We start from the raw sequence: 444,956 nt of genomic DNA, 5'->3' as shown, positions 1-444,956 counted from the left end.
ATCGAATAATGCACGCCTCTAGTGTCCAGGTAGGTGTACCTACAGTAGCTGTCAGTTTCCGTACTTAGCCTATTCATTTGTGTACTTACCGTTGCATAAAATATCAAAATGTGTATCATTAATATAATTATATTATACTGCGTCAAAATAGATATCGGTAGAAATTAAACAAATGAACGCCCTAGTCGCTTGTCGACACGTTTTTACGGAATGGAGAAGGCGCGTAGTTTTCTATTCGCATACTCGGCACAAACAACATTCAGCTCCGGCTACCTGTAGGCTTACGACACGCTGCTCGCCACACAATGGAGAGACAACGCTCTCGAGATCTCTCGAAATTTCTCGCGAGAAATAGTGCCTGCTCTAGTCTCAGACTGCCAATCACTATCGTGCTGCTTTATGGGCACTACATCCATCTGCACCGTTCATTAAATCAGGGAGCAAAGAATACAGGGAGGTGCCTTGGAGCTCTGAGAGTGAAGCCCAATGACATTGGTTTACATAGGGGCGTCGTCATACATAGGCACGAGAACGCACGTTATTTTTTGATATTCAAATCTCACAGCACATTGAAGTGACTACGGTGAATACAAATTGTAATTGCGAGAATTTTCAGATGCAAACACTGTACAACACGCTAAAATGTAAAAAAGATACGAATATTTAGCTGATATTGTAGCTCTTACAATGTCGCGTTGTGCATACGGTTGCACGAATCGGAAAACCAAAAATATTCCTGGAATAACATTTCACAGGTAAGATTCTAAGTATGGCTTGTAATATGCAGTACAGTATATTATATTACCTCCATTGTTATTGTGATAGTATTTCGGAGTCTCAGAAGCACCGTCCACTTTTCTTTACAATTTTTACGTTAGACTTCTTGTTTATCGTCCATTTTTCCTAAGGTTTCCTGTTTATGAAGAAAGGAGAACAGAGTGGATTAAGGCCATTAGAAGGGAAAAGTGGATACCTTCTCTTTATACCAGAATATACCTTACCTTACCTATGGCGCGACGGCCCGTTTTCGGGTCATGGCCTCCCCAGTTGCTCTCCGCCAAACTTGTCGATCTCGTGCAGCTACTCTCCAATTCCGAATCTTGAGGATGTGTGCTGCGTCCTGATGTACGCCATCTTCCCATCTGTTACGTGGCCTTCCCACAGGCCTTCCTCTTCCAAAGTCTCCTAAGAATACCTTCTTTGGGATTCGGTGTTCTTCCATCCTAATTAGATGACCTGCCATTTAAGTCTCTTCATTCGAATGGCATGCGACAGGGGTGCCTCCCCATACAGGGAATATAGTTCATTGTTATATCTAATTCTCCATTCCCCTTGTACGCATATGGGTCCATAAATTCTCCTCAGGATTTTCCTTTCGAAGGAATCTATCTTCTCCACGGCTTTCTTTGGGAGGGTCCACGTATCACGTCCATACATCACTATACTGCGAATGAGGGTTTTGTATAGCGTAACTTTTAGGCTCTGGTTTATATCTCTACTTCTGAAAAGTGGTAGTACTGCAAAGTATGCTCTGTTGGCAGCTTGAATTCTTGCCTGTATTTCCACCATTTCCTCATTCTTGTTGCTTAGATGTACACCAAGATATTTAAATTCATCCACCACCTCCACTTTGGATCCTTCAGGGACAAGTTGGTCATTTGTATACTTCCTTCTCCGAGCCTGCACCATTACCTTCGTCTTTTGTTCATTGATCTTAATCCAATCTCTTTGCCTTCTCTACTCAAGTCTTCAAATGCTTCTTTAACTGTCCTTGTTGTTCTTCCCATCAAATTTATGTCATCAGCATATCCAACTAGTTGAGCTGTTTTGTATAGAAGTGTTCCACTGGTGTCCACCCTTAACTTTCTAATCACTGATTCTAGTGCCAGGTTAAATAGAGTTGGTGCTAAGCCATCTCCTTGCTTCAATCCCTGATTCACTTCGAAGAAGCTGCCTACTTCAGTCTGAATTTTCACTCCCACCATCGTATTTCTCATAGTTAATTCCACCATTCGCACCAGCTTTTCTGGTATCTTGAACTCTCTTAATATCTCCATTAATTTATCCCTGTCAATAGAATCGTATGCTTGTTGAAAGTCGATAAACATCTGTACCACATCTATGCCCCGTTCCCAACACTTCTCCAACATTTGTTTCACAGTAAATATCTGATCAATAGTGGATCTTCCTTTCCGGAACCCTGCCTGGTATTCTCCTAGAATTTCTTCTGCCAGGGGTTCTATTCTCTTATTCAGGATGGAGGTGAACAGCTTATATACTGTACACAGCAGTGTGATCTCTCTATAATTGCTACAAACCAACTTATCCCCTTTCTTGTATTTTGGGCATATGATGCCTTTGCACCAGTCCTCAGGCATTTCTTCTGTATTCCACACACTCACAATTAGATCATATATAACTTCTTGTAGTGTGGTTCCTCCGTATTTCCACAACTCTGCAGGGATTCCATCGATACCTGGTGCTTTATTGTTTTTCAGTTGCTGTATGGCTTCTATCACTTCTTGCATAGATGGTGCTGTGACTTCTGATTCATTTGTCTCAGTGTTATTCGTTGAAGTAGTTGGTGCTTTCCCTTTCATTTCTACTGGGTTCAGGAGGTGTTGGAAATATTCCTTCCATCTATCTTGGATCCCTTCTTTATCTCCCAAAAGCTGTCCATTTCTGTCCTTGCACATGTTTGTTCTTGCCTTGAATACTTCTTTCACTTCCTTAACTTCTCTGTAAGCCATCTAGCTATTATCTTCTTTAAATTCCTCCACTATTCTAGCCATTTTCTCATTTAATTTTCTTCTCTTCTTTCTTCGACATACATTCCTTGCTTCTTTATTCTGGTTTTCAACCTCTTGTTTCTTCACCCTTGTTGGTCTCTCTAGGTATGCTTTATATGCTTTATCTCTTTCTTCTGTGGCTTTTTGGCATTCCTCATCAAACCAATCCTTTGTGTTCCTTTTGCGTACAATGTCTAGTGTGTCCTTTGCCACGGCCTTAACGCTTTCCTTCAGAGCAATCCATTTGGTCTCGACCGTTGCTGTTTGGTCCATATTATATTTCTCTACCAGCACTTCTGCCATTCTTTTCCCGTATCTTTCTGATACTTCCTTATTCTTCAGTTCACTAGTACTGTACTTTTCTATCCTATTCATTCCTTCCTTTCTTGTTTTCATAATGCGACACCTTAAGATGGCCTTAACTAGAAAGTGGTCGGAGCCACAACTTGTTCCTCTGAATGATCTGACATCCATGATATTGGATGCCCATTTTTCTCCATCATTACATGGTCTATTTGATTACAGGTCTTTCCATCCGGCGATATCCATGTTTGCTTGTGTACCTCTTTATGAGGGAAACAAGTTGACATCACTTTCATGTTTCTGCTGGTAGCAAGGTCAAGCAATCTCTGTCCATTATCATTAGTATTGCTGTGTAAACTATGGATCCCTATTATTCCTTGATATATCTCCTCCTTCCCTATTTGTGCATTTAGGTCTCCTATTATTATCTTAGCATCGTTTGATGGGATTGAATCTAGCACTCGTTCCAGTTCAGCATAGAACTGATCCTTGACTATCTGTTCCTTGTCTTCCGTTGGTGCATATACATTTACGATTGTTAAATTATAGAATCGCATTTTAACACGCAGTGTTGCCAATCTTTCATTTACTGCCAAAAACTGTAGTACATCATCTTTGGCTTGTTTTCGTACTATAAATGCTACTCCTTCTTCTTGTGCATTCCTTGACTTCCCACTACTGAATATTGTGTGGGTTTTGGTGTCCCAGATCTCATCCCTTTCTGACCATCTAGTTTCTTATATGGCTGCTATGTCCACTTTGTTGACTTCTAGTTTCTGCATCAGTACTTTCAGTGCTCCGGCTCGTAGAAGTGTGCGTACATTCCATGTACCAATTGCGTAGTCCATTGCCTTTAGCTTAGCTCGTCGTCTATTAAATGCACCATTCCGAGGCATATTCTGGGGCTTCGCAACAGTTTTCCGGAGCGAGGTAGTTAGCCTTGCTCCAATCCCCAGCAATCCTGGAGGACCGATGTTTTCTGTTAGGGTTGTCTCCCTTCGCTGATTGGTCCCCGTTTAAGCGTCGGGAACTCGCTTTCTGCCCTTACATGACTTAGCCGTGTACCTTAAAGAATATACCCGTTGCCCAGAGGCCACGGCGTGGACGTGCATATATCGGACTTGGTAGGAATAAACGGCATTTCCTGTGTTTTGCTAGTGCACTCCCATCAGCAAGAAGTGCACCCACAGGACCACATACTACCCCTTCGACCTCCACCAGAATATGTTCAGAACATTTCAAACCAGAATAATTTGATCGGTCCACGAAGGAATTTGAGGAATTTGTTTTGAAGGAGAATCCAGTACCTACTATTTTCGAAGCATTCCCTACAGAATTAGAGCACTCGATGCCTAGAGAGTTTTTCATTTTCACGCCCTTCGTGGCCCTTGTCTTCCTTCGGCCGATAACTTCTTTTTTCGAAGGGTCGGATCCCTTCCATTTTTCCTCCTAATTAGTGTTAATAGAAGGGGTTGCCCAGATGTACTTCCTCTTAAAACAATCACTACCACCACTTCTAAAATACGTATCCCCCTATGGGTGAAGATAGAATAAGGCCCACGGTATCCTCTGTCTGTCTTAAAAGTCCCTGTGGAGTTGGGGGTAGTAGAACAACACCCGTGGTATCCCCTGCTTTTCGTAAGAGGCGACTGAAAGTGGCCACATGAGCTCTCAATTTAGGAGCATGGGTTGGCAACCACGGGGCAATTAGCCGAGTCCTGGCATTGCTTCCACTTGTGCCAGGATAATTTTAATCTCATGTTCGACCTCCGATGGTCAACTCTTGTTTTCTTTTTCGACCCCGATGCTATAAGAGGACTCGAGGGCTAAGGAGTCTTTCATTTTCTCGCCCTTCATGGCCCTTGTCCTTCTTTGGCCGATATCTTCATTTCTCTCTAATTAGTGTTAATAGAGGATGGTTGCCTATTTGTACTACTTCTTAAAGTAATAATCACCACCACGTGTGTCCGGCTCCATGAATAAATGGTTAGCGTGCTGGCCTTTCGTCACAGTGGTTCGATTCTAGGCAGGGTGGGGAATTTTAACCAACATTGGTTAATTTCTCTAGCACGGAGGATGGGTGTATGTGTCGTCTTCATCACCATTTCATCCTCATCGCGACGCGTAGGTCGGCTACGGGAGTCAAATCAAAAGACCTGCACCTGGCGAGCCGAACATGTCCTCGGACACTCTCGGCACTAAAAGCCATACGCCATTTCATTTACCAACACTTGTCTTAAAAGGCGATTTAGGGGGCCTGTGGGGCTCTTACCTTTGGAGTGTGGTTCGGCGTCCAAGTGGCCCTTAGCTGAGTCCTGCATTGTTTCCACTTGTGTCAGAGGATGGTTTACTTGATGTTTGTACGTCCTATTAAAACAATAATCATCACCACCAACACCACCACTACAAAATATGTAGTAAGCAATGTGCTATGCCCAGTTTGGTGATTTATTGCGCATTCCCGTAAAGCATTCTGACTGTTGTAAGCCCTTATTAATAGCCTACTCCTTATCTTTACTGATATCTGGTGAAAATTTGCTTCTCCTGTTTTTAAGATACTCGGTTTAGTAGTACCGATAGCCAACTAGCGAGACAGTAGGTTTAAGGTTGCGGGTCATGAGAAACGCTTCCTTAGAGCTCAGTAAAATAACATTAATAGGTCTGTTTGCCAGAACATTTTGTTACCGTTAATCGCCGTGTTATTTTGAAAACGATTGTACTTAATTGAGCGATTCAAAATTTCCCTACTCCTGAGAAAATGTCTTTGTCTGTATATATCCACAAGGTAAGAATTGCCATATTTTGGTAATCATGGGGGGCGTGGCCGTTGGCTTCAAGCAAATACAGTAGAGACAATACGTGGCACTTCCGGATTTAGCCTTGTTAAAATGGGAGATAATTCGTAAGTGGCGGTCCTAGTGGCATGACCTGAAAATTAGCGCTAAATTCAAATATCAATGGAAATGCATAGACGGAAATGGAGAAATAAATTACGTCTAGAAAGAAAGTGTTACTAAGATATTAACCTCAAAGTTGCTAAAGCAATTCTGGATGAATAAATGAATTTTTTTTTAGTCAGGTTATTATTTAAAGACTGAAATTATACATATAACCAAGATGTGAAATGGACTGCTGTTTCATGTATGCATTACATTTTTAGCTTTAGTTTTCCTATCTGAACTTTCACGGCTAGACTTGTCTTTTTTTCATTTAAAAGCATTGTATCATCACATTAACACACTCGTCAATAAAAATATCGACACATTCCTTACACACATGATTCAATGAATTTATATTTAAGAGCTGGAAAATTTTCCTTTTAACTTGAAGTCTACCAACAGAAAGGAAATCTATAAATTTACCCTCAAGAACATTCAAAATGTCCCTATAAGCAATACTTGTCATTACATTAGGGTAAAGCAAATTTGCATCGTCATATTATTTCAACAAAATATGTACATTTCTTAAATCACCCATGTTTCCTTCAGTGCTTGACAACGCGTTACGGCATTCCAAATGGGGTAACTTGGAACACCAGCCACACATTGCATATGCATTTTCTTGAATTAAATCAAAACCCATAGATCACACTTACAACAACACATCGGTATTGAAGGTTAACTGCTGTCCTATTACAATAAAATAAGATTATATATTAAACCATTCAAAATATGGATCGCACAGGTCAGAAATGTTGGAAGTACTATACAAATCTCTTTGTAACTGGAAGAATATCTATGCAAACACAATATTTACTTGCATTTTCTTGTCGCGAGGGAAACTGAAGAAAGACCGCGAATCCTTCTGCACTTCATAGTCATTGCAACCAAACACAGCATATATCTTCCCACTCATATTGAGAGGAGATATAAAAGGAATGACACACGCTATTATTAACTTATGTCAACTTAATGCAAACGCATAAATCACGCCAGAAACTTCACAAACAAATACACGTGCTCTTATTACAGAATCAGTAACTCTCAGGTCACTTCGCTAAACAGAGCTCTAATCGCTGTCCCTCGATATCTCGCAGAGTGTCTCGTATTGTCTCTACTGTGTTTGCTTCAAGCGATAGCCACAGAGTAGTGTAGCGGGCAGCTCCCTGTATTCTTTACTCCCTGCATTAAATGCATATCTGCCAACTCTTGTGACGAGTAACGTCCCATCTTTAACTACGCGTCATGCACTGTACACAGTAACACACCTCATCATATACACACCACAAGCTGTTTGATGCAATGGACAACCGACACCGTGGATAGTGGTGTGTGCGCAGCACATGTTAATGTGCCGGTGCGATGCATGCAGTCGTCGCATGACACGTACGTCTGTTTGGTGGTCAGGGGCGTATGCTGTTTATCACTCGCAGCCTGTTCCAGTGTACAACAGACACCCTGGATCTTTGCGAGAGTGTGGCAGAACTGCTTGCGCCATTGCAATACACGCACTGAAACTGGCGGTCATCAATTTCAACAATTACTATGAGGTGTGTTCTTATGCGATGTACGCTGTGTAGGTCCATAACACAAATATGCATTTCCGACCATTTGTTCCCTATCTCAATATAATCGGTTGTGGACCCACTATCACCTGTTTCAATTGAACCCAAAAGGTTTGCAACACTCTGTAGAATGTAGTGTTGGGTCGCTCAGGAGCGAGTCGTTACTGATGAACGACTCTTTCTGTGGAGCGACTGCCCGCTCGCTCCTTTCAAGAGAGCGGAACGTTCAAACATAACACTCGCTCATACTGAGAGCGTCAAGAGTCTATTCTATCCTCTTTGATCAAGAGAGAGAGAGAGTGAAGATAACTTACCTTGACTTTCAACCAGCTCATCCCCCAAGCTCGCTTCGCTCCCCGCCATTCCGCTCTTCCCGCCATTCCGCTCTTCCCTCACAGCTTCCGCTCCTTCGACACGTACACGTAACCAGTTTGTGTTTACCACCACATTTGAAACTACGTCCTTTAGCAACACACAGCGCCTGTCCAAATTTGCTATTCAACATTTGTTTCGTGCCAGTAAATTATCACGCGGTTGCACTCTTATAATGATATTCTTAGGCATATAAAACTAGAAGCTAAAGTTTATGTACAAACTGTTTACACAAAGTACATCACCCGAAATACATCACTCAATTAAATTATAATTTAAAAATAAAATCTCGGACAGTCGTTTTCCTGTGAGTCGGCTATTTCTCTCAGTTATAGTCTGTCCTGCTTTTGAAAAAATTCTCTCACAAGGCGTTGAACTAGCGACTACACACAAACGCTTCAATGCCAGTTTATGGAGAGAAGGGTACACAAGTTGTCTTTCTGACCATCAAACAAGTGGATTTCCTTTCAGAGGCAACAATGGCTCTTGAAAGAATTTATCCACTTGAATTATCGCAGCTGATTTTGGGTGTGGACTCCGGATAAAACTCGAAACTTGAACTATGAAGGTACCCCACACAATGGACTCCTTTTCAGAGAGGAAAATAGGAGAAGCATCATCTGAGCTAACGGGAAGTTGGTGACTTTCACAAAAGCGGATAAGTCCTTGTTTTCACGAGTTATAACAACTCTCATCCGCGAAACCATGTAATTTAAAGCGCGGATCTACTGCTGCTGTCTCTGAAAATATGGCGTTCTTTTCGATATTTCTAAACCTTACTGTGAGAGCTTCTAGTATCTTTTGAGCCATTTCCTGCACTTCCGTACACATTGCAGAGTTATTTACAAACTGGGCACACCATTGTTTAAGTGACTGGCTCAACAGAATCACTTTAGAGGATGTCACTTGTTTCTCACTGCTCAACTCTTCAGTGACCAGTTTGAAAGCTCTAAGCACTTCACAAACTTGCTTGATCATCCTGATGTCATCGCTACTTAGCTGCGGCAGATCAGGGTAGTTTAAGGCAATTGATGAAATTAGAGCTCGTTGGACCGCAATAATCCTCTCGAGCATAACGAAGGTGGAATTCCACCTCGTTACCACATCTTGTTTAATACTCAAGACGGGTTCACCCATCTGCTCCTGCATTTTTCGCAGTTTGCCTTCAGCTTGTGAGCTGCGTTTGAAAAAGTCCACAATTTTTTCACTTTCCCAATGATGTCTTTAACACGGTGGAGTCCGCACTTCACAACTAAATTTAAATTATGGGCAAAACATGGGATATGCCTCCAGGCTATCCGATATATTGCAGCAACAATATTTGCAGCGTTGTCGCACACGATTTTAGTCCACACTTTCCACTCACGAGCAACTCTTACGAGTTCTTCAGCCATGCTTTGAGCCGTGTGCTTCTCGTCATACTTGAAGCATTCCAGTAGAACAGATACCAACTCGACTCCCTTGTTGAAATGAGCCGTCACGGACAAGTAGGAATCGTTGTTCATAGAAGTCCAACCATCAGTAGTTAATGTCGCATAGAATGCGGACTCCAATTGTTCTTTGACAAATTCTTTCGTCATATTATACAATTGTGGAAGAATTACTTGCGATAGAGTTTTTCTTGTAGGCAAGTTACAGACGTGGCCAAATTATTAGAATAAAATTGGATTTTCAGAATTTATTGACATACATTTTTGTTACATTGACAAATTAGGGAGATTGTTGTTTTAGTACTTTGTATGCCACCCTTTAGACTGAATGAGGGCCTTGATTCGCCTTGGCATCCCATTAATCAGTGTTTGGCATGCATTTCTGACGTCATCGCCCTTAAACCAGATTTCTTGGACCTTAGCAATGAGCTCATCCCGTGTTGTTATTTTGTTCTTTCTCAATTTTTTTGACAATAGCCCATAGATTTTCAATGGGGTTAATATCTGGGCTATTTACAGGCCAATCCAGTATGCCCTTCTGTTCAAGAAATCCATTACTTTTTTGCTCTGTGGCATGGGGCACCATCCTGCATAAAGATGCATTCTTCTCACCCATACAATCGGTCCATTTGTCGTATCAGCTTGTTTTTCAACACTTTTATGTACTGATCGTGTTTCATTGTCCCTTCAACAATGTACATTTCCCCGCAACCAAGCCATGACATGACACTCCACACCATAATTGCCGTAGGATGTTTCACGGTTTGTTGTATACAGTCGACCTTGAACGCCTCTCCCTCCCTTCGTCTCACATATTGGCTGGTCACTTCTCCGATGGAGAAGATACTTTCATCGCTGAAGCATACCTGATGAAAGAAATAAAGCTTCCTCTAATAACTGGTCCATTACAGTGTTGTAAAATGAAGCAAACAATGGCAGGTACTTTTGTATTCCATGTAATCATAAAAGTAAATCGAATATATCAGCAGGTTTTAGCTCACAAAATGATTATAAAACCATTGAAATACTACATACCTTCTTCCATTCATACGCTGACCAGTTTTGATGAATCTTGGCCCATTGAAGTCGCCGGGAAGCCATGGAAGGTGTAATCTTAGCCTTCTTTCGTGGTTTCTTTGCTTTCAAGCCGCTGTTGAACAACTCTCTTCGTACAGATCTGAGGGATATATTAACCCCACACTGCTCCATTGTCTTGCTCAGGTCAGTACTTGTAAGTTTGCGATTACTAATCGCAAGATTCTTAAGTTTTCTCGTACGCTGGGGCTCAAAATCTTGCTCCGTCCACACTTGCCTGCTCGGTCCTGAGCGTATATTTGTCCACCATTTTCATGTTTTTAAATTCTATTCACTGCAGTTTGTGAAATACCTCATTTCTGGGCTATTGCTTGTTGTGTGTAAATCTTTTCAGCAAGTAAGGTCCTTACTATGCCAATTTTTCTTGGGGAAAGGTCACACTTTTCCCCATAACCTCAAAATATTTCACTCACACAATAATGGAACACCACTGACTCATCAGGGTTAGAACACACTTTGAATACTTCAAAATACCTTTTAGTTGAACTGTACTACACAAAACAATGATTAAATTGCAGTGCAAAACAATAGAAACACAAAAGCTATGAACACTCGGCAGTACTTTACAATGGCGAAAAATGAAAGTATCCTCCTATTCAATACATCATATATTCCGTCATTAGACGGAGCAAACAAATTCAAACATGTTTCGGCTCGCTTGAGCCATCTTCAGTGAAAAAATAAGGGGGGGTTGGAATAATTTACATAATATAAGTTGAAAAAATGTTAAAAAACATAATGAAAGAGCAAATGAAAAACAAACAAAAGAGAGCCTAGACGGAAACAAAATTAGCACAAATATACAATATTTACGTCAATATGTAGAGCAAAAAACAACTTATTGCGACAAAATTCAGTGAAACAGGTGTTAATTTAAAATAACAATTGAAACTAAAAACTGCGTTAACCTAAGAAACAAGGGAATGAGAAAACAAATTATGCAGATGGAAATGAATAATAATAGCACATGGTGAGGTTGTGGACCTCATAGTTTACAAATTATTGGTTTAGTAAAAATGACAAAACAGTTTGAAATTGCAGTCAAAATCATCCTAGTAGAAACCCATCACATCAAATTGGTCAGGAGGAGAGCGGGAGCAAACATTTTTGAGAAACCAAGCCTGATATAACCTGCAGGCGAAAAGCCTGTGACAAGGAGAAAAAACACCAATGAAATTTAAGGCTTTAGAAATAGCAGCATTCTCAATATCTTCTCAATTTAGCAGCCACTTTCTTCATTATTGTTTCATAATGTTGGCTGGTGTCTTGCCTTATTATAAAGTAGTCACAAGGCGGGAAATCTCAGCTGAACAATATGTGCACTTCATCATTCATTTGTTCTTCATTCTTGCCAACTGTTGTCGAGCAAAAGTATCAAGTACCATTATGCCTATCAGAACTAATCAACCACTTGTCTACTTATGGGCTTTGTTGTGTGAGATCAGTTAGTGTAACCTCTTTGATTCTTGTTACTCGTTAGATTTGTTTCCGAGGGCTTTGAAATAAGCGAAGAAACGCACTTCAAGAGAGTAGATGGGGATCTTTTGTTGTTTTACAAAGATGAACTACGAATCGTTGTACAATGCTAAATCAAAATGTTGTTATTGTAAGTATTAAAAAGTGTTTAGTAGCGAGAATAAAGGTAGTTTTTACCATATTTGGCGACCGCGACAGGACAAGGCTTAAAACTGCAATGGATAAGGTAACTTACGTTCGTGCGATTCATCGACGTGCATATACGCGGATTTACAATAAGATCGTCAACAATTTAGAGAGTGAAGTAACAGATCCTGTTGTCATTGAAGCGGACTTTAATTTACTGCAGGAGAAACATCCAGAACTACGGACACTGGACCAGCAGATATTCGATTTGATGTTGGAGCAAGATATGGATGAGGATGACCTAGAGAAAGAGGTTAGTGCCACTGATGATATAATTTGTAAATTTAATAACCTGAAGATTAAGGTAGCTGCTATGTTAAGAGAGAGAGAACAGCAGAATACTATCAGTGAAAGTGTCCCAAGTGTTGACTCATTTACTCAAAGAAAGTATAGGCTTCCACTTCTAGAACTTAAAAAAATCATTGGTGAACCGAAGGACAGTTTTGGGCCCAGTTTGGAAAAATGGATGAAGTTACCAGTTTAGATCCTTCGGATAAGTTCCAGTATATTATTTAAGCCACTACTGAAGGCTCTCGTGCCAGAGAAGTGGTCAGTAGTTATCCTGCTACATCTGAGAACTACCCTAAGGCTGTGGAAGCATTAAAGTCCCGTTTTGGGAGAGAGGATGTACTAGTTGAAGTATATGTTAGAGAGTTGCTTAGGCTAGTATTGCAAGCTAGTAACCCATCCTCTGGCATGACCTTATGCTCGTTATATGACCGGCTTGAAAGTTACTTAAGGGCTCTGGGAACTTTAAAGGTTACCACGGATAGGTGTGAAGCCATGCTTTTTCCTCTCATGGAGTCTTGTTTGCCTGAAGAACTTCTATGAGCATGGCAACGATCTCTAGCTTCACATCAACGAGAGGCTAATACACAGGGTGAGGACCCCGAAAAGGCTCGGCTGAAAAAAATCATGGACTTTTTAAGATCCGATGTCGAAAGTGAACAGAGAATTTCTATGGCAATGTCTGGTTTCGGTCTCAGGGATGCGGATGAATCTAGAGCAAAAGTCACAAAGCCTACAGCAAAAGGTGCAGTGAGGCAATCCACATTTGTTTCAAATGATATTCCCACTGCTGCAGGGCTGCTCACCGCCTCTAAAGAGGAGAGGAAATGCCTATTTTGTTCTTCTGGTCAAAGTTCTCAAGATTGTATTAAAGCTGAGGACTTGTCTTTATTAGAAAGACGACAAGTAGTGGATAAAAATAGGGCATGTTTCCGCTGTCTACGAGTTGGACACCTAGCTAAAAGATGCAAAAATCGTTCCAAATGTGTCATTTGTGGAAAGGGGCATTTTGCATTAATGTGTGGACAGATTCAGAAAGAGCGATGTGGCAAAGGGGATGAAGTTGTTCGGCCAGTGAACCAAAATTAATAATAATAATAATAATAATAATAATAATAATAATAATAATAATAATAATAATAATAATAAGTAGTGGATAAAAATAGGGCATGTTTCCGCTGTCTGCGAGATGATAATCTATTATTATTATTATTATTATTATTATTATTATTATTATTATTATTATTATTATTATTATTATTAAAGGCGAGGCCCTCGCAGCTGTAGCAAATCATTGCAATGTTCTAATGCAAACACTTGTAGTTTATGTCAGAAGTACCGGTAATGATCGAATGCGTAAGGCGAGACTTTTGATCGACTCAGCATCTCATCGCTCATATATATTGGCCAGCACTGCTGCTGAAATGGGGTATGTTCCACGTTCTCAGGAATTAATTCAGCATTCACTGTTTGGAGGAGCTACCACGGAAGTCGTGCAACACAATGTTTTCACACTTTACCTTTCTAAACTGGACAAATCATACCATTGCCATTTTGACGTGCTTGGACAACGGAAGATCTGCGGACGAATTGCCCCTATTTTAGATGGCCCTTGGATACAGGAACTTGCTTCGCAAAATATACAGTTAAGTGATGTTGGCTCTTTGGCAGATATTGAGATTTTAGTTGGAGCTGATTTTGCTGGCACACGTTGGACTGGTAGACGGGTACAATTGAGTTCATGACTAGTAGCAATGGAGACAATTCTTGGCTGGACATTGACAGGGAAAATTCCTGACATCACACCCAGCAATGAGAATCTATCCATGGTGGTATCTAGCATATTAACCAAAGAAGCCACCATCACAGATTTATGGACTCTAGATACTTTAGGGATTAGTGATCCATCTGAGAAACTCAGCAGATCTGAGACTGAGTCTACTACACAGCAACATTTCCTTGATACAGTATCAGTCAATAAAGAAGACCGTTTTGAAGTTCACCTCCCATGGGTTGAGAACCATCCTCCACTGCCCGATAATTACCAATTATCACTGAAGAGACTGATGTCTACTGTTAAGAGATTATTTTTTTTTTTTGCTAGCGGCTTTACGTCGCACCGACACAGATAGGTCTTATGGCGACGATGGGATAGGAAAGGCCTAGGAGTTGGAAGGAAGCGGCCGTGGCCTTAATTAAGGTACAGCCCCAGCATTTGCCTGGTGTGAAAATGGGAAACCACGGAAAACCATCTTCAGGGCTGCCGATAGTGGGATTCGAACCTACTATCTCCCGGATGCAAGCTCACAGCCGCGCGCCTCTACGCGCACGGCCAACTCGCCCGGTTTAAGAGATTAAAGACTGAAAGTTACTATGATGCTTATCCGGAAGTACTAGATGATTGGCTGAGGGAAGGGGTGATAGAAGAGGTGCCTTCTCAGGAAATGGATGTTCATTGCCACTATTTGCCTCATCGTCACGTTGTGAAACCTGGATCAACAACACCAGTGCGCCCCGTGTTCGATGCCTCGTCTAAAGAATATAAACAGCCTAGCCTCAAACAATGTCTTGAGAAAGGCCCTAATTTAATTGAGAAAATACCTTCTGTATTGGCACGTTTCCAACTGAAGAAGGTGGGAGTTGTTGGAGACATAAGAAGAGCTTTTCTCCAGATCAGCATTCGCGAGAGAGACAGAATTTCTTTGAGATTCTTGAGGTTAGACAGAAATGGAAGTCTCAAGACATACAGATATTGTCGCGTTGTATTTGGAGTCTCTCCAAGTCCTTTTCTATTAGAATCGTGCATCAAACTTCACCTTGAAAATACATTAGTACTGTGTGAGGAAGGGAAGTCACCATGGCCCAAGTCATTTGTGGAGCTTCTTACCCATAGCTTCTATGTTGATAATTGCCTTGCCAGTTTGGACGATGAAGAACAAGCTAAACAGTTTATTGATGTAGCTTCAGGTGTCATGAGGGAACGGCAATTTTGTCTACGAGGGTGGGAGTTGACCGGAAGTAATGACGTTTCCGGACCTACCAATCTGTTAGGACTCTTTTGGAACAAGTCCGACGATTCCCTAGCAATCAACATAGATAACCTTCTTTCGATTAGCTTCGAGAAAATAACAAAGAAAATTCTTTAGAGTGCTGCCCATAGAATTTTTGATCCGGTGGGTGTCACATGTAGTGTAGCATTAATACCAGAATTGTTGCTTCAACAGACTTGGAGGGAAGGTTTGACATGGGATGAAGAAGTCAATGAAGAAATCAAAATGAAATTCCTGAGTTGGCTTGAAGAAGTTCCTCTTTTAGCTCAAGTTAAGATTCCTCGTTGGTTGTCTAACTGCAACAACCCAAACGACTCCTGGATACTTCACATTTTTTCAGATGCCGGTCAGACATCATATGCAGCGGCTGTATTCCTGCGTGTTGAGCAAGGGGGTGAAGCGAGTGTTCACTTGGTGGCTGCCAAGTCAAGAGATGCACCAACTGGAAAATGTGGCAAGGGATTGACCATTCCCAAGTTGGAACTTTTAGCAACTTCAATAGCAACGAGAATATATGCATCGATTGTAAAGGATTATTGTATTCCCGATATTAAGGCAATTTTTTGGACAGATGCTTCAACTGTTCTCGCTTGGATTCAGCGAAGTGAAGCATGGGATGCTTTCGACATGAATCGGATTAAAGAGATACGAGAACCGTCAGTTGGTTGTGAATGGCGACATGTTCCTGGAAAAGAAAATCCATCAGATCTTCCATCGCGTGGATGTTCTGTGAAGAAGTTGATACAATGCCATTGGTGCGAGGGCCCTGGTTGGTTGAAAGAAAATCCAGACTGCTGGCCACAAACTGACTTTTCTTATAATGAGGAAGAGATAAATTCGGAGAGAAGGAAGAATGTCGTTTCATTGATATCAAGTAATTCAGAAGACATCAGTAAAGATTGGTATTACCGACACATTTCTCAGTACAAGAAAATTGTAAGGATGGTAGGCTGGATGTTGCGCTTTCTGACCAACTGTCGCATCAGCAAAGCTCAACGCATACATCGTGACCTGACAAGTGAGGAATTTGTCACGGCAGAAAGGAAGATTTTACGGTGGGTGCAGGAGGAAGTGTTCATAGATGTTTTCAATTCCAAACTAAAGAGCTTACTTCCATTTGTTAACGAACAGGGATTGATTCGTTTGATGACCAACATATTTAACCGGGATGATGTCTGGGACTTTAGTCATCCCATTGTGCTCCCATAGGCTGATCACCCAGTTGTTCAGCGACTGATTATGGACGCCCATCTTAGCAACTGTCATGCTGGTACGCAGATGCTTTTGTCAATTCTGAGGCAACAGTATTGGATTCTAGGCGGTAGACAAACAATTAGAGCTGTTATTAACTCCTGCGTGCTTGGTAAACGTCACAGTTCAAAGAGGTTGGCAGCTCATCCTTCACCATTACCTGAGAGTAGAGTGCGTGACGCAAGAATTTTTGAAATTACTGGAGTTGATTTTGCTGGTCCTCTCTACATCAAAGACGATGATGGCATGGGTTTGCTTATTCACTTGCGGAGTTTACCGTGCAGTTCGATTGGAACTGGTATCTTCGTTATCCACAGACAGCTTTCTACAAGCTTTCAGACGTTTCGGCAGCAAGCAAGGAAGACCTGTCATTGTCTACAGTGACCAGGGAAAACATTTTGTTGGGTTTAAGAACTCCTGTCACAAACTGGACTGGAATGCAATCTCACAATACAGTTCAGCGCGGAAGATATATTGGCGTTTTAATCCTCCAGCTTCGCCATGGTGGGGAGGTTGGTGGGAACGACTAGTAGGAATGCTCAAAACACTTCTCCGTCGAGTGCTTGGTCGATCATCTGTCAACTATGAAGAGATACAGACAATCTTCTGTGACTGCGAAACCGTTATAAATTCTCGGTCATTAACCTATTTGTCTGACAACCCATCAGATCTGGCTGCTCTAACTCAAACATGTTTCTACACGACATAGAAGGAGTAGGAGTACCTGAGTATGACCTGTTCGAAGCAACTGATCTTCGGAAAAGGCTGCAGTTTCGCCACCAGCTGAAAAAGAACCTTAGAGAAAGATTTCGTACTGAGTACTTAAGTCAGTTGAAGTTATTTGCCAGCAAGGATAAGCCACATGATCTCAAACTGGGAGAAATTGTTTTGGTTGGCAATGATGACACTAGAAGGATGGATTAGCCCCTGGGACGAGTTGTTGAGCTTGTTAAGGGAAAGGATGGCAATGTTAGAGTAGTTCGTGTCGTCACTGCTTCAGGCGAGCTTATAAGGCCAGTTCAAATAATATACCCACTAGAACTCGAGTTTCAACCACCTGAGGATACCCAGGAAATCCGAAACCACCTAAGGAAAGACTTTGTTCCAAGTGAAGAAAATATAAAGGATAATCACGAGGCCGGAACATGTGACTCTTCTACTCCTCCTGAAGATGGTCCTCAAGTTTCAAAGCAGGCAGTGAAAATAACTCGCCTAGGACGATTGATTCACAAGCCAAAAATGTTAAATTTGTGATGTGTATCGATTAACATATTTCTTTGTGTTTATGTTATTGAATTTTATCATTTTGTAATTGTTTCAGGACTATATTTTATGAAAGTGGTAAGGTGTAAGTCAATTCATGTTAACATCCATTTGACTTAGGTGGGAGGATGTTGTGTGAGATCAGTTAGTGTAACCTCTTTGATTCTTGTTACTCCTTAGATTTGTTTTTGAGGGCTTTGAAATAAGCCAAGAAACGCACTTCAAGAGAGCAGATGGGAATCTTTTGTTGTTTTACAAAGATGAACTACGAATCGTTGTACAATGCTAAATCAAAATGTTGTTATTGTAAGTATTAAAGAGTGTTTAGTAGCGAGAATAAAGGTAGTTTTTTCCCATAGGCATATTCAGCCATTTTAGGCACCATTAGACTGAAATTGAACTTTATTCTAATAATTTGGCCACGTATGTATAAGCGTTATTGAGTTTAAGAATCAGGGCCCTACATTTTTTACTTTCAACGATGCGGAATGGCAAGTAATTTTCCACAATTGTCTCCAAAACTAAAAAATCAATTTCTCTATTGCTTTTGTTGGAAAGAGGTCGGTGCATGTAGGAACTAATGGACGTCTGACCCGAATTCCGGTGCGGCGTTCCGCTTTGCTCAAGTGTTGGGGTACGGCCATAGTGCACCACTTCCCGCTTCCTGCTTTATCGCGGCGGGCGGGCGGGAAACTGATTGGGACGGCCATAGTGCACCCGCCTATCTGCGTTAACCAGCTCAAACCGCTTCTACCCGCTTTAACAGGATATAATTATTATTTATTTTCCCCGCTTGAATCGCTTACCGCCCAAACACGCCCGGTCAGTCCGCTGTTTATCTTCCGACTGCGCACGTTGTTCTCACTCTTGCTTTTATAAAACTGAAGCAGATAAAGACATTTTAATCTCCAAAGTATTCATGAAAAATGTAATTTGGGACAAAAGGTTGCAAGCCCATTCCAACCTTGTTGACAAAGCTGCTGAAATGGGTGTTGAAGACGGTAAGTGAGAAATAGGCAGTTTTATTATTATTATTACTATTATTATTATTATTATTAACAACACAAATTAAGTCTTCATTATTATATCAAACAACTACATTAGTAGTTACTAAACATCACTGCATTTCACAGTAATGTGTGTTCAGATTTTTCTTAATGGTTGAATAGTTTTGAACGGGACTACAGATGATTAGCGAGTTATTAGCAGTATAAAACTAAATAAATAATCAATCGATAAACTAATAATTCTGTTTGTTTACTCAGATGGGGTTCTGCGGAAAAAGTGGATGTATCTGAGAGACCAGTTCGCCATAGAAATGGGAACGTTCCCTTCCCTGTCGTTCAGGTGATGCTGGTGGTCATCCAGAATTCAAGTGGCCATATTCTAAATCACTGATGTTTTAGTAGGCATCGTCAAGCCAAGAACTACATCGAGCAACTTGACTCGTCAGGAAAATGAGCATTCTGAAATGGTTGCTCACACTGCTGCTGCGTGTGGAATTGAACATATGGAGGGTGTTCAGGAAGTGGAAACACAACACACAGCTCAGGAAACACAGCAGGATGAAACCATAGGCTTGCCAAGAAAAAGGAAGAGAGACGAACTAAGTTCAAAGTATAACCAGAAAATGATACTGATTGACGAAAAAAAGGCGCCTTTGTTGGAATGTGTCATACAAAAACGCAGATGTGACGACAATGATGATGCATTGTTCTTTCGAAGCCTTTTGCCTTATGTAAGCAAAATACCGCAACATTTGATACTGTGGTTCAGAAATAGGGTTTAGCAATTAGTTGACGAGTTCGATTACCCGAGTACCCACGATATTCCACACATTCCCAGCCCAAATTCCAGTCATGGTGGTACTTCAAACTCAAACGAACAGACCGTTCAGACCGCACTTCATAGTGATGCATTTGAGACATTGCGCACTGCGTCAAACGAAACTGTTTGGTAAATTTGTGTTACGTTAAAAACTGTAATACTAAATATTTTAATTAATATTTATTCGTATTCTTTCTCTCATTAAAATAAGTTTTGAAAAAGTGTACTTTTAACGCTTCCACAATTAATTTATCGTTAAAATTAAATATTTCTTATTTTATAAGTTGATTTACGTCGCACCGACACAGACAGGTCTTATGGCGACGATAGGGCAGGAAACGTCTAGAAGTGGGAAGGAAGCGGCTGTGGCCTTAAGGTACAGCCCCAGCACTTGCCTGATGTGAAAATGGAAAACCACGGAAAACCATGTTGAGGGCTGCCAACAGTGGGGTTCGAACCCACTATCTCCCGAATACTGGAGATTGGCCGCACTTAAGAGACTGCAGCTATTGCGCTCGGTAATTAAATGTTTGTAACTACTGTTATAAAATCCTGTTCAAAATTACCTCACCATCTCATTTTTTCTTTTGTATAAATAAAACAATCAAAACTAATAATTCAAATCTACTTTCCCCAAAGTTACCATAAGACGTTCTTCTGGAAGAATTTTCTGTTGATCAGAGTTACACCATCCTTTTCTTATCCGGCATTCGATTTTGTTCAAGATGTAGTCTGTTCATCCATTCGGAAATATTCGTACAATTCCTCAGGGTGAACTCTCAGTTGAGGTAACAAAGCATGGTATTCCCCTATTTTAAGGCGAGTTCTGTTCATTTCGTACCGGGCGAGTTGGCCGTGCGGTTAGGGGCGCGCGGCTGTGAACTTGCATCCGGGAGATAGTGGGTTCGAATCCCATTGTCGGCTGCCCTGAATATGGTTTTCCGGGGTTTCCCATTTTCACACCAGGCAAATGCTGGGGCTGTGCCTTAATTAAGGCCACAGCCGCTTCCTTCCAACTCTTAAGCCTTCCTATCCCATCGTCGCCATAAGACCTATCTGTGTCGGTGTAACGTAAAGCCACTAGCAAAAAAAATGTTCATTTCGTGGACGTTTGTAATTCTTTCTTGTTTAATTTTATGATAAATATTATCTGTTAACAACAAACACATTAAATCCTCGCGTGACAGCTCCATGTTGCTTGTTGACAGATGCTTCCGCGAGTGGTGCACTATAACCACCACCAGCTAGAATCGCGCGGGTTCACCTCACTGCTGGAAACTGGCGCGGTTTACGCGACAATGCGAGAAGCGGTGCACTATGGACGTACCAACACAGGCTGATGCTGATGTGACTGTACAATCATCTTCATTAGAAGTTGCAATCGAAGCCACTGCTGACCTACAATCATCCGAAATTTATTCTGAAGAGGGAAGAGCGGGCGTAAGCCGTTCTGTAGATAACGACATAGTAGGATGTAAATTTCGAACGTGGCGCGCGAGATTAAACGTACTGCCACTTTTATACGAAATCTGTTTTGAGCAAAAAATGCACTTTGCTTTCCCATCGCCTAAATCTTTAAAAAAGTTCCGAATGTCATTTTTTCTTTTGCCTTAAAGCCATGATTCCCACTTAGCACTGTAGACAAAACTGACCATAGACCGATATTCGACAAACTCCAGTTCACAATGGATAATTGGTGCTTTGAATAAAAAGGAAGAGAAAGCAGATAATGTTGTCTACTCGAAATTTTGACGCATTCATTTTAGTATAAAATAATTAAAGAAAGCCATAGGAATTTGTCGCGTTATGGAAGTGATCACATTCTGCGTAAGAGAAATGACGAATTTTCTCAATGTACACTGGAATTATGAGAATTTGTTTATTAATGAATGGTTTACAGGTTGAGTTGGTCATAATGTCTTTATGGCAGAGGCAGGTATACTGAGACTGACATCTGGTTAAAAGATGTTGATACCTTGTCCCTGTGTAGGGTGGCCAACTCTAAATTTTCAAATGGAGGGCAGACTCGTGATAAAAGGAGGACTTTTCATAAAAACGTTCTAAAAATGGAGGACAAATAGAATATTAATATTTATATACAAAATTTAGTATTACATACCTTATAACTGATATGTTGATGAAGATGCTGAAGGTGGTCTAATGTTTTAAGGGGAAGGAGACTGCAGGCTAAGGGCTCCATTCAGGATTAAAATTCAGGACAAGTGTCGGTGAGAAATCGGTACGTGTCACTGCAGGTAGAACAACCGAGGGAAGATGAGGAACAGGGAACTGTTGCCGAGAAGTGTGGAAGTAGGAGAAAGGGAAGAGGTAGGAAAGGGAAATGTGGAGTAGCGGATAGGAAAAGACAGGTGGAACAGGGTCATGGGATGGAGAAAATGGAGGAGGAAGTAGCTTCTGCAGCTGTCACGAAAGATAGGACTGACCAGGAGGGGAGGGGATCAAATGAAGTGGGTAGGGTTGAGGCTCTGGTCATGGCGATTCTATCGTTAGACATGTCGGGAAATAGTGTGGAGGAAAGGGCACCAGGGTAGAGTGTTATCCAGTAATTAGGTTAAGGCAGATGTTGAGGAAAGTAGACGAGAAAGAGGAGGGAAAGGAGAAGGTGGTAGTGTTTCACGTTGGTACTAACAACGTAAGACAAGCAGGTATAAGTACCAACATATTTGGGGATGTGTGGGATCTGGTAAATGCAGCACGGGTGAAGTTTAAGAAAGCGGAGATTGTTATCAGTGGAATACTGTGTAGGAGGGATACTGACTGGAAGGTGATTGGGGATTTAAATCAGACTATGGAGAGGGTATGTGGGAAACTGGGAGTGAGATTTCTAGATCCTAATGGGCGGGTAGGAGATAGGGATCTATGCTCAGTGGCCTTCACTTAAACCGCAGTGGTACATATAAGTTAGGAAATTTGTTTAGAAGGGTTACAGTGAGATATATTCAGGGAATCAGGGTGGCCTAGGGAGCGGTGTTAAGGGAACAGGGAACTGGAAATCAAGTAGGGATGACATACAACTGTTAGTGCTCAACTGTAGAAGTATTGTAAAGAAAGTAATAGAATTAAGTAATTTAATAGGTATATACTTAACAGATATTGTAATAGGAGTTGTTGAATCATGGCTAAGAGGTGGCATAATGGATGCAGACATTTCCTCACGGAACTGGAGGGTGTATCGTAGAGATAGGATAGGAATGGTAGGAGGGGGAGTATTCATTCTCGTGAAAGAAGAATTTGTAAGCTACGAAAAGGTTAAAAATGACAAACACGAAATTCTAGGGGTAAGGCTCATCACTAAAGATAATAGGCAACTTAATGTCTTTGGAGTGTACAGACCAGGAAAGGGTAGCGCAGATGCTGATTCAGAATTATTTGATAAGATAATCAGCTATGTGGGAAACGATAAGGAAAGGAACGTGATTGTAGCGGGTGATCTCAATTTACCAAATGTCAATTGGGAAGGTAATGCGAACGATAGGAAGCATGACCAACAAATGGCAAATAAGTTAATATGGGAAGGGCACCTGATTCAGAAAGTGATGGAACCAACTAGAGGGAAGAATATTCTGGATGTGGTGCTGGTAAAACCAGATAAGCTCTATAGAGAAACCGAAGTAATAGATGGTATTAGTGATAACGAAGCTGTTTTTATGGTAATTAAAAATAAATGTGAAAGGAAGAAAGAGATTAAAATTAAGACTATTAGGCAGTACCATATGCCTGATGAAACAGGCATGAGAGAGTTTTTAATAAGTAACTATAATTGGTGGAAAATGGTAAATAAAAATGTTAACGGACTCTGGGATGAGTTTAAAGCAATTGTTGAGGAATGTGAAAATAGGTTTGTACCTTTAAAGGTGGTAAGGAATGGTAAAGATCCACTATATTATAAAAGGGAAGTGAAGAGACTAAGAAGGAGGTGCAGGTTGGAAAGAAACAGAGTTAGAAATGGCTGTGGAAGTAAGGAGAAATAGAAGGAACTTACTAGGAATTTGAATCTAGCAAAGAAGTGATGATGATGATGATGATGATGCTTGTTGTTTTAAGGGGCATAACATCTGGGTCATCGGCCACTGATGGTACGAAATGCAATGAAAAAATAAAATCCAAAATCCTCCAGTGACCAGAATTCAAAGCGTGAGGACGAAAATTGAACGGATGGATATTCATTTAAACAATCAGTGGAGCCGACCCGCAATGCCTCGGTCTCAGAAACTGACGGAAAACAATAGTAATACTGAAAAAGGGACTGCTTCTATAGCTCAATACTGAATCGGTGATGCTTGCAAGCTAAAGGGGTCCAAAATATAGGTTATCGGCCTCTCATAATGGTACTTATCGCTTTGAAAGTAGAATCATGGTATTTGTCATGGTGCGGTACTAATCGAAAGTATCGTAGACTCGCGGTATTCCACACATTATGGTACTGACAGGTTATGAAATTCGTACATGTAATACAGACCTATGGTGTTCCGCACATAGCGGCGCCATTTACAGGCAACGCAAACCTATGGTTTTCATCACATAAGTGTACTAAACACAGGGACTCGTACTATCCCGTGGTGTTCCTTATATAGTGGGTACTAATCATAGGCAAGCCAGAACCCTGGTGTCGCTCATATAGTGCTACTAATCACAGGTACCGTAAAAGCCTGACCCCGCGTGGTGGTACTAATCACAAGTAGTTTCATGGTTCTAATCCAATCATCCCTTGGTCGCCCCTTTTAGTCGCCCCCCACGACAGGCAGAGGATACTGTGGGTGTATTCTTCGTCTGCGTCCCCCATCCACAGGGGGTTGTGAGTTTGGTCCGCGAATGGTATTTTATTTCCCTCAAGTCCGCCGGCAAGCCGGTTAGGTCCCCCTATCCGCCACCTGGGACGCGCCACGTGGGAGTATCACCTTTCCCCTGCTAAGCAAAGAAGTCAGCTAAGGATAACATGATGGTAGGCATAATTGGTGGCCATACAAAATTTAGGGGAAAATGGAAGAGTATGTACAGGTGCTTTAAGGCAGAAACAGGTTCCAAGAAGGACATTCCAGGAATCATTAATGAACAAGGGGAATGTGTACGCGAGGATCTTCAAAAGGCAGAAGTATTCAGTCAGCAGTATGTAAAGATTGCTGGTTACAAGGATAATGTCCAGGGAGGTGACTAATAATAAGAAGTATTAAAATTTACCTATGACAGCAATGGCATTTACAGTAAGATACAAAAGTTGAAAACTAGAAAAGCAGCTGTAGTTGATAAGGTTTCGGGGGATATACTAAAGACAATGGGTTGGGATATAGTACCATATCTGAAGTACTTGTTTGATTATTGTTTGCATGAAGGAACTTTACCAAATGAATGGAGAGTTGCTATAGTAGCCCCTGTATATAAAGGAAAGGGTGATAGACATAAAGCTGAAAATTACAGGCCAGTCAGTTTGACATGCATTGTATGTAAGCTTTGGGAAAGCATTCTTTCTGATTATATAAGACATGTTTGCGAAATTAATAACTGGTTTCATAGAAGGCAGTTTGGGTGTAGGAAAGGTTATTCCACTGAAGTTCAACTTGTAGGATTCCAGAAAGATATATTAGATATATTGGATTCAGGAGGTCAATTGGACTGTATCGCGATTGACCTGTCAAAGGCATTTGATAGGGTAGATTATGGGAGACTACTGGCAAAAGTGAGTGCAATTGGACTTAACAAAAGAGTGACTGAATGGGTGGCTCTGGTTCTAGAAAATAGAACTCAGAGAATTAGAGTAGATGAAGCTTTATCTGTCCCTGTAATAATTAAGAGCTGAATTCCTCAAGGCAGTATTATTAGACCTTTATGTTATCTTATATATATATCAATGATATGTGTAAAGAAGTTGAATCAGAGATAAGGCTTTTCGCAGGTGATGTTATTCTGTACAGAGTAATAAGTAAGTTACAAGATTGTGAGCAACTGCAAAATGACCTCGATAATGTTGTGAGATGGACAGTAGGCAATGGTATGATGATAAACGGGGATAAATGTCAGGTTGTGAGTTTCACAAATAGGAAAAGTCCTCTCAGTTTTAATTACTGCATTGATGGGGTGAAAGTTTCCTTTGGGGATTGTAAATACCTAGGTATTAATATAAGGAAAGATCTTCATTGGGGTAATCACATAAATATGATTATAAATAAAGGGTACAGATCTCTGTACATTGTTATGAGGGTATTTAGGGGTTGTAGTAAGGATGTAAACGAGAGAGCATATTTGTCTCTGGTGAGACCCCAACTAGAGTATGGTTCCAGCGTATGGGACCCTCACCAGGATTACTTGATTCAGGAACTAGAAGAAATCCAAAGAAAAGCAGCTCGATTTGTTCTGGGCGATACCCGACAAAAGAGTAGCGTTACAAAAATGTTGCGAAGTTTGGGCTGGGAAGACTTGGGAGAAAGGAGACGAGCTGCTCGACTAAGTGGTATGTTACATATAACTAATCTCATATTTAGACCCGTATTGAAATTTGCTATAATATGCTTACAATATTGTGATTTTTATTCCACCTTTTCAATACAATTGGTTTTATGTTGTTAGAAAATCATAATGCTACAACACTATTTTATAGGGATATGTTTCGCTTGATTTTAAGCATCCTCAGCCTATATACTCATCTCAAGGTTAAGACCTGTCATTTTCGATTTGCTTTGACAAATTTGAGCTTAATTAATTCCAAAATTAAGTAATAAAATACATAAACATAGGAATTTGTGAACACATTAATAGTTTAACAATATGAATGACTATAATAAAATTGGAATATACGTTAATTCTAAAGACATTGACGTCCAAAACACAATATCTTCAAAATGTTGAAAATTTGGCTAAAATTGTTTTCCCAAAGTTCTAGTTTATTAAAAACAATTGTAATTTGACTTCTATGTTAAAATTGAGTCATAATTTTTGTTAAAACTTATTGGTGTTTGAAGATTGTTGGATTCGTTGGAATTCTGCTTCAGGTATTAATTTTGAGGCTTGCTACTGTAATGTATTAGTTTTGAACAGTAAAATTCTGAATTAGGTAGTGTCATCGAACTAGTCTTTATTTGACAATCAGATTTTACTTTGGTAGTAGTTTGTATTTATGAGGGTTTAGTCAAAAGGGACGTCAATCCAAAATCTTGGTGTTGATTGGTTTCTTTCACAATATTTGAATGATGGTGCGTCTGTAACGAAGAAAATTTACGTGAATAATGTTGTGTGTTATTGTGCTTTTACAGTGATCTAATAGCATGTGTTCACTTACCCCTTTGACTGCTACTACAAAACTTCGTGGTATTTGTTACATTACGGTGACTTATCTGTTGTGGTTCTGCTCCTTGTGTTATACGTATGGATAAGCTGATGCGAAGGGCGGGTAGGGGACTTAGGGGAAGAAATATAAGGCGGGACGTTAGACATTGGCGTATGATGTGGTGAGTAGTCCTTATCTGTTGTCGAGAAGGGGGTAGGGGAGGAAACGGTAGGCGGGGCGTTGGACCTTGGCGTGTTGCGTGGAGGGGTATTTTTATGAGTTGTCGAAGTAGTTTTTGTGGTGGGAGTTTTCAGATTAAATGTCTTAAAGAATTTACTATTATCTGATTTGGAAGTTTGTAGTAATATTGGCAATTGCTCTATTAACGGACTTTTTATATCGACCGCGTCATTCAGTTTTTTCCTTATTAAAATATTGGTCCAAATATATATATATATATATATATTTTCAAACTCCGTCATTAGCTACCCCTTTTCAATCCTTTTGATTATTGTGAGGTCTTTGTCTATTAAGGTATATTGATGGCCGGTTTCTTTCATATGGTTACTCATTGCGGAATATTTATTATGCTTTAAAGCGTTAAAGTGTTCCATGTATATAGTAAGAAAGCTGCGGCCAGTTTGGCCAACATATGAAAAATTACACTGTGTGCATGATAGTCTGTATATTCCGGAACCTTGATATTTGTTATTGTTGGAGTTTACTATGTTATGATTAAAGAATAAGTTTTTATTGGTGTTGTGTGTTTTGAAGGCTATTTGTATATCACGTTTTTTCAGTGGGATTGATATTTGATGAATCGTTGGACTGGTGTAAGTAAAAGTTGCGTAGTTTGATTTTTTAGTCTTTTCCGGTGCGAGATTTGTGGCTAATTTGAATTTTACTTTATTGATGATTCGATTTACCATCTCTATTTTGTATCCATTGACTAGTGCCAGTTCTTTTATAAAATTTAGTTCCTTCGTTAAATTCGCGGGTGATACTAAACAAGGTTGCCTGTTTGTGGGATTTCGGGTGGAGTGAATCATTTCTTATTGTTATTGAAGTGTGTGTTGGCTTTCTGAATATTTGAAAATCGAATTTAGTATTTAAGCGTGTTACGGTAACGTCCAGGAAATTCAATGAATTGTCTTTTTCGTCTTCTTTAGTAAAGTATATGTAACTGTCAATATTATTTTTAACAATCTAAGATTTTTGCGCTGTTATTTTTCCGGTTTTATCTATTATTACGAACGTGTCGTCTACAAATTTTAGCCAAAGGCAGAGTCCTTCCATATTAGGTGTAATTATTCTATATTCCATGTTGTCCATATAAATATCTGCTAATATCCCTGAGCTGGGGTCACCCATAGCAAAACTCAACAGGTGGTAAATGTTGTTGTTAAAAGTGAAATAGTTATTGTTTAATAGGAATTTAAATAGTTTAATGAATTCATCTATTTCGAGCTTACTTAGGTTGCTATGTTTGGAGAGGTTTGAATTAATAACTTTAACTGTTTCTTTAATAGGGATGTTTGAATACATACGTATTAGTAATGTCAAACGAGCTCATCCTATGGTGGGGTTGCAAGTTGTAATTCTTTAGTTTTTCGCAGAATTCAATTGAATTTTTAATTGAGGAAGTATTATAGAACTTATGTTTTTTAAGAAACTGATGTATAAATTTGACATTTTATATGTTGGGCTATTCCTGCTGTTTATGATTGGTCGAATGGGTGTGTTGTTTTTATGTATCTTGGGTAGTGCCTTAGACTTAGGTATTGTTGGGTTCATGTTAACCATTTTTTTGTTGTTCTTGCTCATTAAATAAACAAGTTGATTTTTTAAGGATTGTTTTTAGATTTCGATGAATTCTAGCGATCGGGTGTAAGATTCATTAGAAAATAACTCTTCTGTTTTTTAATGTAGTCGCTTTTATTTACTAGGACTATTGTTTCGCCTTTATCAGCCTTGGTTACAATAACGTTGTTATCCCTTATTTTTGTTTTTAATTACTTTACTTGTTTTAGGAGGGTCTGGTTGGAGTTGGTTTTCATTTCTTTTACTAAACTTGGGAGTTTTTTTACTTCGAACTTAATATCGTTTTGTATTTCTGCCGGCAATTTCCCCATATTTACTTCTGATTCCGCTATTATGGTTGTTAAATCTTCCGTTTCTTGTGGGTTGGACCAATTAAATTAAGTATGTTCATTTCATTTTCAGAAAAGTTGGTGTCTGATAAATTGATTGTCGCGGGGGTCTTTGTGTTGTTGACATTTTTGAGCTTCTTTTAGGTGTTCTAATTTGTTTTTTCAGAGTTTTTTACTTTCTGTCTAAGATGTTGGAAAGTTTTTCGTTGGTATACTGTTGAATTGAACTCCATTCTAATGGGGATGTAAATTGGAACGTACGGTACTTAAGTGTACTTTGTGAAGATTTCAATCTTCAAACACCAATAAGTTTTAACAAAAATTACAACTGAAATTTTAACATAGAAGTCAAATTACAATTGTTTTTAATAAACTAGAACTTTGGGAAAACAATTTTAGCCAAATTTTCAACATTTTGAAGATACTGTGTTTTTGGACGTCAATGTCTTTAGAATTAACGGATATTCCAATTTTAGTATAGTAATTCACATTGTTAAATTATTAATGTGTTCCAAATTCCTATGTTTATGTATTTTATTACTTAATTTTAGAATTAAGCTCAAATTTGTCAAAGCAAATAAAAAATGACAGGTCTTAATCTTGAGATGAGTATATAGGCTGAGGATGCTTGAAATCAAGCTAAACATGTACCTATAAAATAGTGTTGTAGCATTATGAAGTTCTAACAAGATAAAACCAATTGTATTGAAAAGGTGGAATAAAAATCACAATATTGTAAGCACATTAAGTGGTATGTTCCGAGCTGTCAGTGGGGAGATGGCATGGGAGGACATCAGTAGACGAATAAGTTTGGGTGGTGTCTTTAAAAGTAGGAAAGATCACAATATGAAGATAAAGTTGGAATTCAAGAGGAAAAATTGGGGCAAATATTCGTTTATAGGAAGGGGAGTTAGGGATTGGAATAGCTTACCAAGGGAGATGTTCAATAAATTTCCAATTTCTTTGCAATCATTTACTAAAAGGCTATGAAAACAACAGATAGGGAATCTGCCACCTAGGCGACTGCCCTAAATGCAGATCAGTAGTGACTGATTGATTGTAGCTATTTTATGCTGATACTTTTCGACTGCACCCATTTTTGACAGCAAAGATGAATTATTTTCTTGTATTAATAATTGTAAACCTCTCCACATGACATGTTTTTAAAGTTCTACTTCACTATTATAATACCCTTAACTGACTCGGTCAGCAAATTGTTTCTTTCTTCTGACCACTGTGTATCAATCAGGGAAAACACTCTTTCAACGGTTGCATTGCAACCTGGAATAGCAAAATAAAACTGACACATTTTAAGTAGCTCACTAAATGTTGCAACGTCAGGGCTATATTTGAAAAACTCACACCACTGCTTATCTAATGTTGTATGTTTATCAATTTCGGAACTCCTAGTTTAATTCTGACTATTGCAAAATCTGTCAAAAGTTTAGAATCGTCTATCTCCACACCTTTAGATTGCAACTACTCGAGACAAGGAAGAACATCTTCAAACTGAATGTCTTTCAACTATGAAACTTCATCCATTGGAAACAGTTAAATTTTTCCATCAAAGAGTTACACCACTTCAACAGGTATTGAATGCACGTTTCATAAAAACCAACATGTTCTATAAATGCAATGCATTCTCTTTCGAAGCCATTTTCAGTGAGGGATTTCAGAGAACTTTGAGTTTAAGAGGTATCAATTTATTTTCCATCCTATCATTCAGTGTGGCCAGAGTTGAACCTAATATATCACAAACTTCTGCTATAGAGAGTTTCTTTTTCAATGTATGAAATTTTGTTGTGAAAAATGCGCATAGTGGAATGAACAAACCACAGGTAAAGCTCAGAAAACTAGTTTTCAAAAAAAAGGACCTAATTCTAGCAGGAACAGAATGTGAAGTCTGAGAAAGAAAGTACGACTTTAGAGCTGCAAACAGTTTTAGCATTCTTTCTACTGCAGGAAACAAACTTAACCACCTTGTTTTGCTGTGACACAAAAGCTGTTCAAATTTTTTTCAACAAACTCGCAGAATTCTTTGAGTTGTTTGGTGCGAATTGTATAGATATGGAAATAATTGAAGACCTTTAAAATTATACCCTCTACATCAACTGGCAGTACAGCACCTTGTTGCAAACAATTATGCAGTACATGTGCTGGGCATCCAACCCCGATTATATGTTCATTAAATTTACTTTTAAGTGCTGAAAATACGTTTTTCCTTTCTCTACGTTCAACCCCTCCAAAATTTACATTTGCATCCTCTCCACTAAAAGCAACGCATTTAGCAGAAATATTATGCTTCTTTAAAATCTCGGAAACATAATTGGATATTGTCTCTGAAGTTTCATTAGGACATGTTTGTAGTTTTAAGACTTTAGTTTGAATACCATTTTCTTTATAGTCGAAATATTGTATAACAATAGGAAAACGTTTCAAAGCCCCATGGTTGCTAGCATCAGTACCGAACAAAGGAATACTATTCAATGTTTTAGTGATAATGTCAATGGAATGAGGGGCTATTACATTATTTACGATAGCTTGTTTTGATTCTACCGCATGGTATTTTGTTAGCAGTCTCAGAATCTGCAAACAGCACTTTATCCAACTTTGATGTGCAGTTCATCTATATATATAAAATAGCTTGTCCTGACTGACTGACTGACTGATTCATCATCGCCGAGCCAAAACTACTGGACATAATGAAATGAAATTTTGGGGATACATTCATATTAAGATGTAGGTGCTCGCTAAGAGAGGATTTTTGGATATTCCTTCGCTAAGGGGGTGAAAAGGGGGGTGAAATTTTAAAATGAGTGTATCTATATCTCAAAACTTTAAAAGTTTACAGATGTAAAAATTGGTATTTAGAATCTTCTTTAAAAATAAGGAAACAGGTATTTTTTTGTTTTCAGAAAATCCCAATAGAACGGGTGAAAAGGGGTTGAATGCCTTTAATCAGGATACCGATACTTACATCTCATAAACTGAAGGTATTACATACCTGAAAATTGGTACTTTTGATCTCTTTTAAAAATAAAGAAACACGTATTGTTTTGTTTTTGGAAAATCCAATTAATGAGAGGGTGAGAAGGGGGGGGGGTGAATTTTTAAAATGAGTGTATCAATATCTCAAAACTTTTAAAGTTTACAGATGTAAAAATTGGTATTTAGAATCTTCATTAAAAATAAAGAAACACGTATTTTTTTGTTTTCGGAAAATCCCAATGGGAGGGGTGGAAAGGGGGTGAAAAAAGGGTTGAATGCATTTAATGAGGATACCTATATCTCAGAAACTGAAGATATTACAGACCTGAAAATTGGTGTTTTGGATCTCCTTTAAAAATAAAGAAACACGTATTTTTTGTTTTTGGAAAATCCAGTTAATGGGGGTGAAAAGGGGGGTGAATTTTTAAAATGAGTGTATATACAACTTAAAATTTTAAAAGTTTACAGATGTGAAAATTGGTATTGTGAAGCTCCTTTAAAAATAAAGAAACACGTATTTTTGTTTTCGGAAAATCCCAACAGGCGGGGTAAAAAGGGGTTGAATGTCTGTAATGAAGATATTTAAATCTCAGAAACTGAACATATTACAGACCTGAAGACTGGTGTTTGCAATCTCCTTTAAAAAGAAAGGAGCACATATTTTACTGTTTTTGGAAAATCCAATTAATGGGGGGTGAAAAGGGGATGAATTTTTAAAATGAGTGTATCTATATCTCAAAACTTTTAAAGTTTATAGATGTAAAAATTGGTATTTAGAACCTCCTTCAAAAATAAAGAAACAGGTTATTTTTGTTTTCGGAAAATCCCAATAGGAAGGGTGGAAAAGGGTGAAAAAGTGGTTGAATGCCTTTAATGAGGCTACTTATATTTCAGAACCTGAAGATATTACAGACCTGAAAATTGGTATTTGGGATCTACTTTAAAAATTAAGAAACAGGTATTTTTTGTTTTTTGGAAAATCCATATAACGGGGGGGGGGTGAAAGGGAGGTTGAAATTTTGAAATGAGTGTGTCTATATCTTAAAACTTTAAAAGTTTACAGATGAAAAAAATTGGTATTTAGAATCTCCTTTAAAAATAAAGGAACACGTATTTTTTTGTTTTCTGTAAATCCCAATCGGAGGGGTTTAAAAGGGTGAATAATGCGTTGAATGCCTTTAATGAGGATAAATATATCTCAGAAACTGAAGATATTACAGAACTGAAAATTTGTATATGGGATCTCCTTCAAAAATAAGAAACATTTTATTTTGAAAATCCAATTAATGGCGGTAAAACAGGAGTGACAAATTGGGGTGAATTTTTTGAAGGACTATATCTACAGAATATCTGAGAAACGTAAAATGTTACAGACGTAAAAGTGGGTATTGCGAATCTCCTGTAAATGTGAAGAAACATAGGTGATTTGTTTTTGGAGACTCCAGTTAAGGGGAACTAAAAAGGGGTGAAATTTTAATATGAGAATTTCTACAGCATATCTAAAAAAACATAACATGTTACAGAAGTGAAAAATGGTATTTTTATCTCTATTAAAAATAAAGAAACGTGTACTTTTAGTTTTCGGAAATACCACTTGGGTGGAGGGGAGGGGTAAAAGTGACTGAAAATGGTGTTGAATTCTTTTAATTAGGCTACTGATATCTCAAAAATGAAGATGTTACAGACGTGAAATTTCTTATTTGGAATCTGCTTTAAAAGTAAAGAAACACGTATTCTCGGAAAGTCCAATGAAGGAGGGGGGGGGGGGAAATTGAAAAATTGACTTAATTGTAGGAAAAACATACATCTAATAAAAACTAAAGTTCTTACGGACGTGAAAATTGGTATTTGGATCTCCTTTGTAAACAAAGAAAAACGCGCTTTGGGGGGAACCATCTTGGGGGGCGGGAGTGAAAATGAATTCCTTTCATGACGACACACAAATCAAAACCTGAAGAAGTTAGAGTCGTGATAATAGGTATTTATAAGATCCTTTACTCTTAAAGAAACACGAATTTTTTGCCGGAAAATTCATTTGGGGGGGGGGGGGGTGAAAAGAAGTGAAGAAAGTGAATTATTTTTATGTGGATATTTACATCTCAAAACTGAAGGTAACAGACGTGCATATTGTTGTTTCGAATCTCCTTTAAACATAAAGAAACACGCCTTCTTTTCATTTTTTTTGGGGGGGGGGGGGTAAATAAACTTAACGGCGGTGGGGTGTAAAAGGAGGTGAGACCAATTGATTTTACTGTTCATAATGTACTTATAAGGAGCCTCCGTTGCTCAGGCCACAGTGCGCCGGCCTCTCACAGCTGAGTTCCGTGGTTCAAATCCCGGTCAATCCATGTGACATTCGTGCTGGACAAAACGGAGGCGGGACAGGTTTTTCTTCGGATACTCCGGGTTTCCCTGTCATCATTCATTCCAGCAACACTGTCGAATATTTCATTTCATTTCTCATTCATCGATCATTGCCCCAGAGGATTGCGACAGGCTTCGGCAGGCGGCACAATTCCTATTGTCGCCGCTAGATGGGGCTTTATTCATTCCATACCTGACCCTGTCGAATGACTGAAAACAGGCTGTATATTTTCGATGTACTTATTCTGATCATAAACCGATCATTTTTAATCTTTCCTGGGTTCGTTTACAAGGGCCATGTTTTCCTTCGGAGAACGTTCTTAGATTACAGTAGATTCGCCTGGCATATAAATAAAAAATTAAACACATTTGAAATAAACGATAGAAATGAGATTGACCGTCAAATTGTTCACTTCTATAATAAGGTCAATAATACACGGAAGTATGTCATTCGTATCGCCAGAAATCTCGCACACTTGCCTACGCGCGACAATGGTGCCGGTCACATTGTCGCCAATGACAATGGCAGCAAACGTAATTTACCGCCAAGTAGCGGTCTTAATCTTGCTGTGGGGTCCAGAACATCTATATTATTATTATTATTAATAACAACAATAATGTTCTGGACCGTCGTCAAATGTGCAGACCGCGCTGGAAACGGGTCCTGGACGGGTAATGACTGAGAATGCAGTCCAACCGCGGGTTCAGTACCGCCAAGGCACCCAAGAGGACACCACGCCGGATCTTCTCAAGGATTTGATCCATATTAAAAATTCTTATAGGAAAAGATGTCAAAGATTTAGGGACCCAACTGACCGGGTGGAATACCTGGACCTAGCCCGGGAAGTACGAAATCGATTGCTGGAAAGAAAGATTGAAAAATGGGAGGAAACTTGCCGTAATCTATTAGAAAACGAGTCAGATCGCGAATTTTGGCGGATTATATATAAAACAATAAGCATTCAATTATAAATTTCAGTATAATACCGTAGCGAAGCACGGGTATCTTGCTAGTAGTCCTATATGACTGATGGTGAGAAACAGTGTGATATCCCAATGTTGCCCGAACTTTCCTGTCTAGTGGGAAATGTTTAATCAGGAAAAATTAATCAATACTACAGCTAGAACTGCTTCTAATTATTTTTCTATGCTTTTCACTGGCAATATGTCTCTCGAGATCACAGTCACAAATATAACATTTCGCCTCACTTTCGTAACGTCCCTCTCTAAAACACGGGTACTTCTGTTTTAGTTTCTCCGAGAACTTACATTTCCTCGTTTGTGCCTCGCCACTTTTGGTAGTTGACATACTGATATTATTCAAATTTCATTAAAAAAAAAATCACAAACACTCCACTCACTCAGAAGGTCCAAATCCACCTAGCATAAAAACAAAGCTACGTAATACCGCAGCCATCATTCCTTGACTGGTGAATCCCCGCCGAGAACTCCCCGGCCCCGACCGAGCACGTTCAGATCACGTCGGGCGGTATTACCACTTTGATGACAGGCCCTTCAGACACCTCTAACTTAAGATAGATTTATTATTAAGTGAGTAAATGACGTAGTCTGATAGGGGTATCCAGAATATGGACTGAGATAGAGGAAGTGCAACAAAAGTAGCTTTGCAACAGAGAAAACAATAGGAAACTGAATGACCAAGAATACAATATGCAAAAAGCCGGACATTTAATAGCAAATAATAAATGCCTGCTGAACAGAGGACAAGCACGGAAAAAGGAGGACATGTCCAGCAAATGCCACGCGGTTGGTCACCCTATTCCTGTGTATGTATTTCTCACAATTTGTCGGGTTTCCAAGAAAGATATTCTTCGAGAAGAACCGTATTGCAATGCTATCTGTTGGCCATTTGATAGACTACGTCCTAAACCGTTGCCTACGCTATAATAGAAGGCCTGGACAAGCCGACACATTTCTGGGCAAACAAAATAGTTCAGGGAATAGCCGCTTGGAGCGCGTTTATGTTCTCATGTTCTGTCTATATCCTTACATTGAAGATTCATACAATAACGTGAAATAATACATTCTATAATCATTATGCCCGGTGTGAATCAGATATAAATATATAAAACAACTTAGAACATACTATATATATTTATTTCATTGTGCACTTGATTATCACACAAGAATAAAGAATAGGGAAATAGGCCTAAATAGAAGTACCACACGATTTTTCCCTATTTCTATAATTTCAACACTTTTCTGCTCAGAGGCTTTCTCTTGAATTTGTTTAATAAATCACAGTCTTTAGTCACTTTCTTTGCATTAGTATCAAGAACAGGCCTGAAAAATGTTGCAAGTATAACGTAAGTGATGTGTGCTTGATCACAGTCGCGGCACTGAAACGTCTCTTTAAACTTTGAAGCGGTACGGAATTTCAGCATTCGGACAAGGTTACATTTTCCGAGAAATTCTAACGCCCGCGTTGTAAATATTAATACATTTTTAAGAAGAAGACGAATTTGCGTCAGCACTTTGTCGGGGAGCAGAATTCCCCTCACTATACTTACACTGTAATCTGATTCGACAAAGTGCAAGCTACATATTCTGGAGTTATCATTAAGAGCCCAAAGAAATCCTTTTCTGCTGCCCTGTCGAGAAATAGCAAGCCTCCATTTGTCCCCTAAACTCGGATCTTTAGGAAAAAGGTGAAAATTTATATTTGTGTATATTTCTTTGCTGTGTCAGATGTGCAGTTAGGCACGCAACAACAAACCACCTTAACCTACAGAAAGGAAAGAGAAACTTGACGGCAATTGGACCCAGGGGCTCTGAAATTTGGAGCGTGGGTTGGCGACCACGGGGCACTTAGCTGAGTCCTGGCATTTCTTCCACTTACTTGGGCCAGGCTCCTAACTTTCATGTATCCTATCCGACCTTCCTTGGTCAACTCTGATTCTTTGCCGATCCCGACGCTATTAGGTTTCCGAAGGGTAGGGAGTCTTTCATTATCACGCCCTTCGTGGCCATTGTCTTCCTCTGGCTGATACTTTCATTTTTCGAAGTGTCAGGTCCCTTCCAGTTTCTCTCTCTGATTAGTGTTATATAGAGGATGGTTGCCTAGTTGTACTTCCTCTTAAAACAATCACCACCATCTTGACAGTAATTTAGAAGCACATAACTAAACAAATGTTAAGTGCATCTCAGCAACCATCCATATATTGCAAATCGTGAGACCAAATAAATTAAAAAGCGACAAAACTCTTCATATTTCATGTTAGATAAGGCCTTAACTTATGAAACGATGTTTAATATGTTATTTCTTCTCATAAAACATGTTGCAGTAACACAAGTAATCATAGAATTCATGTCAAACAACAGAACAAACGCGAACCTAGCGGTGGGAAAGAGAAAAACTATTACCCCGCTTTTAATGCAAGAAATTGGCTCTCTGTCCAGGCCTTCTAGTATCTAGTAGGCTTTGCCTAAACACAGTTTGTAATAAGGGGTGGGGGTAAACAAGGGTACAGCTTACCAACACAGATTGATAGTCGTCGTTATTTTAAAAATATTTAACAGGAAAAAATATTCTTCTCGGAATTATATTATTCTAATATTCCATGTAAGACATACATCAGAATGTATTTATTAATAATGTAGATTTACAACCATTTCCTTCCTTTCCTTCTCACAATGTCAATGGCAGCAGTGGTACAAACGCACACTTCTTTAAATGAGAGAAGGAAGAGCGATACAATGCATGGAGTGTGTCGGAGGAGCGAGTGAATGTGGTGTGTGGGGTGGGGGTGGAAGAGGCTAGGCTCTTCGAGCTGTGCGATGCTTGGAGCAAACCGCTCCTTTCTTCGAAAGACTCCGACCCGAAACAAAATTCAAAAATCATTTATTTAAAACAATTTATTTGCATCTGACACACTCAATTTCAGCAACTTTTACAAAATAATTTTATAAAAAATTACAACTTGCAAGGTATGCAACTCCTGGGAGAACAAATGCATTCCAGCTTCGATTGTAAAGCTCTGCAGTAGGCTGGCTACTTATTGAGTAGTCTGCATAAATTAGATCCTACATATCTGTTACTTTACGAGATTAATGTACAGCATATTTATAGCAGTAAGAAAGATAAATAATACGATTATTCACATAATAAATTAAAATAGCACTAAGACTGTAATTTCTGGAAATGTTGACAGATGTGAAGAGAAAGTGCTCAATTCAGTACCATTTATGAATGAATTTAATTTCTGTATTAAGCAAAGTACCAAAGTCCTCATAATACTAGAAACATTGTGTGCATCCCTATTTGTTCATCCTTATAAGGCGAACTACATCATGATTCACTTAAGCTCGTACACAAATTTCATCACGCTATTAAATAATATATCTTCAACTCTAATACCTGTGTTTGTAATTATCCTTTTGTAAAAAAAAAAAGTAGTTTTACAATTCAGTGAGGCCCATTTGCAAATTCAACATTGATTAAGTTCTTAGATAATACATACAAATTCAAATATCAGGATAATTATGAGCATCACAAAAATAAATGTGAAATACACACTAAGAAGTAGCACATGCTAAGGTAAGAGTTTTGATAGACCCATAGTCAAAGATATGGAACCAGATAGTCTTGTAAGAAATCTCCTTGGACATTCAAAAAAGCCAATTGCTCACCATACTGCCATCCCTTACACCTAACTTATGGTCTTATGTTTGCATGAGGATGAATTGCTAGCAGGACACTCAGAAAAACATTCCTTACTACTTGTCACTGCCAGTCAAATTTGTATAACTGTCTCACAAAGACTGCAAATTTTAAAGATTAATATTCTTAAAACATGAACTACATTACCACTGTTCTGACTGAAGTTTTATAGATCACACTGAAGTGAGAAGGAAAGTATTACTCTATATACCATGAGATAAACTGCAAGTAAGTAATAGTATTAAGACCTTAATGAAGACTGAATGAGATAACAGCAATGTACAGACAAGGTCAAGCTATAAACCACCATTCAAACAGCTGATTGTCACAACAGATATGCTTAATATCTATTCCACATTACATGTCTACTAAATCCTAAATCGAGTATAATAATGGAAATTGGTTTGAAAAGGACCAAAGGTTTTTTTTTTTACAAAGAGCTGAAAGCTAAAATTTCTTAGTTTTCTAGATAGTACATTTTTTTCTCATGAATGATTGATTCTTGTAGCATTTCAAGGAATACATAGGCAACTACCAGTAACAAATTCCATTAACTAGAAAACCCCTCTGTCTACATTCAGCTTTGAAGTGGCAAATTTAAGTCAATCCCTTGCACAGAAAGTTATAGTTACAAACTCAACAGGGACAGTTCAATTAAATTTTGATACTAAGAGAAGCAACATCGTTCACATCCGCAATATTCCTAAAGCTCATGTGCCTCCTGGTAGTGTTAACCAGCAAATGTGATCGAAAATCTGATATCCCAGTCCTGTTGAAGCTGTACTGAAATGCCAGAAGATTAATGAAATCCAAAATCTGCCATTAGAAGATAATATTATGATACAGATTCTCATCTGTGATGAAGGATATGGAATAGTCAGTTCCTCAGTTTGTCTAATTAAATTTTAAAGAAAAAGCTGATTTAGTAGTCCTGAATATCTGTTTATAATGAAGTGTGAATTTCGACACAAAGTTTATATAAATAGCACCATATTTCTATGTTACCATTACTTTAGGCTTTAAAAATAGGCTCCTAACAATATGATGCTTGTGTTTTGCCACTAACAGCAGATATTTAAACATTTATGACAAGTCATTTTTTTTTTTTTTTTTTACATCTGCTCAGAAATATTTAACTACATGCTATGCTGCAGTGTTTAGGCCCAATATATAACTAACTCCACATACAGGTACATTTTCCAAGATTCTAGTTTCAGCTGAGGAAGCAAAAATGCCCAGACATTTATATACCCAGAATAGGTAAAATAAAGGTTCAAGTTGTTTCTTCATTTAGAGGCAAGGGTGTTTAATCATCAGCTGTGTACACCGCCCTCCAAAGGAAAGAGTAACTTTATAATTTAAAAATAATTGCTTCAGGTAGCTAAATATATTTTCAATCACACAAAAAAAGAAAATCTTTCCATACATATTCCAAAGACTACGCTCAAAACATTTCGATTCAAGATTTCTTTTAAATTAAAAGAAGAATCTGACGGATTCCAGATTATCAAAATAGATTTAAATGATGCAAATTCAAGGAAATGTATTGGAAACTTGCTGGATGTTGATTACATTATCAACAGGAGGTACTGCCACCCTTGGCTTCAATTACTATCACGGTCCTAATCAAGCCCTGGATGTCCTCTTGTGGTACGTTCTCCCATTCTTTTTGCACTCCCACCTTTAGTTCAGCCCGACTGTTGAAAACTCTTACTGAAGGAGCCTACCAATCATGTCCCACATGCTCAATACGAGTGATTGTTGGACTCCTGTCTGGCCAATCCAGAATGGGAATGCTGACCTCCTGACCACCTGAAGAAACTCTGCAACACCTGACCAATATTCTTGTCAATGTCTAAAGCTTAGAGTATTTTTTTTTTTTTAGTTACAAAGATCATACAAGATCATACATGATACAAAACTGAAGGATTTTTCTTATCCCTCTTAGGACCACTGACAAAGTCCTCACCAAAGGGAGTAGAGTGATTATATAGAAATCTACAGATTTCAGTATGGTTTTCATCAATAAATGCTTTTGGGAAGAATTTCTTAAATTTGAAACCATTAACATATGCAGTAAAACCAGCAATGTTACCAGGATCATGACAATGGCACTGTTCATTTCTACAGCTGCCTTAGATAATTCAGTTGTGCTGGGAGAAACAAACGAGGAAGAGCAACTCCCCTCTCCAAGGGTATGAGAGGTACCAGAGTTTTATTCAATGAGTGAAGGATGTTGAAGTTGGTTTGTTCCTCCACCTAACTGCACCTGCATTTTGTCACAATCCCCCATCCCCACCTTTTACTTTTCACCGATAGTTCAGCTTCTATCTGGGCTTTTAAATATTCTATCATCTAACTCCTTAACCCTGTGGGTTAATATGCAACATAAGTTACAAAGAGAATTTCATAGCAAGCTTCTCTGTGATGCATTAATGGTGAAGTCAAGCTGGCTTTATCCTTTGGAAAACACATTGCATGCACATTTAAAAAGTTAAATCCCATAAAACCAAAACACCTAGTCTTCTGTGTACGATTTTCTCTTTGCATCAGGGTCATTTATGACCCAGATCTTTTCATCTACTTCTCCGATAATGGTCTTACATGCCAACAATTCCATTAGGACTAATAACTAATTATAGCAAAACTGATGCACATCACCAGAAATATATACTGTAATTACAGAGTTATTCTGTATCCTGGGGTTAATAAATGACTCCATACACAGCACATTTCCAACATATAAACATTTTTATACATGCTTTAAAACCAGAAAGCACTGAAGTAAGTGTGAAGTTCTTTCAGACAGTGAGAGGAAAAGCCCCAAATTGTATTGACAACAAATGAAGGTTCACTTTCAAAATCTGGAAACACTTGAATTTGAGACATTTACTAAAATTTCAAATTTTGTAATACTGATTTCACAACAGACTTACTTCAAGTAATGGTAATGCTTATATACTAATTTGATCAGCTGTGTCTTATAGAACAACTAGCATCATTTAAAAAACTTGCATCTGTTGATAAGGGAAGAAAAGCTTTTATTTATATTGAAATATCTCCCTCTGCCAAGCAGCAAGTGTCAACCTCCAGACCACAAGATATGGGTTTAAAGCCAGCAGAGGTAGTCCAATTTTTGAAGGGTGGAAAAAGTCCACACAGCATAGTTATATGATATCTGTACGTAAAAAGATCTCTGGTGCCTGAGAAATTAATTAAAACTTGTCCACAGACCACCCAACAGATCTGGTTTACCCTGACATCTGTTTCAGTTAAATGGAATGTCAAAATTGACACCCAAGCAGCCTAAATGGCATCCATGAGGTATTAATATTATCCTGTACTGTAAATAATTTCTTTAGGCAGAGTATAATCCTATAAGTGAAGAAATCTTTTTTTGTTCTTCCACTGCAGGTTACACACACTACAGTTTGAGAAGCAAACTTTGCTTGATCTGGGATTAGTTTCAAGAGATGCAATGAAGTGGCGGAATTTTTTCTAAACAAATGTGTGTGTAAATCTGTCCACAAAAGTCCCTTACATTTAAGTACTGTTACGTGCCAATCAACGATAATGGGATATTGAATGTACTATACAGCCAGCCAGACAAGCCTTTTCCTGTTATTAGCGCCATGTCTACAGTATTACAACAGTGCTGCTAGTAACTGTACACAGTACCACTAACTGTACTCTAATATACATCAATATTTTATTCAAGTAAACTTCCAGTTCTTTGGTACAGGGATAGCATGCTGCTGGTTTTCATTCTCAGCAAGTCCAAGGGTATTAATTCTGGACTGAGGGCTGGAACAGGGTTCACTCAGCTACACAAGACCAATCAAGAAGCTGCACCTGGTCATGAAAGAAAGAAAGAAAGAAAGAAAGAAAGAAAGAAAGAAAGAAAGAAAGAAAGAACGTACACCTGAGGATTTATACTAGGCTGAAGAGGTGGGGGGCAGGAGACATTTTAAGAATGTTGGTTAAACCTTGAAATGAGATAAACATTAAGAATTATCATAACTAGAATCCCTAATCTGCAACACATGGTTTACTCATTTAAGATGTGCAGCAAATATATTAAACAAGTGTACATCTCTTAAAATGCTTAGTTTTTGTATTTCTTGTATAGGTTATGAGACTGTTGAACCCAGCATCAATTATGTACAAACTGAAGCACTGAACTTCAATGGACTAACAAAACAACGGAAGGAAGACTATGAAAAAATGAAGGCGAAAACCTCTGGACTTCAGTAAACAAACTCATATCACTGTATTATACATTGTATTTATGAAGTAAACAATAACATATATTATTACAAGTGAAAGGTTATGTGCAGTAGTTGTAAAAATAATAAAAAGCCATTCCAAATTTGTCTACTCCACTGAATCCTGCCAGTGAGTTCTGGATGCGCAGTAATACGTAAATGACCAGTTTTGCAGAGAGCTTGACTGTCATGGAAGTCTACATACTTCGTGCTGTGTATCTATGCTGGAGAAGGAGTATGCTGATAATCATTTACTGCAATTTCTTTTAGTCCTTTGTTCACTTTGTGTGTGTGTGTGTGTGTGTTACTAATTCTAGTGGGTTATTGTGGGGTCGTGTTGAGCGAGTGAAATGCCACGTATTCAGTCTAAACTTCATGGAAACACGTCACAGCTAAATTCTTGAAGTTAACGTATATTTGTTTACGGAAAGTGAATGAGCGTTTGGTGAGGTTTTAATATCTCTGGGGAAAAAGTGCAAAAGAAAGTGGTAGCTTCAATGAAAGTGCGAGAGAGGACTGTTATATTAATAAAGAAGGAAACTGAGTACAGGGTACCTGTTATGGAACATCAGGTAAGACTCCTGTACTCAGTCTAATCACTAATACAGACAATTTCGATAAATGTGTTATTCAACGAACTGTAAATTTTTCTATTCAGGAAAAGACTGCTAACTGTCCTTATACTGCTGTCAAAACTTAACATACAATTTAGAGATGGAAGTTCAAGTTTAAGACTTGTAATATGGAATATATGATCATGGAGGAAACCAGGAATAACAGCTATTTCAGTACGACAGGATTCAATATGGTATCACTTACTTGCAATAAAGAAATATGGGATGAGGACAGGCCTATATATGAAGCCAAATCATATGAGTCCAGTGTTCTCCCCAGAAATTTTTGTCAGCCGCGTAGCAGGAATAAGTAGCCGGGCAGAAAATACTGTGTAAAAAACTAATATGGTAACATTTTATTTTATTCCCCGTAAGTCATAAATAATTATATCACACAGGTAAACATTAACTGCAAAACTGAATTATTTTACTGTTATCACTGTGATGGAGTGGCCCCCTAGTGAACTGCTGATGAACTACACAAATGGTATATTTTCGGACAGTCTTACTTACTACTTCATGTAATCTTTGATTTATTATTCTTTATCATTGTTCTTAACAGAAGTTCTTAAAAACCTGGCATATAATTTTGTAAGCTAGTGAAGAGTTTTAATTAAATCTGTACAACTCAATGTGGAATTAAATATCCCTAGTGGTGACCCCGACATCTATCATCCGGTACCAGTGGATTGTGTATCTAATATTATTCCATATATATTATATATAGCCATTGTGAACAAGACCTAGTCAAATAAGCACTCGCGGATCAACTGAGGTGAATAGAATTGTGGTCAACGGCTTCGATGGCAGAAAAGGACTTATGTCTCAATGGCAGAGGCCAGAAGAACCAAAAATGAAATTACTTCGCGTCTGACTTGGATCGAGCGGCAAAGTGGTCACCGTCTGTTTACCTAGTAGGTACGACTGCAGAAATTACGTTCCAGGAACTAGCAATCCCAACTCTCAGTGGAAACACTGGACTAATCCTTGATTACAAGCAATTATGATTCGTGAGACTATTTACAGAATTACCCCAGGTGGTAACCATTCCACTCGTCCATGGACGGCAACCAGGTTTTCGGATTCTGGGGGACCTGGGCTACCACAATCGCAGAGAAAGTCCGAGTTCTCTGGCAAACTGCCATCAATGAAACCCACATACATCGGGACCTTCAACATTAACACATTACTACAACCAAACAAACTACGCAACGTAACATGAGAACTAAATCGACAAAGGATACAGATATTAACTCTTCAGGAAACCCGCCTTACAGATGAAAGCACACTAGACTATGGGAATTACCGTATTTTCAAAAGTAAGACAAACAAATAGGACGAGGTGGCACCCCTCCCTTAGGTGTGGCTTTTGTAGTTCACAAAAGCATAGTTTGTTCGATAAAAGAAGTCACTCCCATAAATAATAGAATGACTATGCGCGTACAACGTGCGAACAAAAAATACACACTAATTAATGTACAAGCCCCCACGAACATTGAAAATAAGGACTTGCAGAAGGTACAACAATTCTGGTCTAAACTCTAAAAAAATATTGGCAACAGTCCCCAGAGAAGAGACAAAGATTTTACTAGGCGATTTCAATGCATGGATTGGTAGGGAAAAAAAGAATACCAAAAGACAGTAGGCAAATACCCAGCTCATAAATTCACCAACAAGAATGGCATGAGACTTATTGAACTGTGTCAACAGAACAACCTGAAGATAATGCCCACCTCTCTGAGGAAGCATCCTCGAAAACCGAAGACCTGGAGATCACCTTTACAATCTCTTGGAGAATATCAGATCGTGTGGCCATCACATATATTTTACAGAAAGAAATTCATGATGTCCAAGTTCGAAGAGGAGCTAATATTGATTCTGACCACTATTTAGTGGTTATCAAAGTGAAATTTACCCCGAAAAGAATCCACTACAAGAAATACCATTTTCAGAAGTCTGACACAAAAAAGATAAAGGAAACATTAAAGAATGGGAAAGGGAAAAGGTGGACACCTGGCAACAGTTCCATGACAAGATTATTACTAGAGATAAAGATACAATTCCATTGAAGAACATGAAACACCCAAGGTTGGGCTCTGCATGTGAAGAAGCACTGGAAAAGCGAAAGAGAGCTTTTCAGAAATATAACTAAGAAGTCACTAGAGACTCAACAACACTATATTCAGACAAGGAAGGAAGTGTCAAAAGTAATCAAACTAAGGAGATACATGAAGGACCAATTGGAATCTATAGAAAAAGATTTCCGAGATCACAATGTGCGAGACATCTAAAGGACGTTCGCAGGAGGAATCCGACGACACCCCACAGAATTTATGCTTCTGGAAATAAGACTGAAAAATCGTGCTGTCGAACCAGGATAATTGTAAGTTGGCCTGATATTTCTCTGAATCGCTCAATTGCCAGGAGCCAACGCTACGATGGCCCAAAGAAACTCCTGTACACGTAAACCCTGAATCTCCAGCACCTACCAAGGAAGACATCCAGAGAAATCTTCAAACTAAAAAATAACAGGACGTCTGGAGAAGACGGCATAGTTGCAGAACTCTTAAAAGAACAAAGGCCCAAATACACTTGAGGAACTTGCACTAATAATCATGGACACCTGGAGAAAAAAAGAAAAAGAAAAAAGGCTACCTGAAGAATGGAAATGTGCACTTATTCATCAGTTACACAAAAAGGGTGACAGAACAAATGTAAATAACTACAGAGGGATTTCTCTCATCCAAGTCACCTACAAGATCCTCTCAGTGTGTCTTTTTCAAAGAGTACAAGAACAGCTTGAACACAAAAATGGAGAATATAAAGCCGGTTTCCAGCCTGGGCATTCATGGTTGAACAAACTTTCAACTTGAAGATGATAGTGAAACATAGAGCAACCTAAAGCTCTCAGATTATTTGCAGTTCCGTCGACTTCAAGAAAGCGTACGATTCGGTCAATCAATCTCTCTTTAACACCTTAGAAGAACAAGGAATTGATCCAAAGACATTAAGACTCATCGAGGAAATACTCACGGACACAAAGTCAAAAGTTAAAATTCATGGGAAGTATTGGAGCCCTTTGCAATTAAGACCAGTGTGCGACAGGGTGACGAATTGTCACCACTACTTTTCAACCTTGTTGCAGATATAGTCATTTCAGAATGGGAGAAGGAACTGAAAGCTCAGAAACACTCGAAACCCATTCAACTTGGACAAAAGAACGATGACAAAGGTCAGTTGATTAGCTTTCGCAGACGACCTAGCGATACTAACAGATTGAAGTCCTCCAGGAATGTGCTGAGAAAATTGGACTACAAATCTCATTCGAGAAGACCAAGTTGGGGGTAGTAAAGCCAGAGAATTAAGTCTCTAAAAGATCAGGCACTACGTGGTCGGAGGAAAGAAAACAGGCATATAGTGAAGGAATGAAAGCAATATGGTCTGTGAATTATATATGTAATGCGTGATCCAACAGGGTTCATACGCAAATGACTATAATATTGCCATTGCAGAACGATCACAACAACAGACATTCTCAATGAGAGGAAGCAGGGAATAGGCAAATGAAACCTGAAACCTATTCCCCTGCCAGTGATCCTGAAAGACTACGAAAATCGAAGTAATGAAAACATGCTATCCTCTGTGGTTCACAGACATTCTTCAAAATATCACCAAGAAGACTAAATATAAGGAGAGGGTTTACAACTAACTTTTCTACCCAGAATGACCATCGCATATCAGGTCATGCCTATGAAGATGAACTTGCAAGGAACTGCATTGCCCAAATAAAGGAGGAATTCCAGAAGAGGAACTTTCACACGTTAGTTAACGAGAATGCAGAGGAATATGCCGATAAGGACGAACCAAGTACAACACACCACACACAGTACACCAACACGTCAAAATTCAAAGCACTGCCTCGATCCGCTCCATCAATGACAAGGGTATTCAATGGCTTAAACCTGAATGAGATAGGAAGAAATCAACAAAACAATGTTACTTCGAACAGGACGATTTATACTTTGAAGGTTGTCGGTAGATTCATAGGAGTGTCAACAATGAAGACTAACCTTTACCTTCGAGTTCCAACCACAGTTTTTCGACCATCAGAACAGCAACCCTGAATCTCCAGCACCTACCAAAGAAGTAATCCAGATACATCTTCAGACTCAATAACAATGCACCTGGAGAAGATGGCATAGTTGCAGAACTTGCCAAAGAACATGGGCCCATATACACTTGAGGAGCTTACACTAATAATCATGGACATCTAGAAAAAAGAAAAGCTACCTGAAGAATGGAAATGTGCACTTATACATTAGTTACACAAAAAAAGGTGACAGAACCAATGCAAATAACTAAAGGCATTTTTCTCGTCCAAGTCACCTACAAGATTCTCTCAGTGTGTCTTTTTCAAGGAGTACAAGAACAGCTTGAACACAAAATTGGAGAATATAAAGCCGTTTTCCAAACTGGGCACTCCTGTGTTGAACAAACTTAACTTTAAGATGATAGTGAAATATAGAGCAACCTAAAGCTCTCAGATTATTTGTAGTTCCATCGACTTCAAGAAAGCATACAATTTGGTCAAACGACAGTCTCTCTAACATCTTGGAAGAACAAGGAATTGATCCAAAGACATTGAGACTTGTGAAGGAAATACTCATGGACACAAAGTTGAAAAGTTAAATTCATGGGAAGTATTGGAGCCCTTTGCAATTAAGACCAGTGTGCGACAGGGTGACGAATTGTCACCACTACTTTTCAACCTTGTTGCAGATATAGTCATTTCAGAATGGGAGAAGGAACTGAAAGCTCACAAACACTCGAAACCCATTCAACTTGGACAAAAGAACGATGACAAAGGTCAGTTGATTAGCTTTTGCAGACGACCTAGCGATACTAACAGAATGAAGTCCTCCAGGAATGCGCTGAGCAAACTGGATTACAAATCTCATTCGAGAAGACCAAGTTGGGGGTAGTAAAGCCAGAGAATGAAGTCCTTAAAAGATCGGGCACTAAGTGTTCAGAGGAAAGAAAACAGGCATATAGTGAAGGAATGAAAGCAATATGGTCTGTGAATTATATATGTAATGCGTGATCCAACAGGGTTCATACACAAATGACTATAATATTGCCATTGCAGAACGATCACAACAACAGACATTCTCAATGAGAGGAAGCAGGGAATAGGCAAATGAAACCTGAAACCTATTCCCCTGCCAGCGATCCTGAAAGACTACGAAAACTGAAGTAATGAAAACATGCAATCCTCTGTGGTTCACAGACATTCTTCAAAATATCACCAAGACGACTAAATATAAGGAGAGCGTTTACAACTAACTTTTCTACCCAGAATGATCCTCGCACATCAGGTCATGCCTATGAATATGAACTCGCAAGGAACTGCATTGCTCAAATGAAGGAGGAATTCCAGAAGAGGAACTTTCACACGCTAGCTAACGAGAATGCAGAGAAATATGCTGATAAGGACGAACCAAGTACAACACACCACACACAGTACAGCAAAACATCAAAACTCAAAGCACTGCCTCGATCCGCTCCGTCAATGACGAGGGTATTCAATGGCTTAAACCTGAACGAGATAGGAAGAAATCAGCAAAACCATGTTACTTCTAAAAGGACGATTTATGAAGACTCGGAACCTTTACCTTCGAGTTCCGACCACCAGAACAGCAACCATAATGTGGTGGATTGGCCCTCTAGTGAACTGCTGGTGAACTAAACAAATAGTATATTATTTTTGGACAGTCTTACTTACTACTTTGTGTAATCTTTGATTTATTATTAGTTCTTTAAGATCTTAAAACTATCAACTAATGTGTAAGCTAGTGAAGAGTTTTTAATTTAATCTGTACAATTCAATGTGGAATTAAATACCTATATCACGAACAAGACAGAGTATTTTGAACTTCTGGTGTTCAACTGTTCATTCAAAATCATTTAACACTGGTGCTTACCACTGGGTTGCTGTGGAGTACCATACACGTTTTTTGACGTGATGTGGAATAATAGTGCTTGGATACAATTCCACACTAACCCAGACACAATTATGCCGACTATGATTTATCATTTAAATAAACAGTTTGAAAGTAGTTACGTTTTAATCTGACACATTCATGATTAAAAAATTTATTAATGTTATGTAAGTAACATATAACATCTACGTTATGTTAGCCCGGCGGTCTGTAAAAACCACAGGGTGGTGCGCCCATGGAAAAGGTCCCAGGGAGACAACTGGAGTCATTTGAGAACTAAAAACTGGAGCAATGACAGGATTGACCCCTACCTCATTCACAGTGGGGTCAAGCAGGATTTGTTTCTGTACATATTTTAACTCAAACTGAAAATTATCATCATTAGATGAACACTGAAGATTTTCTTAATTTTCCTTGTAGATCAATTGTGGTCATTAACAAAGCTTAGTTATCGTAACATGCAAGTTAAAATTCCCACAAGTTCCGGTAAGAAAGTTGTTGTGCATGGCTGGCTTAGAACAAGCAATGTGCCTTTCCATGAACAAATTCTTAATATAGAACTGCACAATCTCATGAAAGCCCACAAACCACTCCATAAAATATATTTAATTGATGACATCAGGTGTGCATAGGCACACCAATCTTTTACTATCCCCTAAATCCAACAAAGCTGATATGGTCAGATGTTAAACAATGGGTAGCTGGCAAAAACATAACATTCATATTACTACATGTAATGAATTTGTGTCAAGAACAAGTAAATAATATTATTGAAGAAAAGTGGGGGGAAAAAAAAGTGTGATCACGCTGAAACAACTGAAAATCAAAATATGGAACAGAAGGGTGTTGTAAAAGAAGCGTCTGAAAACTTTCTTATTGAAGTTGCAGAAGACAGTTCAAGTGAATTCAGTAGTATTGACTATAACGAATATGATTATGGTAGGTCTGGTATAGAATGCTTATTGGATGCAGAAAGATCTGTTGTGCCAGTATGTAATTACAATGTGGCTTTTAAGTTAACTGACATTTCAAATTAAGTGTCATTGTGTGGGTACGACTGTGTGCTGTAATTAACCACATTATCAGCCATCTCAATACGTAAGTAACAAATTCTGACTGAAGTGTGTTAGTACTAAGCTTACTTTACTGCATTGTTATAAACCCATCGGTACTATGAAACTGATTAATTTTTGTTGGCTACAATGTTAATAGCAATTTTGTAATATCTATCCTAACTGCAAGAGTTCTTTAATGTGTGTGAAACCAATGATTTGGGAGTTGCCACATTTAAAGAACATTACAAGCCTCTGGCCTAAGCCAGGTTCAAACCTGCTATGTCTTGGAGCAGATGTCCTACAACTGAGGTAAGCTGTCCACAATAGGCGTCTCAAATCTAATGAAATTATATTGTTTTCTGTGTCACGAAGTACTTGACGTTACATTGAGTTAAACGAGAGACAGGACGCACACAAGCTGACCACTTACTACAATAACGCAAGATCACTTCGACTGTCATCTCCAGTCTACCTCGTACAATACAAAGATTATTTTGAGGGTTTCCTGATGCAGATCAACTGAATTACAGCATCTTCTGGTAGTTTTGTTTGACATGGGTGGCTATATTATTTATTTTTTCATAGTATTGATCAAAATTCTGGAATGAAGAGAATATTCCAACCAGTAACATACTAAAATTTAGTGTTAGCCACGGGCAAGCTTCCTGACTTAACAGAAGAGCAGGGTTAGATATCTTAAATCCCTCAGCACCTCCAGTGGCTGCTATACTCTTCCGTCTGGCTTCACTGCAAAGCTTTCAAGGACACTCGCAGAAATCTGTGAAGTGAACAGTACTCAAACTTAAACCCAGTAACAGGGTAGAATAGCCAACAGCTAGAATTTATTTCCTTTTTGAGATATTTCAGGTAAGTTCAAAAGCTTGAATGCTATCATGTGAATCAAAACATTAGAATAATTTGATGGTGTGAAGTAGCTCAATTTAATGTAAGCACTAAAGGAAACCTAGATTAAATCAAAGCTACAATAGAAATATAGAAGCACAAGTTCTTTATATGCCCAAGTAACAATTAGCAACACTACTGCTTAACTGAACTACACACTCTGCTCAAATATGATTGAATTCACATCTCATTCTCAAAATTTTCTTTTAAAATATGTGAGCAAATTGTTTGAAATATTGACTTACATTACACCATGACAATTCCCAAGATATGAATATTCTCAGTATTAACATCTGAAGTATATTCACAGTACTTACATGCCCAAAACAATGCACCCCATACCTAATTGAACCATCATTCACACATTTATTCAATGGATGTAATAAACACAGCTATCCATTTGTTCTGACAACTGACCGTAAGCATTTCTCTTTTGTAGTTCTTTGGGATTAATTAATGATCTAACTTTTAGTATGTGAAACTCAAGATATCAATCCCAGGTGAGGATTTTGGTTTTGCAAGAGACTTAAAATGGCTAGCATAAACATTTCAAATACAAAAATTAAAATGCAAGTGAATTTCCAATGGCTCATCACACTACACACAGCAAAGAATGCATACAGTTGAAACAGATGCACAACATGAGATTACTAGGACTGAATAATCTAGCCTACGTTATAATTTATGGCTTGAAAGTACTTGTTAACAAATCCATTAACAGCAGAAATAATCTAGTAAACAATGAAAACTGAACTTGAATAAAACTCTTTCTCAAAACCAGCAAATTAGTTTGAGATTAACTTTCCTTCCTCAAACTTTAAGTGTAGTACAGCAACTGGGTACCTAAAATTTCAATGCTTCAGTTACTTCAAACTGGAAGAAGACTTAGGATTATTTCTGCGAATTCTGACACACACACACACACACACACACACACACACACACTCTCTCTCTCTCTCTCTCTCTCTCTCTCTCTCTCTCTCTCTCTCTCTCTCTCTCTCTGTCGCTGCATGCAATTTGTTAGAATAATATTTTAGTCTTTAAAAAACTGCTATTTGTTATACAGCACCCTGCATTTACCGCATTTCTCCAAATCCAAGAAGACTTTCTTCCCTCAGAACTTCATGTGAAAAAGCAAGGGTTGTCTCATTGCAACGTAACAGTAATGAACACCACTGGCAGCTAACCACGGTAACCAGCCTGCTTCCCTTCATCTGCCGTGTGCACACACGTAACTCTTCCTTGAACATCCGCGTCTTTCTTATACATTGCTAGCCGCGGCAGTCGACTGTACAGTGCCTGTTTTAAAGTCACTGGTTCTAGGAAAGTAGTGAAGACAGAATGACATTCTACTAGCCTCTACAAGAAAGGTTTTCAAATCCATAAAATGGCATCAAAACATTAGGCCTACTCTTGAGCTAACTGCAAGGTCGACCATAATATACTTCCAAGCCCAAGCTGCGCAAGAAATATAATTCGAAATGGAATAGCAAGAATGTGACCCTTCGAATTTTTAGAAAAGCCAGGGTTATTCAGCGACAGAGTTATAGTGCATCTACTGTACCTGACGCTTAGTAAAAGACATTTTTATAGACAGCAAAAATATTTTCATGATGGATTTTCTTATTGTAGAACAGGTATTGCTGGCCAATTTTCGATGGGTTCTCGTCAATATTATGCCAGTTTTTAGTTGATGGTGTCCACCTATGTAGCATAACTGTTAACACTATTCGCTGCCATCCTCAGGAGTCCAGGTTCAATTCCCGGTCCTGCCAGAAATTTAATAATGGCAGAAGGGCTGGTATGTGCTTCAAATGGTACATGCAGCTCACCTCCATTGGGGGTGTGCCTGAAAAGAGCTGCACCACCTCAGGATGAGGACAAGAGTTTACTTTAGTTAATGGTTATAAAACGAGGAAATTAAAGTATATTGTGGAGTCGCAAGAAAATGTTCAATGTTAGCGTGAAGACAAAGATAGCTTTAAAAAAATGCATACTGTACAAACAATGCATTCAGTGGCCCACAACAAGGATGCTTTGCAGAAGTCAAATATGAAATTGTGAGGTATGTATGTGAAAAACTCAACAGTGGAATGGCCATACCACAGCACACAAATTTGGTTGACCAACAGCTGAGTCTTTTATCCTTTAAATCGCTAGCAGCTGAAACCGGCCGAAGCCGGCAAGCGAGACTTGCATATAGCGGCAGGCGGTTGTACCCGACTTAGTAAAAGCAACAGTTTTATAACAGGAATACTTTCGTGATGGATTGTTGTATTTTAGAGAGATGTGGAACAAGTATTTTTTTCTCAATCTGCTTTACGCTGCACCAACACAGATAGGTATTATGATGACTATGGGACAGGAAAGTGGTAGCAGTGGGAAGGAAGCAGCTGTGGCCTTAAATTTTCCCTAGTGTGAAAATTGGAAACCACTGAAAACCATCCTCAGGGCTGCCGACAGTGGGGATCATACCCACTACCTCTGGAATACTGGATACTAGTTGCACTTAGTATCTTAACCAGGCATGACGCGTTAATTCATCTACCAATAGTTGTTACTCAATTGGCTAATGATGAGTTGGGACCTGTTATTTCATCTCTTTGTTGCCGAGTGTAGTTCCATTATCACTTTATAGATGTCAATAGGTTCCAGACTTGCTGAGCCACACTGCATGCCAATATTTCAATGCATTTTTTTCTGTTCATAACTAAAGAATGCTCGTTTGGATGACTATTAAGATGACAGCCTTTTGGATAGAGAAGATAACAAGTGGTAAAACTCAGTGAGCTTGAATCTGTACCATTATAAACATTGACTCATTGACAATTCTTTTTGTAACCGTACAGTACAGTACATTTTTTCACTGCTTTTCCTGCTATATTGTTATAAGACAAATTCATAATTATAGTGTAATAATAATTATGAACTCCATGACAAGCAGCATAGGTTTATTGGTTGTTACTTAGTGCATCGTATGAATAAAAGTAACTTTTCAGGAGCAGTAGCTCACTCGAAGGAGCAATTGCTCCATTCCATATGAATAAAATTTAGTCTGCGACTGCATATACTTTGCTCAGCGACTTGAGGAATTGCTTAGGTACTGCTCTCTCTTATGAGCTGGAGCTGAGCAAGCATAAGCAAAACCAGGCAGCAGTCAACAGAATTGAATGCCTCTCAATTTCATAATTCTAGCAAAGACAGCAGCTCCGAAGAAACTGACCGAGAGTTCCAGGTTTCATCTGTGTCAATTAGTACAGGTTTCCCCGTTTCGTTTGAAAAGTTGCAGTAACCAGAAATTTGCAGCTTTAAAACAAATTGTATCGATATATCAGTCAAAAAGATGGTGTAGAAATTACAGAAGCGCAGTTATCTAAGAAAATCAATATGCGAAGGAAGCTGGAAAAGAAGACAAACCTGAAGATTGGAAACAAAAGGATAGTGCTTAAAAACTGGAAGCAGACCCTTTATGATCTTATGGAAGAAGACCGCAATCCAATCTCGGAATTAGATATTTTAATGTTATTAATTCAATTTAAAATAATTATATAATTTAGATATTTTAATGTCAATTCAATTTAAAATAATTATATAATTTTGCAGTTAACAGGGGAGGTCAACTGGTGGCAATCAGGCAACACTGTCATTCACAGGAGTATGTGCAAGTGACAGTTCACATCCTGCTTCTATGCCCATGTCCAGCCCCGGAGACATCCTAATAAAGGAGACAAATGTATGGCGAATGTTGAAGAAACTGAGGAAACAAAATTGATGTCCAATAACAAGCTGCACAGATTAGTTCTAGAGGAATCAACTGTGCTGACGGTTAAAAAAAAAAAACCACCCACCCACCCCTGTGGGAGAGATAATAGAGAGAAAATATTACGAGTGTTTAAAGTGCTGAAAGTATTACAAATATTAATCCCACCTACCTTCCTTCAGTGATAAAATTCAAGTGCATATAGAGTGGTGCATTTTGCTTTTAGTTTAAATAGTTTAGATTAAATACTGTCGCAAACTACCCACTGAAAATAAGAGTTGCTTATTGGTCTGCATTTGCTAAGATGACATTCATTACCTCTGCATACATAAGAGATACAGTGCTCTTATCCACTCCTACACCCTCTCCTACTCCACACTGAAATCGTGGATCACCCACATAACACAAGAAAAATAGCATTTTCTCTTCCCTACACAAGGCTCCCATCTTCTTTAGATCAAGTCCTCCAAGAAGTGGTGCGATAACCACTAAACATTCTGCTGCTGAAACCTATAAAGCTCTTTGGTAGTTAACCACACGTGACTGTACGGTTTTTATACATCTTTCTGTGCTGTAACACAAGCCTATACTCCGTCATTTCAAGTTTTCATTGTATAATCAATCTTGAGTCTCCTACAAAGGCAACTCCAAAATTCTTGAGTAATTACTCCACCAGGTGAGAAAAATGTATATTTTATTCATTCCTTTAGTAAATGCTCTGAGACTAAATAGGAAGTGAGCGACTGCTCAAAGTGGAGAGCTTGCTCTCAAAGTGAGGATGTACTAATGGGTTTTATTCATACCAATGCAACTAACTGCTCCAAAACTGTAGGCAAAGAGTAATTACTCACTACTATTCACACAACCCAGTGTCAGACGTATCAAAGTAGTTCCAAGAAGTTGAATCAAATAATTACGGTTTGAATTGCCATATGCAAATTGAAAGGAACAACTTCTCCCTTTGCAAAAATTAAACTATCATAAATATGCCTCTCGGTCATGACCATCCATCACTGGCTGCTAATTTTAGATGACCACGAGTCATAAGACTCTAGGTAACATGTCTGATCATCAATCCACACCATACATCAATTGCAGCCTGCACGTGTACACCAGACATACAGAACATATTTATGTCAAAACGGGCAGGACTAGATAATGACTTCTACAAGGGCATCCACACAAGCGCATAATGGACGGGATAAGATAACTTGTTAACTCGACGAAGTAACTCTTTTTCAGTCAAAATATATTCCCCACGATGAACGTTCATTTCTCAGTGGAAACTCACCAGGTTGAGAGACTGTAGCTATGAAGCTCGGTGGAAGAAGTCTTGCTGGCTAATATTTAACAGGTTCTCGTCGATATTATGATGCCAGTTTCAAGTTAATGGTTATTAAACACACAGAAATGAAGAATAATTGTGAAGCCACTAGGAAATACGGCATAACTAAAGCCAATGTTCGGCATTAGCATGAAGACAAAGATAGCTTAAAAAATGCGTACAATTCAAATGATTCATTTAGTGGGCTTCAACGACACTTTACAGAAGTTGAAGATGAAATTGTGAGGCATGTCCGCAAAAAATCCAACGGCAGAAAGGCCATACCACGGTGCACAAAACTCGCTGATCTTCAACGTCTGCGTCTCTATTACACTGTACATCGCTGGCTGCTGAAACTGGCCGAAGCCAGCAAGTCTAGTCTAGAGGCAGCCGGTTGTACCGAGGCATAGAAAGTAATAGTTTAGCAGACTACAGGAATACTTTTGCGATGCATCGTCTTGTTTAAGAGACACGTGGAACAAGTATTGTCTGCAAATTTTCAACGGGTTCTCTTTGATATGACAATTTTATATTAATGGTAATTAAACAGGTGTAAATAAAGAATAACTGTGCAGCCGCAAGAATGGATGGCACAACTAAAGCCAATGTTCTGCATTTGCGTGAAGACAAATGTAGTCTAAAAATGTGTACTGTACAAGAAAGGCATTCAGTGACTTGCAACAAGGATGCTTGAAAGAAGTCTAACATGAAATTGTGATATATGTGCATGAAAAATGCAAGGTCGCAATGGCCATAACACAAGATGCAATATGAATACAGGTTCATAAAGAGGAATTCTGTGAACTTTCAAAGGCAGTAACAGATACCTCTAATGGAAATTATTAGGGAAGTAGGTAGGATTTACATGATACTTGATATTGTACTTTCTCAAATTAAATGTGAAATTCGTTATAAATAAAATTATGATTTCACAATCCTCCTTTAAGCTGATTTAATTTCTTTCAAGGAAAAGGCAGCGGTCGTCTTTCATTCAGGGTAGTCTGATTTGGAGAAATACGGTATGCATATTAACAGAAAAGTTAATTATAGCAGCTGAAAATTTACAGTATTGAATTTATAGACCAGAAGACTCAAAAATTACATTTCAGATATTGTCTAAGAATTCCTGCCTAAAATGAAGTGCAAAGTTAGTCTAAAAATCCCTTTGTAACACTCCGAGACTGCATTTGAATACATACCAGGCATATCAATCAAATCTTCCACATAATGTAGCCTATGCCTAGGGAATAACTGATCAAGTTTCCAGTCTTTTAATTTCAAATATTTGTTGAACAGATCTTCAGCATAGTTTTCACCAGAGAAATAGCTAATAATCACCAAATATCCACCAAATATATTATTTAAGGAACACAATTCAGAAACATGTGTTCCCATTGAAACTAAGCAGTTCAAAACAGAATATTTCACAAATAAATTTTACAGTTTTCATAAATTACATATACAACTCAAGAATCCAATTATGAGGATGTAAAGGATGCAGAAAACTTCCACAAATATTTACTATGATTTCTAAAACTGGTTTTAATAAAACCTGCCACAAAATTGTACAGTACATAAATTCAATTTAAAAAAATACATAAAGGATTATAAGAGAAAATTAGCTTGTTACCACCAACGTATTTCTTACAGAAAAGTGATTTCACATTCTTTGTTTATATTTCAGACAAATATGATGCCAGCAAATGGATGTGGAACTACAGCGAGAGCATTTGAACTAAGAAATAGCCGCACGGTCCTGTCAGCAAGCACAACAATCACTGCCTTGAGTCAGCTGAGTTCTGTGGTGCTGATGCAATCATACAACAGCATCAAACTATTTTAGAGAGTTTGTTACTTAGTAATTTTGATAAAGGAGATGCTGGTTTTACCTTTAACACTTGCATTTTTGTGCAGACCCACATGAAATTCCTACTTCTTGCGACAGATTCCTACAAAAAACTTTTGGGAGAATGTTCCTAACGAGGACCAATGCCATTTGATTTTTCTTTAGTGGCAATTCTATGTTGTCTGATTTCTTGTAGAGCATGGATTGTACAACCGGGAATTTCTACTCTACAGAAACATTCTTGAAAATGTGTTTGGACTTAATGAGCAGAATGAATTCACATGCATGTACCATAAACACACATCATGCAGTAGTCAATGTAACACACTCCATTATTTAATATACGAAACAGAACAGCACAGATTTGCAAAAAAGCTTGCCTTGCATACAAGGACAGGACAAATCTGCATGAACCTCCCGTGCACAGAACACATCAGACGGCTGTCATATTGCTGAAAGGAAAAACATCGCACAGCTAGTTTTCAGATCAAATGCTCTTGCTGTATACTTTACTACCACTACCCATGATTCCACTCAAATGGAAGGAATTAGATATCAGCTTTGAACACTACTGGTAGCTATGGTAAGGAATTCAATAATGATTTACCTTTGTACTTTTCCCTTTTGTTTATTTTGATCCAAAACATTTCAGTAAGACGGCAAAGTATTTCATGTTATCTGCAATACGTGTACTTGAATCGCGTATTATATACCCTGGCCTCTACTTCAGAATGAACCTATACCTTCAACATCACTCAACACATCCTTGAATTATGATTACATTAACAAAATCTTAGAATTGCACAAGAACTACTTTATTTCAAATATTGATAACTGCATACCATTACATAAATGAACATACTGGAACTGAAACAAAAACTTCAATTCATCCTCATGCATGACGTAGTAGTAGTAGTAGTTTTAGTATTAATAACAATAATAATATTAGAGGTACCTGCAATATTATACCCTGGCTAGATGTAAAAGACAGCCAAATATCAATCGTGGAATTTACAATTTTACTAACATTAGTAATGGTTATAGGAAGATTATTGTAACAGTACACAACTGAGCAATTTCTAGAAGAAGTAGAGTTTTGAGAACATGTTTTCTTTCGAACAGATGTGTTCTCTCATAATTACAGTCAAATTAGGCTATGCAGTATACTGGTCGTATTATGTCATATTATTACATCAGCCATATTAGGCTATGGAGTAAAATTGTTGGAGAGCTTTTAACTATTACATATCCAGGAATGATGTTTATTCTGGGTCTACTAAGTTCATTATCTATAACAACTGCCACCTTCCTTTGGGCTTTTCTTTCCATATTTATATTACTAACTGGAATGAAATAAGAATGAGACAGTGGTTGAAACAACAAGTATCACCAATAGCTCCACTTAAAAGTTATAGCATTGAAAATAAAATGCAAACAATTTTTATTCTTTTTCCTTTTGCTAGCTTGAAAGTCATTCTACATCCATTTTCTCTTCTGGATTGTTGGTTTGATTTTGTTTGGGACTCTGATCACCTTGACCCTCCTTTGACCCTTCACTAGATCTATTAGGAGTTGGTGAATCCATTTTCTCAGGCTTCTGCTGATTAAGAAGAGGATTTACAGCATCTAAGAAAGTCTGCAAAAAGAAAAACATTAATATAACAAAGATCTAATTCAAAACTTACCGACATTATTTGAGGGGGAAAAAAAAGTAAAAACTGACCAATTTCACATGAATACTACAATTCATACACACAAGAAAGAAAGGACAGGCACATTATTAGCACAGAAAGTGATCAACTGGGTCACAAACCACTTGTTTAATACTGTCAGCAATACTAGGCAAATTTTTGATTAGGTAGCTTTGGTGAATGTTAAATGAAAACAACAGCCATAGTTCTAAAACTTCACCATAATGGATATTTTCAAGAAGGCATCTCAAAGGTGTTTTTGCAAGTTATCTTGCTTGCAAATATTCTACAGCCATCTCTTCCATCTACAGCTAACATAAGATTTTTTTCTCCCAAAAACTGGAAGTGTTCAAAAGCAGAAGTTCTAGGATGAAGTACAACCTTATATTTCCTCCCATTTCACTACCACCAAGTTGATTAGACTTAAGCCTATTGCTCACAGTAAAATGTTTCGTAAAATTTGTTGTACAATTAATTTTATAAAAATTTGGTGAAAACAAGGTGTGTTGCTCATGGTAAAATTATTTTATAAAATCCGTTGAAGCATCAGGATGGCCATCTATGAACTCACTTCTGAACTAGGAAGTGCATGTGCTGCCATCTATCGATAAACTTTTAAACCAGGAATCAGCTGTTCAACTTGCAGTGTGTTTGAGAGTGTTGCTCCAACAAACAAAGCGAAACTTGCTGCTTTAGCTGCAATTATATGTTGTACAGTGGTAAAAAGGAAGAAAAGAAATGCCAGGAAATGCTGGACTCAGGTTGGATCAAAAGAAGAGAAGAAGGTAGAGGATTGCTGTCCTTGGTCAAAAATTAGTTGAGGTTAGAAGACCAGCATTCATATAAGAATACGGCGATTGTGTTTTCTGCCCCTCTTCTTTCATTTCTGTTGTGGTAAAGTGGCATTTTAACTTCGTATAAACAAGGATATTTCTGGTATTCGTCCAGTAAAACTCTAACAGTTTCCTTAAGTCCACCCGGATCCTGCCATTTTAGAAAGAAGTGTTTGCTTACAATCGAGCTTCACAATCTTCTCACGACGTAGCGCCAGTATCATCGTGATGTCAGCTTCGCTGATTGGTTCGTTTCATAAAATTAATTTTACGGAATAGAACCTGTCCTATTTTACGAGAAGTTTTATAAAAGGTTTTATAAAACTTTAATTTGACCGTGAGCAACATAAATTTTATAAAATTAAATTATTGTACAATAAATCTGATAGAAAATTTTACCGTGAGCAACAGGAATTATTCATGAAACTAGTTTGCCATCATGTCTGAGTAACACCACTCATACCACTAAAAACCACAGTTTGTTCATGTAAAAAATCTGATTTTCAGCAAATACAGCACTCTTTAAAATGATAATGGTTATGCTTTGTTTCTGCCTCCATCCGACTAAATCATGTTTCTACTTTTCATCAATACTCTGTAAGAAAGCTAACAGGAGATAAATACCTATATCCATATAAATAAAAGAATTTTGTCTACTTTGCTCAGTATTGTTAAAATATAGTATTTACATGTATGTTCTGCCAAGAATAGGAAGGAAATGCAGTGTTTAAATTTCTGACATGTATGTACGTACACACACATCAGGAAACTGACAAAGATAATTTTTTAAAAAATCAAAATTTAAGGTCAAGGGAGAAAGCTGTACAACCTTGGCTATAAATACTTAGCTATACTTAGGCTGGGTGAAACAGTTTAGGGGAAGGTCTAACAATCACTTCTAGAATCTCTCCATTAATACTGGTCTTAATGATAAATAACAAAATAAATCTTTAAAAAAATGAAATTTCTGATATACGTAGTACAAATCAGGGCATATTTATGATTTTGTGTTCCTTGTTTTGTATCCTACTATTAACTATAGTATTGCTGAAGAATTCTTTGTAACAAAGAATAGTAATTTCTGATCCTTCATGCCTTATTTTTACTGCAGTTAATAGTTTAAAGCATTGCCTGTTCCAAAGTGGGCCATAAGCATGATGCAGGATCTAGGGGAGTTGCCACACTATGGAACAGCTGTCTCAATACAGGGAGGGGGGAGAGGAGGAGGAGGAGCTGGAGTGTGAATTTTCTTCTCTATCCTCCCATTCCTCTAGATCAAAAATATACTGACATATACTATAAACAGGATGTATCTAAATTATACCTACAAAAATCAGGGATGTTCGTGTCAAAGAACAATGGCACGAGCAAATTGGTGGAGAATGTTTCTTTTCAAGAAAATGAAGTTACTTTGTTACTTCTGGGCGCACAATTCTAATTGACGAACTCACTATATTTGCTATATCAGTACATACGATTGCTGTTCTTCAGGGAGGGAGGGAGGGAGGGAGGGAGGGAGGGAGGGGAGGGGTGGGGTGGGGTGGGAAGTAGTGTGATAATGCTCCACGCAAATGCAAGAGTTTATTCATTTGACTTGTGCAGAATTGTCCACATCTTGTACAAGGTATTTCCACAGTTTATTATAGTTCATTACATGTTAAGAAAACAGTATTGCTCTTATGGCCAACAGGGTTGCCATATCAAACGGCTCTGCTCAACACAATCACGGGGAAACGGCGGCACATTTGTGAAATTTGGTGTTTACGCTGAAGATAAAAAGTGGGAGAAACTAAGCTAGAAGTTATTTTTATGAACTAAAGGGGACGGGGGTTTTTTTCAGGGGCTATTTTTTGTTTGTACAAGATCAGAGGTAAACTACAGCACACAAAAATGCTCAGCATTGAGTGTAAGGCAAATTGGGGGAGAAAATAGAAAAATATTTTTTAAGGGCTTGAGGGGTGAGGGATGCATTTAATAAATTTCCGCAGGCAACGCGGGGTACTACTTTTCTGCCGTACCGCTCACAAAAATAGTAAAATTAAATGCGGTCGTGAAAAAAAAAGTTGTAAAATTAAAATGCGCTTAAAGAGCAACTAAATGACAAAACCAAGCACAAATAAAACACAAGGCATTTTATCTGCACAAGTTATGCCATGACATATGGCACCACACCGCAACACCAAAGTCTTCAGTAACAACTTTACAGTATGAAAATAGAAAAAAAAACACAAATACTATGCAGTAAAAGTTACAACCAACTCTCACTCAACCCAAGACAAGTATACATTGATTTAAACCCTAAAATCATGCACGCAACAAATAGATACTGTAGATGACTTTACTACAGAAGTGAGGTGCCGGTGGTTCACTGAGTGAGGGACTATACGATGCTTGTACCAGAGCAACATAGGAGGCAAATTAAGGAAGGCAATGAAGTGATGGCTGTTCCTGCTATTGTGCTTCCTTCCTACAAACATATTTAAGGAAACTGAAATGTTATATAATTATTTTAATAATACATGGGTAAAAATCCCTCATCTTTTTTTAATCTTTCTTAATACTGTGATAGTACATATATCACACCCCCGAATTATATGTAGAAGTTATAGATATTATTGTCAGTATTCGATTTATTATTAATATTATTATTATTTAATTTATATATTTTGCCATTTATATTGGTAAGCTGGAAGATATCCAAATATGTAGGTATGAGTAATTTGTTTTGCACGAGTGGGAAAACATTGCTTTAATAACTCTGGTAATTTGAACGAGTCATATGGCTACCCCAGTGTGTGTTGTGATGTACTTGTGTCAGGAAATTCCATTAGTCATGTATATATCCCAGCCTGATGAGATGAGCTTGTTGTTGTAGTACCAGGGAAATTTGATGATTCATGTAGAACTCCCGAGTGTTTGTTTATAACTTGGGAGAAAGAAGAGGCTTACTCATGATTGGCTAGCAAGCACCAATCCAGACGTATCATCTGAGAGGAGGGGGATGTTGATGTCTATAAAGGTTGATCATACGGCGGCAACCATAAACATTGTAAGGAGACATTGTAAGGGTGATTGTAGAGGTGATTGTAAAGGAACGAGAAGGAAGATAACTACAACTACAACTGACGCACTGTACGGGAAGGAAGTGGTGCTGATACACGGTACTGGAGTGACACGGCTGCAATGGACTGGACTTCAAACGTTCGTGGAGCGTAGTCTTGTTATGTTGGTGGAAAGTGGCTGATTGTGGAGAGTGCTTGCGCATCAAGTACTGTAGCACTTGTGGCGGCCTAGCATATGTTGGTGAAAGCTATCTCAGACTTTCCATAATTTATGTTGAGGATCGACAGACGTGTGTATATATATTTACAACAAGTGTTAAAATATGTGAACACAGTAGTACAAGGTACAGTATCTGTGTGATGTGATAACTGCCGATTATGAGAATCGGTAAATCGAATTGATATAGAGACAGTGAAGGGTGTTTATCTTCATACATGTACATTGTTCATCGGACCATCTACAAATGGTAGCTTAGTTCTCGCTTTCGTTTTCCCACGATTTTCATTATTGTTGTTGTTGTAAATATGGAGTCTTCCAGCAATATTTTGTGTGTGTATTATATGTATAATATTGTATGTTGATGAGGTGCTCATGCACGGAATTTGTTAAGAATATGGTTAGCTATTTTAGAATCAGTGTTATTGATGAACCTAGGTGCAGTTCCTACCTAATTAGTCGTTTTCAGGAGGTTAGGTAAGGCCTGCAGCAGATGTACCAGTACGCAGCATTATGTACACGCCCTGGGATATAAAGTTTATCATGCTCTTATCTAAATTCGAGGGATCCATTCTGGTGAACTCTGGCGCCCATACTACGGACATTTCGGTTAATTATGCTTATTAATTTTATTAAGTTTTTGAGTAATTTTATTTATATATTTTTATTCATGATTTTATTTATTATTATCATAAAAAAAGTTACAATACATTACAAAGTACAGTATAATATCCCTTAATCACGAGGAATTATGGGTGTCTAGAGGGGGTGTGTTCACTCCTTGTAGGTCCATAAGAGCAATACTGTTTTTTTATGTGGAATGAGCCACAGGCAACTGTCTTGTGCATGCACACTCTCTCCCCCCCCCCAGTAAGAAAACAATCAAGAGACACAATGCACCCAATCATTTCTCCTGTCGTCTCAGTAACGTCGTTTATTATTGAACATGGGCAAAGACTGATCACTGCCGCCACACTATTGTGCATTCGTTTACTCACAACATTGTAAAAGGAATGAAATATTGAACAAAAGAAATAATACATGCAATGATTTTATTACAGTAAATATTCAAGAATTCCTCTTCTACTTTGTCACGCAACAAGTGAAGTCCACGGGACTTAAATCAGCCGAGCATGGAGGCCATCTAACTGGCCCACCACGGCTTACTCATTTCACTGGAACAATGATAATTTAAGTGCTGTGTGTCACGGCAAGTGAAATGTAGTGGAGTGCCATTATGACAGCCATTCGCTACCAAATACCCAGAGGAACATCTTCCATTAATCCAGGCAGTGATTCTACCAAGAAAAGGTAGCATTTCTCACCATTCAGGCGAGGAAGGACATACGGCCCAAGTAAATAGTCGCTAACAGTGCCGGGCCAAATATTGATGATAAACCGATGCTGAAATGTGTGCACTGCCACATAAAGGTTCCCTTCCGCCTTTATTCACGCAGTCACCTGCCAATGGACACACAGAATGATGAGGTTAAATGCAATTATGGTTTTGGAATTGGTTTTACATCACACCGGCACAGATAGGTCTTAAGACAACAATGACATAGGAAAGGCCTTGAAGTGGAAGGAAGCAGCCATGGCCGTAAGGTACAGCCTCAGCATTTGCCAGTGAGAAAATTGGAAACCTCTGAAAACCATCTACAGGGCTGCCAACAGTGGGGCTCGAACCCACTGTCTCCCGGATTCAAGCTCACAGCTGCGCGCCCCTAACCACATCGGCAACTCTCCCGGTGATTACTGTTTTGGACGCCATAAATCCGGGTTTGGCCCCATGGCTAAATGGTTAGCGTGCAGGCCTTTGGCCACAGGGGTCCCAGGTTCGATTCCCGGGAGGGTCAGGAATTTTAACCATCATTAGTTAATTTCACTGGCATGGGGGCTGGGTGTATGCGTCTTCATCATTTTATCCTCATGACGCGCAGGTCACCTACGAGCGTCAAATTGAAAGACCTGCACCTGGCGAGCCGAACATGTCCTCAGACACTCCTGGCACTAAAAGCCATACACCATTTCATTTCAGTGTGGCTTCACTCCCGTTTCCATTTGCTGTGCTACAGACTGTGTACATATCAGCCATTTCTTCGTTGGTTTACTGAAACGTGAACATTCTCACCAATTTACAGTGCAATCTTAGTACACAAAATAGATAGCCTACTATGGCTGGGAAGGGACTGTGCTAAATAAAGAACAGCAGTGAACAGTGGTATGCACTTTGGTACAACAAATATAGCAAGTTTATTTGAATTGCGCGCCCAGTAGTAAGAAAGTACCCTCATTTTCTAGAAAGGAAATATGTTCTGTGTCAAATTGACTGTGCCATCATTCTTTACAGAACATGAAAAACATTCCTTACTTTTTCATCAGTATAATTTGGATACAACCTGTAGTTCTTGGCAGTTGTCCATCATAGTACCACAGTATTCTTTATTTAACCTGAACTATGGAGGTGTTTATAGAAATGGAAACTTTAAAACCGCTTATCAAAATGCTTTACTCCATTTATTTGAACCACGTACCGTACATGGCCAACTAAGTGAGGTACGACAGCCAGGATATGTAAAGAAATAAGTAAACTGCCAATATTTGAGTGTCTGTCACTTCACTCAAATTTGGGCAGTGTAGTTCTGTTATGCCATAGGCATGAGACAGGATAGGATTTCTTTGACACACTCGTCTTATGAGAGCGGACAGGGCTCATCCCATTTTTAATGAATACCTACAACTCTGAAGTCATTCAAGTTAGTGAGGTGAAATTCGGCATATATATTCATAATAAAAAATAGAAATTAAAAATGTGCATGAAATTTTAAAAAACCTCAACCCTAACAGGCGTGAAAAGTTGGGAGTTTTTTTTAAAGGTATCCATAAATCAGTGGGAGAGTTATTTTAAAGGTATCCATAAATCACAAGTCTAGAAATTAGTCTATTTTTTAGTCAGCCCTTGTAGGTGTGTCAGGCAAGCATGCTGATGCCAAGCCAGCATTCAGTCCTATCTAGAATTGAAAGCTTATGAAATTAGTCAAATATGTTATTAGGGTACTGTGGATGAGAATTCTCATTCCTTCATTTACTGTTTTGATTTGCATATAGCCATTCAGAAGTTCATGTGACAAATTCGCACACACAGAAGTCTACCCACACACAGTTTCCTTCACTTGAAAATGTGAGAAGTGCATTAACGATATCACAATCTTTGCTTAAAATCTTATTGTATAAATCAATCGATAAGTGACACCGATTACAATGCCAACACTGGCCACCAAGATCATGCAGTGGGAATTCATTCGTTTAGACTTTCACTTTGTTTCAGCTGGAGCTGGTTTTGCTACTGTTGAGTAAAATATTTAATTCATTTGGAATCAATTTATCTCTGTCTGGATTTTGAAGTACAATCTTCAGGTGTTGAAGGAAAAAAAAAAAAAAGGCCATCATTGGAAACACATTAGGAATGTATTTCTCTCTACATCAGGATTCTGTAGGTTTCCTAGTTGCAGATATTATCACAAACATCAATTTCCTTAAATTACAAAACGGATATGGAACATAGTGACTGGTGGTGGTAAAGTGTCACACCGTATTGCACACGAGAGGCAATGGTCGTTCTCTATTACATTATCATTTATTGCGTATGGCACGGATACTTCAGGTTGTGAAGTACGGGAAGAGATTGTGTTGCAAGTCTAACAATTGGGACAGGTTCTAGGTAATCTCCTTCAATTAAAGTGGAAATAATTAAGATATTAGAAAACAGGCATGTGAACGACAAGTCTATTAAAAACATTTGGTACTACTTGCGAAATGGCTGCCGAGGAAATATTCCCCTAAAGTTTTTAAGTATTTAGACAGAGTGCTTTACTGGCTGAAATGGGGAGGCTCACAAAGGTAATGGTAGACTTCAGTTTTCTGGTGACTTAACGGACATTTCAATGTTTACGAAGAAACTTCGTACTATAAAATCAATGGAATATTCATCAATGCAACTTTGTACACAGTTTTAGACTGAAGATTGATATGGAAATGGGTCTTCTCGAGTACAAAGGAAATCCGGGAAGCAGTAAGAAAATATATGTAAGTAAATCTCAATGCTGACAGAGCCACTAAAAAAGATGCAAAACGAACAACCCAGACATGCACATAGCAGTGGTTTTAATAATAATAATAATAATAATAATAATAATAACAACAACAACGTTTGTCCAACCCTTGGCCAGTTTCTCTACGGGTCAGGTATGAGGCAAGTTGAATGTCGTGGCAGGTTTTTATGACCAGATGCCCTTCCTGACCAATGGGACTTTCGACTAACCATGGTGTCAGACCGTTTAGACTGAAATGCTGAAACCATCATGGTCACCAGGCAGGCTGGTATATGAGAGACGTAGATCATTATGTCTCAGCCTGGTGGAGATCTTTTTCTAGTGGACGGCCTATAAGTGACCTGCATGTCTGAGGATAGGGCCTTACCTAAGACGATTTCTAAAGTTGAAGACATCGTAGAGACACAGACTCTGAGCCAGGTTAAAATCCCTCACCTGGCTGGGAATCAAACCTGGAGCTGGGCCGGTAGTGGTTGCGTGGCATAGATAAAAACAGCAACTAATGTAGTAGGGAAAAAGAGTTGTTCAGGAATTAACTAATGAAAAGTTACAATTCCTGACCCGGAACCCTTGGGCTAAATGCTAGCATGTTAACCATTAAGCCATTATCTAGGTGTATACTGTACACCTGCAGAAAATTAAAAACATCTGTAAATAAAGCAAAGCCAAGAAGTGGATAGGAGAACATGTGCTGCAGTAGCAGTGTTAACAAATAATGCAAAAATATTTTAATCCAGTCAAATTACCTGCCTGTGTTTAAAAACTTCATTTTTGCAGATTTGGCCTTCTTACCGCCAATTCTTTTGTTTACTGATTGATGCCACCATCATTTTGTTCACTATCTAGCACTTTTACTTAGATTGTTCATAAATTGATGATTAAATAATGTTATCCCACCTTCTCCCATTACACTTCTACAGGAATGTAATACCAAGTAGTATATAGTTCAGTTACCTAAAAACGAGCAGTATCCTGAGCTTCATATGCAGTCCCACAGAAGAGTAACACCTTGAGTTAGAACATTTACTTACTGCTACTAGAAAATTTAGTACCTGATTTCAGATGATATCTTCTGGAACTAAGGAAGTGAGACAATTAAGGTCAGGTACTTCATACTGAAGGAAGTTTGCTGCCTGTCCCAGATCAGCAGCTGGCATCTTTTCAGAGATATTTTGTTGGTGACAATGAAAAGTGGTGGGGCATCAGGTGTAAAACTTTTAGACTATAGGTAATTCTGGATTAGTCTCAGGAGTTGCAGAAAATGCTGAGGCAATAAGTTATTTTTCTCCTATCTTTAGACTGTTTAGGCCTTACTGACATGATTTATCCATTAATTTAGGTATCTTGTTTTTTTCTAGTGTGTACAAGTCATGGGGCTTACATTGTAATGATTGTAGGTTGATCTTTTAATTCAAACTATGCTTAATTTAATCCATGATGTTACTGCATATGTAAGAGACTTATACACCTTTTTACTCTATTTCAAAATATGACTTCACGACACACTACCACGATGTGACCAGACCTCATACTGGTAATGTGATTAACAGTTAAGCACAGGATTGGGAAGACACGAGATAGCACATTTGATGACTGCCAGATAATCGGCTCCAAACTTAACGTACATTCTTTCTCTGAAGTTGTGTAGGCACTTTCACTGGCAACTGTCAAGAGGGCACCACGAGTACGTGGATTTAGGAATATCTATTGCCACCAGTCAACTGCCATGTTATATGAAGTGTTTGACAGGCACCTGCTAGCTCCTGTGGCAAGAGTGGATAGACTAGTCAATGTGCTGAAGATCGAGTAATTTAATTCTAGATAAAGAAGTGCAAGTAGCCGTACCATCCAGAAAAACTTCATTGGAATGGGGTATACAGTACCAGCTATAAGGAATCTGACAAACTATGATATTGATCTGGTCTTGTTTATTAACATAATGCTGGCACTTGTACAACAAGGAATTTGACAATTTCTACATCCAGCTAAATCATTGCATTCATACAAGCAAATGCAAATGATGACTATAGTAATACATGGAGACCACGAATATTTTGACACACAACTACGGAGAAGAACCATTCCAGAAGTTCATATGTACTTTGTATCATCTAGTATTTAGTCTGGTAGCCATCTGCTTGTACAACTGCTACACATCAAGTTGGCATAGAGCCCAATTTCTCAAAGTACTGTGCCGTTTCACAGTTCTTTTTAAGAGCTGTAGTAACAAAGATGGAGTCTCTGCGATCAAAATGTCAAATAAAATGCATTTAACGTCAGTACGGGCCGAAATGTAAGTCTTTTCGTCGGTCGGTTACGGAAATGACCGCGTATAGAAGGCGCAGAAAAAAATGACAAATGGACATTATTTAAAACCATTATTCAAGAAAAAAAATGCTCATCACTTATTATATAATCTGACTTCGATGTGTTAAGAAGACGCAAGACTAGATTTGAAAGGGATTATCCAGCGGAGCTAAATACTATAAATTGGAAACGAAAGATAATTTGCGACTACACGCCAATCTGCTGATATCAAGATTTAAACGCTGCGCGGGAGATTAAATACGCAAAAAGAAGAGATAAATAGACTACAGTAGAACTACGTCACGAAGTGGCGCAGGTCCTCAATAAAATTTTCCCGATACTGTTTAATGTTGAAGGACACCTACTGACCAGTTGTTGAGTGCATTTACGCCAATAAAAAGATAGCGGAAAGAAATTCATTTTCAAATTGGAATATATACAGAACATCTGTCTTAGTCGATTTTGAACTAGTTTATTGGATCAACTGTACCCCAACGAAATCTATGCAATCTGAGCAACGCAAGAGATATATTAATTGGAAGATGTCAGCAATGAATCAAATATTCTATTATTGTTCTGTTTCATACGCACGAGTCTTCACCATGGGTCTGTAAGGAAGCAAGGCGATGCTGCTTGGATCCTGATGAGGCGATACGATGTTAGCTGTCCCGGATGACCTGTGATCAGTGTTGAGAAGCTACGATGTACCCGACCACTTGTGGAGGAACCAGATGAGATCCTAATCTCAGATGACCGGAGATGAGGAAACATCGAGACCATCTTGAGCAAAGCTAAGTCCATTACCTAAGTCGTTTTCGTAAGTAAGAGTATATTATTTCTTTTATTGCATGTTGATGGTTGTTTTGTGCTAAGACTGTGCGTGGATAAACGTATTGCTGATGTGATTGGAAGTAGGTATTCATCCATATGGTATGTTAATTCCACTTGTAGGCGTGGTCACCAAGTGATTGTGCGATCGTAATGTTTTCCAGTGATATGCGAGGAGAGACAGCGAGAGTTATTATTATTACCAGTGTTGAGTAATGCGTGAAGTTGGCATTAATACCTGTGTGTCCTAATTTAAGTAATGTCAATCAGTTCGAGATCATGTAGAGGATGTGTTTTATGAAGGAATATGGCAGTAGACTACTCCAAGTTCATGTTAAATTTGGCTCTATGACAGTAGTAAGTAATGTAGGCATTTTATGAATGTCACGGCACGTTGATGTGTAAGTTAAGGTGGTGATTTACATATGATGAAGTGAAAGAGTTGTTATATATGAAATATGTGTATATTAACGCGTCATAGATATGATATATGGATGTTAATGATTTATGATGGTGGTAGTTATTGTTTTCTTCGAGAGAGAAATAGTCATAGCGGTGCGAAGTGAGATCTAGTCATTTCAAATGATGTTTCGGAGGGTGTCGCAGAATTCTCGCCAATTCCATGTAAAAATTCTGGATCTTACGTATTGTACATAGCTTAGGATATGATCTCGAGACGAGTAGTGCAATGTTTTTTTTCATCCATGTTAGGATTACCTAGAGAATCATATGTACTCAAGATAAGATCTGAGCTTTCACTGATTTACTTAGGATGATCTTGAAAACTCTCACGGTGTATAACTTTATTTCTGGATAAATTTCAACCTATAGGCTGATCACTGGTGACCTAGATTTTCAAAAGAGAATTAATTTTTTTAGTCGGAGATAGTGTCATCTGACCATGTAGATTTTCCATTGATAGTATGTGTTATGATAGCTACATATGATATGTGTGGTGACGTTTTTTTTGTTTTTTTTTGCAACCATGTACGCACGTAGTCTGATAATCAATAAGCTAAGGTCATATTACCTTAAGTTCATAAATTAAATCTTGCGATAATGTTACTTGTAGGGTGATTACGACTTACAATGGACGTAGCTTAGCTCATGATATGTGACACAAGGAAATATGAGCGTCTAAGAGGCAACTAAGTAGGCAGAAGTGAATGTTTAAAATGTAAAACATACAAGAGAGTACTTGTCAAATCAAATCTGAAGAAGAGCTTGGTGATAGCCTCATTGAGAGTCCTAAACCTGCATCTAGACAAACAGTCAGTGAAAATTGAGTAATGTGACAGTTTATAGAGTAAGGATTAGGTGGTAACTAACAAAATCTAATGCTGATCCCCAGAATAATTGATTCAGACAACTTGAACTCCATTTCTTGACTGAACATTAAAAATCGGCAACTCTACTAGCGTTTCTTTATTTTCTCAAGAGAGTATCACTAGAAATATTGTAAATAGTAGTTAATACAATTTTTATTTTCTTCTTTGAGGATGCATCCTATATTCTTAGTATACTTGATTTTAATGTTTATTTTCTTGCCAGTATGGCACATGTAAATACCATTATCTGTATTCACATTAATTTATTTTGTTATGACCCAGCTTTGTAGGTGAGTTGTATACGAAGGAAAACATAGCTTTTTCAAAAATTTCCCAGATGTTACATGAAATTTATGCTAATAATTTATGATTTTGGAGATTAATGGGCTTATGAAAGGAAATAATATGATCCGAGAAGACATTTATTTAGGATGAATTCGGAAGATGTAATTTTCCTGAAAGTTGTTGACGGATATAGACTATAGGGTTGGCAATGAGTCACTCATTTCAAGAACGACTTCATTGGTAAAAATTTGAGATAATTTTCTTGAATATTTGACTTAATATTTAAAATAAATATGGAATAGTGAAACCTAAACACTCTTTCTCTGTGTTCTTAGAATAAGAATTAGTTGTAAGACTGTAGTAGTTTCAAGCGACGACAATTTCTATAAGAGTTAATAAGAATATGGTACCTAACTAGTTACGAGTAAGAGACGTCCTTCTGCGTTAGTTAGAAACTACCATTAATCGACCTGGACGTTTTTCTATTACGGAACTCACACCCGTAGAACTCAGTCACCAGATTAATTGAACTTAGAGCTAGTCAGGATCTCTTGAGTCCATGCCTGGACGCGGGAACGGCGCAGTACGAAACAGGAAATTTGGACCATTCTCCATTTCAAGCTTCGAAATATACCTCCTTGTTTGTGTATGTTTCACGTTTAACACCCCTTTCGAGTTCCTCCTATAGATGTTCAATTGGGTTTAGGTCAGGGCATTGATGACTTGACCAATTCTTGCCAAGACGTGTTTTAACAAATTGGAGGCATGTTTACGATCATTCTCATGCCAATACAACCATCCATGAGGAAATTTTGTTTATCATAAGGTACCATATGTTTAATCAACCTGCCATATATAAATTGATCCATTATGCCTTCAAATTTTACCAGCAGACCAACTCCAATTCTAAGAATGCAGCCCCAAGCCATTACATGACCATGTTTTACTGTGGGGTTTTTTGTACAACACTGTGTGTGTGTGTGTGTGTGTGTGTGTGTGTGTTAACTGGACGTCTGAAAAAGAAATTTCCATCAAAGTTGAACATACTGAATTTATTCTTATCATTCCACAGTACTTTACTCCATTCCTTGTTCGTCCAGGGAACATATTTCTTCGCAAAGGCAAGTCGGGCCTTCCTGTTCTTTGTTCAAATCAAGGGCTTCTTGCTTGGTCATCAACCCATCAAACCTTGGGTGTTTTGAGGTACCATTTGATAGTAGTTAAGCCAAGTGCGATGTAATTTTCTTTTAAATTACTCTGTACACCTACAGCAGTCGTACGAGGATCAAAAACACATTGCCTTCAAATGAGTTAACAGCAAGAGCAACAATTCTAGGGCAAACAAATCTACACTTATTTAAAAGTGTTCCGCAGTTGTTTTGGACTGTTCAAAATATTTACAATTTGTTTCGACAGAACAATTTCCGAATACAATGAATGACAGGACTGTCAGCGTGATTTGCCTTCGCAGTCAGGTGGTGGGGGAGATAGTTGTTCTTGAGAGAGCGAGAGAGATATGTGGGGTGACATATTGACGAGTAAACCCTGCTGTGAGAGGATGAGGGAGGGGATAATAAGACATTAAAAAAAAAACGAAAGTGGTTATCAAATGTTAAGACCGGGTGGTTACCTAGACGTTTAACAGCACCTTATGTTCAACCTCAGACAAAAGGGTGGGAAAATGAGGGGGTACATGCTTAAGGACAAATTGTGGAAAAATGATCCAATGTTATTTGATGGAGTCACATGTGACTGGGGCAGGATGATCCATGTTATGGAATTTGCAGATATAGCAGTGATCACTTAATTTGGCTAAAGTGCTTATAGTTAACCCAACATGCGAAGTTTAGCACAATTTGCAATGAAGCTGGTAAATGATGGTTGTTATCTTCATCATCTAAAGGGGCCTAACATCTAGGTCATCAACCCCTAAACATGATACAAAATGAAATGGTAGGCTAAAATTTACCCAATGACTAAGATTTTAAAAAATAACTACAAAAATGATAGTGAATTTAAGATAGTCAGTGGACCTAATTCTCAATGCCTTACTTTCTATGCAATAATTGAAACAAATTAAAATAAAGCATCAAGTTTAAATTAAAATAATTTATAATATTTAGTTTAACTATAAAAAATATGAAAACAAACTTAAGTCATGAAAATAAGGAGCATGATTCAGAATAAAGAAGTTAAAAACAAAGAATTATAATAAAACTTCTCTTTTAGAAACTATAAAACAGGCTACTATCACTTAAAAGACTGATGACTAGGTCTATTGACTGTTCACGATCTTCTAGAATGACTGAAATGGCACCAACTTTTAGACTACAGCGCAGATCGGCCAGGTCTAAGCAGCCCGTAAGGATATGTACTATGGTCAGATGGCTGCCACAAGTACACACCGGTAGGGATTCTCCCTTCAGTAAGTAGGCTAATCCTAAGAAGACTTGATACCACAGCTTTTCTGTAGGAGACCCGCAGATCCCTTGATCGTTTTCAGCTTGGAAAAAAAAAAGAAGCAGCCCAGTTCTCCACCATCGTTCGCACATGCAGACCCCTTCTCCAGGCACCCCCACCAACATCCTGGTAAAATCCCGCCTCGGAATTATTACTAAAAGCAGTGATGCATTCAAATTCAGAAAAAATATGCCATCTGATATTTCATCTAAAGAACAGTACTGCAAAGAGGTGAATATCAAAAATCGTCAAACATTCTGTGCCACAAGTGGAAGGATAACAATGATGTTCATTTGCTTTCTCCAAAAAACACAACAGCAAATATTCCATCAACGGAAAAACTCAAGGTAAAGTGCGGACAAGTGCCACAGGAAGAAGTAAAAACAAAAGGAAAAACTGGCCCTTAAGTACCAAGATGGGATGGAAGAATTTTCAAGAACAGGTCACCGCCCATTTTCCAATCATGAGGCAAACTGTCAATGTCTATCTTCTAGTCATTTGTCTTAATTCCTTTGTTGTGTATTGTACTGTACTTTCTCACAGTCCAAGTACAGGAAAACCTACTACACAGACTTCGCTGTGGCCGCAGCGACAGAGTTACTTGTGACCGTGCAACTGCCTGATTAAAAGGTCAGGGGACGACTTCACCTAGTGTAACTCCTCTTAGGCTACAAGCTCATTTTCCATTGCACATCCCCAGTACTAAAAAAAAAAAAAAAATATCCCTCTACGATGTTCTGAAGCACTTGATGTAATGCTTCCTCTATTTTTCAAAACTGTATTTAACGTGGATATAGGAAGCTGCAATTCGAGTGCCAATGAAACAAGTCTTCCACGGTACCGGCACGAATCAACCTTTTCTAATATTCAAACTTTCTCATCCATAGCGAAAAGTTTTTCTTTCCTTCCTTTTTTCCATTATTAGCAGGAAAACAATAAAGCAATAAAGCAATAACAAAGGATTAACAAATACACACGACGAGAAAGGAAGATCACGGCAATTCATGCGAGATATTTTTTCAGAATGACATTATGATGATTTAACTTAATGGCGAAAAATGAGGGTATCCTCCTATTCAATACATCAATTATTATTTCAAATTAACACCTGTTTCACTGAATTTTGTCGCAGTAAGTTTTTTGCTCTGCATATTGATGTAAATATTGTATATTTGTGCTAATTTTGTTTTCCGTCTAAGCTCTCTTGTTTTTTTTGTTTACTCTTTCATTATGTTTTTTTTAAGCATTTTTTCAACTTATATTATGTAAATTATTCCAACCCCCCTAATTTTTTTCACTGAAGATGGCTCAAGCGAGCCGAAACATGTCTGAATTTGTTTGCTCCGTCTAATGACGGAATATATGATGTATTGAATAGGAGGATACCCTCATTTTTCGCCATTGTTAAGTGAAAACAGTCAATACGGAATGATTCTAATATCTTGTAATAATAATTATGATGATTATCATTCTTGACCACTTGATTCACATAACAAGAACAAAAAATGTAACGCACACAAAAATACCAGCGACAATAACTTAAACAACAACAACAACAACAACAAACAACGCAAGTGTAAAACAATCATGAAACTACGAACTCGGGCAAGAGAAACACTGACATCACCGTCTTACTAATAAATGGTGTATAACTCTTACAAGGTTTATACACAGTTTGTGAAATTTATTACTAATAAACCGTGTATAAGCCTCCTGAGTACACATCTGTTATTTATTGAATTACTTATACAGACCAAGACCCTTGTATAAGAATTGTATAGCAGTGACTTATTTCCTGTGGCTCTTTCAGGAGCACAGGGCTGCGATGAATTTTCGCCAGCGGACTCTGCTGCGGGCCATCTGACGTAGTTCTCCCCAGGTTTTTCCTGCCTCACTTGCCTCCTCCAATACGGATGTCTCCCAGGTCTGCCATGGTCGACTCCGCTTTCGTTGTCCCTGTGGATTCCATTCCAGGGCTTGCTTCTCAATGGCTCCATCCTGCTTTCTCAACGTGTGTCCTATCCACCTCCACTTCTGCTGTTTGATCTGATTTCCAATGGGTGTTTCCCCAGTCAGTTCCCATAGATCTTCGTTACTAATCGTGTCCGGCCAATGAATGTTCAGGATCCTGCGCAAACACCGGTTTACAAAGGTTTGCAGCATCTTAGTAATTCCTGTAGTGGCTTTCCAGGTCTCTCATGCATAGAGGAGGACTGACTTGACGTTACTGTTTAAGACCCCCAATTTCGTTCGTTGAGATATGGCACGGTTTTTCCACAGTGGATAGAGCTGCACAAATGCACCATTAGCCTCCTTTTGCGCGAGTAAACATCCTCTGTAGCCCCGCCTTGTTTATCTACCGTACTTCCCAGGTAGCAAAATTGATCTACATTTTCAATTTCCTGTCAATCTAGACAAAATCGTTCTTGGCTATTTGAGAACAGCCTCATATCTTTGGTCTTACTGGAATTAATCTCGAGTCCTGTTTTTCGTGCCTCAGTTTCTGGCTCCGAGTTTCTCTTTCATACAGTGAAAGGTGTGTGTCAGCAAGCAAATGTCTGCATAGTCCAGATCTTCCAGTCTCTCTAGCAGTCCCCACTGTAAACCCTTTGTTTTCTGCGTACACTTCCTCACGATATCATCTATCACCAGAAGGAAGATGATGGGCGACAGGACACACCCTTGCCTAACTGCGGAGGTCACTCCAAATGCTTCTGTTAGCTTGCCTTTATGAACCACCCAGCACTCATAACCATTGTATGTCTCAATCAGGTTTACTACCTTCCGTGGAATTCCATACTTAAGTAACAGGCGCCACATGACATCCCTGTCGACTGAGTCTAAAGCCTTCTCAAAGTCCACGAAGAGCATATACGTATTAGAGTTCCATTCACAACTCTGCTCAATGATGATCCGAAGAGTGTTGACCAAGTCTACACAACTACAACTCTCTCGGAAGCCAGCCTGCTCCTTAGCTTCTGCTCAGTTGTTTTAATGCGGTTGAGGATGATACGGGTGATTACCTTGCTGGGAATAGACAGTCATGTAATTCCTCTCCACTTGTTGCAGTTACTTATGTCTCCCTTTTTAGGTAGCTTAACTTTGAGTTCGTTCTTCCATTCCTTTGGCATCTTTTCCTCCTGACAAATTTTCTTGAATAAGATATATAAGCTGCAGCTGTTGCATCTATTTCAAATTTTAAGGCTTCAGGTGGAATGTTGTCTAGCCCAGGAGATTTCCTGCTTTTAATCTATTGAAGTGCTTTTCTAATCAAGGCTCATCAACACGGATGCGAGCATCACCGTCCCATTCCTCTTCTTCGACTTAATCTACATTATCATTTCCTTGGTTGAGTATTTTCTCAAAATGCTCTTTCCATCTAGCTAATTGTTCATGTTCTCCAGTAAGCATAGTCCCCTCCTTTACTACGAATGGGACGCTTCTGCCTATACAGTGGAACCTTGATTCTCCGTTTTTGGAGGGACTACGAAAAAAAAAAAAATGCACAACACAGGAAGACTGAAAATCCGGGAACGAATGAACCATCAACAATTTGGCTAAACATCACAAAAGTTATGTATGTATACTTGTAATCATACAAACGCCCCTAAACCAAACCAAACTAAAGCCCCAATGGGCCTTCCTCCTACCAAGCGACTGCCCTCGGTCTGAAGGCCTGCAGATTACGAGGTGACGCATGGTCAGTGTGACGAATCCTCTCAGCTGTTATTCCTGGCTCTCTAGACCGGGTTCGCCACATCACCGTTAAATAGCGCCTCAATTAAAGGTAATCATAGAATGACTGAACCTGGAACCAGCCCTTACATCCAGGTAAAAATGCCTGACCTGGCCAGTAATCTAACCTGGGCCCTCCGGGTGAGAGGCAGGCAAGTTAGACTGCGGGGCTGGCTTCAAACGTTAATTACCGGTACGCGACTTGAAAATCTCTGAACTTTACATTCAGTTTTACCAGGGAAACTTTGTCAGTTCGCTCTGAAAACTTTGTCATATTCCTTTGAAAACTTCTTTCAGTTCAGCAACTTTCATCAGCCGAACTCTTCGAAAAATCTAATACCCGTAACGCCAAGCCAAACAACAATCGACCACAAGTACTTTTTCACTCTCTAATCTAATAAAATAAAGCACATTAGATACAAAAGTGTCCAACATGATGGCAAAATCTTTTTTTTTTTAAATATTTCATTGTAATTTGGTTACCGATATACTGTGGTCCCAGTCAGTTCATGGAAATCTTGTACCATGTAAATTAGGCCTACATTGACTTTTAAAGGTTATGTTGAACTCTAGAATATGGTTTCGAAAGCATCAATCCTCAAGTTCTAGAATGCATTATATTTAGTTCTGCCTGTCACTAATCACAATCAAATTGGAAAGAGAAAATATCATTAACATTTCCGAAATTACAATTATTCGTGACCTTGAGCTCAGCTGGAAAGCGCGCTCACTGTACAAGTCTGTATGAGGGCGAAACGACAGAAAAGTTTTTAATGTAACGTGCGCAAATAAAATGACTGCGGCTTTTATAACATTTTAACACAAACACGTGAAATTCCCAGTCTTATATTAGGACGAAAATGGTAATAGGCAATCCCAAAACCTCCCATGGGTTTATGTACCGTATGTTAAGGTGCAACATCTGTTCTGGTCTCGATAATTGTATACGATAATATTAAAATACTAAATTTGTGTTACTTAAGGAACAGTTTCGATTCCTGCCTGAAAGCCAAGTGATTATACAGAGTCCCGAGGGAAATGCCGAAAACCTGTTCGGTTACACTCTAAAAAAAAGTAAAAACATTAACGCTGGACATAATGTAGACTTTTAGCAAGTAGGCCTATGTGCATTTGACGGAACTAATTCTGTCTTCAAATAGAGCTGTCGAAATGCGCTCTGTCTCGTTCCAATTGTCGTGGGCACTCTCTGCTTTATGATTTCCGAAGATTCTCTAAATAATACTACCCGAATGCAATGCTAAGATGATCCCTTATGCAAGTTCACCGCCGATCGCTTTTCCAGTACAGTACTTCAAATCAACACAATGACGGGACTTCAACACCAAGATCCTTAAGTATACCGTGATCGAGGATTTAGCATTGATGGGACTGAAATTTCTGGACAGTTGATCCAGGAAATAGTTTCGAGGAACGGATAATGCAGGATTTTTACAACATGATTTAATTAGGATGCTCGCAGGACCAAGTAATTTGAAGTAATAATACGGGAAAACAGTTTCCGGGAACGTATAATCGAGGTTCTACTGTAACTCCTCTTAGATAATGTCCTCGTTATCTGATACAGGTCCTTCACATCACCTTTATTTGCGGCTATTTCGGCTGGGCATGCGTATTCTTCGACCTGCCTACGTCGGTCATTGCGAGCACTCCTCTTTACTTGTCTAACTCACTGTATTTCTTCTCAAATTCTCTTTTAATATGCCTTGTCCTAGAGTTCAGGATAAGTTGCTTCATCTCCCTCCACTGTTTAATCTTCTCCCATGTCTCTTCTGACATCCAGTCTTTCTTCAGCAACTCTATGACCTAATGCCTCTTCGCAGGTCTGTGTTAAAGTCTTTTTAATGGCTTCCCATGTTTCCTCTACTCCTTCAATTGCCTCTAGATCTAGGACTTCAAACCTGTTTTTCAACTGTAACAAAGTTTTCTACTATCAGTTCTTTCTTCAGCCTGCCAATGTCAAAGTCTACTTTGCCTCTGGAAAAATCTTGCGTTTGCTGAGATCTTAAATTTAAACCAAGCCATCAAGTGATGATCAGATCCAACATCCGCTCCTCTCTTTATTTCTCACATCGTGAAGCGAGCCCCTCCATTAAAGACTTGCTGCCGCATGATGAATTTGATTCTCTGTGCGAAGGACGGGCGACACCCATGTGACTTTATGGCACTCCTTATGTTAACACAAGTTAATGAATAATTCCTAGGTTTAAATAATTCGCCGTTCGTTCCGCTCACCAAGCCCATGCCTTCCCATAATGATAGCAGCGAGTAGCAGAAAAAGAAACGAGTGAGCAGTTTATTTTCGTGGGATTTACTGTCTGCAGTAATATAATCGTGGTGAAATATTCGATTTATCCATTTAACGTTGAACACACACTGAAAGAATGGGTGACAACGATGATCTTCACGATATTTTAAACACAGAAGACATACACCATTTAGAGGTTATGGAGGCTAGACATCTTCGTAAAGTAAAACACTTTAAAGAGACTGAATGACAATGAAAAACTATAAAAAGAAATGATGGTCGGACGTATTTTTGTGTAATGTGTTACTGCTTAATACACTTTTGAAATCATAAGTTTATTGTACATTATCTGCCTCTACAAAGATCTTTCTCAAATTTGAGTATAAAAAGGGACATATTCCTTGACATAAAAAAATGGTGTAACTTGAAAATTGTACGTAATATGATTTCCATACTTTGTAGTTGAATACGCAGATATATGATGTATAAATGCCTAACAGAAACCTTTCTGATAAAACCTTTTAGCTACAAAACAGTTTTTCCTTTCTCCTGAAAAGCAAGGATTTTAGAATGCAAACCCTTTTCAACTCACCAATTCAATTACACTTGCTTACATTTTCCGTACTATCCCAGTTAGGAGCTCTTAATCTTTTCTTAAGGTTTTTCATTTCTCTAGTGGTGTTCATTACACAAGCAAGCTGGAATTCACGAGGACAAATTGGGGCAAATATTAGTGTATGGGTAGGGAGGTTAGGTATAGGAGTAACTTACCAAGGGAGATGTTTAATAAATTTAAAATTTCTTTGAAATCATTTAAGAAAAGGCTAGAAAAACAACAGATAGGGAATCTACCATCTGGGCGACGGCCCTAAATTCAGATCAGTAGTGATTGAAATGTTTATATCAATATAAGCCAATTTCCAGTTGTCTCACTTTGTGTTGCCATTGCCTTTCCGATACGCCGTGCTACTCCACGACTTTCCGGAAAATTGCGCTTGTAGAAAACACGCAAAAGCAATCATGAAGGTGGTGAACATGCGAAATACGTCTGAACTGCAGGAAGAGATTCCTACGACTTGGAACGAGTGTATACGTGCTTTATAGTAATACAATGCGTATATCAAGTTTATTAGTAAGAAAAATATACAACGCTTATGCAGGGTGGTTTATTCACCCTATAACTATACAAGTGTTAAACGAGAATCACTTGATAACATCTCCTTGTGGCTTATACTGTACTTAGCAATAAAGCAAACACCCGATATCTCCTCCTTTGCGGTTTTGTTAATTTCACTCATTGTCGGATTTGAAAATGAGGTAAGACGTAGGGGAAAACACCTGATATCAAAGAATGCGCTGCGTTGGTTAATTGGAAGTTCAATACTGGGAGTCGTAAGACTTATTATAGACCATGGTTGCATGATTTGGCCGTGATGCCAGGGTTACTTGAAGTGTTTTAGGTTAGTTGCGATGCCATTTTACCTCAAATTTTTTTTACTCTCGAACAGCGGGAAGCATAAAATACCGCAAACGTAAATTTGAGGATTTTAATACATTGTGAGCATAGGAAATCCCAGGGGATCAACAAAAAATGTCGTAAAAGATGGGAAAACTTGAAATCCGGGAACTGTATTACAGTCTACACTGAAAAAGAAGTGTCCTTAACAAAACAGAGACAATGCAGTAAATTATTCATAATGAGTTTCTACTGCTGACCTTACACGGAAATACAAAACTAATCTGGATAGTAGCTAAAGCATACCTGTCTTTCCCGTCGTATCTGTTCCATTGTAATAGGTGGATCTTGTGTGCGTGGTGTTCCAGCCAATGCCATACGTTTTTCATCAAGCCATTTCATATTTTTGTCGATCAGATGCTGGGCATTTTGAACATCGCTTTCTTTTAAATGAATGAAGCGTTCATCTCCACTACGAAAGTGATCAACAGTCTTCTGTGAAAGTTGCAATGAAGCACTGTATTCATTCAAAACACCTTCTCTAGCTTCATACTCTGAACGTCTGTGCTCTATAGGTTCACCAAGATTCTAAAAAGAAAACAGAACATATTAGAGAGTACAGTGAACAAGGATCTGATCTCATTGCAGTAACGAACTCTCTCAATGAAAGATTTTTGAGGAAGTTATGTAACACAAGATATAAATAAGCAATTCAATTTCATTTTTAAAATTTCAGGTATTTGAGAGAATTGACAGTCCATACTATGCATTACTTGCCTATATCACCATACATAGTACTCAAAAACAAGCAAATCTCCTACATAGCTGCTATAGGATATAAACTTCATAAATGATCCGTACTGAACTGTGATTAGAATTAATAGTTAAATATTTTATTTCTATGGTCCACCTTTTCAATACAACACTGTGCAATGTGCTACATTACATTTTTTATTTTAGTTTGGGACTGGTTTCGACCTAAAAACTACGCCATCATCAGCCATAACACAAATTACACAATTACATCAAATGATCCAAAACAATGTATACACATAATGGCATTAAATGAACTGTGTGTAAAACACACAGGAATTAAAATAAGACTGGATTCTTAAATATGTTGCATTCCGTTAAAAAGTTCAATGATGTGAAGACAATGTATGATCATGACGACATTAAAATTAAGTTATGTACATTAACTTAATTTGGATGTGTGTGTTTTACACCCAGTTCCTTCAATGCAATTGTGTGTGTACTGTACCGGTTACAAGCGGTACATGCCGTATTTTTTGACGATTAATTATATTTCATCTTCATGCACGACATCCACTGCGAACTTGGTCTGTTTACGCTTGGAGAAGCCAGCCGGCTTGAACCAGCGACAGCTGTGTGCGAGTGACGTAGCTGCAGGAACGAGGTAGGCCACCCGCCTGATGCCACGTGTAGCTTGCCTGACCTGGTATGTTCCGGCTATGAACGCCACCCCTTTGCAAACATTCGATGTGAAAAAATGTTAAAACTTCTATAATTATAATCACAGCGACTTGAGAGATAAGTCAGATAAGTCTCCAATTGTGAATCTCGAGTAAATCCGTCGAGGGATTCTCGAGATAATCAACTTCAAAGATATTACACTATCTGATGACATAGGAGCCCAACCAGAATATAAGGTGAGCTCACTTGACCCAAATCAGACAGTCAAAGCTGGGAGGCCAGCCTGACTCTCCACGCTGCAACACTGCTGTTCAAAGTGCTGACGGAGTCTATCTTTGAATTGTTAAAGCCTTCGTATTCGACTTAAACTATGACAGTCTACTTGAATTTTTAATTTGTGCATGTGTTAAAACTCCAATATGGAACAAAGTCTTTATAAAGGACAATGAGTCTATCAGTTGAGTTGAAGTTCAAATTCATGCGCGTGTTGAAGTTCAAATTATACAAAGTCTTTCTGTGCGCATATAGAAACTTCTCGATGTGACCTACTTTGTGAATGTGGAACTTAGTCTCTGAACAAATATTACTAACTTCAATGTGACACTACTGCGATATACTACGAACTGTGATATTCTTTTAAAATCTCAGTCAGCATAATTTCATAATTAAATAAGAGTGTTTATGAACATGTTCAAACTTTCCCACTAATATTAATGCAAGTGGTTATCTATTGTAAAAGGTTTACTCGTGTGCTTTGACACAAGTGGTTCATTCTGAATTCAAACTGTGTTAATGTACAACGGTACTTGCCAGCTTTCATATTTTCAATTTATGAATTGAAGTGAATGTTATTCGATTCAAACAGAACTATCTTTTGAACCGTGTATTATTTCTTCTTCAAAGTGTTAATTATTTTTGCGTTACTGTCAGCAGTTTCTTTTGATAAACTTTTGAGCAGTCACATATTTTATGTCAAGTGCGCCCATGTTTCTGTGGAGTATAACATCGAACTGTGCTTAATCATTTCCAACGTTATTTTTTTCATCAAAGTGTTTATTATTAGTGCGTGACTAACAGCAGTGTCTTTGATAAACTCTAAGGCAGTCATACATTTCTTTAAATGTCAAGTGCAATCTTATTTAGTGGAGAGCCACCACGAACTGTGCCTAGTGCTCGAACAATTTCAGTTTAATTATTTCTATTCATGAAATGTGCTTTATTTCATTCCAAACTTGATGCTATCTGCATCTTCATCTTTAATGGACTTATAAATTCTGTTTACAAGGGATTAAGAGAATTCAACTGCATATGACGACAATATTAAATTAACAGTGCTATTAAATGTGTCGGACTGTGCAATTGTGGACACTCGTGCGAGTTAAGTGACGAGTGAATACCCCGCAACGTTGTCCAAGAACGTCGGAAACCGCCCAGAACATAAAAGATTCGAGCTCAATTCCATGTCGAGCCGATCTGGGTGTTCCAGCCTCATCTCATCCTAACGTGAGCAGCCTGCGGAATGAGTTCTAGTCCAGTTCAACACAGTGACCTGGGAGCACGGGTCATCCGATAGGCGATATTTAAGACAGCAAATATCTACAAGTAAGGTGATTTGCACTACAAAGATGCATTTTTCTGAATAAAACTATTCTAAACTATTTTGAAGTTCTTGTAGATAGGACCCTTTCTCCTGTACCAAGCCCTAGCTAGAAATTACCTGGTATTGCGCTGAGATTATACTTCATGCGAACTTGAAATAAAGTTGGGCTATAGTTACTGGTACAGTACATTGTTTTGGATCATTTGATGTAACTGTGCAATTTGTGTTATGGCTGATGATGGCCTAGTTTTTAGGTCAAAACTAGTCCAAAACTAAAATCAACGATATAATGTAGCACATTACACGGTGTTGTATTGAAAAGGTGGACCTTACAAATAAAATATTTAACTATTAATTCTTCATAGTTTGGCAGTCTAATAACATTTTGTTTTTACATCCCACTAACTACATTCTGTGGTTTCTGGAGACACTGAGGTGCTGGAATGTTGTCCCGCAGGAGTTTTTACTTACCAGAAAATCAACAGTTACGAGGCTGAAGTACCTGAGCACTTTCAATATCACCAGACTGAGCCAGCATCGAACCTGCCAAGTTGGGCTCAGGTCAGGACTTCACCACCTGAGCTACTCAGCCCAGCATAGTCTAATATAGATTAAATCCAGAAATCAATAGTTTAAAGGTATCAAAGAGTAGACCATCCTAGAGTTTAATCACTATATTTTATGCCCAAAAAATAAATTCATAAAAACAAACTTTTCTGTACCACAAATAACATAAGGTTATCTTTTGGAAGTAAAGAGAATGAATGAGCTGAAAGGCCATAAAGATTGCAATTTCCTGTACAACTATTATCTTTTACCATGTTATGAAAAATTTCTTACTGTGTAATTTTTGAAGACCTGACTTAACTTTTAGGGGTTAATTTAATCATACAAAATAGATTATAGCTGCCTAAAAGGTCAAGAGGGCCAATATTCTTCAAAACTGCCCCAGACAAGGCAATAATAGAAATTTTCAAAATAATAAGCTGCATCTACTCTAATGTAAAGTTGTGATATGCCACCTGAAGGTACAGTCTCAATTATATCCCACTTACTGCATTCAAATATCTTCAATAGTGTGCAAGTATTTCTATGTTCTTTATCACTATGTAAAAAAAAAATGAAGTAATTTCAACCTTTTTATTGCTTTGTTAATGTTAGATACAGATTATTAAAGTAATAGAAGCTGCATATTAACTCATTGCCATCTTCAACATTAGATTTCAACCTAGGTGAAGTCCCATCCTCGCAGACAAGCAGGTCTGACATGGATGTCTACTCAAAATACCTGCAAACCCCCTGGAGGCCACACACCATTATTATCTATGTGCTACCTACTACCTAATTCCTAAACTGTCATATTTGTTGGCGTGGAAAATTGTGCCCCCTTATCAAAATTTTTGTTACAATGCCTACGCCTAAACTCTGAAAATGTATATTCAAAACATAATTTAGGCCTACCTGAAATAATTTACGATACATAACCTTCCAACACAACTATTATCTCTGAATTTATATATTTCATCTGTTGTCTGTATCACCTGCCGTATTAACTATTTCGCATTTTCTAAAGACTTTTCATGTCGTTTTTACTCACAATCATAGATGATGTTCTACATCCTTCTGGTTATCAATGCTACATCCAGAATTTGTAAAAAAATTACAGAAAACTGGTATCAAGTAGCATCTAAACGAACAACTTGTTGCTGCATAGTATCATGAACATTTAGCTATAAACAAGCCCATATAAAATGCAGGCAGAGATTTAAAATTAAATCTTATGCTTGAGCTTGTAGAAATTATGAGCTTTGTAAATTTCAAAAGAACAAACCCACAGAATATATAGGCATGGTCACTGGAGTGTTAACAAGCTGCACACCTTTATTTCCCATGCTAAGTACTATTTTTATTTTATTTTTAAACCAAAAATGCTTCTCAAGCATTCTAAATTATGAGTCTGTTTAACCATTATGTGGAATTATCCTGTTATTGTACAGTGGTTTGAAGTTCATTAAATCCCATTAGTTTGAAGCATGCTTTGTTTTCTTTATATATATATATATATTTATTTATCAAACAATGTGAACTACTTCATGTTTTCAGCTCTTCTAGGTCTACATTTCTAAAGCGAGGGTCATACTTGGTACTCCACATTAGGTTTCTGAAGGGCAATGGCATGGTAATGTACTAGATAGGTAAGGAAATTGAGGTAATGCATCACCACTCTGAAACAAACTTATTTTCAGGCTTAATCAAATATTTGAATCTCTTTTTTATCAAATTCAATGAAGTATTTCAATCGTGAAACTAAACTGTCATGCTGCACCCTTCATAAAGGAATCGCACGGGTCTGATAATTTTATTCTCTTGCACAATGTGTTGATCACCAGACTATTTTTTCGATCTCCATTTGAACAGTGCTACATTTTGTATTCTCAAATGTACGAAACTGGGCTATACTATAAATAAGCATTAATCCATTTGTAGTCTCGGAAGCACTAAAATCAGCTACATTTAAAAGACAAATTTCACAATAAAGACTTTTATACATGTTGCAAGATAATTGTAACTTCAACCTGTTTACCAGCAGCTGCCTATTTGTAGGAAAAAATTGTTGATTACTGAATTAGACTGGAAATTCTTGGCCCGTTTATTAGTCTGATTCAGTGCAGCCTAATTGTAAAATAAAGTTGCATGTACAGTAAATGGCAATGCAAAAAGGATAGCTTCTTTGCAATTTTATTGAAAGCAGTATTATCTTTATGTTAAATATTATGATGAAGTACTAGTTTCACCTTTTCCTCCCTTAATTTCCTTTATGGGTTCTCTAAAACAAAAATGTAAAATATGCAGTAAAGTGTTATGATTAAAATCTAAAAACAGAACGAGTAACAAATAACAGCTTTCTGTTCGAACTAATCCAGAATATAACTTCAACCATTGAACAATCACCACATATCCTACTAGTTAAGCGCCATGTGCGGACAAGGAGACAACATTTTACAATTTGGCTATGCGTATCAGAATAATGATAAAATAGCTGGAAATCGTGCTCGCCTTTCTTGTACGTTCTACAATTAGCCTGCAATGTATCAGGCTTATTATAAAATGGCCCAGAGTAATCAACATTTTTCTACAAAAAGACTGAAGTTACCATTATACTGCAACATTAAAAATACATACATAGAAAGAAAGAAGGAAAGAAAGAAATAAAGAAAAAAATCCAGGCAGTGTATGCCACAGTGTCGAGCATCGTGCTTGGAGAAGATGATTTGGGATGTCATCTCCCTGATATGAGCCCTGCCTTCAGGTGGGTCCCATTCAGACAGAAGGAACCTAACAAGGACAAGCATGGTGGATGAACAATCTTACATAGTCTTACAAGGGGGCATTCCCTACTCTTCACCACCGATTTCGCTCAAATTTATAGAAGGGAAAGTCGTCACCATAAGACCTATCCGTGTTGGTGCAACGTAAAGCAACTAGCAAAAAACAAACAAACAAAAAAGGAAAGTACCCGAAGTGGGAACTCGGGATGCCCAAGTGTATAGAAAACAAAAATAAAAATGTTGACATGGCTCTCGCGCCGTACAACCCACTTATGTTAACACACGCCAAGCAGTAATTGGCGTAGCGATAAGAGCTCGGACTAGTAATTCGGTGCTCGTGGGTTCGACTCCCCGTGTGGAGACTTATTTTCTTTCCTCAACTTTTATATTATTCATTTTCCAATTAAGCAAAGCGGTGAATAATTCATTTCATTTATTTATTTATTTATTTATTTACACTCACAAGGCATAGAAAAGGTAAAAAATTGGGATTTCATTGTCAGACTTTTCAACAAGGGATTGTAATTAAAGCGCGTACGAAAAAACTTTGTACATGAAAATTCAAAACTTTATTCATTGACAGTCGTTGCTTTACATGTGTCGGGATGATATTTATCGTAGAAACAGGGGAAACTATAATTATTTCTGCATCTAGCACAAGTCATAAACGTCGCATTTTTACAACCACATCGTTGTTTCAACGCCTCCATAGAAAGAAAAAAGTCCCCACACAGGGTGTCGAACCCACGACCACCGAATTACTAGTTCCAGTTCTTACTGCTACGCCCACTACAGCTCTGCGGGCGCACTTACAGAAGTGACTTGTACGGTGCGAGAGCCGCATCAACATTTTTATTTTTTATTTTCGATACGCTTGGCCATCTGGAGTTCCCACTTCAGGTACTTTCCTTTCTACCGAAGCCCTGCATGTTTCTATAAATTTGAGCGAAATCTGTGGTGACGAGTAGGGAATGCCACCTTGTTAGACCAGAAATTAGCTACTTTCAGAGAATCCAGCCTTGCATTCACAGGTCTTGCGTAGTGCATGTTGTTGGGCAGTCTGCATTGAAGATGAGTATTTTGAGGAGCCCACATTTACACGACATAGGAGTGTACCTGAAAACCCCGCTTCATGGAGTTAGATTTGCATCTCGTAACACCCGAGTGCAGTCTGTTCAGCACTTTCCATGTAAAATATCCTTCTGTACGACCAGGATAAGTTCCTTAGCCTGGTGTCATCCGGTCCCTGAAACTACAGAATCCCCCTCGCCATTTACAAAGTCTGGCTTGGTGTGCTCTCACACAAGAGCCTCTGTTCTGAGGAAACATTTTCTAAAAGCTAGGCATGGGCATGCTGGCATGGCGTTGATGGGAGAGGAAAGGCCTACGAGAGGGAAGGAAGCCTTAATGGGAGTACAGCATTTGCCAAATGTGAAAATTGGGAACCACAAAAAACCATCCTTAGGGCTGCCGACACTGGGGGGGTTCGAACACACTATATCCCAAACGCAAGCTCAAAGCATGCTTTCGATCCTGGCTCAGTCCAGATATATTTGCAGGGGCTCAAATATGTCAGTCTCATGTGGGTCGATTTACCGCCATGTACAAGAACTCCTGTGGGACAAAATTCCAGCACCTTGGCATCTCCAAAAATTGTGGAAGTAGTTAGTGGGACGTAAAACCAACAACATTAAATAAAAAATTAAAACTGATCTTCACTTGAAATTTTCTCAAAATAGAGGTATAAGACAGTTTACAAGTACAGGGTCTCCCTTATGAACCCAGACCGTCCAGCGGCGGTCTTGCTCTCCGACACCTATGCAGCAGTACAGAAGGTACGCACATAGTTGACCTTACAAGAAGTGTGCGTGTGTTTGACCTAGCATCAGTAGCCAGTCTGAATCTCAGCTGTTAACATGGTGAGACAGTTATTGCAACACCGTATTTTCGTATGTATATGTTATTTTAAGCTAGAGTCAGCTCGACAGGTACGGGATGCACTTGCTCTGCAATTTCCTGGTGAAGTGCTATCTTCACGAGCACAAAATTAACATAATTATAAATAAATTTTAATCTACTGGCTCAACTGCTTAACGAAAAGCAAGAGTGCACACGAAAGGTCTAAGCAGAGGAAAAGCTAGATGACATTGGTGGAGTTATTTTGAGTGGCATCTTGCATTATGGAATGATTGTTTACTAGACCCACAGTGTGTGCTTCTTGGATGTGGCCAGGTTCCATCTTAAGGGTTGTGTGAACAGTCATAGCTCTCGCTACTGGTGTGCAGAAAATCCTAATGGTGTTTATGAAGTACCTCATTATGAAGGATGACGCCTCAAGCTGTGCGCGACACGAGTTTGGATGAGGCAGCTGCCTTAGCGTAGAGTACGGACGCAAGGCATTCGGTCTGGGTTTATAAGGAAAACCCTGTATTATTTATTTTATAGCAAGTTATCCTTACCGTAACTAAGAAGAATTGAAGAATTACCTCGTGATTGAAGAATTACCTCGTGTCATTCACATGAAGTAAATGTACGACATTATCTGCTTTTCTTTTGAGGGGAGTGTGTGTGCGCGTGCATGTCCGACCTTTTCCCGATTTATTTAGATCTAATATTTGAACCGGGTGTTCACGTATTTCCCCATTTGATTTGCCTCTTATTTAAAGAGATTCATCTTGCGACCACATGCTTTTATAACTAAGAATCTCTGATCAATGGGACATAACTAATGGATTTAAAATTATAGGCCTACTCTCGATTCACAGCCAACGACCGTAGCCATGTTGAAACACCGGATCCCGTGAGATCTCCGAAGTTAAGCAAAATTGGGCGTGGTCAGGAGTTGGATGGGTTGCCACACGCTGTTGGTGGGGGGTAAGGGAATGGAGGAGCGGAAAGGAACTGGCCACCCTACCGCATGTAAACTCCGGCTCAGGAATACCTCTGCGGAGGTACGAACCTGCCTTCGGGCAGAATAACCCTTACCTTTACCTCAATTCACAGGATTGAACTTTCATGAGGACATCCACTGAACATGCTCAATGATGCCGTACGGAGTCACTAATATGTCTCGGTAAGGAAGTCTGAACGGCTTATATTAAATGTATGCAGCATCATGTGCAAGACACTAGCTTCAGCAATTCTTTATGAGTAAGTAGCTCATCCAATCCTAAAACTAAAATGGGCCAGAAAGGGTTAACATCACACTAACTTCAGTGATGTTGGGAAATGGATAAGAAAAGGGACAGTAAGATGCAGCTGTGGTCAGAATTAGATGGTGTTATGCATAACCTGACCAAGTGCCAAAAACAGATTCAGAGATATTTACAAACTCAAAATCCTTTGTATTATTTCATCCTTCCTATGAAATGTAAAGTATTACTAAGGGCCTTATTTTTTGGTGAAATAAAACTGTTGATTTCGGTGTTGAAACTAACACTATTTCGGTAGGTATTTCGTGAAATAAATTGTCATACTGATCGATGTTTCTTGTGAAGTATTCCTTATGGTATGGGGTAAATCTAACTAATTTTGTGATTAGGGGTTTTAAAGTGAACACTTGTAATGTATTATGAAAATGAAAACCTACAACCTGTTTTCCAGTCATTGACCGGGTCAGGGATGGAATGAATGAAGCAGACATAGGCTGTTAGTACGATGGGGTCGCCACTCCCAAAGTGATTTATTAATGAATGATAGATGCTATGAAATGAGAATGGAGTGTTGCTGGAATGAAATATGACGGAAAACCGGAGTACCCGGAGAAAAACCTGTCCTGCCTCCGCTTTGTCCAGCACAAATCTCACATGGAGTGTTGTAATGTATTAAAAAATTGTTATTAAACCTTAGAACAACCAAATATACAAAATGTTATAGAAATAAATATCGGTAGGCCTATATAAATCACAAACCTCGAAACGAAGTTAGGCGGAAGTTAGGAATTTATACATAGCCTACACTTTTTTTGCTGGTCATGTGGTGTAGGGGTTGCGTGCCTGCCTCTCACCAGGAGGGCCCGGGTTCGATTCGCGGCCAGGTCAGGGATTTTTCTCTCGACCTGAGGGCTTGTTCGAGGTCCACTCAGCCTACCTGATCGGAATTGAGGAGCTATCTGACGGTGAGATGGCGGACAAGGTCTCGAAAGCCCAGAATAACGGCCGAGAGGATGCATCGTGCTGACCACATGACACCTCGTAATCTGCAGGCCTTCAGGCTGAGCAGCGGTCACTGGGCAGACCAAGGCCCTTTCAGGGCGTCAAGTGCCATGGGGTTTGGTTTGGTTGTACACGTTTTTACATTTTGAATGACTTGTCTCCAAAGTAAAAACTACGCATGGTTTCAACATTATCAGGATTCAGAGTTGTGCGACAGTCAGAAAGTAAATTTTTGTAAACAAAGCAGCCCCTTTCACTGACCACATTAGACGTCGGAAACCATAATGCTTGCGAACACTTGGTGCAAATTTACTGTGGTCTTCTATCGAACCTCCTAAAACTTCACTAACAATGTCTTCTTTCTTCTCTTGTATCAGACGTGCCTTCACTGCATTTTGCAAAGCCATATATCCCTGGAGGATATTTATGGATATGCTGGTGCTGCCCGGCCGGGGATGAGTAACTCAGACAGTTAAAGCGTTGGCTTTCTGAGCCCAAGTTGGTAGGTTCAATCCTGGCTCAGTCCGGTGCTCACATACGTCAGCCCCTGTTACTAGTTTTATTGGAGCGTAAAGAACTCCTGTGGGACAACATTCCGACATCTCGGCATCTCCGAAAACCGTAAAAGTAGTTAGTGGGACGTAAAAACAGTAACATTATTACAACTCAACCAGGCGATTTTTTTTTGCTATTTGCTTTACGTCGTACCGGCACAGATATGTCTTACGGCGACGATGGGATAGGAAAGGCCTAGGAATTGGAAGGAAGCGGCCGTGGCCTTAAGGTGCAGCCCCGGCATTTGCCTGGTGTGAAAATGGGAAACCACGGAAAACCATCTTCAGGGCTGCCAACAGTGGGGCTCGAACCCACTATCTCCCCATTACTGGATACTGGCCGCACTTAAGCGACTGCAGCTATCGAGCTCGGTGCGATTTATTTACAATAGGCCTACAAATATAGTCATATTTTATAATAAAGTCTGTATTATTTCCTTTTATATTCATCCATGTCCTCATGCCAGGATTATCCAGTTTTTCTATAGAAATGCTGGTTTACATGAATGCTTTTGTTGTGTCTATTACAAATTGCTCTCTACCACTTTTCAACTCCTTTGCCATATGTAAAGTATCGCCGATTGTTATTTGCCGCTTATAATTATGTTCATTTGCTTCATTCTTCTTCTTTTTGTGTGTTTTTGATTCTCTACAGTATTTATCGCACGTGTCTCTTTGTTTTCACGTAATGCGAACATTACAGTACTTACACATTAGAATCTTTCTTGCAGCATCAAATACGTAGAAGGCCTCACTGTTTTATTCCTCGGCCCTTGGAAAAACTGTTGTGACTTAAGTTTTCAGCATTTTTGTACTTAAATGCTGGACATTTGCTGATGAAGTATCATAAGTGGCGAACTCTCACTGTGAAAGAGTATAATGCCCACTGCTGTATCTACAACCGATCTTGCTACGAACACAACGCCATTTGCTGTAATCGATAACAGATATAGATTTTTAATGATTGCCTTAGAGATCGCGGAACTAAATACGCATACCTCCGATAAACAGGGCTCATCGCTTTCTGTGCATTTGTGTAGAGAATATACAGCGGTATCAATCAACTGAGAAGGAAACTACTATAGTCAAGTTCTCAGAAGCATTTAAACGTTTACTGGAGATCTTTTCCGATATGATTTCGCATTTTTCGTACCAAGTGGGGTATATTTCGTGATTATTTGCGCGATTCGCGTAATAAACCAGATTTCGCGAGTTCATTTCGCTAAAATACGTTACGGTACGGTACCTACAAGGTCATATACAGGCTAGAAAGAAGATATGAAAAATTTAGTGTGTATCGCTATTACCAAAAAATACGGCCCCTAAGTATTACATACCAAAATGAAGATAGAAACATGAATTCTTGTTAATGTCTCATAATTAGTGATATTTTAAACATAGTGTTATGATGCGAGACAGTAACACTTCATTTGATGCTTTATTGTGGTTCCTTTAGCTTTTTGTTTTGCATCACTAACCAACAAAATTATCATTTAGGAATTTGATTTGACTTTAAAAAATTCAGTTCAGTATGGAATAAGGCACTTAAAACTTTTATTGCTCATTAAAACACAGGACTATGTTCTGTCAAATACCACATTAGCTACCAGATGGAGCAATAATCTGAAAATAAAAAATTTTGGCACCTACTCAAATGCTGCAGAACACCAACTAAGGCACAACAATATTTGCCTAGCATGAAAATAGGAAAACACTGAATACTCAGGGTTACCAATGTTGGGGTTCAAACCCATAATCATCCAAATGCAAGCCTATAGTTAGGTGACTCATACCATGTAGCTAAATTGCTTGTGATTTTCTCGCACCCAACTGTAATTTGTAATGTGATTCTGAACATATTTTATTCCAGGATGTGTGAATGTTCCTCAGATTCTAAGCAATTTTGGGATTTTCACAGCAATAATGCAGAACTGATGTAATATCACAACATGCTGGAAATACAAAACACAATCTGAAGGTAATATTAAAATCAGTACCCATTGCTCATGCAAAATTTCCTCAGTGTTAATAATCCATTATTACTGAAAGTTATCCAAGATAAAATTTTCAAGAATTTAATTGTCTGCAAGTCCACCTATTCAACAGAAGTTTCCAATTTAATAATTGGTCTGTCTAAAAAGCTACATGGAACATGTTTTGACCTAGCCTAGAGGTCATCTTCAGCTAAAAAGAACACAAAGATGAAAAATGCATACAAAAACAGTGATACATAAAAGGCTTGAGATAAAATACTATAGACAAGTGCAATAAAAATCAATGTTTAAAATGTTTATCCATCTTTATCGAGATTTGTGATTATGATCACTCATTCTCCACCATAGATAAAAATTTAGAAACCCTACATGTAACTAAAGAGAACTTCATTAAACATTTTTGAAACTTTAAATATACTTAAAAAACTAAACCCCATGGCACTACAGCCCTTGAAGGACCTTGGCCTACCAAGCGACCGCTGCTCAGCCCGAAGGCCTGAAGATTACGAGGTGGTGTGTGGTCAGAACGACAAATCCTCTCGGCCGGTATTTTTGGCTTTCTAGACCGGGGCCGCTATTTCACCGTCAGATAGCTCCTGAATTCTAATCACGTAGGCTGAGTGGACCTCGAACCAGCCCTCAGGTCCAGGTAAAAATCCTTGACCTGGCCAGGAATCTAACCCGGGGCCTCCGAGTAAGATGCAGGCACGCTACCCGTACATCACGCGGCCGGCTTGAAACTTATATAAAAGTCCATAAAAAATCCAACCCCATCTATGATCTTAACAAAATCCAAGAAAAACAAACATCCTGGTTGACACAATCAAAAAAGATCTGAAACAACATACAATTAAGTCTGTTGTCCTACTCATTCTCCCTATCCTCGCTCGCTGTATCCCCAATCCAATGATCTCAGAGCAGTCCCCAGATAGTGTGAAAGTCAACACAGACCCAACTTGAATTATACAAGCACAGGACTGGCGGAAAAAGGAAGCAAGAGTAATATTTGCGACTTAATATTAACTTATTTCAACCTCATTTTTAGTTCTCTCACTTTTTGGTTTCACTTTTAGATCCTGGCTATCCTTTTATTCTCCGTGAAGCTATTATGGATTTAAAAACTACATTCCAGAAGCATGATAAACATAACATTTGAGAGTCATCATAATTTTAAAGTATTCCTCCAGCCAACCAATAGTTGTGGTAAACACTGTTAGACCCACACTAGTCACAACTAGACTCGTCTACAAAAAGATTAAAGCTATGAACATTTTAAAGGATTTTTATTGCACTTGTTGATTGTATTTTATATCAATAAGTTGAATATATGGACCTCATTCTATTCGGCTCGTTACAACCTCCGAGGATCACCAGTGACTTGTTCAGCGCGTCTTCTTTCTTTCCAATACCTCTTCCGTTCTCTCACTCCTCCTCTTTCTCTCCGCTTCCGTGATTGGAATCTGGATCCTGGTGTCCATCCATCTGTGACCTTCCATGAGCTTACTCTATTTGGACCTATCCTGTACGGTAGTCCGTGGATATTTTTCCTTTATGCTAATATTCTCCCGATCTTCTCCGACTTCCTTCATCTACTTATTTCCAGATAAGCAGGTTGCATTCCTTATCTTCTTCGCCAGCCTACTGTCATCCATCCTCATGAAATGTCCAACAACTAACCTTCTCTTTCTTACCACACTCGATATTGGTTCTATACTCTCATAGTTCCTGCCTTGATCTGTGCACCCAGGTTTCACCTTTCTTTTTGGTGCCCCATATATGTCTCTCAAGATTCTTCTTTCCTCCTCCTCCAATTGTATGCATGCTCTCTTGCCCAACATCAGCGTCTCGGTTGCATATAATGCAGCATTTCTGATGGTTATGTTTTGTTGCAGTTTGGCGTTCCTCTAGAGGTACTTCTTTCCATGTGTAGTCATGGCTGCATATTGTAGTTTTGGCAGCAGTTAAGCTCTGTCTGTAGTACTTTTGTTGCTTTGTAGTTTACCTGTGATGTTCTCACCTAGACACCGGAAGCTGTCGACTCTCTACCACTTGGCCTTATACATTCCTATCAGTCTTCGTATTCAGTACCTTAGCCTTGTTGTAGGCTATTTCTAGTTCAACCTCTGCTGCAGTCTCAGCTGGATTTGCTAGTGCCAACTTTGCATCTTCTTCCTTCTTATGTAACAATACCATATCATCTGCAAAGGCAAGGCAATCAACTATTACTGTGTTTGATCTTATATCCAATCTGTACACCTTTAATTCCAATGGTTCTATTCAACAGTCTCCACTGCTTCACCACTTCATCCAAAACTAGGTTAAATAATATTGGCAACAGACTATCTCCTTGTCCGACTCCTGTCAACGGTAGTCACGGTATGCACTAGCCTTGTGTCTTGGGAGGTGTGCTGAGTCCCAACTGACGAGCCCAACTTAGCACACGAGGGCGAAACGCAGGCAACCAAGAATGAGTTAGCTGGAAAATTTATAATGTCCAATAACGGACCATTATATTGGTATTATAATTTCGAAGCTGTCTGACAACATACTCCGGTATCTTACTCTAGCAGTTGTAGCCTCCAATGTTTCCCCCCACCAATGCAAGTGTCGTAGAATCCAATCCTCTGTTGCGTAGGATGTTCAGTAGTGTATTCCTGTCTATCAAGTCTTAGGCTTATGCGAAGTCCACAAATGTCACTATTGTGTCCTTTCCTGTGTCTGTGTTCTATGATTCTCTCGAGTCCAAAGATCTGTTCTACGCAGTTTCTCCCTTTCCAGGAACCACAATGGTATTCTCCTATGGTTGATTCAAGCTGTGCTTCCACTCTATTCGGCAATAATCTCAGTATCTTGTACCCAATGTTTAGCAGTGAGATACCTCTGTAGTTATCGAGTATTCTTTTGCCTCCTTTCTTATGTACTGGTATAATTATGGCTGCTTTCCAGTCACTAGGTATCCTATTTATCCAGATGTCCATTATTATTCTGTACAGGCTTTCTTCCATTGCAGGACCACCCCATTTGATCTCTTCGGCACATCTACCATCATTACCTACCGCTTTGTTATTCTCGAGATCCTTGATTGCTTTCACAACTTCTGTTCTGGCATCCTTGGTTAATGTCTCTGCTGTACTGTAGTGTCAGACTCCCTGTGGGTGCTTCTGTATTCAGTAGATCTTTGAAATACCTTGCCATTTCCTCGGATATGTCTGTTTCACCTATTTTGAACTCGCCATCTTGTCCTTTCACAAAAGGTTCTTTTGCCTCATAACCCTTTATCCTGCTCTTCATCTCCTCAAAAGAAGGATCGTGATTTGTTTTTCTTAAACGCAAGATCAGCTTCTTCCAGCTTCTTATTCCACCTTTTCCTTCTGGCATTCCTGATCACCTTGGCAGCCATCCTTCTTGCTGCCTCAAATGTTGACAGGTCCTCTTCCTTCTTGGTAGTCTGCCACATTACCCACATCTTCCTCCTGTATTCTACTGCCTCTTCACATTCTTCTGTCCACCACTCATGCTTCCTTCTCTTGTTATTAGTGGCCAATTGTTTGGACTCTTCTCTAAACTTGTCCTTCAAGTTTTCCCATTTATTCTACACTGTCAGGTTTTTCACGTATTGATCCGTTTCTGTTCAGCAGTTCCCTGTCGATCTGGTGAGAGTTTGTGTTTCTCTTACTTCTGTTTGGTGTCCATCTACATTTGATTTCAAAGAGATAGTGGTCAGACTCCATTCTGCCGTTTTTCCTGACTGGCGTTTAAGATATCCGCACGGTTTTTGTCTAATCGCTACGGGGTCTATCTGCCGTTCGCCAATTCTATCGCCCGGACTTACCCATGTAGTCTTTTTACTCACCTTGGCTTTATAGTGTGTGGTCATGATTCTCATCTTGTGTCTTTTGCACAAGTTTGTAAGCCTTTCTCCATTCTTATTTGTTCTCTTGTGCGCAGGGTAATCCCCTACAGGGCCTCTCAATCTCCTTTCAGTGCTCAGCTGTGCATTTGAATCTCCCAGCAAGATCGTGACACCTCTCGTTTGCTTCCATTACTACCTTATCCAGTGCGTTCCAGAAGTTCCCTGTCTCCTATTTTTTGTTCTTATTTGTAGGGGCATGTACATTGACAAGTGTGTAAGTTTTATTGCCAATTTTCATCATCAAGTATGACAGCCTCTCATTCACACCCCTCCAGTCAATTATACTACTCAAGAAGCTTCGGTCTACTATAAACGCCATACCTAACTGCTGTTGCTTCATCCTGATATCCGGTTTTCCTTCAATATTACATATCCTCCTGATTCCATTGTATTTTCATCTCTGAATCTTGTTTCCTGTAGAGCCAGTATGCCAATTCCATGTTCTCTCATTGCATCTAGGACTTGTTTCAGTTTCCCCATTCTGATCATGGTCTGCATGTTGATGGTTCCTGACCGCAGTGGCTTCGCACTGGGCGATGGGGACGCTGCATCCTTATGTCAATGTGGACCTTATACAATTAAATTTTGTTAGAATTTTATCTTAGATATTTAAAGTCAATATGGAACCAGAATGAAGTTCATTACTTGTGATACTGAAAACTTAAAGTATGTATTTAAGCTGTAGACATCGGACTGTGGGAAATGCTAAAAAGTTTTAATTTTTGGTTTGCTGGTAACAAACACTGTCTGATAAACACTGTCTACCCTACCTATATTTATGCATATTCTTTAAATTCTAGTTTACAGTTTATTGGAAATAGACACTGCCAACTTCAACTAAAGTACAGTATTTTTTTTAATGAGCGCATGTTATTGTAAGTTCCTCACATTTAACATGTTATCAGACTTCATTACCAAAATATAATTCATCTCCCATGTGGATACGAACCCTGTGGATACCTCGGCAACATATCTACTGTACAGGTTCAACTGTTTGAGAAAAATGTACTTGCGAGGAACTCTTGCAATAAGCGTTCCAATTTTTGAGCAACTGTACATTCTTTGCATATGAAGCATGAACTCAGACATGCCAACATTCAAAAGTTAAAAATCAGATTTTTCTTTGCGGCATATCTAGACATGTTACGACACATCATTGCTGAAGTAACTTTGAAGAATATTTCACACATTATACAACTTAATTACAGTATGCAATTCCTCTTATTAATTCATTTATTTGTAAATACTGAAATATTGCATGCATTTTAATAATACTGAAATAGTGTATGAATCTGAGCTTTAGAGCACATGACTCTTCATTGTAACTGCTTTAGACCTCTTCATAAATTTCTGAATCACATTTATGATCCAAGCCTTGAACAAATTTTAAAGTTTAATTTTTTCTAGAATTCTATTTCAGGAAGCTTTGGTCTGAACTGACTTTTTGTCCTTGTAAATACGCTTAACAAATACTGTACTCTCACAGTCTGCATTGCTACATGGAAACAATAAAATAAACTGCATTACGTTAGAGATTCTGTCACTACCAGCTGACTACATCTGTCTTGCCAGTACCCACTCGACATCAATTCTTTCTAGATACTTAAAGAACGAGGGAAAACCTGGGATTTTCAAAAAGTACAGGAACACTAAATCTCTTCTCAAAATCAGGAGTTATCTCTACGATCAGGAGACAGGGAGGAAGGATCAAAAATAGGGAGTTTCCCCCGCTTAAATGCGGTACATGGCATTCTAGACTTCTCAGTAATTCTTCCAATGGAATGTGATGATGCTGCTGCTGCTTGTTGTTTAAAGGGGCCTAACATCTAGGTCATCGGCCCCTAATGGTACGAAATGAGACAAAATGAAATGACAAATTAAAAACCCAAAATCCTCCAGTGACCACAATTCAAAACATGAGGACGAAGAATGAATGGATGGGTATGAATTTAAAATGATCAGTGGAACCGACCTACAGTGCCTCACATGCACAGAAGCTGGTGTAAAACAATAGTATTACGGACCAAGGGACTGCTTCTATAGCATGATACTGAATCGATGATGCTTGTAAATGAAAGGAGGCGCCAATGACAGACAACGCAAACCTATGGTGTTCATCACCTAAGTGTAATAACCCAGGGACTCTTACTATCCCACGGTGTTCCTCATATAGTGGGTACTAATCATAGGCAAGCCAGAACCATGGGTTCCGTCATCCCATGGTGTCGCTAATATAGTGCTACTAAATCACAGGTACTGTAAAAGCCGTCTCGCTCTCGTTTGCTACTAATCACAAACCTATTTGGTACCTAACATAGTGGTGCTACGCGCAAGGATAAGCGACCCATGGTGTTCCCCGCGTGGTGGTACTAATCAAAAGCAGTTTTATGGTTCTAATATAATCATCCCTTGGGTGCCCCTTTCAGTTGCCTCTTACGACAGGCAGGGTATACCATGGGTGTATTCTTCGTCTGCGTACCCCACCCACAGGGGGTTGTGTTTTTGGTCCGCGAGAGGTATGTTATTCCCCTCCAGTCCGCCGGCAAGCCGGTTAGGACCCCTATCCACCACCTGGGACATGCCACATGGGAGTATCAACTCTCCCCCTGCTACGCCAGCGTAGTAGGTGTGTGGCCAGTGGAAAGTAAGTAGGAACTTCAGCACACATGCTTACTCAAACGCAGAAAAATTAGCCAGCAGCAAAATACTGTATTTCATTTTATACATTCTCAAACCAAGAGGATATTAGTAAACAGTGGGTAGCTGCTGGCTGAGGAGATGATGCTTGATACCTGAATCCTGCCACCTGTGGAATATCTTCATCCTAATCCATTCCAAATAAGGTTTTTTTTTTTTTTTTTTTTTTTTAATAAGCAACTTCTGCAAAAGCCAATTTAGTGCACTTTAGTGTACATATATTCTGCATTTACTCCAATTACATGCCTAAATGATCCAGCATTTTTGTATGAAAAGAGAAAAACAGTCACTTGCTTGAACATGAGAAAATGAATTTAGATGGAAGCAACTACAGTTATAACAAATCTTTTTAAACTCTTCAAGGTTTGAATACAACAGTGATCTTTATTTCATAGAACAGATTTCATGGGTAGCCCAACTGTCCAGAAAAAAAATGAAGGGAAATTTTAAGTTTCCAGCATTCATATTTAGAATACAGGCAAGATTATTTGAATTTCACAGTGCCGATGACTTCGTGCTAGGAGCAACCTAAGCTCCAGATGTGAAAACGTCAAACGAAGTTACGCTTAAGATTTTGGAGTTATAAATGAATGAAGTTTCCTTTTCACAGACTTTCATAGAAGAAACTTATTTGAAGTTGTGTTTGGGAACATCATGCAATCAAATATTACTAAACTAAGGACATTAATTTAAAAAAATCACATACATATTTAAAAAGTTTTGGTATAATTACAAATATTTACACAATATGCAACTTACCTTTAGAGATGCCAGTTTATCAACATAAATCTGTTTATTACAATCCTCACCCTCCTCATACAGCCAGACTTCCATATTGTCTAGTTGCTGAGAAAGGGCATCTCTGTCGGGTGGAGTAACGTAAGAAGCAAGCTCATCCTCTGAGCTCACTTTTCCACGCAACTCGTAAACATATTCTTCTAAAGCATTACGTGCATCCACACGTTCTTTTTCTTGACGATCACTAGCGATCATTTTACACTGAAAACAAAGTAACAAACATCAAATCAATATACATTTTGTAACTTAGGGCAGGTAGAGGTAATGATCAGTAGCTTGCACAAAGATCCTTCATTTACCTCTGAAAAGGGAAACTGTTGCAAGAAAATTTATTCTAATAAACAGAAAACGAAATGGTGATAAAAGTTCTTAGTTAATATACTGCAAAACTGACACTTCTGAAAAATTTAAAATGTCCCTTTTGTGAGTCAGTATTTCACAACTGATGTGACATCACAAAATGACAGGCCAGCTGCAATCTTTTATCCATTGCAATAAATTGAATATTTTCCAGTTCCAGATCTCCCCTGTGTCAGGAAATGAATAATGGAGCTCCATTGTTGCCAGTCTCTCCAGTACTCTTTTCCTGTTACCAGTACTACTTCCATATTTCCTCCCTCTCCTTTATCTATATTCTACTCCATTGTATCCAGTTCTTTCAAAGCCTTCCTTGTGGTCATTTTCATATTGGTTTCTCTCTGAATACTTTCTTTGGAACTCTGTTTCCTCCAAATGATATCAGATGTCCATACCATTTCAGCTTGCTTGTCTCTATCCTGTCCTAGAGCTTTGAAACCCCAATCCTCTTCCTAACCTCTGTATTTCTGATTCCATATTTTGCCTTCCCTGTGTGTTTACATTTATAAATAGGGTATGTTATATAAATCTGCATAACCTCTTTGAGAAGTAAGAGAGAAGGGTATAACTAATTACCATCCTAGAAACCATGTATACGAGGGGCATTTGAAAAGTCCATGCAAAAAAAACTACGTGTTTGGGGTAAACCTTTTTTATTTTTCAACATAGTCTCCTTTTAGGCTTATACACTTTGTCCAACGATGTTCTAGTTTGTTGATCCCTTCCGAATAATAGGATTTGTCTAAGTCTGCAAAATATCCATTAGTGTTTGCAATCATATCCTCATTTGAATAAAATCCAAATAGTAGTCCGAGGGAGCCAAGTCTGGAGAATAGGGGGGATGTGAAACAAGTTGGAATCCTATTTCCATTAATTTTGAGACCACAACTGCCGAGTCGTGTGCTGGTGCGTTGTGATGGAAAAGGACTTTCCTGCGGGCCAATCGGGGGCCTTTTTCTTGCAGCTCCGTTTTCAAATGGTCCAATAACGATGAATAATATGCACCTGTAATAGTTTTGCCCGTTTCCAGATAGTCTATGAGGATTATCCCCTGCGAATCCTAAAAGACAGTCGACATAACCTTTCCGGCCAAAGGAACGGTCTTCACCTTTTTGGTGCAGATTCGCCCTTGGTAACCCATTGTTTAGATTGTTGTTTGGTCTCAGGAGTATAGTAATGTATCCACATTTCATCCACAGTGACGAAATGACGCTTAAAGTCCTCCGGATTCTTCTGCAACAGCTACAAACCATCCTTACAACACTTCACACAAATCCGTTTTTGGTCAAACGTGAGCAATCGCGGCACCCATCTTGAGGATAGCTTTCTCATGTCCAAATGTTTATGCAAAATATTACGTACCCTTTCAGTCGAGATGCCCACAGCACTAGCAATCTCACGCAGCTTAACTCTTCTGTCATCCATCACCATATCATGGATTGATCAAGGATTTCTGGATTCGTAACCTCCACAGGCCGTCCAGAACGTTCAGCGTCAGTTGTGCCCATATGGCCAGTCCGAAAATTTTGAAACCACTTATAAACTGTTCTAATCAAAGGTGCAGAGTCACCATAATGTTTATCAAGCTTCTCTTTAGTCTCCTGAGGCGTTTTGCCTTTCATAAAGTAATGTTTAATCACCACACGAAATTCTTTTTCGTTCATTTCTTGAAAATCGCTCGACTTTCTTGATTCACACGAATGCCAAACACACAGAAATAGACCAATATGGCTGAAACTTGGTGTGCATTCATTCAAGAGATGCTACTAACTAAACAGGACCTCGATACGAGCCGAAGGTGCCATCTCTCGGACTTCGCACACTTTTCAAACCACCTTCGTACATGTGAGTACATAAAGTGATTACAAAACGACACCAGTGATTTAGTAACATCATATTGCTCAGAATTTATAACAGTAGATGTAGAAGTCCATTAATGACATTTCAGTTGAAGTTTTCTGTATGAATCTTTAATCATTCTTATGTCAGTAACTTACAGCAAGAACTGCTGGACTGATTCCAGGTCTCTTGCTTCAGTTGTGGCTATCCAACATGTTTGTCTGCAGGGTTTCAAGGGAAAAGCAGAAGGTTAACAACTCTGTTTACTACAAGGCTGTAACATCTCCTGGCATGTATGGGAATGAATGCATAATGACAACTTTGGAAGAAGTAAATATGCAGTAGAATGAATGAGTACCTTGTAGAACTATTTTTAGAGCTTTTAAAAAAATATTTTAAAATGCTATTTGTTGAGGCGTCTACCTATAGAGATCTTTTGCCCCTACTTGCACAATGTGATATGAACCTGTGTGTAATTGGAACGTAGGAAGTGTAGAGTGTTGAATGTGAAGAAAGGAACGTTAAGGACGACACAAACACCCAGTCCCCAGGCCAGGGATATTAATCATTTACAATTAAAAACCCAACCCAGCCGGGAATTGAACCTGGGGCCACCGGGTGACGGGCGGATGCGTTGCCCTCTACACCACGAGGCTGGACTATTTGATGATGCTTGTTTAAAGGGGCCTAACATGAGGTCATCGGCCCCTAATGGTACGAAATGAGAAAAAATGAAATGACAAACTGAAAGCCCAAAAACATCCACTGACCACAATTCAAAACGTGAGGATGAAGAATGAATCGATATGAATTTAAAACTATCCGTGGAACCGACGCACAGTGCCTCACACGCACAGAAGCGGATGTAGAAAAACATTACTGACCAAGGGACTGCTTCTATAGCACAATACTGAATTGATGATGCTTGTAGTCGAAAGTGGTCCAAAATACAAGCCAACGGCTCCTCTACTTATCGCTAGGAAAGTTTGCTATTTGTTTTACGTCGCACCGACACAGATAGGCCTTATGGCAATGGTGGGAGAGGAAAGGCCTAGGAATGGGAAGGAAGCGGCCGTGGCGTGAAGGTACAGCCCCAGCATTTGCCTGGTGTGAAAATGGGAAACCACAGAAAACCATCTTCAGGGCTGCCGACAGTGGGGTTTGAACCCACTATCTCCCGGATGCGAGCTCACAGCTCCGCGCTCCTAACCGCACGGCCAACCCGTCCGGTCGCTAAGAAAGTAGAACCACGGTATTTGTCATGTTGCGGTACTGATCAAGAGTAGCGTAGTCCCGCGGTATTCCACACATTATGGTACTACTCACAGGTAATGAAATTCGCACATGTATTAGAGACCTACGCTGTTTCGCACATTGTGGCGCCATTTACAGGCAACGCAAACCTATGGTGTTTCTCATATAGTGGGTACTGATCTTAGGGAAGCCCGAAGCATGGGTGCCCTCATCCTATGGTGTCGCTCATAGTGCTACCAATCACAAACCTATTTGGTATCCAACATAGTGGTACTACACGCAAATAGAAGCGACCCATGGTGTTCCAGGCATGGTGGTACTAATCACAAGCAGTTTCATGGTTTTAATTTGATCATCCCTTGGTCGCCCCTTTTAGTCGCCTCTTACGACAGTCAGGGGATACCGTGGGTGAATTCTTTGTCTGCGTCCCCCACCCACAGGGGGTCGGACGATTTTTAGTGATAAAACAAATTACATAACTGTCCTAAGTGGCAAGCCAGTACCAAAAGTCATAGAATGAAGTTCAGGTCCCAATGCACATTCCAAATGTAGTTTGCAACTGATTAACTTCCAGTGGGATTCATTAACATCTGATGAAAAATTACGAAATGTTTTACTGAACGTGGAAATAATTTAGTAGTGTGAAGAGGGAATAACTTTATAAATGTGTGCAATTGTTGAGGTTGGTTTGCTTCAGTTTTTTTTTTTTTTTTTTTTTTTTGCGATACATATTTCTATTGCCTCCTTTACATTTACCGATTTGCTGATATTTTGGATTCGTAAAATGTTTAGATCTGTGTTAGTGCTGAAAGGGTGTGAGCTGTGATATACGTACTCCACGAATGCTGACTATCAACAGCGTCATATTCTCTATACCTGGTGTGGAAATTTACTTTTCTTTGGCCTATATATGTGGTGTTGCAGTTTGGTTCTGGACACTGTTCAAAAACTCTTGATTTGGAGGCTTTTTTTTTGTGTGTGTGTTTTTTGTTTTTGTTATTTTCTTTAGATTGCATTTACCAGTGTGTTTCTGAAGAGTGTTGTCCGTACTAAAGGCTATTTTAGACCTTGCCTTTTGAAATTGTTAGCCATCTTGTACATGTTCTTGTTCACGTAATTGAGGACTATGTATTTGTTTTACGTGCGTATTTTCTCGATCTACTGAGTCGGTTGGCCAATTTTTCTTTTGCGATCTGTTCTATTGTCCGTTATTTCATTTCTCAAAATCTGTTGTGCTTGCTGGTATGAATGTTGTTCAGTGTATCATTGTATTCAGTCCTGCCAATTCATGTATTTGGGTGGTTGGATTTGTCTGCTGTGTGAAGTCTGGGTGGGTTTTCCTGTATTTTTTTCCCTGTATGACAGGTTGTCATTTCAACAGATTGCAATGTTTAGAAAATCTTGTTAATTTTTGGTTCCATTACGAATTAGATTCACCAGTGTAATAATTTTAGTGTGTTTAATAAGTGCTGTGCATTTGTGATGTCACTGTCACATGCATCCATACATCTCCTCCAGCAAAAGATCCCTTCAGGCGATTGGTTAAGAAATTGATTTCAAAGTTATTTAGGAATATGTTTGCTATTATTCCTGATAATGGCGAGCCCACAGTTAACCCTTCTTTTTGACAATAGTTTTTGTAGTTTAAAGCGAACCTGTTTTGGTTTAAGGTTGTTCTCAGGAAGTTAATAATTGATTCTTCTAGTACATTAATGTACGTATTAGGAATGTCAAAGGATATTTGTGCTCTGTTTATTTAGGTATTTAGTTCTAGGGTGTTTTAAATCAGCCTGTCTTCTTTGATAGCAATTTTTTTTCTTTTAGCATTTAGTTGAGTAGACTGTTTTCATTATAACTTGGCACGTCTTTGAAAATTTCTATTGGAATCTGGGTTACGTGACTGCCTTTTGCCTGCTGTGCGGGAGTAAGATCAGTTTTCTTGATCGCTGGTTTCTTAAATTATGCAACTGTCGCCATACAGCTTAAATCCCAAATATAATAACTAGATACACTACCATCAGTCACAAACTCCACTGTAAAAAGAATTTCCAGTAACACAGTAAGACTCATCAATTCCATATTATTTATCTGTGGCATTTTATGACAATGTTACAAGTTGCAAAATGTTAATATAAAAACATACCAGATTATAGAGCAAGTTTGTAATATTAAATTCACAATAGCTCGCAATTTGTTACCAAAGTTTTTAATTATGGCTTTGTTCACGAACACCATCAATGTTAGGTGCTGAAGCAGGCTACGACTCCATCAGCTATGCAGATGCTGATTCCCATGAGGAACCCAAACTACTTGTCCCGAATGAGCAAATTTACAATACCAATATAATGGTCCGTTATTGGACATTATAAATCCTCCAGCCAACTCATTCCTGGTTGCCTGCGTTTCGCCCTCGTGTGCTAAGTTAGGCTCGTCAGTTGGGACTTAGCACACCACCCAAGACGCAAGGCTAGTGCATACCGTGGAGGCCACTGCACAGGCCACCCGAAGCCACCAGCAGTGCCAATGCACCACGAGAGCCACGTCTCATTCTCAAAAAATGACGCCTGCCTGGCCATCAAATGATGCAGATGCTGATTCCCATGAGGAACCCAAACTACTTGTCCCGAATGAGCAAATTTACAATACCAATATAATGGTCCGTTATTGGACATTATAAATCCTCCAGCCAACTCATTCCTGGTTGCCTGCGTTTCGCCCTCGTGTGCTAAGTTAGGCTCGTCAGTTGGGACTTAGCACACCACCCAAGACGCAAGGCTAGTGCATACCGTGGAGGCCACTGCACAGGCCACCCGAAGCCACCAGCAGTGCCAATGCACCACGAGAGCCACGTCTCATAATACCACTGGGCGAGACGTGGCTCTCGTGGTGCATTGGCACTGCTGGTGGCTTCGGGTGGCCTGTGCAGTGGCCTCCACGGTATGCACTAGCCTTGCGTCTTGGGTGGTGTGCTAAGTCCCAACTGACGAGCCTAACTTAGCACACGAGGGCGAAACGCAGGCAACCAGGAATGAGTTGGCTGGAGGATTTATAATGTCCAATAACGGACCATTATATTGGTATTGTAAATTTGCTCATTCGGGACAAGTAGTTTGGGTTCCTCATGGGAATCAGCATCTGCATCATTTGATGGCCAGGCAGGCGTCATTTTTTGAGAATGAGACGTGGCTCTCGTGGTGCATTGGCACTGCTGGTGGCTTCGGGTGGCCTGTGCAGTGGCCTCCACGGTATGCACTAGCCTTGCGTCTTGGGTGGTGTGCTAAGTCCCAACTGACGAGCCTAACTTAGCACACGAGGGCGAAACGCAGGCAACCAGGAATCCATCAGCTATGGCGATGAACATGCAGTCCACCTACATAGTGTTCTATCATCATCATGGCGGCTAAAATGGCAAATCGTCTATTCAAATTTTTATTCCTTGTAATATATGAAGCTAACTCTTTTCAGTTTTGACTTTGTTATACATTCAAACTATCTGAAGTTGAAACGGTTTTGGCACAAACTTTGAAGTTTTTCCATATTAAGATTGAGGGAATACTACAAAAGAGTTCCATTTTTATCACAAGTTTGCAGTTATGAACTACATTCAAATTTATTGTACATATCCTGCCTTGGTATTCTGATTTTTTTTGCTACTTTTACGTCGCACCGATACAAATAGGTCTTATGGCGATGATGGGACAGGAAAGGCCTAGGAATGAGAAGGAAGCGACGGTGGCCATAATTAAGGTACAGCCCCATAATTTGCCTGGTGTGAAAACTGCAACCCACGGAAAACCATTTAAACCATTTTCAGGGCTGCCGACAGTGGGGCTCAAACCCACTTTCTCCCGGATGCGAGCTCAAGGCTGCACGTTCCTAACCGCACGCCCAACTCGCCCAGTGGTATTATGATTCAACAGACTGAAATTAAATAATATTTTGCATAAAAGAAACTTATTACATTTAGTGCAAAATTTTCCAGTCCTTGCCTACAACCATTATCAAGTTTGCAAGAAATTCCTGTAACACAACGTGGCATTTTGAGGGTAATAGTTTCCCGTCGTGGTGTTAACTATGACAACAGAGCAAATAAAATGGTCGTCATCTGATTCAGCAGTGGTATACCGAGATGCAGTCCAGAATAATGTATTCAAGCGATTTGTTTTAGAATGTCAAGGATCAAAATATTTGTTTCAGACAATCTCAAGGTTATAAAGTATCTCCTCCATAAAAAAAAATAAATTATGCTAACTCTTAGCTTACGAGAGAAAAACACTAGTTCTTTGAAGCAGATCTGACTGTTCAACAGAATAAATATGTCTTCAGTTAAAAGTTTGATTAAGGGACACTGGGACTGAAATTTCCAAATTCTATATAAACTGAGGTACAGCTTTGAAATTTTGTATGCTTATGAATAGTCATAACATAAACCACTGTGGTAAATTTGAGCATTGCAAGTTGATTAGTTCTTGAGATATTAATTATTTTATACATTTTCATGTGCAAATTATTCAATATTTATAAAGGTCTGCCGCATTAAACCAATCAAGATAGTGTAACTTTTAGGTAATATTCTATTGCATTAATACAATTGGAAGAAACCTACGGATTCTTTTTTGAATTGCATTAATGAGTATGAAGAAATAAATTTTTTTCATATCCAAGTTTTTAATCTACAAAAAAATCTTCAATTTTTTAAGTTTGAAATTTTTTTGCAGCCAGACCAAAAGTGCAATCCAAAAATCGATCCGCAGGTTTATAGTCAATGCAATGAAGATAATACATGCAAATTTTGAAAGCAATATCATAAGATTTATGATGCGTGTAACATTTTGAATGCCTGAAAAAGTGAAACAGAGAAAAAAGCAATTTTTTAAAATAATGGACAATGCTCATAACCTGTATTGCCAGCTGAGAATCTCAAAGAAATTTCTTGTTTTCTCCTACTTTTGGATTTTGGCTTATGCCACCGAGAACTTACTGTATGCATTTCACCACAGAACACCACCAAACAATAGTAGAAAATACTCTCATACCTCAACACAATCAAACTGGAAAACAACTTGTTTGTAAACAAACAGGATTTGCACATGGTATGTACGGAAATAGTCATAAATAATGTTGAAACTAATAAATATTTCTTTAATAAGTAATCACTGTCTTTGAAAATAGGCATAAAAATTTACTCAATATATTATGCAAGGCCACACCACCACCTGTAATTTTCATTCAGATTTTTCAAACTTTTGTAGTTCTTATATAGTTTACGTAGTGAAAGTGCCTACTTCCTCCACTAGAAAGCAGCAAAATGCAGACCGACAGATGTAGGAGGCCTTCTTGAATTATTCTTATGAAATGAAATCGTGAAATCTGCTTGAATACACCACTAATGTGTGCTGATCGTGAGTCGAACGAAAGTGGGCGTTTAAAGGACTACATGCCAGGCATTTAAAAGCGACGCTAGAGCTTTAAAAATGGAGGAACTTGGATGAAAACACTGCTATCTGATCCGCGGGGGTTAGGGGTGTATTAATATGGAAAAAGCCGAAAAATCAATATTTTACATATATTTCGCCAAAATTTCAGTCCCAGTGTCCCTTAATAATAAAGCTGTCTATAGAGATAACTCACCTCCATTTCAACTAAATTGTCTAGAGGCTCATGAGTTGAAGTGCGCCAATGCTGGTCAACAGGAATTCCTACTATTTTGAAGAGAGATTTTTTCTTCTTCTGCTTGTCACTAGTATTTGGACTTCCTGGATCCTCCTAAAAATAAAATAGGTGGACTGTAATATACAGGTGGATAATATGATCTCAGCTGAGAATTAGAACATCAACAATCTCAGGTGTAACAAAGGATAGTAGCTGGGATATTAAATATGAACTAAAATTGACAATCACAACCAAACATGTTTTAATATGCACAGTGAAACACTTCAGAAGAAGTGCTCTGCCCACTAAGCTATAACATGCTACCAAAGTCTAATATATACACTCGCAAAGCTCTAGTAAGAGTAAGGTTCATTCATTTGACAGCTGGAGCGACACTAGCACCTCTAGCGGCGAGGTAGAGGCAACTTGCTAGCCGACAACAGGGAACGTATTACCACTACAGTGTAAAACGGTCATAACACCTGAACCATGCATGCAAATAATGTCCTGGCAAGGTTATTGTAATCCTTATGAAATAGTGGAGGAGGTCAAACAACTTATTTGGAGGAGTTCGAGGATAATATTGAAATATTTATTTTTATTTTAAGGAGTTTTTGTCTCTTTGTATTTACTGTATATCTGATCAGGGATACTGTATTATTTCACGAGCTTCGAAATGTATTCAGAAATAGCAAGTTATTAGCACATAATGTTAACAGTATTGGTTTTATGTGCCACTAACTACGTATTTGAGCATCTTCACCACCAGACTGAGACAGGATCGAACCTGCAAGTTGGGCTAAGAAGTCCAGCGCTATACCATCTGATTGCTACTCAGCCCGGCTATTAGCACATAAAGTGGTTCACTACGTGAACACTGTTCGTGTTGTCAGTATCTAAAGTAGAACAACTGTACTGATTAAAATGCAGTCAACATATCATGGAAACGCGTGTGGTGCTATAAATTGTCGGCACGTAAAAAACTCCCGTGGGACAATATTACGGCACCTCGAGTGTCAGAAAACCGTAAATGTTGTTAGACGTAACAAATAACATTACTAATATTTTGCATATTATAAAGACAATCACGAGAACAACCATCATAGCCAGTTTGCCATTCTGATGGCATAATACATCCTCGTCAGCAGTGATTGGCTGTTGATACACTTTGTAATAGACTCTTGAATATCCCCATTATTACAGCTCATACGGTAAAAAGGTGCGAGATATAAATGACTGAATGAAAATTATATTTTGTATAATTAATGTTACATGCTAGTAGTTAGGCTGAGTAGCAATTCAGATGGTAGAGCACTGGCCTTCTTAGCCCAACTTGCAGGTTCGATCCTATCTCAGTCCGGTGGTGAAGGTGCTGAAATACGTAGTTAGTGGGACGTAAAACTAATACAGTAGAACCTTGATAATTTGAAATCAGTTAATTCAAAATCCCGCCTAATTCGAAGGTGGTCTCGTTCCCGGAAACATGAGATAGAGTTTTGCACGTTATTTCAATTGCTTAATTCGAAATACGGATAATTCGTAATTCGAAGTACAATGTCGGCCCCATTACCGAAATTCAGACTTAATTCGAAACTGGCTTTACATTTTAAAACAATAGTATGTTAGAGTAATTTCAACTCTAAATTTATCCGCGTCATAATAGAACGCGTTCCGGAACGTGGAGGGGTACCGTACCTTTCTGCATTTACACTCACTTCGGTGGATCTACAGTGCGCTGCACGATTAGTAAGTTGAATAAGGAACGCCGTAATATCACGCAACAGGCAGTGTGCGGGTAAACCGAATCCGCGAACACTGGCGATGCCGACATTTAACGAAATACGTGGCTCATAATAAATTTGTAGGCACCGAACAATATTGTCATTGCCGAGGAAACTGCATTGCTTAATTTTAATGCGAGCCCAAACGGTCTTATTGTTTTAAAGGAGAAAGTGCCAGCCGGCGAATCGTATGAGTGTGGGGAATGGGGGTCATTGTAGTGCGTTGGAAAGCACCTGGAAGCAAGAACTTTATCCCCTCATCATAGAAAAGTTCGATAAGCCACAATGTTTTAAGGGCGTCTGGCACTTTCCATGCCAGTACAAAGCATCTAAAAATGCAAACAGTACAGAAATCCAAAAAATAATGCATTTGCACGGGGAACCGGCATAATTTATCCTCGTCTTTGAATTGTGTGACTTTCTTCTTTCGTTGCGTGAGGTTATGTTCTCAGCGATTTATCCACGTGTATTATTTGAACATTGTAAACGCACCTTGTTGGATACATGTCAGAAATAGTTTTTTCCCATGGCATTTGAAAGGTTTAAACTGTGAATCAAGGCGATTGCATGTATTAATGAGTCTTAGAATACTTTGCGACGCGGCAAGTGTTTACATTTCTGAAGTACGAGAGAAGTGCCATGGCGGGAAATCGTACAAGGATAGTCGTAGGAAAGTTCGATTTTAAGGACATCAGGTACTTTCTGTGTAAATACATGGCATTTAAAATGCATACGGTATAGTAATTCAATGAATAAAGTACTTGCGCATGGGAGGCAGCATAGATTTCTCCTCGTCTTTGAATCGTGCTTTTTTTCTTTCTTTCGTTGCGTGAGGTTATGTTTGCCAGTGAGATATCCAAGTGCATTATTTGAATACTGTAAATGCACTTTGATACATTTTGGAAATAGTTCTTTTTCCATGGCATTTGAAAGGTATAAACTGTGAATCAAGGTCAACTGCATGCAGTGACGAGCCTTAAAATATTTTTTAACGCAGCGAGGGTTGGTACTTCTGAACTGCGAATGGGCAGTTAATTCGAAATCACGTAATTCAAAGTCCGATTTTCGAGTCCCAACGATTTCGAATTAACGAGGTTTTACTGTAATATTAACATTTTTGTAATCATCGACACAGATGAAACTATTACACTGGACAGTAGACTCCCACATAAAATTTACCAAAGAAACCGAAAACAGTTGTACCCTAAACTATTTGGACATAACGATAACTAGACATTAAAACCACTTGTCTTACAAAATACAGTAAAATTCCATTAGTCCGGCACCATTCCAGGATTTTTAATTTTTTTTTTTTTACGTTCGTGACAGAGCACACGGCGCGGTTTGAAACCACCCGAAAGTACCCACTACGCGTCTGCTATTGTTAGTCACAATCGTCATTGGTGGCTGTCACCACACACAGATTCAGTTCATTGTTTTGATTGTGAACACTTTTCGCTACAGTTTTTTTTCCTCACGATCTAGGATCCGTATTACAGTAGTGAAGTAGTGTTAGTGAACATACATATCAAAGTGCCCTGTGGAAGTTTTTTTTGTATTTAAGCAGGGACAAAATTCTCAAAACTGAAACCTCCTTCAAATTCCAAATCAGGAGAGAAACGTAAGCACGTAATCTGATCATCAACCAGAAACTGGAAATCATCAAACGCTTGGAGAAAGGTGAGAATAGAAATATTTTGTTGAATGAATTTAATATTGGCTCGTCAACCATTTAAGACAAAAAACAAAAAGGTGAACTAATGAAATTTGCTTCTCAATCGGTAAGAACGGAAAACTTGGCTTCCAGGCAAACATTAAAAAAACCAAAACTGGAACAATTACATCGCTTATTGTACAAATAGTTCAGTGTACTACGCTCCGAAGGAATGCCGGTAATGGGACCAATGGTTATTGAAAATGCACAGAAATTTGGACAAGACTTAGGTGATGCAGAACGTGAATGCAATTTTTCTGATGGTTGGCTCGAAAACTTTAGTTTCAGCACGGAATTTGAAGACTTGATGTAACCGGAGAGACACTTTCAGCAAACCAAGATTCAGCAGAAAAATACAAAGACGAGTTTGAAGAAATAACCGCAGTTAATAATCTAACAGCTAATCAGATTTTCAATGCTGATGAAACAGGCCTACTATGGCAGTGCTTACCAATATCTACTCTAGCTGCAGGAGGTGAAAAGGCGGCTAAAGGGTTTTAAAAAAACAGACAGACTGATAGTTTTGCTATGTTCTAATGCGTCTGGAAGCCACCGAATAACTCATTTTGTAATTCGTGAATCTAGAAAACCTCGGGCATTTAAAAATGTTACGAATTTGCCTGTTCATTGTGACGCTCAATCAAATGAGTGAATGACCGCCACCCTATTCAAAGACTGATTCTTTCGTCATTTTGTGCCACAAGTCAAAGAAAGCTTCAAAAACCTTGGTCTACCAGAAGACAGCAAAGCCATTCGTCTTTTGGACAACTGTAAAACACATCCACCAGTAGCCGAGTTAGTTTCTGGAAATATATTTGCTACTCTTCTGTCACCTAATGTTACATCACTGATTCAGCCAATGGATCAAGGGGTAATCCAGAACTTTAAATGTTTTTATAGGAATTATTTCGTTCACAGCCTGTTATATGCGAGTGTGATTTAAATGAATTTCAAAAAATGTTTGTTGTACAAGATGCCGTCCATGCTGTCTCACTGTACTGGGTACAAATAAAAAAAGTTACTTTACAACGGTGCTGGGGAAAACTTTGGCGAACTGTGGATCCTACATTTGATTCAACCCCACAGATTGTTGAGGAGGAACAACATCTCGAATCAGTGTCTGAAGTTTTGAATGTTGTAAGAAGTGTAACCAACAACAATCCTTTGGATAATGTGTCTGAAGAGGAACTCTCAGAGTGGATTCAAATGGATAACAATGAATCTACCGAGCAGGAGCTAACCGATGAGGACATTATCCACAGTGTATTACGCCCTCAACTTATACACAATCTTTAAGAGTGACTCAGATGAGGAAACCAAAGAAAAGGAGATAATAAGCTGGGCAGAAGCCGCAGAATCCCTAAATAAATTCATAACTTTTGCTGAGTATAATAATTATAATGCCACTGAACTTATTGATTTACATATAATCAGAAATAACTTTTGCCAAATGTACCATTACGTTACATTAGCGGCCGTAAATGTCATGGAAACAGTGGACAAATATGGCGCACAATAGCTTCAGGTAATGTGCAAGTACACAGAGTAGAGATCTAGGAAATAGATATCGTCCGGCCGCAAGGAAAAAGAATCTCAAGAATTAAATAATGATGAACTAAAATTTTTGAATGTAACCGATTCTTGATTACCTTGAGAAGAAAGAGTTACGAGTTGAAGAGAAGCAGCACGACTTACAGAAGGATATAAAAGGGTCAACGCATCGTTTATTACTAAAGTATTAATATATAAACAGCAGTGAAAATTACATCTACAAAAATATATCGGCGGAAAAGGCGTAGATTTGAAGGAAGTATTTGTTACTGTAACACCTAAACTCAGAAGCGAAGGAAACTTCAGCCGAGTTATACATTGCCGAAATTAGTATTATATCGGCAAATCCTTGCTAAGGAAAGCATAATTTATTGTTTCCAGGAGGGAGACAATATCTGTTTGAGCGAAAGAAATAGCAAGAAGTACGCCGAATTAGAGAAATCTCTAAATTTAAAAGAAAGGAATATTCTCGACCAATAAGAGATTCCGAAAACAAATATTACGTATTGAATAGCCTACTATCCACCAGTATACTATGAATTCTACTATGTATTTGTTCTTTTATGATTGCATGAGAACTGGTGACAAGATGGACTCGGCTTAAACAGATGGAAATGGTCGCTCAAGACTGAATAGCTCAAGCCAAGATCCCGAGCCGGAGCCGCAGATGACGTAATCTTTGGATCGCAGGGGCTGCCTACTCCAAGATGCCATAGTCCAGGAGAGATCCAGCAGCAAAATCCCGTTACGAGATAAGTATTATGAGTTGCATCGTAATGAATTTGAGATCAATTGATGGAAAATATTTATATGTGTACAGGAGTGCTAGAAGTAAGAGATGTAGTGCCAATGAAAGGATATGTGAATATAAATGCCAATTATTAGCCGATGAAATGTGCAAATTTATGCTATATAACTATGGTGCTAATGTGGTAATTTTAAGGTTAATGGAAACTAGATCTGATTGAGTATTTGTGCATGTTTAGTGCCAATCCATACGGGTAGACCGTGAAGCGTTTAACCAGTTGTGGTTGTAGAAAATGTAGGCGAGATATAAGACGTAACCTAAAACTTCAGGTCAATATGTGTAGCAATCATGGCCAGTACGATAACTGTATTGTAAGGAAATGTTTGAAATATTACGAAGTTGCAGTGTATGAGAGAATAATCAGGTTATTAAGTATTGCTACCGTAACACAGAGGTTATGTAAGTGGAATTGAACGAAGATATTTTTAAATATGGAGGTATCTATATATATATGAAGGAAATGGAATGTTAATGTGGCAAGTTGTAATTAGAGTGAGGAGATATGTTTCTGTTCGTTGCTTAAGAATGGGATAGATGATTGAATTGCGAATTCCTGTGTTGCATATTATATTTATATTTGGATTAGCACTGCAAGTGAAGGATTTAGGCCATGTTCAGTTGAATGTATGTCTCGAGTCAAGCATAATGTGTCTCGTAACTTTCAGCGGAAGATATTGAGAGGTTACGTGTTTGTTACACATTACGTAATATATATATATATATATATATATATTCAGGAATAGAGTGGAGTCTCGCACATTTGCATATTTGAAGGTCAGCGCGTTAACGCTAATATGAAGTACAGTTTACTTTGACAAAACCTTGGCACAGCGAAGAGATATTTGAAAATATGTAAATATATTGGCACACGAATAGGAATGCATGGCACGATTGTCGCAGGTTATACTGACGTGCTATCATATCTATGGCACTCTGTAGTAAGATTATTTGGCTTATTTTGTACATATGGTGATGTACTGTTTTAATTTATTCATTTTGGGTTATGACACGAATATTAATAACTGCATGGGTGTTTTGAACCCAGATTTAAACATGGTAATGCTTATCTCGTAACGTGATGAGTCACAAACAAGAATCCGAACATGTATCCAAGTAAATTTGGTCAAACAGACCGAAAAGAAAGATGAAACCTAAATAATGCCCCAAAGAAAATCCCAAACAATATTAAAAGAAAGATACTCCACTCCTCCTTGGATTAATAAAGTTTTGATCCCTATTTTTCCCCTTGTATCAATTTAAACATGGAAGATATGGTATATTTCTGAAACTTAACAAAAATGTAAGCAAATATGATGATAATTTAAAGATTTTTCAAATATGTTTATCTCTGAAGTCAAGCATTGGTGAATATTTGTAGTTTCACACGATTTTTCCTTTCTTTATTGCCGATGGATGCACATTATTCAATTTTATAATACATTAGCATGCTAATAAACTAGATATAGTTTTGATTTCGCGTTTCTATTGCTTAAGTAACTTGTAGTATATAGTAGTATGATAATATATGGATTTATTGAATTAATTTATGCTAAATACTAGGTGATGATTAGATAATTTCCTTCACGTTTGGATACGGAGTGACTAGTTGAATGGACGGATACTCTTGAACGGAATCTACGATTTGTCAAAAGCATATGGGATTATAATGAAGCGAATTTACCCTGAGAAGCGAATATGCACCATGTTGTTGTAGCTCGTGTTCATAAATTATATCCCAGTTCAGAGTCTAGGTATGATTTACGACCCGATGCTTTGAATTTTGTAGCCGGAGCAATATTTAAACATGTATATATTCAGTTAATGCTCCAACGCGGCGTAATAGAGGAAATCACCGCGGGAACATTAATAAACGAAAGGTGCATTAAATTTGGTCGCCCACCGTGGCGCAACATAAGACAGAGGCATCGGGAAAGGTAGCAAAAATTAACTGGTGCACAAGCGACAACGATCTCTAAAACAAAATATTCCAGATTTTAAGTCACACTAAAATATTGTACAATACCTGTATGTAATCTGAATGTGTTGAATGAAAATTTGCTGCTGCCCTAGTTTTGAGCTAAAGTTATTAAACTAATGATTCTGCTGATCAAATTTTTACTGCAAAACGCCGTGTTACAGCTGTTTTCGCTGTACACCTTAACCTACATCGTAGTAAGAGGTAGCGCCCGATAGTCCGGCATTTTCGGTAATCCGGCACCGGGCCGGTCCCGAACGTGCCCGACTATCGGACTTCTACTGTATACATAAAACCCACGCACACCTCAAATACAATTGAAAGATTCCATGCACCCCAACACACAAAAGAGCAGCATACTACAGTATGATACAAAGAGCATTTAATATACTGTTAACAAAAGAAGATTTAAATGAAGAATTACAACTAACTCATAACATAGCTAAGAACAATGGATACAAGGAAGAAATGGAAAACAAAATTATTCATAAAATAAAATTCCAACCCAAAACTAAATTAATAAAAAATAGACAAACCCAAGAAAGATTATGCACCATTTACTTTCAATAATGTAAGCAATGTTTTTTAAAAACGCAACTTAATAGCATTTAAAACTACATACAACAGTACAATATCATCCACAACATTACGACAATCAACAGTAATAATAAATACAACCACTCAGGGGTATACCGTATTAAATGCAATAACTGTGAGACAAGCTACGTTGCACGTACTGGTAGGAACTTATTATAATGAACACAAACGCTGTAAAACACGATCATTTTTCCTCACTAGGTCAACACATCAAAGATTACCAACACAGGTTCATGAATATCGAAAATAACATGCAAATCCTGAACATAAACCCGAAGGGCCCCCTGCTCAATATAATAGAAGAATTTTACATCTCTAGATCAATATACTAATCCTAATTTCAATAATTTCAAAATAAATGAAATCACAGAAAAAACTAACATCACTTTCCATACAGTCATCCCCACTCTAAAAACAGTTACCTTATGAAAAAAAAAAAAAAAAAGGACTCGACAGAACCACCGAATGACACACCTAGCTCCACCCCAACCTCACAACAGCAACTCTCCCTACCCGCCTGCCCCTTCCCCTCATAGCAGGCGCTGTAAGCCCAAGACGAACATGAAGCAGTACACAGCGAGCTCTCATACCAAACGCAACTCAACCACGCCAACAATAGTAAGTACATATTTAAATTAGCACATACAATCCTTAGACATTCCTCCAATATAAAATATCACTCAGACTCAATCTTATCCTCCACAGAAAATCATAACACCAATGCACATCTACAGATGGGAAAGGAGCTACCACCGTGAGTCTAATGCCACTCAAAATTTATGAATGTCACAGGACAAAATGATTCGATTTTAACTTAAAATAAGATTCAACACACAGCAGAGCTGTATATATACATTTTTATCCCAGTTGTATCTACACGCCTGGAACCTTTTTTAATTTTGAGAAGAGTTTTATTGTATGCACATATATGAAGGCAATGTTTTAAAAATATAAATAATAGGATAACTTTACAACCAAATCATATTATTTAAGTTCAAAAACATCAACCAAATACACAACGATGACAAAAGACTCAAATACAGAAGTCAACTGACGAACTGAGCAACATGCAAGACACGAACTTTTATGTGCAATTAAGTGTTCTTATATATATGTTGTTTTTAGTCTTAGAAGTTAGCTTTAACTTAAGATAATGTTGTACAAACCAATTTTAAGTTTAAAGTATGTTGTTATAGAGACATACTTGCAGCGTTGCATAGTGGCACACGTCTGTTTCCGATTTGACATGCCCCATTTGGACGTATTTAAACATTTGTTATCATATGGCATTTCCCAGACAAAGTAATATCAATCCTTGCTTGATGTACTATATGTAAATGTATTGTTCATCTGAGGATGACCCAAAACTGGGGGTCAAAACCGGTACTGTAGTATAATAACTATAATAAACAAGTATTGATAAGGTGGAATTCCTTTCCTATTTATAACTGACTAAGCGGTAATAGCAAAAATTCACGACGTGATAAGTAAGGTGCTTTTATATAGATTCAATACGACGAGAATTGCGACTTCGATTTACGGCGTGCTAAGCAGGAAGCAGGAAAACTTGTTAATGAGGAACGCACTAATGAGGTTTCACTGTATATATGATTTGCTCTTTATCAGAAAGCTTTGTAGTTTCCTGAATATTAACACTGTAGGCATTAATAAGAGCTGTAATAAAGTTGCAAGCAGCCAAAACGAAGTAAAGAATCCAATGCGATCACCTGTATGTGGAATAGCCATCAGCCATGGAGAACTTTACCGTATAGGACTCTCCGTCCCATATACACAACTGTAGGCAGCTGTATGTTTTGGGGAAAAGAGGAGAACCGAAGGAGTGGAGAGGGAAGGAGAGGCAAGACAGCTACTGGCTGTGAGCGCTGACATGTGCTGGCATGTACTGTACAACTCAGAGCACGCACTGCCAACTTTGAGCTCCCAAATGCCCCCTTAAAAAAGACTAGGGAAAAATTAGACCACTACCTGTTTCAGCTTAAAAGGACCTTCATGAATATGTATAAATCAAAATTCGCTGTCTGACTTCCTACCGTTTCCTTGTCTGTGGAAGGGGAAAACTTAAGCAGAGTGAAAGTTTTGTGATGCAAGTTATAAATATCCCAATGCAACATAATTAACACAACATCTACGGTTCCGTAAATATGTTCCATATTACAAAATATGTGTTTACATACTTGTAAATCCACGTCCGTACCAATGAGTGCCAACCTTCCCCTAGTAATTATGACTGTGCGATAGGTCAAACAAACTGGGAGTGTGTTCAGAAAGTGCTATCTCCAGAGCAATCCAGAACAGAAACATTTAATTCCTTTAAATGTTTTACCCAACCCGATCATGGGCACATTCCGTGCATCTTTTATTATACTTTTCTTGAGCTTTTCCCACAACTTTCCCATGGTGGAAATAGATTTTGAACACTCTCCTCAAATGTAAGTAGCCAAGAGTGCAGTAATACCTCATCTCTCCCCACAGAAACAAAGAGCAATGTAGACGCAGCTTTTGCAAAGAATTTATGCAACCAACCTGTCTTCAAATAAATCTGATTCCGTGCACTAGAGTAACAGACTCAAATTGTGAGACACCCAGAGTATTAGTATTTTTGAAGGTACAAAGCAATTAATACAAAACACCACTGCTTTAGGCCTAACTGATGGTTGGACAGATGCATCAGGTCATGTCATAAGTAATCACTATTTAAAGTTAAAAACTTCATAAGTGATCCATATTGAACTAACAGTAACAATGTTAAAAAAGGAAAAATGTTCCACCTTTTCAATACAATAACACTGTTGCACAAATCAATGTAGCAACATATTTAATTTATTAAGGGACAGGTTTCGACATCTGTCGATGTCATCATCAGCCTACACACACAAAAAAAAGGCAAGAAGTTAACACAATGGTAGCACTTATGACACTTTTCTTGAATTAAAAATAGTTCATGTAAAGGTTCTTGAGCACTCTTGCTGATCTTTAGGACCATTCCATGCATAAAAAGATAAGCAAGAGTGCTCAAGAACCTCTACATGAACTATTTTTAATTCAAGAAAAGTGTCATAAGTGCTACCATTGTGTTAACTTCTTGCCTCTATTTTTTTTTGTGTAGGCTGATGACATGGGCAGATGTCGAAACCGGTCCCTTAATAAATTAAATATGTTGCTAAATTGATTTGTGCAACAGTGTTATTGTACTGAAAAGGTGGAACATTTTTCCTTTTTTAACATTGTTAAGTAATCACTATTCAAGTGGTGTTTTGCGTTTGTACCAAGGAGTAGAAAGAGGGGACACAGCATACATCAGCTGTGAAAAATGAAATTGTTGCAGAAAAAGCTTAAGGCATATTTGTTACAGTAGTTCGGGATAACACGTCTAAAGAAGAGCTAGAGGCAAGCACAAAACAATATCCTCATATTTCTTGTCTAGTCTACCACATCAGCCATCTTTACCTTTAGTCCTTCATATATATGCAACTACCTGCATATGTGTGTAGTTCTCTTGGAATATGTACGTTTACCTTTTCTGTACCTGTACTTAGGTCACCTGTTAACAGACAGCTTTTTGTTGCAACTCTGCATGCCACACTATCCTGTGCTAATCTTTTCATTTGTATGTAACTCCTGCATCTACCCTAATCTGCCATGTTCAGGCCTTGGTCTACCCCTATGATTCTTACCGCCTACACTTCGCACAAAAATCAACTGTACAAGTCCTCAATAACATAAGACTGTGTCCAAACATTCTCTCTCTTCTTCTCGTCAAATTACACCAATCAATCTACTCTCATCAACTAAATTCGGCATCTCTTCGTTTGTGATTTGATGTACCAATCTCACCTTTAGCACTGTTCTGTAACACCACACTGCAAAAACTTGAGTTCTCCAATCTGAACCAGTCTTAGTCAATGTTTCATTTTCATATGACGACAGGCTCCAGAGGAAAGTCTACAAAAACATCTTTCTAACCCCTATATCAATGTCTGAAGTGGGCAAATTTCTGTTCTTAAGAAAGGCTTTCCCTGATGTGGTAGGATGGGTTAGGGGTACGAAGGGAGCGGCCGTGGCCTTAAGGTACACCATTTGCCTGGTGTGAAAATGGGAAACCACGGAAAGCCATCCTCAGGACTGCCGACAGTGGGATTTGAACCCACTATCTCCCGAATACTGGATACTGGCCGCACTTAAGCGACTGCAGCTATTGAGCTCGGTCATACAGATTTCTGTGCCTTTCTAGGTAAGCAATACCTATCACCTTCTTCAGAAACTAACAGCTCTGTCCAATCAACATTATTGAATGCATTTTCTATATTCCTTTTTTGCTAGTGGCTTTATGTCACACCGACACAGATATGATCAAAAGCACCTTCCTTTTTGTTTTTTTCTTTGTACAAATTAAATGGCAGCAAAAAGGTAGATTTTTGTACAAAAAAAATTAGGCAACAAAAGAGCATATTGTTTTATGAAAAATTAAAAATAAACCACTGAATGTACCGAAAATAATTTACAATATTGAGATTTATCATAATTTTCATGTTGCAAGGGCAAACGCTGCTGCTGATACCTATGGAGAAGAGTTCCATCTCTCTACTCTTCCTAGCACATGGTAGTGATGTTCATGGAAGAATCTTATCACTTTTCACTAAACTATATACAATGAAGGAGCTACCTGTTTTATCTTACCTCATTACCAGTATGGTTCTGCTGTGCAGCCTGCTGTTGTGACTGTTGCTGCTGGGACTGCTGCTGACCTGTTGATCCATCCACATCATTGTTCAAACCCTTCTGAGACTCACACTCCTGCATTTCAGATTCTTCATTATCTTGATCACCAGGCTCACGTTTCTCATATATTTCTGCACTGTTTATCACCAAAATACCATTTATATCTATTCGCACTTTAACCTTTACTTTCTGGCTTTCACCCTCTGCTGAAGGTCTTACTCCATTTATGACAACATGACCTGTAACATATATCATACTGTAAAAGATACACAGGAAAAAAAAGAGAGAGAAAGTCAACACACACACAAAAAAACAGGTGCGGATAATTTATTTCAAATGCTTTCTCTAAAATACTACTTCACAAAAAAAACCAGGCGAGGAGAATTCATTTCAATGCATTTTTTTTAACTTTAATTAGTACTTTACATGGGCCCAGTGTATTTTAATCATACATATTAGAATTCTTTGAAGGACAGGAAAGTTTTATCGAACTAATGCTACCTCTGGAGTGAAGCATGTCAAATGTATTTATACTATCAGAGATTTCACTTGTCCTATGTTGTCTCATATCCAAACAGTTCTAACATTGTCACTGAAAATACTTCAGTATAGCACAGATGACATATGGAAGAGTTAAGGAAGTAATAACGCAGCCCATACTAGAAGCAGCACTAGATAATGACAAGTCGTAAGCCTATGGAATACGATTATTATTACACTATTTAAAAACTTTATACACTATCAGGGAACATCAAGGACTGTTGGTACACACTCTTTCTCCTCCTCAGTGCTGTAACTGCAACTAAACCCCCATCAAAGAGGACAGTTGGTATGTAAAAACAGAGAAGTCAATTGTCATTCTGATATTCTTACAGCTGATGTAAGTTTTGTGTTTTTTTTCATCTATTGCTTGACTAAGTCAACCGAGTGCTTCTATATTACAGTAATAACAGTTTTGTAATAAATCTCTTTCAAATTATATATTACCAGAAATGCAGGTCCAGCGGAATTCTCGAAGCATTTCAAACTTTAAAATATGCACCACACGCAAGCAGGCAGCCAGCAACAGCGATCATGTGGTGAGTGATCTAAGAGCAAGCTCCAGCTGCTCAAGGCTAAGTTGTGAGACTTGTCGAACATTCCATTCCTTCATTCATGAATTACTATCATAATTATTAAGGTACAATTAACATCACTGTATGCCTCATTTTATTGTCTACAAGACTACCAAGTCTCATTAAAATCCATCACATATTGGACGAAATGGCTATTTTCTGCGACTTCAGTATAAATAAGGCCCGAGCACCAGCCTAAAACAGTCTTTTGCCACAGTAACCAGGATGGCAGACTGCTGGTGGTTGCCAGTGCTACAATACATCAAAGGTATTTAGTAGAAGTCTTTGATACTCTCCAAAAATAGTGGGAACGAATACTGAACGTCACTGTCTCCGGACTTATCCGTGTAGTGCGCGAGTACGATACCTTCAACATTCTCAAGCGACTAAAATATTATCAGAACTTAGAACTCTAATGTTCATTAATTGTACATCGCCAGCTTCTTGAGTAGAACTTTGAAATACTAGTAACTTTCTCAACTTGACAGTGCTAGTCTTCATGTGAAATAGTTTCACATTATTTGTGAACGTAGGACATCATGTGAACGGAACCTATTTTCACTATTCAAAAATTGAGTTAATAATACTCGACGTCACACTTTCTTGTATCCCCTGCAATAACTACTCTCTTTCCTTATCTCCTGCAATATCTACTAACGAAGTTTTACTAAATAAACTAACCTCTAGAATCAGTCATCCACTCTGTGCTGAATTTTGAGGCGTATCACATTCTTAATTTCAGTACATAGCATTAAAATTAAGCGATTTTATTTGAGCCCTTATTTCTAGCAGTTAATTATTGCCATCTGCCATGTTATTTACGCATTTATTATGGAAACATTCTCTGGAGTGGGACAATGATTCTCTTTCATTTCAAATTGTATTTATAGAACACTAGTCGACTAGTATTACTTTTTTTTTGCAACCGACACACAGGTCTTATGGCGACGATTGGACAGGAAAGGGCTAGGAGTGGGAAGGAAGCAGTCGTGGCCTTAATTAAGGTACAGCTCCAGTATTTGCCTGGTGTGAAAATGGGAAACCACGGAAAAACATCTTCGGGGCTGCCGACAGTGGGCTTTGAACCAACTATCTCCCGAATACTGGATACTGGCCGCACTTAAGCGACTGCAGCTATCGAGCTCGGTACTAGTATTACTAAAGTGGGCCGGTGTAAGGTTGCACATAACAGCTGCGCACAAAGCTGGTCACACTGCAATGGCGCACGAAGAACAGCTGATTGCGCAACACGCAAGTTTTTAAAAACGTGGGAGAAATGCTACAAATGCTATTTATGGCCTCACGATGATACACAATACAAATGAAATCGGCCGACAAAAATCGAACTTTTAACACACCAATTAAGTTTACAATAAAATATTTCATCACAAAATTATAGGAGATATACTACGAAGTTCTTATTATCGTGATTTTAGAAAATACGGAAGAAATCTGCCGACAAGAATCTCACTTTAAATACACCAATAAATGTTAGAATAATATACACCGGTGCTAACAAAAGGTTTCAAGTAAAATCTATAAAATTTGCGAAAATTCAGAAACTTTTTTTCATACCCGATTCACATAGGTAGAGGCTCGATACCCTCCTGCCATCACTACCATCACCTTCGTTGTCATTGACATCGTCCTCTAGGCAGATCATCAACTGACAGTCACTGATGATGCCATGTATTGCCATTGCCGAGTTAATGAATGTTGTGACATGGCTAACTTTCACCCTCCACAAAGCCGCATCCATTCGAGCAGTAATCTCCTGGAACAGTCCTTCCACTTCAGCAACTGTGAAGGGCTTGTTATGAATGCGTACGTAATGTTTTACTGCACCCCATACCATACCAAATCAATGAGGTTGAAGTGACAGAATAATAATAATAATAATAATAATAATAATAATAATAATAATAATAATAATAATAATTTTGTGGGGCTATTTCTAGCTGGGTGCAGCCCTTGTGAGGCAGACCCTCACATGAGGGTGGGCGGCATCTGCCATGTGTAGGTAACTGCGTGTTATTGTGGTGGAAGATAGCGTTGGGTGCGGTGTGCGAGTTGCACGGATGTTCGAGACAGCGGAACACCCAGCCCGAGCCACTGGAATTAACCAATGTAGGTAAAAATCCCTGACCCAGCCGGGAATCAAACCCGGGCCCTCTGAACTAAAGGCCAGTACGGTGACCATTCAGCCAACGAGTCTGATGAAGTGACAGTGGTACGGCGGCCATCTAATAAAATCGTGGCCTTGTTCCTCCGCCACCTCGTCGACTAATTTAGTCGTACACATATGCGCTGGGATATTTCTTTACTGCAGCCGTTCCACTAACAGTTCCTTACGGACTCTCGAAGTAGGGGTCTTATCCATTATTACGGAGTGGTAGGTGCATTGTCCATAACAATGATAGAAAGGACAGAGCTATATAATCGTACACCTGTTTTCGTATTGCATCAGCCTGGAAAGAATTAATTCCTGTTACAGGAGATAGCTTAATTTCTTTCCTGGAGTGCTGTGAAACAAGTCCCTACTATCAGCCTCGTTTCTGCTACTGCTATGTTTCCATGTCCCTTTTTCCTTCTTTTCTTGGAGGCGTACACCTGTCTGAATAACAGTACGCTTTGAAAGGCCTAATGTTGGACATATGCGTTCCACAACTTGATCTGCAGGAACAGAGAGACGGCTATACAAGCGCACGAAGTTCCTCTCCCTCTCGTAAAACTGAAGAGTTCTCGACACTAATTCTATTGCCTGACTATTAACACGTTCAGGACCTGCTTCTGAGCGGGACACTTGAATGCCTGGACTGGCCATTTTCATGCCCGGCCCTCTAGACGTGCATCACTTAATACAATTTACAATTAGTCCTAAACTATAAATGTTAGAAAAATGATACTTTGTGCTTACTTCTTGTGAATATTTAAGGTGTGATATATGGTGTGACAGGTTTCAATGCAAGTCTAATTTTATACAGCCTATCTGTATTTTCGGCATAATGATTACCATCACCGAAGTGAAGAAATGAAAGAATATGAAGGAAGCGTATTCGGAACATTGTTTTAGAAAAATATGTGAGTATGAATAACAGGGTCTTTGGTCCAGTACATTTTTATATCAGGATTTTGGACTAATCGGTATCCACGATTGGATGATCGAATTCTTTGGGAAAGGCCGGGGTGCCGCACTTATCGCTTGACTCGCGTATAGATTGGTCTGTTCACACACATACTGATAAAATTCGTCATTCATGAAAATACTCACGTACCTCAAAATATCCTGCTTATTTTCTATTTGAACTTTTATACCTGAATTCTCTGTAAATGGTGGAACGGGTGGACAATAACTAGGATGATATGTATCAGGCACTTCACTTTTCTCTATAAGCATATCGGATTCGGGAATCTCTATTTCTTCGTCACTCTCACTTTCACTATCTGAGTCTATTTCAGGAATAAGTTCATCACCAGAATAATCATTGTGAACAATATCTAATCATTAATATTCCGTATAAAACTTTGTATTATAAGCCATTATACTACACTCTGTAAGAACGACGACACGCACTGCATTGGAATCTCAAGTACCGACTTGACGCGCGAGGAAGTTCCGAGATTCTCCAGCTAAAATTGCTGAGATAATCATGAGCCCACTCAACGCGAGGGTTATCTCAACACGGTCAACCAACTTCCTGCTACAACCAGTAACGCTGACTAAGGTGTAAGAATGCATAGATGACGAATATAAACAGCATTGCTTCGCGCGAAACATTAAACGTCTTACGCCGTCCACGGCCCGCAATGAGTTAAGGGCCACTCCGCTGCGCAAATGATTATCACTTTGCGGTTCATGACTATGTTGTTTCCGTGACTTCGCACCATATTTGTTAAAATAAAATTTCACAATTATCTAACAAAGAAAACAAAACTTTCATAAACGCGTGTATCACACTTGACCATGTGCTAGCAGTGACGGACACTTCAATACGGTAGTCAAGTTACAGATAGCACCACTGTACTACCCATATTGCCAACAACAATCTACTGAAAATAGTTGATATTTATTTTCGGGCTCGCTTAAACCTTCTATTTTTTTAAATCCTCATATTTGTGTAAGGAAATAACATATAAGCACTATATGGAATTAAATACGAATTAACATGAATAAAATGCGTAACTGTATCTGACATAAAAAGTTGTAGGTTGGCGATTCTGACTGACGGGTGACCATTTAATTTCTGTAGTGGTGCCAAGATGAATTACAACTGTCAAGTGCAACCTTGTGCCGGCCCAAGTATAACAGACTCCGAAATAGTCTTCGAGTTAAAATGTTGACGAGAGCCAGCTAGTGCACATAGAAAAAAAAAAAAAAATTCCAAACCGAAGATGATCGAACACATTCAATATAATCGCTGGTATGCAGAAACGTTGATAACTGAAAAAAATAACCCTTGCTTAATTGCTTGTAATCCTATAACCAAAGGATAATACACAGTTTATTATAAGACTATTCAAGGGACAGAAAAGACTTGTCATTACAACGGAGTTCTCCCTATATGCCATCCTCCCAATTATGGACTACTACTGCTTCCTTTCAGTGAAGTGGATAAAAATTAGGACCTCCTTGGCCCAAACCCACATTCAAAAAGAAATTCTCAGTGCATCAAATACTATGGTGCAGGTCTGTAAACATACCACACAATTTTAGACAAGAACGCAGAGAATTTGGTTTTGAAGTAACCTAAACAGGAAAAAAATAAAGTATTTTTCAATCCTGAATTCTCTTCCAGTTGGTCGCACCATTGCTCCTATTTGGAGAGACCACTTCCCCATTTAATAATGTACAATACAAAAACCACTACCGAATACACTGCAGAGGTTAGTACTGTTTTATTGCTCTGGAAGGATAGTAGGGGCAATCTTGCATATTTACTGGTCAAAATTCACAATAAGGTAGAAAAGTATACAAATAAGTCAAAAAACAAGCACTTCACACAACCATACCACTTGTTCTATAAGAAGCACCAAATATTTCAGTATTCTTTCTTTCCATTATCAAATGGAAATTTGATCTATGAGTTTCTAGAAATCTCCAACTTCTGTTTCAAGGGCAATAACAATCAAAAGCTATGTTAATCATTTGAAGTACAAACCTGCAGTTATAGAATACTTAAAAAAAAGTAGATTTCAATATATATATATCTGGACTTCAGAGGTAAACTACTGACATTTCATTAACTTTACAAGAGCAGAATGAAGCTGTTGGGGCACAGGTTTTGCTACCTTTACGGCAGGTTGAATCAACAGTTCTGACCATGGTAAACTACCATAAGAGCCAATACGAGTGTGGCAGGCGGCATAAGGTTGAACAGTTACGATACTACTGTTTATCGCTGGGTTCTGCGTACACATATGATAGTAAAATATACCTGATCTTCATTCATGGGAAACACACAGTAGTGTACTCACATGCCGTAAACAAGTCGCATACGATACCCCAAAATAGTTTTTACATTTACGGCCGTTTACCTCTTGACTTCCAGAGATATATATAACAATGTCACATGCTCACCTATAGTCAGATCAGGAATAGGAACAGAACCTCCGTAACAGGCTTTAATGGTGAAGGGCTGTGTGCGAAAGAACGTAAGCATCTTCGTGTATGGAACGGGATGGTTCTGAGGAAACAATTCCATTTCCCTGAAAAGAAATACACATCTATAGAAATGCAATGCTAGAGAAAGTACCCATATCACATATTACACATTAACCTGCACTAAACTGCCTACCTATCTTTCTCACCAAGGCTATTCTAAACCACCACCTTCTAAGGACATCCCATCATTCAAAGCAACATTTCAGCACCTTCTGCACTGATATTTTCATGATGAAATACAAGAGCAGTATCTTCGACTCACACTGATCTGGTCACCAATGATATCTTCTTCCAATCCCTGAATATACATTAAAATCAGATTCAAGAATTGAGAATCAACTTCATTTTCAATCCACTGCACCTAACTACTATGGCCTCTACCCAAAACATCCATTGTCTCCTGTTTTCATCCCTAGTGTTGATATTTTTTCACCCCCAAAATTTGCTCTCTGAAGGGAGGTCAGCACAGTTCACCCTCAAAATCATATGACCTCGAAAAATGCTCAGAATATTAATTACGACTCCAGGTTCTAGAACATCTTGAATCAAAGAATCTTAATGATTACCATTATCCTTTAACACTGAACCACAATCAACCTCCAATTTCTATTGTCCTTCTCTGGCAAAAGAAATCTAACATCTGCCCATCAACACCGCAACGAAGTCTTCTCAGTCCAATCTATACCAACCGATGCATAGGAGCCAGCTAATTGACTGTCTCTTCTCATATAGTCTGGTGCAGTAACAAACTGCAGTAACTCCTCAGCTAAAAGAAGCCTGAATTGTTTGAATTTCATGGTTACTTTAACAATCATCTTATGCAATACATAAGAACTGAACATCGTATGTCTATTAGATAAGATCATTTTATTCTTATTGATGTTATCATATTAAAATACAAAGGTTCTTAATGAGCTGCCTATTGTACCATTAATTTTCTGTTATGTCAGTTCTGCTTATTTCAACATTGGAATTCTACTTGCAGTTATATTATCATAAAATTAGTTTTTAAAATCTGTTGTGGAAATTCCAAAGGAAAACAAGCTAGCCCATTAGAAGCTCATTACACATTTCCTTATCAGCAACAATGAAAACTGTAGCACAATTTGAATGCACTCGAATAAGTGAAACTGCAATGCCATATATATGGACCAATCAAAACAATTTCTACACCTGAAAGAGAAAAAAAACTAATTTTATGATGATTATAACAACAATAAGAACTGCAAATACTGTTCCAAAATGGTGAGACGAGAGAAAATGACAACTGAAAATTACCGGTATGAGAGGCAGCCCATTAACTTGTCGGCGTGGAGTGCCGAGCACTGCTCGTCATGCAGTGAACATCTCGCGCGGTGGAGTGACGAGCACCTCTCGCATGATACACGCGTGCACTCCACTGCGATCTAGCAGGTTACGATCGAAGCCGTTTGTGTTTTAACCGATTTCTCCTTGAAGCAGAAGGTTTGAGCTTCCCAACGATATATCTTGATCCCTATTTCAACAGTGTTTTACCACTGAAATTCGAGAGAGAGATTTAAATTCTTGTTTATCTCCGCCACCAGGGACAAGAACTGTTTTTGTCTGGTATCTGGCGACTACTATGCACACTTCATGCATCATATCTTCATTTCCTATTGAGGAAGAACCTGACTGACAACAGAATCAAATTTTATCAATCTAGGCCTCTCGAGACTTTTTTCCCGCCTTTTTTCCTTATACACTGACTTGCATTCCATCGGTTGCGAGTGGAGATCGCTTCTACAAGCAAGTGCGGGTTATCAAGTGTGGAAATAGGCTAGAGGATGTTTTATAGGACAGGCGAGTGGTTCTGACGAAAGTTTCTTTCCAAAACTGTTCCCTTGTATGCCGAGATTTGCAAGTTTTTCAATGCACTTTTAGCATAAGAAACTTGTTTCGGTCACTATCAAATTTACAACTTCATCCGTTAGAAACAGTTCCAAACAGTCAATCGCACTCGCCTCTGGTAACACCAGGATTTCCCGTAAATGGAATTATATTAGTTACCGCACTATCCCCAGCGCTACACTTTTTCCACACGAATGTATGTTGAATATCTACTACCGTCACTTGAGCTGACGAAATATCTTCTTCACCTCCACCAGAAATACTAAGATCATCCAAAGAATCAATATAATTATCACTATTATCAAAAATACTAATGTCGCTTAGAGATCCATTTTCATACAAACATCTCTTCGCCATTTCTGTTTACCTCGTCAATTGGCCAGAGATTGTATATGTAAAGCAGAGAAGTTAAGGCATATTTTAGGCCAAAGGCTTCATGAATACAGCTGGAAACCCTTCCGCCATCTGTTGAGAATAATGGAAAACATTTTCCAAAGAGATGACAGTACCCAAGATATTATTGGGCGATCGCGAAATGAACACTGGAACTAAACAAGAATTTCTCGGGCGGTGACGTTGTGGGCAAGCGTGTGCAACCCTAGAATTTCTCGGGCGAGCCACTGAAGAGGTTAAACTCCAATTTTCTGGCAGAGGAGTAGAGCAAAGATGGAATGAAGGAAGTAGATTAGAATGATGAGAAGTGTCAGGTTTAGAGAATGACTGTTTTAATTTAAAGGAACATATTCCAATTATGACTATAATACAGATGAAATGTAAATATGAAGGACTATTGGAAAAATGAATATTTTCAGTGGATATTTATTTCAGAGAAAATGAGACATACAGGAACTCATTGTTCTCTACCCATATTTTCTTGGTTTTTTTCTTCAAATTATTATATTTAATAAATAAGTAAGAATAAGGATTGTGTTCATTATTTACTAGGATTATTGTAGAGTAAGGTAGATAGAATTAAGGTCTGTATATGCAGTCTTAAATCTTTGCTGAGGTGTGTGGGATGGAGACGTACATTTGGCAGGGTTGTGATTGATGATATACTATTCACTACGGCAGACAGATCTTTCTCAGATCCCACATTAAATTAAATGAAATTATGTTTCCCTGAGAAGCTGACAGGGAACTCCATGTCGGCCTGGATGCAGGCGGGGTACAATACTGAAGGGATTTCCTTCATCAGCCGATATGTGCCTGTAACGTTTTATATATGTTGACAGGTATCATAATACTGCTAGTCAATTATCAGTTGATATGTAAAGATCTTGGGTTTTATAGCACAAACTTAAAACTGATTCAGTACTTCTTTTCATAAAATTTTTGAATATTCAATGATCAATCAACCACAACTGACCTGCATTTAGGGCAGTTGCCCAGGCGGCAGGTTCCCTATCCTTTTCCTAGGCTTTTCTTAAAGCAGGGTCTGGTGCATGCACTGTGCAAAAGATGACCGCTTGGTTGACCAGAATGCAGACCCCCCCCCACTCCTCGATTTGGAGCAATAGCGCTGTCTCTCTCGCTCCCCCTGTCTTCCTCTTCCTCACTTGCTCCACAGCGCTCCAAATCCGAAGCGAGCTTAGCCGAGTAGCCCAGATACGAAGCGTTGGTCCGAGCCAAGCGGGACGGATGCACTGTGCACAGGACCTCGGCACCGCTGTTTGCATACGTGAGATTTTGGGTATTCGAGAGGCCCTGCCTTAAAGGATTGCAAGGAAATTGGAAAGTTATTCCAATCCCTAACTCTCCTTCCTATAAACAAATATTTGCCCGAATTTGTCCTCTTGAATTCCAGCTTGAACATATATTAAAAATTACAAAAATTAATAAAATTTACATTCATACAATAAACTTATAAATTAGAGTAAGTGTATGTTGAAACATCAGATGAAAAAGTTACTTTATGTAGTGTGATGAAGTCTGAACGAGTTCTATGTAATAAACACGACTACGATATATTGAAAAGTTTCTTCTGTTCCTTAAAAATTAGTTTCACATAAAAATGACAGCTGATTCATTAAAATTGTTGTACTATTTCATACAAAAATTTGAAGAAGGTTAAGAATTTACAAATGTGGATTAAATTGATTTAATGCCAGTCAGACGACTGAGTGGGAATCAACTGCCATGAGGTCATGTTACACGATACGAAATCTACAAGGAAAATCAAAAATTTAAAGATGAGTATTACAACTAGAGAAACAAGGTTTAGGAAAAGAACGATGTAGATAAAAAATATAGATAAGAAGACATAAAACACACTTTCAACAGTTCTGTGTTTAAGTCATACCTGTATGCTGGCTAAGTTGACACCAAGTCTAACACATTCATCCTTGTGCAAGCGTGAGTGTGAGCAAATGAATGTTATCGCCAGAGGGGAGTGCAGATGTAAATAAAGGGAGTGAGGAATGAAATGCGTGCATGAGACTGCCATGGAATATGGTGCTGAACAAATTATTAAACAAAGTAAAACACCACCTAATCCATACTTTATTTCTTGCCTTTTGGCCTAATTATAGAAACATACAGGACATGTTTCGAACACTTAGTGGTCATCTTCAGCTGTCTTTAAAAATAGCTTAGGGGCCGATGACCTTCGATGTTAGGCCCCTTTAAACAACAAGCATCATCATCATCAAAAATAGCTTAGATGAAACAATCTGATTAGTAAGTACATTAAAATCTTAAATTACTTTCCCATGGGAACTTATAACTATTGCTTAAAGCACTTGAAATGGGGGGTAAAGGGGGGATAGGGGGGATTTTAGTGATATGGTGTGTAAAAAGGTACTTAAATTACAATTCGCATTTAAGGTAATATTAAAAACTTATTTTCTAATCAAACATATTTAAAAAATCTTGTAACGTCTGTAATTAGGCACTTTTGTAAAAATACTAGGTGGCTTAATCTTGCTTATGTTAAAATTGAGGTGTATAACAGTCTTCAAGTTTCTTATTGTCTGTTGTGTTGATTATCTTCCTTGAAGGCTGCTTTTTATTTTTACTAACAGGTTGTGTTAAACTTAATTTACAATGGTCCTATGGTGACTTCTCTATTAAGTTGCGTGAAATGGCGGTCCTCAGACTTGGGCAGCTTGCCTCACGATCTTTCTGGAATGGTGTTTATACTCCGCAGCCTTGGGACCGTTTTCATGTACACGACCTAGTGTTATAGCGATGGTGATATGGTGATGGCAAGAAATTGAACTTTTTATAAAAATGTATATCATACAAGACATCGACTTCCTCCAAAATTTCGTTGAGGTTGAAGGCTGCATTAAATGTTCGATCCAAGTGAATGCGGGTATCTTCCCATATATTGAGAAATTTGCCCTTCTGTAAAGATCTTCAGTGTGTTCATGTCGTTTTCAATAGAAGTACAGGAGTGATTGAAATCTTTCACATGTTTACTCATGGCATATAATCTATGGAATCATTTTGCTCTGACATGTTCTCAGTACCAGATATTAAAATTTCAGACTGTGTGACCTATATAGCTTGCCCAGCATTTATTACATTTCATTCTATAGACCCCCACATTTAGAAAATTATTATTATTATTATTATTATTATTATTATTATTATTATTATTATTATTATTATTATTAATGACATTCGTCGTTTAGAGAAAACCAACATTGGTACTATCGATCATAAATGAAACTTGAAGGTTATGTTTCTTGAAAATGCTAGTGGCTTGAAAAATTATGTTACATGTAAATGTGATGTTCCTCTTTTTACTGTTGGCAAAATCTTTCTTTAAAGGTAGTGGCAGGTTTATTTAGAAATTTAGAAGCCTAACCATATAATAAAAATTATTAGAAGTTATTAATTGAGGGAGATTGACTGGCGTAATTCTGAGAATTCATGGATGCTATCCGTTGATTGGCTGCAGGCAAGACACACTAAAAACAGCACGAAATACCCCACCTGGGATACAGGAGTTAAATTCACAATTATATTAATTACCAGTGAACGATATTATTTGAGAATTGGCATAGAGCCTATGATAACAATTACATCAGTGGATCCCAAGTTTAAACCACTGGCAGGGCCACAAATAGTCGTGTGAGGATATTGGAACTGCGTGCCCTAAGATGACCTCTCGTGAACTCTGAGGGGAGGTGAGAGTAATATAAATACATGGTCGTGGGGACGGAAGTAACTTACTTGTGAAGAGTTCTTCGAGCCGTTACTATGCCAGGGTGCGTACTTACTCGTGGAGAATTGTTGGAGCCATTAATACACAAGCACGTGCGCGTACTCACTCTTGGAGAATTGTTCGAGATGTTATTAAGTTACATAGCAGTGATCCAGGACGTGCATTAGTTCGTATTCCAGTCTTGAACAGCCTACTAGCAGGAGTTTGAATATTCACAGAACTCATTAAATCAAAACCTACGGATAGGAGTGTGAGATTCCATATCAAGAATAGGAAGTATGTTACGTGAGAACGGTCAAGGGTGGTCGACGTATTTCACCAAGTGAACGGTCAATTACCGATTAGCCTCGAGGACGTGAGACTAAATTTCTAGTGCGCGTCGAGCCATTGAAGGGGATATCGATGTATCCTATGTTCCTAGTGTCCGGGAAAGGAATGAAGAATGTATATTTACATTAAGTGGGCTACATAAAAAGCCGATAGGGTAAAATTTATTTGTTAAATTTAGAGTGGAAAATAATCCAAGTGCAAAAAGTTATTTTTTATAAGATGTAAAATGTGTAATAATAAAAAGTGTCAAGGATTACCTCTTCAAGCTGGCATGAATACCAGTAGGATGCAGTGCTAAACACTGGATGGGGGTGATGCTCCTCGTCCGGTTTAGCAAACTACAAGGCTGAGACTAGTACCCTTTAATATATACTTGTAGATTGCTATTGTTAGCAGGAGGAAATTATGTTCTTTCATTATGGTAACTTGATTGTGAAACGAACCGCTTCCGGCTCGTATAAATTAAGAGATAGACAAAGGGACAAATTAATATGTACATAATTAGATCAAGAACTCATCATAATTTTGATTATTTAATAGAGTAGGGTTGATTTGTTGATTCAAGTGCTTGAATGGTTTGCGATTATAGAGGAGCACGTTTCACGTAAAGATAAGTGTTCATTTTAGAAGTGCTCAAATGTGTTTTTCCGTTATCGGAAACTTTATAGATATTAAGGCAGGTTGTAAGATTATCCAGAGGTAGAGGGTAGCCAAGTGATTTTAATTGTTGTGGGATGGAAAGAAGTCCATTGAATTGTCTGTAAATATCGATGATTATTTGTGCCAAAGTTTCGCCAGTGGACAGAAATATAGTAATCAGTAGAAGTATCGGAGTGATAAATGAACATGGTTCATGTGTAAATGCGTGTTTAATAATAATGCTTTGTGAATAATGGCACGGGCCTAGTTTGATGGAATGATTGCAAGCTAAAGTAATTTCAATGTGGAGATAACATATGGCGTGGAATACTTTAATTCAAGCAGTAAATTTGATTTTAACCTTACTTGTTGATTTAACATTTTTGGACTCCATAATAATCATAAATATTTGTTTAACCCATTGAGCCCTGCATATTTGTTGGACTGAAACTGCATTAGCGCTGGGATTATTTTGGAGGAAATATAGTGTCGCTTCATATCATCAGAAATTTCTTAGTTACAAGACCATTAAAGATTTAAATATACATGAACACAAAAGGCTTCCGTACCACAAACTGTGGAACAAGGAATACAGTAAAACATTATTTTATTAGCATCACGGGACTGTAGGCCTACTCAGTCTGCCTGCTGAGCTGTAACCCAGTTTTCTCTTTCTCTTCGATTTCCACATCTATTTGTTATTCAGGAGCATTGCTCACACTAGTACTAATATTACTACTAATTTCAATGAAAAAATGACATTCCTAATCATTACTTCCTAAAAGGGGTTATATATCTGTAAATATCAGTTCTATACTGGCAGCCATCTTGTTTACAAGCAAATCTCAAAGGTAGAGATAGCCCACTTCAAACTAATATTACCAAGCACACTATCGATATATATTACCAAAGAGCATATAACATTGCAAAGAAAGAGTCCCTATGCAAATCACAAATGCAACTCACTCTGCCATCAATTGAGGAAAAGTAGAATTACGTAGTAAAATGAGACAACGGAACAGTTCCGTGGTCCGGCGTTTGGTCCACCGAGACCAAGCACGGAACGGTTCCGTGGCTCGGGCCCAATGAGTTAAAAGCGATAGAGGCACTTGTATATGATGGTCACGCTACGTTGAAAGCCCAGAGTGGTTTGAGCCAAATTTTGATGTTGGAAGTCGTGTGGGACAAAAATCCGGCGTGAGATGAAAATGAATTGTACTGATGTTGAAGAAATACATTGATCTTGGGGCCCACGTCGATATAATATGCCGATTCAGGTGTCGTGTGGCAGGAGTCCACGCACTGAAGATTAATTAGTGAATTAAATGTTTGAAGAATTCCAGTGGAATAAATGGACTTAAAATTAAATTGAAGGAATAATTTAGCACTTGCAGAGATTGGATGTATTTCCCAACTGCAAGGTGCCATGGGTTTTGGGATTTGTCTTGGGAGGACAAGGTGTTCCCATAAATTAACGACAGTATGAAAATAAGGTTGCGGGTTCGAATACCGTTATTACGTCCCAACCGATATGAAATCGGATCTTGGTGGTTCATATTTGAGAGTTAACATATGTGATTAAGTTCTAAAGATTGAAATTAAAATATAAATTTTCGAAATAATAATGAAATTAAAATATATTTTTTTATTATTTCGGATGATGAATGATACTAGGGAAATCAGGTGGCAAAATAACGCAATAATGTCAAGTTGTAAATAATAAGTTTGTTATTTGTAAAATGATGGCAAATCCCTACATCTGGACCATTAGGTTAGAGTCTCTTTGTCGCTTCCTTCAGTTAACCTCTTAACTGGGTATTATAGATGTGCTTGGTGTAACCTGCCCTGTGTATTTTTTCAGCAGATGGTTGTTACACGGTAGAATATTCAGAAAAGTTAGTAATATCACTAATATAATTCATCTGTGATACAAAAAGTAAAATAAAGGCGTTTTAATTAATTTTAATGTTAGAGAAATGTTCAACCATTTTTACATTAACTGCAAGGTCATTTACCTGTTTGGAATTTCCGAGTTTGGCCCATGTTTTATAGCCGAAAGTTGAAACAAATAAAAGCAAGGGGTATTTATAAATATCATATTATGCATGTGACATTCTGAACCATTTTTCATTAACTGCAAGGTCATTTACCTGGTTGAAATTTGAGTGTTTTGTTCATATGTTATCACCTAAAATTGAAACAAATAAAAGAAAGGAATATTTACGAATTGCACATCATGCTAGTGACAATGTCAAACATTTTACATTAACTTCACGGTACGTTACGTCATTTACCTCACTAGAACTGCAGTGATTTGTCTCAGAGGTAATTTTCGAAAAGTAAGGGGTTGCGATACTTTCCCGTTTTGAGAAGCATACTGTTTTCTGGCTTATGAACTATCCCCTGCAGCATTAGAAGTCCGAGTAGAGTTTTTACCTCATTTGGATTTGTATCCACCGAATCTCTGGCTTGTTACCGTGGTTTCAAGTTCGGATGGGCTTCTAAAACCTGTTTAGCATACACATTGGCTGTTCGGCAATAAGTTGAAACATATCATCACCTATGAACCGTTCAAAATATTCTAACACTTTGGATTCATCGTCGAAATCCACATTTACACCACTAGCACCAGAAAATACGAATTTCTGACGTGAAACACTACGCGGCGGGAAAGCTTGAAACATGTCTAGCACTTCGCCCTCGTCCGTCCGATTTGTCATGTTGTTCTCCTTGTTCTTCATTCTCATTTTCTGAACCACTTTCACTATCAGACTCGCCTTCATTTGTATCAAACCACTCATCTTTGGATTTATGAGGAGATAAATCGTCACAATCATTCTCTAAATGTTGAATAATCTCGTTTTCTTCGAGCCTTTCGAACTTACGCTTTGAACTAGATGCTGCCATATTTGGCCTACTACGGACAAGTAGCACCGCACAGTTGTAATATAAAAACAAATAAGCTTCAAGAAGCGTGACATGTGGTATTTGCTGTCATCGAGCTGGAAAAACATCAATTCAGACGACAATACACGACGCGGCAAAGTAGCTCTTCATAGCCAGGAGATATTCGCGGTAAAAGACGAGTACGTATATATTCGTCATGCCCATTACCCTGTAACATACAGCGTACGAATATATACGTCATGCCCAGTTAAGAGGTTAACGATCAGCATATCTTGGTTAGGAACCCGGGGAGAGTTTAGTAGTATCCCGGGTTGTTCTCATCTCAAAAGTGGAGGCGATGACATGATTCATGTGATAGCGCCCACTTGGCCAATAGGTACTTGGTCTATGACCATCAATGGTCATTGTGTTCACGAGGGTCGAATTGAAACCCCCAGAAATCAATGGTTCCACCATCCAGGGGGATGGGTGGTCAGAAATATAGAATATTATGTAAAATTTCCAGGAAGGATTTGCCAAATTACCAGCAAAGTAAGGGTCAACAAATTCTGTTGTGTGTAAAATTTTTCAACTTAAAATGCTCCTTTAGCATTTGCAAGGAAACAGTTCCAGATTCTTGTTCTTGTAGCATAGTAAACCCTCGGTGACTGTTTAAATATCCGTCCCCATTCCTAGGACGGAGCCTTCATATTTTTCCCTTTGATCTGATTTAATAAAATATATTTTTGTGTGTTTTTAGGATGAGCCTTAAAGTTAATGATTAGAGTGTCCCGTTCAACCCTGTAGTACTAATTGGATGGCGCCCATACATTTAATTGGAGATCTTGTATCTTCATAATTTTTTTTATTGTTTATTAGTTGCGATAGATTCGGACCGTAACACCCCCTGAGATAAATTCTGGTTGGGACTCAGGTTTTGAGCGGGTACAGTACTAAATGCTTACGGATTGTAAAACTAAATACATTCTTAGCATGGAGCCATATGCAGTGAAGAACAAACATGAAACACTGCCTCGGACACAGCTACTGATGTCATCAAATGTCTCAATTCAATCTAGAAATAATTGAAGTCTTAATGTAAATACAGATTGATATTACACTTCAGTGGATCTAGCAGAGGACTTGTGGAAGAACCATAAACTTGCATTAGTAGGGACTATTCAACAGAACAAGCAGCACATACCAGAGGACCTGAAAGAACTTGCAGGAAGAAAGCTGTATTCTGGCAAATTTGCCTTCTCTGATTCAAGTACTAGTGACATTTCTGTGACAGTGTTGTGTTGCTCATCAGAAGCTGAAGAGGAACCTTCTACTGCTGTCTACTGAACATCTGATAAAAAAAGAAAACTGATAAGGGTGTATTATTACAATGACACAAAAGGTGGAGTAGATACAGTATACCAAATGGTACGTAAATATTCTTTATTAAAAAAAAAAAAAAAAGGGGGGGGGGGGATCTCCAAGATGGCCACAGTCTGTTTCTTACACTCTTGTACATATTGCAGCTTTGAATGGATATACATTTTAACTAAATTTTCCAGACTGGAACAAGCAAGAAGTCAGTAAGTGATGGCTGTACGTACAAGAACTGGCCACTCAACTAATAAGGCCTTGTATTCAAGAACATGCTTAATATACCGTAGGACTCTAAGTGACAGTTTTGGCCATGGCGGCTGTACTGATATATAAAACAGAACAGAAGGGCACAGCCAAGGAAGCTTGCGATGGAAGAGGACGTTGCTACGTTAGCACCAAAGAGTCACACCAAAGGACAGAAATACTACAAAGTAAACAAAACAACAATGATCTGTGCTTGTTGCAAAAGATACATTTGTGGAAAGCATAGCAACAAGATTTGTGCAAAGTGCAATGAAGACTCAGAAGGAACGGATCCATGAAATCCATGAACTGATTATCGTTTTATGTAAATTTTTTCGATGAAGCATACCAAAACTGACAAATCTGTGTGTGAATATGATATAATCTAGATTACTCCTGTGTTTGTGGTACATATGATAACTTGTCTCAAAATAAGAAGCCATAATATCGAACAGATATTTTAGGTGTCGCAGTAACCCACATTGGTGGTTAGACTTTCGAGAAATGGCTTTGTATCCCTAGGGTTAATGAATCAAGAAAAGTTTAATTACATCATTTATTACATACAATTCATTCTGACCATCACACTATATCAAGCGACTCTTCTGATGTTTCAACATACATTTAGTTTATATCATATGAATGTAAATTTTGTTCATGTTTGGAACTTAATATATTATTAGTAAGTTATTTCTAGACAGCTGAAGATGGCCTAATGCAGCCAAAACATGTCCTGTTTTATTATTATGTTTTTACAAATTTGAATTGTAAATAAACTTTCAGGTATTGACCAGGTGGAACCAATATACTAGTTTTTCAACTTCTGTAACAATCTTTACGTCAGCTTTGCTATAGCCTGTTGATTTAGATTAAGAAAAACCTCTACACTGTTATTGTTGAACCTTCTTGGAATTTGTCCTATGTATTATGAGTACACATCAAAAAAAAATCTAAAAAGCTCTGATTGTCTTTATAGAACAAGTCTTAGTTTTTCAACATATTAGTAAAAAATAAGACTTACAATAAACACAAACAAACCTTTTTACAATTATGTCATAAGTGAATTACCAACGATTTTGGTGAAATTTACGTTCAAAACAACAGACACCAAGGACACTGTTACATTGAAGAAAATGCCAGTGAGGCCTTATGAGGGGGGAAAGTATCTTTAAATCAGAATGGAAATCAACTGAAAATGGAAAATCAATGTGTTTGATCCGAAGGTCCCATGCAATATTGACACAGGGCACCAGTTAGAACATGTGGGCAGTGAGGGAGCCCGCTCGTTGAGCGAACTGCATGAGCGAGACCAGAGCCGAGGAGAAAGGAACAGCTGATATCTAATAGAGCTGTAAAGACTAGATGGCGATATGCAGCGTCAAGGTGCAAGCATAGCTACAACATTGTCCCGGGCCGAGTATATTATGTTTACACAATAAAATAGCACAGTACGGTACAGAGCCTAGTGTAGTTAAAATACTTATTGCTCATTTTGTAGACTGTATTACAGCTTTCAAGCAAATGTTGAAGGTTTGTCAGCGTCAGATGTTCGAAGGCGAGTTAGCCAATTTTCCCAACATTGTCAATGCAGAAATCTCATTTAACTCCAATTGCAGACATTTACAGGCACTCTTGCAAATCTTGCGAAAAAGTTTCCCATCGGATTTAGAAATCTGTATGATTTATCAATTGATCTGAAAGCGTTTGCTGCGCCCTTTTCAACTGCTGTAGTAAATGAAGACATTCCATATGATCTACAGTGAGAGTTGCTCACAATTCAATGTGACAGTGAACTGAAGGCTAAATATGAATCACAAACAAGCCTATCACATTTTTTGAACATTTTTTGCAAACAGACTTCCCAAGTATGCACAAAATGGCTTCCAACTTCTCTCTAATGAGGATCAGATATATAAGAACACACATGCCTATATTTTGTTTATGGTAAATTATATTTCTTCCTGGAGCTTATTTCTGTACTTAACCCTCTTGGAGCCAGGAGCCGATCTGGTCAGCTGCTCCCCACCAGCTGGAAGAGGCCAGAGCTCCGCCTCCACTCTACTACTATAAAGTGCCAGGCCGTTTTCAGTGGAAATACATGTATTTTAAAATTCGTGTATATCTAGCGTTGTATAGCAAATACCAACATTAAATTTTCTACATATCGACTAAGTAGGATAAACAACTGGTTTAGAGTGATATAAAGAGTCGAACTTTTTATTGCTGATTTATAGTTGTCGAAAATGTTTATTTTTAGGAAGAGAAAAACATTTTTGCATTTTCTCTCTCAATATCTACTATGAAAAAATAATTTACGATACAAAAGAACATACATAATTATGTATAATGTATTTCTAAATACAATTCTATAGAATAATTTGAACGAGAAAAATGAAAACATAAAAAATTAAAATTCAAACATGTCGCTAGTAAAAATGAAGACAATTTTGCTCACCAATAAAATTCGCGTATATGTATCGCAAATACTGACACAAAATTTTATTCGTGCGGACAACACAGTATTAAAATAATTCTGAATTATTAAATAAGTAAAAAATAATAGTTGATATTATAGTTTTTGTTTTCAGAAAAGTCATTTTCTCGTTTTTGGTTGTAGTATCTATTTGAAAAAATAAGTTTAGAATACAACAGAATTTACATAATTAAGAAATCTATGGCTCTAAGGCCCTGATTATCTTTGGCCTACTAAGCAACCGCTGCTCAGTTCGGATACCTGCAGTTTACGAGGTGAATCATGGTCAGTGAGGATCCTCTCAGTAATTATTCTTGGTATTCCAGACCGGGGTCACCTTCTCACTCTCAGATGTCTCCTCAATTGCAATCACTTAGGATCACTTAGATTGAGTGAACCTCGAGCCAACCCTCAGGACCAGGCGAAAATTCATGACCTAGGCGAGAATCGAACCCATGACCACCGGGTGAGAGGCAGGCACGCTACACTTGGCCTGTGGAGACCGACATTTACGTAACGATAGAGGACTATATGTGACTATAAGGTTAGCAGAGAGAAAGTGAAAAGTAAATTGAAGTATGATATGGGCAGAGAATCAGACGATGGGGCATGTTAAAGTCCAAGTTCCTTGAATGAGACAGGAGGTTGAGTAATGTTGTCGGGTTCATTGTGACAAATTTCCACAAAATGTTCTCCAGAGACATATTCGTTATCACTAGCTTCATCTACCACCTTATTCAGAGTAGCTTTAGTTCTGTTAGAAACAATTAAACTTCTCTTCTTTAGCTGTGGTGATTCCGCGGACGTGTCCGGTAAAATTTCGTCGCTACTCTCTGAACGAAATTCCCTATCGCTATCTGATAAATCATCCGCGTTAACTTCGCATTGTTCCAAATACTGCATTAATTTATCGTCATCAATACCCGCTGAAAAATCATCACGCTAACAACTTGCCATTTTGTTGTCACAAATCCACTCACTGCAAGGAGCAGTCTCTTACTGACCGATTAGCGGTATTTGTAAACACAGGAAACGACTCTTGTGAAAGGTAAAACATCCTCTTAGAACTGCCAAAGCAAGGTCAGGCACACAATAACGTGTAGCCCCTTTACTACAGGTTGTAACAAAAGTATGCACGTCACTATAGGTTGCCTGAATTATGTATATCACAGAATTTTATGCCGGCCGATGTAATCGGCTCTGGCAACTTCCGACTGGATTGTTAAAGGCCGACCAGATCGGCTCTGGCAATTTAAAGGGCGAGTGCTCGCACTACCGCCTGGCACCAAGAGAGTTAACCAAGAACTAGTGTTTCGTCCATTGTTTATGCTGTGTTCTAAACAAGTCTTCACGTTGGCTTATTGTATTTTGAGGACCATAGCAGTCCAAGGAGTATTTAGTTATGAGATGCCAAAGTAATACATTTTTTTTCCTAAGCATAACCCAGGGCCTCTCAGGGTGCATGTGCCTGGTGCATGCACTGTGAACAGTGCAAAAGACTACTTCACTTGGTTGTCCAGAGTGCAGACCCTCACTCCTCAATTTGGAACAATAGCGCTGTCTCTCTCTTTCCCCACGCCTGTCTCCCTCGCTCCCCGTCTCCCTCTTCCTCACTTGCTCCGTACCACTTCAAATCCGAGCAGAGTTGAGTCAAGCTTAGCCAAGTAGCCCAGAGACGAAGTGTTGGTCCGAGCCGAGTGGAACCGATGCACTCTGCACAGGACCTCTGCGCCGCTGTTTGCACGCGTGAGATTTTGGGTGTTTGAGAGGCCCTGGCATAACCTAATGAAAGGAATATAATTAAACGTATGTATTAGCACCATTATCTAACGCACTGAATAGCCCAAGACATTACACATAAAAAAATCTAAATCTGTTTCGATAAGCAGCTTTTCTCCAATTGTAACTGCAAGCTGTACAAGCAGCTACAAGGTTAACTTCCATCAGAGCGCATAATCCGCTTGTTTTCCTGCCTGAGCTGGAGCACTGCTCATTGAGCCAAATTGTGCCCACCTCTGGGTTAGGACATCATGGACGAGAGAGAGAGAGAGAGAGAGAGAGAGCAGTTTTTCCTTAGTCAAACTTAAGAAAACCTACTGAGAGAAATCTCCAAGGGCACCTGGTATGCAGGGATATGGAAGTAACCATTGAAAGGGGAAGACTAACCACATACAAACCTGAAGACATACAGATGTACAATAAGCTCATGGCTGAATAAATGGACTATTCACTACTGGGAGGAGGTCGCATTCAACATCATTGCACGATTGGTATTGAGTCCTTATACAGTGTACTAAGAAAATTTTCAGGGACCAGAGAAATTAAAATCTAAGCTACATTCATAGTAAGAATTACTGTTCGAGGTTATGAATTTCATAATTGGTTCCGTATTGAATAAAGATTACATACAATTTTACAAAGTTTGAGTAGACGAAAAACTTTGTAAAATTATATGTAAGTATTATTGTAACATTAAGAAGTGCAATGGTTCACGGAAAAACAAGCCTTGGCTCACCCCAGAGGACCTCCTGGATGTAGGAAATTACATGAGAGGAGAGTCATGATTCCATGTATGCACCTCAGAAGGAGAAGAGCGAGAACACCAGATGTGAGAAGAGACTTCCAACTTGTCTAAGCAGAAATGCCGAGTTTGGTGACGAAAAACATTCTATTTTACCAGTAGAACATTTTCCCCACATGAATCAGAAACTAGAGCGGAGGAAGTTATTTAAATCAAGCAGGCATGTAAGTAACAAAGTAAATAAGAAAGGCAAGCAAAGCAAGCAAGGAAGCAAATAAGTAAGCAAGCAAGCAAGCAAGCAAGCAAGCAAGCAAGTTGCCTTTGGATTTAAGACTAATTTCAAGTGAAATCAGATCGATCTGAATAATAATAGCTTTAAAAAATTGTGTATTTATGGAAAAAGAATAAAGAATTTTCTATGTTATGCAAAAATATCTTGAACAGACCAATCAACTTTGTCTTCCTCCCCAGAAAGTCATTCATATAATAACAGTTTGTCTCATTACAATACCTGCCCATTTAATGAAGCAATATAGTATATTTTCATCAGGAAATAACCAACTTTTGTCAAGAGATATTTTTTGATAAACTGATCAGATCAAATAGAGCTTTGAACAATTACCAGTATGTTTTCTTTCAAAATTAATTGCATGTGTGACCCAAAGTAGGACAGTCGTAAGTATTTTTTCTAGTATTACATTTTTCTGAAAAGATGAATTAATTTTTTCTCAGTCTACAGCAGAAACTATTTTTTTTCTCAGATGCTTTGTATTTATGCTATCTGAATTTTCTCATAGTGGTAACTGCAAGTCTGTAGGGGTTACAAGTTTCTAGAAGATATTGTATAATTTCGTAAGCATAACCTGAAAAGAGGATTAGAAGACTTTCTCCCTAACTGTAAGCCATTTTGGAATGATTTAATTACTACTTCAATTTGCATCTATATTGCTTCACGATGTTTCATCAGCTTGTAATGGTAATAGTACTCTTCCAGTATCTGCATCTACAGCTTTATATAACCTACTCGAGCGCTCCAAAGAAAAATTATGTAACAGTAGGCGACTAGTTTATCTTTGCAGCAGTGATGAGCCATTCAAAAAAAGAAAATAGGGTGGCAATATTTGCTTTTTAGTGTATAGCCTTACGTGCAGAGTACTATACAATATGTTGCTTAAACGGATAGAATGATGAGTTCAACAATTTCTCAAGCCCGATTTCAGAGCCCATTCAAATGGCATGGTGTAGCATAAAGTAGATGTAAATAGGGAACAGGACAAAGTGAATGATGTTACTGACTTCACGTCTAATTTTTAGAGTTTTGAGCGACGCCAAGGTGCAGGACTTTTGTCCCGCGTGAGTGCTTTTACGTGCCTAAATCTACAGATAATGCCAACACATTTGAGCACCTTCAAATACCACCGGGCTGAGGCGCAATCAAATCTGCAAACTTGAGCTCTACTGCCTCAGCCATTCATCCTAGCTATAGGGTGAAATACATGTGAAACGAAATGTTCAACCTGAGAAAACTTCAGTGAGATTTGGACAGTAACAAGTAAATTTGCATAAAACTGAGAGAAAAGAATCAAGCACTTACTTGACAAAGCTGATTTCATAAAAATTTACACATAATCATGAAATGAAAGTAAGCAATCAACTTACCCTCCACCTAGTTCATCTTCCCATTCTAAGTTGATGGCATAATTCTGTACATCCGTCACATTGAATTCTCGCACTCTGATCGCTGGAGATAACATAGCGCATTGCAATGCGCATCCACGTGCAACAGCCTCATCTTGATTTAATGTAGTGCTGGGATGTTTTCCAAATACAGATTCAATAAGATTCTTAATAGCTGGAATGCGGCTCGATCCACCAACAATTTCAACAGCGTAGATTTCGTCAGGACGGAGTTCTTGTGGAGAAAAAACATTTAAAAAAATTAGAATCTAACGAAAAGGATGAAAGTTATCAACATGCACAGTAATATCCATAAAAGTTGGATACTTCTATTACTACTACTCCTCCTCCTCTGCAGGAGTTTCATTACAATAACCGCAGCATTTTTATAAATAATCCTGAGCTGTGTGTATCCGTTTTCTTTCTAATGTACAGTTCAATCATGAATTACTATATATAATTAAAAAATCTACTGAAAATAAAGATAAATTATAGCCTTTAGCACTTATCATCATGAAAACTATCTTCAGGGCAGCTGAAGGTGGAATTTGAACCAACCATCACCGAAATGCAATCTCAGTAACATGGCCTGAACCATGCAGCCAACTCACCATTTTTTCCAATATAAAGGATTATAAAAGAATTAACAATCACAGGTCATGTACTTGGAAAGGATTACAGGCCTGTCGCTCCACAGCAGTTCACATGTAACTACGTGGTTGTGCAGGTCTTGCTTCCTCTGCCATCAACAGCTTGCCATGGAACTACCGTATTCCTCCGAATCCAAAAAGACTTTTCCTGAGAATTTCATGCGAAAAATCAAGTGTCTTCTCGTATTTGTGACCTAGCAGTAATGAAGACTAATGGCAGCTACTACAGTAACCACGCTGCTTTACACACACACACACACACACACACACACACACACACACACACACACACACACCTTCAACATCTACATCTTTATTATAAATCGCTAGCCATGGCAGTCGACCGTAGTGTAGGGACATGTGGAACAAGTATTGCCGGCAATTTTTTTTTTTTGCTTTACATCGCACCGACACAGATAGGTCTGATGTAGATGTTGATTCCCATAGGGAACCTAAAATATTTGTCCTGAATGAGTAAATTTATAATACCAATATAATGGTCCGTTATTGGACATTATAAATTATCCAGCTAACTCATTCTTGGTTGCCTGCGTTTCGCCCTCGTGTGCTAAGTTAGGCTCGTCAGTTGGGGCTTAGCACACCACCCAAGACGCAAGGCTAGTGCATACCGTGGAGGCCACTGCATAGGCTATTTGAAGCCACCAGCAGTGCCAATGCACTATGAGAGCTATGTCTCAATTTCCAAAAATAGATGCCTGCCTGGCCATCAAATGATGTAGATGTTGATTCCCATAGGGAACCTAAAATATTTGTCCTGAATGAGTAAATTTATAATACCAATATAATGGTCCGTCATAGTGCATTGGCACTGCTGGTGGCTTCAAATAGCCTATGCAGTGGCCTCCACGGTATGCACTAGCCTTGCGTCTTGGGTGGTGTGCTAAGCCCCAACTGACGAGCCTAACTTAGCACACGAGGGCGAAACGCAGGCAACCAAGAATGAGTTAGCTGGATAATTTATAATGTCCAATAACGGACCATTATATTGGTATTATAAATTTACTCATTCAGGACAAATATTTTAGGTTCCCTATGGGAATCAACATCTACATCATTTGATGGCCAGGCAGGCATCTATTTTTGGAAATTGAGACATAGCTCTCATAGTGCATTGGCACTGCTGGTGGCTTCAAATAGCCTATGCAGTGGCCTCCACGGTATGCACTAGCCTTGCGTCTTGGGTGGTGTGCTAAGCCCCAACTGACGAGCCTAACTTAGCACACGAGGGCGAAACGCAGGCAACCAAGAATGAGTTAGCTGGATAATTTATAATGTCCAATAACGGACCATTATATTGGTATTATAAATTTACTCATTCAGGACAAATATTTTAGGTTCCCTATGGGAATCAACATCTACATCATTTGATGGCCAGGCAGGCATCTATTTTTGGAAATTGAGACATAGCTCTCATAGTGCATTGGCACTGCTGGTGGCTTCAAATAGCCTATGCAGTGGCCTCCACGGTATGCACTAGCCTTGCGTCTTGGGTGGTGTGCTAAGCCCCAACTGACGAGCCTAACTTAGCACACGAGGGCGAAACGCAGGCAACCAAGAATGAGTTAGCTGGATAATTTATAATGTCCAATAACGGACCATTATATTGGTATTATAAATTTACTCATTCAGGACAAATATTTTAGGTTCCCTATGGGAATCAACATCTACATCATTTGATGGCCAGGCAGGCATCTATTTTTGGAAATTGAGACATAGCTCTCATAGTGCATTGGCACTGCTGGTGGCTTCAAATAGCCTATGCAGTGGCCTCCACGGTATGCACTAGCCTTGCGTCTTGGGTGGTGTGCTAAGCCCCAACTGACGAGCCTAACTTAGCACACGAGGGCGAAACGCAGGCAACCAAGAATGAGTTAGCTGGATAATTTATAATGTCCAATAACGGACCATTATATTGGTATTACAGATAGGTCTTACGGAGACGAGCCGGCAAATAATTGAATGGGTTCTCCTCAATATTATTATGCCAAGTTAATGGTTACTGAACATGTGGAAATGAATAATTGTGCAGCCACAAGAAACTACGGCATAACTAAAGCTGATGTATAGCGTTGGTGTGGGAGGAAGATAGTCTAAGAGCTCCTACTGTATAAGAGTGGCATTTAGTGAGCAGCCAAATGCAAAAAGCACTTCCCGAAATAAATGAAACTGTTGTTCCTATCCGACCCATCATTAATCATAGACCCAACCCTTCAATTTCAGTTCATCCAACATTTCTTCAAAAGAAATTAACCGTTCTTTATCTGGAATTCCATTAAAAACAATTTGCGTTTACAGACTCTCCCCCAACCCTGAATATTTGGGGAGTGAGGACCCTCGCTGCAAGCCGGAGCTCAGTCAGTTTTTGCCCGCACATCAAACTGTTTCGCTCATCAAATTTCACTCAGTGTAAACGTGGTTCCCATAGTTGCGAGGGATGAATCAAGAACAGTGCTTGTAGCTCATCGAGCACTACAAAAATTGAGATTTTATGTTTTTATGTGGAATCGGAAAAACAAAAACTATTTCAATTGCAATAAAAGAGAAGATGCGTGGAAGGAAATTAGTTCAACTAAACTTTCTTATTTCTATAAATACTGCAAACTTGTGTATGAATCACCAGTTGCTAAGAAACAGTGTGACCGCCAACCTTTCTCTCACTTACTGCTTCTCTGAATGTTGCGTCTTCTTTTCCCCCCAACTTTTTGACTGATCATTGAAACGAGATGTTCAAAATCTTGTGTACTCATGCGGAGGAAGTTCTTAATTGTATCATCATTGGGTTCCTGTACCATTCCTCTCATAAGGCTGTTTCCATATTGGCTCCTTCCAAGTAATAATTAGCCCGACTCGTTGCCTGAATGGTCAGCGTACTGGCCTTCGGTTCAGAGGGTCCCGGGTTTGATTCCCAGCCGGGTCGGGATTTTAACCTTAATTCCAATTGCTCGGGGGCTGGGTGTGTGGCATATTCAACATTAGAAATCATCCAAGGTAGGGCCCTCATTCTCACAGACATGTAGGTCTCCTAATGTGCCGTCTACTAGAAGACCTGCACCAGGCCTCTTCGGAGGCCATACGCCATTATTACTGTTAAGGAATAATTCTTTGCTCCATCGTCAAGGGCGCCAATTTATCTTCTTCCATTTATTGAACAAAAATGGCATTGGTATGATTTAAAACGCGGCTGCAGCGGCTCAAGAGACAAAACAAGTTTCCATGTTGGCTGCAAAACGAGAACTGAATCTTCCAGGCTTGAAGGTGGCTCGCCCCACTCGCGCTATTTTCGTTCTGAATTGTGCGCTGTTATGGGTAGTGCGAAATTTCATTCGAAGTGAGCAAGTTTCGCCTGAGCGACTTGCGAGGGAGTTTCGCTAGTGTAAACGCAGCTTAATGCATACCTGCCAACTTTACGAAACCAAACATCAGGGATATCTTGATATTAAAATCAGGAAAAATCAGGAAATACAATTGGTCAAAACTGCTTATTCTACGTCTTGCACAATACAGTACTATGATATATTTATAACACTTGTCGCAAAACCGGACTGCTGCAATAACAAGGCTACAAGGTTAAAAATTACTGATCTCTATTACCTCACAGAAAGTATGCGAGTGAAATGATCGGTCTCCGATACGCCTTCCAAAAATAGTATGAACTCATGCTCCACACGTGTGAATCGGTCATGCACTTAAATGCCATTACTTAGCAAATGCATAGATAATATATTGGATGAAGCACCCGTGCGATTATGCGAAGTGCAATGCTATTTGTATCAAATATCTAGCCGTTCTACACGTGCTTCGCTACGCAATTCTCAGAAAGACTGTCCTTGTAGTTTTTGCAACTGAAGTCAACATAGGTCATTACAATGACCTTCGTATGACTGTCAGGATTAAAAGTAATGCCGTCATATGAAATTCTATAAAATGAAAAAAAGCACATTTTCTCACTTTTAAAAAGAAGGCTTATCAGAAATAGCTCCAAACAAGGGCCAAGGCAGACAGGGATTGGTATGTAGATGAAAGAAACAGAGCGAAACAAATAGTTGTTGAATCCAAAAAGAAGTCATGGGAAGATTTTGGTAATAACCTGGAAAAGCTAGGTCAAGCAGCAGGGAAGTCTTTCTGGACAGTAATAAAGAATCTTAGGAAGGGAGGGAAAAAGGAAATGAACAGCGTTTTGAGTAATTCAGGTGAACTCATAATAGATCCCAGGGAATCACTGGAGAGGTGGAGGGAATATTTTGTACATCTTCTCAATGTAAAAGGAAATCATCATGATGGTGATGCAAACAGCCAAGGTCATGGGGAGGAGGAAAAGGATGTTGGTGAAATTATGCTTGAGGAATTGGAAAGGATAGTAAATAAACTCCATTGTCTAAAGGCAGCAGGAATAGATGAAATTAGACCTGAAATGGTGAAGTACAGTGGGAAGGCAGGGATGAAATGGCTTCATAGAGTAGTAAAATTAGCGTGGAGTGTTGGTAAGGTACCTTAAGATTGGACAAAAGCAGTAATTGCAACTATCTATAAGCAAGGGAACAGGAAGGATTGCAACAACTATCGAGGTATCTCATTGATTAGTATACCAGGCAAAGTATTCACTGGCATCCTGGAAGGGAGGGTGCGATCAGTCGTTGAGAGGAAGTTGGATGAAAACCAGTGTGGTTTCAGACCACAGAGAGGCTGTCAGGATCAGATTTACAGTATGCGCCAGGTAATTGAAAAATGCTACGAGAGGAATAGGCAGTTGTGTTTGTTTCGTAGTAGATCTAGAGAAAGCATATGACAGGGTACCGAGGGAAAAGATGTTTGCCATACTGGGGGACTATGGAATTAAAGGTAGATTATTAAAATCAAAGGCATTTATGTTGAGAATTGGGCTTCAGTGAGAATTGATGGTAGAATGAGTTCTTGGTTCAGAGTACTTACAGGAGTTAGACAAGGCTGTAATCTTTCACCTTTGCTGTTTGTAGTTTACATGGATCATCTGCTGAAAGGTATAAAATGGCAGGGAGGGATTCAGTTAGGTGGAAATGTAGTAAGCAGTTTGGCCTATGCTGACGACTTGGTCTTAATGGCAGACTGTGCCGAAAGCCTGCAGTCTAATATCTTGGAACTTGAAAATAGGTGCAATGAGTATGGTATGAAAATTAGCCTCTCGAAGACTAAACTGATGTCAGTAGGTAAGAAATTCAACAGAATCGAATGTCAAATTGGTGATACAAAGCTAGAACAGGTCGATAATTTCAAGTATTTAGGTTCTGTGTTCTCCCAGGATGGTAATATAGTAAGAGATTGAATCAAGGTGTAGTAAAGCTAATGCAGTGAGATCGCAGTTGCGATCAGCAGTATTCTGTAAGAAGGGAGTCAGCTCCCAGACGAAACCATCTTTACATCGGTCTGCTTTCAGACCGACTTTGCTTTACAGGAGCGAAAGCTGGGTTGACTCGGGATATCTTATTCATAAGTTAGAAGTAACAGACATGAAAGTAGCGAGAATGATTGCCGGTACAAACAGGTGGGAACAATGGCAGGAGAGTACTCGGAATGAGATAAAGGCTAATTTAGGAATGAACTTGATGGATGAAGCTGTACGCATAAACCGGCTTTGGTGGTGGGGTCATGAGACAAATGGAGGAGGATAGGTTACCTAGGAGAATAATGGACTGTTATGGAGGGTAAGAGAAGTAGAGGGAGGCCAAGACGACGATGGTTAGACTCGGTTTCTTACGATTTAAAGATAAGAGGTATAGAACTAAATGAGGCCACAACACTAGTTGCAAATCGAGGATTGTGGCGACATTTAGTAAATTCTCAGAGGCTTGCAGACTGAACGCTGAAAGGCATAACAGTCTATAATGATTATGTATGTCTCACTTTTAAAGAAAAGTTATGCAGTGTCGATCTAAAGGCCGGTCTCCACTGATTAACATTTAACAACATGTTAAATGTTAACTGGTGACACCATCAACACGTTCAATGTTAAATACTGTTTCATTCAACATTGTATCCACACTTAAAAAAACATGTTAAACTTTACTTTCTTTGTTTATATATAGGCCCAAGTAGTTCATCCCATCAATTTGCAGTAGCATATTTAGGTGGTGTGTAGTATTTTCAAATAAGGACGATGGACTCAGATGAAGAGAATTTGGCCCTTTGTTATTGTCACTGTTGCTCCTTGTTACGACTTAGAAATGCTGTTTTATTAGACACATTTCTTCCCCTCATCCTGTTCATTGCTTCAAAAGCAAACCACTTTGAAGTATAAATTTCGTCCGCTCCCGCACCCGACTTCTGATTTTTTTGCAATACTCGACTGTACTGGGAGCGGAGGGACGCTAGGTTTTTTTATCAATGCACTCGTAGGAACAATTATAAATTATTTACAATTCCTGAAAACTGTCAGCTTTCTTTGCTTTATCTCTGTATTCCTTTGATAGGACATGCCACTAACAAGACCTTTCTATTATCATTAATTAAGTCCAAAGTTGTCTTGCTCCACTCCATTTCTGACTATAAATTTTGGTATAGTGCAGACAGAACGACACACGTGCATGTACCGGTACTGTATTTGTAGTTTATAACAAAGAGAATGAGTGTTAGAGTGTTGTTACTATAATCCTACTTCACGAGAAGCACATCGTTTACGTCGTTTGGTTATCTGTTGACATGGAAATGGCAAGGAAGTTGCCAAAGCTGTGCCAACATCTCACGAACAACGAATTGACTTGACATGTTTTCCACTTGGAGCAGAAAACAAGCCAACATGTTAAAAGTGTTACCCTCAACATTCTGAGTTACCATGCACAGTCAATTGGAAGGCACAATCACAATATACATGTCTATTATAACATGTTAAATTTAACATGTTGGTGTTAAATGTCAAGCAGTGGAGACCAGCCTTAACAGTTCAAAGTTCCAGAGCTAGAATGACCAGGCCACAGACAGCCGCAAACACTCCTGTGTCATTATTCCATTTAAGAAGATGCTTGTTGTTTAAAGGGACATGACATCTCTGTCATTGGCCCCTAATATTACAAACCGAGACGAAATGTAATAATTTAAAATTCCAAAATCATCCACTGACCAGAATTCAAAATGTGATGATGAATGGATATAAATAAATTTATAACAATCAGTGGATCCGACCTGCAATGCCCCGCATTCCCAGAAACTAGCGATAATCAATACTATTACCGACCAAAGGACTGCTTCTACAGCACAATCCTGAATCTATGATTGTTGTAGTCTAAAGGGGTCCAAAATCAAGGTCATCAGCCTCTCATAATGGTATTTATCGCTAGGAAAATAGAACCACGGTATTTGTCATGTAGTGGTACTAATCAAAAGTAGCATAGACTCGCGGTATTTCACACATTACGGTACTACTCACAGGTAATGTAATACGCACATGTAACAGACCTATGGTGTTTCTCACATTGTGGCGCCATTTACAGATAACGCAAACCTTTGGCGCTCCTCACATAGGTGTACTAATCACAGGGACTCGTACTATTCAGTGGTTTTCCTCACATAGTGGGTACTAATCATAGGCAAGGCAGACCCATGGTGTTGCTCATGGAGTGGTACTAATCACAGATACTCTAAAACTCACCCTGATTCACACAATGTCTCTACTAATCACAAACCTATTGTGTACCTAACAGTGATACTACGTGCAAGTAAAAGCGACCCATGGTGTTCCCTGCCTGGTGATACTAATAAGTAGTCTCATGGTTCTAATACAAATATTTCTATGTCGCACCTTCCCGTGGGTGTATTCTTCGCCTGTGTCCCCTACCCACAGGGGGTTGTGTGCTTAGTCCGCGAGAGCTATTTTATTTCGCTCAAGTCCGCTGGCAAGCTGGTTAGGACACCTATCTGCCACCTGCAACGCGCCACCTGGGAGTATCGCCTATCCCCCTGCTACGCCAGCATAGTAGGTTTGTGGCAATTCCATGTAAGTGTGCACACTGCTCATTCCAATCACTGCCTTAGAGTAGGGATCGAATAGCTGGAACAATGATGATCCAGTAGGTTACGTACAGGCAGTATCAGAAAATGTATGAACCAGAGGAATGGTATGCTAAAGGAGAAAGATCTAACTCCCAAGCTATTTCCCGCCAATATTCAGGAGGGCTGTTATACTAGGCACGCAGCAGATAAATGGCAGCAGAATACACAAAGCACATCACAACAATGGTCAATGTAATGTTATTTTGATCAATTTCATGAGCTGTCTATATTGCAGGCCTTCACATTTAGTTTTCTTCCGACTCTGTGATATTAGAGCATCTAATGTAAAGCAAGTTCTTTCTTTTATGACTCCCTTCAGTGTAATTCAAGCGATCGTTCCTTCATGACTTTTTTCTCATTCTTATAATCATCTTCACAATATTATTACAGTCAGTACAGTAAAACAATGAGACAAATAATCAGAATTTGTACTCTATAACTTTTGTTATGTAGTACTTCGACGTGACCAATTAGACAGGTAATTAAAAAATAAATTTTGGCACCTTAACTGCCATTTTGAACAGGGTAAATAAAATTATTCATAGCGTAGACTGTAGTTCCTTATTCCCTGACTTTACATACCAGTTTTCATTAAATTCTGTTCAACCATTTCCTCGTACCTCGGCGCTGATATGGACGTCACAACAAAAATCCAAATTCATTAATATCTCTTATCATAGCCAGTACGATAAAAAGGTGTAAGACATGAATGATGAGAAATTCAATAATCTTCTCCTACCACTTTTCCCACACCTGTGGGGTCGCGTGTGCGAACTGTGTCGCGAATGTGGATTTGGCACTGTTTTACGACCGGATGTCCTTCCTGACGCTAACCGTATGTGGAGGGATGTATTCACTATTGCATCTTTCTGTGGTGGTGGTGGTGGTGGTAGTGTAGTATGTTGTGTGAATATGAAGAGGAAAAGTGTTGGGACAAACACAAACACCCGGGCCAGACGAATTCAGAAGCGATTAAAATCCTCAACCCAGCCGGGAATCGAACCGGGACCCTCTGAACCGAAGACCCCAATGATTACCACTCAGCAAATGGGTCAGACACAATAGGAAATTCAATAACATAACTTTAATTATCTAGTATTTATCGATAGGGTCAATAAATATGCAAGAATTAATTTTAGGCCTTCCCCTAAACTACCAATTCACTCAGCGTGAACAATTATTTATGGCCTAGATTGTAGTGACTCATTACCCGACTGTATATACCGATTTTCATTAAATTCTCTTCAGCTGTTTTCTCATGATGCGCGTACGTACGTACATACATACATACAACCAGCTAGACGGACATTACGGAAAATGAAAACTTGCATTTATCCTTGTTAATGTGGTCACGACTGGTACAGACATATCATTCTTTTTAAATTCTGAGCAGTGTACAGACACTTATTTTATTTATATTGAGATAAATTAAAATTGTCTCGAAAATCTCAAGAAAAGTCACTAGTCGTTATCATTGAAATTCTGTTGCTAAATTACTAAAGACTCCATATCTAGCGACTAGTCTCTAGAATCGACTAGACCGATGTGAACGAACACGAACATGGCACGCGAGAACGAGAGATTGACGACCGATATACGCGTCGCGATATACAGGTTTCAATAAACATCGCACATTCGCTCACATTTCTCGCATTAATAAACTTAGATATTTAGTTTGAAAGCGGACAATGAGCTGCCACTGGCGTAAAAAAAAACTGAAATGGCAGGATTTGAAAAATATTTGAAGTTAAAAAAAAAAAAAAAAAAAAAAAAAAAAAAAAAAAAAACGCTAAAATCGGGAGAAATAGAATAATCAGGAGGCGGGAAAAGCTGTCTAAAATCTGGAGTGTCTCACCTAAATCGGGAAAGTTGGCAGGTATTGGTTAAAAAATTAAATCATTTTACTATTCAACCGAACGATTCTCTCCATTACTTCAATATTGTTAACATGTACCCAAGCATCCCGATTTCAAAAGTTTGTTCCATTATTCACAACAAATTAAACACAGTGGCCTGAGCCTACTAGAAATTCAGGATTTCACCTCAATTTTAAAAATTCTACCTGATTTTGAACATTAGACAATACCATTTATCTGCAAGATGGGTTAGCTATGGTATTGCTGGCATCAGGCATCCTAACTGAAATCTATCTGGATCATTTAGAATACACCAAAATTAATAACATCTGTAGTAATATTTTTTGGACAAGATATGAGGACACACTTTATCATGAACGAAAGTGCAACCAGCACCATCACCACTATCCAACCTTAATTGCATTGATTCACATATTAAAGTTTACACTAGAATCAGAGAACGATAAACTTATTTAGATCTAACGATCAGTCAACCTGGTTCATTGAGCTACAATATTTAAAAAAAAACCAATGCAAACTGCTAATACAATCCATCAAGATTCCATGCACCCACATGCCCATTAATGTGCAGCATACCATAGTACAGAGCACCGTGCTTTTAGCATCCCACTGTCTAAAAAAGAACTTTTAAAAAATTAGGCACCATTCACAGTATAAATTTACCGACTACAACAGCTCCTTTATAGAGAAAATCATTAACATAATCAACCTTCAACCACATTAAGAAAAGAAAAACAACAATTTTTCATCTACTTTCACATTTAGTAATAAACAAGTCTACCAAATCACAAACATATTTAAAAAGCATGACATCAAAACAGCCTTCAAAACTTTTAACAAACATATTTTACAATATACCAATTCTATTAATCATAGCAACAAGTTCACGATGTCAGGTGTTTACAGACTCAACTGCAATAATTGTGACATCTTATGTCAAACAGGTTGAAGCTTTCATACAACATACTTAGAGCATGTCAACGCACTGATATGTAACAGTTTTTCAGTCATGGGACAGCAGATGGGCGATACTAACCATAAGTTCACTAATATCGACCAAGACATGAAAATTCTCAAGTTCTAGAAAAAGGCCCCCTGCTCAATATTATTGAAAATTGTTTTATCCATCTCAAAGTTTTTAAATCTTAACTTCAATCTAAATGAAATTTCAAAGAAACCAAATGTTTTATTTGATCTTTTAATTCCTATCTTTAGTTATGTCAGCCAAGAACCTACTACGGTGTTGTAGCAGGCGGAGAGGTGATACTCTGACGTGGTGCGTCCCAGGTAGTGGCTTGCCGGCATACTGTAGCAAAATAAAATAGCTCTCGCAGGTCAAACATACAATAACCTAACAACAATAGTTATAAATTGGAGCTTGCTCGACTTAAGATTCATTACTTTTGATAGTCAATATGGCGAAGTCTCTTACAAAAATAATGCCACCGTCCCTTCCAATCAGGCTTCAGGAGAAGGCTACTTCGGATTTGGTGGGTAGCGAACAGAGACAGCAATGAGTCCGAGCATTTGCAACCGACTAAACTTATGAGGATTAAACATCAACAAATTAACTACAATGCAACACATAATTCTATCTAAAACATGAAAACTTTTACAGATGAATTAGAATAAACAAAAAATTTTAATAGTGGGCCTCCAAAAAAATGAGAAACACGATGGAAGAACCTTTTGAATCGCAATGTTATAGACTTTATAATGGGATACCTGACCGAGGAGTTAAGAATCAATGCCCCAAATTTTGACAGGATTTATTGTGAATTTAAAAATGGATTCTGTGATTTTCAAGCAATATCACCAGTAGTTTCAACTCTCTGCTTTAAACAAACACAACTTATGCAATAATAAATGACCATGCCTGTCTGACTTGTTGACTGAATGGCCAGCGTACTGGCCTTCAGTTCACAGGGTCCCGGGTTCCATTCCCGGCCGGATCAGAGATTTTAATCACTTCTGATTAATTCTTCTGGCTCGGGGACTGGGTGTTTGTGCCTGTTCCAACACTTGCCTCTTCATAGTCACACAACACACTACACTACCAACCAGCACATAAACACACATTCGTTAGGAGATGCCGATTATGTTCGGGAGCGCATGGGGAACATTTTCAGCATAGACTGTAAAAATGGCGAGTAAAATGCACGATAATGATTTTGAGCATAAATGGTAAACATGGTGAATAAAACGCATGAACAACGATTTTGAGCACCGTATTCTGCTGTACATACGCACGCGTGGTAGCCGGCAACTGAACCGTCACCGGCAACCAAGTTTGAGCGAGAAAGTCCTTGCCAAGCATAAATAAAGACTCTCTATAAATCAACATTTTTTTAAAGGAAACCTAAGACGCTTAAAACTTGGAAGCATCTTGATTGGAGGAAAGGGGAATGGCAGCTAGACCATGTTTGTACGGATAAATTTTTCCATAAGGAAATTTATAATGTAAAAATATTAAGAGGAATAGATACTGGATCTGATCACTACATTGTCAAAATTAAACTTAAATTCACACCACTAAAGAATAATATTAACACATTAGTTTTAAAAAAAAAATGAAATAAGGAAGGCATGCAAACAATAAACCTGGCAGATGACCTTGAAGAAATGATCCCAGTTCTCAAAAAACAAGCTGAAAATTTAGCTCCATTGAACCATTATAAAAAACATGCCTGATAGACAACAACGTGATGAAATTTATAAAGAAAGACATCAGGCATGGGGCAAGTTTAAAGCCCAAGAATCAGAAGAAAATTCTATTGCCAAAAAATATCGGGCAGAAATCCTTGCAAAATATTACAAAATTTTAAGAGAGAATTTCATAACATAGTAAACTCCATTGAATTATAACACCAATTCTAGAGACTATTATAAAATGTTTGGAAGACAAGTACAGAAATATGCTCTTACATTAATGCTGAAAGATGAAAATGGAAAAATGGCTCATAGCAGTAGCGAAAAATGCCGAGATTATGGCAAAAACATTCAGTAAGCATTTGAACTGCGTAAAAACTAAGTAACTATTAAAAATTAGTGCAAATACTCCAATAAAAACCAAATTTAATAACAGACCCACCAATATTTCCAGATTTAGAAAAGCACTAAAAGAACTTTTAAACTATAAGGCTTGCAGAGAGACCGGGTTTTTGCATTTTTGCGAGTTGCTTTACGTCACACCAATACAGATAGGTCTTGCGACGACGATGGGACAGGAAAGGGCTAGAAGTGGGAAGGAAGCAGCCGTGGCCTTATTTATGGTACAGCCCAGCATTTGCTTGATGCAAAAGTGGGAAACCATGGAAAATCATCTTCAGGGCTGCCGACAGTGGGGCTCGAACCCACTATCTTCCGAATACTGTACACTGACCGCACTTAAGTGATTGCAGCTATCAAGCTCGGTGCAACCGGGTTTTTGTAGAGATGTGGAAATATTCTAGTAATACGGTTTGGATTTTCTTACACATGGCTTTAACAAAAATCTGGATCACTGAACATTTTCCAGAATATTGGACAACAGCCTTAATACACCCTCTTCATAAAAAAGGAGGTAGAGTAATTAGATAATTGGATAATTAGAGGATTGTGTGTCTGACTGCACATACCAGATTTTTCCATCCTTTATGGAAGGATTAAAGATGAACTAGAATACAAAGGATGCTTTAGATCCTGGAGTTGTGCTGAACAGATCACTCTAAAATGAATAATGGCACACTACAGAAAACAAAACAAGCCTATAGTAATAACATTTGTTGACTAAGAATGTATTCATAGATCTGTTAAAAATTTGATGGATTTTTGGTCTTCATCCTAAATTACACTGATAGAACTAACTAATACCGTATCAAAAGTAGAGTTTAGAGGAGAGGTTTCTGAACCATTTTTGATGAAAATGGGTTTAAGACACGGGGACTGTCTATCACCATTACTATTTAATTGTGCATTACATTTTATAATAAGGAAATTGTACAAAGGTCAACCGAAGGAACAAAAAGTTGGAAGCTCCAAACAAAATTTAAGTTTCAATTGTTTAGGATTTACTGACAACCTTGCTCTATTGTCCAACAATATTCAGGGAACTAGACAAAATTAAATCTCTACAGGAAATAGCACCAAAAGATAGTTCTTATGATATCCTTCAAAAAACAGACCATGTTTATGCATCCCTCATTGGTAAATAAAATTATTGATGGGCAAGAAATCTAAATCATTGAAAAATGTAAGTATTTAGGAGAAATCATAACTTATAATCTTAATGAGAAACCAGATTGTGAAAACAGAATAAACAAAGCAAATTATATTACCAAGACTACATACAATAAAAAAAGCTTATCAATAGCAGCAAAATGAAGACATTATGAAACAGTCACACAGCCAGAAATAACTTATGCCCGTGAAACTATTTTTAAAACTACTAATACAGCTGAAATAGACAAAATACTAAAGACAAAGAAGAATAATTAGAACATGCATAACTAAACAGGATCAAGTTAATGGACAATGGAGACTAGCATCAAATAGAACAGTTCATAAGAAAAGTGAACCAGTACTGAGCACAATTAAGAAAGAACATATTCTTTGGGCATCTCTTCAGAACACCTGACACCAGAATTAGCAGAAGAATAATTGAAAAATTATGGAACAGCAAGACCAAGATGAAATGGATCACAGAAATTGAGGAGGATATTCAAGAGTTACAAATAACAGACGACCATGTTTGAGATAAAAGAATTATTTCGTTTATAATCTCTAACTTCTGCTCTCAGCAGCAGTACTTTCTTTCTGCATCCTTCAGCCCCACCTTAGAAATCTCCTCCCATCCCTTCTTTATTCCCCCTCTCCTCGTCACCCTATCCAATTGTTAGTTTTCATAGCCTGGCTGCTTCCTCTAGCATGTCAGTGTTTGGCTCGACATCAGACATTAGATGTACTGTTTATTTCACTCACTGTGAAGGCTAGTGACAAGAACCGAATAGATGCCTTTGAGATGTGGTGCTTGCAGAGAATGTTCTGTATACCATGGACAGAAAGATGCCTTTGAGATGTGGTGCTGGCAGAGAATGTTCTGTATACCATGGACAGAGAGAACAAATGCCTCCATTATAGAAGAACTGAGCATCACAAAACGTTTTATCTTCCTGCATTAGTGAAAGTTACCTCCAGATCCTGGGACACATTTTGAGGAGAGAAGGGGACAACTTAGAAAAGACCATTTTGCAAGGCAAAATTGAAGGCACCAGACCAAGAAACAGAACAAGTAGATGGTCAGACCATGCAAAGAAGATCACCGGTCTAATCTTTCACAACATCTTAAGAGCTGAAGACCGCTCAGGATGGAAAAATCTCATTAAGGATGCAGTTACTGATGAAGTGAAGAAATGAGGTGACGATGCTCAGCAATGAGTAAACCGACTGCTGCTGATGGTATTTCACTCCGCTCATAAACTTAACGATAATAGGTATTTTATTTGATCCTGTATTGACAGAAATTGTAGGTGGTGTAGCCAGCCAGATATTTCATTGGATATGTGATTTGCTGCAGTATATGTAATCCAATAGGTATTACTAGCAGAATACCTTGATCAACTACTAAAGAGGAAGTATTCTGAAGTACTCAACAAATGAACATCTCAACACTTTCCCATTAACATCATTCTGTTCACACTTGTTACTGATGAGCTGAGTTCTAGAAGATTCCTTAAGTACTGGTATTTTAGCATTCCACCTGGCCTTCAGTGAGGTGCAGTCTTCAAACTGGAGGAAAGCTGAGAACTTGCATGGGACATGTGATTGTGATGAGCGTTTTTCAAATCGCTGTCTTGCATTGAATTTCATCATGCTTGCTTCATAAATTTTATCTATATTCATGTCTTGCTTTAACTCTATTCTGACCGATGGTCACTGGTAAGACCGAAACTAGCTCCAACAAATATATATAACCTTTGAAGGTTACAACAAATAGTACTTAATAGGTGGAACCCTTTAGCTTTTGTTTTACACCATATTGCTTTTCAATATGGATTAATATGAAATTTATTACCTATGAGATTGTCACAATTTACGAACCTAATTTTAACTTTTATAATTATTTTTAAAACGCCCTATCAAATAACTTTGACATCTAATATTTCAGTTCTTATTTCCAGCAATTCTGTACTTAAATCCTGTATTTACCCATGTATTTGTCCCCACCTCTCATTTTTCCCACCCCTATATTAAAAAACCATTTCACGAGCACAAATAGGGTTACAACTTAAAGCCTCATGCACAGAATAACTGGGAAACCATTACTTCCTAATCAATATCAGAGATCACTTACACCATATTTATGACCAGGTTGTCTACCTGTAACAAGTTTCCCCAGTTATCTCCTGTCTAACTTGGAGTGCATATCGTGTATTGTGGAGTGTAGCATTGAACGATAACTGGCAAGTGATAATGCAACGAAACAATACCGGCAGTTACATTGTGGGTGTTCATCCCCAAAGGAATTGCTTCTGCAGAGAGATATGGCATGCATGCAGTAGGGTAACAATCTCGCACACAGCTGAAGTTGCTTTAGTACCGACTAAACCAACAGAAAAATTTACCGATTGTATGAACAAATGTCATTGGGGCCACAAACCTAGGAAATTCAAGGGCATTCAAGAACTGCTAGAATATATAATACCGTATTTACGCGAATAATCCCCACATATTTTTTTAAAATGTCGAGGCAAGAAATTGGGGTGCGGGTTTTGTGTCAAGGTTGCCAACACGCTCCTGGCTCACCTAGTTTTTGATTCAGAGTGTACAGTTATGTTTTGTGCAAACGTAGATGGAAGAAAACTGTCCCCATGTCACATTTGAACGGAAAACAATTCAGACTTAATTCTAAACTGACTTTAGATTTTTTTTAAATAGTACCGTATTTTACAGAGTAATTTAAATTCAAAATTTCCTCCGTGTCACGATAGAACACGTCTTTCGGAACACGCAGGGGTAGCTTTCCACACTTTCACTTACTTCAGTGTGCCTATAGTGTGTTTCATAATTAAATATCACCTGAAATCTTAATCCTTTTGCATTCAGCGTTTTAAGGAACACCACAATATCACGCAGCAGGAAGCACGTGGAAAAGCAGAATCCGCAAAAACTGGCGAGGGTTGACATTTCTGAATTAAAAGATGGCTGTTAATTCAAAATCACGTAATTGGAAGTCTGATTTCTGTATTACAAGAACTTCGAATTAACGAGGTTTGGTTATACGAATTATTGTGATCCACAAAATATCACTAAAATTTGTGACGAATTTTACTCAAATAAAGTCTCAAATCGGAGGTTGTTTAAGAAATACAGAAGAACCACCATAATTCGAAATAGGTTCATTCAAAATCCGGCCTAATTTGAAGCAGCTCTCGTTCCCGGAAACAAGAGATACAGTTTTGCATGTTATTTAAATTGTTTAATTTGAAATACGGATAATTCGTAATTCGAAGTAAAATGTCTGCCCCATTACCGAAATTCAGACTTAATTCGAAACTGCCTTTACATTTTAAAACAATAATATGTTAAAGAGTAATTTCAACTCGAAATTTATCCGCATCATAATAGAACGCGTGTTCCGGAACGTGGAGGGGTAGGCTTCCGCACTGACACTTCGGTGGGTCTACAGCGCGCCTCATGATTGCTAAGTTGAATGAAATGTGAATTCTTTTATATTCAACCTTTTAAGGAACGCCGTAATATCACGCAACAGGCAGTGTGAGGAAAAATAGAATCCACGAACACTGGCGATGCCGACAGTTGACGAAAAAACGTGGCTCAAATAATAAATTTGTAGAAACCGAATAATATTGTCATTGCCGATGAAACTGCATTGCTTTATTTTAATGTGAGCCCAAACGGTCTTATGGTTTTAAAGGAGAAAGTGCCAGCTGGCGAATCGTACAAGGGTGGCAGACGGGGGTTATTGTAGTGCGTTGCAATGCACATGGAAGTGAGAAACTTTATCCCCTCGTCATAGTAAGTTCGATAAGCCACGATGTTTTAAGGGTGTCGGGCACTTTCCATGCCAGTACAAAGCATCTAAAAATGCAAACAGTACAGATCTCCAAAAAATAATACATTTGCACATGGGAGCCAGCATAGAATCGTGCTTTTATTTTTCTTTCTATCGTTGCGTGAGGTTATGTTTGCCAGTGAGATATCCAAGTGCATTATTTGAATACTGCAAATGCACCTTCTTGGATACATTTTGGAAATACTTCTTTTTTCATGGCATTTGAAAGTTATAAACAGTGAATGAAGGTTAACTGCATGCAGTAACTGGCCTTAGAATATTTTGTAACGCGGCAAGGGTTCGTACTTCTGAATTGCGAATTGGCAGTTTATTCGAAATAATGTAATTCGAAGTCCGATTTTTGAGTTCCAAGGACTTCAAATTAACAAGGTTTTACTGTACAGTCATTACTAGCAAGAAATATGTATACGTACTTACTGGCTGTAAACAGGACTCCATTATGTTGTATTCCGCTGCTCACCCTGTCTTGTTTCTTCCTTCGAATTACATCGAATGTGAAAAATCAATAAAACGACACCAAAAAACTTCAGTGAGCAAAGACATCACACACATGACAGTGTTAAACAAAACACTTACGGAAGCGCTGCGACGTAGCAGAAATACTAGTTGTAAGGCAGTAAAGTACGTATTCTCTAAAATAAAATATTTCATATTAATTCTTTATCAACCTCCGATTTGAGACTATTTGAGTAAAAGCAATTGAGGAGTTGGATGCAATAACAGCGTTAAGTAGACTTACGTTATTTTGAGAAACAGAAGCTTGAAGTTTATAAATGTTCTGAGTTAAAAGTAATAATAGGAATCAATCTGAATTTCACTTAAGAACATTTAAAAGAGCCACGAAATGTATTTCCCAAAGAATTTTATTGATCTGTTAGCTAATAAGAAAGACAGTTATTTAAAATTTCATTTTATACGCTGTTATTGCATGAAGAGCAGGAATATTATATTTTGCCATACACCAGTATTGATAAGGGAGTTAGGAAAGCTTGCTCGCCCACTATAGAGGAACAAAAGTGACAGTTTATCCCACCTCAGTTCTCCAAAATGTCTAAACTTACTAAAGTTTAGAACAAATTCCTAAAAATAAAAATTGTCAACTAAGAAAGGTAAAACCATTAAGTTTATTCTTTATTTAACATTCACCTTTTTCGTTCTTTTTGAGTAAAGGATCGAGAGAATTTTGTTAACGTGCTCTCTCCAACTAAGGCATTAGGCTACGGTAATTGCCCCCCCCCCCCTTCCACAATAGATATTTGAAATGTTATAAAATTAGTAACATTCCTTTGTGAACAACTTTTATTCCTATTTTCATTTACAAAATGGTTCTCTAAACCTAAAAGAAAAGGAACAAAAAACAGATCACAAAGTATATAATTGGGATTTAGACATTGTGTGTCTTACTTGTTTGAAATACTCAAATGCATCATTGATCAAAATCAGGATGATTCATCTTCACATGCTGCATTAGCAGACTCCAGGGAATCATTAATACAGACGTGACTTTCACATACCACTCAACATTTTCAGTTTTTAAGTATTTCATTAGTGAAATAACATTAATCCTTTTGTGCGCTTTTACACCACACTTTCTTACATCATGTAGCCTTAAATCATTAACACTGAGAAAGCTATCATTCCTCTTTAAGAAGGTAAATGGGACATAGGAGTGTAGGACTATGACTCTGACACAACACCATTATGGTAATAGTCACACAAACTTCTGTATCATGAATCTGTTGCTTTTAGCAGAGGGCATTCTTAGAAACATAGGTCAAAGTGCTGATACCCAGTCTTTTATTAAATGTGACGCCACAAAACCTTCTCTTCCACTCGCCGACATCTTCTCCAGCCAGAGAACTGGTGGTAACTGAACGTGGCACCCGTGAAGCATGCATCATGCAATAACAGCATAGCACATGGTACCAGTTTTAGTGAGCTCATGACCTCTAGCGGCATCCTAGCGAACTAAGACCTGGACTGGGTTGTAGTGAAGGGACCAGGAAATCTGAAAACAATATTCATGCAATAACAGCGTAAGTAGACTTACGCTGTTATTGCATCTAGCTCCTCAATTATTATCTTCCATTTGTGACAAATATTATAGTGATTTCGTGGATCACAATCATTCACGTAACCACGAGGTTTTACTGTATCGCAAAAGTAACATCGGATTTCGTCGGTGTGTCTATTTCAAGTGTTTACACTGCATGAAAAGAATTTTCCACCACCGGTCGTGTTACTGTCCAGTAAGAAGAGACCACGTGTGAAAAGTGTTTTAGACGTGGAGTGTGACGAACTTTTAAGTAATTTAGGAGAGGACTCTACTAATGCAAGAGACAACGGATCTTCCCATTTACACCTTATCGAGCTTATTGCAAGATAAGATTTATGAAATACCAGTCACAAAGTAGGCCAACTTGCTCATTTTCATTGAAAATATACTTCACAGCAGTGATAATGCATTTTTATCATCTAAGGCAAAGCAGCTATATCCGTTAATTTACATGTTCATATTCGCGTAAAGACCACAAAAACCTCTGAGCGATGTGAAATGTTTGTTTACGCCTATGTTACTCTTCCGATGGAAGGAATTTTAGTTCATTTCGTGTTTTTTTTTTTTTTTTTCAAAATGAGCCTTCCTAAAATGAGCGTGCAGGCATTCGACGGCGGTGATTATTCGGGTAAATATGGTAGTATTAAGAATTTATGGAATGGCAGTAAGTCTGCAAAATGATTAAGATAATTGTGTGGTTATCTCTTGCCGGGTGCAGCCCTTGTAAGGCAAACCCTCCGATGAGGGTGGGCGGCATCTGCCATGTGTAGGTAACTGCGTGTTATTGTGGTAGAGAATAGTGTTGTGTGTGGTGTGTGAGTTGCAGGGATGTTGGGGACAGCACAAACAACCAGCCCCCAAATCATTGGAATTAACCAATGAAGGTTAAAATCCCCGGACCCAGCCGGGAATCTAACCCGGGACCCTGTGAACCGAAGGCCAGTACAGCTGACCATTCAGCTGAGTTGGACAATGATTCAGATAAAAGCACAGGACATTGCTAAATCTTACTGAATTTCATTGAGAATTCAAAGGTAGCAGAGGAGCGATGTGTATTACGAGAAGCCATCTTAGTTTTTAAATGTACCGCGCACCTCATGTATGGATTCTAATACGATACTGCCGAGTGACTGTGGGTAGCCTTATCTGATGAATAAGATTTTGTGCTGCATACAACAGATGGACGTCAGAATATCCGGCAAGAAATGCTCCAAAACCAAAACCCTGAAACCACTGCTCCAAAAAACAAGCTGGCAGGAGGAGTGTTATGGTCTAGGGAATGTTCGTGTATTCTCTACGTCCATCATTTGTGTAAAAGGCACTCTTGATCAATTTGGTGATTAATTCATCCTCTGTGACAATGTCCACCTAAACTTGATTGTCTTTCCTCAGGAGGATTTTATCTTCCAGCATAATGCACCTGGCCACACTGCCAGAGAGCATCCAGAGTAGAGAAAGGACTACAGGCCTTATGGGCTTGCTGCCTACCATTGTTGCCATATTCGCTCATTCACCATGACTGACACTGCTTGTAAAATACAGTGATGACAAAATTATATATAGCTTGGTACAGCTGTGAGAAGACTGTAGTAGATATTATTATTATTATTATTATTATTATTATTATTATTATTATTATTATTACTACTACTACTACTACACAAATGCCCGATTTTCTTGTCATTAATGGAATTACAATTATGAAATTTTGTTTCGCCATAACTTTTGTAAGAGTGTCAGTCCACCGACAGTATCATTCGAAATGCAGTAAGAGTTTGAACATGTAGGGATGCGAACTAAATACTAATAACATAACATGCATGTCCAGAACCTGTAATGTTTATGTCTTCCTTATTGTATCTGAAAAGGATTCATAATCATTGTTGCTTTAAGAGAGCACAGTGCTGAGTTTATTAGCCCCCAGAAACATTCCATTATTAAGGCAAATACTGTGTGGTTGTAACACAGAAAGCTCCGTTACGGATTGATGACGAGATATCACTATCTCTGATGTATCCTACAGCTCACTTCAGATAAATTTACTCGTAACTGACAACATACAATACACAGAATGCCGAATGACCTATTCGTACGGGAACGCGAAAACACACAAGCACAGATAGACAAATACTGTGCAGTAAAATGTAAACATAATTTTCAAATAAATCCACCTACTGTACCTACATTATCAGCAATGTAGAGATTTCAAAGACAGGTGGAACGTTCATCTCTTCCATTTACACACTGCCTGAGGAATCTTCGTCTGAAGAATAACCGAGGTGAATAATAACCTATTCGATGTCGTCCTCAATTTCATCAGCCTTCCACATAGTCTTCAGTTTTAACGTGATTCTCATAATTCCTCCAGTTATCAGGTGTGGTGCACGCTATAACTTCCTCAATCTTTGCATTTCTTTCACTTGGAAGTCTGTTTTATGTAAGCTCACAATAACGTTTCAACTGAGCCCACATTAGCTCAGCAGGATTTAATTTGCATTGGTAGGAGGCAGCCGAACTGCTGCGTCTCCTCTTTCTAAAGCAAATTCGTCTCTTATACTTATCGTATTTTCCCCTTTTCCAAAGCAATAATGTCCATGGAGTCTTTTTTCAACATTTCATCTTCGTATTGAATATTATGTTCCGTCATCCACTCTTGCAATAGCACATTTCTGCCAGCTTCTTGTCGGTATAGACTCCTTACTGCTGTTTTAAGTAGCATTGTCAATAACAATGATGGAATTCGGAAGCAAGTTCGGCAAAAGCTTTTCTAAAAATGTACGTTTCAGAACGCACTCAGTCCACCTCACCGTGAGCGTCGGCAGTATTTTTCTTACACAAGAAGATATATTCAGTGTTAGGCACGACGAACCCGTTTTCGTTACTTGCGTGAAAGATAGCAAATTGCGGCCCACGAGCAGGAGTTTTCAACCCGACTGAAAACACTGCAAGAAAAGCTTGTCTTGGCGTTTTAATTGTGTTATCTTTCCACTTTTTAGAACCAGTTATTCCAGTGTTAGCCCAACTTTCGTCTGTATAAACAATGTTCTGGCCTTCTCTGTACTTTGTCTTTTTAAGTACCTCTGACAAATTAGAAAGTTAATTTCTCTGAGAATAACATACAACGTAGATTTCTTAAAATCAGGTAGTTCGGGGTTACTCTTTACGGAAGCTAGGATTGTGTTCAGAGTTGGCGGTTCATTTCTAAAATAGAATTCACGATCAATGTGCCCTATTCCACTTCTGACAAAATCATTGTATTTAATGAGTCGGGAATTGCTGTAAATTAACTTTTTCCTCTCACGCTTCTTGCCGGGACTGTGGAGTGGCCCTTCGCTGGCTTCCTTCCTTATTTTGAAGGCACAAGACCTCGAAATTCCTAAAGTCTTCCCGGCATCATCCACTACCCAGCTTACACTTTGCCCTGGATGCTTTGTTTTCAAATATGAAAATATATCAAGCACCATTTGCTGTTACTTTCTCCTGAGAACTTCACCCCCTTATCCTTTTCACATGTTCAGCCGTAAGTTAAAAATATTACTCGCTGATTGATTATATAAAATACTAAACAGACAAAAAAAATATATACAATACACACAATCAAAAGCAATGCAATACACGAAAACCAAAACAATATATTTATAACGAAAGATCAAATCAGTCTACTGAATCTCCTTACATAAGCAATCACTGTAATGAGAGTGACAGACGCAAAACAGGAAACATGCCGCACTGACCTCACCAATGATGATTCGCAGTAGTTAAGCCGAGTTATTACATGTGTTGACTACTGTACACACTTCTGCACTACACGCTGAAATGTGGTGAGTGATGTGACAAGCATGACCGGCTGTTCCGTGTAGTGAGCTGCATATGTAATATTTAAAAGAATAAACTGATGTTTGTTGTTTAAAGGGGCCTAACATAGAGGTCATCGGCCTTTAATGGTACAAAATGAGATGACGAATTAAAAGTCCAAAATCCTCCACTGACCAGAATTCAAACCATGAAGACGAAGAATAAATAGATGGATTGATATGAAGTTAAAACCATCAGTGCATCCAACCCACGTGGCTGGAAGAGCATGATGAAGATTCTGAAATTCTTCCCTGGCCATAAACCAACCCAAAACATCTCTGGGACTACCATGATCATCGTGGTTACAGTCTGTCTCGTCCGCCACGCACCTTTTAACAGATGCGGGATGCACTGCAGACAGCATGGTTCTAGATACATGTCAGATACCTATCAGCACCTGACTATCACTGCATTCCTTTGAGACATCCAGCAAACAAGGCCTTTCTATTATATCATTAATTAAGTTCAAAGTAATCTTGCTCCACTCCATTTCTGACTATAAATGTTAGTATAGTGCAGAGAGAAAGACACGCGCGCGTATACATACCAGTACTGTATTTGCAGCTTATAACAAAGAGAATGAGGGTTGCGTAGTGTTGTAACTATAATCCTACTTCACGAGAAGCACGTCGTTTGCATTGTTTGGCTATCTGTTGACATAGAAACGAGAAGGAAGTTGCCGAAGCTGTGCCAACATCTCACGAACGAATTGACTCGACATGTTTTCCACTTCGAGTGGAAAACACGCCAACATTTTAAGTGTTAACCTCAACATTCTGAGTTAACATGCAAAGTCAATTGGAAGACACGATCACAATGTAACATGTTGAATTTAACATGTTAGTGTTAAATGTTAATCAGTGGAGACGGCCTTTATACTTAACGATATGAAACCATTGCAGTCATGCTATACACCATGAAAATAAAAAGCGTGACTTACGTTGTTAGGTTTCATTTTTCCTTAAATCTTGTAATTGGTAAACCTTCAAGGTCAGCTCTCTTATTGTAAATTAATGATATGTGGATATTACGGCGATAACCTATATTGCCTGCTCGATCTGCATCTGATGGCTGCTTATACTGCCTTCTCATTACAACATTTTAACACGGCACTAAATGAAACGTTCAGTTTACAAATACTTACAGCAGGTGGCAGCACCAACCGGCTCCAGACTTGTCGGAATGAAATAGCGGAAAATAGGGTAGTACTCTACTTGTTTCCAGTGAAAATGGTGTACTGCTGCGTACCTTTCTGTAAATCAAAGAAAGGGAAACCAGAATGCTGTGGTATTTCATTCCGGGACACGGGCCTTTTCGGGAGATCCAGTTGAAGCCATGTTTAGTTCTATAAGAATGGGAGGAGGGTTCAATGACATGACTGACTCCCGGGCTGCTAAGAATTCCATAAAGAGAATTCTGAAATCCGGTATTTTAATGTTCACCGATGGTGCTAACGTTATCCACAAACAAAATTAAAAATTTTCTGCCCCAGCATCCTCTCCCAGACGAAACAGAACTAGTGATGCCGCCGACTACGTACTTGATTTACTGGAAGATGTTCGTGAGCCCCCCTAAGCCAGTGTGTCACTTTAGAAACTGCTTCCCAGGCATTGGTGTGTAGTGGTTCAGTGCGTGTAATAGAAGAAAAAACAGAATGCAGCACGTGCTTGAATAAAGTGTCAAGACAATAATTAAAACGTATAGTGAAACTTCCCCTAAATCAGTCTCAATTTGCCCTTCAAGAAAATGGCCATTAGAACAGGTGGTTACTATATTAAGGTTATGGTATACTGTAGAACCTCGATGCATCATTCCCGGAACTGTAGTTTTCCTGTATCCATCGTTCAATTTATTCAGTCCTACAAATGTTCCATATAAATCAATGTTAAATCTCCCGCATCTTTCGTTCCTCGAACTATCATTTTATCACATCAATCGTCAAAAAAATATTTGTCCTCGGCCATAACTTTCCCGCATGGATCGATCTAACGTATGAACAATATACGCGAACTTTTTTTGAATCTAAAGAGACGGCTGAATACTCTAGCATATAATAGCAGCAACCTGTTACGCCAGAATGTATGAGCGATTACAAGTTGCTGGTCTTCAGCAAGGATCTCTTAGGCTAGAGTACTGTGCACAGGTTATTCACGTGCAACCTCATGAGCCTCCTGGCGCCAACGCTTCTCAACCCACTGACTGGCCCCTAAGAAGTATTCTTACTCAAGAATTAAAACTGAGGCACTGTAAAACTCAAATTCGCCACCGTTTTCTTTGTTGCTATTGGCTGGCTAGGGCTGCCAGCTTCATTGAAAATGAGAAAATCGGACAGTTTAAAAATAGTCACAGCATGAACCGGGTATGTTTTAGTCACAGGGTTATTAATTGTATCGTACCTTGATGTGTGTGGGATGCTAGACGCCTGTTGACCACTTTGTTGTCCCCTGCCCAGTTGTCTTGGTACAAGCTGGACATAACCAAGCCATACTAATAATCTTTCCACTAGCCTGGTCTTCAAACTAATTTCGAAGTTGGCAGCATCGCTCAGCCCACTAACATCGTCTGAAGCACGCCACGTTGAATTTTCCGAGCCGCGCCATGTGGGATCTCTAACCTATCGTTCGCGAAGTGTCTACAGCACTGCCTGCTCGATCTGCATCCGATGGCTGCTTACCCTGCCTGCTCATTCCATATTCAAATGTGTAACACGACTTACAATTTGCCACTAGATGGCAGCACAAGACATACCCAGTTATCGCGTGAATACAGCTAGATAAGAATACAAGCAAAATTTTAAATCTGAAAGTAACAGAAAAATTAAAGAATTGTACGCATAAAGTGGTGCTCTAGAAGGTGATAGCTTCAGGACTTTCCGAGAAAGAGGTTTCGACGAACAAGAAAACCTGGAAACTTTGTTTGTATGGTACTTCCCTACATTATTAAGTAGAGGTTTCACGAATCTGGCCACCACAGTTTCTGACGCAAGTTCCTGGTGCTTATTGTTACTAAACTCTTTAAAAATCTTATACTGGCACAAAGAGGGTAGAACATAGTTTTTTCTAATCTGGAGCAGACTTAGATTTCTTGCAGTACGGTAGAGCCGCCTCAATAAATTTCTGTACCCTCATAATTAGGACAATAAATTGTTGCCGGGGATTGCGCAGTTCATCAATGGGGATGCATTAACTGAGGTGGAAACGTTATTCAAGCACGTGATGCATTCTGTTTTTTCTTCTATTACACGCACTAAACCACCACACACTAATGCCTGGGAAGCAGTTTACAAAGCGACACACTGACTCAGGGGGCTCACGAACATCTTCCAGTAAATCAAGTACGTAGTCAGCGGCATCACTGGTTCTGTTTCGTCCGGGAGAGGATGCTGGGGCAGAAAATTTTTAATTTTGTTTGTGGATAACGTTAGCACCATTGGTGAACATTAAAATACCGGATTTCAGAATTCTCTTTATGGAATTCTTAGCGGCCCAGGAGTCAGTCATGTCACTGAACCCTCCTCCCATTCTTACAGAACTAAACATGGCTTCAACTGGATCTCCCGAAAAGGCCCTTGTCCCGGAATGAAATACCACAGAATTCTGGTTTCCCTTTCTTTGATTTGCAGAAAGGTACGCAGCAGTACACCATTTTCACTGGAAACAAGTACAGTACTACCCTATTTTCCGCTATTTCATTCCGACAAATCTGGAGCCGGTTGGTGCTGCCACCTGCTGTAAGTATTTGTAAACTGAGCGTTTCATTTAGTGCCGTGTTAAAATGTTGTAATAAGAAGGCAGTATAAGCAGCCATCGGATGCAGATCGAGCAGGCAATATAGGTCATCGCCGTAATATCCACATATCAATTTGCAATAAGAGAGCTGACCTTGAAGGTTTACCAATTACAAGATTTAAGGAAAAATGAAACCAAACAACGTAAAAGTCGCGCTTTTTATTTTCATGGTGTATAGCATGACTGCAATGGTTTGATATCATTAAGTATAAAGGCCGGTCTCCACTGATTAACATTTAACACTAACATGTTAAATTTAACATGTTACATTGTGATCGTGTCTTCCAATTGACTTTGCATGTTAACTCAGAATGTTGAGGTTAACACTTAACATGTTGGCGTGTTTTCCGCTCCAAGTGGAAAACATGTCTAGTCAATTCGTTCGTGAGATGTTGGCACAGCTTTGGCAACTTCCTTCGCGTTTCCATGTCAACAGATAGCCAAACAATGCAAACGACGTGCTTCTCGTGAAGGAGGACTATAGTTACAACACTACGCAACCCTCATTCTCTTTGTTATAAGCTGCAAATACAGTACTGGTATCTATACGCGCACGTGTGTCGTTCTCTCTGCACTATACTAACATTTATAGTCAGAAATGGAGTGGAGCAAGATTACTTTGGACTTAATGATATAATAGAAAGGCCTTTTTTGCGGGATGTCTCAAAAGAATGCAGTGATAAAGCGAAGGAAGCCGACAGTTTCCAGGAATCCTAAATTATCTATAATTGTTCCCGCGAGTGCATCGAAAAAACCTAGCGTCCCTCCGCTCCCAGTACAGTCGAGTATTGGAAAAAAATTAGAAAAGTCGGGGCAGGAGCGGACAAAATTTATACTTCAAAATGGTTTGCTTTTGAAGCAATGAACAGGATGACGGGAGGAAATGTGTCTAATAGAACTGCATTTCTAAATAATAATAAGAAGCAACACTGGCAATAACAAAGGCCAAATCCCCAAATCCTCTCCATCTGAGTCCATTGTCCTTGTCTGAAAATACCAGACACCACCTAAATGTATTACCACAAATTGATATGAACTACCTACATATAAACAAAGAAAGTCAAGTTTAACATGTTTATTAAGTGTGGACACAATGTTATATAAAACAGTATTCAACATTTAACATGTTGATGGTGTCACCAGTTAACATTTAACACTTAATATTTAACATGTTGTTATATGTTAATCAGTGGAGACTGGCCTTAAATTGAGCATGTCTGGCTCCATGACTAAATGGTTAGCACGCGTTGGCCTTCAGTTCATGAGGTGATTTTAACTTTCATTGGTTGATTCCGGCGGTTCGAGGGTTGTGGCTAGGTTTTACTGTATTGGAATGGGAGAATAAATCTTAGATTATTGCTGTATATTGACAACATTGTAATCTCTACATCCCGATGCTATCTTTCCTTGTCTTCCCTAAGATTGATTTAAGGAATTTCATCTCTGCCACTTGAACCGTACCCTCATCTTGTTTTGTCTTCAGGTACCTACTGGATATGTCAATATCAGTAAAGAAAAGTTCGAGTACAACTTGTTCGTAATTACATGGGACTTCTTGGTTCCACAGTACATCCCTCATGGAGTGCAAAGTACAGTATATAAAACGGCTAGGGCTGCTATGAATTACATGCTAACCTTGAAGTTGTCTCAATCCTTCAGGCACCATTTCCTATGCATCTTGTGCTTCATCTTCATTGGTTATAATGGAAATTGCAATATTAATCAAATGAAAATTACTTTAAAACATGCAATTTACCTCGCATATTACTTCTTCCCTATTAAATACCACACAATCTTATTTACGTAACGCAAGTTACTTACTTGAGTCATCGAGACATTTGCGTAAGGTCCTCTCTGCCCTTTCCAGTAAGTGGGAACATATTACTTCCATATCTTCCCTGGAAAAAAAATTAAAATAAAATAAAAAAATTGAAGTTTAAATACTGTAGCATGGCAAACTTAAAGTTTAAAAAAGGAAGAAGACATTGCTAAAACAAAACCGATTGCTAATGCTAACAGATTTTATACCATGATCTTAGGTCAGAAGCAACACTACATTACACAGCAAGAAAGCACAGGCGACAAAAATACTAGACACTGATAGAACACTTCCAATGACAAAAGTACTAGACATTGGTAGAACACTTCCGAATGTCATAACTAGATCCCAGATTTTCATGCAAATGCATATTTTTAAATAAGCTAGTTGCACTTCTCAAACTTTGCAAATACTCGTTTTATGACTTAACGATTCCAAATAACCGTTCTTACATGCATGCTTGCATGTTTTTGCCTTTTAAGGAGAAAATAAATGCATAATGCATAATTTGAAGGTTTTTTATTTAATAGCGAAAGTTTGGGCATTTATATTTCATAATATTACTTTTCTTCTGACTTTGGCACATAATGCTAACTTGCATGATGTGCCTTTCATGAATGTATGTCTGCAGAATTTGGGACCGTTCTTCCACGTTACACAGTATGTCTGTTATTGAGAAAGTGAGAGAATGCATTCCTGTCAACCTATGTGACAACCAAAGTTAGTACATACGGTAGAGATCTTATAAACTAATTAACCAAGCACTTTCTGACATGTTGCTTGAGTAAACACTGGCGTAAGCCGGAAGGCCCCACATCGATCTCTAATTTTTAGGAGTAAGGCATCCCAGTTATAAATTGCTATAAAATGAACTGTAAATTGTGCATTACTAAATGACTGCTAATTTCTTCTGTTAAACGAACAAATCAAAACTGGTATGACAATTTCTGATGCCGCGTTATTCAGATAGCAGTTTACAAACCTTGGTTTTGCACTGAGCCTTTCGTTCTTATCCTGGAATTTTCTACCTTGAAACCTCACTCTTCACACGTCTGTTATTGCAGCTTAAATCTTTAGCAGTTATTGAAGACATCAGTAATCATCGAAGGGGGAAGTACCTGCAGCAGCTATAGTTAAGCTGAACAAAAGGATGCGTTCAAAAACTGATTTTGAATTCATCAAGCTTTTAAAAGACGTATTGTGGTAAAATTGCAGAGATGTTAAATTTCACCTCACTTTGTCCCAAATGTCTTCACTTAAGTATGCACCTGTCACTTCTTGTGACTTTGAAAGATCATTTTCTGTGCTTAAGAACGAGCTGACATAAAAGGACGAGGTTAAATCAAGACAATTGAGAAATTATAGTTTTTGTAAAATGTTTCAAAAGGAACTGAATTCTGATACTGCATATTTTCCAGTTTATTGTGCAGGTTTTGCCATATGATAGTGCATGAATGCATGCATATTCTTAGATTTGATAGTGCATGGAAATCCAGGCTCTAGTCATCACATTATACTGGCTCTTTCCAAGTTAACTAATGTGACAATAAGCAACTGAGAGAGATCTTGATGAATCGAAGATTACATACGAGCTCGATAGCTGCAGTCTACGTGCGGCCAGTATCCAGTAATCGGGAGATAGTGGGTTAGAGCCCCACTGTCAGCAGCCCTGAAGATGATTTTCCGTGGTTTCCCATTTTTCACACCAGGCAAATGTCGGGGCTGTACCTTAATGAAGGCCACGGCCGCTTCCTTCCACTTCCTATGCCTTTCCTATACCATCATCGCCATAAGACGTGTGTCGGTGTGACGTAAAGCAAAAATATAGATATTTCCATGAATTTTCCAGTCACCAGCTGCCCACCGAGTTCCTTGGGCACCACCCTGCAAGAGTTTTGGTCGACCTTCGACCCGGCCGACCCAGACTACCCGCAGCAGCACCAGGACAACGTACCTACGACGCTGCTCATCAGATCAGACTGGGATCTCCCCTGCGACTCCACACCTTGGGACATCGCAGAGTTTGGAGACGCTGGGTCATCCGCGCAGGATGACAACAGTGATCACCTTTAACTGAAAACTATGTTCTAGGAAAATCATGTCCTATGTTCATTGCAAAACAGGTCAGTTCAGTCCAAATTGACATTGTGACTGCCGGTCGCCCAGTAAACTAAAGGAAAGCCAGCCACCTGGCGTAGGGGTAGCGTGCCTGCCTCTTACCCGGAGACCCCAGGTTCTGTTCCCGGCCACATCAGGGATTTTTACCTGAACCTGAGGGCTGGTTCAAGGTCCACTCAGCCTTCACGCTTAGAACTGAGAAGCTATCCGACGGCGAGATAGCGGCCCCGGTCTAGAAAGCCAAGAATAACGGCAGAGAGGATTCGTCTGGTAACCTGCAGGCCTTCAGGCTGAGCAGCAGACTCTTGGTAGGCCAAGGTCCTTCGGGGCTGTAGAGCCATAGGGTTAGTTAAACTAAAGAAAATCAATTTTTTGCTTTTAATTAATTCAGTTAGATTTTGTGTAGAAGAGTGGAATGCTGAAATCGTAACTTTAGAATATCCATTAGCTAGGAAGACCTGAAGATAATATGTATTAAATTAGGGACAGCGTGGTCACTTTTCTTATACGACAGGATTTTGCGCGCCACTTCCGCCTGAGTGTTTCTCAGCATCACCACATTGTTAGGAATGAATAATCATGCCCAGAAAAACGAAACTATCAGTCTGAACCAAAGAGCACAACATCTCTACAAGAAAACAAACCACCGGCACCAGTTATTTCGGAAATGCAGGGAAACTCAGAATGGTGTGAGTGCGAACATTGTGAAGCGATGCTCAGTTCTGCTGAAATTTTCTGCTGTAAAGACAGTGAAACAACAAATATGCATGGAAGTGTGATGTGTATAATTTGGCACGAAAACATTTGTAACATGTTAAATTCTGCAAGTTTTCTTCTTACAGGTAAAATGAATATTCCCCATGTTAGGTAAAGACTGGCAGTCCATAGCCTCTTTTAGGAAGAGAGAAGTTTACTACATTTTATAGTGGAGGGCAAGACTGGAATACTTAGAATTATAAATTCAAAAGTACATTTAGAAAATGTCTAATTTCACACACACACACACACACACACACACACACACACACACGTGGCCAAGTCAGGGAAAGGGGTGTCCCATTACAAAATGGGCCGTACACAACCCCCGAGCACTGCAGCTAGCTGCGTAGTCTGTCACAGACGCCAATGTCGTGAAGATGGCAATAAGTCTAGCATTAACCGACTTTGAACGTGGGATGATCATCTGCGCACGGCGAATGGATCATAGCATTGCGGAGATTACATGCGAATTAGAGTTTCCGAGGTAGACAGTATTGACGACCACAGGTGTTTAACAAACTGACATCGCTTCTCTTCCGCAGAACCATACTGTGCGCTCTATTAGATCAACGCCCAGTTGAACGCTGCGCGACAGGAATCCATTTCTACCAGGACTGGAAGGAGGCAACTGCACCTGTTAAGCTTCACCAGCTGACGACCAACTCTTGTCTCTTTGCCGACACCTCCACACAGAGCTGAAAGACGTGCAGGGGCCCACGAACATTGGCAATGGGCTATAGAAGAGTGGAGATGTGTATGTATTGAATAAGATATAGTAAATTTTGTTTGTAAAGTGGAGCACTCCAATGAAGTTACGGCCATGGATTGGCCCTCCAGATTCCCCGATCTTAATCCAATCTAGCACTTATGGGATGCTGTCGATGGCGTACGCTCCATGAACCCTGCACCAACTACACAAGACCAACTGTGGGTAGGACTGCAAGATGTGTGGGTCCAGATCCCTTCAGAACAAATCCGACATTTTAGAGTCGATGACTCGCCATATTGCTGCCGAGTGCTTGCCGAGGAGCAACTAGTTATTAACATCACATTCAGTGCCTTCCCATGACTTTTGGCCACTCTGTGTATATATAGATAATTCTATAGACATTGATTTGTGTATCATCTGATGGCCAGCCAGGCATCAATTTTTGAAAATGAGAGTCTCTCTCTCAGTGCATTGGCACTGCCAGTGGCTCCAAGTAGCCTACACGCAGTGGCCTCCAAGGCATGCACTAGCCATGCATCTTGGTAGGTGTGCTATTTACCAACTGACGAGTCCAACCTAACACACTGGGGTGAAACATTGGCAACCAGGAATGAGTTACCTGGAAAATTTATAATGTCCGATAATGGACGAACTATACTGGTATTATGGCATCTGTTGATCCGCTGCTTTTAATAAAGCCACACTGGTTAGATGAGTGATATTTTGTTATCTTGCATCAAGAACACGTTCAAAATTGTTGTAGTATGGCATAAGACGTGGATTTGTCCTATAATTGAGGAACAATCTGGTACTGTGTCTTCCGTAATAATCTTTAAGCCAGCAAGCCATACTTCGTCTTGTTCTTCCAGAAGATTCCATACTTCTGCTGGGATATCATCTGCACCAGGCACTTCCCAGGCTTCATTTTGTGGATGGCAGTGGACACTTTGTCCGTAGTGATAGTGGGCACTGGGCTGTGAATGTGATCAGCTGTAGGTCGAGGTAGATGAGGGAACTCCTTGTTGCATGTATCCTCAAACTCCTACTTCCAGCAGATGCAGTATATCATGTCTTTTGTAGAGAGCAGCCCATTTCTGTCTTTAGATGTTGATAACATGACCTACATCTTGTGTGACACGATCGTAAGCAAGTTTGTAGATTCTATTCATGCTACAGGGCTTATCCACCTCATTGTAGACTTTATAAAGTGCTGCTTTTGCAGTTGCTACAGCTAGTTTTGCACTAGACTTAAAGAGTCCAGTACCTTTCTAAATCCTCCATGCTGCATGTCTGATGCCATGTCTTGTAACCTGCTTTCTTTTCCCTCGTTACCTGCTGCACATCATTCCACTACCAGATTAGCTTGTTAATAAGGCATCAATTTGGTTTGGTGACACCTAGGGTGGACATGGCGCGTCTTGATAGATTCAGGCAGTGTATTCCAGCCATCATCTACGGATGACTTAGAATTTGAAATCTACGATTGCAATGCTGCTTTGATGGTAGTTCGATGTTCTTCTAGTCTTCACCATTTAATGCATTAAATTTTCGTGCTGGTCCTCAGTTTTGAGGAGCATCACTGTCATATGGGATAACGTTCGTATCCTTGACTTTCACAAGTTCTCTGTCTTGTCATTCAGTAGTCATTTTGGGTAATTTGGCTTCCACTATATTAAGCGATAAGGTGTGAATTCCACTTTCTAAAGAAGGTGTGTGTTACATGTCATGCAGATCAAGGACAGTAATAATAATCAAACCCTAAGTGACCAAACCGCCATCCTTCATAGGTGGACGTATTATTCCAAAGTACTGAAGAATTTCCTATCCACAAATAGTATATGGATGCCCAGTTAATGGACCTACCCCACCCATTACCATTCAAGATTTCTTAGGTGCCATGCAAAATATGAAAAATAAAGCAACAGGACCAGACAATACACCAGCTGAGGTCTGGAGGATGTTTGGACAGCATGGAGCCGAGATTCTAATGAATCTGTTTAACAGAATTCTCGAAGGTAGCATACCTGCAATTTGGATGACCAGCACTACAGTACTTATCTGAAAAGGTAAGGCAACAATGCGCCAGCTACCAATCAGTATATTATGCAAGAGTATGTAACGCGTTCTTGATCGTCAGGCATCGTCAATCGAGACTGAAATTCCTTCGGAGCCAGTTTGCTCCCCGCTCTTGAGGAAAGAGAGCAGCTTAGTGAGCAAGTAGGGGAAGTGCATGATGTAGTACGTACTACAGGTCAGTGGCGCACAGGTATAGCACATCTTTCTGGACAGGTTAGATTGCGACATGATACGCGTGAACTTATGTGGTGACACTAGCGTGTTTCCATCTTTATCCTCACACCACACGACGTTCAACTGTAGTTGGTTAATGTTGCATTTACTATGGAAGATATTTCAACACAGCGTAGCCCATCGATGCCAACAAGTTTCAAACCTCCTTGGGAAGAAGAGTATTTAATAGTTCAAGAAAATAACACAGCAAAATGTGTAATATGCAATAAAATACGGAATCACATTTAAAAAACATTAGAAGAATATACAGATATTTTAATGTCACTATAATAGTAGGTTTCACGAGTCAGGCATTAGAAAATGATCTGCAGGCGTCCGGTATTCCCTTCTTAGTGGATGTGCAAACTGTTATACCAGAATTGCAGCTATAACTACTTGACTGACAATGCGATTACTCAAATGAAAGATAGGTTTGCAAACACAAACAGTTTGACTGAATTTTATGTTAGTTTTCCACAGGAGAGATTTTATAGAGTGTACACATTTAATGCTCATATTGTAAGTATATTCGGATCAACTTATTTATGTGAACATATGTTTTCATTAATGAAGAATTGTAAATCTAGACACAGAAGTAGGCTCACTGATGAAAACTTGAAATGTGTTTTGTGACTTGCCAGTACGCAAACGATAGTACCAAACACAGACATACTACTATCTGAACGAGCCCAAAGGTCTCAGGAAGAAGGAGTACACCAATGATATGTTTTAGTTCGTGTGTTTATTTGTTGTCATAGTCATAAATGCCATACAAATATTTAAATGTATGTTAACCCCTTAAGCGGGGAGATTGGTACACAACGGCTCACTCCCAGGTGGGGAGCGATTTCTCTGATTGAGGAAAATATTTACTTACTTGATTAAAACCAATCTTAGACTAGAATGAACTACTGGAGGACCCTAAGAGAAATATTTGATATAATGTATTTAATTGTTGAAAAATTATATTATTTGAATTTTTCAATACTTTGTGCAAAATGGTACTGTTTTTACACTGTGATATCGTGATTGCTTTTTCCTAATAGCAAAGCTCTGGTTTTTGTTTTTACAGTAACATTTACATGAATATTTTAGGCAGTTTACTATCAATCTCTGCCTGCAAATAAATGTAAATTGTAGATTTGCAAAGTTTACGTGTACTTAAAAGATTTACCATGGAATAAATAATAATATTCACGAAATTTTCTGTTATGTTGGTTACCGTAGCGCTTTCGAGGGATCAAGTTTGTATAGCCTACCTACAATTCATAAGCGACACACACAGGCTATATTGCACTACAATACAGGTAATGATTACAGTATTTACAGTCTTCAGTGTTATATCATTTACAGCTGATCATGACACACACGGAAGCATATCATGTTACATAATCTGTCTCGGCTTCGCGTAATTTATACGATTCCATTCCGCAACGCGATAGTTTTCTTGGTTATGTAAAATTTCCACCCTAGCCACCCTTTCCATAGGAAGAGGTTCTCATCAATTGGCACTTTGCCATCAGAGGTATACGATTCCAAAAATTTGCTAACAGGTGGTCAAATACTGGATTTATCTTGAATATTTTGGGAGGAAATTTTCTATTATTCACCTCATTGTCAGATATGTAATTTATTTTTGCAAGTTGCTTTACGTCGCAATGACACAGATAGGTGTTATGGCGACGATGGGACAGAAAAGGGCTAGGAGTAGTAAGGAACCGGCAGTGGCCTTAATTAAGGTACAGCCCCGGCATTTGACTGGCGTGAAAATGGGAAACCACGGAAAACCATCGACAGGGCTGCCAACAGTGGGATTCGAACCCACTATCTCCCGAATACTGGATACTGGCCGTACTTAAGCGACTGCAGCTATCGAGCTCTGATCTGTTAAAAGCTGTGGAAGAAAATCTAATAATAATAATAATAATAATAATAATAATAATAATAATAATAATAATAAAACTGGCTTTACGTCCCACTAACTACTTTTACGGTTTTCGGAGATGCTGAGGTGCCGGAATTTAGTCCTGCAGGAGTTCTTTTGCATGCCAGTAAATATACTGACAGGAGGCCGACGTATTTGAGCACCTTCCAATACCGCCGGTCTGAGCCAGAATCGAACCTGCCCAGTTGGGGTCAGAAGGCCGGGCCAGCGCCTCAACCGTCTAGGCCACATAGCCCGGTGAGAAAAATTTCTGTGTCATCAGCCCATAGAAAATAGGCATAGTGAACAAGCGAATGCAAGAAATATAGTGTCCTAATTTAGGTTTCTGTACAATCCCCTGCGGCAACAGTATGGCCATAAGAAGCTTTATTTCGTCATTTTTTCGGACACGGTCTTGATCGACTCCTTCGTTTCATCTTACTAAACAGGGTTTTATGTGCAACTTCCTGCTCGGAATCTTTTGTCTGTTCAGCTATGTTCTGGCATATGTCGTCATAAAAATGTAATTGAAATATTTCGCTCAGTTTTGTTTTCCCTAAAATCTTTCCATTTACATCACTATGGAATTTTGGATCAAAGCGGGACTTTCTTTGTCCATTTTCAGTATAAGTTGACCAAGAATTGGCAATGGTTGGATTGTAATCTGTATTGTCAGAACTGTCACTGTCATGATCGCTACTTGAACTGGAATCGAACACGTGTTGTCTCTTTTGCGACTGCTGAACATTCGCATCAGCAACGCCCGAACCCTGTACATTCGAGCCTGCCTTCCTGTAACGGTGGGGGCCGGTTATTCGTTATAGATATTTTAGCAGAAAAAATGTAAGAAAAAGGATTGAATAAAACCCTGGTCTATGCAGTTTGGACGGAAATCATGAACTGAGCCTGTATTACAGATGCGTACGATAATAAATGTTGTGTAACTCGTGGTAAACAGACACTCCAGTCATGAAGGAAGAACTCAAGACTGGGGATAATAAATCAGGTCACAGTTGTAAAATGTCATTAAAAAAGTCTGTTCAGTATCATAATCTCTAGAAATCCCTTCTACAGCAATATTAATACATTTAAGGGACGATTAGGCGATGAGCTAAAGCTTCTTGTAGGATGCTAAAAGGTTAGTTTTTTCCACCTATTCAATACATATAAATTTTATAAATTAGGAATTTATTGTCGATTCCACTTGAGACATGTTTCGCCCTTCATTGAGGGCATCAGTCAAAATATCACCTCAAGGTAAAAAATCAGGTAACTGGTTAGTAGTTGACGGTACAAATTAATACATATTATTAATACAATTACAAAAATTAAGTATGGGAAATAGTTGTACAAAAGTGATGGTTGAACATATAGGTTTATAGATGAAAAGTCAGCACCAATGCCTAAAATTAACATAGTAGAGTTCGGCAGTGGTGCTCTGGAGAAACAGTTGACGCAATCATAGGGAAATAAAAAGTTAAAAAATATTTACATTAAAACAATTAAGGGAGAAAAGGTGTAGTGTTCGGCGTCAATGTTCGTATCCAAAAATTAATGTCAAAGGTTGGTAACTATACAGTATTTACATTGTTCAATTGAACGGTTGAGATAAAGTTTTAAAAATATTTACATTATAACATTCAGCGTAAATGTTTGTAATAAAAACTAATGTCAATAGTTGGTAACTATATAGTAATTTCATTATCTAATTGAATAGTTGAGAATTTACAAATATATACATAATTACAAAAGAGTAGCTGGTGTGCAAGGATAAAAAAATGTTAGTACCAAGTGCGTCCTGATGTTTTAGAGGTTGGAAGAAGGAATTAGTATTGACATTTCAGAAATATGTAGAGCAGTTTAATTTAGTTAAAATCACCGGGGGTAGGGAAATATTTCATAGTCAAATGAGGTTTTATAGGCATCAAGCTGGAAGTTTTTCAGTTGCAGTGCCGAGATCGGTACGGAGACTGGTCAGTGTGGATGGAGATTCATGGGTATTCCGTGCGTTTGAACGGCAACAATGGTGACAGTTATTAGTGGGTAATTGCTAGTTATATGGGTAATTGCTAATTATGAAAATGTTGCGGGTTGAAACTTTCGCTTATTCTTTTAGTTTACTTCTGTAGCATCGAATGTGATGTGAAGACATCGGTGTGAAATGCCGGTGGGACAAATTGATATTGTTCCGTGGAATAAAGTATGGCGGACTTCGGAATGAAGTTATTGTTCTTTTCTGGTCTGGTGAGAAAGAATAGAGTTGCTTGTGTTGTGAACTGCTGTGGAGAGATTAGTATGTATACGGCAACTGCAGAGTCAGAGCGTTAAAGCTGGGGTGAGGCATCTTCTCATTCTGACTGCGAAGAGGAGCCGTAGTGGCACGCCATATTTGTGCCGATGTGCGCTGGGTTCCGGCACAACAGCTACTCTTTTGTAATTATGTATATATTTGTAAATTCTCAACTATTCAATTAGATAATGTAATTACTATATAGTTACCAACTATTGACATTAGGTTTTATTACAAACATTTACGCTGAATGTTATAATGTAAATATTTTTAAAACTTTATCTCAACTGTTCAATTGAACAATGTAAATACTGTATAGTTACCAACCTTTGACATTAATTTTTGGATACGAACATTGACGCCGAACACTACACCTTTTCTCCCTTAATTGTTTTAATGTAAATATTTTTTAACTTTTTATTTCCCTATGATTGCGTCAACTGTTTCTCCAGAGCACCACTGCCGAACTCTACTATGTTAATTTTAGGCATTGGTGCTGACTTTTCATCTATAAACCTATATGTTCAACCATCACTTTTGTACAACTATTTCCCATACTTAATTTTTGTAATTGTATTAATAATATGTATTAATTTGTACCGTCAACTACTAACCAGTTACCTGATTTTTTACCTTGAGGTGATATTTTGACTGATGCCCTCAATGAAGGGCGAAACATGTCTCAAGTGGAATCAACAATAAATTCCTAATTTATAAAATTTATATGTATTGAATAGGTGGAAAAAACTAACCTTTTAGCATCCTACATTCAGTATCTTCAATACGGATAGCAATGATTTTTATCACTTGCAACAAGAGCTAAAGCTTCACCGTGAAGCTATTAGGCCTTAGGTCGTTCTTGCCCGGACGTAAGCTGCGTTCTTTATGATTCAACTCGTGGATGACACATTGGTATTGGGAGAATATAGATGAAAAATTCACATCAGAGGGCGGACTCATCCGGAATACGCTGCTGAAAAGCAAATAAACCTCTACAGACAGGCAACTGAGAAAAAAATATAATTTGAATCGGCGGATATATCCGCGTTCCCCGCCGAGCAAGTGACTTGTAGCCGCGGATCTCGCCGCATCGCCCACCGAACGGGTTAAGAGTGTAAAGAATATGTACAAATCACAAATTGTGTTTTCTTTCAGTAAATGTACGTGTCCCAAAGCTCCAGTTAATCGTGAAAATGTATTTATTCAGGAAATATTGCATACTGCTGTATACTTCCTTTGTCAATGAATAATTTCCTTGTCCTGTTATACTCTGTGATCTGTGTCCTGTTTGTTTCAAGTGATTCATGCTATAAATTATTATTATCATTATTATTATTATTATCATCATCATTATTATTATTATTATAAAAGCCCTTGTTCATATGGTTAACATTTCTCCAAGCAGCAAGTACAGAATGTCAAACATATCAGATGTAAGGCTTTTCAGGCATTTGCTCTATTAACAAGCGTTTTGTCTTAGGTCTGACACTAGACTCATCAGAGTGGGATGTGTCAGACCCTACCCACTGACGCTGGGGTGTATGCAGGTGATGGCCACAGTATGCAACCCGTCTGTCCGCTGCTTTCGTCACGTGACCAACACCCGTCCCGAGCGGAGTACGTAACACTGGCTCCCTAGAGCAACTAGGTGATAACGTCTGGCCTACGCAATATCGTACAAATTTCTACACACTAACAGTTTTCTCAAACTGATCAGTACAACAGACTATTCATACAGCCTCTACATCAAGCCTTTTTGGATTTACAAAATGCTATTCACTGGATACCACATAAGCTTATTTGGAAAGCCCTCCTCCAATCCCATTATGTTCCAGAAGCCTATGTACAATGGACCCTACTTCTCTACGTCACCAGTGTGGTTCACTGTCCAACAGGGATCTCTCATTCCTTTCCAATCAATGTTGGGTTCGTCAGGGTTCAGAACTGTCACCTCTCATATCCTATGTATGGATACAGTTACAGCAGACATCCAGATGCCATATACGTAGGTCGAGTCGAAGTCATGGCAACTATTTTTTTTATCGCGAACAGGAGACAATATGTAGGATGCTAATTATTTTATAATATCACCTATTCAATACATTAAAATTTTAAACAATTAGGAAATTATCTTTATTCCATATGAGACATGCTTTGCCTTTCATTGAAGGCATCATCAGTCACAATACCACCTCAAGACCTGAATCTTGTACCTGATTTGTATTTACAGTGGTCTGCCAAATTATTATACTCAGAACAACTATTTGCCTTTTTGAAGAGCAAAGCTGTTATATTTTCCATTGTTAGTGCTACGGCTTGTCTTTTCAGGAGTTATTTATTCTTTGGAGACTGCTACATATATCAAGAAGTTGGCAAGTCCTGAAATAGTGTCGTGTCATTGTTGGTCAGCCTGGAACTTCAGCACTATTGGCGCGCAAGTTGTGTATTACAATTGTTCGTTGACGTCCTATGGTTATTGTGGTCTATCTGTTCTCTTTTAATGTTTGTAATTACAAGTTACTTTTACAGTAAGGAATGCAGAGTACTTAGTAATAAGAAGCCGTGTGGAACAATGCATTAAATCCGTTGTTATTCTCCGTTTAGGGATTATAACCTACAAATTGAGATGGGAAAGTCTTGTGACTTAAGCCTTCGTAAGAAAGCCACAATTTCTACATTATTGCCCTACTGTCAGTATAACCAATGGCAAATTGCATCAATCGTGGGGGTTTCACGGTCATCGGTGAGAGATATCGCCAAAAAAAATGAAAACTAGCACACCTCATGACTCATGCCGCAGAGGTTGGTGTGGCAGAAAAAGGATAACTTCGCCCAGAATAGGCAGAATAATTCACAATTATGCAACAAAAATTTGTCGGACATCTGCTAAAGTGTTAACCAATGAACTTTGGAATGCTGGGATTGCTTTATCACAAAGAAATTTAGAGCGGCGTTTCAAAGAGATGGACCTGAAATGCCGCCGCCCTTTAAAGAAACCAAAGTTGACAACTGCTATGAAACAAAATAGGCTTCAGTGGGCTAACGATCACAGAAATTAGTCATAGGAAGATTGGAATGAGGTTTGTAAAATCGTACATGCAATTTCTTGCGTACTTATGATATAAGATAATGTTGATTAATACTCTCACACTGGCATTGTATTTTTTAGCTTTGCTTCACAGATGAATCTTCGATACAGATCCTTGATGATAAAACAGTTTGTTCGATGCTGCACCAATGAAAAGTTCAATGAAGAATGTATTGTAGAACTGGTGAAACATTCTCTCTCCATAATGATATGGTTCTTGATTAACAGCAAAGGTAATGGCCCTCCGTATATTGTTCAAGGCACAATGCGGAAGAATCAGTACGAGCTGGTGCTAAGGAACAAACTTTTGCCTCAAGTCTTAGAATGATTCCCGAAAAATGATGTTACCTCCATACATGATTTAGCACCATGCCACAAGGCTAAATTGGTGACAGCATTCCTACAGAATCAGAAAATTAATGTATTGGACTGGCCAGTCAACTCGCCTGACATGAATCCAATAGAAAATATTTGGAAGGCACTGAAAAAAGGAATTACTAAACAAGATGTCATTACAAGCAAGAACATGCTCCTAGAAAGACTTATTGAGGTTTGGAACCAAAAATATGGAGGAACAGGCAAGGAAACGCATTACAAGTATGCCAAGAAGGGTCTCTGCACTGATGGCTTCACAAAATACTGAACGTTTGATCATTACAAAGACAATTGTAGTTAAGAAACTGTTTTTTCTGTGGAAAACGGTAAACAGAATATGTGAAATACAAATGAAATAAAGAAAATGCACGAAATATTACCAGAAATATATTTATTTTACCAAAATGTTAGCAAATCCATGTATTTTCAATCTGAGTATAATAATTTGGCAGACTACTGTAAATTATAATTACTAAGAAATAATATTGACATATTGCAGTAGGGATAGTCAATGAGAAAAACAATGGTCAGTGATAATATGGATACCAACACATCAGCCATTGGCTGTAAAGTACCGATTGTGAAGAATAACAGCATCAAAATGTTAGGATATGTCTTAGGGCCATTGTCTCCAAAACAAGTTAAACCTGGTATAAATTAAACCCATTTAACTTTAGTACCTAGTTTAAACTTTTGTCCATTTTCTCCACCAATTTCTGATACTAGTTTAGTTTAAAAGACAGTTCGCCCGTTTAAACTAATGATAACTTTGCGCTAGCGTTGGCTGTACTGAAAGAATAATCGAAGGCATAGTCTATTGAAATTGGCCAATCAGAGCCAAGTAATTCAATGACAGGTATTTTTGTATTAATATCAGCTGTTTGTGGCGAATTAAAGCTATTGAATGTAGTGAATAAAGAAGAAATTTGGTGGGGTATTAGCTTTAGTGATAAATTGTTTACATTAGTGCGAAGTATTGTGTCGTATAATTTTACCCATTGCTGTCTACAATTTCTTGGAATGCACTTTCATTTCTTAGTTTTCTCTATCATGCTTTACCATAAACAAGCACCGTGGGCCTAATAAGTGTCTTGATGTATGTATTGTCGTAAGGAACACACGGGAACGCTGAAATATTAAAATCCTGGTCTTTCAGCAATATTCCTTTCCTCAGAAAATCAATATTTATGTGAATTTCAAGTAAACATATTCCAAGCATGCTCGGTATCTATCTCCTATTAAAATCCATCGCCCTCGGCTGGGATCAATTTCACAAACCTCAGATCCAGCAGACAGACCACTGAGGATGTATTATTTAGAGATGTATTACTTTATTCTATATTCGTTCATAACATAACCTATTTCGCGGTATGTCCTACTGTATGCATAATACTCTTCTCCTTATGGCATTAATTGCTGGTATGCTGGCAATAGTTACGATGAAACATTCTTAACTATAATTTATTTTATTACAAGTTTACTAGTCCGCCTCTGTGGTGTAGTTGTTAGCGTGATTAGCTGCCACCCCCGCAAGTCCAGGTTCGATTCCTGGTTCTGCCACGAAATTTGAAAAGTGGTACGAGGGCTGGAACGGGGTCCACTCAGCCTCGGGAGGTCAACTGAGTAGAGGTGGGTTAGATTGCCACCTCAGCCATCCTGGAAGTGGTTTCCCCTGGTTTCCCACTTCTCCTTTAGGCAAATGCTGGGATGGTACCTAACGCAATGCCACGGCTGCTTCCTTACCTCTTCCTTGTCCATCCCTTCCAATCTTCCCATCCCCCACCCAAGCCCCTGTTCAGCATTGCAGGTGAGGCCGCCCGGGCGAGGTACTGGCCATTCTCCCCAGTTGTATACCCCGACCCAATGTCTCACGCTCCAGGACACTGCTCTTGAGGCGGTAGAGGTGGGATCCCTCGCCGAGTCCGAGGGAAAAACCAACCCTGGAGTGTAAGCAAATTAAGAAAAAGAAAGAAAGGTTTACTAGCAAGCATGAAACACTATTATTTTTCTGATCTCAAATATATAATCTAGTTGTATACCACCACCTCTGCTACCGTGCTGGCCAACATTCCGATGGTAAAAATATTTTCGATAAACTGAATTTGAACCGTCTAATCATGCTTTCTGACAATGCTGACCTAACGATTTAACGACCACAGCCATTAGACACCACATGGAGAGTGGACGTATTACAGCACTTATGAACGAATATTTTTATGCTTCACATTACAGTATTCATGGCACCAACAGTATTTTATATAATATTATAAGAAGACTACAATTTAAGGCCTGTGGTCCCCGATGTTGAGAAAAATGCCTGCTGCATAATATCTTAGAGCAACCAGAACCATTGCTTGTGGCGAAATAGCATTATTTCGTGCAGTTCACGTTTTAAATGAATCCTCCATTGATACAAGACAATCCTTGCTGTTCGCTTATGAATTATTATAAATCCACCAAAAAACTCTTACATCCGATTTTCCTAAATTGTAAACTTTTATTGGAATGCGGCTTCTTAACCTCACTCGCACATCAAAATTGTTTCCTATTTAACCAAAGACTTCAATAAATTCTTCCATTTTCCTAATGCTAATACTTCGTTCTAATTTTGGTAAGTTTTCTATTAAAGTGCTGAAGTACTGGTAGTTAAAACTAACCCTTCTACTACGAAAATCCCAAATACGTTAATAAAATGACAAGAAGGTTGAATATAAACAGCAGTTTAAACTTACAATATAGAAGGTTTAACTTTAAACCAAGTTAAAACTTTATACAAAGTTTAAACCAATATGGGGAAAATTAAAGTTAGTTTAAACTCGGACTTAAGCCAGATTAAAATAAACCTAGTTTAAACTCATTTGGGGAAAACGGACCTTACGAAGGTTAACTTATTTACATGGAGGCAGTCTAAGGGAAAGATAAGTTAACCTTTGTAAGACATACCCTAACATTTTGACGCCGTTATCCTTCACAACTGGCAATTTACAGCCAACGGCTGATATGTTGGTATCCATATTATCACCGAGCATTGTTTTTCACATTGACTATCCCTACTGTAATAAGTCAATATTATTTCTTAGAAATTACAATTTAAATACAAATCAGGTACCTGATTTATGCCTTGAGGTAGTATGGTGACTGATGATGCCTTTAATGAAAGGCAAAACATGTCTCATATGGAAATAAAGACAATTCCCTAATTGTTTAAAATTTTAACGTATCGAATAGGTGATATTGTAAACTAATTAGCATCCTACATATAGTATCTTCAATACGGATCCATAATGATATTTATCACTTGCAACAGGAGACAACACGGAAAATCCAAGATTTGGAAATGTACGGTATGTACTTGTGTATGATTCCACTAGATGATGTATGTAAGCAACAGTGTGAGTCTAAGCATGCCCTCAAGTTCAGTGTGTGAGTGAGAGCATCACAAAATGGAAGTCAACAAACAGGAGCAACGATCGTATATTAAAATAGCAGCTCTCCATGGCAGAAATGCATGCCAATGCCATGCAGAGCTGAGGGAAGCATTAGGTGGACAACGGTTTGCTAACAAAGAGGACATCGTAACAGCATTGCGGAGAGCGGTGTCCACACGTTAGCAATACACATGCAACAAATGGTACTCTGCGCCTGCCCCACCACTGGCAACGCACATTGGGAACCTTGGGTGGTTATTACGAAGGTCTGTAACCAGTGGAGACCTGTCCTTTGTAGTCTTGTGTATTTGCTGTCTATACCATAATTCAAAATGTTTACCAATCGCCTGTGTTCTGTCACATTCCTACGAGAATATCCTGAAGTCAGTATTTGTCTTCAGGCACTATGCATTAGTACATGCCTATATTTCCAGATGCATATCTTAGATTTTCCACGTTGTCTCCTGTTCGCGAGAAAAAAATAGTTGCCATGACTTATGACTCAACCCTCTTATGTGGACCATCTTTTATTATGCTAATGTGTTACTTGCGGATCAATCCTGAGGGAATCTGAAAAATCTCCTGAAATTTGGAAAGACCATTTAGGGGAATGTGGCTTGCACCCTATCATGAAAACATGCAATGTGGCTTGCAGACTAACGGTAGAATTTGCATCAAGGCGCAAGACGTAGTTAAAGCTAACCAATTTAATTCAATTTAATTATATATCACCTTAGACCTCGAGACATTACAATACACCGAAGCACGAGCAAATGCTACATGGCTGAAGTGGCATCAGGTGTGCTATGTGACAAGAATATTCCCACTTGCCAGAAAGATAAAAATTCTACAAATCCATGGTCCAACCAATTGCACTCTACGGGTCTGAATGCTGGCCTACAACAAAAAAGCATGAGCAGGTTTTACATGGTATGGAGATGAAAGTGTTACGTTGGTCACTGGGTCTTACAAAATCGGACCATGTCAAAAATGAAGACGTCCAAAGGCGACAGTGTGGTGCCTATACTAAAGATGTGAGAATTAAGATGTAGATTGTATGGTTACGTCCAAAACCCATGCAGACAATGGTACGAAGAACCCTAAAATTTCATCCTGGAGGTTCTTAATCCCGAGGTCATCCTAAGAAGCAATGATTTGACTGTATTAACACACGCACCTTGTTGGTATCACTGAACCTAACACCGCTTACCCCAAGAATTGGAGAATGGCAAGTTGAAAAGCAAACCCTGAACCAATGCGTGACATTGCTAGTGAAGAAGAAAAATACATTTCCTCCCTTGGATAGGAAGCTTTCTGATCCCTTCATGGAAAAGAAAAGACTGCTGCCCCAGTAGCCAATTGCACGCGTACTGTTCGACTGCAGTATCGCCTTCAAATTGGTCCCCCCCACCCTCCCTCCTAATGCCTCCTTCAGTGGATCAAACATATGAGTCATATGGAAACAAGTCTGGACTGTGAAGTGGGTATTGAAGAGGCTGCCAGAGTAAAATAGCAAGTTCTGCATGAGTTACAGCTGCTATTAACGTAAGAAATTTCATTTTTCCGTATTGAACCAAGAATTACAATAAATAAACTTGACATTTCCACCTATTCAATACAATTTTAATGCTGTTATTCAATTACAACATATTAAATTTCACAGGACTAGTTTCGACGCGGACTTGAGTCATCTTCAGCTTTTTCGGAAAATAGGCAACACCTAAAAATTCATGACATGTCTTAAAATGTTTGGCATGAAATCCAGTTAAATCAATAATTAAAACCTTAACTCATTAAAAACTATTATGACAAGTAAAAGACTTGCAAAGTCAGTCGTATGATAAAAGTTCATTGGTTAAATGATATTCTTATGATCAAGCAGTTGTGGAGTCCTTAAATTTGTTGAGCAATAGAAAAAATTGTGTTCCATTTCACTACAACTTGTATACTGCTGAACCATCTCGAAAAACGTTGTGCAGAAAATTCCATATGACCAACCTTCACGTTTTCTGCTTTAGGATCTTTTGGATTTCTGTTTTTAAAAGTTGTATCAGACACACGGATGTAGATAAATTTTGGCTTGCTGAGGCTGTACTTTAAGGCAATGGCAGATTCCTTCCCACTCCTAGCACTTTCCTACCCTATTGTTGCCGTAAGACCTATCCGTGACGGTGCGACGTCAGGAAATTCTAAAAAATATGACCAACCTTCACGTTTTTCGAGATGGTTCAGCAGTATACAAGCTGTAGTGAAATGGAACACACTTTTTTCTATCGCTCAACAAATTTAAGGACTCCACAACTGGTTGATCATAAGAATATCATTTAACCAATGAACTTTTATCATACGACTGACTTGCAAGTCTTTTACTTGTCATAATAGTTTTTAATGAGTTAAGGTTTTAATTATTGATTTAACTGGATTTCATGCCAAACATTTTAAGACATGTCATGAATTTTAAGGTTGCCTATTTTCCGAAAAAGCTGAAGATGACGCAAGTCCACGTGGAAACTAGTCTTGTGAAATTTAATATGTTTTATTTGAATAACAGCATTAAAATTGTATTGAATAGGTGGAAATATCAAGTTTATTTATTGTAATTACAGCTGCTGTATCCGGCTGTATAGTCATACAGGACTATATCGCGAATCAGTTGGCAGGGGAGTTTGCAGTGATAAGCGGTCTTGGCACCATCCAACCACTTCCAGTACTAGGCCGCACTCACAGTCCTTCGCTCATGCACGTGGTCAATCAGCAACAGACCTTCCGAATGCCAAAAATTTTCCAAAACTTCCCCAGCTGACAGTCTGGTCCTGGTCATGACCTGTGCCCCCCCCGCCCTCAACTTTCCTTCACACTCTTCTCTTCCTCTTGTTTCATCGCAGATCACGGTAAGGTCCAAAATTGCATCCCAGCCTTCTTCCAAGAAATTTGGAAGTAGTTGACAGATGTCTTTCTGCATTGTTTTGTGCCTCAGCGAGGAGACTGAAACCACCTCCCCAAATTTATTAGAATTTCCTGACATCGCACCGACACGGATAGGTCTTACGGCAACAATAGGGTAGGAAAGTGCTAGGTGTGGGAAGGAATCTGCCATTGCCTTAAAGTACAGCCCCAGCAAGCCAAAATTTATCTACATCCGTGTGTCTGATACAACTTTTAAAAACAGAAATCCAAAAGATCCTACAGCAGAAAAATTTTAACACGCACATGCGTCGCAAAGTCTTTAGACATAGTGAAAGAGGACGGCAAGGCGTTCTATAGGTTCCTCACAATTTAAAAGCTTGCTGAAATATTTAGCCAGAATTTCTGCATTGTCTTTATTGCTATGAGCCAGCTTACCATTTCCATCCATCCATCCATCCATCCATCTTCATATTTTTGGAGCTGCATTCTGAAGGTTTTGTAATAGTCCCTTGATTGAGTTTTATTGAATTGTTCTTCAATTAACAGCAGTCTGTCCTTATGTCTTTTTATTCTTTGTAAGACTTGGGTAGTTTTTTATCTCTGAATAGATTTTGATAGGATATTTGTTTATTCGGAGTGATGTAATAGGCATGCCTGATGTCTTTTCTCCACTGTTTCATCACATTCACTGTTCCACCATTGGTGTTTTATACGTGGTTTAATTGGAGCCAGGTCTTCTGCAATTTGTTTACGGTTGTGTATTAAGTCTTCAAGTTTATCTGTGATTTTGAATTTTTCAGTTGCTTTCTGGTAATTTTTGTTGTTGATTAGCTGGGTAGGATCTATATTTCTTTTAGTTTTAAGGGCTTGCTTTTGTTGTCTCCTCTGGGGAGTGAGTTTAATTTTAATTTTAACTACGTAGTGATCTGAACCTGTGTCTATTCCTCGGAGGACTTTGACGTTTTAGATCTCTTTGTGGTGGTATTTATCCATGCAGATGTGATCCAGTTGCCATTCTCCTTTAGTGTAGTCAGTGTGTTTCCATGTTTTGAGTTTTTGAGGTTTCCTCTTAAAACATGTAGATTTTGAGATTAAATTATGGTTTCTACACAGGTCAACTAGTCGCTCTCCATTTTTATTTGTTTTCTTGTGTGCTGGCCATTTTCCAATGATGTCACGGTATTTTCTTTCTCTGCCTAGTTGAGCGTTGAAGTCACTTATTAATTTTACATGGTGTTTGGGGACGTTATCTATGGTCTGGTCCAATAGGTCCCAAAATTCTTCTGTTTCCTCACGGTTTTTTGAGGAGTTGTTTTTATCATTAGTGGGAGCATGGGCACTTATTATAGTATAGATTTTATTACATGCCCTTAAGGTGAGCGTTGAGAGTCAGACTGATTTGAATTCTTGAACTGAGTTTGTTATTTCGAGTTTTTTATTTTAAGGCTGACCAAGAATCCTGTTCCAAATTGTGGGACATTCTTCATCACTCTCTTCCCAGGCATACCTTTATGAATACTGTACCCTTGAGATTCCAAGGCATCCTGGTCAGTGTTTCTAATTTCCTGTAATCCCATGATAAGAATTTTGTGTTGGTCCATTATGTTGGTTATCACTTAGTTTACCGGTTTGCATGAGTAAGTTATAATAAAATTTCAACTTCCCCCCCCCCTCAGGCCACAACAATAATATTAAGACAGATAAACAATTGCAAAAAACGGATTATTTTAATGTTATCACAAAGAAGACATAACAGTATGTTGAACGTCTCATGTTGTACTGCTCGTTTATTAACACTCGGTTGCAGTAGAGAGCCAGATGGGTTTGTTACGCCTCACGAAATAATGTGATCGCATGAGATTAGACGCTAATTCAGACACCGCTCCCGCACGACACTACATGATAAACTGAACATTAAACTCCAATGCAATTCGTGCAATTATGCTGAGAATTTTTCATCTAAATAAACAGTTTTAAAGTACTTACATTATAATTGTAAACACAAATTGACTCAAGTATGTATTAATATTGCATCAACCGAGCGAGTTGACCGTGTAGTTACGAGCATGGAGCTCTGAGCTTGCATTCGGGAATAGTGGCTTCGAATGCCAATGCCGGCAGCCGAAGATGGCTTTACGTGGTTACCCATTTTCACACCAGGTAAATGCTGGGGCTGTACTTTAAGGCTATGTCCGCTTCCTTCCCACTCCTAGCCGTTTTTTATCCCATCGTCGCCGTAAGGGCTCTCGTGTCTGCGACGTAAAGCAACTTGAAATATCATGGAACGGCACATTTCTAGGTTATAACTGCCAGGCGGTCAGTGAAAACGGCCGGGCGATGCGCCCATTAGAAACGTCCTAGGGACAACACTGACCTTTACTTAGTCCATTAATTTCAGGGTTGATTTCATTACTTCCATTAATAATGCTACACAGATATGTAAACTGTTCTACATTCTCTAACCATTCTCCGTCTATGTTCACTTGGCTTCTCTTCCTCTTTTCCACAGTACAGTGGTATGTCTTGCAAGTAATAAATCTTATCTTGGATCCATATTGAATACACATATTAAAATATCAATATATGTATTTTTAAAAACAAAAAGGTTTAATATTAAGTGGTATGTTCCGAGCTCTCAGTGGAGAGATGGAGTGGAGTGACATCAGTAGATGAATAAGATTGAGTGGTGCCTTTAAAAGTAAGAAAGATCACGAAATGAAGATAAAGTTGGAATTCACAAGGACATATTGGGGTAAATATTTGTTTAGAGGAAGGGGAGTTAGGAATTGGAATAACATACCAAGGGAGGTGTTCAATAAATTTCCAGTTTCTTCGCAGTCATTTAAGAAAAGGCTAGGAAAACAACAGATAGGGAATCTGCCACCTGGCCGACGGCCCTAAATGCAGATCAGTAGTGTGACTGATGAAACAAAAAACAAGAATAACTATTTAAGTAACATAGAGCCGTACTTGGAGGACCTAAACTGATCGGATTTTTTTTCACCAAGCTCAACACACGTTCACACTCAGCACTGCTGTGTGGTACAGTCAGAGCATAAAGCATGAGCCTCGATATCCTATCATACTTTGGAACACCATCAGATTCACGAATGTTCAAACGAGCTATCTTTTACTGCTTTGCCACAAAACAGGTGACAATAAGGTAACGCTCAGGATTACTATAATTGCCCCCATCCGTAGCTGAAGAAAATGGTTCGCATTGCTTGTAAACAAAAAGTTCACTTCTTGAATCCATAGCCATTGCTTTCAAAACGTGTGTGGTTTTCGTATGACCACAGCCACATTTTTTTTGCCATTTCTGAACCTGGAAATATTTTCCTGAACAGAGCACCAGCATGATTGGCAACATCTGATGATGCTTGTTTTTTAAAGGGGCCTAACATCTAGGTCATCGCACCGTAGTGGTACGAAATGAGACAAAATGAAATGAGAAAAGCCCAAAAAACATCCACCGACACAGTTCAAAACATGAGGACGAAGAATGAATGGATGGATATGAATTTAAAACGATCAGTGGAACCGACCCACAGTGCCTCACATGCACAGAAGCTGACATAGAACAATAGTATTACTGACCAAGGGACTGCTTCTATAGCACAATACTGAATCGATACTTGTAGTCAAAAGCGGTCCAAAATCCAAGTCAGCGGCCCCTCACAATGGTACTTATCGCTAGGAAAGTGGAACCATGGTATTTGTCATGTTGCGGTACTAAGGAAGAGTAGCATAGACTCGCGGTATTCGACACTTTATCGTACTACCCACAGGTAATGAAATTCACACATGTATTGCAGACCTACGCTGTTTCGCACATTGCGGCGCCATTTACAGGCAACGCAAACCTATGGTGTTCATCACATGAGGGTACTAACCACAGGGACTCTTACTATACTGTGGTGTTCCTCATAGTGGGTACTAATCATAGGCAAGCCAGAACCATGGGTTCCCTCATCCCATGGTTTCGCTTATATAGTGCTACCAATCACAGGTACTGTAAAAAGCAGTCACGCTCTCGGTTGCTACTAATCACAAATCTATTTGGTACCCAACATAGTGGTACTACGCGCAAGTAAAAGCGACCCATGGTGCTCCCCACATGGTGGTACTAAGCACAATTAGTTTCATGGTTCTAATACTATCATCCCTTGTTCGCCCCTTTTAGTCACCTCTTACGACAGGCAAGGGATACCGTGGGTGTATTCGTCTGCATTCCCCACCCACAGGGGGTCGGCAGCAGCTAACGGGATATTATATTCAATTAAAAATTTGGTGAACAAGCATTCCGCTCTTACTATATCAACGTCGGCTCCAGAAGAGGTAAAAACGTAATTAATTTTATGACTGTCATCCTTAAATTTTTTATTGGAGACGCGTTTAACAGATTTCATGTGATTTACTAAGTCTGCTCTTCCATGAGAAATATATCACATGAGCACATGGAACAGAATGTGAATGTTTTGCCTTTCTGTGATCGTATACAAGAAGGAAATTCCACAGAATATGCCTCCATAAAAGATTGATATCATATCTTAGTTGAACTTACGAATGCAACTAACAATACTAAATCGCTTAAGAATTAGTCAAACAGTTCCACGAGTTTATGAACTACCGCCAATATTACTCTCACCCACACACAAACAAAGCCTTTCAGCTGCAACAAAGCATGACACAGTTACTAAAGTCTTTGCAAAAACTCCCAGCTTGCTACTTTTCACTGTTTGGGAACATCTCAGTGAAGGAAGTAGCAGCTGAGGCTGAACAGGTGACAAAAGCACAGTGATAATCGATAATGTGATTATCGATACATTTACCGGTCGAATTTCAAACACCGCATCTCGTATTATCAGCTACTATCGAAAGTGAAACAAATCCGATTTGATCGCAGAAAGCGGAAACAAGCGCGGACATTCAAGGTCCGTGCAATAACGTTCATCCGTACAACCTTAAGAAACTTAAAATCCATACATTTTATGGAAAAACCATAATACTTGATAGGTATGCAGTTGTATGGACAATTCAAACAAATTTCCCCACATCAGGCAAATCTCTTTAACACTAATGTGACTATCACCTTCCACAAACATGTACAGCTTTAGTATCTTCATTGATGCTGGTCGCCGAATGGTGTTTATACCTTTTATTATATACTTTGCCACGCAAATTTGAAAACTCCTGGGCCCAATTTAACAATTGTGTTCTACACAGAATAACATTACCAAACTATGTTTGGAGTATCTTCAAAATGTCACAATTTCGCACTTTCATTGGCAAGAAAACTAGTACAGTAGAACCTCAATTATACATTTCTCGGAAACTATGTTTTCCCATGTTATTCATTCAAATTACGTGGTGCCGGAAGCATCCTCATTAAATCATGTAAAAATCCTGCATTATCCGTTCCTCGAAGAAACTATTTCCTGGATCAACCGCCCAGAAATTTCAGTCCCATCAACGCTAAATCCTTGATCACGCGTTTTTCAAGAAACTATCTCACGACAGAACGGCTACGGACAGGTCATGATAATGTCCTGTCATTGCGGTAATTTCAGGAAGTAGCCAATCGTACTGGAAAAGCGATCGGCGGTGAACTTGCAGAAGGGACCCCCTTAACATCGCATTCGGATGGTATTGTTTAGAGAATCCTCGGAAATCATAAAGCAGAGTGTGTCCACAACAATTGGAAGGAGACAAAGTGCATTTCGGCAGCTCTACTTGAAGACTGAACAAGTTTCTTCAAATATTCGTACGTGCAAAACGTCTACATTATGTCCAGGGTTAGATGTTTAATTTTTTCGAGTGTATCGCCAAACAGGTTTTCGGCACTTCCATCAGAGCACTGTACAGTCACTGTGCTTTCAAGGCAGGAATCTAAACTGCTCCTTCTTAAGCAAAACAAATTTAGTGTTTGAACATTATCGTATACGGTTATGTTATTAAGACCAGAACAGATTTGCACCTTACATGAAGCCATGGGAGATTTTGGGATTGCTTATTGCTGTTTTGGTCCTAATATACAACTGGGAATTTCACGTTTTTCTGTTAAAATGTTATAAAAATACCAGCAGTTTTATTTGCGTATGTTACATTTAAAAACTTTGTATCATTTCACATTTGTACCGACCTGTACAGCGAGTGCACTTTCCAGCTGAGCTCAAGGTCGCGAATAACCATAATTTCGGAAGTGTTAATGACATTTTTCTCTTTCCAATTTGATTGTGATTAGTGACAGGCAGAATTGAAAATAATGCATTCGAGAACTTGAGAATCTAAGCCTACATTCAAAACCATATTCTCGAGTTCAACATAACATTTAAAAGTCAATGTAGGCCTAATTTTGGTACAACATTTCCATCAACTGACCTACAAGCAGTATACCAGTGACTAAATTACAATGGAAAATTTAAGAACAGGTATTTCGCCATCATGTTGGGCACTTATGGTAGATTGTTGTTCGGCTGGCGTTACGGGTATTAAATTTTTCAAAGAGAGTGGCTGATCAAGTTGCTGAACTGAAAGAAGTTTTCAGAGGAAACTGACGAAGTTTCCCCGGTAAAACTGAATGTAAAGTTTCGAGATTTTTAAGTCGCGTACAGGTAATTAACTTACCTGCCCTCACCCGGAGGGCCCGGGTTCGATTCCTGGCCAGGTCAGGCATTTTTACCTGGATATGAGGGCTGGTTCCAGGTTCACTTGGTTCTAAGATTACCTTTGAGGAGCTATTTAATGGCAAGATGGCGACCCCGGTCTAGAGCCAGGAATAACGGCCGAGAGGATTCGTCATACTGACCATGTATCACCTCGTAATCTGCAGGCCTTCCAACCGAGCCTCAGTCGCTTGGTAGGCGGAAGGCCCATTGGGGCTGTAGTTTGATTTGGTTTAGGGGTGTTTGTAAGATTATACATATTTCATTTTTGTGATGTTTAGCCAAATTGTTGATGGTTCATTTGTTCCCACATTTCCCGTTTTCCCATGTTGTACGTTTTTTTCCCCGTGGTCCCTCCAAAAACGGAGAATCGAGGTTCCACCGTAATAATGTATCGCGCAACAGGCATTGGTACTTTCTGTTCATTCGTAGCAAAACAAACGGTGTACATGAGTGTGTGGGCCATATGCACGGATATCGTTTAGACATTCCCCCACAATAGATTTGCAGTCGCATCGTGCTGCTCAGGTTACTACACGAATCAAATTAACAAAGCTCCATGTTATATGAATGACCTTTGTAAACAGAACAGTAAAATCCAACCAAATTAACAAAATTATTAAGTAGTATGGTTACAAAGACAAGAAAGGATACAGTAAGAAATGAGGACGATAGGAAGGAAATCTGAGTAGAAAAGCCTTCCGACAGTAAGCTGACATGGTTTGAACATATTAAGAGGATGGAAGAGTGAAGGAGGGCAGCAAAAACCATGGACAGTGACATTTTACTGAAAATAAAAGAATAAAGTGAAAAGTTTTACCACACAGAGGCAAAGAACAGAACAATTACACCAGGAAATTAATTACTCCGGAGAAGATTCATTAAACTACACCAAAGAGGACTCACCGTTTCATTTCTCCATGGACATCCAAATCGTTCATGAAGCACTCTATATTAAGAGGGAGTTTGGTGGAATTAGCCGACATTTGTTTCTTGAGCTTCTCCACTTCTGTTATGAGGCGAAGATAAGCCCTTACATTGGTCCGCGGATCAATGTGGTATCTTGTGTGAAAGTCTGCACAGAAATATTTTGCAAGGGCCTCATCGAAATCACTGCCACCCAGGAATGGATCTGATGCACAAGCCAACATCTGAACAAAGAGAAAAAGGACATCCTGTTATAGAAAATTCCAATAATCAAAAGATAACTTGTACAGTATTTTGTATTTAAAAAAATCAAGTACTCCACGAACAGTCAATTTTTAAAAATACCTCTCATTTTTAACTTGTTTTCATGATTACCTGCTAATCTAGAGGTAAATTACTATATAACCCATAGGATTATCTTATCTGCAGGGCAAAGCTCTGCAAACTCCTCCCCAATAAGGGTCTAGGAAAGAAGTGGTCACGCAGGGCATTTTGCCCCACGGGCACAGCACCGTAAGTGGGCGGGCAGACAGGCGATGAGCATATGCTATCCAGCCACAGTGACATTGGGGTTACGTCACAGGCCGTGAAGGATGGGCAAAGTTCTCCCAGTTATTGCAGTGGCAATACCCCGAGTTTAAAGAAATACTTACAGTAGAAGTCCGTTACAGCGAGAATTCATAACAGCGAAAAATTTACTCACTATAACGGATTGTCGTTATATCCGATTTTTTATAAAAGTCGAAAAACCCTTCGTGCACTTTAAAATCGGTATGAAACGGCAATCAGTTTGTTCATAACTTGCGTTTCCGTATATGATATCCACACTACGGCTTACTTGTTATTTTTCGTAATCCGATACTACGTGAAAGTCTATGTTTAATTTCATTCTGAAAAAAATCTAGTACCGTATATCTCCGAATCCAAGATGAACCCCACTTTCTCCTTCAAAAAATTTAAACCAGGCTCGAAAAGAAGTTTGTAAAATCATATGAAGCTTTGTCTAACAGTAGACCTACGCATTTTTAGACGCCGAACATTTACTTTCGTCACGCCGTATTTCTTTATTTATGGCGGCTGCACAATTATTTATTTCCGCTGGTTTAAGGACCATAAACTCAACATTGGCATCGTAATACCGAAGAGAACTCATTGAAAATTTTCCGGCAATACGTCTCTACAATACAACGATCCATCAGGAAATTATTCTTGCTGTCTATAAAACTGTTACTTTTACGCAGCGTCAGATATAACATGCTGCCGCTACACGCACGTCTCGCTTGCCGGGTTCGGCCAAATTCAGCGGCTAGCGATGTATTGGCCTAATCGCGAACGTTGAAAGTCAACGAACGAGTTTATTGCGCCACGGTATGGCCATTCCGCCCTTGCGTTTTTCATGCACATACCTCACAATTTCATCTTAGACTTCTTTAAAGCGTCCTTGTTGCGGACCACTAAATGCATTTTTTGTACAATACGAATATTTTTAGCTCTTTGTCTTCACGCTAACGCCAAATATTGGCTTTAGTTAGGCCTATGCCGTATTTTCTTGCGGCTGCACAATTATTCTACATTTCCGTGTGTTTAATAAACATTAACTTATAATTGGCATCATAATATTGACTAGAACCCGTTGAAAATTTGCCAGCAATACCTTTCCACGTATCTTTACAATACGACTATCCATCACGAAAATATTCCTGCTGTCTATAAACCTTAATTTCACTAAGCATCAAGAACAATAGACGCGTTATGACTGCCACTGAGTAGCCATGGCTTTTCTAAGAATTCGAAGGGTCGCATGCTTTGATGCCATTCCGCAGATTTGAGAAACACAAAGGCTCTGTACAACCGGTTGTCACGGCTAGCGATGTGTAGTAAAGAGGCGGTCGTTTATTGTCAACGAGTTCTGTGCGCGTGTGAAAAGAAGCAGCGTGGTTACCGCAGTAGTTGCCAGTGGTATCCATAAGCTTACTGTTAGGCCGCGAATGCAACAACCCTTGAGTTTTCGCATGAGATACTGAGAAGAAAAAAGTCTTGGATTCGGAGAAATACAGTATCACTCCAGAGATTTCTGTGGCAAACACCTCAGCTTACTTCTTCAAACAGCTTCACCTAACCTAACCGTATATGTAGCCTATCATGAAAACATATTTGAAACGCATGTAGAGAAAACCTCCTCGCGAAAAATTTACATGTAAATAGCCGTAACTAGATGCCAGAAGATATGAAATATCCTCTGAAATCGGTGATGTACTCTGCCATATCTTGATGTGTATCAGATTCTTACTTAATCTCCGTATATAACATTAAAATTAAGATATCGTTTACTTCAGTCTTTATTTTTAACGGGTTAACAACTGCTATCGGCCACATTTACGCATTTATTAAGAATACGCGTTTTCCTCTTTCATTTCGAATTTTCTTTAGAGAACAGCAGTCAATGGGTATTACTAAAACTCCAACATCGCCTTTGAATGTCAATGAGAGAGCTCGCAAATGCACAAAGTGAGGAAACTATACCGTACCGAAGATGATCGATAGCATTTTGTTGCAAACGTTTCAGTTTTCTTATTCAGAGTAACGTATCCTAACTTAACCGTACTATACGTATGATGAAAACACACTTCAAGCGCCAGTAGAGAAATTATACCTTTCTCGCTATACATTTTCATAATAGCCTTTCCATAATTTAACCAAACGTGACAAAATATGAACTACCGTAACCTCAAATCAATTAAGCACTCTGCCATATCTCAAGGTGTATCCCATTCTTAATTGCAGTATTTAGCCTCAAAATAAAGCGGTCGTTTAGTCAGCTTTAATTTTAACGAGTTAACAACCGTTATCGGACACATTTACGCATTTGTTATGAAAATATGTTCTCTTTCATTTTGAATTTTCTTTATGGAACAACTGTCGACGGATATTACTAATCGACTCCGACATCGCCTTCGAATGTCGACGAGAGAAATCACTAGTGCACATAGCGACAAAACGACTCCGAAGGTAATCGATCGCATGCAACATCATCGCTGGGGTGCATAAATATCGGTAACGGAAAAAATCGCGCGCTTAATCGCTCGTAATAACGGATGCGCCAGTGATAGGGTTCTCGCTGTAACCGAAGGATGATACACAGTTTAACGTAGGAATTTTGAAGGGACAGAAAAAAGTAGTCGCTATAACGGAGTTCTCGTTATATGCCGTACTTGCTATGGCGGACTTCTACTGTATTTCTGTTCATTCCAATTTACGTATTTTGACCAGATACAATAAAGTGTTACGCCTTCAGCTTCAAATAATTTTATACTGTACGTAATGGATTACAATTTTCACTATTATATTTTAAAAGGTGCTTTACATTTTAAGAGGTGCTTTACACATAGCCCACAGAGGTAGACGAACACAGCAAGCAGAGAGCTGAACATTCCACAACCAACCGTTTGGAAGATCTTACCAAAATAATTGAAGCAGAAGTCTTACTGCTTGCAACTGCTACTACAAGACCTGATGCTTGATGACAAATATGTTCGGAATTATCGGCACAGCTGCAGCAGCTTATGGAAGATGGATTTTGTCAGAAACTCATCTTCAGTGATGAAACATTTTTTATTAAATGGCAGAGTGAAAAGGCATAATGTGTGAATCTGGGAGACAATCACTGTGCTATCGTTCAGCACATTTGAGACTCCACAAGCTTACCTGTTCTGTGTAGTCCCACGTTTTAAAGTTTACGACCCCTTTATTATGATATTATTGGCTTTACGTCCCCCTAACTACTTTTACGGTTTTTGGAGAAACAGAGGTGCCAAAATTTAGTCCCGCAAGAGTTCTTTTAACGTGCCAGTAAATTTACAGACACAAGGTCGACGTATTTCAGCACGTTTAAATACCACCAGAGTGAGCCAGGATCGAACCTGCCTAGTTGGGGTCAGAAGGCCAGTGCCTCAACCGTCTGAACAACTCACCCCGGTATTATTATTATTATTATTATTATTATTATTATTCAGAACTGATCATGAATCAGTAACCTAACTCACAAGAGCGTTCTGTGATAACACAACTTATAATTCTAAGTACAAAATTAAATACCTATAAATTTTAAATTTAATTTGAATTTAATACAGTAGAAGTCTGTTATAGCAAGAATTCATAACGGCGAAAAATTTACTCGCTATAACGGATTGTCGTTATATCCGATGTTTGTATAAAAGTCGGAAAACCCTTCATGCACTTTAGAATCGGTATGAAACAGCAATCAGTTTGTTCAAAAGTTGCATTTCCACAGATGATATCCACACTACGGCTTACTTGTTTTATTTTTCGTAATGTGATACTACGTGAAAGTGTGTGTTTAATTTCATTCTGAAAAAAATATAGTTCCGTATTTCTCCGAATCCAAGATGAACCCCACTTTTTCCTTCAAAATATTTAAATCAGGCTCAAAAAGAAGTTTGTAAAATCATACAGGCCTACGCATTTTTAGACGCCGAACATTGACTATCGTCACGCCGTATTTCATTTTTTTTGCGGCTGCACTATTATTCTTTATTTCGGCGGATTTAAGGACCATTAACTTAACATTGGCATCACAATACCGAAGAGAACTCGTAGAAAATTTTCCGGCAATACCTATTCCATGCGTCTCTACAATACAACGATCCATCAGGAAATTATTCTTGCTTCATAATATCGACTAGAACCCATTTAAAATTTGCCGGCAATACCTTTTCCACGTATCTTTACAATACGACAATCCATCACGAAAATATTCCTGCTGTCTATAAACCTTAATTTTACTAAACTTCATGTACAATAGACGCGTTATGACTCTGCCACTGAGTAGCCATGGCTTTCTAAGAATTCGAAGGGTCGCATGTTTTGATGCCATTCTGCAGATTTGAGAAACACACAGGCACTGTACACTGTACAACCGGTAGCGATGTGTAGTAAAGAGGCGGTCGTTTATTGTCAATGAGTTCTGTGCGCGCGTGAAAAGAAGCAGCGTGGTTACCGCGGTAGTTGCTAGTGGTATCCATTAACTTACTGTTAGGCCGCGAATGCAACAACCCTTGAGTTTTCGCATGAGATTCTGAGAAAAAAAACTCTTGGATTCGGAGAAATACGGTATCACTCCAGAGATTTCTGTGGCAAACACCTCAGCTTTCTTCTTCGAACAGCGTCACCTAACCTAACCATATGCAGCCTATCATGAAAACATATTTGAAACGCATGTAGAGAAATAACCTCCTCGCGAAAAATGCACATGTAAATAGCCGTAACTAGACGCGAGAAGATATGAAATATCCTCTGAAATCAGTGATGTACTCTGCCATATCTTGAGGTGTATGACATTCTTACGTAATTTCCATATATAACATTAAAGATATCGTTTATTCAGTCTATTTTTACAAATTAACAACTGCTATCGGCCACGTTATTTACGCATTTATTACGAAAACGTGTTATACTCTTTCATTTCGAAAGTGCTTTAGAGAACAGCAGTCGATGGGTATTACTAATCAACTCCAACATTGCCTTTGAATGTCAACGAGAGAGCTCGCAAATGCACAAAGTGAGAAAACTATACCGTACTGAAGATGATCGATCGAACGCATTTTGTTGCAAACGTTTCAGTTTTCTTATTCAAACACCGTCACGTATCCTAACTTAACCGTACTATACGTATGATGAAAACACACTTCAAGCGCCAGTAGAGATATTATACCTTTCTCGCTATACATTTTCATAATAGCCTTCCCGTAATTTAACCAGACGCGACAAAATACAAACTAACCTATGAAATCAATTAAGCACTCTGCCATATCGAGGTGTATCCCATTCTTACTTAATTGCAGTATTTAGCCTCAAAATGAAGCGGTCGTTTAGTTAGCCTTGATTTTTAACGAGTTAGCAACCGTTATCGGACACGTTATTCACGCATTTATTACGAAAAGCTGTTCTCTTTCATTTCGAATTTTCTTTACGGAACAGCTGTCAGCGGATGTTACGACTCCGACATCGCCTTCGAATGTTGACGAGAGAAATCGCTAGTCCACATAGCGAGGAAACAATGCCGAAGGTAATTGATCGCATGCTATATCATCGCTGGGGTGCATAAACATCGGCAACGGAAAAAATCGCGCGTGCTTAATCGCTCGTAATAACGGATGCGCCAGTGATAGGGTTCTCGGTGTAACCGAAGGACGATACACAGTTTAACATAGGAATTTTGAAGGGACAGAAAAAAAGTCGTCGCTATACCGGAGTTCTCGTTATATGCCGTACTCGCTATATCGGACTTCTACTGTATTAACATGTTATAATGAAATTATCACAAATGTAATTATATTAGGAAAGAAATAGTTAAAAGTACAGGATGACCCAAAAGTCTTCACATTTGACTATCATATGCTGTAAGTTTCTTTTTTTATCCATACTGATACCATTTTTGTATGATTTGGTTTTTAAGGGTCAGCCTATTCAATACAAACATGTGAATACAGCTACAACTTTGTGTCGGTTATATCCTCATTTTTTATTTTGAACATTTTTGAAGTGTTTTTATGTATGTTTTTAGACGAATCAGGTGTTTTAATTTATCAATGTACCAATGACTAATGGCTGATGACCAAAAGGGTCTAAACTAGTCCAAAATAACAAATTAGGGTATAACACTAAGTTATAGCTGTATTCACATGTGTTTGTATTGAATGGGTGGACTATTTAAAACCAAATCATATGTACCATTTGACAAGGCAATACTTACAAGTAAAATAATAGTAAAATAAACAGCATTAACGGCTTGTGTCTTTGGCTATGCTATGTCGATGACATATTAGCAATAATAGACAAAAGCTGCAACAATAGTGAAGACATACTAACTTACTTGAACAGCCTTGATAATTGCATCAAGTTTACTAAAGAAGATGAGGACAATTTTATCGTAGAACTACCTTCGAACTAAATATCATATAGACTTGGATTACTTTAATTGTTATACTGTACATATGATGGCCTCATTTTAATAAGAAACCACTAGCGTATTTTACTATGTGTAACTAGTCTATTGTTATTTCGTTTAAGACAGGACCTTGTACGTGTTTTTTTAATGTATTCTTTCTTACATATTATGTTCATAATTTCTAACCAGACGTCTGGTTTAATTTTGAGGTGCTTTGATATGACTGATGATACCCCACATGGGGGGCAAAACATGTCTCCATTTTAACGATGTTTAACTAAAAGTGTTAACATCCTGTAATGTATTGAATAGGTTGGAGTCCAATAAATTCTCTCACATTATTATTAAGGCAATACTTTACAGAATATTGGAGGTAGAGAAGTAGTAATTTACACATGATTGGCATGACACGGGGTTTTGACACAAAAATAAATTAAAGCTTCACGGACAGTGCTTTTCCTGGCAATGTCAACACGCCTTGATTGCAGGCGCATGCGACGCCCTCTCTCAAAGACAGCTCCTTTTATACCATACACGAGTCTCAAGCGGCATCACCAGCGCCATCTGTTGGCTGGTTTGTGTACTTGGTGTCAATAAAACCCCATGTCATATCAATCATGTGTCAACTGTTTCCTCTCTACCGCCAATATTCTGAAGTATACCCTCGTCAAATGTTAACCGACTTTCGGGCCACCTGTACATTACATAACTTTTTGAACACTGGTAGCTTCTGCTGTATGAATGCATGTGTAACATTAATTTTCTCTAAGAAATGAATATATTCAGTACTAAAATTAGTTCTTTACTGTGCAGTTTGCCAATACTAACGTTTTTAATTTCTGTATTCAGAATATAAAGTAGTGATATAAACACAAAAATCAATCATTCTATAAAGGACGAAAGGATCACTTCACAGATGAACATACCAAATTAATGTAACACCGAGCTCTGAAGAATGTGGAATTTTTCCCTTCCCTTCAGCAAATGTAGTCAGAAGGATAAAGAACACCTGAATTTTAAAAATTTAAACAGTCATGACTGTAGCAAGGGCAAAATGTAATAACTTATGAATACTAATAGATACAGAGACCAGGTTTGTTTTAAAAGCAATTTTGGATATTTATGAACATTACTTCTAGCTCAGACACCAACAAAATAGTTCAGTTTCTATTTAACTGATCAGTGTCACCATCCAAGATTTTTAAGCAGTATTTAATTTTTAAATATTACTTTCTTCTGATGTAAAATTTATTGTCCTGGGAAAAAGTATTTTCTTTCAACATCAGGCAATCAAAAAATTGTTCATTGTCTTTTTAAATACATTATTGCACGATAAGTCATTGATCTGCAAATATAGATTCATGCTGGAGTAACTTAACTGTGAAAATGAGCCTTTTATTAATAACTTTCCGCTTGACAGAAGAACAGAAAAGTCTCAAACCACATAAATCATTTAGTTAGATTTATCATTTTGGATTATCAGGAATAAGCAACACCACCCCACACCACAAAGCTAATTGCAGGACATAAGAGTGCAAGTGACAGGCAAATACTACATCTACCACCATTTTAAGGTAGACTCAGTTCATTTGTTTCCTCCAAAATCTTTCAAAGTAGTTAGTGGGAAATCTAAACCATTTTCTTTTCCTTGTTCCAAAAATCTCACTTCATGTTTTTTTTTAAGTTCATACACTGATACCAACCCATTCCCTCACTTTGATGGATCAGTCCATCTACATATCAGAAGCAGTTAGATAAACCAATTGAAGGTTCAATGCTTGCACATTCTTAACTTCAGCACTATTTTGTGAGCAGAGTAGCACAACTAGAACTACAGCCAGAGCCTTCAGGTACTATGTGGAGAAAAAAGATAGGTTTGTCTGCCGGCTTTTCTGCTTTTGAAAGAGGGAGGACGCTTGGAGTCAAGGGATGAGTGCATGTACAGATTTTAAAAATTGTAATTAAGATTGTGTACAATAACAGGAAAAACACAGAAAACACCAATAAAAATGATCTAACCTGTAAAATGATAGAGAAAACTATTCACAAAGGAGATAGTGCTCACTGAGTAGAAAGTGATGTTTATGAACTATCAGGAACTCCCAATTAAAGCAAGAAAACTATTACAATAGCAAGTTAACAAGCTAACCTTTAATTTTCCCTTGTGCAATGCACAAGCAGACACCTGCAAGGATGAATAACCACAATCGACAAACACAACATTTCGAGGGCGTTCTTCAGGCGAAGGGAGATCCTGCTTATAGATACCATATGCCAAAGCAGTAGCAGTAGTTTCATTCATCAGTCTCAATACATTCAGGCCAGCAATAGTTGCAGCATCTAGAAGTGCTTTACGTTCAATGTTGGTAAAGAAAGATGGTACCTATAAAAAATAAAAAATGCATTCAGATCACTACATCATAGAAAATTTTAAGTATAGGATTCATAACAAAGTATATGGAGAACAAATGTAACCCTTTAAAATTTAACATCTTCCACCATATTAACTCTTACAGTGCCAAGATGCCGATGCATTGGCACTCTTACATTCTGTACGAAAAATGCCAGGATGCCGATTCGATCGGCACCCTCTTATAAGTGGTGTAGTTATGCAGTAAGGCGCTAGATTGCGCCATAAATCAAATAGTAAGAAGGTAGAATATTTGTAATTCCTTCTGATATTAGATGGCATTGACATAGCTTCATTTTTGCTAGTTTACTCTTTCATTGCGAGTATGGTCTGTGAGCGCATGACGTCTATGATCCAATATGGCAGCCTCCTTGTTTGTTTATGTCCGCGTGTTGTGATTTGTTTTCAATAATTTTACGTTCTAATTGACAAATTTGAGTTATTTAACATAATATATACAGTTACCAATTATTTTTACTGTATTATTTATTTATCATAAAGAATGGCTAAGGAGCCCGAGTGTACGAACTGTGGGTGTGGCGACGCAGAGGGGTATGAGGGAGGAGTTGGAGATTTTTAGGGAGATAATTAGCCCCAATGCACCTGTAAGCGGACTGGTACGCGCTCGAGCAACTGGGCCAGGACTCCACAAGCGGACTGGTACTCCGGGATGCTAGGTCACATATTGCAGACATTTGTGACATTTGTTGGCTTTTCCCGGAAACATTTCTAATTGAAATCTGTTCTTGGTGCCTCAAAATGTCACCAGAGTGCTTTGGTATGCTTCTTTGGCAAAGAGAATTGATTAAAATATCGATCGAGAAATCTGTATAGTATTCCGTTGTTGACAAGATGGCTGAGAAGGAAGTTGTTTGCTCGCGCGAAGTGCTCAGTAATAGCGAAATTCAAAGCATATTTGATGTTTTAGGCTCTGATTTCAACAGTGTTACTAAGGAAGAAGTTATTAGTGATCCTGTGCAGGAATGAACACGAAATGTATCACCAGAGATCTTTCGCGTAGTAACATCGTACGACATGGAATGCCGAATGAACTTTCTCCCGCCCCTCAAGATCCGATTGAGACTCCCGGATTTGAACCTACGATCTTGGTACCTTGATGTGAATACTTTACCACTTATCCTAAGATTGAATCTTAATATTATTAATAATAATAATAATAATAATAATAATAATAATAATAATAATAATACACCGAGCGAGACATACAGCTGTAAGTTCGTATTTGGGATATAGGTTCGAATCTCATCATTCGCTTACTCGTGATTTGTTTCCCATTAGTTCCTTATATCCAAATCAGGCAAATGTTAAGGTCATGTCGTATTGGCTTCCTAATATTTTCTTATTTCAAAATCAGGTAAATGTTAGGCTTGTGTCGTATAATTACGGCCATAGTACACATTAAAGAACTTCCGAGGTAAGATAAGTTAATGAAAAATTTAAGATTTCCAAAGGGATTTTTTTATGTGTTATATTTCTGTATTGTTTTGTTTCTTGTGTCATGAGGAATAGTGTGGAATTTGTCAATAATATAAAACAGGTCCCGTGATAATACGCGCAGTCGATCACCCCCTATTCTGTTTTAACCCAAAGCTTGCAACACCCAGGTTGCATACTAAAAAGTTGGCGGATTCCTAGCAATGTCAGGGCAAAGGGCGGGTGGGTGCATATGGGTTAGGATTCTCACAGAAGACAGGAAGGAAGATAGGACTCCCTCAAACAATGTACAGGTTACAGTAGGTGTACAAGAGGGAGGGGAAGGAAAGGGGGGAGTTGTTGAAGACAGGTGGTCTAATGTTCTAAGGGGAAGGAGATTGCAGGCTAACGGCTCTATTCAGGATCAGAATTCAGGACAGGTGTCTGAAATCGGTACGAGTCACTCCAGGTAGAACAGAGGGAAGATGGACAGGGAACTGTTGCTAAGAAGTGTGCAAGTAGGAAGGGAAAAGGTAGAAAAGGGAAATGTAGTGCAGAGAATAGGAAAAGACAGGTGGAACAGGGTCATGGGAAAGAGAAAAGGGAGGAGGAAGTAGCTTCTGCAGCTATCAGGAAAGATAGGGCTGACCAGGAGGGGAAGGGATCAAATGAGGTGGGTAGGGTTGAGGCTCTGGTCATGGGGGGATTCCACCATTAAACACATGGGGAAAGTGTGTGGAGGAAAGGGAAACAGGGTAGAATGTTATCCAGGAATTAGGTTGAGGCAGATGTTGAAAGTAGAAGAGAGGGAGGAAGGGAAGGAGAAGGTGGTAGCGTTTCACGTTGGTACCAACAACTCAAGGCAAGCTGATGTAAGTACCAACATAGTTTGAGATGTGTGGGATCTGGTAAATGCAGCACGGATGAAGTTTAAGAAAGCAGAGATTGTTATTAGTGGAATACTGTGTAGGAGGGATACTGACTGGAGGGTGATTGGGGATTTAAATGAGACTATGGAGTGGGTATGTGGGAAACTGGGAGTGAAATTTCTAGATCCTAATGGGTGGGTAAGAGGGATCTGCGCTCGGATGGCCTTCACTTAAACCGCAGTGGTACGTATAAGTTAGGAAATTTGTTTGGAAGGGTAATAGGGAGGTATATTCAGGGAAGCGGGGTGGCCGTGTTTAACTGTAGAAGTATTGTAAAGAAAGGAATAGAATGAAGTAATTTAATAGATATATATTTACCAGATATTGTAATAGGAGTAGAATTATGGCTGAGAAATGATATAATGGATGCAGAAATTTTCTCACCGCACTGGAGTGTGTATCGTAGAGATAGGATAGGAATGGTGGGAGGGGGAGTATTCATTCTGGTGAAAGAAGAATTTGTAAGCTACGAAAAAGTTAAAAGATGAGACACATGAAATTTTAGGTGTAAGGCTCATTTCTAAAGATAATAGGCAACTTGATATATTTGGAGTGTACAGAACGGGGAAGGGTAGCACTGACCCGGATTCGGAATTATTTGATAGGATAATCGGCTATGTGGGAAACTACATGAAAAGAAATGTGATTGTAGCAGATCTGAATTTGCCAGATGTCAATTGGGAAGGAAATGCGAACGACAGGAAGCATGACCAACAAATGGCAAATAAGTTAATATGGGAAGGACAGCTGATTCAGAAAGTGATGGAAGCAACCAGAGGGAAAAATATCCTGGATGTGGTGCTGATAAAACCAGATGAGCTCTATAGGGAAACTGAAGTAATAGATGGTGTTGGTGATCATGAAGCTGTTTTTGTCGTATTTAAAAATAAATATGATAGAAAGGAAGGTCTTAAAAGTTAGACTATTAGGCAGTACCATATGGCTGATTAAGCAGGCATGAGGCAGTTTCTAAAAAGTAACTATAATCGGTGGAAAACTGTAAATAAAAATGTAAACAGACTCTGGGATGGGTTTAAAGAAATTGTTGAGGAATGCAACAACAGGTTTGTACCTTTAAGGGTGGTAAGGAATAGTAAGGACCCAGACTGGAAAGAAATAGAGTTAGAAATGGCTGTGGAAGTAAGGACAAATTGAAGGAACTTGCTAGAAAATTGAATCTAGCAAAGAAGGCAGCTAAGGATATGATGGCAAGCATAGTTGGTAGTCATACAAATTTTAGTGAAAAATGGAAGGGTATGCATACTTATTTTAAGGCAGAAACAGGTTCCAAGGAGGACATTCCAGGAATAATTAATGAACAAGGAGAGTGTGTATGCGAGGATCTTCAAAAGGCAGAAGTATTCAGTCAGCAGTACGTAAAGATTGTTTGTTACAAGGATAATGTCCAGATAGAGGAGAAGATTAAGGCCAAAAAGTATTAAAATTTACATATGATAACAATGACATTTACAATAAGATACAAAAGTTGAAATCTAGAAAAGCGGCTGGAATTAATCAGATTTCTGGGGATATACTAAAGACAATGGGCTGGGATACAGTGCCATATCTGAAGAACTTATTTGATTATTGTTTGGTCAGAGGAGCTATACCAGATGAACAGAGAGTTGCTATAGTAAGCTCTGTGTATAAAGGAAAGGGCGATAGACATAAAGCTGAAAATTAGAGGCCAGTAAGTTTGACATGCATTGTATGTAAGCTTTGGGAAGGCATTCTGATTATATTAGACAAGGTTGTGAAATTAATAACTGGTTCGATAGAAGGCAGTTCGGTTTTGGGAAAGGTTATTCCACTGAAGCTCAACTTGTAGGATTCCAGCAAGATATAGCAGACATACTGGATTCTGGAGGTCAAATGGACTGTATCGCGATTGACCTGTCTAAAGCATTTGATAGGGTGGATCATGGGAGACTACTGGCAAAAATGAGTGCAATTGGACTAGACAAAAGAGTGAATAGGTTGCTATATTTCTAGAAAATAGATCTCAGAGAATTCGAGTAGGTGAAGCTTTATTTGACCCTGTAATAATTAAGAGGGGAATTCCTCAAGGCAGTATTATCGGACCTTTATGTTTTCATATATATATTTATTATATGAGTAAAGGAGTGGAATCGGAGGCAAGGCTTTTTGCGGATGATGTCATCCTCTATAGAGTGATAAATAAGTTACAAGATTGTGAGCAACTGCAGCGTGACCTCGAAAATGTTACGAGATGGACAGCAGGCAATGGTAGGTTGATAAACGGGGTTAAAAGTCAGGTTGTTTCACAAATAGGAAATGTCCTCTCAGTTTTAATTACTGTGTTGATGGGGTGAAAGTTCCTTTTGGGGATCATTGTAAGTATCTAGGTGTTAATATAAGGAAAGATCTTCATTGAGGTAATCACATAAATATGATTGTAATTAAAGGGTACAGATCTCTGCACATGGTTATGAGGGTGTTTAGGGGTTGTAGTAAGGATATAAAGGAGATGGCATATAAGTTTCTGGTAAGACCCCAACTAGAGTATGGTTCCAGTGTATGGGACCCTCACCAGGATTACCTGATTCAAGAACTGGAAAAAATCCAAAGAAAAGCAGCTCGATTTGTTCTGGGTGATTTCCGACAAAAGAGTAACGTCACAAAAATGTTCCAAAGTTTGGGTTGGGAGGAATTGAGAGAAAGAAGAAGAGCTGCTGGACTAAGTGGTATGTTCCGAGCTGTCAGCGGAGAGATGGCGTGGAATGACATTTGTAGACTAATAAGTTTGAGTGGCGTTTATAAAAGTAGGAAAGATCACAATATGAAGATAAAGTTGGAATTCAAGGGTACAAATTGGGGCAACTATTCATTTATAGGAAGGGGAATTAGGGATTGGAATAACTTACCAAGGGAGACATTCAATAAATTTCCAATTTCTTTGAAATCATTTAGGAAAAGGCTAGGAAAACAGACAGGGAATCTGCCACCTGGGTGAGTGCCCTAAATGCAGATTAGTATTGATGTATATACAGAAACAAGAAAGCAAGTACATTATATTTTAATGTCCAAAGGTGCTCTCCATTCTAGAGCCTCTGTGTTGGCCTCTAGAAAATCAAACCAATCTCCAGGGTAGGCTCTTCTGCTACACTCCTTTACGATGTGTTCGATGGTTTGAAAAGGAGCACCACAGTCATAGTCGGGGGGATTGTATCTTTCCCCCATTTACACAGGGACGCAGCACAGACACCATGACCACATCGAATCCTATTAAGGATGGTCCAAGTTCTTGGGAGATCAGACCTCGAATTAGGTGGGAAGAAAGGCCAGAGATGTTCACCTGTTTGAGATCCAATCTTCCTCCCATTGGGCATAGGGGTTGAAATTGTCTTCTGTGAGCTTCTGAGCGAACTTAACTGGCGGATGTCTAGATTTCAACAGGTTCCTCTCAAGGTAAGGAATATTGGAGTGGATGGGCAAGTCAGGGTTCTCATTTATCTTGGAGTATTCTCTGAACAGTGCTTGTGCTCTACGGAATGAAGGAGGCATGATGTTGCTCAAGACAGGAAGCCAGTGGGTAGGAGTTGATCTTATTACACCTGAAATAATCCTCATTGTGTTGTTGAGTTGAGTGTCCAGAAGTTTCACATGGCAGCTGTTGATCCACACAGGAGCACAATATTCTGCCACAGGGAAAACTAAACCAAGGCCAGAACATCTCAAGGTAGTTGCAGAAGCACCCCAGGTTGTACCACACAACTTCTGCAGAATGTTGTTACAACTCCTAATCTTCGCTGCTGTATTTACTAGATGTTGCCTGAAAGAGTGTGATTTAATGTCATACCTAAGTACTTTGGGTAATTGTGTCTGAGGGCATTACCATTAAAAAACACTTGGAGAGTACAGTTTGCCATTTTGTTATTTAGATGAAAGCAGGACACCTGAGTTTTGGTGGTGTTTGCTAGGAGTCTCCATTTCTGAAAATAGTCACTAAAAATGGAAAGGTCATCAGTTAAAATGTTTTCCATTTCTTTCAGGTTACTATGACTTAGCTAAAGCTATATAATCAGCATAGCAAAATTTTCTAGATTTTGATGGTGGCAAATCTGATACAGATTGAACAGGAGAGGAGCCAAGACTGATCCTTGAGAGAGACCATTGCTCAATCTTCTCAGCTTGCTAGTCCTATTGCCTAGAACAACCTGAAAGAGCGTATTATTAAGCATGTTTCCAATTAATTGTACTGTGGTTTTGCATGGTAATACCCTTTAGAAGTTTATACAGCAGCCCTTCTCACCAAACAAAATAGCCTCCCATATTGTTTTAACTTCAAGGGTTACTAAAGATTTCTACCGTAGTTATAGTTACTTAGCAACTTATTTAGGTCATAGTAAAGTTGTAAATAGTGCATTTATAACAAGGCATGTCGTCACGTAGGTCTGTTTTAGGAGAAGAAATTGAACTTTTGGATCGCTTTGAAGATGTAAGCGACTAATTTTAATGAAAGTGATGATTGTGATGTTTTTTGTCTTCAGATAGTGCACCAGAGAATGGAGTTGTGCCATTGGCTAATGGGCTTACAACAGCTCCTGCAATGTCAAACAGTGATAGTGACAGTGCTAATGAAAATGGTGACAGTGCTAAAGAAAATGGTGACAGTGAATTAGATCATTCTTGGACTGAATGCATATTCCCAGAAAGTAATGTTGTCCATCCCCACCAAATTTGTGAAATCCCAGGCCCAAAACATGAACCTCAACCTGATGCTCCAACCATAGAATATTTCAATCTATTCTTTACACTTTCATTCCTGACTATTAGTAACAGAGACCAACAAGATATGCTTCAAAAACTGTAACGAAATTTCAGAATAAACTTCCACCAGCATCAAGGGCATCCAGCTGGCACAACACTATAGTGGAAGAAATGAAAGCTTTCTTGGCTTGCATACTGAACATCAGACTGAACAAAAAACCTACAATAGCTAGTTACTGGTCAGCTTCATTCTCCCAAAGTTCACCTTGGTTTAGGCACATGTTTTCCAGAAAGAGAATTCAGCTTCTGTTGAAATTCTTTCATGTTGTAGACAACAGAGGCCTTGCTGCCCCTAATGAAGCAAATTATTATCCCTGTGGAAAATTCCAGCCTGTTGACCATGCCAACAGAGTTTCAAGGTACCATTTCACTCCACATCAGGAACTATCTGTTGATGAAAGTTTGGTGGGGACGAAGAATCATACAACACTCATGCAATACCTGCCAAATAAACATCACAGGTGGGGCATAAAACTTTGGATGATATGTGATTGAGTAGTGAATTACTGCTTAGGATTTTGTGTGTACTGAGGTGCAAAATGTCAAAAAGATGAAGACAATATTGCAAAGCATGGTTTAGGGTACAGTGTGGTATTGAACCTGCTCACTATAGGTAATTATTTACAGAAAGCATACCATGTGTTTGTTGACAATTTCTTTATGTCAGTGCCATTAGTGAAAGATCTGTATAAAATGGGGATCATAACAAGTACTGTACGACAAAACAGAAAAGGATTGCCTCAGTATTTCAAACAACAGTTTGGTGTTGGGGATAGAATATACTTCAGGTCAGAGCCTGTGTTAGCTATGGGCTAGAGGGAAAAGAGTCGGAAGAATCCTGTCCTACTGACTAGTGAAGGTAGGGCTGCTGATAAAACTTTCACAACTAAACGCCAGGGTCAGCAAAAAATTACAAAACCAGAAGTGGTGTGTAATTATAATAAATACATGGGGGGATTAATAGTAGTGATATAATGATGTACACATACCTTGATGAGAGGAAAACTAAAATATTGGAAGAAAGCAACTTTCAACATTATAGCAAGGATGGTGTTAAACAGTTATATCCTATATAAGGAAAATTTTGGAGGAGCTTGACTCCCCATGTCAAGACTGGCTTATTTAGTGTCAATCATTGAGACTTTAGGAAGTGAGTGGCTTGAACACAAACGGTCTGGTGTGGTTTCAACCTGGCAGTGCGAGTGATACAGATGGAAGTACCAGTACTTCTACTAAAGTGCGAAAACTTCATGGAGAGAAAAAAAAAAGTAACTGTTGCGTGTGTAGTACCAAATCAAAAAGCCGTAGATCAAGAACAATGTGTTGTAACTGCAGCAAAGGCCTGCATCTAGATTGTGCTCCAAAACATAAGTGCAATATGATCACATGAAATATATCAAAGTAATGGAGGATATTTTAATAACTTAGGCTGTTTACATTCTTCATTTTATTATGGATATCAGTTGATTTTGTATGTTTTTCTTATCTCTTGAATGTGTCAGGAGTAACTAATGCTACTAGTCACAGTTCTTTCAAATTATCACTGTTACTCTCCTAAATTCGTTAAACATCCAATCGTTAACAGGTTACATTGTTGGTGTCTCTCCCCCTACATGTTCCATGTTTTTAGAAATTAATTCATAAATTGGAAAGTAGGCCCACTTTAACAACATAAATTGGTATACATGATCCCAGATAAGAGAAGATTAATTATCTTCACTTTTAGTCACTTTGGATTTAGTGTACAATGTGGTAATTCATTTCAAATTAAGTTCTTCCTTTTTTTAATAACAAAATAATTATATTTTTGCACACAGTATTCCATGATTTTTTCGTTTGAAATGCAAAACACATGCTGATATTCCTTGGAGTATTTCAAGCTCACATACCAAATTTTACCTCTATATCTTTTAAACTGAGACATTTATTAATTTTTTTGTACAGTGATGCAAAATCCATTGAAACATGCTTGGCATTCTATGCATATGACGACCTATTATGTGCCGGCATCCAAGGAGTTAACACAAAAATACCACTTTTTATTATTTACCACATTATTATGCTTTCCCATTACAGAATATATCACATTCAATTCATAAATTTCAGCTGCCCATAGTACCTGCATACTGCTCCCATTAAATGTCCTTGACAACAAACAGCCTAAGACTAGATTGCACACACATCACAATGCACATTTCATGCTACGCAGGAACGTAGTAACTGATCACCCACAATCTAACAGTACATAAAAGAGTTGTGCAAGTCAATGTCCAGGTATTATCAAATTAAGCAAGGTGAATTTCTTTACTACATTAATATTCAGAACCTGGGCCCTGTTTCATAAAACATCTTTCACTAATATTATTAGTAAGAAACCAATAATATTAACTAATAATATTAGTACTTTGTTTCATAAAATTATTAGCTAATAATATTAGTTATTAGTTTATGAGTCAAAATTATTAGTAGATGTTCCTAATAATATTAGTAAATTGTTTCATAGACAACATGACTAATAAAAGTTACTCATATTATTAGGATTATTTCCATAAGTGTATTTTGACTCATAATTCATATTATTAGTGAAACCAAAGTGAGCGGTATTTTAATATTTTGGCATAAAATCATGAAGATCACTGAAATGGTCGACTGATTCAAATAGTGGTAAGGAACGAGTGTAGGAATTCACCGTTCAATAAATGTTATGTCAAAAACAGCCTGTACTGACAAGTAACGAACATGAATACCGGTACAATGGGAGATTTAGGCTAGATTACATAACTTGAGTATTTGCTTGATAGGAATGAAGCATAACCTTAATTGCACTCCACCGGTTGGTAGTGATACACAGTATCATTGTGTTTCTCCAGTGCAGTTCTGCTCAGACACTCCAAGTATCTTTTAAAATCTTGGCTTATATCACCAGTAAACCAAGACGATGCTGGTGATGATTGTTTTAAGAGGAAGTAGGCTACAACTAGGCAATCATCATCTATAATTACACTAATCAGATAGAAAAATGGAAAGGATCTGACATTTTGAAAAATGAAGGTATTGACCAAAGAAAGAGAAGGGCCACGAAGGGTGTGAAAATGAAAGACACTGCCTCGCAACCTAATACTGTCAGGGTCGGAAAAGAACAAGAGTTAAACAAGGGAGGTCGGAAGGGTAGATGAAAATGAGCCTGGCACAAGTAAGTTGAAGCAATGGCAGGACTCATCTCAGTGCCCCATGTTCGCCAACACACGCTCCTAAGTTGAGAGCCCTGGGACCCCTTTTAGTTGCCTCTTACAACAGGCAGGGGGTACCGTGGCTGTTATTCTACTGCCCCCACCAACAGGAGGTAGTAAATAAAGATTTTGCTAGTCCATCTCAGATTTTCAAGAGCATATGAAATGAAAAAGTAAAAGGAACAAGGAGAGTTGTAGTGTGCAAAAGGCTGCGAATAGTTGACGCTTTAACTCAATCACTTCCTAAATAAATTTTATTCTCTCACATTTTCACTGTTATCCATTTTCATATGTATCGAAGTCACAACAATGAAAATATCAAGTGAGCCTTTTGAACATGTGGATTAATAGTCGGTTGTAGTCAAGCATTAGCCTACTGCTAGGAACACACCCAAACCAAGAACATGTGCAACAAACCGATTCTAACCTCCATTTGTATCAGCTGACTAATGAACTAATATTATTAGTGAAGATATTTTATTAGTCATGGGTAAATCTTTATGAAACAGAATTTGGTTAACTAATAATTATGAGTTCTAATATTATTAGGTAATATTATTAGTTAATAGTCCTTCAAATGTTATCCCCTCATCTGCTAATACTTTGGTGATAAGGAGAAATGCATACTGATATATTTTCAATACAACTAGCTTCAACCACCTAGCAGCTATCTTCAGCCAAGTAAAAATGAAAGAGATTGTGTGATAACTAAAACATATGTATACCAACAAAGGCAATGTTTTAGGAATAATTGTAACATTAAAATATATATAACAAAAATTAAGGTTATGATCTTGTCATAATGTCTTTAAGTTGACTTATGACCTCAGGCAAAGAAGAGAATCTGGAAATGATAGCCAGAATTAGGAATAAATGAACATACAGAAAATGAATTAAAAAGGAGAAAAATTATTTATGAAACTCACCTCTACTGTCTGATTTAGAACAAGCACCAACTTGCTGGAGGAAGCAGGCAGACCATGTAAACAAAGGAGTGGATATGGAACAAACACCCACTTCTTGTAGGAAGCAGGCAATGTTAACGAAGTAGTAAATAGGTAGAGGAATGGAGGGGGTAAGGACGGGGAGGTGAGAAGGAGAGAAGAGGTGTCTAAGGTGGGGCTGAAGGATGAAGAAAGACTGCTGCTGAGAATGGAATTTAACAAGATTAGAATCTTTTATGTGAGGAATGATTACTAATAGGAATTAAAAGGTCAAATAAAATATTTGATTTCTCTGAAATTTCATTTAAATTGAAGTTAGGATTGAAAAACTGTTTCAGATGGATAAAAATGTTCTGTAATGTCTTTGTTGATATTAGTGAACTTATGGTTAGTATCACCCATGTGCTGTTATATTTCAGGGCGTTAACATGCTCTAAGTATCTTGTATGGAAGCTCCTACCAGTTAGACCAACATAAGATGCATTACAATTATTACAATTGAGTCTATTAACACCTGACTTGAACTTACTGCACTGATTAATAGAATTGGTACTGTATAAAATATCTGTCTGTTACAAGTTTTAAAGGCTATTTTGGCATCTTGCTTTTTAAATATGTTTGCGATTTGGTAGACTTGTTTATTATTAAATGTGAAAGAAGATTAAAAACTGTTGAGATTTTTCTTTTGTTGAAGTTTGTTGAAGGTTTGTGTTAATGTTTATTAATGATTTTCTCTATAAAGAAGCTGCTGTAGCCATTAAATTTAGCTATACTGCAAATGGTGTTTAATTCATATTTAAGTTCTTTTTTAGACAGTGGAATGCTAAATGTGTGGTGTACGATACTATGGCGAATAACAACTACACGTTGATTTTCCCTCCCACCTCTTCTGTAGCAGTTTGACGGAATTTGGCGATTGAAGCAAGCACGGAAAAGGGTTACGATTGGGAAGGAAACACCTATGACCTTCATAAAAGGTATAGCCTTGGATTTCTCTGGTGTGAAAATGGCAAGGCACTGAAAACCATCTTCAGGGCTGTTGACTTCAGGATTTGACCAGAAGTACATGGATATGATTGAGGAAAGTTCCAAACAACAGACAGTACGAAGTTTCAGGAAATACTGGGAAAACCTGTGTGTTAAGATGGGGAATGAGCCACTGGTGGACAGTTCCACCAAGCTTCATTATTTGTACAATGCATTGTTATATTATTTCACGATATGTTAGACAAGTTGTGATTAATATACAAATGTTACTGCTAACACGTCCTTAAATTCATCATTAATTTAAATGGACGTATTTGCCACGTTAAAACAGTAATGGCACGTTATTATCATTGGTTAAGAATCATATGTTATAAACTTCATGATTCTGATCTGTATTGAATTGCAATTACAAAATAATTATTAAATTAATGTAGTAATTGTCCACCTTTCAATACTACATTATGCAACATTCTAAATTACATTAATTAGGGATTAGTTTCAGCCGGGGCTGGCCATCTTCAGCCTAAACGTAAAACATCTAATAACTAAACAAATGTACAAGCACATAATTGACAAAACAAACAAATATATACAAATTGACATTAAAAACTGGGATAAAATTATGAGTAAATTTGAAAATAACTAGGTTGTAACATCTTGAGTATGCTCATCATCAAGACTCGTGTATTAATACACACAGAACTGTTAGTTCTAATACTGCTAATGATTAATAATTCAATTGTAAACGGGAACTGGTAAATGTTGATCCTGTAGTTCATCACCAAATCTATTTGAGTGGTGTTAGCTATATGCAAGTCCTTGGTCACCGCTGTAAATAACGACTAGCTGACTAAGAACTGTTAGATGTTTCAACATCAAAGTAATAAAATGAGATGCTCTGGTGGTGCTTGTTAAATCATGCTGAAATGATGCTGGACATTGTCAGGACAGCACATGAACATGTGGTTAAAACAAATACCTTGTGTCTGGTATAAAATTTGCAATTCATTGCAGTGCCCATGAAGTTAACCTGAATAAATTAGGTAAAATTATATAACATTCTCATTTAATTCAGCAATTCATTAATTCATGAAAGTCTATGAGCATATTCAAGATGCAAGAATTTAGAACCTAGTTATTTTCAAATTTACTCAATTCCATCAAAGTTTTTAAAGTCAATTTGTGTATATTTGTTTTATTTGTTTTATGTCAATTGTGTGCATGTACATTTGTTTAGTTATTAGATGTTTTACATTAAGGCTGAAGATGGCTAGCCCCGGCCGAAACTAGTCCCTAATTAATGTAATTTAGAATATTGCATATTATAGTATTAAAAGGTGGACCATTACTACATTAATTTAATAATTATATTGTAATTGGTTAAGAAGTCAACGGCAGACATGCCATGGAAAGTTCTGAGATAGTAATTGGTGATGTGAACGAAGTGTCAGAAAGCAATAGTGTGCAGGTATGTGAATAAAGTATCCGACACTCATTACGACCGCAGTACGTTCAATTTCCTACAAGTAGTGAAATTGAGTCATTCTGTACTTTCATAATACAGCTAAATTTTCTGGTGTCATTTGCATAAGATTGTACACTTGTCCCAATGTGTCATAGGAGCAATATGGTTGAACAAATCTGCAATAAAAAAGTCTTATTTTTCATTTAATGTTCAGACAATTTCAAATGCAAAGCTCTGCATTAGAGACAGTGTAGCTAAATCACTTGGGTCAGTGCAGGTTAGCACAATATTTCAAAGACGTGAGGATGCTTTTTGAAAGCAATACCAAGAGGTTTACTTTTGGGAGATAATGGATACCCCTCATTTCCCTATTTATGACACTTCTTAATCCTGCCACTCAGGCAGAGCAAAATTGTAACAGGGTACATGTATCTACAAGGAATACAGTGGAAAGGCAGTATGGGATATGGAAGAGGCAATTCCCTATCCTGAAGTTAGGCCAAAGAATCTGAGACAATGCTATAATTGTGGCAAAAGCAGTAGTACATCATTGCAATAGCGGCAAGCTATGAAGATCCACCAGGAGACATTGCCCTTCAGAACTTCATTTACAACAGATGGGCACAGTACGAAGATGTTCCAGTACCTGCGTTTACACATTGACATACGATAGATGCCTATGTTTCTAGGACTGCAATTATAAATGATCATCTCATACGGCTAGGTTTGAAAGCATTACTACAAATACTGTATTTTAAAATGCTGTACTTCCTGTTATATTTAATAGATTTTACTTGTTAATAGAACCTAACTCCTTTTCATGCTTCACATGCCTTTTAATTTTTTCTTACTGTAAATTACTCTAAACTTCATTGCTGTTTAACTCATTTATGATTGTACCATCCAGAAATTTTTGTTTCTAAAGCTACTGCTGCTTTTCTTCTGTCTGCCAATACTCCAACATTCTTTCTTTCATTCAGATAAAGATACTCTTTCTCTTCCCTTCAGTTGAGGACAATTCCCAACTTCCAGTTTTGCCCTGGTGTTGCTGATGCTTTATGTTTAGAAGGGCCTAACATCTAGGCCTTTGGCCCCTAAAGGTACGAAATGAGACGAAATGTTATGACAATTTAAAAATCCATAATCCACCACTGACCAGATTTTAAAACGTGAGGACGAAGAATGGATGGATGGATATGAAGGTAAAACAATCAGTGGATCCAACCCGCAATGCCCCACATTCCGAGAAACTAGCGTTGATAGTATTACTGACCAAGGGACTGATTCTAACGCACAATACTGAATCTATTATGCTTGTAGTCGAAACGGGTTCAAAATCCAGATCGGCCCCTCATTATGGTACTTATCACTAGGAAAATAGTACCATGCTATTTGTCGTGTTCCGGTACTCATCAAAATTAGCGTAGACTTACAGTATTCACTCCATTATGGTACTACTCACAGGTAATGAAATTCGCACATGTAACAGACTTACGGTGTTTCGCACACTGCGGCATTGTTTACAGGCAACGCAAACCTATTGCGTTCCTCACACAAGTGGACTTACCACAGGGACCTGCACTATCACGTGGTGTTCTTCACATAGTGGGTACTAAGCACAGGCAAGCAGAACCATGGTGTTGCTCATATAGGGGTACGAATCACACGTACTGTAAAATGCATCCTGTGCCACACACTGTCGCTACTAATCACAAACCCATTTCGTACCTAACAAAGTGGTACTATGCGCAAGTAAAAGCGACCCATGGTGTTCCATGCGTGGTGGTACTAATCACAAGTAGTTCCATGATTCTAATAAAATCATCCATTGGTCGCCCCTTTTAGTCGCCTCTTACGACAGGCAGGGGATACCGTGTGTATTCTTCGTCTGCGTCCTCCACCCACAGGAGGTTGTGTGTTTGGTCCGCGAGAGGTAATTTATTTCCCTCAAGTCTGCCAGCAAGCCAGTTAGGACCCCCTATCCACCACCTGGGATGCGCTATTCGGGAGTACCACCTCTCCCCCTGCTACGCCAACGTAGGAGGTTCGTGGTCATCCTGGTGTTGAAATTGGTTTGTGATGCCCAAGTCTGCTCTTGGCTCTGGTCATGAAAATCTGCTTCTACAGCTGTTTCTCGTTCACATACAAATTTAACACATCATTGTTCATTAATATTTGATGGTAATAATTGCGAGCTCACTTCTATTTGTAAATAACCTCTTTATTTCACTGATATTCATGAATAAATAGTTTCAAAATTAACTGTAGACCTACATAAGATATTACACTTTTTGTATGATGCAATTTTCAAATGTTTATGGAACAAACAAAAAACTGCATTGACTTGCATAATACAGTCTAGGCTACTTTTAATGCAAACAACAAATTGCATTCCACCTCTTGGATAGTACTCTGCAAATTAATTCTGTTATTCCAGAGCCTACCAAGCCAGAGTTTTATTGTAGCGAGGTTGGTTTCCTCATATCAGATATTAATACAAAGTATAAACTTCTGTAAGAAAACCCTATAAAAATACTAGCGCAAGTTTACATTAGTCTTTTTTTTACTATGGGTATATATTTTATCAGATTTCCATTGTAATTCGCTTGAAATAATGAAAGAAATACTGTTGTAGGTTTTTTTTTGTACAACTGTCTTTACGTCACACCACCACAGATAGGTCTTATCGCGACGATGGGATAGGAAAGGTCGGAGTGGGAAGGAACCGGCAATGGCCTTAAGGTACAGCCCCAGCATTTGCCGGGTGACAAAATGGAAAACCACAGACAACCATCTTCATAGCTGCCAACAGTGGGGCTCGAACCCACTATCTGCCGGATGCAAGTTCACAGCTGCATGACCCTAACCGCACAGCCAACTCGCCCGTGTTATAGCTGTATTATTATAGCAGTGATTACACGTAGTCAATCCAATTTGTGCATTGGAAGCTATAGTTACGAGCAATTGCGCGTACAAGATGCATCATCACCAAAGAGGTTTTATATCCTCGGGTTACTAAATGCACATTAACTTTAAGAAAACTAGGCTTTGTGAAATGGCAAACTTTTAAAGATCTTTCAAAATAAATATTTGTTGTTTTGGATTATTTCAAGAAGCTTGATGAAGCCAGCTAGCAGACCAGCAAGAATCTTAAAGTGAATGAAAAAGGAAATTAGTAGTGTTTTGGATAAATCACGTGAACTCAGATCCCAGGGAATCACTGGACAGGGGGAAGGAATATTCTGAAAATCTTCGACGTTAAAGGAAGTCTTTCTGGTGATGCAGCGAACGACAGAGCTCATAGGGAGCAGGGCAATGATGAAATTACACTTTAGGAACTGGAAAGGATGTTAAATTAACTCCATTGTCAGAAAGCATCAGGAATAGATGCAATTAGATGCGAGATAGTGAAATATAATGGGAAGGCAAGGATGAAATGGCTTCACTGAGTAATAAGATTAGCACGATATATTAGTAATGTAACTTCTGATTGACAAAAGCAGTAATTGTACGTATATATAAGCAAAGGAACACTAAGGATTGTAACAACTATCAAGGTATCTCATTGATTAGTATACCAGGCAAGGTGTTCACTGGCATCTTGGAAGGGAGGATGCAATCAGTGGTTGAGAGCAAGTTCGATGAAAACCAGCACGGATGTTCAGATCGGATTTTCACTAAGCACCAAGTAATTGAAAAATGCTAGGAGAGTTATGTTTAAGTTTCGTAGATCTAGAGAAGGCGTGTAACAGTACAGAGGGAAAAATAGCTGCAATAGGGGACTACGTTATTAATGATACATTATTAAAAGCAATCAAAGTTGCTTGTGTTGACGAGTGGGCTACAGTGAGAATTTATGGTAGATTGAGTTCTTGGTTCAAGGTACTTACAGGGGTTAGACAAGACTTATCTTTCAGTAAGCATTTTGGCCTATGCAGATGACTGGGACTTAATGGCAGATTGTGATGAAAGCCTGCTGCTTAATATCTTGGGACTTTAATATGAAAATTAGCCCTTCCAAGACTAAAGTGAAGTCAGTAAGTAAAAAAAGCTAAGAGAACTTAATGTCAGGTTGGGTATACAAAGCTGGAACAGGTAGATCGTTTTAAGTACTTAACCCTTTGGAATAGGTAATGTGACGATTAGCACCTGAAATTACCAAAGCAGATTACATCAGCCAGCAGAAAATTGTGTTATACATTATTTTGTGGCAACCTATAGTGATGTGCATACTTTTGTAACAACCTATAGGGAAGGGGCTACAAGTTCTTGTGCACGTGACCTTGCTCTGGCAGTTTTAGGAGGATGTTCTAGTTTTCACAAGAATAGTTTGTGTTTAGAAATACTGCTTAACGGTTAGTGAGAGATTACTCCTTGCAGCGAGTGGATTTGCAACAGCAAAATGGCAAGTGGTTCATGTGATATTTTTTCAGCGGGAGTTTATGACTAAATTAATGGAGTATTAGGAACAGTAAAGTTAACTTTGATGATTTATCGGATAGCGATAGTGAATTTAGTTCAGAGAGTAATGAAAATTACACCAGACACCCCCCGGATCACTGCAGCTAAAGAAGAGACTTACTTGTTTCGAACGGCACTGAAGCTGTGAATGTGGTGGTAGATGAAACTAGTGACGACTAATGTCTCTGGAGAGCATTTTATGGAAATGAGAATGCTTTGATGGTCTCTGGGATTCTAAATTGAACCATGTAAGAAACCAGGCTCTCAATGGCATATGGAGTGGCTCCAATTACTGATAAAATGTGGGAGACACCTCAGATGGTATGGTCATACAGTGTGCGACACCAAAAATCTGAAGCGATAGAAAGCCAAGTGCAGAAAGTGGACCATGAAATCAAACGGGATAAAGTCTAGGAAGAATTATTTGAGCAGCAAATATAGCAAACAAGAAAAAAAAAACATTTTCAGCAGGTATTCCTGCTCAAGCCTGAAATCATCTTTAATTTATCAAAAGCACATTAAACACAGCTATGCACTGTCTTTAGTAACTTGAGAATTATGGGGGAAATAGACAGGGCAGATTGCAGAAACGATGACTAGTTTTAAGCCTTAGGCATCGGCTACCTAAACAACGTCTAAATCATTCACAATCTTCCATTGCATAAACAATGTTCAGTTGATGTTTAACTAGACATCCCTTAAAGTTTCAATTTTGGTTTGAAAATGGAGACTTAAGTATCTTTCATGCAACTCTTTGCTTGTCGCAACCAATGAAATTCGTCGGTGCACGCACCGAACGCCAGTCAGCTGTTTGTCTTCCTACACATTACTCAAATATGGCTGAGCATGACTTGCCCACAGATAAGAGTATCACTTTCGGTGCAAATTAAATCTCATAATATTATCGACACTAAAGCGACACGCCACCATACGGGGAAGTGTAGCTTTCATTATAATGTTACAGTGAGTGTAATCTACTCATAAATACGGTAGCTTCAACGAAGGGAAGATGAAGCAATAGTAATGTGTAACCGAGTGTGTTGTACGGGCCATATAGATGTAGCTTGCATTCTGGAGATCGTAGATTCCAAACGCATCGACAGCCGTGAAGATTGTTTTCTGTAGTTTCCCCATTTTTATACCAGGCAAATACTAGGGCTATTATGGCCACGGCTCTTCTTCCCCAGTCCTCTTTAAACGATAATCACCACCACTTGCCTTTTCCTATCTGATAGTTACCAAAAACCTATGCGATTATACATGTAAAAATCCCATACAACCTACTTTTTAGTTTTCACTATTATGTGTGTTTACTTGGCAGTAAATAGAAGTGAATCTCTCCCGGTTGATGTATGTGACAGCCCTCAGACGATCGGGACACGTAATTGTGATATGTATGTAGTCGAAGTGACCTATAATTCCATGGAAATTACCCCATGTATAAAATAAAATATATCGATTGCCAAGAATTGTATTCAAGTTGACAGTTACCGGCCTGTCACTTTGTCAGTCTCAAGAAACAAGTCTCTCGTAAAGCGGAACCTTATTTTTTATTATCTCCCCGTGCATGTCAAACGAATTGCTGCGATTTAGCAGCGGGCGACCCACAGAGAGGCCATCGGACTAACCTTTCTTCCCGGAATTGTCTCAACATAATAATACAAATTACATATTTCACGGTACATAACCTCTGATTGTGATTCACTCCTGTCATTTGAGGTTAAACAGTGCTCTCGGCAGTGTTTAAACATGACCGGCTGAACATCGGTTTTAGACTGTGTCTAAGTGATAACGTCTCTGCAATGCGGCAGCCATACTTAGGCATTGTTTAACCGTAGACATCGTCTAAATGCTGTTTCTGCAGTCGGACCATATACTCTATATTACATATTCAGCATGCCCAAAAAATTGCAAAACATTAAGACAACTCACTTCCTGCTGACATATATCCCCCCTACCCTGATGGGCACCATTGTAATTAACATGGATTTCAATTCCGCTTCAGCAGGATCAGGCATTTGGTAAGTATTTACATGACCTATGGACTACCACAAGCAGAACTGTGTTCCTTGCTTCCTGCCCATGCAATTCCCTTCTCAAATAATCTGTAAAATATCTATGGCTACGTGTGGATTAGCTATAAACGTCTATCAAGGAAAGAATACTTGCAGAAGATAACTGTGTTAAAAACGCATTGGTCAGATTTTACAGAACAGAAATCCATAACAAATGAAACTGAAAACAGCCTTTTAAACTCTGGTGACAAAATCTTATTTGGGTCACGTAAGACCATGACTCATTAAAATTTTATCACACTCGTGGCATTTTGATGTTATAGTTTTTAAAGTCTGGGTTTATCCATACAACACCAAAGTGTTCATTTTTTATTCAGATCATAACAGCTGTACAAATAAACCCTGCAAAATAATTTTATACCACTTTGAAACGCAGGAAGAATGGCACTATAATTTGGTGAAAGAAAGTTTGAGATTTAAGTATCCAATCAATTAATATACTAGTTTAAACTCTAGTATCAATACTTTCAAATCAGACAGTAGAACATGACTATCTCTTCAGGCATAAGCATTGAAGAACATAGGAGTCCAGGGATGTTTCCTGCAGACCAACAGGAAGCATACAGTGAAGGCTGTAACTACAGCATTCCAGTACATCTGCCTATGTAAACTGTAGCCAAAGAATGCCTCCCTACAGGCCATGATACCACCGTCTAAGCCTGCAAATTGCTCAACTGACTGGAGAGTTGCTGGATGTAAAGTTGAACAAATAGATAAGTGCATACAGTGAAAGCAGGTTTTGAAACTTTGAAGAAATTCAGATTATGCAATTGAGAAACCAATCGATACCCAAAATATGGTACAACAGTGAAGCTGATAATGCAACTGAAGTGGCCTGTTACTGGACTGAGACCATATTTAGCAAGAGTTTATTTGCCAACTTAATTTATTGGCAAAAGTCTTACTGGCTTCAGCTGTGGAGTCGTGGAATGAATAGACTATAGGTTACCTAGGAGAATAATGAAGTGTCGCAGAGGGTAAGAAGTAGAGGGAGTCCAAGGTAACTACTATAAAACTTCTTTTATACATTTCAAACTTGTGTTTTCTACACTTGTAAGTTTTTTTTTCAGCGGTCCCGACTAAATCCTATACGTATTCCGGTGAGTTATTTCATTTATAAGTCTTTCACTTATACAATTTTTACACTTATATCCTCAGTCCTCGACGGCAAAATGCTTCATTTATACATTTACGATGGTTTCCACCTTCAAAATCGCAAGAAATATTCTAAACACAAACTTAATACTTGCACTGTATTTTTGCTTGGAAATCATTGCTCTACGCTCATGTTTGGTAGCGTAAGCAACCTGGAAGCTATTTTCAAGCTTACTCTTCGCTGATCTGTGCTTCAGTTGTGACCGAGTTGTGATTAGCATTGTGGGATTCGTGAGCAGCAAACATGGGTGAAAGAAAGAACGAGCATTACGATTGCTGAAAAATTACAAATTTTGAGTGTGGTGAAGGATAGTGGTAATATGAAATGAGTTGAAATTGCTAAGAAATTTGGGATTGCTCCATCTACCTTAAATGCTGTTGCAGCTAAAACTGTGGAAACTGAAGCTACAAACACGACCAGTGGAAGTGGGACCTCTGAACTGAGGTCAGGCCGTTCAATATGGCAGTTAATTAGTATTATTTAACAAGCAAGTCTTAAGTTTATGTTTCATCTATTAGTCCAAGCTCCTCACATATTCATATTTTTCCAATTATAGATTTGGATGTTATTGACTGCTTCCACTACTGAGTCACACACACTATACTTGGCATTTGTTTCCTCTCGAATTATGTTCTTAATTTTTGTTGCCCTCTAGACCATTCGAGTATGTGACTCAATGACTATAGACTGTTTCTCAAGTTTTAGATGTGTGGTTTTGTCCTACTTTTAGTGTGACATACTGTACTTTCATACAAAGATGTTCTCAACTTCGCTACAACCTGCTATTGTTTTAACTTCACATTTAATTTTTTTATATATATATATACTTTCTCATCGTTTTTAAGAACATTCTTTTAACATTAATCATGCAGTTTTTTATAAGTTTTTTCACTGAAGATGGCTCAAGATGGTCACTCAGTGTGAAAATTTTAGTACTTTAGAGTTTGGGGTTTCAGAGAAAATGTACCTATGCGGAGGAAATATTGAAGTCTAGAAAACGACACTTGAAAGTTTGTGATGTACTGTTGCTCACATCCGAGGTACTCTGCCCCTCAAAAACCACCACAATGATAACCCAGGTCTTCATCTTCATGGGCTCTCCTTCTGGACCTTTTCTCCATTTTAGTCTGTTTTTCCAGATGAGTGTGATAATTCAGCCTTGTCAATCCTTTGATGGTCAATTTCTGAGAGGAAGTGTGCAGTGAAAACACTAGGATCAATTCCAGCCCTCTTAAGGACTTCAATTCTACCCCGTTCCCTCTATTAAAATACAGAATATCCTACACTGCTGTAACACATTCAAACCATAAAATGTTTTTGGGCATTTCAACCAAACCAGAATGTTAAAACTCATTGTTCCGAGTTTTACCATGCAAACGTTTCAGGAGTTCTGGATCAGTAAGAGACCTAACTATGAGCTTGACAGATAACATCTGTCTCTGGAAGTGAATTGTTCCACTTGTAGGTATGGCTATCTGTTATACTTGCACCACCCTTCTTTAGGACACTGATTGTGCACTGAATTATTGTCGATGGATATTTTGTGAAAAAATGTAATCCAAACAGCAGTGTTCGTAGCATCAACACTGCTGTTTTCTCCAATAGCCCCATAATGAAATGAAGAGTAGATTTCTTTCTGGGTAAATTTCCCTCTCCCACCAAGGGTTTCCCATCTTCTGACTTTTGGCCTTTACTTACCTTCAGTAAACTACACAGCCTGTTTCCAACACCTTTCTGGACATGACCCCATACCTGCCAACTTTTAGAAACCAAAAAGAGGAAGATTTTTTTAATTCTTGGATTTCATCACATGTATTCCTCCACAGTCTACGTGAATGAAGGTCAGGATAAAAGACATATCTACATATCTACAGTTACAATGCGAATTGACCATTGAATTTAAAATCTTAAACTAAAAAAAAAAATAAACACATTAAAATGGTTATAAGAAAATGTACCTAATCACTCATTTATGACATACGAATTTGTCACACCGACACACAACAAAATGCACAATACCGTATTTTCTCGCATAATTAACACACTTTTTTGACGAAAAATACAGGCGAAAACTTCGGATGCGTAAATTATTCAAGGAATTCAGATATTTACAAATCATTTACAATTCATTTTCATTTAAATGATAAGTTACACAAATATAATATATACACAATTGGTTCAACTCATTTGCGATTATCGTCATTTGGCGTAAAATTCCTGCAAGAGATTTTTTCTGAAAAGTCAAATAGGGCATATCAGCTGAGTTACATACGTGGGTTTGAAGTACCGACACTAGAAAATATTCTTCTCATTACGAGCTGACAATACGATCTGAATGACATACCGTAACGGCAAAAAAAAGAAAATGTCCAACACGAGAAGGCCAGGCACGAAAGAAGGAGGGACTCTGCTACATTACTCCCAACCGTTCGTATCTAATCTTGTACGAGTGACGTGTCCATCCACCCTTTTTCTTGAATACGAACATGGATCAATCGCGGAAATTTTGCTTTAGGCATTGTTTTTCGTTTTAGAACAATGTAAGGTGCAAGCTTTCTGCCATCAGCTGTTAAAGAAACTATTGCAGTACCGGTACATCGCTGTTTTTTTGCTTCCGGTAGCACGTCCGATAACACTGCATGTTCCTTTCTTATCGACTGTTTGACTTTGTGGCATATGGAAACTGATCGGCGTCTGACCTCCGGTTCCTGTAAGGGAGATCAAACATTCATTCACTTTACGCTTCTCAATCACAAAGCGATGAAAATGGTTGAAATCATGTCATTTCTCATTTCTCTTCGTAAAATTAATCAAGCCTCAGCTAACTTTGAAATCCGAGACACTGATTCCATGTGGCGTGACTATCATTCTTTAAATTACAGCATTTCGTGAGAAACAGCTTATCCAACATTGCGTAACAAAATATATTTAAGCGCATAATCCTCTACTTGCGGGAACTTGCCGCTTTTTGGTCCGCGAAATGCTTTGCGAGACTTGTTGGCCGCTTGAAGTGCACTTGTGTTACCGCGGTAGCGCACGTTTCATTTGGACACTAAATACTTGCTGCCCGCTGCTCTATGTTTCGGCGTAATTGATCACCGCAAGTTTGTCTGATGCAGTATTACTCCAATGCTGTGGACTGAAACAATTTTGAGATCACAGAGTGTCCCGTATCCGAAACACTCGTAAAACTAGTGCAGTGGCATTTCCTGACGGCTAATAACAGCACGTTGCCTTGTGTTTGGAATGCCCGCTTTCGCAATAGGAAGCCTGCTACTTGAATAGTTGACATCTTTATTTCGAAACGCATCAGGAGCTGAGTGATGGATGTTCAAAGTTGTGGGTGCGTCAAATACGTGAACATTTCTTTTTCTCCACTTTGGACCCCAAAATATTGGGATGCGTAAATTATGCAAGGGCGTTAATTACGCAAGAAAATACGTTAGTTTACTTTATCATACGATAAAATGAACGGAAATTCATAGGTATCGCTGAACGCTTGGAGATAACGTTTGTCACTTTTTGGCCATAACGAAAAAAAGAAAATGCCAGAAACTCACCGACACAACATTCAACTCATTAAAATTACGCACTTAAATACGCGAAACTACCACGTACAAAACAATTCAATATGACCCATATATTATTAACATACGACTTTGACAGAGGGGGGGGGGGGGGGAGCATAGAAATGCAAGAAAAAACACGTGGCCTACAACTCCGACGAAACAACGCACAGAAACGATGTTAACAGCGCGCGAACAACAAAATAATATTCTTTCGTCCCGATTAACGGAGTCGTTACCGCGCGCGAGCCTCTTGCTTGAAGGACGATCGCCGCTCCGAATCCCCAGCTGTATCAAGCACACACACTGCTGTGGTGAGCGGGAAATAAGATTCAAGAAGATGGCAGACGAAACACTCACGAAATACAGTATCAAATAAATACGCTTGAAAATGAAGATTCGTAAATTACACAAGCACGTAAGAATTTATCCTTAATCCAGGGGAAGAGTATTGGCCGTACTAGACGTTATATTAGTCAAAAATCGGAAGAAGTAAAAATAAATCGGAAAATCGGAAGAAGAGTTAAAAACCGGAAAGTTTCCGGGTAAATTGGAAGGGTTGGCAGGTATGCGACCCCCATATTCTGTCACCTCACAGTCATATTGGTTTACTGTCAACTACAGATTTAAAAGATTTAGAATCACTATCACATAGGTAGTAAGTGTATCTTACACCATACGTATTTTTTGAGCGACAGAACATTTTCACTACAGAAGCTGGCTCCATACGATCACTTGATCCACTGTAAATTTTTGTAACATGAGTTTTTCTTGCCATTCAGTATTTTTTAGTTTCTTCCTGACAGAACACTGATGACAATATTTAGACATTTCTCAACATCTGTAACTTCCCTGAATCAATGCCGATTATGGATGACACTCCATAGAAGTGTGCCCACGCTTCATCTATGAATCATAGATAAACACAGATCTGTTAGAACCTCAGTCTTCTGAAACAGCTGTAGTTTAATTTATGTCTTTTACAATTTGCTTCACAGCCACTGTCATGCTTTCCTTGGCCATAGCCATATCACTGACATCTTTCAAAATGCGTGTATTTTATCAAACCTTGCAATGGGTGGTGACATATTCATCACACCACGAAATATATTACAAGCTTCCCTACATATCTCATACCATAAGTAAATCTATAATTACAGTCCTAAATACCAAAGGATGTCTTTGAAGATGTCTCAAATGATGACCTGTCATTGCACAATTTACAAAAAAATTGTGCAGTTCACAAGCTAAACCTACTCCTCCCTTCAACACAGACACGTTGAGTTCTTACAATTCACACATAAACATGAAACACTAATTGCCTGCGACAGTTTCAAATAAGTCTATAACCAGAGGTAGAAAATTGTTCACTTTCAACTTATACCTGGCCACAAACATCAGAACGAAGGTTTGTAAATGAAGATGATAGGTTATGTTCTTAAGCTGATAGTTCTGATGGCTGAATTATCTTCCTGGTATGAACACTACCCTTGAATTTCTGTTTCTTGAAACAGGATTTGACTCTTGGCATGATTAATAATTACTTCACAAGTGCAGAACAGAGATCACAGTTCACCAAAACCTCACGTAGACCTAAATCTCTACACATCTGTAGCATGGAAGATTCCAACACAAAAACACTGCTACGTAGTGCCAAAACTACACATATTCCAAAGAGAACCCATTTATGGAGATGTTCCATAGACAAAAGAATTTTATGACCAGTGAGCAGAATATAATATAGGATTGAATGACAAAATGGGGCGTGGCCATTATCACATAAATTATTTTAAAACATATTTCAAAATTTCAATTTTTTTTACCCCTCATCAGTTAAGTTCATCTTTGTAGCTGAAGATTGTTTTAGTAACGGACCGAAACTAGTTCTACTGTACTGTACAAGAGATAGAATAAAATTCTCCAACACCATTCACAAGTGTTCATTAGGTGGATGTGTCCAAAATAAAGTTAAAGCTACTGAAACTTATGCTTTCAATCATCATAAAAGTAACCAGTATGGGATACAACTTAGAATCTGTATCATTGCTTCCATATATCAATGAAAATGGACTATTCTGTACAAAAGTAACAATGTACTGTGTTGCAGAACACACCATTTCATTTAGGACACTATTTTGTGAGACCATAACCTACAGAAGTATTAATTAAATCGCAAAATTTGAAAACTTAGTTATTTGAAGTGACCCTGATATAATTGTGGGAACGGAAAATTGGTTATCGGATAATTCATAAATATTCAGGTCGAAATTTCTAACGTTCAGATGGGATAGAGGGTCTAAAGGATGGGGAATTTTAATTTGTGTTAGGTCAGAGCTACGCAGTACATTAAAATGTGTTCTAGATGACAAATAATTGGGGTGGAGGTAAATAATGCATCTTAATGCAGCTTATTGCCTGCCGAAATCACGTTTAAACACGATCACCAATCTTTCAGAATTGGCATGTGCAAATGCAAACTACGGTTAAAGAACTATAATTGCAGGGGATTTAAACCTACTGTCAGTAAACTGGGCTGGGTCTAGTACTGAGGGGGGGGGGGGGGGGGGGCATCACAGAATGCAGTTAACTTAGTGTGGAATAATGGCTGTTCCCAAGTCGTTACAAGAACACACGTAAACGAACACACTTAGATGTTTTTCTAGTCAGACTGGATGACAGTTATATCTTGTAACGTAATTCAAGGGATTAGCGACTACATTGCAGTGGTTCTCTCTTGGGAAACTTGCAATACGAGGCATGTGGGAATTTTTAAGACCATTTGGTGCTATGCGAGGGGAGACTCCACAGGTTTTCAAAACTATCTGAGGTTGTGCTATACTAATTGGTTAAAGGAGGGCAAGATGATGGAAGATATTTGCAAGAACTTCAAAACCATTTATATAATGGACTGAATAAATTCGTTCCCAAAAGGCTAATTAAGGAAAATTCAGATCCGCCGTACTACACCGCGACAATTAGGAAGTTTAAACGAAAGACTAGGAGCGCGTTCAACAGAAGAAATAACGATGCGTACAAAGCGGAGTACAGAAATTTGGTGAAGCTTTGACTAACAAAAGAAAATGGCTGAAGAGAAATATCTTGACAATATCCTAAATGAAAATAGGAATTCCTGGAACCCATTTTTAAAATATATATGAAGATTTGACGGGAGAGAACAAGTCAGTTCCTTTTCTTTGTATAGGAGGTGATTGATTAGTAACAGATATAAAGTGGAAGCATTAAATAAGCACTACGAAAAAGTTAATCCGGCGGCACAGTCATTCAGGGACAATTTTCCTTAAACTAATAACGATTTCCAAATTAAAGCTTATCGCATTTAAATTATTCTGATGCTTCCTTGAAGGGCTGTATTAAGATCACCACACACAATGAATTTAAATAGACCGGTATTTCAAATGGCAAAGCAAAATAATGCAGTAGGCTGCATAACAAAATGCATATCTTAAGGAGTGTGATCAGTTCGTTTTTTATTATTCTTGGCTTTCTGTCTTGCAACCATGCAGCCACCATACAAATACATGAACGAGAAGATGAATGGGATACTTAAGAGAAGCATATGATAAAACCGTCACGACTGAAAGAGAAAACTCTTAGAAACATAATGAAACATTCAACACTTTCTGAGGGTCCAAGAAACGTTCATATCGTCAGATTTGTTTCACGAAGAAAATGAACTAGAACTAAATACGACCAGATTTCCAGATGAGCCTAAAATAGGTGATAATATTAAAAGAAAATTGCTGAGACTATTTATGTTTGTCACAGAGACGTGCCTTTTACATCTGATCAAGGTGCCAACACAATCGCCACACTGAGTGATTGTAAGAGACTCAATTGCGCCTGCCATATGCTCAACACGCTGCTAAGAAATGCGTTCAATACCCATTCAACAAAATAAGAAATTGTGCACATTATGCAACGGTTACTTTTTGTGCTACATGTTCACATATCCGTGGTGTTTGCCAATTCCCTTCTACTCATAAGGTCAAGTACCTCTGGCATAATTGAATCTTGTAGACGTGTAGCACTTTCTGCTATGTTTCGGGACCCCCTGTAGGTGGGGCCGGAAGATTAACACCCTCGGTATCCCCTGTCTGTCTTAAGAGATGACTAAATGGGGCCCCATGGTCTCTTGACTTTGGAGTGTGGGTTGGCAACCACGGGACCCTTAGCTGAGTCCTGGATTACTTCCACTTACTGGTGACATTTCTCACTTTCATCTATCCTATCCAACTGTGACTGTATTATGTTTGGAGGCCTAGGGAGACTCATTTTCACACCCTTCGTGGATCTTGCCTTTCTTTGGCTGATACCTTCATTCACAATAATTATTAATGTTGGAATGGTCCACTTTTCAATACTGTATATGCAATATTTTTACATTAACTAGGGACTAATTTCGGCCTGGGCTGGCCATATTCAGCCTTAATATGAAACATCTAAAAACTAAAATTTACATACACACAATTGACATAAAACAAATTAAATATATATACAACCAGCTGATGTACCCGTGCTTCGCTACGGAATTCCATTTTCCATGTGGAATTCTAGTGTACATGTTGTGAGCAAGATTGTATTAAAATGCATAGCTCTAACGTTACTCTAGAAACGTGACAGGTAGGTCACCAAACACCTTTTCTCATACGAAGACCGAGTTAGGGAATTTTCACGGTAATGATAGACCTGCTTGCATACCATCAGTCACAATCAGGTTGGGGAGTTTTCATTATAATGGTAGACACTCACTCACCACCTGCCTTTTTACATCCTCAGAAAGACTGTCTTAGTGGTTTTCCCAACTGAAAAAAAAACACACTACAATGACATCAGTAGGAACGGCGCAATTAAAAGCAATGCTTTCATATGAAGTACTCTATCAAATGACACCACACATTTTCTCAATTTTAACGAACAGGACTACACTGCCGATCTAACAGTCCAAAGTTTCAGAGCTGGAATGACCAAGCCGCAGACAGCCGTAATTCGTGAACATTCCTCGCCCTTTTTTGGCGGGGAGAGGGTCGAATAGTGGAGATCCAAGGGCAAAAAATATGCCCTTTTAGTAATATGTTTCCTACGAGTACCCGATGGGTCAGAAAATATCAATTCACTACACTGGCAGCGGTAAAATCTTTGAAAGGTTTAAACTGTGAATTGAGGTGATTGCATGCATTAATGGTTCTTAGAATACTTTGTGACATGGCAAGTGTTTACATTTCTGAAGTAGAAGAGAAGTGCCATGGCAGGAAATCATGCAAGGATAGAGTCATAGGAAAGTTTGATTAGCCACGATGTTTTAAGTGCTTCGGCTACTTTCTGCTGAAAATTTATTGTAATTCAGGGCACTGACGTGTTCCAAGTACCTTATATTAAAATTTCTCCCGGTCTGTCCGATGTAAGAAGAATTACAACTGTTGCAAATAATCCTGTGTGCTTTTGAAGGATGTTGGTGACTTTGTAGATTTGTTCGTGTAAGGTAAAAATAGAAAGGGAGGAGTTGTTTTATCTTTTTTCAGAGTGGTAGAGGGGCGATGTTTATATTTATTATTTTTTCAATAAAGAAACTGTTGTATCCATTGGATTTAGCTATATAGTGTTCAACTCATTTTTAAGGTCTCTTTGAGACACTGGAACACTGAAGGCTCGATATACCATGCTGTTGTACACTGCTCGTTTGTGAATTTGGGGGTGCGAAGAATCTTGACGGATTGTATTGACTGTTTGGGTGGGTTTTCTGAAAATCTTGCATGTTAAGTAGCTTGGGTGCTTGATAATAGGTCTAAGAAAATGTATTTTCCGTTCAATTTCGGATTCAAGTGTGAATTTTATGTAGGGGGGGGTCAATGTTTAGATTAATGAGGGTGGTAGCTGCGTTTGTGATGCTCTTATCCATAACTACTATGGATGTCATCTACAAATCTTCCCCCAGAAAAGGATGTTAAATTTACTATCAATTTTGGTGTGTTCCAAAATATCGAAGTAAATCTCGGCTAAGATACCCGAGGCCGGCGATCAAATAGCCAATCCTTCTTGTTGATAAATAACATTGAAAGTGAAATAATTGTTGCTTCTAACTAATTTAAGCACAGACATGAAATCCTGTGCTTCTAATATACTTAGGCCGTTGTATTTGCTTAAATTGTTTTGAATGATGGGGTATACTTTGGAGATTTGCATGCTAGGATACACGTTTACAATACCGAATGAGTGGAGAGAATGATTGGATTGAATGTTAATTTTTTAATCTATCAGTTCTTCATTGTTTTTGACAGATTTATTCGATAAGGAATCATAGTTCCTTCTCAAAAATCTTTGAATTATGATGCTTTGTATAACAGACTGTCTATAGTTAATAATCGGGCGAATGGAGACGCCGGTTTTGTGTATTTTGTGGAAGGCTGTGGCGGTGGGCAAATCTGGGTTCATATTTAGTTTATTCCTGATCTGTCAAAAGATTTGAAGTATTCTTGAGGGTCTGTTTAGGTTGATGTTGGAACACAAATGAAACAGTTGATTGCATACGAGCATGTCACTTCAATATGGAGACTGCATTTTACCGCATGTCACGAAGCTACAAGTATCTTCCATGCTACACCGTAACTCATCAACAAATAACTTCCAAACAATATCTAACTAAAAAGTGTAACTCGCTTCACTGTCAAGATCGTCTATATATATGCTGACCAATCTTCCAGAAAGATATGTTAAAAAAAAAACTACCTTCTTGAATATTCTAGAGTGACCAATACATAGAAATAAGGTACAGAACATTCTCAGTCATTGTAGTGTCTATACCATTCCAGAAGTTAGTGAGTCAATTACGGATTACAAATTATACAGCTAAGAATAAATTATAATAATTTACAGGTATTTACATTAACAGAACTGATATCAATGTCTATGTACAACATGTTCATGACATAACCTCACACACAATACTATCATACAACTGCCTAAATGGTAATAAATGGATGAAAAACACTTCACAATATGCATACAATAATAACCATAATCGTAAAAAAAAAAATAATAATAATAATAATTCGAGCTGGATATTTACATTAGTTACCCATGAGTAAGGCAACACTTTTTTGGAGTTATACCTGTTATTGCACTTGCGTCAAACACCTAATGTTTTCTCACAGATTTACTCAATGCCGATCAACACTATAAGACAAAATAAGCAACAAAATAATTCACATTTCTCCTGAACTACATAACCTCAGCTTTGCAATACGTGGCAATAAATATGAAGGAAATTAAGCGATGAATATAATTAACTTTTTTTACGTAACTACATGACTAATGCTTCGTAATTCGTGGTAAAGATCAAAAGAACTATTTTTTATACAGGACTGTAAAGGTTATCTAAGAAACTGATGCAAACAAGCGAAGGTTATCAAAGAGTCCATTAACAGAAATCGATATAATACAGCACATCTCTAATTCCTAGTCAAAATCTAACGATCGCATGAATATAAATCAGTATGATGCACTGAATATTCACTGGTCACAGCATGTATCAGCGGCCTGCAAAAGCTTGCTCTGGGGCGAATGTTAAAAAGAAAATGTTGGTACATAAAATCATAAAATAACATTGCTCCACTATGGCAAAGTAGCGAAAGTGAAACTAAGGAATCTGTAGTTCTGAAGTTTTGATCTAGATATTATTTATGTAATGTCTACCCTCTGACAAAGTCACATCTGCAGCTTGTTCTGTATACCTAATGCATAAAACAAAAAAGTGAATGTAAAAAAAAAGATTTGAAATGAGTAATCACAATTTCTTTCTGCTCTCCTAATTTTGACAATTTACAGATTCGTTAGTTTGCTAGAAGGGGACGATATAGTTCATCCGTAAAATCGTAAAACACACTTGTTAAATTGTACGGAAATAATGTGTAGGTTGGCGGGTGTGCTTGATGTGAAATGCACGAAATGTGTTTCCAAATACATTATCAGCCACTGTTTATTTCTGTAAAATGCCAAGGAACGTAAGTACTTGCCAAAATCGTCCACATCTGTATCTTTCTTAGTGTTCTTTTATTGGGTGTACTAAATTACTTTCCCTAAAGGAAACGCTTCTCTCATTCCTTATAAATTCCCTTCCCGCTACTCTCTGAAATACACAGCCTAAGACGGCACTGTTGAATGAAATGCCAGTTCTTCGCCATTTCCCTATTTCAAATATTGTACACATCACACATTATTTCCCTACTATGGCTACGAAGGGCTAAAGTGATTTCTACACTCCGTTTCCAATACTACTACATATTTCATACTGGATGGCCACCAACACCCCACTTCGTCCTTTCCAAAACTTTCCATTGTGGGCTTGTGTTCTGCACATCTCATTTGGTTCTTGCAACGTCTGACCAATAAGTATGAATGTAACAACTGTCAGTCAGCCACTCTGGGGATGTCCTGCACGTGTGTATCAAAACCGGACGTTCAAACCCTTTTCCCAATCTTTTTATTAATCACTGAACTTTCAACCATTGACCTTGAATTTTTAATGTCAGCTAGTTTAAAGTTTCGTGCATTCAAGAAAAAAATCACAGGCAGTGTCTCACCGTGGGTTGATCTATTGTCTGGGACATTCTAAATACACTCTTACAGGATGGCCACACAACGTGAATGTCTCCAACATTGCATGTGGCGTGTCAAGAGCCTAAGGAAGCCATTGTGCATGCTTAACATAACTGTTACAGACTACAGATCTCATGGAGAGCTGGACTACATAGTCAAAGAACACTGGTAATGCAAGTGGGTCATGTAACACTAGAAAAAGGACTAACTTCAATAATGTACATGTCAGCATATGACTGAAAATAATTAACCTCTTCTTGCATGAATTAACTTCCGTTCACATAAAAATATATATATATATATTTGTGCAATCTTGCTCTGAGAGCCCTATAATATTACAAGATAACGTTTTCATTGTAAGGGCCCACATAAGGACCTGTGGATAGCGGCATCATTTGATGCCATCATGCATCTGATAACCAATACCAGAGTTAACGATGAAGGTATCACGTATGCAAACTTTTAAAATTTAAGAACATTAAATACGTATATTTATATGCAAGGTATTTCCTTAATACTCTTATCACATAACTACACTAGAATTTCTTTATATTTAAAATACAATGTCAAGTGTTTTTCTTTGATAATGAAAACTTCCCACACATTCTGGGCACACAGGTTCCTCACATTTCTTAGATGTATCTTACGTTTCTTGCAGAATTTATCATGGCATCTTGACGCTTGTTTTCCTGTTACATTCTTAGGATGGTGTCCTCTGTCATCAAACCGTACCTGTCCGTCAGCTCTTTTCACTGGTTGCCTCTTCTTGGCAACTGGTTTATCTTCTCCCTCAGTTGAAGGGCAACATCTTTTTTGGCTTTGAGGAGTGGTCCCTATCAGAAGAAATGTAGCAACAGCAGCCTTGAATGTAAGCAGAGGGATCTTTTCAACTTTTTCTCTGTAACACAGCCATGCATTCGCAATAGCCACATTTAGGAGGTAAAAAAAAAAGTCTGACATACAATTTTTTGCTTTTAAACCCATGGCGATAGTGGGCAATCATTCTGTCCAAGCCTCCCCTACCTATCAATTTATTTTATTCTCCAACAGAAAAACGTCTTGCATCGGTTAGAGTTCTTTTCTCCTTCCTGCCTCATCTTTCCACTTCATCCTCTGGTTGTGCACCAGCGTATGTTGAGTAAGTGAACCTCCCTCGTGTCCTTCCAGCGTACAGTCATGTTGTCACAGGATGTTGCAACTGAGCATGATCCTCATGGAAGCTGCTTCCCATCCACAAGTTTTGCCTGAATGTTGGGAATTCTGTTCAAATGCACAGTTTACAACATGTATCTCCTGCAATTTCAAGTGCTACAGCAAAGGGACTGATGTAAATAAATTGTCTATGAATAATTTGTGATTCTTCCATTCAATTCTATGACAGAGACTAACAACAGTGTCACCAATAGGTCCTAGTGCACTCCTATCTTGTTGCTTGGCTCCTTCATAAAGTTCAAAACAGTGAACATAACCATCCACACTAGCACCTACCGAAATTTTGAAACCCCTTTTTTGGCTTGCCCTTCAAATATTGTTTCGAATGACTCCTGCCTTTGAAAGATACAACATTTCATCCACAGTCTGATATTCTTTAGGATTAACAGCTTCATGGAAAGTGTGATGCAAGGTGGAAACAATTGGACATACTTTCCAGAATTTATCAGGCATCTGATCATCTTTGTCATTCACAAATCTATTGACTGACATGCTATCTGCAATTAGATCCATTCAACGATCTTTCACTGATAACCAATATATTCTTGCCTGTGGATATTTAATGTAATTAATTGTAATATTCATTCCCAAGAAGATTTTTAGTTCATTTTCTGTAACCCTGAATGACATTTTCCCATTGTGAAAGGCATAACGGTTAGTCTCGTACACTATATCAGCAAATGATGTCTCTGGAAACAGATGAATGAAAAGATTGTATGGATCATTTCCATCTATTTGTATACTGTAGGTATCAAGGAACTTAGGGATTCGTTTGGTGTAGTCAGTCCTTCCCTGAGAACTCCAGTTTGGGTCTTTATCAGCGGCGTATAACTGAGTGACCGTTTCCTTGGGTGTTAGTTTTAGAACTAGTAGGTTCGGGAGCAAGTGATAAATGACTTTACAGATTGAAGGTTACTTGTTCCATTATCAAGAAATGGAGGCAGAGGTGTAGAATTTTGGACATTTTGTAGCTGTGGAACATTGTTATCACTATCTAGAAATGTGTGTTCACGAATGCTTCCTTGAATGAGTTCATATTCATCATCATCATTACTTGAAAAGCTGGCATCAGAATCTAGGAGCCGAGAATCTTCCAACAAGCGTTCCTGAATTTCATCTGGATTCAGAAACTCAGCCATTAGGAATCATATGAAATAATGGGCTCATTAGTAATTTCTAATAATCATCACATTATAGGCGGCATGGTCTTATTATAGGCTGTTGTATATAATAACCTAGGAAGAACGGCACCTAAAATTACATTGAAAGAAACATCAGCATAGTAAGAAAAATTTCTAGACCACCTACATTATACTTCGTAAATTAACAACATAAACTCCAATTTTGACCTAAATCAAATGGTTCTTGTGCTACCATAACTGCATACTGGCATTATGATGCCACATGTGTTACGGTTTCTAGTACTGCTACGAATTATGATATATTTTCAAACTGTTGTATAAAGCGTTCAATACTGCTTATCCCAGTATTTTTATTTACTTTTGGAAACCAATACTGATGCATACACGAAGGGATATTCCTAGTGCAAGCGGACTTGAGAACAAGTGCACTGGCGGGAACAAACATTTGCAACTCAACTTCCAATGCTGCTGCTACTACTACTACCTGTCTGCGAGTACAATAATTTACAGATGGCCTCCTCTGATGCCACCATGCACGTTAGGTACCTAGAATGATTTTCGTAAGCAAGCAACGGACAAATAATTTTCCGGCATAGTGTGTTACCTCTATGCGAGAACAGGTTAAGTCAACAGTATAGAGATATCAGTTGACCTACATCAGGGGACGAGAATATTACAACAAAATGGCCTGCAACTCATGAACTGTTTTAATGATCACCAGCTCATTTTTAATTTGCATCATGCTTTTTAAGGAAAAACCTTTTAACAAGCACTTCATATTGTGTGTAATGTTTTTAGTTTACTATATGTATTTTACTGAGTATGACCGTATGCCAGGTAAAGAGATGTCCATCTAAAATTTCACCTTATTTGGATGTAATAGAGAGAATTGACTAGGAGATAATCAACAATCTTGCACAATTTGTAAGAAAAAAATCATAACTGTAGCAATGCAGTGGAAATATGTGTTAATGGTTACAGTTTAACATACAGTTACCATTATGTTTATTTACAAATTACTTGCTTCCGATTTGAATGAAGAAAGATATGTGGCTCCCAGACTAAATGGACAGATTCTCTTTCAATGAAGCAGAGAATGTAACAGGGAACATCTACTTTTATTATCTAGATCACATGCCCGAATATACTGTATTTTACAACCTCCACAATCAAAACTTACCGATATAACACAGTCGTTCACTTTAGCCTTCAGTGCCGTTTCAGCAATATCCTTCAACTTTGTGAAAAGCATAGCAGTGATTTGTTGCGGGGTAAAAACGATCTCTTCATCTAGATAATTGACCTGGAATAAGAATGTTTCAGTATTTCAAAGAGCATGAAAATTAGAACCAACTATTCCTTCAAGAACTTCTATATCTTCAAAGCTTACCCTGATGCCAATACCATTGTTGGCTAATTTTTCCACACGGTATGGTCTATCTTTGAGAGGTGGATGAATATACTGGTCATTGTAGGTTCTTCCCAGTAATCTCTTGAAACCGCAAATAGTATTTTTCATATTTGTGACCATCTGGTTTTTAGCCGCCACACCAACAAGGCGGTTTTTTCCACTGAATGCAACACATGATCTGAAGAGAAACAAACAATATAGGTTAATGCAAACAAAAAAGGTTGTCGTAAAACATTAAAAACTAGCAAAACAAGAATTCTTCGAGACCCAAAGCTGCATCAGAGAAACAGCAGTTATTTGACTGTCACCTTAAAGCAATTTTGTGTGGCTATTGCTAGCGTAGCGCAGCCCTAGTGAAGCAGACAACCCATGAAAGCGGGCGGCATCTGCCGTGAATGGAAACCCACGTGTTATAGTGGTGGATAGTATGATTTGTGTGCAAGTATTGTAGAGATGTTGAGAAAAGCACTAACAACAAGTCCACCAAGCCAAAGGAACATTAAAAACCCCAACCAAGAGATCAAATGAACACACAGGACCTCTGACCATTTAGCCAAGGAGCTGGACCTTCTGCAAATTGTCTTCAAAGGTATAAAATAATTCACAGCCCTGTGCCCAATTCCTAATTTATTTCTGCAACCATGTACAAAGCCCATGTCTACCAAACGTAACTAAATGAAACATTTTATTATGAAAGTAAGTTCTCCTTTCCGATGTTTTCAAAAAACATTCTGTAGCAATCATAAGACAACCTGAGATTTCATTATAAATATTTGGCTCAAAATATTCCATATTTTATACCGTGGTAAGTACAGTAACTTGAAGCAAATGCTGGCACTGTACCTTAAAAGGCCACAGTCTCTTCCTTCTCACTCCTATCCCTTTCCTATACCATCATCTCCATAAGAACCCTCTGTGTTGATGCAATGTAAAGGAAATTGTTGCAAAACAAACACACATAGAACTAAGAATTACTTATAAATCACTATTTTCAGGAATAAGATTAAAGACGGGTTATACCAGAGATTAGATAAAAGTTAACAATTTCTACTTTAATACATCAGGTTAAAAAAACAATTGCTGATTTTGCACCCAATTTAAGGATTTGTCCAAAATGGCATTCATTTTACTCACGACTGTACAAAGGTATAAGCAATTCTTAAATCTCCAGCCATTATAAATTTCTAACCAGCAGAACTGCAGATTTTATAACTCAACACTGCAAATGTCAGCTCTCAGCATCATTTTAACACAGTTTTCATAATCTGTAATTGGAGTGTGTCCTACTTTCTCTTCTACTTTAGTTTTATGCCACGTGGTGACTTCCCATGGCTTCGCTGCACCACCACACCCCTCTGACATCTGAAGTTTTAAATCCCACTGCCAACAATGCTGACATATATCTAATCTTTAACTCGCCCGAGTTTCGATCAGAGAAAATGCATACGTCAGCAACATAATTTTAACAACTTTGTTACCTACATATTAACTGCATTTAATGAAAATTATAATTGCCTCAAATCAATTTGGCACTTTAAAAAGGAAGCAAAGCAGGCTGGCAGACCTATCTCGTGTTGATTGACAGCTAGAATACTAGCAGAACACATAGGAGGGGTGGAGAAGGTGACAGACTTGACTGGGAAGTACTGTCAGTAGCTTAAAACAAATCTGCTCATTGTCAGTACATATTCCCGACATTCGTCCGTCAAACGAATTATGCCTCTGAGAATTCTGAGCTGAAGGTTATGACAACAGGCCAAACGCGAGAGATTGTTCCAGTAAATCTACTGACACGAGGCTGACTTATTTGAGCACCTTCAAATACCACCGGACTAAGCCAGAATCGAACCTGCTAAGTTGGAGTCAACGCCAGCGCCTCAACTGTCTGAACCACTCAGCCCTGAACTACTCACAATGCTCAGTTTTACCACTAAGGAAGCTGAGGAGAGAGAGAATAAAACAAGAACAGTATAGAGTTATTGAAAGTACAACAAAAAAAATAGATGCAGCTAAAGTGTTGCAGAGGACGGTCAAGAGAATTTTAGTAAAACACACAACACAAGACTGAAGGAACTTCCATTTGATACACCAGAAAAAACACGAAAGAGGTTAAAAGCATGTAACTGATATTTAAGATTTTGATAAGTGGTGTTAGATGCACTATTCATGCATTTTACGTTCATGAGGAAACATCTGAAATATGAACTGTTAGTAGAGAGAATTGGTTTCAAAAGGATGTACAGTACCAGTTTGAGAAGTACTGTAAGAGACTTGAAATAATAGAATGGTTTAACCCTCAACTGGTATCATCTATGTAACGTAACTGGTATCGTACGTCTGTCAGACTCCACATATTTACTTTTAAATTAAACAATGTGTTCTCAAATTTTGTTATTTATTCAACTTAATTCCTTCAAATATATGTTTTCAAGCATGTCAGTGCAAAAGGTAAAAGAAAAAAAATTACAAATCCAGAAAAAAATACTAAAATATTAGAATGATGCTCCAAAAATAGACGGTTCTGTTTTTCTTAAAAATCTAGACAATATGATTATTACGATCATTTCGCTGATATGTCAGTGTTGTACAAAGACCATACAAACAAATGAAATAAAATTACTGGAAGACTCAAAACACAAATTTCAATTTTAAGGTTCAAAGTCCCTGTTTGTTAGAAAGCACAATTTTCCTTATCACAGGATATGTTTCCTTATTTTTACATGTATATAACTACAACTCAAAACAGTTTGTGTCCAGATATAGGTATGATTTTCAAAATATATAGAAAAACATGTTAGACTTCAAAAATGTTTCACACACCCACATAAGTTCATTCATTTATCCGCAAAGCACTCTCGGCAGATTTTTTGGCGCACTCCGATCAGATCGGTTTTCCGCACTTCTGGCACGGGTACTTCGTTCTTCTTTTCAGTTTAGGATCGCAAAAGTAGCACGTTTTACGAACCTCGAAGAATTCCGGCCATTTCATGTAGAATGTCAGTTCAAAGTTTGGTTCATTAGGTCGTAAAACTAGCCGAGATGGTCCTGATTGTGGCTCCATTATTATTTATAGGAATTAAACACACTGTAAGTAACAACAGTGTTATACTGACTCACAATAATCACAATAAACACTCAATACTGAATAACGTCATTCGCGAACAATAGTCACCGAATTGGTATCATACGTCTGTCAGACGGCGCGATAAGTTTACTACGCACTTACTCAAGGTCAAACAAAGCAAGGGCTACATCACCTTCCCTGCAGGGAAACAACACTCCAACTGAGAGGTACACAAGGGAAGAAAGCAGTAGGCTGAGGATAGGAGAGGGGATGGCCTTTGAAAATTTTTCAGCCGTCTCACAGACGTACGATACCAGTTGAGGGTTAATCTAGAAAAATGAAGGAATCATGCAAGCATCCTTACAGATATAAAGTAGTAAAAGGAAGAAGGCCATCCCATCATATGAAGACGAAAACTATATACATAGAAATCATTCTAAGCTTAAGACCTGAACAGACTATAGTACTTCAGGAGTGTTACCCCCAGTCTAGGAGATTGCTTATTCTCCATACTGGTGGAAGGTGAGGTTTTGTTCATAACACACTGCTTATTTACCAGTTTCACAAGAAAAGTGAGGACTACCAAGAAACAAAATTACATTCACCAGTTGAAAGAAAAATTGATCCCTAATTTGGAACCCAATACAATGCTTTGTACTAGAACACTCAGAATTACAAGGCACCAGCATCAAATTCTAACAAGCATACTATGAAAAACTGGCGGCAGGTTAAAAACATTCCATTCTGCGGTTCCATGCTGGAACTTAAACTTAATTTCATAAGACGCGACAAACGTACGTTTTTATGTTCATTTCTTTAAATTACAATTAGCTTTACGTCTCAGTAACACAGTTACTATAGTGAGGAAAGATCAATGGGTAGGAACAAAGCGAGCATGGCCTTAAGGTACAGCCCCAGCATTTGCCACGTGTGAAAACTTTAAACCAGAGTAAACCATCTTCAGGGCTGCTGACAATGCGGTTCAAACCCACCAACTCCCAAATGCAAGCTGAAAGCTATGTGACCCAAACTGCACAGACACCCTACAGCTACCATGCTGCCAAAATTAAATGGAGCCACAAGAGTCAAGAGCAAGGGAAGTTTTAGAAGGTATTCCTCCTTCAGAAGAAAATGAGACAGGCAGGGACAAGAGAATTCAAGGTCTGGAAGACATAATCTATTAGTTGAGATGTATAATAGAGAAGTCCTGAGACCTTTTCTTTAACTTCACTATATGATAAATAAAAGTTGTCAGATACCATGAAACCTTAGGCATGAACAAAAATATTCTGCTACGCTGTTTCCCTTGATAGTCATGCTTCCCAGATGAGTTTCTGGAACCATGACTAAGCCCCAGTAGGGGGGTAAGCTTAAGGATGCAAGAAAACAGCTTAATAACTTGATGGGGTTCCTGAAAAGAGGTAGAATAGGAACGAAGAATTCCACTTGTCTTGACTGGTTTTGGTTTGGAAAGTAATGATGCCAGATCTAGTAATAAAACAAGAGCCACTCAAATTCTATGCTCCATTAAAATATGTGTTCAGAATGAAATCGTAGTGAATAAGCACAGTTTGCAAAGGAGTGTTACGCTGAGATCATTCCAGAAGTATACGTGGTAAGTACAAGTTGACAAGGAGTTTTGAATTAGGGAGGGACAGTAATCAGGAAGATACAGTTAAATTTTCATAATGCACATGTATTACAGAAACAACAAAAATGATCACAAGAACAAGGTTACAAATATTAATTGAATAAGCGACTATATTCAGTTGTATGCAATGGAAATAGGAATTGTAACGCCATTAGACTAGGCCGCAGATTGAAGTGGAAAAGAAAATTATCAATACTAGGCTGGTATGCCACAGTATACATGGGGATCTGATACAAAAAAAGATTGACTAGAATCAAATGTCAGGTTCCCTATCAATGTACGCCACACTATATCAAAAGGAACTGTAAAATTTACAAAGGCCACTGTACAATATACAAAACCCCCAGAATAGGATAAAAGAATAAAGGAGGAGAAAATTATGTCCAAGGGCTGGCGAAGGAAAAGAAAAAGGTACAGCTTGCGAATAAATTTAGGAGAGTAGTAAGCTTGCTCCCAAAAACCAGGCATAGAAGAGAGTTCCAAGAATGTCGGATACGACTGTCAGTTCTTGCGTCTCTTCAAGTTATTTACCAATTTTTAGATGGAGAATAAAATTTGGAAAATTCAAGTATGAACTTGAGAATGAACATACAGGTCTATACTGTTGTCTTGTAGCCACAAGACTAGTGTTACATTTTCAGCCGGAAGGACATATTAGAGAAAGCAAATAGTTTTCCAGAATTGAGAAGTAGAAAGCACAAAGAGATTAATATTGCTCACCCAGCCAGCAGTCGTAGGTTCAGATCTTGAGTTGCAGACAAAAGTAAAACATCACATACAGACCAGCCGTATATGCAAATGATGGACTCCTCCCTCCACACAGTTCGTTGCATACCGTAAAAGTAGAGTCCAGAAAGTACCAGAGCGCAAGGTGACAGACATGCAGCGGCAGAGGGGAGGAGACGGATGGCGAGCAGTCGTGAAGTACGCAGTGGGCTGAGTGAGCGAACAGAACACACGCAGAGGTAAGAGCAGAAGTAGAGCAGTTGAAAAGGTAGACATGACGTAGGGGAGCATGTTACAGAAGTCAATCGCAGCTGTACGTGTTGCCTTAATTTGATCTCAGATTTCTTTTAACAGAGTTTAATAAATAATTATTCAGTTCTTCAGGATCGAGGAATGTCTTTAGTACGAGTAGGGATGTTTTCTTGTACTATAACATCCCATGCCGCATGCCGTTCTTACCATCTACACCTCCCTCAAAAACCAACTAGAAGTTAGGTTTTTGTTGGTTTAATTGTTTAAAAATAATTCTAACAAGGGTTATTTATTGATATCTTTTTTACATTCGTTTTCCATTACTTGATCCCGAATGAACGTAAAATGCTGTTTATTTTAGTGAAGACTTATACATTTCTTATTATACAGATTGTACATAATTCTTTCACGGTATCAGATCACGATCAGTCAGAATTGCAAATAACTTGGCCCAATCAATATTGAGTGCCTTTTCTAGAACTACGAACGCCATGAATATGGGCTTGTCTTCCTTAATTCGGTCCTCGAAGATCAGGACCTGAGTGTCTTAAGATGTGTCCTATCTCTTCTGGTCAAATTTAGCCAAATCAATCTCCTCTCACCAATTCCATGCAGCATCTCTTCATTCGTGATTCTATCTACCCATCTCGCCTTTAGCATTCTTCCGTAACACCACATTTCAAAGGCTTCTATTCTCTTTGAGCTAATTATTGTCCATGTTTCACTTCCATACAATGCCACGCTTCATATGAAAGACTTTAAAAACGTGTTAATTCACATATCAATGTTTGAGGTGCACAAATTTCTTAAGTAAAGCCTTCCTTGCTTGCGCTACTCCACATTGTGTGTTCTTACTGCTACCATCGATTTTGCCACCGAAGTAACAATACTCATCTACGTCCTTTAAGACTTCATTTCGTAATCTAGTATTACTTGCATTACCTCACTTAATTTGTCTGCACAAATAATAATAATAATAATAATAATAATAATAACCTTTGTTTTGGATTTATTTTCATCCTGTATTCCTTCCCCAAGACTGTCGACACAATTCAGCAATTTCTCCACATCTTTTGCAGAGTCAGATAAAATATCTGCAAATCTCAGGCTTTTGATTTCCTCTCCTAGGACTGGTTCCCTTTCCAAATTCCTCTTATTTCCTGTATCGCCTGTTCTATGTAAATATCGAAAAGGAGGAGACAATCTGCTGCCTTGTCTCACTCCTTTCTGGATTGCTGCTGCTTTTTTTAAAGCCCTCGATTCTCATCACTGCAGACTGATTTTATACATATTGTAGATAGTTCTCCTTTCACGATATCTGATCCAGTTCACCGTCTAATCGCAAATAGCTTGGTCCAATCAAGATTATGGAGTGTCCTTTCTAGGACTACGAACGTCATGAACGTGGTCTTGTCTTAATTTGATCTAAGATCAGACGTAGTCAGGATTGCTTCACATGTTCCCACATTTCTTCTGAAGCGAAATTGATCTTCCAACTCAGTTAACTTGTCTTTCCATTCTTCTGTAAATATGTTAAAATTTTGCAGGTGTGAGGTACTAAAGGTGCAGTAGTTTTCACACTTGTCAGCACCACCTTTCCAGCGAATAGTATAACATTTTGCCAGAAATCGGATGACACTTCTGTTGTATCATCCACCTCGCATATTAAACCTTGCCATGCTGGTTCCTCCTAAGACAGTAATTTGAGGGTATCTCATCAAAACCCAGTGCCTTGTTCCTACTTAGGTCTCTCAAAGTTCTAAGTCAGACCTCGAAATTCGGTCTCCCATGTGATCAGCATCACCAGCCAGTTCCAGAAGCCTATCACCTTCCTCTTTACCTTGATACAGCTCTTTGATATATTCCTGCCTTCTTTCTGACTTGTCTTTCCCTAGAAGTGGTTTTCCATCTGAGCTCTTAACATTCATTTACTTGGTTTCCTTTTCTCCAAATGTTTCCTAGATTTTCCTGTGTGCAGCATGTACCTTTCCTAGGACCCTACATCCTTCAATAATCTTACACTTCTCTTTCAGCCATTATTCCTTAGTTGTCTTGCACTTTCTACCTACTTAATTCTTTATTTGCTCGTATTCTTTTCCGCCCTTCTTTTATTACCGTCTTGTACTTTAGTTGTTCGTCAGTGTGGTCTATAATCTCCTGAGTTATCCATTGACTCTTAATTTATCTTTCCTTTCTTCCTAACTTTTCTTCAGCAGCCTTACCGACTTCATTCTTTACAAATGTCCATTCTTCCTTTACAGTGTTTCTTTCAGCCTTTTCATTTAGTCCTTGTGCTACATGTTCCTTGAAACAATCCCTCACAATCTTCTTTTAACTTGTCTAGACACCATTTCCTTGAATCCCTTTATTCAATTTCAGGTGGCATTTCATGACCAACCTGTTGTGGTCAAGAGTCCACATCTGCTCCTGGGAAAGTCTTGCAATCCAGCACCTGGTTTGTGAATCTCTGTCTAATCAAAACTAAATCTATTTGATACCGTCCAGTGTCTTCAGGTCTCGTCCATGTATACAGCAGTCGTTTATGGGGTTTGAACCAAGTGTTAGCAAGGACTAAATTATTATTGATGCAGAATTCAATCAGCTGGCTTCAGAAGACTTTGGTGTCTATGTTGACAATCCTTTCACTATGCAGGTAGTAGTAGCTTACCCGCTGCCCTATTTTCTTATTCATTATTAAACTAACTCCTGCATTTCCCGTTTGATTTTGTGTTGATAATTTTGTAATCGACTGACCAAAAATCCTGCTCTTCCTGCCACCCACAACATCGAACTTTAGTCTATCCATTTCCCTACTCAGATTCTCTAACCTACCACGATTCAACTTGCAGGATGTCGGTGTCCACCCGGAGATACGAATGGGAGACTATTTTACCTTCAGAATATTTTACCCAGGAGGAAGCCATCTGTACATACAGAGATAGCTGTATGTCCTCAGGAGTTAGTTACGGCTGTAGTTTCCCGTTGCTTTCAGCCGTGTAGCAGTATCAATACAGCTAGCCAAGGTAAGTATTATTACAAGACCACATCAATCATCCGGACTGCCACTCTTGTAACTTCCAAAAGGCTGCTCCCCCCCCCTCCATGAACCATTTGTTAGTCTGGTCTCTCTACATATGCCCATCTGATATGGTTGCATGTACTGTTTCATTGGGACACAGAAGCCTCCCCACTGCAGCAAGGTCACATGGTTGACAGGGGAGGTTTTCAACTAAGTAGAATTTTCTGGAAACTGGAAATTATTGATCACTTTGTTTACTGTGTCAAAGACATCCATTAATTTCTCCCCAATAAGAGGATCTACAAATTAAGAGCCAAAACCTCTTAAGAAACTTCGGTCAGAAAACCTTTCATGAATATGTTTTAAGACAGCAGCTGCACGATGCAATTGTCGAGGAGGTTCCTACAGAAAAATCAGGGACATTGTGTACCACACATGCCTGTTGAAGAGTACCTGCATGATCCAAATCCAACCTGCAGTTGATGCATCTGTCAGATCTGATCATTCTCCAAACCAATGCTTGTTATTAGTCCTTTTGTCGCTTAATGAGATTTGTGGTTAAGAGATGTGGAGTCATTTCAGGCATAAAAAGGCGTCCCTTCAGATCAGTATCAACAAGAAAGACAGGAGCTTCCTGTGCTGGGATTAAGGCAGGAGTTCAATACAGATGTTTCATCACACCCGAGTAGTGTTTGAAGTCATTTGTAGCGCCATAAACTAACGTGATTTATAACAAGCGGCAAGTACTCTTGACTCAGCTTAATTATTCAACTGTTTCAACGAATTCACTGAAAAATGTTTCCGTACTCTTTGGTGTTCCCTGTTAATTATTTTAACCAGAATGGTGAATTGTCTGAGGTACTTATTGTCTCAAAATTCATTACACATTCGTTTATTCAAACACCTTTAAATATGTGGTTCCACCTTGTTAACACTACATAGGTAAGACCAATATAACTTAGCCTTTTTGATTTTGGCACCTGTTTGGTGCGCATGTGGTTCAAGGCAGAGGATGCAAGGAGGGGTCTCAGAGGGACGTCATAGCTCAGGATGTCCCGCCCACGCTTTATTTGGTCCCTCTCACGAGAGAGGCACACCCGTATGTTGCACAATGCATCAAAATTCTCGCCCAAGAAAATTTTGAAGCTCATTAAATTTGTCACCGGTTATACGCATCGTTCAGCGACAGAAGTCTCTCCTGGTCCCATGTGAAGTACTGGTGTAATGAGTTCAAGGACGGGTGGGAGAGAGTTTAAAACATTACACACCCACGCCACCCCCGCACCAGCATCGCAGCGCAGAATAATGCGGCTGTTTGAGAGCTTACTGAAGTTGATAACGCGAACAACTTGAGATCAGCCATTAGAGTGTTCTGACAGTTGTCCTGAAGAACCTGGGATTTGGAAGGTGTGAGGTCGTTGGGTCCTGAGGCTGCAGAATGAAGAGCAGAAGGCTGCACGACTGCTCACGAGCTAACAAGGCACGAGGCGGAAGGAGACTCGTTTTTGAGATGAATAGTCACTTATGATGAAACCTGGGTCCACCATTACGCTTCCATGTCAAAGAGGGCCAGTATGGGGTGGCGGAGGCGTGGCGAGAGGCCACCGGTGAAAGTCAAGACGCGGTTGTCTTGCCCACAAGGTCTTTCCAACAGTCTTCTGGGACCACTGAGGAGTACTGCTCGTCGATTTCCTCAAGGAAACCTGACCATTACTGCGGCCTACTATTGCAATCTTCTTTGCCAGGTTCGCATTGCCTACAGGTAAAAAATGCACGGCATCCCAATCAGATCTGCACTGCTCCTTCATGACAATGCCACACCCCACACTGCCAGATTAACCCAGCAAACATGTGCACAAATGCACTGGACTGTCCTACCACATCCAGACTTGCCACAGTGTGACTTCCACATGTTTGCACACTTTGTGTGCAATTGGCTTCAGACATGCCCAGCTATCTTTGGAAATGGAATGAAAAATTGCCTATCTGGTGGCAAAAGTGTATAAATAGGATGGGAACTTGCATCAAAAAGAAAGAACTTAAAATATATGTAATTTCGATAAAACAGTTACAACAAAGGCTCATTTATATTTGACAATCTTGTATTAACACTCGTGTTGCTAATGGCCGTACACATTTCGAGAATTTAGGTTCTCTTCAATGGCATATTAATCAGTAATATCCTCTTGGACATTTTAACATCATAAAATCACCATTCTTAATTTACGCTTAACATATTAAAATATAATAGAATATGTTAGAAAAGTCTTCTTGTTTAGCTCTCACAACAGATGGGTGGACTTCATTGAAAAATTATAACTACATAGCAGTTACTGCTCATTACTTATGTAAAAGGGATGGCACACTCTTCAAAGCTTCTGTCCTGCTCAAAGTTTGTAGGAAGAGACATCAGGCAACATTGCCAAATAACTCTAAAAAGTTAACAGAATGGTGTCTTCAGGACAAAATTGTGGCCTGCACAACAGATGATGCTCCAAATATGATTAGTGCACTTGGAGTGTTCAAATGGTGATATATTCTGTGTTTGGCACAGTTTGAATCTTGTACAAAAAAAAAAACAAAAAAATCAAGCCTGGAAGAAATGACAAGCTCGCACGTCAAACACAACTCAGCTACACCAACAACAATAAACATAACATCATTGCACAGCTACAAATGGGAAAGGAGCCACTACTTTGAAACCAATGTCATCCAAATTTACGGACGCCAAAAAGACAACATGAATTGGTTCTAATAAAAGGGCAACACACACAGCAGAGCTGAACATATTTTACTTGAATTTCATCCATACATTTGGCACCTATTTTAAATTGAAAGTGTTTTATCTCACATACGCACAGGAAGACAAAACTTTTATCCATGCAATTTTACAAACTCTAAGAATAGCAGCTGAAGTGCACAACTGTGAATAAGACTTAAATACGGAAGTTAGTCGATGTATTGACCACCAAGCAAGAACGAATGTTCATATGCATGAAGTGTTTTTATATATTGTTTTTATCTTGTACATATATATATAAGTTAGTTTAGGAAAAGACGTGTTTTATACACTAGTTTTAAGACCTTCAACATTTTAGACATACAGTTGCAATATTGCACAGAATGACATATACGCCAGTTCACGCTAAGACGTGCCCCATTTGTATGTAACTAAATGTACATCATCATCATATGGCATTCCTTCAACACCACAATCTTAATCAAAGCTTCATTATATAAATATGTATGTATGGTTCAGCTGAAGATGACCTTGAATATGAGGTCGAAACCGGTCCTGTAATTTAATATATACAATAAATAAGTATTGATTGGTGGAAATCCTCTCCTATTTTTAATTGTGCAATTGTCAATACGGAAATGAAAATTATAGATTACGAAAATTGTGACTGGCGATGAGACTTGGGTTTCGTACGTCACCACCGAAACAAAACAATCACGTCAATGGATGCACATGCACTCACCAAACCGAAGAAGTTTAAGCAAACCTTCAACGAAAGGAAGATGATGGCCAGTCTTTTGGGACCAAAAAAGGTGTGTTGCTCGTCGAGTTCATGGAACGGGGTCTACGATCAATGCAGCTGTTTATCGCCAGACTTGGCGACGACTGCGGAGGGCCATACAGAACAAACGAGGCATGCTGACGTCTGGAATCCTCTTCATTCATGACAACGCACGCCCTCACAGTGCTCATGTCACCCCAACAACTTCTGCGGGAAAAATTTTGGGACGTTTTTGACCACCCACCGTACAGTCCAGATTTAGTGCCGAGTGACTTCCACCTCTTCCCGGGACTGAAAAAGTGGCTGGGAGGGCAGAGGTTCCAGGAGGATCTTCAAACCAACGTTCAGGCCCATCTGAACTCACTGGTGGCAACATACTGTGCAGAGGGGATCGAAAGGCTTGTCCACAGGTATGACAAATGGCTCAACCTTCATGGTGATTATGTTGAAAAGTAACCACAGTTGTACCTAACATTTGATAATAAATTCATTTGGATACGTACACTTGTCTTTCATTTATGACCCTCCGGAGGTTGAAAAAAAAAAAACCTGCCCTCGTACATGTTATGATCACCCCTGAAATTAAATACTTGCACAAAGTTATATCTTGAGCTGTTTTCACTTAACACTGGGAACAGTTCACACAGTACACTGTGCTTTTCTGCACTTAAAAGTTGCTCGTCACAATATGAATGTCACCATCAAATTAAACTAAACATGTACATTTATTTACAGGTTAATAGGGGCGAAGTCGCCTGTTATGTTTCAATAAATGTATGTATGTATGTATTTACAGGTTGGAAAGGACAGATGGAGAGGAGTTGCTTTCTTTGCTTTCTTCAGAAATTCTGGAGGAAAATACTCTAGTGACATGGACCAGTATTTCTGGTTTACAAAACAGAAATAGAATCCAGATTTTCATTTGATACTGAGGACCTAAACTGATTTTGGTTCTTTTTCTCCAAGCTGAGCACACGTTCACATTCAGCATTGCTGTGCACTAGAGTAAGACCAGAATGCATTAGCCTGGATATCCTATCATACTTAGGAACAACATCACCTCCATGAATGTTCATCAAGCGAGCCCATTCGGTGTTATCTGTCAGATTCTCACTCTCAACAGTAGCACAGTCATCAATCTGAAGAGCTACAAATTGGTTCTGAAGAACATTCATTTGGCATCCTCAACCGACTCACTGTCCTTCCTCGGCAGCAATGATGGAAGTCTTTCTATAAAGAATTGTACAGAAGAAAACTGGGCATCTTCAATTTTAGAAAAATCTGCAACCTTTGCATGTTTCAGCACTTCATCACTTAGAGGGAACTTGTTTTAATATAATCTCATGCTGTGCAGCATTAAAACCTGGCAGATGAAAAGGATGTTGATTTATCTCTCTATCCTCTATCATGTAGTTTCTTCAAGTTCATTGTCTCAACGCTAATGATCTCCGATTCTCAATAGAATGGTATGGAACTTATAATAAAACGGAACATTTGATTACTTTTGATTAAACAAATCTGGAAAACAGCTGCTTTAACAGGTTCATCATTAGTCCTAGTAGTTTATGAATGTGAGGGGAAGCACTCCAAAGTGTAGAATTGAGATCCTCAAACAAAGGAATGACAGCACACAAGAAGGCACAGTATGCCTTATTTAAGCCGGATGACAGAACCATAAAATGAAATAAAAACTCTTCACAATTTTGAACAATGTTCTTATTCTTTAGCTCAGGAATGTCACATTGAGACACATGCAAATCATCTAGGAGCGACCATTCTGATGACTAAGTAGCTTTCCTCTTTTCATGGTCTCTGGAACTACCAGGCTCAACTTTTGGGATCGTCAGTGTTAAGCTAGTACCTAGTTTATGCTCACCGAGTATTAACGAGCACCTCCTCTTCAAAGAAACAAAGTAGTGGAACCCATCGCTCTAACAGCCTCTGCAGACACCTTCCTAACAATAGGCATCTTATGCAAACATGTTTCAGTATCTTCTTCGTTTCCTTGTTGTGAAACTCCAGGAATTTCTTAAGGCGTTCCTTCCTCTTACAACTCTTCTAAATAATAGAAGATGTCAATAGTTTATCAACTTTGACAGGCAAACTGATTGCACCTTTCTCAGCAGCTAAGTTAATCAAATGGCATGGGCAACCCAGTATGAAGAAATAACTGTGCTTCCCTTAAAACAGCAACAACTGCATTCTTTCTAATCATGAGTGGAGCATTGTCGGAAGAGAACGCTACACAATTTTGAATTGGTATTTGGTAACCGTGAAATTACCAAATTACCATTCTCCCTGGCTGGGACAGGCAACACTCAGCTATCTTTTCCTCCTTTGCCACAAAAAAGTTGACAATAGGGTAAAGCTTAGCATTACTATTATCGCTCCCATCCATAGCCAAAGAAAATGATTCACGTTGCATGTAACGAACGAGTTCACTTCTTGAATCTGTACCTATTTCTTTCAAAATGTGTGGTTTTCGGACGACCACAGCCACACTGTTTATGCAATTTCTTAACCTCGAAACATTTCTTTAAACAGAGCACCAGCATGACTGGCAGCAGCTAATGGGATGTTATGTTCAATTAAAAATGAAGTGAACAAGCATTCCGCTCTTGCTATATCAAGGTCGGCTCCAGAAGAGGTAAAAAAACTAATTTTCGTCTGCCATTCTTAAATTTTGTATTGGAGACGTGGAAGAGATTTAATGCGATTTACTAATTCGGTTCTTCCTCCGTGAGGAAAGTTTACATCACATGAGCACATGGAACAGAATGTGAATGTTTTGCCTTTCCATGATCGTATAAAACAAGGAAATTCAGCAGGATACGCTTCCCTAAAATAGTGATATTTCTTTGCTGAACTCATTACGAACACCACTAAAATACTAAATCGCTTACAAATTCGTCGCACAATTCCACGAATTTCAGAACTACCGCGAATGTTACTTGCACCCACCCACCCACACAAAGCCTTTCAGCTACTACAAAGCACAATGCAGTTACTAAAGTTGCTATATATATATATATAAATTCACAGCCTGCTACTTTTCACAGATTCCTTTTCTTCAAAATCATAGCCTGCTACTTGTTTGGGAAAATCTGAGTGAATGAAGTAGCAGTTGAGGTCAAATAGGAGGCAAAATCACGCTGATAATCGATGTGATTATCGATACATTCCTCCTCTGCGAACCATGTGACCTTGCCGCGGTGGGGAGGCTTGCGTGTCCCAATGATGCAGATAGCCGAGCCGCAGGTGCAACCATATCGGATGGGTATCTGTTGAGAGACCCGACTAACGAATGGTTCATCGAAAGGAGGGTAGCAGCCTTTCGGTAGTTGCAAGGGCGCTAGTCTAGATGATTGACTGATACATGGCTTAGCTGTGTTGATACTGCTACACGGCTGAAAGCAACGGGAAACTACAGCCGTAACTACCTCCCGAGGACATGCAGCTCTCTGTATGAATGATGTACTGATGATGGCTTCCTCCCGGGTAAAATATTCCGGCGGTAAACTAGTCCCCCATTCGGATCTCCGAGTGGGGACTACACGAGAGGGGGCGATCATCAGGAAGAAGGATACTGATACTCTGCGAGTCGGAGCGTGGAATGTTAGAAGTTTGAATCATCGTGGTAGGTTAGAGAATCTGAAAAGGGAGATGGATAGACTAAAGTTAGATGTAATTGGTATAAGTGAAGTACGTTGGCAGGAAGAACAGGATTTTTGGTCAGGCGACTACCAAATTATCAACACAAAATCAAACAGGGGAAATGCAGGAGTTGGTTTAATAATGAATAAGAAAATAGGGCAGCGGATAAGGTACTACGACCAGCATAGTGAAAGAATTATTGTTGTCAAGATAGACACCAAACCAATGCCCACCACAATAGTGCAGGTCTATATACCTACTAGTTCAGCGGATGATGAAGAAATCGAAAGAATATATGAAGAGATAGATTTAATTCAATATGTAAAAGGTGACGAGAATCTAATTGTGATGGGAGACTGGAATGCAGTGGTAGGCCAAGGAAGAGAAGGTAGTACAGTAGGAGAATTCGGATTGGGACAAAGGAACGAAAGAGGAAGTCGGCTGGTTGAATTCTGCACTGATCATAATTTAGTCCTTGCCAATACTTGGTTCAAACACCACAAACAACGGCTGTATACGTGGACGAGACCTGGAGACACTGGAAGGTATCAAATAGACTTCATTATGATTACGCAGAGATTCAGAAACCAGGTGTTGGATTGCAAAACTTCCCCAGGAGCAGACGTGGACTTGGTCATGAAATGCCATCTGAAGTTGAAGAAATTGAACAAAGGAAAGAATGCAAAAAGATGGGATCTAGGCAAGTTGAAAGAAAAGAGTGTGAGAGATTCTTTCAAGGAACATGTTGCACAAGGACTAAATGAAAAGGCTGAAGGAAACACACAATAGAGGAAGAGTGGAGAGTCATGAAAAATGAAGTCAGTAGGGCGGCTGAAGAAATGTTAGGAAGGAAGAAAAGATCAACTAAGAATCAGTGGATAACTCAGGAGATACTAGACCTGACTGATGAATGACGAAAATACAAGAATGCTAGAAATGAAGAGGGCAGAAAAGAATACAGGCGATTAAAGAATCAAGTGGATAGAAAGTGCAAGGTAGCTAAGGAAGAATGGCTGAAGGAGAAGTGCAAGGATGTCGAAGACTGTATGGTCTTGGGAAAGGTAGATGCTGCATACAGGAAAATCAAGGAAACCTTTGGAGAAAGGAAATCTAGGTGCATGAATATTAAGAGCTCAGATGGAAAGCCACTTCTAGGGAAAGAAGACAAAGCAGAAAGATGGCAGGAGCATATCCAACAGTTGTATCAAGGTAACGTAGATAATTTGGTTCTGGAACATGAAGAGGCTGTTGATGCTGATGAAATGGGAGACCCAGTTTTGAGGTCAGAGTTTGACAGAGCTATGAGTGACCTAAATAGGAACAAGGCACCTGGAAAATTACTGACTGCCTTAGGAGAAACCAGCATGGTAAGATTATTTCATTTAGTGTGCAGGATGTATAAAACAGGAGAAGTCCCATCCGATTTTCGGCAGAATGTTATACCTATTCCCAAGAAAGCTGGTGCTGACAGGTGTGAAAACTACCGCACCATTAGTTTAGTATCTCATGCCTGCAAAATTTTAACACGTATTATTTACAGAAGAATGGAAAAACAAGTTGAAGCTGAGTTGGGAGAAGATCAATTTGGCTTCAGGAGAAATGTAGGAACACGTGAAGCAATCCTGACTTTACGCCTGATCTTAGAGGATCGAATCAAGAAGGACAAGCCCACGTACATGGCATTCGTAGATCTAGAAAAGGCATTCGTAGATCTAGAAAAGGCATTCGATAATGTTGATTGGAACAAGCTATTTATGATTTTGAGGATGATAGGGATCAGATACCGAGAACGAAGAATTATCTACAACCTGTATAAAAATCAGTCTGCAGTGATAAGAATCAAGGGCTTTGAAAAAGAAGCAGCAATCCAGAAAGGAGTGAGGCAAGGCTGCAGTTTGTCACCTCTCCTTTTCAATGTTTACATAGAACAGGCAGTAAAGGAAATCAAAGAGAAATTTGGAAAGGGAATCACAGTCCAAGGAGAGGAAATCAAAACCGTGAGATTTGCCGATGATATTGTTATTTTATCTGAGACTGCAGAAGATCTCGAGAAGTTGCTGAATGGTACGGATGAAGTCTTGGGTAAGGAGTACAAGATGAAAATAAATAAGTCCAAAACAAAAGTAATGGAGTGCAGTCGAACGAAGGCAGGTGATGTAGGAAATATTAGATCAGGAAACGAAGTCTTAAAGGAAGGTGATGAATATTGTTACTTGGGTAGTAAAGTAACGATGGCAGAAGTAAGGACATAAAATGCAGACTAGCACAAGCAAGGAAGAGCTTTCTTAAGAAAAGAAATTTGCTCACTTCAAACATTGATATCGGAATTAGAAAGATGTTTCTGAAGACTTTCGTGTGGAGCGTGGCATTGTATGGAAGTGAAACATGGACGATAACTAGCACAGAAAGAAAGAGAATACAAGCTTTTTAAATGTGGTGTTACAGAAGAACGCTGAAGGTGAGATGGATAGATCGAATCACGAATGAAGAGATACTGAATCGAATTGGTGAGAGATCGATTTGGCTAAATTTGACGAGAAGAAGAGAGAATGATAGGACACATCTTAAGACACCCAGGACTTGTTCAGTTGGTTTTAGAAGGAAGTGTAGGTGGTAAAAACGGTAGGGGTAGACCAAGGTATGAATATGACAAACAGATTAGAGCAAATGTAGGATGCAATAGTTACGCAGAAATGAAAAGGTTAGCACAGGATAGGGTGGCATGGAGAGCTGCATCAAACCAGTCTATGGTCTGATGACAAACACACATCGATACATTTACCAACCAAATTGGTAACACTGCATCTCGTATTACCAGCTACTATCGAAAGTCAAACAAATCCGATTTGACCGCAGAAAGCAAAATCAAGTGCGGATATTCAAAATCCATACAATAATGTAGTTCATCCGTACAACCGTAAAACTCTCAAAATCCGTACATTTCATGGAAAGAAAACAGAATACTTGGGAGGTATGCAATGGCCTACATCACTATATTGCTCCAACGCCGGCACGGTGTGGCCACCGGATGCAAATCCTGCGTCCGCACAGAACACGTCAAGTGTAGTGTGGGTGTCTGGATAAACTACTTTTGCCATTCTGAACCAGTGAAAAGTGGAAATAGGTGACTAAATAAAGAAGTCTATAGTAGCAGTATTCCAATTTCCTAAAGATATGTCACGTTCAAGCTAATGTAATTTTTCGGAATTCCTAAAGGGATGTCGCGAACATATACTGTTTGTTCTTTTGTTTATTGCCAATTTTTTAGTGATTCTGTAACAATGTTGAGCATTAAATTTCATGGTATTCTAAGGAGGTAACAATTATGTTTCACTCAAAAGCTATGTCAAACACAGTGTGGTACCGAATGGTACCAGGCCCTTGTTTAGATATCATACAATTTTTAGAAAAATGAATTATCGAATATGTGATTGCTGGGAATATTGAATAAAAAATTGAATCTCCAGCATCAACGGGTAAAAGCAGAAATTTCTTTATAGTGTCAGTTTGTGTATAATGGATGCATATGTTTATATTTTGATTTAAAATATGGCATTTGAAACATCAGTAATCTGCTGCCTAATAAATAACAGGAACGGAAGTTTTTCTAATGAGAGATTAAACGTTTTGATGCCAGTCTTATTTAACAAAATGCATCTTTGGTTGGGCTGTTCAAAAGATTACATCTTTCTGCTGAACAAAATGCAAATGATTAGTACTTCGGTCACAAGATGGAAGGAAAAAGATGCTGCAAAGCCTAATGACCACTTATTAACCTGCTCTTCCAGAAAGGTTCACAGGTTCAGTCACAGTCAGGAAAGGTTATTTCAGAAAGGTCCATATCAGGGGCAATTTCAACAAGAACTATCCAACTGCTTGAAGTTACCACTGATGAAAGTATGTGTTCTATCAATGAGATAAATATGAATACCAATGAACATGAAACACACCCATTACTGATACAGTTCTAAATGGTGCAGACTACCTTTAGAATGTTGGTAAAACTTGAATTGTATAACTGGACCTTAATTACAAACATCCAAGGAGAATGCTTGTAATTAGGACAAGGCTTGCAAACCCATACCTGCCAACTTTCAAAAAGAGAAATCCAGAAGATCCTAAAGCGGAATAATTGTAACAACATGCGCATGTGTCGCAAAAATCTTCAGACATAGTGAAGAAGGACAGCTAGGAGGGGAGATTACAAACAATACCACAGTAATACAAGTCAAATACACGTTATGATCACCCCTGAAATTAAGTAGTTACTAAGTTACATCTTGAGTCCTTATCTGTTTTCACTTAATACTGGGAACAGTTCACACGGTACAGTATTTGTGTGCACTTCAAATTTGCTGGTCACAATACAAGTGTCACCATCAAAATTAAACTACATGTGTACACATATATAAAGTCTGTCAAGTTCACAGTAGGCAGGCTATTATCAATCATAGGTTGGAGATGACAGATGGAGACTAGTTGCTTTCTTTGCCTTCTTCAGAAATTCTGGAGGAAAACTACTCGAGTGACATGGACCAGTATTTCTGGTTTTCAAAACAGAAATAGAATCCACAATTTCATTGGACATTGAGAACCTAAACTGATTTTGGTTCTTTTTCACCAAGCTGAACACACGTTCACACTCAGCGTTGCTGTGCGGTAGAGTCAGAACAGAATGCATTAGCCTGGATATCCTATCATACTCGGGAACACGATCAGCTCCACGAATGTTCAAGCGAGCCCATTTGGTGTCATCTGTCATTCTCACTCTCAACAGTAGCACAGTTATCAATCTGAAGAGGTACAAATTGGTTCTGAAGCACTTTCATTGCAGCCTCAACCAACTCACTGCCCTTCCTCAGCAGAGATGATGGAAATCTTTCTATAAAGAAAACTGGGCATCTTCAATTTCTGCAACCTCTGCATGTAATACCAATATAATGGTCCGTTATTGGACATAAATTTTCCAGCTAACTCATTCTTGGTTGCTTGCGTTTCGCTCTCGTGTGCTAAGTTAGGCTCGTCAGTTGGGACTTAGCACACCACCCAAATTTACTCATTCAGGACAAATATTTTGGGTTCCCTATGGGAATCAACATCTACATCACCTCTGCATGTTTCAATACTTCACCACTGAGGGGGAACTTGTTAATAATATAATCACATGCTGTGCAGAAGTAACCCCTGGCAATGAAAATGTTGATTTATCGCCATCATTAAGTTTCTTCACTAAGTTGATTGTCTTCACACCAATGATTAGGTCACAATTCTCTCTCCAATTCTCAACAGAATGGTATGGAACTTTTATTAAAAGGGAACATTTGATCACTTTTGGTTTAACAAATCTGGAAATGGAGATGTAATCTCTAGATCTCTTATTTACTTGTATTGAATAGGCTGAACTACTATATTATTTGAAGTTAACTGTCGAACAGGTGACAAAAACCACGGTGATGATAGATTTACCAGTCAAATTTCAAACACTGCATCTCGTATTACCAGCTACTATCGAAAGTCAAACCCGATTTGACCACAAAACGAGAACAAGCGTGGATATTCAAAATCCACACAATAACCTTAAAACACACTACAAATCCATACATTTTATGAAAAAACCAGAATACTTGGCAGGTATGCAAACCGTAAACTTAATATTAGAAAACCATTATACCATTAATGGTAACCTTCTGCATCACTTCTTACAAGAAGAATTACAATGAGTATTGTTTGTAAAGCTTCACAAAATCTCATTAGCAAATCCCTTCTTTTAAAGAGCCTGATTGAATAGTGAACTTCTGCAATATAATTAAGCACAATTTTCAGTGATATTTTAAAATAATCACCATGAAAAGCTATAACTACTGAAAAATACAACCATTTGGCTCATAGACTTACAATTTAAAGAAAAAATAGTCACAATATTTGTTTCCTTCCTTCATGAATTTTGCTGACCCAGGAAAACTTTCAGCCATTAACAAATAGTGTAAAAGAATGTCAGGATATGCAAGTTTACATTCAAGCATCTGGCCTTACAATTTACTTGTCCAGATTAAATTGCCATTTTATTAATTTTCTGTAAGTTGATAATAACAAAATGTAACATTCCGTTTTCTTAATATGAGCCTCAGACCTTTCATAAATTTCAGTTATATTCTGATGTATTCCATATACATATGTAAATAACGAGATTGATTTTTTGATTTGATACATCGAACAGAACAATTTTTTAACAGTTCTGTAATGTTCAAACCAAAACCCAAAAACTGAGGCCACATAATTATTAACTATACTTAAGGGAAGACCAACTGAATCATCAGTTCAAGCACAACATAGCTATGTTCAAAGCAGCCACAAACCTGAAGTCAGATTCAATACTCTACTGTTTAAGGAACTGCATTTGTCAGCTGTCAGTTTGCTAGCAGATGTAATTGCCATCCCTGGTTAGGGTATTAAAAACAAAATTTCTTGTAAAAAATGTCCATGAAAATTATAGTAAAACAGAGCACCTGCCCTCTCGAGGAAAAATAAAACCAGCACATTAAGAACAAAATCATTACACCATAAAGTGAATACAACAACCTATAACAACTTCCATGTTACGAGTATCATTAACATGCCATTCAGACATGTTACCATCCTAAAACCACAATCTCAGTTGTCTGCACAAATAAAAAGTAAATCATGAAGCATAGCTACTTGAACAAGTCTCCTAACTCATTTCACAACATTTAGCTTCAACCCAAGACATCCTACATATTTGCTACTGCCAAATGAATGAATGCAATGTTCATTTTCAGAAGTTGCTGTATCTTTGCCTTCAGAGTACTTGATGACAAAGTACACTAAAATTGGCATGGCTAACCTACACTTCCAAGACAACAGGTTCCCCATGTAAGCACATCTAGACTGCTACTCTAAATTTAATTGAGAAAAAAGCAGCTGTCAAAACTAAAAGGTTAAATCAAAAGATTAACAAGACATCTTTTTGCAGCAATTCACTGAAAAACATGTTAAATGTCAGAGCTCATGACATATTCAAACATTAAGCACATTAAAATTTTCCACATTTCCAAAAGAAATGATTTTTCTCCACTTAAGGAATCACCACAAGGATTCAGTGATAGAAATATTACTGTGGCTATGGGAGGTAACAGTTCTGATTTTAGAAAAAAACAGCATGCAGAACATGCTTACCAAATTAGAGGTAAAATACTCATTGAAAAATTCAGGTCCTATTTTTAATTTGTTTTACTCCACACCAACACACATGGGTCTTATGGTGACTATGGGATGATAAAGGGCTAGGATTAGGATGGGAAGAGACTGGACTTACGGTACAGCCCCAGTTGAAAGCTAGAAAAGCAGCTGGGAACAGTAGGATTTCTGGGAATTTATTAAAGGGTATGGGTTGGGATATAGTGCCATATCTGAAATATTTCTTTGATTAATGTTTATATGAAGGAGATTCCAAATGAACGGAAAGTTGCAATAGCAGGCCTAGTGTACAAGAGAAAGGGGTTTATCAACACTGACAGCACCCAGAGAGGTGCCATTTCTTCAGACTGACGGTGATTAAGATCTGTTTTGTGTAATGAAGGAACTGAATATTTTCAGGACAGAACAGTAAACACATAATGTGCATTAACTATTTTCATTACGACTGCAACAGGCTGTTAGACAGTTACTTATTAACAGACATTGGTACAGTTACTTGGCCAACATTTTCAAGGTTGTGATATAAGAACAAGAATACTCAAAAATGAAATAAATGTTCAAATCAATTCTAAGGTGGATTATTGTAATGCATTAGAGCTTACCAAGGGGCTTTCTAACCAGTCTTCCAAACATCTTCCGAAGTGTATAATTTTATTGTCTACTCTGAATCAACCCTACGACTCAAACCGAAATGTTCGGCAGAGGAAAATAACCCGACACCTTATGGGATCCTACGGTTTTGGATGGCTGAGCTTTCTTAGGACAATGGCCCTTAAGGAAATGTGACTCCATTTTATGAAGGAGAGAAGTGGAAGAACATATGCCAATAATTTGTATTGCCAGCATGGCAGGCAGAATATCCTATATAGTAATCGCCACGTAAGGCAATACCCCAGAAAGTAAATATCGCCTCCTGATGCTCTTTTCTCTTTTTTGTAATGGCTGATCACTGCTGCCAACCTGCCTGGTTACCAGACATAACCATAACTAACCAACCTCAATGTAAACACCAATAATGAATGTTTCCCTACCCTAGTAAATGATAAAAGTTAAGATAAAATAAATCAAGATATTCATAATTAAGTCGATTTCCACGCTCAATGAGGAATTAAGGAAATAAACACACTTTCACACTCAAATTAATGTTACATATATCTGTCTATTTTGATATACAGTAGGCGTACTTTAACCATATTCTTGAAACGAGGGGCGTGTTAAACGATGCAATTTATTTAATAAGTCTTTGCAGTGTGATTTTCGGAAGTTCCAGACATCCAATGACTTACCTTTCATTTGCGCGAACATTTCCTTCTCTCTTCAATACCGGTAACCAGTAAGGGGAGAGATTATTGGGCATATTTTCAGCCTGCAGGCTGGTTATATCTTCAAGCTTATCAGGAAACATATAGGAATCCTAACGTGCCAAGCTCCGTAAACGGAAATTAGGTCAGCTTTCAAGTTCACTGCGGATTTGAAAATAATGTTAAAAGTTCTACTGCCAAAATTTCGTCCCGCAAGAGTTACGCGTATTTCATGTACCGGTAGATCTAGACATGAGACTGGCGTATTTCAGCACTTTCATCATTTCACATAAACTATGTTATTAAATGCATTATCCGAACATGCCACAATTCTACTTACCTGGTATTAGCCAAATAGATTTACAACCCCACAGAAAAAGAAAATATGCTTTAAATATTCTCGCAAATGTATCACTAGTGACTTTAACGGCAATGCGGTGGCAACACGCAATTCACGCTAGAACAGTGATTGAACGTTGCCAACGTGCCAGATTAACAGTAAATGTAAGACGTATCGGCAAGTAGGGTCCCTAAACTGTATGGTTACCGACACTGAAAAAGACCCAACAGCAAGAAAAGTAACTATAAAACAATACCTTAATATTACAGGGGAGAAAGGGTAAGGTTGCACCCTTAGGGTACGTCCTTACACGGAGAGGACTATACATGTGGGCCAATGGCTGGAGCAAAATAAACTTAAGATGGGCTACACTCTACGACAATCCATTATTCTCCCAGGTAACCTATCCTCCATTTGCCTCACGTGACACTACCACCGAACCTGCCTCACGCTTCATCCACAAAGTTCATTTCTAACCTAGCCTTCACCATTCCAAGTACCCTCCTGTCACTGTACCCACCTGTTTGAACCACCAATCATTCTTGGTACTTTCATGTCTTACTTCTAACTTATGAATAAGATATCCCAAGTCCACCTAACTTTCACTCCCATGAAGCAAAGTTGGTCTGAAAATAGACTGATGTAAAGGCAAGTATTGTCCCAGAGCCAACTTCCTTCTTACAGTAAACTGCTGATCACAACAGTCAGCTCACTAAATTAGCTATGCTGCACCATGACTCAATCTCATACTACCAACTTGGGAGAATTCACATCCTAAAATACTTTGAACGATCTACCTGTTCTAGTTTTTTATTTCCAACCCGACATTTAATTCTCTTAGGTTTCCCTCTGTACTGGCATCCCTTCAGTCCAGGAAATGATTTTCATACCGTACTTACTGCTTAGGTTCCAAGATATTACACTGCAGGCTGTCAGTACATTCTCCCATTACGACCAACTTGTCTACATAAGCCAAACTGCTTAGTACACCAAACTGAATCCCTCCATGCCACTTCAAACTTTTCAGTAGATGATCCATACAAACTATGAATAACATGAACCCCTGGAAATACTCTGAACCATGAACTCATTCTACCATGAATTCTCACTGGAGACCAATTGTCAACAAAAATGCTTACGACTGCTTTTAATAAACCTTTAGGGCCTGTACTACAACAGCCAGATTAAAGTGCTGTTTAAATTTATGTAGCAGTTTGCACATTTATCTGGAATATCGGATGAAAACGCATACGACATATGCAAACTGGGAGAATACTCAGAAGTTTAGCTATGCCGAAGTTGGAGAGGCCCTTATCTGGGACTTCACTTCTATTGGGGATGTTGCTGTAAGAATCAAGAGGGCTGCACATCATGAAGAATCTGCATGATGCTATACGAAAAATAAGTTATAATGTATTATGTATACATATTTATAAAATATATCGCGCTTTCTGTCCAGCTATCACTCAATTATGATTTCCAGAGCTAGCAAGTTGTTGCCACTAACTATTTGAGTTGCACGCAAGCAGTGTAATGACATGCATTCTTTGTAGCCATAGTCGTTATGGCATCACTTGATGCTGCTACGCCATCATTTGTCTGTTCGAATCTCAGTTGAATTTTTTTAACCTTCTAAATTTTAGTCAGCAGGGTACTAGAGGTGATTGCATACATTTCCTAATCACTGAAGTGCATACCAAAAGAAATGAAATGAAAATCCATAGCACGTTTCCAGTCATTTGACCGGGTCAGAAATGGAATGAAGCGGCGAGGATAGGAATTGTGCCGGCTGCTGAAGCCTGTCGCACTCCTCTGCATACCAAAAGCTTGGATTCTATTCTAAGCATTGCCGTGGCGCTCAGTGAGTAAGGGTATGACTTCAAGATTCATCTGTCAAATGAATACATTAACCTCTTCAGTGGCACGCCCGAGAATTTCTCGGGTATCGCACGCCTGCCCATAACGTCACCGCCCGAGAAATTCTCGTTTAGCTGCAGTGTTCATTTCACGATCGCCCAATAATTTCTCGGGTACTGTAATCTCTTTGGAAAATGTTTTCCAGCATTCTCAGCAGATGGCGGAAAGATTTCCAGCTGTATTCATGAAGCTTCTGGCCTAAAATATGCCTTATCTTCTCTACTTTACATATACAATCTCTGGCCAGCTGACATGATCCTTGGACGAGGTAAACAGAAATGGCGAGAGCGAAACGGTAGAGAAGTTTGTCTGAAGACAAAATAAGGAACTACATCAAAGATAAATCTCTAAGTGACATTAATATTTCTGATAGTAGCGATAATGATTCTATGGATTCTTCAGATGATGACCTCCTTAGTAATTCTCGGGAAAGTGCAGAAGATATTACGTCAGAAGCTAAGGTGATGGTAGATACTGAATATACATTTGTGTGGAAAAAGTGTAAACCTGGAGTTAGTATGCGACCTGATATAATTACATTTACGGGAAATCCTGGTGTGAGGGTTGGATTATTACCAGTGGTGAGTGCGATTGACTGTTCTGAACTGGTTATAATGTATAACGGATGAAGTTGTAAATTTGACAGTGAACGAAAAAATTCATTGGCCCTATTGCAAAAGTGCATTGAAAAAAGTGTAAATAAATCTCCGCATGCAAGGGCACAGTTTTGAAGAAAACTCTTACATCATTTGGAAATGTATTGCGTTAGTATTGTTGATGGGAATAATACAAAAGCCTGAAATAAAAATGTATTGCTCACAGGACAGTATTCTCAAAACACCAACATTTTATGAAACCATATCAGAGGCCTACTGTAAAAAGTGTAAATAGAGTGTAAAGTAAAATTTTATTAACCTTGAATGATATATGAATGCGTTCTCTTATAATTGTTACTCATTCCTTGCTTCCTAAAAATAAATAATTTCCTCCAAAAAACCACACTTTTCTGGCACAGGAGGATTGCCAAAACTTGCCACTGAACTGGTTAAGTTTATATTTCTTTGACTTCATAGCTTAGTTAAGTATTTACACTTAAGTGAGAAATCCATGCCAGTACTATTCTGACATTGTTTTGGAAAAAACTATATTAGCTGCATTGATTACAAATATAAACTTTACTTTTGCCATAACTTGCATCCTTGTAATTAGTTTCAGAGAAACAAAATTATAGTGTGTGGTAAGAATTATTTGATAAAATACACAACTTAATCTTACCTTTTGCACCCATGTATCATTTTCAAACTTTTTATTTTCTTCAATAATTTCTTTGTTTCTTTACATATTTAATTAAACATATTTCTTGCCATGCATAATTATCTGTCCTAATTTTTTCTTGACTAAAACTTCCACATTATAGCCTAACTAGAGTAATATCAGAATCTCGTAATACAATTTCAAAAGAAATAGCACTAAACGAAATAAAATATTCAGCAAACAGGTATAACACCACGCTAAATATCACTACATTTTCAGTAACCTTATTGCTAATGCAATAAAAATGTTATATATGCTTAACAATACTGCAGTTAAAATATATTGGTAGCACACAAGAATATTTAACTTCTAGTTTGCAAGACTTCAGCCTATGTATCTAGATGTTTATCTGACAGTCTTAGTACAAGCCCTTAATCCCATAATCCCTCTGTACAGTCAACATATTTTACCTCTGCATTTTGTCAAGTCTTCTGAAGATCTACCAAACAAACATCACAGTCTAACCCTCTTGCCATTTATCAATTACCAGGAACATACTGAAAATCTGATTAGAACAGCCCCTCTGTAGTCTGAAACCACAATGGTTTTCATCCAAATTACTCCCAACTTGATCACACCTTTCCCCTTGCCTGGTATACTGATTAATGAAATACCTCAGTAGTTGCAATCCTTCCTGTTCCCTTGCTTATAGATACATGGAATGACTGCTTTCTTCAAATCAGGAGGTACCTTACTATGAAGCCATTTCATCCCTGCCTTCCCTCTATATTTCACCATTTTAGGTCTAATTTCATCTGGTATCAACTATTGCTTCTTCGTAAGTACAAGAAAATTTTTTAATAGTGACACCTTGTCTATAATCCCAGGTACAAGTGGGGATCAAATACTAACAGGATTTTTTTTTAAATTTAAATTTATTGATAAACACAAGGCAATTACAATTCATTTTTCCACATAGTTTCCTAATTTGGAAATTCATTTGTCCCAGTGTATGGACAGCATTTTTTATGCCCTCATTGCAAAAAGAACAGGGTCATGTCACCAGCCAGTTGCGCTGGATGTCTTTCATACTCTCGACATCTTCAAATTGTCGCCCTCCTTCTTTAAGCAATCCGAACAAGCGGAAATTGCCGGGAGATAGGTCCAGCCTGTAAGGATGATCAAGTGTAGTCCAGTGCATTTCCTGTAGCTTGGAGACAGGGCTGCAGTATGTGGCCACGCATTGTTGAATCTGTTAGTCTTGCCTTTTGCGGCGATATGCAACCCTTGCCTTGTTCACAGCTTGCAGTAATAAGCAGCATTGATTGTGCATCACTCATGCAAAAAAAAATCAATCAGCAAAATGCCTTACAGATCGAAAGAAATGGTTGCAAGAACCTTGCCGGCTGACAGTCTAGTCTTGGCTTTCACAGGTGCTGCCTCCCCTTTCTTCTGCCACTCCTTATTACACACTTGTCCTTGACCGAACTCTGCAGCCAATCTGACAAATTTCCGCAGCTATAACTCCTTCACAAGCAAGAAATTTTATAATTATGTGTTGCGCAGTGGAGGGGTGCACCTGTTGCTCCGACATCGTGACCATTACGCCTAATGGTCCCGCCTAAGCATAGAAGCGCGGGGCCAGTCCTGCCAAATGTTGATGTTGAGGAACAAAAATCCTGTTTATATTTGATCGACCTTCGTATATACTGTAGGTACTGTGGTAGCACCATCAGGGATATGTTTTTCGGCCATGCTTAATGTGACAAACATACGCACATTAACCATATATACGTCATTTTAAACTTTAGCTTGGACCGATTTCTGCCATTCAGGAATTTTATCAATGGAAGAAAAATGACGATGGTGATAACTATATAATTTGCCATTAACTGAACTGCTGCAATTACCAGATTGTGATTCTGAACCAATGAGATTATGAAGCAATTGACAATAGCCAAGTTGCAATGGAGGCACAAACTACTATATGGTTAGTGAAGGATAGAAGTACCAAATGACCATGAAGAGTTTTTTTATTTGTTTTATGGCACACCAACACACGTCTTATGGAGACTGAGATAGGAAAGGATAGTACTGGGAAGGAAGACACCATGGACTAAGTACAGCATCATCCTTTGCATGGTGTGACAATGGGAAACCATTTTCACATCTGCCAGGAGTAGGGTTTCAACCCACCACCTCCGGAATATAAGCCGACAGCTACACGACCCACAGTAAGTAACAACTTTCAGTGGTCTATCCCGGCAGTAACTGATGCTTTCAATGCAGAATTATGAACATATTCTACATAATTAAGGAAAGGCACAGTGAAATTGTGATTCAAATTATGGACATAGAAAGCAATTTAGAAAATGTGTACTGGGCAAGAGAAGATAGACAAAGAATGACTAATGCATGGAAAGTTCTGTGCACACATACTTCAATCAAGTTTTGTTCTATACTTCCAATCTCATTAAACTGATATAAATACTGCTTACAACATCAGAAACTTACAATAATCTATAAGGTACCCTGGATGTTATAACCATGCAATGCCATTGAAACCCAAGATTTTTTGAGGGGGTTAGAATTAATTTGGGAGGGGGTTAAATAAAAACTGTAGGAGTACATAAGACTAAATATAAAGTTACGAAATATTTCTTTCCTAAAAGTTTCAAACACATTTTGAGCAGTACAATACCTTTTACAACTAAACTGATTAGGTGGAAAGGTCAATTAATTCATAGTTATATAGTGGGCGCTATACTTCTTGCGTGCAAGGAAAGAGTTCTACCATTTGTTTTAACATAACCAAAATACCTTTCCACTACAATTACTAAAAATGTTTCCATTTTAAAAATCTTTTAAACCTGGAACCGGCAATCGTCACGATCGCGGCTCATTTCCCTGTTACTCAACCGGCAGAGATTCTATCAAGATGCATTACGCCAGCACTGACTAATTTAGAGATAGCGCCTTGAAACTCATCTTTATGACATATCTTGCATCATATTGAAGAGGAAACTCTACTCTATAAATACACCACAATTCTAAAGTAGTTAGTGTGACAGAGTGTGCGGTATACACGTAGAAAAACAAGAACGCTTTGCAGACAGTCATTCTGTTGTGCTTGCTGTGGTTGTCCGATGTGCATTAGCTTTCGTGGCGCAAAATGAGTGAATTGTCAGAGAAGTAGTGAAATTCGTAATTGATCTGGACGGCGAAGGTGATAGCGACGTACTTTTAGAAGGAATTTACGATGACGTTGATAATAATTCATCAGGTAGTGGCAAGTTATGAGCCTGGGCTAAGTGATTTCGACACTGGTATTGACGATGATGTGGAACACAATGAACCAGCCACTGATGATAACAATAATGACTATAATGCAGTTGACAAAACAGAACCGAAGTGGATAAGAGTTTATCCTCCAGAGTCAGAAATAAAAGTGGAAGAGAAGTTCAAGGTTAGAAACGCAGGTATATGAAATTGCCCTCCCAGGAGCAGTCCTCCTCTAACATATTTCTATTTGTTTTTCTCCAATGCTATCCGGAATCTTTTAGTGACAAACTAATAAATACATACGCACAGGAAATTATACTAAATAAAACGAATTCCGGAAATATGGGTCCGTATTCACGTCTGCAAAGATGGGTTGACGTTACAGTACAAGAAATGAAAAAAAAATCATTTCTATAGTTACAAATATGGGTCTGAACCCTAATAACATTGAAAAATAGTGGTACACTTCAAAATCGCAAATAACTTATTTCTATTTTTTTTCTGAAGTCATGTCACTCAAATGTTTCGACTGGAAAGAAATATTCTATAACCTGTTGGTAATGGTAATTTTTGATGCCTATATACTCTATAGTTTGAACACCGACAAACCCCTTGAACAGGAGGAATTTATAGTTAGTATTGTCGAAGGTCTTGTAGATGAAGAAACTCTTCAAAACATTCCACCTGGACCTTCAGCAGGAAAGGGACATCAGCTGGTATGCCTCCCAGGGAAGAAATTGCAGTTGTGCCCTGTTTGACTGCAGAAAAACAGTCACGCACCCACTTCTTGTGCCCAGGATGTAAATGTAATGTCCGTCAACAGTACTACCATAAATTAGAACATTTTTGGAGGCCTATGAAAGCAGGAAGAAAGATGAGCCACTTCAAAGGTAGCGAGTATGAATCTAAGTAGACTCATGTCTTGGTGCGATGTGCCTGTATTACTTCAGTTCTATTTCACTTTACAATACTTCAATGTAGTGAAACCTTTTGCACATACTTTTAATCAAGCATAAAATTGTGCAAATTTTGTATATAGTAAAATTGTCATATATTACTTTTTACGTACACGTCCGTAACTTTCGGATTATTTTTGAATACTTAGCGTGTCTTGGATACTTCGCCCATACTCACGATACAAAATTGGTAAGTTTAATTTCCTACTACAGTATTTTTAGTCCTTTTCTGAATAAAATGACATGTTATATGAAAAAATAAATTGAAAAACATTTTTATGAATTTTTTAAACGTTGCTTGCAAAACTCGCCTAAATGCTTGCCGCTTGAAGGTGAACTGCTTGCCGGTTCCAGGGTTAACAGCTCTCCAACATTTCTATAGGTTTACTAGAAATAGATTTAAGTTAAGGAAAGGCCATTCAAGTGTCTTAATAGTTCATCCCTGCTTACATATTACGGTTGTATATGAACTCCATTAATTCACATCATACATTTATGAAGTTATATATTAATACACTGCATAAAAATACTCGTTATCACCGTTACAATATTCTGAATTTTGCAAAGCCAAAGAATCTTTTGCCAAGTAGGTCTTATTTTTTTTTTATAATGTTGGTCAAATGGGGCCAAACAACATTTTGAATAGTTTATGTTGTCATCACTTTTTTCAAATGTTGGCCAAATTCTTCCTTAATGTGTAGATTTAGATTTTTTGTCATAAGTACCTACTTAACGTTGCCTTTTGATAGTTCTGTAAGGAGTTCATACCTTTTTTTAAATTTTAATATAAACATGTTTAAATGGGAAAGAATTATACTTCTGCTCCTATAGAGGAAGCATCAGAAATAAACTTAATATACACGCATCAAAAAAGTTTTGCATCACCTCAGACCAAAGAAACTTAAGATGTACAGAGTTACCATATCAGCTTTGTTAAGTTGAAAACTAAAAAAAGCAGCTGGAATTGATAAGGTTTCAGGGATATGCTAATGGCAATAGGTTGGGATATAGTACCATATCTGATTGTTTGCATGAAGGAGCTATACCATATGAATGGAAATGAAGAGTTGCTATAGTAGCCCTGTGTAAAGGAAAGGGTGATAGACATAAAGCTGAAAATTACAGGCCAGTCAGCCTAGACATGCATTGTATGCAAGCTTTGGGAAAGCATTCTTTCTGATTATATCACCCACGTTTGAAAAATTAATAACTGGTTTGATAGAAGGCAGTTTGGGTTTAGGAAAGATTATTCCACTGAAGCTCAACTTGTAGGATTCCAGCAAGATATCGCAGGTATCCTGGATTCAGGTCATTTTGACTGTATCGCGATTGGCCTATCTAAGTCATTTGATAGGGTAGATTAGGGGAGACTATCGGCAAAAGTGAGTGCAATTGGACTTGACAAATGAGTGACTGAATGGGTGGCTGTTTCTAGAAAATAGAACTCAGAATTAGAGTAGGCGAAGCTTTATCTGTCCCTGTAATAATTAAGAGGGGAATTCCTCAAGGCAGTAGTACTGGACCTTTATGTTTTCTTATATATATATATATATATATATCAATGATATGTGTAAAGAAGTGTAATCAGAGATAAGGTTTTTTCAGATGTTATTCTGTACAGAGTAATAAATAAGTTACAAGATTGTGAACAACTGCAAAATGACCTTGATAATGTTGCGAGATGAACAGGCAATGGTATGATAAACGGGGTTAAAAGTCAGGTTGCGAGTTTCACAAATAGGAAAAGTCTTCACAGTTTTAATTACTGCATTGATGGGGTGAAAGTTCCCTCTGGGGATCATTGTAAATACCTAGGTCTTAATAGAAGGAAAGATCTTCATTGGGGTAATCACATATGATTGTAAATAAAGGGTACAGATCTCTGCACATGGTTATGATGGTTTTTAGGGGTTGTAGTAAGGATGTAAAGGAGAAGGCATGTAAGTATCTATTAAGACCCCTACTAGAGTATGGTTCCAGTGTATGGGACCCTCACCAGGATTACTTTATTCAAGAACTGGAAAAAATCCAAAGAAAAGTAGCTCTACCAGTGTTTGTTCTGGGCGATTTCAGAAAAAAGAGTAGCATTAAAAAAATGTTGCAAAGTTTGGGCTGGGAAGACTTGGGAGAAAGGAGACGAGCTGCTCGATTAAAATGTTAGAAACAATGTTAGGTTTTGGCCCAGCCACAATACGGAACTACACGAAGTTCGTAAATTGTACAAAGTGGTATGTTCCGAGCTGTCAGTGGAGGACACCAGTAGACGAATAAGTTTGAGTGGTGTCTTTAAAAGTAGGAAAGATCACAATATGAAGATAAAGTTGGAATTCAAGAGGACAAATCGGGGTAAATATTTGTTTATAGGAAGGGGAGTTAGGGATTGGAATAACTTGCCAAGGGAGACGTTCAATAAATTTCCAATTTCTTTGCAATCTTTTAAAAAAGGCTAGGAAAACAGATAGGGAATCTGCCACCTGGGCAACTGCCCTAAATGCAGATCAGTAGTGAGTGCCTAACAAAACATACAGGAGCCTCTACAGCAATACAGCTGTACTTTTTCAATTTGAGTTTCTGAATACTACACACAGTACCCTACATTTGAGCCACTGAGCCGAAGTGGTATAACTCAGTTTTCCCAATTCTGAGTTTGGAATGGTTTTACAATAATTCATGACTCATTTGATGAAATGAGTTAAGTTTACTGTAGTTTATCTAAATGCCAAAATTTTGTAAAATGAAATTCTTGTTATGCTGAAATTAAAACTAGCTTTATAACTGAGCTTCATTTATTTCACTGCCTACATCATCTTCCTCTGCTGAACGGTCAACAGATCCAGGTCCAGATTCTACAGCCAAACTTGCAGTTGTCTGTTGGTTGAAGAAAGTGTGGTGGACCACAGGAATGTGTGGGAAAAGGGTCATGGTCTTTTGCCTCGATAACAGGTCCCACAGCATTGCTGAGAGGAATGAGCCGAACACCTGACACGCGAGGACAGTCACGAGCATGATGTGAAGTTGTAATATCCAAAGTTTTTAAAGGGATTCCTTGTGTAAAATGAGATGTGGGCAGTCCTGTCAAATGTACATGAAGCCAGTTGAACTTCTGATTTTGCGTGGTCTTTTAATTGTTACACTTTCCTCTAAATCTTTTGTTGAGACAAAGTCATTAAGGGCCATTCCACAAATAGTAAAGGATTGCTTTCTCCTTGCCTTTGAATGGCATGACGCCAATCATCCTGGGTGAAAATTTTATCAGTTTCTGATTTTGTATCATTAACTCCAAAATCCTGATCGTTTGACAAAAAAAGGAGTCTCCTGATAAACTTATGGTTAACCACTATAGTGTCTTGAATCCTTTATATTTTCTATGCAAATTAGCAAACTTCCCTTATAAAGACAGTATCTGCTTTAATAACCAGATATTTCACAATTCTAAAGAAAGGAAACAATGCTAATACTTACCAGCAAGTTGCACAGACTTCCTGATTTTAGTGTAAATACATAAAACAGAACACAGCCACATGGCCCTTCCGCATTTACACCACTATTCCCACAAACTCACTTCAATCTGGAGTAAGAGGAAGAATGTATCTAGTGATCTCAAGCAGCTACTATGGGACTTACCAATATATTACTTCTCCACAAATTTCCATGCATTGTGGGTGCACTGACTGATATAACAAACTAACATATCCCGACTTAAACCACTTTGGCTCAGCAGCTCATTTAATACCAGGTAACGCGTCCTCTTGCTCTGATGGATGCTTGAATTAGTTTTTGCATACTGTCCATTAGTTCAACGTAATGTTGGTCCAAATTGCCCCACTCCTTAATGGGATTGTTAGCACTTTTTTCAGAGCGGTTGGTGGGTCGTGACATCCATGAACAGCACTTCCCATCGTGCCTTCCTAGATGCTCAGTACACTGCTTAGAATAACTGATGTGCTACAAGCACTACAGCTTGTTATGGAATACTGCCTCCCATTTGAGCTTGGAGTTCCACCTCTGGGTTGTGGTACATACAGTCTTATGTTTATGAACATACTAAGGGACATTTTTCCAGTCTGCATACCACAGGTCAAGATAGCAACAAAATTGCAATACACAGGGAGCAGGAAGCAAAACATTACAGTAACATTTGTTACTGTTGATATACTGTAATTTATGTTTTCATAAAACTTGTAGGTCTGTTGTCATGTTAGAATAAGTAACTCGTGAGATCACGATCAAACTTGTTATTAATAAGTAACTAAGCAGTTATCTGCGAGTCCAATAAACATGCAATGGCAAGACTTGTGATTACATTATTTCAAACTTTTTTCATTTCTCCATCGATTTACTGCCAAGATGACCCTTATGTGGAGAAAGCAAATAGTACTAACAATTTGTGACAGTTTTCTGTTTTTGACACCTGCAGTAAAGTCATGCAGATCATGTTTAAGACATACTTGAGAGTCTATAATAGGGAAGTTAAGAGGCATTTTCCATAGTCGACTAACAAATTCAAACAACCGATTTGCTTTTTAGACATTAAGTTTTTCAGTGTCCTAGATATTGTCTCAAATAGCTGTCGCACTCATGTTTCATAGTGGTCACAAATTTTAATCATTTTAAATTTTCCTTTGAATATCTCCATCTGTAAAACACTTGGCTTGTCTGAGTCAGCCAATTATCATAAGGCTAAACCCAGACTCAAAAGCACAAAAATAAGGTCATAAAGAGAACCTCATACATGAGGCAAAGTCAAGAGACAATACTCCTCACCAAAATGTTCAAAAAACAATTTATGTTTGGTAAAAATATAAACTAATTTATGGAGAAATATGTAGTCAGCACAGTTTTTACAGGTTAAATTCAATTGTTTTAATTTCCAAATGCTGTATTTTCTATAGTATTGATTTAATGGCTTGAATTTTCATAAACCTGCATGTGTAAAGTCATTTTATTTCAGGGAGGGGGGGTGTTGAACCCCAACCTCCCTCCCCCCCCCCCCCCCCCCCACTGGGTATATCTGCCTTGTAAACACATTCTACAGTATTTCACAAATAAGTTCTGCAACAGCCAAAGTTCAGAGAGATTACTCCACAACAGAACTTCCCTATGAATGACATTTCTTTCATTCACACATCTTTCCTCAATGTCAAATGACAACCATCAAACAGTAAAACCTGCCTTCCACAGAACCTTTATCATTACATTACAATATATTAGAATTATATTACAATTACAAGATATTAAAATTATATTGAATTAGGATACATTTAAATTTTTGCTTTGTAAAGTGAACCTTCATGAACCGGAAAACTGTCCATATCGGAAAATTTTCCTGGTCCAGTGAATTATGATTTAATATTCATGTAAGTTTTGTGAGCCTCCGTGGCTCAGACAGCAGCGCGTTAGCCTTTCACCGCTGGATACCGTGGTTCAAATCCCGGTCACTCCATGTGAGATTTGTGCTGGACGAAGCAGAGGCGGGACAGGTTTTTCTCCGGGTACTTCGGTTTTCCCCATCATCTTTCATTCAAGCAACACTCTCCATTAACATTTCATGTCATTTATCAGTCATTAATATCACCTTGGAGTGGCAACCCCATTGTAATAATAGCCTATATCTGGTTCATTCATTACATCCCTGACTCGGTCAAAGACTGGAAAACAGGTTGTAGGTTTCTCATTTTCATTTTTCACTCATGTAAGTTTACCTCTATTTAGCAGAACCTCTCTGATGTAGAAACTGAGGGAAATTTTAGTTACTATAACAGAAAAAAATACCTTTATTTCCTTTCAAACCCTTTTCAGTACTTGTGTACTCAGAATGGATCTAAGATGGCCGAGATCACATTCGGCCAGGAAATACCTGTCTTTTTGCTCAATGCTGTAATTTGGATCGCTGAAGCAGTGAAAGAGATGTTGCCAAATGCAGTACATCAGTGCTTCCACAAAACCAAGTTTGTCTCTCACCCTGACAAAGCACCCATAATAAACTATAATCCTGATGTGCTACAACAAACTCTCGAACAATGTAATTATGGTTATTTCAGTGCAGAATATTATGGTGCCATTTATGAAGTTGAGAGAGGTGGTTAGGAAACATCTGAGAGTGTCACCCATCACCTCCAAGAAAAGAGGAACTGATGGCAATGACTAGAATGAAGACAAAGAAAGCTTATGTAGCGTGAACTCCTACTGCGTGCCCTATCGGCCGTAAAGGACATTCAATCTTTTTCGTTAGTGGAAAGTCTTATGATATTAGTTTCATTTTTCCTTGTATTGATGAATCCACAATTCATAAAATGTAAGAAGGGAATATTTCCACCTATTCAATACACTACACACAAAACTATATATTTAGATTTTAAATAACAGTACTAGTTCTATTGCCTTAAAACTTGTGCACAGAAGCACATTGGAAACAGGCCCACAAGGAATCAAGGGAACATCAACGCTTTCAACTGAAACCACATTTTGCAATAGATACTGCATTGACAATCATCTAATTCACAATTCTACAAATCAACAACCACCATAGTGACCAAGGATGTTCCCTCTCGTAACCAAACTTTATAATAACACCTAGCAAGTGGGTTTTGTCAAACATTATCCAAGGTAACATGCTTATATTTTATACGTAAATGATTAGTGCACAAGACTTATATTTTTTTTAAAAATTTACTATAAAAAAAACATTTGAAGACAATAGTAATATTCAGCAACATGTGAAGGGTACTATTTTAAAATTTAAGATTATAATTATATTCAGCTGAAGATTGGCTATATACAAGGCCAAAACTATTACTGTGACTTGAAATATAAATGTGTATTTTTTTGTGTGTGTAGTGATTAGATTGACACATCCCTCCTTACATTTTATGAATTTTGCAAAAAAAATAACACTAAATTGTTTAACATTATTTGCCATGCCCGCATTTTAATTGAGACCATGTTACCAGGGATAGTGTTGTCCAGCATACAATTCTGGATTACTGGAAGAAGTAAATGACAGTACTATACGGTATTACTATTGGTGTAATTTCAGTAAAACATGTAATGTGTATTAAATGTATGTGTACTCCTGACGCTCAATGCATATCCATGCGGCAGCTTCTGATCACAAAACTTGGCCCGTCCTAGTGATAATGAGGGTTGTCAGTTTGCCTGTCCTGATAATAAGGGTTGTCAGTCGGTTCCCTCTGGACACAAGTGGCGCATGTCGCTTAAAATACAATTGAGCGCTGTCAAGAGCAATGTTGCCACATTTTGCATCGATTATTTACACGTTAGCATTTAATTTATTCTAAACACAAAATATAAATATAAAAACCTGATCATGAACCACAGCGCAAACCGATATCGCACAATATTTTGTTTCGTGCCTAACCCGTTCAGTGGTCGCAGATGTTAGAAGAAAGAAAGAAAAATAACTGACAAATACTCGGCAAAGAACTTTCAAATAGGCGTAAATGATGGCCATGAGCTATTTTAAATACAAATAGGTCTGACTAAATACTATGCTTGAATTCATATCAGAGTAAACCTATTAAGATACTACTTTTATGCAGATATCAGTGCCATACTTTCAGTAAAGGAAGGAAAAAATAAAATCGTGAATTATGTACTGGGATAATGATAATACCGGACGAGTTGGCGATGAGTTTAGGGGCGCGCAGCTGTGAGCTTGCATTCGGGAGAGTGGATTCGAACCCCACTGTAGGCAACCCTGAAGACTATTTTTTTCCGTGGTTTCCCATTTTCACACCCGGCAAATGGTGGGGCTGTACCGTAATTATCTAAGGCCACGGCCACTTCCTTCCCACTCCTAGCAGTTTCCTATCCCATTGTCGCCATAAGACCTTTGTGTCGGTGCGACGTAAAGCCAAGTGTAAAATAATAATAATAATAATAATAATAATAATAATAAAACCCTTAACTGTGTCGTTCTTCGTTAACGTATTCGTATGCTTTACAGATCAGCTGTTGGCTTTGCCTGCTTAAAGTTTCAGTCTCCTTCCTCTTCATCACACTACTACTACTACCACTCGTGGGCACTGAACCAGTACTATTTGGTGGAGTATCAGTGTTTCTGATGCTCGGTTGAGGATAGTTTGTGTGCACTGGTAGATTTAATTCAAAATTTTATGGTGCATTAATTTCCAGGTTTGATTCCCACGGCCTCCACAGTATTACATGAAGCAAAATGAAAAGCAATACACTTAACAAATATTAATGAAGCAAAGTCAACGGCTGATATGTAAAGCATACGAATAAGTTTCCAAAGAACATAGGTAAAGGTTATATTATTATTATTATTATTATTAACTTGGCTTTACTTTCAAACAGCGAACAAAGCATGTGCGAATTGTCTGAGCTGGAAAGAGACTGACGTCTATTGTAACAACAGGTGCATTGGCAACAGAGCTGTGAGGATTTCTGTTGGGGGATGACAACTCATGTTAAAACCTACTACTGCCATAAATCACCCCCTACTGGGCAAGCAAACGGGCGAGAGATGAAAAGTTTGCCAAACTGTTTGAATGCCGATGTGTACACGTTGCCCGTCTGAGCTATACTGTACAGGGAGGAAGTTCTAACCAAGAACAGATTTGTTAGTGCTCATAAAATTAGTATACAGTATATGTGTGTGTGGGTGTGGTTAGCATCATTGCATGTACTACTGCACAAAGTCACAAAATTACACTTGGATTAACTAACAATGGTATGTACTTATGATTTTTATTTTTTAACCACCTTTATGAAACAATCCTGCACACAGTGGAAAAAAATTCCAGTCCCTTGGGCTTCCTCTGAGGACAGAGCTTACTGTAGTAAAACAGCACTTGCACTTGCTTTAATTTGTTCACAACTGAAGGTCTGATCACAATTTCCTATACCAATCCAAATACAGTAGATGCCCGATATAACATGGTTGTTCAGAAACATTCTTTGTCCCTGCATTTGAGCTTAACTATGAAATATCCAAAAATAATGCAACAGCATACTACTCATTTGATAAACTTTTGACTCCCCATTCTTCACAAGATCAATTATTTGAGTTTAATTCACACAGAATATGCTTTCATTTTCTGCAATATCATGCACATGCGGTGAACTTTGAATCCAAATCTACATGCAATAATACTATACTAAAACCTACACCTGTAGACAGGAGGTGAAGTAGGGCTTTGTTGACTGGTTCCAAGAACACTGTTGCTTGCCTTGGCAAGAATACTTGAAAATATAAAACACTGAATAGATCAGAAATTTATTTCAAGTTACTTCTGTGATATCGCAGGAATGCAGCAGTACTACATCCCCCACGGCTAAGACCATAATATGTATTGTAATATATAATTTCCTGTTGGCTGGAGCCTTAAAAGGATGGAAGAATTGTTGAGCTACAGCACTAGCATGATTGCCAGTCAAATAACCACATTTTGAATAGTGAAACCAGAGGTTTTACCTACCACTAAAGCTCTGTATCAACGCACGCTCCGTAACTACTCTATGTACAGCTGGACTCAGGAAAAAGCGTGTTCTAACTTCATGTTTGCCATCTTGAAAATAATTTCTGGTTTCATATTTTTAAGCAGGCCATTTTACTGGCTTTTACAAGTAAGAACTTGGGCCATAAATTAATACTGTATCTCTGAAGGGGCATACTCTTCACTATGTTAAATCCAAATCCATAAGATATTGGACTGCATTACTTACAGCTTCTACTGCAGTAGAAAATAGGCTCTCGACAGTAAGACACCCCAGCGTCAGTGGGTAGGGTCTGACACATCCCACTCTGATGAGTCTAGTGTCAGACCTAAGACGAAACGCTGGTTAATAAAGCAAACGCCTGAAAAGCCTTACTTCTCATGGTTACCGTCACTTGGTTCAGTCAGGACCGAAACTACAAACCTCACAATAGGAGTAACTCCATGCTATATACACATTTTCACCTACATTGTGCTAGTGATAATATTAAAACAAAACAAAACAAAAGAAACCAACAGTGTAAATTCACTAATATATCCCTACATGAATGTTTACAAAAATATACTGTACAATTATTAGTCCAGCTATTTTGGAAATTAGACTGAACATTCAGATTGTCTTTCTTCATATTGCAGCTCTTAAAATTTATGCTAAAATTGGAAGATTTATGTTCAACATGCAGTCACTGTTCAAGATGAAGTCTTTTCATACACCCACATATCAGTGTTCACTTTATTTTAGCATTAGTTACTTCCGAACTAAAAAAATACCGAAAATCTACGCAAAGTTTTCTCCCAAGAGTGGAGTCAAAGTCCCATCACCACCCTTTGAGTTGTGCCTGCTAAGATAACTCACTTGCAAAGTGTCTAATATCAATTTCACACAATTCTCTCATTGCCCTTCATGTGATGTCTAGTTAAAGAATCTTGATTTTTAGATTACTTAATGCAGTATAGAGAATGACTTTAGCTATTAACATACTATTATATGTACAACCACAATGGCAATCTCTGAAGCAGGCAGTGGTGACTTAATTCGTAGTGAAGGACAATGAAACTAACATGTGGGAATTAAAGACCACTGTAAAAACACGAACTCAAGCCTATTGAAAAGAAAAAGGGTGAATTCTAGTGTATGTTTACATGTTAAGTTTGTTTTGTAAAATGTTTGTTTTATTTCTGCTATTCTGTTTTCTGCAAACATTAAATATTGCATCATTCCAAAATTACCTTTTCTTTTAAAACAAGTAATTTTTGTTGGCTTCTACATTGATATTTCAACTTTTGTTATTTATGGTACACGCCTGCTGGACTATTTTTTTTTTTTTTTTAAGTTCTATCATTATTACTATTATTTCCTAAAATTGAGATGCAATTTATAGATGGAATTTGAAAAACTTACACAGTTGTATCTTCATCATAAGAGAAAACTGGTATTATACACATTTTTTGTTACACTTTCCTAACTAGCATGCATTTTTAGGAAGGTGAAAATCACGCAAAAGTATATGAGAGGAGAGATCGATCCTTTATGCATGCCAGCAACCCACCAACCCACCCCTGTAAGCATTTATCTTATACAGAAAAAGTAAATCCAACACTATGACAATCTGATGTGCGGCCATCTCTGTGTTGCTTCAAAAGAGCTCGCAACACGTCTTGCCCACTTATACCACATTCCATGAAAATGAAACCGCAGATTTCAAAAGAGACTTGTCATGGGGTGTGATCTGTTACACCGGGAGAGGAAATGACCGATTTTCACTTTCAAGAGAAACTTTGCTAGCCCCCAGGTCAATTGTCTTGTCACCAGCCAGACCTAACCAATACAGACCAACGGTCTTGTCACTACCAATTCTTTGTCACTAGCCTAACCCAAGTTTGTTAGTTGGCACCCGTATGCAGAGCTCTGTAACATCGTGAGAGCCGCTCCACGTTGCATTTTTAACCGCTAACTTGCAAACTAGTAATTAAAGTAATCATATTACTTACATGTATCACTCACAAAACTTTTAGTGATACCTGAACTCTAGTGCTGAATCTGTAGACCTCTGCATCTTCCAGATTCGTATTGGCAACCTTTGAACACAGACTATGAATCGCCGTGAGACATCTGGCGTACACTTTACATACTAGTACCGTTTACACAGCAAAGCCAAAATACAGAATTCATGCTAGGAACAAAATTGCATAGAGAAATGTTATATAACGTGTAACAATTGTTGGCTTAAGATAATAAAGGTTTAGAAAATTGCTATAGATCGATCATACTATCGATTCAATTCGGATTTCATTTCCATTCAGTTGACAGTATAACCAGAACCGAGCTAGCTCCCTTTTTCCTCCTTAACCCCGTACAAAGAAGTATCACTAAAAGTTTCATGAGTAATAAAAGGAATCCATCGCACTCATTGGGAAAGGAGTTCAATTTCAGCTGGAAGGCTGTTCCAATGCTAAGCAGACAGTACAATCCTGCGAGATATGTTCCTGTTCTTGCAAAGGAAAGAGACAGGGATACACCCTGTCCCTTTTGTACAAAGCAGTAAAATAGCTGAAGGCAGTAAAAAAGGGACGATTCAATCATGTTGGCGAGGGATTTACAGAGGAATGTAGTGTATTTGTCTGCATGGATATTTAATGGGTGGTAGTTTTATATCTTTGTTGCCTGATTTGATAATCTCACTATTCATCTCCGAGTTCTTTCCAACCTGCTCATACTGCTATCAGTGGTGAGATAAAGCTTAACTGAAGGACAAAGCTAGCTGTATGTACAAAGTTAAGGAATAACACCAACCCTACCTTAGCGAAACTGGAGTAGAAGGCTCAGTTTGCTGCCTCAATCTGTCTACCTGGTGTACTCCCAGTCATCTCCCTTGTAAGCATAGCCCGCTTCCTGCCTATCTGGGCGACACTTGTGATAGACAAATGATACCTGTGTATGAGTGGGACCGAGCATACCAGATACGCTGCTGGGCTTGAGCTAGTTCGAAGCATGTCGAGCAGCCACATGACCAAAGGCAAAGTCCAACTCAGACTGAACATACAGAAAATTAGACATTTGTCTTCTGTAATCCTTGTAAGCAGACATATGAAGTGAAGAACAGCTTTCACGCAGTCTTATGTAAATGAAGGCTCAATGAGCAGTCATTACTATAATGATATATCTTGAGGAATTAAGGCTGTCTACAAAAATATATGGCATAGATAATATGTAATGAAAAGGACAAATGTATGCATAATATTCATAGTGTATTAATGGTCGTACTTCCTGCCAAGGCAATACTTTTGTATTATTGTAATCAGATTTACAAATTTAATGCTTTGGTGGCTAAGACAGCTGTGCAATATGGTAGGCGAGAGTGATGTTTCTGTCCTCAAGGTTTGAGTTTAAAAACTTATTAACGCCCTACTGCTACAACAGTGTTCTTTCTAGGACCTTTTTAATGGGTGCACCGTCCTGCCATTTTTACGGACCACCTGGCTAACATATCCTAAATATAGCTACATAATATTAATACATACTTCAGTCGTTGGGTGCTCCAAATTAAAATGTAAATACTGTAAAACTGTTTATTTGAATGATAAATCCTCACTGTCAGCACAATTGTATCAGTTACATCGGAGTTCAAATGTTTAGCTTCACTCATCACGTAGTGTCATGTGCGAACTGTGCTGATTTGCGTGGAATCACGTATGCGCACTGTTCTGCAAGTCACAAACCCGTACGGCACTCCACAGCAGCAGAATGGTAAGCCCCAGAGTTGCATAACTGAACATGTAGCAGGACACTTGAAGTTCAAAATACTGTTACGTTTTGCTTGTGATAACCCTAAAATAGTTGAATCTTGCAGTTAATGTTTACCTGTCTGATATTATTAGTTAATTTTAGTTGATTTTTTCATATTCATTTTTTATGCAGTATTCCCTGCCCAGCTACTCATTCCTCCCACCTGGCTCATGAAAATTTCTGGGGAGAACACTGTACAACATTGTATGGACAACTCGTGTGACCGTATGGCTTCATACCGTACATTCAAACTATGTTCTGTTGACAGCTTTAGTCCAAAGAGGTATTTTTGACGAATCATTGCACAAACACAAATTCTGACCGTCTCGAAAATACAGATACGAGCTGGAAGTGCACAGCAAACTCAGACCGAACCTGTACAATTCAGCATGATCTTAAGCATCCATCTCTACTTTTCTGGATGTTAATGAGAGCAAGCCACTAGTTCGCAGCACACAAAAGCTCAAACTTCTTCAAACACAGACATCCGTTCAAGAAGCATAACTATCAGCAGTCTGACGGAAATTGAGCACTAATATAATAGCTGGGCAGAATTCCAGTCCAGTTCACGAAACGTTAGTACCACGGGTCACCACTAGCATCGCCAACATCTAAGCGTGGTACTGCCCTCAGTTTACTTTTGTGGATGACTATCACACTGTGCACAAGGCTGGCAACCTGCCTACTTACGTACAGGGACTAGTGCAAAGCTAGGTTAAAACAATAACTTTTTTCCTTGCCATTGTGAATGTCCTTGAGTTTCCACATAATATGCCCTATTGTTGGGCAACCACTTTGTAATTAACCGATTGATTACACATACAATAAACTGAAATTCTAGTATACTACGCGAACCTTTTCTTGAGCCCAAGTTCCCATTCAGCAGTATGGAGCTCAAGAATCAAGAAAAGGTTCGCATACTACGATTGGTAATGGGTGCCACCTACAAATACATGCAACGATTAAAGAGCGACAACCTTAAAGGTGTGCAGTAATAAGCTTACTCAACAGCATAACCTGCAATAGGTTTTAGGAAAAGGGTACTGTCATTTGGTTCCCACCTAGAATATGGGATTACCTTGCTTTACCATGAAATAAAACAATTAACTCTAAACAAATTGTATTCTTAAAGTCTGAAATGGAAATCACAAGATTTGCTGCGATACAGAAATTACAATATAAAACTGAAATTAAAATGGAATGCAGCTCTGTGTATTAAATTTTAAGTATACTTGGCCGATCATTTGAAATCGGTGTAGAAAATGTATCCCTCACTGGTTCACATTACCTTTAACACTAAGTGTTGTGATGTGCTTCTTGGAACAGGTATCAGCTGCATTTTTCTCTCAAAACCTGTCCGGCTCCGTGGCTAAATGGTTGGCGTGCTGGCCTTTGGTCACAGGGGTCCCAGGTTCAATTCCTGGCAGGGTCGGGAATTTTAACCATAACTGGTTAATTTCGCTGGCATTAATTCATCCTCATCACGAAACCCAGGTCGCCTACGGATGTCAAATCAAAAGACCTGCACCTTGCGAGCCGAACATGTCCCCTAACACTCCCAGCACTAAAAGCCATACGCCATTTCATTTCACCTCAAGACCTGATTTCCTGACCTATCCTCACATCGGTGACTCACACTTACCAACAAAAGACCTAATTAGCATGACCACATTAAAGCACACTGCTCAAACGATGTTTCACAGGTTGCCCACTGTACTGTTAGTCTCCATATGAAAGACTATAGTACGCGAACTTTTTCTTGAGCCCTAGTTCCCATTATGCACTATGGAGTGCAGGAATCAAGAAAAGGTTTGCGTACTATACATTCACCTTTCGCAGAAACAAGTCGACTATTGCATGTATACGGAACACACTCCAATCATCTGATATGTCTAATCACTGAAGAATCTCCATCTATATGAACACTCACCACAGGATGCAAGCTGTTTCATCATCTGTCACATGGCTCACCCCCTACAGCATGGGTAAATCAGACCATGACCCCATTCAAGTTAAGAGTGTTGCACCTTGTGTGCCAATGATCACGGGCAGGGTAAGTCCATATGACTGTTCCTCACGATAAGGCTTCCCTGAGAGCACTTCCTGCTTCATAATAAACGCAGTGACATATGGGTAATCAGTGGCATGACTCCACACTAAATGTACGTAGCTGTATTTCACCACCTAGTGCAACTAAAACTTTTGTTCAAATAAATTAACCTCTTACACGCAGCAGTGAATTCCCTTAATTCTAACACGTACATATGGTACATAAATGAAATTGGGTTACATGAACGAATCCGATACAAGAAATGTCACTAATATTTGTCCCAAATGGAAGATAATTGCTTTTACTCAAATAAAGTGTGAAATCTGCAGTAAATTAAAAAATAGTACGAAATATTTTACGTGCAGAGAATAATATGGATACATTACTACCTTACAACTATTGTTCTGCTACGTCAGAGGGCTTCCGTATGTGTTTTGTCTAACACTTCTGTGTGTGATTTCTTTGCTCACTGAAGTTGTTTGAATTAATTAGGTGTAGTTACCTTCATGTTGCTCATTCATTTTGTGCCCTAACTCATTCATTAAGCAATATATTTATTGGTCCAGGCATCATGCTATTTCACCGTTTGAACTACCCGCGCTACTCATATGGACAAAGATAATGAGAATTCACAGACATACCACTCCCATTCATCTGTGCTAGCCCTGGACATCAAGAATACTGTCTACAGTCCATTAACTATGCATACATATTTCTCTAGTAACGATGGTATTTCTTAATTTAGTCAGATTTCACACTCTGAGTAAAAGTAACTTATCTTCCATCTGGGACAAATATTAGGGACATTTTGTGGATCGGATTCGTTCACAGAACCATGAAATGGAGCGAGCGATAATTAATAGAGGAATCAGATGAAGGAACTGAATACAAATATATGCTGAGGAATGTTTGTAACGGGACTTGAACCGTTACACTATGCGGACAGTATGCCCCGCAGCCATAAAAAAGAACCTCTCTAAGATATTGTGGCCCCTTTGGGGCTCATCGTTCTCATGACAGAATGCCCTGAATGTGCAAAGATACTAAATTAAGTTTTTCCTCCCATGCAGACAGTATGCGCTGCAGTCACAGAAAAGAGGTTTTCGAAGAGAGTGCAGCCCCGAAGTGACAGATTGGCCTTGTGGCCTGCAAAAGCGCCACATTCTGTGTGGGCTAGTGGAAGCTGAATTTAGAATGCCAAATAGTTACAAAGCCTACCAAATTGTTCTTTGAAGGTAGTGCCTCGAGATTTAGACAGCAGTGGATATGATTTTATCAAGTCCCTGTCAATAACAATCCTTTGTTGATTCTTTACCTGTATCTTTTGCTTTCATTCTGCACAGGCTGTCAACTGAATGTATTTCCTATCACTGACAGGAATGCCATCCAATTATACATTCACAGCAATGCCAGTACAGCACGCGCATCTTTTAGTGATACAGGCACACCCTAGTGCTGAATCGGTCGACCTTTGTTATCTTCGAGGTTCGTATTGGCAACCTTTGAAACAAACTATGAATCGCTTATGCATCGCTGTGCGACATCTGGCGTACACTTTGTGCACTACCTAATACTGTTTATACAGCAAAGCCAAACTACAGAATTCATGCCAGGAACAAGATTCGCATCAAGAAATGTTATATAATGTTAAATAATGTATGCGACACAGTTATTGGCGTAAGAATGTTTAGAAAATTCATATTGATCGATCATATTATCAATCATATTTAGATTTCATTTCCATTCAGTTGGCAGTATAACCGGAACCAGGGAGCTCCCCCTTACTCCTCACCCCCGTACAAAGTAATATTACTAAAACGTGTGCGGACTATAGGTACCCATGCAATGGAGAACAGGGTGTGCTACTTTATCAGTTTAAAAAGTAAAGATACTTCTTGGGCAGTCCCTCAACATCACAAAGAACATCTCTCCTCTAAAGGGAATTCCAATAGGTTAGAGTCCTTTCTACTTCATCGCGTTGTAAAGTTTGCTTGAACAAGAACTGGAATTCTTCTGGCAATGGAAACTGCATATAACATTTACATGGCAAAAGAAAAAGCAGCAACAGCTTACATGGGAAGGAAAGAGAACTATGGTTTTAATGCTGTCATGAGGGCAACTACCAGAGTTCATGAGAAATGCATCCAAAGATTGTCCACAACTACAATATTAAGTACAAAAACAGTAAGGCTATGTTGAGTTATTACAAGTACTTAAGAATCAAACTGAAACTACAAACGTTAGAATACAGCTCAGAAAAATCACACTGATCGTACATCAACATCAAATCGCCAATTGTTGTGCCTTGGAAGTATTAATACCATGCTTTCAAAAGAGTCCAAGTGAGCTAAAAAATGAAATTAATCATTATCAAGAACGAATTAATTCTTGCAAGCCAACCAAAATCACAAATTTGACTGTACGAGTGTGTGAAACTAACTTGCCAGCAATCAGACTAAAAGAGCATCAAAAGCAGTATGTTAAACAGAGCAAATGAGGCAATTACATCATCATGAGTAACAAAGCTCATTCGCCACCCCTGATTCCGTAATAAGGGTAATTTAATCAAATTACATGCCATCATTTCGAATTTTAAATTCGCGGCAAGCACCTGACTAATGTCAGAGGGAAACCAGAACATCTTATACTTACACACAACCAATCAACACACCATTATCACCGCAACCGAAAATGTGTTCACTAAAAACCTCGCTAATGATCACGAGCACAATTTGTATCATGGCGAAAACTTAAGTAACCTCATGGTGCAAGACTCCTCGCCACTAGGAAGTACTCCATGAACCATACCAAAACTATATATATGCTAAACTGATACACTACCCCCAATAGTAGCGATAGATTCAAGTATCCGTGCAATAAGGATGACAATGCAAAAGGTATGACTTGCCTTTGCTACATATCCTAACCATCACCCACAAACATCTACCCAAACATTGTGAACTAAAGGAAACCTAAAACACACCTGAAAAACAACAAAAAATTGTGCAACTAACCAATCTGTGAGTTTTACTTACGGTGTTGCTCGTAAACTATAATCATTTGCAATTGTCTCTATACCACCAGCTCTGGCTACAGCAACATAGCAAGATTCGTTGCCAAAATCAATTCCTATTACAGACATCTTGGTCGCCTTACACTATTTCAACGCTCTTATTCATATGAAACGATGCAAAGTCTAGTACGGAAAAAACGCCGGCAAAATTCACCAATAACCGCCACCATATACCATACACCCGTCACGACAGACAACAATTGGTGAGTGAATTTCACACCACCGGTTTGAGATCGTTTTCCCAGCACATGGAAGTTAATGGAAGTTCGACTGCAGAATCGAAACTTCTAGACATAAAACCTTCGGTCACAATAGCGTTTAATCCGAGAACAGTCGAGATTTATTACATATTAACGGCTCTCAACAAATCATTTAAAAATTAAATGCGAACAACCTATTAAAAAACCAGTTTTATTTCTAAGAAATTATTGGAAAAAATCATATAAAGTTCTGCTAAAGAACTTGAAGTAAAAATGCTATATGACATTAGCTTATAACATTTTTTTTTTGCTAGTTGTTTAACGTCGCACCGACACAGATAGGTCTTACGGCGAAGCTAATAACAAACATAGCTTTCAGACAATAGACTATCCGTCAATCTTAGCAAGAACAACTACATGATTTTTCACAAGCCCCCATGTGCAACTCCCCTTGATCATTCACCAAGAGTACAATTTATTAAATTTCTAGATTTAAAAATTGATTAAATGTTTAACTGGAACGAGCAAGGTAAAACCATATGCAAAAAAACTCCAGCAATTGGAGTGCATCACAGACAAAGATTTAAATTCAACCATAAGTATTTAAAACCTATTTGTCATGCTCTCACGGAAAGTCAACTGACATATATGATTCATGTTTGAGTATGTAGCAATAAGGATCTCTTTGAGAAAGTTGCCATTTTACAGAAAAGAGCACTAAAAATAATTTATAATATAACGCCCTTAAGACCTATGGATTATTAGTATAAGAAATGCAGACTTTTATCTCTCCACATGTTACGTAATAGAGATTCAACTATAATGGTATATAAAAATACACATAATTTGGATCATACAAGCACTATCTGTATCATAAATTCTGGCATAAACACATATAACACTTGAGGACCAAAGAGAGTCCGTACCGAATTTTTAAAAACAAACAGGCCATAAGTATGGTTGTAACTCCTTATGGCACTACTCTGTGAAAGTGTACAATACTCTCCCTAAACGAGTACAAGAGGCAGCAACTTTTTTTTTTTTTTTTTTTTTTGGCTAGTGGCTTTACGTCGCACTGACACAGAGAGGCCTTATGGCAAAATAATAATCAATGGACAAAAGAAAAAAGCAGTAAACCTTACAAAACAAGTAATGTACAGTGGTCTTGTATAATATTATTATTATTACACAAAGATGACATGACAATAAGGTAATTAATATACAATTACAATTATTTACATTACAATGCTACAAAGACGTACTAAATTTTTATCCCACAGTACCCTAAACAGGATGAGAATGGCGTTAATTACTGAATACCGAAGGGAATACAGAATAATTACACAACTCTAAACTGCAATTAAGCCTATCCTAATTACAACAACAAAATTCTAGTACGAGAGTTCTACACATACTTCTGCTACACAAATATTTCACAAAAATGGAATACGCATGCTAAAATCGAACAAGATACTGCAATACACTACAATAATTTATAAACAACGTTCAGACGTATCCTATTTACAATAGGATTTTACTATGCAAAAAACAGAAATGATAAATTGCAAATTAAAATGTGATATTCCCAAGAACTACTCAAGGATTACCACGAAAGTTAATTGCGTAGACAGATTATTATTAGAACTATTTTCTACTACTATGCTCTTATAGAAATGAAAACTGCCGTTTGGTTAAATACTGATGTATCGAACGGGTTTCACAAAGAATCACATGAATACAATGGACAAGATACTATCTAATATGTCTTAACTACAATACAATTCTCAACGGAAATGTGGTTAGTGATTATTATAGCTGCTGTATTACTATTATTTTCCTTACTGCGCGGGACGGAGAATAAAAGTGTACTTAAATGCTGAAAAGTGAGAGGTTGTCTCCAATAGATTCCCAAAGAAACTTCTGTATAAACTACGCCGGGGACTTAAATTGCAATTACTGGGATAAAAGAAGTTGATTATTATTAGCTAATCGCTCTTAAATACTGAAAGATCGAGCTTGAAAAGTATAAATTACGGACACTTGAACTAACTACTCAGAACTACGAATGATCGGAATACAGGAATCAGCTCATTTTATTTACATTTTCTTGACTACACTATACAACTTTTTCACGACTGTATGCAACAACGCAATATCTCAATACGAAAGTGAGTAAAATCGATAACAATACAACGACAGTTAACTATTTCACGGATGAAATACTGTATATTCTGTTGAAACCCCTTCTTTAAAGATAATTTACAACAGCATCGAGTTAGTTAATGAAATTATTACTTTGGTAGTAGGCAAGAATGGATGGATCCAGATCACCTCAGCCTCTGCGCCACTTGCGGGGGCCTCTCACTGGCCAGGCCGGGCGTGTGCGGTATCTTGCCCCTTGCGGGCGCCCCTTACTGGCAAGGCTATGAGTGTGCGGAATGTTGCTCCCTGCGGGGGCCTCTCACTGGCAAGCCTACATGTCTGTCTGTCTGTCTGTCTGTTAGTTCATCAGCCCAGAGGCTTGTTGGGTCCTCAAATAGCATCACCAAAGGCTATGCAGTTATAGGGAAACCACAAAAACCAATGGCAGTACCAAAATGAGGCGTACTAGGCAAGATGCGGAGTGAGGTAGTTTGCATTGCTTTCCTCACTGAGCCAGACAGTGCTATTGCAGCACAACTAACCCTATGAGCAACACCTTTCATGACACTCAGACACACTGGTTTTGCTCTGAATGTCATTAATCAGCACCACCCATACCCCAGCAGCTTCTATATTCTCACAGCCGTGGATGAGACTGGGACTTCAGTGGAAGCTACCCTTTACTCTGGCCTGTGCCAAGAGATGGATGAAAAAGTACTCTATCCATCAAGAAATGACAGCAGGCAGCAAGCCTACATATGTGCGGAATGTTGCTCCTTGCGGCGGCCCTTACTGACAAGGCTAGGTGTGTGTGCGTGTGTATGTGTGTGTGTGTGTGTGTGTGTGTGTGTGTGTGTGTGTGTGTGTGTGTGTGTGTGTGTGTGTGTGTGTGTGTGTGTGTGTGTGATGAAGGTTAACCACACCTGTTATGTTGCTTGTTTTGGTACCTTTACTGAGGGCTAATGTGGGAGCAACCAGGCTAATTATGCTTCACCAACCCTCTCTGCCAGTAGGGATAAACTATATTGAGTGTAAATAAGTGTTCAGTTCATACAATTCTTTATTTACAGAATTGTTTTCCCAATCTACTTACCTATAATCATTTATCATCTTGATTAGCTCTGAAATTGTTCATGTTGGTGTCAGGAAGGGCATCCAGCCGTAAATCTTTATGTTGGATATTTGCATTGTCAACGAACTTTCAGTTCTCAATTTACAGAATTTTTCCCCTACTAAACTACCAATGATAGTTTTATGTCAATGATTGTGATCCACGAAATATCACTGTAATATTTGTCACAACTGGAAGTTAATCAACGCGTTTACTCAAATAAAGTCTGAAATCGGGGGTGGATTAAGAAATGCCGTTGTTACTGGCGAGAAATATGTATACGTACTTACGGGCTGTAAACAGGACTCCATTATGTTACATTCAACTGCTCGCGCGGTCTTTTGTTTGAAGTCCAAGGCTGACACCCATAAATGGCAGTGCTATGTCTGTGAATTCTTATTAGTTTTGTCCATATACCCAGCGCGGGTATTTTGTTGAAAGAAAAATAGAATGATCTCTGGGCCAATAAATCGTTTAATGAATCAGTTAGGGCACATGAAGTGACAGCCCTTCAAATTACATCGAATATTTATGTCCAGCGCTGGAAGAAAAATGGCATGATCCCTGGACTAATTCATAGTTTCATGAAACAGTTAGGGCACATGAAGTCAATCCCGTCAAATTACATCGAATGAGAAAAATCAATAATACGACACGAGAGAACATCAGTGAGCAAAGACATCATACACGACAGTGTTCGACAAACAAAACACTTACGGAAGCGCTGCGACGTAGCAGAAATAGTAGTTGTAAGGCGGTAAAATATGTATTCAAGATGGCGACTACTGTGTGTGAGCCTGTGATATCCGTGGTGGATAATGGTGTAAGATGCAGTGAAAAATGTGGCAAATGCAGAAGATTAGTTAAAAATGGGATTTTGTGTCGTAAGTGTGATAAATGGTAATATTTTCATTGTGCAAATATTGTAAATAGGTCTGATATTGACACTGTGTCCCGAGTGTAAACAAACTGATAGTGAGGTAGAACAACAAGAAAGAGAGACTTACGAATCTATGCTTAAGATTTTAGGAGAGCTACAAGAAGACTTATGTGCTCTGAAACTTGAAAATGAAAGCTTAAAGGACAGAATAAAGAAACTGGAAGATAAAGAAGACAGTGGAGAAGAAAGATCGCCGTGGACGAAAGTAACGCGTGGCCATTTTAGGCCTAATGTTAAACATATGGGAAAAACTACGTACAACTTAAAACCAGGAAAAAACTCTTTGCAGTGCAAAATTAGATATCAGTCATTGCAACAAGTTCCAGAAGAAGACACATCAAGTTTTCCGAATAATTTTAAATCCAGTGGAGGTAACCTACAGAAGAAGAAAACCAACCTGAAATCAAGATCGCCAAAAATTCATGTTTACGCAGACAGTCAAGGGCGGCGCATGGCAGAAGGCATCAAGGATGAGCCGTATAATCAAAAAACTGAGGTTTTAGGTCTAATAAAACCAGGTGCCAAAACTGAAGACGTCCTTTCAAGTTGTGATCCTGTGTTAGAGAAGGACAGCTACGTGGTGATTGTGAGTGGTACAAATGACATTGCTGCAAATGAAGGTGAGGAAATAATTACCACCCTCAGGGGTAAGATTTCGAAACTACCTGACTCAAAAGTAATTGTAGTTAATGTGCCACCCAGGTATAACCTTATAGAAGACCCGTATGTGAACAAAGCTGTACATGATGTAAATATAAAAATCAAGAGATTAAGTAAGAGTTTTAGAAATGTGTATGTAGTAGATACTTTAGGTCTTGGCAGGCAAATGTTCACTACGCATGGGTTACATCTGAATGGTAATGGAAAAGCAACTCTCTGTAGACAAATTGCTACAATTATCAACAGAGATTTGCAAACTAATATGCACTTAAGAAAACCCATACCACTAAATTGGCATATACAGGGAAACTTGCCAGAAAACTCAGATCCTTAAATCAAGATCTATGTACAAAGATCTGGGTTCCAGGGACGTTCTCAACTCATGAGTCAAATGTTACTCAGTTACAACAGTCAAGTTTTAGGGAGGAAGGGGGTCTGAGATTGCTCTTGGTAAACTGTCAGAGTGTAGTAAATAAACAAATAAAATTCAGTACATTGATGGAATCTTATGAGACTGATGTGGTGATAGGAGTAGAATCATGGTTAAGAGAAGGGGTGGGTATTAGAGAAGTATTTCCAGAAGGGTATACAGTCTATCTTAGAGACCGAGGAGATAAAAAGGGTGGGGGGTGTTTATTCTGGTGAAGGAAACTTATTGTTCACATGAATGGTTTACCGATGAAAGGGATGAAATATTAGGGATAAAATTAGTTTGTGATAATATGAAGGAGGTGGGAATTATAGGAACATATAGGCCTGGAAGAGAGGAAAGAGACATGGAAATATTTGAGAAAAAATAGATTATACTCATAAAAACAATAATAATGATATGGTAATAATTGGGGGAGATCTAAACTTGCCTGAAGTTGAATGGAATGGAGCTACAAGTGAAGCCCATGAACAGAAACTGGCAAATAAGTTAATTTGGGAGGGAGGATTTACACAAGTAGTACAAGAACCGACTCTTATCAACAACTTGCTAGATGTATTCTTGGTTAAACCATGGGAAATTGTTGATAAAACTGAGGTAATTGAAGGAACAGGTGACCATAAGTCTGTAATAATGGATGTAGGACTTGTACCAAAAATGCTTAATAAGAGGGTCACACAAGACAAGAAATTACACAGAAAACTAAAGTTGATGAATTTGGGACTTACCTAAAATCACAATTCAGTTGTTGGAAAAGTGCAGGGAGTAATGTGGATACACTTTGGGCTAAATTTAAAGGAATCATTTGGGAAAGAGAGAAGTGATTTGTACCTGTTAAGAAGGGTAAAATGACCCCAGACCCTGTTTATTATACAAGGAAAATAAGGAAATTAAAGAGAAAATGCAGAATAGTAAACAGGAAAATAAAAGAGGGTAGGGAGAATAGAGAAACTAGAAAACAGCTAATGAGGGAACTGAAAAGAGTGAAAAAGGAAGCAAAAGCGAAATATATGAATGGCATACTTAAGAGGGCAATGACCACGAAGGGAAATGGAGAAAGATGAATTCATATATCAGGAATCAAAAAGGGAAAGAAATCCAAATTCCTACAATGGTGGGAGAAGGGGGTGCACACTATTCAACAGATACTAAGAAAGCAAAACTATTTAGTAGGGAATTCAGAGATTCAGTAGAAGATTGTCAGGAGATGGAAACAGTAACAGAAGATACAGAGGGAGAGACACATAGGGAAACAAGAAGCTTCTCATTCACAAATGAAGATATTTTCAGAGAAATCCAACTGCTTCAGCAAGGAAATGCAGCAGAAAGTGATCAAATTACTGGGGAGGTATTAAAGACAATGGGATGGTACATAGTGCCTTATTAAAAATTTCTCTTTGACTATGTCATAAATAATAGTGTAATACCAAAAGAATGGAAGAGATCTATAATAATACCAATTTATAAAGGAAAGGGTGATAAAAGGAAACCAGAGAACTACAGACCCATCAGCCTGACCAATATAGTTTGTAAAATACTGGATAGTTTAATAGCAAAGTACATCAGAGGGATATGTGATGATAAAAATTGGTTCATAAGGAGCCAGTATGGATTTAGAAAGAAAATTTCTTGTGAGGCACAACTCCTAGGATTTCAGCAGGACATATCAGATCAGTTGAATTCAGGAGGCCAGTTAGGTTGCATAGCCATAGATCTTTCCAAAGCCTTTGATAGAGTGGAACATGGAATATTATTAAAGAAATTGGAGGGAATAGGATTAGACGTAAGGGTTATACGTTGGATAAGAACATTTCTAAATTCAGGGGTTCAGAAAGTCAAAGTAGGAAATAATATATCACAGGAAGAGAAAGTTTGGAAGGGAATAGCACATGATTTAGGGAACAATATAACATCAAAAATAAGATTGTATGCAGATAATATAATTGTTTATAGGGAAATAAATAACACTGAAGATTGTTCAGAATTACAAAGGGACCTTTAAAGTATCCAACAGTGGGTTAAGAAAATAATATGAAGGTTAATGGAGGCAAATCAACTGTTACAACATTTACAAACAGGAGCTTTAAAACTGAATTTGAATATACTTTGGATGAGATAGTTATCCCAAAAGATGGCAAGTGCAAATACTTAGGTGTGAGATTTGAAAGTAATTTGCACTGGAAGGGTCATGTTGATGACATTGTTGGGAAAGCATACAGATCATTACATGTCATAATGAGGCTACTTAAAGGATGCAACAAAGAATTAAAAGAAAAAGTTACTTAAGTATGGTTTGACCATTATTGGAATATGCAAACAGTGTTTGGGATCCTTACCAAGAATACCTAATAAAAGAAATAGATTGTGTGCAGAGGAAAGCAGCAAGATTTGTAACAGGGGATTTCAGGAGAAACAGTAGTGTATCAGAAATGTTAGAGGAACTTGGGTGGGAAACTTTAACTAAGAGAAGGGAGAAAACTAGACTTATAAGATAATATAGAGCCTATACAGGAGAAGAAGCATGGGGAGAAATCCGTGAGAGGCTTCAGTTGGAAAATAATTATATTGGTAGAACTGACCACAAGTATAAAATTAGAAGGAATTTTAGCAGAATCGACTGGGATAAATTTTCATTCATTGGGAAGGGCGTGAAGGAGTGGAACAGTTTACCAGGGGTAGTGTTTGATCCTTTTCAAAAATCTGTACAGGTATTCAAGAAGAGAATAAACAGCAACAGGGAAAATAAATTAAATGTTAGAGGGCATTCGACCAGTGCAGGCTATTGTAAATAAAAAATATGTGTGAAAAAATTAATTCCATCCCCTGGTCCATGGAGTTTGGACAGCCGAATTAGGGGACTGCCTGTAGGGGTGGAGTACAGTGGGGACTTCGAGGGCCCTGGGACCGCTACGGTAGCTGTGAAGGCCCTTCAGGAACTCTGAAAAGTGGTGGCAAAAGGGGCTCTGGTTAAGACGCAGCAGGTCATTATGCTACTTAGGTTCAAAAATGGGTAAAATATAAATATGTAAATAAATTCAATGTTAATTTTAATCTTATACCAGTTGTATAGTATTATTAGAAGTAATTTCAAATACTGTATATGAGTTGATTATGTTTGTAAGTATAGGAGATATTTTAAGTAGAATTTTGTAAACAATATAAATTTATTAAGGATGATCTGTTTGTTTAATAAAAAAATTGTTAGCATAAATTGTATATAATTGTATTCTAGAAAATTTTCTTCTCTTGTTAATTTAAAATTTAGTGCTTGACAATAATGTATTTTAGTGTACCATTTGCCACCGAGGTAGACACCTCATTTGCAAATAAGGAGATTTTAATTTGATAAAAGTATTTCGTATTCTTTCTTAACCAACATCTGATTTGAGACTTTATTTGAGTAAAAGCTACAATTTGTTTTTTACGTCGCACCGACACAGGTAGGTCTCATGACGATAGGAAAGACACAGGAAGGAAGCAACCGTGAGGCCACAGGTAAGAAAAAGCCTCAGCATTTGTCTGGTGTGAAAAACTTTGTGTGTATGCATGAAGGGTAGGAAGAATTATTCAAGCTAGTCGAATAATATGTAGAACATCACATTGTTTTATTTACTTGTTTGTTCAAAATACACTTCTAAATTCCTTCTTACATGCTTTGCATTCCTTAATCTTTGGATTCGGAACGTCAAAATCAACTCCACTATCTTCACGATACTTATAGTGACGAATGCAACGGCGGCTTACGGCAACTTCGAGTAAAGCTTTTGTGTAGATTGGCAGGTTTTCCCATGCAAAGTCCACGTCGTGAGCAGCATATGTTGAGAGAAACCCAGATGGTAAATAGTTAATTAGATGTTGTGGCATTCGAAGTAAGCTGTCATGTGTGTAGTATGCTGAGATGGCGTCACTTTCTAGTGTGAAATATATAGTACACAACGCGTCAGGCTTAATATTTGGCGTACAAACTTCACATTTACTGTGGTGTTTGGTGTTAGGTTCTGCGTTTCTTTTTCTCCCCAAACTCATTCTTTACTTGACGATCCATAATGTTTATCAGTTTCTAAACACACACTGATGGCAACGGTAACGATACTTTCATATTTATTCACACACTTTTTTAATGCTATGCTACAATTGGCTTTACGTCACACCGAACTGACAGGCCTTATGGTGCGGATAAAAGAGAAGATGCGCTTGTAGCCTTAAAGTACACCATCTAGCAATTGTCTGGTGTGAACATAGGGAACTACAGAGAATTATTTTTAGGACTGGCAACAGTGGCGGATCGAACCTACTCTCTGCTGGATGTCTAACTACAGGTGTGAGCGAATTCGCTTTTTATACATATTTTTAATGCAAGGTGTGAGATGATATCATTTAAAATTACCAGGCACGAGTTTATTGTGTGTAAAAATATTATTTAGTACACATATGTAGAAATAGAACGCCAAGACAATTAGCTCGCTTCGTCCCGAATATTAAGCGGGATGTTAGCTGCGAACAGCTTTCTCCCAACCCGTTGAAGGTCAATCGCTTTCGCGGGCACTGCTGGTCAGGGTCCAGTCTTGACCGCGGCTCCATCCCCTCAGGCTTCGAAAAACGAAATGATGGCGGAGGCAGTGTACTGAAGTTGACGCGGAACGCAGGTTAATAGCAAATGTTGAACCCAAGCAGGTTTTTTTGGAAACTAGTTGTTCAAATTACATGTCCCCGTTAGAACTGATATATATACATATACAGCGATTCGCTTGTTGAAAGTACGACAATGTTTAATCGTACAAACTACTGCACACAACGCACAATATTTGATCTTTGCAGAGCTCTCTACGAAAAACTCGTGGCGTTGCAGGAGATTTTGAGACTGAAAGAGGAGTGTGACCTCCGTAATATCAGCGAAGTGGAGGGCGCGATTGAACGCGCTGTTGTAAATAAAAAAAGGGCATTATCTACCGAAGAGTACCTCCTCTTTGTCAGTATGCACACTTACATTATTTCAGAGTGCAATAGCCCTCGCTTCCCACACTTCTTTCTGAAAAATGTCAATTATACCTCCTGCAGCGCTATTCTGATGAAACTCGAAGAGAGCATAGGAGCATTTCAGGGAGAAGAAGACATAATTGGTGAGTTTTAATTTTTTTGCTATTTCAAGGAAACGCCTATTGTAGAATCGGGATAGGTGAGCGTATTTAATTCTACGTTAAATTTTCTTTTCGATAGAGTGGAAGAATAAGAAGAAGAGCAGAAGAAGAAAAGGGAGGGGGAGAATTTAATTGATTCCCACCCGTATAGGTGAGTGTATATATCTTTTGCTTACTTTATTTCTTTCTTTCTTTTTCTCTTCTTCGGAAGGCAAAATAATCTAGGAGAATTTTTTAACGTCGGACTAACACAGATACGTAAAGGAATAGGAAGAAAGCGAGCGTAGGGGAAGAAAATATAAGGTTAACTTTAGTCAATTTGTTTAGTATAATTTATTAAGATACGTGTTACATAAATGTTTTGAATGAATTATGTATAGTTGAGACGTAAATATTTCTTTGCTTGAGGAAATGTGCTACGTCGACATCAACAAATCAAACACCGCTGTTTCTTGAGAGAGGTAAGTCTGCAACAAGAGAGTGAGGTCACTATGAGAAGGTAAATCTAGTAGACATTAGAGTAGAAGAGTAAAACATAATAAATATTATACTAGCGTACTTACCGCCGACTTTTCAGAATACATATTCCTCTGGAATCCAGGAATTATGTGTGGCGTCGAAATTTAACCGGGACACCAACACCTTGTTGCCTCTTCTGCGTAAAATTTTATCAATGAGGTATATTCTAGGATGTTTTGCCTTCTTCAGTTCATGTTCATAGAACGCTCCATATATTGGTTTATTTTGATAGCCGTGAAGCAAGTAAGTTCTTAGTAATGTTTCTTTTACTTTTCTTACAGTAACTAATTTACTACTCCAATTAGAAGTATAGCCATTTGTAAAATATCGCTTAGTTTTACTTATTCGTACTATGTCACCTACTTTCAATTTTGGTGGATAAGAAGACTTCTTTTTCTTCATTTCTAGTAATATGTACACAGTTGCAAGTAGTTGAGGATCATTCGTGACTTATATAGGTTTCATGCCAATCGTACGATATTTTCGATTATTATATTCGTCTAATAGTTTTGGTAGCATGCGAAGCCAGTGGTAAGAACCACATGCAGAGAATTTCTGCCACATCTGCTGCTTCAGTGTTCGATGGAAGCGTTCAACTTCGCTTGCCTTCAAGCTGCTCCTTGTCGAACAGTGTTTAATTTTTTCTTTTTGTAATCCACTGTTGAAAATCTTATTAAAAATATTTTCCTCTGTCAGTTTGAAGATGTTTCGGATAGAGCTATATTTTGAATAAATACGTTCCAGATTTTCTACTACTTCTTATCCTGTTTTTGTTTTAAATGGAACTGCCCATGCATACTTTGAATAAACATCAATTACAGTCAACATGTATTTATATTCACTATTAACTTTCGAAAACAGAGACATACCAACAAGATCAGCCTGGTGAAGGTCATCTCTTCCCTTGCTAATTACACTCTGCTCCTTCTGTCTTCACATTCAATTTCGTAGATTACTGATATATCCTTAGAGAATCTAACCGCTTTAAATCCATTTGCGAATAAAGTTCGTCCCACTACGCAGTGTTCATTTATTCCATAAAACACGATTTTCGAAGTTCTTCTTCAATTGACAAGATTTCGTTTTCGTTTGACGAATGACCTGCACTTCTAGATGCTATTAACTTTTTCAGTCTATCCACTAGATTGTTTGGATCATTCCAAAAACTAATTCTATCTTATTACTCTGTTCATCTTTCCACTTAGCGACTTTTGTTCCTCTTCCTGTACGTTTGTATTCGGGTACACTTACAAATTTTGGTGTGTTCCTTCCTTTACTCAATCTTGCACCTGCTACTAATGGCTTGATATATTTTTTTTAAATTTGAGTGACTTCGCCCTCTCATTTGCTTGCCTGGGTCATACTGTTCCTGTGCACGTTATTGTAATTTAATATATGACTGTAAGCTGACAGATCATTATCATCATACAAGTTTGCGTCGGGAACATTCTGAAATAGTAATTCAAAGAGACCTTCGGTTAAGATATAGTTGTAATTGCCAATTATGAAACTGTTATCGTGAAACAGTACTTTTTACTCCCTAAATAATGTTCTCCATAAACTACAAGTATCCCAAATATTCTATCAACTCTGTGTCTTAATTGTGGGTTAAGATAATTTTGCATGAGAGTTATTTCCTTTCTTTCCAGGGCTGATTCTTCAGATTCTTCTTCATCACGTATATAACAATTTAAATTTCGATTTTTTTTTTTTTTTTTTGCATTTAATCCATTCGAGTTAACTGTAAGCAGCTGCAGTTTATTTAATTGTTCAGTTATCGGTATAAATATTTCTTCTAACTTTAATTGGTTTAACGCTATAACTGCTTTAAGAGAGTTATATTTTTACATATTTTCTTAATTTAGGTAATTTATACTTTACACTACTTTTTGCCTTAATGTTCGCCTGCATTTTCCTAACTAAAGTTAAACATCCATTGCTTTACTCATATATAGTATATTCAAAGAGTATATGGAGCGGAATATCGTCAGTATGCCATTGCTCTGGATTTTTTAGGCGGAATTGAATTTCACCACCTTCCTTTAGAGCAACTGGCTTGTTCACATGATTAATCATCTCATATAGCAGAGAACTACGTGAAACTGTCAACGGTGTTAGTGTACCTGTGTAGGAAAGCTTATACATAAGACGACAATATTGTAGCATATATATTGGTGACATATTTGATGGTAGACTATCAATTTGAAAAAGATATTTTCTTGGTTTAGTGTGCAGTTCCTTTTTCATTACATCAAACTCTTCTTTTACAGCAGCAAACGTTTCTAAATGCTGTTTGTTAACAACATATTGCTCGTGGATAGGAGAATCAACATTTATAATTCGTTTATTCTTCACATTTAATTCTCAGTTAAATTCTACTGGTAGATAATTTTTCTGAAGTTTAGATAAGTCAAGTTTTAACTCGTCAACTTTTCTCCGCGCAGCCGCATAATGATCTAAGAAGATTTTATTTGCAACATCTTTCTCATTTAATGGATTATGTACGTTAATACTCCGCTTACTTTCCATACTCAACGTGCCACCCACATCAACGTTTAGTTTCTGTTGATTGCTTATTTCATTTTTCAGTTTTTCGAGTTCTTCCCGCACTGCTGAATGTTTTTCCAGGTATGCTATATTGATCGCATAGGTCGAATGAATAGGTATGCTGATGTTTGTTACTCGTTTATTTTGCATATCTATTGATCCGTCGTCAATTGAAGTAGCCTATCTTTTGTATGCCTTTCTAAAAATAAAAGTGATATTGCATCTTGTTCCTCTTTAGAATCTGCTACACCCGATATTCTCTTGTTGTTCATGTTGAGGTTATTGTCAGTCGGAGGAAGGTGATCTTCCACGATATCGCGTATAAGTGAGTCAACATAATCTATCCGTGCTGAAACGTCATTAACTTGTTTCTAAAAATTTCTCTGCACATTATTAGTGAGAGTACGCATTGTGTCAAGCGAAACTGCTTCGTTTCCATTTATCGCTGGAGCTATTCCTTTCAGTCTTTTGTTCTTCAAATGAATCATCATGTGATTCACACAAGTCACGTACTTCATTTTAAGGATATAAAATGTCACGTTGTATTTCGCCTTTATTAATACAGTCCTTGATGGCTTTTAACACATAATTTTTATTACAAGCATCTTCCACGTTTATAGGATTGCCAACGTTCTTCAACCGTTTACCTTGAATACTTAAGTTTCCGTCAGATGTTGATGTTACGTAATTTGTATGAATTAACATTTTTTCATACACATATCATTTAGTGGCAATGTCATGTCGTGATGATGGTCGCGTTACATACACGTTACTAGTTCTGTTGTTTGATGCCATAGTGATGTTCTTTCTCCACTCAACAATTCGAAAATGAGTTCGTTAATACATAAACTATTGACGTCCGAAACGGGCGAGGAGCTTACGGTCAGCTGTTTCCAATATGGCGGTGAGATAGTGACGATAAGTAAACAAGACAGTAATCGGGTGTGCATCTGTAGGATTTATTAAGTGTTCAAAATGTCTTTGGTGTCGTATGCGCAACTGTTGAGAGTTGTTGGTGATTTCAAGCGTCCATTAGTGGAAGGGGAAGAAATATTCAATCACTTGATATGTGTAGGAAATAAGTTTAGAATAGAAGATGAAATTGGAGTTGTAGCGTTGTGTTTACCATCATCCTACATCGATTCAAAATCCCACGAAGTTAATGTTGTCTTGAGCAACGTGGGTGATAATGTGAAGTGCAACTGTGCATGTAAAGCGGGTTTGTCAGAGAAATGTAAACACACAGTAGCCACGCTAATTCACCTTAACACGTAAGCTAGTGTAAATTTTCACTATTAGAGGTTATGGAGTAATTTCTTGTTGATTTGGTCCATGCCAATGCCTAAGCCAGAAGAGGGGGGAGTTACCTGGTTTGTAATCCTCTCCCTGATACCTTGAGGACGAAATAAAATAATAATTCTACTATGTAAATGTTCTAAAGCAAATAAACCCTAGGCTTTATACAGGCTTGTGTTGGAATAGCCCACATATTCTTAATGTTCTCCTTCCATTTTTACCATCAGAATAAAAGTTAGAACTTAGAATCGACAATAATAAGTATAAAAATTATAACTGCCTACAGAATATACAGAGCAATGCTTGAAAAATATAATTTAAAGAGTACTATAACCTCTACAGCCACAGCTTTTTCGGTTTGAAGAATACTTGGTTTGTCCAATTCTACCAACTAATTAGGTTATGGCTTCTAATTTATGATGGAAAAACAGTACATATTTTCTTTCATTGATAGAAATATTTGTATAAGCAGTTTAAAAGCCGTGCTTAATTACTACCAGTTAAAAATATTACCCACACGAAAGCCTAGATAGTTAATTTACTGTCTGCTATTACGTACATGAAGACTTTATTTTGGGAGCCTCGGGTTATCGAAGTTTTTATTAATTTCACAATATATATTTCTCACATACCGGTAACACAAAGGACGACTCCCTGATAATAAATTGAATCCAGCAACCCTGAATTTGCATGAATGTTTTGGGATCAAAGAAGCATTACTTGGGATGCTCAAATCGTGCTTCAGAATTACAAATATTGACCAACATACTTGTTGTTCAAAGGCAAGAATATAAAATAATTTATTAGTCTCTTGCCACAGTCAAGGTAGTCCGGCTCCATGGCTAAATGGTTAGCGTGCTGGCCTTTGGTCAGAGGGGTCCCGGGTTCGATTCCCTGCATGGTCGGGAATTTTAACCTTAATTGGTTAATTTCGCCGGCACAGGGGCTGGGTGTACGTGTCGTCTTCATCATCACTTCATCCTCATCCGACGCGCATGTCGCCTACGGGAGTCACATCGAAAGGCCTGCATCTGGCGAGCCGAACTTGTCCTCGGACACTCCCGGCAATAAAAGCCATACGCCATTTCCATTTCCATTTTACAGTCAAGGTAAACTGGAGGCATGGTCCTTATCAACATATTTAATTAATTAAATATTTAAAATACAGATATTTAACAAAGCTGGAGTCTCCATTTGAACTTATCATAGGACAAGTTACCTGCCTCCTCTCCTCTCCCATATTTTGTTTCTGGCTATGGCTCTGGTCCATGTAAATTGTCTATACTACTGTTGTAAAAGGTTCTTAGTTGGTTATATTTAAAGTTCATATCTTAGTATTTTCATAGTAGACCTATTCGATCCCATTTAATATGGAAGTCAAACTCATCTTTGGCTCTCTATATTCCTTTTTATGAGGCATTTATTCCTCTGATGCCAAACAACTTTTCAATATTATTTATACAGGACTAACGCATCTAATGACCAGGAGGAGTTACGCGGCACTGACCTTGCTCAACAGTGGGGGAAAATTAAAGAAAGTACAAGGCATGAGTACAGACCACAACCAATAACTTCCTTGTGTCATGCTAGGAAGAAGAGTAAAATTTACTCATGTGGTGTGCCAGAACGAACTCCTGACATGAAAAGGGAATTTCTACACACACTGATGAGGAGTGAGTATATGTAGTAGTTTTTATCCACCCTGAGCTCAATACTATTATTATTGTTATTATTAGTGTTATTGATGTTACTATTCAGATTATTATTGTTATTTCTAGCTCATCCGGAATATGAGTTAGCTATCCATCAGAGTTGTAGTAGACAGAAGTGTCATGATGAAGTTGCAAAAAAAGCAGTCATGCTGAGGAGCTAATTTCCATGATAGTTGAAGAGCAGCTTAACATGGAGACTTTCCTAGATCTACAGGAAGCTGAAAATGATGCCCTTCAGTCAAAATCTATGTGCAGAAGGAATTTTACTCTAGTTATGTAGCCTTAACTAATGACAAAATTTCTGAAGTGTGCATCAGAACTGTAGTTCAAGCAGGAGCAAGGGGAGTGAATTTAGAAAAAATAAGAATAACAGGGAGGATCTATTATGCTCTATTTATATACACCAGAAACAGGCAGTCTGATTGGTTTCGAAAGGTGGAATCTGTGTAGTATCCCAAATTTAGTGAAAATTCAGAAACTCAACATGGGTTTAAGTGTGAGAAGAAGGCAAAATTTGTGTATGCCAAGTCAACAGGTAGGCAGTTGACATCTATGGGTGCCATTCTGCCATGGCTGGCATACAGTGCTGATGGAGTATCATCGGACCCAAATGGTTGCAGGAGACCGATTGAAGTGAAGTGCCCCATAATGGGAAGGAAAGTAACTGCAGAATCTGTCCTACAAGGGAGCACATTTTTTCATAAGAAGAGCCAATCACTCAAAATGAAACACCCCTATTATGTCCAGATTCAGCTTGGTATGTTCATTCTTAATTGTAAGTTGTGTGACTTTGTGGTCTATTATTCATTGGATAACTCTTTTGTTATAAAAGAGGTAGCTTACAATGAAGAATTTACCACAAAGTTGCTAGAATCCTTAGCAAATGTCTACTTTACTCAGATTCTTCCCTGGATTGTTGCTAAGAAATTATATTTTTCAAACTTTGCTCTGTATATTCTGTAGGCTGTTATAATTTTTATACTTATTATTGTCGATTCTAAGTTCTAACTTTTGTGCTGATGGTAAAAATGGAAGGAGAACATTAAGAATATGTGGGCTATTCCAACACAAGCCTGTATAAAGCCTAGGGTTTATTTGCTTTAGAACATTTACATAGTAGAATTATTATTTTATTTCGTCCTCAAGGTATCAGGGAGAGGATTACAAACCAGGTAACTCCCCCCTCTTCTGGCTTAGGCATTGGCATGGACCAAATCAACAAGAAATTACTCCATAACCTCCAATAGTGAAAATTTACAGTAGCTTACGTGTTAAGGTGAATTAGCGTGGCTACTGCGTGTTTACATTTCTCTGACAAACCCGCTTTACATGTACAGTTGCACTTCACATTATCACCCACGTTGCTCAAGACAACATTAACTTCGTGGGCTTTGGATCGATGTAGGATGATGGTAAACACAACGCTACGAAATTGTAGAGCATTGTGTTTCATAAGCATTTTCTTTCATGAGGTGCTATTTCAATTTCAGTACATACATTTTTACATATTTACATCAAAATACATTCACATCCTGTGGATGATTTTTATAACAGGTTCCAAATATTTATATTTATTCTCTTAGGTCTCAATACTACTATTCTAAAAATTATCAGTGGCAAGTGGAAACCTCTGATCTTAAAATTCCTCATTGAACTTTTCAATGTTAATCATCAGAAGTTGTGTGACATTCGTCTGGAGATGGACATTTGTTTTCTGTACTTGTAATTTTTAAGAAGAGCTCTTGTTTGCATACTGATAATCACTTATTTTGAGCTTTCGATATTTTGAGATTTCTGACTTTACACATCCACATTCAGTACTGCTTGTTACATAAGAGTTGGCTCTTAAACATTTTTATAAAATGTTACTCTTTATCTAAGGAAGTACAACTGTAAATATCACCACTGCAGTAAAATCCAGCTGTAAAGAGTTGCATGATAGTATAATAATTACAATTATTATCATTATAAACCATATTGCAGCAACCTATCCTGTAACGATGTCCAATTTTTTTTATAACTAGTGATTAAATCAGACTTTCATCTACCATGTCACCTGTGAAATCGTTTTCATGGGTATTGGGCTGTCTACACAAGGAAAATATTCCTTTGAATTAAAAAAATAACAACCTCCTGTAAGTCCTGCACTATATCACTTAAGATATATCACCAGCGAAATTTAAATACAATAATATGTTTTTGTACTTTATAACAATGTTTATAAGCCTTACATTTAATTGCATAGTTAGACTTAATTTATTAATTTATGTTACCTACTCTTTCTGCATTCTTCTTTTTGACCTTTCCTCTCGTTTGAATTTCTGTTGCACATATGCTGTACTAACCTCTTCTTTACACTCTTCTCTGGCAAATTTATGATAGGAACGATATTTTTCTTCAGTTTTCTAACCATTCGGCTATTGTCAATCGGAAGACCCCCTAAAATAAATAAGGTACACGTGAAGGATGCAAGTTTTCAAAGAGCGGATTACATTTTATGTACGGCACAGAATATTAGGCTACAAGTTTATCAGTATTTTTGATTTAGCTAAATCCTTGTGAATACAAATTAGAGACAATAACTATCAAAGAGTACAATAAACAGTACCGGTACTTACGCTGTGGAAAGAAGTCGTCTTCACGAAAATACAGACTGCACACTGTCATGTACCGGTATCGCGTAACACTTTTTTTCAATTTAAAGCGCGGAAGCCCATCTTTCTCTCTGAACTTTTTGTACAGGAAAGTAGTGAAGAGATTTAGCACCCATTTTATACGATTTGCTACCGTATACAGAGCAGTACCTTCTCGAATTTGACAATTTCCTTTCTGTTTCCATCACGACGTCAATGCTTCACCATGTAAATAAACCTCACCAGTCACTATGTTACAGCTTCAACATTCCACCGCGTGGCTGCGCCGTCCAACTTTTCTGACGTCAATAGTATTTATATCTCATGAAATATATCGAATTCATTTCCATATCGACCATTGCTTATTTCGCTATCCTTATCGATAACGAGAAAGCTGAATTTCGACTGCGACCAACAACGATAACATAAATCAGTGAACAGGTTGTAACTCATATCGGTGTTCACATGATCATCATAAACATGACGAAGGTTTCTTGCATCTTGTTTAAACAGAATGATAAAATTAGCGTTGTCTCTAATAAGATGTTTGAGTATGCAAGAATAGTTTTGACATAAGTAAAAATCATCTACGATATAATGTCGTCCTCTACTAAAGTAGTCTTTCATGTGTTGCTGTTTGTCGCTTGCTACATCTTCAAAAATAAAAACAGATTTTGTTAGAGCTGTCCTGGCAGTACTACTTGCTCATGATCAGAGTAAAACTCGCTTTTTTATTTTTTTAATAGATTTAAAAAGCTTTTCTAGTTCAATATATTTCTTTTGCGACAAGGATTTTGGGTAAACATACACATTCTCAAATCGTAACCCGTTTCGTTGTAATAACAAATTAATCATAACATTGGTCCTCCCTGCATTCGATAGCCCGCATATAATACCGCGTATTGTGTCCGGCAACAGTTTACTCTCTTAACTTTTCCTTATTGTTGAACCTTTTGTTCCGTTTAGATTCGTCACAGGTAAAGATAATGATTGTTTCATTGCCTATACCATCACTCTCCTTTTATAATAATTTTCAACGATTGAGTGCACAGGTGCAACACGTAGAGTGGTCTTTCTACACTGACTGACAGAGCAAATGCAACACCAAGGAGGAGTGGTTCGAAAGGGATGAAAGTTGGGGAAAAAACAGAGACGGCACGGACGAATAATTGATGTTTATTTCAAACCGATATGCAGGTTACACAATGCGCACGGCATCGACTCAGTAGGATGTAGGACCACAGCGAGCGGCGATGCACGCAGAAACACGTCGAGGTAGAGAGTCAATAAGAGTGCGGATGGTGTCCTGAGGGATGGTTCTCCATTCTCTGTCAACCATTTGCCACAGTTGGTCGTCCGTACGAGGCTGGGGCAGAGTTTGCAAACGGCGTCCAATGAGATCCCACACGTGTTCGATTGGTGAGAGATCCGGAGAGTACGCTGGCCACGGAAGCATCTGTACACCTCGTAGAGCCTGTTGGGAGATGCGAGCAGTGTGTGGGCGGGCATTATCCTGCTGAAACAGAGCATTGGGCAGCCCCTGAAGGTACGGGAGTGCCACCGGCCGCAGCACATGCTGCACGTAGCGGTGGGCATTTAACGTGCCTTGAATACGCACTAGAGGTGACGTGGAATCATACGCAATAGCGCCCCAAACCATGATGCCGCGTTGTCTAGCGGTAGGGCGCTCCACAGTTACTGCCGGATTTGACCTTTCTCCACGCCGACGCCACACTCGTCTGCGGTGACCATCACTGACAGAACAGAAGCGTGACTCATCGGAGAACACGACGTTCCGCCATTCCCTCATCCAAGTCGCTCTAGCCCGGCACCATGCCAGGCGTGCACGTCTATGCTGTGGAGTCAATGGTAGTCTTCTGAGTGGACGCATGGAGTGCAGGCCTCCTTCAACCAATCGACGGGAAATTGTTCTGGTCGATATTGGAACAGCCAGGGTTTCTTGCACATGCTGAAGAATGGCGGTTGACGTGGCGTGCGGGGCTGCCACCGCTTGGCGGCGGATGCGCCGATCCTCGCGTGCTGACGTCAGTCGGGCTGCGCCTGGACCCCTCGCACGTGCCACATGTCCCTGCGCCAACCATCTTCGCCACAGGCGCTGCACCGTGGACACATCCCTATGGGTATCGGCTGCGATTTGACGAAGCGACCAACCTGCCCTTCTCAGCCCGATCACCATACCCCTCGTAAAGTCGTCTGTCTGCTGGAAATGCCTCCGTTGACGGCGGCCTGGCATTCTTAGCTATACACGTGTCCTGTGGCACACGACAACGCGTTCTACAATGACTGTCGGCTGAGAAATCACGGTACGAAGTGGGCCATTCGTCAACGCCGTGTCCCATTTATCGTCCGCTAAGTGCGCAGCACAGCGGCGCATTTCACATCATGAGCATACCTCAGTGACGTCAGTCTACCCTGCAATTGGCATAAAGTTCTGACCACTCCTTCTTGGTGTTGCATTTGCTCTGTCAGTCAGTGTATATTACAAAGTTATTGTAGATTACTAAATAAACACGAACTGTTTTACCTTCTGTTCACTTATCTAGTTCCGATATGGTTCATGCATCACACTACACCCAGTATTAAGAAGTGCTGGAACAGCTGTTGTGTTGTAGAGATGTAACGGTATGTTGCCACCTTCACACCCCCTCATATACGGGCACGAAGATGACCATTTTCTGTGTTCCGTTAAAGGATTGTCATCTTTTTCCCACGAAAATAATTCGAGTCCGCAAAAAATACATCTAACTGCACCTAGGTATCCCGTTTAATAGAATTCAGCTTTAGATAAACTTACTGGGTCTATACGCGATACACGCCATCTAGCGAAAGTTCTTATCCGATCTACGTCAGATTTTAAATTTAACGGAAGAGGAATGTACGCCATGATAAAGTAAAATGAGGAGAGCCGAAAATATCTCTCTTATTTATATAGATTACCTACCTTATAAAAATGATCTGAACTCAAATACATTTTAGTATGCAACAGTTGCACATAGTGTGAAATGTAACTCGTATATAATAACACACATGCGACCAGGAACTCTCATTTGAGTATGCTGCGTCGAAGACGCAACGTTGTTAGCAGCTCCATGTAAACGAGTAGGGAAAGGAGGAATAATATGCAAAGTTCTTAATAAGGCCTTAGATAATTTGCCAGTAGAATTGCACATGTCAGGGTATGAATTTTGCAGACATGGGGAAAAGTTATAAAAAAGACTTAAGCCTAGTGATCAAGGAAGAAACCTATCAGATAAGGCTTGTAAAGAACACGATATCGCTTATGCTGCATACAAAGATCAGAACAGAAGAAAAGAAGCAGATGAAATCTTAGCCTCTAAATCTTGGTCTCGTGTGAACTCTCAGGACGTATCGTTGGGAGAACGAGCAGCTGCACTAGCAGTACGGGTATTATGAAAGCGAAAAACGAAAGTAGGTGGGGCTAGACGAAGAAGAAAATCAAATCATCGTAGAGAACGTTTAAAACCGAAAAAATACAGCATGCTGTTAAAAAAGAAAGGTTGTATTCTTCCACTCCTTCCTATATTTACAGACTTGTCGGGCTTGGGCGGTCTAGCAATTGGAGCTGCAAGCAAAGCATTGGCTGTAAACAAGGCGAAAGCCTTACAGGAAAAATTAAAAGAAATCAAGCGACACAATCGAATGTTAGAAGCAATGCGTGGGAAAGGGGTTTCTACTCGAAACAAAGGAAGGGGCATTTACTTAATTCCTCCAACATACAAAACATAATGTTTGACTTGCCGAATGGAGCTTTAACTAACATAGATCTATATCGTTACGCATTTCGTCTAAAAATTCCTTATTTCAGAGGCGTGTTTATGCGAGATTGGTTACCAAAAATTTCTCATAAAAATGAAAGTTGTATTTTGAATGTAGATCCGATCAGTAAATCTGGTTCGCACTGGGTTGCGTTCAGTAAACGAGGTGCATATCAAATCAAATCAAATCAAATCAAATCAAATCAAATCAAATCAAATCAAATCAAATCAAATCAAATCAAATCAAATCAAATCAAATCAAATCAAATCAAATCAAATCAAATCAAATCAAATCTCTTTATTTGCAAATGAGGTGTCTACCTCGGTCTACTTACAAATATAGTCAACTGATATACAGTATATGGAATTACTTCAAATGATACTATACAACTGGTATAAGATTAAAATTTACATTGCATTTATTAACTTTTACGCATTCTGGAACATAACCAGCAATACGACCTGCTGCGTCTTAACCAGAGCCCCTTTTGCCACCACTTTTCAGAGTTCCTGAAGGGCCTTCACAGCTGCCGTAGCGGTCCCAGGGCCCTCGAAGTCCCCACTGTACTTCACCCCTACAGGCAGTCACCTACTTTGGCTGTCCAATCTCCTTAGACCAGGGGATGGAATTAATTTAATCACACACATTCTTATTTACGTGAGATGTAGTGGACGAGAATAGTGCGAGAGAGGAGAAGTTGACGTATCAAAGGGAGAGGGAGGGGATGGGCCTTGACCCACCCCAAAGAAGTTAGGCAGGAGCACTTCTGCACGGGAAGAAAAAGGAGAGGGAAGATAGAGAGCTGACATTGAACATAGTAAGTGTGACGTACATAGCGGAAGTGTGTGGCAAGCCATGTGTTGGGTCTGGTTTCCGCCAAGCTGGCTTGTCACACATGGTAGGGAGGGAATACATTGTCAGCAAGTGTAGGTGAGATAGGAGATCAGTTCTCACGTGGCGAGGCTGGTGGCTGCGATCAACGAGTTGGTGGGCATGTATTCCATACCAGGGCTGACGCACCGACCAGTCTACTAACATTTTTTTAGGTGGTAGGTGGAAATAGGGGAATAGGGTAGTTTGTAGCGCGGTGCTTCCTGCACGTATGCTGGCTATCTGCGTACGTGTGGGAGGGCACAGAGTAGATGTAGAGGTAGATACTTTAGTTAAGTAGTTTTAGGAGAGATGTAGTGCCTATTGTTTGTTTGTTCTGTGTTTCGCTCTGCCTTTATTACCTGTAAGCCGATGGTGTTTACTAGGGTGGGTAATAAAGATATGTATGTATAGTAACATTCTTATTTACATTAACCTGTACTGGTCGAATGCCCTCTAACATTTCATTTATTTTCTCTGTTGCTGTTTATTCTCTTCTTGAATATCTGTACAGATTTTTGGAAAAGGATCAAACACTACCCCTGGTAAACTGTTCCACTCCTTCACGCCCTTCCCAATGAATGAAAATTTACCCCAATCGCTTCTGCTAAAATTTCCTCTAATTTTATATTTGTGGTCAGTCCTGCCGATATAATTATTTTCCAACTGAAGCCTCTCACGGATATCTCCCCAAGCTTCTTCTCCTGCATAGGCTCTATATAATCCTATAAGTCTAGTTTTCTCCCTTCTCTTACTTAAAGTTTCCCACCCAAGTTCCTTTTTCATTAGTAGGTGAAGAAAAGGGATTCTGGACCATAGGGATTCTAGAACACGGGGATTCTGGACAAGCGCAGCCTCTGCGCAAGCGCGGGGTCTCCCCCACCTGTGGGCGCCTCTCACATGCCAGAGCGCGTGTGGAATGTACTCTACTGTACGGAGCGCCTCTTGCTGTCAAGGCTACACACAAGTGTGGAATGTCGCTCCTTGCGGCAGCTTTCTCCTTCTAAGCCTAGGTGGGTGGGTGTGATGGGTAACAACACTTGATATGCTGCATGATTGAGTATCCTTTACTGAAGGGTATTGTAAGATCAAGCATGCTAACTATTAACCTTACTCTCGTAGTAGAGATAAAAAAATCTATTGAGTGTAATTAACAGCTTAGTTTAATCAAAATGTTTTTTTCTAATCCACTTACCTATAATTATTTTTGATCTTGATTATCTCTCAAATCATGTATGTTAGTGACAGGAAGGACATTCAGACATAAACCTTCACGTTAGATAATCGCATTGTCTAGTAAATTTATATTTTTAGGGCCTCTCAATTACCAGGTCGCGTGTGGGAAATGTTAACTACACATACCCGGAGGTCTTTATGTAAGAGGTAAATATTTCTCTAAATGGTACTGGTGTGGGCGAGGTGCAGTGACCATGGGGCAGTGAGTGGATTTGCTTTAAAAAGTTACTTGCTGGTGTGTCTCTCACTGGTCAAGGAGGCCAGGCACGTGTGAAATGATAACTACACACTCAGAGGTGTTTATGTAAGAGGTAATTATTTCTTGAAGGTTACTGTTGTGCGCGAGGTACAGTGACTTTGCGCCAACTAGAATTGCTCTGAAAGGTTACTTGCTGGCGAAAGGTGAACAGGATGTTAGTTTATGTAAAAAAAGAACCCCATTCTCCTCCTCCCCTACTGTGAGTGAGGGGAAAAACTAAGGAGTGGTTCAGTGCAGATGTTACTAGGCAAGATTTGCTTTGCAGCTCGTTGAAGGTTATCTCCATCATGGAAGGTGAACAGGATGTTTATGGCAGGTTGTAATTTTGAGTGAAGGTGAACCACCAACGACTCCAGCCTACTGGTGAGGAGTGAAGGTAGTGACATAAGTGCTTAGTTTAATAAAATATATTTTTTTCTATCTTACTTACCTATAATTACTTATGATCTTGATTAGCTCTCAAATCGTTCATGGATGTGACAGGAAGCACATCCAGCCGTAAATCTTCACCTTAGATAATCGCATTGTCTACTAAATGTATATAATTTTTTCTCCCATACTAACTTATAAATACCTTACATGAATAAATGACATCCATGAAATATCACTGTACTAGTTAAACAAATAAATAATGATTTTAATCAGATAAAGTCTGAAATCGGCGTTTCATTAAGACATTCCGTCGTTACGAGCGCGATAGTACGAATTTTTACATACGGAATAAAAACAGGTCGCCAATTTGCTACAGTTCGCTGGATACGTAGTCAACTGTTTGTACCCTTCGAGGTCAAACACCCATACATGGGAGTGTCATGTCTGTGATTTCTTATTATCATTGTCCAAGATGGCTAGCACGAGTATTTTGTTGGAAAAATGCATTATCTCTGTTCTAATACATTAGTTAGGGGGACACATGATGTGCTATCTCATCAAAAATTATATCGAATATATGTGTTTAGCACGGAAGACGAAATAATAATTCGTTTAATGAATCAGTTTAGGCACATGAAGTGACCGCCAGTTAAATGACGTAGAATAAGAAACATGCAAAAAACTACACCAAAGAACTTCGGTAAACAAACACATCAAACACGACAGTGTACGACAAAACAAAAGAACGCGCCGCCACGTAGCAGAAATATTGGTTGAAAACTGTGAAATAAAGCGTGGCTTCTTTAAAATAAAATATTACGAATTATTCCTTAATCAACCTCTGACTTGAGACATTATGTGAGTAAAAGCTATAATTTGTCACACCCACACAGGTAGGTCTTTTGATGATAGGAAAAAATCTGGGGAAGGAATCGAGGCTATAGCATTTGCTTGGAGAAAAACAAAAATATGTGTATGCATATATAGGTTAGAAAGAATTATTCAAGCAACACGAATAATAAGTGGAACATCACACAGTTTTATATAACTTTTAGTTCAAAATATATTTGTAAATTCTTTCTTACATGTCTTACATTCCTTAATCATTGGATTCGGGCCGTCAAAATCAACTTCATCTTCTCTTCTATGGCAAAAATGTCTAACACAACGCCTGCAAACTGCTATTTCGGGTAATGCTTTCGTGTAGAAGGGAAGTTTATCCCATGCCTCATCTAAATCTTTAGCGGAATATGTTAAGAGAAACCCAGATGGTAAATAGTTAAGTAGATGTTGTGGCATTCGAAGTAAACTGCCATGTGTATAGTATGATGTAATAGCCTCAATTACTAGTGCGAAATATACTGTACGTAACGCGTCAGGTTTAATATTTGGTGTACAAACTTCACATTTACACTGGATATTACTGTTAGCTTCAGGCTTTTTCTTCTCACCAAACTCATTCTTTGCTTGTCTTTCCATGATCGTTGACACACACTGTTGCCAACGATGACAATACCTTACTATTTATTCACACACTTTTTTAAATAGTATGCTACAATTGACATTACTTCACACTGACATGTCGTATAGTGCAGTTAGCTTTAAGGTACACCTCCCTTAGCAGTTGCCTAGTGTGAACATGGCGAACTAGAGATAATTATTTTATGATTACCAACGAGGAGGATCGAACTAGCTTTCATCTGGGTAGCTAACTGAAGATGTGAGCGAATTCGCTTGTTAAAAATTTAATGCTAGGTGTCATTATTATGATTATATTATTTCGTACACATATGTTTTAAGCAGAACGACGCTTCGTAGTGAATATCAAACCGGATATGTTTCCTGCAAGCAGCTTTCGCCTAAACCGGTTAAGGACCTACCTCTTTCGCGGTCACTGGTGGTCATGGCCGTGCTTCGACCACGTTTTCACCCCCTCAGGCTACTAAGACGGATGCGTAAACTGAAGTGCGGCACGCCACGCAGGTTACTAGCAGATGTTGAACCTAAGCAGCTTTTTTTTTGAAACTAGTTTTTCAAATTACATGTCGCCGTTAGAACGGGTATATATAGTGCGATTCGCTTGCTGTAAGTACGTCAAAGTTTCTAAAAGCTTTGCAACATGTCAGCTGTGCAACGAAGTCTTTTTGGAAAACTGGTAGTGCTGCAGGAAGTTTTCAGAACAAAGGAGCAGTGTGAGTTAAATAATATTAGGGAAGTGGAGGGCGCGTTTGAACGCGCGCTTGCAAATAGAATGAGAGATTTGACCAACGAAGTGTTTCGGCTCTTCGTTAGTCTGTACTATCAGGTTATTTCTCAGCGCGCGAGTCCGCACTTCCCACTGTTCTTTCTCCACGGATTCTGTTACTTTTCCTGAAGCAGCATTATAATAAAGCTGGGGGAATTGATAGACTCTTATAGAAGTGACGAAGATATAATTGGTGAGTTTCAAATTTTTTAATTTCAAGAAATCGTCTATTGTAGGATCGGGAAAGATTTAATTTTACATTAACTTTTTCTTTCGATATAGTGGAAGAAGAAGTGGGAGAGCATGGACGAGGAGGAGAATTTAATTTATTCGAACCGTTATAGGTGAGTGTGAATATCTTGTATTTTCTTGCTTTCTTTTTTTCTGCTCTTAGGAAGACAAACTAATCTAAGAGATTTTTTAACGTCGCACTACGTAAAGGTGTAGGAAGAAAAGAACCGTAGCTATATATATATGTTTCATTTTTCTTAGGAAAGAAAGAAGGAAGGATGGGAGTGTAATTTTAGCGAAAAAATATAAGGTTATCTTTAGTTAAATTTTGTTTAATATAATTTATTAAGATACATGTTACATAAATGCTTCGAATGAATTATGCATAGTTGAGGCGAAAATATATTCTTGCTTGAGGTAATGTCCAACGTTGTCATCATCAAAACAAACACCACTGTTTCTTGAGCAAGGCAAGTCTGCAACAATAGAGAGAGGTCACTATAAGATGTTAAATCTATTATACATTAGAGTAAAAATTAAAAATTTACTTATATATATTATACTAGCGTACTTACTTTTGATATTTTTAAATACGTATTCCTTCGGAATCCATGAATTATGCGTGGCGTCGAAACCTAGCCAAGAGACTAATACTTTGTTGTTCTTTCTGCGTAAAATTTTATCAATGAGGTATATTTTGGGATGTTTTGTCTTCTGCAGTTCTTGTTCATAGAACGCTCCATATATTGGTTTATTTTGATAGTCGTGAAGCAAGTAAGTTCTCGGTAATGTTTCTTTTACTTTTCTTACAGTAAATAATTCATTAATCCAATTAGGAGTATAGCCCTTTGTAAAATATCGCTTAATTTTACTTATTCGTACTGGGTCACCTACTTTCAATTTTGATGGATAAGGAGACATATTTTTCTTCATTTCTTGTGACTTTTACACTGTTGCAAGTTGTTGTGGATCATTTGTGACGTCTATAGGTTTCATACCAATCGTACGATATTTTCGATTATTATATTCATCTAATAGTTTTGGTAGCATACGAAGCCAGTTGTATGATCCACATTCTGAGAATTTCCTCCATCAATCAATCAATCAATCAATCAATCAGTCAATCAATCAATCAATCAATCAATCAATCAATCAATCAATCAATCAATACTGATCTGAATTTAGGGCAGTCGCCCAGGTGGCAGATTCCCTATCTGTTGCTTTCCTAGCCTTTTCCTAAATGATTTCAAAGAAATTGGAAATTTATTGAACATCTCCCTTGGTAAGTTATTCCAATCCCTAATTCCCCTTCCCATAAATGAATATTTGCCCCAGTTTGTCCTATTGAATTCCACCTCCACATCCACTGCTTCAGTGTTCGATTGAAGCGTTCAACTACGCTTGCCTTCAAGCTGCTCCCTGTCGAATAGTGTTTAATTTTTTTCTTTTTGTAATCCACTGATGAAAAATCTACCTCATTGATAAAATTTTACGCAGAAAGAACAACAAAGTATTAGTCTCTTGGCTAGGCTTCGACGCCACGCATAATTCACGGATTCCGAAGATTTGAAATTTTGTGTGCATATCCACAAAAAGGAAGAGGTGTTGAGTTATTTGCTCAAGTTCCTGCTGCTAATTCTTGGGTTACCAGAAGAGATGGTTTAACTTGTTCGGAATGGAGGGAGATGTTGAAGATGACCGCGATGGTTGCACCAGTACGTACTCTGCCGGGACGTTCTACCAGCACAGGACACTGCAGACACTGCAGTGAGTAAGAAACCTTACCACATGTGCTGGGGAGTTGCCCTCAAGGAGAACTGCTTAGGATCAAACGCCATAACATCATCAGAAACCTGATTGCTAATGCTCTTCGTCTCAAAAATCTAGAAGTGTACGAAGAAGTCCACTGCCAAGCCGAAGGAGGCAGCTCTCGCAGGATTGATATTATAGCGATTGACAGACCGTGGAACGAAGCAGAAATTATTGATCCTACGGTACGCTTTGAATCTTCAGCCTCTCAGCCGACTGACGTAGACAATGAGAAAAAGGATATCTATAATCCAACCATCCCTTTCTTTCTTAAGTCGTATAACCTTAAAAAAATTACGGTGACTGGACTTTTCTTTTTCACGAGGGGAACAATTCCCAAATCTTTCGTCACATGGCGACAAAAATATAAACTAGGGAGAAGCCTACAGGATGAGATAGTCGTCTCACTCATCAAATACTCCGTTTCGATTCCTCGTCACCATTAGTCTCTTGGCTAGGCTTCGACGCCACGCAAAATTCACGGATTCCGAAGATTTGAAATTTTGTGTGCATATCCACAAAAAGGAAGAGGTGTTGAGTTATTTGCTCAAGTTCCTGCTGCTAATTCAACATGGTTAATTGTAACCTATCATTTTTAAACATTAATCTTTTTATCTCCCCTCAAATTGTTATTGTGTATTATTCTGTGTCTTGTGGCAAATATAGGGTGTCCTGGATCAGACTAAATAAATAAATAAATAAAATTACTTTCCCCTGTCTGTTTGAAGAAGTTTTTGATAGCGTTTACATTTTGAATAGATGCGTTACATATTTTCCACTACTTCGTTTCCTGTTTTTGTTTTAAGTTGAACTGCCCATGCATACTTCGAATAAACATAAATTACAGTTAACATGTATTTATATCCACTATTAACTTTCGAAAACAGACACATATCAACAAGATCAGCCTGATGCAATTCATCCCTTGCCCAGCTAATAACGCTCCGTCTTTCAAAATTCTTTCGCACGGGAGCGTGGAGTTCTTTCGCTATTTCTTCTCTGATTTTGTTCATAAAGTATGGGTAAAAGAATTCGTTCTCTGTTGTCTATTCGTTCCTTGAATCGAAGTCGATCTATAGCCAGTTGTTGCCAGTTGCTTCTTCTGTCTACACATTCAATTTCATAGATTACTGAAATATCCTTAGAGAATCTAACCGCTTTAAATATATTTGAGAACGGAATTTCGTCCCACCGCGCAGTGTTCATTTATTCGATAAACCTCGATTTTCAATGTTCTTCTTCGATTGACAAGATTTCGGTTTCGTGTGACGAATGACCTGCACTTCTAGATGCTATTAACTTTTTCAGTCTCTCCACTAGATTGTTTGGATCATTCCAATGAACTAATTCGATCTTATTTCTTTGTTCATTTTTCCACTTAGCTACTTTTGATCCTCTTCCTGTACGTTTGCATTTGCGTACACTTATGAAGTTTGGTGTGCTCCTTCCTTTTTTCACTTTTGCATCTTCTGCTAATGGCTTGATAATTTTTTTTTAAATTTGAGCAATTTTGTGCATCTCATTTGCTTGCCAGCGTCATACTGTTTCCTGTGCACGTTAGTGTAATTTAAAATATGAATACAAGCTGACAGATCCTTATCATCATACAACTGTGCGTCTGGATCTTTCTGAAATAGTAATTCAAGGAGACCTTCAGTTAAAGGATAGTAAAAATTGTCAAATATGAGATTGTTATCGCGAAACAGTACTTTTTTACTCCCTAAATAGTGTTCTCCATGAACTACTCGAACCCCAAATATTCTATCAATTTTGTGTCTTAATTGTGGGTTAAGATAATTTTGCAGGAGAGTCGTAACCCTTCTGTCGAGAGCTTCCTCTTCTTCTGATTCTTCTTCATCACTTATATAACAATTTAATATTCGATTTTTCTTTGCGTTTAATCCATTCGAGTTAACTGTAAGCTGCTGCAGTTTATTTAATGGTTCACTTATTATTTTAAATGTTTCTTCTAACTTTAGTTGGTTTAAAGCCATATCTGCTTAAGGGAGTTATATTTTTTACATCTTTTCTTAATTTTGATAGTTTATTCTTTACACGAATTTTTCCATTATGTTCGCCTGCATTTTTTTTGCTACGGGCTTTACGTCGCACCGCCTGCATTTTTTTAAATTGAAGTGTAACGTCTATTGTTTTCCTCATATATAGTATATTCAAAGAGTATATGGAGCGGAAGGTCGTTAGTATTCCATTGTTCTGGATTTTTAGGCGGAATTGAATTTCATCACATTCCTTTACAGCAATTGGTGCACCTACATCTAATTCGATTGGATTGTTCTCGTGATTAATCATCGCATAAACCTGAGAACTACGTGAAACTGTTAACGGTGTTAGTGTGCCCGTGTAGGGAAGCTTATACATAAGTCGACAATTTTGTAGCATTTATATTGGTGACTGATTTGATGGTAGACTGTTAATTTGAAAAAGAGCTTTTCTTGGTTTATTGTGCAGTTCCTTTTTTCATCACATCAAACTCTTTCGTTTCAAAATAATATGGTGCAAGCGTGTCTACTAAGTTATACATTACATCTACGAAAAATTTAACACAATCATCACGTCGATAGAGTTTGAAATAGCACAAATCTCTGATAAAACTACAGTGTAATTAATATGCCATGCTCTATGGCACATGTTCGTTCATTGGATTTGAATGCGATGTGTTATCATTTGGAAAACCAGTAGACACAGGTTTCAGTATGCATTCTGTGTCGGCATACAAAAAAAAAGGCACTGTCTCTTTAATCTTATACTCTGCAAAGTGAACTAGTCGTTCACTATTTGAAGGCATGGTACTTCTTGCCACCGGAAATTGTTTACAGTCATTGCTGTGCAAATCTAATTCTTCCTCATTACGGAAGTAAGACAAACATCGTCAGCAAATACAAAATTTTATTCTGACGCTTCGTAAGTCATGAGCGCACAAGACGTGAAAGATTCATAATAAAACAGAAGTGATACTTCTCACTGTCACCGATCTGAAGAATTAGTAGATCTACTTTCTTTTCACACGTTTTGTGTGCAACGTACAAAAGGTACAAGAGTAAACACTTTATTGACTTCTTTCTGTCCTATGCACTCCCAGTTGTTTTCATCGTACTGCGCTCCAAATACACTCACAGAGATTTCGTTTTGATCTTCAAATTTTCTAAAATATCTCATTTCCATCGGGATTGGTATGTCTTTTAAATTTAAAAAAGTTATAATGTGGATAAGAACAAATGCGATTCACATTTGATTTAGCTGGAACTAAGCCAGCAACTACACTCCATGCAAAGCATGCATCCCGTGTGTTCTGAAGATTAATAACTTCATTCTTGTTTCTAATTGCTGAAGGCGAGGTTAGACTACTCTGTGACTTGACCACGTGAAAACCAACATATGTATTTATGATTATCCGCAATTCACAAATTCGTAGCAGAGACCAACCCGAATCACAAGCCTCGAACTCTGTCAATAGTTACAGAATCTGTTTCGTTACATGCTCGTTGTACCACTCTCTTAAATTCGTACCTTCGTTTATTTCTGCATACCTAGTATGAAAATAATTGTTAGCGATTTTATCATGAAGAACTTGTGGTGTGCAGAGAACAGTATTTACTTTTAATGCTTGTGTGTTAAATGCTCTCTTCACATATGTATTAAACCACACGTAAGATTTATCTAGGAACACTTCGGAAAGCAAGAAATAATTTTAACATTTACCACCGCTAGTGAGTACACTCTGCGCCGAAAAGCTTCCTCGATTTGCTTACACTGGAAAGCAGACACATCTTCTATCTGCAGTAAGCCCATTGATATTGCGAGCGTGTAAATAAATTTCTAACATCCGATTACGCAATTCCTGTAGCCCGTTAAGATTTTCAATCAGCTCTAACTAAGCAGCTTCTTCTCGCTCCTCGCTAGGTTCGAACTTATATGAAATTAACAGGGATCCATTTACCTCCCTCTTAAACTCACGAATGCGTTCAAACGCTCTATCAAAATGAGCCTGCATTCTTCCCTCATCGTCATCCGTCTGTAAAATAATGTCTAATTTTCTACGTTTGCTCGAAGGAAACTCCATTACTAAAAAAATATGGCCACAAATTACGTCCTGGTGCTAATTTTTCTGCGTTCTCAAGACAAGTCTAACAGTGGCTGTAGCAACGACTTATCAAGAATGTACATTCCGTCATCACACAGTATAATTATCGAGCCAGCTCACTCCCAACTATATCTAGTAAACAGTGAACAGCTTCGCTTGGAAACTCATCCTGAAGCCTCCCTAAAATGTATTCCGGTAATAAGAAATTTTTGTCTATTCTTGTAAGGAAAATAAATATTCAATCTTGTATATTTCTTCAAATGTGTTGTACCCAACAAACAGTAAAAAAATGTCCATTACTTGAAAATTCAGTTAAGAGAAATAGCACTACAGCAGCTGTTACCTCCTGCTGGCCTCCATATGCTTTACTGAGGTTCGTCACATATACTGTGAAATTAAAGAGTGCACACCTCCTGTTCCATAGTTCAATACAATTACCAGACAGTTCTTGCTGTTGTTCTGCACTCAGCTGTCCCGCTGCACCATGATCATGCTGTGCACTTGCGTCGACTTCTCCCCTCGATGTACCTTCAATCGTTGATTCTGTATGATTGGATATGCATGATTTTCGGATCCAGCCTTAAACCCCCACTTTCTTCCATTTCGTCATAAAAACACGGACCTGAAAAGAAGCACCACATACTGTTTTAAATTAACAAAACTATTATACAAATAAGGAAAAAAGATGTTACATATAAGAAGGAAAAAACTTTCTGCATACTTACTTAGTTAAAATAATTGTTTTAACTGTCGGCATTCTACTGTAGGAAACACACTAGATAATACCCCCTCTCCATGCCCTTATACAACACTTTCATGTTGTTGCTTAATAAATTTATTTCTTTTCATGCTTCTGCAGAAAGTTTCGCAAATTGCGCTGGTAGAAAAACACTCACGGTCTCCTCATCTTCACCCTCAATATCAGCTATTATTTTCCTTCCGGAACGTGTTTCCACTGCTCTCAGTTCCTTAACCTTAAAAGGATGGATAATTTGCAACTCGCTTAATTTTCTGTTTTACCACGCCCATCCCGCATCCAGGTACGACACACGTAAAAATTTTCCGGTAGTTGGTGTTCTCTGAGCATAATTCTTCGCAAAAATGGTTTAAATTTACGTGGATTCAAAGGAAGAGACACGGATCGCACGCGAGATATACACCTTCGGATGAACGTCTCCATCCTATCGCATTTTTTAGTTAATCAGGCAATCACCGCAAGTCTTAAAATTAATCGCATAAATAACACCTTAAAAACTACATCAAAATACCTCATATCTAATATCTTTAAATCACAACTCACTTACTTAAAATGAATCAAATGAAGAAATTTACTAAATTAATTGAAAATGAAAGAAAAGAGAACTTGTAATATGTTAAAATTCTTCCAACTGTGTCTTAAAATCAATTATTATTTACACGTATCACATTAAAGTCTGTGCTGGCTTTCAAAAGAAAAAATGAATTTCATTTCTGAAATGAACTAATATCTCAATACATTCCATCTACTGTGAAAATTATTCAATGAATTAATAACATTATTAAATTAATTATTAAATCGAAGAAAGTTTTTTCATTTGTATCACTGATATCACAACACTCAATTCAGTTTCGAACATTTTCATTAAAATCTGCAATTTTATTTAATTTCTTATCGTAAGCTTGTATGTAGTTATTTTGTTGAATGACGTGCTAAGATTACTACCCCTATTGCCATCCAAAATCTCGGCACTTATCATCCTAGTCTATCATGTCTACGTATAAAATAAATCATTAATCATCTCTCGAAATAGAAAATAATCTACACCACATATCTAAACAAAAATAGTTCTTAATTAATCCTACACATTTCCTCTCAATATGCATTTGAAATTTACGAGGCTTATATTATCATGAGACGTTTATCTAACGGAATCTTCTAAAATTTCAATTATGATATCTCGATATTATCCATCTATGCTGTTCACTAAGGCTACACACACTCGTTTCATCTTCCTTAGAGTTCATTACCAGAATATGTCATTTGCTATATGCATTTCCTAGCATCAATAGCTGTATTTGACATTGCGGAAACCATTTACTCTTATCTAAACATATGGGTTTGTCATGCATACCTTGTATTACGCTATTCCCTCGATGTACGAGGGCAGATCAGAAAATAAGTTGCACTTCCCAGTTATGGCCATTTATTACACCACCTATACAACAGCAACATGACTATAACGACATACACTGTAACGTCACTTTTCCACATAGTTTCCAAGAGACTCCAAACATTTCTGCGAACGCACAACCAACTTGTCGCTGCCGGATGCATAGAAATTTCCTCCAGAGTTCTGCAACCACTCGGAGAGAGCGGCCTGCACCTCCTCATCGGTCTGGAAACGTCGACCATAGAGCTCCGTTTTGAGCTTGCCGAATAGATGAAAGTCACATTGCGCTAGGTCGGAACTGTAGGGTGGATGTTGCCAGACCTCAGACTTGATACGCTGCAGCTGTTCTCACGTTTGGCGGGCCTTGCGAAGTGTTGCGTTATCGTGAAACAAAATCACACCGGCGCTCAATTTTCCCCGGCGCTTCTCTTTAATCGCTTTACGCAACCGGTGCTACGTTTGACAATACGACGCCACTTTGATCGTCGTTCCTTTATTCATGAATTCCACGTGCAGGAAACCCTCCATGTCAAAGAACACTGTCGCCATAACCTTACCGGCTGAAGGTTGAACCCTGGTCTTCTTTCGTTGTGGTGATGAGGGGTGCACCCATTCCATTGATGTTCGCTTCGTTTCGGGGGTGAAGTAGTGGACCCACGTTTCGTCGCCTGTGACGATTCGCCGCAGAAACCGGTTGCCGTCTGCGGCATAGCGTTGCAAAAATGCCAGGGAGGATTGGAAATGTTGTCCCTTGTGCTCATCAGAGAGAAGACATGGGACCCATCTTTGACACAGCTTACGATATCCAAGGTCCTCGTGAACATTGTCGAACACACTGCCATACGACATGTTCAGCTGCGTCGATATTTCTTCCAGTTTAATGCGTCGGTTCTCTCTAATGATCGCATTCACACTGTTGACCTTTGCACGGGTCCTGGACGTTGCCGGCCTGCCTTCGCGATCGTTGACCGTGATATCCGTGCGTCCGACTTCGAATTGCTGACACCACTTTACGATACTTTGTCGGGAAATGGTCCGCTCCCCATACACAGCACTAATTTCACGATGAATGTCCGTGCAATTCTTACATTTGGCCCACAGGAATTGGATTGTCGCACGCACCTCATATTTGGAGTGAATGTCCAGTTGACGCGCCATTGCATTTGGCCGCTATTCACACAATACTAGACGAGACACCACAGCGACCGTCCTAACATACGCGTGGGTAGTGCCTGTCCCTTTCTCCGCTGTGCCCACGTTTGCGACACACAGCGCGCTGCTGCGGCGCATTAGTGCAACTAACCTTATGATCCACCTACGCATGTGTTTGAATGTACTTGCATCGCATATTTGATCCACTTCTGAATATATATACATTTATATTTACGTCTTATTACAACATAACGTCCCATTTCAATACTCATATCGCTTCATGTTAATCCATTCCCGACTGCATATCGCTCAATCACTTCACTAAAACCAACAACATAACCATCTTTCATATATCCCCAACTCTTCCTAAAATATCACATTTATTAAGACGTATAAATCTCCGTTGCAATCATATTCGCTTATTTGGATCATCTTCCTTCTCGGTAGAACAATGCTCAACCTCTGGCAATTCGTAATTCCATTTGGTGACGTATCACGACAAAGAATAATTCGTATACATCATAATTCCTATCATATCATCTCATAATGACGTAAACTTAGCATGAATGGCTTCACGAAATCCATTAATGAAATCTACTATATGAAAATACTTATATTCAGCTGTTTGATAATCTACATCCTCTCTCGCAAATAATCGTATTCTCATTTATTGCAATAATCCTAATTAACTCGATATATGTATAGCCACTCCTTTCGAGATATAGATCTAGTCATAGCTTAATATAGTATGGTATCATTAACATGTTTATATCACTTCACTGGGTCACTTCACCATCTAAATATCTCACACTTATTGCAAATTATATTAGGTCATTATGTCTAGCTTAATTAAGAACTAACATATATTGTGCACTTTTCACATGAGCACGTGTGGAAGATTCACTCGTTGACTTGGGCACCGACAGCTGAAAAATATATAACTTACCACCACACGCAGACTCTCTTCTCAATATAGACCTTCCGGCAGTTTCCCGTACAACCGGCATATAGGGGTGTAAATAACCTACTAAGGATCAAGCTAGCTACTGAAAATGACATAACCCAAAGACCGACTGAAAGTTTAACAAAAAGGTTTATTGAATAAAATGAAATTGAATTTACGATAATTTAAAAAAACGCAAAAATTGTCATTGAAATTAAACAGTGCAGGACTGTGATATTATAAACTGATAAAAAATATGAAACCAAAAATAACTACACTCATAAAATCTAACTTATCAAACTGAACATAAAATTTACATTTACATCTCAGCACAATGTCTAGCTATCTAAGCGAACTCCAAAGACCGATAAAATAAAAAAGTAAATGATGAAAACCCCAATGAAGTGGGATACAAATGCAAGTTACAAATGAACGCAGGACTCCAATTATTTGTCCTCCGGGAGATTTGTAATTAAAAACATGAAAAAGTAAACGTGTGACCTCAATTTAAAATTTTACCATGAACACACACTGCGAAATAAATACCGTTGATCTTCTCTGCTTATAACCACACTCAACATTTAAATGGGTGTAAGTCGCCTATCATGACAGTCTACATTTTAACAACACAATACTGTTACAGGCCAAATTATCTACCATGATCAAGCTTAATTAAAACACACTGTGATCTCACTGGACTTAAATTTTATCAAAAAGAAATCACATTCATTGTCAGAGGTCAACTGAAAATTTTCTATACGTGAAAATTTCATTAAATATTCCTAATTACTTCTGCCAACTTAGTGTCAATCATACCGGCATTACCTCTCACACTCTCTAGTTATATTTGTGGCGTTTACTTACACTATTAACAGAATACAAAATCGATCAGTTCACATGATTTACCTTCACGTTACAAATGTTTGACTGTGACGTCTAAATTCAAACCAAATTTAATATCATATGTTCTGCGTTGCCATGGCCTAAGCCTACCGTAAAGAAAAAATGCTGACATTTATTAGACTGTGAACACGATTTTGTCCCTTACCTGACCCTAACATCTAACGGAAAACAACGCACTTCAAAAATGGCATTTACAATATATTTACATAACGCTCAGAATAGTGTGCGCCCAACAGAGCAACAAAACCAACAAGCAAAAAAAAAAATATATATATATATATGCAATGAAACTTTATTTACAAAGGTTGAAATTCACGACCTTCCTACCTGACTATATTAATCAACTCCAATAAAATTCTAAACCAAATCTAAGTGGCATAAAATTACCAGCCCGATAATTTACGTTACACATATTTTAACAAATGGAAATAGTTCGTTATAAATTTAGGTCCACAAAATTTATTATCTACCTTATATTTACTTACAAACAACTCGGGTTACCCTAGTTAATTTAAAATACAAATTTATCCTCATCATTTTTGCAGTATACGTATGCGGTGACATAGTTATTATATTCTGCACTTTAGAGTTACTATTGTCGGCAATCACTTCCCCTACCTGTCACATTTAAACCAAATTAACACATTTAAATAGTTTATGCCTCAACAGCAAGTCCTAATCCTTCTCATCGTTACTACGCACACCACATTTCATACTGTTCCGCTGTTATTCATTATTCTTCCATGATCACTTATTTCCTTATTATCCCGAATCATTATTTTTCTCTGTAACATCTCCATCTAATCGTAGATTCTCATCATTTATTTGTGCCAAGTCTCTGGACTCCTATCATATTCCCCATGATTCTTATATACGCGTCCATCATTCATACTCTACTCTTAACTCGATTATATCTATATCTCATCAGTCGTCTCCTATCATGTGAGACGAAATTTATTATTCCCTGGGATAACTTTATATTCGTGAGCACCTATTCTAGCCTCTCAATTCGGAACTTATTACCACCTGAATCTTATTTAATATTGCCATCGGCGAATTAACGACGAGCTTGCTTATGTCCAAAATGCCTCATCTCTATTTGTCATCAACATAATTGCCTTCACTAGTTTCTCCCGTTTCATTCAAACTTGCATACAACACTAGTACATTTATACAATTAAATCAGGCACGGCTCTTCATTGATATAAAAATTGTTATCATAATTATTGTTATAAAAATATTGTGTCGGCTACTGATCGTTATTTTCAAACTATCACCGCGTCCACACTCAAATTACCGAAAGATTAAAGATTAATTAGGTTATCATAACGTTTTACTGACACTTACTCCCTTTCATTTCTTATTATTATGGGACAATAATTATTACTACTAGGGCAACACACACCGTAATTCAAGTCTATTATTATTATTATTATTATTATTATTATTATTATTATTATTATTATTAATATTATTATTATTATTATTATTATTATTATCTATGTTGAATCTGGTAATTTACACTTTTGCGATATCCCTTGACCTCGTAAAATTTATAAGCACTAGTATCATTTTATTATTATTTCAACTAATATAACGCACAACGAAAATCAAGTCTATTATTACTAAAGTCTGAGGTTACAACAATCCGGTCCCGATCGCAGACTCGACTGTCCTAACCTCATCGATAGAGTCTGATTTTACCACAAACGCTTCTCATTTATAATCGGAATTATTTAGGTGCGTGAAATCAATCTAACAACTACATTACTAAGATCTAAACTAAACGGACAACGTCTTGCTCTACAGTCTTACATTTACGTAGGTAATAAGTTCAACATTTCTTTACTTACATTATGTCAGCTGTACACTGCCTCATTAAGGCTCCCGTTACATGGTACTTATTTCATGGCGGAATTCATCGTTGCGTCGTAATCACCGTAACACACGATGCATGTATATATTTTTATAGAAGGTTTCACTCGCGTTGTACTATAATAATAATAATAATAATAATAATAATAATAATAATAATAATAATAATAATAATAATAATAATAATATTTCTTATCCGCTAAACATCCATTCATACATGAAAACAAAATTAACATTTGCATGCTGAAATTTCCTACCTATGCTATTAGCTATATTTCGATCAGCTGTTCGGCGCTTCTTGTTACATCTGCATTCGTCGTATGGAATGTTTGTCAACAACCTCTCGTGCCACTCACCTGTTTCTCTCCCTTGGCGGCGACTCGTCCTAGGCCTAAAGACGTTGCCCTCTCATACCTGCAAACGGCTACCCCTTTCGTCTCTAGCCACTGTAGTAGTAAATTCTGTCTTATTTGGAGAGTCTTCGTAAAAATGTTATCCATCCCTTTGTTTCACTGCAACATTCCAATATGATGAGCTCCCAGCCTGACGTGTACCGTTAATAACACAATTGTCTCTGCTTCCTAACTCACAACGAGCAGAACTGCTATTGTCTCCAATGTTTGCGAGTTCTGCTTAGCACATTCAACTTAAAATATCATGAATTATCCCAAGATTGACCGTACAAACGGCCACAAAGCAACATTCTCGAATTAGTTTATGTAAATGTCCATGACGACTGACATAGCCTGCTCCAATAATATTGTGCTATCTAACATAATTAACGTCTTCTTCTAAAATAATACTGCACACTGAAATATATTTTGTACCAATGTTCGCCTAGTTCCTTTGAGATTGATTAAACCTAGGAGCTTGTTTGTGTCAGAAGCTAACACCCCTCTACCACATTTAATTTTCACTTATGTTCACTGGCAAACTATCGTGTAACTTCACGTCTCAACATAACAGAGTGACTACAAGCACCGGCGTGAAATACTGACAGCAAACTAAAACTTTCACAGCACCTACGGCCCCTATTTGGACAATTCCTTCGCCACGTCCCTAGCTATGCTGGAGAAGAGGAGGCGGAGTAATATTTCTACCACTTCTTGGAGCATTATTTAAAATCTCCGTCACTCATTTCCCTATTAAATAATCTGTGGTGACTCTACAAATTAGTACGATTCCATTCCTTCACTATGTTATGGAAAACGATCACACAGTTTTCGCGAATTTCGTAAGCGTCATTGGCGTTATGTTATAGTCGGATGTACACAAAATTTACCGTCATGTTGGTGTGCTGTCCGGACTGGTCCACTCCACTGTAGTTACTACGTAGTTGCTGATTATTAATTAATTACATGATAATTCATTTCCAAAATAACCACAAAATTTTTTAATAATTTATCCAAGATGCGGGCACACAACTTCCACTGTAACACAATTCACACTCTTGAAAAGACTGGAAAATAGTTTCAACTGGTCATGGCGGTTATCTCTGCTAAATTCTGTGATTGGCAGAATTCTTCCTGAGGCTGTAGTAACAAGGACTCAACCACTTCCCTGGAGGGGTGTCTGTCATACTCCTTCACATGTTCAGCGGTCCTTGTCTATCAAAATAAAGGCTCGATCGCCTATTGTCCTACGTTTCCGTTATCTGGGAGAAAGTCCTCTCAGAAATTTCACAGGCGGCGAAATACGATTCATTTGAATGTTTTTTTGGCTATGGGTCCATCCCGTTCGTAACTAAAAGCAAGTAGAGAGGATTTACACTGGCTCCTTAAGTCTCTTTGTTGCAAAGCCTGGAAATATCTACTGCTAATGTTCACTACGCAGTTTTCATATTTATAATTTGATGAATTAATATAAATTATCCATAGTCTATTTGCATAATGGGTGCAATATATAGTAAGCTCGTCATTCAGCAAGTACGCCGTCTCCGTAGCTCTCTCTCTCTCTCTCTCTCTCTCCGCGTCACATCACTGGTCTCGGCTGGCTACGGTCTACGGTTCGGTTGGAGTCGTACCTCTCATCTGATCTGGTCTACTCGCCGGATCATACTCATCTCCAGGTCGGTCCACCTCGAAATTAGCAAGACATCTGCTTCTTCATTCTGGAGCTAGTAATAACATCCAAGAAATCCAACAATCGGACATTTTTAGAATTTCTAAATATCAAAATATCTTCTTAAATATCCTAATCTCTTTCGCATTAACTCGGTTAATCAAATATTTTGCTCACGTCTCAATGTCTTCGACCTTATTTTTAAAAGAATCTGTGATTTTAGGATATTTCTATTCTTGTAGGCTAAATTATTTCTCAATCTTTCTTCTCAGAAAATGATTTCTGTATATTTTTCTTTCTTTACGCTCTGCTTGTGATGAGCTTCGACATGTCGTGTTTTGTATTGGTCCAACTGGTGAACGTATTTGAATGCAACATTCGTATTTTACGTCGCTATTACACTCTTCAATGACGTATAACAAATAATATGCTGTATTTTCTTGTTTACCTCAGTTAATATCTCCGTAATTTCAATTCTAATGACAATTATTCTTCTCTTTCGTCGCGGTAGAAATGGTCTCTGTCCATTTAATTTTATAAGTGTGATAATAATAATATATTATATTTTACTTGTTTTTCGAAACAATTCATTTGATACTGTTCTGTTCTCTCCTCACAGCCTTTTAAAATTGTATGTTCCAACTTGATCATGGCCTCCTATAAACTTATACCTTAAGATTCCTTTCCATACAATTCCGGCCTGAGTGGTCCATACCTCTGCTTGATGCCAGTTTGAAACACGTCAGCAAATGCATTGGGCCCACTGTTTAAAAACTGAGGTGCCTTCGCTATCTTATTTAATTTCAGTAACATATACATTCTGTTGAAATTGGTGTTGCTATTACAAATAACAAACTAAATAAACTTAAAACTCACTTACTGAAGAGGTAAGAAAAGTAGTAGAGAAGTTCTCTTCCAACTAGATGATGGTTAGCATTCCGTGCTCTGCTCCTTAAATACTCCCTGCCACCATCTTCACTCCTCGCCAGTTGGGTGGAGTCGTCGCTGGTTAGCCTTCACTCAAAATTACAACTTACCATAAACATCCTGTTCACCTTTCGCGGGTAGATAACCTTCAAAAAGCTGCAAAGCATATCTTGCCTATTAATAGCTGCACTGCACCTCCCATTTTTTCCCTCACCCACAGTAGGGGGGCATTCAGTAAAAAAACAAGTTGCTTCTTGTATAAACTAACATCCCGTTCACATTTCACCAGCTAGTCAACTTTAAAGCAAATCCAGTCGCCCCATTGTCACTGAACCTCGCCCACAAAAATAACCTTCAGGAAATAATTGCCTCTTACATAAAGATCTCCCTATGTGTAGTTAAGATTCCGCACACGCCTGGCCTGGCCAGTGAGGGGCCCCCGCAAGGGGCGCAGAGGCCGAGGTGATCAGGATACATCCATTCTTACCTACTTTTGATGAAAGGTGAAACAGTTGAACTGCTATTTGAATTACCCTCTCTATTGCCTGCCCTATTATATCCGGTGCGGAAGTTACAACTCTTTTTAACATCCCGTCTTTGTAAGTATTCCATCAACAAACCTGCTGATATTTAAATAATAATATTTGTTTTTTCACGCAATCCTAACCTACAACTTGTAATCTAGCGAACTCCTACGGAAGTACTCAGTGTGAAAATGTAAATAAATACCAATAGTCTAAATTAGTACAAACACTAAACGCCAATATTTTTGAAACTAAATTTTTCACACACACACAGACACGCTACGTTTGCTGTATTTCTACAAATATGAACTTCTTTATCACTAAGATAATACGGAGCTCCTGAAACAGCCAACCACTCGCTTCGAGATTTTCTAGACAGGCTAATATTGCAAAATATGTGCCGGAGTTCCATTTGTTACCCGATTCCAGTCGGACAGTGTAGAATATTGCTGCCAACATTGATTCCCAAGAACATTCAGTGTTGTTGGCGCTTGCCTGGTGTTACTAACGAAACTCCTCCATGATCTAATGGGTTGCAACATTTCTAGAAAATAGATCTCAGAAAATTAGAGTAGGCGAATCTTTATCTGACCCTGTAATATTTAAGAAGAGAATTTCTCAGGACATTATTATTGGAACTTTATGTCTTCTCATACTGTATATATAAATAATATGAGTAAAGAAATGGAATCAGATGATGCTTGCTTGTTGTTTAAAGGGGCCTAACATCGAAGGTCATCGGCCCAATGGAATCAGAGATAAGGCTTTTTGCGGATGATGTTATTCTGTACAGAGTAATAAATAAGTTTGTGAGCAACTGCAAAATGACCTCGATAACGTTGTGAGATGGACAGCAGGCAATGGTGTGATGATAAACGGGGTTAAAAGTCAGGTTGCGTGTTACACAAATCATCAGGCAGATGAATATTAACATTCTGCTAGTCAGGACGTGAAATGTTAAGGGTCGAATCGTTTTGGTAGTTTAGAGAATCTAAAAAGCGAAATGGTTAAACTGAAATTAGATGTAGTTGGTATAAGTGTCGTACATTAGCAGGAAGAGCAGGAATATTGGTCAGACAATTACAGAATTATCAACACAAAATTAAACAGGAGAAATGCAGGAGTTGATTTAATAAAGAATAACAAAACAGGGCAGTGGGTTAGCTACTACGACCAGCATATTGAACGAATTATTTTTGTCAAGATAGACACCAAACCAATGCCCACCACAATAGTGCAAGTCTGTATGACTACTGGTACAGCAGATGAGGAAGATATCGAAAAGTGTACGAAGAGATAGGAGATTTAATACAATATGTAGAAGGAGACGAGAATCTAATTTTGATGGGATAATGGAATGCAGTGGTAAGCCAAGGAAGAGAAGGTAATGCCGTAGGAGAATTTGGACTGGAACGAAGGAATGAAAGAGCAAGTCGGCTAGTTGAATTCTGCATTGATCATAATTTAGTCATTGCTAATACTTTGTTGTAACACCAAAAAGGAAGGCTGTACACGTGGACAAAACCTAGAGACACGAAGTTATAAAATATACATCTTTATGATTAGGCGGAGATTCAGAAACCAGGTATTGCTTTGCAAGACGTTGCCAGGAGAAAATGTGCACAATGACCACAACATAGTGGTCATAAAATGTCATCTGAAGTTGAAGAAATTGAACAAAGGAATGCAAGAATGTGGAATCTAGATACGTTAAAAGAAAATACTCTGAGGGATTGTCTCAAATGCGTTGAAGAACAATTTCCAACACGAACGGGATAGATAGCCTTAGTCCCTTGAATTTTCTAGGACCATATAGCATGGTGTACGGCATATCAGCGGAAACTTGTAAGATTTCTTTCAATGTGTATGTGACCATTTTTACTGCATTTTCGAGGAATTTTACAGGAATTTACTCAGAAGGGAATTGTTTGGAACTGGTAAATAAGAGATGGACAAATTGACGTATTTAGAATAGAGAATCTTTTATTAGTTTGTAAAAGAGGTGAGGGCGACAGAGATTCAAACTTGTTTTTTAGATTTATCAGTGGAGCTTGAAAGTTGAATATGATAGTACTCTCAGAGTTCATTCCCAAATGTTTGGTTGATTCTCCTGGAGAGATACTCTTGATGTCCCCGCCTTAAATTGAGATATCTTAACCAATGAGCTTACCTCCAACAACATTTATACATATAAATATTTAAACCAATCTCATTGAATACTTCAACTGCCATTCGTGCAAGTTTGAGGGCAGGTTGTTTATATTTGCCGAAGTTGACGGTATCATCCGCGAAAACTAGGAGAGTTAACGGCTTAAGGTCAGGTGTTACGGAAAATCCATATTCTGTTGCCACAGGTTCCTCGTTGAATTCTTCCAAAATATGATCCGCTGCAAGATTCTATAATGCTGGAGGTAAAGGAGATCCCTGCAAAATGACTCTTCAGTGGTATTGGCTTGGTTCTGAAGTGGTTACATTCAAATTGTGTTTGATTTCTTTCTTGTAATGAAACAACCAGAGAATAAAGCTTTGAAGGAGCAGTGGAATTTTCCAGTGTTCTTCCAAGATGTTCATAGCCTATGTTGTCGAAGGCTTTATGAATATCAAGAAAAATTATAGTAGCATTGCTGCTACTCTTCTTCGTACATTGTAATATCGACTGCAATACTGATATGTTCAGTATTGTGCCAGGTGAAATTGTGAAACCCATTTGGTGCTCATTAAACACTATGAATTCCCTTAACATCAGGTTGATGACTCGCTTGATCAACCTTCTGAGGACTGAAACAATTGTGATTGGCCGCCAGTTTGTGCTTGACACTTCGTGTGCAGATTTAAGTATTAATAGTGTTGTTGCTTTGTTGAAGCAGGGTGGTACATATGAGGTTTCTAACATAAGGGTGGGTAAAAGAGCAATTATATAAGCAACCACATCCTCTCTGACCACTCTCATTATCACGTGATCAGTTCCGGGTGACGTCTCACCTGCTATTTTCTGAATTGTTGATCAGTGACGGTTTCTCTTATACCGCAATGGAGCAATGAACCTCCAGTTCATACCAAATCGTATACAACTACTTAATTTTCACAAATCCCTTGTCAATCTAGAAGCACTGCTAACCCCATCCCGCAATATACTCGTACTGGCTTTCAATTCATGTGAGCTCCGCAAAGTTCGTGGCTGGATACTCGTTTGAAATGAACCCACATGAAAGGCCATATCTCCGTCCGTACTTTGGCGAAGGGAGTAGTTTGGTTCGGGAGGTGGGGAGGGGTCACCGGCCAGCACCAACACAAGACCAGGAAATCGCATAAACGGATATCTGTGCTTTACGCATGCGCAATGTGCCACTCTCTCAAGTCTGTCGCAAGACGTGTTGTTCGGTTTAGAAAACTATGAGAGTATGTGCCTGCCATCTATTGCCCTTACAGGAATGTAACTAGCCAGCAGAGAATAGTCCACATAATTAGCGATAGTGTTGAAAATCATCATTACTACCAAAAGTCACATTAAACTGTCAAATTCTAATTGATATCTTGTCCCAAATATATTTATACTTACCAAACATCTATTCATATGCTTTATTTGCAATAATTACTTTTCTGGAGAGAATCTTTGCTTAAAAATCATTAAGGCAAAGAATAGCGGGAAGGTAATACCAATCAAAACGCTAATTGGCTAGCCCACACGAGTTCTTAAAATTAAGTTACCAACATTGTGAACAGTGCGACAATACATGCCTATATTTTCCTCGTCTTTTCAAGTGTGATCTTATTGTTTGCAAACATTTGTAGTAAGTATCGCAATTCTTAATATTATTGTACGCTGTGCAAGAGTGTGTGTGTTTTCCTGCACTGTTGTGCCGTTCAGAAACTTAATTTTTGGGTATAAAAGAAGTACAAACGTTTGTCCGTGTGTGTATTTTTATGTTCTGTAGTTGAGTCCACAATATTTGTGCCCAGGAAAGATAAGGAGCTACATAATCAATTTGAACAGTGTCCAGATACATAAGAAAACAGACTTTTCTTGTCTCTCTCTTGAGCGAAAACTTGAGATTAAGTATGCCAGGCGCCCAATGCCTGATCTTGATATGACGAGGCAGACTTAAAGTAAAAGTAAAGAAATCGTGCGTAAATTCTAAATGTATATATACAAAAGAACCGAGTTAATTTGTGAATGCGAAGTTACTAACATGTTGTTTTGTTTTCCTTGCGTCGAAATCAATAGTTTCTATGAACACATTCCCGCTTTCTTTCTTCAGATAGTTCTCAAGAATCATCCTAACCAACATTATATTGTCAGTCGTCCTTCTACCCTTTCTAAACCCACCCTGAAAAATTGACAATATCTCAAGTTCCTCAACCCAATCTCTCAATCTATTAGCCAGAATGCATGTATAAATCTTGCTCAACGAATCCAGCACAGTTATTCCTCTATAGTCACTCGGAAGATTTCTATCTCCTTTATTCTTATGTTTTGGGCATATAATTCCCTTTTGCCATTCTCCTGGGAACATTCCATTGTCAAATACTGTATTAAATAACTTTAGTATACCCTCCCTCATTTGTCTATTTTCACTATTTATTTCCAGAATACGTTATAAACCCGCTTCTACCCCGTGCTGACCTGTTCTTCATTTTTACTGCCACTACCATTATCTCAGCCACTTGTTATCTCTTTATCCAGCCGATAGTTCTCCTCCACTAATCCCCTCTGCATGACCGATTTCCGTCTTGTTTCTCTCCATCTGTCTCCCCAACTAATAATTTACGAAAGAAATCCACCCAATCTTCGCTGTATATCTTCGTTTCTACATACCCCTCCCCTTGTTAATTTTATTCAACTTTATCAGGTTGATTCATTTCCCATTCTCTATCTACCATGATTTTTTTCTCTCAACAATTTTCGCTTTATATTTTTTCCTTAATTCACAAAACTACTTTTTTCTTTCGCTCCCTCAACATTTTCTCACCTACTTTAGCGCTTTCATAACTACTACCCTCAATTCCTTGCATTCGTTATTATACCATCTCCTCCCCATTCCTTCTCCATATTACTAACCTCTGCAATCCTAGCTACAATTTGTATCGGGTACTCCATTAACCTAACTGCCGTATAGACGTTGCCATCCCTTAACGCCACCTCGCATCCTACCTTATCCATTTGCATATCATTTCTTGCAACTTACTTAGCCCCGTTTTTACCTCATCCGACTATATATATATATTTAGGACACCTCGAACTCTTACCTGAGCTTCTCTTAATACCCCTTCTCTTTACCTCCCTCTTATCACTTCTTAACCAGATAAATACCGTATTATGATGTGACTCAATCCAATCACCTACTTAAAGAGTCTTAATTATATCAAGCATATCCTCCGTGCAGACTACCAAATCTATCACGCTCCCCCCTGTTGCGTAATATATGTCATTCTCCCTTCCCTATCTCCATTCCACTAACCGTTTGAGATATACATATTACCTGTCCCACATAATTCAAGCAATTTAAAAACATATTTATTGCACCATTTATTTTCACAACCTCCGGCTCAGGTACACTTCTGCGAAGGTTCCGACCTGCCTTCGGGCAGAATACACCCTTATCTTACTTTATTTTCACTACACCTCGATCCCTTCATCTTCCCACCTCCCTTCCTTATCATAGGCAGGGCTTAAGTCCCTTACTCTTGCATTCGAATCTCCAAACAAAATCAGACCATATTTCAATAACTTTTATTTCCAATAAAAGATCCTCGAAAAAAATTTCATTCGCGTAAGGCTAATTTTAGGCTGGTTGTACAAAAAGGCCAAGCATACGTTCTTCTCTTTAGCTCTCCTCGTCCGCTATATTAAATCTTATCCAGATCACTTCCTCTATCTCATATTCGATGTTCCCCATGCGCTCACTGACCTCTTCCTTTATCAAGACCACAAGATCTGCGGGGTTCATCTACCTTACCCTCTCCTTTCCTTCTGTTTTATTCTTCACAACAAACCATCTCCATGTAAGCACCTCCACATCACCTAGCCACGTATCTAACAGGGCTACAATACAAAACTCTGTACTAATTTGATCACTTCCACGTTCCCCATATTGCCTAACAAACCTTCTATATTTACAAAACCCATTTTCCATTGCTATGCATTTCTAAACCCTACCGAACCTCTTCCTTCCTTGCTCTTATCCCCTTCACTCACGTTATTTGCCCTAACTTCTTGTTAATATCGCACGTTGTCTTCCCGCGTCCGAACCATCATTTTCACATATTTTTAACACTCTTCATTTACTTTCTCATCCTGACCTCTCTCATTATTCCACCACAGGTCTTTCAAACTCAAGGATCTTCCCCTGCTCTGAATTTCACTTATTTATTCACCTCGTTTCCCCTCTCTTCTTTCAAGATACTCCTCACCGCCGACTCCGTTTTTTTCTTCATCTTTTCCCCCTTCGACCTGGGTCTGGTGATCTCTGCTCTCTCCACCAGCACTTTCACATACCTTGGACTTGCTTGCGACGCTGCTGCCTGCTTGATCATAGCAATTTGAACTCCCAGCAAATTCTTCACCTTGGTTTGACACAAAACACCCTTCCTAGTTATGAATATTATCCATTGCTTGCAACTTTTTCACAGACCACGTTCTAAACCAACGTCCATTCCCTACCACCAAGTGTTGTCCCCTAATGAAAGCTCTCAGCCCTTGGTTCCTAGGTCTCATTAGGTGGTTATGTAAAATTCCAATGATTCTCATTCCGTCACTCCCCATGGCTCATCTCACCACACTTTCTCACCTTGAAGTTTTCCAACATTTCGAACCACAATATCCACCATCAAGGTGGATAATAGCTACATTTTAATTGTCCTATGCTCTTTCACTTTACCTACTCTTTCCAAATCATCTATATCCACTTCACTAAAATAAATGTTCATTTTGTTCTGAATCACATCCACCACCTTGTACACTATATCCACTTTATTTTCTTCACTCCTTCCTGTATACCGCAGATGAAGATTTTTCCCCTTGCGTTCCTGGCAGCATACTGCCTCTTCCCTCTCCACCTTCTCCAGCACCTCTTCCAAAGATTTCACCTTTTTTCTTAAAACCACTACTTCTTCAGCATTATCTTCCGTCTTCAGACTCAACTTCTCCATTTTCTCCTCCGGTGACCTCCTTATATGTTTAATTTCCGTCGACTGATCCTTCATTAGCTCCTTTACTTGGTCTAGTGGACACGCCTCCTTCACAATCTATTCAATAGTCTCAATTTCCATCCAACCGATGTTTCCACTTGGACCGGGGCCTGGGTTTAATTCCACGCCACTAATAATATTAGTAACACCACCACTGCCACCAATGCCACAACCATTCTCTTCTCCAGAAATCATTTGTGTGTTCTTCTTCCTACCATTTTCATACTCCTGCATCTCTGCCATCCTCCAATAGCTGCTCTATATTGCGCTAAGGAGATCCGAATCTCTCGCACTAAGTGCTGCGCACGTTCACCTCCCTTCGTTACTTGGGCTCGACTGAACTGGAAACTACCTCTCAACAGCCTAACACCACATTGCAAGCAAGAGGTTTGCGTTTAAAATTGGAACACCCATTATTTCAGTATTCCGTCAGATAATGCCTCATGTGGTCATTTTATACAGTCGGCTACAAAAGCCAAATTCAGATCGTTTGAAGTCAAAGGCGCACTTTCAGGTTTCGAAGCTGTTATTAAAATGGTTCGGGAAAATAAAATTGACCACATCACTGATGAACATGACAGACTTCCCCGCTAGTGAAGGTATCACGAGGGTCGCTGCGTACCTTGAAACTAGTTGCGGCAAAAGAAATTTGTGACACGGTCATTCTTCAAGCAAAGGAACGGTTTCAATACACAAACCACCTTCTTGAAGCAAACCTGTTTCAAGCTGAGAATTTCGGCAGCTTCGAGAAGCAGTTTCCCCACTCACTTTTTCTACAAAGCGTGGGAAGCCTACCCATTTTTCGACAAACTGTAACTGAGAACAGAACTTGAAATATTATACATGATAATTTATTTTCGAACTGTTTCTGGGGCTGCGACTTTTTTGCAGTCTCTTTTAGATAATAAGTTACAGAGTGATTTTGGCGAAAGAATGAAACTTTCAAATATAGTTATTATTATTCCCATGACGACATCGGAAGCAAAATGTTGCTTGACAACCCTGAAGAGAACCAATAATTTCTTGCGCAGCACAATGACCGAGGATAAACTTAATGCTCTTGCTATGCTGTCAACTGAAAAGGAGTTGGTTCGATACTCTGTGGACTTCAACGAAGCAGTTATAGATAAGTTTACATCTCTGAAGGGACGCAGGAGTGACCTTTTGTATAAGCTGTCTTCATTGGGTAAGTTGATTGTGAAACATTACTTATTTAGCATGTGGTAAATTTCGGCATATATTGTCTGCCTCTCTCATATTCGATCACATTTTCAAAACTTCTATAATCTTTTTTAGGATGTTACGGCCCTCGACGGAGAGGCGGAGGGGTGAGTGGGAGGAGAGGAGTTTAAGATTGGGATGTAATTGTTTTTCTTCTGTGGAACCCCCAGTGACGAAAGTCACGCGCCGCCACTATTGCTGATAGATTTTCCTCTTTCGAAATGATGTGTTGGTATGTATCTAGAATAATTATCTCAGAATTGCTTTGGACAGAAACTTATGATACAGTCGTTACTGACAGAAAAATTATGCGGAAAATGATTCTCTATATCCTGAATAGGAATTTTGCATTGTGGTCCTCTATTACCAAGAACACGGCAAACAACATTCCTCCTCGGATTATAATACTGATACTGCGTTAGCTGGTATTTGTATTTTGCTTGTCTTTTGGTTCTATCGCGTTTTGAGTGCCTTTCGGTGTTTGATGATTGTGTATTATTCCTATGAATATTTAGGTCCTTCCTATTTTACCTCAGGTCATAATACCTGCGAGCAGGGTGCTTATGACCAGGAAGAATATCAATAGCTTGGGCAAGGAATTGTGTGAATTCATGTACTCCCTCTGAAAATTGATTATCATCCATATTTTCCTCGAATTTCCTTTTCCATTCTGCAATTCCTGATTTAAATAGATTAACATTTGAGTTTGAATAGGGAGGATTATCTTTAATCGCCGAGGAAGAGGAAGAGTATGTTGACGATTCAGAAGCGTTGGCAGAAATGTCCGTCTGTCGAGATACAGGTCTCAGTCGTTGAATATCACGATAAGATTTGCTTATGTGAATGCTAACGCCTTGATTTCCACGGAAATTGCTTCCACAAAACTGTCACTGGAGTGAATGAGACATTACGCAATGTGCTTATTATAAGAAAAAAGTGCTCAGGTTCAAGGCAAATGGTATAAGAGAGAATGCATTTCATTCGTCACTGATTCAGACGGATTCAGTGCAGACTAAGCTCATTACTAACTTAAAGGTCGACTGGTGTATATCCTCTATGCTGTAACTGATCTGATAGGTTTATTTACTGTGTGAGTGGAGAGCTTTGAATCTGGAAAGGGAAAATGATAGCCTCCTAACGGAATGATTCATTGATCTCTATGCTAAACTGGTCTGGGAAGTATATTTACTGTGAAAGTTGAGTGCTTTGGATCTAGGAAGGGAAAATGGCTGCCTCCTAAATATCCTATTCTATTATATTGTAAGTAGATATCTCCTTACTTTTTGTAATTGAATACTTCGGATAACACTTCAAAGTCTGGAAGGTCTCTTGATACCAGCTGGTATCTGTGGCTTTTTTAATGGTGGAATCATATTCCTTCAATAATAATAATAATAATAATAATAATAATAATAATAATAATAATAATAATAATAATAATAATAATAATAATAATAATAATAATAATAATAATAATAATAATAATAATGGCGGATGGCCTCCGGTGATAAATGTTTTTGCTATTTGCTTTACGTCGCACCGACACAGATATATTTTGTGGCGACGATGGGATAGGAAAGGCCTAGCAAGTGGAAGGAAGCAGCCGTGGCCTTAATTAAGGCACAGCCCCGGCATTTGCCTGGTGTGAAAATTGGAAACCACGGAAAACCATCATCAGGACTGCCAACAGTGGGGTTCGAACCAATTATGTCCCGATTACTGGATACTGGCCGCACTTAAGCGACTTCAGCTATCGACCTCGGTCCGGAGAGAACTATTGCAATAAGAAATAATGAATCAGTGAGATCTCCTTAAACTTACATAAATTCAAAATACCTTAATGTAACAAACTATGCTAATAAACTTTGCAAATTTACACAAATATCTCTCATCATCGACTAAATAGATTACATAGTAACTATAATAGTGTTTCTTAGCAAAAAATACTGAAGAATAATATTGAATAGTCATCTTTCAATTAAAATTAAAGAAAACTAAGCTAATAGGAACATTTTAAATAGAATTACGAAAATATGATCTGAGAAATTACAACTTTAAATAGAGTTACGAAAATATCATCTGAGAAATAACAACACGTCCTGTAAAGGCCGATCTCGACTGATTAAGATTTAACACCAACATGTTAAATTTAACATGTTACAATTGACATGTATATTGTGATTGTGTCTTCCAATTGACTTTGCATGTTAACTCAGAATGTTGAGGTTAACACTTTTATCATGTTGGTGTGTTTTCCGCTCCAAGTGGAAAACATGTCAAGTCAATTCGTTGTTCGTGAGATGTTGACACAGCTTCAGCAACTTCCTTGCCGTTTCCATTTCAACAGATAGCTAAACGACGCAAACGACGTGCTTCTCGTGAAGTACGATTATAGTTACAACACTCAGCAACACTCATTCTCTTTGTTATAAGCTACAAATACAGTACCGTTACCGGTACGCGCACGCGTGTCGTTCTCTCTGCACTATACTAAAATTTATAGTCAGAAATGGAGTAGAGCAAGATTACTTTGGACTTAATTAATGACGCAATGGAAAAGCCTTGTTTGTGGGATGCCTCATCGAAGGAATACAGAGATAAAGCGAAGAAAGGTGACAGTTTCCAGAAACTCTAAATGATTGTGATTATTCCCGCGAGTGCATCGAAAAAAAATCGGGGGGCGGGAGCGGACGAAGTTTATACTTCAAAGATGTTTGCTTTTGAAGCAATGAGCAGGATGAGGGAAGGAAATGTGTCTAATAAAACTGCATTTCTAAATCATAACAAGAAGCAACAGTGGCAATAACAAAGGCGAATTCCTCTTCATCTGAGTCTTTTGTCCTTGTATGAAAATACTAGACACCACCTAAATGTATTACCGCAAATTGATATGATAATAATAATAATAATTTCGTGCGGCTATTTCTAGCCGAGTGCAGCCCTTGTAAGGCAGACCTTCCGATGAGGGTGAGCGGCATCTGCCATGTGTAGGTAACTGCGTGTCATTGTGGTGGAGGATAGTGTTATCTGTGGTGTGTAAATTGCAGGGATGTTGGGGACAGCACAAACACACAGCCCCCGGGCCATTGGAATTAACCAATGAATGTGAAATTCCCCGACCCGTACGGGAATCGAACCCGGGACCCTCTGAACCGAAGGCCAGTACGCTGGCCATTAAGCCAACGACAATTGATATGATGAACTCCCTATATATAAACAAAGAAAGTCAAGTTTAGCATGCTTATTAAGTGTGGACACAATGTTAAATGAAACAGTATTCAACATTTAACATTTAACATGTTGCTTTTTTTTTTTTTTTTGCTAGCGGCTTTACGTCGCACCGACACAGATAGGTCTTATGGCGACGATGGGATAGGAAAGGCCTAGGAGTTGGAAGGAAGCGGCCGTGGCCTTAATTAAGGTTCAGCCCCAGCATTTGCCTGGTGTGAAAATGGGAAACCACGGAAAACCATCTTCAGGGCTGCCGATAGTGTTAACATGTTGATGGTGTCGCCAGTTAACATTTAACACTTTTAAGATTTAACATGTTGTTGTTAAATGTTAATCAGTTGAGAATGGCCTTAACTCATTACCACTCCTGCTCCTCAGTCTGTTGCACATATATACAGGTAATGATTAAGCACGTTCCGTTTCGTTGGAAGTTAAAGGAATCGATATTAAATACGTATATGCCCGGTCTAGTTTTAGAGCTCCGAACATAATTTGAAGACTATTATAGGTTAATTTACCTCTTAACACTTTTGGAAAAAAAAAATCATGTTCATTTAATGCTTCAGTAGACATTAATTTCATTATATTTCCTACTTCCAGCTGAAACATTTCTTTGAGCGTCAAAACACTTCTTTTCTCCTATTTGCAGGCCCGAATTGTATATTTTGTACTTCCTCTTAGTAATGTTTATACGATTTAATCTTTCAATAATTAAACAATCTGGTCTTTATTCAGGAAGTTGCTCGGACTTGAAAATGTACGTTTTATTCCATCATCGAACGCCAAAGCAACATTGTCACTAAGAGGATTTCGTACGTAGCATAAAACGCCACTCAACACATTTCTTCGACGATATTTCATGTGCTCTGTAAATGTACCTTGAATTCAGAAGCAAAATCGTAGCTATTGTCATTTAACTGCTTTAAAAGAAAATTAAGGGCTGTATCATCTGTGAATAAATTCGCATCAGTGCGACAGAGTGCTTCTACTGTTAATTTGATTGGAGCCAAAACTTTAATGATTGCATCGATGAGTTCGAAATCCGACTCTTCCAATTACACGAGGTTATTCAAACTTATGAGAGCCATTTTGGCGCTAACGTTCAAAAGGTCACTAGTTTCGAGTATGTTGTACCGGCAATTTCATCTGGTCTTGCAGTCAAGGAGTAAACTTATCTCGTTGCCATGCTCTATCTTCATATATTTTTGAAGAATGGCATCAAACTTTGATGATGCTCTTTTGAAAATAAGAACTACTTTGCGAACTATTTTATTACATCCTTGATGTTCTTATCATTCGTCAAATCCGGGCAATTTTCTCTTTCTTCAAGGGCTAATCCTGATTCAAGGTCTTCGCCATCATCAACATCTGACTCTGCATCGTGGAACTCAGTGGGCTCATTGTCTGAAGTATCTGGTATACAGGGAATACTTTATTCATAAAGAAAATCGCGAACGGCTAAGTGAGGACCATGAGCAAAACAAGCTTGGCGCTCTGCATTGTCAAGTTTTCCGATTTTTAGCATGATATTTGGACCGTCGGTTCGGTTACGATTGCCACGATTCCGTTGTCCAGTAATATATCCTACTGAGAATGGCGCTCTTTAAAAACATGAGCAAATGTCTCCGCCTTCAAAGATACATCAGTACGAATAAGGCCTAAACTCAACAAAATATCCTTTAAAATGTTTATGTTGATGTATCGTTTGTCAGATGTCGATATCCATTCATCAAATCTCAAACTAAAGCTCTGGCCTTCATTTTTAAAGCAGTTAATTCGGCTTTTATATGCTTTCTAATTCTGTAGCTGTAATTGACGATACGGTTACGAACTGCTTAAGCAGCTTTCGGTAAATGTGAATAGGTTTTTATAATGACAACGCTCTCAAATCTTCTGAGATTACAAAGACACTAAAAGGAAAGCCACCTAAGGCTGTCATTCGGGCTAAAAAGTGGTCTAAAGTATGAGTTTTAACGAAAAAGTCCTAAAGTGAGCTTTGTTTTCGCTCCAACTGCGGTGGTTCTTCGCTACTTCGGCTATTTGATGAGGACGGTCTTGATACCATAACTTTTTTGCTATGTTCGGTTGAAAGATGAGTGTGTAGTCTTTGGTTGACCCTCCTAAATTTTTAACATAGCCGGGCAGTATTTACACTCATCTCTATTGCTATTTTCAGCAACAAAAAGGGCTCCACACCGACGTTGTATCTCTGCCTTTTTTATGTTTGACGAAAAACTTTATTTTCATAGAGACATAATCACTATAGTCTGCCATAAATAATTTAAAGAGAAAATACACTGACTGACAGAGCAAATGCAACACCAAGAAGGAGTGGTCAGAACTTTATGCCAATTGCAGGGTAGACTGACGTCACTGAGGTATGCTCATGATGTGAAATGCGCCACTGTGCTGCGCACGTAGCGAACGATAACTGGGACACGGCGTTGGCGAATGGCCCACTTCGTACCGTGATTTCTCAGCCGACAGTCATTGTAGAACGTGTTGTCGTGTGCCACAGGACACGTGTATAGCTAAGAATGCCAGGCCGCCGTCAACGGAGGCATTTCCAGCAGACAGACGACTTTACGAGGGGTATGGTGATCGGGCTGAGAAGGGCAGGTTGGTCGCTTCGTCAAATCGCAGCCGATACCCATAGGGATGTGTCCACGGTGCAGCGCCTGTGGCGAAGATGGTTGGCGCAGGGACATGTGGCACGTGCGAGGGGTCCAGGCGCAGCCCGAGTGACGTCAGCACGCGAGGATCGGCGCATCCGCCGCCAAGCGGTGGCAGCCCCGCACGCCACGTCAACCGCCATTCTTCAGCATGTGCAAGACACCCTGGCTGTTCCAATATCGACCAGAACAATTTCCCGTCGATTGGTTGAAGGAGGCCTGCACTCCCGGCGTCCGCTCAGAAGACTACCATTGACTCCACAGCATAGACGTGCACGCCTGGCATGGTGCCGGGCTAGAGCGACTTGGATGAGGGAATGGCGGAACGTCGTGTTCTCCGATGAGTCACGCTTCTGTTCTGTCAGTGATAGTCACCGCAGACGAGTGTGGCGTCGGCGTGGAGAAAGGTCAAATCCGGCAGTAACTGTGGAGCGCCCTACCGCTAGACAACGCGGCATCATGGTTTGGGGCGCTATTGCGTATGATTCCACGTCACCTCTAGTGCGTATTCAAGGCACGTTAAATGCCCACCGCTACGTGCAGCATGTGCTGCGGCCGGTGGCACTCCCGTACCTTCAGGGGCTGCCCAATGCTCTGTTTCAGCAGGATAATGCCCGCCCACACACTGCTCGCATCTCCCAACAGGCTCTACGAGGTTTACAGATGCTTCCGTGGCCAGCGTACTCTCCGGATCTCTCACCAATCGAACACGTGTGGGATCTCATTGGACGCCGTTTGCAAACTCTGCCCCAGCCTCGTACGGACGACCAACTGTGGCAAATGGTTGACAGAGAATGGAGAACCATCTCTCAGGACACCATCCGCACTCTTATTGACTCTGTACCTCGACGTGTTTCTGCGTGCATCGCCGCTCGCGGTGGTCCTACATCCTACTGAGTCGATGCCGTGCGCATTGTGTAACCTGCATATCGGTTTGAAATAAACATCAATTATTCGTCCGTGCCGTCTCTGTTTTTTCCCCAACTTTCATCCCTTTCGAACCACTCCTTCTTGGTGTTGCATTTGCTCTGTCAGTCAGTGTATATTATTGCAACATAAACATAACTTCTCATAAATGCAGGAATTATATTAGTTTGTAATTGATATCCTTACTTCTGAGCATCTACTAATTACAAATTAATTAATAAACAAAAAGATGCTACTCAACCCACGTAATAAGAAGCACACTTTCACACAAAACACCTCTCAGTCTGCTGGAGCAAATGCTACCAAAATCAGCTGGCAAAAGAGTATGGCTGATATCAGTGACAAATTAACAGATAAATCGAGACGGCTGACACACTAATGGGTAAAACGCACTGAGCGTTTCACTTCACCCAGTCTATTATTTTAACTTTTTTAAAATAATGTAAATCCAGAAAATCTCGGATCAGGAAATCGTTATCCCGAAAATTTCTAGATTGAAGTCGGTCAGGATCTCCGGATCGAATCTTTTAGTTGGGACGCATACAATCCTCGGGAGATGAAATCCAGGCTGGGTGGGGTTAAAGATCGACATCCATTTGTCTGGGGCCTTAGACGGTCATTTTTCATTCCAGGTTCTCAGCCCACAGTAGTTTTTCTTCATCAGTTTTTAAGCCGGCACGAAGGGAGTGTGTCTGGATTTCAGTCGGCTTGAAGCGATTCTATGGCTGTCTTGGTGAATTGGAAGTGATTTATTGGCTTGCATTTTATTTACTTCTCGGGCGAGATTTTCCATGTGGCATAGGTCTGGCGGAAGGATGTGGCTAAGGACTGCAAGCCAGTTTAGTGGGATTGTTTTGATGACAGTGCTGATAATCGGCATTGTATAAATTTTCTTGGTGTTAGGACTGTTCAGCCAGACGGAAGAGCAGTATTCAGTTGTTTTATACACCAGACTTAACGCATAAGTACGTAAAGCTGCAGCTATGGATCTCCATGTGCTGCCAGATAGCTTAGGTATGATGTTGTTTCCGTAAGCAGAGGCTGAAACCGCTCTCCTTCTGTACCCCGCCTCTCTCCTCATCGTTCAGCATATATCTCTCTTTAACTTATATGGGGTAGGCCTGTTCTAGCCCATCCTCTTACGGGTATGTCATGCTCTCCCTTACCAACTACTCCTTACTATCTCTTACTGTACATAAATCGTGAGAAAAGTGCACATGTCCAAATATAAAAGTATAATAATAATAATAATAATAATAATAATAATAATAATAATAATAATAATAATAATAATAATAATAATAATAATAATAATAATAATAATACCGGGAGGTACACCTCAAATCCGCTCATTTAAAAGAAGCGGCTTAAAGAACGCTATTTCTCTAATAAAACGTGAAACAGCTACAGCATGAAAGTTGGGACATTAACCAGAAAATGTCACCAGTGAATTATTGAGTAATGAGTCATTTTGAAGTTGCCTAAACTGACTGGATTTATTTGTCTTGTTTTGATTTACGTCAAGAAATATGAACTTTTCTCCATAGATTTAAAGAAGTTTTGTCATCTTATGTTTTTTTAACTAAATTAATGTTCATTTATTTTGTTATTTCAAGGTTTGCCACACTTCTTTCCGATTCCACCAGTTTTGAATCTGACCAATCACAAATTTTCTGGAATTATTTTTGAGCCAATAATAGGTTCCTTGTAACTTTTGAATTTGCCAATAAAAATCAGAGGATGTGTCCGGATTCAGTCCAGAACCCTCTCGAACCGTCCCCTCGGGTATATAAGCTGTGGCCTTTTCAGGCTACCTTGTCTTACTGATCGTCGTCTTAGTGAGTGTGTGTTAAGACAGAAGGCGGGGGCGCCTCATTCTTCGCCAAGCAGTTCATCAGCCCAGGTAATGGCCACTAGTGTTATACCTCCGTAGATACCTCCGCAGACTTACACGAGGATAAAATTCAAATTTCTAATCATGTAACCAATTTTCTTTCGGCTTTCGGCTAATATAAAATTTCATAAAATCTTAAACTGTAAATCGGGGATAGAGAGCACGTTACCCTCTCGAGTTCACCTTAAACTTAGTTTGAGGTGTCTACGACTTTGTAACGGTTTCTCTTTTCTGTAAAGCGTTTAATTAACCTTCATTCTAGTCACCTCAGTAGCTTGCGATTAGCCTCTGCATCATCGGGCCGAGAGCTCAATTAGGGTTTTATATTTAATTTTCTAGGAGCGCAAGTGTACGCCTCCATTCATTTTGTGTTCGGGCCAGTAATTTAACCTGTTCTTTTTTCCACGAAGGCCCAGTAGTTTGGGTAATAGATACCCCTGTGTAAAAATTGCAAATTGTAGGTTTGGCCTAGAGAGGCCGGAAATTGTAAGATTTTGTGTAATATTGCCTTGAGTAGGCTGTAAGAAATTGGTAGCGCAGTCCCCGTGGTTAAAGTTGGAGAGCATGTAAGCTCTTTTCTGATATTGCTAATATTACTGCTACATTGGGGGGGGGGGGTTTAGAAGGCTGTAACATTTGTATTGGTTGGAGCAAGGTGCTCTCTTTTGGGAGATTTCTCCTTGTCTATGTAAACACTAATTGGCAATATTGTAAAGTTGGAAATTAGGGGCTTGAAGTGCAAATCTGTTAAATTCCCTATTCTTGGGTTTTCCAATTCTTGTATCAAGATTGTTATTGTACCTGACCTTTATTTTGTTCACCTTGTGGAGAAGCTTGTTAAGTTTGAAATTTGAAAAGAAATATAACTTTCATTTTTGAAGATTTAAATTAATATTTGATATAGTAATAGACGCATTCCCACCAGGACTTTCTTTCACCTTTTTCTGCTCCACGAAAACCCGGTAAATGTAATAATAATAATAATAATAATAATAATAATAATAATAATAATAATAATAATAATAATAATAATAATAATAATAATAATAATAATAATAATAATAATAATAATATCTAATAATAATGAATTAAAAATCTATATGCTAATTGATACCTAACTAAATACTAATTAACTACCTTAAGTAAGACTAATCTAGCCCTTTTCCTTCCCTACATTCTAGATATATCAGATACAAGTTACAAGAGCCACCGACTTCTCGTTTCAGCACACTCATTAATGTCCTTGTGCATTCCGCTACTTGCGTCACATTCCTTGTTCACTGACCCACTCCCGTTGAATTCCAGAACTCAGATAGTCAGCAATTACATACCATCCCTGCATATTACAAATAATAAGGCCTCTGCAGTTGAAAAATACCACATCATTTACCCAACTCCACTAAATCATCAACTCAACTATGTACCCATCACCAGTACTCCACTCCCAATTAAATTTATCATACAAACTCCATCCACTGAATATCATCAACTTATTAAACAAGCTTCACATAAACCCACATCACCATTCCAAATACATACCCCCGTACACACCTAATGAGTCTCTCTCTCTTTCATCTTGATCTCACAGGAATATTTTACCACACATAGATACATATTCAACTCCCCCCGTCTTCCCACTGCTTGATAATCCACCTTATAATAGTATGCTCATCCCCTTTTCCTAATAGTTTCCGATGTTTGGCACTCAATAATCTATTTCTTGTAATAGTCGTTTTTCACAATCAACTAAAAAGTGAAAATTGTTGTTCACTTCCCCACATGATATACAAACTGCCTTGTCTCTCCCTTTTAACTCACCCTTATTCTTATGTAGTCCTATCAGCCACCAAACCAACCCACCCGTATTTAACCTATCAACGTATCTAATATTTATCCCCGTTACTACCTCTACTTTATTAAAAACATTAAGCGAACTTCTTAGTCTACTTTCCTCCAACAATTTCTGCCTATGCATATCTCTAATCCTATTCGAAAGCACCTTCAGCCCTCTGGCTTATGTCTTCGTCCAGACCTCCCCCCATATGTGCACTAATCCTATCATCTCCAAATATCTTTTTATTTTAACTAACCAGCATCCCTTATGCATACTCTTCAGTTGTTGTTCGTACGCGGCTTGTAGCACACTCCAGCCTTCTTGCCTTTTCAAACTCATCCAATATTTCAATATTGTTTTCACACACTCAAATTCCAAATCTTCCCCACATAGTAATTCCACCCCTGCATTCGCTGTGCACTGCGGGAGGCGCATCACCGACTTACCGAAATTACAAATGATTCGTCTTAATTCCACCCTTTTCTCATCCAACCCCCATAATTCAGCCCCATACATTACCCTACCACAAACCACAGATCTTAGAACTAACCTCAAGGTTTTATAACTGATACCCGGAAATTTAGCCAAAAAGTTTTTGACTGAGGCTAGGGTGGCCATACCTTTGCTTCTCGCTCGTCTTTTTTGATCATCCCAAGTCCCTTTTCTGTTAATAATGAATCGTAAACATTCCATCTCACTTGTTCCAACCTTTCTCCCTGCACGAACCATTTCCCATCCTCCTTCCTTCCCTTGTGTATCTGGGATACTAACACTTTCGATTTATTCCCGTTAATTTTCAAGGCCCATTTCTTTGTGAAATCCGACACTGCATTTAAGCACATCTGCATCCCTCTTGAAGTTAGAGTCATCAATATCACACCATCAGCAAAAATCAGTCCCGGTATCTCCAACCCATTAATCACCGGCACGGCCCAATTGTTTCCCCTGTGCCCATCCAAGATATCGTTAATAAATAAAATAAACAACATTGGTGATAATTTACACCCTTGATTAAACCTACCTTGGACTCTAGTGGTCTGCTCAACCTATCGTCACCCAATTTTACAGAGCAACTAACCACCTTATATATCGCCTCCACTGCCCTTAACATTTTTCCGACACCCCCAACCTACCCAATTTCTCTAACAGAGCCCCACTATTCACCTTATCGAACGTCTTTTCAAACTCAATTGCCTCTACATGCACCTTACCTCTTGACAAGCTCATATACCTCCCCAACACCGACTTCACTATAATTATTATGCCCATTGCTCTTTTCTTTTTTCTAAATCCCCCTTAGTAATCTGACAATACTAGGTTTCTTTCGGCCCATTCACTTAACCTGTTCGCGAACACCCATGTATAAATTTTACTTATGGAATCTAACAGTGATATTCTCCTATAATTATTCAAAACGTCTTCACTACCTTTTCCCTTATATATTGGACATACAATTCCTGCCGCCCACTCTCTAGGGTACTTCCCCTCATCAAAAATCGTATTGAATAGTTTAACTATGCCCTCTATCATTGTCCCATTTTTGCTCATTTCTTTCCAAAACTTATTGATACCATTGCAACCCCCACCGACCTGTCCCTAATTCTTTTATCACTCCCGAATTTTCTTCTCTTGTAATTTCCTTGTCTAGTTCGTAAATTGCCACTCTTCTATTCCTCCAAATTGCTTCATCCCCCGTCTTACTCAACCACACCACCCCCTTCCCCCAAGTAATTCCCTAAAGTAACTAACCCCCTGTACATCCTCAGTACTTGTTTTCTCTTGACTCCTTCCCCCTTAATTATTCTATTTATCTTTCCCCAAACATTTTTAGCTGTTCAACTTACATTCTTTATTTATGGCTTCAGTTTGTTCCTCTAACCACGCCTTTTTTCCTCACAAATTTTCTGTTTTTAATCTCTCCTTACCTTAGAGATCTCTCTTTCTGCGCTCCCACCTTTTTTCCTATACTCTCCTAACGCCCCCAGCACCCTCTTAAGCATACCTTCACATTCATTATTAAATCATTCTTCTCCATCTTTCTTTTTTCTTCTTCCACATATATCCGTCTGAGCTATCATCTTTATTGGATGTAGCAGCAATTTCAAGGCTTTATCGATATTATACTCCTCTAACGCTCTTTCCCATCCATATTTCACTAAGTGTACTTCTTCTTTTGCTACCCTGTCCCAATCCCTTTCCACTTTCTCTGTCCATTTGTACTTATTACACCCGATCCCTAGTCCGTCCTTCATCATAACTTCTTTCCTTTTATTCTTCTCCTCCCTCTTTTTAACAGAACCCACACTGGAAAATGGTGTGATTCAATCCAGTGTCCTACCTCCATCCTTACAATATCGTCTAACACTCCCTCCGAGCTTAAAACTATATCTATCACACTATCCCCCTGCTCTGAAACAAAGTTCAATTTCCCCGTACTGTCACCCTCCTTCCATTCATTCGGAATATATAAATTCCCCGCAGCGCACAACTCTAAGAGCTTCTCCCCTTAACTCTTTATAGTTTTATCCTCACTTCTTCTATTTCTCAACATACACCTTACTTCTTCCCTCTTATATACTGGGTTTTGTTCCCCTATTCTCGCTTTCTAATCTCCAAATAGCAGCATGTCCTCTTATTCTGCAAACTTATCCATTATCATACTAACCTCCATTAATAACTCTTCAAAAAGATGCTTATTTGTGTATACGGAACTATTAGGATGGCAATATACGAACGCTAGGTTTATTCTCTTCATCCTTCCCTCCACCCATCCCATATTAAATCTCATCCATATAGTTTCCTGCATATCTGTCTCGATATCTTCTACTGGTTCATTAATCTCTTCTTTAATTACTATCATTCCTCCTGGGACGCGTCCCTTATTCCTCTCCTTTCTTCTATATATATTTAATCACAAACCCCTTCCATGAAATCTCTTTCCCTGCTTCCAACCACGGCTCTAAAAGTGCCACAAGGTCGAAACTTTCTACTACTTCAATAACGTTTTTATTTCCTATTTTGTTTCTTAGCCCCTCAATATTCACACATCATATTTTCCAATAAAGTTATAACTTATCCTCCCTCCCTTCTAAACTTCCTCCCTTATTCTTACACCTTACAGCTCTCGCCCCCTCATTCCCTGTTTCGATTCCTCCATTGCTTAACATTATTTGCCTTTCCATGCCCTCCGTATCCTCCAGCCCCTTGCACACTTTACACCACAAGCCTTTTAGGCCTCTACTTTTACCTCTGTTCATAACATCTTTACCTTTTGTCGATCAATCTTCTCATGTCCTTGCTTGCTCTCTAAACCACTACACACTGCACCCGCCAATTCTTGTGGCTCACCCCCACTCACCCCTTCACTGCTCTGTTCTTCTGTATCCACACTGCATTGTCCACTTCCATATGGGTTGATCTCCACTCCTTCCCCTCCACATCACTCCTAGTAGTTTCTGCTTCCTGCCTTCCATCTTGCACTGCCTTCACTCCCACCTCGGAACTGACATGTTCGTCCATCTCTTTCAGCTTCGACACTGGGTGCTCTCTAACCCATCTCCCATTCGTCACCACTTGTCTCTGACCTTTATGAGGGCTTTTAGCCCTTGCTGTCTCGCTCTCCAAAGGTGCCTGTTCAGAATCTTCATATTTTCCCCACCTTCTTTTCCCATCTCCTTTTCCACCCATGCTTTCTGCCCCTGCAATTTGTTGCCGTTGCTTAACAGAATTTCTGCCATTAGGGTAGAGAAAAACTGTACCCTAATTGGTCTTCGTCCTTTTGCTTTGCTCTCTCTCTCTCTCCTTATCGTCTATGTCAACTTCACTGAAATTTATCTTCATCCTATCCCGTATGACCTCTACCACCTTATAGATTAAATCAATATTTCCTTCCTTCTCACCTTCTTCCACACCATATGTAAATATGCCTTCATTCTCTCCTGCCTGTACCCCTCTGCTTCCTTCTTCATCACCTCCTCTTCCGGATGTTTCACCTTCCCTCTTAAAAACTCTATTTCTTTCTCATTGTTGCACGCTATATTGTTCGATAAGTCTTCGTTTCTAACCATTTCTTCACGTTCCCTATCTCCTTTCCCTGCTCCTCCATTATATCCTTTATTTCTTGCACCTTATCCCATTGTATCACATCCTTCACTACCATCTTAAGTGCTGCCAAATCCTCCATACTGAATTTGCCACTGGTATTTGGGCTTGGGTTTAATTTCCCCCCTCCCCCAATGACCAGAAGCACCGCTAACACTCCTGCTCCTAGCACCTCTTCACCCCATTTCACCTCCTCTTTTCTTATTGCCAGTCCATTCTTGGCCTCCTTCCTCTGCTTCACCTGCCACCTCCCAATCGAGGCCCGGTACTGCTCGATACCAACCATGTTGCCGGCACGCAATTTGAACTTCGGCTGTTAAGATCATAGCTTCCAGCTGTGCGAAGGTTAATGGCTCCATGACACAGAAATGTAAGAACGATAGTTCGGCGTTAGGCTTTCGATTGTGCTGTAGACCATCTAGGTTTCAGATAAGCTAAGTAAAAATGTCATGGCATAGAATGTAATGTCCTGGATGTACTATATTCAGAAACGGTACCAAACAATTGTTGTACACGGAAGTAATATTGTAGTATCGTAGTACGTGCGAAGTCAAGACTCCAGAAGGGATAAAAGCCTCAAAATTGTGAGTGAAAATTGCCCATCGTACGCTTTTTGTAGATAATTTCCGAACATGATCCGGTAGACCACTAGCCATGTATGGGTAGAGTAGAGGAGGAATGGACAGTCGTGCAGAATGAATTCAAGTAGTTCTGCTGAAGAAAGTTTAGAAAGAAAGGAAAGGTGGACTAAGAATCAATGGATAACTCAGGAGATACTAGTCCTGACTGACGAACGACGAAAGTTCAAAATTGAAAAAATGAGGAGGGCAGATGATAAAAAAATTAAATTGATCGAAAGTGCAGGAAGGCTAAGGAAGAATGGCTGAAATAGAAGTACAAGGATGTTGTATGGTAATAAGAAAAGTAGATGCTGCATACAGGGAAATCAAGCATAAAATTAAGAACTCTGAAGGGAAACCACATCTAGAGAAAGAAGAAAAGGCAGAAAGACGGCAGGAGAATATTACACTATTGTATCAAGGGAAGGAAGTAGATGGTATGGTTCTAGATCAAGAAGAGGCTGTTGATGCTGATGAAATGGGAGACCCATTTTGAGGTTAGAACTGAACAGAGTATTGAACGACCTAAGTAGAAACAAGGCACCGGAATTGATGACATACCCTCCGAATTACTGACCGCCTTAGAAGGAACCAGCACAGCGAGTTTATTCCATTTGGTGAGTAAGTTGTATGACAGACCCGCCAACATTGTTTAATTATTTGGGGGCATGGTTAACATGAACACAGGCATGTGAAATGAGGAACAACTATTAATGCAAGCATTCCTATATAATAACGAGTCTTATGTATGGAGATTTCAATACAATTCACAAGTAAACATAATAACAGAACTTGATTCATAAATAAACATTGTAAAGGAATGTTTTATATACGATGCTATCAAAAATAATCAAAGGTAAATAAAGTAGAACCTGCTTCATAAATGTACTATTACTGTGTATTGTTCATTACATGCTACGAAATGTGATGACCTTTACCACCAGATATACCGCCTGAATAGTCTTCATTGGGTAAACGTAGTTTTCTAAGTAATGTTCGTTTTCCGATCTCATTTCTTGACATAAAACCATCTCCCACCTCCAGTTTTAACGCCTTAGCAGCCTCCGTACTCCGCGTTTTAAGGGGATTAATATCGAAGACGACATCATTTGGAAGGGCAAAATGGCACTCTTCCCCTCTCAGATGACTTTGGGGGGTGGGCAGAAAATACCTCCCCCTCAAAGTCGGCACCACTGATGTATGATAGAGAAGAAATGCCATCCGATTTTAGGCAAAAATTTGTTATACATATTCGAAAGAAAGCAGGTGTTGATTATTGTGAAAACTAATTATTTTAGTATCTAGCGCCTGCAGAATGTTTAGACGTAATTTTTATAGAAGAATGGAAATAAAAGTTGAAACTGAGTTGCGAGTAGATTAATTTGACTTCAGAAGAAACGTAGGAACATATGTAGAAAACCTCACTTTACGTCTGGACTTGAGGACCGAATTAAGAAGGACAAGCCAACGTACATGGCGTGCGTAGTGTGACCGTATCGGTACTATAAATATTGATTACGAAATTAATATATGGGAAGTATACATGCTTCGAGCTTCATTGTCCGTGTGGGAGCCAAGTTGCATCTTATTGCGCAACACCCCGACTGGATGACGCCAAACTCACGCGTTTCATAACTTATGAAATTCCCAAAGCGAGAGCGAACCATGAGGGAAGGCAAGGAAGAAAAATATATTTAGCTGATTCCGCCAATAAAACAAATGCCGACTCACAGTAGAGCCAACGTTAGAAGGTAAATTTGGAAGCATTTTGGGAAAATAACGCATAAATTAAATATAAAGCACACGTCAAGGTAACATCAAGAATATTTGGCCACTGGGAAAATTATAAACCAGACTAATATAACATCATTTGTGAAATTACGCCACAAAGGGGTTACGTAAGAGGCTGGAGCGTCCCAACGCTAGATACGAAGCAGACCGCAAATAGGGATTCCCCGTCGGAGGCCTGATTTTGACGGCCAAATTATTATTAAAACACTGATCGTTTTGTGTTTCGCACTACAACAAATGTTAGTGATTGGCGGGCCACACAATCTGATGCATGGCTAATTTCCGTAGACCTCGTGGATCTTGGGATCTCAAAATTGGAGGGGGTATCGCCTCTCCGTTTGCCTCCCACTCCATGTGAAACAATATAAGCTTGCACTTCTGAGGGTGGCTTGGTAGTCGACACTGAGTCTCTGGGGCAACCACACGGCCGTTCTGTGGTCGGACTCTGTTTTGTCTTTGTGGAGAAACCGTGTTAAGTAAACGGGAGCGCGGAATGTGAGTACATTTTCGAGTGTATTATCAGTGGAAAACTGTAATTGAACGATAGTGCCGTATGAACTACGGATCGGTCGCAACGCGCCGCGCAATTAAATGAACTATGTTGTACGTTCGCATCGCAAGACCGCGACGCTGTGTCGTGCCGAATGTCGTACGAAGAAAACTATCCTCTAATCAATGTCTTGTGTTAGAGAGAGAGACCGCGGTGTGCGCATGAATAAACTGTAAAATAGTGTGGAAAGACTCGCGGGTGTCGAAGCACGAAAGTCCATGTAAAATAGCGTAAATATAACTCCAGGTCTAAATTATAGTGCTGCACTACAGATAAATTGTCGTTAAGTGCAGAGAAATAGACATGCGGGATAGAGTTTTAAACATAGTACTAGCTTGGTCTAATTAAAATAGCATAGCCTTTGCCGGAATCTGATTGACAAATATTTAATTTTCATATTGAGGGTGAAAGCAATCATAAGACTGTAAGTGGAAATTCACCTGTGACGTGTGGAGAAGGAGTCTGTGAAACGTGGTGTGATTAGTATTGATCCAGTGTTCGCGAACTCAAGACCCATGGATACTTCAAGAGTCATCGAGGGACATTTGGAACCCATGACCTACCATCGCAGCGACATGGAGTAGACTCACCCTGCGAGCCTCTCGAGGTTCCAACAATGGAGGTCACATCGCAATGTTGAGTACAAAGTTACGACATTGCAATGGAATATTCCTTTTTGTAAATAGGTAGATGATGTAAGGATTGGATTAGGATTAGTATAATTTGATAAATATGGAATTGTCAGAGTAGTTTTTGCTTAGAGTGGTCAGTAGCATTTCCTTTTATTTTAATTACATGAGATTATTTGGGAAAGAAACAAGTAAGGTTAACTGCATGCACTTTAGTCCAATTTATCTAAATGGATGAGCATGTGTTGGATTTATTTGCAATCGAGGGTCCTTTAGGAAAGAGGGAAAATCTTTTAATATTGATGAGTTAATGTAGTAGCTTTCTTCTGAATTAATTATTCAATATAAGTCAGGATCGCAGGACGGTAGGATCTTAACCACTGCCTGTGGACAGTACTTTGAATGCGGGAATAGTAAAAGCACTCTGTTCGTAATGTAAAGTTGTAGTGTAGATTGCATGTTAGATTAAGGAATGGCTGTATGACCTGTGTGTGGAGAAGACGTCGTTCCCGGATTCGAAAGTCCATCCACTCAAAAATTCCTAGGCCAGTGAAATTTTTTATTTTTTATCTTATTTGAGTTGAAATTAAATGCTGTATTTTATTTAAAGTTAATTCACTTCATTTCAAGAATACCATTTCATATCTTTGTTAGAGGAAATGATAAATTATTTTTAGCTTGTGAGCTAGGATAAACCGTGGTTAACTCTTCGATATAGGGAGTTGTGTCTGAACTCCGGCCTTCTGTGCAGTTGAGATGAATTGAAATGATATGGCGCCATGATACTGAGAGATATTTAAAGAATGTATTGAACGTACGAGATGATTTGAGCATTATGTATGATGCGTCAGTGTTATTGTTTTGAAATAATTAGCAGCTGAAGATGCGTTGAGAATGCATTTATTTGTGGAGAAGCTTGTTTGAAGTAATGTTCCTGCCTCGTGTTGTGGGCACTGTCAGACTAGATTTATGGCGGTCGGCAGGGCTGCGATTCGAAGGGAAATGTTGAAAGAAAGGACAAGCGAACAGAGATTTCAATGCTGGTTTTAAAATGCAGGGATGATACACACAATTTCCAGCTATTTGCAGGAGATGTATTTCGACTTGATTTCCATTTTTTGTTACACGATATGAGAAAATTAATGTCTGAACAATTAATTATTACCCCCTATTGACGCGATATCTAGGGTTTCTTTTTCAGGATCTCCTAATGATGGCGAAATCGAGGCCACCACTTCGAATCCCGCGCACATGAGGATCACTAGTCACACAGCAACGTGTACATACAAATGCAGCCAATGTTTGTGCAACATGTTTCTCTTTCCAGGTGTTATAAGTGTTTATATATTATTTCTATGTAATTTGCTTTGTTGAAAGTAGACTTCGTGAGATTCATTTATAGTGTTGATCAAGCGAAGAGGTTCAGACCCTCGTGACTTTGCACTGTTGGTCATCAAACGTGGTGATTTGTATTCACCGAGATTCAGTACATTTTTATTATTCGTGGGTTATATGTCGTAATAATGTGGAATGTGTTTTTAGCTTTTTCTTTATCATATATTTTTGCATATAATTTTATTCAGATATATTTAAATTAGGCAGCCGTTCTAAGATTAATCCCAGAGTAAATCAGTGCCTTTGAATATGTAAATTGGCAGCCTTCTCTGGGAACATTTCGCATTCGCAAGGTCGTAACTTGTTAATGTAAATAGACAATGTCTTTTTATGTTATTGTGAATGGGAATTTTTTGTCGTACTCAACATATGATATGTAATGATGGGTTGGTCAACGTCAACGTCAGTATCAATCATAAACAATTGGATTTTAAAAGCATTTCAACTTCTTAATCTGTTGAAATCGAAAGAAGAAACGCTCAAGTACATAATTGATATATGAATGGATTGTCCTATAATTAATTGAGATTCGAAACCATGGTCTCAATAGTACAACGGCTGACTCTCCATTCAGCAGCGCTCATAAGCAGTTATCTTTTATTGCAAATCAAAAATTGTTACGGCGACACAAAGAAAATTTTTAGTTGTATTTCAGACTAGGTGGGCACCAGCAAGGAACACAATCCTTCGTTTATACAGAAACTTTGAAGAACAAGGCAGTGTGAAGGAAGAAAAGCGACCACTTGCACAAGCAGTTCGGTCTCCTGAAAACATCGCTGCGCTGAGGGTCTCCATGCAGTCCAGTCCACACAAATCAACACGGTGAGCATCAAGAGAAAGTGGAATATCGGGCCATTCAGTTCAAAGAATATTGCACGGTGACCTTCAATTTTACCCGTACAAAACGTTTGTACTTACAGAAGCTAATAGATCTTCACAGGTAGAAGAGTTTGCAGTATGCCTTATGGACTCAAGGTAAAGGTGAAGTACTCTTTAACACTTGGCTCTCTGATGAAGCCTGCTTTCATCTCAACGGGGCAGTTAATAAAAAAATGTTCGGATTTGGGCTACAGAAAAACAAGACATTATTCACGAAAGAACACCTGTGGGGAAAAATTGGGTAGCTCTGTCAAGTCATGGGGTAATTGGACCATTTTTTCTCAGTCAGACAGTTAATGCACAGCGATACAAGGACATGCTGGGGAATGAATTCATGCTCGAATTCTCGCTATCCCTATTCATACGCAGTGGTTTATGCAAGATGGTGCAACACCTCACACAGCTAACGATGTTCTTGAATTTTTGAGGGGAGTATTTGGTGATCGTGTAATGTCTCATCGTTACTCACAGTACAACAATAATGGCGGATTCCTCTTGCCTCTTTAAAGCCCAGATTTAAAACCTTCTGATTACTTTTTTGGGCTATTTGAAAGAAAAACTCTTCGCTTCAAGACCTCAAAGCCGCATGGAAATATGTGCTCGGACTGTGCAGCTCTGCAGTGAAATTCATGAAGACCTGTGCCGAAAAGTCGTCAGAAACTTGCGTACTTGTCTCGAAGAAGTTGTCCTCCGCAGTGGAGGCCACATTGAACATGTGGCATAGTGAAATATAGTTCCAGCATCCAAGCTGCCTGTGTCTAAAATTTTATTAGTGTTCTGTGAAAAATAAAGTTGTTATTCTAATATGAAATTTGTCAACTATTCGTGCGCCACCCTGTACCTCGGAACGGAAGGGGTACGGTTGACCTCGCACTGTCGTAAGGGCATTTATCATCTCATGTGTTAGGATTAGCTGTTTCATTCCAGATGAGGCGGCATTTGTCACTAGACAGAAAAGTTCCCTTGAATGTTGACCTCTGTGGCACATGATCCCATGTGTTCATGACCCGGTCGGGGTAAAATTTACCATGTCACATGGTCCCGTGAGCCTTAGGGGTTGATGGGAAAGGCCCCAGTAGATCTAGAAAAGACACTCGATAATGTTCATTAGAGCAAGATACTGTATTTGAGATTCTGAATACGACCGGGATCAGATACCGAAAAAATATTATCTACAATTTTTACAATAATCAGTCTAAAGTGATAAGTATCGAGGGCTTTGAAAAAGTAGCAGTAATCCAGAAACAAGTGAGGCAAGTCTGCAGTTTGTCTCCCCTTCCTTGTTATTGCTTATACCGTGTGAGTCAGCCGTGCCTGACGTTTTATGCCGTCAGGCATCCCACCGAACGTCACTGGTGTATTCTCCTTTGCCGTATGCCAAGCAACAATCACCTTTAATCAGTCGCTGCACAATTATCTTTGCAAAAAATTGTACTGTATGCGACAGGCACCTATACAATGCATCAAATTGGCATATGGTTATGTAAAAATGAGCGTGAAAATTATAAGGTTTCAGTATGGTATGAAATGAACGAAAAAAGCGATGGCATACTGATAGAAAAAGTGTGTGCATTTGTGAAGCGGAACTAGCAGGCAGAAAAAGGTTCCAAGAAGAATATTCCAAGAATCATTAAAGAACAAGGGGAGTGTGTATGCGAGGATCTTCAAAAGGCAGAAGTTTTCAGACAACAGTATGTAAAGACTGTTGGTTACAAGGATAATGTCCATATAGAGGAGGTGACTAATACTAAATAAAATATTAAAATTTACCTATGACAACAATGACATTTACAGTAAGATACAAAATTTGAAAACTAGAAAAGCAGCTGGTATTGATAAGGTTTCGGGACATATACTAAAGACAATGGATTGAGATATAATGCCATATCTGAAGTACTTATTCGATTATTGTTCGCATTAATGAGCTACACCAAATGAATGGATAGTTGCTATAGTAGCCCCTGTGTATAAAGGAATTTGTGATAGACATAAAGCTGAAAATTAAAGATCAGTCGGTTTCACATGCATTGCATGTAAGCTTTGGGAATGCATGATGGTCTGCCTGTTCGAGGCGGTAAAGGCGTGCTCGGTTCGACGGAAGGACGTGGGTTCGAATCCCCATCAGAAAGTCGTAAAATTTATGAAACGAGGTTTCCATTCCCGGAGGTGCATATGACCCTGAGGTTCAGTCAGCCTACACCAAAAATGAGTACCAGGTTAATTCCTATGGGCAAAGGCAGCCGTGCCTAGAGCTAACCACTCTACCCCATCACGCGCCGCGGTTAACAATGGTGAAAGCCTTTACCTTCCACTCATCCAAGGGCCTCCATGGCCTGTACGGAGGTGACATTGCTTTGACTTTGCTTTGGGAATGCATTCTTTCTGATTTGGTTTGATAGAAGTCAGTTCGATTTCAGCACATATTATTCCACTGAAGCTCAAGATGTAGCAGATATCCTGGTTTCAGGAGGTCAATTTGACTGTATCGCGATTGACCTATCTAAGGCATTTGATAGGGTAGATCATGAGAGACTACTGGCAAAAATGAGTGCAATTGGACTTGAAAATAGAGTGACTGAACGGGTGGCTAGGTTTCTAGAAAATAGAATTGAGAGAATTAGAGTAGGCGAAGATTTATCTGTCCTTGTAATAATTAAGAGGCGAATTCTTCAAGTCAGTATTTTTGGACCTTTATGTTTTCTTATGTATATCAATTATATGTGTAAAGAAGTGGAATCAGAGATAAGGCTTTTTGCAGATGATGTTATTCTGCACAGAGTAGTAAATAAGTTACAAGATTGTGAACAACTTCAAAATGACCTCGATAATGTTGTGAGATGGACAGTAGGCAATGGTATGATGATAAACGGGGTTAAAAGTCAGGTTGTGAGTTTCAAAAATAGGAAAAGTCCTCTCAGTTTTAACTACTGCGTTGATATGGTGAAAGTTAATTTAGGGATCATTCTATGCACCTAGGTCTTAATACACTGACTGACAGAGCAAATGCAACACCAAGGAGGAGTGGTGCGAAAGGGATGAAAGTTGGGGAAAAACAGAGTCGGCACGGAAGAATAATTGATGTTTATTTCAAACCGATATGCAGGTTACACAATGCGCACGGCATCGACTCAGTAGGATGTAGGACCACCGCGAGCGGCGATGCACGCAGAAACACGTCGAGGTACAGAGTCAATAAGAGTGCGGATGGTGTCCTGAGGGATAGTTCTCCATTCTCTGTCAACCATTTGCCACAGTTGGTCGTCCGTACGAGGCTGGGGCAGAGTTTGCAAACGGCGTCCAATGAGATCCCACACGTGTTCGATTGGTGAGAGATCCGGAGAGTACGCTGGCCACGGAAGCATCTGTACACCTCGTAGAGCCTGTTGGGAGATGCGAGCAGTGTGTGGGCGGGCATTATCCTGCTGAAACAGAGCATTGGGCAGCCCCTGAAGGTACGGGAGTGCCACCGGCCGCAGCACATGCTGCACGTAGCGGTGGGCATTTAACGTGCCTTGAATACGCACTAGAGGTGACGTGGAATCATACGCAATAGCGCCCCAAACCATGATGCCGCGTTGTCTAGCGGTAGGGCGCTCCACAGTTACTGCCGGATTTGACCTTTCTCCACGCCGACGCCACACTCGTCTGCGGTGACTATCACTGACAGAACAGAAGCGTGACTCATCGGAGAACACGACGTTCCGCCATTCCCTCATCCAAGTCGCTCTAGGCCGGCACCATGCCAGGCGTGCACGTCTATGCTGTGGAGTCAATGGTAGTCTTCTGAGCGGACGCCGGGAGTGCAGGCCTCCTTCAACCAATCGACGGGAAATTGTTCTGGTCGATATTGGAATAGCCAGGGTGTCTTGCACATGCTGAAGAATGGCGGTTGACGTGGCGTGCGGGGCTGCCACCGCTTGGCGGCGGATGCGCCGATCCTCGCGTGCTGACGTCACTCGGGCTGCGCCTGGACCCCTCGCACGTGCCACATGTCCCTGCGCCAACCATCTTCGCCACAGGCGCTGCACCGTGGACACATCCCTATGGGTATCGGCTGCGATTTGACGAAGCGACCAACCTGCCCTTCTCAGCCCGATCACCATACCCCTCGTAAAGTCGTCTGTCTGCTGGAAATGCCTCCGTTGACGGCGGCCTGGCATTCTTAGCTATACACGTGTCCTGTGGCACACGACAACACGTTCTACAATGACTGTCGGCTGAGAAATCACGGTACGAATTGGGCCATTCGCCAACGCCGTGTCCCATTTATCGTTCGCTACGTGCGCAGCACAGCGGCGCATTTCACATCATGAGCATACCTCAGTGACGTCAGTCTACCCTACAATTGGCATAAAGTTCTGACCACTCCTTCTTGGTGTTGCATTTGCTCTGTCAGTCAGTGTATAAGGAAAGATCTTTTTGGGGTAATCACATAAATATTATTTTAAATAAAGGGTACAGATCTCTGCACATGGTTATGAAAGTATTTAGGGGTTGTAGTAAGGATGTAAAGGAGAGGGCATGTAAGTCTCTGGTAAGACCCCAACTAGAGTATGGTTCTAGTATTGTACCCGCCCCTATCCAGAAAAGGCTCCGGCATGTGATCTACAGGGTTTTAAGGGGTTGAAAATATAATAAAATAGGCGCTTATCTAACATTACCTTAAAGGCATACAGGGTAGGAGAAACGGGGCATACTCAAGTACAATGAGAACACATTCGAATTAAAGTTTAAATTAATACGAGCGGTTTATTAGACCTTGATGATGATGGATTGACGCATCTATGTTTACAAATGAATTACATGAATTATTAACAATTTGTTGTGGTTTGTTATCGACTTCTAGTCGTGTGTGATGGATCCGAGTATTGTTTATCGCTAAGCGATTCGCCGTGACGTGATACGAACGGAAATATTTACCATAAACACTGAGGCTATATGATATTATAAACTGATAAGATTAACATACATGCAACAAGTCTGAGTGATCCCTGTACTAAAAACACACAATTATTTCCCAACGGAATATCATGAAAGGAATTACACAAATGTGGAACAAACGCCCGGGTTCGGACCGACCCTCACTAAGATACAACTCGCCGCACCGATGGCAGAACCATCGCCGACGCTAATTATAATCACAACATGTTACATAAACAACTTAGAGAAACAGAGATTATATATAATGAACACGTGAGGCACTCCATTCTTCATCTGGGCGTTGTGGAGTGCCAATGCCGACGTCGGGAACAGAACTGACAACCCCTTGGGATGAAAGTAGGACACTGCAATCCCTATCTACATTATATTCAAATGAGTGACGACAGTAAAGTAACAAATACTGCTACCAATCGCCGTGTCATTTATTAGCGAATACTTCATTCTGGCGTGTTGACTATTTCCCATTATTAGCCGATTCCTACTGGCCTTGTTTTCTTTAACTCAAAGCTTCCCTCTCTATGAGCGGACACACACACACACAAACACTTATGTTCACTATGTTGGGCGCCCCAACCCTCTACGCGCGTAGTCAATGGCCTCGGCCTTCACAGGCATAATACGCCGCTTTCTTTAACAAAAACACCTCATCCCGAGGTGCGTTCACAACAACCTGAGGTCAGTTCCTCATTAAGCAAATTGCATCGGCTCCCAATACATCACCTCGATTCAACACATATATTACTTTTAAACTATCATGACTTCACAACGCAACACGGTTTTTATGATACCAATATTAGTATGATCACCGTCATTACGATTTATTATTATTATTATTATTATTATTATTATTATTATTATTATTATTATTATTATTATTATTATTATTATTATTATTATTATTATTATTATTGCTGGATTCATTATTACACTACCTTCCTACGTGATTTACCTGGTAATTAGATCATACTGTGTGATCATACCGAATTTCCTCGTAATGACGATTGTAATTAATCCCTAATAAAGATGGCGGGCAATAAGCAACTAGCTGTGTGTGGTTCGTGCATAAAATCAATTACTGCCGAGGACGACTACATCATCTGTGACGGTAAGTGTCATAGAAAATATCACAGAGCGTGTGTTAAATTAAATAAACGGGAATTCAAGACACTAATTGAGGACAAATAAAAGAAGTGGTACTGCGGCAAGTGTGATCGTGTGAATGGCGATCTGGCCGCAGGGCTGAGTGACCATAAGCTTGGGGATATGGAATCTGTAGTCAGGGATATCCACAAAAGGCTATATAAACTAGAAGGAATCGAAGGTGAACAAGCGGAAATTAGAAAGTCGGTAACCTTCTGTGCTGAGAGTTTCGACGATATTAAGCGTCAGCTGCACAGAATAACTCATGACTTTAAAAACGCTATGGCAGAAGTAGCGGCATTGAAGTCTAACGTTGCTGTCCTCGAAAGGGTAAAGACAAGAGCAGATGAAGAAGTCTCTAAGCTTAGAGAGGAAAATCAAGACCTCCAACAGTACGTCCGGAGGAACAACGTAGAAATTCATGGACTGCCCCAGCTTGGTGACGAGAATCCAGTCGCAGTTGTGAAAGCACTTGGCAATGCGCTCGGTGTCGAAGTGACCGACAGTGATATTGATGCGTGTCATCGTCTACCCCAAAAGAAGCAGGAACTTCCTCTTCCTCTCCTTGTAAAATTTTGTAGCCGGGTAAAAAAGGATCAGCTGCTCGCAGCAAGAAAGAATAAATCAACACTAAGCTCAAAAGATTTAGGTATCCAAGCAGCTAACCGAGCTGTACATGCCAATGAACATCTGACATCAGGGAATAAATATCTCCACAAGATGGCCAGGGATCTACCGCAAAATGGATATAAATATATTTGGACAAGGGACTGCAAAATCTACGTAAGAAGGAATGAAAACCATCGATCAGTGCGAATTAGGAGCATTGATGATATTAGAAAGTTGCAGAGCGAAGACACAAGTGTAACGGCACAGCCAAGATATGATACCAGCACTCGTTAATGGCAGTACCTAAGTGTTACAACAGATATTCCTTTTTTCCATTAGGCTCTTATGAAATTCAATACAATTCCATAAATAATTTTGTTTTACAGAACATCAGTTCATATACAGTTGCTTCTCACCTGGACGGAAACAGCTCTACTGGTCCGTCAAAATCTTACAGTGCGGTTAGCTGCTTGTACCTAAACAGCAGGAGTATCCGAAACAAACTTGACGAAATAGAAATTCTGTTGCGCATTATAGGTCAGGTAGATATATTGGTTGTGACAGAAAGCTGGGTAAAAAGTGAGGAGGCGAAATACTATAATATACCTAATTATAGAAGCATCTTTTCACACAGAGACTGCAAAGCTGGAGGTGGCTTAGGTATTTACATTTCGCACTGTTGGAAAGTAAATGTGAAAATGAATTTTGAACTTGATCATAGCTTGATATGGGTTGAAATTTATAGGGATAAATTTAGTAGTAGTAAATATAAAAATATTGATTTAATTGCAGGATATAACCGAAATAGGAATAATGCCGCACCATTTCTAGCATCCCTCGAAAATTTTCTAAGTAAAACAACTAACAATTTATGCCTATTTTTGGGTGACACGAATATTGATATCTTAACTAGTGACCAACTAAAAAGAAAATACATGAACCTGCTTTCTTGCTATGATTTCAAGCAATGCAATAATGTATATCCAATGCACAATATTGCTTCCGTGAGAATTCTAACACTGAAATAGCAACCGTAGATCTCATAAATCTGCTGCGAGTGTCAATAGATTCTAATAATTTTGCCGGTGGTTTGTTTATAGATCTAAAGAAGGCCTTTGATACAGTGGACCATGAAAGATTGTTGGCTAAATTAGAGATATCAGGCGTTCGTGGTGTTGCTATGAAGTGGTTTGATAATTATCTGTCTGATAGAAAACAGTATGTAGTGCTGAATAACTGTAGGAGCTCAGCAATTAGGGTAACCCATGGCGTTCCACAGGGGTCGGTATTAGGGCCGATACCCTTTCTAGTCTACATCAACGACATTGCAACTTGCCGTTTGAAAGGACGTATTACACTATATGCCGACGACACAAACTTGTTCTCTACTGGTTGCAATATAGACTCCATTGTTAAAGGTATGCAGGAAGACCTCAGTACTCTGTGCTTGTGGTTTCAAGCAAATAAATTAACAATTAATGTGCAAAAGACTAATTATATGATAATGACAAAACAGTCCGACTCGTTGGCTGAATTGTCAGCGTACTGGCCTTCGGTTCAGAGGGTCCCGGGTTCGATTCCCGGCCGGGTCGGGGATTTTAACCTTCATTGGTTAATTCCATTGGCCCGGAGGCTGGGTGTTTGTGCTGTCCCCAACATCCCTGCAACTCGCACACCACACATAACACTATCCTCCACTACAATAACACGCAGTAACCTACACATGGCAGATGCCGCCCACCCTCATCGAAGGGTCTGCCTTACAAGGGCTGCACTCGGCTAGAAATAGCCACACGAAATTATAATTATTATGACAAAACAAGGTCAGAATGAAATCCCACACAGTAAAATATATATGCAGAATACTGAAATAAAACTAGTTAGTACTGTCAAACATCTTGGATTGGTTATTGATAGGAACTTGAACTGGACAGACCATGTTGAATACATTACCAGAAAGATCAGACCTGTTGCAGGAATTTTAAAGAAACTTAGTTATCTTATCCCACAACATCTTCTAAAACAGACCTACTACTCTTTAATTCAGTCACCTACAATATTTGAATGTAATCTGGATGCGCTGTAAGAAGTCTGACTTGAATGAGCTAATGGTAGTACAAAATAGAGCTGTTAGAAATATGCTTAATCTTCCCTACCTAACGCCAATAAAATATCTATACCCAAGTGCTAAAATACCACCCCTAAGCATGAGTACAGAATTCAATACAGCTGTACTCATGTATAAAATAAAACATAAATTTATACACCACAACACTGCATATACTCTGAATTCTGACAACCATCCATATAGTACTAGGCACGCGAATGACTTTACCTTATACAATGTTCGCTCTTATAAATATGGTATAAACAGCTTGAAGTTCTCTGCGATTCAGTTATTTAATAACATCCCTGTGGAGGTAAAAACAGCACCAACTTTGGCAAAATTCGAACAAAGAGTCAAGCATTATTTTTTGGGAAAGATACAGTGCTCTTTAAATCAAAATATCAGTTGTCATTTAAGTCATTCTCCCAAACAATCTTGCAAACTGTCCGGAACCATTCTTGTACCTCTGCAACTTTTATGTTATATAAATGTAAACACCATACTCTGTAATCTGTTCTGGTACCTCTGCAACTCTGTGTTATGTATATGTACTGCAAATACTCTGTAATCAATTCCTGTATGTCTGTAACTTTTATCTTATGTAATTGTAAATAATCTGGAATCTATTCTTGTACTTCTGCAACTCTTATGTTATGTAAATGAAAATACTCTGTAATCTATTCTTATACCTTTGCAACTTTCTTGTTATGTAAATGTAAATACAGTCAGAAGTAATTCTCTGTAATCCTCATATTGATGATGTATGTATTTTATATATTGTATGTGTTTATATGCTCAACCATTTACTAATAATCTTATATAAACAAACTATACTTTGATGTGTAAGTGCCCGTCAGTATGTAATATCCTGTACAATTCCTATGTATGAGCCTGCAGGCTCGTTGGAATTAATTGAAATAAATGAATGAATGAATGATTCGTGATTAACAGATAATTAATTTCTCATTAAATCCTCACACGGTAATACAATAATGAATTAAATATTCACACGCTAATCAGCTCAATCAAAAGTCATACTGTAATTAACTTCTAATTAAATATTCACACAGTGATCAACCCAATTACATTTTCACACGGTAATTAACTCAATTAAACTGTAAATAAATTATGATAAATCTGATCAAATAATCCAGCTTAAATTGTAACACTCCTTATCTAAATATTTCAAAAGGAGGCCTGAGCATCAGTTCCATCTTCATTTCTCGTGCCTTTGGGGTCTCACGTCACATACTTATATTATATATCAGTAATGCATTTTTTTGATACAGGATCAACTACAGCCTAGCTTAAATTACCCTGAATATACTAAAATACTAGTCTTCTGTAGTCTTAATTGAACACAAGTCTCCCAAAATAAACTAACTGAGTAAATCTTATACCGCATGCAAACCTATTAAAATATAATCAACATTATTTACAGTTAAATCACTCAGACCCGTTATTAATTAAATAAAATAAGAAATAAAAGCTACGTGCTCCATTTCGGCACTACAACATTCCAATTAAGTTATCCCTAACAGGATAGCGTCAGCTTATGATAAATAATTCCAGTCCCCTCTATCACGCCATACAATATGAATAATACTCATCTCCATCACTTGATGACCCGTTGTCAGTTCAGGAAGTCCATTGCTGGTTTAGTGCTGGTCCATTGGCACCAAAGCAATTACTGGTGGCACAATTCTTTCTTCAGGCTGGAAGTCCATAGCTCCTGGTTGATGAAACCGCTGGTGGTATTCCTAGGCACACAATTTGTCACTATTTATTTCAAAATCTGTTTAGTTGCATTCAGTGTGAACATCCGGCCACGATTTTGGATATAACTTCGCAATCCGCAGTTCAGTATCGGATTCCGCGTACCTTTGTTACTACTCGACACAGTAGCGCCGTAATAATAATAATAATAATAATAATAATAATAATAATAATAATAATAATAATAATAATAATACGAATCGCAGTGAGTGTTCGCGACACGCCACTGATCCTTAACGTTTAATCACTGGTGTTACGTCCATCAAATCCATGCAATATTTAAGCACAGTACACTATTTCACTTGAAAATTAAGTTTAAAGTCACTTAAAGGATCAATAAAAACTTAACTGAACATAGCTCCGCCGACGGTAAGCTGCGAGTCCCGAATGACGCGCTTCGCGCTCGGAAGTGCTTTTTACAAGGAGACCATTTCTCCCACCCCTAATCTGCATACGGCCTATCCACGGCCCATTAGAGGTCAAATAGTACAACTATCAGGTGACCAGTATTCACCAGATGTGATTGAGACATATCCGTACGATTATTCTTCGTAGGATCTTCTGTAATTAATTAAAGTCTGTCCGGCTTCCCCTACCACTCGATGGTGAACTCCCTTGTCGAGGAGGTGTCATGAAAATAAACAGATGGCCCCGGTACTTTTCCACACAGAAACAACACCGTATTCTTTCTTCATGTGAAGGTTATCAAGTAAGAGGACATTAGATACTCTAAATACATGTCCCAATGACATTTATCCCTTTTAAATCGGGAGACGACTCCATAATTCAAATTTCATTAATTTTTAGATCGTAGATAATTAAGTTGACTAGTCTGAATTAAAGATGGTTTCCATATTTCGTTTCGAAAAAGTTTGCTTCCCCTCATTCTCCTCATCGTGAGGAAGGGATATCTTCTCTCGAGTTGGGTCATGGGGAATTCCCGATTGCAGCCCCTCCCGAGTCTAGGAGGGCTTGGCTTCTGTCGCGAGTTCCAGCTACACAAAGGACAATATTGCCCAATAGATCGCAACTAATGAAATCCTGCAGAATAAATTTAAAAGACTCATTTTATCTGTTTTTATGATTTGGATATTAATTAATTTTGGTTTTATTCCCTCAAAGATCATTTCATCTGTAATTTCCAAGACCAGTATTGACTAGGGGTCCTCGTATCATGCCCCTGTCGGGTGCAGTATATGGGACCCTCACCAGGATTACTTGATTCAAGAACTGGCAAGGATCCAAAGAAAAGCAGCTCGATTTGTTCTGGGCGATTTCCGACAAAGGTGTAGCGTTACAAAAAAGTTGTGAAGTTTGGGCTGGGAAGACTTGGGAGAAAGGAGACGAGCTGTTCGACTAAGTGGTATGTTCCGAGCTGTCTGTGGAGAGATGGCGTGGGAAGATATCAGTAGACCAATACGTTTGAGTGGTGTCTTTAAAAGTAGGAAAGATCACAATATGAAGATAAAGTTGTAATTCAAGAGGACAAATTGGGGCAAATGTTCGCTTAGAGGAAGGGGAGTTAGGGATTGGAATTACCTACCAATAAATTTCCAATGTCTTTGCAATCATTTAAGAAAAGGCTAGGAAAACAATAGATAGGGAATCTGCCGCCTGGGCGACTGCCCTAAATGCAGACCAGTAGTGATTGATTGATTGATTGATTGATTGATTGATTGATTGATTGATTGATTGATTGATTGATTGATTGATTGATTGATTGATTGATTGATTGATTGATTGATTGATTGATTGATTGATTGATTGATTGATTGATTGATTGATTGATTGATTGATTGATTGATTGATTGATTTAGTATGCGTTCTGGAAACCTACTCGCTGGAGTCGCCGTGGTGTCGTAGGTTAATATATCTGCGCTTGGTAGGTGGGTTCGAATTCCACTTGAGTCTGTAAATTTCATTCCCATTTTGTACTTCGAGAATCATCCACAGAGTCAATGTATCCGAATGCCCTCACGTCGTGTGTTATTTATTTATTTATTTATTTATTTATTTATTTATTTATTTATTTATTTATTTATTTATTTATTTTGGCACTGTTCTAGGCTATTAGGGCTGCTTAAGTGGATGTTTTATAAGCAGGGCTGGAGGAGGATAGAATGGTTGTGGGTTTGAATCTATTTGACTGAGCAGGAGACTGTTAGTGCAGTTAGTGTTCGAATATATGGCCTTCTGCAGTAATGTCCGTTTCAGCACGCCGTTGAACTGCCATTCGGGCTCTTTGTAGCATTGTGTGTGTTACGGATTCACAGGCTTCCGTAATAAGGTTTCGAAGGCTTTCATGATTTTCCAGCTGTTGAACGTACACTACATCCTTCAAATAGCCCCATAGGATGAAGTCCAGTGGCGTCAAATCGGTCGATCTAGCAGGCCAGGTGACAGGTCCTCCCCTTCATATCTATCGACCTCGATGTGTAACATTCAGGTAATTGCGAACATCTGCTGACATGTGAGGGGGAGCTCCGTTGTGTTGATACCACACGGTTACACGCTCAGGGACACGTCCTCTAGCAGCAATGGCAGTTGGTCTTGGAGAAACTGTAGGTACCGGGCTCCTGTCAAATGATCCTCAAAGAAATATGGTCCAATTAGGTGATCACGCAGTATACTACACCAGACATTTACTCCCCATCGTGCCTGAAATGCTGCCTGCCGTGCCCAATGGGAAATTTGAACACTCCTGTAGTGCATATTGTTACGGAGATTCCGTGATGGACATAGGTGAAAGAAGGTACGGACATGAATGGGTCTATCTACTACAATCAAAAGATTAATTAAAAGCTTTAAAATTAGAGTTATTTGGGCTGCTTTTCTTTCAAATGTCAAATTTTAACAAAGCACGTCGCTCAGCGATAGAACAAAATTTCAGGTACAGTAGTTTAAGTATAAAGTAGGATAAAACAGAAAATCAAAAATGTGTCAATTAATCATCTAAGAATGAAGGTCCCAATTTTACAAATGCTACTCTAGCACCAATGCTCCATCCACTCAAGAATCAAGGAGACAGGTTTCCCACTTTCATTTACAGAGTTTTACTAACACCTCTACAAAATAGAAAGAGCGTCAATGCTCTAGGAGACTGCGCTACGAACCTTATGCTCTTATTGCCTCCTCAAGGCAACCATCCACATTTACAACACGAGCATCTTTGCTCATGAAAATTCACACTTTCCAGGCCTCTCGAGGTACAACCTACATTTTACAATTCAAATAGAATCCACTGTCTTAATCACTCAACTGTCTACCCACTTAACACAAATGAAAGGATTTTCGAATACTCATTCTTCCGGGCCTTTGTGGGAAGGAAAATGACAGGTTAAAGTTATTGGACCAAAAATCAAAATGATGCGGATGCAGGCACTTGCACTCCTTGAAATTCATACTTAGAAGTTTAAAACCCTAATTGGGCTTATTGCCCGACGTTACAGAGGCTGATCCTGTTCTACTGAGGTGACTAGAAGGAGAAAATTTGAGTTACAGGCTGAAAACGATTACAAAATCATAATCACCTCGAAGTCAAGTTGATAGGGAACTGGAGAGAGTGTCACACTCTCTATTTCCGAATTTAAGCTAAGTGCTTTTCGGCTTGTTTGAAACTTACAGTAGAAATTTACATTTTAGAATATTGGAAATTTGAGGTTACATTATTAAAGAAAGGAAATTTTCTCCTCAAACTAGCTTTCAGAGGCTATCACATAAATATTAAATAGCTGCTATTACCTTAATCTGCAGTAAAGCACGATGAAGGGCGAGACGCCTCCGACTACATTATTAGCACACACTCAGTAAGCTGGACGATCAAGAAGACAAAGTATCTCGAAAAAGTACCAGATTGTATACCCGAGAGGAAGGTTCTAGAGAGATTTCGGCTTAGGCCTGACATACCCCCACCAATTTTTTTTGGATAATCAAATAAGTAGAAGATGAAAATAATTGGTGGGAAAATATACATACAAAATTTCCTATTGGTCAACTTTGAAGTTCGCGGAACGAGACCGAAGTGTTGAAAACTGTGATACACACTGAAAAACAAAGACAAATCAACTCATTTAAGGAAACCTTAAAATAACAAATTACTTTGTAGTCTTAATCGTTCCTCTTCACCCTAGAGGGCATAACATACGTTTTCTGTAGAGACATCTATGAGGAAAAGTCCAAACTTCTTGGACAAGATGTTGAAATTTTATATTGAAGATGTTGTTATCCAAGGCGCTTCATTTGAATGAACGGGTCGGGTGCATCCTCGCGGTACACATATTATGACGATTTACAGAGCCATTATTTTGAAATCGTACCTCGTCCGAAAATAACATGTGAGAAACAAACGCTGGATCATTTGCCACTTGCATCAGTATCCACTCACAGAAATCAACACGAGTTTCGAAATCTCATCCCTGCAGTTCTTGATGTAGTTGCGGGTGATACGGACGAAGAAAACTTAAATGCACTATCTTTACAACAGACAACTGGCTGATGTTGGCCTGTTGTGCAATTACCCGGGCACTCGTGTGAGGATCCTCTCAGAAAATGTCCAAAACCATCTCAGCAGTTTCACTGGACGTAACTGTTGCCACTCTAACAGGACCTGTTCGGAAAATGAATAATTTGTACTCAAACGTGGCTCCACCATCCTAAACGTATTTGTGTTTGGTTGTTGTCTGTGTGGAAATCTTTCCTGGTACAGACGCTGTGATTTCTGTGCGTTCTGTCTTGCTTCACCGTAGATGAGGAGCATGTCAACATACTCATCTGTTGGATGCATAGCGAAGAAATGACCAGGACAGCTAGGTTACACCAAGTGACAGACCACTACACATTAAACATGCATGCTATTGGTAGAATGTGGCACGAACGGCCTCTTAATTCATCCTCAAAGTTTAAAGTGTGAATAAAAATACTTATCGCTCGCAGGATTCGACCCACCTACCAAGGAAACATGCGTCTACACGTCTGCGGTTAGTCCAATACACCACGGTGACTGTTGCCTCCAGTTGATCTGAAAGCTTACTTGGTTTGAAACTAAGTGCCACTTCACAAAATCACACACGTTTTCTATCAGTATCAGTGGCGGCGCGTGGATAAAGCGTCTGGGGGTTCACTGCTGTCGGAAATAACGTGTTGAGATTTATTGTTACTTGATGATTACATAGATGTAAAGTAGTGACATTGCTTGATTAGAAACGCGACTTTTCTTTGAAGGGACATGGCTACAACTCGAAGAAGTTACCAAAATAATGAAGATGAAGGACAGAGAATATGATGTGCAATTACTTAAAGCTGATCCAATTTCCTCTGATTTTGGAGACGTTGCTTGTGTACAAATAACTTCTTCAAGAACGTCTTAGGCAGACAACTGTTGTTTATGTATTGACGTATTTTGCTGCTTACTTTTATAAAAACACGTATAGCTAATGAAAGGCTCCAGGGGCTCTCAACTTGGGAGCGTGGGTTGGCGACCACGGGGCCCTTAGCAAGGTCCTGGCATTGCTTCCACTTACTTGCACCAGGATCCTTACTTTCATCTACCCTGTCCGACCTCTCTTGATCAAGTCTTGTTCTTTTCCGACCCCGAAAGTATTAGAGCACTCGAGGCCTAGGGAGTCTTTCATTTTCACGCCCTTCGCGGCCTTTGGCTTTCTTTGGCCGACACCTTCATTTTCGAAGCGTAGGATCCCTTCCATTTTTTCTTTATGATTAGTGTTATATAGAGGACTAACTGATTAACCCGTGCTTCGCTGCGGAATTCTTGATTAGGTACTGTACACGTTGTGAGTAAGATTGTATTAAATTGCATAGTTCTTAACATTACTCCAGAAACGCGACGGGGAATTTACCATACGTCTTTTCTCATGGAAGACTGGTTTAGGGAATTTTCATGTTAATGGTAGGCCCTGTTGCCTACCATCAGTTACAATAAAGTTGTAGAATTTTCATTATAATGGCAGACACTCACTCTCCATATGCCTTTTTACAACATCAGAAAGAGTGGTTTTCCCAACTGAAATCAACACATATCATTATAATGGCGTCAGTAGGAATGTTGCGATTAAATGAAAAACCCGCGCGGCTGTGAGCTTGCATCCGGGAGATAGTAGGTTCGTATCCCACTATCGGCAGCCCTGAAGATGGTTTTCCGTGGTTTCCCATTTTCACACCAGGCAAATGCTGGGGCTGTACCTTAATTAAGGCCACGGCCGCTTCCTTCCAACTCCTAGGCCTTTCCTATCCCATCGTCGCCATAAGACCTATCTGTGTCGGAGCGACGTAAAGCCCCTAGCAAAAAAAAAAAAAATGAAAAACCACACATTTTCTCACTTTTAACGAACTGTACTACGCTTCCACTCTGTTATTATTTTGTTAAGTTTGCACACTGAGCATTCCAATCAGCGCCTCAGAGTAGGGGTCGAATAGGTGGAATACTGTGATGAACCAGTGTGTTACGTACCAGCAGTATCAGAAAATGTATGAACCAGAGGAATGGCATGCTAAAGAAGAAAGTTATCCAACTCCCTAGCTACTTCCCGCCAATATTCAGACAGGCTGTCATACTAGGTACGCAGCAGTAGCCCCATCTATCGAAGATGAGTGGCAGCATAAACGACAAAGAACATCACAACAAACAATGGTCCATGTAATGTTATTGTTGATCGATTTCATGAGCTTTCGATATTGTAGGCCCCCAGATTTAGTTTCCTTCCAGTCTGAAGTATTACTATTACCGTCGTCGGTACGGTAAAACTGAATAAAACATAAATGATCGGAAATGGTATTCTCTATAACTTTTTACGTAGTACTTTTCGATACGACCAAGAACATACAAAAATTATATTTTAGGCGCCTTCCCCTGAACTACCATTTCGTCCAGGGGAATAAAATTATTTAGAGCCTAAACTGTAGTTTCTTATTCCCCGACTCTACAGACCGATTTTCATTAAATTCTGTTTATCCATTATCTTGTGGCTCGGTGATGAGATGGACTTAGCAACAAAATTACAAATTAACGAATATCTCTGTTATCATATTCGATACGGCAAGAATGTATAAAGCATAAATGATCGGAAATTTAATTCTATATAACTTTAGGCATGTAGTAATTATCGATAGGACCGCTAATAGCATACATATTTGAGAATTAAATTTTAGGCCTTCCCCTAAACTGGCATTTCACTCAGCGTTAATAAAATTATTTACGGCCTAGATTGTAGTGACTTATTCTCAGCCTTTATATACCGATTTTTATTAAATTTTCTCATGATGCGTGTACATACATACAGACAGACAGAAATTACGGAAAACGAAAAAGTGCATTTCCACGTTACTGTGGACACGACCGTTACACAGACATACAATTCTTTTTAAATTCTCAGCTATGTACAGACAAAACTCTTATTTTATTTTATATATAGATGGTTGCCTAGTTGTATTTCCTCTTAAAACAATAATGACCGGGCGAGTTGGCCGTGCGCGTAGAGGCACGCGGCTGTGAGCTTGCATCCGGGAGATAGTAGGTTCGAATCCCACTATCGGCAGCCCTGAAGATGGTTTTCCGTGGTTTCCCATTTTCACACCAGGCAAATGCTGGGGCTGTACCTTAATTAAGGCCACGGCCGATTCCTTCCCACTCCTAGACCTTTCCTGTCCCATCGTCGCCGTAAGACCTATCTGTGTCGGTGCGACGTAAAACAACTAGCAAAAAAAAAAAAACAATAATGGCCATCACCACTTACAAATGAAACGACATTAATTACAAAAAGACAGGCTACGAACGCCTGTTGATTCTGTACAAAACGTAGTTACCAAAATATTCTGGCTCATTGTGGTTAATTACATCAGAACTGCAAAATCGTCAAATTAAAACCCCTCAAAAACCTACCACATGCGGCAAGGTCTGTCTACTGCACACGGCAAACTTTAACCGCGCGCTGTAACAGTGCTTCGGCTAATTTCGGAACTGCTCGATGTAACTCGTGTCTATCGCTGGTCCAGTCGCCAGCGATTCCTGGGCTATGTTTTCCCTGCTCCTCACAGCCCCTCGCCTTGTGCACCCTCCTTACGTCTCACTGCCCCGCTACCGCTGTCCTGAAATTGAACCTCTCCGCTGGTTCCGAAGAGCAACAGAGTGTTGATGTCAAAAATACCGCTACGCGCGTGGATATACAGAGCTTATTAAAGGAACAGGCTGTAATATACCATTTTACATAGACTTATTAATTTCTAGGGGGTTCACTGAACCACTGAACATATAGCACGCACCGCCACTGATCAGTATGCCATCGCTTTTAGCGACAATTTCATAACCAATCGAAAGCAGCACGGGTGACGTTTAAAGAAGCGGAGATTGTAATCAGTGGAATACTGTGTAGGAGGGATACTGACTGGAAGGTGATTGGGGATTTAAATGAGACTATGGAGTGGGTATGTGGGAAACTGGAAGTGAGATTTCTAGATCCTAATGGGGGTAGGAGATAGGGATCTGTCTCAGATGGCCTTCACTTAAACCGCAGTGGTACATATAAGTTAGGAAATTTGTTTACAAGGGTTATGGGAAGGTACATTCAGGGAAACGGGCTGGCCTAGGGAGCGGTGGTAAGAGAACAGGGAACTGTAAATCAAGTAGGGATAACAAAAATGTCAGTGCTGAACTGTAGAAGTATTGTAAAAAAGGGATAGAATTAAGTAATTTAATAGATAAATACTTAACATATATTGTAATAGGAATTGAATCATGATTGAGAAATGATATAATGGATGCAGAAATTTTCTCACCGAACTGGAGTGTGTATCGTAGAGATAGGATAGGAATGGCAGGAGGTAGAGTATTCATTCTGGCGAAAGAATTTGTAAACTACGAAAAAGTTAAAGATGGCAAACATGAAATTCTAGGTGTAGGGATAATCTCTGAATATAATAGGCAACTTGATATCTTTGAAGTGTACAGACCGGGAAAGGGTAGTGCAGACGCTGATTCAGAATTTTTGTTACGATAATCAGCTATGTGGGAATCATTAGGAACGGATCATGATTGTATCGGGTGATCTCAATTTACCAAATGCCAATTTGGAAGGTAATGCGAATGACAGGAAGCATGCCCAAAAAATGGCAAATAAGTTAATATGGGCAGGGCATCTGATTCAGAAAGTGATGGAACTAACTAGAGGGAAGAATGTTCTGGATGTGGTTCTGGTAAAACCAGATCAGCTTTATAGATAAACTGAAGTATTAAATGTTATTAGTGATCACGAAGCTGTTTTTGTGGTAGTTAAAAATGTGAAAGAAAGGAAGATATTAAAATTAGGACTATTAGGCAGTACAATATGGCTGATAAGACAGGCATGTGGGAGTTTTTAAAAAGTAACTATGTTCTGTGGAAAACGGTAAATGAAGATGTAAACAAATTCTGGGATGGGTTTAAAGCAATTGTTGAGGAATGTCAAAATAGGTTCGTACATTTAAGGGTGGTTAGGAATGGTAAAGATCCACTGTATTATAACAGAGAGGTAAAGAGACTAAGAAGGAGGAGCAGGTCGAAAAGGAATAGAGTTGGAAATGGCTGTGGAAGTAAGGAGTAATTGAAGGAACTTAACAGGAAATAGAATATAGCAAAGAAGTCAGCTAAGGATAACATGATGGAAAGGATAATTGGCAGTTTTGGCAATTTTAGTGAAGAATGGAGGTGTATATATAGGTACTTTAAAGCAGAAACAGTTTCCAAGAAAGACATTCCACGAATCATTAATGATAAAGGGAAGTGTCTATGCAAGGATCTTCAAAATTCAGAAGTATTCGGTCAGCAGTATGTAAAGATTGTTGGTTACAAGGATAATGTCCAGATAGACGAATTGACTAATACTAAGGAAGTATTAAAATTTACGTATAACAACAGTGTCATTTACAGTAATATACAAAATCTGAAAACTAGAAAAGCAGCTGGAATTGATAAGGTTTCGTGGGATAAACTAAAGACAATGGGTTGGGATATAGTACGATATCTGAATGACTTATTTGATTATTGTATGCATGAAGGAGCTATACCAAATGAATGGAGAGTTGCTCTAGTAGCCCCTGTGTATAAAGGAAAGGGTGATAGACGTAAAGCTGAAAATTACAGGTCAGTCGGTTTCACATATATTGCATGTAAGCTTTGGGAATGCATTCTTTCTGATTATATTGGACATGTTTGCGAAATTAATAATTGGTTAGATAGAAGGCATTTCGAGTTCAGCAGAGGTTATTCAACTGAAGCTCAAGTTGTAGGATTCCAGCTAGATATAGTGGATATCCTGGATTCAGGAGGTCAATTGGACTGTATCGCGATTGATCTATCTAAGGCATTTGATAGGGTGGATCATGGGATACTACTGGCAAAATTGAGTGCATTTGTACTTGACAAAGGAGTGACTGAATGGGTTGCTATGTTTCTAGAAGATAGAGCTCAGAGAATTAGAGTAGGTGCATATTTATCTGTCCCTGTAATAATTAAGAGGGGAATTACTCAAGGCAGTATTATTGGACCTTTATGTTTTCTTATATATATCAATGATATGTGTAAAGTAGTAGAATCAGAGATAATGCTTTTTGCAGATTATGTTATTCTGTACAGAGTAATAAGTAAGTCAGGTTGTGAGTTTCACGAATAGGAAAAGTCCTCTCAGTTTTATCTACTGCGTTGATATGGTGAAAGTTAATTTAGGGATCATTCTATGCACCTAGGTCTTAATATAAGTAAAGATCTTTTTGGGGTAATCACATAAATATTATTTTAAATAAAGGGTGCAGATCTCTGCACATGGTTATGAAAGTATTTAGGGGTTGTAGTAAGGATGTAAAGGAGAAGGCATGTAAGTCCATGATAAGACCCCAAATAGAGTATAGTTCTAGTATATGGGACCCTCACCAGGATTACTTGATTCAAGAACTGGCAAGAATCCAAAGAAAAGCAGCTCGATTTGTTCTGGGTGATTTCTGACGAAACAGTAGTATTACAAAAATTTGCAAAGTTTGGGCTGGAAAGACTTGGGAGAAAGGCTGTTGCTTTACGTCGCACCGCCACAGATAGGTCTTATGGTGACGGTGGCACAGGGGAATGGCTAGGAGTGGGAGGGATGAGGCCGTGGCCTTAATTAAGGTACAACCCCAGCATTTGCCTGGCGTGAAAATGGGAAACCACGGAAACCATTTTAGGGCTGCCGACAGTGGGGCTCGAACCTACTATCTCCCGAATACTGGATACTGGCCGCACTTAAGCGACTGCAGCTATCGAGTGGGAGAAAGGAGACGAGCTGCTCGACTAAGTGATATGTTCCGATTTGTCAGTGGAGATTTGGCGTGGAATGATATCAGTAGACCAATACGTTTGAGTGGTGTCTTTAAAAGTAGGAATGACCACAATATGAAGATAAAGTTGTAATTCAAGAGGACAAATTGGGGCAAATATTCGCTTTTAGGAAGGGGAGTTAGCAGTGGCGTATACTGGAATCTCCACTGAGGCATGCAACTAGTAACCATGCAGTTAACACAATGTATTAAGTAAATTTCAATTCTACTCACCCTAATTACATGTAAGTGAACTCGAGCCAAACAGTTTTACTGTAAGTTCCTGGATTGAACGTGCGTACACAATTCTTGTTTTCTATTTTTAAATTTACGAGAGTCCGCCTCTGTGGTGTAGTGGTTAGTGTGATTAGCTGCCACCCCCGGAGGTCCGGGTTCGATTCCCGGCTCTGCCACGAAATTTGAAAAGTGGTACGAGGGCTGGAACGGGGTTCACTCAGCCTCGGGAGGTCAACTGAGTAGAGGTAGGTTCGATTCCCACCTCAGCCATTCTGGAAGTGGTTTTCCGTGGTTTCCCACTTCTCCAGGCAAATGCCGGGATGGTACCTAACTTCAGGCCACGGCCGCTTCCTTCCCTCTTCCTTGTCTATCCCTTCCAATATTCCCATCCCCCGCAAGGCCCCTGTTCAGCATAGCAGGTGAGGCCTCCTGGGCGGGGTACTGATCACGCTCCCCAGTTTTGTCCCCGACGCAGAGTCTGAAGCTCCAGGACACTGCCCTTGAGGCGGTACAGGTGGGATCCCTCGCTGAGTCCGAAAAGCCGAGGGAAAAGCCAACCCTGGAGGGTAAGCAGATTAAGAAGAAGGAGAAGAAGATTTTTTTGTTTTGCTACGGGCTTTACATCGCACCGACACAGATAGGTCTTATGGCGACTATGGGATAGGAAAGGCCTAGGAGTTGGAAGGAAGCGGCCGTGGCCTTAATTAAGGTACAGCCCCAGCATTTGCCTGGTGTGAAAATGGGAAACCACGGAAAACCATCTTCAGGGCTGCCGATAGTGGGATTCGAACCTACTATCTCCCGGATGCAAGCTCACAGCCGCGCGCCTCTACACGCACGGCCAACTCGCCCGGTAAAGAAGAAATATACGAGGGAAGGTAGAGGTCTCCCGGCTTGAACTATTTGAATCTTTTCATCAAACGAACGGCCAGTAAACTGATTTACAATTATATCCGTTTTAGACTCATCCATCGTTAATACCACAATAAGCGCAAAATATACAAAAAGACCGAAAACGACGAATAGCACAGGAACAGCACACACAGAATGAACTCACTAATCAGCAAAACACACAATGAATTAACTCACTAGTTAGCCACAACAAGCACTGGAGGAAAGTCACCTCAGTGGCATTGGTCAGTTTCGTCACGTTGGGTTCTCGCTGGGGGATAATCTGTGGGTCCCGTTCGCTGTAAACATGTCGACTTTCTCCAAGTTGCTAACAGATGGCAGAGGGTAGCACGGGTATGGGGTGACAAATTCTGACCAAGTTTCAATTGCAGCGACATCGTTCGGAGGGTTTCAGAACTACGTCTGCCACCGAATGCAATTTTAAGATTGAATGCGCTGCATCGTTAACTCCGCCATGCTGTCTCTTTCTTCCTAGAGAGGAGTAGACGGCGAGACTACACCAGCACCACACGTAGTCAAGCAACGGAACTAGTACAGTTGCGCGGACCTTTTGAACTTCTGAGAGATGAAATCGTTAATATTTGACTTAAAACAACCTAAAATCGTACATCAGACAGTTCTTTGTGTTATCATAACGCATGCAGTGAATGCCTTGCATTCAAGGAGAATACGCCCCTGGGAGTTAGGGATTGGAATAACTTACCAATAAATTTCCAATGTCTTTGCAATCATTTAAGAAAAGGCTAGGAAAACAACTGATAGGGAATCTGCCACCTGGGAGACTGCCCTAAATGCAGATCAGTAGTGATTGATTGATTGATTGATTGATTGATTGATTGATTGATTGATTCTTATAATTGGCACGTGCATTTTACATAACCGTATGACAGATTGATGTGTACCGGGCGAGTTGGCCGTGCGCGTAGAGGCGCGCGGCTGTGAGCTTGCATCCGGGAGATAGTAGGTTCGAATCCCACTATCGGCAGCCCTGAAGATGGTTTTCCGTGGTTTCCCATTTTCACACCAGGCAAATGCTGGGGCTGTACCTTAATTAAGGCCACGGCCGCTTCCTTCCAACTCCTAGGCCTTTCCTATCCCATCGTCGCCATAAGACCTATCTGTGTCGGTGCGACGTAAAGCCCCTAGCAAAAAAAAAAAAAGATTGATGTGTTGTGTAAATACCGGTCGCACACATGTTTTTGCAAAAGTCGTGCAGTGATGAGGCAGTAAGTGCTTTAAAGGCGACTGAGGCTTGATATTCCGCAAAGGAATATCGACCATCACCTCATTGACGTTCGTTGTGATGTCTAAAATCAGAAACGTCAGGCGAAGCGGACTCACCAGGTATAGAACGGGCGGTAAAGGACAACAAAAAGAAATTTGGAAAAGGAATCACAATCCAAGAATAGAAAGTCAAAACCCTGAGATAAGGCGAAGATGTTATTATTTTTTCTGAATGTGCAAAGGATCTGGAGAAATTTCTGAATGCTATAGGCAGAGTCGCCTCTGTGGTGTAGTGGTTAGCGTCACTAGCTGCCACCCCTGGAAGACCGGTTCGATTCCCGGCTATGCCACGTAATTTGAAAAGTGGTACGAGGGCTGGAATGGGGTCCACTCAGCCTCGGGAGGAGAGCTGAGTAGAGGTGGGTTCGAGTCCCACCTCAGCCTTCCTGGAAGTGGTTTTCCGTGGTTTCCCACTTCTCCTCCAGGCAAATGCCGGGATGGTACCTAACTTAAGGCAACGGCCGTTTCCTTCCCTCTTCCTTGTCTATCCCTTTCATTCTTCCGATCCCCCACAAGCATAGCAGAAAAGGCCGCCTGTTCGAGGCACTGGTCATCCTCCCCAGTTTTATTCCCCGACCCGATGTCTGACGTTCCAGGACACTGGCCATGAGGCGGTAGAATTGGGATCCCTCGCTGAGTCCGAGGGGAAAACCAACCCTGGGTGGTAAACAGATTAGGAATGAATGAAAGAATGGACAGAGTCCTGGGGAAGGAGTACAAGATGAAAATTAATTAGTCCAAAACAAAATAAATGGAGTGTAGTCGAACGAAATATTACAATAGGAAATGGAGTCTTGGAGGAAGTAGATGAATATTGTTAACTGGGTTGTAAAATAAGTAACGATGGCAGAAGTAAAGAGGAAAATTTTAAAGAACCATTGAGGTAATGGTTTGAAGCAAAGAATACTCTAAAATATATCCCATAATAATAATAATAATAATAATAATAATAATAATAATAATAATAATAATAATAATAATAATAATAGTGTAGGATCAACTCTTTAAATGGATTAATTATTTAAAATACAGGACAGTCCTCATCACGTTAATAGTTTCAAATCTTATATTTTATAATAATATGAATGGCGAGGAGAATCTGGCACAGCCCATTTTTTCTATTTGTGTTATGTTGCACAGATTCCGACACGTCTTATGCCTACGATGGGACGGTAGAAGGCTGGGACTTTGAAGGAAGTGGCAGTGAGTTATCGCAGCCCCAGAATTTGAGTGATGTTTAAATGATAATCCAAGGAAAACCATCTATGAGGGCTGTCGACAGTAAGTTTCGAACCCGCTACCTCCTGAAGGCAGGCAGGCTATCAGCTACACGTCTCGAACCACGTACCCAACTCGTACTGTGGTAGTGTTGGTGGAGGGCTGAATGTCATCGTCGTCGCCATAAGACCTATCTGTGTCGGTGCGACGTAAAGCCCCTAGCAAAAAAAAAAAAAATGTCATCGTAATACTCCGTACCGCTGTTAGAGATGAGGAAGTAACTAGAAAATACAAAACATTTTAGGTATAGCGCTGGATAGGGAGCGTCTTATATCATCATTGTCTACTCTACATTTATCTTCAAATAGCCGTGAAGCCGGAAAATTGAGCTTGTAGGATGAAATGTAATAGTAAATTATGTTAACGCTTTCTTTTGTCGTTCCAACTATATTTACGGCTTTTCGGTGACGCAGAAATGCCGGAATATTCTCCAGCAGGATTTTTTAAATTACCGGCCGAGTTGGCCGTGCGGTTAGGTGCGCTCTGCTGTGAGCTTGCATCCGGGAGATAATGGGTTCGAACCCCACTTCGAAAGCCCTGAAAATGATTTTCCGTGGTTTCCCATTTTTCCACCAGGGAAATGTTCGGACTACCATAATTAAGGCCATGGCCGCTTCCTTCCCACTCCTAGACCTTTTCTATCCCATCGTCGCTGTAAGACCTATCTGTGTCGGTGTAACGGAAATCAAAAATTGATTTATTTTACGTGCCGGTGAATCTATAGACGCAGTGCTGACGTATGTGAGCACCTTCAAATAACATTAGACTCATCTTGGGCTCAGAATGTCAGCGCTCAATCGTGTGAGCCTGTCATGTGGCAGGACACTATTTATCACTATTTCATTATTTTCTCTCTTTTCAAAGGGAACCTACACGAAAAGTAAATCGACCTACTGTGCTACTACTATACATGCTGGATTATGTTACAAACACAGGCAACATAACTGTGCTAATCACCTAAAACAGTATGCTTATTAATTTAAAAATATGTTTTTGAAATACGATGCATACTTCGAATTTTTTCTACAGTTTATCAATTATATGCCGCTCACACAGATGGCACAATTTATGCAGTTTATTTATTCCTTTAAATCTCTCAAAGTAACGCTCTATAATTGGACGAAACTGTACGGAGGGCGCTTAAACCAACTTAAACTATGTCGTCTCGCCTTGGAACCATTCAGGAAAGTAGTATAATTGGATGGCTCGGAAGCCGCATTCTCCTCCGGGCTCCCAGGGGCCCCTCCGCCTCCCGCGGGAAATTTGAATTTTGCCGCGACATTTGAATTTGTAAACAAAGCCACGTGCTTTTTTGACAGCTGTCATCGACAACAACGCATCGCTAACCTCACTGCTGTTATCTAAACGGGCCTAAACCTCAGTGGTACCAACTTAACCTAACTAGCGCGAGATTTGAATTTGTAAACAAAGCCACGTGCTTTTTGACAGCCACGTGCTTTTTGACAGACAACAACGCATCGCTAACCTCAGTACTGCCATCTTGACAGGCCTAAACCTCAGTAGTACCAACTTAACCTAACTAGCGCGAGATTTGAATTTGTAAACAACCCACGTGTTTTTTGACAGCCACGTGCTTTTTTGACAGCTGTCATCCGCCATCTTTAATCCAGAGAGCACCGTGCTGCCCTCTTTAACGCAGTAGCTGCAAATTCATCACCTGTCATCGGCAGTGCTGCCATCTTGGCGGGCCTAAAAATTAGTGCTACCAACTTAACCTCACTAGCGCGAGATAAACAAATCCACGTGCTTTTTTGACAGCTGCCATCCGCCATCTTTAATCCATAGGGCACAGTGCTGCCCTCTTTAGCTACTTACCTTTGAAATGTGGTGGCGGATAATTTGAAAAATGCTTTTTTTGACAGCAGCAATCTTTGAGCACCGTGCTGCCCTCTTTAACTCGATACCTTTGAAATGTGGTGGCAGGCAATTCCGTGTGACAGCAGCCATCATTGAGCACCGTGCTGCCCTCTTTGTGGTGGTGGCAAATTCCACGTGCTCTTGTTTGGAAACAAACACACGTGCTTTTTTCTGACAGCTGTCATCCGCCATCTTGCATCACAAACCTCAGTGCTGCACTCGTTAGCTAGTTACCTTTGAAATGTGGTGGCGGCAATTTGAAAAATTCTATGTGCTCTTGTTTGGAAACAAAGCCACGTGCTTTTTGACAGCTGTCATCCACCATCTTTAATCAATAGAGCACTGTGCTGCTATCATGCGGGCAATTTCGTCAGCTGTCATCCGCCATCTTTAACCTACAGAGCACCGTGCTGCCCTCTTTATGACATGTAGTAGCGGGCAATTTGAAAAGTTCTGTTAGCTGTCATCCGCCATCTTTAATCAAGAGAGCACCGTGCTGCCATATTTAGCTAAATACCTTTGAAATGTGGTGGCGACAATTTGAAAAATTCTATGTGCTCTTGTTTAGTAAACAAAGCCACGTGCTTTTTTTGACAGCTGTCATCCACCATCTTTAATCAATAGAGCACTGTGCTGCTATCATTCGGGCAATTTCGTCAGCTGTCATCCGCCATCTTTAATCCACAGAGCACCGTGCTGCCCTCTTTATGACATGTAGTAGCGGGCAATTTGAAAAGTTCTGTTAGCTTTCATCCGCCATCTTTAATCAAGAGAGCACCGTGCTGCCATCTTTAGCTAGATACCTTTGAAATGTGGTGGCGGCAAATTGAAAAATTCCACGTGCTCTTGTTTAGTAAACAAACTCACGCGCTTTTTTGTCAGCTGTCATCCGCCATCTTACATCGCAAACCTCAGTGCTACACTCTTTAGGTACATACCTTTGAAATATGGTGGCGGATAATTTAAAAAGAAAAATTCTACAGCAGCCATCTCTCGACGCTAATTGCACAAGATGGTGGCTATACATGACTCCATAAAGGTGCTTATGCAAGATGGCCGCTATACATAGGTTCTTATGAGACGCCTTGGGATGCTTGCGCAAGATGACGGTTATACAATGCTCCTTATGAGACTCCCTAGGGATGCTTGCGCAAGATGGCGGTTGCTCTTATGAGGCGGCTTAAGGGTCCTTGCACAAGATGGCTAGAGACTCCCTAAGGATGCTTGCGAAAGATGGCGGACGCAAGATGGCGGCTATACACGACTCCTTATGAGACGCCTTAAGGGTGCTTGCGCAAGATGGCTGCTGCTCTTATGAAGAAAGCTAGCTTAGAGGCTAACAGGTCGTGCTAGTTCGATTCATTAAATTTGGGGCTTAAATGCAAAATGTTAAATATCTCGAAAACGGTGCATCGTAGAGCAAAACGGGTAAACTTTTTCTGCCCAATACCTCGGTTCGCAGTATGAGGAACATGATAGCATAAGAAAAACATAGTATAATGATGAGATCAACGGTTCGGTTCCTACTTAGGCTTTTTGGCATTCGCTCTGTTTTAGCTTGTATTGAAGCAAGTCTTCGTAACATGATCAGGTCTAGCTATGGAAGAGAGTATAACGTGCCGTGCAGTTTCGATTCATTAAATTTGGGGCTTAAATGCAAAATGTTAAATATCTCGAAAACGGTGCATCGTAGAGCAAAACGGATAAAATTTTTCCACCTGATACCTAGGTTTGCAGTATCAGGAACATGATAGCATAAGAAAAACATAGTCTAATGATGAGATCGACGGTTCGATCCCTACTTAGGCCCTTTGGCATTGGCAGCTATCTAATTCTACAAGATGACGGCTATACATAGCTTCTTATGAGACAGCTTAAGAGCGCTTGCACAAGATGGCTGCTGCTCTTATGAGACGCCCTAGGGGTGTTTGCGCAAGGTAGCAGCGAAAAGACGGTGACTATACACAGCTCCTTATGATACGGCCTAGAGGTGCTCACACAAGATGGTGGCTGCTCTGATGAAGAAAGCTAGCTTTGCATCGTGCAGGTATCTTTACAGCACTAAACCTCATACTTTTGAAATGTGGTGGCGGGTAATTTGAAAAATTCTACGTGCTTTTCTCTTAACAGCAGCTACCTTTAAACAATAGCGGCTATACATAAGCGGTTAAGGCCTCCTCTTATGTCAAGGCATAGCTCTATCGAACAAGTTTAAACCTGCATCGGGATAGCTAGAGTAAGCACGTGCTGCAGTGATGACATTATGCATGTTTAGACTTGCAAATCACTAAAGAAACATAACAAGACTAGAATCGAACACTGCACTCTATGCCGTTAACTTTATCATGTGATCGGAACATTGATTGAAGTGTTTAGAACACTAAATAAGTAGAACCGAACACTGTACTCTGTACTCGATACAACATGTGTTTAGAACATGTCAGGGGATACCTTTGTTCTAAGAAGACAAATGTCAAGTAGATTTAAAGAAGAATCTGTTAGCAGAAGATAAATGTCCGTCATGGAAAAACCTATTTCTAGGTATATTTGCGAAGAGTGTGGAAAAGCTTTATCCCGAAGCTATCACAGGAGACGTCATGAGATATCATGTAGGACAATTTTTCAATGCAAACATTGTAGAAGAGAGTTCAAGAACGCATACAACGCTCAACGTCATGAAGCCGCGTGTAATGTAGCTTCATCGGGAACAAAATACAAAGAGCTCAACCATATTCCAGCGAACACTGATTTATGTTTAAAAAGCACACCTCTGCGAGAGATTTTTAATTCTCCCTTGTTGTCTAGACCTGCTGCAAGTTCTGTTACTAAGCACAAACTTCAAGATAAAGAGAGGCAAGATCATGATTATGATAATAAGGATAATGATGTTGATCGAAACAGTAGTAAAGGGAAAGTAGAAGAAAAAGAAGAAAATCTTAATGTTTCATTGCCATTACAGCTTGATGATTTTACTTCATTTCCTAAGCCTACTACACGTTCTATCGCAGTGCAAACATCTCAAGAAGAGATGCAAGGTAAACAAGAAGGAAATTTCAACGCTTCATCGCTATCGAAACAAGTTAAGTTTGTACCTAGAAACGCTATTGCTGAAGCACGTATTACATCAAAACAAGTCCCTACACATCAACTGTCTGCATATAGACTCAAAGTTCACAACAAGCCTCTGTTACCCTATGTAGATATAAGATTCTGTAAAGAACCCAACGTACTCGTAAAACGTTTACAACTGCTAAGAGCCTATCATGATGCTGGTTACACACAGTACAAAGAAGATATTTTTGAAATAGAGCATGAATTAAGTCGTATAGGTATTATTAAGTAAGCGCTTACCCTCACCTAAATCATCCATCACCGGGCGAGTTGGCCGTGCGCGTAGAGGCGCGCGGCTGTGAGCTTGCATCCGGGAGATAGTAGGTTCGAATCCCACTATCGGCAGCCCTGAAAATGGTTTTCCGTGGTTTCCCATTTTCATACCAGGCAAATGCTGGGGCTGTACCTTAATTAAGGCCACGGCCGCTTCCTTCCAACTCCTAGGCCTTTCCTATCCCATCGTCGCCATAAGACCTATCTGTGTCGGTGCGACGTAAAGCCCCTAGCAAAAAAAAAATCATCCATCTGTAGTATATAGTCGATCGAGTAGCTATATTCGTATAGATTATTTCCCAACATTCTTCCTTCCTTAGGGTGTTAACTCCGCCTCTACTTGTAGAGCCGGTCTCAAGCCCGGATAAAGAGAGGAGAGGCACCCTAGCCCTTTAGCCCTTTAGCCCTTTAGCCCATTAGCCCTTTAGCCCATTAGCCCATTTGCCCTTTTGCCCATTAGCCCTTTAGCCTATTAGCCCTACAAGGAATGTGCGGTAACCTAATCTTCTTAGAACAAAGGTATCCCCTGACGTGTTCTAAACACATGTTGTATCGGGTACAGTGTTCGGTTCTACTTATTTAGTGTTCTAAACACTTCAATCAATGTTCCGATCACATGATAAAGTTAACGGCATAGAGTGCAGTGTGCGATTCTAGTCTTGTTATGTTTCTTTAGTGATTTGCAAGTCTAAACATGCATAATGTCATCACTGCAGCACGTGCTTACTCTAGCTATCGCGATGCAGGTTTAAACTTGTTCGATAGAGCTATGCCTTGACATAAGAGGAGGCCTTAACAGCTTATGTATAGCCGCTATTGTTTAAAGGTAGCTGCTGTTAAGAGAAAAGCACGTAGAATTTTTCAAATTACCCGCCACCACATTTCAAAGGTATGAGGTTTAGTGCTGTAAAGATACCCGCACGATGCAAAGCTAGCTTTCTTCATCAGAGCAGCCACCATCTTGTGTGAGCACCTCTAGGCCGTATCATAAGGAGCTGTGTATAGTCACCGTCTCGTCGCTGCTACCTTGCGCAAACACCCCTAGGGCGTCTCATAAGAGCAGCAGCCATCTTGTGCAAGCGCTCTTAAGCTGTCTCATAAGAAGCTATGTATAGCCGTCATCTTGTAGAATTAGATAGCTGCCAATGCCAAAGGGCCTAAGTAGGGATCGAACCGTCGATCTCATCATTAGACTATGTTTTTCTTATGCTATCATGTTCCTGATACTGCAAACCTAGGTATCAGGTGGAAAAATTTTATCCGTTTTGCTCTACGATGCACCGTTTTCGAGATATTTAACATTTTGCATTTAAGCCCCAAATTTAATGAATCGGACCTGCACGGCACGTTATACTCTCTTCCATAGCTAGACCCGATCATGTTACGAAGACTTGCTTCAATACAAGCTAAAACAGAGCGAATGCCAAAGGGCCTAAGTAGGAACCGAACCGTTGATCTCATCATTATACTATGTTTTTCTTATGCTATCATGTTCCTCATACTGCGAACCGAGGTGTTGGGCAGAAAAAGTTTACCCGTTTTGCTCTACGATGCACCGTTTTCGAGATATTTAACATTTTGCATTTAAGCCCCAAATTTAATGAATCGAACTAGCACGACCTGTTAGCCTCTAAGCTAGCTTTCTTCATAAGAGCAGCAGCCATCTTGCGCAAGCACCCTTAAGGCGTCTCATAAGGAGTCGTGTATAGCCGCCATCTTGCGTCCGCCATCTTGCGCAAGCATCCTTAGGGCGTCTCTAGCCATCTTGTGCAAGGACCCTTAAGCCGCCTCATAAGAGCAACCGCCATCTTGCGCAAGCATCCCTAGGGAGTCTCATAAGGAGCATTGTATAACCGTCATCTTGCGCAAGCATCCCAAGGCGTCTCATAAGAACCTATGTATAGCGGCCATCTTGCATAAGCACCTGTATGGAGTCATGTATAGCCACCATCTTGTGCAATTAGCGTCGAGAGATGGCTGCTGTAGAATTTTTCTTTTTAAATTATCCGCCACCATATTTCAAAGGTATGTACCTAAAGAGTGTAGCACTGAGGTTTGCGATGTAAGATAGCGGATGACAGCTGACAAAAAAGCGCGTGAGTTTGTTTACTAAACAAGAGCACGTGGAATTTTTCAATTTGCCGCCACCACATTTCAAAGGTATCTAGCTAAAGATGGCAGCACGGTGCTCTCTTGATTAAAGATGGCGGATGACAGCTAACAGAACTTTTCAAATTGCCCGCTACTACATGTCATAAAGAGGGCAGCACGGTGCTCTGTGGATTAAAGATGGTGGATGACAGCTGACGAAATTGCCCGCATGATAGCAGCACAGTGCTCTATTGATTAAAGATGGTGGATGACAGCTGTCAAAAAAGCACGTGGCTTTGTTTACTAAACAAGAGCACATAGAATTTTTCAAATTGTCGCCACCACATTTCAAAGGTATCTAGCTAAAGATGGCAGCACGGTGCTCTCTTGATTAAAGATGGCGGATGACAGCTAACAGAACTTTTCAAATTGCCCGCTACTACATGTCATAAAGAGGGCAGCACGGTGCTCTGTAGATTAAGGATGGCGGATGACAGCTGACGAAATTGCCCGCATGATAGCAGCACAGTGCTCTATTGATTAAAGATGGTGGATGACAGCTGTCAAAAAGCACGTGGCTTTGTTTCCAAACAAGAGCACATAGAATTTTTCAAATTGCCGCCACCACATTTCAAAGGTAACTAGCTAAAGAGTGCAGCACTGAGGTTTGTGATGCAAGATGGCGGATGACAGCTGTCAGAAAAAAGCACGTGAGTTTGTTTCCAAACAAGAGCACGTGGAATTTGCCACCACCACAAAGAGGGCAGCACGGTGCTCAAAGACGGCTGCTGTCACGTGGAATTGCCTGCCACCACATTTCAAAGGTATCGAGTTAAAGAGGGCAGCACGGTGCTCAAAGATTGCTGCTGTCAAAAAAAGCATTTTTCAAATTATCCGCCACCACATTTCAAAGGTAAGTAGCTAAAGAGGGCAGCACTGTGCTCTATGGATTAAAGATGGCGGATGGCAGCTGTCAAAAAGCACGTGGATTTGTTTATCTCGCGCTAGTGAGGTTAAGTTGGTAGCACTAATTTTTAGGCCCGCCAAGATGGCAGCACTGCCGATGACAGGTGATGAATTTGCAGCTACTGCGTTAAAGAGGGCAGCACGGTGCTCTCTGGATTAAAGATGGCGGATGACAGCGGTCAAAAAAGCACGTGGCTGTCAAAAAACACGTGGATTTGTTTACAAATTCAAATCTCGCGCTAGTTAGGTTAAGTTGGTACTACTGAGGTTTAGGCCTGTCAAGATGGCAGTACTGAGGTTAGCGATGCGTTGTTGTCTGTCAAATAGCACGTGGCTGTCAAAAACACGTGGATTTGTTTACCAATTCAAATCTCGCGCTAGTTAGGTTAAGTTAGTACTACTGAGGTTTAGGCCCGTCAAGATGGCAGCACTGAGGTTAGCGATGCGTTGTTGTCTGTCAAAAAGCACGTGGCTGTCAAAAAGCACGTGGCTTTGTTTACAAATTCAAATCTCGCGCTAGTTAGGTTAAGTTGGTACTACTGAGGTTTAGGCCTGTCAAGATGGCAGTACTGAGGTTAGCGATGCGTTGTTGTCTGTCAAATAGCACGTGGCTGTCAAAAACACGTGGATTTGTTTACCAAATCAAATCTCGCGCTAGTTAGGTTAAGTTGGTACTACTGAGGTTTAGGCCCGTCAAGATGGCAGCACTGAGGTTAGCGATGCGTTGTTGTCTGTCAAAAAGCACTTGGCTGTCAAAAAGCACGTGGCTTTGTTTACAAATTCAAATCTCGCGCTAGTTAGGTTAAGTTGGTACCACTGAGGTTTAGGCCCGTCGAGATGACAGCAGTGAGGTTAGCGATGCGTTGTTGTCGATGACAGCTGTCAAAAAGCACGTGGCTTTGTTTACAAATTCAAATCTCGCGGCAAAATTCAAATTTCCCGCCAAAATTCAAATTTCCCGCGGGAGGCGGAGGGGCCCCTGGGAGTCCGGAGGAGGAGGCGGCGCCCGAACCATCCAATTATACTACTCAGGAAGTTGTAGCAGACTTGCTTGCCAAGGTCTATCTAGGAACATTGGGGCACACTACCACAATCCTCTGCGGTGATGGCCATATTGAGTCTTAAACATCGTTATGGTACGTTCGAGCTCGATGTAATAATGTGAAATATAATTCCGTTTTAAGGGAAATAGTATACTGAGCTACACAAAAGTGTCAGAATCAGTGGCGAAGCGTGAACTAAGTAACTGGGTAGACAGATTTTTGTCTATTTAGACTACTGTATATTAATCACATTATATACGGAATTTTGTTTTCGGCTCATACAAATCTGAATTCAATATTATATTAATGACTGAAACTAAGACAAACCCTATAATGCTATGTGCAGTGGGAGTTGTCAACTAAAAACATACTTTTAGAACAAAAATAACAATATATTTCATTGTTGTGTAGATTTAATAACAGAAATAAGAAATAAATAGATTTTCATACAAGTCACCCTAAACAATTCTTTTGTAAATGAGTTCAATCCGCCTGTCCTTCATTTCAGCAACTATATTCTATTAGTCCCGTCTTGAAGTCAGGCGTCTTGCTAATATGCCACAGCAGTTCCTTCTGTATAGCTAGAGTTCCCTAGTTAAACAGTCTCTGGTTGGTCATCGAATTCCTTTAATAGGTTTTAATTCGTTTGAAGAGACTCATAGCGCGTTCACTAGCAACTGACGTTAACGGAATAAGAGTAGCGTTAAAAAAATGTTGCAAAGTTTGGGCTGGGAAGAACTGGCAGAAAGGAGACGAGCTGCTTGATTAAGTGGTATGTTCCGAGCTGTCAGTGGAGAGATGGTGTTGGAGGACATCAGTAGACGAATAAGTTTGAGTGGTGTCTTTAAAAGTAGGAAAGATCACAATATGAAGATGAAGTTGTAATTCAAGAGGACAAATTGGGGCAAATATTCGTGTTTATAGGAAGGGGAGTTAGGGATTGGAATAACTTACCAAGGAAAATGTTCAAAAATTTTTCCAATTTCTTTGCGATCATTTAAGAAAAGGCTAGGAAAACAACAGATAGGGAATCTGCCACCTGGGCGACTGCCCTAAATGCAGATCAGTAGTGATTGATTGACTGATTGATTACAGCATCAAATTAAGCATTTTTGTTGTTTCCGTGTGCACACTGGAGTTCATTATTAAAAATGTAATCTAACAGTTGTTGGGGATATAATAACGTATCTAATATTGGCGGGCAAGAAGATGCATTTCCTTCGAAGGGTTTTGATGCTGTTATTCATTTATTAGGAACATGTTTGCTATACTTCGTATTCGAATATTATTTTATTTTTAGACGTGTCTTATAATAAAGTAAATTCGAATTAATTACATTAAAAGCATGCCTGAGATGGTAGCCAATAAGAAGACCTTTATAAACGGAGATCCAAATACTAGCCAATGAGAGCAAGAAGAGACGCTGGTAAGTCTGGCTACTGGACTGAGAAATCTCGCTGTAGGAAAGTCCTAGTTCCACAGTCAGCTCGTACAGATAGCGTTAGTGTGTCTCTATCTGAAAGCTTTGAAAATCAAAGGGAACATACACAGAATGGACAGCGTCTACTTTCGTCTACGTGCTTCGTGTTACTGACGAGAGCCCAAGCATTGCAGAAGTGAGACGAAAATAAGTAAAGCGGAGAATACAATAATGCCATGTATGTGGAAATAATTAATGTTCTAAAAAATAATTGAATTGACTAGACAATATTTCGTTCACAAAATGTTAAGGGTACACGCTGTCTACCCTGTCTCCCCTGACGCTTCGCCCCTGGTCAGAATAGGTCAACTGGTGGGATTAGAGTGTTTCGCGTTCCAGTGATAAGCAATGGTGAGTTCAGTGAAAATGGAACAAAATCACAGGTGTGATAAATGGCACCCCTCTTATAAATCCATCTTGTTCGAGGTAAGCAATTTATTAAAATGAAATTATTCAATCATAATTAACGAGGTTGTACTTGTGGGTTCCATTATGTATTTTCTTCTGATATAATTTTGATGAATCGCAGTTAAGAGGGTAGATGGATAGAAAAAATCAAGTGGAATTCCATCCCAAAAATGTTCCTAATCCATTTTAGGCTTTAAGGTGTTCTAGGGGCACACGTCGGCTAAATGGCTTCGACTGATCTAATACTGTCTGGCTTGGAAAAACAAGAGTTGACAAAGGGAGGTCGGATAGGGTAGAAGAGTGAGGAGCCTGGCACAAGTAAGTTGAAGCAATGCCACGACTCAGCTAAGGGCCCCTTTTTCGTCAACCCGCGCTTCCAATTAAAGAGACCCTGGGGCATATTTTAGTAACCTCACGACAGGCAGGGGATAGCGTGGGTGTTTTTCTAACACCCCCATCCACAGGGGGTAAAGATTATGAAAGCCTGTACAAACAGGATGGGAGGTATTTACCGCAACAGTTACACCACTCCTATAAATGTGAGACATGTGATTCGAGTGATAAGTGTACCCCAACATTCACATAAGGCGACAATCTGCATTACGTCGCACCGACACAGAGAGGTCCTATGTTTACGATGAGATATGAAAAGGCTAGGAGTGGGAAGAAAGCGACTGTGGCCGAAATTAAGGAACAGCCCATTTGCCTGGTGTGAACAATGGGAAAACCTCGGAAAACCATCTTCAGCGCTGTCAACAGTTGAGTTCGAACCCACTATCCTCCGAATGCAAGTTGTAGTTACGTGATCCAAACAGCACAGCCACTTGCTCGGCCTTCTTCTTCTTCTAATGATGATGATGATGATGATGATGATACTGATGAGTATTACCTTGAATTTGATTCTTGCCCAAAGCCAACTGAAGACTGTTGCCCTACAATATATGATCACCACTTTTCAGATGTTGTTGACATAAACATAATACAGATGTCGGCTTTGTACCATTTTGTGCGGGTGGAAGAATACATCAGCGCTATCCCATGCCTGTGGTAAGAGGTGACTAAAAGGGGCCGCAGGGACTCTTAACTTGGGAGCGTGGGTTGGCGACCACGGGGCCCTTAGCTGTGTCGTGGCATTGCTCCAACTTACTGGTGCCAGGCTCCTCACCCTTCTATCCCATCCGACCTTCCTTGGTCAACTCTTGTTTTTTCCGACCCCGAAAGTATTAGAGCAGTCGAAGCCTAGTGAGTTTTTCATGTTCACGAACTTTGTGGCCTTTGTTTTTCTTTGGCCGATACCTTCATTTTTCGAAGTGTCGTGTCCTTTCAAAAGGGGACCAATGGGCTCTTAACCTGGGAGCGTGGGTTGGAGACCATACCGCCCTTAGCTGAGTCCTGCATTACTTCCAATTGTGTCAGGCTCCTCACTTTCATCTATCCTATCCAACATCCCTTGGTAAGCCCTTGTTCTTTTACGACCCCGACGGTATTACGTATAAAGTCCTATGGAGTCTAATTTTCGCCCCCTTCGTGGCCCTAGTCTTCCTTTGTCAAATACAGTTAATGCTATAAGTAGTCGTACACCTGTGCTGACGATCGGTGTGTAGCATTGAGTCAGCTCCTATGCGATACTTGTTGGGGCTAGGGTAATAGGCTGATGGTACTGCAAAACGATGCATTCCTTTATTTTTATAGATCTAAGAACTGAACAAAATGTGTATACATGCTCTAGTATTAAGGACATAATATCAAGAAACACAAACAGCTATCGTGCCATAAGTATTCGCACAGACATTAAAGCATTCTGTTAACAGGGTTGTAAGCGCAGTTCCCATACGGCGAAAACTCGTCCGAACAAGCAGTTGTTCAGTGCGAGGTTGACTGCAGCTGTGTTTGTATGTGCGATTGAAATGTGGTGTCAGTATGAGTCGTAAGGGAAAAGAAACCAATAAGCGGAGCGCAAGCTTGTTATTAGTCTCCACAATCAGTGTAAATGTTCACGAGAGATATCAATGCTTGTCCGGTGACCCCAATCGACAGTCCAGTCTGTAATAGATCGGTATTGTGCTACTAACTCTGTGCAAAACATGCCAGGAAGTGGACTTCCAAACAAACTGACTGCCAGAGACAAGCGTAAGGTGGTGGGTCTGATTAAGAAAGACAAAAATATTAAGTGCTCCAAAGATGCATTGATATCCAACCAAGGTACTGCATTATCTGTAAACACAGTGCGCCGTTCTTTCAAACACGAAGGGTACAATGGTCGCAAGAAGTTCTATGTTTCTGAAGCGGATCGGAAGAAACGCCTTGCTTTCGCAAAACAGTATGTCGACTCACCACCCGTGCTATGAAATATATTTATGTTCTCAGATAAAAGTGAATTTAATTTATTTGGGTCAGATGGACGAAAAATGGTATCGCGAAAAAAAATACTGAGCTAGCGCCCAAAAACCTGTGTCGGAAAGTAAAACACGGAGGTGGAAATGTGCTGGTTTAGGGACGCACGGGTGCTGCCGGAGTAGGGAAGCCTCATATAATAGACGGTATAATGGATCAAAAACTGAATATTCACATTTTGAAAACAAATCTGGCTGCCACTACTGAATAAATGTACCTCCAAAATAACATCCTATTCCAACAAGACAATGATCCCAAGAATACCGCCCATAATACAAGACTGTGGTTCTAATATAATGTTCTAAAACAGCTTTATACCCCTCCTCAATCCCTGGATATTAATCCAACTGAGCAATTTGGAGATCAGGGTATGGAAAAGGCAAATTAAGAGCAAGACTACCATGGTAACGGCTTTGCAGGAAACATGGGCACCTGTTTCCAGTAACGTAACAAAAGCTCATCGAATCTACGTCACGGCGTCTTAGAGCTGTCATTTAAGCGAAGGGAAAACCGACAGGGTATTGAAAACCTGGAGAGAGACTGCATTCAGTTCGTTCACAACAAACATAGTACGTGTACGAATACGTTTGACACGATAGCTTTTTGTGTTCCTTGACATTATTTCTTTAATAATAGAGATTCTAGAGATTGTATACACGTTTTATTCAAATCTTAGGTGTATAAAAATAAAGGAATTTTTTGTAATACCGTCAGTCCTATTACTTTTGCCCCAACAAGTATCGTATAGCTGCTGACTCAATGCTACACACCGCTCGTCAGCACAAGTGTACGAATACTTATGGCGGTATCTGTACCTTCATTTTTCGAAGCGTTGGACCCCTTCCATTTTTCCCCTTTGATTAGGTTTAATAAAGGATGGTTTACTTTATGGTTGTACTTCCTATTTCTCATTAAGTATGTGGTGGAGAAGCCCGCTGGTGAACTACTGGTAAACTAAGGGATATACAAATCATTACAATATTAGACAGTCTTACCACTTAATGAAATCTTTGACATTTTAACATTTATGGTATCCACTTGAACGGAAGCAAATGCAAGTACATTATTATACTGACGAATGTTCCGGAAGTAATTTTTGGTTTTACTATCGTTCTTTTCTTAACTCGCAATTACAGCATATTTTAATAATATAAAACAGGCCTCCCAGTGGCCAAAGTGTGAAGTGGACAGCAATGATGACACGTGTCTTCCTACAGCAACAGTCTTTGCAAATCGCACACATCGTAAAAATTTTTAAACTTTTTATTTAAAGAAATCGATATTTATAAAATTAGAACGCAATTCGCCACTGCCAATGTTTATTTTCTTTCTTTTGAATGCTAATTCGTCACGATCGGTAACAACATTACATACTGGTATTAAGATTGCCTGAGTGAGTGACTCACGCGGTTGAGGCGCTGGCCTTCTGACCCCTACTTGGCAGGTTCAATCCAGGGCGCAGAAAAAGGGATCTATACTACTGAAATAATATATATGCTATTTTCAAGTTAAACTACTTGATGTTTATTATTACACGTTTGACGAAAATAATTTAATATCGAAGTGGTTCGTTTAAACTGAATCTCGTGTGAATGTAACTTGAAGGTAAACAGTAGTAAATAGTCGCATTCAAAGAGCGTAAAATAGCTTTGCATTATAAACTTTGTGATATTACACTTTTCTTGGGTACTAATAATTATTTTGAGGCTGTCTTAAGATTCATTAGGTGTATACCGGCATTAACTTCTTGCAACCAACCTTATGTAATGGCCCAACTAGGCAGGTTCGATCCTGGCCGTCCGGTGGTATTTGAAGGTGTGGAAATACGTCAGCCTAGTGTCAGCAGATTTACTGGCACATTAAAGAACTCCTGTGGGACATCCAGTAACACGGCGTCGCCTAAAACCGTAAAAGTAAATAGTGGCCTGTAAAATCAAAAACATTATTATAACCTTATGTCATCAGCACAATTTTTGTAATGACTATACAATTTGGTTTTTGTTCTATTGTTATTTAAATTGAAATCTTCCGGTAAAGGAGGGAAATTGTTAATCTTCATATACCGGAAATATTAATATGTATTAATAACAATGTTATTGACTTTACGTCACACTAACTACTTTTACGCTTTTCGGAGAAGCCGAAGTGCCAGAATTTAGTCCCCGCAGGAGTTCCTCCACGTGTCAATAAATCTATCGACACGAGGCTGATGTATTTTAGCACTTTCAAATACCACCAGACTGAGCCTGGATTGAACCTGCCAAGTAGGGGTCAGAGGGCCAGCGCCTCAACCGCGTGGGTCACTCAGTCTGGCAATCTTACTACCGGTATTTAATGTTGCTTCACTCCCAATGTTTGTGGCCCAATGTCCTTGTCCAATATACAAATATCATACCTAAAAGAAAAATATGAGGAACGTATTTTCAATACCGTAAGTGTCAGGGATTGCAAAACAGATAGACGTACCTACATAGTTGTGGACATGTGGGATATACGGAGTGTTACGTGTATACGTGCAGATATTTTGCTAATCGGTAAAGAACAATACATCTCAGAACATATTATATTTACTTTTACCTTGTCCTATTATTTTCCCCATAAATTAGCCAAATATTTCAGGACCTAATGTGTTTTGAACGGCCGTAAAGGAAACGCCGCTTATATCATATTATCCTCGTGTTGTAGAGTACAGTAGCAGAATATAGGGGTTGTTGAACCCGTTTGTTATTGAAGGTTAGCACATGTCGCGGTGAATTCCCCTAGCCGCTGGGCAAGTAGGGGTGGTAGAAGCATGTGCCAGACCACTTTCTGTACTCGAAAACCGGTCTAGGGTATTCTATGAGAAATACACGTCATCCTTACCGACGTATCAACTCTTGTACCTTCTCATGTAGCCGCCGAGTACTATTTCGTATTCGTACAAACATTTCTTCTATAAATGTAATTATTGTGTTATTCGGATTTGTATGGCAACATTCGTTTCATGAAATGGAACTGTGCTTATAACGGAATTCCTAAATAATGCCTAATGATAATTAGTTTTAAAATTATCAAGTTTCAAGACTATGTCCGATAGCAATTCAGTATTTACTACGCGCTACGACAATTAAAAAAATATGTGACGCGGAATAACCTTACCAGCGCATACATGCGAATCAAGTGTTGTGCAATGATGTGTGATTTATAAGACGTCAGTGACCTCACTCAGTGATTCAAGCTGACAAAAATGTAGAGAATTAGTTAATGGGTTAATGGACAGTGGGTGCACCATTTCAGTGCGAATATTGTGTCAGTCTATGCTGAATTTCCGACAAGAGACAAACCGAGTTGTCTATTCTATTTTCACAATATTTTCAGGTCAACGAAAAAATGGTGGACACTGAAAGACGCTATCCGTAGATTCAATGAAATTTTTATTCATTCTAGAAATTTCAAAGAACGTAGTTGCATCAATGCATTTGAAGATTGGTGGAAGGATAAAGAGCTACTATGAAAGTGCCACGCGGGGCTGAGTGGCTCAGACCGTTGAGACCTGGGCCTGCTGAGCCCAAATTGGCAGGTTCGATCCTGGCTCAGTCCGGTGGTATTTGAATGTGCTCAAATACCGTACGTCAGGCTCTTGTCTGTAGATTTTATGATGATGATGAATATGATTGTTGTTGAAAGGGGCCTAACAGGCAGATTATCGGCCCCTAATGGTACGTGGCACAACGAAATGAAACGAGAATTAAAACTTCAAAATGTATCCACTGACTAATATCTGAAACGAATGATGAAAGAAATGACCATGAATCCAAAACAATCAGTGAATCCGTTTCAAAATTCATCATATTCTAAGATGATGTTTATTGTCCAAATGGCTCCAAAATCTAGGTCACCGACCCCACATAATTGTACTAATCACTGGTAAAGCAGAACCATGTTGTTCCTCGCATGGTGGTAAGAATCACAGGTAACGTAGACCCATGGTATGTCACACACAATGGCACTACTCACAGGTAACACAGGCACATGTTGTTGATCACATAACGGCACTACTCACAGGCAATGCAGACCCATGGTGTTCCTCACTTAGTGGGACTAATCACAAGTAATCTCACGGTTCCAGTTCCTTCATCGCTTGGAGGTCCGTTTTATTCTCCTCATACGACAGGCAGGAAATACCGTGGGTGTATTATTCGTCTGCGTCCTCCATCCACAGTGGGTATCGGTAGATTTACTGGCACATAAAAGAACGCTTGCGGGAGTAAAATCCGGCTCCTCGGCGTCTCTGAAAACCATAAAAGTAGTTAGTGGGACGTAAAGCACATAGAATTATTATTAATTGTGCCACAGGGTATTTGTAATAGCAGGCTTATTATTGGACAGGAAGTGCTGATAGGTAAAATGATGAATTAATTGACCAGTTTTATTAGAGCTTTCGTAATAACACACTTGTGAAATGGCGGCTAGTAATGTTTGTTCTCCGTGCGACAAAAACGTGAGAAATTGTGAGGAATTCGTTCATTGTGAAGGGGATTATGGACGTCACAAGGAATGCACACGAATGTCAAAGAAGTCTTACGAGGCTGTAAGAGGTGATCCGGAAAAGGTGTGAAAATGTAAACGTGACGATTGTGACCCGCCACCTAATCTAAGCGAATGTGACGTAGTTAAGGAAGTTACGGAGAAGATCCAATTATTTGTTACAGAATTGAAAACTTTATTCATGGTTGAACTCAGTGCTATTAAGGAAGCGACAGAATTTATAAATGACCAGTTTGAGAAGTTCAAAACGCTCACATCTGTGTTGAATAAAAGAACATCTGAATTAGAAAATTATCTGGTGAGTGTAAACAATGATACCAAACAGGCTTTAGAGGGGTCAGAAGACCTTAAATAGAACACCCTCAGGAACAATTTGCTAATCAGTGGAATGCCAGAAATGGCAAAAGAAAATGTGTCTGACTTGGTAATACAAACAGCCGGGGCATTGGGTGTAGATTTGGGTATTCAGGAGATTGACGTCGCTCATCGTCTGCCGTCAAGAGGTGGGGACATTGGAAAAATTGTGGTGAAATTCACTAACAGGTGGAAGAAAGGCGAAATAGCGAATGCAAGAATACAGAAAAGAGTGTTAAACGCTCAGGATATTGGACTGAACTGCCCATCACGCAAAGTATTCATTAATGACAATCTTCCGCCCAAGAATGAGAACATTGCAAGAAGGTTCAGGCTACAGAAGCAGATTGGCGAAATATATGCAACATGAACAAGGGACTGCAGGATTTACGTCAGCGAAGCTAAGGATGGACCAAGCATTTTCACCAGAAACGAGGCAAAGATCGCACACCTCGAGAATAAACACGGACAGTAAACATTGCATGTACTCTATTCACACGAATTTACACTGATTTTAAATGGTAGAGGACATTTATAGGAATAAGGAAATTATAAGTTCTGTTGAGATCCAGTGTGATACTGTAGAAAACTATAAATTACAAGTTAGGAATCAAGCTCTAAATTCTAAATTTAAATGTACCTGGATCAATGCACGAAGTGTTAGGAATAAGTTTGAGGATATTATGTTTATTATTGATGAGGTTACGGAACTTGACGTTATAGTTATAAGAGAAAATTGCCTATCACGTGAAGAAACATCCTATTATAATATACCTAGCTTTGAAACTTACGGTCTAGCTAGAGAGGGTATTAGACGGTGACTGTCAGTGTATGTATCAAGAAAATGGACAACTAAAATCATTAAGATCATTAACAGTTATCACAGTATTCTTCAAATAGAAGTATTTAGGAAAAACCGTAGATATAACGTTATTTCATATTACAACCCAAAGGAGAGTAATACTACTAACTTTATGATAGACCTTGAACTTGTTTTGTGCCATGCACGAAAATCGAGCTTATTGCTTATAGGAAATGATAACGTAGATGTTTTAAAAGATAGCAATATTTATTGGAACTATACATCTTTATTGAATTGTTACAATATTTACCCCTGCAATACAAGGCTACCAACAAGAAAAACACCCACATCCTCAACTTTAATAGATCACGTAACTCAAACTTTACCACTGCTGATTACTATTTATATAATGTAATAAGTGACCTTAGTGATCATAATATTTTATTTCTAGAAGTAACAACACAAATTAAAGAGAGTACTTCATTCAGTAGTGAGGCAAATGTACAAACAAACATGAAAATATATTACACTAAGCTAAATGACTTTTTCACAAGAAATACATGTACCAATCTATCTACTGACGGGAACGGAGCATATGACCAGATGTGTACTTTTATTAGTGAGGGACTTAGAGTAGCTAGTTCAAATATTGGGCAAAAAACCACCACGAAAAGATACACGTAAGCCATGAGTACCACAAAATTAAAAAATATCCAATACGCAAAAACTAAAGCTAAAAACCCTTCAACTGAAACAATCGAAGAGTATAAAAGATGCTGCAAGGACGTAATTAAAATGAAAAGATTGCTAAAAGGTCATATTATAATCATGTAATTAGAAAAGGGGATACTAATAAAGAAATGTGGAAGGCAGTAAAACAGATACTTGGTAGAACTAATAGTAAACCAAAAGTTATATAACTTGTGTATGAAAATGTTCAACACACTTCTAGTCAAGATATTTGTAAATATTTTAACACATTTTCCGTTAATGTAGTTGAAAACTTGGTTAAAGGTCTTGGTCCATGTAACCCATATCTGCTATCTAATCATACGATCTGCAACTCTCTATACTTTAGGCCAACAGATGTTAAGGAAGTTACACAGATCATAGAAGCACTAGCTAACAAGAATAACTACACAGATGACGGAATATATAACATACCCCTCAAGAGGTGTGTAAATCATCTGGCCCCTTGCTCACTGAGATAGGTAGTTAATTTGTCATTGCAAACAGGAGTAATACCAGATAAATGTAAATTGCAAGAGTTGTACCAGTTTTTAAGAGAGCAAGACAGTCTGACCCCAGTAATTACAAGCCACTATGTATAGTATCTTCACTAGCAAATTACTTGATGTAGTAATAAAAACAACCTTTGAATTTCCTAATAAAACAAATTTCTTCTTCAAATTTCAGTATGGCTTCCTACCCAAACATGGTACACTTTCAGTTGCTTTTGACATAGTGTCCCTTATACAGAATGCATTAGATAATAATAAAATTGCAGCTGGACTTCTCAGAGATCTTGGAAAGGCATTTGACACAGTTAACGATATCCTACTACTTAATAAACTAGCAAACGCAGGAATTAGAGGAATAGCCTTTGAGTGGTTTAAACATTACTTAACTGATAGGAAGCAATATGTTAATATCAATGAAACTAAAGGGCCCATCTACAATGTTAAACATGGTGTCCCTCAATGGTCAGTGCTGGGACCGTTGCTGTTTCTAATATTTATTAATGATATAGGTTATCTTGAGTTTACTGGTAAGATATTCCTGTTTGCAGATGATATATTTATATTTTATGACAGCAGTTGGGAACAAAAGAGTATGGAATATATGCAAAGAGCTCTGGACATACTAATATCATGGCTGAACGAAAATAATTTATTAATAAGCACCTCAAAAACAAAATACATGATATTACATAAACCAACACAAATGATCAATACCTGTAATGTAGTAAAAATTGGCAATGAGCCTATTGAAGGAGTAAAGCAATTCTCATATTTAGTTCTGGCTTTAGACAATATCTTAAGTTGGAATGAGAAATCTCAAATGTAAATAAAAAAGTATTAGTGTAATTGGAGTACTAAAAAGATTGAAGGACTATAGAATAAACAACCAAAACTTAAGAAACATATATACCTCCCTCATACATTCATACCTTATGTGCATGAATATAATATGGGGAAATAGTACACAGGAAGATGTAAAGGAACTAGAAATACTCCAAAAGAGAGTTTTAAAAATTAATGTACGGATATGATTTACTAAAACCATCTGTGGATATTTTTCAGGAAATTAACATATTACCAGTACAATGCCAGATTAAATACTCTCAAGCTTTATTTATGTTCAGGTATAAAAATAATATGATTTTTGTTAATACAGAACTACGATACAGCAAAGATATTCACATCCAAAAAATAAGACCAGCAAACCATTTGAACAAGGATTCCAAAAACACTACCAAATGTGGTTTAAAAGCATTTCTTATTCAGCAAGCACAGCCTTTAACAATCAACCTCCAAAAATGAAACAAGTCAATAAGTAGTACAGTTTTAAAAAGAAGTACGCAGGTACTTCCTTTAACAGTATTTTGGAGAATAAATCGATAACCACTGTGTACCTATTTTTCCACCTACGTTTAGTTTCTTTTGAATATCTTCTTTTTTCCATGTAAAATAATGATAGTATGATGTAAATCAATATATGTAAAACATTCCTTGTTATATATGTAGGCCTATGCCTTATCTGCTAACTGAAACTAAAAGCTGCCAAGCTGTGATTGTAAAGGGCAGTCCCTCCTTGAGCCACTAGCTCGGAACATTCTGTACCCAATATACAAATAATGAGCATAATAATAATAATATAAGAAAATAATAGTTTTTATTTTCCACTGACTACTTCTTACGGTTTAAGGAGATGCCAAGGTGCCGGAATTTAGTCCCACAGGAGTTCTTTTACATGCCAGTAAGGCCAGGATCGAACCTGCGAAATTGGAGTCAGAAGGCCAATACCTCAACCGTCTGAGCTACTCAGCCTAGTCACAGCACTGATGAGCCTGAGTTAACGTAACATTCTTTTATCTCACAGTAGTTCCAAAAATGTTGGCCACCAGCCCACTAGGAAGCACGAAATTTAGGTACGTTTAATTTACTTAGTTTTATAACATGTCCATTATTCGTTTGAACCAAAACGTTCGACGTGCTTCGATCATTCAATTCCGATACTACTAATTGGGACACCCTATCCCATGCATTCTTTCCTTTACGTAAGGAACATTGTTTAAGTACAAGTCAACACGATTTTGCATTGTTCCTTGAAATTTATACAATGCAAAACGGGGATCGTACTATATTTCACGTACCGGAGCACCTATCCCAACCCCAAGCTCGAATAATTATATAACACGCTCGTAAAGTCCCGGCACCGACATAGGTTTTCAGGTCATTTCCATACTCACTAGAGCATGCGGCTTATGACCACAGATGTCCCAATCCCATAAAGGACGTAACAGCAAAAGAACCATCATTAAGGCAGAAAATTCGATACATCTCCAGTGCCCAAAACAGATGGCCAGGTGTGTCTGAAGTCCCTTAGACGGAAACAAAATACTAACAACCAAAAAAAAACCAGACTGGCGAGAATGTTACGTAACATGGCATACCCTAGGGGCAGCCTTCAGTTCAATTGCACTTAAACATAAAACCAGTTTTGAAATAATGTTACGTAACATCTCGTGGCATGGTATCGGTCGCGTTCAACTTTTTTTGTATAACATTTGCTCGTAAATATAAACCAGTTTGGCGCGTAAGTAACCTGCTATCGAAGGGAAGCTATTCATTCACAAGAACAAGGCATGCTACATATTCAAAAAAATTGAATCCCTTAACTCACGAAAGTAACTTCCGAGGATTACTAAAAGTTTGATATATAGTGGTTCGTCACAACGTTCTCTTTTGCTACAAGAATTATCTACACGCATACCTCTAACAGCCTGTATTTATGACAACAGATGAGAAGGTATAGATTTTGATTCCCTGAAATATATGTCCTAAATGAGTAAATTCATATTTCCAATATAAATGGTCCGATATTGGAAATGATAAATCTTCTAACAAAATCATTCTTGGTTGCCATAATTTCACCCCAGTGTGTCAGTTTGGGCTCATCAGTTGGTAACTAGCACACCTACCAAGATGCATGGCTAGTGCAAGTATTGGAGGCTATCTATTCAAGCTATCATTCCCCTAAATGAGTAGACGGACAACTTAGTACGGAACACCTACTCTCTGGCCAAGAGGTCGTGTGGTGTTAAAGGTGATGTGTTAGATGTGGGAGAGGGTAAATAGAGGTGATATGAGTGGGAGATTGGATTGTGGGCGTCTTAGCTAGCAAGTCTTGAGGTATACACATTGTTCTGTACGATAGTCTTTCTTTTCCTCTCTTCTTGTTTGTTAATTTTTACTTTTACTGAATTAGTTTTGTTGTCTTCTACCATGAGGTTCATGTTTGTGGGTTACTGTAGTCACGTCCTAGTTCGTGAATCATGGGCAACGGCTGAGTGGCCTAGTGAGTGGTCCTGAGAATCGGGATATCAGTTGCTATGGAATGGGAGTGGGCATCTCGGGCATATTCTGAGTCCTGGCCCTCCTTGTGTTCAGGCGGCTAGGACTATACAATCCACCGGTGGTCCATAACCCGTTAGAGGAGAGATCCTCACTTGGACTATGTGCAAGTAGGGTAGCATCCTGCTTCATGAATCAACCGAGCTCAGAACATTTTAAGCAAGCCTCGGACCTATGGGAGTAACGGAGTCCCACTCCCATTTGACAGGCGAGGGACTCCTTGGAAACAACTTGGCGAACGAAATGGAATTCGATGGGGAGCTATCAATATTAATGGGGCTTATGGAAGAAAGAAAGTAGAACTGGCTGAGTCAGCAAAGAGGATGCATCTGGATGTGCTAGGAGTAAGTGATATTCGGGTAAGAGGAGAAAACGAGGAAGAGATAGGAGATTATAAAGTGCACTGGACGGGTGTTAGAAAGGGAAGGGCAGAGTCTGGGGTAGGGCTCCTTATCAGAAATACCATTGCACGGAACATAGTTTCTGTTAGGCACGTAAATGAGCGAATGATGTGGGTAGATTTGTCGTTTGGAGGAATTAGGATTAGAATTGTGTCCGTGTATTCACCATGTGAGGGTGCAGATGAGGATGAAGTTGACAAGTTTTATGAAGCATTGAGTGACATCGTGGTCAGGGTCAACAGCAAGGATAGAATAGTGCTAATGGGCGATTTCAATGCGAGAGTTGGGAATAGAACTGAAGGATACGAAAGGGTGATTAGTAAATGTGGGGAAGATATGGAAGCTAATGGGAATGGGAAGCGTTTGCTGGACTTCTGTGCTAGTATGGGTTTAGCTGTTACGAATACATTCTTCAAGCATAAGGCTATTCACCACTACACATGGGAGGCTAGGGGTACCAGATCCATAATAGACTATATCCTAACAGATTTCGAATTCAGAAAATCTGTTAGGAATTTACGAGTTTTCCGGGGATTTTTCGATGATACAGACCACTATCTGATCTGTAGTGAACTAAGTATCTCTAGGCCTAAGGTAGAGGAAGTGAAATCTGTCTGCAAACGAATAAGGGTAGAAAATCTCCAGGACGAGGAAATTAGACAGAAGTACATGGATATGATTAGTGAGAAGTTTCGAACAGTAGACAGTAAGCAGGTTCAGGATATAGAAAGTGAATGGGTGGCATACAGGGATGCTGTAGTAGAAACAGCAAGGGAATGCCTAGGAACAACTGTGTGTAAAGATGGGAAAAGGCGAACATCTTGGTGGAATGATGAAGTGAGAGCAGCTTGTAAACGTAAAAAGAAGGCTTATCAGAAATGGCTCCAAACAAGGGCCGAAGCAGACAGGGAGTTGTATGTAGATGAAAGAAACAGAGCGAAACAAATAGTTGTTGAATCCAAAAAGAAGTCATGGGAAGATTTTGGTAACAACCTGGAAAGGCTAGGTCAAGCAGCAGGGAAACCTTTCTGGACAATGATAAAGAATCTTTGGAAGGGAGGGAAAAAGGAAATGAACAGTGTTTTGAGTAATTCAGGTGAACTCATAATAGATCCCAGGGAATCACTGGAGAGGTGGAGGGAATATTTTGAACATCTTCTCAATGTAAAAGGAAATCATCCTGGTGGTGTTGCGAATAGCCAAGCTCATGGGGAGGAGGAAAATGATGTTGGTGAAATTATGCTTGAGGAAGTGGAAAGGATGGTAAATAAACTCCATTGTCATAAGGCAGCAGGAATAGATGAAATTAGACCTGAAATGGTGAAGTATAGTGGGAAGGAGGGATGAAATGGCTTCATAGAGTAGTAAAATTAGCATGGAGTGTTGGTAAGGTACCTTCAGATTGGACAAAAGCAGTAATTGCACCTATCTATAAGCAAGGGAACAGGAAGGATTTCAACAACTATCGAGGTATCTCACTGATTAGTATACCAGGCAAAGTATTCACTGGCATCTTGGAAAGGAGGGTGCGGTCAGTCTTTGAGTGGAAGCTGGATGAAAACCAGTGTGGTTTCAGACCACAGAAAGGCTGTCAGGATCAGATTTTCAGTATGCGCCAGGTAATTGAAAAATGCTACGAGAGGAATATGCAGTTGTGTTTATGTTTCGTAGATCTAGAGAAAGCATATGACAGGGTACCGAGGGAAAAGGTGTTCGTCATACTGGGGGACTATGGAATTAAAGGCAGATTATTAAAAGCAATCAAAGGCATTTATGTTGAGAATTGGGCTTCAGTGAGAATTGATGGTAGAATCAGTTCTTGGTTCAGGGTACTCACAGGGGTTAGACAAGGCTGTAATCTTTCACCTTTGCTGTTTGTAGTTTTCATGGATCATCTGCTGAAAGGTATAAAATGGCAGGGAGGGATTCAGTTAGGTGGGAATTTAGTAAGCAGTCTGGCCTATGCTGACGACTTGGTCTTAATGGCAGATTGTGCCGAAATCCTACAGTCTAATATCGTGGAACTTGAAAATAGGTGCAATGAGTATGGTATGAAAATTAGCCTCTCGAAGACTAAATTGATGTCAGTAGGTAAGCAATTCAACAGAATTGAATGTCAGATTGGTGATACAAAGCTAGAACAGGTCTATAATTTCAAGTATTTAGGTTGTGTCTTCTCCCAGGATAAGTGAGATTGAATCAAGGTGTCGTAAAGCTAATGCAGTGAGCTCGCAGCTGCGATCAACAGTATTCTGTAAGAAGGAAGTCAGCTCCCAGACGAAACTATCTTTACATCGGTCTGTTTTCAGACCAACTTTGCTTTACGGGAGCGAAAGCTGGGTGGACTCAGGATATCTTATTCATAAGTCAGAAGTAACAGACATGAAAGTAGCAAGAATGATTGCTGGTACAAATAGGTGGGAACAATGGCAGGAGGGTACTTGGAATGAGTAGATAAAGGCTAATTTAGGAATGAACTTGATGGATGAAGCTGTATGCATAAACCGGCTTCGGTGGTGGGGTCATGTGAGGCGAATGGAGGAGGATAGGTTACCTAGGAGAATAATGGACTCTGCTATGGAGGGTAAGAGGAGTAGAGGTAGACCAAGACGACGATTATTAGACTCGGTTTCTAACGATTTAATGATAAGAGGTTTAGAACTAAATGAGGCCACAACACTAGTTGCAAATCGAGGATTGTGGCGTCGTTTAGTAAATTCACAGAGGCTTGCAGACTGAACGCTGAAAGGCATAAAAGTCTGTAATGATAACGTATGTATGTAATGTATGTATGTATGTATGTATGTATGTATGTATGTATGTATGTATGTATGTATGTATGTATGTATGTATGTATGTAAGTATGTAAGTATGTCTTCTACCATTTAGATTTGAGGAGACGATTTTTTTTTATTACACATATCATAAACAAAAATACAATAGTACGATAATACAGACTTATTTATTTAACAGCATAACCAAGGAAACCTCGTTATTTTCTGCAGTATTATTAATGAGAGTATTTAAATAAATCCATTATATACAGATATGAAATTACTGTTATTAGTTATGCAAGGAATGAATGAAGTCCGCAACCTGCTAAGAAAATATTGAGTGTGAAAAATGTACTTAAATAAAACACTAATATACCATCTATATATAATACCATTTTTAACTACAGTATATACAATATACATATGTACAGGTTGCCACATTTTAGCAATAGGCTCATCGGTTCTAGAGCTGGAACAGACTGTGGGTTCTAATTTTGAGTTATTGACAACATAACCAATAGTAGCTTAGCTATTTTTGCTGACTAAATGAATAGACTTAGCCAGCTTTCTGCCACGTAATGTTCAGTATATGTAAAGATTGTTGAAATGTATAAAAACCGAAATTAAATCAACTATATGCTAAGAATGTAATGTCTGAGTAAAGAAATTGGCGAAAAAAACATTAATCTATTTTAACTACATATAATGCAATTTTTAGGACTGTATCCATATGTACAGAATGTCACGTTTTACAAGAAGATGGATTTGTCTCTATGGCGGGAACACATTATGGGTTCCAATGCTTGCTAAGTGAGACTAAACGGGAGTGCTAATTCATATTCAATGTTGAGGTGGTCATTGTAGTGTTTTAGGAACCGTAACGGGGAACTCATTCTTGGTTGCCAGCGTTTCGCCCCAATGTGCTAACTTGGGCTCATTAGTTGGTAACTAGCACACCTAACAGGACGCATGGCTAATGCATGTAGTGGAGACCACTGCGTAGAGAGTGGGATGGGTAGTGGAGGCCTCTGCGTAAGCTAATTGGAGTCACAGGCAGTGCTAATGCACTATGAGAGACTTGGTCTCTTTTACAAAAATTGATGCTTGCTAGGCCAATAGATGATACAAACAATGGTTCCCATAGGGAACTTGAAATATTTATCCCAAAAGTGTGGCCTAAATTCATAATTCCTATATAAATGGTCCATGATTATAAATTATGCATTTCCAGTGAACTCATTCTAGGTTGCCAGCGTTTTGCCTCAGTGTGCCTATATGGGCTCATCAGTTGCTAACTAGCACACCTACCAAGACATATGGCTAGTTCATGTATTGGTGGTCACTGCGTAGGCCACTTTGAGCCACTGGCAGTGCCCATGCACTATGAGAAATGTTGTCTCTTTTACGAAAACTGATGCCTACTAGGCCATCATATGATATTAATATTGATTCCCGTTGGGAACCTGAAATATTTGTCCTGAATGACTAAATTCTTAATTTTAATATAAATAATCCTTTATTGATAATTTTTAATTTCCCAGCTAACTCATTCTTGTTTGCTAGCGTTTTGCCTCAGTGTGCCCATTTGGGCTTATCAGTTGGTAACTAGCACACCTACCAACCAAGATGCATGGCTAGTGCATGTAGTTGAGACCACTGCACAGGCCACTAGTAGTGCCAATGCACTATTAGAGAATTTGTCTCTTTTACAAAAAATGATGCCTGTTAAGCCATCATACGGTATGGATTTTGATTCCCATAGGGAACTTGAAATATTTGTCCTGAATGATTAAATTTATAATTTCAATATAAATGTTCTGTTATTGGAAATTATGAATTTTCCAGCTAATTCATTCTTGGTTGAGAGCGTGTCGCCCCAATGTGCTAATTTGGGCTCATTATTTAGGTAACTAGCACACTTATCAAGACGCATGGCTAGTGCATGTAGTGGAGACCACAGTGTAGGCCACATTGAGCTACTCTTAGTGCCAATACACTATGACAAAATTTGTCTCTTTACAAAAATTGATGCCCGCTAAGCCGTCATTTGACACGGATTTTGATTTCCATAGGGAACCTGAAATATTTGTCCTGAATGATTAAATTCATTCCGGTCTAGAAAGACAAGAAGAACGTCCGAGAGGTTTCGTCGTGTTGAACACACGACACCTCGAAATCTGCAGGCCTTCGGGCTGAGCAGCGGTTGCTTGGTAGGCCAAGGCCCTTCAAGGGCTGTAGTGCCATGGGGGAGATTTAATTCATAATTCTAATATAAAGTATTGAACCCATGACCTTTGTGCCCTAAGAACATTATGCATAATGTAACAATTAAACTAAAAGTTGGATTCTTGATAGCATGGATTTGACACGTGACGAGGGGGTGATTACCTTCGGTCCCACGCTCTGGGGTACGTGACGTCAGCCACACGTGTCGATGGCGGAAGAATCTCAAGTCATTTTTGTGAACTATTTCAAAGCGCGTGTACATGGCGTGATCCAAGCCAAGTCAAAAAATATAGTGCCTATCAAAGGGGGTCAATCATCTCACAAATCGAACCCGTAAAAATTTTAAATATCCATGAACACTACCGCCAGAAATGTAGCAAGCATGTAGTCACTTTCAAAACTCTTGAAATTACAGTTTAGGTAAGTCAGAAAATTTATAGAAATTTTCTTGGCGGCAAAGGGAGATATGCTATAAATATGAAGGGACGCCATGACGAAGTCTCCTTCTCCGGCATTTGTGATACAAAGCGGACGAAAAGTTGTTGAGCTGCTCTGCGAAATCAAACCAACGAAAGTAGACTGAGTTCAACTGCAGATTTCAGCCAGTGTGGCTAGGTCTTGTCTCCATGAGGAGATAGTTTTCTTGAGTGATATAATTGTACCAGATAGGACGGTCAAAGTACTGAATAAATTCTAATGTGATTAAGTAATTCGTGTGCGGGAATAATTATAGTCCATCGTGTGCGCTCAGCAAACAAGTGAAGGGTATTTTCTTTTTTTTATGCTTTATTCCAGGAAACCTGAAGAAACATAATGGTTTGTAAAGCCATGAATGTAAAAATGGCTAAATAAAATGTCAGGGTCGCAGGTGAGCCCTATGACCAACACTGGCGTGACTACATGAGGTAGGTGACTTTCCATCTTACTACCTCTTATATCTTGTCTCATGATCTCTAAAAGTGTATTTGAATGGGGATATACGACGCAGTGGTCACCCCTACCAAGTTTTGTAAATGTGAGAGTACGACTAAAAGAGTCGTTTGTTTTATTTCCCACTTGGATAAATTTTTGAAGTCTTGCGAGTGCCGTATAATGTTGTAAGAGTCATTGAATAGGGTTTCGAAGTGATATCACGTCCAATGTAGATCGTCATCCGTGTGAGTGTACTGCCTATATTTTGTGATGCCAAATTAAGATGTTCATTCGACGTAAAATGTTTCTGTCTGCAATTTGACGTTAATAATAATAATCCATGGTTACTCATTTTCAATCGAGTGGAAGCGCGCTGTCGGGTGAGAACCTAGGGTGATGAATTTGGTCACGGAGAGAAACGTTTTTCTAGGCCCATTTTGAACTGTGTCTGACTGACAATAAAAAGATCTAGTAGAATGTTTCAGTCATTTCTCGTAAAAGTCAAGTTATTAAATACGATATCCTTTATGCGAAGTTATTCATGATTAATGCATTGTGCGATATTAGACGTCGAGATTTCTAGTAAGGATTTTATTCCAGTTCTTTGTCGAATAATTGTGGAGCTGGGAAACAGAGGTTAGTTTTGTTGATATGAGATTTGTGAATCAGGTTAGAGTCCTGTCATTGAAGCCGGGACATGATAGCCCGAGGAATATTTTATAATGTTGGGAATGGAAAGAAATTCATAGAAATCCATAGCGGTATTAATTGGCGACGCGTATAATTAGTGTGGGCATCTTGAAGCTTAATCTGTGCATTTGTTGGTTAGAATATCGTATTTGTTTAATTATGTCGGCAGAGTTCAAAGAGAGCATTTTGAGAAGCCAGTCAGCTGGAATAAACCAGGTGTTTCATGTAACTGCCAAGCGAACTTGGGGGCGAGAGGCCTCAGCTGTGATAACGGGACAGGCGTGGAATTGAGATTGTACTGTATTCTCGGCCAGGGAAAACGTTAAAATGCTGGATTTAGTTGAAATTCATAGCCGGCAATGATCTGAGTATTGTGAAATACTGTAATTGGGGACGTATTGAACATTTGAAACCATGAACTTCGAGTATAAGGAACAGAGTAACCAAATTCAGGGTTGTCCAAAATATAGAGCGATGGTTGTGATGATCGGTTTGTCTGTGAGGGGTGTGCAAAATTCATAAATGGTAATGACGAGATATGACATCGTAATTATATGGCGAGTTGTTTGGTTTGTACGTAGATTATAGGATATCCAAGTGTTAATAACGGTTAGGACTAGATTAGATTTTAAAGTGTGAAATCATGAGACAAGATATATAACTGGACATGAATTATGTAACAATTCTTTTCCAGCCAGATAAACATCGCAATATTGAATTTACATCACAGCTGCGTAGGAATTTGTGAAGAAACCAGAGTCCGCGGAGATAAAATTTACTGTTCTTTAACATTTCGTTAAATCATTTAAATTTATTTAATTATTAAATTCAGTGAAACCGCATTTTGAAATAACTTTAATCAAGCGAATAACTTGGAGATGCATTCTGGAAATTTTAGTTTGTTTTCTGGGGAATATTAAAAAATAAAGTAACGATTAAGGGAACATATCTGAAGGAAATGGATTTTACTGCCACAAAGTTTGTGAGCATTGCTATTGTTGTAATTATTGAACTTTGATTGATTGAGCAGTGGATGTGCTGGGATAGTAAAGTGGAAACTTTGGTCATCAACCGATGTAACTTAATTGTGTTTAGCCTTCAGCCTAGAAACTTGGATGGTCAGGGGGTCATCAACCTCAGTGACTTAGATTAGGGCCACATGCCATTGTAGCATCATTTCCATGCGGTCATCATCCACAATGACTTTAAAGTAACTTAGAAGATTAGATGTCGGTCCATGACATAGACGCAGGTCACATCGATTCAATTAAGAGTCCATGCCGTAGAACCACTGTGTGGCACACACCAATTGGACGGCCTTAATTATACCCAGAGTCCAGAGTTCGTGTTACGAGGGCTGGACCATAACGAATCACTATGATGGTACATGTGGCCTCACATGGAAGCCGAATTTAAGGATTTCCAGAATGATTAATAATTAAGACAATGGTTTCTAGTAAGAATGCCCATCAGGCAGTTACGTTAAAGTCTCACACCAGTGTTCTGACCATTATGTTAAAATGATTGTGGTGTCCAGTGGACACAGTTGACTTCTATGATACCGTTGACATATCAGATTGCTTCATAATTTTCCTGAATAAATAGGAATCTTTTAAATAGACCTTTCATTCCAGTAGATAGATTAGAATTACTGAACCCTACCTTTACCTCAGCATGTGACGAAGAACCCGATACGACCCAAGAGACAGATCTCATGAACTTTGCTGATAGGTAAGGAAGGTAGGTATCCCTCAATATGGACCTAAAGGGTTCAGTATTCGTTATTGGAAATTATGAATTTCCCTGCTAACTCATGCTTGGTTGCCAGCGTTTCGCCCAGTATGCTAATTTGGACTCATCAGTTGGTAACTCTTACACGTACCAAGACGCTTGGCTAGTGCGTGTAGTGGAGACCACTGTGCAGGTCACTTTGAGCCACTGCACTATGAGAGAATTAACTTTTACAAAAAATGATGCCTGCTAGGCCATCACATGGTATAGATTTTGATTCTCATAGGGAAACTAAAATTATTCATTTTCCAGCAAACTCATTCTTGGTTGCCAGCATTTCGCCTCAGTGTGCTAATTTGAGCTCATTAATTGGTAACTAGCACACCTACCAAGATGTTTGGCTAGTACATGTATTGGAGGCCACTCCGTAGGCTACTTTGACCCACTGGCAGTGCCGATGCACTGTGAAAAATTTGTCTCTTTTACAAAAATTGATGCCTGCTAGGCCATCATATGATATCGATTTCGATTCTCATAGGGAACCTGAAACATTTGTCCTGAATGATTAGATTCATAATTCAAATGTAAGTGGTCAGTTACTGCAAATGATACATTTCCAGCTAATTCATTCTTGGTTGCCAGGGTTTTCCCCTAGTGTGCTAATTTGGGCTCACCAGTTGGTAACTAGCTCACTTACCAAGACGAATGGCTAGTGCATGTAGTGGAGGCTACTGCTTAGGTTACTTGGAGCTACAGGAAGTGCCAATGTACTATGAGAGAATTGGTTTCTCTTACAAAAAGTATTGCCTGCTAGGCCATCAGATGATACAGATTTTGATTACCATGTAAGTATGTTGAGTATTCAGCTCAAAGGCTGGTCCGATCCTGAATAGCTCCACCATCAGCTGTCATAGATGGCCCAGGCGTCACTGAAGAGGTATACTGCGGAAATGAGGAGTGAGGTAGTTTCCTGTTCGTTTTCTCACCAGGCCAGAAGTTGCTATTACATATTAGCCTGCCAAGCCCACTGAAATGCATGAAGCAACCGAACATGTGAGTAACATTTTCACACCATTCATAACAGGGACTGATTTCATAAGGAATGGCATTACCAGCATTACTCATACCTCAGTCACTTTCATATTGTCAAAGACAAGGATGAGATTGAGACAGATCAATGAAAGTAAAATTTGTTCTAGCCCATACCAGATGCCATAGTACAATGTAAACACTAGGTCTCACCAAGTAAATTCATAATTCCAAGGGGCCAATGACCTAAATGTCATGCCCATTTAAACAACAAGCATCATCATCAGTATCATAATTCCAATACAAATGGTCGATTATAGGAATTTATCAATTTTCAAAGTATTCATCCTTGGTTGACATCATCTGACGGCCTAGCAGGAATCAATTTTTTTAAGAGATAAATTCTCTCATAATGCATTTGCTCTGCCATTGGCTCAAAGTGGTCTACCAATGGCATCCAATATATGCACTAGCCATCCATTTTGGTAGGTGTGCTAGTTACCAATTAATGAGCCCAAATTGGCACACTGGGCACAGACGTTGGCAACCAAGAATGAGTTAGCTGGAAAATTTATAATTTCCAATAACAAACCACTTATGAACAGAAGAAGTTCAATAAAAATGAAAATTGCATAATACAAGAGCAAAAGAGTGGTGATGAGAAGAGGAGAAATAAAAGGAATTGTTAGTATCAGAGGACTAAACCTTGAGGTTGTTGATGCTTCAAATATTTGAGAAGTGAAATAATACAAGATGCAAGATTGGATAAAAAGATCAGCAGAGAAGTTCAAGTGGGAAATACGTTATACCAGAATGTAAAGAATCTGGTGTGAAACATTCCTATGTAATGTAAAGAGATAATGTTCAAGATGTACCAAAACCCTATATTAATGTATGCATCAGAGACTTGGACACTGACATCAAGAGATGAGAGTAAAATTCAGGGTGGGGAGATGAAGTTCCTGAGGAGTATGGTAGGGAAGACAAGGAGAGACAGAGTAAGAAATGTTGAGGTCAGAAAAGAAATAGGGGTAGAAAAATAGGGGATGGAGAAGAACAGAGACATGTTATGAGGATGGAGGAGGACAGAAATAATAGTAATGTTACTGGCTTTAAGTTTCCCTAACTACTTTTACGGTTTCCAGAGACGCCAAGATGCTGAATATTCGTCCCAGAGAAGTTATTTTACGTGCCAGTAAATCTATCAACACAAGGCTGACTTATTTGTGCACCCTCAAATATCACCAGTCCGAGCCAAGATCGAAACTGCCAATTCGGGATGAGAAGGTCAGGGCCTCAACCGTCTGAGCCACTCAGCCCAGCTGGAGGAGGAGAGGAGGATACCAAAACAAGTGTTAGAGACTAAGATAGAAGGAAAGAGGGCAAAAGGGAGGCCCAAATAAAGATGGATTATTCTGTCATGAAAAATATATAAAATGTATACTGGAATGGGATACAATTACTGAAGAGAATTAGTGGAAGGAGAAGCAACGGCGGAGAAGTACCATCAACATCTCGACCTGGCAGGAGCTGGACATGGGGAAAATGAAAAAAAGATGAATACAAGTCCACATTTCATGCCATACCTACTGTATAATGCTGTAGCAAATCTGAAAACATTTGACAAATATTTAGAATTTCAGGAAGAGAAAGTACATATTACATTTGTTGCATACATTATTCTGCTGTAAACTACACATTGGAAAATAATATGAGCTCTGTCACCTTTTGTCATACAGTACCATTTGTAGTACTCTTTGTTACTGCTCTTAACTGTGCTTTTAATCTAATTGAAGTATACATAGAGACAATGTCTTTCAATACCTTGGTCTCATGTAAACCTTTAACATCAATAACAGAATTAATTGTGTGGTTAATTCGAAAAATACTTGGATAAGTAAAATAGCAGCACACAGAATAAACAAAGTGAGCATGCATATGTGGCTTGCTCCAATCCGGAAACCTCATAAGAGACCGGAAGCAATTCTCTGAATACTGAACGGTTTGAAACACTGCTTCTGAATCAAATTTAAGACTACCTCTGGAAACTTGCTATGTGAAAGCAGTTGGATCTGATGTAGGAGTTTTGCAATAAGTATGATCTGTGGTCAGGTAAATAAACACTGTCTACATTGCAGCACATTCACAACACTGTATGGTCTTCAACATTTTTAACAACAAAGCCTGCTATACAATAAACAATGTCGTTTACACAATCACTCAGTTCTGCTGTGTCCAGTGCATTACAATAAACTAAACATTCTGAATCCAAATAGCTATCATTATTTGATCCCGACTGCACCTTATAAGACCCGAACTGCGCAACAGGGAATTCAGAGTTTGATTCTAAATTAATCACATTGGAATTTGAACGAGCTGTTATACTGTTTTTAGCACCAGTTTGGATTATTATTCCAACCACCTCTAGCTCGAATACAGGAAAAAAACAGTTCAGTATAATCTTGTGATACCATGTATATCAAAGAATATTTGAATGTGTCACTCTCTCGGAAAAGACGTTCTGGTACCGGCATGCCTATACCTTTAACACACAACAGGAACCCAATGCAAATGTTTTGCGGGGGTGTAACAATATAGGAACCTCACCAATAGTCATTGAATTTAAGAAAATTTCCATTTCATCAAAATAATTTTGATAAAAGTTCACATTTTCTAACCTCAGAGGTTATTTGAATCCTTGGCCGAAGACATTTCGAGAATTATGAATGTCCAACAACCTATCTATTTTCCTTATGGAAGAAACCATTGCAGCTGAACCTTGAAAATCAGGATTCTTATGCCCCTCAAGAAATACAAGTGCATCTGCAACACTTGAACTCAAGGTCTGACCAGCAAGGGACACATTCGTTTCTTCTGTTATAAAAATGAAATTGCTGTTTTGATATTGAATTGGCTAACGTTAAGATGTCATTCACGTGTAATGAATGAAGTTTGACAATGTAGTCTCATTTCACACCCATCAACTGATTGTAATGTTCATGCAAATATTGGACCCATGTCATATGCTAAAATTAGCAATAAATACTCTAGCTGTACCTTAATTAAGGCCACGGCTGCTTCCTTCCCACTCTTAGGCCTTTCCTATCCCATCGTCGGCATAAGACCTATCTGTGTCGGTGCGACGAAAAGCCAATTGTAAAAAAGGTAACTTCACTCTTAGCCCCATACTGAGACAAGAGAACCTTCTTTACACAATCCCAAATGCTCTCTCTATTGCTGACCTGGTCGCTTAATGGGCTTGATTATAAGCTCGCTCTGCAGCTGTTTCGGATGAAGAACTGGAGTCAGCAGATAACGACAACACTGATAGCCATTGTCTATGCCTTCTGAAATGTCTCCTGTTTCGAACTGAGCATGCACTCTTAAATTAATGAAAATACTGCTGTCGTGAGCAGATCCTAGCCATCTTGCTACGATTTTTAGTAACCTGAGCCGAGCATCACAAATAACTTGAACATTTAACGAAAACCACCCATGAAGATTCCTATAAACTTCTGCGTTATCACCCGCAGGAGATATTATATGTATGGGGTACAATCTATTGCGCCTAGTACACCACAGAATTGTTGTACATCGAAAAAAAAAACACATGATCTTCCTCGCGTCAATTTGTTCGGAAGGCATTTTTATAAACTCGTGTTTCAGTGCAGCAATAAGATTAGATACACGATGAATGGCTCTGCAGACTGTCGTTGCTTCTACATGCAGTAAATCACCAACGACTAACTGAAAACTTCTCGTGGCAAAGAATCTCAATGTTAGTAATAACATGTGAATTGGAGACAAGGGTTTATTTCTCTTGGTAGGTTTAACTAGAATATCACGCAACCTGACTTCTAGGTGTTCCACGGTATCTTTTCCTAAGCGATCACTCAGTTTAAACTTCTTACCACTCAATTCTCTCATTGGATTTTCTCTTTCACTGAACACATGGGATGCCCTACGAAATTAATCAGTTTCATCATCAGAACATATATCTGAGGAATCAGAGTAGTCAGACATCTGTAAAATACGAAAGAGATAAGAAAATAACGTAAGTAATATATCGAGGTTATGTTATAGAATTATTACATTACATTGCAGTAAAAGAAGCGTAATATTGGCTATATACGGACAACAACTATAGCTAGCATTATATGAGGTTAGACTTCGGTGTATTTTTTAACAATTTATCGTAACAACACAGGTAATTAACAATCAGCTGTTCTTGTATCTCAAGTAGAAAACCGCTCCTTGAACTAAGATCAAAGAGTTTGTTCGGGGAAATTTCTCCAGTCAAAGTTGACCATAGTTCAGTGCGAATTGATCTCAGTTTAACGTTTTTAAAATACAAATGTCCGAGTTTTGCGTGAATTGAGACCAATTTCGTCTCTGATCTAAGATCAAACGGTTTATGCAGTCGGCCCTAAGAGACTTGAATGGAATCAGATTTGACCATAGATTGGACTAAAACAGGTGACTATTTTTAAGCATATATACCAGTGTTTCTTTTTCTTAACAGCAGAATAAAGTACCTTATAGTTATAATTAATCAGTATTATTCCCATTATATCTAAGTTCTTTGAATTGTTTGAATTACCTTCTGTCCAATAATCCCGTCTCGGTTATTATTTTTAATGAATACATCAAGGTATTTTATTGATGTAAGATGGCTGCGGCCGCACGCTTCCGGCTTCAGAATCCTGCTGCTCATTGCCATTCTAAATCTCTATATCTATGTGATACAGTGACACTTTCTCTTTGATATTGACTGGACGTAGTGCTGCGCGGAGTCCAGAAAAGTGCGAAGCTGAAGAAAAGAAGGACAAAAAAAGAGAGGAGTAGAAGCAGCAGCAGAAGAGAAGATAGAAGGTAGTAGCGTTGCCTACGGGATATACAAGGCCGGGACATAGCTACTAATTTGCCGCTGAAAAGACTGCTCGACCGTGTTCACGATTTGGCCGCTATGTGTCAGGATTCTGTTCTGCTGTTGGCGGACTTTAACATTGTGATGTATGGAGTATATGTGATGTTGTGTTGATTTTATGCAGTTTATTGTGCGTATTGTTTCTGTCGGTCAGTGTTCGTGATGTTGAAGAACATGGTGCACTGTTGTGTACCTCTTTGGTCTTCGGATACCGCTAAAAAAAAAGCAAGAAAATGTGACGTTCCATAATTTTCCTTCGGAGTGCGGTTTAAGAGAGAAATGCAGGCAAGCTATTTCGAGGCACGAGTATGTAGCTTACATTTTAATACATCAGATTTCAGTGTAAGCATATCAATCAAGCGAATTCTCCCCAGCGAAGTTACTTCTGTTTTTAGTGTATATGCTGTTCACAACAGAAAAATGTCAAACTCAGGAAGGCTCAAACTACAAGAAATTACGTATTGCCGGCAAAATTTAGTAAAATTTCTGATTCAGATAACGATAAACATAACATATCTTCAGCATATAACTGATGTACGTCACCCACAAACAAAGAAGAAGTACCTACAAGTCTCCTTTCTATGTCAAAGAAAGGCTACGAGTATCTATGTTAGATCAATATATTGATGAGATTTCAACTACCAGA

General features: G+C 38.9%; 1 protein-coding gene across 1 annotated transcript; it reads right to left on the bottom strand.

Moving 5' to 3' along the window:
- Window positions 1–58,733: 58,733 nt before the first annotated feature.
- On the bottom strand, window positions 58,734–306,608 carry LOC136864473 (heat shock 70 kDa protein 4L). Its single transcript, XM_067141491.2, has 13 exons — window positions 306,284–306,608; window positions 255,760–255,958; window positions 255,550–255,672; window positions 218,104–218,337; window positions 208,967–209,211; window positions 181,511–181,587; window positions 151,332–151,584; window positions 133,077–133,204; window positions 126,342–126,622; window positions 113,197–113,331; window positions 104,077–104,316; window positions 83,949–84,230; window positions 58,734–60,698 (listed from the first exon to the last, which is right to left on the bottom strand). Exons 1-13 carry the CDS (start codon window positions 306,388–306,390, stop codon window positions 60,534–60,536), a joined length of 2,469 nt encoding a protein of 822 aa, XP_066997592.2. The 5' UTR covers window positions 306,391–306,608; the 3' UTR covers window positions 58,734–60,533.
- Window positions 306,609–444,956: the final 138,348 nt, after the last annotated feature.

Source organism: Anabrus simplex, chromosome 2 (assembly GCF_040414725.1).
Source record: "Anabrus simplex isolate iqAnaSimp1 chromosome 2, ASM4041472v1, whole genome shotgun sequence".
Classification (NCBI taxonomy): Eukaryota; Metazoa; Arthropoda; class Insecta; order Orthoptera; family Tettigoniidae; genus Anabrus; species Anabrus simplex.
This window is presented reverse-complemented; position numbering and strand designations above follow the sequence as displayed.

What these genes read in the sequence shown, in the direction of transcription:
- LOC136864473 (XM_067141491.2), bottom strand. Translation starts at nt 306,390, where the DNA reads ATGTCTGTAATAGGAATTGATTTTGGCAACGAATCTTGCTATGTTGCT. An exon ending in TATAGTTTACGAGCAACACC is followed by an intron (nt 255,959 to 306,283) that starts GTAAGTAAAACT and finishes GTTTCTCTTCAG; the next exon opens with ATCATGTGTTGCATTCAGTG. An exon ending in AGATACGACGGGAAAGACAG is followed by an intron (nt 60,699 to 83,948) that starts GTATGCTTTAGC and finishes TTCTTTTTGCAG; the next exon opens with ACTTTCTTAGATGCTGTAAA.